This window comes from Cydia amplana, chromosome 15 (assembly GCF_948474715.1).
Source record: "Cydia amplana chromosome 15, ilCydAmpl1.1, whole genome shotgun sequence".
NCBI lineage: Eukaryota > Metazoa > Arthropoda > Insecta > Lepidoptera > Tortricidae > Cydia > Cydia amplana.
Window position 1 is genome coordinate 14,264,617 of NC_086083.1, and position 526,909 is coordinate 14,791,525.

Genomic DNA, 526,909 nt, shown 5'->3' on the forward strand with positions numbered 1-526,909 from the left:
TCACAATCCATATATTTTTGAAAAGTTAGCGCGATATTTGTACCAAATTCTCAACAGTTTCAATGAACAGAAAATCTGCGCCAGCTTTCATGAAGTATGATACAATAATAATCGTTTGTGTAAATAAATACCTAATAGTTACCTATGTGAAAAAAAATACAAAAATATAGGTACTTGAATAAATAGGTGTACTGGTACTACCATCTAAATAGTATAGGTAATATCTATACTTCGTTATAGTTAAGTACATATAGGTATAGGTAGATACTTTTACTCGCACTGCCAAAAAGAGCTAGATTTAAATACATACAAACGTAATAGCATTCAGATTGTATTAAGAGCCTTTGCATATTTCGCCATTAATAATTAGGGAAGTTGTACGGCGAGGCAGATGCGATTTATTCCGATTTTCAGATTCACGGAGCCGAAGTCAGCGGCTTGGAGGGGTGGGGCGTCAGTTCACCAACGAGTATTTCTTAAAACCTCTTAGGGCCACTTGCACCATTCACTAACCCGGGGTTAACTGGTTAAACCTGAAGTTTCCATGGTTACTAGTACAATTTAACACCGGGTTAACGGTTTAACCAGTTAACTTCAGGTTAGTGGGGCGGTGCAAGTCGCGCTTAATTGTACGGCGTACGACCGAGAGCGCTTGAATGCTAACAAATATAGCTGTCTCGGTGCCAACTACAACCATAGGTTGGAGCGAGACAGCGATTGTACTTTTCGTTCTCACTTATGGTTTTCGCTTTAGCCGAAGCCATTCGCGCAGTGTCGTGGCCAGGCCGTTAGGCTGTGGGGCAAAAATGCGCGTAGGCTCCACAGGGAGCTCGGTAGGCGGTTGAGGGAGGTAAACAATTTTGCGTCCCTTACTTTGGCTGTTTGTAAGTATAAATAAATAACAATATTTGTTTATTTTTACACATAAGTATTTGAAAGAAAATCTAGTTCACATCGGTGCAGTGGCATTCCCGCAAAAAAATCAGTTTCCCTCTATTTTGTATGCCCCGCCCTCTAAGATATGTCTTACAGTGTGCTGCATGCACTGCAGTGCAGCTACTCGTAATAGTCGCAATGTTCGTCCATCCACTATAGGAGCTCATTCCGCATTATAGTCGTTGATCGAAAACGCCAATCGAAAACCTAAATAATTTACGGAAATAGTCACGTAACTTTACGTATCATCTGTCATCCCGACCCATTTATCTTTCCGTTATGCGTTTGTCGATGTACGATTGTCATCTTGGCTAGTTCCTCTGATAAGACAAGGTATTGATATGCTCCATGCGCTGCAGTGGTATTTCGGCAAGAGTAATTTTCTTTCCGCGATCCGCTATAAGTAAGGCCCCACTCATTCCGCCCCAGCGCGCCGCGCGCTCCACTGCGCTCGCGACGCCGCCTTATAAGATTTGTCTAAAGCATTTACAGAATTACGGTTAAGATATTTACTAGCGGGATATCTGTGCACTTGTATGCAGTTTAACACGAGGTTAAATAGATAATGGTTTTAAAAATATAATGCCATTGGGTCAGAAAATAAAACATTCACTGCAAGGTCCTTCATTTTTCAAATTTAAAGGCAAAATACACAAATAAAAGACCTGTGATTGTAATATCTATAAAATTGTGAATTCTTAAGCGAGCTTTGTAATTCGCATAAAAAACGTAATAGGTACCTACATCAAAACAATGCGCTTGCATAGAAAATGAGGCAATCGCCTCGCTACGCTTATGGGTCAATTTTTTTATACCACGTCGTCGGTGGCAAACAAGCATTTGGCCCGCCTGATGGTAAGCAGTCACCGTAGCCTATGGACGCCTGCAACACCAAAGATATTACATGCGCGTTGCTGACCCTTCAAAAACCTGTTGCAGACTCCTTATTGAAGAACCCCATACTGTCAATGCATTCGGATAGTATCATAGATAAATATAGGTAAATATCGACAGCAAAGCTTCCGAAGCCTCAAAACCGTGATTGGCTAATACAAGACAATGGCGGCTGTGATGGACGTTGATTAATGTCTGTCTGTCGCGGAAAAACTTGTGTTCTGCGCACAGGGGAGCCATGGACACGGCAGATAAAATAATGGATGGGCTATGCGTACGGGGAGACCAATTCCAACTTATATTTGTCAGTCGCATGTGCATTTAGAAATGACACTAAAATCAAGGTTGAACTAACATACTTCAAATAGTGATATATTTTTTTAAGGTAGTACAGGTAGCTAACCCTTCTTCTCAAAGCTATGTTGAAATGTTTATTACCTATATTCACATTTTTTTTAATTTTTGAACCGTGCCTAGGTACCATGTAGTTTAACACTTCCGAATGATTGAAACTGAGATTTTAAATGCAATCTAAACTAAGTAACACAAAGTTATTTATGATTTTGGTTTTGCAAACATTGATAGTATAAACGACAGTCTTTATAAACAAATCCGTTGAAACCTAAGTCATTTCAGCAGGAAAGCACTTTAACTGACTGTTAGTAAATCATAATATATCTCATAAAAGTACCTTTTCAGTTTTAATTAGAAATGTATTACCAAAAACCTGTTACCAGTTGCAACAACATATATATCCTCTATCGTAAAAAAATTATAATCTAAATAAGTAGGTAAGTCCCCAGAATATCAGATAAGTAAAAAATATTAAAAATAATATAAAACTAAAACATAAAGCCTTCTCCACGGCACTGGTGTCGCGACATTTGATCCCGGCGACATCTGGCGGAAGTAATGGATTTTTTCAGTTAGCTGAAGGTGAAAATTTAATCCGCGATAAGTGACGAAAAAACGCGCCTACAAAGGTTACGTCAAAATTGGATTTTACGCTGTTTACAGGCGTATGGTTTTATGTCATATATTTTTTCAGGATGTGCGACAGGTGATATCAAATTACGATAGGGAGTGATTATTCCTATTCATATCGAAAAAGGGGCAAAAATGCGTTGTTGGTAATAGGTAAATACGCATGGCAAAACCTTTAGAAATACGTAGTTCTATTATATAAATATTATAGGACAATAAGTTGATTTAAACTTACTTAATACTTTAGTTGCAAAGCGGACCCCAGGCTCCCATGTGCCGTAGCAAAATGCCGGGACAACGCGAGGAAGATGATGATTTTGATTTAAACTAACACGCTTTTTACTGATAATTATTAAGTACCTACAGATTGAGTTTTAATCATTATTATCAGTTCCACAGTACCTAACGATGACGACGATATATATAATTTATAACTATAAATATAAATCCTTACATATTTATGTAGAAAACATGTATAATAACTAACAAACACTCTAAATGTTGTAATGGTTGTAAATATTCAAATTTTATACCCGTTCTCTCTAAAACAATTATTTTAAATTTCATAATTTAGCACGTGAAGGTGCGCACGCACATATACAATTATCCGTATACCGTAAGGTCCGTAAGTGTGCACCTAAATCTCAAATCCAATATACAGACACTGCAAGTTTAAACTTTTCAAAGTTAACCCGTACTTAACTGCGACACAAGGAGTCGTCAGCAGGCAAATAGTTGAGCAGTTAGGGGGTTAATACTTGAGCCGGGTTGAAGGGAAGTTTGCCCGGGGACTACGAGTATTCTGGGGCGATTGACATACGATACACAAATGCGTAGGTAAGTAGTCTTTTGTACTTGATAATCTGTACTTTATGTACTTACTATGTTTATCAAATTATCACGTTACAGCGAGCTGCAAAATTGCAGCTGAGAGAACAACCGGGGAGGCTATTACGTACATACTTAAAACAATTATTTATTGGTCTTTTTAAAGTACATGGGTTTAATAAATACTTATTTATGTATTTGAAATATTACTTTTACTTAGTTAAGTAAATGCACAAAACTTAAGTAAGTCTGTTATTTTTGTTAAGATGAAATAATTTAGCTAATAATAAAAGCTTCGCTGGAAAACTAAAAAAATCATCTTTAAACCAACAAAATAAGACAAATATGCAACATAATACCTATCGCGTCTTACAATTAAACTTTCGTCAGACCTAAATTATTTTCACTAACTCAGAATCTTGTCCAATTTCCATGCTTCTTGCCAGTTCAGCTGCCAACGCCACATAACAATGAACTATGCGAACACCGCCTCCTGTACAGAACGACTCAACTGACATACATGCCCAACTGACATACAACGTTTTGAGGCTGGGGTGTCGGCAAACGAGATTGCAATGGGCAAACTTCGTCCCTCGAAGTACTTTATTCCAAACTGCGTAAAGTTACTGTGTAATGTTTTATACTCGTAATATGGTTTTGATATACTTTCTTGTTTTTATGGGTTACAACAAAGTGTAGTTTAGGTTTAAAGAAAGCTTATTTAAGGAGAATTAAGTTGTACAGTCGCCATCAGATATATTGGAGCGGCCAAGGTGGTCACAAATATCTGAACTCGCCTCTATTATCAAGGCGCTTGATTGCGTGTTCATATATTTAGCACCTCGGTCGCTCCAATATGGCGAAATATGGCGACTAGGTGGGTAACTATTTAAAAATATTTTTCTTGTTTTGTACATGTTAAAGACTCAATGCTTTTCTGTAAATCATGCCGTAATGTGTAAGTAAGTATAGCGAAAAATTACGAAAATAAGCATTTAAAAATAAAGATAAAGAAGAAAGCGTCACGGAGGAAATAAATCTAGGCATGTACAGCTATTTACCTACTAAAACTATTGCATAAATAGCTCCTGATTATGTTTCGCAGTTATTGTTTGAGATATATAGGTTTAGAAATGACAAATCATAGCTACCTACTGATCTTTTAGAATTCTAAAGTCACTGACAAATCACCGAGACAATCTTAAAGTAATTATACTTCGGAAATTTTCCGCCGACAAACGGTGGCCGTCGATATTTTACTACCTATATTAAGTTAGTTCCTACATGTTATGGTTTACACTTATATTTGACAAAGATGGATTGTAATGTCAAATGTCTTAAAATATAAAGCTTATGAAAAGCAACGTGTTTATAGGAACTCAGATAGCTATATGAAAATAACCAAACATTGTTGAAATCACAACCAAAACTAAAACTACATCCTGTTACAACAACTATTGAAGAATCGAGTGCCTAAATTCCAAGTAAAAGCTATAGTTACAACATAGGCTTAAGCGATTTATACTTGTGTTTTAGCAAATTCCATACATATTCACATACAGGTCAATAATTCACATTACTTATTCTAACGGATCTTTATAAAATCCGGGCCAAAACAAAAGTTACCAAAACTCGTAGTTACTAAACTCCAACCCACAAGTTAGTTAAGAGTTATTATAGAAAAGACGAATAAACTTAAAAAAAACTCCAGCTTCGAATTTAATCACCGAAGTAGATGTAGCTTAACGGTAATACAATATGCGGAGGCCTTTGCTACATTTTGATATCGGAATGTCAGTTCGAATTGGCCTCGCGGTAAAAGCTGACTAACTTCTGTCTTTTCAACACATGGCGCTGTTTAGGGCCATTTAGTTACATTATTAGGCAAAAATATTTTCAATGCCGCGGTCTGGACGCAAGCGGCTTACAACGCGCTACAAACCTCAATTAGCTAATAATCGTTTGTCCTTATCTGTCATTTGACTTATGTATTTGTAAGAAAGGGATAAAACATTATTTAACTATATCAAGCCCGTAAAGTTGTATGAATAAGGGGGTTAGACTTTACGCCTCTTCTATACGTTCAGTAAGTCTTTGCTGTACCTACAGCCAAACTACTTTAGAGCTTGCAGGTTTACCGAGACTTTGCTCGTCTCGAGTGAGACTCGTGCGCATTGACGCAGACATTTCAAGCCTCGACAACTTTCAGCGCCGTATAACGCTATATAAAAGGTCTCGGTGAAAGAACCCGTGTCAGTGGGTTTTTTGCTGACGTTTCACGTGGTTTTGTGGCACTGGACGATCAGTTAGAGAACAGTAGGAAAATAGTATATGTATAACGGTTGTGCTAAGAAAATCGATTGTTTTTCGATTTCAATTCTGTTCTGCCAATTGTGATAAGCTCTGTCAGTAAGCGCGAAGTATAAGTCTAGATACGAAAACCTGTGTAGTTACGAAAATGGGTGTAAATATGATTTAAATTATAAGGAGCACTAGGAAGCGACTTAAGCGTATTAATTGAATCATTAATAAGCTCCAAGTAGTTTCGTTACTAAGCAAAGTTTGTAAGGTCAGTGTCTGTAAAACGTATTAATTTAGGTACGTATTAAACTAGTGACATATTTTCCGGTTACTTGATAGTGTTTTTGTGCAAATGCATCGGTGCGCTAAATACTTAAGTTTAGATTAATTTACTTCATAATATTACAATATAAATTATATTCTAGTCTAATAAAAACTAAAAAAGTAAAATAAACTGTTAATAACTTTTCCCTGACAATGTTTCACTTCATTCAATTTTGGTGATACCCATGACTACTTGTACTCATGAGCGTAATGTTTTTGTAGTAGCAGAAATAGTTCAAAAGGATACATGATGGTATTTCTTTTTTTTCCTACTAATGACAGTACATAATTAAAAGCTTAAATTGATTGAATGTCCGCGTGTTCACGTTATCCTCGCACAAAAATAATTATTTGCAATTTAAAATGGAAATTATCCAGGCCTATTTTGTTAAACTTCAATCTTCCCTTACATAGAGTGCCTATTTATAAAATACATTTCTATGCATTAATGTGTAAAATCTAGCTAATAAATATAAATAAATATTATGTAAAATTTAGCTAATTCTATAGCCACGGCTGTCTATAAATAACTACTCGATAGATAAACGTGGGGGCAAGTAGGCTATTCATTCCCAAGTCGCGTAGGGTAATGTATATTCTAATATATTTTTGGGACTTTTCGTGTCTACCGGCCCGTGCGGCCTGCGGTCCGACGAGGGAGGGACCATTTTGGCATGTCGATGTTTTAATAATTTTATTTCGCCTTAAAAATATACATAATCTTAATATAATCCATATCATGGATCTGTTACCATTTATTAGTGTTCAGTGCGAGTTAATTCTGCTACTAAACTCTAAATCTAAACAGCAAATGTATTAGAGCTCGCTGTAAACACTATTAATTAGGTACTTAGTGTTTAGTGCGAATAAGGCTTCCCAAATTCTTATACCGGCTCAATATTCTAGAGCTACATAGCACTAAAGGCTCCACCTTGTAAATTTAAAACTTTGTAAAAGCTTTGATCATTTACAAGGTAGTCACAATCTATCCAAATAAGGCCTACTTTCCCCTCTGGGTCGGAATTGGAAGGTCAGATGGCAGTCGCATTCGTAAAAACTAATAGTGTCAATTCTTGGGATTAGTTATCAAGGCCCCAGGCTCCCATGAGCCGTGGCAAAGTGCCGGGATAACGCGAAGAAGAAGAAGGTTAATAAAAATTAATTATTCATTTGTAAAAAGGCCAAACATCCACTCTATCCATTTCCGTTACCTATTTAACTATTTGCCTCCTCAATTTATATACCTCCTGTCGAAATATTAAATAGGACGTATAAAATCGAACGTAACACCAAATAAAATCTACCGATAACTTTTAATCCTCTTCGCCCCATCCCTAGCCAGCCCCGTATTTACCCTGCACCTCGCCGGTTCATCTTCACGTTTTCCCCTCTTTTTACCGGAAACGAAAAAAAAAACGGGATACCGCTGTAGTAATGAGAGTAAAAAAAAGCTAAAGATCGCTCCCCATTTGGAAATGTAGCTGTCCTGCTGAATGGGAGACGTTTTATTGTGGGCTATAGTTTTATTTCCTGCTTGCATTGCGAGATTGATTTTGTCTTTTTATTTTATTTAACTTGCCTTTAGTTATCGGTCTAAATCTCAGGCGGCAGGCAAGTTACTCGGTGATTTTGTACTTAGTAAAAGATAACCGGGTTTTGGGACCAAAACTAATTTAACTTAGTATTTTTGTATTTAACATTAACAAATAATTATGTAAAGGTATATCTATAGTTTTTTTATATTAGTAGTAGTAGTAGTAAACACTTTATTGCACAAAACAAGTACATAACACAGAGATAATCCAGTAAATGTGTACAAAGGCGAACTTATCCCGTATTAGTTTGGGTGGGATCAATCTTGTACACTAAACTGAAACCACTTCTAGACTTTTCCCTGAAATTCATCACGACATAATAGAGGGGGGAGGCTGGGGAGGGGTATAAACATTTTTTGGAGACATATTTTGCTGTTCGGCTATTAAGATAAATTATATAGGTACTAGGTTTAGATTGAAAAATATCTTAAGTTCTTAAAAACAACCATACTTAGGTACCTATACAATTTAAATTTGTTTCAAGTTTTACCAATCATTTTCCATTATGCGAAAAGAAGGCTTAAGGCTCTAAACTTTCCAAAGATTAATGTTATTTAGTAATACGGTATTGTTAGGAAACAATCAAAATGGCGAAGTATAGGCATAATTGGATTGGGCAGATCCCCAATAAGACAATTTGGTCGCAAATTGCTCCCTAGTAAGGCAAATTGGGAACAAGGGGTCCTGAGTCCATTCTCGACAGTTGGCGAGTCAAAGTCTCATGAAAACCAGTTCAAGAACACGTACTTTTGAAATACTTATGTGAACTAGTAACTAAATTATGAACGGGCAAACTAACGGTAGGTACTTAATAAAATCTTGCTACCTAGTTTATTTTTACCTGCTTCAAGTAGCCGTATCGATTTGTAACATTGAGAGTATGTCGTCAGATGTTCACTAAAAATCAACCATGTCTTGGTACAACACAATATAGCTCTGAACTTGTGGAGTAGTTCGTGAATTTTGATGACGTGAATATGACCTGGCGATGTATAATGGGAATAACAATACAATAATTTAGTTCCGTCAACTTAATCTGCATGACTATGGAATCCAAAGGTATAGGTAGGTAGTGAAACTCTTTGGTGGTTACTAAGAAATTCCGACTCTAAGTCATAATTTAGTTTGACGAAACCATTTTTTTGGGGCCGATAAATAAGTAAGCCTTTAATTGAAATGCAAATGATTTTATTTCCAGATATTTTACAAGGAACTCGAGATTACGTACTACTGGTTACATCGAGAACCCGACTACAAAGACAGCAATGGGAATGTGGGGTGGGCTGTCCTTAATTTCATGTAGATTCACATGTGTAAAATTCCAGGGAAGGTTATTGAGGACCCTGACATGTGGAAAAGGAAAAGCGTTTCTTCGACGTGTACTTACTTGTAGATATTCCAGACAGATTGTTTTGACTTTCTTGTTAGTTCAGAATGATTGAATGTCTAATGTGTTTAATGAGGTTTATTTAAGGATGACTCACGCTAGAACGGTCCGGGATCTGGCCGAGGTCTCACTTCAGTTTTCTATAGAACGAATCACGTGATCTACGATCACCCGTCATAGAAAACGAAGTGTCGGAAGCCATGGTCCGGGCCCGGACTGTTCTAGCGTGAGTCATCCTTTATTCTGCATTGGTAAGTGCTTTGTAGGTAGGTAGTCTAATAGTTTATTACAGTCGAGACTAACTATGCGCTATTTTATTTTATTAAGCTGGCTAAAGGCTTTCTTTTCTTGTAGCCACGCAAATAATGTTACAAATTGGTAACACGTGGTAACAAACCAGGTCTTAACTCACATTTATAGACGGGTTTATCGGGTATATCGGGTCTAACCAGGTCTTAACTGTATGGAAAGAACTTAAACACGATTTCATGACACAAAGCTCTCGGTTTTTAAACCATATCTCCTAAGTCCAATAGGATTCTCCTAAGAGAAGGAATACCTTTTCTATTTTTCCGCTCGCACGCAGCCATCACGTGCGTGTAAACTTAAATTAGAATTTCCACATAAACGTCGAAATTAATTTCAAATGTATCACATACATCTACAGAATTAATTAAGTCAGTCAACAGGGCATGCTGATTTACGTCTGTATCAGACTACGCGTGGCGTCACACGTAACATGTTGAATTATTTGGCTGTGCCATCTAGGAGGAATTTGAGGAATTGAGGAGGGTTTTATTAGAGGTGGGTGTTGTAATTTTAAATGGAGGAGGTGCTTTGTAATCATCGATTCTGTATGGAGTAAAAGTAGGACAATTATTATTTACAAGAAACAGGGAGAAATAGTTATTTAGGTACTACTCGTAATTACGTACAATTCTATGTGAAATATGATCATATTGCGGTATCGGTATTTAATGATAATTATATAAAGTATTCGTCAATAATAAAAATCTATAAATATAATAATTTCTATACATATATACATATATGTATATAATTTATTAAATAATAAATTTATTTAAAGATGAATTAATTAATTCATTAAATCATTTTTATTCTTAGAAACATATTTTACATAAAATTATAACAAACGCACACTCATATATAACAATAAATAACATTAGGTTAGGTTTTTTATAATATGTTTATAAGTATTTTGTATTGTTTTTGTAAATGTTTTTGTATTTAATTTTTATATCCATATTATAAAATAAACTAACTTAGAGAAGATAAATAAATAAAGAGAATAATAACATTAAAATTACTATAAATCTAGACTACATTAAACATAAAATTCTAAAAATTGCACAAACAAATAATCAGTAAATTATGTTTAATACTTGATGCTTACAGTTACATTTTAAGGCATTAGGTGACATCGATGCCGAGTTTATCAGTTGATGCGTGTTATCCTTCCACAGTGGTAATAATCCTGATATCAAAAATGAAAGTAGAATGCGCGGAGCATAAGAACGCCATAGGCCTTCACACTAAATTGAACACAGCACATGGGCCATTTTATTTAAAGTTGTCCCCTACACTTTTTTTTTAATTTGTGATGTGAAGAGCTCGTGATTTTGAGTAGAAATAACATATACAATGTTATTTCTACTCAAAATCACGAGCTCTTTCTATCCTAATAGGAAAAAAAAAGTGTCCCAAGGGTTTTTTCCCATTGCGTTACCATTTTTCATAGACTTTGTATGGCGGTCACAGAATGGAAAGATCGAAAAATTTAATTTTGGGACACATTTTTTCTCCTATTAGGATCAAATACTTTAAATAAAATGGCCCACATAGGCCTTTACTCGTGTAAAGGCCTATGTGGGCCATTTTATTTAGGGTACGTTACCTTACCCTAAATTATATGGCTACAGGCCGTGTTGCCCGTCCGCAGGCAAATCTGCAGCGAACGGCGGGACATTTGCCGCAATGATTTATGGGCTCTGCTATCGACACGACGCAGCCCTTCTGTCGACACGGGACAGAGGATGGCATGGAGTAGACCAATAGTTAACATGGTTAGAAGTCTCCAGAATTTTCATGACATTTGCTACATGGTTATGGGCCCTGTTATTGAGCATTCATATTTGGGCCATATTTCTAATAATTAAAGTCTCATTTAGACCATTGGATTTATAAAATGACAGGAATAGTCTTTACAAACAAATTTAAGAAGAACAGGTCCACTCGGCAAGTAAATATTTTGTCCACAGCTCCTTTAAGCTGAAATATCACGTAGGTATAAATAAATCCAGCGCTGATGATTTTTAAGTGAATCCTTCGTACAATGAGATCTTTTTGGAGCAGTTATTATTTATAATTAGGTGATGATGATTATGTGCAGTAGTCAGATTGGAAATAGGTCACCCATCTATTCCTTGTACTTGTCACATTCACTCAACCGAACTTCTTGAAGTTGAAGCAACATTCCGGCGGCATTCGCCTGCTTTCTTTTCCAAATGAAATAATAATTTATTAAAGCATGTGGAGAATGTGTCACATATTTAGCTAAAATTGCTACTCTAGTATTCTCACCAAACTCTACCTTTTCAGGCGTACACACATTTCAGGACGACACACGAGTATTTTTATTTCATACTAAGTTTCTCCACCGCACTCTTGTTCCGTGTCTAACGCGGTCCAGTAGTGCGTGCGCGGGGCTGCGATTTTTTGTAAGATTTTCCGCGCGATTGCGCGCGCGCCGCCCTGCGACTGATTAATCGACTATTGATTACGGGGGTAGCCAAATGGTTGAATTTACAACGTGATGGTACAGATTTAGTTTACGTACCAAATTAGTTTTGGAGGAGTCAGTCCAAATATTATTGAAATATTTTGCTTTCAAACATATTATAATATAACTAAATACTTATAATACTATTAGGTATAATAATACTATTAGGTAGGTACTAAAATACTGACAATATCCCAACTACACAGGTAGTTGACTTACATACAGTACATATACAGATATGTACCTGTTATTGGTGCATAAATATTATACGTGTCTACTGTACTTATGTAACTTTACTTACTTTGTTTATATAGGTACTTAGTAAATTTCAGAATGTAACACAAGAACGAGTCACAAATCGCTTAAATATTGTATGAATGTATGTAGATACTTATATGAAGCTCTATTTTATTCATACAACCTGACTGTATTTCTACCATTCAGTGGAACAACGGCAAAGCCGAACTCATCTCTCACATAATACGTTTAATATAATTCCTATACGTTTAATATTATACTCGTACCAAACGTTGAGACTTGATAGTTCAACCGACGGTTATTACATCTTTATACGGGTATAGATACAAACAGCAACACTCTTAAACTGTCCATCGGTGGACCTTATGCCTTTTGTAATAAGGTTTACGAATTGTCAGTTAACAGTGTGTCAACCCCGATTCATTGATGCATACACAGCCAGCTACTCTAAGCCAAAAAGGCATATGTCTACATGAAATCCGTATGGAGATACGACTTTTTGCCTAATCTCAGTAAAATTATACTGTCACACGTCAAACGCACGTTCAAACTCGAATAACGTTGTGCCGTGGCATCTGTGACATGGTTTTCATTGCATCAGGCAGTTTTGTTATGAGACAAGAGGTGGAATTAATAATTTAACCTTTATATATGTGTGTGGTGTTCAAAAATCATGGGTTCAAACTCAAACCTCGGTTGTGTTGTATAGAGCGGAAGAAATCATATTAATACCGTAAACTCAAGTAACTACAATAGTCCTTGTACAACGATGGTCCAGATTTTAACCCTTTATGATTTGACCTCGTTACATTTAATTTGGAACTTAGATACACTATTAAATTATACAACGGGACTTAATCGCTTATCTAAGTTTTAAGATTTACCTCCGACGTTTCGAGGACGGCGTTGTCCCCGTGGTCTCGGAGAAGACTGGCTTAAGTTGACATCAGCATCGTCTAACCGCGCGAGTTTTTCGAACTACCCGCACTTGGTCTTGTTTATCCGCTTGAACGTTTTGCGCACTAGGGATGTCACTCTGTCGACACACAACACTAACGATATTCGATTTATCGACTGTCGATATTCGTTTACGCTTACATTTACTAATGACATGGAGTCAGGACCAAACCACTGGATTGAGCTGCATAACCCTAAAATCCTGTCCACGGATCGTCATTTCTACAACAGGAAAGTACGGGAAGCCATTGAAATCAAAAAACATAGTAATTTCAATCGGGACGAGGGTTTCAAGATCTCATCCACATGGAATCCAGTCATTAGTAAATGTAAGCGTAAACGAATATCGACAGTCGATAAATCGAATATCGTTAGTGTTGTGTGTCGACAGAGTGACATCCCTAGTGCGCAAAACGTTCAAGCGGATAAACAAGACCAAGTGCGGGTAGTTCGAAAAACCCGCGCGGTTAGACGATGCTGATGTCAACTTAAGCCAGTCTTCTCCGAGACCACGGGGACAACGCCGTCCTCGAAACGTCAGAGGTAAATCTTAAAACTTAGATACGCGATTAAGTCCCGTTGTATAATTTAATAATGTATAAAAATCGTGAAAGTTTAAATCAGTGTTAGATACACTAATGCTCTTTCTATATTATACTTAACATAATTTGAAAAATATTTATACAATTATTTTACTGAAACTCGAATTTGCACCATAGTTGCAAGGTTTGGACTAAAGTTACCTGATTATACGGTACTATTTTAGCATGTTGTAAATAAACTCTATTTTTTCTTTGCAATTTACATTTAACATACAGAGACAAAGATTTTTATTATAAGATGGAAAATGTTATGTTGTAGTGAATTCAAGCCTCCTCGACCCTCAAGTCTTAAATGGTTCTGGTTAGAAAAGAAAATACAAAAAGTGTGTCAACCCTGTAGGTTACGTATGTCTTACCGAAAATTTTCCAATAAAACTTTTCCATCTAAAATACAAATTTTAATACGCTTCTCGCATTATCATAACCTCCTTTGCAACCTTGAAGGGTACATCAACACCAACTTAAAGATGTAATAACATACTTACCTAGTAATTTACTTAATGAAATACGCGTCTTTACGAATATGACGTCGCACGATAACCACAGACCGCCAATTTGACAGCAAGTATGATCAAAGATGTCGCTTCTCAATTTGGTTCTCGACGGCAATATTTGCTAGCGGGGCTGGTGGAACTGGTAACTGTAGTTTAATTGTAGGTTTACCAATAAAAAACGTTATCGGTGCTATGGGTATCGCGTTGAGTTAATGCGTATCCGTTATTAGATCAGTGGATAGACTTTGAGGATGAGTACCTAGTAAGATTATTGCAACGTTATAGTATAACTATTTAAACTACTTATATGGTTAAACTCTTTAGGAGTAAACGTTAGGTAGGTACAATAAGTATATGTTTTCACAGATCTATGATTTCTTATACATATACGATTTCCCATTTTTATTATGCTTGAATTAATAAAAAAAAAAGTATTTGTCACAGATTACTCTATACGAGTTTGGATGTGCAGGATGAACCTGTAATGAAACGAATTTTATCTACACAGTTATATGAAATTAGACATGTCTGAAAATTAATTTATGTATTCAAATTGTAGACAAATATTTAAAAGTCTAGAGAAGCAAATTTCCACGTAGTTTGAAATAAAACATATTAACTTTAAGGCAAAAAGGTAGGATTTAATATTTCGGTTAGGTGATATCAACGAAAATCGTGCATTTGAGGTGTTTAAATTAAAGCACAGTTAGGGTAACTGTGTAACCGACTTTTCGCAAGGTATTTCACCTTGCAAAACTATACTGATATTAATATACCTATGTCTACTTTGAACTCGGCAAACTTGTCACTAGTTGAAATTATGCTGAGAAATACTTCTCTCTTGATTACCAATGTAATGAATCTGAGAGTTGTTTATTTGATAAGTTACATGTATTTATGTTGCCGCTTAAAGATGTTTAGATTTAATTAATAATATTCGGTAGGCATGGCAAATAATGACGTAAATTAACAATAAAATAAAGAAGGTATGTTACTTAATACTTAATAAACTACAAAAATATTCGTATATCAACTACCTACTTTCCCCAGTCCAAAGAGTAGGTACGTACCTACCCTTCTCCTTATAACTTTTCAATAATAAATCAAAATATGGATTTACAATGTTTGCGTTTCTATGCAAACATGAGGAATTATTTATTACAACGAAAAATCAAAGAAACAATTTCCTTAAAATAAAATAAAATACTAAAGAAGATAGTATAGTAGTAGTAGCAGGTAGTTCTTTAGTATTTTATTTTAAAGAAATTGTTTCTTTGATTTTAGTCTCGAAAGCCTCACACATGTACAAAAAAGATAGGCTTAGCTAAACACGATACGGCCAAGAACCTGACAAACGAATTCCGATTTTTCCCCATTCGTGACAATAAGAGACCCATTTGATTTCGGATATTTAGCGCAATATTTGATGAAATCCCGGTCCCATTATGAATGCGCACCACATAATTCCATGAGTAATAATAATATTTGTATATTATTACTCATGGAATATTATTTGTATATTATTTGTTAACGTGAATACTACTAATACCTACTAACATCAAATAGACTAAACACTTGTCTTGTAAACACATATACACATATTTTCGAAAACTACAAAGATTGTTAAGAAAAAATCATAGGCGAAGGACCGAAGCTACATACACGATACATGCCAAGGGTGCAAAAAAGGTTGTGTGAAACGAGTTCTGATTTTTACCCATTCGCGACAATAAGAAACCCATTTGATTCCGGACATTTAGCGCAATATTTGATGAAATCCCGGTCCCATTATGAAAGCGCACCATATAATTCTATCAGTAATAATAATATACAATAACGTGAATACTACTAATACCTACTAACATCAAATAGACTAAAACACTTGTCTTGCAAACATATTTTTTCGAAAACTAGGTACAAAGATTGTAAGAAAAAATCATAGGCGAAGAACTGAAGCTACATACCTACGATACATGCCAAAGGTTCTGTGAAACGAGTTCAGATTTTTCCCCATTCGCGACAATAAGAAACCCATTTGATTCCGGACATTTAGCGCAATATTTGATGAAATTCCGGTCCCATTATGAATGCGCACCACATAATTCCCCTGGCGGACGGCCAACCGATTTCAGTTTTCACGGATCGGTTCGCTCGCCCCACGGTTCCGTGTGCCGGTTGTCGATTACTATCGTATTGCAGGTCTCATATTCTGTACTATATATAAGTGAGACGAACCAGTGAATTGTTGAGCTCGATATTCGTAAAAATATTCGTGATCGGAGGCTGCTACGTTTTAGCGTTCGACTTCTCTGCGTTAGTGTAGTGATTGGCTTAGTTCGCTTAGGTACCTTAAGAGAACCAATATACTAATACATGTTACCAATTATGTATAGTTGTTACGTATTTTGAGATCCAAAGTCTGAGGAGGGAATGACAGACCTTTTAGGTTTAGATTAATTAAATATATTTTTTAAGGAACATAAGATTTTTTCAAGCGCTTACAAATGAGTTTAGAATAGCGTTGCCACCAATCTAAGGAGTTTTCGGTACGACATTTACTTTTTCCTAATCAGAACACGATACCAAAAATACCCTTAAAAGGATCCCCACTATTTTTGTTACATGCTATATGTATTTAAGAACGGGAAAATTTTACGGCTACGGGAGGGATAAACTATTTGCAGCAGTAGAATAACGCATGGAATTCAAAGCAAAAATTTGACTTTGCACGGCTACATTTTTTAACCCCCCCATTTCTGGCAACCGGATGCTAGCCAAGCTGTAACTCAATATCCATGTCTAAAACAACATTCGAATCACAAACTGTCACCGAAGATGCAGACTAGGTTAGGTAGCAGCAACGCTCTCTGCCTATCATGAACCTTATGTCATTGTAATAGGGCTTATGATCTATCAGTTAACAGTATTGATGGTAGTGTTGATAGGAAACGGGTCTTTTGAGTCTGAATTTAAAAAACTTGATTAATTTTCTGCGAGACTGCGCTTTAAAAACTTTCGAGTTTTAAGTTACGAGTCGATCTTTTATTTAGTATGTTTTAAGCGCAAATTAATAGGATTCGCCAGGCCTCCGAATAAAGACTCCGTCAACAATTTTGTAGGTTGTATCTAAATACTAGTGGTAGTAAATAAGCGTATGGTGTTAGTAACCCATTCATTTTACATGAACACAATGCATTCTGAGTTTTTTCGTAAAAGAGTTCTCTGAAAATGACTCAGACTCTACAAAAGACTCGGCTCTCTAACAAGTTGAAAAAGCTCCAGTTTCGACTTGATTATATGAGTCTGAAAAACGCAGTCGAGTCTTAAAGCGCAGGAGTCAAAAGACTCGAGTCTTAACCACCACTAGTAGACTGTATAGGTATTAGGTATGTTTTCGGAGAGTGCTGCATCCACTCCTATTTACGAGAGTGCTTGCATCGACGTGCTGTCGCAGATACAGGAGTGGTCAGACACGGCGTGTGAATAAATTAGAGCATAGGTAGCATATTTTACTTGCTATTAGTTTTATACTGCTGTCGAAATACCAATGTAACTGTAATAACCAGCTGGTAGATGATGGATTCATGTTTTACATTTTGCAGAGAATCGTCAACCTCGATCCTTTCGACCTCATCGAAAATATTCCTATAGGTATGACCTATACCTACCTAGTTAAATACCTGTGATCACACGAGAACATAACTTTTATCGGTAGGAAATCGAACATGAAAAATGGCACTCTATTTATACGTAATATTAGACCTGATGAATTACTTATGTATCATAATCGTAATAACACGTATTTTTTTGGTAACTTTTCTAGATAAACCCTGATAACTATCTTTTTCGCAAATATGGTTTATGGTTTAAGAATTTATTCCTCCAAAAGAATATTACATTCACTTACATAGATATACAAACAAACATTATATACATTATTATACAGAGTGCACGAATAGCATATATTCTCGGACAAAACAAAGCAGTTGCAAAAAAATTCAACATGAACCCCCACAACATTTTCTTCAGGAATTCTTAAAGTTCAACATTCGTAACTCTACAAGCAATCCGTTGACCACGACACGTGTCACGCCCTGGCTGCGGCCTCCACGAGCCCATTGTAAGGCAAAACGGCTCCCAGCCCTGTTCTATACGCGTCTGTCTGCATTTAGATAGGCTGTGTGAATCTACGGTCCGTGCCACATTTACTACGGGTTTGAATGAGATAATCTTAGTTGCAGCTAGCCTTACTAATAGGTAAGACTAACGCGTAAGATTCGAAGATACCATTCTTTGTGATCACAAATTGCACTTACCTAGATTACCAGCTTGCAGCTCATTATAAAGCAAAACGGCTCCTATCCCTGTTCTATACGCGTCTGTCTGCACTTACATAGGCTGTGTGGATGTACGGTCCGCGCGATAAAATTCTTAAAATCTTACAATTTCGGGTGCTGTTCTCTAGAACTTGGACACATCTTCTCTAAGTAGATATTAAGCGACTTAGCGAATTATCGAGTAAATCACGGACTCTAATTCGTAATATAGGTATTACGGGCAGTTTCAACCACTAATTTATTGATTTTTAAAGTAATTTCATACACAAAGTGTAAGTAACAATATTGTTGTAATGTTGAATGCAAAGTTTGACAATGTCAGTATGCTTCTTTTGTAAGCAACATCTTGTGACCTAATTTTATGACTGCATTGGGTTTCATAGAGTAATCATCATGTCATCATTTTAACATTTTAATTGAAATAAGAGATAACAAATGCAATACATAAATGAAATAACGAAGTTACACTCCCTTTAAATGTATCATTTACACAACCTACCACAGCAAACATTCCAATTTTAAATTGCTTTTATTTTTCCCAACGGCCAGCATCATACGTTTCATTCCTCGCAAAATAATTAGCGAGCGTTCGTTGTTTAAATTTTATACACCGCTGCGTGGACCGGAGCGTTTCTTGTATAACTTTTGGGAAAATATTTTTTTAGTTCTGGCTGGATATAAAACGTTGGTATATTTCAATCCCCCCTGTGCAGAAAGCGTGAGGGCTGTTACGTGATTTTAATATACTATGACTACGGGAGGTCGGAAAACGCGCCGCTGCTTTTTAGGATGGAAAAAATAGTGTTAGTTTTTTAGAAATGAAAACGTATAAAAGTAGAATATTTGGCAGGTAGGTAGGCAGGCTTGGAATTTACACAGGCAAAATAAAGTTTTCATGTATGCTTGCCTGTTTCTATGTAAAGAACATTCTGCTTTTACTTTTATCTCCTATACCTATGGATAATATATATTTGAACGCAACGTGTCTTGCTATATCAGTCAGTCTTCGAGAAAATACGATGGAAAACAATTATGCACTACATCTGTACGTATATTGTATGTTTAACCTCCTAAGACCCTGCGTACCATTTATATTATATATTCATTGAGTAATATTGGGTCCCGAATTTAAAAACAAAACAAATGCTTCTGGGTCTCAAGAGGTTGAAATGAGAGCGTAGCTTCAATTGTACGCGGGAGCTGCTTTTTGGTGTCAGTTTCAAGGCCAATTCGAGTTTTAGTTATTAGATCTGTTTTCAATGTGAGTCAGTGTCAAAAAAGATATTTCTTCAACTAAAAACGTCACTTTAGATACTGACAGATCTGTATCATGTCAGTATCATATTGGAAATAAATCTATTAATAAAAATTCGAATTGGCCTTTTAACTAGGGTGTGATATATAGCATCCCTACATAGATATCAAGCATCTTGCTACAGTTCGGCTTTTCCGGCAGCTCTGCCTCTTAGCCAAATTAGTGCTAAGGGGACTCAAGTCGGCTTAGGCAGTGGACTAGATGACCTGATTTAGGTCTAAGTAATTAGATCATCTAGCTAAAGGACTCCCGTATTGCGTTGATGGGCAAAATATCCAGTTGATCTGTATATGTTATGTGTGTACATACATATACCTAATGAGTTAATATGATATTAATAGGTATGACCCTCCGAATGTTTTCAGACCGGTATTATATTTTTTCTTTCAAAGTATGATACTCTAAATGCAAAACTGGAGTGTAAATAGCGCTTTCAAACGTGTATGGGTATATTTCTTTAAATATTAAAGAATAAGAAAGACAAATAAATGTTTGTATTACCTATAACTTATACTATAGTTCTTAACCCCATTATGACATAAATGATAAAATATAATCATCTGTGAAAAATAAACTTTTGTTTAGAATTTAAATTGCAACGATCAGATAATCACTGAATACTCAATTATGTACATAATACTTTATCAAAACACAATTCAATAGCTACTAATGCTAATCCCATACAAAATGCATGAGTCTCTTTAATTGGCCTGTGCAAATTATACAGTCACGCCCGAAGCTGCTCGCGGTCAACATAACTAGCCTCTGATACAAAGCAAACATTAGCCCAGCCATGCATTATTGTCAAGCACTGGAACATAGGCACCCTGTATATACAGGCTACCTACGTAGTTCCCACAACCCCAAACAAAAATCAACCTTAAGTCTTTGGCATAAAGTTGGAGTTCGCTTGGCGTGTTAAAGTTCCATATTGTGTTTACACACTAGGTGGTTTTGTATATGCATCGAGCTGGCAAGTCGGTACGCGCCGCTGGTCTCGGCTGTGACAAAGATTGGAGCCACGGCTCGCTTTATTAATAACAGCACGTTTTCCGGGCATGTGAGCCGACTGCAAAATGGCGGGTTAATTAATGTTAGTTGATTATTAGCTAATTAAGATGACGTGAGTTTTGGAGTTTTAGGTGTGATCAGAAATTCACAAAAGAATAATATACCGACGTTAAAAGAAAACGTTCCGAAAAAGGGACAGTCCACTAGTAGGTCATCATACATGATCAGGATCACACATACCACCACTTATGAATACTACTTTTAATACTTTCAAAAGAATTGATATTTGGTTTAATGATGTTTCATGGTGGCTTAAACATTTTACAGTGTCACAAGGATTAGTTATGAATGTGACCTAATTCATAACCTGTTATTAAAATCAGAATACGCCTGTTTAAAAAAATCGTAGTCGGCTAAATATGCTACGGCGTAGCACTACGAGCTACGAATACTCGCTTCGATTTTCATGTGAGTAGCAGCCATATTCGAACTTTAAGATACATCAAATATAAGATATTGAAACGACACAACAACAACAACAACAACAACAAAAACAAGTTTCAAAAGTGACGTTTCTTCAAAGAAATACGTCACTTTTGACACTGACATATCCAATCCATATCGTTTCGATATCTAATATTTGACGTATCTTACAGTTTGAATATGACTGTAGGTCATACCCTGTGGCCGCGACCTCTACGTCACGTAATTCTTAAAACACCCGTCCCGTTACTTTTAAAGTGAAGTTCAATGGAAATGGCAAATAATGTAAACAATTATGGCAGATTTTGTTAACATTTGACGTATAACCTAAAAGTTTTACGATGGTCGTTTTCATTTCAATTATTAATGAACATATTTTACTAGTAATAAATTTTTACTAGAAAACTATCTGTTTTTAAGCAGGAAAGTACCCTGTTTCGAGCTGTTGTAGTGAAAAATATATTTGATGAAATTATCACGACTGAGCTGGCCAGACGCAGGTTATCTCAATAAAATTGGAGGTTTGAATACATTCTGTTTAGTGTTTCCTAGCTCTGGGCACTGGGAATCAGTCCCTTTTTCTTTCGTATATTACAACGTATAGTACACTTTTGTTACAAGTTAAAGACCGGGTGTACTAAGGGTCGATTGCACCAAACTGTATATCATCGTTAAACAGTTCGCTAAATTTTATTGCATGGAAAGTTTCATAGTAAACCGCCGCGTGCGTCGGGTGACGTTGATCAGTCGGTCAAGTGCGGATGGTGGCAACTGCCACTAAGAGTACGTAATAAACGTTTAACAGGACTTTTTAAATTCTTTTAAGTTCATGTAACTATGTCCAGCCAGCCTATTATGGATAGCTTTATCCATCTTTATCCACGTGATAAAATAACTGTCACTGTTTAACACCGTGGGAAAGAAAGTGACGGACACCGTTTTATCACGCTGTCACGTAGACAAGAACGACCATCATATCCGTACTGTACTATATAAAGCTAGGTGAAGCCACGAAGTTTAAAATAGCCTCACTTCCTGGTCGTTGCGACCCAGTGGGCTTCACGGTGGGGCGAGGGGTGCTAGCTGATGTAATATGCGATTTTACTGCCATGTGCAAATCCTAATCGTGTGTCAGCCGTCACACACAGACCTCATTTAGTGTTGTAAATTATTGTGAATGAGTTAAATGATAGCAGTTTGAGAAATATTGAGCTATTTTTTCCATTTTTCGTGAAGAGAGGTATAAAAAGGAGTAGAAATACATACGTAATAATACATAATTATAAGTAAATAAATAGGTGTTCATTATTCAACCTATTATTCAATCCAGTATTTGTTTTGTATATTCTTATTAATTTCTGACACTAATAAAATTTCTCGTAGATTAAATGTAGTATTTTTTTATAAATATAAAGTTATCGGCAGCCCTTAGGTCTAGACCGGGGCACTCAGCTTTACTAAATGACTCTTTACGCCTATTAGGCCTATCCAGGTTACACCCTTTGTTGCCTTCCGTACGATGGCTTGCATGCAGATTTTACCCTATCGAGATAATTTGGTGATGAACTGATGAGGTACTATACTACGATACATTACATTATGGACATATTAATGGGCGTTTTTTTTTGTTGTCCCCTACACTTTTTTTTTAAATTTGGGATTTTTTATGTTATTTCTACTCAGAATCACGAGCTCTTTCTATCCTAATAGGAGAAAAAAAGTGTCCTAAGGTTTTTATTTCCATTCCGTCACCATTTTTCATAGACTTTGTATGGCGGTCGCGGAATAGAAAGATCGAAAAATGTATGGAAATTTTGGGACACTTTTTTTCTCCTATTAGGATAGAAAGAGCCCGTGATTCTGAGTAGAAATAACATAAAAAATCCCAATTGAAAAAAAAGTGTAGGGGACAACTAAAAAAAAAAACCATCCCATCTACTTCAAACACTCATTAATATCCACCTCGAAAAGAGGACATAATTCAAATTCTTTAGACGACAACGGTTTCACTCACTTGAATTTTTAGTCGCTATTGGCATAGAGAAAAAAGCGGCCAAGTGCGAGTCGGACTCGCCCATGAAGGGTTCCGTATTTAGGCGATTTATGACGTATTAAAAAAAAACTACTTGCTAGATCTCGTTCAAACCAATTTTCGGTGGAAGTTTACATGGTAATGTACATCATATATTTTTTTTAGTTTTATCATTCTCTTATTTTAGAAGTTACGGGGGGGGGGGGACACACATTTTACCACTTTGGAAGTGTCTCTCGCGCAAACTATTCAGTTTAGAAAAAAATGATATTAGAAACCTCAATATCATTTTTGAAGACCTATCCATAGATACCCCACACGTATGGGTTTGATGAAAAAAAAAATTTTGAGTTTCAGTTCGAAGTATGGGGAACCCCAAAAATTTATTGTTTTTTTTCTATTTTTGTATGAAAATCTTAATGCGGTTCACAGAATACATCTACTTACCAAGTTTCAACAGTATAGTTCTTATAGTTTCGGAGAAAAGTGGCTGTGACATACGGACGGACAGACGGACAGACGGACAGACGGACAGACAGACAGACATGACGAATCTATAAGGGTTCCGTTTTTTGCCATTTGGCTACGGAACCCTAAAAATACATAGAGTGCTCACTCCATACATCAGTTTTAGTACCAAAAAGACTATTAGCATCTAGCATCGAGTAGCGGAACTATCAGTACTGCTACTTGACAATAGATGTAGCACCGACCGGAAAGTCTTATGCTGTTGAGATAAGACTTTCCGGTCGGTGCTACATCTATTGTCAAGTAGCAGTACTGACAGTTCCGCTACTCGATGCTAGATGTAGATACTGAAATTAATAGTCTGAACTGATGTATGGAGTGAGCACTCTTGTCTTACTTATTTCTCTATGCTATTGGCGACATGTTTTGTTATAGTTTGGGAGTTTAAAATATGTCTCACGAAAGTTTACTCTCGAGAACATAGTTCGTTTGGTGCCTGAAGTTTTTAAAACGTTATTGTTATTAAAAGCCTAATCATTATTAAATTACTTATCCTGTGCTACACCATCCACAATCTTTCTGCTTAGCCTTAAGTTTACTATCGTCAATATAGTTTTTATTTAGTTATTATTTACATTTTTACTGTTATTACCTATAAATGTATTTAAAAGCGAAAGAGGTATGTCAGGATCGTAGCAAATGGAAATCCGTGGTCTCTGCCTACCCCTCCGGGAAATAGTCGTGATTATATGTATGTATGTATGTATGTATGTATATATTTAAAAGCACTTCTAGGTACAATGGAAACTAATTTCATAAATCAAGATTGAATTGTAAATGAAAGATACCTAAAATGATTCGGAATGGTAGTGGGTTTGAGTGTGGTTAGTTTAGCCGCGGTCAGGACAATTAGGTTAGCCGCTAAAAAAATCTGGGTCTGTCAGGGTAGCCAAACAGTTTGCATAAAGCCCTTTAAGGCCTAATTGTCGTACTTTATCCTTGTAGGCACGTTAAAACTATTAAACCTTAAAATTTGTATGGCAGAAGTTTTAGAAAAAATGATCCAAATTAATTTTTGTAATGTCCACAGAAATGATGGCGATTTTCGGAACGTTTTTGACCCACAACTGTTGAACAATCTCACGCAAATATACTTAGTCCTACTGCAAGCTCAATAAGGCTTGTATTTGGGGACCTAAACCGCGATATGTATATTATATATGCTTAAGTACATAGGTTTAGGCTACGGAGGTCGTCAAATCTTTGTTACTTTTTATAAGCATTTATTATTTCCTGAATTTTATAAGTTATAAATAGGTAGGTATACTTACCTAACGAATTAGATGTGTTATTAGTTTACGTTCTGTCCGTAGTTCATGAAATGCAGTCCTCAATCAGGAGATGAGCACACGCCGGTGGCATCTTACAATCAGCGCCATACGTGAATGCAATCAGTGCATGTGTTTATGCAGCGAGCTTGTTGCATTGGTTGCATTCGTGCACGGCAGGGCTGGCACTAACGGAGATTTTCGATAAAACGATGTGAAGTTATTGTGCGGTTTTCTGATAGAGATAAAAAACTGAAGAGGATTAGCTACCGAAGAAAAAACTACAACTGAAATATTAAAGTTATGTATAATTAATTGAATTGTTATGTTTAAACTCTGTAATCTATTTACGTAACAGGGCAATCTGCTAACTACAGCGCTTAATTTTTTACTTTAAAGACATCTTATACAAAATAACACATTATAAATAGGGTACTTACCTAACACTTTTGAACTCTGAAGTATAATTAAACGAAAAAAAATGTTAATGCAATATTTCAAACGATATTTGGTTACCGAAATTGTTGATATTACTACTTATATTCCATCGTCACCGCCAACCCTATCCTATAGCTACGTAGCGAAGAAGTTTTTACATTAATAAAAAAAACCACTTTAGGCAATATTATTAGGGAATTTCGTTAGCAAAATTGTGAAATTTACTAGTTACATTCGATCGTCATCGGCAACCCTACCCCAGCTACGTGGCGAAGTCATTAGCAGTAATGGCTGATCCACTGCGCCGCCAGATTTACTGCTGGCCTGGCCTGCATGCTACATGCTACATGCTACATGTATACATGCACATCCAGATTAGGCTTTATAAGAGGAGTGGTTTGGGTTCAGGGCCTATATAGCGGCCAGCGTAAATTCATGTATGTTTACTATATCTACGGTCTACGGATATGGACGGAGAATTGTAAAGACTTAGGTTTCAGTCATAATCTCGCTAGGTATTGAACTTGTAGACAAAGAAAAATAAAGAGGAGGTTTCACTTTAAAGAGGAGGTTTGATATAAGTAAAACAGGCTAGCGTAAAAAAGGAAGTTATGAATGATGAAAAACTACATATCGCAAACATCCCTTAAATTCTGGAAACCGAATCCACTCATAGTATTATGTAAATAAGGGCTTATCTTGTCCAAAAACCAGCAATATATGTGTAATAATAATATAATATCTGGGAGCCCGAGCTTTGCTCGGAAAACATATAAAAAAACTCAAAATGCGCGTTTTCCCAGAGATAAAACCTAGCTAGATCGATTTTTCGCCCCCGAAAACCCCAATATAGCAAATTTCATCGAAATCGTTAGAGCCGTTCCCGAGATCCCCGAAATATATATAGATAATAATAAATAAATATACAAGAATTGCTCGTTTAAAGGTAATATATATCATGGTATAGTTCATCATACAAGCACACACACAACACACACATACACAACACACTTACGTAATTATCTTAGCAGTAGGTATAATAAATTATAGTAATAGTGAATATAAATGTATAAACAGATGAGTAGGTATATAGTTGATACTGGTTTAAGTGCAATGTCATATTTCTATCATCCTTATTAAACTATAAAAATTGTTGCCATAAATGTTGCATTGTATAGGTACGTATAGTACATATGTAAGCGATCTGAACCTTAGGTATAATATTTTTAACATGTGTATACTTCACAACCAACCTGCATTGCTAGAAGTAGCGGTGGTTTATTCCCTGATCCCTATAAGACAGGTTTACCTAGTTTAGGGCTCAGGACACTATTCCTAGGCTGTCTAACAATAGAATACTTACTCCTAAAAATGTAATACCCTTCCACTATGTAATAAGCTGCATTTTTGATGCCTAAATAAATCATTTTTCATTTTTTCATTTTTCATTCAATACGGCCAAAGTTTATATAGAATATCTTTTGAAGTTAAGTAAGTGCTACTGCTAGACATTGTACTTAGGTCAACAAAATTACACTAATGGCGTTATTCGTAAACGTCTGATAAATTTAACAAACCATTGATAATTTTTTGTCCGTCTCCGTCATTTTGACATTTTTGTTTGTTACAAAGAGACAAGATTTAACACAGGTTTGTAAGAGGTAGCGACGATTAAGAATAATTAAGGAGGTACAGATGTGCATAATTATTTTCCATCGTATGTTCACGGAAACGTACGAACGTGTCTTGCTGTTTCAGTCGGTCTCGGTACAAAAAGTAATGAGGTTGACTGAAGTAGCATGACAAATACAAAATCAAAATCAATATTTATTTATTTGTAAACATAGGTTAAATAAAGATCTTATACAAAATAGCTTATGTTCCACTATGTTTTGCCATTTGGCATACAATAGTAGTTTATGCAACAGTGATATAATAAGGGTTCTTAAAATTCAAGGGTCGAAGTTACAAAACGAGACGTAGTCGAGTTTTGTAAAAAAAGACCCGAGAATTTTAAGAACCAATTATGAGCTGTTGCATACATTACTTTTTCTATGACAGCTGCAGCAAAAAAAAAGAGTTATTATTAAAAAAAAAGAGTTATTATTTAAAAAAAATTGAGTTATTATTTAAAAAAAAAAGAGTTATTATTGTAAATGAAAACATACCTCTTTCAATCAAGATGATCGGAACTTGTATCTTTAAAAAAAATAAAGCAGTTGTATTATACTCATAAGATGACTGCTAGCAGTCATCTTATGAGCCTATAGACAAATCATTCAAATGACATTGCTTTAGATATCACTGACAAGTCATTTAACATTGACACATTTAAGTGCTGGAGTAGAAAAATATAAAATCAGAAGAGATGGAGCATGCACTAATTATAATATGATGTCAACCGAAAATAAGATACCTATTAAATGTCAAGCAAAATAAGAGTGTACATATTTCAAAAAATAAATAAACTAAATTAAAATGTATCCAGTAAATATTCCATTATCGAGTAGTATGCTTTTTGTACCAAAAATCCATACAGGCATTTTTTTAAATTCAATTAAATTATCTATTGTTATTATATGTCTTGGCAACTTATTGTATATTTTAGGTGCCATCCCAAAAATACTTTTAGCAAGCAAAGCAGAGTTCACGTCTTGGATGTAAATTTTGTCGCATCTGCGAGAACTTTTAAACGTTGAAAATTGATGCATGTTATTCTTAACATAAACCGCAGTTTCAAAAATGTATAGACATGGCAGTGTTAGTATATTGAACCTAATGAAGTGTGGTTTACAGGTTTCCAGTAACGGTAATCTACCAACAGATCTTAAACATTTTTTTGCGCCTTAAAAGCAGCCTCTCGATCAGTGGAATTTCCCCAGAACATGACGCCATATCTTAGTGTAGATGTTACATATGCATGGTAGGCAGTCAGTAAAGCAGACTCGTTGACTCTTTTACTTAGATTATACAATACATAAGAAAATCTGCTGAGCTTATTACATACAATTTCAATTTGATTTTTCCTGGATACGAACGTTTCCGAGAAAATACGATGGAAAACAATTGTGTACTACATCATGTCAAGTGTCAAATTATCATGGTAAAATAGGCGCGTCTCTTGTAACAATTTGATGTACATCGAGTTTCAAAACTTACACGGCTACTAAACTTAAAAAAAAAAACAATATTTTCTCCCAAAAAGGTACCTCATGCCCCAAACATCCGCGAAGAGGGTCCAGATCTCCATACGGCCCCTAAATGCGGCCATAACCGTATTTTACTCTGCGTCATAAAAACTAAGAACACCGCAAAAGTATTATAATAAGATATTCTTTTATAGTAGGGCTTTGGGGCGGCGTTTAAATTCATGAAAGGTTTTGTGTTATTGTAGAAAACTAGAAACGAGCTTGCAGTCAGCGCGTTTTTTTTTATCTAGGATCAAAAACTGTTATCACGGTGAACTTGAATTTTATAGAGAACTTTTTATAGTTACAAAGCTATAAAAATAACGATTGGATTTGTGAAACTAACCGTTCACACTTTCACACTTATATTCATTATCAGTCTTTAGTCCGACGTGTGTTCATTTACAAATGGCTGAGTATTGCATGATTCCTAGCCACTCGACCTGTCATATATCAACACATCGCCTTTAACCTTTTCCACGCCGAGTCAAACACAAAAGCTGTCACTCAGACGCCATGTCATTGAAGTGTCAAAACTGAAGTTGAACTTTATGTATATGCACGTAGGTCGATGTTGCTCTGTGGTCTGTGACCGATTAATCGGTCTTTGGTGTTGAACCTACGGTGCGGATATATCGGTGATTGGCGTCCAAAAGGTTAAATATTTGGCCAACATTTTAAACCCATGTATAACTTTAGTTTTTAATATTTTTTGTTACGTAGGTATTTCGAGTTTAAAGTTATAGGTAAGCAATAAAATCCATTGTAGAACTATCCACCCCAGCATCCACTCCCCGCTGCAAGTCGCAGACCGTAAGGAATGCGAGACCGGTTTCTTCCAATGCTTCCGCAAATTTATGGCGCTTCTTATATTTGTATGCAGATTTTTCGACATGTGTTGTGGAATTCGTAAAATTGAGGTTCGTCAATTGTACAAGTATAGCATTGTGAAACAGTAGGTATCCAAGGTAAACGTACTGTTGCTCGACGCGATCACAGTACATGCCATCTTGAAACTTAAGTCATTGTCAATAGAGGTGACAGCAGGGTGTCATCTATTGGGTATTAGCATGTCGAGCACTATTAGTCCGTTTAACTTATTACATTCTTTAGCAACGTAAAGTTTTTATCCTTGTAAAAATGTTTTGTAGCGTCTGGCAGCCCCTTAATCAGGTATTAACCTACCAACAAATATAATTTAAGTACAGTCACCACAAGGGATTGTTATGCCGTTTAGGGTTTTTGCTAGATTGGAAATTCTATAGCGTAAGTGTTGAACAATCAATTTAGCTAGGACCCAAAATGGCGCAAAACGCGTAGGGTGATGGTATATGTTTCTTTCATATGTATGATGTGATTAGAGGCATCTCTATCTAAACAAAACTTTGACCTACATGGAGTCAAAGTGAAATTTAAATTTTTTTCTACAGGGAATAGTAGCGTTAAGTATAAAATAAGTATATGTTCAGCATAAAAATATAAATAAATAGAAAAGAATATTATGTACGACTGAAAAAACGTAAATTACAATGCCAATTATAACAGGATGTTAGAAAAGTACGAGTCATACCAGGCGTGGCTCACTCCGCGATTTCGTCGCTTTGCTACAGGTAGGTAAAAGTACATCCGTTCCACACCAATTTTGGTGGCTAGCCATAAGCCGCGCGTGGCGCTGTCGCCACCTAGCGGCCATATCTTTCCTGATCGTGACAGACGCGTTTTGTTAGAGAGATGAGTCTTCTATGCCTAGTACTATTATTTATTCTGTGGTCATACTTAGTATGTCTGTACTAATTTAATCAAAGAAGTTGTATTTCAGCTTTAGGGATACAATAAAATTACAAGAATTTATAACGATCTTACCCTTCAGAGACATGTAGGTTCGTTAACTAGAGCCATCGAGCCGCACCAATAACGCAAATAACTGCCAAGTCTGACTTTCCACATATTTCTTCAATTTGTTCCTCCCGCCGTCATAAATATCCATCTCATTTACATACAAACACTTTATATATCCTTATATACCCTGACATTGTCATCTTACATAATCTGGCAACTATCTTTAAGAAAAGCTAGCTAGCTCTCTGTCTAATTCTTGCCCCATCCTTTTCTGGCTCACGGCGCAAACCAACCAAGCGAGCCGATGGGCGGAGTCGAAAGCGCGGCCATTTTACGTAGACCCCTGAAAATTCCTGGATCCGCTCGATTTGCTCGTGTTTTGTATAGGAAAAGCGGGCGGCTGGGGACCAGAGATGGCTGAATGGACTATATATCGCCTGAGTGCACATTGGCTGATTTAAACCACGCCCATTTAGAAAATGCATTCCCGAGATTGCTATGCAGATGGCATTCGAAAGTACGCTGGATATCTCAAGGCTTTCGAGGAGTTTTTAGGTTAATCGCAATGTCTAAGAGCATAGTAATGGACTTCGAGGTTTGCACTTTACTGATGGTTTCGTCTTTAATCCTTTAGTCTCTTTAGTAACTAGGTAGGTACTTATATAACTTTCAATGGGATACATAATTACATACCGCAGTATATCCGGTTCTAAATCGTTAAAACCCCCATTTTTATTGATCAGGCTGTATTAAAGAGGCCGTTACATACACACATTCTAAAGTCCAACCATTAAATGAAGTGGTACTTAAGAGCCCTTATTTTTTACTCCTATACGGGTCTCATTTCTTGACAAGCTGTCGTAGAAATTAATAATTATTACATACAACTTTGCACTAAGTGTGTCTTAAAATTTCAAAATCTCAGTTAAAATACACGCTGTAACCCTTATACAAGTCTTAACTTCCCTCTGTTTTGACCGGTGGAGCGCCCTAAATGTCACACGTGTGATGCTAACTCAATTTGGGACGTAGCGACTCAGTATCAGACATGTGTTACTACGGATCAATATGGGTCACATTGCTATGCATCAATTTGCTGTATGGTGGGCGTTCGACGGGTTAAAAGGTCGGGGGGCCAAGTCAAGATGACAATCGTTGATAGAAAACGCCAATTGAGACTAAAATTATGTATTGACAAGTATCGAAAAGTCACGTGATTTTTCGTAGCATCTACATCACGATACATTTTTTATTTTCGTTTAGCGTTTGTCGATGTACCATTTTCATCTTGGGTAGGTGCCCAGTTTGAATAGCAATTTTTTTTTAAGTAATACCAATACCTCTAGCCTAAAACTAAAAGCAGTTAGCCAATTAATAAGATTACAACTTCCATGATAAAACAAAAACGACTCTGCCCTAACTGGAATATTACATAGTTATGCATGTTGCGGCTTGCTGGCGTGTGTAACGAAGTGCAATCGCAAATCGCATGTGCGCGGCGACGCGTGTGCATCGCCGGATTATGTGCTGCACTAATATGGACACATTGGGAAAGACTGGCTGTTTGAAGTGCTCCGTGGAGGGCCGAAACTGCAGAAAAAATACATAAATTTGATTTGAAACAGTGACGTCGCGAGCAACAGTGACGTTACCTATACTAATTATTTCGAAGGACCGGCAGCGGGCCAGATAAAATTTTGCGCGGGCCGGAGTTGGCCCGCGGGCCGTACTTTGCCCACCACTGGCATAGATAGAGAAATAAGTACCTAAGCTTAGCGTGCTTAATCCATACATGAGTTTCCGTACTCAATAAAAAGTTATATGGGAGATAATTATGGTAAAACGAATAAATAAGTTTGAAACTCGTTTAAAACTTTGTATAAGTTTAAATCTTATTACAAAACTACTACATATTATTAGTAATTAGGTTTTTATCCAATAATAGGTAGACGGGTCCAGTTCAGGTCACTGTCCAAGTAGGTACCTACAGTAAGCTGCATAGTTAAGTGACCCCCCTTGCAAACGAATTTATAATTTTATATGCATCATCATGCCATATTTTCATGTCATCTTTTCACTTACGTCATTAGCAATAGAGACGAAGGCAGGATGTCAGCAGCTATCGGGTATTAGTATGTCGAGCACTGGGACATTTTCCTTTTATCGGGACTTAAATTTTGAAGAGCTTTTTTTTAAGCATTGAGAATCTACGACCCGTTCACGTGAATGACGCGCCGCGAAATTACCGAAGTAAAAAAACTATAGTTTTATCTCCTATAATACCCAGTATTTAAATAAAATGACTTTCCCATTGCGTTAATCCGAAGCGTGTAATCCAAGCTATACAAGCGCAGCCCGCGGCGCGCTCCGCTGGCTTTCAATCCTCGCTTTTTGCTCCATTCAGTTTCCACTTCGCGGGGACGGAAATGAATTTCTTGCCCATTTTTTTAGCTATCGGAGGTTGAGAGCTGAGAGAGTACTTATAATGAATAGGACAGTAAAATTATAGATATGTAGGTATCTTATGATTTGTGATACCTTACTTATAATTGTGAATGTAGAAACACCGCAGATTTAAGTGAAAACTGTGATATAAGTATAAGAAAAAAATATCATAGTCTGACGTAGCCGCCAAAGGCTTAATTCGAACCAGCGTCTTTTACCTTTACCTTACCTTTAGGGGTAAATAGGCTGGTTGGCACTATTTTCACTTGTCTGAGTAATTATGTACATGCAATAAAGTATTCTTAACTTTCGGATACAGCAATTTTTTTTAGTTTTTGTCTGTGAATTGCCCATTCACAAACTGTTTCGAAAGAATATTCAGGGCCTCACAATTTGGAAAGAAACAGCAAACAATCATGCCTCTATAGTTTGTCAAAGGACTGTCTCATTTTAAACATAGACAGAGAGAACATAATATCTTTGTCTTACACTAGTATTAGCGCCCAAAAGAAAAGGATGAGTATAATTTTTTTTTTGTTCTTATTCACTGACAAATTGTTTTGACCAACTATATCTCATAAGCGCGTCCTTTGCGTTGCCTGTTTGCCATCGATGTGTTGACAAAGTAGGTATTTGTCAAAAACCCTTTGTTGCCAAGAATGATTTATAGTTCGTCTGAATTTTTTCTCTTTCTTGTCCGACTACTATCCCGCCCGCGTTTTTATGACAGCGGGCGCACTTGCGCACTTACATACTTGTTAGAACGTGACAGGCATGGTGACAAGCGATAAAAATGCGACCGTGCTACCGCCGCTGGAAAGCACTAAGTCACAGAATAAATAATAGTACTAGGTACAGAAGACTCACTCTCTAACAAAACGCGTCTGTTACGATCAGCACAGATATGGCCGCTAGGTGGCGACAGCTCCACGCGCGGCTTATGGCTTTCCCCAAAATTGGGGTGGAACGGATGTACTTTTAGCTACCTGTAGCAAAGCGACGAAATCGCGGAGTGAGACACGCCTGACTAAGTTGAATTTCTCTCGTGACATCTCTCTACCCCATCCCCGCGACTTGCGAGCAAGCCACGGATACCGTCGTTTCATCAGTTTTCATCCGACCCCATAATTACGAGCTCAGGTGATCGGCTGATGATTAATTTCTTTTCCCAACGTTTGCCGGTTCATACGTATTAGTGAAAAATTGGGCTTTTCAATACGGGGTCGCCGAAATTTCAAGGTTCTTGATATTAGTGTTATTTTTATTTCAATGGAAATCGTTGGAATAAAAGTGTCGTTCATTATGGTTTCTATCAAATTAGATGTTGTTTCTTTTTTAGCTTCTTTGGGTGGAAGTAGTCTACCGGGCTGCTTTAGGAACTAGGATGTGGATGTTAGGTATTACATAACTAGGATGTTAGTGTGTTGAGTATATGAACCACACAAATATACTCAACACACTAACATCCTAGAAGTTCAGTTGGCATATATACTCATGACAGACTGGTTCCAGTATTATGATGGCACTACGCTGAATTTAGGGAGTCTTTGAGATCGTAAGAATCCACGTACAGCGAGCTGCAAAAGAATGAATTCCATTCATAAAGTAGGTACCCACTTTATGAATGGAACTCATTCTTTTGCAGCTCGCTATCGCTCTCTTGTTGGCATGCTCTTTTGCAGCTATATGTACATTTGTTACATTTTTGACAAGTAACTCTCTTTTTTTGGGGTATAAAAATATATACCTAACATATTATTTTCCTCTCATAATCGTAACATGCTTACAACATTCGCATCGCCATAAATACCTACTACGGGGGTTCGAAAATACGACGAAACGTGCCGAGAAAAGACATGCACTGCCTTTTGCCCTTTGTCTCGTCTTGGCGGGGGCACGGCCGTGCCCCCACCGTGCCCCCAGATACAAGTACCTATGCGTCCCGTTTGTGCTTTCTACACTATACTGCTATTTTAAAGTATGCAATTTTAATAAATAACTGTCACGTCAAAGCACTTCATAGTTCCCATTTCCTAGTAGATTAGCATTTAAAACGCAGTATAAAGCGTGTAATATTTTATTATACGGGCACGTGCGCGAGCGGCGCCGGAAGGGCCTAGTGGCGCCATCTTTTAATAAATTGCCCATTTTAAAATGCTGCCTGAAGAAGGTCTTATGTCAGACGATTTTCCTATGAATATACGTCGGTATCGTGAACTTTTTAGGGTTTCGTACCAAAAAGGTACGAAAGGAACCCTTATAGTGCGACTCTGTCCGTCCGTTCGTCTGTCTGTCTATCACATTGCTAGAGTTCATATACTAGACTAGATCTTGCACCAAACGATGGTATACTTAGTGACATAAATAAATTTTCTAAAATGAATATATATTTTTCTCAATTCTTGCACTTTGTAAAGACAGGAATTTGACGTTTAGACAGTTTTATATAGACATATTCAGTGTCAATAATCCCATTAATTATATATCGATTTTTGATTTGATTTTCTATCAAGTGAGCTTTAAGTTTCAAACTTAAACTACCTATACCTAGTCACAAAAGTCGCATTGCTATCCCTTTTATTACTTATTATGTGGATGCAGCCATATTGCATAAAGTTTGCTCGATAAAAAATGAAATAGAAAATTTGACATTTTATATACGACATTGAACTAAGCTACGGCTACGGCGTAGGCTATGAAATGATAGTAGCGTCACAGATTATATGTTCTTGTAGCGTAGAGGATTAATTAAAAAATGCAGTCACAGATGAGTTGACTTTCTTCTATACTGGATCAACCAAATCTTGTCAGTAGTAAAAGGCGGCAAATTTGCAAAATCGCGGGTTAGCAACACTCTGTTCGAATAATTCCAAAATCGCGTGTCATCTGTGTGTTATCTGTGGAATGTGGATCGTAAATGACAGCCATCATCTTATTGTTTACATTCTGAATCGTTTCTATTTCAAGAGAAATTTCTGCTGTCACCATTAAATACCAAGATTATGCATGACCTCAAGCAAAGCTAAGGTGCCTACAATGTACAATCATGCTCGTTGACGGTAAACATTACTAAAATTTGAGGTTATGATAATCCACTCGACCTGACGTATGAAGGGCGGAAAAATAAACACGTTTTGGTTTGATGTACATTGCTGCTTTTCTTAGCGCAATTCTGCTCTTTGAGTGTTACATGGTGTTACCCTACTTTAATTTGCAGTACATTGCTACTGACAAGATTTGCTTGACGCACTATATGTCTCTCACTGAGGTAGGTCATTACATTAACATACCGACATGCAGTAAATGATGATAGGATTATTCAGAACGGAACCGGGTTCTAAAGTTAATTATTCCTAAATTATCTTAAGGGCAATACTTTCAAGCACTCGTTGGGCCCTTCCTCGAATTTAAACTTAAAATACACCGTACTGTCTTGCTCATAAAATAGGTCGTATTTTATTAAGGTAACCATGCTGCTTATGATCTTATGTTCAAAGAGGGTTGAACATGTTTCCCGACCCTCCCATTGTGATTCAAATCGTACGAGGCAGCCGAATTTAAATAATAATAAAGCTAATATATTATAACTGTATTTTGTGGGTTTATTTTCTGTCTTATTGTTGTTTTTTGCGAAATATGTTGACGTGCTAATGCCAAGGGGTTTTTAAGGCACGTGGAAAGTTAATAAAGATATGTGGGAGGCATATTTACTAAACGTTTGTGCTTAGTATGGCAACGAAATATTAGACTTCAAATGGTTTTTCTCTCCAAAGCTTTTCCCCAAATTGTGTTTTGTTTCGAAGTTAGCACCTAACATTTTATATTTTCATTTATACACGTATAACATAATTCACAACCAATAATATATTTCTTGTATGTACCTTCGGGAACAGTGGAGACAATACCTACCTATTTTATTTTCTATATCTTCTATTTAAATACTCGTATGTACATATTTTAAACATTTAAAAAAATATTAACTACATCACTAATGATGTCAATCAACCCTTTAAAAACAAACATGAAACATTAACACTTTAAAGTGTCATAAAACTTAACAAAATGCACCCTTCAACACCCTTAGTATAATAGCACAATACAAAATATGTATTTCATATCTCTATGAATGATATGACACTTTGAAGGCGTTACGAATTACACTAAATCCCTGCAAACTTACCAAAATGCTCAGAAACTATCACTTGACTCTTTTATATTTTGCAATAGGGTGCGAAATCGAATGAAATTTGTTTTATAAGCGATATGGTTATAGTTGTGAGTGTATGTTATGTGTCATTGTATTTTTAGCCCCAGGTTTAGATGGGGCAGTTTGCACCCCCTGATTAGCGCGCTTAATCTGTAGGGGGATGTTTGGATGGTTTTATGCAACACAGTTAAAAGGAAATGCAATGATGCAATTTTGAGCATCGCTTTCTAAAAAAATGTTATTTAAATAGATAGGGTACATTAGTAATGACTAGTGAAAATCACTATATTTAAAAAAATCGCGGTCACGTATTATACATCTCACGGTTATTATATTAGGGTAATCCGTCGGGTGGAGTAGTCCGTTAGGTTCTTAAATGTGCTTACTTAAGATTTCTCAAGTAGATAGAGATATAACAAGCATCTTTAATGCGAAAAAGAGAGACTAAAGTCTATTTTTTAATTCGGTAGACTGAAATGACAGTTAATAGTATGAAATGACATTTCATGTTCATACTATTAACTGTCATTTCAGTCTACCGAATTAAAAAATAGACTTTATAGAACAAGCTCAAGCTATACAATTGCTTACATCTCACAATTTGTATGTATACGTAGTTAAAACAATTTTTCCTACTGAAATAAAATTGTGATTAAAATGTGCTTAGTCATTATTGCATACCACCGTCCAGTTATTCAATAATATTTAGTATGTTTACTTACCAACTTAAACTGTTGCTTAATGAACTGCCCGGGGAGTTGTTTGCGTACACGTTCATCTTATTATAACTTGTTTCTATTCATCTTATTTATACTTAGTTGTACAACATGAACAGACATTTGTTGGATTATACAATTGGTGTATCTGGCTACATACGTCATCTACTCGGAGTTTAAATTATACTTAAACGGTATTGGAAGAAAATTTTTCCAAGATTTTATTTCTATCATTTTTACCAGTTTTGTTGTTAAATACGTTACATTCATTGCCCGCTGGGTAAGATTTCTGTTCGTAGGCGCTTTGCGCTACATACGCTTTTCCCGTGTTATCGGCTACGTATTTATCGCGTAGCTCGCGCTAGCAGTACCTAAATGTTTTAAAATGTGTAGAGGTAATAATGATTTTGTTACTGTGATGGGCACCTTTGCGCCAGGGGTAGCGCGGGGAGGCCTCTTTCAGTAGTTTTTATATTCCTTGTTTTATTTTAGATATATTTAGGGTTGTTAGTTTTAATTTAGTATTATTCATAGATGTATTTAGTTCATAAGTTATTTATTTGTCTTGTGTTACTTATTGAGTCTTTTTAGAAATGAACAAGGAACGACATGTATAGTGATGTATCCACGCAGAATGAATGGTATCTGAATGAATGGTATCATTTATTCAATTATTTGGTTTGGGTATATCTAAGTAGGTTAGATTTTTCAATTATGATTTAGTTTTAAATACGAGTAGGTAGGTATAAGATCTAAGTACAAATAAACGGACTTTTGTTATACAATTAAATTACTGCGATCCAATTGATAGCTTTATAAAACATTTGGAAGCAGAAACGTACGACTATATTGATTTTATTTTATACCCTCTTTAATTGTTGCTCCCAAACGCGATTTTATGGAAACTCTTTTATTTATACCCATAAGGTTAATATAATCGCCATTACCACTCCCATTTATCAGTGGCAGTAACCGCAGCTATTACCCGGTTATATACGGATAGATCGCGATCGGATGCGCGCGCGACTGCTTCCGGCGCGCGCGTCGCCGTGACGTCACTTCCGGTCGAGGATTTATAGGTGAGAGCTTATGTGGAGCATAATGTAAAGGTTATAGGGTAGGCTAGTTGCATAGTCACGGCCCAATTCGAACAATGCTTATAAAATGTTACAGCGATATGATACCGATCTGTCAGTGACAAAAGTGACATTTCTACAACCAAAAACGTCAATTTTGACGCTGACAGATCGGTATCGTACCGCTGTGACTTCTAATAAGCATTCTTCGAATCGGGCCGATAGTCAGCAATCAACATCAATAGAGTAACGTAAGAAACAATGCGCCAAAATCATCCCTCTAATACTTTTATGTCAACATACTGTTAGGTACGGTTTTTTTTACTTTTCCTGATAGACATACATATATGTATTACAGTTCGCGTTCAAACGTATGTGTCACAGTCTAACTATTCTACACATGTAGCATAAATATGACTCACGACAGTTTCAGTTTGACTACTACTTAAGATAAATAATGCAATACCTATTCGGAGGTTGAAAATTAATTCAAACAATTTTAACATCGAATCAATGATCGTAATATTAACCCTAAATAGGTTTTAGGGTTTACCCAAAGAAAGACATCCACAACAATGGCTAAATTACAGATTATACCATACCACCAGGCGTGAACCTTTCAGCTACCAATCCACCACAAAAGAACGAACCAGCCATCAGAAAAAATCAAATCCTATACCAACTCACTGGCTGTAAAATCTTTTGTTCGAATTTCAAATTTCGAATCCCTATTCCGAAATTAAAAACGTTAGTCGAATCGAAATGGCGCCTTACGCACGAGTGGCCGTGCAGAATGGAAACTTAACAACCGCGGTAAATAACCACAAATCAACGTTCTAACCTAGCCCCGGGCGAGATTTAAATTCACGCGCGAATGTGGCCATTAGAATATTGTGCGTGTCCATTGTAGAGAGGTTTAGAAATTTGAAAAGAAAAACAGAATGTGAAATGCGATGTTTGGTAAAAAATAAAGTTTTAAAGAGGTACCGTTTTTCGTTTGCTTTCTACAACATGGCCTGATTTAATTTTGGACAGCTTTGGACATACATATTCATTCATTATTATGAATTATGATATTATGCGTGAGTTTAAATGGCAAAGAATCAATTTGAATCAAAGAAAGTACCTACCTATGCTCAAGCCATGTAGGAAACACGATGATTATGCGATTGCGATTCAAAAGGCGTTAAGATCTTGGTAAAACTTATCACCTGACATAAACACTTGTATCATAGTATGCACTACATGCCCGTTTATCAATAAAAACGATTAGTCATATAATTAGAGTAAGTTAGACATTAAAGGCCTGTGCACACCGGCTGCGTGTACGTAGACGTGCACGTGCGCGTGCGCTAAAATGCTGGAGACGCGAACGCACACGTCACGCAAGGCGGTGTGTCGTCTCTCATAAGGAACTGTATATTACAACGCGCACGTGCACGTGCACATCTACGCACACGCACCCGGTGTGCACAGGCCTTAAACGTTAAAACGTCATATGCGTACCTACGTATAATTTCCGTAAATTAATTCTGGCTTACTTTACGGCTCTTAGGTTAGGTGGAAGAGTTTCCTTATAGGGCACCCCAATGTGCAGACGTCATCCGATATTGCAATATCGTGTCGGACCCAACAACGAGCCCGCACTCCTCAAATAACACACGACCGAAACATGCATTACGCTAGACTGAATCAAAAAGACACAGGGACGGGATGACGTATTATTATTTTTAAATTCATACACGGCGGAATTTCACCACACAACTCTTGGCATATGACTTTAAACCTTATATTTATAGCCTTAAAGTCTTCATGAAACTTTTAAATGATGACTAATGACGTCATTGTTGCACTTGTCGTGGGTGTAAGCGCGATCGGTGCGTCACTAATTTTCGGTTTTTACAATTCGAGTCATGAGTCGAGCCGTGACCGATTCGTGTCGAAATCGCTTTGTCAGCCTGAATGGGGATACTATCAAATATTTTATGGGTTTTCAAATTTGCAATTTACAATGATTAAGTGTGGAAGGGACGTGATAATGATGTATGTATGTGTTGGACATAGCTTAATTCTCTTTTAGATACTCGTAAAGCTTACATCAAATATTTAATGATTGCATAAATCATTATTAATAAGGTTTACAATTTCATTAAAACGTAATTAAGTAACGTACTTATTTAACTGTCGAGTAAAGTAAATCAGTAAAGTAAATATGTCATATAGGTACCAAGTTTCTTTGGTATATGACATCTTTTTCAGTTTATAATTTAGAGTGTAGTAGTTTTTAGTCTACATACTCCATACATACTCTATCGATGTGTCACTAGTTTAAATATAAATCTCTAAATGCTAAATCTATAAACTGATTCGCGGCCCGCGGTGCGCCCGGCGAACCGGAATCGCGAGGCAGTGCGCCTCCTGAACAGCAAACACTGAGGTAAAATGCTAAAATGCTTGCTCACACAGAACAGGTGGGCTAGACCTGAATGATTTAGTATTCTTAAGATTTCGAATTACAAAAAAAATGTGATCAGCCTGTGGATCGGCCTATATTGTACCTTGCCTAGGGAGCGGTCACAAATATGTATTGTATTGTGCAACCTCACACAGTTTAAAATACATAAGTAATAATATATGTATAGTTGGATCAAATACAATAGAGTGTATAGAGAGTCACTGTCATGGTAAATTATGTAGCCACAGTACATTTACTGCCATCTTTCGACAGAAGATTGTAACTGTTAGAACGCCATTTGACTTTGATCCTTATTCATTCACTGATATGTGTCAATTTGTTAAATGTCAAAATTAACGCCAAAGGCCAGGCCAAAGGTATGGCGCCTTCGCTCGAAAAGATTGCACCATACCTTTGGCCTAGTCTCTATACTATATTTTTCACCGACTTTGAAGAAGTTTTTACAAACAAGCCGCAATCGGGTTAAAGATTTTTTGTAAAATAATAGTGTCAGTTCTGCGGCGTCTAGACTTTGGCAGCGTCTGGGCTAGTCGAATCAGTTCCAGCCTAGATTTAGTAAATTTACTAAGTTTAAAATCTCCGGCTTCCTTGGGGCATGCTATGCAAATCTGAGAAAGCTACGCACTGCGCGCATAAACTCTACTTTTGTGTAGATTAATTAACCTTTCATTAATCACGAATACAGTCAGCAGCAGAAGTTGCTAAGTGAGCCAGGTATTCCGAATGATCTTGACGCGACTTTATTGTTAAGAGAATAAGGGTGTGTCAACGTAATTTTGAACACCTCGCGAACAAGTTCAGCTGCTGACTGTACAAACCTCAGTTGTGCTATAGAGGCTATAGAGCACAAAAATCGTTCTCGAAAAAATGCTAAAAGATGACTGAAAATTCGGTCATGTCGAAAAAGTAAGCCATATAGAATAGCCATAAAGATATTTTTTAACAGCCTGAAAGAATTTTCCACTGCTAGGCAAAGCCTAAAGGATAATTGTACTTTGGAAATTCACCTCCTAAAATCTGAATCCCGAGAGGAGCCAAAAGTACCTACAGCAGTGTACAGTTGTGGAATTTTACGTATGCGGACACGGGCTTACCTTACTCTGGCCTCTTCCGGACGCGCGTAGTCGTTATTAAAACTGTCGTTTCCAAACACAGTGCGTAGCAGAGCCGCCGCTGAATTCCCAATGAGTCTGTCACGGAAGGGTTCCGTCGTTCCGTGACATTCGCCGCCCGACAAAGGTTTTTGCAAAACGAATTTATTAAACCCCTTGGTTTTCCGTATAAGTGGGAAAGTTGAGATTGATGGCTGAATCTATTAGAGTTGAGGAACGAGTTTAACACTTCGAGGGTGTAAAAAGATTTTGAGGAAGGGTTTGTGTTCTTGACGACGCTTGTGTTGGCCGAGGGGTTGCGGTACTTATTGGATACTTATAAAAAATATGCCCGTCTAAGCTAACTCAGCAACAACTTTGACGTCACAAAGTGTTGAGTACCATTATTAAAGTCATAATTTCATAGCAATTTGGCTGGTGAGTTGGTGACACTGCCACATTCTGTAACTGCAAAGTCTGTGCAGAGGCAAACAGTTAAAAAATGTTGGGCTATACATGAGCTAGACATGAGGTAAACATGTTTTAAAAATAGGAACATTTAATCGTTTCGTCTCAAAATCAGAAAACGCCAAAGTGCCGAAATAATGTCAAAACGTCTAAAATAATTACGCGCCTAAAAATGAATACAAAAGTGTGCAAGTATTTTACAGTTTTCAAGTGGAAAAATAAATAAAATACTATTTAAGTGGATCTTAATCTCTTTGAATTAGATAATGAGCTTTCTAAAAATATATCTCCATATATGTTACACAAAACATGTACAAATGAAATGACAATTGCTTAGCCCGGGGCATCCAAACGAGATCAAAATAAAAATCAAATTACCCCGGGTATTGCATCGAGGGGCCCTTAATTATAATCCCCTGCACTGCGAGACCCTTAACTTGACTTATAATAAATTTTATTTGGGATTATTGATGATAACTTAATTATAATTATTATGATTAGTCGATTGTGTAAGTATGAAAATCGTTGAGCTGGAAGATTGAAACATTAAGTCGATCTTAATTAATACTATACAGGGAATCACACACACGACATTACGATACTACTACGCCAAGTGCTATGTGAAGTATGGCGGTATACTTAGTCACATAACTTTAACATAAATCAACATACACACATACATTACGTTACATAAGTTTAACATAAAGCTTAGACGCGTGAGGTGATCTGAGTATCCCGATTAGAAAGCGGAATCTAAAATTTAAGATTCCCTTTTCCCTAGAGCGCCTGAGTCTGAGATCAAATACGTGAAAACCAAAGTCTCTGTAGTAGTTTTAATCGAAGACGGTTTCCAATCAGGTGGACTTAAAGCTTTGGTTAATGGTCTCTTCCACTAATACACCAGAAGAGCAGCATTAGCGAAGGGTGGTGTCACAAAATGGGCTCATCATCTCAACGTGACAAGTTGACAACCACAATTATTTCGGAACGCAACATCATAGAAAAAGATATCATAAAACGCATAATGCAAAATTGTGAACAAAACAATATTTTGCGCATATTCGCAAGTCCAACCCTCACAATGCAATCGACTGCCGACTAGCGAATAAAAATCAATTGTAGAACAGAACGAGCAGCGGATTACGACGCGCCAGCGCACACGCAAATTGCGCGCTAACCTGATTACAACTAGTTCCACATTGTCTTTAGCCCGCGGGCGGGCCCTGGACGTGACGCCCTGGATGTGACAATACACTACGTGCAAGGGTCGATAAAATGCTGATAAGCAATAAGGTGTGAACCACATTCATTTTGCAATAACATGCATACCATGCCAACTCAAAAAATTGACGCTTAAAGTTGTCATTTTTTTGCAAATTTAATGTGGGTTGACACATTTTTGCTAAACAGCATCCGATTATAAGTTACGTGAAAATGGTCTCATAGCCTGATTACAAATAACTATTAGGTAGATACTTCCATATTATTATTGTATTTAGCTTGCGGGCGGGCCCTAGATGTGACCAACTGACCACCACTACCACTAAGTACAAGGATCGGCGATACATAACATGAAAATTGCGCACTAGCTTTATTAGTATTGCAATTATTAGTCCCACATTTTCTTTGGTCTGCGAGCGGGCCCTAGATGTGACAACCTGGATGCGACGTTACATAGACCACAGCATGGATAATAAGATAACTACGTTTTTCCTATTATTACACAGAAATTGCATGTTAACCTGATTACAACTAGATCCACATGGTCTTCACAGCCCGCCTGTGAGCCCGGATGTGATACCATGGACGTGACGTGACGTTAGAAGTGAAACCAGATTATTAAAATTTATTATCAACGGTGTGACGTTTATGAAATGTTACTTTTGATCGCTCTAACAGATCAAATCCAGTTTCTGAACAGGAACATAAAAAGAGAATCGGCCTCATAGTTTTTGAGAGATAAAATAAAATTGTCAAATGGCATTTCCAGTATTTCACTATCATTGGAAAAAATAAGACCCAGAACTACTGAATTCCAATTTGTCGAATTTTGATGGAGCCGCAATGCATTATTGCTAAACAGATTTGGGTACGATTGAATTATCTCAAGTGGATATGATGTACCAGTTGGTACCTACTCGAAATACGTAATAATTTATTAGTATGCTCATATCGGATAATCAGATGGGCAGTTTATATTTGAAAATATGTATTCATGAATTTATTGAATTTGGTTCTAGCAGTAGTAGAAATAAAGGTATGTAATACATACATGGTTAATATATATTTACACGGGTAAAGTTATTTTAAATACAATTGCCATAATTTTTGCTCACATAAGAACAAAGTTACGAAGGAGCTTTATATTAACCCGTCCACGAATTGCATGATTTTAGCAGTCCCTTTGTAAGTATGTACATTATTTTGTTAAGCTTAGAATAAATTTAATAGTGGAAAAATTACTGTCTTGGGTGAGACTTGAACTCACGGCCTCTGTATCGATATTCTAGCGCTCTGCCATCTGAGCCACCAAGACCTCATCCATAGCCAGCAAATCTTTCCACCATATGGGACAAGGGGACCCGAGCATTATTTTGTTGTTGTGTTTCAATAGATTTTGATATGGTTTTGTCGATTTTTATGGCCTTTGCGATATGTGTAAGATAGATATATGTAGACTATATTTTATTAAAGACTTAGAATAGGACATGCTATACGAAGAAACACTTCCACAAGCTCAAATTGTAATGTTTGTTTCATGGAATTATTTTTCATAGTGTATTCTTACATACCTATTATTGTACCTATGTACAGTCAGCAGCAGAAGTTGCTAAGCGGGCCAGGTACATATTTAAAATGAACTTGACGCGACTTTATTGTTAAGAGAATAAGAGCGTGTCAGGGTAATTTTGAACACCTCGCCCGCTTAGCAACTTCTGCTGCTGACTGTAGGTATTAATGGTTTAGTTTTTGGCCACGATTTATCACGACTAGTTTACAACAATAAAATCAAACACTGACCATTTATCTCCGTCCGTCAAGTCCAGCCAACATAATTAACAGCCCCCCCCCTCCTCCCGCACCCGTGCGCACGCGCCGGCACGCGTCGGCACGCGGCGGTAATCCCGCGCACATCTCAATCGCAACAACTAATGAAGTGTGACAGCGGAACGTAATGAGGGCAAGTATGGCGAATTAACACGCTGTGAAATTGGTTGTGTGTGTGTATTTGTTTAAAGTACATGGTTACGAAGTTGTGTAGTGTTAAGAACAGAGATCGGAAGTTTCACCGCTCAATTTTTAAATTTTTGATCTAATATCTGGGAGACCGAGCTTTGCTCGAAAAACATATAAAAACTCAAAAATGCGCGTTTTCCCAGAGATCAGACCTAGTTCGATCGATTTTTCGCCTCCCAAAACCCCCATATAGCAAATTTCATAGAAATCGTTACAGCCGTTTCCGAAATATAGATATAAGTAATTAAATAAATATACAAGCATTGCTCGTTTAAAGGTATTAGATAGATTAGATAGATAGATAGATTAGACTAGATAGATACAACTTTTTTAACCTTTTAACAATTGACGATCAAAATTGGCCAGCTGAGACTTGTTTATGTCAAATTGACATAGGTAGGTACTCAAAACTTACTTACTTAGTAGGGTATATCTACTTATTCTGTACAGGAGGCTAGTGATCACGAAGTTAAAAGCGTGAAAAACATTATCCCTTCTCTGAAAGTTGGGTAAGATAATATGTTCATAATTTTCATAAATTACATGTTTGTTTTTTTTTTTTTTTTTTATTTATTTATCACAAAGTACACAACAATTTTTAACAATTTATATTCCTCGCCAAACTGCGATTGCAGTTTGTTGGCGAGATCGCGCTCATTTTTAAGTTTTAAACATAAATATTATGCTATGCACTAATGCACTAAATACTAAACTTAACTTAAATACATACTATCCAAAAAGCGAACATGCATGGCGATTATGATGACAAATCAAAAAAGACAAGTAGGTCATAACATTTGAAATTATTTTAACAACAAAATTCAGGTAAAGGTTCATGAGTAAGTACAGTTTTAATATTAGGGTATATTTTTCAATAACATATTTTTTAACTCATTTTTAAATTTAGCCTTACTACATTTATTTTCTTCTCTTAGGTAGTTAATCTCGTTATACAATTTTGGTATCAAAAACAAATTAGTTCTTTTGCCATAATAGTTTTTAGCAGTGTTTTGTACAATTTTTTTAAGCCTTATGCTCTTTGTTCTATATCTACTTTGTTTCGGCACCTTAAATTTATCATCAAAACAATTCTCTACTGCTATCAAATATTGCACCTTTTGACGTATAGGCAGTATTTTACATATCTTGTACAATTTGTCGTAATTCCCTTTAAGCTTATTTTTAATTTTTTTATTAACTAGGTATTTCATAGATCTTAACTGTATTTTTTTAATTTCGTCTAAATAAGTGTGAAAAGTTCGACCATAAACACTTAGACCATAATTAATGATTGAGTCCACTAACGCGTAATAAACAACGAGCATTGTTTTTTTGTTAATTAACCTATTTAAGTGATATAACTTACTTAGGACTGAACGGAGTTTAGTACAAACTGCAGTAACATGTGTTTTCCAGTTAAAATTGTTATCTACATGCATACCTAAATATTTGTATGTATCAACATATTCTAAAGGTTCACAGCTACAACTATAGATATTATTTATTCGGTTGTGCAGACATTCGTACCCGTGCCCTATAATTCCATATTTATTGTAATTAACAGTTTTTGCCTTAAGATTGTATGGGGAATATATATGCATACACTTCGTTTTTGATAAATTGATAATTATACCGTTATCGTGGGCCCATTTCACTACATTGTTAAGGTCACTTTGAATGTTATTATGGGCTATCGATATATCTGTATCTGAAGCAAGTAAGCACATATCGTCCGCATACATAAATAACTTACATTTGCTCACGACGTTTACAACACTGTTGACAAGCATTAGATAGCCGACAGGGCCGTACACCGAGCCAGTCGGCACCCCGAGCGTGACGTCACACTCCGCGCCCGTGGCGCCTGCGATGCTCGTGCGTATGGTCCTGCCCGCTAAATAGCTGCGAAACCAGTCGTTGACGGGGCCAGCAATGCCACACTCACTCATGGCCTGGAGTAGCACTTCATGGTCTAAGGTATCAAAAGCCTTTTTATAATCTATAAAAAGTGCGAGCACTTGCTTACCTTCGTTCAAGCAGCTGTTAATTTCATCTGAGAAGTGTGCCAGAGCCGTCCCCGTGCTTCGACCTCGCCTGAATCCGTGCTGCGCGTCCGTAAGTACGTTGTGTTTCTCCAGAAAACCTGATATTTGTCCGACGACCACCTTCTCAACAATTTTATTAATTACCGACAAAATTGCTATAGGCCTGTAATTCGTGTATTCCAAGTGATTTCCATTTTTGTAAATAGGTCTTATAACGGATTTTTTCAGGTTTTCTGGGTAAACACCTTTTGAAATACACATATTAACATAATTGGCCAAAATGGGGCATAATTGCTTTTTAATATATTTAACATCTTGTATTCTAATTTTATCTATTCCTGGCGCCTTATTCGAACTTAAATTATTTATAATTTTTTCAATGTCATTTGCACAGACTTTTTGAAACCTAAGAGACAAGTCTAATTTTTTAACATAAGAGTTGCGATCTAAAAATTTTACATTACATTTGTGCTTTATATTTAATATTTCTTGAGTAAATGTTTCAGAGAATCTACTGCATATATTATAAATATTATCAACTTTTCCCAAATAACGCATGACCACCTCGTCTACATTTAGTTTAAATCGACCTAACCAGCTATTAATTGTACTCCAAATTTTTTTATAATCATTTTGAATCTTAGGGCGGTAATATTTTTTAACATTTCGTAGCAACATCTACGGCGTAGCTGCATGATGTTTAACTTTCCTTCTACCGCCCAATGGCTTTTAAAAAGGACAAATTCGAAAGTATAATTTTTAACAATTAGAAAATTCTGAAAGTTTCTAATTCATAACTGAAAAATAGATTCTGGGACTTACGATGTACCTATATAAATATTATAAGAAAGCATTTTAGAACATTTCATGATTTTGTTGATGTATCTATGTTCATAAAACTAGGAATTTTGAATAGAGATAGAAAATATAAAATCAAGTAAGTAATTTGAGTAACGTCGGCAAAAAACATGACCAAAAATGGAAATATATTACGTGTAATATTTTTTAGTTATATCAGTAACAAAATTTCACATACTTATTCTAGTTTTTATCAATTACAATAAACTATCATACGTCCAACACAATACAATAAAAAACCTCATATCCCTAATGCCCAGTTCCCAACAGTTATACTAACGATATCAAACTAACAATGCATTTATTATACGCATAATTTTTTTATTATATCGGCACGCGGCCAATGGGTTAATGTATGTATTAGTACAATGGGTAAAATGGCCATGGAAAGAGTGAGTGACAGTGATATCATAATCAAAATATGATTGGGGGAGCTTTGTTTGTTTTAGTGTTTATGATATTGATATTGTTGTTAGTTAATTTAGTAATGGGTGACATGAATATTTTAACCTTTTGGACGCCAATGACCGATATAATATCCGCACCGTAGGTTCAACGCCAAAGACCAATTAATCGGTCACAGCCCACAGAGCAACATCGACCTACGTGTATATACATAAAGTTCAACTTCAGTTTTGACACTTCAATTATGTGACGTCTGAGTGACAGCTTTTGTGTTTGACACGGTGTGGAAAAGGTTAATGATGGTAGTTACACATACGTCGGATTTAGTTGAGGTACTTCTAAGTAGGTAAAAAAAACGGCCTGGGTCTAGGCAGTCAAGTTTTTAAAGTGAGATCTTAAACACTTTCTGTATTTTAAAAAAAAACAGAGTAATTTTGTTTTATACAATCAATAGAATTATCATTATAAACCAGCTGTTGGCTTATTTAATGATATAAGGAATTTTGTTTTCGATTTTTCATAAGCCAAATGTATTAATGTCGGGGTATCGTAGTACAGTCGCCAATGTATCTCTCTCGTCCCTTCAGACTGGCCAAGTTGCTAACAAATATCTGAACACGACTGATATTTTATATAGGTACGAGTATGTTTTAGTCAGCTTTATGTATTAAAAGGCACACTTTATCCGTTAATCGATAGTTAATACTTTTAAAAATACATGACGATGGTTTGGGACTTCAAGAAGCAATATCATCCAATACCTACCATATAAGAATTTGTTTGATTCGAGAAACTCAAAAATACCAATTACTTTTACCCTATTCGATTAAAAAAGGGCTGTCATGTTCAAAAAATGGCATTCGTCGAATCCCACAGTCGGCACCAGACGCCACTTGCGTTCGCACGAAATAAAAACTCGATAAAAAATGTCGTCGCCACGCGGCGGGGCATTATTCGATAACTGTCGGGGGCGGTATAAGACCATTGAGGACAACCCTAATTTTACTATCTCGAACTACCAAAGAAAATTCAACCTTAGACAACAAACTGTAGGGTTTAATTCTGCTTGAGCGGAGCGGTAATCTAGTTAGATTAGCGCAGTAGAGATTCGACTTTAAACGGGGGTGCTAAGGCAAGTTTTCGCTTGGGGCTTAAGACCTTAATAAAACAGGGTTGCCAGAAGATTTCTCTATTTATTGGTGGGAAAGGCCGCGTGTCAGATCTAACACCAGTTTTAATATTTTTGGTCGCGTGCCCTACGCGTGCGGCGCTTTGATAAAAAACTATAGGCCAAATAATTCGAGTTATATTGTCATTTTCTTAAATGCTGTTTTTTACAAGGTTTCCTTTGTGGTTGATGGTTGGACGTCATTACCAAATTGGATGGCTCTAAATAGCTATTGTGGTGAAAGGGATGGCAAATCGCGGTTGCAACGATGTATTCACATGCTAAATTTTAGATTGCTTGAACATTTTAAAGCGGAGTAATTGAGTGCGAGCAATTACAGACTAAAATATAATGCGCTTCATCTCAATAATCATGGTAATCACTTTAGATTTTAATTGTATACCTACATATGAACTAGATCGTAAATTATTGACTTTAGTGGCTTGAAATTTCTATCATAACATAATTTTTTATGGTTTTGAACTAAAATTGTTTCGTTTAAAATGCGTTTTACCTATGCAAATAATATGTTGGTGCTTATTCATTCAAGAATTTTGTCATTTATATTTTATTTAGATTTAGTAGTTGCTTTGTTTATAGATACCTACTTTTTCACCGTATCACGCTTTTACAAAGTAGTAAAAGGACCCAAATCCTATATCGGTAGGTACCTTATTCTCCAGAATAAAGGGCATTACGTTTTTTAATGTGTAAGTAGGTACTTACAGTTAATTACAATTTGCATTAATAATACTTGTCGCAGTTTATTTAAAAATGTAGAACTTTCCTTAAAATATTTGTTAAAAGTGGGCATTAAAAGATAAACAAACAAACGCTTTCAAAGCGCACAATCGGAGATAAAGTTCAAATGTTACCTGTTGTTTTCTTTTATTTATTTTTTTGTCACGAATAAACGCTCTAGACTCTACTCTCTACTCTAAATATTCCTTCCGACAAGAATAAAGTTAATTTTCAAACAGTGGTACTTTACGTTTTGTAAAGGTTATCGAATTATTTTAATTATTTGCAACATTGTTTGATTACCGATTACCTTTAAAAACTTCAATCTATCCTTATTTAACTCCCAACGCTACTACTAGCGCCATCTATCCCCACCACTCCTCACTAAACGCGCCCTCGTCACAATTTCCGTTCACGTGCCGCTATATCGTCGCGATACAATAGCGATGTCAGAGCGATACAATGACGCCGGGGCGTCACAAAAGAGACGTCATCGCTGCGTCATAATAGAGGATTATTACGCGGACAACAGGAAATTGGCTCTTCAAGGGTTTTGGATTGGAATTTGGGGGGTTGATAGTTCTGCCCTGCTAGTAGTATGTGCAGTACTTGGATGGAAATCATCGTTTAAATAAAGAACTTATTCAAAGAGAACAAGATAAACAATTGCATGACTTTTCAACTGCGATTACTGCGTATGATGTTAGCACGGCAGAGTTTATTAACTGTTATCTGACTTATCTGTTACGTTAAAAATTGCAACATTAAATTGAATTAGATAACTTATCAAGATTTCTTTGACAATTGAAAAATCAGGTTTTCAGTGGTTAAACCTACAGATGCTAGTTAGTTTTGAAGTTGGAAATATTTCTCGGAAAATTACAGGAATCTTCACAAGAATTAAAGTAAGTTTTCATGTCAAGAAGTTCCTCATTTGAGAAATTTCCGAGACCTTTCCATGTGAAAAGTATCTTAATTATTGGTGTATTTTAAATTAAACAATTTGTTTTCATATTTAAAACATTTTCGAATATATTTTAAACAAAACGCCTAGAGCTACAACAAACAACTAAACTTGGTTTCGCTTAACACTACACCTAAATCAAAACTTCATTTTCCACTGTAAAACAAAAAAATAAAATAAGTATTTTCAGTCGGAATCGGACAGGGGGATGCTTTCCTGAAAAAGAAAACCTTCATTTATGTTTATGTTGTTGTTTATGTTACAGATTTAAAGCTACAGATGTAACGCATATTTTTTTCCATCGTATTTTCTCGGAAACCTTCGTATTTGTCATGATACTTCAGTCAAACTCAGTACTTTTTGGGCTTTTTCTAAAATAAATACTCTATCGAAAACCTGATTCTTTCAAATCTGGACTTTCTTGGGCTCATTCTACTCAGAATCGACAGCACTCTCCACCCTTCCGTTAAAAAAAGATGTCCCAAAATGTCCATTCCATTACGTCACGTTTTAATTATTATGAGAAAAATTTTCACTTGTATGGACGTGACGTAGTGGAATGTACAATTTTCATACAAATTTTTGGGACATTTTTTTTATCATCAGGATTGAATATGCTAGTGATTCTGAGTTGAAAGAACCCAAAAACACCAGGATCCGTGAGAATCGGGTTTTTAATATTTATTTTAGAAAACGCCCTTTTGTACCGAGACTGACTGAAATAGCAAGAAACGTTTGTTGGTACATCTGTTCTCGAAAGAAAGGTTCAAAAATGTATTTTGTATTCAGAAGTGTGAAGAAAAGCTATTTGTGGAACACGGCGGTATTAACATTGTAAACCCATCATATATAAAAACCCTCCGTAACGTTGTATAGTGTTTCTATTTGGTTTGACGCGATAACAACCAAAACCATATCTCGTTCCTCAATATACTAAACATACATATACCTATATGTCGGCGGCCGATCGTAAGATCAGGCAGATCGTAATGTTCCTGTAGAATGTTTTGAAGTAGTCACATTAAACCAATAGATAGGTAGAATCACAGACAATCCAACCTCTAGACATAGCATAGTCGCGCTACCCCCTCTGCCACACATACGGTAGCGTTACTCCATCTTTGAGTCAATCCCGTGCCGTGATTGGTCCGTGTCTTTGAACGGACCAATCACGGCACGGGATTCGCTCACCTCGTCCCCGCACCCCCGTATTTTTGGCAGCATCGGTTTCAAGAAAGAATTGGCCTAAGCTCAGTCTAGAGGTTGGATTGTCAGTGGGTAGAATAGATTCTTTAGGTTGGTCCAGATGCTCGAAGGGCAAAGCAGAAAAAGGTGCCCCGCGTAGAGGGGCTCCGTCGACTCAGGGGACGGGATAAAGATTTTGACGTTTCACGATATTCCTAGGAATTTCAATATCTGCCTGATCTTACGACCGGCCCCCGACATATACACAAAGGCGGTTACTTACCTCAAACTCTCCTATAAATATGTCGGAGTCATCGGAGTGCGGCGGCTGGTCTATGTTGTCCACTGCTGTTATCTGGGGACCTGCGTCATACAAAATTAATTAGTATCATCAAATTAGCTGAAGGACGTCATGTGTACCAACCGAACGAATAATTATTACTCCATCACCAGACTTTTAGCAGTTCATATAGAAGTTCGTCGTTTCTTGTTATTTTAAACGCAAACCCATCCTGATCTTGGCGCTTTACTGGTGGTGGCATCCTAGCCTATCCGAGAATTGACTCTCTTTGGCTTTTAAGTAAGTCCCTGTAGATGGCACTCTCCAAATTAGAGGAAAATAAACCTTTCCTTTCGATGTCTGCCTTTATCGAAGAGCAACTGCTAAGTAAATCCCAAAGTTACGATTCCAAGAAACTCTTTGGTTCGAAGTGTTCGAACCCCCTCCAGTTTGAAAGCCATTCCAAGTCCATTAGCGCTCACCATTCCTTCCTTCCAGTCTTTTCCATCATCAGACTCCAAAGTCCAAGTAGTTCATGTAGAAGTTCTCCTTGTTATTTTAAACGCAAACTACCCCAATATCGACTACCCTGATTTTGGCGCTTTACTGGTGGTGGCATCCATGTCTATCCGAGAATGACTCTCGACTCTGGCTATTAAGTAGATGGCACTCTCCAAATTAGAGGAAAATAAACCTTTCCTCTCGATGTCTGCCTTCATCTAAGAGCAACTGCTAAGTAAATCCCGAAGCTACGATTCGAAGAAACTCTTTGGTTCGAACCCCCTCCAGTTTAAAAGCCGCCTTAACCTTAGTCCATTAGCGCTCACCATTCCTTACTTCCAGTCTTCTCCATCATCAGACTCTAAGGCACACTTGCACCATCCCACTAACCCGATCTTAAGCGGTTAAACCGTTAACCCAGTGTCAAATTGTATTGGTAACAATGGTAACTCCAGGTTTAACCGGTTAACCCCGGGTTAGGGGAATGGTGCAAGTGGGCCTAAGTTGTTCATGTGATTCCTTACCTAGTGGGATACACTCCATGGGCTCAAACAGATCAGTGATGAGATCGAGTGGCGGAGATGGCGCTGGTGGCGGTAGCGAGCAAGATGAGATGCTGGTCCCTGTGGGAGTTGTCAAATTGATTACACTGTATTTGGCAGCGGGCCTGTGGATGCCTGTCAAAATGACAATATCGCTCGAGCATCTGGATTGTGAGATGATTAATTCGATGAACCATTAACCTTTTCGACGCCGTGTCAAACACAAAAGCTATCAAAACTGAAATTGAACTTTATGCATATGCACGTGGTCTATGTTGCTCTGTGGTCTGTGACCGATTAATCGGTCTTTGGCGTTGAACCTACGGTGCGAATATTTCGGTCATTGGCGTCCAAAAGGTTAAAAACGTGTTTTATTCTAGGTAGGTAGGATCATTGCTGAGCAATCGAGCATCCTCAATTTTTTTTTACACTTGAGTTCAATATTATAGTCTTGCGTGTACAGTCAGCAGCAGAAGTTGATAAGCGGGTGAGGTGTTCAAAATTACCTTGACACGCTCTTATTCTCTTAACAGTAAAATCGCGTTAAGATGATTTTGAACACTTCTCCCGCTTAGCAACTTCTGCTGCTGACTGTACCTGTTTTGATTACGTAAATCAAAGTCATTTATTTATTACGCTACGGTAAATTGTTAGTAATAACTATTTGTTATGTATTTTGATTTACCAGGTTTGACCACGTCGTCGAAGCTACGCGTAATATGTCGCTCCAAAGCTGGCATATGCGACGGCAGGCATGCTGCCATGCGCGGTTCCATGCGGGACTCCATTCGTGGCAGTAGACGTGGCGGAGACGGTGGAATCTCCTGCTTGATGGTGCAAGCCTTCTCTGGTACATCCCCTACTGCGGATTAAGAACATATGTGACGTTATCTATGAAAAGGGACCTTATTGTCGGTGGCGCTTACGCCATTATTAACGATGCTCCGATATAAATACAATGCCGCGCGACGCTGTGCGGCCTAAGCGCCATCGACAATAAGGTCCCTTTTCATAGATAATGCCCCATATTTAGTTTAGTTATCGTAACACTTGTTACAAAAATAAAGTAAATTCGACTGACAATCCCTTCGTATGTTTTTCAAGGAAACAAGATTGCTATAAAATGAAACATGTGTAGATAGTATTCCAACGGCATAGCGAGGTTCTTGAACGGCTACCCATATGTAGCTGCCCGCCTACTTTTATATGTGCATGGTACTATTTTACTCTGTGGCCACCATTGGCACACGGATCTGCATATTCTGCATCACTCACCATCAGCATAAATGCATCAGCATGTGGTTACGCATGGTGTAGTTCTTGAACAACTAATTGTACAATTAGTTTGATCTGTAAGACAACAGTGGCTACTTGGCTACCATTGGCACACGGTACAACACTTACCATCAGCGGAGAGTGCGGTGTGGTATGCATGGTGTAGTTCTTGAACGACTAATTAAATTATAGCTGTAGTTTGATTTGTAAGACAACAGTGGCTACTTGGCTACCATTGGCACACGGTACAACACTTACCATCAGCGGAGAGTGCTGTGTGGTATGCATGGTGTAGTTCTTGAACGACTAATTAAATTATAGCTGTAGTTTGATCTGTAAGACAACAGTGGCTACTTGGCTACCATTGGCACACGGTACAACACTTACCATCAGCGGAGAGTGCGGTGTGGTATGCATGGTGTAGTTCTTGAACGACTAATTAAATTATAGCTGCAGTTTGATCTGTAAGACAACAGTGGCCACTTGGCTACCATTGGCACACGGTACAACACTTACCATCAGCGGAGAGTGCGGTGTGGTATGCATGGTGTAGTTCTTGAACGACTAATTAAATTATAGCTGCAGTTTGATCTGTAAGACAACAGTGGCTACTTGGCTACCATTGGCACACGGTACAACACTTACCATCAGCGGAGAGTGCGGTGTGGTATGCATGGTGTAGTTCTTGAACGACTAATTAAATTATAGCTGCAGTTTGATCTGTAAGACAACAGTGGCTACTTGGCTACCATTGGCACACGGTACAACACTTACCATCAGCGGAGAGTGCGGTGTGGTATGCATGGTGTAGTTCTTGAACGACTAATTGTAGCTGTAGTTTGGATCCGTAAGACCACATCACCACAGTGACTACTTGGCTACCATTGGCACACGGTACAACACTTACCATCAGCGGAGAGTGCAGTGTGGTATGCATGGTGTGGTTCTTGAACAGCCAGATGTAATTGTCCTGCTTTCATTTGTGGCACCACGGTGGCTACTACTGGCACACGGATTTGAACTGCACTCTTCATGTCGGATGAGCCGTGATCCTAAAAGAAAACAAGTCAAAAACTTCTAAAATAAAAAGTCAAGTTTGACAAAAAAATTTAGCCATATGGTGGAGGAACTATAACGGCGTAAGAAAAGAAGAAATGTGGTCACGTGTCATGGTCATACCTCGCAACCGAGCTAGCAAATCTGTAGCAGTTGTACGTCAGGGTTATCACTACTACGCATAAACTAAAGTACAAAAAATATATTTTCTTTGTTTTCAAACACACCAATATTATCAAGCAATAAAAATTCCATGTTAATATTTGAAATAAATGCGAAAAAAAAACGTGATTTTATAAACAAAATAACAGATACATTGAGACGCATCTAATATTGACATTGACCTGTTAATTTATATTATTTGACAGTAAATTGAACCGGGTTATATCGGAAGAGGGTCAACAAGGTTCTCGATCAATTTTATTAATCTTACATACAATAAAGTTAAAGCAAAATGTTTCATCATAATCGCCAACCCTGACACAAAACTGTCATATGCTACGGTTTTGCTAGCTCCGTTGCGGGGTATGGACTCATGGTGGTCTAGTGGAGGGGCTATTACTCTTAGGGCCACTTGCACCAATCACTAACCCGGGCTTAAACGGTTAAAAATTGAGTTACCATGGTTATCAGTACAATTTGACACTGAGTTAACGGTTTAACTACTTAACCCAGGGTTAGTGGGATGGTGCAAGTGGGCCTTTCGAGTCTTACGCAATACTCGTATCAGTTTAATAAGCCCAGATGTCTTAGCTCGAGTGTTCAAATTTCTTAATTTATTTTTCTACTCCAGCACTCAAATGTGTCAATTAAATGACTGACAGTGATATCTAAAGCAATGTCATTTGAATGCTTTGTCTATAGGCTCATAAGATGACTGCTAGCAGTCATCTTATGAGTATAATACAACTGCTTTATTTTTTTTAAAGATACAAGTTCCGATCATCTTGATTGAAAGAGGTATGTTTTCATTTACAATAATAACTCTTTTTTTTTTTAAATAATAACTCTTTTTTATTTTAAATAATAACTCAATTTTTTTTAAATAACAACTCTTTTTTTTTAATAATAACTCTTTTTTTTAATAATCTCTTTTTTTTAATAATAATTTTTTTTTTTTTTTTTTGCTGCAGCTGTCATAGAAAAAGTAATGTATGCAACAGCTCATAATTGGTTCTTAAAATTCTCGGGTCTTTTTTTACAAAACTCGACTACGTCTCGTTTTGTAACTTCGACCCTTGAATTTTAAGAACCCTTATTATATCACTGTTGCATAAACTACTATTTGAGAAGACCAGTATTTGATGAGTATGACGATTTGTGATAGTTTAATAGGATGGCCATTTTACCTGAGACCGTGTATTTTCAGAATTGTTCACTACTATCTTTCCTCCGATCCTCAAGTCATCTGCGGTGGCAGGAACCAGCATCTAAAACGAATAAAGATAGAATAGAAACACTTTTAACAATACCTTTCATTTGACCAATAAAAAAGTGACATGTCCAATCAAATCCCTTACTTCATGTCATAAATAAAAAGTATTTGTTTAAAAATGAACTTTAATAGTTGCTATATAGGGCTGCGCATGAGGTAAAGGGTTAAGTAGATACCTAAGTTTAAGTTACCTATCAACTACCTAGCTTGCAAATACATAAAGGAGCCTCGTCTGCCAACAAACCACTCTGTGGTTTGGCAGAAGAATATATGTAATTAGTTATAAGAAAGATCTCTGAATAAACGTTTTATTTATTTTATTATTATTAAATAGTGTAAAAAACTTACTTGCTTCCCTCCAGGAATCTTAGTATCAATCACTTTCACGAGAACAGGCGTACTGTTATCCGGCTTCAACAAAGCAAATGGCGTCTGCCTGGTGGCCAGAGCTACCCCCATGTGGTACGTCTTAATGGGGTCCACTATGACTCCATTGCACATGGTACTCCAGGGCAGGTCGGTGCTCCAATCGCTGGACTCTAGGGAGGGGGAGGATTTTGGGGTCCATGAGGAGGAGGATAGGATTTCTATGGAGGTGCCCATGTAGGGGCCTACGGAGGAGGATACTTCGCATTGGTCGACTGAGGTTCTGGAAATAGGTTAATATAGTGTGTCGTTCACATGAAAAATTATTAGTTACATTTTTTATAAGCAATAGTCAAAAATTAATAGTTAATTTTTTGTAATGGGTTTAGACATGGGTTCACCAAAACTACCTACTAAATTGGCAGACGATGCAGGTGACAGATAAATAATGATTTGATGAAAAGAGAGATGGCGATTTGGAGCCGATTTTTAAAATATATGAGCAGTGGAGTACTATAAACTATAAGCATAGAGAAATATAGTAAGACAAGAGTGCTCACTCCATACATCAGTTAGACTATTAATTTCAGTGTCTACATCTAGCATCGAGTAGCGGAACTCTCAGTACTGCTACTTGACAATAGATGTAGCACCGGCCGGAAAGTCTTATCTCAACAGCAGAAGACTTTCCGGTCGGTGCTACATCTATTGTCAAGTAGCAGTACTGATAGTTCCGCTACTCGATGCTAGATGCTAATAGTCTTTTTGGTACTAAAACTGATGTATGGAGGGAGCAATATATGTATTTTTTCTCTATGCTATAAGATAAAAAATAATGTACTTATTTATAAATATGGCATACCTGGTGGAATCAGGCTGACTTTCAGAGACAGTGCTGGCGGCACGAGGTGTGTTGGTGCGGCCGCGGAGGACAGTTCCATTAGCGTCTTCACAATGAGCCTGGTGAAAGCAGGAAAATTTTATAGTCGAAAAAAGATGTGTCCAGCCAGCCTATTACGGATAGCTTTATCCATCTTTATCCACGTGATAAAATAACTGTCACTGTTTAACACCGTGGGAAAGAAAGTGACGGACACCGTTTTATCACGCTGTCACGTAGACAAGAACGACCATCATATCCGTACAGCAGTCGAATATGTCATTAACCTGTCAAATCCCACGATATGACGTCACCATACGCGTTCTGGCTCATATATGAGCCGTGGCAGCTGACAGATTAAGCCTAGGATAGTGATGCTGATGGTATCATGAATACCATGAATGTTGTTACGTGTTTTTTATGCAGCATATTCGTTTTATCCCGTTCAGCCGAAACGTATTAGCGTCGTAGTAGCTAACTAAGTCATCATCTTCCTCGCATTTTCCCGGCATTTTGCCACGGCTCATTGGAGCCTGGGGTCCGCTTGGAAACTAATCCCAGGAATAGGTGTGGGCAGTAGAGCTAACTAAGTGTCCTAACACCTAGTACCTATACTGAATTAAAACAATTTACATTAGAGTTCTTTCACTGCAGATCCCCGTTCCGATAAATGGTTACCTAATAGTCATGTACAGTATAACATACAAATACAATTATTTCACCTTATTTTTATGGCACACGAGGTTAGATTGCTGATTGAACCCCTTAAAACAAATGTTGCAACGGTAAGGGCGCTCGTTGGTATGAGTGAACAAGTGGTTTCGGAGATTGCCTGGAAAAAACAACATAAAAGTCATAAAACATTAATCGTGCTAAAATCCAAAAGAGAATAAAACAAAGGTAAATAAGGAAATGATCTGGATTCGGGAAAAAGGTATTATGGGATCAATGTCATAACCCAAAATGTTATAAAACAAGTACTGTTTCATAATTTTTGAGGATTCTTAGAAACTGGACACCTGCAGGTGTATCGGTTATCGCGCAAGAAATGACATGATGAATACTATACTCGTACCTTAGGGTGGTATTCCAGCTGTCCACTATGTTTGTCCAATCTCATGGCTTCTCACTCTCTCTCTCAAACAAAATGTGAGACAAAACACACATTGGACAAAGAAATTGAACACGTGGAATACCACTCTTACTAATGCACTGTGTCTGCAGAAAGTAACTTATATCCTGCAGGAGACAATAGGGTTAGGGATGAGGAGAGGTAACCTTTCTGGTGGAATCCTTTAGGGCACAGGTGGCACTTGTAGGGTTTCACGTCCGAGTGGGTCTTCCGGTGCGAGATCAGGGTGGACACGCGGTTGAACGTTTTGTTACACACCTGGACAAATGGAATTTCTAAAGGATAACTTAACTTGCTAAGAGTATCTAATGACATCAAAGGATTTAAAGGTCAGGAGCTACTCTATAAATAACTGGACGAAGATTTTCGGGAAAGTACACAAGAGTTTTGGTTGAGCATTATCTATGAAGGCCTAGATTGGAGTACTCTTTGTTAATGTTAAAATGACGTAGGTACACGTAGTTAAAGTAACTTAGTTCATGATTAGGGTTCAAGGCCCAGAACTTCTAGTTGAAAAGACGCCATATTCAGAGAACTTATTCTGAAATCTATAGGCATTTATGCAAATTCCTGACCTATCATTATTATCAATCTTAGTTATTACGGCAAAAATATTATTAGGTATCGCTTGATATAAAAGAGACAGACGTAGTTTTGTCAGTATCATCAAACAATTTATGTTAACATCTCATAGCAATTTTATGGACATTCTAACCCTTTCTTCATACATAACACACATTACTATACTACAGTCAATAGTCAATACCTTCATTCTGTGTGCCTAAAATTATCAGTTTCTAGTTTTTAACTGTGCTCTGTATATGGTTTATAGAACAAACCTCTATTCTATATATTTTATCCAAAACAAACGATCACTTTTGAACTTTGCTTTGCAGTTGACATCGGTTTACCCCGTTGCTGACAAACTTTTGATGCGGAAGCATCCGTCACTGGCATGGAAATACAAGAATGCAATAAATACACCCCGAAATCTATTATCACAAAAGAAACATGTAATTGACGTGGTTACTCCCTTGGGACCGGGGGGACAATTACAACCCCTTTGGTGCAAATTGGCCGCAAAGGGGTAGTTCTGAACGCCACTGATAATGAGCGAAGTCAAATTGGTGCCTACACGTATTGTCTCATAAATAAAAGTTGATGTGGTTTTGAAGTCTTTAAAACGTTCTGTTAAACTGTTCAGTTCCTAACAGTGTCACAGTGGTTGCGGTTATAATAATGAACATGTAGCTAGCTATTTAGACGGCAACGGTTTCACTCACTTGAATTTTTAGTCGCTATTGGCGAAACTTTTCAGGCCCTTCGGGGGTCCTTCCTCAGGCTCGAGTGAAGCCAAGTGAGATATTCAAGTGAGTGAAACCGTTGCCGTCTAAAAAGTTTAAAATATGTCTCACGAAAGTTTAATATCGATGTAGCTAGCTATAGTTTTAGCCCTCGTTTCTCCTGAAATGGTGGCGACTTTGGTAATTTGTCTTCATTTAGGTATTTTTTTTATTTTTGTGAGTCAAGACAGGTCTGATACCACGCAGCCGTTATGCCGCTAGTCGAGGATCTGATGCTGTGTTACTGAAGGTGTCAATTTGTCGGAAACTATTTTATCTAAAATGGGCCTTAATCAATTTAATCGCCTACAATAAACTTGAAAATAAGTCGCGGCGTTTCACAAGTGCCTCACAGCCATAAGGAAGCATTTGGAACGGAATGTATGGTGAGGTTGTATGCTGTTGCTGGGTCAAGCTGGTCTGCTGGAAGCTTACGTGTCACAGTGGAAGTTCCTTTTTGTAGTTGACATCTGTTGACACCTTCAAGCAGAAGTAGGATATGTTACCTCGCAGTCGTAAGGGCGGTCGGCGGAGTGGATGGCGCGATGCTGGCTCAAGGTTGAGAGCTGCCGGAAGCTTTTTCCACAGGTGTCACAGTGGAAGTTCCTGTTTGTAGTTGACATGTGTACTACACCTTCAAGCAGAAGTGGGATATGTTACCTCGCAGTCGTAAGGGCGGTCGGCGGAGTGGATGGCGCGGTGCTGGCTCAAGGTGGAGAGCTGCCGGAAGCTTTTTCCACAGGTGTCGCAGTGGAAGTTCCTTTCATCTGTGTGCGTGGGCAGGTGGCGCATTAACGTGTATTGGTGCTGGAACTCTCTGCTGCCTGGGAACAAATGAATACCTATATAAGTGTTCGTTATAATAGTGTAATCTATTCTATATCTAGAACACTACGACGGTTTTACAGGGGACATACCTACTTGTCAAGGTGAACCAAATGTTAAGCCCTTAGAGAATATCGACATGTGATCATGTACTTCCCTTTCAATTAAATTAAAATTAAATTAAATTGAATATTATTTATTATCAGGCAACTAAGGCCCATACAAACTAACATACATACAATAATAAAAATCTTTAGTATTGCCTGTCCAACACGTGAATGTCTGCTTCGTTGTTCAATAAATAAGAGCTTTCCGTAGTTTTCAGTCTTGGTAGCTGTGTAAAGTTCATTATTCTAAGATTTAGAAGAGCTTGAACTTACAAATGCCGCACTCCCAAAGTTTGACGGTCCGTCCGTGTCTCTTGACATACTTGACGTAGTGGAACCTCGAGCGTGGATCCGTTTTGTCCACCTTGTAGGGGCCTTGGGTGCCTCGACGCTCATTAGACACTGCTGAAACATTAAAAAAAATATTTAAGTAGGTACATACAACATAAATCTTTCTGTTTTCTCAGAACGATTAAGTATCAAGGAAATTTTACTAAAGTTATCGCGAAAAAACTATCAAAAAATAAAAAGACTTCGTAATGAACGGGCGCAAGCACTTACTGTAGTTTTTAGCATTAGAAATAAGGTAAACAATCTTGATGTGTCTTTTAATTGAAAAACACATTTTAAAAATAAATTACGGCAAATATGTAACAATTATGAATCTAATACGATCATTTATATTCTTCTGCTTTCATAAGTAATAGTTTTTGATTTTTAAAAAGTGTTTTTCATCGCTTAACTTCTTGCAAGTTCATTCTAATGCTAAAAAAACGAACTATAACAGGTGTGTTCCAAGTTGAATGTAAGAACTTCTGTCGTTTGTTCAATAATCCAACAAATGTACGTTAAGAGAAATTAATGATCAAAGTACGCTAAAGCAAAAAGGTTATACCTAACCTTGTAACAGAGAAATATACCTACAAGCTGTTTAAAATAGACTGGATGTATAAAATAAAGGGCGACCCATAAAACATGGAGGCAGTCCATTTGCGAGATTAAAATACGCCTACAGGATGCAATCCATTTCATTTGGAAAAAGGCTTATTTCAGCTTGCTATGTTTTTTAGGAAGCGACGTAAATACGTCCAGGAACAGAAAGTAGAATTCCTAAAATGTGGAAATCCTGAAATGTTGACTTTCCGAGAATGTAGATTTTTTAGTTTCGAAAAATGTTGAATTCTTATACTTAATGTTGAAATATTAAAAAGTTGAATTCTCAAAATGTATACTAAAAGGCGGCATCGTCAAACAGCGGTCTTGACATCACTACGAGAACCGGGGATAGAGCAACACTATGACGTCTGTCATCTAGAGATCGGTTTTTGCGCGTGATCGGCGTCGCGTATTACCTAAGTCCAAAACTCTGATTATTATTGTGATTCCCTAATAAATATTGTTTAAAATGGTGCTCTGGTGTTTTTACCCTTACAGCTTCAGAAGTGCGATAGTGGATTCCCGCCTACTACGATATAATTTGTCGAAATTGACATTACGAAATTTACCGCGCGTAGTCCTTCCTTGTTTCATTGTTCTGATCGTTAATCTGATTGTAATGAGTAAATGCACCAACACCACTCATCAGTTAGGGACTTAAATATACAAAGTCCAAGATTGGTGTCAAAATCATACCTACAAGAATAGCCTACAAAACTAACCTGTGCCGGCTATTGGCTGGCGTATCGTACCTTTGCCGTGTGTTTTGTGTGTTTTGTGTTTGATTTCAGATACCTATTTCAGTTTATGTACATCAATGATCATGACTGTCAAAAATAAAACATTGACAGTGTAATAAAGCTGCTGGCATGTATGTATTACAATATTCACAGCAGAAGATCACAAGACATAAGCTGACAGATACCATTAGGTACAATTGAATTTTGATATTGGTATGAATGAAATAAATCCTTGGGATTATAGAGTAACTCAGGTAAACGTTAACTCAGGTAAGAAGTCTGTCGATCCAACACCTAACAGTGCTCCGGGGCCATAGTGGTAAATATTCACTGCCTCACTTATATGTTGTGTTATTTTTGTAATCTATGTGCTTTCAGATACATAACATAATGTGATTTTGTTTATCCCAGATTTAGAACTGGGTTACTGTTGTCATACTTATGTGTTTTGTTAACAGGTTTGGCGACTAAAATAAACACGTTGTGCTTGATTAATTTTATTAGACACTCGGATTGAGAACTGAGTGATTATTTTATTTATATTACTTACTCTCGAGTTTGGAATCGAGTTGTGATTTTGTTTTATCCCAGATTTAGAACTGGGTTACTGTTGTCATACTTATGTGTTTTGTTAACGGGTTTGCCGACTAAAATAAACACATTGTGCTTGATTAATTTTATTAGACACTCGGATTGAGAACTGAGTGATTATTTTATTTATATTACTTACTCTCGAGTTTGGAATCGAGTTGTGATTTTGTTTTATCCCAGATTTAGAACTGGGTTACTGTTGTCATACTTATGTGTTTTGTTAACAGGTTTGGCGACTAAAATAAACACATTGTGCTTGATTAATTTTATTAGACACTCGGATTGAGAACTGAGTGATTATTTTATTTATATTACTTACTCTCTTCAATGTCTGCTATAGAGCTTTAATTATTATGTGCTCTTTAAGAAGGGCTGTTACTTTAGTCTTGGCAAGGGATGCTATCCTTAATAGGCTACTTCCTGGCGCCGGTAATTGCAACAGAGGCTTTAAGGAGCGGCCTGTTGCTTGTCACTATCCTTGAGAGGGTGGTTGTTGCTGATATTTGCAGTGTAGGCTTTAAGAAGCGGACCATTGCATGTGATATAAGACTATCCTTCAGAGGATGGTTGTTACAGGTATTTGCAGTGTAGGCCTTAAGAGGCGGACCATTGCATGTGATATAAGACTATCCTTCAGAGGACGGTTGTTACTGGTATTTGCAGTGTAGGCCTTAAGAGGCGGACCATTGCATGTGATATAAGACTTTCCTTAAGAGGATGGTTGTTACTGGTGTTTGCAGTGTAGGCCTTAAGAGGCGGACCATTGCATGTGATATAAGACTTTCCTTAAGAGGATGGTTGTTACTGGTATTTGCAGTGTAGGCCTTAAGAGGTGGACCATTGCATGTGATATAAGACTATCCTTAAGAGGATGGTTGTTACTGGTATTTGCTGCAATGCAGGCCTTAAAAGGCGGACCGTTGCATGTGAGCTTAGATTATCCTTAATAGGCTAATTTTGTTACTGGTATATCTGCAGTGCAGGCCTTAAGAGGCGGACCATTGCATGTGATACAAGACTATCTTTAACAGGCTAGTTTGTTCCTGGTATCTGCAGTGCAGGCTTTAAGAGGCGGACCATTGCATGTGATATGATATTATCCTTAAGAGGACCATTATTTCTACTACCGATGAATGTTTTATCTATATCGTATCGTACTATTTGTTGTTGACCTTGAGAGGTTGGCTTGAGACCTTGTTTACAAAAGGATACTTTAATGATCTTAAGACTGATGATCTCAAGGTTACCTTGAAAGGGTTGCTTGCACTTATACCTTCTAGGGATCGCTGGCGAAGTACCGGATCCAGTAGAGTTGGAGGGAGTGCCTGTTCGAAATACCCAGTTGGAGCGAGTGCGTGCACCGGGCTCCGTGACAACCTTATCGTGAAGGGCCGACTTCTACGGTCGTTGCGCCTACAAGGGCAGTGGTGTCCTAGCCTAGGCAGCTCCGCACATGCATGAGACGTGTCCCATGTTAGCCTCTCACGAGTTGTACGCATTTTTGTGCGTGCATGCGAGGGAGTCTTACATCCTACAACGGAGAAGCCAATTGTGAGTTTGTTCCAAGTCTTTGCTTTTAAAACGACACAAATAGTCATTGTTACGTTAAGCGGTCAGTATGAACGCACCGCTCAATGGAAGGTTTGGGTTAGCTGCATGGGTATACATGCTAGAAATTTATCAAAATCTAATAAATCCTTCAAAGTTATATGACGTTATTCACAAGAAAATAATTTATGTTAGATGGTGTTACAAAAAAAGGGGATGGTTTATCTACCTGCCGCTAGATGTCACGCTCATCGCAATATTTTATTATTTTGCATAATTAATTAATTGGTATTTATATCCTCTTGGTGTCATATGCACGTGAATTAAGCCTTTTGTGTATTTCAAGCAAGTGCTGAGCAGACTTGCATATCCTAACACCTCTCATACCACGGATTATTTGGTACCTAGCCTGGTCATGCTTTCTTACATTTGGTTCAGTCGGCTTAAGCCCTTACTCCAATTCGACTGAAATAGAACTAAATATCTTAGTGTAAGTTGACAATAACGAAATAGACCGTTTCAACGGAACTCGAGTCGAATTACTCAAAAGGACCAAGGCTTGTATATCGGCTGAGCGTAAAAGGTGCTTGTTCAATTCGCAGAATATTGAACTGGTGGAGGCTACATCCACCTGGTGAAGACCCAGCTTGCTGCGACTGCGTTGGCTGTGGCAGACTTCAGTGGCTGCACTGATGACAGTGACCTGCGGGGCGCTGGTCGGGTCAGGCGATGGCCGAGCTAAAAGGCGGCATCGTCAAACAGCGGTCTTGACATCACTACGAGAACCGGGGATAGAGCAACACTATGACGTCTGTCATCTAGAGATCGGTTTTTGCGCGTGATCGGCGTCGCGTATTACCTAAGTCCAAAACTCTGATTATTATTGTGATTCCCTAATAAATATTGTTTAAAATGGTGCTCTGGTGTTTTTACCCTTACAATACTTTCCCGCAAGGTTTTCCAAGAAACATTTCCTCCTGAACTTAACTAGATGCGCGGGGCTCCTATTTCTAGGCGGTTTGCCCTTCGGGCATCTGAAGCTACCTAACGAACCTAACCTACCTATTGATTTAGTCTGATATCCGTGAAAACATTATACTTTGGGGAAAAAAGCGTAGGTAGCTTAGGTTTGTTAGGTAGCTTCAGGTGCCCGAAGGGCAAACCGCCTAGAAATAGGAGCCCCGCGAAGCGGGGCTCCGTCTAGTTAAGTTGAGAATTCAAAATTTAGAGATTTAGCATTTTGAGAATTCAGCCTTTTGAGAATTCAACATTTTAAGAATTCAACATTTTGAGATTCAACTTTTTGAGAATCCAACATTTCGATAATTCAACATTATGAGAATTCAACTTTCTGTTCCTGGAGGCGTAAATATTACCTGTATATTCCTGTATAAAAAAAATATATTTTAATGTTTTTTTGGCAAATAGCGAAGAGAATGTTTTTTTTTTAATAAATAGTTATACATTGTAGAATAATTATGTATTAGGATGGTGTTGGTATAATGATGATGGTTACCTGCAGAAGTGGAGGAAACTAGGTGGGAGTCGGTGGTGGTCTTCGGGAGGTAACTGCGGCGGGGGAACACCGAGCTCGAGGTGTCGGCTTCTTGCTGTAATAAAACACGTGCGTTGTATTCTTAAGAAATCAAAAAAGTGTCGTTTTTGTGCGTTTTTTTTATATTTTTTTGCCATTTTTATATACCTATTGTGAATTTTTTTGCCACTTGTGTTATTTCTAGTCAGGATCGCGAGCCCTTTTCATCCTTATAAGAGAAAAAAAAGTGTCCTAAAATTTCCACACATTTTTTAAAGTTTCCTTTTTGTTACCACCATACAGAGTATATGGGGAAATGGTAACACAATAGAAAACAACAATGGGACATTTTTTACCTTATTAGGATCGAAAGAGCTCGTGATTCTGAGTAGAAATAACACAAAAGTGGCATTAAATCACAATAAATAAAAATGGCAAAAAATAAAAAAAACGCTCTTTTAACCGTCGACGCAAAAAGAGGGGTGTTATATGTTTGACGCCAATGTCTGTCATGATGCAAGAGTGAGATAGATATAACTACCGAGACGCTGTCCCAACTTCCCAAGAAGTCCGATGTTTGACCAATCAACCTTTTACAACGCTGGGATTTGGTCATGCTATAACCTCGAAGAAAAAGGTAAGACTAATTATCTTTAAGGGTTACAGATGTGCAAGTAGCGGAAAACTTCCCAAAAGTCGGAAAGTTCTGGAAGAAATCGAGGATTTTATTTATTTTGGAAACGGAAAGTTTCAATCTAAAAAATATGACAAGGTTCTGAAATTTTCCCTTGTAGAAATTTCGCAAAGCATGTCTGGCCAGCTTATAGTAAGATCGGGGGTTAGTCAAAAATACCTCATTGTGAAGCGCAGCATCCAGGTCCTTGCCAAAGGTTTGCCCGGTACCGAAGCCAGGTTCAGACACGAGCGACGCGATATTGCCGTCTTCTTCCGTCCAGGCGAAGCGGGCTTGGGAGTGTTCGAGCGTGTCCGGGAAGAAGCCATCGCGGAAAAGAGAGCGAGATACTTCTAGCTGGAATAATATTATTTAGAGGTAGAATAAATTAAAACATGTTTTGAAAGCTTAACCTTTCATAGGTAAAGCCTGACCAGGAATATAATTATTATGATCACGCCATGTTGCGGAATTTCACTGGAACTAATTATTTCATATTATACTGAACTGTCACCCTACATGAGAATAACAGCGCCCTCTTGACGATTATCATATAACTATTACTGGTTAGGCTTTACCTATGTGTTGGTCAAAAATTGTCGTTTCACTCAGTTGTGCTATATAGAGAAGGAAAGTCGCTCTCGAAAAAATGCAAAAAGATGATTAATGATTAACGATACTGGCTTCGGCTAAGGTTACAACCATAGGTTGGTGCGAGACAGAGCGATTGGACCTTTCGTTCCCACTTATGGTTTTCGCCTTAGCCGAAGCCAGTCGCGCAATGTCGTGGCCAGGCCGTTATCATACACAGGCTTAAAAGAGTCCTAATATGAAGTTATGAAGCTTACGAACCTACATTTTAAGTCTATAGCACATACACGGGGTACGGAACCCTAAAAGGGTTAAAAATCAAATAAAACTCTTTGCTAAAATTGTTCGCATACTAAAAACCTGTATAGAGAGATAATAAATAAGTAAGTAAAATAACCCTTTGGTGCCCAGTGGCATCACCATAAGGTCTTCATTCAGTCCAATATCGTCGATATAATTAAGTCATATAGGTAATATTTAAAAACGATTTGTAATTGAATATTATTATTTGATGGAAACTTTTCTAAATATTTCAGCTCACCCGGACAAACACGTGTTATTTAGATACTAGGTTTTTAATTCGCGTTTCGTTTCACCATATGTATACACCACAAATTTTAAAATAGTTTGACACGATAACTATAATATAATTATTGCTTTTGATTACTTACTTCATTTCCATCTGAATTTGAAATTAACGGCTCCTTATTGTAACTCGAATCGCCTTTACCATATTTGTCGCTTAAACACACTTTGCGTATACTGCAAAAAAAACACAACACAGCCCAAAAATAAGTAGACATTCGTCAATAAAATAAAATTTAAAACAATGAAGACACGCAAGCATTATAAGCTTCGATAAATATCAATGTGGTTGCGATTCATTTCTCATTTATTACAGAAATAATCGAACATCGCACCTTATTATTTCATCGCCAGGCCTCATGAAACTACCACCCGGCATTTCTTTTATTTCGTCATCAGAAAACATCATTTATTTTTGCAATATTCAACTTTTTAACAAAAAACACGACACTTCACAACAAATTTTCCTTCATTCGCGACGTTTGATTGTTATTTTCGATTCTATGGCAATGCGCGCACGGCATTTCAAAATTGGAACGTTTGGTTTTTAATTTTTGGTGGCTAGCTGTTCTCTTGGAACAGGTTGGTCATGGTATGCGACCTATTTAAACTTGAGTCGATTTATATTCGTTTTACAGAAAAGTGTGTTTTACAAAATACTTATTGTTAAATTGGTTAATGTGTGCGATTATTTAGTATTTACCGTATTTTTAAAACGCAGAAATAAACTCGTGCCTAAAATTACTTTCATATATCTTACTTTCAAATGTAATAACTATGTAACAATGATATTATATGTATAACCATAGATAGGTTATAACTGTTATAAGTACTCATACTTGAGAAACACAAAAAACACTTCCATATTTATTTCTGTGCCTACGAAAAAATCTGTTATTTTTGATTAATTTTCTCATTCCATCCATCTTTGTCACACTCGTTGTTAAACATAAGGTCGTATCTTTCTCTTTCGGTGTGCGGGAGCTCGTTAGCAGAGATGTACAAAATGGTTTTAAAAAAGCATTTAAATACAAAATGCAAAATACTTTTCAGATTTACTATTTCAAATGCAAAATACCAAATAGTTTTGCGTTTTGTATTTCAAATGCTAAATGCAAAATAGGTATTTTCAAAATACTTTTTCTAAATAAAATATCTTTTGACCAAATCTCGGATATTTTTATTTATTTTAGGTATTTATCATGAGAAATAGAGACACAATGCCGAGCCGAACAAAAACGTCTAATAACATGGCACCTTATGCATGACATTATAACCGGTTTAGACTCTCGCGCGAGCCACGAGACGAGCCGCGAGCCGCGCCACGAGACGCGAGTGTAAGCGGTGGGCTCGCGGCTCGTCTCGTGGCTCGCAAGCTCGTCGAGCTAATATAATTTAAACACTAACGGCACGGCATAAGGTTTATAACCAATTGACAAGCCGAAGCCGAGTGTGTCGCGGCGAGCCACGAGACGCGCCGCGAGCCGAGTCGCGAGTCTAAACGGCTATAAGGCGCAGGCGCGCACTCTGACCAAAAAAACCGGCCAAGTGCGAGTCGAACTCGCGCACGGAGGGTTCCGCACCATCAACAAAAAATAGAGCAAAACAAGCAAAAAAACGGTCACCCATCCAAGTACTGTCCCCGCCCGACGTTGCTTAACTTCGGTCAATAATCACGTTTGTTGTATGGGAGCCCCACTTAAATCTTTATTTTATTCTATTTTTAGTATTTGTTGTTATAGCGGCAACAGAAATACATCATCTGTGAAAATTTCAACTGTCTAGCTATCACGATTCGTGAGATACAGCCTGGTGACAGACGGACGGACGGACGGACGGACAGCGGAGTCTTAGTAATAGGGTCCCGTTTTTACCCTTTGGGTACGGAACCCTAAAAAGGGCGCGCATGGCTAGCAGGCGCCTCTATCGGTCAAATTCGGCAATACAAGTGTCATTCGTTCATTTCATTTTGTTTGACTGGTAATGTTGGCTAAACTTAATCGCAAAGTATTTTGCATTTTGAAATGAATATTAAAAATGCAAAATACATCTCGAAAAGTATTTCAAATAAAATACAAAATGTTTTTTACTAAAAGGCATTTAAATGCAAAATACAAAATAGGTATTTTGCATTTTAAATAGAAGTATTTCAAATAAATCGCATCTCTGCTCGTTAGCACGTGCACATTTCTCGCTTGTCCAGCCGCGACTAAAGGCAACTTGTCCAATTTGTCACAAGGTAAGCGCTTCAATTTTGGAACGCCTATAACCAGGTATCTTGAGTTATAAATCATTGCTATGTAATATGTTTTGATTAAATTTAAATGGTTTACGAAGAATAGGTACCTATATTCTTAGGTACTTTTATTTTCATGTACTTATCTATTGTACCTACGTTACGTAGAATTTCTTATAAAGAAAAATGTAGACCGAGTAAAAGTATCTTCATTATGAAAGAAAACCAAGTAAAAAGCGTTTCTCTTGTTATAAAGAGGGTTATTTCGTAACTGTAAGTGGTCTGCTCATTCCAAGCCACTCCATACTTGAAGGACGCTTAGTCTGAGGAATACTTATACTCGTATTATAGCGACCTATCTTTCATTATTCTATGGAAAGCCATAAAAAACACATGTAAGTAAATAGGTACAGTGGGCCAAGAAAGTGGTCTACCAGTTTTGACAAAAGTTTCTGCGAGATCTAACGATCGCTAAGGTTGACTTTTCTAACGGAGTTTAGGGGAAATCGACCTTGTTGTCTCATGACGTTCAAACGAACCTCAATCGCAGGGTGGTAGACCACATTTTTGGCCGACTGTACGTATAGTCAGCCGGCGGCATTAATTCGACATGTTAAGTCATTAAGAAATAGAAATTCTATTTCTATTTCATGCCATGCAATTTAAGCATCTCGTTTTAAAATGAGAACGTAACTTGATTGTATGAGAGCGGTTTTTTGACGACGAAATCGTGTGACTTGTGTGTGATTATCAGATCAGTAAGTATCATCCTCAATTCTGCAGCTACCTACTGGTTCCTGATTTAATTCATTACCCAGTAATTGGCATTGGCGGCGAAACGGTTCAAGATCGAAAGAATACCTCCGCGGGAATGCCTTTGATTGGGGGATGTGTGATCTAATTGAAATACCTCAGATAGCTACCCACTCGCTCATAATTTCTTGTGTGTGGCCATAGAATACGAGGGTGCCATTTTGGATGTTATCTGAGGCAGGCGTGGCTCACTCCGCGATTTCGTCGCTTTGCTACAGGTGGTGGCCTGGTGGCTAGCCATAAGCCGCGCGAGGCGCTGTCGCCACCTAGCGGCCATATCTGTGCTGATCGTAACAGACGTGTTTTGTTAGAGAGTGAATCTTCTGTACCTAGTACTATTATTTATTCTGTGTCTGAGGCATGAAAAAAATAGTGCGCTTTTTCGTTTAAGATTCCTGGGTCATTCTATGAGAATATATATGCCTATAATAGGGATGTTTCCTGTACTTAAAATAAATTATTTCAAACCGTGCACGAAATAAAGCACATAGACAGCAGCTATTTTTAAACACAATTTGTATTTAATAAATCGGATTGAAATATTAAAGTAGGTGAGTTTACCGTGACGTCACTACATTCGTTTTCATATAAATTCCATATTAGCAAATCGTTTTGACAGTTCTAAAAAAGAAGCTGATTTGACTAGTAGGAATGTAGCCTATTGCCACTACTCTTTTCATACATTTGTATAGGTTGCGGCAATTAGACTGCAGACATATATTTTGAGAATGAACGTCCTATGTTCATTGTGAAAACAACAGAGGTATAGGTATAGGTAGAGGTATAGGTAGTGTATGTTCTCGCAGTTAAATGTTGGAGGTCCACTGCTGTTCAAATACTAGGACAGCTGGGTTGCATAAGATAGCAATTAGATAGCTTCGGCGGGCACGAAGAAATATAATTAAAAAATAATATATTATCGCCCGGAAATCCACATTGTCAACGTCAGGCAGAATTATTTTAACTCATGGGTATGTTTATAGAGCATGGAAGAGCAATGTTCGGGAAACTTTATTCCCACTACCTAGGCATTTTTTCTTATATAAATCCCTCCCCCTCCTTTTTGGAAGTTGGTCCAAAAATTAGCCTATGACATGAGGTCCTTAAAATATTGATTGACTCACTGTTATCTTCACGGTGGAAGGAACGACACATACATAAATACGAGTATTATATAGAAATACAGTAGATAATTACAATTATATCCCGTTTAGTAGACTTTATCACACTTACTTACTTGGCTGCCGCGAAGACCCAAAATGAGTCTTGGCCTCCAACACGCCACTTTGCTCGGTCCAGTACGGTTACCATCAGTTTGTCACTGACATAAACGCCGTCGAGAACGTAATTTACTTTCGATACATCTCGCTCGCACTCATATTAGTGCAAACGGGATGTATAGAAAGTAAATTACGTTTTCGACGGCGTTTATGTCAGTGACAAACTGATGGTAACCGTACTGGGCGGTATCACGCCAGCTTTAGCCGACTCCACTCTGTCCGCCCAACGATACTTATAGACTTTGGGCCCGATTCGGATTTTGTAATAGACATCTATAAGATATCTTTTAGACATAGCCAAGATACGATAACGATATGTTTAAGATCTAACCTGTCAAATTTGACATTTGCGCGATTCTGGAGATACTCTTGAACGATTTCCACAAGATATTACTTAGAGATCTAATTCACATCTAATAGATACCTATCTAACACGATCTATCGTAAAAGTGACATTGGTTGCCCGAATTGCGCTGCAAAAGAGAACTAGTTGAAATCTAAACTATATTAACGTATCTAGAATGGATCTAGTACGTGTCGTCTCTTGTGAATATCTTGAAGTTCGAATACGGCAGTTTGTCATAGTCAGGTAAATCGAACCCTTGTTAAACTGAAAGCCAAAAAAACTCCAGTTTCGTGGCCCCAAGATGACACGTGTCACACGTGTCAACGGCTATTGCGTGCCATTGGAATGTTCGGCGCGTGGACACTTCGACACGCGACAGTTACAAGACAAGAGTCAAGACGATTCGATATGTGGCTAACTGTACCTACTTAATTATAATTTAACTAGAGACTAATCGCACCTCACTACTAAACAGGTAGTTAGTAGTTAGTTATAGTTAGGTACTTACCTATCTATAAAATATTCAATATTGATTTTTTGGTGTGAATTTTACCGGCAGTGGTAGGCAAGATCAGAGGATGACAGTTTTTTATTATTATTCCTTAGTACGTAAAAGTTCCTGTTTTAAAATTAAACCTTATTTATTTATTAGCAAACCTTTAATATTATAAATAATCACCAAAACACAAATTATACATTCACGAATAAAAACTATAAGTAAGTAATACGAATACAAAATAAAACTTAACAAGCAATATGTGTACCGTGCTGCCATCTATTGAGTTCCCTAGACAGTGCCAAAGTTTTTTGAAGAACATAAACTAAACGCGCGGCAAACTCATGCCGTTCACAGATCCGTCATTGCAGTTTCTTACAGCAAAACAATCTCCTCTTTCAAAGTAGGAACGTTAAAAGGTGTAGGTTTGTCATCTCATCTCGTCATAAAAGCGAGCCATGGATATCTCATTCATCGAAATTGGCTCAATCGTTTCGGTGGAACACACGACACAAACAAACATAGTACAACTGGTACAACCCCAGGACTATATAGCGAAAATCGAAATTCGCAAATTGCCGGCATCTGTCTCTGTCTCTCTAATTACGCCTTCATTGGAGTAAAAGAGAAAGATCCCCGCAATTTGGGAATTTCGGTTTTCGCGGTAGCCCATCAGACTCCTAAAGCCATTGCCCTTTCCATAGTCGGTTAAGTTTTTAGTTCGTTTTGTGTTGCTACCGCCATCTATCTGGATGATTATAAAATATACATTTTTGAAAACAGCACCATCTAGCGTCTTTTCGTTAAACTTACAGTCAGGAACATGAGACGGATCAACTTTGGTTTGTTGTAGTTCCCCTTACTTTTATTAGATGTCGCCTCCACGCTTGAGATTAGCGCCATCTTTTGTCGCATTGAAATACTACTTGCTTTGCTTGAACGCCTGATTGCGGAGTATAGAAGCGCACCGTGGTACCATTTGTAAAACTTCGCTGTGTAGTTGTTAGATGGCGCAATTTTTTAAACTCTTTATTTTATTCTACACACAATTTTGTGTACTTAGTTGTGGACCTACTTGTAGGCAAAGAGAAACGCTCTATTCTCTTTGTTGTAGGTTTTGTAGTTGTATTCATTACTTAATATTAAAAATGATTATTTCCGTAAGAACAAAACGATGTAAGTAAAGTAATAAATATAAACTTTACTAGGTACTCGTAAAGTATGTATGTAGTTGAATAAATTAGTAGCTATAAGTATTTACTATTTACCTATATTATATACCTACACTTTTTATTTACTTACTATTTATTTTCCTGTTTAAATTACAGTATCATCATCATAATTTTTAGCCGTATGTCGCCCACTGCTGCCTAAGATGCTCACGCTCGCTTGCTGTCTTCGTTCTTTCGTAAGTACCTTACCTACCACAATTTGGTAATAAATAATAAGAAACGAAACGACAGATTACAGTTAAGTTTTAAGTTTTATATTTTATTAGCGACAAATTATATACCTAATCCTTTCTCAAGAATCACTCTATTGAAAGGTGAAAACTGCATGAAAATCCGTAATTTTTTGTATTTATCGCGAATATACAGACAGACGCGGCGGCGGGGGACTTTGTTTCCAAACACTGTTTATTTAATAATAAATCTATTTTAGCAGTAAAGCACCGACCAAACGACAACCGATAGACGGATTAGTATCGCGACTCGCGAGTATCGCGACACTCTGTCTTAGTCGCGCGACGGCGACGCGGCGCGATAGCGAGATCGCAGGCGCGATAGTGACGCGATATAGATATGTCACAGTATCTGTTCTGAGAATTTTATCCGCCAAGCTGAGAAGTGATAATTGAAAATCAATTTTTAATACACCACCCTGTTTATCAAAAGCTTGTAACTTGTAATACAAGTGGAAGTCCTTTTCTAACAAACTTGTAACACAAGCGGAAGTCCTTTTCTAAGAAAGGGACTTCCGCTTGTATTACAAGTTACAAGCTCTTGAGAAACGGGCCCCAGCTCGTAAAGGATCTCTTTATTATTCAAATAATAATGAGAAACGCGCAATTTATCCCCAAGGAACTTGATGCAAATTTTGACTTGGTTGGTACCTTATGTTGGCACTGGCAGTGATGATTTTTAATGATAAATATTTTATAGCGTTTATTTGGATTTGGAAAAGTGACATTTCTTCAACCATAAAACGTCACTTATGACACTGACAGATCGGTATCGTACCGCTGTGACTTCTTATAATAAGCATTGTTCAAATCGGGCCGTAAGTCTTCTCTGCGCCCAACGGTTCTTAGCTAGATCAAGATACTGTTTGATCTACTCTTCATAATCCCGCTTCTTGAACGTTAACTTTAATTTGCAATATGTCAAATGATTAATATTGGCAGTATTGTTATCGCAGTTATTATCTAGTTGAAACAAGAAATCCTTACAATAGTCACACTGGATCATTTTAATCATACTTAAATGATCATAGAATATTCATACTAATATTATAAACACGAAAGTGTGTCTGTCTGTCTGTCAGTCTGTTACCTCTTAACGCTTAAACCGCTGAAGCGATTTAATTGAAATTTGGTATGAAGATAGTTTGAGTCCCGAGTCCCGGGGAAGGATATAGGATACTTTTTATTTCAGAACTCGCCCCTTAAGGGGGTGAAAAGGGGGGTGGAAATTTGTATGGGCAATCAATAACCGCTGAACCGATTTAGTTGAAATTTCCATACCAAATTTGTATGTAGTTTGAGTCCCGAGGAAGGACATAGGGTAGTTTTTATCCCAAAAATCTCCCTTTAAGGGGGTGAAAAGAGGGGTGGAAGTTTGTACGGGGAATCGTTAAAAAGCTGATTGGATAAAAATAAGCTACCCAAATTACCTACTAATTCCACGCAGACGAAGTCGCGGGCAAAAGCTAGTAGATAATATTATAAATGCGAAAGTGTGTCTGTCTGTCTGTCTGTTACCTCTTCACGCTTAAATAGCTGAACCGATTTAGTTGAAATTTGGTATGAAGATAGTTTGAGACCCGCGGAAGGACATAGGATGCTTTTTATCTCAGAACTCGCCCCTTAAGGGGGTGAAAGGGGGGGGGGGGGTATAAATTTGTATGGGCAATCAATAACCGCTGAACCTTGGTATGGAGATAGTTTGAGTCCCGGGGATGGACATAGGGTAGTTTTTGTCCCAAAAATCTCCCTTTAAGGGGGTTAAAAGAAGGGTGGAAGTTTGTACGGGGAATCGTTAAAAAGCAGATTGGGTAAAAATAAGCTACCCAAATTACTAACTCCACGCAGACGAAGTCGCGGGCAAAAGCTAGTTGTATATAAAACAGTCGCATTATATATTATATGTACCTATATACTCGTAGGTACAGGGCAACGCACAATCTCAATCTACTAAGAAAGATTTTCGGCAATTTCAGCCTCTTACTTATTAGTAGGTGAATATTTATCTAAATGACAACTGAAAACAAATAGATCTCATACTATACTGTGTAGTATCTAATAGCAAAGCAAAGTATTTGTCCCTAAATAGGTAATAACTACATAAGTATCTGTTATTTTCATATTTGTGCTCGTTAGAATGAGGCAAAATGTAAGAGAGATTTGCAAAATTTAAGAGAGTTATGCAAAATATAAGAGAGATTTGCAAAATTTAAGAGAGTTATGCAAAAGTTAAGAGAGATTTGCAAAATTTAAAAGAGTTATGCAAAACTTAAGAGAGTTTTGCAAAATTTAAGAGAGATTTGCAAAATTTTAGCTCACCTCTGTTAAGTCTAATTTTTTTTATGTTTAAATCAATGAGAGGATTAAACTTTCTAATAAATGTACTGACTACTGATCCATCGTCCATCCCTCGCATTGAACTATTTTTTTAATTAATGAATTGTGCAATAAAATTAAAATAATTAAATAAACACTTAACCGGGGTCGCTCCCAGAAGTCGTCGGCAACGTCAAGGGTCTTCTAGGCTTTTTGGTTATAAGTAGAGCTGGGTTGGCAGGAATCGTGCCGCCAACCCACCACGAAAAATAGGCGCAATAATATGACGTCGAGTTGCGGAAACCAAGCCCGCGAATACCTATAACCTATAATAAACACTTTTTTACTACAGTATATTTCTAAGTATAAGTACCTAACTCAAAGATACTTATTTAAAATGATATGACAGATCCAAGCCATTCTCATACACCGTCCAATCAGTCCCATAATGGCACAAACTATATCAATTTGGATGCCTCCACGCCACATGTGACGGTGATGACGTCACGCAGGTATAATGCTCGCACGTGATATGAGACTACACTGGGCGCCGAGAAAATGGGACATTTAATGCATTTTTAAAGTATATTTGAGGCACAGTTTTTAAGACTAATTTGACACAGGTGGTCAATTTTATTTATTGTGAAATGAGTAATAATTAGTACGATTTTATCACAAACAATAATAAATCAAGTATGGTTAAAACTTAGGTAAATACCCTCTTGTATGTATCTTGTATTAGGTATATTATATTTGAATTATGTACCTACCTAGTAGAGTAGAAGGAACACCATTACCTATAATAAGATTGTCTTACTCCTGTAACGGGTAAACTAAATTTTACTTAACTAAACTAGTCTTATTAAGGCCTATTTTCACCTCTGGCATGGAAGGTCTAAACTAGTGCCTGTGCCAATTCTTGGAATTGTGATGTCGAGCGGACCTCCAGGCCACCCAATTGAGCCCTGGCTAATAGCTGGGACAACGCCAGGCAGGAACACGATGGTTTATTAAACTTTACCTATTAACCATTTTTTTTTGCAAGCAAGTGTACCGCCACGATGTCCGAGAAAGCGTCACACGACATTATGCGCGCGCATTTTCTGAAATGTGTCTCCGTCTCCGCTCGTCCGGGACGGGATTATGCAGAGATCGCCACGACGGTTATGATCGAGTAATGCAACTTGCTTTTAAAAACGAGTTCTTGCATCCGATATAACTATGGGATTTGTAAGAGGGAACCATTAGCTCAAAGCTTTGATAAAATGTTAGAATATTTAAAAGTCTATTCATTGACCTACCTACTTGTATTGCTCATAATTATGTCTAACGAAAAAGGCTACATGAAAATGACCAAAATTAGATGACGCCATAATGTATTGTACAGAAAATTCACTGTATCATGAATTTGTTAACTTAAGGTACCTAATATTTCTTTCGAAATTGCTAGTGACTTCTTTGTGTTTGTTAAAGCATTATGCATGCTTGATGAACTTACTTGTGCGCAAGTAAAAACTGTATCAAATATGATTTTTATGGAGGAATTTTCACATAATCCCTACATTCCCGTAAACTCCGTAAAGGGAACTAAAAAGCCAATTTTACCTCTAGAGAGTCTAGAGTCGTAATATGGACTATTTTCGTTTTGCACTTCGATTTTTCAAATAAATTGCCGTAGTCCTATAATTTTAAAAAACCAACAAAGTCGTAGTATGACTTACTTTCGTTTTGTCTCTTGACTTTTCAAATTAATAACTATAAGTACTTAGTAATATTTGTATAATTATTATTTTTCAAAACTTACTGGTTCACTATGGCATGAACTGACTACTGCAATCGTACCTGGTTACAGTAATGATTGTTACGCCCAGGACAAGCGACAATCACGATCATCACATGATTGACAATACTTATTCTTGTCGGAGGAATTTGCACGTAGATCATTATTACACATCAACATCATAGGACACATCAGAAATCAGTCACTGATCTTATTTTTCGAGATAAGTGGGAATAAAACTATGCGCTTGTGAAATGGGGATTTCAGAATGCTTATTGAATATTCTAATACTAATTTGGTGATAGGACGGACAGACCGACAGACAGACTTCTTTGTTGATTACTGAATCAATATTATAGGCTTTTTGTAACATTTTATCGCAACTATTGCAAAATGATTTATTTACCTTTAGGTAGGTATGTAGGCACAAAAAAGCCCCTGTTACATAAAAGTACATTCAGCAGCAGAATACTCTAAAAATGATCAGAATAAGCCTTACTTTCTTAACAATACCGTCGTGTGCACATTTTAAGCTCCTAACCGCATGCTAACTCGGTACATGTTTTTTCTACCGCATTACTATTCATACCGAAGCTATTATAGCCCGGTTCACATCTCAATCTAAAGGTTAACTGTGTGTCTGTTACTGTCAGAGATCGCGCCCCGCTGCGCTGCGCTTGCGTGTGGGCTCGTAAGTATTGAGAGGTAGCGGGAGCGGTTTTATAGGCGGTTGAAGAACGCTAACTATTCGATCTGAAAGTTAACTGTGTGTGCGTTACTGTCAGAGATCGCGCCCCGCTGCGCTGCGCTTGCGACTGGGCGCGTGAGTTTAGAGAGGTAGCGGGAGCGATTTTAGAGGCGATTGAATAACGCTCACGTCTTAATCTAGCGGGAGTGATATAATAAGGGGTTGAATGATGCTCACATCTCATTAGGAGAAGGTTAACGCTTGCGTCTGGGCGAGCGAGATGGCAGAGGTAGCAGGAGCGATTTTATAGGCGGTTGAAGAACGCTCACGTCTCATTTCTAAAACATCGAACACAATTGGGTTGCGTTGTTTTATCACAGAGTTCTTATGACCACCTCCTGGCTCCATCATCAGAACAGCTCGATGGTACCATCGTATTTCATTGTCACCCGACCCGACTTACAATTATGTATGTAAATTTTCAGCTTCATCGGAAAACGGGAAGTGGGTCAAATTTAACTTGCAAGATTGGATTACAGCCCAAAACGGGACAGGTGAAACAACTTTAAATAAAAGCTTGTAAAAGAACAACACAATACGCTATCAGCCTGTACCTCGCGCCACCCCGATATAATTTGTTCTACTAAATTGTCTGTAAAACCTGCGCTTAGAATGTAATGTTTAATAACTTGTGCCATGGGAGGCTGAATCGTAATTGTATGCTTGTTTTGTGAGATTAGATACTTTTGAGAAAACAAATATTATAATACAAATATTTGAACGGGGTATTGTTTGTATATCGGACAATGGTTTGGTTGATCGGGCTATTGATGATTAAAAATGCTTTTAAGGGGCCCACTGATTAACAGTCCGCCGGACGGTATCGCCTGTCAGTTAGAACAAAAATTTGACAGTTCCGAACAACTGACAGGCCGATACCGTCCGGTGGCCTGTTAATCAGTGGGCCCCTTTATACAAATGTAACAGTATTTATATATTTCGGGGATCTCGGAAACGGCTCTAATGATTGGCTTTGCTTTGATGTGGGGGTTTTCAGTTTTCGCAAAATCTAGCTAGGTCTTATCTCTGAGACGCGCAATTTAAGTTTTTATGTTTTCCGAGCAAAGCTCGGTCTCCTAGATATTGAGAAATAAAGTTACTAGGATCCTTAATTCCCTACTAATATTAAAAGTAATTCGGTCTGTCTGTTTCCTCTTACAATATTAAAAACTAAACAGATGCCACAACCCAACAATGTTTGTTCAGCGATCATAAACCATCATAACGACTGGGCAACAAGTCGCTACAACAGCTTTGTTGTCAGTGAGCACCTTACCTAAATCATCTGTGGTACAGGAATATTTAGACAGGACCAAAACTTTTTTGCAACCAGAGTAAAGTTGGTTTTTTGAAGTTCCAAGAAATGTAAAGAAGACTCAAAGGTGTTAAAAATTTATGAATATTACTTGACATGACAGTACGAGTAGTTAATTACCTAATTGAGCAACAAGAAAACAATCTTTCCCTGCAAATGTTGATTTTGAATCAATCTTGTATTAAGACACAAGGTACCTAACTAGAGGTATGGTTGTGTCCTTATACATACACCTTTTATTTTCTAGGTAGTGATAATGATAACATACTTACTAATATATTATTAAGGATACGCAAAACAATGCTACAGGAACTAAGTTAATCAGGGATGTTCGCAGAAGCGCGCGTGAACTGCTTTTATGCGACTATGCGCAAACGATACACATCCCTGGTGCGCCGGGTGCGGGCCAGCCCCAACCCTATCCTGTGTGTGATAGCGGATACACTTGACTGCCCGTATATGAGACACTGCTGCGAAATGCATGTTTCTAGCAGTGTATATATATTGTAATAGTTAATTAGGTACTAACATTAGGAACGTAAGCCTACTAACAAATATGTATGAGTCTATAGTTGCTCGAAATAAATATTTTTCATTTCAAAAAATATTTTTCAAAATCGCGTCTGCTTCTACTAATTAAAATTTTCATAGAACATTATTTCTCGTGGCTACAAAACATGAACTAAAGACTGATTTGTTTCCGTTAAAATACTTGTAAGTAAATTAAAATTAACAGTAAATCGGGTTATTATTCCAAAAACTGTTTTATTACGAGTTTAACAGGAAGTGATATTTATTACAAATTTTCATATTAAAGAAAAGGAATTACTTTTTTTACATATTTCTATAGAATAAAAAGATGCATTCAAAAATAACCATTAACTGAGCGTCCATTCCTAACTCTACCCGCCATATGCAAATCCATGCCTCGAAAGAAACTTATAACGCGCCCAGCTCGCAAATCCGTCCGTCTGTCATCCCCGGTTAGTTATGGCCGATTCGTTTGTTTTAAAAAATAATTAGCCCGAGTGTAAACATCACACAATGCCTGTGGTGAACGGGGTTCCGTGTCAATGTTGAAAATTTAAATAATTGAAAAATACCTATGTCAGAAAATATTTCATGAGAAAAATTAGATTTGTCCGGTTTGCCCGCTCAGCCCTCAAAATATTATTTTCATTCAGTTGGCCAATTACAAAAACCAGAAGTACCTAACGCAAAATGTTACGGCACAATTTATTTCGTTATTTAGAATAAAAAAATCACTAAAAAATCTTTGCAGTTCGGCCTTATAAATAAGGACATAATTGTTCTTTTTAATCGACGTATAATGCCGTTTTCTTTCACACCCCGACTTATCCATATTTTGTATCTATACCTAAATTGATCAAGTGCGAGAACGATAATGTTTATTGGTAATTTTTTTTGGGTAAATTAAGTACTTGTACTATCCTAAAACTCTTTTATTAAGTCTCAAATAGTTGTTAATCGTTTGCCCTTCTTCGACATTGATTAGAAAGGAATAAAATATAAATTACCAAAAAAGACTTGTTAAATATACCTATACAGAACCTTCCACTGTATTTATTTAAGCCCTGTCAATCGCAAAAAGATCGCGTACGAACGATTTATCGTTATCGTAAGAGGAACAGATTTGGCGGGGAGAAATGAGCCAAAACAAGTTGATACCGAGATAATTGGTAAGACTCAGTGCACACTATTTTGTTGATACTCGTAAATTTATCCTACGATTGTATTGTTAGCTAAGAGTGCTAAGAGTTACGGAGACATCGGCCCGATTCGAACTTGAAGATGCGTCAAAATTTAAGTCTAGAAACGATATAGGTTAGATATGTCAGTGTCAAAAGCGACGTTTTTGTTTGAAGAAACGTCACTTTTTGACACTGACATATCTGATTCATATCGTGTCTAGACATAATAAGTATTTGACTTATTTTAAAGTTCGAATCGGGCCATGTGAAGGATGCTTGTACATACACAGTGACACAGAAATTAACGATCTGAAATTAATAAACCATGGACCTAATTTGCATTCACAAAAACTGATGCAAATGGTATGTTTGTGTCAAAATATTTTTTTTACCATAGCATAAATTATACTGAACCGATTAAAAAAAAATGTTATATTTTTACACAGATATACCATTATATTTACTTAGTTGCATTTACCCATACAAAATCACAATATAGGTACCTATATCAACTAGTAATGAATGCAAACATATTTGCAACGCACAAACTGTGTATAGTGCCTTATAAGTTGTTATGTCCGAGTGATTGCTCGTTGGTATGTTCGCATTGTAAGCTTAAATTAACCCCACCTGTCGATACAAGGCCGGTGGAGTATGGAAAGCGAAGATGGAGCTTTATTCAGTAAGCGAGTAAAGAAGTAGAAGTACAGGATAATAGTATAAGTATTGATGCTGGAGAACGAGGTTTTTTCAATTGCTCTGAGACTTATTTTAGGTTGAATATTTCAAGTTTCTTTAGAGGTATTGCACAAAGATGTAAAATGGAGCTATGAAATATTAACTTCATCACGAAAAACAATGTTTTTGTATGTTAATTTCTACATGAATTTCTAAAAGAGGCCAAGTGCGAGTCGGAATCGCCCATGAAGGGTTTCGTATTTAGGGGATTTATGACGTATTAAAAAAACTACTTACTAGATCTCGTTCAAACCAATATTCAGTGGAAGTTTGCATGGTAATGTACATCATATATTTTTTTTAGTTTTATCATTCTCTTATTTTAGAAGTTACAGGGGGGGGGGACACATTTTACCACTTTGGAAGTGTCTCTCGCGCAAACTATTCAGTTTAGAAAAAAATGATATTAGAAACCTCAATCTCATTTTTGACGACCTATCCATAGAACGTAAAAAATTTTTTTTTGAGTTAAGTAAGTATGGGGAACCCCCAAAATTTATTGTTTTTTTTTTTCATTTTTGTGTGAAAATCTTAATGCGGTTCACAGAATACATCAACTTACCAAGCTTCAACAGTATAGTTCTTATAGTTTCGGAAAAAAGAGGCTGTGACATACGGACGGACAGACGGACAGACAAACAGACAGACAGACATGACGAATCCATAAGGGTTCCGTTTTTTGCCATTTGGCTACGGAACCCCAAAAAGTCTCTTACAAATACTAAATGTAAAATCACCCAGCTAATAGTCAAATTTTCCCGTTCACTTTTCAATACAAACAATTCAATTAATTGGTTTTACCTGAGTTTTCTTTCCCATTTATGAAAACATTACATAACCCATACCACATTACATAAACATACACAATAGCTTTGCTTGGTTTGGGGGTTGGTCGATTTGTGTAAGATTGTCCCCAAATATTTATTTACATATTTACATTTCAGAACGGCGTTATTCAAATAGTAATCTCATTCTGAAATTAAGATATAAATTGCAGTTGGTTAAGAATAGAACCACACTTATAATTATTTGGGTGATTCTGGACTATAATTGTTTGGTTTTTCTGTATGAAGTACTTTGATAAAAAAGGACGCATTTATTTGAAGAAACGTCACTTTTGACACTTGTTTGACACTGACTTATCCGATCCATATCGTTTCAATATCTTATATTTGACGTAAGTATCTTAAAGTTCGAATATGGCTGTAAGTTTGGCAATCCAGCGGGGAAACGCAGCAAGCGTCCTGGGGAAGCGCCCCAGGCAAGTTTAGGTTTTTAATGTTTAATATTTATCTTGTAAATGTATGTAGTTTAATAGTACATAATAGCATAGCATGTTAACTGCCCAAACCTCCCCGACCACCCGACCGCCCATAAATACGTTCACATGATTTATTCGTCAGCCCCGTCTAATTATTCGCCGATCTACTTTACTGAGAAAGTGTGATTGTCGTGATAAGTTACTCTGGTGATTTATTACTCGCTGATTTCGCGTATGTAAAAGTTGGGCTGCATTGTATCTGAAAGAAAGTCCGTTTTTTGGTTTCACATCATGGTTCTCTTCCGTGGAATGTCAACGCGGAACCCTAGTTTCATCATGCCTGTTTGTCCGTCCGTCGCGTAGCTAAGAGACTATTGGGACTAAGTATTCTTATAGACAGTTGATATTTTGCATTAATAACGTAAACTCTTAAATAAACGCATCATTTTAACAAGCATATTACAATAACATGGCACCTCCTACATGTGAATATGGATGAACTCTTTTTCTTGCTTCAAAAATTCGTGTACATATTTATTAAAATAAACATAAGATATATAACTACCTTCCACTGCTTTCTCAGCTTTTTCCGGTAATAAATACGATAATTTTGAACACAATATTTGAAGGGTCCACGGAAAGAACATGTCTAGTCACACTAGTGACATTTTGAGTAATCGCGGTTTTAAAATTTGGAACAATGTCAAAACGTATGGTAATTCCGTGACCAGGTATTATTTAACTAAAAATAAAGTTGTGTTACATTTATTCTACAGTGGTAGCAAAAGATATAGGTAACTAATTAAGAGCTCTTCATTTTGAGATAAAAATCTCATTTTCCGAAAAATGTGACTAGACATGTTCTTTCCGTGGACCCTTCATTTACACTAGATAAATACGTTAAACATAAAAAGGGTTGAAAGAAGAATAACCCAATATCAATTTAACCTCGTAAGTCCCCGCGTACTCATACAACTACAAATTAAATTAAAGTTTTGAACTTAGGTACCTACCTATATATTTAGAAATAAAATATAGTTCCAAATTCAGAAGGACAAAAATTGCCCTAGGTTTTTCCAGGCTACGTCAAAATATTATAGGTAGGCTAATATATACTTGGTCAAGCAGATCTTGTCAGTAGAAAAAGGCGGCAAATTTGAAAAATGTAGGCGCGAAGGGATATCTTCCCATACAAAATTTGAATTTCGCGCCTTTTTTACTGACAAGATTTGCTTGATGTAAGTAGGTATACCTTACTTATTCAGAACTAGGTACTTTTGCTACGTGCGAAACCAGCCTTGGTGTCAAATAACTAAAACGTATGTAAACTAGGCCAATTAATGTAATTCCATTAATCTTGCCAGATGTCTCCATCAAGCGCCGGGGCGACAGTGGCGACACCTGGTGAATGTGGCACAACTCCGTTTTCAACGAAATCGTGATTCGGTAGGCAATAGTGGCTGTGAGTTAGACTTGTAATTATACTGATTTAAGTTTTCACGATTTTTATATTAATCCAATATTATTATGGAATAATAACATCAATAAATTGCTCTGATAATTAGCTTAATATAATTTATAAGTATGTTACGATTCATAAGTATAAGCGGTGGTGGCCTAGCGGTAAGAGCGTGCGACTTTCAATCCGGAGGTCGCGGGTTCAAACCCCGGCTCGTACCAATGAGTTTTTCGGAACTTATGTACGAAATATCATTTGATATTTACCAGTTGCTTTTCGGTGAAGGAAAACATCGTGAGGAAACCGGACTAATCCCAATAAGGCCTAGTTTACCCTCTGGGTTGGAAGGTCAGATGGTAGTCGCTTTCGTAAAAACTAGTGCCTACGTCAAATCATGGGATTAGTTGTCAAGCTGACCCCAGGCTCCCATGAGCCGTGGCAAAAATGCCGGGATAACGCGAGGAAGAAGAAGTTACGATTCATAAGTGCTTGTTGCTAGGCCTACATGAATAAAGTATATTTTGACTATTGACTATATACCTACTACATATTATTTTAGTTATATGTTACTTAATCAAGCAGGTATAAATAAATATGAACATTACCTCCGACGTTTTGAGCACGCGACGTTGCACTTTTTCGGATATACCCGCAATAGTAGCTAAATAAACATAGTATGTTTATTTTTTACCCCCTGTACTTATGTATAAGTACATAATGTGTTACAAATTAAACCTAAGCAGTATTAGCACTAACGTATATCTCAGGACTAGCCTTACGGGCAATAAGAATGGGGCATGAATGGGGCCAGGTACAGCGGTGTGACACCGCTACAACGCAATTGGTTGATGAGTTCTCATCACGCGCGCGATTGGTCGCAACTAGTTTTACTAGTTGCGTTAGACTGCACGATTAGCTCGAATTCGTGAGTGACACCGCTGAACTAGTACCATTTTTAGTGCCCGTAAGGCCCGTCCTGAGATAAACGTCAATGAGTATTAGCTCCTTGAAGACACGCGTTTAAATACATAGGTCACATACTTATATGACACGCTCTCTTGGTTAGAAATAAGCGATTTACTGACGTTATTACAATACAATAAATACATAAGGTAAACGTACTGGTGCTCGACCCGGTCCCAGTACATGTCATCTTGAAACTTAAGTCATTGTTTATAGAGGTGACAACAGGATGTCATCTATTGGGCATTAGCATGTCGACCACTATTACCTATATTTTTGTTTTCATTTATCGATCTGGGCGTCTGGAAGCTGTTCATCGGTGGAGGTCAGAGAATGCCTGTATAGTTTCATTGCGTTTTTCGGGGCCAGCTCTTCATCTATTTGTAGGCAGGGCCACTACCGATTAGGCCAGGAGGTCGTGAATGTTTTGTCTAAGCCAACCTTGGTCTAAGCACAGGTTGTAATCTATTGAACAGGGCCTGTGTGTCTTGTAACTGCCCATCCCGTGTTATCCGTGTCCTAGCCAGCAATTAAAATAACAGGCCAAAGGCCAACCGGTATTGCGTTTAATACTTATTTAAACCAATGCTTGGTCATATCTAGCACACTCTGCTAATATGTCTGCCGGCCTAGCCAAGGTGACAATCGCTATCGCTACGACAACGAAACGCTTTGACCCACGCCAATGACCTTCGATCTGAATCCCTTAATTATTGTATGTGTACAGATTTTTTGATTGCTAATAAAATAACCAGCACAAAATTACAGGCCGTCGAAAATGGCTTGAATCACTTCGAGATAAGGATGGTACGGCCGCGCCTCTTTGTTTTGCTCGACTTGGCGGGGGCACTCCCCCAGATTAAGTAAAATGATAATATAAAAAAACCGGTATACTTAAAAAACGCTGTATCCTGTATCAAAGTAATTTCGAAAAATGTTTATAAATAAAACTAAGCAAAATACATAAATACACACATCTATAAATTTGTAAAGCTTGAAGTGGTGCCACCTTAGATTTGAGTCCCATAAGCGCCCCCCCACACTCGGCAACTAACAAGGCGCCGGAGAATGGCACTCCGCGCAATTTCCGGGAGACGCCACAATCACGCGCCGATCAATCAATTACCGCCCAATATAGTCCCGTCAATGAGGACTTTTCATACTATAAGTCACAAATAATTCTTTAAATTTTTCAATGCTATTAGTTACTCGCCTTTCAGAAAATATTACTGTTTTCCCAGACGTTTAAAAATTTCAGAATGCAAAAAGATAAAAAAAATGTTCGTAAAATTAACTGACATTGTTTTTCCCTGGACGATTGAACCGTACAGAATAATTAAAGATGACTGTCATTTCGGTTGTGATTTGTTTCTACTTGCAGTCTATCTATTTCCAAGTTGCTCATTCGTTTTGAAACAGGAAGGCCGGTAAAATTTAGTTAGTATATATCCATATTAACCATCACCAGCTCCACCACCAGTTTTCTCTACTTTGACAGCGAACACAGTAGGAATATCTACGATAGGCATAAAGCCTGGCAATTTTACATAAACTTATCCATAATGTAGCTTGTGAAAGAAAAATGAATTTCGGGTACAGACGTTTTTTTACAATATTAACATAACATAAAACATATTTATTTATCTTTACAAATTCAGGTTAATTACACACAATATTATATACAATACAATAACTTTACAGATATAGAATTTGAAAGAATGAGGAATGCCTATCCTGTAGTTGGCCTGATTCCTACACTAGGCGATGCCTGTCCTGTAGGAAACCAGCTTACATCCGAGTTACAAATACACAGGCGCGAATTGGTAGAGAAAGCGATGTATCTAAATACTATGTTATTTAACTTTACATACATATTACCTACTAAAACATTCATTTGTTGTAATATCGTACTCTAATAGCTCTTATTATTAGCTACGAGGGGAGGCTAATATATTCGCGGCCTAAACAAGAAAAAAAAACTATGCTACTTTTTTCCCCGCCTCTTTGGCGGTTTATATATTGCCGCCATTACTAACGATTAATAATTAACATTTACTTTACTCTCTTTATTTATTTTCTAAGGTCGCGAACTTTTCAGCCGCCCCTCGTACTCGTAGTAATCGTTTGTCTTCATCTGTAATTTTGACTAACGGCGCGATTCGGGAAATGAATTAGAGATTCACTAGATATGAAATAGTAAAGATATGTGACGTTCCACGGCAATAGGTACCTTTATGGCGGCTGGCGCTTACACTATTATTAACGCCGCTCCAATATTCAGCCGGGGCAATAGTACCTTTTGCCGTGGAACGTCACATATCTTTATTATTTCATATCTAGTGAATCTCTAAATCATTTCCCGAATCGCGCCGTTAGGTGTTTGTAAGAAAGGGATAAAAGGTAAATTAACCTCAGCTTGTAAAGTTTTATGAAAAGGGGGTAAGTCCTCGGTTGACTGGACTAACCCACACAAGTCGGGAAACGAGTGTTTATTGTCTTCAATCCGATTCAGTACTGACAACCAATTGCCACTTTATTAGAAATATACTTTGATATGAAGTTATTCTGAAAATTCTGACGATGCGCGTTGAATCATTTATGACGCAAAATCAAATTGGTACCATACAAAGCCATACATATTAATGAATTTCATGATGTAACCTTTTTGTATGTAGCTATGTACAGTCACCTGCAATAATATTTTATACAACGAAGGCCTCAATAATATCTGACACGATCTTATTTGTAGAGCCATAAGAGCGTGTCACATATTTTTGCGGCCTTCAAAGAGTAACATAATTATTATTAAAGGTGACTGTACCTAATGTTACTTTTGATGCTGACTGTACTTGCTAACACAGACATCACTACACAATAAAAGCAGAACAGAAAGTAATTAAAGCAATTCTGAAACTGTCATCACTCCACAGTAATAAATAGTAAAAAGTACAATGTGCGTAATAAGTTTTTACCTTACACAATGTAGCCTGCAGTCAGGATAAATCAGCACCTTGAGATAGGATAACGGCTTCCACTGGGGCTCGTTTGCACAGGCTAGTAGCTGGAATGAGCACTAAACTACTAAGTTTTTACAAAATGAAGCCTGATGACGGATATTGGGGCAGGGAGTTATATGGAGAGCAAAACTTGAGGCTTATCGCTGATAATTATTTTAAGCTTCTTTATTTTTATCGTAGACTAAATATTGTGCGTGGAAAAAATTAGATAGGTACAGTTACCTTGAGATTTAATGTCGACGACCACTGATGGGAATCATTTGAACAGGAAACCTTGATTTAGCGTAGAACGTACTACTACAATTATAAATTTAATATTACACAACGCGACACTAATGACAGCTTACTTTTCGAGGAAAATATGTAAACATCAACTGATTACTCGTATCCAAAAATATTAAGCTACTGCCAAATGAATTTTAAGATAGGTATTGATGTTCTCCTTGAAATCATATTTCGGATAGAAAATTATGTAAATGGAATTTCATTTGCGTGAAAACAATCCATGATTTTATACGAACAATGAACATTATTTAGGTATTGTTGTATTTACAAAACTTATTTTATTATATTTATTTTTAAGACATTTTAAATTTATATCTACTATATATTATGTAAATATTAATGACGATCATAATATAAATTCATGTAGATTAGTCTAGGATAATTTATAATGTAATTTCATATTAGGAGATAAAATATCTAAATCTTTCTAATAAGCATATGCCTCATTGGTCCTGCTGCAGAGCTGCCTCATTCTACCTTACTGCATTTTAACTATCCTTCAAGTGATTAGGTAAAGTGTCATTCAATTGAACATGCTAACTATGTAAACAAAAGTTACTAGTAAATTGACATTCAGTGTCAATTTTAGTATGGCGGTTTGTTTACATAGTTAGCAAGTTCTATTGAATGACATTTTAAGTAGATACTGAACGCAGCACCTAAGCCTCCCAATGATGAGTAGGGCTTACCTTATTGTTAAGCAAATGCACTGTCGAGGTCTCCACAAAGCCTACATTGTTGCTTCCTACATTAAGATTAAGATTCAGACCAGATTTACGCGGTCCGCCGACAAGTTGGCCGATAAATCCGTAAACATGTCGTTGGTAAAATAGGATTTGAGCTTAGTTATCGTCAATTGTTTTGTATCAGTATGTCGATTAATTGTATATTGTGCAAATTGTAACTGTATAATTATTTGACAAATGATAGGGTAATATTGGAAGTGAAATTTAACTATAGGTAAGGGAAAAAATATGTTCCCACGCTAGGACAATGTTTGGGAACATATTAGGTGCCTTGTATTGAAATAAAAGTAAGGGTAAGATGGTTGACACCGGATCACTCCATTTTCTAATGCTCGTATCTCGAGTTAAAATTTACCTAATTTGTTATCAATTTACATTTAACGACTTCAAATAATTCCTTAATTAAAGATTAACATAGATGAATCAGAAAACTATCACATACTTTATCAGTGAATATTTAGGTATGGAATTTACTTCGAAACTAATTCAAATCAACAGAGGCGTTAAAAAGTAGTAAAACTGAATTCGTTAACTTCTGTGATTGATCAAGATCTTAGTTCTGTTGAAATAATTCTAATGGACATCTAGTCTGATGACATTACTTGAGTCTGTGAGTAGTCACAATCAGACACGTTAGTTTATATATATCATCATTCTTAAGTTCAAGTCAAGCAAAGCAGCTGTCACCGTAAAGTATGTGAAAAATACTGTAGACTTATTGGCCGTGTCAAAAATTATTCATTAAAAACCAGCCAAGTGCAAGTCGGATTCGCGCACGAAGCGTTCCGTACCATTACGCAAAAAACTGCAAAAAAAATCACGTTTGTTGTATGGGGGCCCCACTTAAATATTTATTAAATTTGTTGTTATAGCGGCAACAGAAATACATCATATGTGAAAATTTCAACTGCCTAGCTATCACGGTCCATGAGATACAGCCTGGTGACAGACAGACGGACAGCGGAGTCTTAGTAATTGGGTCCCGTTTTTACGCAAAGGGTACGGAACCCTAAAAAGCAACTATAGTAAGCAGTGACCACCAGTATTTCCCCGCATTTCACCCACGGTTCGAAATTTTAATTAAACAAGCGCGCCTTTATCTCAGGAACAATGAAAACAACAATTACAGTCTTACGGGACCGGTGAAAAAACGCAACGTGACCCAGATTGCTCTTTTTGCGCGCCGTGGTGCGCGGGCGACGCTCGCTTCGGTGGAGCCCGATTGGCGATGAGGAAAAGTATAATAATTAATATATTTTTTATTTTTTTACAAGCAGAAACATCTGCAACCGATGCTATTAAGCTTAGAATAAATTTAAAAGTGGAAAAATTACTGTCTTGAGTGAGACTTGAACTCACGGCCTCTGGATCGATATTCCAGCGCTTTGCCATCTGAGCCACCAAGACTTCATAGCCAGCAAATCTTTCCACCATATTATGGGTCTAGGGAACCCTAGCGACATCTACCGTAAGAGCGTTACACTTCTTAAACGGCTACCGGAGTTCCAAGTCATATTGGAAATTCACCAGTTACGATTCAAAAATTTATTCTAAGTATAATATGTTTGTTCCCTAGTTGTAGGTATACATGGCAGCAACTCTCCGCCATGGGCAATCAGCATCATAATATATCTATCACTTTACCGTAATCCAGTATTATGGAATTGAATTGAAATAGTTTTTTGAGCAATTTGTTAAAAAGTACATACAGTTTGTCAAAGGACTGTCTTATTTCAAACATAGAGAGAATCATACTATATTTGTCTTACGCTATTACTAGCACCCAAAAGGAAGGGATGAGTATAATTTTCCTGGTTCTTACTGACTGAAAAATTGGTTTGACCAACTATAAGTAGAAATTCTTCATGATTATGAGACAGAAGTCCATCCTCCTTAATATATACCTACCTGGGGGCCTATAGGTAATATGACAATCGTACATCAACAAACGCCAAAGGAAAAGGAAAAATGTATCCGGATGACAGAAGCTACGAAAAGTCACGTGACTATTTCCATACCTTAATTTAGTTTCGTTTGCTGCCGGGGCCACACTAACGGGAAACGCCGTTGATTACCGCGATAATTGACACTTTGCATACGGTCACGCATTACATCTACAATTGTCACCTTGGCTAGGCTGCCTGAATTCGGCTCAGCTTAAAAAGACATGACGACTGGTCTGGCCTAGTGGGTTGTTCCTGAGTCTTGGGTGTTTTTTATGTATTTATGTATTTGTATATTTTTAATTATTCTGAATGGTGGAGGTAACCCTTTAATTTTTCACATTTATTAATGAATACAATTAAAAAGACATACATACAGTCAGTCATACTTACAAACTAACTACTAACTAAGCATTGCTGCCGCTCCTAGACGCTTCCGGTGCAAAAGTGCCCATAATACTCGCAGCATTGCCGCGTTGGATGGCTATGGATAGCCTCTGCACCAGAAACGACTCGGAGCGGGGGTCCTCCCCCTTCTGCCTAAGTCGACGGCCTATGTCGCGCACCATGTCTTTCGCGTCCGCCCCCCAGCAGCCCGCCGTTTCTACCGCGAAAGGGAGAAAAATGTACCCTGCTCCTAGGGGGGCATACTTTTGCCGCTTCACTGCAGCCTGAGACTCGGCCGCCGCTCCAGCCGCGCGCACCGTGCGACTGATATGCGAGGCGGCGAAGGTGCTGACACACGTAGCGTCCCACACCAAGCACCGCCCTCTCTCCCACGGTACGAGCGTTAGCCCATCAGGCCTTTTGCCATCCGTGCGACTAAGGCCTGGAGGCTCGAGTACCGACGGAATGCCCGCCGACCTGAGAGCCCTCTGAACTATATCGTTGAGGGCATGGTGACGCGGGTGCCTGCCAGCACAACGCCGGCAACTCAGCGCGTGGTGGCCGTCGGCCCCCACCATGGTACCGCAAATGCATATATGTGGCTCACATACCTTGCAGCCCAGGCGGAGAGCAACGGACACCCGCAATGAGTCACTATCCAGCAGGGTGCCTAATTGAGGAGAAGGCAGCGCGTGCAACCATGCCCCGGATTCTGACTGCGATACATCCAGAAGTCTTGCGCGTTCCGTGCCCACAGCATTCCCAATAAGCCCGTTCAGCGTGTCCTTACACCCCACGTCATCCCACGCCCGCTGAAATTTGGGGTTTTCCGGCACGTGTGCTCCAGGATTGAGAGCCAACCACTCCCTCAGCGCATCGGCCACGAAAGGTATGCTCGCCTTGTCGCCATTCAAGGACAAAATATCAGCAACAAGGTCCGCCACTCAAGGTTTGTATATTATATATATCGTTGTCTGAGTACCCAAAACACAAGCCTTCTTGAACTTACTGTGGGACTTAGTCAATCTGTGTAAGAGTGTCCTTTAATATGTAATATGCTTGTATGCAATCCACATGGCTCAGTAAATTGAGTGCACACGGCGAATCGGGCGAGCCACCACGGGAACCAGTCACGATCTCGATAATGGCGAAATTTGCCGAAAGCCAGTCGTTTTCAGGTCAGGTTGATTTATGAGCAGTTTGATACAGTTCCGTGTAGCCTTTTTGCCACAATGTGACTGGAATTGATGAGGTGAATGTAATGAAGACGTTAAATAATTGGTTTAATGAGGCGATCGGGAAATTAATAGACCGATTTATAATAGCAGCAATAATAGCACTGCTACTACAGAGTACTGTAGGTATGTGTTGGATTCGTGATAGTGAGCAAGGTTTCTCAGTGCTTCCAAGGATGAATCCTTGCAAGATGTAGGGTCGGTAACGCGCATGTGACTCCACTTGATTTGCAAGCGTCCATAGACTGCGGGGGCTACATTTTATACTTATTTTAAATCATTTTTTTAACAAACAGAAGCGATATTCCAAATTTTATATTAAAGGAAAAAATGGAAAAAGTTGCACTTCCGGAAGGACTTGAACCCGCATCCTCCACAATCCGTGTGTTGCTCTTAACCAATTGAGCTACGGAAAATACCCTTTAATATAAAAATACTTATTTTAGTTCCTATTATTACTCGTCAGAAACGTCAATTTCTGACAAATTGGCACTATTATGTTGCATTGTGCACTCAAACCAAATTATTTTAGGAAAGGACAGACATTCGTACCTGAAATCTAAAGTCAAGAACACCCATCATTTGACATGTACATGGCACTTGTTGATCAACAATCAAATACGACAGTGATGTGGTTTTAAATGAACAGCCTCAAGAAATCATTAGGAAACGACAGCTAAGTATGCAACATTTTTACGAAACATTAGTGCTTCTAGGCCTATCATGCCTATAAAGGATAAAGGCTATCACACAACGACAAACCAGACTCTTACACCTGTCCTAATGAAAACAATCAAATCTAGACCCTATACACGAAATATAGGGTTTAAATTAAATTGCAGGGTGTAAGAGGACTAGAAAAGACTGAATCACGCGCAGTTTAGATTTAAGTAGTCTTGTTTATTGCAATTTGTCAGGGAACGAGATTTTAAACTGGTTTTAATTGCTGGTTGGGGCAGACAATCGTTTGTGACTAATAGCCAGTAATTGTTCAGGTAAAAGTATAGGTAGCAGCTTTCTCGAAAATTTTGCAATGGTGCAGCCTGAGCTGCCTGAGGGTTATTGTACAGGTTTTTAAAACATTGCAGTCGCACAGCATATTTTTGCACATTTCACATTTGTATGTTTAGTATGTTTTACTGACTTATTATCGCAGATCGCGCCCATTGGAGACTACTTTTGGTCACGATCATCAAAAAATAGGAATAAATGAGGAAGAAGAATGAAGAATAAATAAATAAATAAAAAAGAAAGGCCTCCCCTAAGCGAGGCCTAGACTAGCAAGAACTAGCATGCAATTTACGTTACATTGCCGACTACTAAGATCTGAACTGCAATCAAAAGTTTGATCAAAAATCGCAATGTAATAAAAATTGCATGCAAGTTTTTGCTTGTCTAAATCTCACGCCCCAGCCAAACATGATTATATGTGTAATAAATACATAGTAAGAAAATATACACTTTCTCACATCATCTATTAATTCAAACTCGCACAACTTTCCATTAACAACTAGCCTCCGCCTTTTTTGTTTTACTCTATGTTGTCTGTGGTCCGAGGCCGGCCATTTTGTTTTTATCATTTTTCCCGCGCAATATTTATGAACGTAACCGTTGTTCATTGATAAATTGTTACAGTACCAGCTTTAAACATCTAAACATATCTGGACTTTAATTCAATGATATAAGGCTGAAGATTGTATAGAAGTTTTTGAGAGTGGTTGTATGAAGCCTGGGAACCATGGTACAGGTGTTTTGTAGTACATTCCTAGGGATTATACTTTATTTATAGATGAATTTATAACAGAGTCGTTTTATAAGTGTTCGTGATATGAAATCATTTGTCGTCTCGGCCGTTTCCTTGGTGCAATAGCATGGGAACTTTATGGCCTTTATTTTGATGTCTTTGGGCCTTTGATCATGTAGCTTGTAGCTTATCACGTGCAAACGACAAGTTATTAAGCCACTTTCTGACACTATTTGATAGAACGATATATTTATTGTAATAACGATATAGCTTATTGCCTTTTGGTAGAAGCCTTTACAAAACTAAGTTACAGTACTTACAATGAAAAGAAATGTTTGCATAATTAACAACAGAGGAAGATGTTTTAGGACATACAGTGATATTGCGCTAATAAATAAGCTAGGGACCTATCTTCACCAAATTTTAACGAAATCTGACGATAAAAAACAACAGGTTGCACTCAGGGAGTGCCGGCAGAAGTGAAAACTCAATGACTATTGCAAAATGCACTAAGTATGTATAATTGAGGTTAACGCCATCTAACGTTAGCGTTAATTACTTGAAACCCCTAAGCACATCACTGTTAGTACTCTAGTTATATTAATGAATGAATGAATGAATGAATGAAATCGTTTATTTCAGGCAACTAGTGGCCCATACATAAATACCTTAAAAACTAGCATACATATTATAAAAATATAACTAAACACTAAAAAACACATTATGATTGCGATGCATTACGCAACCCCGCAGTGTCAGGGAACCGGCCGCGGAACCGCCGAAACTTGACACCCTTCGGCCAAAACTCCTCCTTGGTGAAGGTCGCTAGATGTTCAGTTGGAACGGTCACCACAAACGAATTAAAATTCGCATTGTGTCGAGATTCCAACTTCGCGACCCTCAGGATGAATCCGGTTTTTGCTTTCACATACTTTACGATATCATCGACCTTCGTAAGATAGTGTAGACGGGACACATACAGCAGCGTCGAGGGTGTTGCAGGACGCAGTAAATGGTTGGGTCCGGTCGGTGCGGTACCGCACTGATTCTGACGAGCTGGTTTCCTTCTCTTCTCCACCTTTTTAAAACCATCTTCGTCGCATCGCGACTCCCTTAGAGCCGGCTGTTGGTCCTTGTGAACATGTTCACGAAGGCTCTGCACCCCTTTCTTCGGCCGCTGCTTAGGCTTGGACACAGCAGGCGGCTTAGCGGCAGTAGCAGCGTAAGAACGTTCCGGGGTTAACGTACTCTCGCGTGACGTGCGCGTCTCCGGTGACGTAGACGGGCGGGCGGCGGGGCGCGGGTTGGCGGTCGCCTTGTCAGCAATCGCCGACGCATCCAAATTCGCGGGTTTTAAACCGCCGATGGACACATTCCGCGCAACGTGACACATGGCTGTGTTAGAGGTATCTGACCTACATTCCGAACTTGCGCTACGTAATAATGCCAATTCGGAACGTAGCTCACTGATGGTATTATTAGATACCTCTAACTTAGCCTGCACTTCTGCCAGACTCGTCTTCAGGAATGTAATATCCTTCAGCAGCCTGGTGACGTCGACGTGGTCGAAGGTAACCGGTGGTAACCGGTCTAGCTGCTTCGCAACGAAGGCAGGCACGTCGTCTGGATCGGTCTCCTTGAACAGTTTGATTATGTCCTGGAGACTCTTCACACCCCCATCCCTCCTACGGGATGGCATCTGGTCAGTTTTACCGAGCGTCTGGAAGAGCAGCGCCTTGCCACAGCAAATGTCGTCTTCATTGAAACTCGATTTGCAGATCTGCCTGATGCTGACTTCGTCCATGGTGTCTATGGCATTCTGTACAAACGCCAGTAACTCATTCGCTATGAGTTGTTGTGAACCCATCGCGAAAAAATACGGGGCAGCGACCTAAGTCACGCCGATCGCGAATAAATATATTATTCGATATTATGCAGTGAAGCGCGTCCGATTCCAAGCGCGCATCGCACTGTTATATATTAATACCAGTTAGAGCGAAACTCACCAGATGGCATTTAAATCAATAAAGAAAAACTCAATGACATTACAATGTAACAGTTTTTCGATCAGGTCACGTGTCCGTCTTACGGTCACGGAACCGTCTTACGGTCACGTGATCGTCTTATGCTGTCTCGAGTTTAACATTTTTTCCCCACCTCAAAAAGTGCACAGCGCCGCTAAACAAGTTTTCACTTCAAAAAATTCAACAACTTGATAAAAATCGGTCCACCTATTTCTAAAAGCTCATTGAAATACAAATCACAACCCTCTTTTTACACCACTGTCGGCAAAACCGTAACAATCCCGTCAATCAATTTGGCTATCAATCGAAAGTATGTGATTGTCGATTTCCTCCCCACGGCGGCCAATTTTACCCCGGAAATGGGGAAAATGGGATGAACGAACAAATGTATTGGAATTTATTACCCTTGATTGTTTCTTATTAGCTTTTAAAGTACCAATGTTTTTTTTTTGTTATTTTCTAAGAAAGTGTATCGAAGAAAGTTTATGTTGTTTCGTCCGCTGTTATTGATGCTGACTGTACGGTCAATCAAATTGAATGATATATTTCATAACTAGTAACTTTCTTTATTTTTTCATACTTTACGCTGGACCATTGAGCGAATATAAATGGTCTAACTTATTTACTCTCCGACACCTATATTATATCACGGCTACATTAGAATGGAAAAATTATAACTAAATGAAAAATAAACTTTGGACACTTTTTAGGGTTCCGTAGCCAAATGGCAAAAAACGGAACCCTTATGGATTCGTCATGTCTATCTGTCTCAGGTCCGTCCGTCCGTATGTCACAGCCACTTTTTTCCGAAACTATAAGAACTATACTGTTGAAACTTGGTAAGTAGATGTATTCTGTGAACCGCATTAAGATTTTCACACAAAAATAGAAAAAAAAAACAATAAATTTTGGGGGTTCCCCATATTTAGAACTGAAACTCAAAATTTTTTTTCATCAAACCCATGTGTGGGGTGTGGGGTATCTATAGGTCTTCAAAAATGATATTGAGGTTTCTAATATCATTTTTTTCTAAACTGAATAGTTTGCGCGAGAGACACTTCCAAAGTGGTAAAATGTGTGTGTGTCCCCCTGCAACTTCTAAAATAAGAGAATGAAAAAACTAAAAAAATATATGATGTACATTACCATGCAAACTTCCACAGAAAATTGGTTTGAACGAGATCTAGTAAGTAGTTTTTATTAATACGTCATAAGTCATAAATCCCCTACATACGGAACCCTTCATGGATGAGTCCGACTCGCACTTGGCCGCTTTTTTTTCTTTATAGGATCGAAAGAGCGTGTAAATTCTCAATAACTTAATAAATTATACGAGTAAAACATTCACGTTAAAAAAGTGGTGTGTGTGAGTAGGCACAACTTAAAAATTTAATAAATTTAATTATCCAACTTACTCTCCGGCTAACACCTGTATCACAGCTCCCGATATCAGTAGCATCGCTCTAGGCGCAGTCGCACCAGAGACTCACATTGCCGACGCCCGAGCGCCACTGAGCGCCAGAGGGGACGTCTGACGGACATTCATTGTGAGGTAATTATTCTTTACTTTATAATTACTTATTATTGAATATGTAGTAAGTAGTTAACAGTTGTTCGAATACGGCTGTTACTCTCCTGCCTATATTACGGCTTCCGATATCGGTAGCATCGCTCTAGGCGCAGCGCGCGGCGCAGGCGCACCAGACTCACATCGCCGACGCGCGAGCGCCACTGAGCGCCAGAGGGGACATCTGACTGACATTCATTGTGAGGAAATTATTCTTTACTTTATTTATAATTAGTTACTATTTCATAGTACCTAGTTAAATAATTTAATTATGTAACTTACTCTCCTGCCGATACCTACATCACAGCTACCGATATCAGTAGCATCGCTCTAGGCGCAGGCGCATCAGACTCACATCGCCGACGCGCGAGCGCCACTGAGCGCCAGAAGGGACATCTGACGGACATTCATTGTGAGGAGATTATTCTTTATTTTATAATTAGGTACTTACTTATTATTTAATAGTAATAGTTAATAGTTATTTGTTTTACAAGGGGGAAAAGTTTTTGTTAAACCGCTCGTGCTAATATTGAGACGGGCAAGCGAAAGATTCCAAAACTGAACCACGAGCGTAGCGAGGGTTTCAAGGCACGGGGGTAAAACCAACTTTGCCAGCGAGTGCAACACAAAAAGTTCACCAAACCAACGCGAGGCAAATACACATAGAAAACATGATAAAACACCAGATTTAGTATCTGGAGTTGGATCTTGACATCCGACATTATGGAATTCGGGTTGAGAATAATATTCTTATATTTAACCATCGCAAACCAAGTACCAAGTATTTTGATTACCTTCACTAATATTCAATTTAAATCTAGAACTGATATAAACGGTTAGAAAAAGTGCATATTATTCCGGTTACGAATGGTTTTCCAAATATGTACAATTATGAACGGTTCTGCATAGCAGAGCGGGAAAACCGAGTAGTTATCGTGGGACTAAATACCGATATCTAAATACGTACAGTTGGATGGACTTGTTGATACATAGAAGTAACTTCTACAAAGTAATAAAAAGAAAGCTATTCTTTAATCGAACTACAAATAATCTTAGGTTAATAAAATTATAATATATGTTCTTCAGACTTAAATCGACCGGGATATGAACCGGGATTACCTTTTGTATTGTTTTCGAGCAACAACAACAACAAGATGCATGTATTATCATGCCGCGATCAGAAAGGGATTAGAAATAACAGATTTCCATACACTTACGTCAAAATCAATATGGATTGACAGCTATCTCAATCCCTTTCTAATCGCGATTCAGTAATAACTGCGTCAAAATATCAGGAGGTCGAAAACAATACAAAAGGTAATCACGGTTCATATCCCGGTCGATATAAGTCTAGTGAGTCTATCAAAACTGTTAATATATGTTCTTGTCTAGTGTTGTTCAAATCATTTAATGTGACACGTAAATATATTAAAACTTTTAATTTATCCACAAACTGTTAACCGTTGTTGCCGTAGCCCAGATGATAATCGTTTATATCGACAAATGACAATTTGAAGTTAAAGTAAAAATTAATCGAAAATTGACGTGATATGGATCCATACATTATTTATTTAAGTTTCGATTGGAGTTATATACAAAAGCTTGTCACTTGGCTAGGTCCAATGTAGTTTTCTCGTCAAAAATGGACTCATAAAGTGTAATTCTATGGAACTTGCTAACTATGTAAACAAACCGCCATATTGAAATAATTAATTGTCTCTGAATGATGAATTTACTAGTGACTTGTGTTTAGATAGTTAGCAAGTTCCATAGAATGACTCTTTAGTTCCTGATGGAGTTAGAGACAATAGAGACTCGCACTAGACAGTGAATGTTTCTTTCTACTTGTTTACCTTTATTTCCAAGTATTGTGATATCGTTTGCAAAGGTCTTTGCTTAATATATTTTTCTACTCCAGCACTTAAATGTGTCAATTAAATGACTGACAGTGATATCTAAAGCAATGTCATTTGAATGATTTGTCTATAGGCTCATAAGATGACTGCTAGCAGTTACAGTTAGATACAAGTTCCGATCATCTTGATTGAAAGAGGTATGTTTTCATTTACAATAATAACTCTTTTTTTAATTTTTAATAATCTCTTTTTTTTTTTTTTTTTTTTTTTTTTTTTTTGCAGCTGTCATAGAAAAAGTAATGTATGCAACAGCTCATAATTGGTTCTTAAAATTCTCGGGTCTTTTTTTACAAAACTCGACTACGTCTCGTTTTGTAACTTCGACCCTTGAATTTTAAGAACCCTTATTATATCACTGTTGCATAAACTACTATTTTTTATGGTTTTTTAAGTTTTCATCAATGCTCAATTTGAGATTATTATACCTACAGACCAACAACTGCATGACGGTGTTCTGTGAAATTTCAGGGAACAAGTGAAATGAAGTTCTACAAGTTCTACCTAATTATTACATGTATTATGTATTCACAAAAAATACCTACTTGGAAATACTGTACCTACTTACATAAAATGTTGTCCGAACAATTTACTATCAGGTTGAACAGATTTTTTTAACCGAGATTTTTTTCGTGTCCGAGTGTACAAGAAGTATGTAAACCTTTATTAAAATAGTCGACAAATCAAACAGGGTACGCGTTATGACGTAATTGTGGGCGAGCCGTGCCCGCAGCGACGCGACATCGCCCCACGGTGCGCTTGCGCAGCTCCCGCTGATTTAACCGACTGCATCAAACAAGCATCAAACATCAACATTTATTCAGCAAATAGGCCACAAGGGCACTTTTACACGTCAACATGGAATTTACATAGGTACAGCAAAAAAAAAACACATCAACAATTATAAAATACAACTAAGCCGCAAATATCAAATCAAACAACAAAGTATTACATAGAGATATATAAAGTCTCTAAATGTCGAAAAAAAAACAAAGATACAAAAACTATAATCTAAAATTATTTAGAGGTGTAAATGTCTCTAAGTGTCATAACTAAAAGATTACAATAATATAGTTAATCAAATTATCCTTAAGAGATGTAAGTATAGGGCCTCCAAGAGTCAAAATCCTGTATACCTAATTAAAACATTAATTAAGAGAGAAAATGATAATAAAAATAAAATAGCATACGAGAACCGAATGAGGTGTGTCCATGTAATTATCCTCAAAAATAAAGTTACTAATTATAATAGCTCGTGTTAAGCGTAAATAGACCAGTCTCCACAACAGTAAAAAAGAGTACGTCTTTTTTTGAAAGATTTGCAGTTTCCTACAGAACAGCGGCCCGAAGGTATCTTTCAACTCAGACGCGGTAATTCAGAGTTCACCACATTTTTTAGAGTTCTCTCTGTGCCGAATCTCCCGTTACTCCATCCCCGGGACGCAAACCTATTACCTTTTCTTCCAGGTCAACCGGATTAAGAAAGAAACATACGAGAACAATAAGAATTTATATATTTCAAAATTCCCAATATAGCGAATTCGTTACGCGCTCGCGGCAAAATCGTTACGCATTCATTCGCTTTGAATTCTCGATTCCAACCCTCCCGCAAATCGTACTTAAGTTCTTACATTAGTTGCCTGATTTCAATTAATATAAGTATCACTACATAATATAAAACAAAGTCGCTTCCCGCTGTCTGTCCCCATGTATGCTTAGATTTTTAAAAATAAGCAACGGATTTTGATGCGGTTTTTTATAATAGATAGAGTGATTCAAGAGGAAGGTTTGTGTATTTGCTAACCCGTTCGAAGCCGGGGCGGGTCGCTAGTAAATATATATAAGAATATATGGACCAACGTAAGCACACTAGAGTTGCAACCGATCAGCGACACAGAGAGGTTCTATGAATAAATTAACTGTCTCATGTGGAAATTATTCTCATTCTTTGCTTTCGACATGTTCGCGAAGGGGCGACTGGTTACTGTGGTTACGCTTTCTTTCCTTTTCAGAATAATTTACACTTAATTATTATACTATTACTATATTTACAATGCGTTTCAAACAACATTTAGGACTATCAAAAGTGGTCAAAACTTCATGTTCGCCACATTATCCATCTGTCCCTGACGAATCTTATCAACTTAACTATAAAAATAAACCGGCCAAGTGCGAGTCGGACTCGCGCACGAAGGGTTCCGTACCATTACGCAAAAAGCGGCAAAAAAACACGTTTCTTGTATGGGAGCCCCACTTAAATTATTTATTTTATTCTGTTTTTAGTATTTGTTGTTATAGCGGCAACAGAAATTCATCACCTTTGAAAATTTCAACTGTCTAGCTATCACGGTTCATGAGATACAGCCTGGTGACAGACAGACGGACAGACAGACAGACGGACAGCGGTCTTAACAATAGTGTCCCGTTTTTAGCCTTTGGAACCGTAAAATCGTTGTAAATAATTAACTACTTACTTGCAAAGAGCAAAAATAAAGCCATTATTTAAGAAAAATCATGAAATTAGACTTTAATAAGACCGTCTTAAAATACCGATGCCTTTTTTCATTCTGCAGTACAATGACACATCACAGACGCACCGCCCGCGAGTCCCGCGACAAAGACTGTCCACTCCTGCGCAGATAAACGTCACAAGTGTATTTAAAAGGAAGATGTGAGGTTTTTGGACCTTATACATACTAATATTATAAATGCGAAAGTGTGTCTGTCTGTCTGTTTGTTACCTCTTCACGTTTAAACCGCTGAACCGATTTAGACAAAACTTGGTATGGATATAGTTTGGGCCCCGAGAAAGGACATAGGGTAGTTTTTATCAGGCATCATCATCATCATTCCACGCAGACGAAGTGGCGGGCAGAAGCTAGTTAAATATTAATACCTATACATATATATAAAATACATACAATTTTACAATAATCTTTTAGCAGCAATATCGTAATAGATCTAGCGACATCCACTTTAATCTGAACAACAATTCTCTAAATACCAGAGTTCTTAGAGCACTAAAAATTAATGAAATTTGGTCGTCACAGAAAAGAAAACAAAAATCACTTTTGTTTTTCTACGTCTAAAAAACTCATGATTCATGAAGAATGTCCTTATTGTGCTTTAAATAATGAATAATACAGCTATACTTAAGTTACCATGCTAAACTCACAGGAATTAATACCTATTAATTGAGCTCTTTTTTATGAAAGTGTTGTTTAGAATTAAAAATTGAAAGACAGATACCATAGATCCGTAGATTGTTAGTTATAAGACACTTATAAAACTACATTAGTAATCTAGGTACCTATTACATAAAAACAAAAATAAAAAAAAATCTTGTTAATTTTGTTTAAATCTCGAAATCGCCGATTTTTCCTAAAATTAGCGTAACGCAGTTCTGTTCTCATTCTCCTTAAGTGACTTATGACGTTTTTCTTCTCTTGTCTGTGGTTTTAATTTATGCGCAAGACCGTGGCTCGCAAAGACGGAATTTTTCAAAATGCCACGCAACGTCCATCGTCGGAAAAAAAGGCTTATGCTTTTACGCAAATTACGAAGAAACTTGCTTTGTTTAATGGAAATAAATGATACAAGGTGGAATTGTAGACGTGAACGATTTGATACAAGAATGTTTGATGGGTAAAGATAACCTTAAATAAGCATTGAGGTAGCAAACATTTTTTTCGCGATATCGTATCGCAGTGTCAAACTTTTGACACTGACATATTCGATCTATATCGTATCTAGAGCTAATTTTTAAGGGTAGGAATACTAAAGTTCGAATCAGGCCGAATAAATACGTAATCAACTGTTTTGTACCAGTATTAGATGACTATTTTCAGTGTTGATTTTTTTAAATTATTTACGAAATTTATGGGTACTATATATGTAGGTAGTTAGAACACTTGCACCAAGTACCGATATTATACAATAAACCTAACATGCCAAGTGTAAAACTTAACAAAAAGTAAAAAAAAAGGAAAAAGGTTTGGTTGTTTCACTGAAATAGATGAAATACGATGGTGGACGGCTCATTATCATTTACTTAGTGTGTTGGGTTGGTCCTGCTAACGTCTCATACATCACCCTGTACGTGCTTATACCTATAACGCCACTGCGCAGAAAATTATAGACAAAATAGGTACACTCAGCTGCAGAGACAGGTAACCCACCCTGCATATAAATCTATTTGCAGGGGGGTCACCTCTCTCTGCAGCTGACTGTACCTAAGTAAAATAATAGGTACTGTCGGCAATAGGAACGAATATTCGCACATGTCTTAACCATTCAAATAAAACATTATAAACAACACTCATCCTTAAACCGCATAAAAACGCCGAAGAGAGTCGTAAAAGTAAAAAAATACCAGGTATTTTCTAACAATTGAAACCGGTAATTCAATAATAGCGAGTACAAGTAGGAATACCAATAATGCGGCAACATGACAATGGCGTAAGAACGTGTTCTCGTTGATTTTTGAACGAGGCGAGGCAATCTTTCATGCAAACCAGGGGGCCTAGCCAAGATGACATATATGTCCACCACCAAAAGTGGTGGAAGTGTTACATCTTTTATATCAATTGATTTCAAAAGATTGATTTTGTTATTCCGTTTCGGTGATTATGATTATATTTCATATCATCCCATATGACTAGGCATTATAAACATAACTTTGTTTTCGCTGCGCTCAGCCATGTAAATAAATATACGACCGTTTCAAAATACGATCGAAAACTTAACATAGGTTATACAGGGTGTTTGGTACATCGTTTGCCAAATTAAAACGGCAGATAGATTGAGTCATTTGCTATCTTCTCATACCTAGATAAAAAAATTGCCATGGTTTTTTTACTACTGCGCAAGTAAAATTTTGACGTAAAACTGGCATAGAGCTGAAAAAAAAACGTGCGCAAAATTAAAAATTTCTAGGCCTGAGAAGATAGTAAATTACTCAACCTATCTGACGTTTTAATTTGGCAAACGATGTACCAAACACCCTGTATACTAATTATTATGTTATCAACCTAAAAAGTTCCAAAGGTCCAAAACAACGTTTTCAACCTGATTATTTTCTGCCTCACGGACATAATAGATGAGTGGACAAATTCACAGTACCTAAATAACACGTATCTGACGTATCCTAACAGTTGGCAAGCAATCGGAACAGCAATCCTGTTGTCTCCGGATTTATGGCTCGTCACTTAGACAATAAATAGTGATTTTCACGTTTGTCTTCGACGTGCGGACCTAGAACGTAAACTTACGCGGCTGGACAATTCTATGGGTTTTACTTTATTTACTTTTTCGATCGTTTCGAGAGGCAGGTAAAGAAATTTCGAATTTCGATTTTCGCGGTAAGTAGTCCACATTGATCATGTGTTTTTTCTGCTGTCTTTAGTTGTCTGTTATCTTTCTTTTATAGTTTTGGTTTATAATGGTAAAAATACAATTAACTGTGACGTGAAGATGAATGAAGTTATATTATGAATTAGCACCTGTACAGTCACGCTCCGTGACTGATACGCCATTTAGGGTTCTAGCTCAATTGAACATTCCATAGCGTAAGTATGGAACAACCAATTTAGCTAGTACCCTACATACTGTACCTAATGCATCTGAGGTAATCTGGTGAAATTACTGGTCGCAGATTCTCCGATCAGCATTTCATATTATTTGAGCTATAGCCCAAGCCCTCTTATGACAGGAGTATTGTGGCCATCATAAATTGAAATAAAGAAACTTAATATTTATATTTATTTAATTACCGTCAAAAAAACTCAGCACGAAAAACGGTAGGCATGGCACTCATGGCGCTGGTTTTCAACGGGGAGCTGACTTACAACCTAAGTAAAATATAAACTCTGTCAAGCCATTTCCGTCAGTGGAAACGAGCGGTAAATTTAAAAAATGTAGGCGCAAAGGGTTATCTTCCCATAGAAAATTTGAATTTCGCGCCTTTTTCTACTGACAAACTTGCTTGACCGGCTATACCTACATAATAATTATATATCCAGTAGTTATCTATAAATTAGTGTTATCTACTCTTCAGACACGAAGACAGTTCTGAGGACACGAAAAATTACTATAAATTCAATTTTAAAACAACCGTAAATAATTTCAAAGGTACTAACCGCGTACGCGTTTACGTCTTACGTCTCCGGTCCCGCAAAGCACGTACCCATTGTACGGCATATAAGGCTCAAGACGTCTCGATATTTTTATACCATACTCCTTTGTACGAGAACAGGTATTTATAACTGTTATTTGTACCAACGGTTCCGCGACGCAATTGAGACCGCAGTACGTTAGGTCCGTATTGTTCCCTGAGTTTATGCGTTTGGTGGGAGTTATGGGCACTGATTAAAAATGAAGTTGTCTTTGAAGTTACCGATTTACAGACAGAATTTACGACAAGACATCTTTATTTTTTCGAGTAGAAGCTGTGATAGCGTGGTCCCGGTGTGATACTTTTATACCGCAGCCACAGAATAAATAATAGTACTAAGTACAGAAGACTCACGGCCATATTCGAACTTTAAGATACGTCAAATACTAGAGATTGAAACGATATGGAATGGACAAGTGTCAAAAGTGACGTTTTTTCAAAGAAACGCGTCACTTTTGACACTTGTTTGACAGTGACATATCTAATCCATATCGTTTTAATCTCTAGTATTTGACGTATCTTAAAGTTCGAATATGGCCGTCACTCTCTAACAAAACGCGTCTGTTACGATCAGCACAGATATGGCCGCTAGGTGGCGACAGCGCCACGCGCGGCTTGTGGCTTTCCCCAAAATTGGGACCGAACGGATGTACTTTTAGCTACCTGTAGCAAAGCGACGAAATCGCGGAGTGAGACACGCCTGCCGCAGCGTACAATAATAACCTAATAATTACAACACTGGTCAATAATACCAAGCAACTAATGGACATCTTTCATTTTTTCATATAACATAACGACCTCCACCGGGGGCCTACCGCGAAAACTGAAATTCGCAAATTGCGTGGATCTTTCTCTTTTACTCCAATGAAGGCGTAATAAGAGTGACAGATAAAGATGCCCGCAGTTTTCGAACTTCGATTTTGGCGGTTGTAACCCGCGTTTCGACTTTAAGATTTGATTTGGCAAATTGCCACCGACTTCAAATACAGGGTGTCCCAAGAAGTAGTGATATACTGAAGCTGGGAGGTAGAGGACCTAGAGGGCTATCTGAATCACCCCCATGTATGTTCCGCGATTTTTCGTATTATCGGAGTTATAATTTTTTTTAATTTTTCACCTATCGCCGAGTACGATGAGATTTTTATTTATGGTGACGTGAACTATTGCGGTAGATGCTTGATTTTTTTTGTGTGCTAAGCTGATAGATAGGCCAATTCAGTATGGTAACATTTACTATCGTTAGATCTCTGAATGGAATTAAAAAAAAAATTAATGCCAAGAACGATAAAATTACCCAGTATGTTTTATTTTTCTAAGCGCCCTCGAAGTTGTGAATATACAGGGTAATTTTATCTTTCTTGGCATTAATTTTTTTTTAATCCCATTCAAAGATCTAACGATAGTAAATGTTACCATACTGAATTGGCCTATCTATCAGCGTAGAAAGATAAAATTACCCTGTATGTTCACAACTTCGAGGGCGCTTAGAAAAATAAAACATACTGGGTAATTTTATCGTTCTTGGCATTAATTTTTTTTTTAATTCCATTTAGAGATCTAACGATAGTAAATGTTACCATACTGAATTGGCCTATCTATCAGCGTAGCACACAAAAAAAATCAAGCATCTACCGCAATAATTCACGTCACCATAAATAAAAATCTCATCGTACTCGGCGATAGGTGAAAAATTAAAAAAAATCATAACTCCGAAAATACGAAAAATCGCGGAACATACATGGGGGTGATTCAGATAGCCCTCTAGGTCCTCTACCTCCCAGCTTCAGTATATCACTACTTCTTGGGACACCCTGTATATCAGTTACTAGCGCATACAAAAGGGATAATATGTTATCATATTAGAAATCGGTTTTTCTATTTTATAAAGGTTAAAAAAAGTTAATTGTACGCATAGATATGCAAAGATTGTCTCTTATCCCACGGTAATATAAAACCACAAATATACCACTTTATCCCCCTAGATAGCTAAGCTAGTATCATAGTTTATGAGTTATGAAATAGGAGATAGGGGAAAAGGGCATGGAATGAAATCGCATATGTTGTTTTGTTTAAAATGTGGCGACAATGCGTGATATTAGTGCTGGTGTACACTGGGCGGCTGTTTTATGAGATAAATTAGGAAACAAGAAGAAAACAGTTTATTTATTAGATAAAACACACGTTATAAAACAAAAGACGTTTGCACTAAGTTAATTCCATCAACCAACCAAAATTACATTCATGCACTTTGCCATCACTCTTGTGGATAAAATACAACTTTTTTTATCCGTTTTTCAGGAATAAAGAGAGCCTTTACGAGCTGGTTAAGAGCAGAATTAACACTCAGAACATCCGCGCACTGATCCGAAGATAGATGCTTTTACTTCTGGATTACTGCTGGATACTTAAATTATGATAAGGGATAATATGTGTTAGAAAAGCGAAAGTTTAAACTGTTATTAAGTCTAGTTAAGAATATACAGAACAAGAATGCATCATTAACTTTGGATTCGAAACTGAAATAGTTGTCATCATATATTAAAGAAAAAGTGACGAAGCCCTCCAGTGGTGAAGGCCGGATTCGAACCGGCGTCTTTAGCAATCCGGGCTAACGACTTGAACCCCTTGGCCACCCCGCCACGGTGGAACCCGTCCCAATTTCTCGACTGTATCTTCTTCTTCCTGCTAGACCTGTTCCCATTTACTTGGGGTCGGCCTTCCTTGTCCTCAATTTCCATCTAGCGCGGTCTTGCGCTACGACTTTATTTAAATGAGCTTCTTTTAGGTCTTTTTCAACCGTCGTCCACCAGGTGGTAGGCGGTCTGCCTGAGTTGCGTGTAGTGGTTGGCAGTTTTAGGGCAAGCTTCACCATATGGTCTTCTGAACGCCTTTGGACGTGACCATACCATCTTAAGCGTTTCTCCTTGACCTTTTCGACAATCGGGGCAATCTTGAAACTTCCTCTGACATACTGAATTCGGATTCTATCCAGTAGTGTGACACCGGCTGACCAGCGTAGCATACGCATTTCTGTGGTGTGCAGCTTGTTCAGATGCTGCTTATTGGTTGCCCAACATTCTGACCCATACAGAACAGCCGGTATTATTGCGGTCTTATACAGATGCCCTTTTACTTTGAGCGGCATCTTTCTGTCACACATCACACCTGTGAGTTGACGCCACTTCATCCATCCAGTTGTAGTTCTGTGCGTAAATTTCTCGACTGTATGCCATCTTAATAAGACTAGGTGTCTTTGACCGACTCTAAGGGCAAGCAATATGCGCTTGCACCTTAAAAAACACAACCCAAAGTTTTGTTTGGTATTCGAGTTAAATATTAGGCGGAAGCATAATTTACAGCGAATATTTCACGCATTATAATCAACAACGTGCCATTATCTAGTCAGGAACATTTCCTTATCGGCATAATATTTATCTTTTATCCCCTTCTATCTACTTTATAAAGAGAGGGACGCAATAGGTGGGAAAACAGAACATAATGCGTTTGCTCTTGCTGTATTCTCATAGTATCTAGTGATGTATTCCTGGGTATATTCCCGATTCATAATAAATTTATACTTTGAAATTGTGTACTTACTACAACTACTACTTACTACCACCAACCATATGATTAATGCGTTCTTTCTCTTAATGTTTTTCAAAGGTATAAAATCATAAAGGTAAGATAATAAATATGGACGAAGGACCAGCGTCTGCCGGTCGGCAAGGAGGAACCATTTCTAAATTTCAATTATCTTATGTAATGAGTAAAATTGATTAATCATTTAATTTTCAATTTGTATTCGCTACATTTGTTAATTTTACTCTACCTTTTCCCTCATTTTACTGTAACATTCCCTAAGAATAATTGCCATGTTTTCGGGAAGTCTGATAATAGGTTTACATACCTATTAGCACATGCACTAAAAATTTATAAGATTCAATAATACATAAATATATGTTAACGAATTTGATTTTCACATTGAAAAAGAGTAATCCCATTTTAAATACAATTACTCAAGAAACCGTATAAGCTTTAGATGCAAAAATCATATTCTTAAATACAGTTCCCTTCTTTGAAAAAAAAAAATCCCGCCATCGGGATAATTCCCCCGGCCATCACTACTCGCATCGCAATATTTGAGAGTAATCCGCAAACAGGTAATAGTATCCAAGACGAGATAAAGAAAATATCAAGACTATTATAGCCCGTCGCATACACGTCGCTCGCCAGTTGGATTAGGGAGGATACGACTTGAGAGATATCTAGATTATACAAAACACGTAACAAGTAACTGTGGACTCGGTGACTAATATAATAAACCAAAATAAAACTTATACCCAATTTTGTTACGTCCTCCATATGACGTCCGTTCTTGTCTACGTGACAGCGTGATAAAACGGTGTCCGTCACTTATAGGTGAATTTCACTGGAACTAATTTTTTCATACTACACTGAATTGTCACCCTATACATGAGAATAACAGCGCCCTCTTGACAATTATCATATATTACTGGTCAGGCTATACTATCCCGCGGTGTTGAAAAGCGACAGTTATTTTATCTCGTGGATAAACCATCCATAATACGCCGGCAGGTCTTTTCTCTGCGGAAGACTGGCTACAGTGGCTACATTCCCATGCTGAATAATGATACTTGTCTTAATAGGCTATTTTAGTAGCCACCCCTAAGTTTTTTCTATTATGTATAGTAGGTTGTATTTTTCCACTATTTCGCTGTATGCAGCCAGCATGGCTCTACATATTACATATAGGGCGTAATATTAATTTGATGTCAATTGTACCATTATCTCAAGTTAGTTGATAAATAGAAAATTTGGGCTCACGATAATACCCAATCAAGTCACGATATAGCCAATGCCACCACCATAGCTACAATAGCGATAGCCAATTGAGTCACGTTGCGCGATTTTGCTTTTAATAAAATTTTCACAATAAATAAATAAAGGCAGGTCCACACCACGCTACCCGCATCCCGCTGTATCTTTTGTACTTCGCATCCGCGGCTGTCACACGCCGTGCTGCGAATTAACGCCACGGTTGTTATTGGACTTACCGAGGCACTGAGTCCAGTACTGAGCCAAACTAGGACAAATAGGAACATCCATGAACCGATTGATATATCGGAGTGGCCGAAGTGCTCATAAATATCTGAACACGCAATCTAGTGTATGTTCAGGCGGCCTATACGGCTACCATCAGTTTGGCACTGACATAAACGCCGTCGAGAACGTAATTGACTTTCTATACATCTCGCTCGTACTCGCATATTAGTGCAAACGAGATGTATAGAAAGTAAATTACATTATCGATAGCGTAAATGTCGGTTTTGACACTGTCAGTGACTCATGGTACGGGCTTTAGTCATAATGAAGCGTTCGCTACGAAGCGTTAGCGTTTGGCATGTTGCCAGATACTACGGGGCCAGATATTTGTGAGCTCCGATCGAATGGCGATAGGACTTACAAAATTTACAAAAATCCTTTTGTGATTTTATTGGACAGTAAGAGCCTTTGGAAATAATAAATCAACTAATATTAGTTGGTTTAAGTGGATAAATTAGTCCACACGGGGAACGTACTGCATAGCATCAAGTGGGATAGCTTCTGTGATCTGATGAGAGTTAGGATTTTAACAAAAAAAAAACGGACTTGAAAAGAAATCTAAAATATCATCATTTTTGTTCGTCGGCATTTCACGTTCACTAATGGGTCTAACTCTAACTGCCAAATCCGTTCAGCAGTCTTCAAAAAATCGGGGAACATAAAATAGGAAAAAAAAAACAAACATCCAGATGAATTGAGAACCCCCTCTATCTTGAAAACGGTTAAAAAGCACAATCAGGGAATTTTAGAAGATAATGTCTACCTAAAAATTTCCCAAAATATCCAAGAACATTTCCAACTTTTTTGTAACTTTCCGCAACTTGCAAATCTGAAAGGTAAGTGGTCAGAACAGAATCTAGTCAATCACACCTACAGCTAGAAATAGGCCTCTCAAGAGATTTTGGATAATCAGTTCACAGTTTAGGTATAATTCCATTGCAACAGCAATTTCTGAGTCCTGCCCACTGTATTGCTTCAGAAAATTCATTTTTTCTATTTGAGTTGCTGTAGTTTCTGTCAATTTTTTTCTAGCTGTGCAATAATGTGTATGTACCTATTGTACTGTAATGTTACCTCTTCTCTGGTTTGACTAAACGCTCGTCTCGTCTACTTAGGAATACGGGCACGGTAAAGTGGCGGCCTTTGCCCACGCCGCTTATTACGGTGTCTTATGTTAGTGGGAATTTTTGCGTTCCTCTGGTATTCCAATTTTGAGTTTGAAATGAACTAGCCGCTTGCTATAAGTACAGTTAAATTGTACTATGCTAAAAGGACCTACCTCGTAAGTGATGTGCTGAGAAAGTTATGGATACTGTTATCAAGATGGTTTTGGATTAGTTATCTATCTTGCATGTTTTAGCTTTACCTAAGTACTATCCAAAGTATCGGATCAGAATACGCGTCAAAAGTACGAGTATAGCAAAAAGATATGGCTCTAGGTAAACTTATGTAGAACGATTAGGCTGTACATCACTACATAATATAAAACAAAGTCGCTTCCCGCTGTCTGTCTGTCCCTATGTACTATGCTTAGATCTTTAAAACTACGCAACGTATTTTGATGCGGTTTTTTTTTTAATAGATATAAGGATTTAAGAGAATGGTTTATGTACAATTTGTTAACCCGTGCCAAGTAATAGATACATTTGAATCTCTATTTGGAAAAATATTCCAAAGTGGCAGATAGTTTTAGCGCGTTGTCCGCTACTATTGATGCTGACTATACCTAACGTCAGCAGAAAATAAGTTTTTGGCTAAAAATTTCATTTGTGGTACAAGCTTTTATCACTGACTGTACTTTTCTTACGACAGACAACTAATACTCATCGAGACAATTCTAAAAACCCCTGACACAATTAGGTTGCGTTGTTTCATCACAGAGTTCCTATGGCCACCTCCTGTCTCCATCATCAGATCAGCTCGATGGTACCATAATATTGCATTGTCATCCGATTTATACATGCATGCAAAATTTCAGCTCAATCGGAAACCGGGAAGTGGATCAAATTTAACTTGCAAAATTTGATTACAGACCGACAAACAGACAACGGTCAGGTGAAAGTAAATAAAAGCTTGTAAAAAGTGACTGACCCATTATTACGTATTTCGTGTAATGTCAATAAGAAGGTGTAAAAAATTTAAATGATAATTAGGTACTAGATTTACTCGTTTAAGGGTTACGGTGCCACAGACGGACATACAGAGCTGTCAAACTTTTAACAACACTTTTTGCGTCGGAGTTTAAAAATAGTTTCTCAAAAACTAGCCAATTATAGGACTTGAATATGCACAAGTCACAGTAAATAAAATAAAGGCCCTTAAGGCCTTAGGGCCTTAAGGGCCTATTCTTCAGACCCCACATTAATTGTTGGTCAATTAAAACGCGCCTGTCTTCCTTAATTCACGTTCTGTAAATGAGACGCATAAATTAAACAATCGTTGAATGAAGCGATTGAACGTTTAATGTCGGCGACAATTCTCCTTTGTGACGGAAATGGGTGTGTGTTAGAGATACATTAATAATAGAGACTGATTTTCTCATAAATTACTTTTAGTTAGGAACTGTAACGGCGCGGAAGAAGACTTCTTCCTCTTAGTCTTTTGACCGCAACATGCCATATACTGGTACATATTCGTTACCAATTTGAAAGATCTGTCCACCAGATTTTTTTTTTAATCTAAGGATGTACTTACTGTGAACCTAGCCAAGAGGACAACCGTATTGAAGGTGCTACGAAAAGTCATGTTACTATTTCTATATATTAGCTTAGTTTCGATGGGCGTTTTCTATCAATGATTTTCATCTTAGCTAGACCTCGACCCCCATGCAGATTTGTGTTATCAGGTATATCTGGTTGATGAGTCTGTAGGTAGATCTCCGGAATACACGCCAAACCCCCAACTACCTCTCATCCCTCCATCGGCTTCATCTAGTTTCAAATTCTGATTCTGATTCTTGGGGTAGCTCCAGCCAGCAGATCCTGCAGCAAAAACTAGGAAGGGGAGACTACAAGGGGAGGAAATGTTGATACAAAATAGCACTGTAAACTCGCATTTCTCTGCTGATTCAACCTAAGCGGCAGCGGCAGGGAATACACCTATCTTTATCATTTACTTGTCTTTGCCCTTAGCGTTTGTCGATGGCCTTAGAAATACAGGCCCAAGGAAACGTTGGACCAGAATAATGGTTATGGGAGTAAATGATGTAAAGTTGTGGGTAATTTAAGCGTCTCTGGTTTCCGGTATGCTTGAACACTTAATGCAATTTAAAGATGGTTATTGTTATGAGGATTTTGAGATAAAACAGACAGACATTGTTTCTAATCGTAGTCTTGTGTATAAAGCTGTTTTATTTCTTGTCTCTAAAGGTAAAATTCGAATGGCGAATGCAAGCCCTTTGCTGTTTTAATTATGAGACTTGTCATTCCAATACGATCATGTGTAAGCACTGTAAACAAAATGTATAATTAAATATCATTTGATAATGAAGAATATCTGGGAGACCGAGCTTTGTTCGGAAAACAAAAAAATACTCAAAAATGCGCGTTTTCCCAGAGATAAGACCTAGCTAGATCCATATTTCGCCCTCGAAAACCCCCATATAGTCAATTTCATCTAAATCGTGAGAGCCGTTTCCGATATATAAATAAATAAATAAACAAGAATTGCTCGTTAAAAGGTATTAGATTAGATAACGACGAATATGAAAATGAACAAGCCGGTAGTATTATTCCGATATTAAATACGCAATTAAGTAAGTACCGTAAAACGGGGTGAGTAGGTTTCGCGGGGAGAGGTGGGTTATGAATGGGGAGAGAAGGTTTGAGAGGGGGGTGAGAAGAGATTTTAAGGCTACTGCTACAAAAATAATGTATTCCAATTTAAAATGGAGCTATAGTAATACGTATAATAAAAAAAAATCGATCCAACCATCTTTCAAAATCACCTTTGTATGAAAACCCCTCTCACCCCAAATACGAGGCACTAAGGGGTGAGGTGGGTTTCCCTCTTTATCGTCAAAGTTATGAAATGGAACTACCCAAAATCACACTACACAAACACTATATCCCGGATCACACAGTAACACACCCGAAAACAACGTGTATACCGATAGCGCCGCGTTTTCGGAAACATAACACTGGACAGGGTGGAGGGTTTTAGTCCGTAGGCAGCTGGAGCAATCCCAGCTGAGTCGGACATGCTGCCAAAACCGGGCTGGCAGTATCCAATGAGGATTACCTCCACCTTTGATTAAAAAAATAAATAAAATAAAAACTAAAATACAAACGTCCGGAACACTTATTATATACAACATTCAGTTTTCATATGTAAAAATAAAATGTTATCGAAGTTTGAATTTCAGTTTTGACCCTACTCACCCCATTTTACGGTATATGAACTTAATCACGCTAAAATAATATCTAAGAAAAAATACAAAAACTGCACTTAAATCGGTACGGTATATGAACTTAATCACGCTAAAATAATATCTAAGAAAAAATACAAAAACTGCACTTAAATCGTAATTGAGTAGTTAATGATAAGATAACGACAAAATTGACGCAGTTTGAAGAATGTAAAATTCACACGTACACCGGTAGTAGGGAGATGAGATGAGTGTAATCGGCGGCTGATAATGGCGGGGGATGCTGTGATCCATTTATCGCAGCACCCGATAATGTAGCGTCGGCAAAACAGCTTTAGACAAAGATGATAGGAATTGATTTTGTGCTAATATTGACGGAATTACAATTTTATGATTGAAAGACAAATGGAAAAGTGAACCACGTCTAGCACCTTTCGGAATCTTGCTCGACGTGGTGAATTAAGTATGTATTCCATTCCATAATAAAATAAGTAATGGTTAAGTACATTGAGATGACTTGGTAGTCGGAGGGTCGAAATGGAGTTTAAGTAAAACCAAACATTACCGAAGTTGTGTTGTATTCTCGGTATCCAAGTATAGAGAGCCTAAATCTAAACTTAACACATATATTTATAGGCTATTATTGCTTACATGCTATTTATACAATTACGTGCGTCGCATATTTATGTCGCAGGCAGTAACGTATAGTTACTGTTAATATGTTAACTTGGGCATATAGTACACCTCCCTGGAAAGTTACTCTTCACCCCCACAAAGGAGAAAAAAAAAAATGTGACACACGCAGTTGCATTTACATTTTTTTTTTTCAAATTATAATTGAATATAATAATTACTAGTTATTACTTAGTTTCAAAGTACATCTTAGTGTTATTTTTATGAGTTATATAACTCTGATTATTTTTTAATATCTTAACATTCGGTGACATATCTTCTATGACCTTGTAAGGTCCGTTATAAATGGAGTCTAATTTATCGCCTACTTGATTTTTTAAAAGTATTAAGTCTCCTGGTTTATATTGTACAGAATTCATTTTCTTATCATACATTAATTTTCTATTTACTTTACTAGACATTAAATTATTTCTAGCTTCTGACTGAGCTCTTTGTAACCTATACTTAAATTCTTTAGTATAACTATCATAATTATAGAGAGGGTCGACAGAAGAAATTAAATTATTCGGTAAACGACAGTGTTTGCCGAAAACTAATTCGAATGGCGTATATTGCGTCTCGGTATGTACGGTGGTATTATACGAAAAACACCAATAGCTTAACCAGGTACTCCAGTCTGTGCGGTTATTACTACATTGTATCCTAAGGTAAGCTCCTAGGTTCTTGTGCGTGTTCTCGAGTGCTCCTATAGTTTCGTGGTGATAAGCAGTCGAGTGTAGCTTATTTATACCTAATAATCTACAAATATCGCTAAATACACTGGACATAAATTCGGTACCTTGATCCGTTATGATGTCGCTTGGTACGCCATATCTTAAAATAAAATTATTTACAAATGCTTTGCTTACAGACTCGGTGTCTTTCCTCTCTAAAGGGTATGCTTCGACGAACTTAGTCAGTTCACACTGAATTGTTAATACGTACTTATAGTTATAATTATCTACTTCTAAAGGTCCTAGAATATCTAAAGAAACTCTTTCGAAGGATGAGCTTGGTGTTGTAGTTATCATCATTGGTTCCTTAGTGTATATATTAGTGTGTTTGTTGTGTTGACAATGTGCACATTTCTTTACGTATTCGTATACATCGTGGCTCATTCTTGGCCAGAAGTAATGACGTCTTATATTGTTTAACATTCTATTAACCCCCGCGTGGCCACTCGTGGGTAATAGATGGAAATCGTTCAAAATAACTCTTATTTCCTCTTTATCGTATACTTTCGTAACACCTTTTGTTACAAGGATCCTAGGAATATCACATTTGTAGCTAGCTAAAAATTCATTTATTTCTTGCGCATTTCGTTTATCTTTTATTATTATAACTTCATTTATGCATTGCTTCTTGCAAAATTCTTCTAATTCCCTCGCTAACACGCCTACGGTAGATAACGATCGGGATGTTAGATATATGCATGATTTGCTTGGTACGTACTCAAAATTTCCTTTACTACTCATTATTTTATTTTGACATGTCTTACTTAACTTATAATTGGAACTTAATATGAGTTCAATACAATTTTTTGGTGCTTTGATGATTTCCACAACTCTAGGTTGATCAAGCCTATCGTTTGCGGGTACATCTGTCGCTAAGTCACCTTGATCGCAAGTTTGTTGTGCGCGCTGTTTCCGTGATTGGGCTCTGGTCATGACTGATACAACGTTTGTTCTAATATTTTTTAAATCTTCACTATTCATCGGTAAGCGACTCAATGCGTCTGCAGCTGCATTGTTTCGCCCCGGAATGTACTCGATATCAAAATTAAATTCTTCTAAATACAACCTAAATTTGGTTAATCTACTCGAAGGATCAGTCATTCCAAAAAGATAAATCAATGGTTTATGGTCGGTGACAATTTTAAACTTTTTCCCGAAGAGATAGGGTCTAAAATGTCTTGTCGACCAAACTATGGCAAGTAATTCCAAATCTATGATTGGGTATCGCGTTTCGGCTGGCTTAAGATTTCGACTTGCGTACGCGACTACCTTCCCGCTAGCATTCGATAATACTGCCCCTAATCCTATTTTTGATGCATCTGTATGTAACGTAAATGTGTTATTTTCCGAAAAATCTGGATAATCTAAGACTTCTGGACTAGTAAGAATAATTTTTAATTTTAAAAATGCTGCTTCACACTCTGTAGACCAATTAAAAACTGCGTTTTTCTTGGAAAGTTGATTTAAGGGATAAGCTATGTTCGCGAAATTTGGAATAAACCGTCTATAGTAATTGGCAAATGCTACGAATCTTTTGACCTCGTCTGTATTCGTTGGTCTTGGGTATTTGGTTAATGCATCTACTTTCGCTGGGTCGGGCTCTACTCCTTTTGAAGTTATTTTGTGTCCTAAATACATTATCTCTTTACGTAAAAATTCGCATTTTAATGGATTTAGTTTAAGATTCGCGCTCCTCAAACGTTCTAAAACTTGAGTAAGGTTATGGTTATGTGACGTCATGGATTTTCCTATGACAATACAATCGTCTAAGTATATAAAACATTGTTTGTAATTTAATCCGGACATGGCTATGGTCATAAGCCTTGAGAAAACACTACCGCTTGTTCGGAGCCCCATGGGACATCTCTTCATTGAATACATTTTATCGGTCGTAAACGCGGTGTATTTCCGGGATTCCTTGTCTAAAGCTAGTTGGTAATAACCTTGGGAAAGATCGAGCTTTGAGAAATATATGCTACCTGCTAGGGAATCTAATATTTCTGTTATGTTGGGCAATGGGAATTTATCATCCTGTATTTTATTATTTAGTTGCCTATAGTCGACAACCAATCTCCATTTCTTTTCTCCTAACTTATCACTCTTTTTGGGAACAAGCAAAACTGGACTGGACCACTCGGAAGTAGTCTCTTCAATTATGTCGTTGTCTAGCATATCTTGGATCTGAGTTTGGAGTTCTTTGCGTAAGGCATGTGGTATCCTGTAAGGTTTTACGTATACTGGGCTGGCATTTTCTTTTAAGTTAATTTTGTGCTCCAGCAAGTTTGTTGTAGTAAGCTTGTCGCCTGGCAGATGGAAAACATCTGCGTATTTTGCGCAAATTTGTTCTATACTTAACTGTTCCTCTGTGTTTAAATAAGTGTGTAAATTTAAAAGATCTAATAAGGTTTTTACTCTATTGACGCTAATTCTCCTTGAGTCAAAATTGCAAATATCAAAATTACATAATCTGTTTACTTTTAACTTTGATAAATCTAAAGTAACTGGCTTATCAGTTGTATTCAATATCCGTACGGGTATCTGACCTTTGTCTGGTCTTGAAATAACACCTGCTACAAAAACGCCTTCTTGCATTTCCTCGGCTAGTACTACGCAATCATCGTCTAGTTGTGACGTAATGTGAGTCATAACTTCGCATCGCGGAGGTATATTATGGACATACGTATTCTTTGAATGTACTTGCATAGGTATCGATACGGACTGACCTCGGTCCTCTAAAATTAATGCATTGCGTTTATAACTTATGTCTGCATCATAACGTTTGAAAAATTCTTCTCCTAAAATTGCTTGGGCTGAGCATTGCAAATTCTTAAAAACATGAAACTTTTCTTCGCAAATGAAACCGTTAAAGTCTAATTCTAAATATATATATCCCTCTGAAGTTAAATCTCCACATACTCCATTAATGGTAATGCTATATCCTTGTATTTGTTTAAAAAGATCGGGTTTGTTTTGTAAATATTCGTATCTAATAGCACACAGGGCTGCTCCGCTGTCGGCCAGGAGCTTTAACTTATATCCATTACCTACACTACAAGTTACTGTGCTATAATTAACTTTATTATAACTAAATATTGCGCTATTCATATTAGTCACGAAAAAACTGCCTGTTAGGTTTTTCATCATCGTGTGACGGTTGTATGTGCTGCGCACGCGTATTCGGGCGAGCGGGCGCGCGCGCAGGTCGGCGAACTGTAGCTGCACTGTCAGCGAAATTGTTAGGTCGTTTGCCTCTATTTGTCGGGACGTGTTGCGAAATACCTACGCTACGGTTATTGCTAGAATAATATCGTGTCCCGAATGTATTTCTTTGCGTGTTAAAAGGTTGACCCCTATTATAACGTGCGGAGTGGGCGTTCCGGTTCCCGTAATTATTACGATAATGGTTGCGCCCGTAATGTAGGATCTGCTCCTGCTGTGGTGATGAGCTGTGCTCGTCGATGGCCGTCCTTATCGCTTCGGGCAATGACGTAAATTGCCTAGATGATATTATGGTACTTAACTTGGGATCCGCTAAACCGTCTGCAAACCGTTTAATGGCTGATCTCTCGTTCAGTGGACGAAGTATATCGTACCTGCTATCGTTACCGTCGGCCTGGGATATGGTCAGATTGACAAAAAGATCCTCGATCTCGGCTCCGAATGCCTCTATAGTTCTCCTACCTTGCCTAGCTCTGTACAGTTGAGCCTGAATCGATTCGGACGATTTTTTAGGTAGTAAGAATGTACGCATATCCGCGATAAGTAATTCTACGCTAGTATATGACGTCTTTAATCTGAGCTTAGCGCTAGATGAGAGTCTTGTTTTCAGGACGAACTCTATTAAAACCTGTTGAGTTTCGCTATTAATAATGGAACTGTACATTATAATGCCGTCTATCAACTGCTTAGTGGTATCCTCCTGCCCCGTCATGACGGGCAACAAGGCGATGGCCGTCTTGACATCAAAACTGGGCTTAGCCATTTTTACCTCTGTTTGAGATTCCGTATCGAAAAATTGTAATGCTATTTTTATCCTACTGTAAGTCTCGATAATATCGTTTATATGCTTATTAGCTAACTCTATTTCCGAAGGCACAAAGTTTGCCTTTTGCTCCTGTAACTGAGACACAATATCCGCCGCACGGTTATGCAGTTCGTTCGATTCGTCTAATTTCTTCCTACCTATTTCTTTCCGTCGCCTCTCTGGACCTAACTTTACAATATCTTCTCTTAATTTATTTAATCTGTCGCGTATGGACTGTAATTCGGCTAGCATAATAAATTCGCGGCTACAATTAATTACATACAATGGCTAAAATTAGGATACCTATCATTCGCTAAATATCGTGACGAAATAATAAAACATAATAATAAAATAATATCTAACTTACATTAGTAGCGGGCAATGTACTCCCGTAAGTAGGTTATGTCGACGCTGCATTCCGCGCTGGCACGGGCGGGCGGTCGCGTGACGCCGCTGGCGAGCTGGCACCTCCATGTGGCACTCGCTGACGCTGCATGTGGCTGCCTCTGCTCCGACGACGATGACGGGCCGGGCTAACCCTGGACTCCCTCGAGCATGGGCCGGGATAACCCTGGACACCTCTTGATGTGGGCCGGGATAACCCTGGACACCTCTTGAATTGCGAGCCGGGATAACCCTGGACAACGCTCTTCTTTCTTCCTTCTTCGTCTCTTCTTAATTTGAGTTTTGTTTCTTGGTCATCTTTTTCTTTCTTCTCTTTCGTTTTCAAAATGCGTGGGAGGGTTCTGTTCTAATAGGAAGGTTCTTTCTTGAAAATGCGCAGGAAGTTTCTTTCTTGAAAAATAGGTTCTTCAACTTGAATCTTCATTAGGGTGATCTTCTTGCCTTGACTTCTATCTTCATTCTCGTATGCGGTGCGCCGTGGTATTCTTCACTTTCCTGGTTCTCTTCTGGTATGGGTCGCCATGAGATGACTTGGTAGTCGGAGGGTCGAAATGGAGTTTAAGTAAAACCAAACATTACCGAAGTTGTGTTGTATTCTCGGTATCCAAGTATAGAGAGCCTAAATCTAAACTTAACACATATATTTATAGGCTATTATTGCTTACATGCTATTTATACAATTACGTGCGTCGCATATTTATGTCGCAGGCAGTAACGTATAGTTACTGTTAATATGTTAACTTGGGCATATAGTACAACATTAAGAAGAAGCTACAACTTTGAAATATACTTAAATAAATATTACCAAATGCGGATGTACCTAATTGTTATTGTGGAGGTCCTTTCTCTTAATTTCATCAATTCAATATTCTAAACCCCAGCTCAAAGCATATTACCTATGTACTTACATAAATTATCATTGTAGGTATTCGTGTAGGTACCAACGGAAAAATATGAACATTATTTTGATGATAAGTACTTTTATTTGACATACATTTAAGACTTCGCGTATTAAAATGTATGTCAAATTAAAGTATCATTCAGGTTTAGTTTAGTTCCTATTAAGAACTATACCACTTACTTACATATTGCCTATATGAGTATCCCTCCCATTTAAAAGAATAGCTCAATTAAATCCAAATAAAAAAGACGGACTTAATGGCATTCTCTACCAGTACCTGTCGGTACAGACAACACAATCAGACAGACAAAGCTGGATAGGTACTCAGATGGTGCAAATTTCACACGTATTCTTTGCCCTTAGGTTTTATTTATTCAAGGGAGTCTTCATCAGCAGATCCATTATATTTATCATTCACTGTCAGCAATATAGATTACCGCAGACTGTACTTATACTGGCTTGCCTAACCTTTCGACTCAATAAGTGAAGGAAACAACACCCTCAACAGAACCACTTTGTGAAATTGCAAATTGCATGCTGACGCTACCGGCAATCTTCAGCAGGTAATCAACTCATAAATTTCTGACCGCATACATTGAAAGTAAATGAATAAACGTCTTAATTATAATATAAAATAATATGCATTAATCTCGCCAGCTAATCAATTCTGGGATAGCTCGGTTTTAATTGATTTTGATTTATTTCATCGTACAGGAAGCGCGGGAACTGAATTGAACTATTTTAATTTAAATAAGCACATTACTAATTGGTTTTGTAATTGAAAGTAATGGTATATTTTGAAATTAGAAGTGCGTAAGAAAATATAAGTCATATATTAGACTAAGCAAAAAATTATAAATTAAATACCCCTGTTTCCATTGAAGAGCGAGAGATCACAACCAAAAGCTTAATCGTCTCTTAAAACAAGAAGCCAACCTGTTATGAAGTTACATTGTACAGAAACCAATCAATATTTTCAACAGTTAGTTTTGAATACCATCAATATCATCAGTTTTAATTCCTGTGATGTTCCTGTGTTCCACAATAAACATTACGACCACAGAATAAATAATAGTACTAGGTACAGAAGATTCACTCTCTAACAAAACGCGTCTATTACGACAGACATCACAAGCGTGAGCAGGCGTTCCGTAGCGGTGCGCGGCAACTACTATGGCTAGACACCAAAATTGGTATGGGCCGCATGTACTTGTAGCGACGCGACGAAATCGCGAGTGAGCCACGCCTGGTACGACGCAACTACCCGCTAGCTTCACTCCGTGGAGAAGTGTCATGGCGTGCGGGTTGCTGGCGGAGTGCATGAGTAATAACAATTGTTTCTTTTGGCCACCCAGTACACAACTGAGCCTGGACGTCACAGTTCCAATTTAACGAAACTGAAATTTTACTTGAGTATTTACGGTAAAAATTGCATTAGCAAATCTTAGTAGGTAAAATTAAATTTGAATGGGAAAATCATTCCACTGTGATACAAGCCAAACTATTATTACTCGTACAAATATAAACATGAAACCTGGTTGTAACATTTTTAATTATCAAATTATATCCATGATAGCACACCGTTAACCAGCATGAGCATTATTTACTTATTCTAATGTATCCAATTAAAAACATTCCCAGAACAACGTGTGCGTTTTTATGCGTGTACGCATCCAGATCATTATACTTTTAATTAGGCCTCACGCTGCGTCGCTGATTGAAAAATCTCGTATGTGGCAGGCCTTATGTTGCTCCAAGATTTGTTACACACGTTACGCTTTTTGTTTTAAATATTGATGTTATAATGATGGATAAGACTAGACAGTGGCAGTTACGTTATATATCATTGTCTTGAGTCAATGCGTGACCATCCAAGATTCTCATTAAAGAGCAACACAAATAAAGCTTAATGAAAACTGACACTACGAACAAAAAAGCTATTATTGAACTACAAATAAAAACAATCGCGCTAATCACGCACACAACCGCAGTTGTTTCACGCATACATAAATAAATAAATGAAGACAGGCAGGCAGGTGGAGTCACTGATTCTTCGCAGATAATTTGCCTAACTGGTTCTTACTCTGACACATTACATTACCACGGAACGGTTTTGCAGCGTTGCATTAGCACTGCGCCGAGACCATTGCTGTTTGCATCGGTGTTGATTATGAAGAGTTTCTTTATAAAACTGCAATGGATTTAGATTTTTTGGGATTTTGCTTAAGCTATTTGTGTAGTATAATGAAAATGATGTTCGCTGGTCAGTAGCCCCTCGTCCGGTGATAAGGGAGTCTCGCGACATTTAATTATTATGATTATGTATATTACAGGGGACATTGTGGCTCTTTGTTCACTGGAACATATTATGTAGGAGGTTTATAGTACAGGCTTTTGTAAAACACGAATGATAAGATTTACATAATGCTGTGGTTTAACAAGACCGCGCTATGTATTCGTGGGAAGGCGAGATGTCAATGTAACCATGTAGTACAATAAACGACTAATAAAGCTTAACATCTACATAAGATAAAATATTAAGTCTTTTGAACAAATATTATAACTATTGCAATTTTTATTGTATATCGTGTCAAAACACACGCAAACTGGACACAGCTGGATTCCAGCCAGGTACCACTAATAAATGATTTTTGAAGTTTGAAAAAATTAAAACATTTTCAAAATCCCATACCAAAAGAAATATTAAATCTATGTAATAAATAAGACTGGCTCAGTGCAAATTGGGAACTTAACATAAATCAGAAACTTTTTGGCCGATGAACTAGTTTTCTTCAAGCAATATTCTGTACTTTAGTTCTGAGAAACCTGCACAAGCCGGGCATCGAACTTATGGCCTTTGTTTTAAGTCAAAATCAGAAAGTTTCGAGAAAATTTCTAATTGAAAACTTTCCACCAGTAGTCGTCCCTAATAAGATAAACCTTTGAACAAGATCGCAAGGAAACAACAATCGCAAGCAAGGATCGCAAAAAAACAACGGGTTGCACTCCGGGAGTGCCGGCAGAAGTGAAAACTCAATGACATTGTAATAGTTTCTCGATCAGGTCACGTGTCTGTCTCACGAATTTTCAATCTGTCGAATCTGTCGGTCACGTGACCTGTCGCGAGTTTAACATTTTTCCCCACCTCAAAAAGTGCACAGCGCCGCTAAAGAAGTTTTCACTTCAAAAAACAAGGAAACATGGGACGAAGTAAGCGTACGACTAGTCGTGGAGATTCCTTGGGATATCCTATGCCCAACTGTGGATATCTGGTTATATGATGGCTATATGGCTGATATGATGATGATTTTCGGACAAAAGTCGCACGCCTGAAATACTACTATAGCTGAACCGATCGCTATTGTTAATTTTGAAACAGCACAGCCTTAACTAACAATGAGGCAAATTTCATTAACAACAGAACAGCGTTCCCACGTGTTTTAATAAATAAAGCATTATCTGCAATAATAACTCGGTTCGATTGAACCGAACAATGCGCGCGACGTGTGGGCGAGCTGCTGCGATGTAGCTAGAGCTGGTAATACCCCCATCCCTTGTCGGTCCACGGCCACGTACGGTCACCATCTTCAGCACCGACATCATAATTTTATATATTTTTTTTCCAAATCATCCCGTGGTCCTCAATTAGCCCCATTTTACGTAGGTATCTTCTTCTTCCTCGCATTATCCCGGCATTTTGCCACGGCTCATGGGAGCCTGGCGTCCGCTTTGTCAACTAATCCCAAGAATTGAAGTAGGCACTAGTTTTTACGCAAGCGACTGCCAGGCCTTCCAACCCAGAGGGGAAACTACGCCTTATTGGGATAGTCCGGTATCCTCACGATGTTTTCCTTCACCGAAAAGCGACTGGTAAATACCAAATGATATTTCGTACATAACATTCCGAAAAACTCATTGGTACGAGCCGGGGTTTAAACCCGCGACCTCCAGATTGAAAGTCACACGCTCTTACCGCTAGGCCACCAGCGCTTGTTAATATATGTAATATATGCGCGTATAATATATGTAATTAAGCCTGCCAGTCTCTTGCCTTCATTGTAGGACGTGACGTCTACTTACTTTTTCAGAGACGGTTTTTGCTGTCCATACGTTAGCACAATGCGAATTGCGAACTTCACACACACTTTTGAATTTCTTTACAGATTCAGATTCTCCAGGGTGTTTGCGTTCACCGAAGGGCAACGGTCAAACATTGCCAAAAGTACAAAAGATTTGAAGCATAAAGATCGTTTGCGTCGTTTCAGTTAACGAACTTGTTCTTATTACGGTCAACCTGACTATTCCGTAAAATAATCGTGTTCCCGAATTTGAAACCGAAACTGAAACACAAGCAATCGCCATAAATATTTAGCTCTGTAGTGAGTACAAGATCTGTCGCTCGCTTCAATATCTATTTGAAAGTAACGTAACCACAGTGGTATTATCCTCTCTTACCGAATAATCATCCCAAGAAGCCTGTAACATTGCCTGATTTAATTGTGGCCAGCGTTAATTGGCCATTGTCCGGCCATATTGGCCGTCCGCTCTACCCTATTGTCTCCTTTATCGACTGATGCTATACTTGTAGGGATTGAGTTATCAAACTTGTTTAGTAGAATGGGTACTTATTATGTTTGTTTTAATTTATTTTTGTGTCCAGTTGGAATGACCTAATCGCAAAAGTTAAGCCTCGTCGGACTTTCTTTTGATACCTATTCTTTTTTTTCTTCCTCGCGTTATCCCGGCATTTTGCCACGGCTCATGGGAGCCTGGGGTCCGATTGACAACTAATCCCAAGAATTGACGTACTTTCTTTTGATATTATGATACCTTAAATAGTTAATTTTTCAATATATGCACTCACTGAAAAAACGGTGATCCAATGAATGACTCATGTACCCCCCTTACCCTACACGGTGTACCCAACTTTGTCAAGTCAAAGTCAAAGTCAAAAAATATCTTTATTCATGTAGGCCTAGCAACAAGCACTTATGAATCGTAACATACTTATAAATTATCTTAAGCTAATTATCAGAGCAATTTATTGATGTTATTATTCCATAATAATATTGGATTTATTATACAAATCAAATTTAACACAAATTTAAGAATTTCACAAAAGGATCGTCAAACATGAAAAAAAAATTGTATAAAAAATACTAGTCTAGAATGTTTCTAGAATAAAATCTAAATGTCAAATAAATAAATAAAAAACACAAAAGAAGTACAAACATCGGAATATTCGGAATATCAATTTCCTCATCATTAATCAAATATACCTAATATATAAATAATCATTTCGAATAACAATTAATCCCACGTTGTTTTATCATTCATGTAGTCTTGTGTGGTATAATACGCTTTAGATATAAGTTTACGCTTTACATAATTCTTAAATTTACTAATAGATAATTCAGTAATATGGTTTGGAAGTTTATTATAAAATCTCACACAATTACCCATGAATGATTTTTTAATTTTATGGAGCCGAGTGAAGGGCACTGCGAGCTTATGTTTATTTCTAGTATTAATATTATGAATTTCACAATTTTTTCTAAAATTTACAATATTTTTATGTACATACAGAATATTCTCATAAATGTATTGACAGTGCACTGTCATTATGTCAATTTCCTTAAATTTATCTCTAAGTGAGTCTCTATGGTTCATTTTGTATATTGCTCGAATAGCCCTCTTCTGCAGAACAAAAATGGTATTTATCTCTGAAGCACCACCCCATAGTAAAATACCATATGCCATAATGCTATGGAAGTAACTAAAATATACTAATCGAGCTGTTTTCACATCAGTTAACTGACGGATTTTGCTCACTGCAAAAGCTGCAGAACTCAGTCTATTCGAAAGAGTAGCAATATGGGGACCCCACTGGAGTTTAGAATCTAAAGTTATACCAAGAAAAACTGTACTATCAACTAATTCCAATTCCTCATCCTTCACAATGACACTTGTTTGCACATGCCTAACGTTACTACTAGTGACAAACTTAATACATTTAGTCTTTTTCTCATTTAACAATAAATTATTAACATTGAACCAATTTACTACTTTTGAAATAGCATCGTTTACATCATTGTAAGCTTGTTGCTGTCGTTTGACTTTGAAAATAAGTGAGGTGTCGTCTGCAAACAACACTATATCATGGTGGGTCTTTACAAGGAATGGCAAGTCATTTATGTAGATAAGGAACAGGAAAGGCCCCAATATTGACCCCTGCGGTACACCCATAGAGACCAATGACCCCGGTGATCGCTGTCCACTCACATCGACCCTTTGTATTCTACCATTTAAGTAGGACTTAAGTAAATTCAGTGCCGATCCTCTAACTCCATAATAATGAAGTTTCCTGATTAATGTTTCATGACAAACGCAGTCGAAGGCCTTAGACAAATCACAGAAGATACCTAAAGCATCTCGTGACTCCTCCCAGGCATCGAAAATATGCCGAAAACCTTTCGGCCGGGCCGAAACTTACGAAATGGTACTTCGGACAAAGACCAAAAGTTGGGGAATAAGTAGGACAACAATATTAATACCTACATATACTGATTCATGTATATTAGGTACAGACATTAATTGGTTTATTATAAAACACAATTCCACTAATGAGGGCGCCACTGGACGGTTGACGCAGTCTTAAGAGGCTGTCAATACCTATAAGTGAATGAGATAGCACTGTCGCATGTTACTGGGCCCTGGGCAAGATAATAATAAGAAAACTAGCCTCACTTTTTACCTCAATTTACCATTGGTTTGTGTTCCACATGTCCTCTACTTCAGCTTAGCCTTTGGCCTCGCTGCGCCATGCTCGGCCTGCGGTCTCGCTTTTGAATACAATGGACATTGGTTGGAGTCTGTGCTCAACTACTTATCCTGAAGCCTTAAGCACGGCTTTGACTTCGCATGAAAGTTCGCCTCAATGGGGCACTTCGGACTTTTCGGCCCAGGTGAAAATCGGTACCCGGCCTTGGGATATTGTTAACAAAAAATTTCGCGCTCGCTGCGCTCGCGTTTTTGGTTGACCCTGTGTCTACATGTTAACTTGACTGGTGAATGAATAGAGTTAGACCAAGAAAATTCTGCAATGATTTTGATAGCATACGCAGTGCAACTAGTGCAAATGTTATTTATACGTCATAATTTCATAAAAGTTTTGACGTTTAAAATAACACTTGCACTGCGTGTGTTATCAACTTATCAAAATCGTTGCAAAATTATCTTGGTCTAACTCTAGTAATTTTCATAAAGAACTGCTTAAGTAACATCAATTTCAAGGACATTGGGTGTTGACAGCCCCATAATATGTGTGTAAAAGCGGTTTTATGACATTTTTCAACGATTTTAACAAGTCTACAAAAGTTTCGGTTTCGGTTTCGGTTTCGGCCGAAACTAGAGCCAATGCCGAACATTCGGTTTCGGTTTCGGTTTCGGCAAAAAAACATGTTTCGGTCGGACACTAGTTATATGTAATATTAGCCTGCGCTGGCAGCTTCAATCGCATAAAAGTCACTAAAAAAAGTATTTTAACCCACTTTAGGGGTTGAATTTCAAGAAATATTTTCTTAGTGAAGATCTACAAAATTTGGAAAATATATTAGACCATTACCTGTACTTACTTCAATTGTAATAATCGTAGGAGATGTCTCACGAGCAAGCGAAGCGAAGTTCTTGCAATTAACTTGGAAAACACCTGTCAGCAAGTGGCATTATATTCGTGCATTTCAACGATTTTAATTTTGTCATAGTTTGTTCCGCGATAATTTTACTTAAGTTTTTCGGACCGTGATGAGTAATCATATTACGTACTAGGTATGTAAAATGTGATTTTGTCGACTACTTACCTGAATTCTCGCAGCGAAGTACGCTGATCTAAAAAATAATTAAAAAAGCGGCCAAGTGCGAGTCGGACTCGCCCATGAAGGGTTCCGTATTTAGGCGATTTATGACGTATTAAAAAAAAACTACCTACTAGATCTCGTTCAAACCAATTTTCGGTGGAAGTTTACATGGTAATGTACATTATATATTTTTTTAGTTTTATCATTCTCTTATTTTAGAAGTTACAGGGGGGGGGGGGGGGGACACATTTTACCACTTTGGAAGTCTCTCGCGCAAACTATTCAGTTTAGAAAAAAATGATATTAGAAACCTTAATATCATTTTTGAAGACCTATCCATAGATACCCCACACGTATGGGTTTGATGAAAAAAAAAATTTTGAGTTTCAGTTCGAAGTATGGGGAACCCCAAAAATTTATTGTTTTTTTTCTATTTTTGTGTGAAAATCTTAATGCGGTTCACAGAATACATCTACTTACCAAGTTTCAACAGTATAGTTCGTATAGTTTCGGAGAAAAGTGGCTGTGACATACGGACGGACAGACAGACGGACAGACAGACAGACAGACAGACAGACAGACAGACATGACGAATCTATAAGGGTTCCGTTTTTTGCCATTTGGCTACGGAACCCTAAAAAGCAATATATTATATTAACTGGTGACCGAAGAGCTGGCGGCTACCTCGCACAACGTATCAGCATTGCGACACAGCGAGGAAATGTCGCCAGCATCCTTGGTACAATGCCTCAAGGGCCTATTTTAGATTTAAGCTCGTTTTTAATTTCTTTTAGTAATACCACTGTATACATATATCTTGTTTGTAAATAAATGATTATTTCAAAAAAGCAATATTGTTTGATGTCACGGAACCAACGTAGTTTACATCCAACGGACTCTTTAGCCCAGTATTCTTTCTTTTTATCCAGCATTCTGTCACTCAATATATTTTTAATTCATTGTGTAAGCGTTTACTGTTTTAAAGATAACAAGTGTTAAGCCGCGTCGAGACACGTGCCACTATTGACAGGCTTCGGCTCGTATGAAATCTGTCAAAATATTGTTTAAGCACCCGTGTATAATCCGATTGAATGAAACATTGTTTGTCTTTAAAGAATTAACCGTTGTCTTAATATCGCTTAAGTTAAAGGGCATTAGAGCGTATCTTCCTCTTTTACTCCAATTAAGGCGTAATTAGAGTGACAGAGAAGATGCTCGAAATTTACGAACTTCAATTTTTGCGGTGCGTAAAGCTCTTCTGTTGAAGCCGAGCTACGCGGGCAAGGTGTTCATAATTATATGCACACAACACACAGTCTTATCCTCTCAGTAAAAAATAAGTATTCCCATCATTTTGATTTCATCACCCGTTTAGACATTTTCATCTTACGACAATTCTAAGTACTTACACTAAACGTACACAAATTAAATTTATTCGACACCTTAGTTCAACCCTATTAAAAAAGAAAATGAGAGACAATTAACCCCTTGGGCAGGGTTGGCACAAATTCAAAGCTGACGGCCGCCTCCTAATGAGTTGTTAGAGCCGTGCCCGCTGAAAAACCGCACTGCCTCATTTCTAGGGATGGGAAAAGGTCGATAAAACTATTAAGGTTGTTAGAAGATGTAAAAAAAATCAAATGAATAAAATATAATATAATCAAAAGACAGCTGAGGTAGGAAGGTTGTGATCGTCGATCGAGTAAGTGCATTGTGATATACATTCAGTGAAATTCATAAATCTATGGATAGGTATACATTATATTTTGACACTTTGGAGTTAGGACATTCACTAAGTATAATCATAGCGAAAACTTATAATAATTCGACTAAAATATCTGCCACCTTCTAATGTTTTTTAAATAGAATTGTATATCTTTTCAGTTCTTATTCAAATTATATTGTATAGACGAAAAAAAATTACAAAGCGCTTCGCGGATTATTTATTTAAAGACTTTCGACACTTCATGTGAGATATCGGGCGATCGTTTTGAATGTGCTTTTTTTGCACTTTGCACGATAAACCTTGCGCTGTAGCTTCCTTGTAAATGGATGAAGCCAATAACCTTTCGGTACGAACTACGAACGTCCACTGTTCCATCTGTAAGTCAAAGGTAATTTTTCTAAGTTCTTCATTCCATCTGAAAGACAAAGGTAAATTTTTCTAAGCGCCGCTTTCACCGTCCCACTAACCCGGGATTAACCGGTTAAACCTGGAGTTACCATGGTTACCAGTACGATTTGACACTTGGTTAACGGGTTAACCCAGGATTAGTGGGATGGTGCAAGTGGCCCTACGTTCTTCATTCTATCGATACTTTGGTTACCTAACCCCATCCCTTCCACGCGTCCATCGCTCGGATGCATAGTGCCACACGGCCGCAGTAATTGGTCTCCGCCGCTGATTTTTATCTTCAATTATTGAGTTTTCACGCCAATTAAAATATTATCTGGCTTCCGGTGGAAGCGTTTGTGCGAGCCGATCTACGGCCATTCCATTTTATGTGCTTCGTTTTATAGTGCACTAGCTTTCCCGCTTCTAGTTCGCTTTATGGGTTCTTTAAATTAAAAAAACCGGCCAAATGCGAGTCGGACTCGCGTTCTAAGGGTTCCGTATATATCGGACTCACGCTTGACTGCATATTTCTAATAGGTTTTCCAGTCATCTTTCAAAATTTTAGACCCAGTATTTTCGGAGATAAAGTGGGGGAATGGTCGGACAGACAAGACCGACGCACGAGTGATCCTATAAGAGTTCCGTTTTTTCCTTTTGAGGTACGGAGCACTAAAAACGATGTTTTTTATTAGGTATATGTATTTCGAAAGTCTCGGAAAACTGGTTGAGGGCAGCGAATGACCGTTCGTTGTGGAGATCCTTGGGGGAGGCCTTTGTCCAGCTATGGAAGTCTTTCGGCTGAGATGATGATGATGATGTATTTCGAAAATGCTAGTTAACGGCCTCCTGGCCTAATCGGTAGTGATCTTCGCTAAGAAGTAGGAGGTCCCGGGTTCGAATCCCGGTAAGGGTATTTGTGTGTTCATCAAGAATGTTCCTGATAGAGTTATGGATGTTTTCGTCGTCTAGTATCCACAACAGCCTAATTTGAGTTTACTGTGAAACTCATACTGTCTTTATATTTATTTATATGAAAATCTCATTCTAAATTTATGTCAAAGTGTATAGAAGATTGCCACCAATAAATACATATTTTTAGTTTGTATTTATATTTAAGTTTTTGCAATAAATGTTCCTTATTTTAAGCTATGAATTTGTAACTTCGTAAAAAGTTATTTCATTTAAGGGTTTAGAAAGGGGTTCAAATGTCGCCCAGTTTATCGATATCGACATTAAATTGAATGAGAGTTTAATTGACTAGTTGGTTTAAATGTAATTTATTTCGATTACAATGTAGACCTTAATATAATGACGCGGCATTTCCATTAATAGTATAGAATGCTATTTTAATTGATTCTGAGGGATTGATAGGCCATTCTACGGCTGTCACATTGAGTCAGTCTTTTGTAAGTCTGTATTAGTTCAATGTGAACTTATCTCTTTCATTGTGTTGTGTTTATTTATATCTAGAGGGGTCGTATATCGTCGCATAATAATTGATTGTCATAATGTAATGTTACGCATAAAACTCTTTTCGCATATTTTTTCTCCAGCTGAAACATAAATTATTTACGAAAATATTTTGCATAGGTGGTGTAGAACAGGGTAGGTTAGGTTAGATTTTTTTATATTTTTTCAGAAATGTTAATAGTTTCAGCACAATAACAATTATGCGAAATGAGTTTTATGCGTAACATTACATTATGACAATCAATTATTATGCGACGAGATACGACCCCTCTAGATGAATTGTCATGATCAAATGAGGTTAGCCGATCGAAGTATTTTATACCTATAAATGGCGCCAGCATAGGTCCACTTGTAAATACTACGAATAGTTTTAAATTATTTTTGTTTTTATTTATGGCTTTTTTAAAACAAATCTCATAGAACAATACTAGAGACAGGTATAAAACCTATGCTGGTGCCATCTATAAAAACCTTTGACAGTTGCCAATCCTATTATTTAACTTAAATCTTACCCATCTAGCTGTCAACACAGTCATTGATAAACTAATAAAATTGAGCGCAGGAAATAATTAAAAAGGCGGATATGTAAATACATACTAACATAGGTTAATATGTAAATTTACTTGTAGGTAGGTACTAAGTAATACTTATAGAATTTCACACTCTCGAAACAATTCAGTTGGCTTGTAAAGATGTTTCTGAACTCGACTGTACCAACAGATATATGACCAACGAAATCGACCATTAAGTAGGTTAAACACCCGACAAACACATTCGCGCACTCTCTCGCCAAATATTTCATCCAATTAAATGAGAAATGGCAGAATTCGGCGTGAAGAAGAGCAATTGGGTATTTTATCGCGCGTTGACACGTCCCGTCCACCGCGACGCGACAAAATATTCCGCGCGTGCCGATATAATCGGCAGGAATATCGAATTCTATCCACTGTGGTACTAATGGAATCGATTAGCTTAGAGTTTAGACAAAGGAACACTTAGGGCCACTTGCACCATTCACTAACCCGGGGTTAACCCGTTAACCCAGTGTCAAATTGTACTGGTAACCATGGTAACTCCAGGTTTAACCGGTTGAGAATTCAGTAACCATTAAACGAATATCGCCTACTTTACGCGTCTTAGTATTATTTTGTCTAAGTAATATGAGATCCCTATTTGTTGGGAACTTTCTGATATGTAGTAAATCGCTTTTTTAAATAAAATAAAATAGGAAACCACCGTTTGGAATCAAATTCCAACTTGCTTTCTGGAATATAGTACCGGTCGCTTTCACATACTAAGTGCCTACCTCTCCTCCCTTTTGGTGTGCTGAATGTGCGAGGCTTGGCACCAAGTGTCTTTTTAAAATTGAATTGACTATTGCGTCTTATTTCAATAACCACAATGAATAGAAAAGCTCGACTTCGACTATTGGAAATCGACTTCTGTCCGAGTTCCAATAGTACCCCCACCGTCCGCTAACATTCGAAGCTCGCGTGAACGATGCCATCTCGCGGCCCGGAATCGAATACATTATCTCGGCCGAAAGAATCCCCCCGCATAATTTGTCGATACCCGTGCGATATGGTAACAAGAAACGAGAACAAATAGTAGGGCTACAGCGATGTGGAATTTGTATTGAGGTTTTCGTTTTTTAATATTGTTTGATATACTGTATTTTAGGGATTTGGAGGAGAATTTAATAACGTTCTAATGACAGCCATGTCTTGTTGCCCGACGCTAAAAATAAATTTAGATTATTTTGTCACCAGTTACCTGATTTTTTGTCGATACCGAAACCGAAGGTTCGGTTTTGTGCTAGTTAGGACCGAAACCGAAATTTCGGCCGGACCATGATTTTTAATGCTGAAACCTGCCGGAACCGAAATTTCGATAGAATACTACATACTTAATATTTATTATCTCGGAAGTTTTTAATTTTTTTTTTTTTTTTTTTTGAATGAAAAAATCATTTATTTACAAACAAGATATATACAGTGTATTACTAAAAGAAATTAAAAACTAGCTTAAATCTAAAATAGGCCCTTGAGGCATTGTACCAAGGATGCTGGCGACATTTCCTCGCTGTATCGCAATGCTGATACGTTGTGCGAGGTAGCCGCCAGCTCTTCGGTCACCAGTTACGTCAACCAGACGCAATGAAGTTTTTAATAGATAACACGTTGAAACGTATAGTTACCTATACATATACCTACGCTATGTTAAAAAAAGTGCCAAAACGTTTAAATGGATTCCACCACAAAGAAAACGTACTTGCATTATTATTGTAATTTTATTTTGAAAGTAGATAGCAGAAAATATATGTATTGCTTATTTATACTAAAAATATTCAGCGTTACTTTCGTAATACTTTATCTGAAGTAAGACCGAAGTATTAAAACGATTGTGGACGACCGCAACTATTAAAAAACTAACTAAACATAACAATTCGAGGTACGTAATTTACATCAAAATATTTTCTATAATGTTAATAGCCAGAGACGAAAATGAGGACTTCGTTTGTATGGAGAAGTGTACGGAATTGCTCCCGGTACTGTTGGTATGGCGAGAACCGGGAATTCCCGGGAATTCCCGGTTCTCGCCATACAAACTCAGTACCGGGAGCAATCCCTAGAGAAGTGGTAACACGACGACGGGCCTTTTCCTCTTAAGCTTTGTAAATACATAAAAGCTGTCAGCTCAATGCGATTCTTCGTATCCATCACAATCGAAAGTACGATTACCATTCGATTCAATCGAAATATCGACTCCATCGACAAAGGTGTTAAGAATATAAATCTTTTTGCATTTCTCAACCGCATTTGCCATTCAATTTTAGACTTTAAAACTGTGGAAATAAGGCTTTGGTTGTCGCTTTGTAGGTTTTCGGGATTATAAAATAAGTTTGTAAGCGTGTTGTAACTATAAAACTGGTGAAAAGCGCTACTCTACTAATAGTGCAGTCAGCAGCAGAAGTTGCTAAGCAGGCCAGGTGTTCAAAATGATCTTGACAGGACTTTATTGTTAAGAGAATAAGAGCGTGTCAAGATAATTTTGAACACCTCGTCCGCTTAGAAACTTCTGGTACTGGCTGTATTAGGATTATGCGAACAGAATACAATCAAATGGAATAAAGCAATGAAATCGGACGGTTTGTAAAGGTCTATATAGGGTAGTAAAGTGTACTTTTGATTGCATTAGAGAGTCCATGGAACTTGTGAGATTAACGGACTTTCAATACGGTATAACAATTCTAAACGGTATCAAATGGTAAGTATTTTGTATTAGTTCTATAGTAATTTGTCAGTAAATAAAATAAAATAAAATAAATAAGAACAAAAAAAAACTAGACTCGTCATTTTCTTTTGGGTGCTAGTACTAGTGTAAGACAAAGATAGTATGATTCTCTCTATGTATGTTTGAAATAAGACAGTCCTTTGACACACTATAATCAACTTATTGGTACGAGTCGGGATTTGAACCAACGACCTCTAGTTTGGAAGCCACTCCTTTTATCGAAATCACCAGCACTTAATCGACGTATACAGTTGAAAACTTTATCCATACTTATTGTTAAATTGCAAGACTGACAGTCATATATACAGGATGCTTCCTGTAACAGGAGCAATAAATTAAACTGAAGGCTGTACTCCTCAAACTGACCAACATTGGTTCAGCAACTTTTAAAAATAATGAATTCTTTAGACTTCCTCTTTTTCATACAAAATAAATATTGCCTTCAATGTACGCTGACATCTGTGTGTTTGACGTTGCTTGTCACGCTTTAAACATAACAAAACAAAAGTTGCTGAACAAATGTTGGTCAGTTTTAGGAGTACAGCCTACAGTTTAATTTATTGCTCCTGTTACAGGAAGCACCCTGTAGAGAACAATTTTGTTAGTAAAAGTGGAATAAAAAACTATACCTATCCTTCTTTTTGGGGTTGGAATACTAGCAAAAGAACAAGACAATATGATATTCTCTGTCTATGCTCGACCGATAAGCGACTCTTACGCAACTACAATAATTATTACAAGATTAAAGTTTGAAAGCTTTATGTAAAGTAGTGCAGGTTTTGTAGATCCGGGTACATTAGGTACATTATGTAACGTGAATGGTAAGTAAATTGGTATTCTATCTTGAAATTAAGCAAACAAAATTACCATTTCCCCTAATAACCAAAATTAATATATCTCTGTCAACTCACGCACCGTAAGTTCTCACAGAGAGTGACCTCATAAATATTTTCAAACTGTTATCATAAATATGTAGTATATAATAAAAGATTTCTTCGCAAATCAAACATTCTTTGCTACCTTTCGATCGAACTGTCGATGCCTATGTTATGCTAATGGAGGAATGCATTATGCAGCCATGAACCAAAATATTCTCATGACTTTTTTATTCAATACAATATTTTGTTCGATAAGTACAACTAATATCAAAGGAAGTTACCGAATTTATGACATATAACAGAAATAAATAAATTTACCTCGGTACCACTAAATGTCTATACTTGTTTTGTTAACCAACTTTCATCGGAATTTAACCGACTGATTAAACATTTTCATTCTAAGCTGTCAAAAAAAACGTAGTTTTTTTTAAAGTACGTGATTACATCAATTATTTTTACCCAAATGTTTGAGTAGTTTTTAGATTAAGTATTTTACGTGAGATCCTTATTTGAAGATGTACAGTCGACACCAAAAATATGTTTACACTTTTGCACCCTACTCCTTTGTAATAAGGCGCAAAATGTAAACATATCTTTGACGTCAACTGTACGAGTAATTAACCTATAGGTACATATGTAGTGTGAAGTAATTTTTGTGCAACACTATTTTGTAAGAATATTTTTTTAAAGCATATAATTAGATGCGGAGCTTTTCTGTTGCATAACGCCATCCTCACTTCATCACTATTAACATAACATTAGACTTTAGAGTTAAGTATATTATAGTACTATCTAAGTATTTATGGGCTTCCTATACCCCAGTGTGGGAAACTCCGTATTACCATACGTTATAAATTGTGCCGAAACACGGGATGGCTAATTTGTTTAATTTAGTCTGTTGATTATAATACTTTATGGTGTTTCGTAACGGTGTTTTATGATGTTAAGAGGTGGTAGCTTACCTAATTGGAGTGAAGTAGCTATTTTCTAATAGATATGGAAGCACAACATTTATCATATACTATTAAATAAGCTAAGAGTTTAGATTGTATAAATCTTCTCTTGGAACCAGCAGGTACCTACTGGAGGTCGATTTTTAAATTTCGAGCGGTCGTAAACTGTAGAAAACGGCCAATTGATATTTTTAAAATAATAGAAAGTAGGCATCTAGTGGTATATTGAACACTCGTTTTCAATTCTATTAGTGTTTAAATGCTTATAGGTAAGTAGTTCGTTTTTGTTAGCATTAGAAAAAAGGTAAACAATCTTGACGTCTTTTTATTGAGAAACATTTTTGAAAAATAAGTCACGTCAAATAAATATGTACCTAAGAATTATGAATCATATACGATTATTTACATAATTTTGTTTTCATAAGTAATAGTTACTGATTTTTAAAAAGCGTTTTTCAATTAAAAGACACGTCAAGATCGCGTAGTCTTTTTCTAATTAAAAAAAAAACGAACTATTGTAGTGGAGATATGTTGAAGGAAGCCACGTGTAAAGTGGCCCACTGATTAACAGTCCGCCGGTCGGTATCGGCCTGTCAGTTAGACCAAAAAATTGACAGTTCCGAACAACTGACAGGCCGATACCGTCCGGCGGACTGTTAATCAGTGGGCCACTTAATCGAGCGCTCGACATTCAAAAATTGGCCTCTGTTCTTCACATTTAAGTAGGTATATTTAACAACAGCACTAATCTGTATTTCATCAATCGTATACTACCTTTCTCGTACAATATTTATCAATCTATTATATATCTTTTTATATGTAAACAAAATCATTTGTTTCACAAAACAAACCCTCCATAATAGCAGTATCTGCAGGAAATAGAACAATTGTCGGCGCGGGCGCAGCCCGTAGCGCGGGAGCCGCGGTAATGTCTATGGTTAACTTTCAGGTTAGAGTGGACATGCCTTCAAATAAGCTAACAATAGGGTTGGCCGGTCGAAGTATTTAGCAGATGGCGCCATCATAGCTTGCCTTGTCAATCCCTAGAATTGTGTCAAATTTTTGTTTTTTTAATGCCCTGGATGCCAGCCGATTAAGCCAAATGTTATAGAAAATGGGGCAAGCTATGATGGCGCTATCTATGCAAACCTTTGACAGTTGCCAACCCCATTGTGTAACACTATCACATAATATATTCGGCCCGATGGAAGTCACAGCGGTACGATACCGATCTGTCAGTGTTAAAAGTGACGTTTTTTTGGTTGAAGAAATGTCACTTTTGACACTGACAGATCGGTACCGCTGTGACTTCTTATAAGGTTCGAATCGGGCCGATTGATATTAAACTTTGATATGTGTAATCGTGTGTGTAAGCCTCGGTTGTGTTGTATAAGCAGAAAAACTGGCGAACATATTTTAGTACTGTACAGCACATCTGAAACTGTCCATAAAAGTGACAAAATTCCTGTGAAACTTAATATTAATTCTGAGGACTTTTTACCTCGAAAATCGAAATATCGTTATCTGCCTCTCTATCGCTCTTGCATATTCGAGTGACAGAGAAGCAATAAAGAAATTTCGGTACTCGTTTTTCGCGGTAGAGCCAGAGGGGCTACCGCGAAAACCGAAATTCGCTAATTGCGGGGATCTTTCTCTTTTACTCCAATGAAGGCGTAACTAGAGTGACAGATAACAAAGATTTTCGCGGTTATAGTCCTGTGCTGATCCCCCATATCCTGTCTTCCGATCGATTCGTGCGTAATTCAGTCGCGTACAAACATACAGTTGAACAATATAGTATATTAGTATAATAGAACAACGGACGGACGGTCACGTGCGTCCGGCAATCAGTATAGATTGCCTTCGATTTGTGTGGCCTAGTGTTTGTTCTTGGACCTAGGCTTTAACCTCGAAAGGGCTAATGTACATTACAATGTGCAATCTGTTTGAATGGAGATTGCGTCTTTTATTAAACAAATAAAGTACCTACTGTAAGTCCACCCAACTACTTCGATATTAAACTTTCGTGAGACTTTCTTTCTTTCTTTCTTTCTTTCTTTCTTTATTTCTTCTTTTTAGGGTTCCGTACCCAAAGGGTAAAAACGGGACCCTATTACTAAGACTCCGCTGTCCGTCCGTCCGTCCGTCCGTCCGTCCGTCCGTCTGTCTGTCACCAGGCTGTATCTCACGAACCGTGATAGCTAGACAGTTGAAATTTTCACAGATGATGATGGTGCGGAACCCTCCGTGCGCGAGTCCGACTCGCACTTGGCCGGTTTTTTTCTTTTTCTTTTCTTTCGTAACTTTCTTTTCGTTTTCGTGAGTTTTGTTTCGCGATCAGTGCACGAGTTGCAGTCGCCGCGAGCACTCGAGCCTGAGGATGGACCCCCGAAGGGCCCGAAACATGTCGTCAATAGCGACTAAAAATTCAAGTGAGTGAAACCGTTGTTTCACTCACTTGAATTGTTGTTGAAACCCAACTACTTATTTATTTATAATAACCGAGTACAGCTATCATGACAGTTGCCCATTGCGATAGTGTAGCAAATATTTACATAGGATAGTCATTAATACAATTATTTCTAAGAATTTTAACATAAACAAAGTGATTTTACTGAAGTAATTCTGAGAACAATGGAACACATCAAAAGTAGTTATAGTCCAAAAGCTCGTAATTATGATCAATAATTAGGTCATTATGGTCAATAATCAACCTAACTCTAATATCTTGGTTTATATGTATACATAGTATAAAACAAAGTCGCTTCCCGCTGTCTGCCTGTCCCTATGTATGTTTAGATCTTTAAAACTACGCAAGGGATTTTGATGCGGTTTTTTTAATAGATAGAATGATTCAAGAGGAAGGTTAATGTATAATTTGTTAACCCGTGCGAAGCTGGGGCGGGTCGTTAGTATATTTATAAATAGAAGAAAAAACTGCTAAATAGCGGTAGCTTTTAGTATATACCGTAAGCAGCAGTTAAGCAGTTATCCGCCTATATACCATACTCAACCTCACCTACTAGTAAATGCACACAACCCACCGTTTTTTATAAAATCGCATTAACCATGCAAATGGTAAGGTTTACCCGTAAAGATCTCATTTCTCGTCCCATACATATGCTAATGCGAGCCATTGCTCACTAAATCGATTCCATTCGGTCAACCATTCGTTCAGCCATTCGTTCACCGGTCATCAATCACTTGGCAAGATAGAACGAGGACCCGGACGGTAGGAACAATATTTATCTATGCTTTTAGTGTTTGCTTACTTAATCTGTAAAGTTTTTTATGTATCACTATCACTACATAGTATAAAACAAAGTCGCTTCCCGCTGTCTGTTTGTCTGTCTGTATGCTTTAAAACTACGCAACGGATTTTGATGCGGTTTTTTTTAATAAATAGAGTGATTCAAGAGGAAGGTTTATGTATAATTTGTTAACCCGTGCGAAGCCGGGGCGGGTCGCTAGTTTTTTATAAACCATAAAATTAGCTGCAGACATAACTTTAAATCTTTTTTTGCAATTCAAGGCAATCTTTAAGACAAATGTCAATTTGTTAACAGATACTTACTATTAGCAAAGAGATAGTTAGATAGGTCCTACCATAGTAAATTTTGTAGTCACCGTAAATTTACTGCCATCTATCGACACCCGATTAAAACTCAAAATAAAAATATACAAAACTATCACGTGGATGGATAAATGATTTTATTATTTTTATATTATTTCGACCCATGTTCTTTCATTGATACCTAGGTATGTGTTAAAATTGTTAAATATGAAACGGTGCCGTCAACGCCATCAAGCCGAGTATAGGCCAAAGGTGTGTGCGCCATCTATCCGAGAATGTTTTTTCTTGATTTCCGAGGCACGTTTCTTCCTCAGACTTTATTCGTCTTATACGGAGTTACATATGTCGTTGCTATTAGTATGATGATCTTATAACCTACATTATTTGCAAAAAGCAAATGTTTTACTAGTTTCGGCAGTGACAATTTTAGTAACTCATTCACATCTTAAGCATCCAACTAATTTCCAAATAACCACCTTAGTATATCTACAGTTAAAAATTGGAATACAAAGCACCATCACTAAAACAATCCCGCTTTCTAACGGCCATCTAATCATCGCCAATTATTAGTCAGTCCAGTTACCCCCGCAGTATGGTTAATACATACATGATGAGGGTTATTAGGCAATACGGCTCGGAGCGGTAGCTCGATGTGCCAATCTTTTCCTGACAAGCTAGGCTTACACTGGCATGTTCAATTATTTAGTTTAAATAAGTATAGTTTCGTAAAGTATAGGTAGTAAAAAATTATATAAAATTCCTAAAAAAAAAGGGTAGTTTACGTAACTTTAGGGCGCGTGTACACGGTGCCGCCTCCGCGCCGCCGCCGTGCCGCCGCCGCACGGACTCGTGTACACGGTGCCGCCTCCGCGCCGCCGCCGCGCCGCCGCCGCACCTTCGCGCTATGTACACGAGACGCGTAAAGCCCGCCGCCGCGCCGCCACCGCGCCGCCGCCGCACTTTCGCGCTATGTACACGAGACTCGTATAGCCCGCCGCCGCGCCGCCGCCGCGGGTTTTACGCGTCTCGTGTACATAGCGCGAAGGTGCGGCGGCGGCGCGGAGGCGGCACCGTGTACACGCGACCTTACTTAAAAATAAAATGGTCCAGCTATGAAAAAGAAAAACAGTTAAGATAATTTTATTTGCCTTGGTTCCAAAATTGTAGCTTTACGGCGAACAAACAGAAATGAATTTTACAGTGTTGAAAGGGGTTTCATAAAGATAAAAAACATTAGCTTAAAGAATGGCTCACGTTATACCGGGCCGACCGGGCCGGAGCTTCCGGCGCTTACTTTTCTATGACAGATGACAGGTGATCACGTGGTGCTTTCCATAGAAAACGAAACACCGGAAGCTCCGGCCCGGACACGGCGCGGTCTAACGTGAGTCATCTTTGATCAAGGAAGCATAACCTGATTCTTGAAGCTGGCTACATAAAAACCATTTATTAAGTATGCAAGCGCCCTAACGCGTTTACGTAAATGTTGCTTTTATAGCGTTTTCCTATAAGTAAGAAAGTGTCACACGCAAAAAGCGTCCATGTAAGCCCGGCTGTGGCAATCTACTATTAAAAGGAGTCAACGCACCCGTATGTGTGGCCGCAGAACAGTGCAGAGGGTGCACTTTGCAGGACAGATTGATTTTATGGAATTCTCGTTTACAGAAAGGTAAATACCTACGTCCATATTTTTGAGTTATACATGTAATACTTGTAATATCTGTGTTCAATCTGTTTCTTTAGTGAGACAATATTGATAGGAATAGGAATGAAGGAATTTCAACGCCATTTTGCGATATATTATACCTAATATATCGCAAAATGGCGTTGAAATTCCTTTGCGGCCTTTCCTTTTTTGAGTCTTTGCGGAAAGAGAAGAGTCGTGGAATGTATTGTGCTCCATACATCCCAAGACTCTTCTCTTTCCGCACAGCCTGTATGTACAGTATTTACCTACGAAAATCCATCTTTTTAAGAAAAATAAAATCATATACCACCAAAAAATTAATTTAAAAGATAGCCAAGTTCATTAAGGGTTTCGCTATTAAAAGAAGTGAGATCTATTTGGCAGTTTTTTGCTTTTTCGCTAAAATAAAATGTCACAGCTTTTGGATCTCCAAGAATACTATGTGTGACTACTCAAAACCCCAAATTAAAATATTTTATAAAATAAATCGAATAGTTCCCTAACGCTGCGTTTTACGTAAGCGAACAACTCGCGAACGCGAAACGAAGCGGCGCGGCGCGGCGGACCCACGGCGTTCGCGTTCGCAACGAGATCGCCCACGTAGGACACTTCTAATAAGCATCAAAGGATTGATTCACCCCGCGCCGCATCGCTTCGCGTGTTGTTCGCCTACGTAGGTAGTAGGTACGCTGCGCAAGAGCACTTTCTGTTTTCGTAAGCTCTGTCGCAGGTATGTGGCATGTAATAATAACAACAGCTACTGTTTACCAGCTCAACCGGCTAACCACTATGAGCGACAACTTGCGGAACTCTACAGAGTGATGTTAACCACTTGCGGAACTGTACTGAGTGGCGTTAACGACCTATGATTAAATAGAGCTACGTTTATAGAGCCATACAAAGTAACAAAAGTTATATTTCTAAATAAATTCTAAATGTTTACAAACATTTTACATGACAGCTATTCCATATAAAAATAAAATTGTCATAGCGACCAACATTTGACGCTAGAAGTATAAGTTACCTAGTTCATGGCGATATGTATACTCACACTACGTCAAGCCTTAATTAGGTATTAATCTTTATTTATCATTTTGACCTATATATTTGTGAGAAAGGGATTAAAAAAAACCGGCCAAGTGCGAGTCGGACTCGCGCACGGAGGGTTCCGCACAACAAAAAATAGAGCAAAACAAGCAAAAAAACGGTCACCCATCCAAGTACTGACCCCGCCCGACGTTGCTTAACTTCGGTCAAAAATCACGTTTGTTGTATGGGAGCCCCACTTAAATCTTTATTTTATTCTGTTTTTAGTATTTATTGTTATAGCGGCAACAGAAATACATCATCTGTGAAAATTTTAACTGTCTAGCTATCACGGTTCGTGAGATACAGCCTGGTGACAGACGGACGGACGGACGGACGGACGGACAGCGGAGTCTTAGTAATAGGGTCCCGTTTTTACCCTTTGGGTACGGAACCCTAATTAACTAATTAAGGCATGTAATGTTTTATAAATAAGGGGGTTAGACTTTACACATCTAATAGAATCAATGAATCTTCACACTAACTATAATAAGCTCCAAAGATGCGTAAACGCAAATCGCGCTGCCAACATAAACATGAGGAAACATAACAATAAACAAAGTTAACAGCACCAGCAAACATGGAGACAACGAGCGATAGCCATCGTTATGACAACTAGGATCGCCATTTGTGGGGTTTTAGTGGGACAGGCTTATTTGTGTTTAAATATGTCATTATGTGACATTGTATGCCAACTTGCCAAGATACCCATTCCGATTTGTCAATTCGTTACGGTTTTGATCTTATATTTGAATATCGCTCACGCTAAATGCGAAATTAAGTAAAAATCGTGCGTCACTCATCAAGAAAGAAGTAGGAAAACAAGCAACAACGGTTGCACTCCGGGAGTGCCGATAGAAGTGAAAACTCATCTCACTATGTTACCGACGCCGGGTAACACGATACATACGTTTAGCGGAGGTATATTCTATTCATTTATTATATATTATTATCATCCTCATTTCTTAAATAAGATCACACTTTGTCATTGACATGTTTATTTACATACTGCCATGACAACGTCTAATTATTTGAACATAGGTAAAGAGTCTTGAAAAGGAGTCCGCAACATAAATGTCAAATAACATTGAGTTTTTCTTTATTAATTTAAATGCCATTTAAATTATGAGTGGCCACCTTACGGGGCTTACGGTCACGTGATCGCCTTACGCCTCTTACGGTCACGTGATCGCCTTACGCTGTCTCGAATTTAACATTTTTTCCCCACCTCAAAAAGTGCCCAGCGCCGAAAGAAGTTGTCACTTCAAAAGCCATCTGCTTTTGATTGCTGAAGCTAAAAGCAATCGCTGCTTTGTCGATGAAATTATCAATTTTGTTGATTGTTCGAGAAAAACGCTAGTAGACGGAATAGTCCCTATGACGGAACTGGCCACATTGACCTTACCTATTACTTAAAAACTATTTGCTGGTGTTACACAAATACTTTACAGGAAACTAAATCAGTTGATCCATCCTATGTCATTAAAACGCATTTAAATTGTTTATTCCTTGTAAATCCCTAAATTATGGTCACCCTACCATAACAGTAGCAGTGCTGGAGAAGTAATGCGACTGCTTCTGCGGAAAATGTATGCAAAATGTCCATAAGGTGAGAGTTTCGATTGAGCAAGCGCATGGACATGTGCATGTATTATTTACATGTTTATGTATTACTTAGATGCAAGAATGGTTTATGGTGACAGGGTAATTGTAGAATACGGACATAGAAAGTCGTATGGTTATGTTATAATACCACATTGCGAAATTAGCTGTAAAATGTCCGTATTGTAACTAAATAACTAGAGCCCAAAAATACGTAACAATTTATTTAAGAATGTTTTCCTTGATACACGTCTATTATAAAATCTTATAAAAATGAAAACTAGTCTTTTAACTGAAACGAAACGTATTGTCTTTAAAATATCCTCCGTAGGCTTCCATACACAAACGTAAACGTTTTTTAAAATTATCAACAACGCAGAAAAAACATGATTTACAACAAATAAATGAAATGAAATGAATATATCAATTTTTTTTGGAGAAACGCACAGTTGAGGACTGCCAACCATCTAAGTGGTGAAGATGGAATTGTGACAGTGAATAGTGTGACATTAATTTGCACAATTACGTATAAAAAAATCGAGTTAACAACCCTACTCACTATCGATGCTTTCATACCTGCACTACCTGCAGTTATGTAAACCACTAAGTTCTGATACCTCGCAGAATTCGGACTGCACGTTTCTAATTTTGATTTAATAAAGTAAAACGTAAAATAAATAATTATGTACCTAAGCTAATGTTTCTTTTAAAATCAATATTATTTAAATTAATAAAAGCATTAATCGAATTTAAACTGTTGTTGTGTTTAAAAGCATTATTACAAGAACCTTATAAAATTTTAATATTTGTATACATGGAAGAAAAAAGTCAGACAAAACCAAAAGCAATACAAGTACATGGATACCTACTTGATTGACGTATTGAACTTGTAGACCATAGTTAACTTAAATTTAGTATACAGTATACAAGTTTAAGTTAAGTACAAGTACAAAGTACAAAGTTAAGTACAAAGTTAAAGTTAAGTTAATTAATTTAAGAAGACTCCAGACGAAGAACGCAGGCTTCGTCCGGTGACTACAAATTCAAATCAGAGGGGCTACCGCAAAAACCGAATTTCGCAAATTGCGGGCATTTTTCTGTCACTCTAATTACGCCTTCATTGGAGTAAAAGAGAAAGATCCCCGCAATTTGCGAAATTCGGTTTTCGTGGTAGCCCCTCAGCAGCATGCTTCGTCCCGAACATTCGAAATGTTGACCAGCGGGCTCAGCACGGTTCCATTTTTATCGACTATCACTATACCCGTCACTTTCGCACTTACATACTTGTTAGAACGTGACTGGCATGGTGATAAACGATAAAAATGCGACCGTGCTACTAGGGCAGACCATAGTTATAGTACTGGACTATATAAAATTATAAAGTATCAAAACAAAATCGTTGTTTAAAGTGTGAATGCCGCTCGGGGCTTGTCGTGTGACGTCACGTGTCCTGTTTGCTTTGCCGTTGTCGCAGTACAATAACCACTGGTTGCGTACCACCTATTAACTTCATCTATAGAGCTGATATTACCACAGACAATTTATACTACACTAGCGACCCGCCCCGGCTTCGCACGGGTTAATGTTACGTAGGGTTCTCGATAGGATTAAAGAGAAAATAAATATAATAAAGACAATATAAAATAGAAGAGGTGTACTAATTGGAAATCTGCTAAGACACGACATGTTCTTTAATATCAGGACCTGTTTCTTAAGAACATCATAGAAGGAAACATAGAGGGAAAGAGAAGAGGAAGACCGAGGAAAAATTATTTGAACCAAATAAAAGAAAAGGTCCAGGTCGTGTCATACCAGGTTAAGGAGTTGGCAGAGGACCGGATGAGTTGGAGATTGCTCCACCGACAAAAACACAGCTCTTAAATAGGAAGAAGAAGATACTGTCACTCACTTTTGTGTGGAAAAGGGTGTGCCATCACGTTACGCACGCATTTCATGTGTGCGAAAGGGGTTGACTAAAATACTAATGAAAATTGTGCCGCTAGCGGCCGCTTGATTGTACCAAAACGTATCTTAAGAATGATCTTATCTTACGAAGGACCCCCTTGTGGGTACATTTCGACCCATCAAGATATTTTGTGCATTCCCCCCTTAAGTGTAAGGGCTGAGTGGACGCTCGAGTTGGCGTGCAGCGGGGCGGGGCGTGCGGCGTGCATGTTAAACAAATGCAAGCGTATAGGAGCGGCCTTAGTGCACGCTGTTCAAATTACTTGAAAGCCCGACGCCACGCTGCACGCCCCGCCGAACGCTCCGCTTCGAGCGTCCACTCAGGCCTTACACTAAGCGCAATCTCTTGCCTATTCAAGAGCTTTTTCGAAACTTAAATACCTAATGTAAAATGATCACATGACTCTTCGTAGTATCCGTCATCCCGATACAATAGTAGTATAACTGGAACAGGCATGAGGGGTGGGGGAAATGACCGAACGGGATAGTCTTATATATCTTTCAGTAGGAGTAGCGAAAGCGCTATTATTGTGTACTTGTCACAGTCTCACTTTTTTTTATTCCCCATCTTAAATTTAATAAGTATGGATTATGATGGGCAACAAAGAAATTCGACCGATCATATTGTCGCATTACGTATGTTTTGTTCCTCACGTGCGTACGTGTATGGCACATCTGTTACGATCCTATTACCCTCTATGAATTTGACTTTTCGTTTTCGTTTATCAATGTACGATTGTCATCTTGGCTAGGCCCCCATGCCCCTATCTCACCACGGTGACAGGTGCGACAATTGTCGACATCACTGTTACTGACGTCACAGGCCTCCATAGACTACGGTAACCGCTTACCATCGGACGGGCGGTGTGCTTGTTTGCCACCAACATATTAATAAATAAAAAAAACTCCATTATATCGCCAATAAATACCTAAGTACTTATTTTGTGAAGCTAATGACAATTGTCAGAAGAAACACGACAATTTTCACGAAATTCCGACACAGAACTCATTTTCTGTCAAGAATTACCGAAAGTTCTATTAAATCGTGTGACAATTGTCATCATCATCATCATAAAATTCGAAAGAGAAATATGTACCTGTTTTTGCCGAAAGAATAAAGTATTTTTAAATAATACAATGATGGTCGCATACAGGAATACGGCCCTCCCGATGGTAAACGGTAACCGTAGCCCATGGATGCCTGTGACGTCAGCAACAGTGACATTTGTCGAATTGTCGCACCTGTCACCGTGGTGAAATAGGGGCCAGGTGTTACCAGCTCTATATAAATGTAATCGATGGCAATTAGATTGTCAATGGACAAGTGTCGCGGAGCCCTAGGGCTGCGGTTAAGAAACGCTGCTTGTAATTATTAGATTGCAGCTTTCCTCGCGATTTGTCGCGCGACAGGTCGGGCGACATGTTTAGTTAGGAATCTGGCCGTATTGTTGCTCAGGAGATAGGATTGTGTAAGGTTTCAAATGGGTGCGAAACGATTAACTATAGATTTCCTGCTTGTTAAGACTTTTTGTACCTTCATAAACGATCGGCTTTGCGGATACAGTTGGACCGAACTAAAGGATGACTCACGTTAGACCGGGCCGTGTCCGGGCCGGAGCTTCCGGCGCTTACTTTTCTATGACAATCACAGGTGATCACGTGATGATTTCCATAGAAAACAAAGCTCCGAAAGCTCCGGCCTGGACACGGGCCAGTTTAACGTGAGTCATCCTTAACTCTGCATGGCATTTGCAATGACAATGTGTGGTAATGTCAAATTTCTACGAAAATATGACGTTTATAATTAATGACACTCCACACTTTATTCTGTTCAAGTCGGTGCAAAGACTGCAAAGTTAGTTTAGACAGACTCTACTCTTATTATGGGATCTACCCCGGAATCGTGAAAAAAAAAGGACATTAGGATAGTTTTCATCAATCATCGTCATCCTTTCACGCAGACAAAGCTGCGGGCAGAAGCTAGTGTTTAATAAAAGTGGTAATTACTTCTATTATATCAATCCTTACCTAAATCAACTCCTTCCGTTCGAACCCACGTCCTAACCCTAACCAGGCTTCTAACCACTGCGCTTACCTGCTAATAATACTATTCTACCGCTACCGTTGATTATCTTACCCATAAGCCATTTTAATCATACAAAAACGACTTATATCCACGGGAAAACTACCCACTTACAACCTTTTAACTTAAGATTATAGTGTGTAAGAAAAGGCGTAAGCGCCGTGTTAAAACGAGTACACTTAAGGCGTTTTGTCGAAGGAAATTGGTGAACGTGCCTCGATGAGATAGCGATGGCTGATCTTCAAGAATGGACCAATTATCCTGTTTGCCTTAATAACTGGAAGCTACGCGTAAATCTGTATGGGATAGGAACAGGATTTATTTTATCTGTGGTACCTAACTTTAGTTACTTCAATACACCTTATTGGTGTAACTGAGAAAGCGGGGTAGGTAATTTTTAAAATCGCAAAACCAGGAGCACTTCATACTTGCGCTACTGCAAAGATTACCCAGGCATCTGACTTCCTGTTGCTACAGTAGAAATGTCTAAAGGGGCCCATAGATTACCAGTTCGGCGGACGATATCAGCCTGTCAGTTAAACGCAAAAGTTGACAGCTCCGAAAAGTTGACATGCTGATATTGTCCGGCGAACTGGTAATCTGTGGTTCCCTTTAGACATAGGTAGGTAGGTACACTATTGATAATATTCTAAAAAAAAAATTATGTAAATACGATAAGATAACATGACTGCTATCTGTGATTCTGCGCGAACTCCTGAGTCAACAATTTGCGAGAACTACCCCAGGACCGAGAAAAGTGGCGTTGTCTGGTGTCGGAGGATCGAAGGCCAAGTCTCGTTTTGGGTCACTGAGCCAACTGAGTAAATCATAAGCATAAATCATTTATTTTTCCTAAAACATGGTATTTACAATATTAGATGGTCAACAGTTATAAGTGAAGCACACATTTCACCAGTAGCTGGGATGAAAAATTTACACCTAGTACTTACAACATTTTAAATCAACAACGTATAACGAAAAAAGTAAGTAAGTTTCTCTGATCAAAGGTTACTCGTACACTAGTCAATACTCGCAACCGTTTTAGTACGGTTTGTGAACACTGCGTTCAAGTAATGGGTTAAATGATTTATTTGCCGTACGTACAACGGTAGTGCCTTGATGTACAAAAATGGCGTATTAAAGTGTTAACTAGCTGAGGTGTTGGTAATTTATATAGGGTACCTAATATTACACGTAAGCCAAAGCGGTCGTTACATTGTTCTAACTGATATTTTATGTTACGGGTTGTATTTTTATTGAGTGAAATTTGATAGTCGTCATATTACTATCGCAATATTTACGATATCACAAGCTGGTAACAAATTAAAACGGACTATAGTCGGTTATGGTTATGGCTATACATAGATAGGTAATAAAACAACACAAGAATCTAAGTAAATGATCTGTATTCAATTGAACTTTTTTTCTATTGCAGTGAATTTTTTTTACAGTAAATAACGAATAACCTCGACGGCGTTGGCGGGATGACCTCGACGCCTTTGACAGTAACTGGTGGGAGACGGGTCAAGACCGGGATACGTGGAAAGGGAGGAGGGAGGCCTTTGCCCAGCAGTGGGACACTCTAGGCTCATATAAATAAATAAAATAAATAAAAACGAATTTAGGAAACCAAACCAATCCCAAAATGGCCTTCACTTCCCCACTGATTTAGAAAACGCTGCTATAAAATTTATGCCTACGCCTATGATTAATTTTTACTACTAATTTAGAAGTTTTTATACAGAAAGTATGTCCTACGTAGGCATAGGCATATTTCGAAAATAGACGAAACAACTAGTTTAATTTAGATGTAATCATTATAATAGTCGGTCTTGTTTCCCTTAATAGTTGTTGCGTGTCTAATCATATTAAAAGCTTACGTACCAGCTTAGTTAACTTTTGTCGTAAAAGACAAACAATCAAGATATTCTAGTTTACTACTTTTATTAATATTCTAGTTGTGTTTCTAATCAACAGACCGGAATTTTAGAGGCAAATGCCTATTATATTAATGATAGTCAGAGACTACTTATAACGATAAATTAAATTATCCATGCTTCTTTATCTATCTATCTTCTCTCATATACTTCGAACCCCTACCTGTCATTAAATTTTACACCCGCGATGTTTGCTAATCTATTTTACTTGCTCTTCTATCAGCTGGCCAAAGTACCTACTATCTTTGTTGTTTTTTGTATATACCATACTGTACGCTCCTTTTCTGACCCCATAGATACTGAAGTCCCTCAAGAAAACTAAAACAAAACACAATAACCCTATTAGAACATATAAGTACATATATTTGAAGTATTATACTTAGTTTAAAATAGAACACAACCCTATTGTTGAGAAGACAACAGCCCACGCATCCAATAAAGAAACTCCTATCTCACTCCTAATCTGGAAGCCAGTAGGAGTAGCGAAAATGACCACCATTTCAATAATCTACACAAATATTATCTAACAGCATAAATAACAATATATAAGTCAGAATGCGCGGAAACCTAACGTCACATAAATTTGTAAAGCGTTCACCCGCGCTAAACGACCGAGCCTCCGGCCTTGCTTCTAAACTGTTGTCTTCTCCCATCCCATCCGTATCTACCCCATTTTCATTCTTAACTACATCACTTTTAAGTTCAGTTTCGTTTGAAACATTAACGTCTCCACATATTTCATATGTGCCTATTACTCCATTTCTATCGCCCTCAGTAATTTCAACTCATAAAGTTCGAAATTCATCTCACTATCTCACGTCTTTTGTTTTTTAAGCTACTGTAAACTAAGTTTAGCTTACAATGGAATCAGCAAGTTGTAGCTCCGGGATAATAGTGTTTAAATTATTGCCTGGTAGCGTTATTCGCCTGGAATCATTCACTATCTGCGATCTGGCCGATTCTGACATACTTTAAGGGCTGCCTCACTGATTTTCCTCGCTTTAATGATTCATGATTTACGAGGGCTTATGAGGAATTTGTTCCTTTATGTTTATGTTTATATCTTGATGAGTGTGAAGGTTTAAAGTGAATTTCTTTGGCTCAAGGCCTTTCAATGAATGTTGAGTGAATTTATGCGAATGCGAAAATAATCAGTGATGATTAAAGTGGTCGTAATTAATTTATTATGATATAAATCATTTAAGTGATAGCAAACAAGGTTTTGAAGATCGTCTTAATTGTCTTGTCGTAAATTGCAGTTTACTTCTCGCGTGTGTGGCCTGTGTTTTGCAGAAAAATATTTTTGACGTTTATTACGGTACTTTAAAAATATTGCTGCAGGAGTGATAACAATTTTTATTTAAATATTTATTAATATCTTTTTTGTCTGTGTCTTTAAATATGTCAGCACCATATGGTGGCTAAGGTGGCCAAAAAGATAAACCTAGTCGATGGTCAGATGATATCTGCCGAACGACTATAGTATTTAATTTATCTATACAGTGGACAAAATTAGCACGGGTGCGACATATATAATTATACGTGGGCTGCATGTGATATATAATTAAATATATTGTCCTGTGACTCTTTTGCTACAAATTTCCTTTCTTCATGGGAAACAAGTCGTGCAGGCCTTTTCATTTATCATCCGCTGAGCACTAAAATGTAGAGTTACACTCATATTCTACTTCTTCCTTGTCGTAACCTCATGGCCGAGGGACGTGACGATACAAAGCAAATGAGGCAAATACTCATATTAAATATGACAAAACAATTTAAATAAAACTTCTACTATCGAAAGTATCTAAACCACGTTAACAGCCAGCCCTAATAAATAATTTCCTGCATTGTGTCCAACAATGCTGCGCAAGCGATTGATTTGCATAGCAGAGCGTTTATTGCATTTTATTAGCGCTATACCAGCGTCTCCGCAGGGAGCCGACGGTCCGTATACACCGGCGCCTTGGGCGCTCCGGAGGTGAGGATATTGTGAAATGATTGTGAAAATGTTGGGGCTTAGGTAAATTAGGTTACAAGTGATTGTGACAACGCTTTGAGTTTTGATGCAAGGAACAATATAAATGAGAAGATTATTGTTGGGCATATTTGTAGAGGGTGCAGTGTAGAGGACGAGGTTATCGCGTGATAATATGATAGAGAAAATGATACACAATGCTTGATAGGTTGATAGAAACATACGTTTTGTCTTGCTATTATGCTTTATCATACGCCAGGTGGTTCTCTCTGAAATAAACGAGGCAGTTAGCTTTTATGACTTTCTGGAATTTTCGAGCTTTATTAAAAATGTTTTTCACTCTAAAATTAATTAGAATTTAAAACCGAAACGAACTGCATGGATTCCGTTCCGGCAAGATAAACTTAAACTTGAAAACGTTACTGTTATTGGCGACCAAAACCTGAAGTTATATAATATCTTGTAACCGACTTAAGACTCGCATGGTTAACTGCTGTTTAGCGTGCCAAGACCACCTTTAAGGCACCTTTATAAAACTAAAGGCTGATTAAGTATACAATTCGAACGTACTTACGTCTGTTTTCTAGTGAGCGATGCTAACTGCTATTGTCCCAGGCAACCCATTAAGGGTTATCTTAAGGCTTTATTTAAATTATTAAACGCGTTGAAACGTGAGTGCATAATATACTTTTTTAATGTCGAGTTAAGAGTCAAGGTGTTTAACGTGTTTTAGCTTTTTGTTATTTAGACGCACATTTTCCGATCCTGTTTATTTAACATCAAGGAAAAGTTTTTATTTTTTTTATTATTTAATTATTGATAGCATTAGAACTTTGATAAATACTATATGGTAGGTATGTACTTTATCTCACCACAAAAAAAGACATCAAATAGTGAAATAGGTACGACAAAAATTACCGAAAATTAGAAAAAAACACGGTGTTTTCTAGCTAGCCGTTATACATAGATAGAAAATTGTGTCTACCAGATTAGTTCTATTATGGAAGTCATATTATGTAGGTGTAGGTATGTCATACTTGGTTTTCACATCAATAGTTCAGATAAAATTGAGGTACCTAAACTTTTGCTGGTCTTCGAATATAAGTTTTTGAATTATGAAAATACCTTAAATTTTACAATTGTTAAAATTTTCTTAATTTGCCTTACTATATGTACCTATAAATAACGATATAAACGCATAATAATACCTATCGCAAACGAACAAAAAACACTCGCATTTTCCCTAATGTCAGCAAAAACAAAGTAACACAATATAAATTCGCTTTTAATAAGACATTAGTACGAGTAATTGTCTAAAGGTTTTTACCCGTTTAAGCACTTATCGCCGGTGATGTTCGCGATTCTGTGGCTTAGTAAAAAGGAAGTATTTTCATATAATTTGTAAGGTGTTTACATCGTTTTGGAGTTGTGGTTGAGATCAGCACCTGTGGCTTGAATCATGCGTACGCGCCATTACTTTGGGAGGTAGATCATTTATAAGGTGCTACTATGGAAACTTGATTGTAAACTTGTAACGAGGTGGTGAGAGTAAATTAAGGTTGTCGCTGTTGTACATTGACGCTAAAACTGCTAAAACTGTTTATATCTACTATTTACTAAACCTACATTTACTGACAACTTTAACCATACGAACATAATATAATACTAGTCTAGTCTTCTGAGGGGCTACCGCAAAAACCGAATTTCGTAAATTGTGGGCATTTTCTCTGTCACTCTAATTACGCCTTCATTGGAGTAAAAACAGAAAGATCCCCGCAATTTGTGAAATTTGGTTTTCGCGGTAGCCCCTCAGTTTTGCCAAACAGTAGAAGTGAAAAGTCAACGGATAATTTTCTTGTGGGCTTAAGTTCCAATTTGTCTTCTTTTGCTCCAAAAGTTAAAAGTATCAATGAAACAAATTACTATTTCTAGCATTACTTTTGATACAGAATCAGAACTATATTGGGAGCGATGCAACGGTCGATATAAGGTAGTCAGAACCAAAAATTAGGCTCCTACTCGTATTGTGAACTTTCATGAACTGAAGAATAACAAAAAACTCTATGAGTATGACCCATTTTACTGTAAATTAGAACTTAAACTGCAAGACGTGTTATGTTATGAAAAATTAATTTATAGATATATGAATAAAAATAAGTCAGTAATTGTCAGTGATTTAAACTCGCATTCATTCGAGTTCCCGTAGTACCACTCTTAATTTCTCAACGATCGCCCCCGGTACAGATTCAAAATAACAATAATTTGGCAAATTTATTCCGATGATCGCCTTTTGTTCCCAGTAATGAGCGGGTACACTCGGCCGAATTTAAAATACCATTAACTCCGTAATGTCTCGAGAAATTTATCGACAGCGCTTATACAAGACCGTGGTGGGACGTATTCGGATGTTTTAATTATATTTTTGTTATATCGTCATTGTATGATGTCATTAAAATATAGTAAAATTATTTTTAAGACATAGTAGGTATCTTTCGTTGTGTAACAAGCTTAGTTTTAGATGTTACAAAAATATATTTTGCTCTTCCAAATTCTCGTTTGCTACAGGTACCAAATTTATTTGAAGTAGTATTTTAATGTCAAGTTATTTAGTATAACTACCCATGCTTTGAAATGTTAAATGTTTTAAAGATGTGTCCTTGCTGTGATACAAATGGCACGGCGATCAAATGTTAACTGGAAGAGAACCCTCAAAGGGATAAGTTCGCCTTTGTACTTCATACTAATTGTATGTTATTTTTAATATGTATTTTTGTGAACTATGGAATATATTTACCAATACCCAAAGCTATAAAGCCCAATTGAAACTTTATTCGCATAAAAAAGGCACTTACTCCTTTTCTACTCGTATCGAATTGATATCATTACTCATAGCTAGGTATACACACAAACTGTGTACACCCAAAATAATGTTGCCTATACATTTATTTTATTCTATTTTATTTTATTTGTATATTGTAATTTTTATTAATATTTTAATATAATTGTAATATGAAAGAAAAATTATAAACTAAAATTAAAAACTATATAAAGCTACAACTAAAACATAAACTAAAATTATAAATAAAAAAGTGGCTCCAGCTCTGTGCCTTTGGGCAGGGTGCCAAGAAGGCTGGCGGCATTGCCGCGCTGGACGGCAATACCAATGCGTTGCGCAAGGTAGGAGCCAGCCCTCTTGTCACCCGTCGCCTCCACGAGGCGCTTCGCCAGCTCGGTGAATATGCCGTGGGCGCCAGGTCCCCACGGCCCAAGGGTTTCCACCCCAAACGGCTCAAACATGCAGCCAGGATCAATGGCTGCATATTTGCGCCGCTTGAGGTGTTCAGCCGCGTTGGCGGCCGCACCAGCTCTGATTGATGTTCCTGGAAGATGGGACGGCGCAAGGGTGTCCACGCATGTGGCATCCCAAACTAAAGGCCGTCCAATCTTCCAGGGAACGAGGGTCATGCCGTCCGGTCTTTTGCCATCATCGCGGGCCAAACCAGACGGTTCCAGAACCGCCGGCATCCCAGCCGTGACAAGAGCACGGCGGAGGATGTCATTTAGGCTCGCGTGTCGTGAGAGACGGCCGACACTCCTCGCACAGGATAGGCCGTGGAAACCAAAACGCGTCACGTTTGCACCGCACTGGCACAGATGAGGAGCCACACAAGCCACCCCCAAGCGCAAACACAAAGAAATCCTAAAGGTGTTCGTAGAGAGAAGTGTGCCCAGGTTCTTTGATGGCAGGGCCTGCAACCATGAGCCGGATTCCCATCTCGTCGCAGCAAGGAGACGAGCGCGCTCTGTGGTGCTGGTAGACGTTTCGTACAGATTATCCCGTACCAGCAGACAGAGCGGCTCGTCCCATTGGTGTTGCGAATGGCGAGTAATGGGCAAGTCCGTGTTTGGGCAGGCCGTTTTCCAGCTGTCGATAGCCTCCGGCAGGAAAGGGACGTCCAAATTAATAAGGGGGTCAGTTTTAAGGATTTTTCGGAACAGTTTTTCAATGTTATGCGCTGAAGAAAGAAAAGCCGGAAGAGCAACAGCAGAAGTTTGTCGTATCCCAATACCACCGTGCCTAATGGGCAGGGAGGCTTGGGACCACTGAGAGTTGTCGAAAGTAATGTTAAAAATGGACGATACTGTAAATTTTATTTCTTGGTCTAGTATTTTATTTTATTTATTGTCACTTAGCAACTATCCTTACAGGTTAATCCTAATACAATAGTGCCTTACTAGGTAGGTAATTTATATTAACTTATATTAATTATAATAAATGCTTAATGCTTGCAATGCTTGGTATGTCAAGAGCGATATCATAAACTGTCATTAAACAATCCCGAATCCGGCCCTGCTCGATTAAGTGTCTATAATTTGTCGGGTTGCTTTGGTATTGTGCGTTGATTGTAGTGTTAAGGTTTTACGGGTTTTTTTTAATGTGTAATGGCCAGCAGGTTTTTAAAATGTGTAAGTAAAAATAAGTAAAGAGTATCAGAGATGGTCATAAACGTTACATAATATAGAGGACGAATCGAAATGGGACAGTACATGGGTTAAAATTGTTTTGAAAGGATTCGGTAAACTTACTATTTTACGGAACCTTATTTGTTAGAGCTGTGGCCCCGTGTCCCAAAGCTATTAAGAGGAAAGAGGAAGATCGATTCCTTAAAAACTAAGTCCTAATTTTCCTCCCTGGATATTGACATTATGGAAAATATTTTAACAGAACATAAATAGTTATGCCCGACCGTTTGATGTTTTTCGTTTTTTTAATCATTATAAAAGTTAGAAGCGAAAAAATGGTTTCATAAAAATTTTATATAAATGCTCCTAACTCTTATAGATATGAAAAAGTCGGAAAAAAATTGTATGGAAAGGCGGTTCGGGGCGGTCGTCCCCTTTCGTCTTAATTTCGCATCCCGTCTTAAAAAACACTACAGCATAGCGACATCAACTTTACCTGTCAAAATCGAGAGAACACTTTGATTGAGACCAATGAACCTGTAGTTCAAAATAGGTACCTAAAAGTACCAATGAATATGGGATGGGCTCTGGTCAGTTCAGTTGGTCAAACCAATATTCAGTCAGTAAGAACCAGGAATATAATACTCATCCTTTTCTTTAGGGTGCTAGTACTAGTGTAAGACAAAGACAGTATGATTATCTCTGTCTTTGTTTGAAATGAAACAGTTCTTTGACAAACTATACGTACCTAAGTTGTGAATGTGTGCGTATTGTGCGTAAATACTAGGAATTCGTCGTAGCGACCTAATTATCTTTCTAATCTGTCCTCTATAATAATTTATGATAATGCTAAAATCCCCCATATTTTAAGTATCGAATGTCCACCTGTTTGCGGGCTGTTTTATGTTTAATTCATGGTGATAGCAAACGCCATGGATGAACTTAATCAGTATCTATACATAAATTAGATCAGACTGGTTAATTGTTGAAGGAAACGCTGTTAAAACGCTGAATTTGATTTTTACATAGCCATGACACTTATGTTTCATTAGAGTATTTGTACTTAATAATGGAGAAATTAGGCAGAACCAAGCTTATTTGTGTTTGATTGTTTTTTAATTATTACACTAAAACACGCCCTCTTTTAGAGGCTGTCTCTAATAATCTGATGGTATTATAATACCATCAGATTACTAGAGACAGCCTCTATATTATTTATTGGTTTGCGAGCAAATCATCTATTCTATTTATCTAAAGGATGACTCAGGTTAGACCGGGCCGTGTCCGGGCCGGAGCATCCGGCGCTTCGTTTTCTAGAGAGTGCATCACGTGATCGTCTGTTATAGAAAAGTGCGCTTACTTTTCTATGACAGATGACAGGTGATCACGTGGTGCTTTCCATAGAAAACGCAGCGCCGGAAGCTCCGGCCCGTACACGGCCCGGTCTAACCTAAATCATCCTTAAAATAGGCCTTGGACTTTTCATCCTGCATGCAACAATACTATGTATCTATTATTTATAGAGTTTAGGGTTAGTTTTGTTCCTCTCAAGGTCTGGAAGTAATGTTTTTGTTTTTTAATTAGGAATTATCTCTAGGTCATTAATATAGGTCGGTTAGTGTAATTTCAGAGTCAAGTGTACAATCTTCTACCACGTAATCTATACCACACGGTCATGGCCCGCCCATTATAATTCGATTTTATTATTATGGGAAACCGACTATTAATGCGTATACGCATTAACTCCCATAGCATACTATAAGCGTGTTATAAGAGCATTCTTTACGACATTGTTCTTTAATTGCGATTTATAGGAAAAACATTGTTAATAGCTACGTTAAACTTTGGTATTAGCCAGTAATTGTCGTTATTTAGTAAGGTTAATAAAAATATACTTTTATAATTAGAATTTGAAGCGGGGAGATTAGGTTATTAGACGGTTTTGAGATTTGATGAGATTTCGTAATTTGATTATTAAGTTTTGTAGGACGAATTTAAATAGATTTATGTTACATGTCTTAATTACCTACATAACTAAGTAGGTTTTAAAATATTTTCTTTCTTCAGAAGGAAACCAACTAGTTTTCAGCCATGACTATTGTTGTTATATTGTTTTATACATAATATGTATAAAACAATATAACATAAAATATATTATATCATAAAAAAAGTACATATATTATATCATAAAAAGTCCTCCGCCGCGTCTGTCTGTATGTTCGCTATAAACTCAAAAACTACCGATTGGATTTTCATGCGGTTTTCACCTATCAATAGAGTGATACTTGAGGAAGGTTTAGGTGTTTGATTTTGTTTTCTGTAACCCGTGCGAAGCCCGGGCGGTTCGCTAGTTATTAGGCATCTATAATAACTATAATATAACTAACATAATATAATATAATATAATATAGGTAACTAGAAAAAATTAGATAAGTACCTAGGTAACAAATTTAAACTTACATCTTTAGGTTTTTGATTTTTTATATAAGTACCTATATTATTTCAATCCTAAAGCGAGAAAAAACTAAAAAGTATTCCCAACTTTTCATATATTTTTCGTTTTGTTACGGTAATTTTATTTAGTAATAGGTGTGACCCCTAACCCCGGTCCCCTCTGGTGTTGTGGGTGTCCATGTCTGCTCGTTGGCCTCGTATATCATAAAAAATACGTCTATTAACGGATGACTCACGTTAGACCGGGCCGTGTCCGGGCCGGAGCTTCCGGCGCTTACTTTTCTATGACAGATGGCAGGTGATCATGTGATGCTTTTCATAGAAAACGAAGCTCCAGAAGCTCCGGCCCGGACACGGCCTGGTCTAACGTGAGTCATCCGTTAATAGACGTATTTTTTATGATATACTATAAAATAAAAAACTGTAAAATAAAAAATCTACAAGGGCGTTTTTTTTTTGTTGTCCCCTACACTTTTTTTTCAAATTTGGGATTATTTATGTTATTTCTATACTCAGAATCACGAGCTCTTTCTATCCTAATAGGAGAAAAAAAGTGTCCTAAGGTTTTTATTTCCATTACGTCACCATTTTTCATAGACTTTGTATGGCGGTCGCGGAATGGAAAGATCGAAAAATGTATGGAAATTTTGGGACACTTTTTTTCTCCTATTAGGATAGAAAGAGCTCGTGATTATGAGTAGAAATAACATAAAAAATCCCAAATTTGAAAAAAAAGCGTAGGGGACAACATAAAAAAAAGGCCCACAAACAAGAAATTCAAACAGCTGCCGAATTAAATATCAATTTCCACCAAAAAACAATTTTTCAAACCAGTCTTACGAACAATCTGACATCAGTACAGTTATTACGTCTATCGGAGCGCGTGCGTCGAATACAAATGTTTATTATGCCGGGAAAAAGTAGCCATTGTACGCCCGGGGCGTCTCTTCTGAAGGAGTCGCGTCCGTGTAATGCACAGAGAAATCTGTGGAGTAGATGGCTTGGCATTTATATTACTGCTTAATAAATGTGTACAAATGTTTATTAGGCTGGGAAAAAGTAGTCATTGTACGCCCGGGGCGTCTCTTTTGAAGGAGTCGCGTCCGTGTAATGCACAGAGAGAGGTATGAATGAAGTAGCTTTTGGTTAACATTTATAAAAACAAATGTTATATGCCTGGAAAAGTAGCCAGCATACGCCCGGGGCGTGTCCTCTGAAGGAATAATGCATGCGTGTAATGCACAGGGAAAACTGTGGAGTAGACTTATTTTTATCAAGCAGATAAATCTGCAATTTTACGGATTATTAAAACTTGTTGAAAACATATTAACATTTAGGTTTACATTTCATCTTTACCAAAATTAACCGGTACGTTTATTTATTGACGTAAAATTAATTATTGTCATACGTAAATGTATTATCTTCTATTTTGAAACATGATCGATCGTCTCTACACATTTCCTGTGCGCCTGTCGTCTCAGCGCGCTTTGGGCCAGCATTGTGGCACAAATGTGATCAAATTATAAAGAGTGGCGGTTGCCCGCGGCCCGCTCCTGATGCCACAGCCGATTGCAGATATCGCAGTCAGGCCCCGTAGACAACATGCCACTCGCTAACGCTCCGTAGCGAACGAAACGCAACTGTCACTATCGCACTAATGGGGCATTCCACGAGAATGTCGCTTACGTAACGGCATTATTCTAATACTTAATATTTCACGACTTGGCTAAGAAATTGGCAGTATAATCTAGAACTTTAAGGATTTGATTAAGGTAGCTGCCATATAAGGCGAAAGCGTTACGTAAGCGACATTCTCGTGGAATGCCCCTAATATGGAAGAGTGATAAAGAGACATAAAGCGATTCGATAGCCAAGCGCAAGCGATCGTCACCTTGGCTAGGCAGTCAGAGCGACTAGGGAACGCGTAAGCTCTTCAGCTCTTTCATCTATGATCAGAGCTATTAACAACAAAAAACTGCCAAAAAAGACAATAATATGTTTCATCTTGAACAAGGCAATATTCACAGTTTGGAGGTTCATAAAAAATGTTTCATTCTAGTTTTGGGAAGCAATCCAACTATGTATTGACGTACCTATATCTCAGGACTGGCCTTACGGGCAATAAGAATGGGGCATGTATGGGGCCAGTACAGCGGTGTGACACCGCTAAAATGCGATTGATTGACGAGTTCGCATCACGCGCGCGATTGGTCGGAACTAGTTGCGTTAGACTGCACGATTGGCTCGAATTCGTGAGTGACACCGCTGAACTAGTACTTTTAGTGCCCGTAAGGCCCTTCCTGAGATATACTTCAATGAATCCAACTTAAATTGACGAGTCTGTCCCACCAGTCTGTTACTATCTCCTGGGCAGGCGCGAATAATCGCAACATTCGCAACACGAGAATTATAAAGGTATTATCTCTGGTTTTATCGAGTTTTTCGGTTATGGGTTTATCATACGCCACCGAAGGCGTATGGACGGTCGACGTCAAAGATATGTCCACAATTCTGCATCTTACTCCTTTGTAATAAGGCGAAAAATGTAAACATATCTTTGACGTGGACTGAACAATGGACTTAAAAAAAGAAGATTTTATGTAAGAGTAGCAATTACGACATGGTGTTATAAAGGGCTTGTTTTTGTTGTGGTTGTCCAAAGAGCAGCATTTTTAATGTTTTTGTTGGTACCGAAAGTATGATAAATAAATAAATAAATAAATATTTGGAAATGAACTAACACAGATAGACCTGGCCTCAACTAAACAAAGCGTATACTATGGGCACTAGGCGACGATACACATATGTACAGTCACCTGCAATAATATGCTACTCTGCGAAGGCCACAAATATAATATATGTGACACGTTTTTATGGCTCTACAAATGAGATCGTGTCAGATATTTTTGCGGCCTTCGTTGTGTAACAGATTATTGCAGGTGACTGTACTTTTCATAGATAAATACATATTTAAATAAATAGATAATATTCATACCTATTTCTTCGGAACTGATATGAACCAAACGCATGTTAGCAATACAATTGTCATAATTATACGTTGTATAATGATTTAGTGCAATCGATTTGAGGCCAACCACTAATTTATAACAATACGAGTGTTACGTTCTTACGTTGTAACCGTAGACTACCACGAGCAGACTACGAGGCCAATTCGATCGTACATACATTGACATCAAAATGATACCCGTACCATAAGTCACGGACAGTGTCAAAACTGACGTATACGCTAACGTCTACGTAATTTACTTTCTATACATCTTGCTCGCACTAATATGTGAGTAAGAGCGAGATGCATATAAAGTATGTTACGTTCTCGATAGCGTGTCAGTGCCAAACTGGTGGTAGCCACAGTGAATGATGTCATTTAGTTATCGTGCGTCTCGCTCGCGCTAATGCTTGCAATAAGTACGAGTGAAATGAACGATAACTAACATGTCATTTAGTTATCATTTTGATTTCAGTGTACGTTCGAATTTTATAGGCAATTGTGCCCTCTTATTACATTATAAATAGACGCCAACCAAACTGACAACCGGGGTCGTAAAACTTCTCATTCGCACTCGCGTGGTCGTAGGTAGGGTGAGAGAGACAGTGATACGACACCAGCCGTCAGTTTGATTTGCGTCTACTATATAGTATGAGATATCCAATATGTGGTGACCGCGATTACATGATACATGATTCATACTAGATATCATGTATTATTTATTTATTTTTATTTAAACTGCAATATACCTAGTTATCCATCACATAGTTAAGATCAAACACTTCACATAAGAATAACACAAAAATAAACACAAATTATAAAAAAACGAGCAGAATCTAAAAGGTAAATGATCTATGTTAGTAACTGTTGCCATACTGGCAATAGACAACATAAAGTTATGTGGTCATTGTATTCATTGGGGCACACCTTAGGTACGCATATGTATGTCGAACGTACTCCAATTACTGAATGTAGTACTTAGGGGGCCACGGGGACAACGCAGTCCTCGAAACGTCGGAGGTAAATCGTAAAACTTAAATACGCGATTAAGTCCCGTTGTACAATTTAATATAAACCCCTGAAGTTTATTATAGGTAACTTTCTCAATAGTGTGATATTTCATAAGATTTCGAGAATAAATTATAATTATTTAGTGTGAGTTAGGTTAAAATGATGGCATTCAGTAGGTAGTGATTAAAAATATGATCTGTGTATACCCGAATATTTGCTAATTAATCTGTCGGTAGTCGCGAAAATGACCCTTCTCTCCTACCCGCAGATTGTAATGATAAAAGAGTATAAATAGAATGTACCATGGGGTGGAAGATTCATTCTCGCTCGGCGCTGGAACGAGTAACACTAAATTTAGCACGAAGGTTACTGCTTGTGAACTTAAGATTGTTTAAGAGTGTACGTAGAAGTAACTAGTCGGAGTAAATTAAAAGTAAATGATTGTACCAAGGACTTTGATTCATTACAATAGTATATTTGGTTTTAGGAATATCTTACCGGAAGTTTGTTTCTCTGATTGCATCTCTGACACAGCATTAAAACTAAGAATAAATACTGCCTACTTTTATGTAGGTAAGTATTGTTGCTACATCAGTAGCAAATTCACCCCAATAATACAATATAACGCGTAATATTCACATATACAATATCCTAATTAATCAAATTTCTCCACCACTTCGCATATCGTCATCATAAAATTCGAATCTACCTTCAAATCCGTATTAATGAGAGTGACAATATTATAATAAACACTGCCAATTTGTACGCAAAGTCATGAAGAAATTGCATAATAAATTTCAGGCTCAAAACTACGAGGAACAACATATAACTACATTATATCTGTAAGCCTGCTAAGAATTTTTTTAAAGATTACCTATGCATTTACTACCTAACGATACGGCGTTTTTGTATTCTTATTGACAGAAATGAATCTAACGAGTAAATATTTTTACGGCACAAAATAAACAAGCGCGCTCTGTGTAAACCAAGACGCGGCAAGCGATAACCAGTCTTCATTAGTTACTTATCTTTGGATTTTGGTTATAATAAATATGTGATAGTTGCACAGATAGCTACGTTAGTGATGTCTCAGTTAATGTGGGAACTGAGGCAGTCAGCAACGCTAATAGAATAAGGGACGCCGTACAGTAAACACACTCGGGAAAGTACCTCCATCTTACAGAAAACCGCAGCCAAATAACACTTAGTGTAAGGCTTGAGTGGACGCTCGAAGCGGAGCGTTCGGCGGGGCGTGCAGCGTGGCGTCGGGCTCACAAGTGATTTGAGCAGCGTGCACTAAGGCCGCTCCTATACGCTTGCATTTATTGTGTTTAACATGCACGCCGCACGCCCAACTCGAGCGTCCACTCAGCCAGCCTATTATGGATAGCTTTATCCATCTTTATCCACGTGATAAAATAACTGTCACTGTTTAACACCGTGGGAAAGAAAGTGACGGACACCGTTTTATCACGCTGTCACGTAGACAAGAACGACCATCATATCCGTACAGGTCTTACACTTAGACCCTACTCATAGTGTTGTTCAGATCCTGCCGGTGAATACAGGTAAGGTTGCCAGAGCTTAACGAGGGTGCGGAGACTGCGGAGTATTAGGGTTGGCAACAGGCATCTGGGGTTGAGGGCGTCCATAGGCTACGGAGACTGCTTACCATCAGGCGGGCCACATGCTTGTTTGCCACCGACGTAGTTTAAAAAAATTAAGATAAACAATAACGACGACTGAACAAGGAAAGCTGAGTTCTGAATAGGAAGACTGAATACGGATAGCTAGGAACCATTTCGACATACTCGTACGAAACTTTGTGTTAAAACAAAATAAGTATTTGAGAAAAACGCACATATATATTGCATCTGATTGCTAATCAGACTTGCAGCTCGCTTAGTGTCCGCCGCTCCCACCCAAACCGGCCGCACTAACGGCCCACAATGATGTATTGTGGCTCCAAGTCAAAGGTTCCATTCCATTAACATTTTATAATTTGTTTATCCGGTTGCTAAGTCGCCGAAATGCCGAGTTGGTAGACAAATGTTTGGTGAGATTTTAGGTAAAGAAGCGTACATTTCGCCTTGAAGGTGAAAGGAAGAAAATACATTTTAAACGTCAAAAAACGTACGTCAAAAAGTTTAAGAAGTGTAACGCTCTTACGGTAGGTGTGGCTAGGCTCCCCTTGACCCATATGGTGGAAAGATATGCTGGCTATGGATGAGGTCTTGGTGGCTGGAGTATCGATCCAGAGCGAGTTCAAGTCTCACCCAAGACAGTAATTTTTCCACTGTTAAATTTATTCTAAGTCAAAAAAATAGTAAAAAAAAACGGTCAAGTGCGAGGTCGTTTAACTAAGGTAAAAATAAGATGTAACCAAAAATCCTATAGTAAAAATCATTATGGGTTCGATTGAATGAGTACCTAAATATTTACGTAAATTGAATTATTCTGTAAAAGTCTTTTTTTGTGAAATATCTTGTTTTATCTTTACCCACTAGTAAGTCTCATTTTTACCCCACTTGACCTTACATACCTACCTTATAAAAGTTTTCGTCAGCTAAACAATAGGTTTATATTATCACTACATACCTAGTAATACCTAAAACAAAGCCGCTTCCCGCTGTCTGTCTGTCCCTATGTATGCTTAGATCTTTAAAACTAGGTATACGCAACGGATTTTGATGCGGTTTTTTTTATATAGATAGAGTGATTCAAGAGGAAGATTTATTTATAATTTGTTAACCTGTGCGAAGCCGGGGCGGGTCGCTAGTGTACTTTAAAATAACTAAATACAATGTTGGTCCAAACATAGTACCCGTATGCTAATGACCCTGGCCCATTGGCCGCAACATTTAATCAAACATAGTTTAAGCTCCACGAAACAATCAATTTGTCAAGCCGCGTTGGCTCTAATGCTTTTTTATTTATTAATATTTTATAACCTAATGCCGGTTTTGACAAGGAATTACACGAAGTCAAATTGTATGTCAGAACTATTAAGATACTCTGGCCTACCATCATTTAGAAAGCAAGATGTATTTACGATGATCATTATTTTTCTGAACTTGGTTATATATAGGTAAGTTCATTTTTGGTTCACACGTTCTTTATCTCTATTTGATACGTTCTAAATACGTAGTGCAATTCAATTGCTAATTTACGTCACGATACGTTCTAGAGACGGCAATATTTTTAGCAGTAGGCACAATGGCCAAATGACTTTGATGAATGTCGAATGTAGGCTACGTTTGAGAATATACGAATACCGAAAGTATCAAACATTTAATATATAGGTATATTTAATGAAAACAAATGTTTTTACTTGTAATATCTTTTATAAACTTGCTGTATAAACCGGTTAAATGTAAAAAAAAAATGTAATCAAACTTAACAAAAAAACTCCCGAACACCAAAGAAATCTTTTTACAATAAATTGCGTCAAAAATCCAGTTTCACTTCCCATTTATTTTAAAGTAGCATTTCTTTTAACACATTTAAATCGATTTAATACAGTCATCAAAGCGGCATCGAAAGAAAAAATCGACTTACAATCGATACGAGATCGGCTTAATCGATTCAGTAAAACAATTTCATCGGACGACATGCGACTGAATATGCAGATGGGATTCTCACGTTAAATATGTGCGTTTCGATATATGAATGCGATTAATAACTATTCCTTGTACTGGCTATTGGATGTACATGGTTAAGATAAATAATAATAGTTCGTTGCGACGGCTTCGAATGAAATAAACGGAGAAGATATGCAGATGAGGTATAGGAACAGTACTCTCTTATAAATAAATAAATATTATAGGACACTTTTTACACAGATCGACCTAGTCCCACAGTAAGCTCAATAAGGCTTGTGTTGTGGGTACTAGACGGCGATAAATATACATAGAAAACATCCATAACTCAGGAACAAATATTTGTCTAAAGACACAAATAAATGCCCTTACCACGATTCGAACCCGGGACCTCCAGCTTCGTAGGTAGGCCACTACCGACTATAGGTTAGCGTTTTATAACAGATATATTGTAGGTACATATAACGTAGTGTCCCAGTGGTTGAACCTGTCCCAATAGTTGTCATGTTCGATCTTTAACTCAGAGCTAATGAGGTTATAACGGGCTGTCTAATGTTGGGATTAGGCTGATAAATACAAGGACGTAATATTGTCTTCGGTTCCCGCGATAGTTACTCATGAAATAAAACGTTTACCTTATTAGAATCTAAACAAAAGCTACATATAACAAATTATATATTGAAAATATCGGTTAGTTTAGTTAACATACAATAGTAGTTTATGCAACAGTGATATAATAAGGATTCTTAAAATTCAAGGGTCGAAGAAGAAGAAAAAAGACCCGAGAATTTTAAGAACCAATTATGAGCTGTTGCATACACTACTTTTTCTATGACAGCTGCACCCGACACAAAACAGTTGAGACTAAGAAAATGGGTTACTTTGTATGAATTATTATGCACACAGTCATCTTATGAGCCTATAGAGAAATCATTCAAATGACATTGCTTTAGATATCACTGTCAGTCATTTAATTGACACATTTAAGTGCTGGAGTAGAAAAATATTCAACATGCATTTGCAACTAGTACATTTAAATTTTGACAAATAATGCTATTGGCTATAGTTAGGAGTTAGCATGCTAAAATAAATATGTATCGTTTATATGGAATGTTCAGGAATGACTTATTCAAATGTCGACGTTTACGATGGAAACCAACATTTTAAATATTTCGTGTGATTTATTTATTTGCAGGCAAAATATATCACGAACATTAAGTGTCAAGTTCTTTTCGCTGTTAGACAAAAGTGAATAACGAGTATCTAAACTGCCTACCTTTTTTAACTACCTAACATTTCAAATAAGAATCCTTTAGACTCCGCAAAGAACATGCAATCCCGATATGATGATCCGTAATAGCTCCCGTATTCCATTTGATAGCAATTAGCAGAACAAAACGAAGCAATATTTACATGGCACGCTTCAATAAATCATTCGGTTCACTTTCCTAAATTGATATTGTAATCCGTTCCCGTTGTTTTGCTCCTTTGCCGGGAATAAATGAAGACGTTCTGATGCGGGTTCGTTAAATTGCTATCTCCGTACTCTGTTCCGTCGTGGAGTCGCTGTTGAAATTTATTTATTTAATCTTTATTGCAAAAAAATACAAATAAAATGTATAAATGACGGACTTAATGCCTAACCTAATGGAATTCTCTACCAGTCGACCACAGGGCTAAACAGAGGTGTAATAAAAATGGTGCAAGAAGAAAAGTAAGAGAATTTTATACATTTTACATCCTCCAGATTTAATGTGTAATTTACCATTGAGACTTATACATATCTGTTATTGTAGTACCTACATAGTTACTTATTTCATGATTATTAACATAATGTCACTATTTCATGTAACTGTAAATGTTGTATTGACTTGTAAAAGATGAGGCATACTTGCAGAATACATTTTTGAATATAGGCAGTTTCCCTAAATCAGTACTCAAAAATGAAAACCCGCGACATAATTATAATGGTAGATGACACCATGACAGAATCAGAAACACTGAAATGCGTTCCAGAACTCGAGTTGTCGATGAAGGTATCAAGACCGCTAAGCTTAAGTGGGACTGGGCGGGACATGTCTGCCTCATGCATCCTGAAAGGTGGGCCAAAATGGTTACCGAGTGGAACGCAAGGAACACCATAGATGGTGTTCCACCGACAGGGTTGATTGGAGGAAACGAGGGGAATCCTTTGCCTAGCTGCAGTGGGACGCTAAATTAGGCTAATAAAAAAGATGACACCATGCGGTGAGTTTATATATACTTATTATAACATATCCGAGAAAAGGATATATTACAAATACATTAAATATCTACGTGGGTAACTATATACCAAAACATTTCTCATAAATAGGTACTTACTAGGTTAAAGATACTTTAACCACACATAAAAAAATGCCAAAATATAGTAGTTTTGAGTAGGAAAGGCTATGCGAATTGAAAATGTTTCTCTCCGCACGCCTCTCCACACCTCCCCTGTCCCCACTTATCGTATTCCCGATACAAAATGGAGAATCACGATGAACAGAAGCTGACTTATGTCCTCCACCGTGATATGTTCATCTCAACAATAAATACTGCAGGCCAATTATACAGTATCGGCGTTATGATGGTGGCTGTTGTTAGGGAGGGGGGATATATAGCGCTGTTAGCGGTTGATATAGCTGAGATAGGTTTATTGTAAACTGGCTATAAGAATACCCTGGGAACTCAAGGAATACTGTATACAAGTGGCCAGATGATACGAGTAAACGATTATAAACTCTAGTTATAATCGAACTTTGAGTGGTTCTGAAGATAAGTTACCAGAGAAATAAGATAAATAGAAAATAAATAAATATAATATGTCCCATTTTTATTATTTACTTAGAATAATGTGACATTCGGATGCTAACTGCAGCTGTATTACTGTTGCAATATTACTGCGGCTGCGTTAATGCCGCCACTGTACCGTAAAATGGGGTGAGTAGGTGTAAAACTGACATTCAAACCTCGATAACGTTTTATTTTTACATATGCAAACTGAATGGTGTATATAGATATAATAAGTGTTTCGGATGTTTGTATTTTAGTTTTTATTTTATTTTGGGTTTCATAACATTTCATAACTTTGACGATAAACAGGAAATCCCACCTCACGTCACTCGTATTTGGGGTGAGTTGGGTTTTCATAGAAAGGTGATTTTGGGAAGATTGTTGGATCGATTTTTTTTGTTATTATATTTAATTTTTGTTTTTTATTATATTATTATATTTTATTACTATAGCGCCATTTTCAATTGGAATACTTACATTATTTTTGTAGCAGTAGGTAGCCTTAAAAGCCCATCTCACCCCCCTTTCATCCCTTCTCTCCCCATTCATAACCCAACTCTCCCCGCGAACCCTACTCACCCCATTTTAGGGTATCTAGATAAAATGAGTGACGTTTGGCGCACGACAATTGTTGTGATTATGACGTTCCGTCACTCATTGTAGCAAGGAAATTGACAGATACAACGGCAGCAGCAACGCCACAACAGTAATACTGCAGACATCCAAACGTCACCTTAAACGTAAAAGTAACAAAGTCTTAGAAAGAACATACATAGTCAACATTAATCCACATCAAGACTAAGCAACTTTTTCCACCCCGTTTAAGGCACGAAGACGCTTCAACAATAACAATAAAAACAATCATGTTCTTATTTAGCGCGCGCCATCTACCGGTAGCCCGACATGGCCGGCAAAAAACGGGGCGATTGTGCGGTAACGCCGGTAACGAGCGACCGTTGTTTGCGCTTGGCGTTTTTGTTGCGTGCGCGCATCCTGGTTTGCCTTAAAGTCTGTTGGGATGCAGGGGTCCGTGGTGAGGGTTCAGGGTTTTAATTAGTATCATTACAATGTGAAGGAAAAATGTATTACTCCTGAATATTGGTAGAAATTGCGGAGTTTTTCTAGGGTTCCGTACCTCAAAAGGAAAAAACGGAACCCTTATAGGATCACTCGTGCGTCTGTCTGTCTGTCCGTCTGTCACAGCCAATTTTTTTATAATGGGCTAATAGGGAAGTCAGTAGATCTCGTGTTGCTATGCGAAAGTGATCGTAGAAGATCTTCTAGGACTTTTTAATAATGTAATAATAATATACAATTAGTAAGTACGCTATAATTTAGCGCTAAATATCATAATACTAACATTAGATATGAAAATATCACAGTAATACATTGAAGTAAAATGGGAGAAGAAAGGAATAAAAATCAATTCGTCAATTCATCAATTTTCTTTTTTGCCTAACTTACAAATTAAAACGAATACTCGTAATCTCAATGATGAAGTGAAAATTGAGCGTATCGGTATGTCAATAATCAGGAATATATGATCACGCGCCATGTTGCGGAATTTTACTGTAACTATTTTTATTCATACTATACTGAACTGTCACCCTATACATGAGAATAACAGCGCCCTCTTGACAATGATCATATATTACTGGTCAGGATTTATTAGTAAATGACACGGAACCCTCCACAAATTAGTAATATGAATCCTCTTTCTCCTCATCTCATAATTGACACGATCATGTCTCTAATATGACATCATATTTGGTATCAGTATCAATCATCTGATGGTTACCTTAAACGGTCTTATTATTCTGTTATATTTCTCTTTCTTTATCTGTTATATTTAATCTTTTTATTGCGTATTGATTTTTCAAATGTAGCTTGACATAGTTGCGTTTCAGAAATATTGTTTGTTGATATATTGTTGTATATTTAATACGTTTTTATTAATAATCATGATGGTAAATAAATTATTTTTGAGGTTGTGCAATAAAGAGGATTTGTATTGTTTGGAGGAAAGTTTCCACGAAATTAGGGAAATATTTTAGCAATGTAATACATAACTCTAGGATATAGGACATTTTTGTCTAGAAAAACTTTGAATTACGTTCTAGCCTACCATTTAATAACAAAAAAATGGTAAATTTGAAAATTGTTGACGAATGGCGTAAACATTACGTTTAGATGGCACAAAATAGGAAATGATTTTCATTAATAGGTACCTAACTTTGGAAGTACTTACATTATATTGATTCTCGGCTAAAAAAAACTTTCACCTTCATTCCTAGTCAATCAAAAATGCACAAATAATTGGAAAATTTGCAAACTGTTGGCGCGAAAAGTTGACCATTGACGAAAATTTCAAATTCTGACCCGTTGGGGGTTTTAGGTCAGATTATTTAATTAAAAATATAATTGTACATTATACTTACTACATTTATAATGTAATTCATAGGTACTTTAATGATAATATTTATATTACCTACTCATAATTAGCTCATGAAAATTGAACATTACTTTTACGAGTATCTACCGTGTGTATCTTTATCATAAGTAATTGAATTAATAATTAGTTAATAACCAAGTCCATCTAAGTGATCATCTCCGCTGAACTTATAACATTTCTAAATAAGTAAGATGCCAAGTAAAAGTTTAGAAACATCCTACATTAAATCTAATGGACTTCAATTATACCTTTTAAAGCTAATCAATGTTCAAATTGATTCAGAGAGACTGGTTCCTAATTCCTATTAATAAGCACTCATGTCTAAATCACAAACTTAACTGCGTAATCGGCAAAGTCCTGAACTAAGAAAACTCCATACATAATCAGATAAGTTTCAAGTAATCAACGCCACTCTTAACAGCAATTCTAACTTTGTAAATTTATAAGCAGTTACATAGACGGATAACTTCAAGCCACCTATTGCTATTGAAGTAAAAACACAATTTAAAATTCCCGTGTAGTTGGAAAAACAAATGTGTAACACTGATACATATCTAAGTGTGGTTGGTAATTGAAACTACATATTTGTACACAAAGTGAATTCAGAAGCTGATGTCCTACCTAAAATAGCGTAAGATACCTACGTAAGGTAAAATGTGCCAAGACACGAGCGCTAGCGTTTCGCGATTAACGTTTGTAAATATTTTGACTTTGAAATTCAAGGATATAAATTTCGCTCAATCTTAAAAATATTAAAAAATATACCAGACGTTCCTTCTATTGTATTGGCAATTAGAAAGGCATTTCGAAGGTATTACATTTTCAAATAGTTTTTATTTTTCGTGTGATGCATGAACTATGTTAGAGATAACATCTTTGTCGTACTTAGTTCGACAGCTGATACATAAGTACCTAAACATTATCCTTATTATAAACAGTATAACTATGTAAACAATATGTAAACTATATAAACAGCATTTCCCGAATTCAAGTCAATTAAGTTTGTAATACATAAATACATAGAAAACACCCAAGACTCAGGAACAAATATCTGTGCTCATCACAAAAATAAATTCCCTTACCGGGATTCGAACCCAGAGCCATCGGCTTCACAGGCAAGGTCACTTCCCACTAAGCCAGACATGTCGTCATGATTATGAAAAAGCCACTCAATTCGTTATTTGCTTCAGATTGAAGCGCAGCTGTCGCAACAATATTGCATAAGCGGAAGCGGACCAAGACCCGCTACCTCTCATCCCTTCCACCGCCCCAGAGCACTAACAACTAGGCTCTCTGTCATCACATAGATCAAGCCTCGGTATGCGGCCGTTGCTCTGTCGCACCGTTTGGCAATACTCAACCCTCAGCGCAGAACGGGTTAACCGCCTTACTCACACGTATGCACTTACTGCCTTTCTTAATTAGTTTATAGTTTACTTAACTGGTAAGCGTGTATTTACTTATTTCAAAGGAAGACCTAGTTTAGAAGTAATTATTTCGTTCTGTTAGTTATTTTTAAATGAGCTTGAGCGGATGTTGTTAGTTTGTACTGGGTGCTAGAATGGATATGATTTGTTTATAGTTTAGAAAATATCTATTAGAAAAGTTCCTAAAAAATAAAGGACTGTGAGCGGTTCTGTTTACACACTCTCATCATCGGAAGGAGAGGGATTTTTCTTCTATGAAATAATTAAACAAAAAAACCGGCCAAGTGCGAGTCGGACTCGCGCACGGAGGGTTCCGCACCATCAACAAAAAATAGAGCAAAAAAAACGTGTTTGTTGTATGGGAGCCCCCTTAAATATTTATTTTATTTTATTTTTAGTATTTGTTGTTATAGCGGCAACAGAGATACATCATTTGTGAAAATTTCAACTGTCTAGCTATCGCGGTTCATGAGATACAGCCTGGTGACAGACGGACGGACGGACGGACAGCGAAGTCTTAGTAATTGGGTCCCGTTTTTTACCCTTTGGGTACGGAACCCTAAAAATGTATCTTTTAGATAGATTAATTTAATACATGTCACGCACAATAGCCAAGATATTAACGGTCTAGCCACCGTAAGTTGGCCATACTCTCAGCACTATCCGATACGGGCATTAGAAACTTAATAGCAAATAACCAATAAATTTATCGCAGTAGCCAATAAATCATAAAACGTATGCTACTGGGGTTAAAAGTTCCGTTAAGGCTGACCTATACTGACACGTTTAGGCGCTACGTTGTAAAGTTAGTAAGGTGATAAACTATAGGTAGGTAGGCGTTTTTTTTGTTGTCCCCTACACTTTTTTTTCAAATTTGGGATTTTTTATGTTATTTCTACTCAGAATCACGAGCTCTTTCTATCCTAATAGGAGAAAAAAGTGTCCCAAAATTTCCATACATTTTTCGATCTTTCCATTCCGCGACCGCTATACAAATAGTCTATGAAAAATGGTGACGTAATGGAAATAAAAACCTTAGGACACTTTTTTTCTCCTATTAGGATAGAAAGAGCTCGTGATTCTGAGTAAAAATAACATAAAAAATCCCAAATTTGAAAAAAAAAGTGTAGGGGACAACAAAAAAAAACGCCCAGGTAGGTACTATGATATTGGTTGGTTTGGTGTGAACGAACACACGCGGGAAAACAAAATAACAGGGCAGGACAGTGATAACGGGATATACAGTACCTATGTAAACCTACGAAAATCATCTTGTGAGGGTACATTGCAATGTAATTGACGTGGTAGGTTAGTTAGTTAGTTGTACTGGGCATTTTCCGCAAGTCGACAACCATTGTGCCTATTTTGAAAAAAAAAAATCTAATAGGTACCATTATTTTCCTTTTTGTAAGTTGCGTGCAAATAAAATTTAAGCTTAAAAAACCAAAGTGACTTTGCTCTCACATAAACATAACCTACTTACGGCCCAATATCGTAATAAGCGCAGTAAATCGTGTCGTATCTTAAGTCCTTTACAAAGGTCCGCGGCGGCCATAGACTAGGAATCCTCTAGACGGAGTTTAGAGCAATTATTTCATGAAACCGATGCTGCCAAAAATACTGGGGTGCGGGGGACGAGGTGAGCGAGTCCCGTGCCGTGATTGGTCCGTTCAAAGACACGGACGTCACACAAAGACACTCTGACTCGAAGATGGAGTAAAACTACCGTATATTTGTGGCAGAGGGGGTAGCGCTACTATGCTCAGTCTAGAGGATGTCTTGTCTGTGGCGGCGGCATAAAAGTACAATATCCACTCACGAAACCAATCAGGCGGCACGACAAGCTCTTAAATGATAAATAAACCTTTATAAAGAATTAAAGCAGAAAAGGAAAAGTGCGGAACGGTGGCCATTAGCATTTTGCTACTGATGCCTTTCGTTTTGGATGTGATAATGATTAAGAGAGAGTAAGTAGGTACTTTAAATAAAGTCATGAGATATAACTACTATATAGTTTGACAAAGGACGGTCTCATTTCAAACATAGACAGATAGAATCATACTTTGTTTGTCTTACACTAGTACGTACTAGCACCTAAAGGATGAGTATAGTTTTCCTGGTTCCTACTGACAGACAAATTGGTTTGACCAACTATATCATAGTATGTTATGAGTATGACACAATTTATAGTTATATTCTCTTGTAATATTATAAGTACTGTCCAAAGAAACCCATTAGGGTTAGGAATAGACACCACCGGTCATTTTGTGTCAAATGTTGGGAAACTTGAACTGTTTATACAACAACGGTTTCACTCACTTGAATTTTTAGTCGCTATTGGCGACATGTTGCATGAGTTGCAGTCGCCGCGAGCACTCGAGCCTGAGGATGGACCCCCGAAGGGCCCGAAACATGTCGCCAATAGCGACTAAAAATTCAAGTGAGTGAAACCGTTGTTGTATAAACAGTTTAAAATATGTCTCACGAAAGTTTAATATCGATGGTTGGGAAACATGCTTTAAATTTTTTTTAAATACACTTTTATAAATCGTTGGTAGGCTAGCGGTACGGTGTGCAAAGTTCAAACGAAGGAAAAATGGTCATTGGGTTCGAATGTCGGCTTAGTCACGTGCTTTTCGGAACTTTTGTATGAAATAACTTTGATATTTAATTAGGTACCTAACCAGTCGCTTTTTGGTGAAAGAAATCATCGTGAAGAAACCAGACTAATCCCAATAAGCCCGAGATTTCCTTTAGATTGGAAGGTCACACGGCCAATGCTTTACTAAAAACTAAGTACCAATACTTGGGATTAGGTTGCAAAGCAAAGCGCATGATATTTTAGCTCGCCTAAAAAAGCCAGGATAACTCTAAGATGACATACGAAATATAAATTCAGAATGTCCATTTATCGCACCCGTCAGCCGTATTGCCCTACAGGGCTAAGATGGTCGGTTTTTTATCATCTGTCCGAAAGTTATGTTACATGACAAGTGATAAAAATGCAAACATGATACCGCTGCTGAAATGATGACATACGAATTATAAATTCGTGATGTCCATCTTTTGCACCCGTAAGCCGTAGGCATTAGGCTTTTGTGCCAGACCAGTTTGCAAACCTGTCGGGCTTTCGCAAGCCATTCAGGTCGGCCTACAATGTCCGAGCGTCTAGCAGGTGCTTTACTATTTATAACCTCTGCGGAATTGTTGGCTATTTGTTATATAACGACGGCACCCTTTTATGTTTGAGTTTATTAGTTAGATACTTTAGGACAATATCTGCTTGACCAAGTATACTTAACAAGTTTTCGTCTAGCTTTAGTACTAGAACTAGCTTCGTGAGCCAAGTTATTAAAAAACTTTCTACGCCATTTTGAACTCTTAGGAGTTGAAGAAGAATGCTTTCTTAGTGAAGCTGAAGAATATGTTTCAAATTTCAAGTTCCTACTTTCAACGGTTTAGGCTATGCGTTGTCTGTCGGTCTGTCAATGAGGCGCTGTTTTATATTAGCTATACTTATAATTATTGATTATGACGGGACAAATATTTCTAAGTTTATCAGATTTTAGGCACAAAATTAGATAACTTCTTCGTGGACAACGCCGCAGGAATACGCGACAACTAAAAATGCTGATTAAATTTTCATTCAAAGTTGCTGCCGAAATCAATCAAAGAACATGAACACGCAAATTGTGTATAACGCCAAACCAATCTGAAGTTTTCAACGATTCAATCATTCATGTCAATTTGTTTTATATATTTTATATGCACACGCAGATGAAGTTAATTAAAAGGCTGTAATAAATGTGTTTATTTTTAAACTTGACCGGTAAATAAATGTTGAACATCGATCTTGGGCCCTAACCGCGTGTAAACGCTACCGAAATGAAATGCAGTACAAACATTAATGGCTTGAAAATAAAAGTCGACAAAGATTGTATTTATAGGGATTAAAGTGGTAGAGTCGGACCACGATAACTGTGCATGGCATTTGAAATGACAGTGGGAATGTCATCATGAAGGAAAATAAAACAACTACGAAAAAAAAATATTTTGACATGTTTACATCGGTATAAAGTGAGTTTAGACGGACTCTAGCATTTTATCACAAGTAGGTAGGTAAGGTAATTTGTTAGTTTTGAACATTCTTAATAAATTTTAGTCATTGAATAATTTTACGGTTTAGACTCGCTTCAAAAAAAAATTCAATGTTAGTATGCCTCACAACAGTTTAAATAGGGGAAATTTCGGTAATTTTATCGTAATATTCTTGATCTAATGCAATTAATTTCAGAGGCCTAACTCTAATAAACATATAGTTATAAAACAAAAATGTCTAATTAATACTCCACAACAGATAAATTAATAAAATATGCTTTAGCAAGTACATTTTCTCAACATCAACCTTATCTAAACACACTTGATACTTGAAGCGCGCACAATCTTAATACGCCCAGTTTGCATCAAACCAGTTAAGTTGACGACCCGTAGACAAGCCTACCATTTCCACCGACAATCTAAAGTATTTTGCATTATTTTATTGTCAAACACATACTTTAATACAAATTAAACCTAATGTATATAACGATAAGATGCAGTTTGTAATGGGATGGGTGTAGATTGCATTTTGTTAAGATAACATTCGCATTTGCAACTCGGGAGTTACTTTAAAGTAAAGGATACGGTATTTAATGTTTTTTTTTTAAATAAGGGAGGTAATATACTGAAAAATTATATTGAATTGCAAGAAAATGACACTTGATTTTAAATTGTATGTATTTATTCCTTAATGTCAGTGATGGTAGATATCTAAACTCTATATATTTTTTTTCTTCTATTAATATTTTTTCACGTGTAAATAAAATCAAACGACTCAGTAATGGGATCATAGTAGGTAATCTTTAATATATTTTATTTGGATATTTAAAAAACGTTGTCCAAATCATATTGTTCTCTCGTACTGCACTTCTGCATGCATAGGTAGGCACGGTGGTCTTTTTGGTTTTGCCTGCGTTTTTGTTTTTCATTTACAACAATATTCTGCCATAAAACTACGACAAAATAACAGTAACACCTGAACAAATATATTAGATTCAATTTTGTTCCATAGTTGGGAGTTATTGGACTTTTATGTAGTGAGGTAGTTTTATGGTACTTCCTGACCTGAGTACTTAAATTTTATTATAGGACAAACCTAGAAATCGCGTAGTTAAAATTAATACTTTTAATTTGAAAACTTAAAACAACCGTTAAAACAATTGCGTATAGGCGTATTGTCAGCCTGATTGGTAAAGACATAAAACAGACAACAACACACTCGGTTTCAGACATCAATTGAAAGTGAGATAATAAACATCCCACCCAAACCACAACCATAAAACCACGTTTTAAGGTTTATTTTTCCTTATTAGCATTTTATCGGTTATCTCAAGGTAGGAAAGTGTTAAATCGCGGTGATTATTTTGATTGCACGGTGGCTGGCGAGGAATCTCGTGTGCTTTAATTGCTTTTAGAGGAGATCTGTTTGTGTGATTGCGACTGTCCATTAGTATCTGACCGGGAGCCTGGAATACTCCTTTGTCTTGTGGGTTTTTAGATTTTTTTGCAAGGCTTGGTTCAGGCTGTTCTGAACTTGCGTATTACTCAGTTGCGTTGCATGTTGATCGGGTTCTGAATTTTTGTATACGACTAGTCGCGTAGTTATCGCTATTAAGTAGGTAGGTATAGCAAAATAGTTTTCAAGCAAGAAATTTACACACTGGAATTACATTTTCGCAAACTAAAAACAACACAATCAACGCGCAATGCGCTGTTCATGTTAATCAGATTGATTTTTTTTAGGTATTTTCGATTAGGTTAAACAAAACAAAGAAATAAATACATTTTGCGGGGTACAGGTCCATCCATACTAAACGACGTTAATATAAAAGGTCAGGCGGCCTAGCCAAGGTGACTATCACTATCGCTTCGCCATCGAATCGCTTTGTGTCTCTCTATCACTCTTCCATATTAGTGTGACAGTGACAGTTGCGTTTCGTTTGCTACGGAGCGTTAGCGATTGGCAAGTTGGCTACGGGGCCTGTTCCTTAGAAAACATCGACATCTATCTGCTGAAATTGAAACTATAAAACTGACAATCATTATTTGTGTTGTAAGTACTTCTTTTTGTTGGTCACATAGTAAAATATGTTCAGTATGACAATACTCATATATGCATATAAAAACATTTAAAGCTGTTGTTGTATAGAAACGGCTAAACGTTAAAAACACGCTATAGGTAAGTATTAGCTCTAAACGAAACCTAAAAGAGAAGGGATATTTGTAAAGTGCCAAGATGTTTTAATCGAACATCGGCATTTGAGATAATTGAAATAAATAAATAGTTCATACATTTAATTGCAGTTATGCGTAATTATGTCTAAAAGGGTAATTAGTATTAATTAGCTTTTAAAGTAATTAAATGGCTATGTAAAAAATAACGCGTGAAGGCAAAATAATCGGAAATATTTAGCTTGTGAATTATTTATCTGAGGTAAGTTTGTACTTACTTATTTTGAATCTAGCTAAGTAGGCAATTAAGTCGACTAATGCCTTTAGATATAAGAACTTTCAATATAACAATATTGTTAAATCTTAAAATAATATTGTTAAATATTCCTAAAATTCCGTTGCATGCGATTTTTTTTGCCAAAAACTTATCTTAAAGAGATGTCTTGTCTTGTCTTAAATTACCGTAAATAGGCTGTGTACAATATTTATGATAACATCTACATATCTCATCGTCCAATATGAATAGGTGAATACTAAATACAATTTAAAACAAGCAACAACGGTTGCACTCCGGGAGTGCCGATAGAAGTGAAAACTCACCTCACTATGTTACCGACGCCCGGTAACACGATACATACGTTTAGTGGAGGTATTCTATTTATTTATTATATATTATTATCATTCTCAAATAAGATCACACTTTTTCATTGACATGTTTATTTACATACTGCCATAAAAACGTCAAATTATTTGAACATAGGTAAAGAGTCTTGAAAAGGAGTCCGCAACATAAATGTCAAATAACATTGAGTTTTTCTTTATTGATTTAAATGCCATTTAAATTATAAATGGCCACTTTACGGGGCTTGCGGTCACGTGATCGCCTTACGCCCCTTACGGTCACGTGATCGCCTTACGCTGTCTCGAGTTTATCATTTTTTCCCCACCTCAAAAAGTGCCCAGCGCCGCTAAAGAAGTTTTCACTTCAAAAATTAGCTTCTGACTTCGTGGACTCAGCGACTCAAAACGAAACGATATCAATTCAAACATGAAATCTCACCCATTATGTAACCATTCTGTTGTAATTTTGCGAATTGCAGACATTGCTCATAATCAGATTAACTTTCCCCACTTATCCGTGATTACTCAACTATTACCATCTATCATTTCATTCAACATTGATTGATAACATCAAATTATACAAATAATGAAATCATAATCAGCATTTACAATGCTGCATTGAAAACGGGGCTAAATGAATAAATTACGGTATCTACTGTATCTCACCGAACAAACGAGTCTAAATAGACGAGCGGCGACGCGGACAAATTGACGACCATATCGCACCTATACACGCCGCCCGGGGACACTTGATACTTGATAATGTCGTTCACAACGTCAAAAGTGTTCGCACTATCGCGCTTGACGATTTATTGGGCGCTGTTCCGGACGCGATAATTGACAGATTGCGATTAGATTGAAATTATTCGGTACGTTTGAAATTAAATGCGTGCACGTTCGCGTGTATTAAAGTGGCACACTTTATATTGAAATAATACGATATTGTATTTTTGTAAAAAGGAGATATTTTATACAGTTATCTCATAAGTCAACTCAACATTTTCATGGCATAAAATTATGTGCAAACGTAATTTAAATTATTTACTGATGATTATTCCAAGATTTAGATAACAGACAAACAGACCGACCAGTGTTCATGACAGATATTTGTTCCTAAGTTATGGATGTGGATGTTATATGAAATTAAGTAATTATATATTTGCGGACCTAGTTAGATCTCTGTGAGATTGTCCCATAATATTTTTTAATAGTAACGTTCAGAACAACATTTAATCTATTACATAGTGCTCTTTACATACCCCGCACCAACTTTGCTTCTCTGTCTGGCCTTAAGGTTGACCGGTAGAGAATGTGTGGCATTAAGTCCGTTTTTGTAACTGCATATATTTTTTTGACTGTGCATTAAAGTATAAACAAATAAATAAACATTAATTCAAAGCCAGGGTGAGGAGAGGAGAGAGAGGAGGGGAGAGGCCTTTGCCCAGCAGTCGGACACACAAATAGTCAAGAGAAAAAAAAATCAAAGCATCAAACCCTCGCGGTCCCCACGTATTAAGTGCGGAAACAATAGGGGGATCATGCACAAGCGGCTCAATTGGCCGGTTGTAATTTCGCCCCATTGTCTATATTGCCCCGCGTCTCCTGTCTCACGTCCCCCAGGGGACGTCGTTACGCTCTTTTTATGTCAGCGGAAAATAATTATTACCTAATTTATTGGGTTACTTGAGAATTGTAGCTTTCAAGGCTTTCTTTTTAATTATGAGTTTGTTTATGTATGCTGCGTTAGAAATATTTTATTTTCCTTTTAGGTTTCCAAATTTTTGACCCCAGAGTCACGGCTTTCGGCTATTCTGCGGGCGCCTTAAATCAAGGGCTTGCGGGCCGGGTTCTGCGCTCTGCCTTCGTGGCAGTAAGGTGTATTGGGTTAAATTTTAAAGCAGGTTAATTTAAAAACTGGTAAATATAGGGACTAAACTAGGAAGCACTTTATTCTGTAGCAACAGTAAGCGAGATGACTTCTCAAGCATTGTAGTAGCAAAGTACGAAATGCGTCTAATTTAGTTTAAACTAGCGACCCGTCCCGGCTTCGCACGGGTTAATAAATTATAATTTATTAACCCGTGCGAAGCCGGGACGGGTCGGGTAACTGTATACAGTTACCTTCCTCTTGAATCACTCTATCGATTAAAAAAAACACATCAAAATCCGTTGCGTAGTTTTAAAGATCAGACAGACAGACAGATAGCGGAAAGCGACTTTGTTTTATACTATGTAGTGATTAGCGATTTTTAAAACTACTCCGCGTTCTAAAGTTATCCCAATGCACCTTAGTTTAAAGACGCAATAGACATTAAAAGTGCAAACATCAGGTTCGCCCGGCAACGTCAAATCAGTCACCAGCCTAGCTCAGAACTAATTATAGTCTTAGGCCTACCCCAATACGCTAGAGCTAAGCCTAGCTCAACATAATCCCGGATTATAATGACGCGAGATAACTCCAGATACGCTGTGAATATAATTGGTAATACTACCAACAACAAAACGCTTAAACTATATGTATTATTAATGTAGTTACGACCTTTTAATTTTGAGCTGTATGTAGGCACTTATAGAAACAAAATAACGTAAAACAAACGTGCTTCTTATATACTTATGACGTTATGTGTTTGAGCTGTAGGTAGGCACTTAAGCCCCGAGTAGATGGACTTGTGATTTTGCTTTGGTAAAGAGGTTATTATATCTGGGTTTTATTGGAAATGGAACTGCAGTTTAATTGCTATTTTGTTTATTAAATCACATGACCGAATGATTTGCTTAGAGTACTTAAAAATATAAATGCGTATCATTTGTTAGGGTTCCGTACCTCAAAAGGAAAAAACGGAACCCTAATAGGATCACTCGTCTGTCTGTCTGTCTGTCCGTCCGTCTGTCACAGCCTATTTTCTCCGAAACTACTGGACCAATTAAGTTGAAATTTGGTAATTGGTTGGAATATGTAAGTTTGTGACCCAAAGATGGACGTGTAACGTAAATAAATGAATTTTAAATATGGAGGCCATTTTTGGGGGGTAAATGAGAAAATTAAAAAATAAAGTTTTTCTAACTATATCGTGTCAAATATCAAATGAAAGAGCTCATTGTAAGAATCTCAAATACATTTATTTTATAATTTTAGGATAAATAGTTTAGTGGTTATTCAAGAAAATAGGCAAAAAATGACCATTCCCCCCCTCTTATCTCCGGAACTACTGGGTCTAAATTTTTTTTAAAAATACACAGAATAGTTCTTTACCTATAGATGGCAGAAAAACCTATTAGAAATGTGCAGTCAAGCGTGAGTCGAACTTAATTACTTATTAGTCTTTGACCCTACGGGTTTTTTTTAAATGTTTCCTACGAAACTACTGGACCAATTAAGGTGAACATTGGTACACATATTATGCAAGTTTGTGACTCAAAGACGGACATGTAACGCAAACAAATGAAAAAATGAAAATGAAAAAAGTTTATTGTATAAATTTAGACATACAGTAAATCACGTCCCTGTGTCCTGATCTAGGAAACCCTGTGTTACAGGACCCAGTTTCGTTACTTATGCTAGTTTCTTAATCTATATATTGGTAGGTACAAATTGTACGGATTGTACGGAATGGTTAATGGGAAACTTAAAAAATAAAGTTTTTCAAACTATATCTTGTTACATATCAAATGAAAGAGCTCATTGTGAGTAACTCAAATTTTTTTTTGGTAATTATAGGATAAATAGTTAGGACTAAAAAACGACGAAGCGTTTCGAGAAAAGGTAGGTAGATAATGTATTTAGTAATTTTCCGCTACAATCCGGCACTATAGGTACATACTTTTTAGGGTTCCGTAGCCAAATGGCAAAAAACGGAACCCTTATAGATTCGTCATGTCTGTCTGTCTGTCTGTCTGTCCGTCTGTCCGTCTGTCCGTCTGTCCGTCTGTCTGTCCGTCCGTATGTCACAGCCACTTTTCTCCGAAACTATAAGAACTATACTGTTGAAACTTGGTAAGTAGATGTATTCTGTGAACCGCATTAAGATTTTTACACAAAAATAGAAAAAAACAATACATTTTTGGGGTTCCCCATACTTCGAACTGAAACTCAAAAATTTTTTTTTCATCAAACCCATACGTGTGGGGTATCTATGGATAGGTCTTCAAAAATGATATTGAGGTTTCTAATATCATTTTTTTCTAAACTGAATAGTTTGCGCGAGAGACACTTCCAAAGTGGTAAAATGTGTCCCCCCCCCCCCCCGTAACTTCTAAAATAACAGAATGATAAAACTAAAAAAAATATATGATGTACATTACCATGTAAACTTCCACCGAAAATTGGTTTGAACGAGATCTAGTAAGTAGTTTTTTTTTATACGTCATAAATTGCCTAAATACGGAACCCTTCATGGGCGAGTCCGACTCGCACTTGGCCGCTTTTTTCAGTTACCACAATCAAATTTGGATAAAATTTAAAAAAACTGTATAACTTATTAGGTTTCTCACTTATAGACGTCTTGTAGGTATTAGATTATGATAGCACAGACTGTGCAAGTGTTAAGTAAATTTCATAATTTTATAGAAGATTGACGTTTAAAATAACACTTGCGTAATAGTCTATGCTTAGAGCATTAGTCCATGCTATCAAAATCGCTGCCAACTTACCTTCGTTTGATCTATCAATTTAATTTAGGTATTAGGGGGTTTTAATTTAATATTAGGGGACACATCTTACACAGATCAACCTAGCCAAAACTAAGCAAAGCTTACTGTACTATGGGTGCTAGGCGACGGTATACATACTTATATAGATAAATACATACTTATATACATAGGAAACACCCATGACTCCGGAACAAATATTTGTGTTCGTCACACAAATAAATGCCCTTACCGGGATTCGAACCCAGGACCATCGGCTTCACAGGCAGGATCATTACCCACAAGGTCAGACCGGTCGTCAATTGACACTACGTTCCTAAATCCGTTCATAGACTTACGAGTAGTCACTAAATAAAATTATAAAAAGCTTATGACTTATGGTGTGATTCTGTGGGGCAACTCAACTGATGCTGAGAGAGTGTTTCGTATGCAAAAACGGGCGTTGCGGACAATGCTCGGTCTTAATCAGAGACAGTCATGCAAAACCTTGTTTTCTGAACACCAAATAATGACACACTACTCTCAGTATCTGTTCGAGGTAATTATGTACACACGAAGAAACCTAGGACAGTATAAGCGAGTGGAAGTGATAGGTAAGTGCCTACGTAGTACGGGTAAATTCCGGACAGTGCCGCGTCGCACAGTACTGCAAGCAAAAAACGCACGAGTCATAGGGCCGACATACTATGAACACCTATCTGTCGACCTGAAAAAGGAGACTAATGAGGAAACGTTTAGACGCAGACTGAAGAGCCTTTTGTTGGAAAAGGAACTTTACTCCGTAAAAGAATATATACAAATAATTAAATAAATATTGAACATAATTAGTTATATATTAGTTAGTTGACACTGATGCGTACTATACAGTACTAGATATATTTAATAATTGTTATTATTATGTTATTTTTTTAGACTTAGTATTTATTTTAATAATTTTTATTGACATAAGTTTGTATGATTTGTACTTTCTAGTACTGAAATTGATTTAATTTTTCTATTGACATTGTATTATTTTTTAAATTTTTTACTATAGTGACATTTTGACGTTTTTAATTTAATTCTATTTGCTTTGTTTTGATTTGTATGTACTAATTTTATTTTACTTTATATGTTGATATTCAGTTCTATTCCTATTATTATTCTAAAAAAAAAACGATCATCATACGACAAGTAGTACAAGCTGAAATGTATGTATATTTTACCTGTATGAAAATTGTATATTGAGATAAATAAACTAAACTAAACTAAAAAATTGATTTATTTAATTATTTTCTCTAAACATCATTATAAGCAACTTCACTCACGTTTCACGTCAAAAAAGAACATTGTTTAAAATCTTGTGATGTACGGAACCCTTGTAACGCGAGTCCGACTCGCACTTGGCCGGTTTTTTCTTATTAATATTAGGTATATAATCAACATAGGTCTTATCAATATGTTATTCAGGAAAATGGTTTCCGCATAACTTGGCTGGTATTAAGGCACCAATCGAGGGAATATTACAATGTAGATGTGATTAACAACAACATACTTACTTTTAACATCGCATATTATTTTAGTTCATTTATTAGGGTTCCGTACCCAAAGGGTAAAAACGGGACCCTATTACTAAGACTCCGCTGTCCGTCCGTCCGTCCGTCCGTCCGTCCGTCCGTCCGTCCGTCGGTCTGTCACCAGGCTGTATCTCACGAACCGTGATAGCTAGACAGTTGAAATTTTCACAGATGATGTATTTCTGTTGCCGCTATAACAACAAATACTAAAAACAGAAAAAAATAAAGATTTAAGTGGGGCTCCCATACAACAAACGTGATTTTTGACCGAAGTTAAGCAACGTCGGGCGGGGTCAGTACCTACTTGGATGGGTGACCGTTTTTTTGCTTGTTTTTTTGCTCTATTTTTTGTTGATGGTGCCGAACTCTCCGTGCGCGAGTCAGACTCGCACTTGGCCGGTTTTTTTATATTTTGTTCACCATACGTACAACTTACTTACATTAGGCATACAAAAAGTAACTTATAATATAAGGGCAGAAGCTAGTTTTATATATTTGAGATTGAATTTATTATATTAGCACCTAGCTAATTCCATAGTCTCATTCAGACGTAGTTTTATATAAAGTGAACATTTATACAACGGATACCACACCCAGTTTGGTACGGTTTACCGGTAAAGGATATATCATTCATTCACATTGTTTGTAATTAATTTCCGATTAACACGTTAGAAACCAGAGTGACTTTCATAAATAAGCTAAAAAAAATATCTTACTGTGTTAAGTCGGACGAGGAATAAACAAATACAGACAATAAGTAGTTTTTCTTAATTATAGAGTTTGTGTGGAAAGAGAAGAGTCGTGGATTTGTATTGGGTCCCATACATTCCACGACTCTTCTCTTTCCGCACAGACTCTGCGATTAACGGAGTCTGTATAATTAGGTACCTATGCGTTTAGGGCGAAAGGCTTTTTGTGTCTTTATTTCTCATTTATATTCGGGTGATTGAAAAATATGAAATAAAACCGGCCAAGTGCGAGTCGGACTCGCGCACGGATGGTTCCGCACCATCAACAAAAAATAGAGCAAAACAAGCAAAAAAACGGTCACCCATCCAAGTACTGACCCCGCCCGACGTTGCTTAACTTCAGTCAAAAATCACGTTTGTTGTATGGGAGCCCCACCTAAATCTTTATTTTATTCTGTTTTTAGTATTTGTTGTTATAGCGGCAACAGAAATACATCATCTGTGAAAATTTCAACTGTCTAGCTATCACGGTTCGTGAGATACAGCCTGGTGACAGACGGACGGACGGACGGACGGACGGACGGACAGCGGAGTCTTGGTAATAGGGTCCCGTTTTTACCCTTTGGGTACGGAACCCTAAAAACTAAACCAAACTGGGGATTTGTTAGACAATTTTCACAATAGCATATTTTCCGAGTAGCGAATTTTCACATCGCATTTTATCACGATAACATTCAGCAGTGCAATAAACAATATAAACTCGAAAAACAATAACAAAATGTCACCTCAGTCGCCATAACAACCACCGAAAACGTTACTAGTCACAATCGAAAACCAAGATTGACAAATCAATCCAAAAAACAATAACATCAACATACGTGAACAAATGTTGCCATAGCAACCATACGTACAAATAACAACCGGATAAATCCACGATTGACAATCGTCCGAACAAGCCTTAACGACTCAGGGTTGTCCACAATTGCTTCTACTAATTTAAAGGTGCGGTACCATATAAAGAGCATGGAGTGTTAAGAATCGCGTGTGATCGGCGTTTGTATGAGACTTAAGAGCGCCTGACGGGCAGGTTAACCAAATAGGGTTGGCGATGTGGTGAAAAATTTGCTCTTCAACCCTTTAATTGGGTGTCGCTTTGTTTTACATACGGGTGACAGTGGTGGGACGGGTGGCGAGCAATTTTAGTGTTTTCTTGGGATATTTGCGTATTACAAAGTCTTATCAAGTGACTGGAGTTCTAGAACTGCCAAAGTTAAAAAGTTAAAGAGAAGTTTTAAAAGGATAAGTTACAAACACATTTAAATATTTTATGTTCGTGTTTGTCACGGCTAACGTAGCACAAGTTATGGCGTATAAAGCATTTTCTTTATCAAGAGGATCTATAATTGGTCAACGTTTGATCTTCATGACCAAAAATGACCATTGTCAGTTCTGATTGTAATACCATGTTAACTACAGTCAGCTGCAGAAGTTACTAAGCGGGCGAGGTGTTCAAAATTACCTTGACACGCTCTTATTTTCTTAACAATAAAGTTGCGTCAAGATCATTTTGAACACCTGGCACGCTTAGCAACTTTTGCTGCTAACTGTACTAGCCTTTTTTGTTTACTTAGTATTTTTAACCATATTGTTCGACAAACAACAAGTCTGTGTGTATCACACTTTACAGGGTTGTCACTGATTTGCGGCAGAGACATTTCTTTTAGCGCTGATGTGCCCTGATTGGGATATATGAGGTGTTCGCTTGGATTTTTTTGTCATTCTCATACTAATGAGCGATCGTTAGGGCTGCCATTTCATCGATTTTGTCGTTTTTCTAAAGCTCAATAGCAAGGTGTCAATAGGAAGTTGCCTATAGATTATTTTGCATAGCACAAGCGACTAGTGTAAAGAAAAATCAAGTGTGGAGTGAGTATTTGAGCTAGAATTCCAATCGGTAGGTATTCTAAAATATTTTCAAGTAAGATAGCTACCTAACATATTTTCATAAAAACTTAATTATGTTTCTTAGAATTTTATTTCGACTATATCCGCAATAAAATCGCTTTTATTTATGTACAGACTTTGAGTTCAATTCCCAGATCAATAAACAATTTTTGATAATCTGTGTGTTTTTGAAAATTTCAGGAAAATTTCACAAGGAAAAAAGTAAACTTTTATTTTGCATATGAAAAATTTAGATTCCTATACAAAAATACGCGAAGTTCCGTTTTTTTTTCAAGTGGTCGCAATTTTGGTAACTTTCTGACGGCAGAGTATCTGTAAGTACCACTAGATAATTGCCTATAATCGAATTTAAACTGTTGTGAGACATACTAACATTGAATATTTTTTTTGTCGCCCGAGTGACTTAAAACAAGTGAGTCTAAACCGTAAAATTATTCAATTGCCTATAACTTTCCATTTTATTTTAAATACATTTCTATGTTCTCCACGACTATATCGATAAATTAACATGAGGAAATAATCAGTCGGATTTGTTACAACGGTTACATTTGACGCGGTCCCGCTCGTAGAGGAAGCTGGCCTCATGTGATCTATTAATTTTAGAGTGCTGCTCATAAAGATTAAATCTAGATAGTCATGCATTTTATAAAGATAAGTGTAGACTGGGGTGCTAATTTGATTCAATTATTTCACGCTTTCAGGGATACGATATAGAAGATAATCATGATGAAGTTTCGACATAAATAATATAGGTAGGTAGGTAAGTACAATTGAGATCAAAGGATGACACGTTAGACCGGCCCGGGTCCGGGCCGGAGCTTGATGTGCGTCCATAGAAAATGTTCTATGGAAAGCATCACGTGATCACCGGTCATCTGTTATAGAAAAGTAAGAAATATCAATACAACAACAGCAAGTTTTCCACCGAAGCGCAAAAGCTCAAAACGCTGGATCGTCTCCGTGATATTAACTCACATTTATAGACGGGTCTATCGCGAAATTTAATTTATTACCTTTATTTACCGACTTTTCGACACCAGCCAGCCTATTATGGATAGCTTTATCCATCTTTATCCACGTGATAAAATAACTGTCACTGTTTAACACCGTGGGAAAGAAAGTGACGGACACCATTTTATCACGCTGTCACGTAGACAAGAACGACCATCATATCCGTACAGGTTTCACTGGTCACGGTCGCGGCTAACTGATGCCCTAGGAAAATGACAAAACAGAGATTTGTGCCCGTACTCGACGAAAAGTCCCGATACCAGGACCCCGGGTCCGGGAGTCCCGGGGCGATAGTCCCGTCTATAAATGTGAGTCATCTCCGTGATATCACATTTAAAGTCGAAAAACCGATCAGTATGTCCCCGTCCTAAGCCCGGGAAATCACAGCATGACTGATAGAGTGATAAAGCCGACAGCTTCCTTCGCAGGTGCGTACGCGCATGGATCACTTACATACTAGACGGCGCACGTGAGATGACTTGCATTCACATAATTATCCAGCACTCAAGTAATATTATATTAGATTAGTGCAACAGCTTATTTCACATGCATCCACGTTTACGACCTGGCGCTTAAGTAATATTAAGCTTTATGTTTTTTTTTTTTATTTAGTCCGTTTAGTCTCCACTTTTAAGTACGAAAAGTGCCGTTATACCGTAAATTTAGAAATTTAGCGTGGAAGTAACATAAAAAATGGAAACAGGCGTCTGCTTGTGTTACACGGTGTAAAATGTTATTCGTTGTCCCTGCAGAGTGTAGACCTGCATTTGTGTAAATTACAAATAACAACATTAATATCAACTAAGTATGTAACAAATCCAATGTGTGTACTATTTCTTTTTGTGATTCGAGTTATATAAAGTTGCTTAAAGATCACAGCGTAGTCTAGGAAAAGATCTCGTTTGTATGGTCGGTAACCTCGCGGACTTTAGTGAATAGAATTAGGCGTTACTTTGCGGAAATCCATATTAATTAAAACCAAAATATTACTTTGCTAATCTGCGAAAAGCAAACGCGGATTAGCAAAGTAATATTTTGGTTTTAATTCGCGGACTTTAGTAAAAGCTTCATGAAGCGGAATCTATCGTTGGCAGTCTGTGATGCGTGCACGGTACATGAGTGTGTCCGGCAACTTTCATATGGGAAATTACGAGCTAGGTGTGAACTCCAATATAGTAGGGAAGGCCGGTTTAGAACGAGACTTAGAAACTATATATAGATAGATAACCCTTTGTGTGTATGGCAGCTGTCAAACGTATCTGCTGTGCAAGTTGAAGAAACTTCGCACTTCGGGAAATGATTTAGAGATTCACTAGATATGAAATAGTAAAGATTTGAGAATATTGGAGCGGCGTTAATAATAGCGTAAGCGCCAGCCGCCATAAGGTACCTTTTGCCGTGGAACGTCACATATCTTTACTATTTCATATCTAGTGAATCTCTAATTCATTTCTCGAATCGCGCCGATTTTCAAATTCTCCGATCAGTAAGTTATTTTTCAGTTGATCGGTTCTAGAGAGGGACCAATGACATAGTGTGAGAATGTCATCATGAATGTCAAATGTCTGTAAAAATATGACGTTTATAATGATACTCCCTCACTTTGTTCTATTCAAGTCGGTGCAAAGTTACAAGCTTTTACGTATATTTTATGGCAAAACGGAGAGTCTAGAAACTCAATTTACGGGCACTTTGCGAATACAATTTTGTAGCCGTGAGTAGTTTTTATGACATTGTAATTTGTAACCTAATGAGCATTAGACAATAAACTTAAGCGGTTTCCATACAAAGTGTAACATAATACTGACGGTCCGTTAAACTATATCTTTTAACGGTTAATGGATGATTCACTATAGAACGGCCCGGGTCCGGGTCAACGCGTCCGACAGCCCGTTTTCTATGATGGGTGCTCGGTGATCATGTGATGCTTTCCATGGAAAACAATGTGTCGGACGCTTCCGCCAGGGCCCGGAATATTCTAGCGTGAGTCATCCTTTGAAGGATTGGTATCGTATTCCAATATTCATAAGTGCTTGTTGCTAGGCCTACATGAATAAAGTATATTTTTAAATAATTATAAACAGGTATTTTTTGGATAGTTCGCGATTAGCCGGATTTACCTTAGGACGTCACAATCAGAGTACTTATAAGAGAATCCGACGAAAAAAGAATCCGGCAAATTGGGAACTAACCTCTTTTTTTGCCTCTTGAAAAATCGCAACAGCCTTTGAGCATAGTCAGGGCCGGATTAACCCTAAGGCAGAGTAGGCAACTGCCTATGGGCCCCGCCTCGGCTAGGGGGCCCCGGCGGCCCCGCGCGCGCCAAAAAAAATGTGTTTCATATGGCCAAAATTCATAAATATTTTTTTATGGTACCTACTTATACCTAATGTCCAATATCAGTTTCTCGGACACACAATCATCAAATTATTATGTAAATTATGTTATTTTATAGCTTTTAAAGTCTGTAAATCGAGCTCGAATTTCAGGCTCCCGAGGGCCTAAAACCTCATTAATTTCGGCCCTCCGAGTAACTCTTGTATGACACATACATATATTATTGTTGAGTAACATTTGACGATTGGTTCGTATCAGAGCGCTGCTTTCTTACAGCTCGACCTTCGGCGTCGCTTTTTAACAAATATAAACATTGATTTCAGAAGCTTAGCCTTTTGCCTTGCATGAAAGCTCACCTCGCTGGTTATAAGTACGCTTTGGGCTTGTTAAGTATGTGGAGATTGCTGAGGTCGACCTTCAGCCTCACTTTTTACCTCAATTTTTGGTTCGTCTACCAAATCTCTTCTTCAGCTTAGCCTTTGGCCTCGCTGCGCCAAGCTCGGCCTGCGGTCTCGCTTTTTAATACAATGGACATTGGTTGGCGTCTGTGATCTAGCTGAGCTTATCCTGAAGCAAGGCTTTGACCTCGCATGAAAGCTCGCCTCACTGGGTAACTTCGGATTTTTAGGCTTTTTTAACACGCTTTCACAATTTTTTCACAAAAAATTTCGCGCTCGCTGCGCTCGCGATTTTTATTACTTTTCCGATTTACCCTGTACTTACATGCTAGTTTGAAACACATGTAAAATATTTATTATTAGGTTAATTTTAATCATGTGGCTCGTATGGTTGGACAATCGCTGTTCAGCCTCGCAAAATATTTAACTACTTATTGAGAAAAAAAGAGCTCTCCCCACACTGGACACAAGGAGGAATCGGCAAAAACTAATATAAAAAAACCTTTATGTCCACGCAAGAGCGAAAAAGACATCGTTCGGCATGTTCGGATCGGCTCAACCGACACCTGAAGGTTGAAATTAAAACCGCACACTTACTTCCCTGTACTGAACAACTGAACTTATGTATGCAGAATTAACTGTAAGGGGGCCCCGAGCATTGCACTGCCTAGGGGCCCCGACATGCTTAATCCGGCCCTGAGCATAGTCGATATTTTATGTACAGTCGCCATCATATATATCGGAGCGACTAAGGCGCTCACAAATATCTGAACGCGCCTCTATTGTCAGGGCGTTAGAGTGCGTGTTCAGATATTGTGTACACGTTGGCCGCTCCGATATATCTGATGGCGACTGTACAATCAAAACGGTAACCGGCCATCTTTCTCGACATGCAAATACTAGTCTAACAGTCCAAGTCTAAATAGACGGCAAAAACGTTACTGGATCCTAACAAAGGCGAATTTGAATCGAAGCAAAAACTGAAGGCCCGGCCACACCGGTGCGCCGTTGAGAAGTGCTGCGCGGGGATATTCCCACATTGGTGTAGTTTACTAATGTTGTCGACACACAGGTAGTACCGGGTTAAGCGTGTGTTAGTTAACGCTCCAACCTATAGTGCCGCATAGAGCTAGGCTGGAGCGATTTTACGTTTAAAATTACTAGTTAAAACATATGTGATTCTATGTAATATCATACTATTGTCAACAATTCTTGTAAAAAAACGATAAGTATTAAATTATAGTTAACAAAGTGGTTGGTTTTTCAAGATTGCAATATCTACAACAGTTAAAATTAGTTGAATTAGTTTACCCGGTTAGCTGGTGAACAGTAGTATGCAAGCTGTGTGGACGCTCGATCTGGACAACATTAATAATGCGAATACAAACGGACCTATCTATCCATATCAAACCAATATATAGCGATCTAAGCCAACTAACAATTTCAACAACATATACAACATCAGTTTGTTAATAAAATACAACAATTGGTACGAGAAGAATCGGCAACATCGGTGAGCAATGTGGGAAAAATGGATATTATCGACACGTATACCTAACCTAAGCCCAACCCAAATTTTTGTGTCATTATGGGAAAATGTATATCATAATCACCTAGATTCCTATCATCTCATCTCATTAGTCTAGCTAGAGTCTAGGTCTAGCTAGACGATATATTTTTAGACATGTTTGTGTATTCAGTATTTTATTTTATTAAAAACAGCGGGTGTGTCGACACCAATGTAAAACAACAACGTCGTGGTCCCATCCCGATATCGGGATCGTCAGCGATCTATGTAGATCCGGCATTTACATACGGAACCTCCATTATTCCGCAAATTCGCGACGGCATATTTTAAATACAGTTCGATAGTGGATTTGCACTATCTATTATACAACTACAGGTAGTATAGATTATAAAACTTAAGGCGAACTTGCCTACAAATTTATTTTGATACAAATATGGTTACATTGTATGTCCATACAAATTACTTTATTGTTTTTAAGATCGAGCTTTATAATAAATACATGGCTTGAAAAATTATGCATAATTATGCACAAAAATTATCACAATGTCTCGTAGTAACGCTACTTGATTTATTAAAAAAGAAAATATTTCAATATAAGTATAAGTACCGACAATTTAAGTCAAAGATGCCGATTCGATAGCGACTGATTAATCGCTTCATTAATAAATCGGCTTTGATAAGAAATAAAAAGGAATAAAGAATAATAAATAAACAGATGCGATCGAGTAAGATCGGCTCGGCTTAGGTGAAACAATGTGGTTAGTTGTTTGGTGATCATATATAGAGATGTTATTACCTACCATCCTTTTTAAGACGAAAGTGGCCGACGCCCCGTAACCACTTTTCATACAAACTTAGTCCCTAAATATATATGTAAATTCAGATATAGCAATCCGTGGGGCAAATTTTCTTGACAGGTAAGTAGCGCATTAGCATGTCGAGCACTAAAGTTAGACCAAGAAAAGTCTGCAACGATTTTGATAGCACACGCAATGTAAGTGTTATTATAAACGTCAAACTCCTATGAAATTATGACGTATGAATAACACTAACACTGCGTGTGCTATCAAAATCGTTGCAGACTTTTCTTGGTCTAACTATAGTACGTTTACCTTAGATTCATATGTTTGTGGTGGTCAACAGTCGTGAGTTGTGCTGTATAGAGCAGAAATTTCGTCCTCGAAAAAAAAAATGCATGAAGGAAACAAAAAAAATCGATCATGGTTCTTATCATAGGTACACATACAAGTGGATCTTTTATTTTTTGATATTATTATATATTGCGACCTTTTTTGCCACTTTTGTGTTATTTCTAATCAGAATAACGAGCTCTTTCGATCCTAATGGGATAAAAAAATGTCCCAGCGTTTTTATTGGGTTTGGAGTGGAATTCTACCAGGATTGAATAGAGTAAAACATTTTGTGCAGACAGAAAAAACTATATACATATATTCATTTGTTCAAGTACACTGACAAACTAGAAAACCACAGACAAAACCAAATAGTCGCCAGCTCATGGCATAAGGTTTACAACCTGTTTGGTTTATAAGTTCCAACAGTTTTTTGGAAATTTTAAGACATTTTTTTTTCTCCTATAAGGATGAAAAGGGCTGGCGATCCTGACTAGAAATAACATAAAAGTGGCAAAAAAGATCACAATATATAAAAATGGCAGAAAATAAAAGAGACGCTCTTTAAAAGAGCTACGGACTAGAGAGACAGTGGTTATGACAACTCTATACAAACATCTAAACTACCAAAGCGCAGGCTGCGAATGCGTCGAATACCTTAGTCGATTTTTGTACAAAATTGATTACCAACTTACGAGGCCCCATAGATCTCCACCTTGTTGATACGTGTTCTTAACGACCCTCCGGACGCCTTAGAATGTTTACAGAGAAACACTCTTTTTCTCTTAATAGCATAATTAACATATACACTTTATATAGATTTGATACTATCGAAAATAATAACTTAATATGCATTATTAGATATAATTGTGGTATTTTAGTTTAATCCGGTATAACGAGAACAATTAATATTTATAGTCTGTTCGGAAAGAGAAGAATCATGGAATGTATTGGGCTATACATTCCACCAATCTTCTCTTTCCGCACAAACTCTATAAGTTTATCTAGAGATCAATGGCAATATGATGGCAATGGTAAAGTTAAATAGAAGCATTAATATTTATATTTATTTATTAATCAAGTACGCATACATTCAAATACAATTACAATTAGTGAAATAACAATTACAATTTTAATTGGTATTAGGTAATAATTAGGTACCTAATTGTTGCTGTTAATGATCAATTGACTAAAGTTACGACCAAGTGGACATATAATCATAACCATACAAATAATAGAGCCTGTAGACGTTAACTATTATTTGCTCTAATATCTTAGTATTACAATTTATAGCTACTAAAACTATTACCAGATATAGATATGTTACTAGAATATTCATGTCAAAGTTTGTGTGGCGGCGGCCAGTTTTGTATGACTCTTAAACCTAACATATACATAGAGTAGGTATAATTTGAAAAGCTCTATAGTGTATTAACTACCAAAGTCAATCTTTTATAATCAACCGCACGAGTTTATTACAAAAACTTATTATTAACCCTTTGTAATGATATCCTAGGCCATTACTCAGGTCTAGCCTCAGAAAGTCAATTATTATCTAACACAGTAGCTCGTAATTCCTGGCCTGGACGAAATCATAAATAATTCCAGTTATATAACAGGTTTCATTAAGACTGCAGTAAATCAGGCTACCTGCGATGCGCCGGCGCAAGTAGCGTTGGGAAAACAAACATTGTTGCAAATGAGGGAATTATACAAATGGTTTATGCGGGAGTTATTATGAGGCAAAAAATGTATTAGCTTATATATGTATAGGTGATTTATGTCTACTGGAAAACAGGCCTGGGGACAAAACAAAGTGTCAATCGTATTACGAGTATGGGAAACGCGACCAGCAGTCGTATTATGGATAGTTTTATCCACGTGATAAAATAACTGTCACGTTTTAACACCGCGGGACAGAAAGTGACGGACACCGTCATGACGCTGTCATGTAGACAAGAACGACCATCAGATCCGTACAGACCAGCTATCATGGTCGAATTTTTATCACCTGTCATGCCATGCGTCACTTTCGCACTTACATGCTTGTTAGAACGTGACAGGCATGGTGACAAATGATAAAGAGCCGACCATCTTAGCCCTACTGAAATTTAAATAACGCATGGATGTGATGATCATGTCTTTTCCTGCCATCTGTCTGGGATGAAAGTTTTTTTATTATATTGGCGTTTGACTATACATTGTGCATTGTTTAAATGGGCCACTGAAGGCAGCTAATATATCCCATGTTGCACACCTTAAGCAGCGAAAAAATCGTCAATTTTGACTTTTTTTTTAATGAAAATCGATTTCATTTCTATCCAGGATCAAAAGCTTTTTAGAGACCAACGTAGGTTTCCACCAATACCCTGTATACGGCGGTAGTTGTATACGTATAGTTAAATTTATGTAAACCAATAAAAATTGCAGATCCTACACTGAGAAAATCCCGATATAAGTCTGTTTTTTGTTTGTTTCTTATATCATTAAACAAAGTAATACGTCCAAGCCCTTATAATCAATAATGCCTCAACAGAAACTAAAATCCTAAAGAACTTAATTGCAAGCATTATGGCCAGGATAATATAATATTATTAAACGTCAAAAATTTATAGCAAATAGTTATAAAGCCCGCAAGATTACTTTCCAAGGCACCGCCGATCTGAAATCTTTCAGAATAGCTAAGTACTTTGCTAATTGTTGTTCTCAACCCGACTCGGAGGCCGTTTCTGTTTCAAAATTTTGGTATGGTTTTCATTCCGGATGCTCTGCCGGACAAGTGCGAGTCGGACTCGCTCACCGAGGGTTCCGTACTTTTTAGTATTTGTTGTTATAGCGGCAACAGAAATACATCATCTGTGAAAATTTCAACTGTCTAGCTATCACGGTTCATGAGATAAAGCCTGGTGATGGACAGACGTACCAGACGGACAGACGTACCAGACGGACAGACGGGCAGTCGAACAGATAGAAAGACGGACAGACGGACAGACGAACAGACGGACAGATGGAAAGAATGACAGTGGAGTCTTAGTAATAGCGTCCCGTTTTTACCCTTTGGGCATAGAGAAATAAGTAAGACAAGAGTGCTCACTCCATACATCAGTTCAGACTATTAATTTCAGTGTCTACATCTAGCATCGAGTAGCGGAACTATCAGTACTGCTACTTGAAAATAGATGTAGCACCGACCGGAAAGTCTTATCTCAACAGCATAAGACTTTCCGGTCGGTGCTACATGTATTGTCAAGTATCAGTACTGATAGTTCCGCTACTCGATGCTAGATGCTAATAGTCTTTTTGGTACTAAAACTGATGTATGGAGTGAGCACTCTACGTATTTTTTTTCTCTATGCTTTGGGTAAGGAACCCTAAAAATGGTTTTCTTCGTATTTCGATACGACCTTGAGCCAGCGTGCGCTGCCGCTTAAATGTGCGTGAGGCGCTCACGAAATGGAATGCCTCATAAGGCGTGGTACTCGCACTTAACCACTTAGGGATGATTTAGACGGCGCGCGAACTCGCATGCGATTTTAGTTACATTGCGGACTGTTGGTTACGTCCAATTCAACCGACCGATCAAATGAGACTCGCATGCGAGTTCTCGCATCGTCTAAATGAGCCCTTATTCGTGCCCGTAACACAACTCAATGACGTATCAAAACCATATGATATTGTTAATATAGAATCGGCCCTTCGTGTATAAACTCCTTTTATTACCACAATTACTCGACTTAAAATATTCCCTCAGAGGCTAATTACTTCTTAAGTATGGGAGAAATTAATTATAGAAACTTTAGATTAAATGAGATCAATAAGAATGACTTTGAATAACTTGAAATTGTCAAGGGTTTGAATTTATAAAGAATTTTAAATTTTTACTAGCATTTCGTTGTTTTAATGATAGATTGCATAATATATCACTATTGTTTAAATTTAAATATTGGAGAGAATATGTACAAGAAAACTTACTGCTTGTCAAATAAAAAACTGGACTATGTTTAGTAACTCTAGGTAAGCCTTGTACAAATTTGTTAATACAAGATCTTAAATTCAAAAGGTTTTGAGTTTGTAATTAAATGTAATACTTAAATAAAGTTTTAGTTCAATTTTTTAAATTTTGTTGTCTATTTATCTGTTTTGTCAGACTTTGATAAAATATGGTGGATAGATAAAATTTCCTATTCTGTATAATATAATACAAGCACCTTCTGGGCAGGCTCGCTCCATCGTAGGCCACGTCTTCGCCTCGGCTAGTCTGTGGCCATGAGTAAGCCCATTTATAATAATAATAAAAAAAAAACATTCCACTGAGTTACGAAAACGTATGGAATTTTCGTAAATCAACGGAATATGACATTCATATTTTAGGGACAAGTTGTGATTTCGTATTTATTCCGCCCAGAATGTACCTCTTCAAACAAGCCAAATTTTCTCCAAAAACGAAAAAAAACATAACAAAATATAAATAGGGTATTTTATTATTTTGCAGTCCGTACACGATGTCTAATCTTTTTAGCTATTTGTGTTCTGCGAGTGGATGCAGATATTAAAAGAATATATCTTCCAGTGTGCCTCAGGGCAAGGTATTTAGTATCACTATGTTTCTACTCAGAATGGTTTGCGTTCAAAACTAAGTGATGTGGGAATGATGTTGAGTAAAGTGGTTTTGTTTTCAGGTTCAGTTTATAACTTAAATAGTATAGATTTATGGGTAATTAGGCTGGAAGAGATTGCTCTTTAGTGATAAGTTGTCTTTGTACAGTGTGTCCAGCGGTAAATTTCCAAATTTAAAATATGATTTAAAAAATCATGACCCTAGTGCTGGCTCATTCATAGGTCAACGAGTAGGCATAGCCATCCAGCGGCGTAATGTAGCCAGCCTCATGGGCACCCTTCCGTAGGGCACAGACTTAGGGGACCTTTCATAGGTGGGTATTTTTTCTATTCTTGTTTAATTTTTAAGTAGGCTTATTTTAATGTTAGTTTAGTTTTGTAGGTAGTTTTAATTTAATAATAACATAATTAAAAAAAAAAACATAATATAAACCAAAACTATTTTTATTATGTAAAAAGTTACACGGGATCCACAGTTTACGGTGACCGCTTCCTCTCAGGCCGTACTTATACTTGTATGCCATCGACGTATTACAAAAAACAATTTCAAAGGCAAAAAAATATCCTAGCCATGTTCAAAAAGTGCGTGACATAAATCCAATAGATAATAGTATTTTATGCAACCGTTGTTTAAGAGGGGTCAAAAAAGGCGAGTGGCGTGAGTAACAATTTGAGGCGAAGCCGAAAATTGTTAATAAAGACGCCACGAGTATTTTTTGACTCAGTTAAACAACGTTGCATACAATACTTTTTCTACGACCAAGCACTTACTTTGAAAAAAAATTTTTAATTTTAACAAATATTTTTCATTCAACAAAAATAATACTTTAAGCAAGTGGAATCATATAGGACATACTCGTATATGTAGGTAAACAAACCAAACCTGGCCACCGCGCCCCGCGCCCCACGGCCGGTTGGTCAGCGACACCTTCTTGTAACTCATGAGGCCCTCGTACTTGCTCTTAGTTAAATTAAAATTTTGGATAGTTTCTTTTCTCGATTTTGGCCACAGTAGCCTATGGAGACTAACAAGCAACGCTAAGCGGTGTTCGTAGCCTATGGATCTTGCTATATTACGGGTGTCACATGCGCGTTTCTGACTTCTGAAGCAATTTTATTGTTTCTACTATAGCTGGTCAAACAGATCTTGTCAGTAGAAAAAGGCGGCAAATTTTAAAAATGTAGGCGCGAAGGGATATCGTCTTATAGAAAATTTGAATTTCGCGCCTTTTTTTACTGACAAGATTTGCTTGACCAGCTATATATAGAACCTAATGAATATTTTGTAAATTGGCAGCAATGCACTTAGTACTAATCTGTCAGAGATGACAATTAAAATTAGGTTGGCAACAATGTATTTCATACAATATTTTTTTAAGTGGTGATTACACGAAGTATCGTAAAAGTACCAAAAAGATACTGCGTGTATGCACAAATACTTTTTTGGGGAATAGACTAAAGACTTGTCTTGACAACTATAACATAGGGGTTTAAAGGTGTGTGTACGACCTTTTAAATGACAAATAAAGGTACGGGATTAGAAAAAGAAATTAATCAAATTAGACTTAAGATAATTCATAAAGGCGTGGAGAGAAACAATAAATAATAAGGGTATAACAATAAATAAAGGGTATAACCCGTCTGATGTGACCTCAAAAGGTTAATCTCTTGGGGTTGCCCTATAAATCATGTTGCATTTTATTTGATTAGGGTTGTCACTGTGAACTATGTTCTTTTTCTTTTTTTTTGTTAAGTTAAACTTGGGTTAAATAGTGTCAATAGTTTTCATGATTGAAGATCGAAAAGATATAGCAATAGTAAATCTGCAGGGAAATAATAAAAATTAAATATTGTTCCTAAGTTGATAACGGACATTAAATTAGCTACAGTTTCAGTTTGCAAAAATGTTTTAAATAAAATTATACGTATTAATTATATACTAGAAACAAAATAATTAAAATCCGACTAAAACGCAAGCTTCAGACAAGGAAGACAAAATGTAATAAAAATAAATATGAAATTATGTATTAATATGATAAAAATTAATGTTAGTGTTAATTTAATTTTTATGTATAATTATGTATATAAAAATATGCCATGTAATTTCCATCGACAGTCATCAAAATGCTAGTGTTGGTGGTATGGTCACCATACGATGAAATAAATAAGTTACGTATTGAGTACAAAACATTATGTAAGAAAGATACACAGATCAAAAATATTAAGAAACACATGAAACGTTAACATGTCATCCCTTAGCAACAAAGTAGCGTCAACCCTAAGTGCAATAACTCATGCAGCTGACACAGATGGCGCCGTCAAAATGGCCGCCATGATTTATCCCACAGCATCGCTATGCAAATCGCTACTTGCTTCATAGATTTTTAATTGGACAACATTCGAGAAATAAAAGCTGGTTTGAGGTTAACGCACACATGTCATCTCGGTCGGTGACTCTTTAACTAAGGGAAATGGTGTATTGGGTTATTGATATTTATTGAAATCAAATTTTACAGCATTATAGGTAACACCAATGCACTGTAAAATTAAGTAGTAAAATTAAGTCAGTAATAATAAAGCGATTAATAAGTTATATTCAAAGCTACGGGCAGAGAGCTTCGTCTATACATATAAATATCTGGGAGACCGAGCTTTGCTCGGAAAACATATAAAAACTCAAAAATGCGCGTTTTCCAGAGATAAGACCTAGCTAGATCGATTTTTCGCCTCCGAAAACCCCCATATACCTGGCAAACATCGAATCATTAAAGCCGTTTCCGAGATTCTCAAAATACATCTATAACTAAATAAATATATATACAAGAATTGCTCGTTTAAAGGTATAACATTATACATATAATTTATATTCCGTTCCTAAGGGATATACACCGTAATACAGACGTGTCTGTCAGATATGATTCTGAAATGAGTCTGGTAAATAAATGTAAATATTATATGGGGAGAATTATACCTGATAGATAACACATCGGTACCTGGTAATGTGTGCGATTACCTTTCAAAAAATTTACGATCCTTTTACACCAGTCTTGTGGGTATACAATTACATATTAAATTTATTTTGTTAGAAATAGTATTCACATCTACGTAACCAGTTTTATATATACGTTTTCCTATGCCTATTTTATGACTCGTATACATTTTTGCAGTTTAGATAATTTTTCGTATTTTTTTTGTGTGTGGTGGTAATAATATGCACATAAATTAGGTACAAAAAATTCGATGTGGATCCTCATAATAGTCATAATACACAGTAGCACAGGTTGAAGACTGTGCTATTTTCACTATCAATTAAAGTTTTTTTTTATTAAGTATGTTATTTATTATTTAGGATACCATTAAAATGAAAAAAAAAAAAACCTAAACGCTAGAGTCGGTCTAAGCTAACTTTACACCAACTTAAACAGTAGGCCTAGGTAGGTATCAAATTTGATGCCGACGTTTAATGAACGGCCTAGGCGTCAAATTAACTGGCTGATTCAACCAATTGGCTGCGAATAACACATGACACGATCATAAATACACTAATCGAATTGTTTGCCTCTTACGCCATCTACAAGCCCAACTGTCAATTTTCTGCTACTAACCAATTCCCTCTGTCACCCGGTGCATAACTCATAAATTGAGCCTATTAATTGATATTTAAAGGGTTAAAGGGTTACCCTCGTGAGGGTGGATTCCGTTTGATCGGTTTTGTTTTATTGTTGTTTAATGACATGTTTGGCGGTGTTCATCTAGAAACAAAAACATTACCTAATAATAAATATGTATGTGTGTGTGTGTACACATACAGACATATTATACTTGCATCTTGCGGGGAAAAACTGATACGTTCTTAGACTATACAACATTTTATTTTTAGTCAGATATTTTTGCTCGCTACGTTGTAACTTTTTATGATACTTACCTAGAGGCAAACGAGCAGACGACATTAAATTTCTTCAACCAAAAAATATCACTTTTGACACTGACAGATTGGTATCGTACGGATCGTCGCTGTTACTTCTTTCAAGCATTGTACGAATCGGGTCGTAAGTAATGGATATTAATATGTACATAAATTACAACATAAACATATTAATTACATATTAAGAGCCAACAGGAGTGGACATTTCTCCATACAAAGGTACTCGACTGTTTCCTCCGTGGGTTTTGAAGCTAGATGAATGATTTTTTCAACTTGTCAATATCTGTGTCGGACCGTTTTGCTTTTTTTGATATTTTTGTTTTTTAAGGCGCTAGAGCCCTTCAAAAATAGCCAAAATGGCCTAATTGACTATGCCGCAATGACAGGCGTGCTATTCAAAACTGACATCAATAAGTCAAAAAAGCAAAACGGTCCGACACAGATAATGTCATAATTATTTAGATTTCCAAATTTGGTTACGATTGGTTAAGTTTTGGAGGAGGAAACAGTCGAGTACGAAACCTCGAATTTTGAGATTTTTACGCAGGATTTTTCGACTTGTCCTTATCGCACTAGTTTTAGGAGCCACTTCCGTTAGCGAGACGGGTATATTTACCTAAAATATTTAAATCTTAGCTCCTGTTGGCTCTTAAAGTCAAAGTAAACGCAAATTGAACACTTAGGTGCACTAGGTGAAAGTACAGAATACGCACTTCCACGCCATACGCACTGCGTTCATAACCTCAAATGCGCGTGCGCACATAAGTTACGTACTGATTAGGCTCGTCTGCCAGAAATGGCTCGCGATTACTATTATTTTTCCTTAGTGAGTAAGGATTCCTGCCCGGGTTGACTATAACGACACCGCCATTTTCGTAGTGTAGAGTTTACAAGATAATAGAATCGTCTACAACACAACGAACTAGAATAACAAAAGTAAAAAGCATTTATTGAAAACATATTACATAATTTTAGGTACATAAGGGCGCAGCAATCTTATAAATAAAAATAAATAAAATAAAATAAAATAAAATTCATTTATTTCGGACCATAAAATCCATAGTTACAGCTAAATTACATTAAAATAAAATTAAAATTTAAAACAAATTATACAAATAAAATATTACAATAAAATCATACAAATAAAATATTATAATAAAAACCTAATATATATTACAATTTACTAAATTTATTATTGAGGCTAACGTGCATGGAGGACCAATGCTTCAGAAGGCCGCTGTCCCACCTGTTAGCCACGACGTCCAGGAGGCTGTGGCGGCTGCCGCGTACCCTACCAAGCATCGCGGCGCAACGCTTGCGGAGCGTGGCGTGGAAACCGTCCACGCTCGCATCCGCAAACATCCCGGACGCGCTGCAGTATCGCGGCAGCCGCAACAGCACCCTGAACGCATCGTTGTACTGGACCCGCAGAGCATTTAGCGATCGCTGGGTATATCTGGTCCATAGGCTGCAGGTATACAGCGATGTACAGTACGCTCTAAACAGAGTTATTTTTACTTGGGCTGTACATCGATGAAACCTGCGCGCTATCATATTGGCTCTCATCGCTAATGCTCTGCGTTCCCTTTCGATGTCGGCGTCGTCGCGCAGATCTTCGGTTACCAAATGCCCTAGGTATTTGAAGGTCGTCACCCTCTTCAGTATCTGACCGTTCAGGTGAATGGGAGGTACATACGTTGGGCATTTGTTTCCCGCTTTAAACACCATGTATTCACTTTTGAGTGCGTTATATTTTAAATTGTGATGGCGAGCGTACGATTCACAAATATCCAAAAGTATTCTCAATCCGCCAACCGATGGGCTCAGCAACACCATATCATCTGCGTAACTTATATTATTAAAACAGACCCTGTCTATATGGCATCCGACATGTGTGTTGCTGAGCTCACCGATTAAGTCGTTTACATAAAGATTAAATAATTTGGGAGAGGTAAGCCCCCCCTGCCTCACACCGCACTGCAGTCCATATTCGTCCGAGAATACATCGCCCCAACGGACGCTATTTCTCTGGCCCATATACCAGTACCTAAAAATGCGTGTTAGTTCCTTTGGAAACTCTATCCTGTCCAGCTTTTTCCATAATAAGTCGTAGTTTACGAGGTCAAAAGCCTTCGAGAGGTCCAAAAAGCACGCATAAATAGGAGTTTTTTTGCGAGTATAGTACTCGACAGCCTGCTTTAGGCAAATTATTGCGCTCTCAGTTGATAGACCGGCACGAAAGCCGAACTGAGCGTCATGTATTTGCAAGCACTTGTCCAGTTGCAAATTGAGCAGGCCGTCCAGCACCCTAGCCACAATGGTTGCCAGAGAAATAGGTCTGTAGTTCGTCTTGTCAGATATATCACCTGTTTTATTTTTGACGATCGGAACCACTAATGTTTTAATCATATTCTCGGGCAAATAGGAATGACTAATGCATAGGTTAAAGAGCATTGCCAATACTCTAGGCAGGTGAGGACCGGCAAACTGCAAATGCTCGACGCTTAAGTGGTCATGACCGGGAGATTTTCCCCTTTTCATAATCCTCAGTACTTTAGCAACTTCTTTGGCACTAAAACGCACTTGAAGGTCACTTCCGGGTTCAGCGTCGAGCAAATTTATAAATAAATAACAAACTACTATAGGTAAAAATCTTGCTTGAATAACTATAGGTATTGAAGTGAATGAAAGGCGTATTCGATAGCAACTGATTTTATTCGATCTACCCGTTAGTACTAATAATGAACTAAGAGATTCGTCTATGTTTCGTCCCTGTCTATAGAAATTAAGTGTACCTATAAATAGAATAATCACCTACCAATAAAATTACATTAATTCACAGCACTTATTACATACCGTTAATAAAAATATAGGTACACATATTTTTGTAATCACACATTTTTTTTATAATGAGTACGAGTAACTACATAATTGAATATGTTAGAATACAGTCTGCCCGATTCGACCTCTACGATACGTCAAATATTACGTCTAGATACGATATGGATTAGATATGTCAGTGTCAAAAGTGACGTTTCTTCAAACAAAAACGTAGTCATAGTCATAGTCATAGTCATATATTTATTCAATAAAACAATACAGGTATTGTGTTTGAAATACATACATGCCTTAAAACTAAAATTATTCAAAAACTTAATAATATGTAGGTAATATCTAATATTAGGTAGGCTATAATTTTCCTAAATCTTAAAGATTATCAAACATTTCATCTACGGTGTAAAAGCAACCTCTCAATAAAAATCTTTTCAATTCCCTATGAAACAGCGAGTGATCTGTAATGATTTTCAGTTCAGTAGGCAATCTGTTATAACTTTTGGCACTGACATAACTAATCCATATCGTATCTCGACGTGATATTTGATGTATCTTAAAGTTCAAATGGGGCCGAGTTAATTCTACAACGTTCCAAAGGCAACACTATAACCTCAGCGGACCAATCAGGAAACGCGCACATGTCAATCACCAATTACAGCGCAGTTTGTCCCGCGCCACTCGCGGTGATTGCTGAATTTCAATTCAATTCGAATTGTGCCGTTCGATTCTTTTGGTGACCGTTATCTTTTCAAAGTATCCCCTTATAAGTTTATTCGACAAAATGGTTTTAACTAAAGTGTTGACTTAAATGTAGGTCCGTAAAAAAATAACCTGAATATTTCGAAGGAACTGAGAGTAACAGCTTTGTCTAAACTGTGTTTGTTTGTTTGATAGTAGATATCTTTGCTTGACGAAGTTAGGTTCTTGGCTGATTTGTATTCAAATTACTAAGCTGACTTACATTCATTTTGTTTAAAGGGGCCCACTCGGCCTGTCAGTTAGAACAAAAGTTTGACAGTTCCGAACAACTGAGACGCCGATTCCGTCCGGCGGACTGTTAATCAGTGGGGGGCCCACTTAAGAGTCACTCGAACCCGCCGCCAAAAAGCCGCTTCCATACAATCGAAGCAATGCTCTCATTTTAAAACGACATGCTTAAATTACATAAATAAATGGTTACACATAGAATATAGAGCGACTCGTTCTAATTCTCATTCTCTCAGTTCAAAAATTATTGTTTTCTTTTTTTATTTAATATTTTTAATGAGAAATAAAAGAGTATACTACTATTTTTAAAGAGTTTCGTTCATTAAATTTGATAACGTTGAGGTCTTTCGCGATAAGTTCGCCTTTGTGCTTCTTACTATTTTTTTTTTGTTATTTTTAATATGTCTTTTTGTACAATAAAGAGTTTACTACTACTACTACTACTTTTCATACTGTATAAAAAACTTTTGGAAACCCCAGTCATGCTGAAAGTACCTAAAGAAAGGGTGAACAAACTTAATTATACTTAGATTTGTATTTTAATTATACTATCACATGGCATGGGGTCATCCATCATGGGATTTGAACAAGGCCCCAAGGTCTGTGACAACAGATTGAACTATGAGTTTAGTCAGGTTAAAACTCATCTCTGGTACAGTGGTACAGAGTAGGAAATTTAAAATAGTTCACTTCGATTAAACGCTCTAAGCCTTTTGGGCCAATCTAACTTATGTAACTTTTTAATGGTCATAATTCAATCGGTTTTCTTGAGACTGCAAATTATTTATTTGAACAATTGCATAAATACAATTAAATAATTAATATATAGTATAATTTATATATAGTAGTGTGACTACTTAAAAAAACTCAAATCAAAATATTTAATAAAATAATTTTATTTGTTCCCAAAGTTGTGTTTTCATAAATGAGGAACTCCATTCCAGAAATAATTTAAGTACTGATCTTTATTTTATTTGTCTGGCAATCCAGCGGGGAAACGCAGCAAGCGTCCTGGGGACGATGCCCCGGGCAACTTTAGGTTTTATTTTGTAATTTATCTTGTAATTTTATTTATCCATGTATATCACTGTTCAACAGCAAACAGTATCTAAAAGCTACAGCAGAAAAATATAATAATACACAGAAAGGTTTCAAAACTAAACTGCGAGTAATTTCAGCCAAACTAAGTGCACTATCTGCTTTCACCCCTCTGTACCAACTCACCCCTATAATGCATTATTAAACAGCTATAACCCCCCTTGCATTACATGAATCATATCTAATTTGCTTGTTTTAATTCGGTTTTAATTTGGACAAAGTGTATCGCTCAATTATTTAGGAAGGGGTGTTTTGTGACTTGAGAGATGTAGGGTTAATTACAGATGTTACTTTATTGTAACATGATACCAATTTATATTTGTGATGCATACTAAACACAGTTATTTGTGTCTTTTATTTATAAACAATTGCATTATATCAAGAAACTAGCGACCCGCCCCGGCTTCGCACGGGTTAACAAATTATATATAAACCATCCTCTTGAATCACTCTCTCTATTAAAAAAACCACATCAAAATCCGTTGCGTAGTTTTAAAGATCTAAGCATTCATAGGGACAGACAGACAGCGGGAAGCGACTTTGTTTCATACTATGTATGTTGTAGTGATAAAAAAACGTTCATTAATGGTGGTTTTACGCAAAAAAAAAACCACAGTGAAACCTCCGCATTGGATACCTATTTAAAATCTGTTTGAAATTTTTAATAATTTATATTATTTTAATTTATTGTTTCGATTTGAATTTAAAAAAAAACATGGCTCTAGCCCCACATACTCCAACAAAAAAGGTATTGTTGGCAAGTTTTGATATCTAGGCGGCTAGAGGATAGGCAAAAAAACTAAAGCCATGTTTTTTTTGTGTACCTGAAGTTGAACACCTGTTTAAAATCGATAAAAAATCTGTCCGCTGGCACCCTAGAAACCCTAGAAACCAACCCATTTTTATGCATTAGCTTTACTTATACAAAGTCTTTAAGTGGATGTATCATGCAACACACACCCAACACTAATTATATCCTGTAACACATAACAGTAACACGCCTACAAGATACCAGCCTAATAGCCAGTAATTCCTATTTCACATGCTAATGTTAGCCAACTTGGTTATTTCCGTCGCCTATTATTTTGGAGATAATTAAAAGTTGTACGTGCTTTGTTTACGATTTAATTGAATTAATTTATGGGTTGGTTTAAGTTCGTTTCTTTATAACGAGGACGAAATGTGTTCACAAAACAAAAAGTGGCGGATAAAAGAACAAACTTTTTTTTAACGGCTACATACATTTGAGAGTCGTTTATAGGTAATTAAATATACGTCAATTACGTCATTATTGTTTTGTTTTGTTATTTTAAATTAATAAACAGTTATTATCGTAAAATCTGGTAACTTATTATACTATCACTCTGAGAGCAGCCGGATATAAGTTTTTTTTGCAAAACAGACACGCTTCGCCCTCCATCGGACAAAAAATACAAACTTGGCGAATGTTGATAAAAACACGGCAGAACAGATACCCAAATTAATAAATAATTAGTCGCTTTTGTAAACTTCCACCAAAATCAAACGTTTTTACCACTCGTCAGTGCATAATATATCTAACTCAAACTTCGCAAATAAGCTAAAGCCCTCAATATAAAATAGTTAACAGGATTCTCTTTAACCGTACCTCTCAGGGTTGCCAATAATTACCAACTGTTTCTACAAACCGACCAACATAACTTTACCGTCCCCAAAACTGTCTAGAGCTCTATCTGTTCAATTTTAGGGTTTAAATTGCGGTTACCCTTTTTAAATGTGTGTAAATATAAACGGGTTGCCCTGTAATGAGAAGCCGTCCGTCTCATCCATCAGTGGATGCCAATTACAAACGATCACGCGTTAGACCGCGTTGCCAACCCTATTCGGGTTTTTTAGCAGCGTGTGAAAACCGAAATTAATTATTATCCCAGTTTGTGTCACGACGCTGCTTTTAGGGTTAGTTTTTGTTAGGTATTTTCTATTTTCTGTCTAAATTAGGTGAAATTAGAAATTAGTTCGTGACAGCAACTTGTGCGGTAGCCTAGCAGTAAGACATGCGATTATCAAATCGAGAGGTCGTCGGTTCGAACCTCGGCTGTTAGCAATCAATTTCTTATATCATTTGATATTGAAGAGTAGCTAAGTTAAGGTACTAAAAGAAAACATTGCGAGAAAATCTAACTTATTCTAATTCATACCAGCGAAACTGGAAGAGAATGGGGGAGGCCTTTGCCCAGCAATCGGATGACCTGTAGAGTCATTAATTTCCTTATTACATATAAACATGTCCAGGAAGGTTTAATAATAATAAAACCGGCCAAGTGCGAGTCGGACTCGCGCACGGAGGGTTCCGCACCATAAACAAAAAATAGAGCAAAAAAATTGTGTTTTTTGTATGGGAGCCCCCCCTTAAATATTTATTTTATTTTTAGTATTTGTTGTTATAGCGGCAACAGAGAAACATCATTTGTGAAAATTTCAACTGTCTAGCTATCGCGGTTCATTAGATACCTACACCCTGGTGACAGACGGACGGACGGACGGACAGCGAAGTCTTAGTAATAGAATCCCGTTTTTTACCCTTTGGGTACGGAAGCCTAAAAAGGAGTGGTTGGAAGACTTGGAAGGTCAGATGTCAGTTCTTTTCATAACAATGTCTAAGCCATTTCCTGGGATTATTTTGGACCGTGGGCTCGTATAGGATGTATTCAGGAAAGCGCCATAAATAGTGAAAAGAAAAATGCGTCGTAGGTATTCGATCATAAGAAAAAGCGACAATTTCAAACGCAATAAACCAGCATTTACGAGTATACCAATTAATGGGTGATTTACCCCACAGTAAAACACATAATTCTAAACTGATAATAACTATTTCGTAAATCACAGATTGATTGCGGATTTCCACATCTAATAAAAACTGTAAATAAAAGGAAATTCCTTGTAAGAAATTCCCTTGCACAATCGTTCTTGTTATAAAATAGAAATGACTGGGTAATTATTGCGTCGGGCCGACAATGAAAGTGGTCGACATTTCTTAGATTCCTAGTACTAAGGACAAATTGACTGACCTTTGATAGATCTTATTGGGTAGGAATAAGGTTTATTTTAGGAAAGTTGACGATGGTGCGCCGGTTTGCGTAATGAGAGAGAAAAAGTCACTTTGCGGTTGATTAGTTTCCTACATTGTTTGTAAAAGGGACAAATGTGTATGACAGTGCAATATTAAAATAGTTTTCTAATTACATCCAACACCATTTATTTTGTGCTGGATCTATAAATAGTAAATAGGCCTGTCTTAAAAATCTCCACAAAGACAGGCAAAATATTTTTTAAAGTGTGGTCAGGCGTGTCTCACTCCGCGATTTCGTCGCTTTGCTACAGGTAGCTAAAAGTACATCCGTTCGGCCCCAATTTTGGGGAAAGCCATAAGCCGCGCGTGGCGCTGTCGCCACCTAGCGGCCATATCTGTGCTGATCGTAACAGACGCGTTTTGTTAGAGAGTGAGTCTTCTGTACTTAGTACTATTATTTATTCTGTGGTGTGGTGGTTTCACAAAAGTGTTACTAAAGTTGGGACTTACCTACATACATACTTAAATTAATATTTGTAATTTACATAATATAGATATGAATAAAAGCATTGAAAGGAATGGACTTTCCTTAGGACTGTGACCAGAAAAGGGATACAAAACGGCATTAAATATTTAAAAAAAAACCTTTTTTTTGTATTAGTCTAATGACTATCTAATGACATCATAAAACAATCCAGTGACAAAATTTGAATTTCTCGGCCTACACAATTTATTTGATATATAGGTATGTATGTACACACTCTGTATAAAACATTTATCTCTAACAACCAACACCAACCAATAGTTTTTTTTAACCAACACCAAATTATGCAAAACTAACAATATCGAAGCAAGAGTTCTCACGTACAAGACCATATATCACAATGCACCTTTGACCAGACCAGTTTATGTCTGATCCGTGATTCTATATAGTTACGAAGAATCAAGTGGTCAAGTTACATTGGATGAACTCGACGACGAGGTATTTGTGAATGGGCAGGCAGGTCATATATCACAATGGGACTGTGGACATAACTCTTTATTGAGTCGACATTCGGATGTCACCATATTGTTTAGGGACAAGGAAGTGGTCATAGGATCACTGTGTTTGTGGGGGCGTAAGCGGTTACATATGTATATCGTTTTTGAAGTATCTACTAAACATGGTTTCTAGTGAACATACCACTGCCCAGTATATATTTTCTCTTGTAACCTAAGATTTGCTTTTTTTTTGTGTACGTAGTATCTAATTCATCATTATCAACTTCTTGCAGAATACTACTTCCAGAAAACTTAGGTGTAGTACTATCACTACTATAAAGACGCCTACAGTTCTGTTAGACAAAGGCCTTTTCACCTCAGCAGCTCGAACAAGGGTACTTTGCTACTTCAAAACAGTGAGCAAAATCGCATTTTGCTCACTGAGTGAGACAAAATGAGCAAAATGCGATTTTGTTCACTCAGTGAGGAAAATTCGATTTTGCTCACTGTTTTTAAGTAGCAAATTACCCTTGTTCGAGCTGCTGAGGTGAAAACTTAATTGTTGGTATATCTTAAGAAAACATGTGAATAGAATATAATAGAATAAGTGAATAGAGGTTAAGTGATGAAGAAGGAATAAATTTTTCGGGTTCTCTAATAGGTATGTAATATTTAAAACCTTCGCGTTTTGAACACATATTAACTCACATTTATAGACGGGTCTAACGCGAAATTTATTCAATTACCTTTATATACCGACGTTTCTCTAATATGTTCTCACTGCTGAGGTGAAAAGTTTTGTGAACTACACGAGATCAAAGTTATTTACATCTCGTGCGCTTTTGAGTCCCTCACTACGCTCAAGATTCTAAATTAGATTCACTCGCTACGCTCGTGAATCTAGTATAGAATCTTTCGCTTGCACGGGACTCAAAATAAGCACTCGAAGAAATATCAAACTTTGATCTCTTGTTGTACAAATAACTATATTCAAGGAATCCCATCAGCATCTGTTCCTTCACCAGTTTCCTTAGATATTGGCCAGTTTGTTGGTCCATATTTTTGTTAGCAAATGTCCATATTGTCACCAGCCTATATACATTCCACTGTTGGTCACAAGTCTGCTCTCATTATACCAACCTACTAGAAAATTTAGAATATTATAATAGGTACATCCAAGATTAAGGCATTCACATAAGAGATGTTTTACTTTACCGAAAAGCAACTGCGTGGCTACCACCAGTTTGGCACTGACATAAACGCTATCGACTTACTTTCTATGCATCTCGCTCGTACTCGTATATTAGTGCGAGCGAGATGTATAAGAAGTAAATTACGTAGACGTTAGTATGTCAGTTTTGACACTGTCAGTGACTCATGGTACGGGTACTGATGTATATCAAATGATACATCTTACCTAGATATGAGTTTGAACTCACGTTTCTAGATCTGGTTATGTTCGACTCGCTATTCCTATGCCACTATGACCTCACCCTCAGGGTCGCAAGTCATCACATACGGCGTTACTCACCTGAATTTTATCTCAATTGTAATCTTGTTAAGCGCCTGTGTTAATGCCTTACAAGATATACCACACTATAAATACTTACATTCAATTTTAACATGCTGATTTACTAGGTGCCACCAGAGACTAGTAAATAAAAAAGACTGACAGCCTCCATACAACGCCGTGAGAATCGTCAATGTTATTTTTGGGTCTACTGGGTCTAAAATTTTGAAAAACCTACCTATGTGTACCTACTTTTACCTATGTGTAGTCAAGCGTAAGTCGGACCTAATGTACGGAACCCTTGGAACGCGAGTCCTACTCGCACTTGGCCGGTTTTTTGCGTAAGAAAACTGCCACTCTACTGCTGTTTATAACTTTAAAACGCAAAATTAAAATTGGACTTGACTAATAGCAGTTGTTGCCAGAAATATATATATATAAAGCGTAAATAAAGCATTATGAGCCCTTAGAAAAGGTTTAAAAACTTTAAAACTAGATGGCGCCATTAAAAAATAGTACGTCTAAAATTCTTTAAATATGCTTTATAATATAATTAATATAATTATACAATTTCTGTGTATGATAGCGGCTAGCATAGTCGAAGTTATAAAAGCAGTGGATGACAGATTTTATACGTACCTATAAAGCTAAAATGAAATATTAGTAAAAAGGCGCAAGCGTGGACAGCTGGTATGGAGGTTGTTCCTCTTGAATATTTACTAGTCCCTGGTACCATCTACGCTGTTAACTGACAATTCATAATCCTTGTTGCCGAGATATAAGGCTCAAAGATGGTCAAATAAGTGTAGCTTAGTACGAGATGAACTTGATAGAATTATAGTATGCAGAGGTTGTGTTGATGGATCAATTAAAATTTATAATCGTTGGTTACAGTTGTTTATGGTTTCGAATGGACGAGTATGGTCATTTTGTAATCGATGAAAGTTTGTAATAAATTAAATTAAAGGTGTCCATATTTTTTAAGAAAGAATGTTCATTGTCTTAAAGTATTTGTCATCGTTAACGACGTGTCTACATAACATCTCAAATATGTCTTGTCCTATACGGGGTACCGTAAAATGGGGTGAGTAGGGTCAACACTGAAATTCAAACCCCGATAACATTTTATTTTTACATATGAAAACTGAATGGTGTATATAATAAGTGTTCCGGACGTTTGTATTTTAGTTTTTATTTTATTTTGGGTAGTTTCATTTCATAACTTTGACGATAAAGAGGAAAACCCACCTCACCCCGTAGTGCCTCGTATTTGGGGTGAGAGGGGTTTTCATACAAAATTGATTTTGGAAGATTGTTGTTTCGATTTTTTTTTATTATGCGTATTACTATAGCTCCATTTTAAATTGGAATACATTATTTTTGTAGCAGTAGCCTTAAAATCCCTTCTCACCCCCCTCTCAAACCTTCTCTCCCCATTCATAACCCACCTCTCCCCGCGAAACCTACTCACCCCGTTTTACGGTACCTATTACTCAAAATGTCGTCATCAGAAAATTAGGGCACAGTGTAATGGATATGAAGAAGCCTGCTCATTAGCAGTTACTCCAAAGGCTTAGTTAGTAGCCAAAAAGTTAGGCCATCGCTTGAAAAGATTGAACCATACCTTTGGCCTAGTGTCGAGTAGGTGGCGTGAATTTTTGACATTTAACAAATTAACACATATCAGTGAAAGAATAAGGATCAAAGTAAAATGGCGTTGTAACAGTTTTAATCTTCTGTCGAATGATGGCAGTAAATTTACTGAGGTTACATAATTTACTTTGACAATCCGCCTCTATTTCAAATCCTCTTTAGTACCTATATGTTAGTCGTCGGAGGTAATTTTAAAACTTAATTATACGCGATTAAGTCCCGTTTTGGCAAATAACAAAACTACGAATGTATTAATACATACTAGAACAAATTCAAGTATTTTCAGAAAATATTTTAACTTGTTGTTATTTCAAGTAGAAACACTACTATATAAATTATAAACTGTAACTGAAGGGGGCGCTATAAGCCTTCAGTATGTAGTGCATATACTTGGAAAAATTTCGACCTATGCCGCTGTGGCCCGGTGGCTGAGTGGCAACAGGCACCTGCCGCGATAGCAGAGGACGCTGGTTCGATTCCAGCCTGGGCCACTGGAGGCTTGGGTCACTTTTTCTTAGTATATGACTTTATTTCAGTTTACGAATGTATTATTTTGGGAACTGTACTTACCAAGTGCATATAAACGTTTAATCAACGCCAACGTATCAAGTATCGAAAGTACGGTTCATCGTTATCTTAGGTCAAACATAATTACTAGGTAACCTACACGCGAAAAGCGAAGTCATGTGTTAATCACGCCAACCATTTATCATTGCCGCACCTAGACACACGAGTACACAGTAGAGCAAAGAAAAATGGTTACTTTTGTATGGAAATCCCTATAATAATATTTTAAATGCGAAAGTAGCCCTGTTTGCCTGTCTGTCCGTCTGACTGTATGTTAGCTGTTCACGCTGACCCGATTGAGATGAAATTTGGTAAATACGGAGATAATTTGAAGCCCGGGAAGGGCATAGGGTAGTCTAAATCAATCATCATCATCATTCAACGAATACGAAGTCGCGGACAGAAGCTAGTTTACTTAGAAAATGACCCGTGTTCATTGCTCTTTACGTGTACTTACATACATGTACGAGTAGCTCTTATGGTGAGGTTGATATGTAAATAGGGTGAGATAGTTGTTAGAGACTGAAAATGGAAAATTTATTCAAATTGGATGTCGTCCAGGCATCAAGTCTGGAGCCCGTTTCAGATTTAATAATTTGTGGTTGTTTTGACACGATTATCGCGCATTTAAATTTAAATTCATTTCGCACGCACCAATCAGCGTAAGCGATCTTCAAGGTCGTATCAAAATCATAAAAAATTGTTAAATCGGAATTAGGCTACAGGTCTATACCTACTTAATAAGTTTAATAACCATAAACCCAGGCCATAAAGTCCAATACAAATAAAAAATAATAAAGATAAGATAAAGATAAAAGAAGTTTATTCAAGTAGGCATAATTACAATGCGCTTATGAACGTCAAATAAAGCTAGGTAGACCGGCTCCAACCCTACACCTCTGCCCCGAGAAGATTTAAATCCCCCCTCAATTGGAGGAGGGTATCCCAATATGGGACCGGCAACAAACTCGGCGGGACACATCTTTTCAATAATAATTACATCTTATAATTAACATGCATTACGAGAAAATAAGGAAAAAAAAATACAATTTAAATTACTATAGAATTCATGCAATTATACACATAAGGTGTAATAGAAATTTGATTTAGAAAATATACATATGTTGCATTCCACTAACCCGGGGTTAACCAGTTAAACCTGGAGCTAGCATGGTGACCAGTGCAATTTGACATTGGGTTAACGGTTTAACCGCTTAAACCCGGATTAGGTGGATGGTGCAAGTGACGCTAAGTAATATAACAGGCCAATACGTACCAAATGCGAAAACAGAGAGTCTCGCGCTGGAACGATGTGCGGTGTGCCACACAACATACAATTTCAAACATTACAACCAACATTTACGTGTCTTACGCATTTGGTATGTTTCGACTTTACACTGGCAAATTCCAATTCAATCTTTAAAATAAATAAATAAATAATAAATATTAATGGACATTTTTACACAAATTGATTAAGCCCCACGGTAAGCTCAAGAAGGCTTGTGTTGTGGGTACTCAGACAACGATAGATATAATATACAAATACTTATACATAGAAAACAACCATGACTCAGGAACAAATATCTGTGCTCATCACACAAGTAAATGCCCTTACTGGGATTCGAACCCAGGACGGCAGCTTCACAGGCAGGGCCACTACAAACTAGGCCAGACCGGTCGTCAAAAAATGTTCATAATGATAGGTATGTAATTGTACTTATGTAATTATTTTTCCTTCAAAATTTGGTGCGATTTGGGATTTGAAAGCTCCCGTTCGGAATCAGTACGCATTACCGCTTATCTATCGATGCTCTTATAGGTACACTCAGCAGCAGAAGTTGCTAAGCCGGCCAGGTGTTCAAAATGTTCTTGTCGCGACTTTATTGTTCAGAGAATAAGAGCGTGTCAAGGTAATTTTGAACACCTCGCCCGCTTAGCAACATCTGCTGCTGACTGTACATAACACTCAAACATAAATATGGGTATTTCATTTAAATAGACCATTTGTCCAATATAGTTTCCGCCATTCCAAGATTTGTGTCCATTGTCACACAAATCCACCCCAACGATTACCGCAAACAATTGAAAGCATTACTCAAGCTATCTGTCAACGGCTTAATGGCACTGAAACATTTTTCCAACAAAAAAAGAGGAAACACATTCAAACACACCACTTCCGTAAAAAAAAACAAAAGTAAGGAACGATTTCTTGCCAAGTATTCGAGCCTTTGCCTTACTATCCCGGCACATTAAAAATCCAACTCTTAGTTCTGAAGTTAAGGTTGAAATTGGATTAGAAGTGAGATGGCGCTTGAGATGTTTTAGCTTGAAGATTAGGGTAAAGGAAACCATTATTTTCGGAGGGTTATTCCGGCATTTGTATCGTGGAATTTGAAGAAGTTCGACAGTTTGTTTTCGAGTGCATTTCGTCATTAATCAATGTTTTGTTGGCCCGGTTTTATTATTTCCCCGTGCCGTGTTTTACCTGTTTTCCCTCGGTGTTCCGTTTGACAGTTCGCTTGTAATTGATTGTGGAATACTTTTACTTTTCTTGTTGTTGGAGTTATTTTGGTGATTTATTTGTGTTGCTGTTTGGGTTATGGATTATGAAAGGGTTAGAGACAAACTTAGTAAATATTACCTATTCATTTGATACTAATGACCCGCCCCGGCTTCGCACGGGTTAACAAATTATACATAAGCCTTCCTCTTGAATCACTCTATCTTTTAAAAAAACCGCATCAATATCTGTTGCGTAGTTTTAAAGATCTAAGCATACATAGGGACAGATAGACAGCGGGAAGCGACTTTGTTTTATACTATGTAGTGAAGTGTACTTATAGATAAAATCAGAAAAGCTGGCGCGAGATTTGTACTGAACTGTCAATATCTTCATTACGTGTCGGGATCCGCTAGTATTGAGTGATTTCCTATAGGTAAGTATCCGTGAACTTTTTACCCATAAAAATATTGATAGTAAAAAGTAGACGTAATCGCGTGATTCTATAAACCTATTTAACCTAATTTATTAAGAAATCTCGAACGTAAAAAGTACATTCGACTTTATATAACAAATAAAATGTTAGTCTTCAATATAAATAATGACTAGCCTGTAGCCTGTAGTAGCCAACGTGATTCTATAAGCCTATTTAACCTAATTTATTAATAAATTCGTAAAAAGTACATTCGACTTTATATAACAAATAAAATGTTAGTCTTCAATATAAATAATGACTAGCCTGTAGCCTGTAGTAGCCAACGTGATTCTATAAGCCTATTTAACCTAATTTATTAATAAATTCGTAAAAAGTACATTCGACTTTATATAACAAATAAAATGTTAGTCTTCAATATAAATAATCACTAGCCTGTAGCCTGTAGTAGCCAACGTGATTCTATAAGCCTATTTAACCTAATTTATTAATAAATTCGTAAAAAGTACATTCGACTTTATATAACAAATAAAATGTTAGTCTTCAATATAAATAATGACTAGCCTGTAGTCTGTAGCCTGTAGTATCCAAAATTCAGGGAAGCGAAGTTATTACGTAGCAGAGTCCGCTGGTATTGAGTGATTTTCTATATCCGCCCGCTTTCCTTTATGCCCGTGCAATTTTATCCGGCACTGACGTTATGAACCTGCAGCACAGACTAGTATGGATATCCTCTGAAGATCAAAATTTACTAACAAGATATATACAGTGGTATTACTAAAAGAAATTAAAAACTAGCTTAAATCTAGAATAGGCCCTTGAGGCATTGTACCATGGATGCTGGCGACATTTCCTCGCTGTATCGCAATGCTGATATATGACGATACGTTATGCGAGGTAGCCGCCAGTTCTTCGGTCACCAGTTAGGTCAACCAGACGCTTCGCGATTTCTGCGAACAACATATACGCTCTGGGACCCCATGGACCTAGAGTCTCAAATTTACTGAAACTTACGTTTACTTATGGCCTGACGTTTCTAACGTGACGTCACGTTCGTGGTCACAGGCAGACCCCCATAATCAGAATGCTGCGTTAATAAGATTTAAAAATAATAGAGAAAAAGAGGAAAAAAATTGAATTTTGTCTAACATTAAGTAAGATAAATTAAGAACCCAATTAAGAAATATCAGACTAGTTTATAACATGAATGAAATCATCATGTGACATACTGAATGCAAGAACTAAATTGGAAGTACCCAGCACGATCAAATAATCAATTCAAATAAAGACATCGTGAGAATAGTTCTAAGGAGCGTGATTGGCTGGCGTCGATGAAGAGAGAGAATTTATACTGGAACGAGGGTCTTTAACGATTGCCAAACGACAACTTAGTACCTACACGTTTAATAGGCGGATTAGACTCTCGCGCGAGCCACGAGACGAGCCGCGAGCCGCGCCACGAGACGCGAGTGTAAGCGGTGGGCTCGCGGCTCGTCTCGTGGCTCGCAAGCTCGTCGAGCTAATATAATTTAAACACTAACGGCACGGCATAAGGTTTATAACCGAATGACAAGCCGAACGCGAGTGTAAGCGGTGGACTCGCGTCTCGTGGCGCGGCTCGCGGCTCGTCTCGTGGCTCGCGCGAGAGTCTAATCCGCGTATAAGAATGAAAGATGGATGATGGATGGATGGATGGAATGATGGATGGATGGATGCTATTTGTCTAAAGTATGGTGCACGTTATTGTGAATGTTAAATAAATATGTACCTATTCGGAAGTAGGAGCCTTAAGTTTAACAGTAAAAAGGTTTAAGTATAGGTAGTATTTGCCATTTATATCAAAATACTTAAAACATAACACCTATTCCAAGTGCCATTAGAAAATCGGCAATTTTTCACGTCAGTACTGCCTTTTGCCACATATTATTGATATGCCTAAAATAAAGAAAATAAGCCAAGTGAAAATCTAGTTACACATTTTAATTAGGAGATGTTTATAAAATGCTTTAAACGTGTCATCAGCAAGTTCATCAATAACATAGCCAAATAATTTCCATCCCAAGAATATAGTTTATACATATATGTACATATTATCAGGACTGGGATAAGTGGCGTACTCGAAGAGAGGCCTATGCTATAAGTGGGCGATAAAAGACTGATAATTATGATGATGATGATGATGTACTCACATACGATGTAATAGTTATAAGGTAAATTAAAAGCTTCCAAAGATATCATTAGAAATTAATTCATATTCGAATTGTCCACCAAAAGTGCATAATAAAATATTCCCTGGTCATATCCACGTTACTAAAAATATGATCGGACATCATTTTCTTGGCTCCTTAGAGAAAATGCAGCTGACTGCCAGTCTGTAAGTTCCATTAATACATTTTTATTAATATCAAAGGAGCCTATCTCTTTGAGGGCTGCCCTATCAGGCAATTACAGGACGTCTTTTAATATGCTCCTAACAAGTAATTTATTAAAAACGCTGCTGATAGTTCCTATAAAATCTTTTGATGAAGCGAGGATAGTAACGTTGAATGAAAGTAGTAGTAGAACCAACGGCGCGCGTAGTGAAAAAAAAATACTACGTTGCTGGCAAACACGCATACGGCCTGATGGTGCAGTCACTGTAGCCTATGGACGCCTTCAACTCTAGGATGTAACATGCGCTTTAATAACCAGTACACTCCGTTTTTGAATAACCAAGTCGATTTGCCAAAACTGGCAGGAAAATTAAAGGAACGAATGCCATAAGTATTTATTTTCCTGCTCTTAGCGCGCCGTTCGACTCCCATGCAAAATAAGACTTAATGCAAACAAGTACGTCACGCTGAAATTTAAACTAGAGGTTCAGGGCTGTAACCCCGAAAATCGAAGTTCGCAAATTGCGGGCATCTTTCGCTGTCGCTCTAATTACGCCTTCATTGGAGTAAAAGAGAAATATCCCTGCAATTTGCGCAATTTCGGTATTCGCGGTAGCCCCTCTGAATTCATTGTACTAGGACTACTAGGTAGTTAGGAAGTGTATCGAATATTGCATGCAAGTTCCCGAATCGTCTCAATGGGGCTTTAGGATCTCAACTTTCTGCCATTACTGTAAAAGTGGCCATGCCTGGAGAGCCATAAATTGACAAGCCGACGCCAATAGGGTTCCAATTTAACAGGACACCGAGTGACACCAATTATTTCTATTTTTAAAAGAAATTTGCTTTGGAAAATGTATTTGAGATTGAAGCTTTAAAGTATCAAAACGAAATGTGTGAAAGTTTAACGATCGATTAATTTTTAAATACGTTAATATCCTTGATGTTATTGGTTACAAAATAAACTTAAGAATACCTACATATATCTATGAAGAAATAGCTAAAAAAAATTTATAGAAATACAATTTAGAAACTCATATATTTGGGATTTGAAATTTTGATAATTTTAAGAGACGCGTTTACCTACTTAATAACTGCGATTTTTATTATTATGTTGTATGTAACAGTACAAATGTTTGTTTGTTACATTTAAAATTGAATGTACAGTGAAATGTAAATGCCATACGATAAATAAATTTAAGATTTACACGACCGTGCATTATAAACAATTTTAAATACGCCATAGGTAGGGGGTAATAATTGTGGCGATTTAACAAAGGCTTACTGGCCAACTATTTTTTTTTGTAGAACTCCTGACTAAAAAAATAAAGTTTATATAATCTAATAAAAACAAACGTAGCGTTTCCCATAATCAACGTAAAGACCATGACAATCAAACTAAATAGGAAGCCACCAAACTTTCCTACCACATTACCGATCTCAAATTTATGGTCGCACACGGTAATTAACACTGGCATGACAATAAAACCTCAAAAAGGCCAGGAATGAGCAGAACTACTGGAGATAATGATCTGTTCATCCATAGTTCTGAAGACAAGGCTGTAATGTGAGATGGTTTATGCTTTGTTGGCGGGACATACGGCCGGGAAGTGCGGCCAGCAAAGTGTAGTCGTGTTCTGTTTAGCTTTTACTGTCTTTGGTCGTAAATAATTAGTTTAAGTACTTATACAGGAGTATATCGTTAACACTATAATATTTAAAACTTTCGCGTTTTGAACACTTATTACCTCACATTTATAGACGGGTCTATCAGGCTAAAAGAAATTCGCGATAGACCCGTCTAAAATTAGTAAGAAGTACAAACACGTACTTATCCCTTTAATTAGGTTATGCAACAGTTAAACATATTTAGGTAAATTCTGTCGCTTGTAGCAAAAAAACTTGATCAGGTCTCTTTAAATTTTTGTATCCTAACCCTTTGGTCTACTAATCACACTCCTTTGATCATAGAAACAGATATTATTTGTATATTTTTCTCGACATTATGTTACGATAAATCCTACGGTACATAATATTAATTAGGTTGCACAACAGTTAAACATAGGTATTTAAATCTTGACATCTGTAGTAAAAAAATCTTGAAGACTTTGGTCTGTCATGCTCCTTTGAATTTTAACCATCGTAACAGATGTTGTTTGTCTGTATGTTTTTCTCGACAGTGTGTCCCATCTCTCCCAACACGTAACTTGACCACAACCGCCTATAAATCCCTCGGTACTCCATATTAATTAGGTTGCGTGCGCCTGCTACCGTGTCCCGGAGATTTATAAGGCCCGGGCCATTTAAATATTATGAAAAATCGTACATCGCGTGATGAATGATTGATTTTGGTTCTATGGGATGTTTGTTTGCATACGCGAATGATTATAGCAGGTGCATAATATTAAGGTTTATCTGAAGTGACAATATTTAGTTCAGTGGTATTTTTGATAAGATACCTAGAGATAGGCAATATTTAGAAGCCAAATCTTCTATAACTGTCGATATGCAGAGTGCATTGCCGTAGGGTATGTTAAAATAAATGTTGATTTAAATAATTTCTGCAGCAATGCAGCTGGCAGTAATGCTGCGAAACAATGTTGTTGCAATTGGAATGTTAACTATAAACCTACCTTTTCGATTATTTCTTTGTTTCCGCTACCCAAAGGTTGTCTGGAAGAGATCGCTCTTTAGCGATAAGACCGCCAGTTGTCTGCCTCTATATTTAATCAATTGTTCTTTTCTTTTGTATCTTTTTACTGACGTGTGCCAATAAACAGTATTCTATCTATCTATATAAAAACTAATCGCACGTACCTAACTATCAAATATTTTGACAACGCACAGTAGCTTTTGACTGTACCTACCTACTTAGTGAGATCGTAATTTTAAATGTGGTAAGACAAAAAAATGATCGAAATTCGATTTTAATCGTTATTCTATTGCATGTTGAATATATCTCTAATATCTCTATTTACCATGAAATACATAAATATGTAGGAAAGTCACGCTATTGTCATACATTATTTAAGTTTCGATTGACGTTCTCTAGCAACGATTGTCATCTTGGCTAGGCCCCCTGAGGTTCAGTTCAAAGCCAATATGGCATAACAAACAGTTGGCGTGATGTCAGGTTGTTCAGTTTTATGGCGTGTCGAGTTAGCTCAAGCTACAAGACAACGCTTAAAATATATGAGTTGCATACATTATTTGAATTTGCAAGTTGTAATGGCCGAGGTTCAAATGCCAAATACAGTCCATTCTAAAAACAAAGAAGTAGCGAGGAATTGTGCTTGAGTGCAAAACAACAAGACATAGGTATTTTTTGTTAATAATAGTTATTTGTTTTACAAGGGGGCAAAGTTGTTGTTTAACCCTTTGTCCTTTTCATATCGCCGCTATACTTACTCAACCTCGTATCTGCAACACTCATTTGATGACAAAAACACCCGTATTCCGAATGAAAGAAAAGCGACATTTCCATCAAATGATTGTTGCAGATATGAGGTTGAGTAAGTATAGTGACCGGACGGCTTCGCAGGTGTTACACAAAACCTTAACAATAGTAGTTTGTGTTACAAGGGATCAAAATTATATATTCCCGTCAAGGGCGGGCGTACACTGAATCCTGAATGAAGCGATGGATTACCTATACAATAGAGTCCCGAACGTAGTGAGGGATTCTAAAGTGGAATCCTAAGCGTAATGAGGGATTCAAGTGTTAACGCTCAAGACGCAATAATTTTGATACCGTGTGACACATACTGCTTTTTACATCAACTATGAGGAAAATAAAAAATGTGCAAAAAAATGTAAAAATAGTGTGCTAGAACAGAAAAGCGTTACTTTGATTCCTCTTAGCAGGGAGGAAAAGTGCCACTTTGATCCCTCCTAGCAGGGAAGAAAAAGCTCTTTTCCGAATAGGTGGTGTGAAAATAATATACATACTTAAACCTGCCTCAATAATAACTTTATTGATAAGTGAAAACCGCATAAAAATCCGTTCAGTAGTTTTTGAGTTTATCGCGAACATACATACACACAAACAGACGCGGCGGGTGACTTTGTTTATTATAAACTGTAGTGATTATGGTGGTCAAATATTGTGGGTTCAAATATCGGTTGTGTTGTATAGAACGTAAAAATCGTTAAAAAAAGGCAAAAAAGATGACAAAAATCGGTCAGAATCCTAATCAATATTATAGAGGTTAAATTAAAACAAGAATCAACCCACCTACGCGACATACAGATTAAAATTCCAATTTTCTCTCCCATGATCTAAGTTCTCAGTAAACAAGTTTACTGGTTCTAATAGAAACGGATAGTGCATTACTTAGACATATACAATCAAAAACGGCCCCGGGCTCTTCGGTAGCAGTTTCACATCACGCGAACCTATTTAAATATGGCCACCAGCGAGGACAGACTTGGCACTTCGTTTAAAATGCGCTTTCTTACAAGTTTTGAACCGTCTAAATGGAGCTTTAGCTGCACTTTGGATTGACAGGCAACGTATGTATATCGCAATAGAGGGTGTGATTTGAGCAAGGTAATTTTACAGAATTTTCTGTTTTGTCTAATAAATAGTTAAATTACTTAAAAAAGCTAATTTTCATAATCACTTCTCTTTATAGTCACACAGTTAGATTTTATACTCGTTTCATATTTTGATATCACGCAAACCTATTCAAATATGGCCGCCATGGAGGATATTTAGTGCCCTCATTAAAAAGGGCCCGATGGATGTAATCAAGAGCAAGTGAAACTGATCACTTGTATGTAAATTTCTATACAGAATGTGTAGTTTTCATTCCTGTTGACTGTGTAATATCATAATATATGCTAGTTAAATAATGCCGTAGGTTTTGTAAAAAGGTAGATTACTTTGAATAATAAAATAAAATTATAAAATGAAACTAATTCTAAAATCTCTTATTAAAAAGTGACAAAAGTATTTGTTCTGTAATTTTTCATAAAGAAAAGACCATCGTACCACTTTTATTCACAAAGTAAAAGGTCTGTTATCTCCACACAGTGAATAAAGTGATGTACGCTAGATTGAAATTTATTGTATCCTGTATTTAAGATAGTTTAATAACAGGTTTCTATTCCCTCATTGTTTTATTTCTTTAAGCCAATCGCGTATCTCAGTTAAGTAGTTTATCCGGATACATAAACAATGTAGCGTTATGTGGGCACCACACTTAAGAATTGTGTGAATGGACAAAATGTACACTGGCGATTAATGAAAAAGTATTACTTTATCACTTAGTTTTTTTATATAGAAAGAAGTAAGCTGATAATGACAATAAGTTGAACCCCTCATTCGCTTAGCGAACCTATTTTATCTCTTTCAAACAAACAATTATCAAATACCTACCTACTACCGACAAACAATTATCAACGGATTATTATATTTGATATACGTTTACCAATAAATTCATTAACTTAATGTAATTTCGATGTTGTAAATGAGATTCTAACTATAAAATTAGAATAGAATATAATACACTAGCGAGTCTAGCGACTCGCCCCGGATTCGCACGGATTAATAAATTATACATAAACCTTCCTCTTGAATCACTATATCTATTAAAAAAAACCGCATCATAATCTGTTGCGTAGTTTTAAAGATCTAAACATACATAGGGACAGACAGACAGCGGGAAGTGACTTTGTTTTATACTATGTAGTGATTTATTTAAGTAGGAAGTGCCGTAACTGTAGGTAGTCCAAAAGCTCCCAACAATGCTCCAAAATTTATCCGAATTTCTTCGTTCAGTTGTTACTGTTATTTAATTTTATACGTCGTACTTCTAGGTCAAAATATGTTTGTAATTAAATGGAAGTTAAAACTCAGACAAAACTAACAAGAACTTAAACTTATTTACTTATTGAACTCATATTTGTAGTAAGGCCCGAGATACACTTGTAAGTTTTTACTTACGTAAGTAGGGACACAACTATACTCATAGAAGGTAGGATCCTATAGAAATGGTATACGCGTGCCTCCGTGAGGGACAAAACATACGCAATGCGACACCATGATTGATCGAATTTATTTGTTGCCCACCATAATCCATACTAGTCTAATTTACGGTGGGGAATAAAAAAAAAGTGAGACTGTGACAAGGACAAACAATCGCTGCTACTCCTACTGAAAGATACATAAGACTATCCCGTTCGGTCATTTCCCCCACCCCTCATGCCCGATCTAGTTAAAATACTAGATTCATGGCTATACTAAATACAGAATGAGAGATGAATATCGTCATCTCATTCTAACAAATAGCTTTGTCCCTACTTACGTAAGTAAAACTTACAAGTGTATCTCAGGCCTAAGTACTGGACTATAGTTGAGTACTCGTAGTTGTACTGTAGGTACTTTCATGTTACGAGTATATTACTAAGTACGTTCACTATGTACTACATTATAATGTGTATGCGCGCAATTTGTGTTAGCGTGTTCTTGCAACAATGTAAGGTTGTATTCAAGTGTCATACCATGTGTATGTTAATGTCACTCATTTCAAGAAACGAAGCAGATTACACATACAGTGGTACTACTAAACTATAAATACCTAACTAGCTTAAATCTAAAGCCCTTGTGGCATTATACCAAGGATGCTGGCGGCATTTCCTCGCTGTATCGCAATGCTGATACGTTGTGCGAGGAAGCTGCCAGCTCTCTGGTCACCAGTTATATTTCTGTAAACAGTGTGCGCGCTGGGACCCAATGGACCTAGACTACCTAGAGTTTCAAAACTCCAAATGGAACATACAGGTTTAGTAATTCAAAACTAGCATTACTATGAATGGGTTGCATGAAAAATATTTTATAATTATTTGTTCATTAAACACATTCAATAACATAATATATTGTAGGTAATAAAGATAATATTATATGCGAGCTAAAAAAAAATTAACTAATTTTTTGATCTACTTTTATGCTACAACGAGATAGGTATATATTACTTTTTCATTATCCTCTTTATACTTACTTCTTACTTACATTTTGGCACATGCTGCCCGCTTTTTGTGTATGGGCCCTGTTCGGATTTTGAACTAGACATCTGTTAGATATCTACCTATTAGACATCACAGTATATGTCAGTGTCGAACAAGTGTCAAAAGTGACGTTTTTGTTAGAAGTAACGTCACTTTTGACACCTGTTTGACACAGACATATCCAATCCATATCGTATCGATATCTAATATTTGACGTATCTTAAAGTTTGAATATGGCTGTATGAGGCGTTTAGTTTGACTCGCGGTAGGTATGCGCGTCACATTTAGAAGATTTATTAGAAACATTTGAATCTCATTGGAAGTAGAATCGACTGACATCGTCCAATCAAATCATTCATGTAGCTAATTACCATATTCTCTTAATTCCGGAATGTATAAGCAGAGTAAGTCACCTGTAGCGAATATTATCTATCAAAACGGTAGTAGTAGCTAGTCACAGCAATTAGTAAGTAGCGAATCTGTAGAATATTGTACCATAATGGCCCCAGCAAATCACTTCACGCTGCGCTGTGGGAACATTACTTATTTAAATTTAATCGCGCTATAACTTTTCGCGACTATGATGGGATTCATTTAGAGACTCTGTATAAATAGGTTGGTTTATTATTTTTTAAATTACTATACAATGTCACATGAGGATAGGATTTTAGATGATTTGTTTTAATGTTTGTCAAAGGATTTAAGTTTGATCTTACTTATAACCTTAAGACACCTTTATTTTATTTTATTTTATTAGAAGACCAACAGCTTTAACAAACAATATAGACTTATAATTTACTAGCGACCCGCCCCGGCTTTGCACGGGTTAACAAATTATACATAAACAGCTCTTGAATCACTCTATTAAAAAACCGCATCAAAATCCGTTGCGCAGTTTTAAAGATCTAAGCATACATAGACAGACAGCGGGAAGCGACTTTGTTTTATACTATGACTGATGTAATGATTTTAAACTTAGGTCAACTGTAGGAAAAAAGGTCGTTAGTATGTTCGTGCACTAGCAGTATTGTACTTTAGACATTTAAAACATAGGTTAATTAACCGTAGGACATGCATCTTTAGGAATTTCGTACATTAGACAATTTGATTTTCGATGTTCTGTCTTTAGGAATTTCGTACTTAGGATTTTTGATTTTCGAAACTATGCTATAGTATAACCATTTTAGCGTTTTAGAAATAATTCACAGTGTAGGTAACATATTTTCGTTATGCGTCACAGCTAAACATTGTTTTGTGTATATTTCTTAACAAACTCTGCTCAATAGGTAACAGACATACCAAACAAATAGACACCCCATCCCTAGTGCGTAATACCATTAAATATCTCCATCGATAAAATCGGTATCTATTCGACGACAATCTCTCAGCGTGAATAATTACTCTCACGGTGCAAATATATGGACATATACAGATATATACGAATATATGCAAGTGTGGAGAGGTGTTTATGTTAATTAGAGTGGTTCATGCCACTGCTGCGCGGGAGTGGGGCTGGTGGCACTGGGCTGGTTAAACGACGGTTTACTCCATTGCTGTTGTTTTTTTGTGAAAATGCAATTACACTAATTAGGTCTGTAAACTACAACGGCGCCTTTAAAACAAACTTGACAGTTGACGTCATGGTATAAAAATGTGGGCCTATAAAATTACTTCGCATCGCCAAGGAGTGGCCAGACATAGCAGCACTGGACAGAGATTTGTGGAAAAATTGGGGGGAGGTTTTTGCCCAGCAGTGGGACACAATACAGGCTCCAAATAATAATAATAGCGTAAGTATGCTTATTATTAAAATTGAGCAATATCACTGTCCCTGCTCAGTTTATCCTCTTACCCAAAAACAAATACGAGGTACTCAGCTCGGCGTCGTATACCGAACTAAGGCTTTATTTTTAGGTTAACCGTCAGTTAACCACCACCCAGTACCACCGGCCCTGGTCAGGGTATCCTCGACCCCAAGACTAACGTCTCGCCCGGCGTCGCTCGCATTGTGCTTTATTTGTATTCGCTAATGTATACAATCTCTAATTACACGCAACGCCTCCAGCAGATAGCTAGGGTTGTCAATTGTTAGAATATTTATGTTGTTGTGTTTCTTTTCTAGCAAGTAAGGTTGCCAGAGCTCAATAGATGTGTTGAATACAACAACTTAGTTTCGTTTTTTTTTTAAGTACACCCATCTCCAAAAGTGTATAAATGAATTCCATTCATATATCCTTGCAATGCGATTTTGCAGCTCGCTGTACCAATGATACAGTAAATAAGTAATCTCATCGAGTTGGAAATACAACAGTACCTATAATTGCTAGCTAGGAAATAAGACTTGTACCTACTTACCTACAGCTCCATAGGTTATTATTTCTGCTATGTTGTATCTGCTCTTGAATCTCCCGTATATTGTTGTAGATACTTACATTCTATTATTTTAGGTTAAAAATCTAAGACACACTTCCTTACTAAATTTAAATGTCTAGTGGATTAGGTACCTATGCGAATAAATAATTAAAGGGAATTCATTATATTAATCGTTGTTATTTAGGTACATATGTTGTAGTCTGATGTGGATTGTTTTCATATTATATGTAAGCTTATATTATTATAAAATAAAAAGACGTCAAAATGCAACTTGGAAACAAATTAATTAATTTTATTTATATCTTGACTTGTTGCTAGTGTCGGGCACTTTTCTAAGTGCCTAATGACATTTATTTTCAGTAAATAATACGTCAATGTTGTTTGACATCCCTGGCTAACCAGCCGTTAGAAGCAGGTTCTGTAGGTGTTCCCATCCCTAATTAGGGACCCGAGGTGTTGGAATCCCTGTTCGTTCTATTCTGGAACTGAACCTTTTGTTCAATTAAAACCCCCTCTAATTTGTTAAAAGAATAGACTCACGATTCCGTTGTACCACTACCAAAATTGTAAATACACTCGTATTACTATGGAAATAAGGTTGCAATTGGAAGCGAAGGGAGGCGTAGAAAAGGTGCTTGGTATTTAATCCTAATTTACAAAACATTTTGTCGCGACTGTAAGGTTGTCCAGTTAGTGTAACTTTGACCTTAAAATCTGTCTTCACTACATATTTGTAATCCGATACATATAGCTGGACCGGGGAAGAAGCATTGGTAGCTTAGCGGTAAGGGCGTGCGACTTTCAATCTGGAGGTCGTAAAGGAACTTTGACGTATTAACTGAAAATAAAATGTCATTTATACATAGATAATTTTAATATAAACTAGCGACCCGCCCCGGCTTCGCACGGGTAGAACCTTAAAAATTATACACCTAAACCTTCCTCAATAATCACTCTATTGATAGTTGAAAACCGCATGAAAATTCGTTCAGTAGTTTTTGAGTTAATCGCGAACATACAGGCAGACAGACGCGACTGGGGACTTTGTTTTATAAGATGTAGTGATTAAGGTGACGGTAGAGGTGGGTAAATTTTCAGATTCTGTCAATTTACCCCATTTCACACACAAGCGCACTTCACGCACACTACCTCACTTTACTGGGACAGGTCACTGACCCATCAAGTTTTTTTTTAAGATTGCGTTTTGAGTTTAGTGGCCTCCTTTTAGGAAAAGCGTTCCATTGAAAGAAGAAAGAGAAACAATACATTTAATCTTGCTTTCCTTGTCTGTTCATGTCACACGTGACGTGACGTATTTAAATTCTAATAATTCATTTGGTTGTTGACAATTTTCTACATTATGGCTTTGTCGAGATACGCGTTTTCTAAAGTTAAACCGAATAAAACCAGATGTCATTAAGTCAGATGTAAAATTTTATTTACTACTCTATACGACTTTTCATAAGGCTCAAAATCAATTAAATGAGAATTTAAATAAATAAAGTTCCGGCAGGGTGCAAAATTTAATTAAGGCGGACAAAATAAAATTTGAAGATATATGGAAACCGTGTTGGCTAATGTACCCCTAATATCTTTACCGATTTACTTTTATGTGGTATATTCGCCTTTTGTTTCACTATTAAATTAATACAATTAAAATAAAAAATATTATACCGGTATTCCACCGGTATTATTTCAGTGCTGAAGCGATTATCTTCGATCGTAGCCTTGATAATGTAGGTGTTGATAGTTACTTACGGCGGTAGGAGCGGCAATGAACCCCGTGCAGAGTAGAACGTGAGGTGCGTTGGGATAAGTGCATATATCTACTTATAATTCTTTGGCTGGTTGGTAACCCTCTATATTTTATTTTTTGTTTTACTGTTATTAGGTTAAGGGAGTTTTAGGGAGTGAAAAAGAAATGATTTTCGTTTTATGCGCTCGCGTGATTGCCGATGGATTATAATTAGACAAAAGAACTTGTTTTCCACGCATCGAATGTAGATCCGTATGACACTTCCTCCAAGTCTTCTCCAATAATGTTTATACCGTATTTTAATTACCTACCTTAAATGTTACATTTCTAAATTTTTTTTTTGTGCTATACATACTTCAAAAAAATCGCTGGAGGCCTAGCGGTAAGAGCGTGCGAATTGCAATTCCGGCTCGTACCAATGAGTTTTACGGAACTTATGTACGAAATATCATTTGATATTTACCAGTCGCTTTTCGGTGAAGGAAAACATCGTGAGAAAACCGGACTAATCCCAATAAGAGCCTAGTTTACCCCCTATGGGTTGGAAGGTCAGATGGCAGTCGCTTTCATAAAAATTAGTGCCCACGCCAATTTATGGGATTAATTGCCAAGCAGACCCCAGGCTCCCATGAGCCGTGTCAAAATGCCGGGACAACGCGAGGAAGATGATGATGATGTGACACATACTTCCAAAAAATCTACAAATATTTTACGTGACAACTGCTTATAAGTAAATATTATGTAGGTACACTTATAAAGTATAAAGTAGAAAATATCTTATAGGTACATAATATAAAAACCGAGCATGTACGAGTAGGATTCACTATGGGTTCCACAGTTACACATTTTTATTGCATATTTTTTGTTTAAGACCAACTCACCTATTATAGGACATAGGTCTTCCATTAATCTTTTGGCGTTGAACTATTTTTTGTATATGTATTTATGTAATACAATTCTGAGTTAGGTTATGGTACATTTTTGCTCACCTACTTATAATTATGTCTGATATGTCACATGATACCAAAAATCGCCGCAAAGTTAAAAGTTCATTTATTTACGTTACTCATCTTCGGATCACCGACTTACTACTTCCTTACTTGACATATGTGTACTAAATTTCAATTGAACTAGTCCAGTAGTTACGGTGAAAATTGGCTTTAACAAAATGGCAGACACACAAGTGATCTTATAAGGGAGATTATTTTCCTTGAGTGAATGGTGTGCATTTACCCCAATGCACCTCACGTTCCACGCGGCGCGGCGTAATCTGGCCCCTATTTCACCACGGTGACAGGTACGACAAAAACATCACTGTTATTGACGCCATAGGCATCCATGGACTACAGTTACCGCTAACACTGATTTAAACTTTCACGATTTTTACACATTATTAAATTGTACAACGGAACCGCAAAACGTTCAAGCGGATAAACAAGACCAAGTGCGGGTAGTTCGAAAAACTCGCGCGGTTAGAAGATGCTGATGTCAACTTAAGCCAGTCTTCTCCGAGACCACGGGGACAACGCCGTCCTCGAAACGTCGGAGGTAAATCTTAAAACTTAGATACGCGATTAAGTCCCGTTGTACAATTTAATAATACAGTTACCGCTTACCATCGGGCGGGCCGTATTCGTGTTTGCCACCGTCATTGTACCTATTATAAAAAAAATTATTATATCGGATAAAACAGACATTTCTCTCGCGAAAAAATCTTGTGACAATTGTCACAAGATTTTTCAAAGAATTTTCGGTAAGTCTTGACAGGAAATGAGTTCTGTGTCGCAATTTCGATACAGTTGCCGTGTTTCTTGTGACAATTGTCATTAGCTTCGCAAAATAAGAATTTTTTAGTGGCAATATAATGGAGTTTATTTATTTATTAAAATGTTGGTGGCAAACAAGCACATCGCCCGTCCGATGGTAAGCGGTTACCGTAGCCTATGGAGGCCTGTGACGTCAGCAACAGTGATGTCCACAACTGTCGCACCTGTCACCGTGGTCGTGGTGAAATAGGGGCCAGTAAGTACCTAATAATCGCAGTGGTCTTAAGTGTCACAGACCCTACTGGCGCTTAAGTCCTTTATGACAATTTCTGCCTATTTTAAATTGTTCAAAAAAAAAAAGAAACCGAATAATTATATCGGACTACCGAATTTTCACGAGAATCAGTTGAGAAATGTGATATGCAAAGGAGAAGAATTCGGACATACGAAAGCATTTTTGCCCAAGTTGAAACGGAGACCTTCGCCAACGCTCGGTCAATGATGGTTTAGGTACAGCTAGCTGCAGAGAAAAGGTACCACCCCTGCATACAATTATCTATCTGGTCGTACCTTTTCTCTGCAGCTGACTGTACACCTATAAAAATGGTTGTCCCTGCTGTAATTTTATACCGGTACCGTACTTTGTATTTCAACCGGTATAGTTTTACCTTCAAAACGAACCGGTATTGATAAATAATAACGGTACCATACCGCTTATATCGTAAAGAAAGCATGATGCAGTCTCTGCTTTGCACAATTATTGTGTGGACAAAATTCTTATAATCACCGAAACATACATACCTACGCACATAATGTCATTGAAATAAAACATTGTTATTTTATAGTAAATTTATATAATACTCGATATATACACATAACAATAACCAGACCGCAGCGGTATTAGCCTGTAAGCTTCATCTCTTGTCTCCAAATCCGCAAAAACTAGTTAGTACTAAATGCTGGTCTTGCTGTTATTTTATTCTTGAAGATTATGGCTTGTTTCTTGATTATTGAGAACAGCACGTAATCGCACACATATAGACGGAACGAACGGCAACAAAGTAGGTGTAGACACTAAGACTTTCAGGTATTAAACGAATTACGCTTCGTATTAATAGGTAAGTAATATTTAAATGAATATATAATATTCTCTAACGTAAATACAAGATTACAATTGACATCAAATGTCATTGACGTACAGAAGTCATATACTTTTTTTAATGACGCAAAATTGATACCAGCATAATGAAAATCAATCCCAATCAGTAAAACGAGTCTTTAAACTTTTTTCATTTTAAGCGGGTTTTGAAGGAACAAGTTACTTAAATTCAATTGTAATCGTATTGTTTTAGGATAGTTTACTGCTGTTTTCGATCGTTACGACCTGTAAATAACAACAAATCAAATTTTAAATAAATTTATTTACCCTATTTTTTGAAATACAATTTATCTACTGGTATACATTTTCGTATGCGTATATGATGAAATGTCTAAATAATGTCAAAAACGAGCTACGACGACGTACACGTCTGCTTCGATCCAAGGCCAGCGGCCATCTGACTCGAAGAAGAATTTTGAGTGATGTCGTCAATGTATGGAAATTGTACGAAAGTTTACATTTGGGATTGAATTTCTGTGTTGTATTTGTGAGTAAAAATATAAGTAGATAATAATTTGCTAGTTTAGTTATCTAGCTTTCAAAATCACACAACAACTCAATTACTGTTAAAGGCAAAACTGTAATGCGTGTTGCTCAAACGGAACTCCATATTTTGATTTTTGGATACTTTTAGTGTCGATTTGTAGAGAATTACAGCAAATAAAAAATATTATGCCGTGAAGAGCCGGTACACGGCTTCTTCGTGAACAAATTTACGTATAATTTAATGCAGTTATTAAACATTTCTTGAACAAATTGATTGTACAAAGTGAGCTCTAAATCGAAAACGTCATATACCGTCCCCTTAATACCTACCTAACGATGCCCGACTATAAGTTTTATTATTTCTAGCGTTGTCCCGACTTTTTACCGTGGTCCATGGCATGTCCGCTTGGCAACCTTAGAGGGGAAACTAACTCTTTTTTTGGATTAGTCCGGTTTCCTCACAATGTTTTTCTTCACCAAATGACATTTCGTCCATAATTTTCAAAACACTCGTTGGTACGAGCCTCGGTTTGAGCTTTCATTAAAAATTTAAAACGTATCAACAGTCCTCGTATGGGCATAGCTCTTGTTTTGACATTGACATAGTAATTTATCTAATAGACCCATCAATAAAAGATGACATCATCTAACGCATATAGGTATATGCGTTAGGTATAGGTATACCTACACTAACAATGCATCCATTTACTATAATTATCATCACACAACACCACGTCGACCAATCGTAATAATGATACTTTTAGTGAACAGTGCCACGATTTGTAATCACGCAGACGTGCGTGACGTTATTTTTTATGTTCTATTGTTTTTCAAATGACGCGTTCCTATTGGCCGAGAGAATCTAAGGAGGTGCCGGCCGCTATGTGATTGGTGGATAGTTGAGTGCGAAAATGATGGCTGTTTAGATTGGTGTGACAAGATGTATTGTTGAATAAATTAGTTTGTGAGGAACTGGTTTTTTAATTGTTTACCGTTAGTAATTATTATTTGTTGGCACGATTGGCTGTGTTACACAACAAGGGATGCGCGAGAGTCGATGAATGTTTTTATGGGGGGGGGGGGGACTGAGATCGATTCAGATTTAAAAACTTGTTGCAGTTTAGATCTTATTTTAAAACGATTTTAAAGATCGGTGTTGCGAAATGAAGTGAAAGTCGTGCATGAGATGCGCACCAATCACCAAGACGATCGTCTAGGCCGTATCAAAACCAGTTCAAAACCGTAACAATGTATTGAATTTGAATCGGATTCCAACGGCCGATACGAAGAATACGAACTTTAAGATAAGATACGTCGAGAATTTTCTAAAGATACGACATATATCGGATATGTCAGTGTCAAAAGTGACGTTTTTTCAAACAAAAACGTAACTTTTGACACAGACATATCCGCTCCATATCGTATCTTTAGCAAAATCTTAAAGTTCGGATCAGACCGTAACGCCATAAGGTTGGCGATTATGTTTTATTACTTGTTACAATATCAACTAATATTACTTAGTTACAATGTAACTACTTAAATAAAATAAACAGTAAATCATGGAGTAGGCCTTGCCTGCGGTACTTAGATGGTTTATCAGGTAAACATTCTTGTAACATTAGTAATTGTAATTAGTTTTGTCTGATAATGATTTAATACATCGACGATTGAATGGTAATTCAGTTTGTCGGTACCTACCTAATTAATTTCTGGAGTTAATCAAAATGAATGATATTATTGCATTGCAGTGCCTTCAATCATAAATCATAACATTTCTATGGTAGGTACCTATCTATTTATTTTGATTTCAGATATTTTGTGTACATAAGGTATCCTGTACCTAAGTGTTCCACTGCTGGATAAAAGCCTCTACTCTTTCCTACCATTTAGTCCTATCGAATGCACACTATACCTACTTATTATTATAAATATTACACCATATTTTTATTTATTTTTTATTTATTTATTCGAAGAATCCAATAGCCAAATCTTTGAATTACTACTTTGAATACTTAACTTAAACAATAAAAACTAAAACTGTCTCCTTGTTATTTGAAGTCGGTTCAAGAACTAACGGATCGCTACAGGCAAAGTTTATAAACCACTAAACTCATACCTTGTAGTGGCCCTGGTACGTACCATTAAACGGCCATCACGGACGATGTCACGCTCCGAGAGGAAACTATTTGTAATATAAATAAAATAATTACAAGCGCTGGCCGAGTCGGATGCGGCATCACTCATGCGAGACGATTATGGGGTAGTGGAATGGAATACAGTAGGTACAGATGTAGTGCATAATTATTTTCCATTGTATTTTCACGGAAACGGACGAACGCGTCTTGCTATTTCAGTCAGTCTCGGTACTAAAAGTACTAACGCTGACTGACTGTCTGGCTGTGAGCATGACAAATACTAATGTTTCCGAGAAAATACGATGGAAACCAATTATGCACTACATCTGTAGCTTTATTTAAAAAAATGACTTTCAACGGTTAGCCACAAGGCCGTACAGCTTCAGCAAGTTGCTGGTGAATAATCCTACGAGATTATGTCTGTGCAAGTAGTTAGTCGCTGTTAGCAAGATGAGAACAACCGGAGGTAATATGCCTTATTATTTCGATGGGCTTACTGTATATGTCTCTTCTTCTTCTTCTCGCTAGACCTATTCCCAATTATTTGGGGTCGGCCTTCCTTGTCCTAAATTTCCATCTAGCGCGGTCTTGCGCTACGTCTTTATTTAAATGAGCTTAATTTAGGTCTTTTTCAACCGTCGTCCACCACGTGGTAGGTGGTGTGCCTGAGTTGCGTGTAGTGTTTGGCAAATTTAGGGCAAGCTTCACCATGTGGTCTTCTGAACGACTTTGGACGTGACCATACCATCTTAAGCGTTTACACACAGATATAGTAGGATAATTAAGGCCTACTGTATCTGTGTTCTATACGTAAAGGCAAGTCCAGAAACTTGCTGAGTGATCTAGCTACTAGATTCAGATAGTAGAATGAAGACGCATGCGTGCAATCACTCCGTAATGGTACAAGTGCAGGCGAGCATTAGTTTAATCGAATTGTTGGAAATCTTTAAACAGATAATCACGTTTATAATTACCGATGTTTATTGAGCGGAAGGCAGGCAAATGTTGCTACTTGATAAATAGTTAGAGTTATGGTGTAGATTATCAAACCTAAATTGTATCGTATCATGGGATTTATAGGCGTATCTTGATACCTAATATATAGCTACCTAATATAACCGGCGTCTTCAGCGTACGCGACTAATGTCTTAACCACTAGACCACCCGGCCACGGCAATACCCCTCCTAAATTCTCTAGTAGATATATAGATTTCCTCCCTCAAATACTAATTCTCTATACCTACTCCTAAAATTTAGGAATGTGTCTTATTTAGTAACTAAACAACTACAAAATTATCTACTTACCCCTAATAATAATTATTGTGAAGCAAAATTAATTACAGAATAGAAACCACGGAGCGAAAGGATCTGATAAAGTGTAAAATTGAATTGTCAATAATTGCATACTGTAAGGGTCACGGCTTGCCCTTTCTAGTGCCAGTGATTTAGTAGTTTAGTGAGTGATAATGGCGATTAATATTAAAATTCATATTTCAGGTGTACTTTCGTGTAACGGATTAGCTATTACTTATTATAGTATGGTGTTTTAGGATTTTTTAGCACACTTAAGATATTATATGGCAATAATGACCAAGCTATAAGCATCATCTTTTTGTAGGTATTTTTATCTTTTCCATAAAAATCGGTCTTTAAGGAAGCAATGAGGCTAGAATCGTGTAGTTTTTAATCATGTTAAGCCTAAAGTCTATTTTTTTATTCGGTAGACTAAAATGACATTTCATAATGAAAGTAAGTCTAATTTATTTATATAGGTAATGAAAGTAACGTTAATGTACTTAAAATTCATGATCGTATCAGATTTGTGACGAGCGCTAGGCGACCGTTAAAAGTGGAAAATAAATAAAAATAGGTTCTCCTACGGTATTTAACTAGCATCTGACCATCACAGATTTTATCTGAAAGTCGTTAGATTTTATCTCCATTCAATACGGTCTATAAATGTTCAGTTTAACTATTCGTAGGTGTTTAAACAAGTTGATACGTTACCAATCACCAATCATTTATTTCGAAATATATTATGACGTCATCTTATATAGGCTCTAAGTAATACTACTGTTATCTAATTTGCGTAGGGAACAGCGACATCTATGAAGTAATTTGAACAACAAACTAAACATAGTCCATATTGGCTCAAACAGTACCCGTACTACCCGTAGGTTGTTTCAGAGTTAATGACAGCTACCTGGCAGTTATACATGGTCAACCAGATCTTGACAGTAGAAAAAGGCGGCAAATTTGAAAAATGTAGGAGCGAAGGGATATCGTCCCATAGAAAATTTTAAATTCGCGCCTTTTTTTACTGACAAGATTTGGTTGACCAGCTATAGCTACTTATGCTTGTGTGTTAACTATTATGATACGGTTTTGTTTTACCTTTATGCGGGGTGACGCTATATTTATTTGCCCCTCCACAGTAATTGGCCACTCTTAACAATAATATCTATTGCCTTGTTTCTTTCTGATTTTTTAAGAGTGGCCAATTACTACCGAGTGGCCAGTAAGTGTAACTAACAGCAGTCACCCTATCATAATTTCAAGTCAAATTTAATATTTTTTGCTAAATAATTTTTAGATTTTTCTAATTTATTACCTTTTGTCCCATTATAAACATGATTCGCAATACATTTTTAATTAGAAAAGCCCTGGTAGATAAATAAGGCATGTAACAATGCGATATTACGCTCGTCCAACAATGAATGGAGCGCGGGCGACGCCCCGGGCGCGCACCTGTATATCGTGCACGCGATCTTAGGGCGCGTTCTATTACCGTTTTTTCGTAGTAACTATTGACTTACGTGATATAGTGTCATATAAGTTCTAGTTGACTAACCTGACCACTACCACCTACTACTCCTACTAGTTTTCCACTCATCTAAGGTAAGATGGAAGAGATCCTTTATAGGGATAAGTTCACCTATGTTCCTCAATTCTGTAAATTTAATGTGAACCTGTTTAAAAAAAATTAAGCGACTAGAGCAACTATGATTAAATCTACCCTCTCGTCACCGCTTACCTACCTAATTCGTATCCAGAATACTGGGAGGATGCAGGGTCTAGCATCTCACTACTTAAGGGGCCCACTGATTATCAGTCCGCCGGACGGTATCGGCCTGTCAGTTAGAACAAAAAGTTGACAGTTCCGAACAACTGACAGGCCGATACCGCTCCGGCGGACTGGTAATCAGTGGGCCCCTTTAAGGCCGTGCATCGAAAAATAACAGGATCTTAGAAAGGTGGCAGTGGCTAGCCCCGGAAACAAACAGTAGTGATTTTCGGATATATGTTTCTTGACTATATGATAAGAGATTTCGTAGTAGTCGAAACACGAATGCTTAAAATTTTCTCGATAGAAAATAAATCCAAACTTACGTGTTCATTTTTCGGTTTTAGCTTCGTGCAACTAGAAAACACATCCATATCCAGCACAACCCACCTTACAGCAAAGGTTTTCATCTCGTCTTAACTTTCAAAGAACTAAATATTAACTTATTATCCTTTACCGATGGATTTATTATCGATTTTTGATTTTATGAATTCAACAGCAAACGCCCATTTTACGCAGTTCGGTTTCTCATTCTGTCATGCGTCAAAGTCATAAATGCATCCTTTATGCCAGTAATGTTAGATGGCCGTCGTGCCTCAAAGAGGTAAGACCTATGTCACTTCGCGCAGCGCTCCGAATTACGTAAAATTTTAATATCCAATAAACGTTGAGTCGTAACTCCATTGAGTAGTAACGGAATCGGAGGTAAACCTATGATTGTGCCTTCTTACAGGCCTATACGTTACGCATGTGTGCGTGTTTGCTAGGCTACGTCATGCTACGTCGAAATCTATACTCTTTGTCAGTTACAACGGGTTAGGAAATTTCGACAGACATTGAAATGTATCGGTAGCTGTTTGGTATTTAGTCATCAGAATCTAACCGTAACTTTTTGCTTTATTTTTGTTTGAAAATAAAATATCTATAAGAATATATTTTTTGCTTTTTTTCTATTGTAATGATAAAAATAAATCTAGTATGTTTCATGCTCAAATAATTTAAAATATATGAATAAATATTAAAAACTAATTGATATTATTCGTTTTAATTATTATATTATTAAGTTTGTTTGAATAAAATATTTTATTTCAATAATACGAAAAGTTATTATATTTAAGTACCACTAAAAAAAGGTCCCTACTTACAAAAACTCACTTGCACGGGCCGGCGGGGTTCGAACCCGTGACCTCCGGTTTGAAAGTCGCACGCCACTACAATTTCACATAAGTAATTTACAATGACATGATACCGTGGAAAAAGTGAATATTACAATGTACTGTGTTACTATCATTTTATAGTTTATTTTGGCTTGACAAGGAGGAATGAGAAAAACGTGCAGAGCGAGAGGATTAAATCTCTCTGTCCCTTTCTTAAAGTAGCCAATCCTAATTATGACATCTGTTTTGATATTAATTCTTTGAACATAATTTGTCGATGTTCTTTTTAGGGTTCCGTAGCCAAATGGCAAAAAACGGAACCCTTATAGATTCGTCATGTCTGTCTGTCTGTCCGTCTGTCCGTCTGTCTGTCCGTCCGTATGTCACAGCCACTTTTCTCCGAAACTATAAGAACTATACTGTTGAAACTTGGTAAGTAGATATATTCTCACACAAAAATAAAAAAAAAAACAATAAATTTTTGGGGTTCCCCATACTTCGAACTGAAACTCAAAAATTTTTTTTTTCATCAAACCCATACGTGTGGGGTATCTATGGATAGGTCTTCAAAAATGATATTGAGGTTTCTAATATCATTTTTTTCTAAACTGAATAGTTTGCGCGAGAGACACTTCCAAAGTGGTAAAATGTGTGTCCCCCCCCCCCCTGTAACTTCTAAAATAAGAGAATGACAAAACTAAAAAAAATATATGATGTACATTACCATGTAAACTTCCACCGAAAATTGGTTTGAACGAGATCTAGTAAGTAGTTTTTTTTTTATACGTCATAAATCGCCTAAATACGGAACCCTTCATGGGCGAGTCCGACTCGCACTTGGCCGCTTTTTATATCATCGAAAAAGATTTTTATTAAAAAAATGTGTTGAATTTATATGTTTTATTTATGTTTTTTTGGCATAAATTTCATTACTTTTGACAAATTTTGATTGTGATGACAAACGATTTGATGTGATGTGTGAAACGAACCATGTGATCAACGATTTATCTAATAAAACTTCATTTAGTCGAAAAAAATAGTTGTCTACTACCGGGTGGAAAAAAATTATGGGCCCTGGAGGGAAAGTGCCTTAAAACCTTAAGTTTGCTCATTTTACTTAAATGAAACATTATTGTTTTTTAAAGAAACAACTGCATTCAAAGATTTTTGAAGTGAAAACTTCTTTAGCGGCGCTAGGCACTTTTTGAGGTGGGGAAAAAATGATAAACTCGAGACAGCGTAAGGCGATCATGTGACCGTAAGGTTTAGATGGCCAATCATTTAGATGGCATTTAAATCAATAAAGAAAAACTCAATGACATTACATGAAAAAGGTTATAATCTTGTACGGGCTGAAATATGAGGATCTCACAGTATTATAACTTTATATCACTCAAATATAATTCAATAAAGCTACATCTTGATGAAATCGCTAATAAAAGTGAACTCTAGTACTGGTGAATAAAACTCAAAATATCATGACCAAATATATTTAGATGCGAGGTCTGCAAGGTAACTTTACAATTTCTATTCGAATTTTAAACAATTAACGCTATAAATTTGAATTACGAATTTTAAACAAGCTCACTGACCAGCAATTTCGGAACCAAAAGTTTTCAATAGAAAGGAGGATGGGTCAATTATACATAGTGCTGCAGACATTTTGGACTAGTCATTGAGTTTTCACTTCTGTCGGCACTCCCGGAATGCAACACGTTGTTTTTTTTAAATTCGCTTAGTCGCGCCCGGGAATCGAACCTACTTTTTCCACACTGTATAAAAGAACACAAATGCTTTTCTTCTGGTAACTTAAATGTTCTATCTATCTTGGTGATATGTCAATGCAATCAAATAATCTGAAAAAATAATAATAACCCAATTTATGAATTCCGTTCCTTCAGAAAAATGCGAAATGTACGTACAATTTTTAGGGATATCGTACTTTTCCCAGAGACAAATTTAGTTGGCTAAGAGACATTTTCACTGATTTGGGGTCTGTACTAAAAATCTAACATAATATGATAAGGACTTAATCGTTTTAAGCTCAAGAGTGAGTTTTCCTAAAGCTTTTTCTAAAAATTATGTCTTTATTAACGTTAGGAGTGCACTGCAGCATGTCAAATGTATGCCAAAATGTCAAGGGAGAGAACAATAAATTAAGTTTCAATTCCACTTCCACTCATCAGCAAAGTGATATAAGTATATCAGCAGTTTAAAGTTATTTTAGATTACAAAATTAGCGCATCAAAAAAATCAAAGTGCATAGAAAAAAAGTCTCCTGAGTCATAATAAAATTGATGTCTCTTGGGTCACCAGAAAAGTCACCAGGGAGAACGATCACCCAAATCACATTTAAAAGAAAATGTAAATTTTGTGTACTACCTACGAACATTTTTCAAAAAACTATGTTTTTATAACATATTAGACCCAGGATAAATCTAATACCTCTTTTCGTACCCCGGATAAAATGGTCGGCGACTAAAAAAGTAACTGCGTTGTACCCTTGCCTTCGTTGCGATATGTTTGGTAAGTCAGGAGACTTAAAAAATGAGCCATGATTTTGGGACATATTAAAAAATATTTTTTTGAATAAGTATATATTAATTTTAGCGGACTTTAATAATTTACCAGTTAAATTAGATGTAAATACCGTTTTAGTTAATCGTTAATATGATATATTAAGTAGCAGTAAAACACTTTATTGTACAAAAAGACACATAAAACATGAAAAAACACACATCCTTCGTATATGGTAGAATATATTTTTCACACTTATAAGTACAAACCAAAACCGATACGCGATTGGGATACGCTCTCTTTATATGGGATACAAAAAAAAATTCTCCTGGGTCACCAAGACTAATCGACATATTAAAATAATTCAGTTCGTTTTTAAGTTCTAGTCAGATTGACTTTTTGGTTATTTGAGATAAATTACAATAACGCTTAGATTTGAAAAACATGATTTTCTATTTTGTTGCGATCGACCCGGGTAATAAAAATACGGCGAATTTGAACTTTTGTTTGTTGTCGTTGTAAAATGTATTAAAAAATAATGTACCCCTGACAATTGAAATTCAAAATTATCCAGAAAAAGCGGCCAAGTGCGAGTCGGACTCGCCCATGAAGGGTTCCGTATTTAGGGGATTTATGACGTATTAAAAAAAACTACTTACTAGATCTTGTTCAAACCAATTTTCGGTGGAAGTTTGCATGGTAATGTACATCATAAATTTTTTTTTAGTTTTATCATTCTCTTATTTTAGAAGTTACAGGGGGGGGGGACACACATTTTACCACTTCGGAAGTGTGTCTCGCGCAAACTATTCAGTTTAGAAAAAAATGATGTTAGAAACCTCAATATCATTTTTGAAGACCTATCCATAGATACCCCACACGTATGGGTTTGATGAAAAAAAAATTTTTGAGTTTCAGTTCTAAGTAAGGGGAACCCCCAAAAAAATTTTTTTTTTCTATTTTTGTGTGAAAATCTTAATGCGGTTCACAGAATACATCTACTTACCAAGTTTGAACAGTATAGTTCTTATAGTTTCGGAAAAAAGTGGCTGTGACATACGGACGGACAGACGGACAGACAGACAGACAGACATGACTAATCTATAAGGGTTCCGTTTTTTGCCATTTGGCTACGGAACCCTAAAAATGAGTGTTTCAAAAAGGCACCCTGTATTCATTACATACCTAAATAATCTCTTATTCAATAAAACATAAACTAAACACTGTGATTTATTTCAAATAAATGCAAATCGATCGGATAAAAGATATTAATACCTACCTATACAACAATGAATACGAGTACAGTCAGCTGCAATAATATGTTACACACCGAAGGCCGTTTTGCGGTAGATCATGTTAGATCTTATTTGTAGAGCCATAAGAGCGAGCGTGTCACATATTTTTGCGGCCGTCGAAGAGTAACATATTATTGCAGGTGACTGTACCTATGAAAAATTCGAGGGTTAAAAAGCATTTCAACCAAAGTATTTATAATAATAACGACTATGGACGCCTGCAACCCCAGGGATATTGTAACCCCATAACAATAAGGTTGAAATTTGCATTTAGTGACCGCAAAGTCAGGTGAGCGTAATCAAGTAAATCTGTTTTCATCATATTTTATCAAAAATAATCTCTTTTCTGTTCTTGTGCTATTTTCTTATTATCAATACTCTTAACTTATATGCTATATACGCTGCTGCTTCTATGCTGTTAACATCTTCCAAAACAACAATAAATATTCAGATTTATTAATTAATTATTTTATTGTTTGCTATTATGAACAAGTAACAACGCCATCTGTTTAAATTTTTTCCGAATTTAAGTTTCTGGCCGACCGCAGCGACCGCGTATAATGGTAGTTAACTTCTGTAACGTTAGATGGTGCTAAAGGTTCACACAAACTTCACGTGCGGCGCGAAGCGTTTCCATGTGTGCGTGTTAGCGGGGAGGGAAGAACTAGCGGGCGTGGTTTACGAAGCGCCAGACGCGGCTGCAGTAGGCCCTTAATCTCCACCAGCTACATATATTTCTTCGTTTCCATGGTTGAGAGATGCGATTACAAATTAGGGTGACTGCTATATTTATTGGCCACTATATAGTAATTGGCCGCGCTTAACAATTTATTGGGAGTGGCCAATTACTACGTAGTGGCCAAAAACTATTGCAGTAACCCTACTCTTAAATTTACACGATCTCCCACCTTCCGTAAACGTCTGTAGACGTTTGACAGAAATCTTTTACGATATTGTTTCAACGGATCGGTTCCATTCACGTAGACAACCATACTTCAGTTGACAGAATCGGTTCTGCATTTCATCACCACACCTAAACCTGGTTTTCGAATGACATGTCATTGACGGCTTGGTTTTGAACTTACATTGGTGACATAACAATAACAATAACAATAACAATATTTTTATTCATAATTGAATTTTAGCAGAAAGGTTACATTGAACCCCGCACTAGGCATTCTGTTATACTTGGTCAAGCAAATCTTGTCAGTAGAAAAAGGCGGCAAATTTGAAAAATCACTGGTTAGCAACACTACGTTTGAATTGTTCGAAAATCGCGTGTCATTTATATCTTGTGGAACTGTTTTGTTTACATTTCATCGCTGTTCGATGTACATTGCTGCTTTTTGTTCGTTTCCTAGGGATACCATACTTTAGTTTGCTTTACATTGCTACTGGTATATCCAGCTTGACAGAGTATATTGTCTTTATTTATGACAAAACGGCTAGACTAAATAAAGTGTGTCAAAGGACTGTCTTATTTCAAACGTAGACAGAGAGAGTCATACTATCTTTGTCTTACACTAGTACTAGCACCCAAGAGAAAAGGATGAGTATAGTTTTTTTTGTTCCTATTTACTGACAAATTGGTTTGACCATCTATAGCTAGATGTCGCTGATCGACAGTTTTCCCTCACGAACTATTCTCGCGTGAACGCATCCTTACCCTTCCACGTCGCCTGTGATTACCTGCGAACGGCGGCCGCTTAAACGATTCCTTTTTTAAAAACCCACCGTTCCTGTTCCACAAGCTGCGCCAATAGCCCTTCCTCATTTTCGCTTTGAAATGGACAATGGAAAACGCGACTTTTTTACTCACGCCACCCAAATTAGGCCACTCAAGTCATGTCGTTCAAAGACCAGTAGTCGTACGCTGACCTTAAAAACTTACACTCCGAATTTGGGAAAAGAACAATTCCTTTGCAAACTTTTTTACTTTTTTTACGAGCAAATTGTGGGGCCGCGTCTGTTAATTTCTTCGGCCACTTTGTTCCGTGCCTCCGAAATTGATAAACACTTATCTCATTGACTCCGAGTGTATGAAACAGGTTGTAAATTAAATAGATTATGCGTTCGCCGTAAAAAAGGGTCTTTGGCTGTTTTTTTTTAATGTCGTATCCCTCGGACATTAGCCTTTACAGTCCCCGCGCGTTTATGTAAATTATAATATGACAATTGATGATTATTGTTCCATGTAATTACATTTTTATTTCAGGAGCATTCTTACAAAGCAGCAATTACTGATTGAGCGCTCGGCGTTCGGATAAGAATCTTACTGGCGATTTTTCATAAACAATAGCAGTTTTAATATCGCAATAAGAACAAGAGTGTAAGCTATTGATAATGCAAAAAATGTAATAATAAATTACCGGGCAGTGGGTAATAAAGCGCGATTGGCTCCAGGCGACTCGCGGAGCTACCAGTGCCCGTGATACAATATAAAAAACTGGAATAAAAAAGCTTAAAAATAATACGCTTAATATCAAAGAAGGTGTACTCCGTTAATGCATTCGGTGCCTTAAGGCTGTACGTCAGGCCAGACATTGTTTTCTGGAATGCGAGTTTAAAATGGCGTTCTTTTATTCGAAATTCAAATTTTGATTTCGAGGAATCGGTCCGTCGCGTCGAGTGTCCGTCGGATGACATAATTAGCGGTTTTTTGTTGTTTCGTTGTGAATCGGTTCAGGATGTTGACATTTGATAAGTTTTTTTTAAAGCGGTTTTAATGGTTTCGTTTAACTGGAAGCTGTGAAATGTAATGAAAATAAAATATTAACAATATAATTTTCGAGTAAAGGGGATGTCCCTGTTTCAAACTTGATAAAAAAAGATTGGTAAATATTAATCTTTTGTATGCTTAAGTTGAATATGAATTCATGCTTAAACATATTTATTAGAGGTTAAAAGGGAATCATACTTCACGGTTTTTGTTAAATAATGGGTGGATAAACTGACAATAGACTAAATAGGAAAACAATCATTTACTTATGAAAAATCATTTACTTACGCACACATTAATTTATTTACACAGCGCTATCCTCAAAAAAATACAAACGTGAAACACAAGTGTACTCGTAAATTCATTTTAAATTTGCATACCTACATGATCATTTTACTGCCTCAACCTATAGTTGGTTAGTTGGTTGTATTATAATCATACTTCTAATACTTATCTAAATTATTTAAGGTTACAATTAGTTTCCATCTTTATGTATAGTTTATATTCAATTTAACTTATTTAGTTATTTCATTGTATTTATTTGACACTTACGATTGTAGGTTATATTCCTTCAACCAATTAACACTGCCATACGATACCGACTATAATTCCATTTCGTCACATATATTTTATAAATATAAATGACTTGCGATCTTTAAGATCTGAGTTTAAAAACGCCCAAACGTCCCGTTGTTGTCAATTATTTTCGGTGCACCTGCTTTTGTTTTGTATGGACATATTACCTTGAAGTCATTGTGCGTATGTCTTTATGTAAAAACGCGCTAACTGGTTGTCAATTTTATTGTAGCAGGTGAAAATAAATAAAGCCGCAATGGATTTATTTTAAGGATTAACACTCTTAGTAGCATATAATAATGGTGTATCTTGCATATTTATTAATACATATTTTATGAATTATTTATCAGCTTCTAAAATCAAAATTTGTTTCTTTTTCTTGCTGGTACAGAAGCTCCGCTGTCAATCGTCATCCGACGCGGCTACACACAAAGCGAGATGGGCACCTTTTCACCTCGGGCACCGATTCCAGAAAAGTTTTGGGTACATGACGCTATTTTTTTACACTTCTGTTAAATCTAGAGCCGATATTTGGCATGATAACGTTTGATAATAACTTTATATTAATACAAGGTTAATAAGGTAGATTCCATACGGGTTACGTCCTCGACAACGTAGACCTTTTTGTGGAATGCCCCAAATCACAGATTATATAATAGTTCAAATGTAGGGTGACTGCTATAGTTTTGGCCACTACATAGTAATTAGCCCCTCCTAAGAAATCAGTAAGCCAATAGAATACTTATTGTTTAGAGTGGCCAATTACTAGGTATGTATATGTCGTAGTCAGATCGTATAATCCGCCGTATTACATTACGGCTAGCCGTTTTACAAAACAGGGGCGTTTTGAAATGTGGCGGTTCGACGATTAGCCGGATTGTCATTGCGATACGTTCTTCAATAAGGCGGCCTACGTTTAGCCGCATCGTATCTACTATTTAGATTGTAGAGTGACCAGTTCTTTCGGTCGCCTACGTAACCGGAGTTTGACAATGTTTGCAATTTAATTTATTTTTACCATGGTCCCACCGCACTACATGTGTTTCTTTTCCAAAACATTTCCTTCATAACTTAAATAGACGGAGCCCCGCAAGCGGGGCTCCTATTTCTGGGCGGTTTTCCCTTCGGGCATCTGAAGCTACCTAACGAACCTAACCTACCTACTTACCTACCTACTCTTTTTTTCCCCAAAGTGTAATGTTTTCACGGACGTCTTACTAAATCAATAGGTAGGTAGGTTAGGTTTGCTAGGTAGCTTCAGATGCCCGAAGGGCAAACCGCTCAGAAATAGCGCTTCGCGGGGCTCCATCTAGTTAAGTTGCGGTGCAAATGTTTTTTTGAAAAGAAACAGTCCGTCGAACTCCAGATTTGATGGACACCCCAGCATTTTTCATAGTTTGTTGTTGTTATGTCAGGCAGCGCCACGAGTGTTAAAAATGGGAACTAAAAACTGTCAAAGCGGCGGCTAATGACTCGCTGTATTATATTACGTCTAGCCGTGTTGAAGAACGTATGGCGCCGAATACATTCCGGCGGATTTTCATTAAGCCGCATTCAATCCGGCTAATCGTCGAACCGCCGCATTTCAAAACGCCCCTGTTTTGTAAAACGGCTAGCCGTAATGTAATACGGCGGATTATACAATCCGACTGCGACATATAGGTATAACTACATCAGTCACCCTACAACCTACCTATATATGTATATATATACCTATGTATATACGTCGTCAATTTCTCAGTTTCACAGAATGTATATTCAGCTGTTTTGTTATTTTTCAGAGGTCAACCGCAAGAGGGCGCGCTATTTGTCGCGCGGTAACGAGCGACAATGCGCGCCGGTCGCGCGCCCCCCGCCGCGCGCGGCATTTGTTCTGCGCGAGGCAGAGGCACACCGAGAATGCCTCGTATATATAGGTAAGTAATATTCCTTTTATACTTGGTCAAGCAGATTTTGTCAGTTGAAAAAGGCGGCAAATTTTAAAAATGTAGACGCGAAGGGATATCGTCCCATAGAAAATTTGAATTTCGCGCCTTTTTTTATTGACAAGATTTGCTTGACCAAGTATAATACATTAATGGCGTTATTCATAAACGTCTTCTAAGTTATCTGCTGATGATCATCGTATGTCCCTCTCTGTGTCGTAATGACAGATAGGGACAAACGACGATCATCAAATGATTAGTTAGCAGCCGTTTATGAAAAACGCCATTATTCTATAAATGATACATTGAAGAGCTGAAAAACTTGCCAAAATTTAGGGTTTGCTATTTCTTTCAGTTTCCAAGTTTTCAAATTCACTGGTGACACAAATCCATAAATGCTTATTTTGCTACTGTATATAGGGGTCATTGCCTCATTGCACTATTAGTTTCCGTCCATGCTCTAGTTTTCGTCCACTTGATGGATTAGCAAATAAAATGTTTCATTTTTAATTTTCTACTTGCGAAATATCTCATATCTCAGATATATTGTTTAGACGTTAAGGATTGCAATAAGTCCAAATTTGTGCAGCAATACAGGTTTTTACTCAAATTTCGTCAAGTGGACGAAAATTAGAGCTGGACTAAAACTGATAAAAATTGATAGAAGCTTAAACAATACACATTTATGTTACTCTTTGGTATTTTTCAGATGCCAAGTGTGCCTCGCACCTCCATCCGCGCCACGTACCATCGTTACGGCTAACTAAGCAGCCAACTATTGGTTATCCATAACACTTATTGTGTATTCTTTTGACAAATGCCTCGCCGGGCCCTCGTTAATACCGCCTCGCCGCATGCTGATTATTTCTCATACAGATTTATTGTCTTATTATAATACTATTTGGTTACGCGGGTATCGGTTTGGTTATCGATGTTTGTAATACGAAACTTGGAAAAGGAACTATGTTTCTTAGGTTTGTTGCTAGTTTACTTAAAATTAATATACCTACCTACTACTAGTTACTACTACATATTAGGTAGCAAGTCGCAAACTGTTGTTTTCATATAAGATCGTGTTGAGCTGTCTTTTCATTGGAGTGGTTTAAAATGAGTACGGTAATTTCATTAAATTAGTCCAATTACAAGTTAAATTTTAGTACACAAAGTCGCAAAGTTTTTTAACCACCGTTTATATTATATTTATATTTTTAGGGTTCCCTACCCTAACGATGCCAAAAGGACCCTGAATAATAGGAACTGAAACTTAAAAAAATAATAATTAATAAGCAAGTTAATGACTGAGCCAATAACCGTCTTTCGACAGGATCTGTTGTATCTTGTATCTATGAAAGTTCTGAAGATTTTTTATACTTACAGTGAGTATTTCTGATGTCACTCTATTACAACCTGGAATGTTCTAGTGTACTTACATGGTTTGACACGCACTTGCTCGGTTAAAATTAAGCAAAAAAAAATCCACGATGAAAATGTACAATGCTCTACCTTTATTTTTTCCACACCCATCCAACACGAGTTTTAACAATAGCAGCTACAAAAACAACCTAAAGCATGTTGATTGGCCATGTATAAATTCAAAGGGCATGCCCATATCCAGCCTTCCAATTTCTTCAATTTTCATAGAATATCGTCAACGCACTTGACAGTGGTATCACGCGCGATCGCCGGATCGATCGGCCGACCGATCCGACGATCGCATTGTGGTGCAGATGAATAGATCGTCCACCTCTATTGTAAGTTAATGCACTTGGACAAGACTTGCTTTGATGAGATACACACGAGTCGGTAGAGTAACAAGTAAAGTTGTTCACATAGTTAATTGAGTATTCTACTTATAGAGAATAGTTCTAAATAAATCACGTGTCATAAAATTAAAGGTCCCGACCCGACGTACCTTGCAAGTTACCCCACGGGGGCCACGGGCTGAAGTGGCAGGCCTTCAGGTATTTACAGCTACAAGTCAATGCCGCTTTTATTCACCATTTATATCTAAATTATTTTACGTGTATGTTTATTAGGATTAAATACATACCTAGGTAATGTCATTAACATGGCTGCCACCTCGTTACAAAAACTCCTAACTGCGCCCAAACCTATTGTACAATTTTATTGTACATCGCATAATTTGCATATGCGCACACATGTATAAATACACACATGTGAGGTATCAAATAAAAGAAGATAAATATATATGTATTTAATTTATATTGAATTGAAACGGAACTCTTTCTTGTTTGTGGTTTGTATCGATTTTTTTACTGAGCTGTACAATACGTATTGTATTGATTTCTGTAAATAACTAACTAAATATATCTCAGACACTACAGATTTTATGTTATACTGTATTCTTATATATAAATTTTGATAAGTATCTCCTGGTTTTAGATCCTAAACTATTTCATTGACAATCTGTCTCGGCTCTTATCTGATTTCGCAGTAGGTAAATAATCGGTGCAAAATCATTTTTTTTCTAGAAGTCAGGCTTAAAAATAATTGTATTTGCTAAATTGTGCAAAAAATGTTAGCCATTGCAGTGGTCTGTGTGTCCCAACCCACCTTACGAGAATGGTGATGCAGCCTCAACAGGAAGCCTTACCTTTTGTTCTCTAAATGATAAAAACGTCAAGAATCCGCGGCGTATTGTCTGCGACCGGTTCCCTTTACTTTTATAGTTTAGTTATTTTTATTTATTTTCATTGTTTGCTTATTGTTACGTGCGGTGGGTAGCGAATAAAGTTTTCGACTCGAATTTAGTGCTTTATCTTTTGGTTTGCAATTATGGATGTTTTGCGAGTATGGGTGATTTAGAGAGTTTATAATGTTTGTATTGTATGACTCTTTTTAGTTTGAATGCATGCGTTTTCACTTTATGTAGCGAAGCGTCGAATTTCAAACCAACTCTGATTCCAATTCTTAAAGCTTTAATCTTTCATATGAGTGATTTGCCTTAATTTAGTCTTTTATTTAGATAAGTCTTAATTTAATTGATTCAATTATGTTACGAAAATTAACCGTATAAATTGGGTGCATTACTTTTTTTATAATTACTTTTTATATATTATAGTTTGATATATCGTTATTTAGAATAACGTAATGAATGGCATACTATCGTAATACCTAATTAACGGTACACATAATGTTATTATTGGTATAATGGTCATAAGGTATATTTACACTTCGTCTAATATACATTGCCATAATTATTAAATATTCTAAAGCATATTATTTGTTATAACAAGTAATATCGCATAATTATGTATGTGGCATAATAGTTACATGACATAAATGGGTTAGGTTAGGTTAGAACTTTGACCCTCCGTAGAATGAAATACCTAGCAGAAAAGTGGCTTAGGTAGGTTAGGTTTGAACTGCGGCCCCCGCAGAATCGAAAACCATGAAAAAATTGGTTAGGTTAGGTTAGAACTGCGACCCCCCTAGAATAAAATATGTAGCAAAAGAAGTAAGTAATATGTAAATTTTTATGTTATTATTAAATGAAATATGACAAAAAAAATATACAATATATGTATTTATACTTGATAAAATTGTATAAAGTATTACGTTATACAAAAATATAATATAACAAATGTCATTATAGCACATGTGTATCATATATTGTTTAAAAATTATATTACAATAGGCATTATATCAATGATAGTTTAGATGAAATCACAGTATAACAAAGGAATCGTATAATAACAATTACATTATAACATATAATAATATATCAAATGGCGTTATAACAAATGTATGATAGTTTTTTTATAATTATATTAAGCATTACACACCCGTATAAATTGTATTGTAATATATTTATTGTACTTAATTCATACACAAATAAGTCTATATAGTATGCTAACACACTTTCATCCTGCATATAACTTATAGAAATGGCTTAGTTGTCGTAACACAATGGAATCAATTAACTTTTTGATTCATTAAGGTATGTTCGACTAAGATCGGACACCGGGTAAGATCGTATGATTCAAATTTCTGCCTGTTGCGGGGCTTTTTTTCAATGCTGGCAAGGTGATGCAATGCGCTGTTTTGTCCCGGGCATTGCATCACCTTGCCAGCATTAAAAAAAGCCCCGCAACAGGCAGAAATTTGAATCATACGATCTTACCCGGTGTCCGATCTTAGTCGAACATACCTTACAGGTCCTTAACTATGTAATTTTTTTTTGCAATTCACTCATGGAAATAATAAGAAGGGCACTCAAAGAACGAGGTGGTTTATTGAGGTCGTTCGTCTTGAATAGGTATATTTGAGTTCTTGTCTCTAGTACTTACTATGTTAGTATGAATAATATCTCCACCAGTTTACAAATGTCACTCACTGTCACATCTCAATTTCCTTACAATAAAGACGAATAGCCAGCAAGTTGTTAATTTAATTTTAATTGCACAATAATATCGGCTGCTTGATCTTAATTATCATTCATTCATTCATCAGCACGGCAAGGACATGTTACATGTCAGAGGCTTCATTCGATAAGAAAAGACTAAATTGATAAATCATTCGAATAGGTATATAAGTACTAAGTTACTTACTTTTATAGATATGAGAGTAAACAACAAAACAAGTTAGTCAAGCGTACACTCAGCAGCATAAATATAGCTAACCATGATTGCTATTAGGAATAGCGAACACTACTTTATTTATTAGTAAGAGATTAAGAGCTTGCGTAGGAAGCTTAATAATTAAGCTATAGATGGTGAAGCAAATCTTGTCAGTAGAAAAAGGCGCGAAATTCAAATTTTCTATGGGACGATATCCCTTCGCGCCTACATTTTTCAAATTTGCCGCCTTTTTCTACTGACAAGATCTGATTATAGATGTATAATAAAATTATTTTCCTTCCTCATCGAATATCAGTGCAAGCGAGACGCACTGCGAGTGACAAAGTTCTAACGCCGCTCCTGGATGCAATTTGCAAACCGTACATCTTACCCATCGGCTACAACCCATTATTTCGTACTAGCATAATTAATCATAAGTCATATAATTACCAAAATCCTTTACAAAATCTAGTACAGGCCAACGAAAATACCGATCAATACCCTAAAAATTGTGTCACAAAAGCAATGCCCCATTACTGGCCAGACACGATCGATCGACCTAAGGTTCACGGGGTAATTGTGACATGGACCGTGAGAATATTCAATTAAGCGACCGAGCTTAATTGCAACTTGATAAAGTTAAGTTCGCTCTAAGTGAACTATCTTGCAAACTAAGTTAACTGACCATTATCTTTGCCTTTGTGCCTCGGTAGCACTGGACGCGCTTAATTGGGGGTCGAAGGGTGATAGAATAGGGCAGATGCGACTTGATATTAGTATTAAAACGGACAAATCACATTTTGTGAGGGATGAAAGGGTTTAGATATTCGGTTTATTAATAAGTGACACACTAGTATGAGACTCGTAATTATGACTAAATACCCTTTTACGTCTTTTTGGAGTACGAAGATAGTGTTCACAATGACCTGCTTAAAATCTGTGTTTTTATTTTACGCTGAATTTCTTTAAGTAGGTTTTTACATTTTTACTCACACTCTGCTCATGCAGATTAATAAAACTTTTATTTCCGACTAATTAATTCCGACTTGTGTCAACGTCAACTTAAACTCCTCCGGTAGGTACTTATAGTTTTAGCCTGTATCAAAATTGTGGCCATTTATTTGAAAATGTTTTTAATCTTTTAGAGCAAAAGCAGGAATTTATAACCTACCAACGACCTATCTTGCTATTTCCCAGCACGCCCGGACGTCTCATCCACTGCGCGGCCCGGAAGCATGTCCGGCCGGTAATCGAGTTATTGTCGCGCTACAATGCGGCAATCAGCGGCGGCCGCAGCCGGCGCCGGGCCCGTACTTTCCAGGTGCCGGACCGATAGTTATGCAGTTATATGCGCATAGTTTTAGCACTTTTAGTGGACATTGTTTTGGTAAGTGGCCTTCTTGAAAAAAGGTAGCTTTTACTTGAATTGGTAGAATAAGGGGCAGTACTTTTCACGTGCCTTACAGATAGTTAGGGCTAGTTTAGACGGCGCGCGAACTCGTATACAATTTTAGTTACATTGCGGACCATTGAGGTGACATCAATTCAGCCGACCGATCAAATGACGCAATGTAATGAAACTCGCATGCGAGTTCTCGCACCATCTAAATGAGCCCTTATGGATAGTTGCAACAGTTTTACGACTTTTAGGGTCGGTTGCACCAAACTGTTCATATCGTTAAAGAGTTTGCTAAATTTTTATATATGGAAAGTTTCATAGTAAAGCGCCGGGGCGCGCCGGCTGACGTTGATCAGTCTGTCAAATATGGTTGGCGCAAATGGCCCTTAGGTGTTATTGATTGGTAAGTGGCCTTCGTGAATAAATAATGTTTTGACTTGGTAGAATAGAGAACTCTTTTTCTAGGTACAGTACCGATAGTTATGTAGAGTATGATATCCTATTATTTTATGACTTTTAGTGGTTATTTAAGTGAAAAATTAAGCTACACGCGTACTTATTTCCTTATGCATGCTTAGCTACTTATGATACTACGTGTACGAGCCTTCGAACTATGCAAATACACCCTCCATTTTCGTGAATGCATGCACTTAGGTACCGCTCTACCAGCATGTAAGTACATTTACTTATAAAAAATCTAAAATAAGTCTTTACATTAAAACCAACCTCATAAGCATTACCAGTATTACCACCCACTGCGCTTCATGTATCAATTAAATTTAATGTCACATACGCCAACAATTAATGTCCATTAAAGATAACAGATTCCACTCTAATCAGCTATTGGTTGACATTTAATTCGGAATAGCCAAGTATTTTTCCCAGGCCGCGTCTGAAAGCACTTACACGGTAGTCTGTCAGTTAAACTGTCATTCAAGTAGATAATATGCAACAAATTGGCACTATTGCCACGTGTAAGCTTTGAACAGAAAAGCCGCATCGACGTTGCGTGTGTGCAAGTTATAAGTTTACAGAGTTTACTGCTGCAGTCGCTGTCTGAATGTAACCTTATGGCTCCTCTAGACGATGGCCCAGCGCTGGACCAGCGAGATGGCCCTGCGATGGTTATGGCTCCTATACACGATGGCCCAGCGCTGGACCAGCGAGATGGCGATGCGATGGCTATGGCTCCTCTACACGATAGCCCAGCGCTCGTCCAGCGAGATGGCCATGCGACGGTTCAGAGTAAGCACTATGGAATGGGGCACTAGATGCGTACACACCATCGCTGGCCCACCTTTGATGTGCGGATAAAAAACCGACACCGTGCATGGCCATCCCATCGCCATCACGCCGCGCCCTAATAAGCCATCCGATACCTTCAATACAAACTGGCCCATCTTACTGGGACAGTATGATATGATGTCCCATCGTGTACAGGAGCCATTAAAAGCGTTTTCACATTGTCCATTGCCACAAAGAAGTAAAAATTTTAATAGCGCCTTTTTATATTTATTTACTGAATGTTTAAATATGTTATGATCAAAAGATAACCTTAAACTATAAAAGACGTAGTTGATGCCATATGGTACTATCTAGCTGCTGCTATGAGCGGAGATGATAGGTGACGTGCGGAAACCAACCAATTAAATAGCAATGGTTGTCTTCTCCGCTCCTTTGGACTACCAATGCTATTGGTTGATTCCCTAACATCTCTACCTCAGTGGAAAGACAGTGGAAAGACCTAAGTTCTGACTACCGGCCTAGCTAAGGTTACAATCGCTATCGCTTCGACAACGAAACACTTTGTGTCTCTCTATCACTCTTCCATATTAGTGTGACAATGACAGTTCGTTTCGATCGCTACAGAGCGTAAGCGATTGGCCTGTTGGCTACGCCTGACTTAACGGTAAAGCCCTTGCTACACGGTCGCCGACAAGCCTTCTAACCGTCTGACCTTGGTCTGTCCTTGGTCAGTTTTGGTCAAATTTTGTTGGAAACAACTGTCTACACGGTCCGTCCAGACTAAGGCCACGCGGTCTGAGGGGCTTGTCGGCGACCGTGTAGCAAGGGCTTAAGAAATCGCTCGCCGCTTACGCCATAAACACACCGGTCGCATCGACATCGGACGGCAGAATGGCCGCGCGACAACACCTGTTCGGATGTTCGTCAGCCCTTTGCGCTCGCCGCGCCGATTGTCAAGCGACGCCCTTAGTGCGCCGCGTGCTTTAATCAAATGATGACCATTTACAATTGTAGTTTTTGTAAATGCTTGTAAACTGTGTGTAAAGTTAGTAACTGCGACTTCAGAATGGATTCAAAAGCGATAAAAGGAATTCGTATGGAGATCTAAGTGAATGTCTTAAGGGGCCCACTGATTAACAGTCCGCCGGACGGTATTGGCCTGACAGTTGTTCGGAACTGTCAAAATTTTGTTCCAACTGATAGGCCAATACCGTCCGGCGGACTGTTAATCAGTTCCCCCTTTAAGGATGCCTCACGTCAGACCGGGCCGTGTCCGGGCCGGAGCGTCCGGCGCTTACTTTTCTATGACAGATGACCGGTGATCACGTGATGGATGGAAAACGGAGCTCCGGAAGCTCCGGCCCGGACACGGCCCGGTCTAACGTGAGTCATCCTTAATACATCACTCACTACTTATATTTTCTCTCTCTGCACCAATTGAAGGTATCTCTGTTTGGCCCTATGGTTGACTGGTAGAGAATGCCATTTGGCATTAAGTCCGCCATTTGTACATTGTTGTATATATTTTGTGCAATAAAGTTTAAATAAATAAATAAATAAATAAATGCTGCTTAAAAGTCTTCCAAGGGAAGTTTGCTGTAACATAACTACCTAAGTAAGAAAAATACTCTAAATTCGAAAACGGTCCGAAAATTTCATGTATCTCACAATGACCCCGAGTCAGAAACTTGGATTTGAAAAAGCATTTGACGCTTTTATGATATTATTAAAACAATTATAATAACAAACAATTAATGCAAGGTAAAATGTAGAATTTCAATTGCCTATCCTATGTGTATGACCACAGAATAACTAATAGTACGATAGGCAGTTTAAATTACTTTTTAATGAAGGTAAATTATTTTTATAGAAAATGCAAAACTATTATGTAACATAAGAATTTTCAACACTTCCTTCCTTCCTCGCGTTGTCCCGGCATTTTGCCACGGCTCATGGGAGCATGGGGTCCGCTTGGCAACTAATCCCAGTAATTGGCGTGGGCACTAGTTTTTACGAAAGCGACTGCCATTTCACCTTCCAACCCAGAAGGTAAACTAGGCCCCTATTGGGATTAGTCCGGTTTCCTCACGATGTTTTCCTTCACCGAAAAGCGACTGGTAAATATCAAATGATATTTCGTACATAAATTCCGAAAAACTCATTGGTACGAGCCGGGGTTCGAACCCGCGACCTCCGGATTGCAAGTCGCACGCTCTTACCGCTAGACCACCAGCGCTTCACCTATATGTATAAACGATCAAAGAATGCTTACCTAACCTAATTTACAAACTAAATGCACAGCAAAACAGCATTATCTTGTGCAGATCACAATTTTGTGAAATACTTTTTTTAGGGACGATTAAAAATATTTTATTTCCTAACAATATTATTAGGTGCTAAGTCATTAATTACCTACTATAAGTTATTTTAAGTTACATAACTAGAGACTGATGATGATGACCCCAAATTCATTGTTGAGTTGTGCGGGGCTATGACTAAGAGTAACACTGTATTTTATTAAATAAATAATAAATAAAATAACGGGTCTGTGTCAAACACAGGGACAGTTATATTCATATTTAATGTTAACCTCTCTCCCATACAAACCACTTATAATATATTATAACTAATAGAATAATTGAATAGACCACACACAATGATCCATATACAAAACATTCAATTTACTATACGTCCTTTCATATTTGATTTATTTCTGTCGTATTTTGTGACCATAATAAAACACCTTACACGAAGCGCAAAAGCTTGTTAAAAAGGTCTTAAGCGCCATACTTTCTCTTTTAAATATACGACATTCTATAAAGTCATAAACGCTTTTCGCTTAAATCGTTCCGTGTAAATACTTAAACCCTAGATACTCTAGGGTCTGGCTATCTAAGGACCAATTAAGATAAACGGGGTACGGGGTACGGAGGTCGTAAATAGGCATTTGGACAAGAATTGTGTAAGATTATTGTTCGTCTTATTCAATGTGTGTTTGATAGCACATGTATGAGTTTATCGTGAAGTACCTAACAATTTCAAGAGGCAACAGGAGTGGTCATTTCTTCATACAAACGTACTGGACTGTTTCTTCCGTGGGTTTTGAAGCTCGAGCAATGATTTTTCCAACACAGATTAATATTGTCAATATCTGTGTCGGACCGTTTTGCTTTTTTTGTTATTTTTCCCCTTGACTATGCCGCAATGAGAGGCGTGGTATTCAAAACTGATATCAATTAGCCAAAAAGCAAAACGGTCTGACACAGATAATTTTATAATCATTTAGATTTCCAAATTTGGTTACGATTTGTTAAGTTTTGGCGGAGGAAACAGTCGAGTACGATACCTCGATTTTTGAGATTTTTACGCAGGATTTTTCGTCTTGTCCTTATCGCACTAGTTTAAGGAGCCGCTTCCGTTAGCGAGACGGGTATATTTACCTAAAATATTTAAATCTCAGCTCCTGTTTCGTCTTAAATAGTGAATTTAAATAATAATTCCCTTACTTTGACCTGCATGTGACATAAGATCCAGTAGATTAGAGCGAGATAGTGCAGCATGCAGTTTTCGAGAAATACATCATACTCGTACATACATCTTGGAGGATATAACCAAACGGAGACGCCTTGTCTGTAATTTTCTGTACATACCACTTCAAATGTATACGTAACGTAAAAATAGCCATTTCAGGTAAACGTCAGTCCATTTATTGTGTATGACCATTGGCCGCCTATTTTCGACAGAGGGGAACGCCTGTTAATGGCTATTCCGTTTGGTTATATCCTTTAAGACATATATTGACATAATTTGTGTGTAATGTTTGATTGTTTTTTTTTTGATTGAAAGTTAGTAAAATTTCATTAGCTACTATTTACGTGCAAAGCTGAACACAGACCTTTTCTCATTGTACAGTTCGCCATCGGATAAATCGGAGCGGCCAAGGTGTTCACAATATCTGAACAAGCACTTTAACGCCTTGACAATAGAGGCGTGCTCAGATATTTGTGAGCGCATTGGCCGCTCCGATATATCTGATGGCGACTGTACAGAGGCTTGCGGCTAAAGTCCGCACTTCCTACATTTGAATTTATAGCATTTGAATGTCGATTTCGTCACGATTATTTGTATTTTATCTACTTTAGCTAGGCCATAAAAACGTAAAACTTAAAATAGCTATTTTAGTTATATCTCAACTATCTCAAGTATTCGAAGCTGGACGGAAGCCCGATAATCTTAAACAAAATATCCACATACCGCGGTACCTATTCGGAAAACAAGATCTAGAGAAGAGAACGATACGATATGTACTAGATACCTGACCTGGTAGTTTAGATTTCAACTAGATATCTTTTGCAGCTCAATTCGGGCAACCAATGTCACTTTTACGTTAAATTATCGTATTAAGATCGTTTCAAAATCGTTATGAGATCTAAAAATACATAACGAGACGTTTTAGACATTGTGGTAATCGTTAAACAGTATCTCCACAATCGCGGAAATGTCAAATTTGACAGGTTAGATCTTAAAAATATCTTTGTCGTATCTTGGTGATGTATAATAGATATCTAATAGATGTCTAGTTCAAAATCCGAATCGGGCCCATAGCTTCGTAATCAGGTAAAATACTTACAATTATGAAATGTTTTTACGACGAATTGAATTTATTAAAGGCAATTAATTTTATAATAAAACATAAAACCGCTGGACACTTATTTTTCTAGAAGCCTTGGCCTCTAAGATTGAGAGATAAAGAAATAGCTTGATGACTGATTAAAATTAAAACACTAATTTATTACTTACTTTAACGACTTTTGTCTAGAATCTAGATAAAATTTCCAGAAATGCCTTTATAATTGTCCCTTTTTCATAAGAACCAAACTACCTATGTCGGAAGGTTTTGAGCGGTTTACCTATCCTACTTATGAGTACACTAACGACCCGCCCCGGCTTCGCACGGGTTAAAAAATTATACATAAACCTTCCTCTTGAATCACTCTATCTATTTAAAAAAAACCGCATCAAAATCCGTTGCGTAGTTTTAAAGATCTAAGCATACATACAGACAGACAGACAGGGAAGCGACTTTGTTTTATACAATGTAGTGATATGGCACGGGTAAGGAAATCACATACATTTATATGCATATAAAAGTAGTCTGGCCAACCAAATAGGTAATCCTGATTTTTTAACACCTGATGTTTTTCTAATTTGTCGCCTTTACTGATTATGTTGATTTCTATAGGTACTACCTATTATGAGGCTATGAACACTATAAACTAATCAAATTATGTTTAAATAAAACATATTTAATAAGTGCATAATTATAGCTACTTATATCTGACTAGATGATGACTATCAATTATTATAGGTAGTTATGGTCAATGCGGCTAAATCCGTTATAGGGACTATTCCGTACACGAGCGTTTTTTTTTTCGAACAACGTACACAATTAATAATTTCATCGACAAAGCAGGAATTGCTTTTAGTTTCGGCAATCAAAAGCAGATGGCTCTTTCCTACGGTTGAAAATAAAGGAAATATACGCTCGTGGACGAGATAAAGAAAATACTAGAATAATGTGCTTTTTCTCAAAAATGGACGGCAAAGTCGACGTTGCCGGTTAAAAAATAGGTCGCGAAGTGCGTAGTTTATGGTCATTCAAAAAATTAAAAAGTTAAAAACATTGCAGTCTCGATTTCGGGACTGCAATGTCGCATACAAATTCCATTATTTAACGAGTTCCAAACTTTTTAAAACTTCAAATGGCCATATCAAATGAAGGCATAGGTCCCTTAAACAGCCAAACAGATGATCAGCACTTATTATTATAAAGCCTATAACAGACTATCGCACCGCACCGCGACCTTGGAGCGTCGCACCCATAAGTGAGAGCGAGAAACAGATATCTCTTTCTCGCTCTCACTTATGGGTGCGACGCTCCAAGGTCGCGGTGCGGTGCGATAGTCTGTTACAGGCTTAATGTTGGTACCGCGACTATTTAGGTGTCTCAAATAGGTTGGCGTATTTTCAGCAGAAAAATACACTTCTTTTTTTTTAAAGGCGGCAAGCAAATTTTTTTAATGGTTGTATTTTTTTCTGTGAAAATTAATGGAAAATTAGAACGATTGCTTCTGTAAGTTCTGTAAAATATTTCTATTTCTTGCACCATTTTTGAGAAAAGCACTATATATGACTCGGCTGGAAGGCTACTTGCTGGCTTCGGATTCAATTAAACGGACTCCCAAGGTCGTCCGTTTAAAACGAATCCTCAGCCTGCAAGTAGCTACTTCCGAACCTCGACAATAATGTACTATTTAGCAATAAAATATGTCAAAACGCTTGCATTACAAGCACTGCCCGGAGACCGTGTAGATTTAATAAACGCTAAAAGCACTTACTGGTACTTTTAGGGTTCCGTACCCAAAGGGTAAAAACGGGACCCTATTACTAAGACTCCGATGTCCGTCCGTCCGTCCGTCCGTCCGTCCGTCTGTCACCAGGCTGTATCTCACGAACCGTGATAGCTAGACAGTTGAAATTTTCACAGATGATGTATTTCTGTTGCCGCTATAACAACAAATACTAAAAACAGAATAAAATAAAGATTTAAGTGGGGCTCCCATACAACAAACGTGATTTTTGACCGAAGTTAAGCAACGTCGGGCGGGATCAGTACTTGGATGGGTGACCGTTTTTTTGCTTGTTTTGCTCTATTTTTGTTGATGGTGCGGAACCCTCCGTGCGCGAGTCCGACTCGCACTTGGCCGGTTTTTTCTATTTAAAGATGGCCGCTACTAAACCTTCCAACCGCTAACTTATTGTCAAGATACCGCGCATTAAGACGATATTTGTCATTGTTTTTTTACTCCCAGATTGAGGCATCACGTATCTACAGATTACGGTGATCTATCAATAGTGTCGTGGCCTGTACAATTTAAAGTAATACTGTAGATATATCAAACGTCACAGGCGGTAGATACGGGAAGATAAAATATGGGTTTACGGTTTTAAAATTCGCTCGCTTTTTATTTATGTTGTTGGAAATGGTTTTGTGTTTTCGATTGGTGCTGATAAAAACGTTGTATTAGTATGACTCATATAAGTAGACGAACTCTCGGCGTAGGTATTTAGAATAGTATTACGTCATGAGATGAACGTATGGACAAAATATTTAATTCTTAATATGACATACTTGTGTACCTAATCGTGAAAAGTGGACGGGTGTAGGAAGGATATCTTACAAATAAATGGCATAGGTACTCAAGAAACCACGAATACTTCTTAAAACTATTTAAATACCTACTTAATAACTTAAGGCCACTCTCAATACTAATGTTATCGACGTCCAACATATTCTCCTGTCTCAATCCTCATGTCATGTTATGTCTACGGGTCGTGACCACCATAAGCCACTATGTTGTAGTGCTTTCTATCTTGACCGATTTAAATAATTAACACGACAACAAACAATTGTGAAACATTACTCACTCTAGTCACTCTTTTACGCCACTCGGAAGAAAATATGCAAGACACCATGTTTTACGGCGCAAAGAACATTGAATTAAATGTCACTCCAAAACGGGCACTATTTTCTCGCTCAATACATTGGCATGTTCATTTTCACGTACATTTACCCGGTGCCGAATGTATAGCAGTAGCAGTAGGTATCCTTATTACAAGGGCGTAAGGTGGTGATTTGTATATGTGTTTATTGTGGAGTACTTGTCACGGTAATGAAAGGGAGGCTGACGGAACAATGTGATGTTGTATTTCACATTAACATTATGTTCACAAGCTGAGCGTTGTCCGCTATTGTCCACTTATGTTTGGATCGGCCGTGGCCGGGGTTATATGGAACGAGTTGAACAGATGAATAAATAATAAATATTATGGGGTATTCTTACACAGATTTACTAAGTGCCACAGTAAGCTCACGGCTTGTGTTGTGGGTACCTATACAAATGCACAAATACATAGAAAACACCCAAGACTCAGGAACAAATATCTGTGCACATAAATGCCCTTACCGGGATTCGAACCCACGACCGCGGCTTCACTGGCAAAGTGACTACCCACTAGGCCATGACAGATGTAAATACATAGTGATTAATTGTTTTCCATCGTATTTTCTCGGAAATGTTCATATTTGTCATGCTACTTCAGTCAACCTCAGTACTTTTTGTACCGAGACTGACTGAAATAGCAAGACACGTTCGTACATTTCCGTGAAAATACAATGGAAAATAATTATGCACTACATCTTTGGGCATTGTAACTACTGTGACAAACGGTGTATTTACCATGTATATTTGATTTTAAAAAAGCGGTGGTGGCCGAATGGATATGACGTCCGACTTTCAATCCTGAGGTCGCGGGTTCAAATCCTGGCTCGTACCAATGAGTTTTTCGGAACTTATGTACGAAATATCATTTGATATTTACCACTAGATTTTCGGTGAAGGAAAACATCGTGAGGAAACCGGCATACATGTGCAAAGAAATTAAAAGGTGTGTGAGGTCCCCAATCCGCATTGGGCTAGCGTGGGGACTATAGCCCAAGCCCTCTCGCGCATGAGAGGAGGCCTGTGCCCAGCAGTGGGACGTATAAAGACTCACATTATTATTTTTATTTGGTTTTGAGAGTTTCCGATATAACAGTTATAACATGCCTCTTCTCGGAGCAGCGGAGATGCTGCGAATTTTAAAAGGAGCATAAAGTCAGGCAATTAGAAAAAACAAAAGATGGCATGCGCTCCGCAAAACTCGCGACGGGAGATATAGCCGTGGTGCGGGTTTTTACCTTTACTTAGCGTAGTAGTGAGAAAAATCGTTGGCATTTTTTTCTAGGCATGAGAAGATATCTTATCTTATGTTGTTCGGGGGTCTTTGTGTTGATACACTTCAACCCAAAGGGATCTTTTGTGCAATTACCCTCTAAGAAAGACCCGTCAATACTCAAGAGCTTTTCCCACCATCTCCATGTGTCGGGTGATGGAGATCATGGGTAGCGTTTTAAAGTCCTTTGGTTTCAGATATCCTAATCCAAAGTCCTTCATTGTTTGTCTGGCGAGAGCGTGACATTCACACATTAGGTGTTTTATTGTCTCTTCCTCTTCGCCACACATACGACAATCGGTGTTGTCAGCGTGTCCCATTTTGGCCAGAATACCTTTGACCCCATAATGGCCAGTGAACACCCCTGTTATGGTTTGGCATGAGAAGATAGAAAATTACTCAACCTATCTGCCGTTTTAATACCAAACAGCCTGTATAATTCTGTCAGTAGGCAACAGCCAGACGCCCCAGCCTCTCGCCATAGGTTTTCCCACACACCAACAATAAAATTCAAATCTCATGAAAACCGCACTGCCTCCATGTAAACCCCTCCCGCCCTCATTGTAGCGGCACAACCATTGAAAGGGCTACCTATTGTTATTCCATTTTATAAGACAATACCAAAGGTTTCACGTAGTCTTTTATTTGTATTGCGGCCCTTTGAACACGCTGCGGCGGCATCTTTAGCTTGACGATTCATTAAATGACCTTTTTGTAGCTCTTTGACTGGGGTATTGTGTGAACTGAGCTCATTCATTTGTTTTTCATTGAGTTTTAGATGCGCATGCGTCTATGTCTAGTGTAATTTTCAGAGACATTTATGAACATCATATATCGGGTTTCATATTATTAGGGGCACCCACTCTGTGGTTATCTTGGCCCACAAGTCATTCGGCATGCGGCAGACATGACCAGCCCAGTCCCACTTTAACTTTGCCGCTTTTCGAGCTACATATTTTATTTGAGTTTTTGAGCGCAGCTTGGTGTTCCGGATGCGATCCCTTAGTTTCACACCTAATATCTGAAATGGGTTTCATATAATATCTGAAAGAATAAAAATATATTTTATTTTAGCGCTAGATTATATATTTCACGTAAAAACCCGAACATGCTATAAGCATAATTTCGAATTAAAGGTTCCATAGTTCTGCGTTTCTTCCTCCATCACGCTTGGCATCAAGCATAGGTATATTATACTACTCCTTGCATCAAGCCTTAGCGTGGTGATTCACTATTGGACTGACCGCCGTTGAAAAACCATCCCGTATAAATTTTTCGTACTTTTAATTTGTTTAAGTAATATTAAATTTCTCGTACTTTTAATTTTTCTTGCACCTATTACTGCTTGTTCTCTGTTTGGCCCGAGGGTTAACTGGTAGAGAATGCCTTCTGGCATTAAATTCGCCTTTTGTACTACAACTGTGCAATAAAGTGTAAATAAATAATTACCAGTGTACATATTATTAACTCACATTTATAGACGGGTCTATCGCGAAATTTGTAACAATAACATTAACATATTAATAATTAACATGATATGTAGTAGATGGTTTGAAAATGTAATGTCTACCCCAAACTTTTTCATGCACTTTTCGTCGGATAGTTTCAGAAATCTCTGTTTTGACATTTTGCTGGAACGTACATCAGTTAGCCGCGACCACGACCAGTGAAACCTGTGTCGAAACGTCGGTAAAGTTAATAAAATAAATTTCGCGATAGACCCGTCTATAAATGTGAGTTACTTAATAATATATGTGTTGTGACAAATCCAGTGAGGGCTGCGAGATCACGGGAGCGACAGTGCAGCAGCCAAAATGCCATGCCAAACTCGTTTAGCACCAACCGGGGATCACGTGTAGGGTTATCTAAGGTAATTCCTACGGACGTGGAGTAACATCGATCCCCCTGCGTGTACCCCCAGTAGGCTTCAAGGAACCCCGCCGGGTGTGGTCCGCTCTTAACCGCCTAAGAACAGGAGTTGGCAACTGCGGCCACCACTGGTACAAATGGGGCTGGAGCTCCTCTCCTGCCTGTAACTGCGGGCACCCAGATCAGACCATCAACCACATCATTCTAGAATGCCCTCTTACTAGATATACAGGCCATGTAGACGATTTTAAGATCCTGTCAGAAGAAGCAATCGTACCTGGGAAGGGCAAAATTCTAGTGACATCTATAAACTTTATTGTGACATAAAAATACAAACTAAACTAAGTACATGCATTATAAAACTAAAAATAATCTTAGAAATAAACTTATAAATAAACTTATAAATTTATAAGTTTATTTTTAAGTTTATTTATAATTTCTAGTTAATAGTCAATAGTCAAAATATACTTTATTCATGTAGGCCTAGCAACAAGCACTTATGAATCGTAACATACTTATAAATTATCTTAAGCTAATTATCACAGCAATTTATTGATGTTATTATTCCATAATAATATTGGATGTAAACCGGGGTGACTTTCAAATGCAGGGGCGACTTCGATATTTCAGTTTTTCAGCCGTTACATATTTTTATTCGGATTTTTTAGTAGTAGGTAAACAAGTATGTATAATAATCTAACTTGTTACACGAACAGTTCGAGAAAATAATGAATAATGATAATTTAGTGGCAGTTTTAAAACTATCAAAGTATCCCCAAAATTTCCTAAAGTCACCTCGGTTTACGGTATTATACAAATCAAATTTAACACAAATTTAAGAATTTCACAAAAGGATCGTCAAACATGAAAAAAAAATTGTATAAAAAATACTAGTCTAGAATGTTATAAGTGTAATCCAGTGACATGTAACATATGCCATACGATAAATAAAAAAATATATGTGTTCAAAACGCGAAAGTTTTAAGTAAATTACCAGTTACGTCAGTGACTTACCTTATAGTAAGGAGAATGAGTCACTTTTGACAATGACAGATCAGTATCATATCGGAATGAGATCGAATAACTAAAACTGGAATTGGCCCGTAAGACGTTTCAACTAAGAAAACTCTTTTTGTTTTGTGTCGGGCAGTGGGTTCGATGCTCGTCCGCTCATTTACGAGGATTAACAATAAAAACGAAATTTGATCATTGTTGTTAAGGCGCAGTCAATGTGTAGATTTTTTTAAAATATTAATTCCATAATCGCAACTCAAAATAATTAGGTACCTATATTCTTAGTGAAATAACTCTTTCTCGCACTAAACATTATTGCCTACTTCTATTTTATGGTATAAAACAGCCTTTTCTGTACCTATTAAGTCCGCTATTTATACTTAATGCAATAAACTTTAAAAAATCGGTAAAATAACTCTGATATGTGAATTTATAAAGCTGGCTATGAAATCATTAAGTCGAGATTTAGATTTTTTTTAAATATTGAAGACGGTTAAAAATAAAAGTAAAACGTAACAAATATAAGAGCCTCGGTAGAGGGTACCATTTTGTACCATTTGGAGTTGAAACTCTAGGTCAATGGGGTCCCAGCGCGCATAAGTTGTTCTCAGAAATCGCGAAGCGTCTGGTTGACGTAACTGGTGACCGAAGAGCTGGCGGCTACCTCGCACAACTTATCAGCATTGCGATACAGCGAGGAAATGTCGCCAGCATCCTTGGTACAATGCCTCAAGGGAATATTTTTAGATTAAAGCTAGTTATTAATTTCTTTTAGTAATACCACTGTTATCTTCGAATTTAAACTGTTGTGAGACATGCTAACATTGAATAATTTTACGGTTTAGACTCACTTGTTTTAAGTCACTCGCGCGACATGTGACTTAAAACAAGTGAGTCTAAACCGTAAAATTATTCAACCACTGTTATCTTGTTTGTAAATAAACGATTTAAAAAATCGATTAATAATCAAAGTAAAACAGCTTCTCCTTAACACTGCACTTATCAGATCTCCGTCGGGGGTCAATAAATCCCATACTTTATGCTCTATCCATTGTTATCCTCATTAACTCTTTGTCTCATTAGCTGTCCTATATTATACCTTATTTTTTATGCTGATGACAGCGTGGATTAAAACTTTATTGGATAAGGTTACAGAGATTTTTATTTTGTGGTTTTGTTACCGCGTTGTGTTAAATATACCGTATGAGGAACAGTGAGTTTTATAAAATCATTTTATGAACAAAGGTAGTACCTAATTGAAATATAATTTATCACGTCTAAAACGTCTTAAGGATGACTCACGCTAGACCGAGTCGGGCCCAAGCCGAGGCATCCGACATGTCATTTTCTATGACGGCTGATCGGTGATCACGTGTGCTTTCCAAGTGCCGGAAGCTCCAGACCGGCCCCGGCCCGGTATAGCGTGAGTCATCCTTTACTCATAGGTCTAGAATGTGCAAGATTGCCGGACAAAAATCAAAAGTGCGACGAAAATCAGAATGACATGTGCCATTACAGGTATTGAATTCATAATAGTACGAAGAGGTCGTACTACGACCTTTCAGGCCGAATCAATGAAGGTGTAGCTATAGGGGTAATATCAACTCCTAATGAATATCAGAACATTAGCAAGACAAACTTTAAGTACTTGCAATCCTGGATTCTTGGTATCAAAACTATAGAAGTTAATATAGTCTGTATAGTCGTCAGAGCGAGATAGAAACGCGAGGGCGGGATAAAAGGCTCTGTTATCGTGACAAACGGGTGCAATAAAAAGTGCGATGATGGCAGTAGCCAATATGAGAAATGTTGATGCATTGTGAATATTTTCATAGAGTTGATACAACATCATCCACTCCGAATCAAGAATTTAAAGAAAAATAAAATGTCTCCATTGGTTTGGAAATGTATTGACGCTTTTTCGTATAATTACCTTTTCGAATGTACTTACAGAGAGCTAAAAAAATGCATCGCCTCTATATGAATTAATTCCATTCACAAAGTGGCCAATTGGCCATGTAAATACTTTTAAAGCTGAGTGTACAACATAAAACAAAACTGACTTCGACCTTTCCCGCTGTGCCACGGTGGCCGAATGGCACAGGCACCTGCCGCGATAGCAGAGGACGCTGGTTCGATTCCAGGCTCCAGCCTCAAAAAACTCCAATTCATTAATTTTAAGGCCTCCAGGCCTTGGTCGCTTTTTTCTTAGTATATCACATTTATTTAAGTTTAAAACTGACTTTAATTGAAATCATAAGTTCGTACCAGAGTAATCCTCATAAGGCCTAGTTTTCCAGAGGTACCCCTCGTGAGCCGGAACAAAAAATCAGGACAGTGTTAAGACAATGCTATTCCGTTGCACACCCACAGCTGCAGAACTGCTTGGCCACTTTATGCATGGACTTCATTCATAAAGTGGCCATACACGTATGCAACAAAAAATCCAAAAAAAAATGTTTTATTTGCAAATATAGGTAGTACATACAGTGATGGAAATCTTACAAGCGGTGTCACCAACAGTCAAGTGGTGTCAGTGGTGGCAAAAACAGTAGCGATAAAACAAATTCAACAGCTCTATATAAATACAATTTCAATCGTCTGATGTACGCCGACCGGCTAGGTTGATAAAGCTGGGACAAATACAAATTGATAAACAAAAATACACCTTTACACACAGATTGTATATGTTTATTGTGGAACGGGAGTGGGAAATAATAACGAAGATAGGCCTGCTTCTGGTAAATGGGTTCAGGTTAATAATAGCCAGATAGTAATAGCTAGAAACTGTTTAGTAAGGAATAATTTTTTAGGGTTCTGTAAGTACCTATCCAAAGGGTAAAACCGGGACCGTCTGTCCGTCTGTCTGTCATCGGGCTGTATATCATGCACCGTGATAACTGTCTACAGTTGAAATTTTCACAGATGATGTATTTCTGTTGCCGCTATAACAACAAATACTGCAAAGTACGGAACCCTCGGTGGGCGAGTCTGACTCGCACTTAGCCGGTTTTTAGGGTTCCGTCACCCGAAGGGTAAAAAGTGTAAAAACGAGACCCTATTACTAACACTCCACTGTCCGTCTGTCCGTCTGTCTGTCACCAGGCTGTATCTCATGAACCGTGATCGCTAGACAGTTGAAATTTTCACAGATAATGTATTAATGTTTCCGCTGTAACAACAAATACTAAAAAAACGGAACCCTCGGTGGTCAAGTTCGACTCGCACTTTTCCGGTTTTCTGGATCCAATGAACTCCATGCTCTATAGTTATCAAATCCTATAAACGTTACCTTCAACTCGCACATCCCATTCGACTCAGCGGCACTTTTGCCTCTTATTGCCCCGTTTCAACATTCGCAAAGACACCCGACATGCGCTAATTCGCCATCCACCAATTGTATTGCTACCTTAACAACACAGAATCGAGCAGCCATCTAGAATTCCTTACCTCACCCGCTTCGAAACGTCTTAAGTTATTCTAAATTTCGTACCCACTTAACTGACCTTTTATAGACTGTATTCCCTTCACAATAAGGTAGAGGCTTAGTCAGTTGAATGGATATGTAGATAAGATGTTTTGTGTTAGTAGAAGAGATTTGTATGAGTTCACAGCTCAGCTAGTTAAGCCCATTGATCCGTCCGTCTGTGTGCCGACAATGGGAGTATGGGAGCAATGGCGCCTTCGCTGGTAGTGATAGATGATTTTGAATTGTAATTGGGTGGTGAGAATGTTGGGGTGTTGTGCATAATTGGGGTGTTGTGTATTAAACTCAAGGAAAAAGTTAGGTTTAAGGTAACGTGTTTTAATTCGGAGATTCCGTAGCAAATTTCCGAATTCGACTCAAGAGCAGACAATTCAACGTAGTTCTGTTCTGTTGGTTAAGAGTCCATACTCCTAGAAGTGAGCGTATTTTGCAAAATGCTTTTTTTCATTCAAGATTACGACGTAACTTTTACTGTTTCTAGTTTTTTCTATGGGATTTGGCTGGACACGTTGGCGGACACTCAGTCACACCAGTTTGACATCTACATTTTGTATGAAAAAGTTTTGGACTAACAGTTTTGAATGATTCACGGTTAGTGCCCTCTAACGCCCTCTTAAGGGTTCATAATGAATGCTTGCAAAACACTTCCAGAAGAATTCCAGCAATTTATTATTGAATTAATTCAATTAAGCAATTATTGTTTTCTTTATCTTAAATAAATAAAGAGCGTCTTTAAACGACGTGTGCCGACCATTATTTTAACAACTTGTAATTGTTCGCTATCGAAAAATGTTTTAATAATTGAGCCAAACTATTTATAACCGTGCTAATTGATTTTAACACAAAAATGTGCAATACATTCCATTTCGTTGAAATTTCTTGAGCAATTCCATCGATTTTATATATATAAAACCTTGGTAGGTTTTGAATTAGGAGGGGCGGTAGAAATACATAACAAAAGTTAATTATTTTAAGTGTGGGTTAATTTATATTAATGTTGAAGAGACAATCAAACAATCTACGGTCCTATAAACATTGTTGGGTCCCATTGGGTTACCATAATGTACCTACCTACCAATTCATTAATTTTTAAAAGATTTATAATATAAAAACTTCACCATGTCAGATAACAATCGTAAAACAGGCACTTTACGCCAAACTCATGAATAAACTACTCATTCTCTTTTCACGCTTTAGACCCCACCCACCGATGACAACGTGTGAAAACAATTAACCTAATAAAATACGTAGATATCTATCCCCCCAGCATATGGGTAACCAACCGCAACTAAATGAACATTTATATCAAAATTAGGTGCAAATTGTATAAATTTTCATGCAATTAGTTGCATGCTAGCACGTCCCATTCCGAAATCAGCTTCACGCACTGATGCTCGTCTGTTTATTTTGCCGTCCCCAAAAAATAATATTCACTCTTATCCCTAACATTTAAGAGTCATTTTGGAATTGACAGGTTGTGTACAAAGTACAAAAATAATTTTGTAAACACACGCTAGAAAAGTTGATCAAAAACATACGGCAGTCAAAATCACTTCTACACTCTACAAAATAAGGCGGGTTAAAGATTTATTTCTTTTTATAGGACGGCAAAGTTATCGTGGTAGAAGATTGCACGTCGAGCACGCGCTTAGGTTTTTTATTGTATGTCGACGGCAAAGGTAATTCTACGATTTTGTACCTTAATCCAGTGTAATAAGGCGAAAAGTATATAGATGTATATGGTTTGATTGTAAGGGTTAACGGGGCATGTAATAGCGTGATGATTGTTGTTGATTGGTCGAACAAAAACTGTTGTTTGTACGATAAATTAAGTAAATTCTTACGTTTTTGTATGGGTGTCGCGGTCCGATGCGTTCGCGGTGTTGTTTGATATTTCAGTTAACTAAGTTGATAATTAATGTCGTTTTAAATATGACTATTTGTTTCTGAAATATTTTTGATTTCCATGAAATCAATAATATATAAATTGATTTTTTATCTGTTGTCATTTTAAATTTAATCTAAGTAATAAAATCTAAGTAATCAAGATACAACAGGTAAACAAATTTAGAATGATAACAGATAAAAATGCAATATTTTTCGACGGAAACTTTGAAGCACGACTTTCTTATAGGCTTATTACAATATATAATCTAAAAAGTTTAAGTATGGCAAAAAAATCATTCTTGGTACAAGCTTTTTTCGCTGACTGTACTTTTTTTACCACAGGCAATTAACAATACTCATTGAGACAATTGGACGTTTTTTTTTGTTGTCCCAAACACTTTTTTTTTTCAAATTTGGGATTTTTTATGTTACTTCTACTCAGAATCACGAGCTCTTTCTATCCTAATAGGAGAAAAAAGTGTCCTAAGGTTTTTTTTTCCATTCCGTCACCATTTCTCATAGACTTTGTATGGCGGTCGCGTAATGGAAAGATCGAAAAATGTATGCAAATTTTGGGACACTTTTTTTCTCCTATTAGAATAGAAAGAGCTCGTGATTCTGAGTAGAAATAACATAAAAAATTCCAAATGTGAAAAAAAAGTGTTTGGGACAACAAAAATAAAACGCCCAATTATGTACTAAAAACCCCAAACACACTAATTTCGTAAGTTGTGTTGTTTCATCACAGAAAATCCGAATTAATATTAAATTTTGAGCGGCCGATATTTGTCCATCACGCGCAATAAATAAATATATATATATATATATATATATATATATATATATATATATACGTAGGTGTATATAATGTATTCCTTATCCCAGTAAAGAAAGTAAATTGTACTAAACAAATCATTAGGCCCTAGTTTGACAAAGCGCAGCACCGGCTGCGCAAGAGTCGCGTCGCGTCGTGCTTATCACTCTAATTGGTCGTATCACGGGTACACGGCCTCTGGCGGACGGATTGGTAATTAAATACTACGTGCTCGTTCAGAACAATCCGGGATACGGAAAAGTACTATTCTAATATCCACTATACATGTACTTACCCATATGTATGTCCAGAATAAGGAAGAGCTAAATAACAGTCAGTATTACGATTTATTTTCAAGCGTTTTAGGTAAGTAAGTATACGTATGGGTTATGATGCTACCAGCTGTATTAGGGAAACATATCAATAATTAAGGAAACATATCAAGAATCCTGAAAAGATCATGGACGGATAGAATAACAAACGAAAGAGTGTTGCAGTTAGTAAATAAAGAGGTCGAGGTTTTAAAGACAGTCAATAAACGCAAGCTACAGTACCTTATACGTCATATCATGCGAAACAAGAAGTATGAACTCCTTAAACTCATTATCCAAGGAAAGATACAAGGGAAAAGATCATCCGGACGGAGACGTAACACATACAAGTAACGTTTTGGTTAAAAATAAAATATATAAGTACTTTTACAGATATTTGCGTTACGAGTATAAAATATTGATTATTGACGTCTAAAGTCTATTTTTTTATTCGGTAGACTGAAATGACAGTTAATAGTATGAACATGAAATGTCATTTCATACTATTAACTGTCATTTCAGTCTACCGAATAAAAAAATAGACTTTAGATATTATCAAAAGAACATCAAATGGAACGCAATCCGACTTGTATAAAAGTGTCATTCCCGGTTTTAATGGTTCGCTCAAATTACTTACCTCACTTTCAAATAAACTAACCTGTAACCATTGACGTATAATATCTAAGGACGGGCTAATGGGGCACTAAACATCGTACTAGTTCAGCGGTGCTACCCACGAATTCCAGCCAATTGTGCAGCCTAACGCGACTAGTTGCGACCAATAGCGCGCGTGATGCGAACTCATCAACCAATCGCGTTGTAGCGATTTCACACCGCTGTACTGGCCCCTGTCATAACTCATGATTATTACCCGTAATGCCAGTCCCTAGATATCTATGTCAATGCCTGTAACGTAATAACGTGCGTGAAACAAAAAGGTTTTATTTTGTATATCAAAACTGAGATAAGTTGAAGGCTGTCGTAAAATGTATAATTACTTAGTACCTATTAAAAAAAAAGTCATAGGGACTCACATTTATAGACGGGTCTATCGCGAATATTTATATGTGTCTATAAATGTGAGTTAATAAATATGTGTCCATAACGCGAAAGTTTTAAATAAATATTATAAAGTCATAGGGACTTTTGCGATTTTGTGGTTTTACATTGTACATTTTATAAGGGTGTTACTTATACAGACAGATGAATTAGATGAAAGATAACAGATGAAAAAAACGGCTTCATATACATTTCAGCGAATTTCACGAGCAGTTTTCTTTTGCAATTTTGGGGTTGGTCCCATAGTGAAAGTTGTTCAGTATCACCTACCCCTCACACCTCAAAAGTAGAAAAAATATTCCGTTTTTATAATATTTGATTATAATAAAGTCAATACCTACTGGTAACTAATCAATGCGTTTAGACCCCGATGTGAAACCAATCACACTTATCCATATTGACCTTACATAAACCAAAAATTGTGAAAAACCAATTATAGTGTGTCAAAGGTCTGTTTGATTTCAGAAATAGAGAGAATCATACTATCTTTGTCTTACACTAGTACTAGCACCCAAAAGAAATGGATGAGTATAGTTTCTTTTGTTCCTATTTACTGACAAGATTTGGTTGACCCAGTATAGTAATTAGTAAATTAACAACACAATAAAGAAGCCACAACAATTTATAACACAACTTTCTAAGCTTCATGAGTCATGACTCATAAACTTAAAACAAAGTCACCTAACGCACATTACCAAAAATCAGACATGGCAACATCAATTTCACTAATCTAAATTAGATATTTCCCCGTCACCACTCGGCCCACAGATAACTCACCGAAATAAGTGGCTACAGTAAACATAAATACAAAGAAAAAAGGCCGACGCACCAAACTCAATTATCTATACGACTGTATACGACCAATTGTCCAAAAGTTCGGAAAGCTAGGCCAATAAAATTAATCCAACATCTGACGCCATTACGTATTGTGATGCTGTTTCAACAGCTTATAGAACATGCGCTTCATTTGAACCGATTAAAATAAGATCCGATGCGCCTGGACTTATATAGGGTGGCCTGTTTTGAGACAATTTGACATTAAAGTGTCATTTAATAGAACTTGCTATGTAAACAAACCGCCATACTAAAATTGACACTGAATGTCTATTTACTAGTACCTAATTGAATGACACTTTATATGTTTTACCCCAGGCATGTGCGCCATAGCTTCCAAATGGATAAACCAATTTAAGTCCATTGATATGATCCTTGTAAAAGTCGATTAATATAGCAAATATAGCAATTGTATTGCCGAGGTAGCTCAATTTTTGTTATGTTGCTTCTAACTACGTCTCAGGTTCACAAATATTATCATCGATAAGCAAGTAGCGATGAACAAACATTACATTCGCGAGAATTCAGAAGAAAGAAAGAAAAGTTGTCATAGGCAGGGTGAACAGTCAAGCTAACGATTAATATATGTCTCTATTTATTCACACTAAATATGCATCTACATATTAGAAGCAATTTTCAAGAGAATATTGATTTTCTTGACAATTTCTCTCTGTTGGTCAGACACCTACCTCAAACCTACGGGCGTGATGGCTCCATTTTTATCGCTTGTCACTATGCCCGTCACTTTCGCACTTACATACTTGTTAGAACGTGACAGGCATGGTGACAAGCGATATAAATGCGACTGTGCTACCGCCGCTGGTGTAGGCAAGCGAGTGATCGCTAAGTGATCGCAATAGCAGCCCTGGACCGTATTAATCTCGACGCGTTGATTAGTAAAACTATAAAAGAGGAAGTAACACAGGAATGCGGTTAATGATAAGCTGAAACCCGATTTTATGGGCGTCGTTAAAGTGACCGACAATTGTCTAATTGTTGCATCGTGGGAAGAATGGGTGAAAGTCTGGTAGCAGAAGTCACTTCAGGATGCTTGGAGCAATTGTGATGAACGCAGAGGGCTTACCGCGAAAATCGAAATGCGCAAATTGCGGGGATCTTTCTCCTTTACTCAAGTGAAGGCGTAATTAAAGTGACAGAGAAAGATGCCCGCAATTTGCGAACTTCGATATTCGCGGTTGTAGCCCAGTTGGCACTGACGAAAAGCGTCATTTTCTAAAATGCTAGATTATGGTTTGTACAGCCTTTTCTATTTTATGACGAACCTGCTCACAAAATTTTACGAGATTCGGTTGAGAGTTGCGACCTGTAGTCATTCGAAAGCATTTTTGTCTAAGCTGAAACAGACCTTCACTAACGCTTCGGTCAATAAGTCGAGTTTTCCTCAGTCATAACAAAGTACCTACACAGTAAATTACGGTAAGTATATATAGCATAGTAGTGTCGTCAGACCTCCCGAGGATGGGTATTAGACGGCGTTTGCATATAGAGCTTCAAGCACCCAAAGTCTACAGTGTGCTCTTATTATCAGAGCTTCGTTTCATGAAAGCTTGTAAGGCGTATTCAGGTAATTCCAAATCAAATCTAATGTGTATACTGTATCGTTTTGAAAATTGACTCCGATAACCTAAAAATACCTTAACTAGCTACAGGGTTTCATGAAACTGGGTCCTGGTTGTTCACTTACTTACCTATTTGCCGCCATCTTGATTTTAAAAACAGGTGACATTCTAAACTCTTTAAAGCGTCAGTCACGTGTCTAATTCCAATTCGTAATCGTAACAACGTTCCGCTTTTAACTTGCTTCCAAATTCAAAATCAATTTGCTTTTTATTGTGTCAAGTGGTAACGTTGTTTTTTTCTAAATTAACATTGAATGGTACCGTTTTAACGAAGAGAAAACGGAACGTAATAAATTAACCTTAGATGTTAATAACATAGGTTTAGGCTTTTGACTATTACAAACAGTCGCAAAACGTCTTTTAGTGTCTTTACCCTGCATATTATAGCAGTGTTTTTTTTGTATGAGAGAAGTAACTTATAGTATTAACACCTCAGATTACTCTGTATAAAATAACATATGACCGTCATCAGACATTGCCAAAAACAATTGCCGATTAAGCCCCCTACCCTTTGCCGTTACGGCAGAGACAAGTAAAGAATAAGGAAAGGTAATTGCCTTCCAAATTTGCGTAATTTACCATTAATGTTTATTTTTTCACTTTGGGGAAGCACTTCTCGGTACTATACATTTTATGTAGCGCTTTGCCTTGTTTACTAATAATATCGTAATGGCTTTAATTAAGAGCTCTGCGAAATTTAAATGAGACTATGTGAAAACGTTTAAGCGAAAAAAACCTTAAAATAAAAAAGTTAGCTATTTAAATTATACTGATACCTCGTTTATTCTTTCTTAAACAATGTTTTTTTGCATACTTTTCCTTCGCCTGAAAGAAACGCATTTGTTTGAATAAAGAAAATTCACCTTTTATACCCAAGGCAGACTATAAGATTACCACTTCTCTTATTTTACGCTAAATCTCTTCAATGAATCCTATCAATCGTAGCTTTTCTCCAGAATGAGAGCTTTTATCCCTTGGGGTACCAGTTCGTAATTTCTTTGCTTACTTTATGAATACTGCCATTCTCTATTATTTACATATCTCTGTTCACAGCAACCGAAATGCCGAAACAATAAAATTGCCGCCCCTCCCACCGCGCGCGCGCATAAATCAACAAAAACACAATTATAGGAAATTACACACATCTGTAATTAAAGCGGTTATTCATACAGTGTCAATAACTAACAAATATGGAGACCACCTACCGGTTTTGTTGTTTTGTGTTGATTTGGGTTACTTCGGGTGATATATCGTATACCTGTACGACTATGTATATGATTTGTGGGGTCTATAATATTGTCTTCGGTTACCGCGATAGTTACTCATGAAATAAAACTATTAAAACGGATTATATCGCGTATATTGAATTTATACTACATCCCGACGTTTCGAACCCTTTACAGCGTTTGTGGTCAGCGGGTGACGGGTGAGGGGTCGAAACGTCGGGATGTAGTATAAATTCAATATACCTACGCGATATAATCCGTTTTAATAGTTTTATTTTGTGGGGTCTAGTTTCTCTCGTGTGCGGTTAATATAAGAAACTGAGTTTTTCATTTTACAAAGATGTTAAAAACATTTGTTTTAAGTACAATCAGCAGCAGAAGTTGCTAAACGGGCGAGGTGTTCAAAATTACCTTGACACGCTCGTTAAGATCAATTTGAACACCTGGCCCGCTTAACAACTTCTGCTGCTGACTGTACAATAATATTAATGTTACTGTAACACCGTGAGATTTCGCAGAAAATCTTTATTGCAATAAACATAATCTACAATACATGATACATGATGTATTACATATAAAAAACATTATTTTAACATAATACAAGTTTTATTGACAATTTGCTCCTTTTGAGGTAAAATGAGGTAATTTTATATATTGTGTGATGGTCAAAAATGTCACTGATTTTAATAATTGAGCAGTCGTAAATAAAATAAAATATAAAATCAATAACCTACCTACCAATTTATCAGCCAATCGTCATTTCCTCTTTCGATCGAAGACATTAACTATTTATTTATATTTAGAGAAATTTACCCACTAACTCTAATTAAGTTCACCTCGTAAATCTGTTATTTATGACTTAATCCAACAAGAGATTTGGCAAAAGATATCTTATCATTACCCTTCATTAGCAGAACGATTTCATCCATTCTATAATAGGTACCTGTCTATGGGAATCCACGGAACGTCCGGGATGAGACCATCGAATTAGTTAATGTTAGATTTAATCTGATGATGAAATTAATAGATTTTGATTTATTGAAAACAATGCGATGAGAGATAGGAATCAAAGTTATCATGTAACCAATTTGGATGGCTGTTTTGAACGATGCTGGCAGTTAGAATATCGAGTTTTGGTGGGAATGATGATTTTTAAATGTGAAATGAAATTAATATTATATGTATAATTGTAGACATAAATAATTCACGACTATGTTTTTATTGAAACTGGATATAAAACATACCTATGACAAGTTGTTGAAATGCCAATGAAATTAATTACATTTTTTGTGTTAATATAATAATTAAAATATTTGTTAAAAATGTTACGATAGCGTTTATGTAAATCAGTAAAATGAAATTAATATATTACGCAAATTATAAAACTTCGAAAGCTGGCTCTTAGGTTACAGAATAAATATATCCCTTAATTTATTCAGGTTGTTCTTAAAAATGTTATACCAGGATGTGTTTATATTAATACAGGGTACTTTTTCAACCCATAACCATATTTTGCGAAGTGAATCCATCCATAGTAATATTATAAATGTCAAAATAACTCTGTCCGTATGTTACCTCTTCACGCGAACACTGCGATGTAGATGAAATTTGACAACTGAGTTGCTCGAATTTTTAACATTTTACAAGTTCGAAATTTCACCTACTATGTGTGACGTCATGTTGTTTGTAAACGCTTCAAAATGCGGTGTCTGAGTACACAGACCATCGCCGCGCAAACCCGGTACATTACAGCCATTACAGGGAAGGAGATCTTCCGTTTGGGCGATGCCAGTTTTTGCCACTCCTGCGCATTGTATTACTATTGCTTGCTTGTAGCCCAGCGTCGAGGCATATTTATAGATTTATATATGTCTGTGGTATTAGTAAGACGAGTAAGAGAAAAATCGATCTAAAACAAACTATTGCTTTGAATTTTACAGCTAATGTTGGTACACTTTGGGGTACCTAACTCTATGGTGGCAGCATGGTTCCATGTTTATCTCCTGTCACTATGCCCGTCACTTTCGCACTCATATACTCGTTAGAACGTGACTGGCGATATAAATGCGACCGTGCTACGGCCGCTGCTTGTCAAAAGTTTACGTTTAACAATTCAGTCCCTCTACAGCGCCATTATACCGGTAAACTAAGGTTACTTTGATTCTAATGGTAACATTAAACAACGATTTTTAAATTATAAGAAATTATTTTCTATACGCTTTCATCATGTATTTATGTTAAAGTTGCCAACCAGAGCAAATTCTCAACCTCGGGTTCAAAAATCAACTACCTATTCCTCAAAAGTCGATGATCCAAAGCGATTCAAAGTTACCCCACTTTACGGCTCTCGGCTGGCAATCCTTTATTTTTCGGCCTTAGTAGTAGGTAATGTACTGTACTGTACTTTGTTATAGTGTTGTGTTCCTGCTAGTAAGTAAGGTTGCCAGAGTTCAACGAGAGTGCGGAGTGTTAGCGTCGGCAACACGCATATAACACCTCTGGAGTTGCAGGCATCCACAGGCTCCGAAGACTGCTTACCACCAGGCGTGCCGAATGCTTGTTTGCCACCGACGTAGTATAAACCATCAAAATCTGAATCCTCCTAATGAATCTGACCCCTCTATGTCAATACTGGTTTCACTGAACTTATACGTCCCTCGCGCTCGCTATGCGTTGAAAATGACACTGCGCATTGTACAGTCGACGTCAATAATGTTTACACTTTTCGGCTTATTACAAAGGAGTAAGGTGCAAAAGTGTATACATATCTTTGACGTTGACTGTAACACAATGCCTGATGATTTAATGTGCACAACAACGCTTTTTGTCCGCAAATGGCGCCAAATACGATCGCAAATGAGTCGATGTAGATGTAAATGTGTTGTTAATGTGCTTAGCTGTTTTTGTTTCATTGTGGCTGGATCGATTTAGGATATGGGACTCGGGCTCACGTGGTTATACGACAGCTGATTTGAATTTCGTAAAAGAGAAATATCATCGGCGAAACGAAATCCCATAGACTTCGCTGGTTCGGTCACCTATTAAGAATGGGAGAGGACCGACTGGTGTCCGCCCGGTAGGTCGGCCCAGATACTGCTGGGGAGACAGTGTGGAAGCGGATCTGCGTCAGCTTCAAGCCGATAGGGATAGGGATGATGACACATGTTGAATTTTATAACAAAATCTAGTAAAATAGATAGCAAACGAGCAATTTATCACAATAATGTGGATATTAAAATAAAATATTGAAAAATTACAAAAATACAGAACCTGAAAGTTTCAAAATTTAAGTTTTTTTTTAACTTCCAAAAACGATAAAAGTAAGGGTACCATTCGATTCCTTACATTTCATGCAATAAAATATTGTATAGCAACTATATACATAAACGCAATATTTCACTGACAAAAACGCAATTTTCTTGTTTTGTCCATACTACAAGATGGGCGATGACGTCACGGCCCTTGGCCGTTGTGTATAGGGCGTTTCGCGAGTGAAGTGCGACTGTCGGCCTTTGACTATTTCTGACTTTTGTGTTACTTTAATGCAATGGGTCCCATATAAAAATGTATGGGTACTATCCGTTCCTATACCCAACCAAATTTTTGCTAGGAATACTGGGTTTCAACTCTCTGGAGGTAAGACGTAATTTTGGACTTCTCACTACTGCTTGCGGTATCCTGCGCGGAGAGTCGGACTGTATTGAGCTGGCGGGGCAACTAGTACGTCTGTACGTTCCCTCACGGACCAGAATCGAGTTCAGACCTCGTGACCGTTGTCTCCTGGCAGTCCCGTCTTCGCGTACTGTAGCACGTAGGAATTCCCCTCTGGTTCGTTCTTTGCTCCTTTTGAATGCGCTCCTTGCATCAGCCTCTCAGTGTGATTTGTTTGCAGGCAGACAGGTGGTTGTGCGTGATGAATGTTTGAGGTTTTGTGAGAAGATGGATGCACGTCCTTCTACAGTTTAAAATGGTACATTATCGTGTGTTAATATTGTGTAATTTGTGATTAATTGTATACTGTTTTCTTCTTCTTATAATATTCTGTGTAAGTTAGCAGTGGTTTGGTATTTATACTGTTATGCTGTATAACTTGTTTTGAAATAAAAAATAAAAAATAAAATAAAATAAATAAATAGACATTTGATCCTAAAAACAAACCCGATCGATTGATACCATAAAAAAAAATTGTCATGTAGCCTATTGGCAGGAAACGGCGCAGGATCGGGAAAAGGCTCGTTTCGGAGGCCAAGATCCTCTTTGGATCGCTGAGCCGTAATAGCTAGTTTTTAGTTAAGTAGAGAAAATTTATTTCATGAATGCCCCGGATAAAGGATGATTCACGTTAGACCGGGCCGTGTCCGGGCCGTAGCTTCCGGCGCTTTTCTATGACAATGACAGGTGATCACATGATGCTTTCCATAGAAATAAAGCTCCGGAATCTCCGGCCCGGACACGGCCTTGTCTTACGCGAGTCATGCTTTAAGAATGGATTTCCTTGTAACAGGAAAGGTTCCTATGCTAAGGTTTTCTTAAAGCGTAGACAACGCCTTTGTGACACCTTTACAGAGCTAAGCATCCATGATAGGTTATGATAACGCTTTAAACATATCACATAGTCCAAAATATAAGGAAAGATCCACCAAAATTATTATTTTTTAATTTCTATTTACTGTATGTTATTTAGTAGCTAAGGCCTATTCAGGCAAAAATATGATAAGTAGTATTTTGATTTCATTAACTGTGTACTTGATATAAGGAATTACTTGTGCTGCGTAACGGCCTAAAAAGAAAAACAATTTTCAAAAAACTTTTCATCTTGTCATTGTAAATAGTAACGTTTTAAATCCAACATTTTCATAAAGTTTTTTCTATTAAAAAACTAAATGAATACTTTTCTCTTACTCATACAGTTCTGTCACGAGTTCCATAAATCTTTTTCAATGCCATTTCTAAATACACCGATAAAAACCTAATGATACACCGGTGCACACAAGGCATCGTGTCCTAAGAAGGGGAATTTTACAATTTGTAATACAATGCTCGACCAGGTCTACTCACAAAGCATTTTGACACTTGGTTCAACCGTTTGCATTCTTGACCCCAACATTCATAATAGAAGGTCTACCACTCTATGTCTAGGTCTATCTCAGGGGCTTGGTATAAAGAAGTTTTTGAAGTGAAAACTTCTTAAGCGGCGCTGTGCACTTTTTGAAGTGGCGAAAAAATGTTAAACTCGAGAGAGCGTAAGACGATCACGTGAGCGTAAGACGTAAGATGTCATTGAGTTTTCACTTCTGTCGGCACTCCCGGAGTGCAACCCGTTGTTTTTTTCGACAACATTTCCATCTTCACCACTCTGATGGTTGGCAGTCCTGAACTCTGCGTTTCTTCAGAAATTTCTGCCTCGCGCAGCTAAACTGTGGTAGTGTCCATGGTCGACGGTAATTGCTTACCATCAGGCGATTTGTATGCTTGTTTCCCTCCTATATAATAAAACAAAGTTGTGCAGTGATTTTCTAGTAGAAGGTAGCTGAGCTGACCAATCCGTAGCAATCAACCAACCTGTTGATAGTAACTTCTTACCAATCTCAGTTAAAATAAGAGGTCAACCTTATACTGGTCTGTCTATAAAGCCAGGTTAAAGATTTGTGAATGCAAGGCAGGTCAGCAAAAACTAGGCTCAGGACTGGGCTGTTGAGAGCATGTTTGAATCCTGATTGTATTCAATGAGGTTAAAAACTAAAAGCGCGTTGCAGAAAATGCCTTAGTCCATTAAATCCGACACAGAAATGGAAAGAAAAGTAGGAAAAACTCAGATGAAAAAAAAGTATTTTTTAAACCGCCTTTTCGAGCAAGTACATTAGGGTGAACGCGGGTGTATCATTGAGAGTAGTGACCCTGGCTATTAAGCTGATGGTCGTGGGTTCGAATCCCGGTAAGGGCATTTATGGAAATTGCATGCAAGCTTTAAGAGTGGCCAGCAAGATCGGCCGAATTTCACCTTCCCATACAAACGGAGTTTCGTTCTCATTTTAAAACTACGTATTGGATTGTAATGAAACTTTGGACATCGAGCTTGCCGGGGACCTTTTGGACGCCAATGAGCGATATATCCGCACCGTAGGTTCAACGCCAAAGACCGATTAATCGGTGACAGACCACAGAGCAACATAGACCTACGTGCATATGCATAAAGTTCAATTTCAGTTTTGACACTTCGGTGACGTGGCGTCAGCGTGACAGCTTTTGTGTTTGACGCGGCGTCGAAAAGGTTAAAAGCTTGTGCAAGTTTAGCATGTGCTAACTACAACGAGAACATAGTGTTATGTTCCTAAAAACAATTCTCTTTCCTGAGAACCATTACTAAGTTTCTTAGTCAAAAGAATCGAACTGTACGAGAAAGCTTACCATACAAACCACTTAAACAAATAGCAGTAAGTCAGCGAATACAAATGGTACCTATGAGTAAGTACTTATGGGTACATCATTAGTTAAAGACGAATTATGCGTTCAATGCTTAGGTCAATATACTAGCTTATATAGCGTATGGTTCAACTACGTGTAAAGAAAGGCTTCTATATTGCTATAATTTGACAATGAGATTCGACTCCTTAGTACGCTGCAGTTCCAGTATTCCTATGGGTACCATCAGATATATCAGAGCGGCCAAGGTGCTCAAAAATATCTGTACACGCACTCTAACGCCTTGACAATAGATGTGTGTTCAGATTTTTGTGATCGCCTTGGCCGCTCCGATATATCTGATGGCGGCTGTGTACATCGAACGGATACTGCCCTTGCCCGTACGCAGGTATCCGTATAAGCAGCACTTACCAGGATAAGGACTATTTAATTTTAGAATTTATGGAATCTTACACTAGGCTATTGAGTGAAAGCGATTATCTAAATATTGTGCTATGGGATAGAAAAAGGATAGGAACACGTTATCACTACACATTATAAAACAAAGTCCCCCGCCGCGTGCGTCTGTTTGTATGTTCGCGATAAAGTCGAAAACTCCTGAAAGGATTTTCATGCGGTTTTCACCTATCAATGGAGTGATTCTTGAGGAAGGTTTAGGTTTACAATATATCTTCAGGTGACAAGCAAAACTCACTAAGTACCACCACAAGTTCATAGCCATAGTGAATCATATTAGTACGAAAAGAAGGTTGATTTTTGTTTAAATATTTTATAGTAATTAGTGACTTTTGCTTTGTCTCCTGACGATATTAACCCGTGCGAATCAGAGGCGGGTCGCTAGTCATTAATAAAAAGCAGTTTTGTTGTAAAGCGATACCGTTAGCAATAAGCGTTACGTAACCAGCTCATGCGCCTGAGTTTCCCTCATTGCGTATGCGATAAAGATGATTTTCCTGTTCCATACAGGTTTCTATTACACACAAGCCAATCACACGTGCAATTAAGTATATTCGTGGTTTCTCTCGGGAAATTAATAAAAATTATTAAACAGTGTATTTTATAATTTGATAGGTGTGATAATAGTTTTGTTATTGATGCTTGAAATAGGCTTTCTACTTAATACCTAGCATAGGTACTTATACAATTAATACTCTTACCTCTAATACAATTTCCCTGTACGCACAACTACTAAATTGTATACGCAGTCCTTTAGCACCTATTAAGTTACCTACTCGTATAGACTGCACAGCCTTTTTTTATAAATTTACCTTTTTACGTATTTTTGTTTATGATTTTTGATACTGTTTTGTCAATTTTTTACTTTTTGTCAGATTACATTTTGTTTCTCCTAAACCAGTGCCTTGAATATACAGTCGTCTAAAGATAAAATAGATAACTTTGATCGTTTTAGAAATAGTTCGCTAGAGGTATTCTGATTCTGATTATAAATTTGATGTGGTTTTGTTATGGACATGATGTGGTTTTGGTATGACGTTTCTGGTTGAAGAAATGATAGTTTTGAAATTGACAGATCATAACCGTAACAAATCCAGATCAAATTCGTAACCTATTATTACAATCAGAATACGCCTCCTAGCGTAGGTGTATGTAATTTTAAACTCCTACTACATACTAATGTACAGTAGTTCACAATATATATTACATGTACGAAGTTATCCGAATACATTTTAGAAGGTGGACTTACATGTCTTACGAGCTTTAGGTATTAAAAACATCTTCTCACGCTAACGCACCGTAAAAAAATCACACTGATTAGATTCCAATAGTAATTTATTGTCGCTGACCAGTCCAGCACAATGTCCGTAAGAAAGAGAAGCGAGCGAGACAGCACACTGGGCCTTGCAAGGTGATCAGTCGCGGAGCGGCCGCACGACAGGTCGACGTATGCGCCTGCGCTGCTTGAATGACTGTGTGCAAGTGTTGTGTAAGTGTTGTGTTGGGTTTGTGCAGTGTGTGTGCGCGGGACTGAAGGTATGTCCTACACACTTGCTTGTTAAGGATGGGAGTATTGAATGACAGTAACTGCTTACACACGAAGTTTATTTTGAAAATGGACTGATATGAACTGTAAAAGCCTGATTAGGTGTTTACACAGGTTAGAAGCTTTTGATGAATTCTTACGAGTATCTATTTTGGCGGATAAAAATTAAAATCTACCAGTTACGTAGGTACTTATATTAAGTTACACTAATTGTTAGGTTATACGTTTAATTGTAATTAACATTATGACATACCTACACGAATATATCAGTTATTAATCAGCTGTTGATGTAGTTTTTTATCGGAAAAAAAACATGACAGGTAGAAAAGCACGCGCGCTTTTTTTACGCTTTTTCAATGCGTATTTACAACCAGCAATGACACATCATAACAGGTGCCATGGGGTGCAATGATCGATTATTTTACGTATAATCCTTATTTGTTTTATTGACAGTATTATGATTAACCTCTTGTTTAGTATGTAAAGATCCTGAGCGATTTTTTGTCATCTTATTGAATTTTTTGCGAGAACGTTTTTAACCGACACGAGGTTTAAACCCATGATTTTTGACGACCATACGCATAATATGAAATGAAAGGTTAACTATGTTTTAATTAGTTATCCAATATCAATATGGAATTTCATTGTAAGTAATAGTAAAAGTTATCAAAATAACATTTTAAGCGTAGGAGCCCGTTTTCAACTAAATTTGTCTGTCTTTAAGAACACCACTTATTTATGCTACCATTTCTTATAAGTATAAAACAGTATTTGACATTGATAAATATAATAGATCAAGATTTTTCAAAACACCAAAAAAAGTTAAGTTTTCAAACCAAACAATCGTTTCACGCGAAAGACACATGTTATCAGAAAAATTAAACAATGTTTCTGTAAACAAATACTTTAATAAACTTCATAGGTATTGGCATGTTTGCAAAATCATAATTATTACAGTAAACCTATTTAATAAAAAGAGTAACCAGTGTAGATTTAAGGTTGCTACCCATCAACAACAACCAACCCATTTGGTTACAATACCCATCATAATAAAACCGCAGTGATCGGTCTAATAGCTCGATCGACTATAAAGGATTGAACAACAATATAGTCAGATTAATGACTAGTAAAATCTATAGTTACATTTCCTCATTAGCTTTACATGTAAGCTGTATTTAACCTATTTAATAAAAAGAGTAACCAGTGTAGATTTAAGGTTGCTACCCATCAACAACAACCAACCCATTTGGTTACAATACCCATCATAATAAAACCGCAGTGATCGGTCTAATAGCTCGATCGACTATAAAGGATTGAACAACAATATAGTCAGATTAATGACTAGTAAAATCTATAGTTACATTTCCTCATTAGCTTTACATGTAAGCTGTATTTCGTAAACCATTAAATTATAACTATTTTATTACGAAATGCAAAGCTAAAGATAGTAAAGATAATATAGATAGATAGAATACTCTTCATAGAATACACCTCAGTAAAAGATACAGCTTAAAGAAAAACAATTGATTGTAGATAGTGACCAATTAAGTAAGTTATAAGAATGACACATGAGAATCGTGTAATCAATCGAACAAGTCGTATCCGTCTGTTTTTGGGGACTGAAAAATCGGCTCTAAGTAGGATAGTTTTTATCATGGCGAATTGGAGACAATCATTCGTTACACAAACACTGTCGCGGGCAAAAGCTAGAGTTTGATATATCATTTTCTTCATTCGTGCTTCTTCGTACGTATAGGTACTCGTATCGTATGAGACAAAAGGCTTTTGTTACAACCTGCCCGTCAACCGTGACAGTTCCGTAACTGCTTATTGGACCAGAAATGTAACGAAAGCTGTCACACTAATCGATTATTAGTATCGATGTTAAAGTTATATAACTGTAGGTGTCGGATGTATCGATATAATCTATGATTATTTGGAAAAAAGTACTTAACAGTTGCAGAAGTCTTATTCTCTAGGTGAGCTTTAAATGATACTATTTATTTAGTTTCTTCGAATCATTCTATTTAAAGGCTTCGAATCATTCTATATTTAAAGGCTACGATAGTAACGAGGCCAATCTTACAAACTTCAAAAGTATGTAAAAAAAACTTTAAGTCCACTGCCAGGTGGCTTGGGTTCGACGACGGTGCCGCTGCCACACATCGATTAAAACCCCTTTTCTACCCTACCTATATATTATCTACCCCTTTGCCTATGTATTTTGATTGTTATGATTTTTATTACTACATATACAGGGTGCTGCCTGTAACAGGTGCAATAAATTAAACTGTAGGCTGTACTCCTCAAACTGACCAACATTTGTTCAGCAACTATTAGAAATTATGAATCCTTTAGACTTCCTCTTTTTCATACAAAATAAATATTGCCTTCTATGTACGCTGACATCAGTGTGTTTGACGTTGCTTGTCACGCTTTAAACATAACAACATTTGCAATACATTGCGTCTTAGAATAAACTTTACAGTGTAATAAAAATCAAAACATGAGTTATTTTCAAAAGTTGCTGAACAAATGTTGGTCAGTTTGAGGAGTACAGCCTACAGTTTAATTTATTGCTCCTGTTACAGGAAGCACCCTGTATTAAATACAGCTATACTTCAAAACTATGTGTTTGTATGGAGGTACTAAGAGATACGTATCATGTCCAATGTCCATCTCATCTCTTTTACGTGAGTTTTTAATTATTTAAAGTCTTTAAAATATAAAGTTAGGTACACACTTCATATAAAAAGTTAGTAAATCATTACAACAGTATAGTAACAATAACGTATAACTAAATTTTATTTATGTTCGTAAAGTTTATTCAAATGTGTACCTACCACGATGTTATTTCTCAGATACGAGAAGAACAGGTGTGTTAGTGTTAGTATACATAGCCTTGCCTAGGTTAAAAGTCAACGTATTCAATATTAGACTTATTTAAATATTGAGAAACTAAGGCCGTTGATAAAATGAATAAAGATGTTTTTTATGGCACGTTGTTTTTACGATTATCATGGTCTGTATTCTGATTTATTTGAAAAATCACTGGATTACTTAAAACTATTTTTTTTTAATAATTTAGTACACGGTTTTGTAATCTATTCTAAAAGATCTACACAGAAAATCGAAACACATACATTTTATGGAAAAACTAGACTGAAATATTTAAATATTTCATTCCCACGATGAAAAAATCAAACGTCACTCCAAAAGTTTAAATCAGCTCTAATCTTAGGCTTTATAGATTTCTTAAAATACATCCTTTAAAAATATGCACGGTTAATTATATACTTACCATGTTTACAAAATATGTTCAGTAACACAATTATTATTTTATATACACCTCAAATAACAACAGCTACTGTTTTTATAACCAATTTATGGACCTTAAAGTCTTTAAAACACATCATATCACTAACTAGATTGAACACAATCACTACATAGTATAAAACAACTGTCTGTCTGTCCCTATGTATGATTAGATCTTTAAAACTACGCAACGGATTTTGATGCGTTTTTTTTAATAGATAGGGTGATTCAAGAGGAAGGTTTATGTATAATTTGTTAACCCTTGCAAAGCCGGGGCGGGTCGCTAGTTATTTTATATAGACCTCAAATAACAACAGCTACTGATTTATTTAAACCAATTAATTAACCTTAAAAAACATCATATCATGTTCAATTTCAATATATATTTTATTATTAAACGAGCAATTCTTGTTTATTTATTTAAGTATTTATTTATTTATATATATATATTTTTTTCGGGGATCTCGGAAACGGCTCTAACGATTTCGATGAAATTTGGTATATAGGGGTTTTCGGGGGCAAAAAATCGATCTAGCTAGGTCTTATCTCTGGGAAAACGCGCACTTCCAAGTTATTATATGTTTTCCGAGCGAAGCTCGGTCACCCAGATATTAAATACTAATAACACTAAATTCTGGCCGGTCAAGAAATTTATTTTATTATTTATTTTTATTTTATTTATTCAGAACACATAACTACAGTCATACATGAAACATAAGGTAGAAGTGCATAATACGCACATAATTAATCTACTAAAAAGACCATAAAATATATATGTAACTGAAATTTGGAATACAATAGAAAAAAAAATGATAAAATGATAATGATAAATGATGATTTGGATTAAATGATATAATTTAAAGTGTTGAAAGCGCTAGGCTACGCGATGCGTTGAAGTCTATCGTATTAGGTAGCGCTCGCCGTCGGCAACCGACGCCGCGCCGGTAGCTACGAAGGGTTACGCTTTATTGCGGTTTCGTATTATGTTGTAGTCGTTTAAAATGAACGAAAATGCATTTAATGTGTTCTTCAGAAACCTATAAAATAACTAAAAAAATATATAAAATATAAAATTGACAAAAATTAACAAATTAAAAGTAGTAGGTATACATATTACATAGGTACTATTTAAAACTTTCGCGTTTTGAACTTTATAACCGTGGTCTATCGCGATCTTAATTTGATACCTTTGGAACTTCAGAAAAGAAGGTAGCAAAATACTGAAGGAACCTCCAGGTCTTCTTAAGTATGTTAAGTACACTACATTGTTCTAAAAATCCATTTGAATTATGTGACTGTTTGTGTTCTAAATAAAAAAAATCGCGACAGACGCGCTTTGAAATACGCATATTTAGGTACCTACTCCAGAATCTATGAAAATCGCTTATGGCGTGTCAAGTAGAATACGAAAAATACTACCCCTTTATTTAGTCAGTCGGTGGTATTTAAATATCTAACAACGTCTAAAAAAAAACTTTTATTTCATTATAGTTCAAAATTCGATTACATTTTGTCCATTTTAAACGACATCGGGACAGGTATTTATAATTTGCTGGACAGTTTCATTAAGCGGGGCGGGGCGAGTATCAATGAAGCCAGCAATCAAACGTATGTAGATGGGCCTTTTTTTGCTGTAGGGTTTTTTCCCTCAGAATTCGACAAAACTTGAGTTTTCTATTACTAAGCGCAATTTTGCTGTTAATCCTAAAATGTCTTTCCCCGAGTTACGAAAACGTACGGTGTTTTCGTAACTCTGAAGATACAATACATCTATAGCTCAGTAGATATACTTTGCTGGACAGTTTCATTGAGCGGGGCGGGGCGAGTAATCAATGAAGCCAGTAATTAAACGCAGATAGCAATTACACAGCTAAGCCATTGTAGGGCTTTATTTACTACTTCCGCGATGGCTTTTAGAGAACAATATTATTCTTGGATTAACTTTAAAAACATAGTTTTAAATTAAAATCTACAATGATTGTCAATAAATATAATAAAACAAATGTATAATAGCTTTTGATGCGATTCGCCGGATTCCATTAAAAATATATTTTTAGTAGTTTTAGTAAGTGCCTAAAATAAATAAATCTGAATAATCCCAAAAAAGTTGTGGGTTTATGCTTTTTACAATTTTCACTAATGGATATTTTGTTCCATAATTAAAAAATAATTTTCGGTTATGTTTTTCTTTTTGGCATCTATTGATTTTCTTTAAGTTGACATGAGAGACAATTATGCAAACAGTTTATTTTATCATTTATAACAATTATATACATAATAATCTTAATTGCATGAATATCGACAATTCACTTAAAACTGGGGGCAACAAAAAGTCTTATTTATTTATAGGCCATGTTTGGAATTTTATCCAAACAATAACTTCACTTGTAAACCACCTGAACTATAAGTTTACATTTTTTTATCGTCTTTATCTACAAAGGTTTCAATTTACCTTTCGATTACCGCAAAAAGTCGATGCGCCTTCCGTGCGAAGCGAACGGGTGCGCACACGCAACTCTATAACATATATAAAAAGGACGTATGCGCCATGCTTTGTGTACTGATATACGCACTTGTTTAGAAGCAAAACGCAAGTGTTTGAGATTGTCTTTAAAACCTCCTATCAACTACATACCCAACGTTCCAAATTTAACCGTAACTTAAAGATAATAGAGTCGGAATTTTCATGAAAAGAAAGGTGTGTTGTGATTAAAACAATTGCGATGTTGTTATTTTTTATTTGTTTGTCAAGATGAAATAAACTGTTGTCTGTGGGGATGAGTTGAAATAATGAATGTGGGGTTGTTTGAAATGTTTTTAATAAGCTGTTGAGTAATGGCAATACTAGTATTTCAAGGGATACAGAAACGCACGTTCTACATACCTATTATTTAGTAAACTACCAAATGATTGGCCTAAAGTGTAGTTATGAACCAATATTGTTTGTAGGAAAATCCACTGAAACCTTATAAGGTTTTAAGGGTAAAAAATAGAGTTTATATAAATTATAAGTAGCTTACATTCATCATTCTACCTAACTACTTTTCTATTTAAACTTGTAGCCTACAACAGAAAATATACGTTAGAAAAGATTCTTGCAAGCAATGTCGTTGTCAAAGCTAATGCAAACCGAAACTTGAACGGTTCCTTGTTGACTATAAAACAATAAGGTGTCAATTACTTACAAGTCGAATGTCCATTCAAAAACTACCCATAACTTAAGTTTAGTAATCACATCAACCAACAACAACTACACCTACAATTTTTCTCAATCTGAATATACTTACAGCCCTTGTAAGACAAAGTATTAATTACCGTCCTAGGCCGTAAATCATGGGAATATCCTGTTATTTACGGCCCATCGCGGCCGTAAAGCGGTCGTTAATATTTGATTGCCTCGCGGAAACAATGGTTATAAACAAATTGGTATAAAGTTTTTGTTTACGGGATGAGAGAAAGCATTTTCTTGGAGAAACACATTTAACTGAGTTTAAATGTGTCGTTTTCAAGCAAAACGTCCATCTTTATCGCTTGCCATAAGGAATCTTTGACAGGTTATTCATATACAGATACAAGCAAATCTCGTCCTTATGGTAAGCGACAAAGCCCAACCTTTGACTAGACTTCGACAGATATTTTGGTAGACTTGGTCACATCTAGACACAGCAGCGTGTCAAGCCATGTTCAAAAGAAGGGAGCTGGAGACACGGCGACCGTGTGTTACAGGAATCATTTGGAGCCACTTTTGACCCCTACGTTACTCAAAGTCTATTAATTCTACCTGCATGATAAGTTTTACTTCACCGTCTTCTACACTCCCGCGCATGCAAACTCGCCACTTTGTCTATAATCCTTTATACACACAGACCCATTTCATTGCTACCAAGTCTATTAGCTACTTAAAAATGCCAACCAGGATCCACTAGACGCACGTTAGCCAACAATCAAGGTATTTTGCAAGAACGGTGGACGCGTCCTTATAAGGCGCGAGTTCATCTAAAAAGTGGAACGGTGCCTTTAGATCGCTATTTACTAAGATATATAACATTGAACGGTGTTGACAGGCCAGTATAAGTTAAAGCTTTCATTGCTTTAGATAACTATTAGATAAAAGAAGTCCATACTTGGTTACGTAATTTAGTAACTAATGTCAGTTGACATAAAAATTTCATATTGTATAAATTAATTCATTATACTTAATACTCAAATGAAATAGCATATTTAATAGCCTATACAGGGTGTTTCCTATAACAGGAGCAATAAATTAAACTGTAGGCTGTACTCCTCAAACTGACGAACATTTATTCAGCAACTTTAAAAATAACTTATGTTTTGACTTACACTTTAAAGTTTATTCTAAGGCGCAATGTATTGCAAATTTTGTTATGTTTAAAGCGTGACAAGTAACGTCACACTCATGTCAGCGTACTTACATTGAAGGCAATATTTATTTTGTATGTACTTAAGTCTAAAGAATTCACAATTCTTAAAAGTTGTTTAACAAAAGTTTTATAGTTTGAGGAGTAATAATATATGTTTTTAGGGTTCCGTAGTCAAATGGCAAAAAACGGAACCCTTATGGATTCGTCATGTCTGTCTGTCTGTCTGTCTGTCTGTCCGTCTGTCCGTCCGTATGTCACAGCCACTTTTTTCCGAAACTATAAGAACTATACTGTTGAAACTTGGTAAGTAGATGTATTCTGTGAACCGCATTAAGATTTTCACACAAAAATAGAAAAAAAAAACAATAAATTTTGGGGGTTCCCCATACTTAGAACTGAAACTCAAAACTTTTTTTTCATCAAACCCATACGTGTGGGGTATTATATATGGATAGGTCTTCAAAAATTACATTGAGATTTCTAATATATTTTTTTTCTAAACTGAATAGTTTGCGCGAGAGACACTTCCAAAGTGGTAAAATGTGTCCCCCCCCCCCCACCCTGTAACTTCTAAAATAAGATAATGATAAAACTAAAAAAAATATATGATGTACATTACCATGCAAACTTCCACGGAAATTTGGTTTAAACGAGATCTAGTAAGTAGTTTTTTTAATACTTCATAAATCCCCTAAATACGGAACCCTTCATGGGCGAGTCCGACTCGCACTTGGCCGCTTTTTTTTAATTATTTGCTCGTGATACAGGCAACAACCTGTATAAAACTAAATTCCGTCGCTAAGTTAATCTGTTATCAGACAATTTGAAAGGCTGCGCTTGCGCATCCGTTTAATTCTATACTCTTTTAGCTCCAAAGATCCTAAGTAGCAGTGAAACCTGGGTAGCTAGACAATGAAACGCGTAAATTTTCAGGCTAGGCTAGGTACTAGGTACGAGAAATTGACTTGATTGTGTTTATGTAAATCATTTCATAATTAACCTTTTTAATTACGCTTGTCATGAGCATACCTTAATGCCTTATTTATTAATTTCTTAGTACTTTCATGTTTTTTTATATGTATACCTACACTAGGGTGAACAGGCACCTTCGGGGCAGGCTCGCTCCATCGTAGGCCACGTCTTCGCCTCGGCTAGTCTGTGGCCATGAGTAAGCCCATTTATAATATAAAAAAAAAACTAAAAATTGTTCTCCACAGACATAGAAATAAGGGGGCAACGGCGCAACTGCGCAGCGACGCCATTTTCCATAGCGCTCTAAATGAGAGTTCTTCTAATTTTGAAAAGCTTAATCACAGATCTTGTTTATGTAAAAATGAAAAAATCTAATTGTACGAAAGTACCTATACTTATTATATATTCATCATTTGTTACGAAATCGGAACGTGACGGACATACCTAACTAGTTTTTTGCAACCTAAAGGGGCCCACTGATTAACAGTCCGCCGGACGATATCGGCCTGTCAGTAGTTTGGAACTGTAAATTTTTTGTCCTAACTGACAGGCCAATATCGTCCGGCGGACTGTTAATCAGTGGGCCATTTAAGATTTAAATTTATCCAGATCCCATTTAATCAGGTTTCACTAAACACACGTGTCTTTTCGAAGTTGGAATGTTTATCTTTGCAATTATAAGCAGGGTCCTAACGTAATGTTAACGGTTTATCACCTAAGTAGTAGTGCTTATTATGGACCGAGCGTTTCTAATGTGCTGAGAAAAAAGCACTGCGCACACGCTGCATTTTGCCGCAAAACGTGCCTGGTTTCAAACCTCACATTTATTTCGGCGCAGTTCGTTCTAATCTAAAAAACAGCCAAGTGCGAATCGGACTCGCGCACGAAGGGTTCCGTACCATTACGCAAAAACGGCAAAAAACATCACGCTTGTTGTATGGGAGAGGGATAAAATATTTATTTTATTTTGTTTTTATTAGGGTATACGAGTACGTATTTGTTGTTATAACGGCAACAGAAACACTTCTTCTGTGAAAATTTTAACTGTCTAGCTATCACGGTTCATGAGATACCTTAAAACTAGCATACATATTATACAATATAGCTTAAAAACTAAGACACTATGGCTGCGACAACATAGTACTATTATAAAATACATCTATCTAAATTTAAATCTATATAGATGTGTTCCCAGCTTTAATCTCGGAATGGACCCGCGGACTCCGCGTTTTGTAACACCGACACTTGATAAAAGTGGCTCTTGTCTTCAAACTGGTTTCCTTTTGAAATCGAACTTAGCCAAACGGATGCAAAAATGTAGGCGACTGTAGATTGCTAAAGGGTGCGGAGCTAATTCTATTCTATCTACGTGGTTAAAATATTAAAAAAGTTACGCTGGTGTTTCTTACAGTTCTGATTTAAAGTTTAGCTATCGTGAAATTACATTCAATTATAAAGGCGTTGAAAACCGGACACTTAATTAACCTAAAAGAGTTAACCTAAATTACTTAGCAATGAATATTGCCGAGAATCAATCAATTTTTCCAAACGGATATTGAGTAAGGAATTTTCCCAATGAAAAATTGATAATATAATAACACTATCAATATTAGGACTAGACATTGCAAATAAAGGTTAAGGAAAGACGTAGATAATCACTCCATATACGTAGTATAAAACAAAGTCGCTTCCCGCTGTCTGTCCCTATGTATGCTTAGATCTTTAAAACTACGCAACAGATTTTGCGGTTTTTTTTAAATAGATAGAGTGATTCAAGAGGAAGGTTTATGTATAATTTGTTAACCCGTGCGAAGCCGGGGCGGGTCGCTAGTTCTTATATAAAGATCACAAGACCCAGTACAATGGTAGAACGCATGAAGATACCTACACACATCAGTGGATGAAGAAGAGAGAAGTCAAACAGGTTAGGTCAAAAAAAATTTAACTGTTTATGTAAAATTCGCTATTTAACATTGACCTTTTTTGACAATAACGTATGGAAAACCAGTTAATTACCAAGCAAATATAACATTGTTCACAATAGACACATGCAATCGTGACTACTAAATGTACTCCCGACATACTTACTTGAACATTGGTGGACCTTAAACTCTTGGGAATAGGGGTCATCAATTGTCAATACCTAGTTCCAACAAACTTAACTGCACTTTGGTGGACCTCATGTATTGGCAATAGCGATCATTGTCAGTTAATAATATTTTCGCTTAATATACCCGTGCTATGCACATTGTTTTGCAATGGCCCATTGTGCAGGAACCTTGTAATGTGTTTATCTAGCTTCTATCAATGAATCTGCAATATTTATCTCGATGGTCAGTGTTTGCGATGCATAAATACATTTATGTCAGTCAGACATCGTGAAGGCACAGCATATGTATACAAGAATTACCTAAAGCAGTAATTCAACTTCAAACAAACGTTGAAGACAAGTGAGCGATTGGCTCGCCATCTTTAATTTATGTTTAATAGACAGAAATGAGACAAATCCAAGATGACAATCGTACATCGACAAACTCCAAACGAATAAATGTATCGGGATGACAGATGCTACGAAAGTCACGTGACTATTTTCTTTACATGATTTTAATTGTGATTGGTGTTTTCTGTTAAAGATTTTAATTTTTGCCTAAGCCCTCAGATCTGTCCTCGATATAGCCTGACAATGTACTACCTTATTTATACTCTGGTGCATTGGAATATGTCACACATATTTTCAGTAGTAAGTTGTTAAAGATAATGTCACACGCCCAAGTATATATCATATCATCCATCCCAATGCTGTAGGGCTAAGATGGTCGGTTTTTAGGGTTCCGTACCCAAAGGGTAAAAAACGGGACCCTATTACTAAGACTTAGCTGTCCGTCCGTCCGTCCGTCCGTCCGTCCGTCTGTCACCAGGCTGTATCTCATGAACCGCGATAACTAGACAGTTGAAATTTTCACAAATGATGTATCTCTGTTGCCGCTATAACACAAAGTACTAAAAATTTAATAAAATAAATATTTAAGGGGGGCTCCCATACAACAAACACGATTTTTTTGCTCTATTTTTTGTTGATGGTGCGGAACCCTCCGTGCGCGAGTCCGACTCGCACTTGGCCGGTTTTTTTATCATCTATCATCATGCCCATCACATTCTAACAAGTATGTAAGTGCGAAAGTGACGCATGACATGACAAGTGGTAAAAATGCGACCATGATACCGCCGCTGGGTAGGTACAGGCTTCTTATAAGAAGTTTTGACAGGCGAATAATAAGGCGAATAAGTCAACATCCCTATAGTATAGGCGGTATTACTCTAGTCAACTTACTGTCTACAAACAATACTTGTACTGTAGCAATAGAACATGTGTATACGACACCTTGTAACGTGACATACAGATTGAGTAGTTCAGCACAGCGGGAGACCTCATTCGCCCTTCTTACAAACCGGAGATTTGTCTAAAGATTACGGTTAGCTTACTTGTTTTTACTAAGATTAATACGTGGTAAGATTTTAGATTGGAAATTAATATTTATTTTTTGGAAATACTGCTGTGGTATGGCACATTTCACTTAATGTCCATAGCGGCCATTCGCGGTAGAGTTAGAGTTTTTAAAACTGTCCAATTTATTATTATGAGGTCTTAAATGACATAACACCTTTAAAAATTCCTATATGTTATGTATGACGGGATAGTTTGTTTGAAAATTTTCAAGAAAAAGGTATAGATTTGATTGCTCTTAAATTTAACGGTTATAACACTACCTATGCATAAGTAAAACCTTTATTTTTATCCTTTAAAATAAATAATGGCTTCCAAAATCTCGCTTCAGGATACTTATGGTACAAATAACTAACCAATGAAACACAAAACGTTAAACCCTTCAATATCCGTGAGGGAACGGTAATAACACGCCATTACCCGTTGTCCGTTCATCACCGACTCGGACTGACGGCCCGGTAGGGTGCAACTATTAACGTTTTGATGGGTATACCGTACTGTACCGTGTTAGCTGTTAGCTTGTCAAACGGGCAGTTTATTTGGCTTAATGTGTAATAGCTTGCAGTGGCGGCGCGTCAATCATATCCATAGGCAAGCCGGGGCTAATTCGGCTTACATATTTCCTTTTCAACTCTGCTCAAACGTCCAAAAACAGGCAAGTCGGTGGGAACCGGCTTTTATGGACGCGCCGCCACTGATAGCTTGTTAATATATAGCGGGTCTATAGGGATGATGACACATGTTGAATTTTATAACAAAATCTATTAAAGCAAACGAGCAATTTATCACAAAAATACAGGCCCTGAAAGTTTCAAAATTTAAGTTTTTTTTTAACTTCCAAAAACGATAAAAGTAAGGGTAAGGGTAGGGGGTAGGGTAAGGGTAAGGGTAGGGTATTCGATTCCTTACTTTTCATCCAAAAACATATTGTATAGCAACTATATACATAAACGCAATATTTCACCGATAAAAACGCAATTTTCTTGTTTTGTCCATACTACAAGATGGACTCCCAGAGACCTTAACTTAACGTCACGTTCCCTTCTCGTTTTGTTTAGGGCGTTTCGCGAGTGAAGTGCGACTGTCGGCCTTTGACTACAATTTCTGACTTTTGTGTTACTTTAATGCAATGGGTCCCATATAGACATTTGATCCTAAAAACAAACCCGATCGATTGATACCATAAATGAAAATTAGTCATGTAGCCTATTGCGAACTTTGTTTTAACAGATTCGAATGATTAATTTGCGTTTAATAGTTTCACTAGACTTATATCGACCGGGATATGAACTTGCTGTTACTTTTAAATTTCACGTTTGGATACAGATTCCACTGGTCTTATTATCATATTGACTGTAGGTAGTATAGTTTCTATATATCGCTTACAAATGGTAAGTTAACTGCGTTGATGATATAAGGTATTAGCATTTATATACCTACGCATTTATTGAGTAGCATAGTTTTATCTTTATTTACCTCTTTCATTGGTTTATGACATTTTATATGTATGAGGTAGCTGTAGTACTAAATGAATTACTGTAGTATTTTTATGTGTCATTTCTCTTATAGCATTCAATTCGGACGTAATTAACACGATTTTCTGCTTTACGATGACAACCTTCAGTTCAAGATGACACCCAATACTCAGCATCAATATAGCAGGAAAACCGGACTTAACTATTAAAAATTCGCTGAATCCATTTGGATCTAACAGCAACGTAAGATTAGCTGCGAAATGTTCCTAGAATGGCAAACGAACAGCAGGTAGTTACACATTATCATTAAGACCAGCGGTCGGCAACCTTTTAGCAGCCAAGGGCCACATAGTAGTTAACGAAGTTGACGCGGGCCGCATTTTGTTAATATTTATGACTTTATCAGACATTGTCGTTTGTCAATATAACATACAACATAGCCAGGGAGGCTCGCGGGCCGCAAGTGACAGGTTCACGGGCCGCTTGCGGCCCGCGGCCGCAGGTTGCCGACCGCTGATTAAGACGAAAGTGGAGGACCCGCGCCTTTTCATACAAACGTAGTGCTCGTTTTCCTCTCTGGATATTTCATTTCATTTCATTCTTTTCATTTATTCAATAACAATATTACATTGTGTTTGAAAATTCTGAAGTCTAGGCACATGACATGTATACAGAAAATATAACTAAATAAAATTAACTTCCAAAAAAAAAATATTAAAACTTAGTAGATATTAACATTGTTCAAAATATTTTAACACAGGTTGTTGTATATCAACCACAGCTATGCCCTATGTTTTTTTTATTTAATTGTTAGTTATTATAAGAGTTGGGTGTATCTAAAAATTTTAATTAAATCTGTTTCTCGGCACTTATTTCTACAATAATCAAAAAAGTCAAACGTAGGGACATGGTTAATTTAATATACACAAAATATTTAGAGAGGAAAATGGGGACTACGTTTGTATGGAGAAACAGCCGTCGCCTTTCCTCTTTAGTAAAACTAAACGCCAAATCTATCGCATTTTTATGGTTGTTGAAGAAGAGAGACCTAAAAGGGGCGGGCCGAGCGGATGACGGCTATAATTAAAAGAAAAAAATAATTGCAAATGCGAGACAAAAATCGAAATGCACAACAAAACGATAGGTAAATACATAGACTACGAATCCTCAAGACGGAGTTTAGAGCAATTATTTCATGAAACCGATGCTGCCAAAAATACGGGGGTGCCGGAACGAGGTGAGTGAATCCTGTGCCGTGATTGGTCCGTTCAAAGACACGGACCAATCACGGCACGGGATTCTGACACTTTGACTCGAAGATGGAGTAAAACTACCGTATATAGTGGCAGAGGGGGTAGCGTTACTATGCTCAGTCTAGCCAGAGGATGTCTTGTCTGTGGGTAAATATTGTCTATCAATTTATTAACTGCCGATCGTAATCAAAATGAAAATTTCACCTGAATGAAGACTTTTTAACTACAAAAAACTTGACGTAGGCTAAATGGGCCCACTGCTTAACAGTCCGCTGGACGATATCGGCCTGTCAGTTAGAACAAAAAGTTGACAGCTCAGTGATCAGTGGGCCCCTTTAGGAAATACGTTATTAGCAATTTATACATAGATAATAATGATAATTTGGCAATACAGTCAAAAATAAACTATCCGGCCTCACCTATGACCAGCTCGTCCATTACTCGTGCGTGTACGCAACGTGTTAAAGCAAAGGGTCGTGGGAAACAATAGCTCAATCATCATAATGCGCGCACCTGTCGACTCATGCGCAGGTCGTGACGCCCCGGCGGTACTATCGGTGCGAAGAAAGTTCGAGTGAGTTGGGATTCTGGCCGTCTTCAGGGAAATGTGTAGAGATCACTTTAAATTAGTCCCGGTAACCTAAACCCCTTAGTTTTGTAAGTACAATGACTTAGTAAAAGTTTTATACTCTTTTTAGGGTTCCGTACCCAAAGGGTAAAAACGGGACCCTATTACTAAGACTCCACTGTCCGTCTGTCCGTCTGTCACATGAATCGTGATAGCTAGATAGTGGAAATTTTCACAGATGATGTATTTCATTTGCCGATATAACAATAAAATAAAATAAAAATTATGTGGGGGACATACAACAAACGTGTTTTTTATGCCGTTTTTTGCGTAATGGTATAAATGGCTTCGTGGGCGAGTCCGACTCGCACTAGGCCGGTTTTATTAAGGAAATATATAGAGATTACTTTAGTGCCGGTAACCTAAACTCTCAGTTTTGTAAGTACAATGACCTACATATTTAAAAGTTTCACTCTTTTTTTTCCGAATTTTTGTAATAGTGATTTCTTATGTCTAATAAGTCTAATAACCGCATAGTGTCATCATCAGGGTAGCCTTATGACGCCATTGTTACATTTATTGAGCTATTAAAATTACATTCAAGCTCGATTGGCCAAGAGGAATTTTCTGTTGACTCTGAAATTTTCAGCAAGTAGAAAAGTAGAAAGTTCAAATTTTGTTAAAAATTATTGCCATCGCTCCAATTAAATATAGCCTTTGGTAGGATATAGGAACTAAGCAACTAAGTGACGTAAACGTGTATCCAATGAAACATTGTCTTTTAATAAATTGAATAAAATCGACTAAAGTCTCTTCCTCTTTCTTAAATCTCTTAGACCTCTCGGCAATGTTTTTGTACCTACTACTATTTGTAATATTTTCTTCATAACCGCAATGTAAGCGAATTATCACAAATCGCTAAAGCATCACGTGTCAAAAGCTTTGCTTGAAAGTCTTGAAACGCCCAAACCGACACCAATCGAGTTCCCATAGTAACCCGAACAATCACCAATCCCTCGGTCTGCTCAACACTTGCTATCTAACATTAAGTGAAAAACAATGCACATTAGACTAGACATGATGAATTGGGAGCTTTGTTTTTATTTCGAGTTGTTAAGGCTGTTACGAATTGTTGGGATGTTTGGGCCGGAACGTTTTGTTTTGTTTTTGTGTGGGCGTTTGTGTATTGTATGATGTATCGGTATTACTATTAATGTATTAGTTCTTGTATTTATTTATTTATTTCGTAAATATGTCGTTATCTAGTACGCAAATTAGAAGCTAATAAACGAAACGCAATTGGCAAAAGTATGAGTTTATCACAACGCGTGTAAATCGTGTATGTGTGAATCTAGGCATGAGGTTGTTTTGTAGCATATAATTATTTGTTTTAATTATATTTGAGATGGGCACCTAGTAAAAATAATTTCACGACTTCCAAAAATATAGCTATAATTTTTTATTTGAAAGAAAACTTTACAAATAGGTATTTTTAACTAAGTAGGTACAATAAAACTTTAGAAGAAATATTTATTTAATTAAATTTCGGCAGTGTTCCTGAGTACAGTTTTACTAAATTCAATGTACCTATGTTAAGTGTAGTTCCTAATTATAATTTTAAACCGTTAGCTACCTCTTGTTCTTTAAAATAATACACCCAATTATTAAGAGGCAACTGGAGTGGTCATTTCTCCATACAAACGTACTCAACTGTTTCCTCCGTGGGTTTTGAAGCTAAAGTAATGATTTTTTCAACACAGATTAATATTGTCAATGTCTGTGTCGGACCGTTTAGATTTTTTTGATATTTTTGTTTTTTAAGGCGCTAGAGCCCTTCAAAAATGGCCAAAATGGCCTAATTGACTATGCCGCAATGAGAGGCGTGGTAATCAAAACTGATATCAATTAGCCAAAAAATCAAAACGGTCCGACATAGATAATTTCATAATCAATTAGATTTCCAAATTTGATTACGATTGGTTAAGTTTTGGAGGAGGAAACAGTCGAGTACGAAACCTCGATTTTTGAGATTTTTACGCAGGATTTTTCGCCTTGTCCTTATCGCACTAGTTTTAGGAGCCGCTTCCGTTAGCGAGACGGGTTATAAAAATCTCAGCTCCTGTTTCGTCTTAAGTCTCTTATGCACTCAAGAATAATACAAATTAACAACAAAAACATTCCCGACTGCGCACCTCTAATCACGAATTCTTGATGGATGACATGTCAAATACTTTTAATTGTATGATTAATTGGCCTTATTATTAATTAAACCTTCAATTTTAGACTTTAACACGTTGAAATAGGATTTATTAGATTGCGCGGTGATGGGTCGGCAAGTTTCTATTTGATGATTTTGTCTCATCGGTACTTTTCATTTCTTATTTGTCTCGCGCTAGTTGGTTAATTTGATGGTGTTTTTTGTTTGATCTATCACTTTATTTTAAGGCCGCGTGTCCCGTTCTGTTTGCGATGAATTTAGTAACAGTGACATACACGGTATTTAGCTACAGTAACAACACATTGGTATCGACTAGAAAGTGGGTAGGTCCTACTTTTATTTGCTTAAAAATATTTTGAAAAATCTGAAAGCGCGTTCCACGAGTAGGTTCTCACATCTTGGAAGTGGGGTAGCACTTCCAAGATGTGAGAACTTATTGTCGGTTGTCAAAAGAGCCTTAACTGCCATAAAGTCGAATTACAAATCGCGACAACGGACAAATGCGTAAATAGTTATTTGTACAACAAGAGATCAAAGTTTGATATTTCTTCGAGTGCTTATTTTGAGTCCCGTGCAAGCGAAAGATTCTATACTACTAATTTAGAATCTTGAGCGGACTCAAAAGCGCACGAGATGTAAATAACTTTGATCTCGTGTAGTTCACAAAACTTTTCACCTCAGCAGTGAGAACATATTAGAGAACCCGAAAAATGTATTCCTTCTTCATCACTTACCTATTCACTCATGTTTTCTTAACATATACCAACAATTAAGTTTTCACCTCAGCAGCTTGAACAAGTGTACTTTGCTACTTAAAAACAGTGAGCAAAATCGCATTTTGCTCATTTTCTCTCACTCAGTGAGCAAAATGCGATTTTGCTCACTGTTTTTAAGTATCAAAGTACCCTTGTTCGAGCTGCTGAGGTGAAAAATCAATTCTTCACCTACTTACTCGTAATTTTAGAAACGTACGTGACAACCTAAATGAAGTCTTTCTAACCTAACCTTCACAACCATCACAACTTTGATGACAGTTTTATAATAAAACAGACATCAAAAACTTATTTTTCAGTTTATTCAACCACACGCTCCCGATCTGTCTGTCAGTGACACATTTCAAAACCGACCAGCAAAACGACACATTCCTAAACACTTAGAACTTTCTTTATCTTCAACTGTCTTTCTCACACCAGCCGGCCTAGCCAAGGTTACAATCGCTATCGCTTCGACAACGAAACGCTTTGTGTCTCTCTATCACTCTTCCATATTAGTGCGACAGTGACAGTTGCGTTTCAATCGCTACGAAGCGTAAGCAATTGGCGTCTTGGCTACGCGGCCAGTTCTTTCAAAAAAATCTCGATATCGACACATTTTATTCATACTTAGGTCATATTTTTTTTAGATACCTACTTTCAAGTACATGTTGTACCTATTTTCATTGATTATATTATTATATATTTTTCCTTAAGGAACAATCATAAGTATGACCTATGGACTTTTATTGTATTTTCATAGAAATTTGACGATTATCACTACATAGTATAAAACAAAGTCGCCCTTATGTATACTTAGATCATTAAAACTACGCAACGGATTTTGCTGCGTTTTTTTAAATAGATAGAGTGATTCAAGAGGAAGGTTTATGTATAATTTGTCAACCCGTGCGAAGCCGGGGCGGGTCGCTATTGGTTAATATATAATTCCGCATTCTGTAACTGCGAAGTCCGTGCAGAGTAAGCATAGTTTGACTTTTGCTGGCTTCTCTAATATTAATGAGAATAACTTTGCGTAGGCCGAATGTCTTATATATATCTACACACACTTTTAAAACAATACCGGGATTGACAGCTCTCCGATTAAGACATCCATAAAGCTAAATATTTAGCTTTATGGATCGTAAAACTGAACCAAATATTTTATGGATGTGATAAGTGGTTCATCTGGATTTGGCGATAAATTACTGTAAGTAAAAAATAACTTTTAATGAAGCGCTGGTGGCCTAGCGGTAAGAGCGTGCGACTTGCAATCCGGAGGTCGCGGGTTCGAACCCCGGCTCGTACCAATGAGTTTTTCGGAACTTATGTACGAAATATCATTTGATATTTACCAGTCGCTTTTCGGTGAAGGAAAACATCGTGAGGAAACCGGACTAATCCCAATACGGGCCTAGTTTACCCTCTGAGTTGGAAGGTCAAATGGCAGTCGCTTTCGTAAAACTAGTGCCCACGCCAATTACTGGGATTAGTTGCCAAGCGGACCCCAGGCTCCCATGAGCCGTGGCAAAAATGCCGGGACAACGCGAGGAAGATGATGAAAAAATAACTTTTAATGACAAACAAAGCACTTATTGTTTTTTGACTTTTTTAATAAATATGTATAAATAGAATAAAAATAATTTAAGTATAGTACGTGTTACTTAATTGCTTATGACATGGAAAACAATGTAATACCTAAATTAACTTGCATTAATGATTGATACGAGTATAAAATATAAGTAAGCTACCAGTACGGTACTACACCCCTAAGTCCAACAACATAAGGAAAGTAACATTACACCGTACCTATTGACCATATTGGACTTAGTAATTAAAAATACACACATACGTATTTTATATATTACCAATGTTAACATATATATTAAGATATGAATTGGATATAAAACACCGTTATTGAAATCAAGATCCTCGATATTAAATCTTTTATTTAAATTACGTTTTTGTAGTTTGCGACTTTGTCAGCAAATCAGTAGATATTTCTATTAATATTTATAAGTGAATGCTAATTAACTTAGTAATATAAATATGGAATACGAATATTTTATTTAAAACTGTGTGGTATAGTGATATCATCATATCAAATATCTCAATCTGCGACTTTCTTATGTACGTTAAAGAAAAAATAATTCATTTAAAAATTAATAATTGACGGAATGTAACGAGGCCTTAGGGACTTAGGCCCACTTCCCACTAACCCGTGGTTAAGCGGTTAAACCGTTAACCCAGTGTCAAATTGTACTGGTAACCATGGTAACTCCAGGTTTGACTGGTTAACCCCAGGTTAGTGGAAAGATGCAAGTGGGCTTTAGGTGTTAGTAACCATTTTGTGCAATTAATCAAATTAAGTGCAATTAAATTTTGTTTTTCTGCAATTTTCGTGTACTTACGCTCTATTTGTCAAACTTTAGAGGATGTCCTGAGTGTTATGGTTCAAAATGTATGACATTTGAAAAGAACATACGTAGTTCATATATGATTACAATTTTTAGGTGAAACGATCAACTAGTATTTTTATGTTGTTCGAAAAATTGCGAATCTTTGGAAGATGTCAATCGATTCTACTTCCCGTGAGATTAAAATGTTTCCAATAACATCGCTTTCTGTTGTTGTACCCCAAAAGCTTCCTAATTACGAATATAATGAATATGGCGCGAGGTATTTTTTATAATTTACGGCTTAAAACTGCTGTGTTTACGTTATAGTTGTCTTACATTTTTATTCTCGTTCATCATAAGGAATTTAAACTATTTTAGGACGAATTTACAAGTATATAATTTTTTATTTCTTGTTTTATGCTTTTAAAAAAATGAGTAATGACAGAAGCTCTATCACCTACCTCGTGTGTACCTAATAAAATATTTAACTTGCAAAAATCTGATTCTTTACAAATTAATGACATCTCATATTAATAATATTATAATGTTTTATAGTCCGAGTAGATGTATAAGACGATATAAAATAAATTCTTGTCTACGATACATCAATTAATAAAACGCCGTTATTTTGACACAGGTTGATTAAAAAAACATACGATTCAAATTTGGAGCATATCTTCTGTTCCAAAAATAAAACAAAGCCATAAACAATACAAAAAAAGAAAGTTAACATCGTTACTGCAGCTTGTTGCTAAATCAAAGTCGTATGTATCTCTTAATAATAACAAGATTCAAAATTGTATAGCAAGAAATCGGTCCAAAGTTTAATCTGTATATGTCAATAATTTTTATGACAGAACTAAGTTTCTCGAGAACATTAACAGTTTGTGGAATACATAATTTGTCACTTCGGAGTTTTGTAAAGTCTTTTTTAATTTATTGCTACAAATATTTGATTTACATCTTTAAATTTAAGGTAGCCATTAGGTATCACATTTGGTTTCATTTATGCATATAAAGTAGTGCATAATGAATTCGGGCACATTACTAAAGCTCTATGTATTGTAGGGTGCCTTATGTTAATTACAAGATTATAATATTGCTTTTTTGTGAAACTTTTGACTTGAATAACCGTCGTCAAATTGCTTATTAGATAGGTGTGTGTTGTGTAGGATAACTACAGGTACATAGTTTCATGGTAGGTATTTAGATAGGTCGGAATAATTTTGAACGATGAATTTGTTTTTATTTATTTAAGGTTCGAGAACACTAAGTAAAAAAGTAAAACTGTTTGCTCATACAAATAGGGTATTAACGTTCGCCAAATCTAGTTAAGTATGCAGTTGCCAGGCAAAACATCGTTTGATGCGAGCGAGAGAACCAGTATATGTAATTGGTTCAAATACATTTTAGAAAAACCGGCCAAGTGCGAGTCGGACTCGCGCACGGAGGGTTCCGCACCATCAACAAAAAATAGAGCAAAACAAGCAAAAAAACAAGCAAAAAAAACGGTCACCCATCCAAGTACTGACCCCCCCGACGTTGCTTAACTTCGGTCAAAAATCACGTTTGTTGTATGGGAGCCCCACTTAAATCTTTATTTTATTCTGTTTTTAGTATTTGTTGTTATAGCGGCAACAGAAATACATCATCTGTGAAAATTTCAACTGTCTAGCTATCACGGTTCGTGAGATACAGCCTGGTGACAGACGGACGGACGGACAGCGGAGTCTTAGTAATAGGGTCCCGTTTTTACCCGTTTACCGTTTGGGTACGGAACCCTAAAAACTGTGGACAATACAATAAAAGTTAACGACTCTGGTAGGTACATTAATCTCCGTAATTTCCCCGTTTCTCTTGTAAGAATGCTTAAAAAATTGTTTTAGATTCACTTAACTTTGCGGTCTTACAGGAAAGACTCAAACGGGTTAACTAACTAATAAAAGTACTAAGTAATAAAACGTGTATGACCCAATTGCGCCAATACCTACTTAAATAACATATGTTTAACTATTCTTATTTGATTTTTACTGCTGAAATTTACTAGCATGTATTTACAATAAATTGGAATTAAAACTAGAAATAAAATAAAAAACACAAACTATAAAATATACTAACCAACAAAAAAAGACCTAACCAATTATAAAAAGAACACCCCTCAGATATTATAAGTTTCTTCTATGGTAAGTATATTGACGAGCAGAGTCGGGTGAGGAGTTAGTGGAAGTTAAACACCTTATGTGTGATAGTATAAGAACATTCTGAACCTTTATTCTCTAAATGCCTATTGTTTTATACACGTTAGGTTGCGCTGACACAAGCAATATGCGTCTATGTCGCAGTAAACCAAAGCGTTACTGCTAAACACTAAAAGTGGACATTCACCACATTACACCTCCCCCGAAAGTTCCTCTCACCGCCGGGGTGGCAGAAGAAAAAATTTAAACGCATGTTACTTGTTTACAATTTTTTCTGAAATCAATAAAAAAAAATGTTAATAAATTATATAGGTATAATGGAAACAATCTTTACTTAACTTGATTTTATGTGTCGTATTAATGTCGTAGTCCTTGTAAAAAAATATCGTTAATAAGAAAATATTATCTTCACTTAAAATGTTATTATCTCTCAAACGTTAAAATATTAATTTACTTCCTTTTCTCATAAAATATAAATCTCCTTCTTTAAAAACATTTACCTACTCTTCATCTTTAAAACATTTACTATTCAACTTTAAAACATTTAAAAACATTTGGTATTCAACTTTAAAATATTCACTCTCGCTGTTTATAGTTACGGTATCTCCCATAATTCTGATAATAAAATAAACTAATGCCGTATTAAATGTTAAGCCTTTCACGGACACCTATAAGGTCGACTATGATCAAGGACATAACTGGGTTGCGCCTCTGTGCGCACCCTTCACCTATCAATGCTATCCATAGCAATTCTTCAATAAACACCTAGGGCATGGTCACCCTTTATCAACTATAAAATGGCATATCAGGCCAGGCTGTACGGCTCTGCCTGTACCTAGAGACACAAATACATTAAGACAATAAGTCTCCTACAACTTTCACGGAGGATACTGTATATCACACTATGATCAAGTACGAAGGACTAGTGCTCTAGCTATAAGGTCACATTTTATAAATAAATGTGCCTAAACTCCTTAAAACTTTCAAACTTGTACCGTACTGTAAGCTTTCTATAAATGAAACATTATTATTTAACTTCAAAAATTCCAAAAAAAATGATGTAATAAATTAAACTTTCGCTGTATATCAGGTGATCAGTCCGACACATAGCTAAAGTATCAATCATTACTAAGAAACAATTAAATAATGTTATTGAATTGAGTTGTTAATTATTTAATCGTTATGCGATGTATCAAATTTCATTCATCGCTTATTAAAATATTCTAACTCGCGGCAAAGTCTCGCGGCCTAGTTAAATTTTCTGTTGACGTGCGCACAACGCGTGGCACGCGCTGCAAATTGCAACATACATGATTGAGGACACTATTCGACACTTTTATATTTAATATTATATTATGACTTCTTATGAAAAATTTGTATGCTCGAAACGAAATTGAGTTTAGCGACAACCTTTAATAATTATGAACGATTTAAATATGACTGCTACTGAATTGGAAAAAAAATGCTGGCTTTTAGAGAAAATTAATTAAAATCATAAATTACATGTAGGATTTACATCCTATTGCTGCGTGGCTGGCCGTCCTCGGCTTCGTCTTCGTCCGGTCCGGTGCGAGTTCGCGTACGGCATTCTTGCTGCTGCTGGCGTGGCCTGGCGAGCTGGCATTTCCATATGGCACTCGCTTGACGCTTCATATGGCTGGCTGGCTCTGCTTCCGATGATGTTAGTGGGCCGGGATAACCCTGGACTCCTCTTGATGTGGGCCGGGATAACCCTGGACACCTGTTGATTTGCGAGCCGGGATAACCCTGGACAACGCTCTTCTTTCTTCCTTCCTCGTCTCTTCTTAATTTCTTTTCTTAACGCGGTTTCCGCTTTTTGATGTTGGTTGGTTCTTCTCAGGTTGTTTCTTGATTCTTGATAAGCTGGTTGGTTCTGACTGCGTGGATTGGTGTTGAAAAAGTGGTTCTTCTTTTTTTTTTCTTGCTTGATTTTTCCTTCTTTCTTGAGTGTTAGTTCCTTGTTGGTTCACTGGTCTGGATCGCCATCCGATATTATAGGTTTCTTCTATGGTAAGTATATTGACGAGCAGAGTCGGGTGAGGAGTTAGTGGAAGTTAAACACCTTATGTGTGATAGTATAAGAACATTCTGAACCTTTATTCTCTAAATGCCTATTGTTTTATACACGTTAGGTTGCGCTGACACAAGCAATATGCGTCTATGTCGCAGTAAACCAAAGCGTTACTGCTAAACACTAAAAGTGGACATTCACCACATTACACCCCATCCAACAAGTCTGACTGCGGCATGGACCCCATGACACTATTCTTATTTGTTGAAAAGAATTAAACTATATCTCAGTAACATATTTTATTCCACTGAAAGATAACTAACTGACATTGACAAGGTACGATAACAAGGAGTCAATATACCTCAATTCTCCACGTTAAAACAACAATAAATTAAAAACAATTAAACATATCAATAACTATAAATACTAAACAAAATCAACTACCTGTATATAGGATTCTTGTTCCTTGTACTACGCGGCATGGGGCGGTTCGATACAGGAGATACATTTAAACTTGTGTCATTTCCATCCCATCTTCGTCGCCAATGAAAAGAATTAAACTATATCTCAGTAACATATTTTATTCCGCTGAAAGATAACTAACTGACATTGACAAGGTACGATAACAAGGAGTCAATATACCTCATTTGTAATGACAATTGTAGTGATGCATGCTTTTCTAATTGTAGAAAAGCTCTTGACCAGCTCTTCCATAAAAGCAATTCAACCAAATTGGATCATTTAGTAATAGGCAGTTATATTTTATCGAAGCGTAAAATAGACATGTTATTGTTTTTCCGAGCGCCGCAAAGACGCCGCGCCGATAAAAGTTGAAATACTGCGGCGCCCACGCATGATTGTGGTTCCCTTCTAACTTGAATTGTAAGTGGTATAGTTTTAATATTAAGATAAAATTTATCTAAAGGAAAGCAGTTTTCCTTATGTTTTAAACGTTTATCATCAAACTCAATCTTTCAACCTAATGTTCAAGTTTTCTTTTTGGAACAATGTACGGTGGCGTTTTGTTCCATATTTTGCTATAAAGCTTCATAACTGGTAAAATGCTCTGTTTACTGCTAAATAAGATTTGGGTAGGTAAGTCTATCTACATATGGTTTTTATGTAAGTAAGTTAGCCATTATGTCACCTGCTGATTAAATTAAATTTCCTATGTATTTTCATCGCTGAATACTTGTCAATCTCATACCAAAATCATCTATTGTAGTGATACATATTATGTTTTTTATAACCTAACTTTATTGTTCACAGATTACTAAATTAAACATCAAGTTTAAGAACTCTAGTTATCGATAACCGGAATGGTTTCCCTTTAATCGAGTCGAGTCGTGGATCGGTATTAGATTACTGTACCGGTACAATTTGCCATTTCCGTTCTAGGTTCTCACGATGTCGCATCTGTCCTTTGTCTTATTGTTTTGTATTTGCATTGAGATTTTAAATTAAATTATCATTTATTTGGGGATCTAAATTATGAATAAAACAATATACTTACCTATATTTATCCGGCAGACAATCTCACAGACACATCGATGTATATCTCTAGCTAATAGGAAAAGTTCAGGTTAAAAGTAATTTCTGTTGATCTTACTAATGTATAAAACTATGCGTATAAAGTGATAGGAATGATTGAAACAAAAATTAAATTATTTAGGCAGGTAATTTGAGCAAAAAACACTGATTTAGTTTCCTAACCACTTTAGCTTAGCAATGTAATATGTAGGTATTTACAATTCGACAATACTTATTAGTTAAAAGTTGAAAACCTATCTAATGAACTTTTGAACAATGCGGTATTTCATCTTTGCATCATTTTGCTGCATTAAGGCTCATTTAGACGGCGCGGGAACTCGTAAACGATTTTAGTTACATTGCGGACCACCGAGGTTACAACAATTCAGCCGACCGATCAAATGACGCAATGTAATGAAACTCGCATGCGAGTTCTCGCACCGTCTAAATGAGCCCTTAAAGTGAGAATCTCAGAAAACAACGCGTACAGTAGGATACCAGCAGGTGGATAAATCAAATAACCAGTACACGATGACCTCTATCTATCTATACACAGTAGCTAGTCTTAGCCAACGTCAAATTTGTTGGCTAGCTCGTATCATAAGTTTTCTCACCCAGTATACTTTGAACTCTAACTTCAATAAATCTAGATGGTTAGAGAGATCTATAGTAAATGGTTTTTATGGTAGCTGTAATGTAGAATTTTAGTTTATTACTGAATCCTTTAGTATTAATGGTAAGTGTTGTTTTAATGGACGTATGTGTGTTATTTCAACGTGTTATAAGAAAATTAATGTATAGGTTAATAAGGGAAACCTGTAAACGCATCCAATAACCTTTTAGTGGAACCAGTGATAATCACTCGACAGTCTCGAACTCTCGACACTATTGCTGACAGTATAGAGAGGAAACGTTGCCCGCGTGCCAAGATACTTGCTAGAGTGATTTAATTTTTTTGTTTTTAATTAATTTCGTTTGTTGTACTTTGTACTGAGAACAGCATTTATTCAGGCATTTTTCCGTAAGAAATATAAGGTTTCTACGAGTATATCTAACTAAAACTTTTCACTTTGTTAACAGTAAAAATCTGCAAGTAAAATCAAATTAACTTTGTTGTAAGTACTTATTACGTTTATAAGGACTAGTTTTAAGTAAAAGTAAATTTCTATGTGACAGTCGAATGTAGTTCATAAAAAATATATTTGTAAAGCCAATATAGGTATATTTATTTAGTATTTGCATTTCGATAAATATGTCGTACAAACAGTAACACTCTTAACTGTCCATCGGTGGACCTTATGCTTTTTGTAATAAGGTTTACGAACAGTCAGTTAACAGTGTGGGCGATGGTACGGCCTGGGTCGGTGGTTTCAAAATAAAAGGTTTATAAAGTCAGTTTTATGTATAAGTACTTTACACGTTCACACATTCTAAAAACTGAACGGGACTTAATTGCGTATAAGTAAATTAAAATGAAATTCGTCCGCCATTCCGAAGAAAACCTTAATAAAGTCATTTTTCAACAGTTAACGTGTCAATGAAAATAAAATTTATATAACACTTCTAATTATAAAAGTAATAAACCGAATAAAATGCTTGATAAACTATGGGAATAAAATTCAGCTTGTAAACTTATAAAACTAGAATGTCACGTTCGAGCTTTAAGTAAAAATTATCTATGTTGTAAATTACATATATAAGAGCTACATTTCTATGAAATAAATAATATCAAAGTACACCTTAAGAAAATTAAAATGCCTCGCTAATGTAAAACAGATCGTAAAATTTCGGCTGCACTTAGAACTCACACTGAGACATATGAAATTACTAGAAGATATCTTTAACACTTTATTTTCCGGTTTATTGGGTTATTGTGGAAACATTATTTTTGTGATTTTACGACCGATATGTTTATTGAAACTTTTTTAACGCGCTTCAGATTTCGTAACATGATTATGCGTATTCATTCATATCAATGATTAACTAAATTATACGACAAAATGTACTCAAAATTTAAGTAAATTTATGTGAAGAAAGAGAGAACTTTATTACAATTTTAAAATAGAAATTAACTTCTCATGAAAAAGCTTAAAAGTAAATCTTTGAAGAACATCATTTATTTAAGTATCAACATCTTATGATATAATTAACTCGCTGAAACGACAATGACAAAAGCCAACCAGAATAAATACTACTTAACTATTAAATTCAATTACGTACTCAAAGGGAGAAAGGAATAACTAAGTCAAAACTAAATTAACATTAAACACAGTTAGCATAACTAAGTTAACAATAAGCAAAATACCGTATCAACAATTTACATACCTACTAGAAAAACGATTTGAGCGAAACATGGAAACGGCCAAATTGCCAGCAGATGGCTACCGCGACTTATCATTGTAAATGCGGCAATTTGCGTCCAGTTCCTTGTTCATCAGAGCGTTAAGGCTCGTGCCCATGCGCGCACGCACATGTGGATTTACGGTGCGTGTGCTTGAGCTTTTGTTGAAAGTTTTGTTCACCTAACAAATTATCGTTCTTTGAAGCGTCACAAAACAAAAATAAGAGTTGTAATATTTACATAAGAATTGTAAGGGACCTAGGTATGGTTTTATGTATTATTAATAAGTTTTAAACTCCGACTTATTAGGCTTAAAATAAGTTTTTGCAAAGCTCGCTTTAAATTTTTTGTCTATAGGATTTTGACTATGTATGGAGTAAGCACTTTAGCTTACTTATTTCTCTATGGCTATGTGCATGTCGGCGCCGGCGGCCGTTTGTTAGATGTGACGGTAGTCACATTAAACCAATAAATTAAGGATACGTTCGTCCGATTGCTTCAGATGCCCGAACTGCAAGCTGTCCAGAAATATAATATTTAAAACTTTCGCGTTTTGAACACATATTAACTCACATTGAAATCAAATGAAATCAAGAATTTTAATAGGGAGGATGGATTCAACTTATCTCAAACTTGGGAACCAGTGATACAGAAGTTAAAGCCAAGGGAGCTATCTTCGGACGTGTGTGTGGATATTGTGAGTGTTGCGTGTCGGACTATTGACAATAATTAACATTATGTGTAGTGGGTGGTTTGAAAATGTGATGTCTACCCCAAACTTTTTCATACACTTTTCGTCGGGTAGTTGCACAAATCTCTGTTTTGACATTTTGCTGGGACATAAGTTAGCCGCAACCACGACCAGTGAAACATGTGTCGAAACATCGGTAAATAGAGGTAATTAAATAAACTTCGCGATAGACCCATCTATAAATGTGAGTTAATAGGTATGTATGTGTCCAGAAATAGGAGCCCCGCTACGTCTACTGAGACTCGGACAAAGATTTTCACATTTCACGATATGCCTACGAAATACACCATCTGCCTCATTTAACGATCAGCCGCTGACATACACATTGTGTCCGCAGCGTTAGCGAATTCATTCGCTCATACCGCGTTTCCATTCTGCAAGCTCATTACGCAGATTGGACGTAAGTGAGTGAGATCGTTCCACCGACGGTTTTCGGTGATTATACCGGCTTTATTAGGTCTAAGGCCTACGACATAGTTGTGGTAATAGCAAACGAGACATAGTAAGTGAATATTAAGGCCTAGACTAGTCGGTAGTGACCCTACCGACTAAGCAGGAGTTCCCAGGTGCACTGACGGGCTTCGGTGACTATACCGGCTTTATTAGGTCTAAGGCCTAACAGACATAGTTGTGGTAATCTTAAGGGCGTTTTTTTTTGTTGTCCCCTACACTTTTTTCAAATTTGGGATTTTTTATGTTATTTCTACTCAGAATCACGAGCTCTTTCTATCCTAATAGGAGAAAAAAGTGTCCTAAGGTTTTGATTTCCATTTCGTCACCATTTTTCATAGACTTTGTATGGCGGTCGCGAAATGGAAAGATCGAAAAATGTATGGAAATTTTGGGACAATTTTTTTCTCCTATTAGGATAGAAAGAGCTCGTGATTCTGAGTAGAAATAACATAAAAAATCCCAAATTTGAAAAAAAGTGTAGGGGACAACAAAAAAAAACGTCCTTAAACGAGACATAGTTAATGAATATTAACGCCTACACTCACCGACGAACTTCTAATTTTAACAAGATACAGATATCCGTTGAATTCACAATAAATAGAGCTGCGTAAAAACAATTATAAAGAAAAAATACAATTTCTAAAATACCCTAAGTTCTCCACTCGTCCCAAACTTAGCCCAACCACTTTTAATTTTGAAAATTATGCTAAATCTTTTTTTAATTCCTCTAAGTTTTGAATTACTAATCGCCCATGGCACAACCTTAGTGGAATTCTGATTGAATGCAAGGTTACGCGAAGTTATCTACTACACGTGAATTTAGGGTACGTAATTTTTCCAACCCTTATTTCACTGAAAATAATCACGCAGTGAAGTTAAGCCATTTACATACTATATTAGGTTTTTAAGTTCCAACAAAAACTTTGTTTCATGTCAATCGCACCTTTTACTTGTGCAACATTTCACTTAACAATATCAATTGAATTACCAGCTTAACCTCAAAATGCGCCTCCACAAAACCAGCAATAAACCAACATAACTATGCACAAAACGACCAAATATATTCAATCACCTCAAGGAGTGCCCAGCCAAAATGTCTCTATCTCCATTGTTGAAGACCATTTGTAAACCAATCCCTACTATTACGACAAAACTACATAACTTCAGATCTTTATCTGTATAGTAAGTTTATAATAAAACGCGCCTTTCAACGATTTGCCACCTTGTGTGATTTTGTTTATGGATTTTGTAACTTTATATTATGGCGGAATTGTATTTTTATCAATATTACACCTACGAGTTCAGCTTTTTCGATGAGTTCATACTTTTACTTATTTATTTATAACCATATTATGAATCATAACGTAGGTATTCATTTTATATTGTAGATATTTTAGACATAAACCAATAAGTAGGTTTAAATGTTAATATAAGTTTCAGCTTTTATCGCATTTGGGCGTTTTTTTTTTGTTGTCCCCTACACTTTTTTTTCAAATTTGGGATTTTTTATGTTATTTCTACTCAGAATCACGAGCTCTTTCTATCATAATAGGAGAAAAAAAGTGTCCTAAGGTTTTTATTTCCATTACGTCACCATTTTTCATAGACTTTGTATGGCGGTCGCGGAATGGAAAGATCGAAAAATGTACCTATGGAAATTTTGGGACACTTTTTTTCTCCTTTTAGGATAGAAAGAGCTTGTGATTCTGAGTAGAAATAACATAAAAATCCCAAATTTGAAAAAAAAGTGTAGGGGACAACAAAAAAAAAACGCCCGTTTGTCGTAAAAATACCAATCTTAACATTTGCTAAATTAGTCTGTCACTTTGAACAAATTAGGTATCACTAATTACAAGCATAGTTTGCTAACGTACCGACAAAATCATTAAGAAAAATATTGATACAATACAATACAAAAAAGTCTGAGATTCTTTCTATCCTAGTCATCCCAAAAAATATAGATGACTCATACTTAACAAAAAAACGGCTTCCACTCATAACAGATTTCTGTATAATTTGGACACAATCTTTCTCATTTTCAGAACACTGCCCATAAAATTAGCATAACTCCGTTGTTGTTATGATTAACACTTTTGAGAAACACAATCCAATAATATTCATAATTGTCACATTAAGGTTGATGGACAGTCTGGGGATTTTAGGTTTGTGAGAATATTTTCAACGGTCAAGAACAAAGTTTGGAAAAAATACCTACTAGTTAAAAAACTCGTATTAAACTAAAAATTTGAAAAACGAGATTTTTTTGGTATATTTACAGATTTCTTTGTCAGTTGCGGTTGGCAACTACTTAATGATTTGCGGTTGATTAGAAATATTTATTGCATTCGCTGTCTGCGAGTTGACATATAAAGCAACGGAATTAGTTGTTTCATAAATAACCGAATTCAGATTAACTTCGTTTATGCACCAGCTGCAGAGTTAACTAACCCCTCCCGCATAGAAATTAGTTTTCAGGGGGTCAGTTATCTCTGCAGGTTATTGTACTTCATCTAGAAAGGAATGCCAGCTATACTGTAGAATGAACTGTCACCCGCGGTATTTCCGGACCCACACGAACTTAGAACCTTCAAGAAAAGAGCGTCCTCTCATTTTAAAGAACGGCAACGCACTTTCAACCCCTCTGGTGTTAATTTGTCTGCTTGTATACCTCCTATGTCAAAAAAACGCTTTATTAACCTATTTATTAGGTCTATGTTGCTCTGTAGTCTGTGACCGATGAATCGGTCTTTGGCGTTGAACCTACGGTGCGGATATATCGGTCATTGACGTCTAAAAGGTTAAAGACGAAATATTTGACCAAACATTCATATCCCAATAATACTCCTAGTAAAAGTACAATGATTTAGCTAAAAAAAAATAACTCCAGCGACACTATGACACTATTCACCATTAATCTTACCATAACATCGAAAACGAATTGTTAATGTTAAAATGACATTATGTTTAACATAACTTTTACCGATGACACCGGAGCAAGACGAACGGACCTGAACGAAGTATCGATTCCTAAGCTTATCTGCCAAAAAGATCTATGTTTAAGGCTTTTTAATTGATAACCAAACATTTAAATTAACTACGTTTCCAAATAAATTTTATCGATGGCCGATACTAAAAGTTTTATTGAAATTTAACCTATGGAAATGCACAATTTGTTACTACGAAAGTCACTTTGTAATCGTAACTTTTAGAGAAGCTCACATTTTAAAGTTTTTATGACTTACAAATGGGTGCTAGAGTAACTATTTTGACAGAGTTGTAAAATTGTGGTGACATACACAAATAAGTTGGATACTATAGTAGGTAATATGTACTTACGCTGGTTCAACGCTTTCTTACTTTTACTACAGTAGAAAGTGCTTCTAGTTTATGAAGTGGATATTTGCCAATTTCATAATTTTTCCGCTTTTGAAGTTACCCCAATGCACCTACAGAAGCCATTAGTATTTGAACACGGAAAGAACTTGTCTGAAGCGCTGGGGGCCTAGGAAGCGCTGGTGGCCTAGTGGTAAGAGCGTGCGACTTTCAATCCGGACGTCGCGGGTTCAAACCCCGGCTCGTACCAATGAGTTTTTCGGAACTTATGTACGAAATATTTGATATTTGCCAGTTGCTTTTCGGTGAAGGAAAACATCGTGAGGAAACCGGACTAATCCCAATATCCCGATGGCAGTCGCTTTCATAAAAACTAGTGCCTACGTCAAATCATGGGATTGGTTGTCAAGCGGACCCCAGGCTCCCATGAGCCGTGGCAAAATGCCGGGATAACGCGAGGAAGAAAAGATACGGAAAGAACATGTCTAATCATTTTTTTTGCAAAAATAAGAGTTTAATCTCAAAATGTAGATCTCTCAATGAACTATTGTTTCTGTTGCCTCAGTATAATTATAAATATAACTCCTTTTTTTTTCACTTTAAAAACATTAACATACACACAAACACAAACACAAACATTATATGGTTAATTATGTACATCGTTCCTTTCAAACCGCGATAACTCAAAATATTGTCAGTGACTAGACATGTTCTTTCCGTGTGCCTACCCTTCATTTGATGAAAAACAATGGGTAAAGCCGGAAAATTCTAAGTGAAAATGGCGGTATTGACGTAATTTGCCATCCTTTTTATTGATGAGTTTTTATTTATGGGTCTTCATTATTTTGACTGGATATCTTTACCAAGTTTACTTATATTCTACAATTATGCATGTAAATGTAAAACGCGTTAAAAAATTTACTGTTGAATAATTTACAAGATTAACTCAAAAGATTTATTGCACGAACTCGGAGCCAGTAAGTCTAAAATCTACCATGACAGCATACAAATATTTAAGAATTGAGGCTATCCGTACTAATTTCCATGTTTTTCTCAAGGCATTGCCTGTATAATGTCGTATCGATAGAGTAACGGTCGCGCTGGTTTATGAAAGTTCATACATATTTGAATATTGCTATGGGAACTTTGGTGTAATCAATTCGTACTTAAGTTGAATGTTAAATGAGTCAACTTGTATTTATGACAGAAGTTTAAGCTACTGTGGTATCGGTATCGTAGACTTTGTTATGATATGATAATTTTGAAGTCGGTAAAGCTACGTACAATCTTCTTCTTCCTCGCGTTATCCCGGCATTTTGCCACGGCTCATGGGAGCCTGGGGTCCGCTTGGCAACTAATCCCAGGAATTGACATGGGCACTAGTTTTTACGAAAGCGACTGCCATCTGACTTTTCAACCCAGAGGGTAAACTAGGCCCTTATTGGGATTAGTCCGGTTTCCTCACGATGTTTTCCTTTACCGAAAAGCGACTGGTAAATATCAAATGATATTTTCGTACATAAGTTCCGAAAAACTCATTGGTACGAGCCGGGATCTGAACCCGCGACCTCCGGCTTGCAAGTCGCACGTCACATTTTCATAGATGTGTCCTACATCTACTCTTTCACTTTGTTCTGTTCAAGTTGGTGCTAAGTTAGTTTAGACGGACACTACATATAATCGTCAAGTTAGATAAAGTGGGTCGTTAATCCCACAAAAAAACTGTCAAAGCCAGCCCGTCAGATTGTTAATTCGGAATCCATGTCAAGCTCTCTAATCCTTGGCTCAGCTACTATCTCAATTGTTGCTAATCACGTAGCGGGACAGCTGTCGGGCGGGTGTTAATATCTCTATAATTATTACGGACGCTTAAGGTGATGTTCTAATGCGGTCGACACTGTCAGTAAATAATGACGTGAATCATATTGTTGTTTCCATTTTCACATTATTTCATTTCATATCATTCATTACATCGTATTTAAATGACTGGTCCGCATGTAGTACAGCACAGACAAATACAGACAGATAGATACTGAAAGTACGACTTAGGTACAGCGAGCTGCAAAATTACATGGACTTAGAAAGTGGCTATGCACTTAATTTCTCAAAATAGCGTTTATTTAACAAAGATCTGTAAAAATATATAGGTAAAGCCTTAATTGCGTTAATATGGTTTTTACCAATAAATGACAAACATTTACACATATTCTCGCTCGTTCTTTTCAAAGTCTTTATGCGGAATATGTCGGACGAGGGGGTTTGATGACAGTCGCTTGCGCTACGACAACGAAACGCTATCTTTCTCTATCGCACTAATATGGAAGAGCGATAGATAGACACATAGCATTTCGTTGTCCTAGCGCAAACGATTGGCATCTTGGCTATGCCCCCTGTACTAAAGAAAGGTGGATTCTTAATATATAAATAGATATAATATATAGCTTAGAAGGCCATTCTAAACTGACAGCGCCTTAAATCGTTATTTCCGAGGTAATCCTAATAGCCCGTAATTTATCGTCAGTTTCGGGACAATAATTATTGACCATATTATTGACATGCTTTCTAGATTGTTTTATGTTACAATACGGTGAAATTATGGCTTTCTGACGGAGAAACCGCCATGATGATAGCTGTTATGACCGTTATTGTAATTGTATGAAAGTGTGCATTACGTGTGTTAATTTATTAGGTACGCTATTAAGTTATGAATGATGTTAATAGTCATGTTATTGGCGAGCCACTGTGTAAGAAAAAAACTGATAATCAACGAACGTGGATATAAACTATGTGCAAAAAATTGATGTTTGAGTCTGACCTACCAACTTTCCGTTAGCTATCCAAAGCTTAAATTATATTCAAGGGAAAATTAAAACCGGTCATTATGTGTATCGATTTTTGTATGATGGTTAGACATAAAAAACCGGCCAAGTGCGAGTCGGACTCGCGTTCCAAGGGTTCCATACATTAAGTCCTTGTCGGACGCTTGCCTGCCCATTTCTAATAGGTTTTCCTGTCATCTATAGGTAAAAAAATATTGTGTGTATTTATTTTTCAAAGTTTTAGACCGAGTAGTTTCGGGGATAAAGGAGGGGGGAAGAATGATCGGACAGATAGACAAACGCACGAGTGATCCTATATGAGTTCCGTTTTTTCCCTTTTGAGGTACGGAACCTTAAAAATGTAGTTTTAAAGTGGTAACAACTCAAAATATAAATCTAAAACTCCCTACAAAATAACAGCGCTTTCCAGTGAGGTAAACCCTAATTATCTGCGGCGTTAGCATAGTTGAGTTTTTATGATCTGTCGTCTCATGCATCACTTTCGCACTTACATACTTGTCACAACGTGACAGGCATGGTGACACACAAGGCTTTGATAAAAATCAATGATACCATATGAATAAAAAAAAAAAGATATATTACGATACTTACGTTAACTCATACTAGCCTTCTTTTTCCAGTCAAGGGTTAAAGAGTTATTTTTCACACCATCTATTCGGAAAAGAGCTTTTTCTTCCCTGCTAGGAGGGATCAAAGTGGCACTTTTCCACCCTGCTAGGCTAGGAGGGATCAATGTATTTAACACTTTTCTGTTCTAGCACACTATTTTTACATTTTTTTTTGCACATTAGTTTTTTAGCTTAAATAGGTAATCTGTTTAAGGATTAGATTGTGTCAACACTAAGATTTTTTTATTTTCCTCATAGTCGATGTGAAAAGCAGTAAAAGTATGTGTCACACGGTATCAAAATTATTTCGTCTTGGGCGTTAACACTTGAATCCCTCACTACGCTCAGGATTCTACTTTAGAATCCATCGCTTCATTCAGGATTTAATGTACGCCCTTGACGGAAATATATCATTTTGATCCCTTGTAACACAAACTACTAATTTGTGCTTAAAATTAAATCAAGCACACTTCCCCTTTCAAAGAAATACCGTAACTATACACATACACGTAATGTGTGTCACACATTCTTCTCGTACAAACAGTAACTGACAGATACCGGATTAGGAGGATTAGTATCAATCAAGCCACAAATTGGTTACATCACAAGACACTTACAAAAACTGTCATGCTTTCAAGTTAATTGGCATTTTATGAATGGTCACGTAGTTAACTAGGGAGTTTAGGTTCGGTCAGAACCCCTAGAGTAAATTTCATTCCATAGCGTGACGTGCGTTCGCGTTTGCGTTATATCTATTTTTGTATGGGATTTTGAACAGCGCGCCAAGCGGGACATTATGGAAACTCAAAATCCCATTATAGTCTGTATACTTTATTCCATTATAATCTTTGTATATTTAGTATCTGTATACTTTTGTACTAGAAAACTGAAATTTGGCACGACTTGGTCCGCGTAGAAGTTGTCAAAAGTTTTCAACCCCATCACACACTCTCTGATATTCAAATTCAAATATCTAAAAATCATAAAAAAAAATATTTCATGATCGACAACGATTACGCAGTTATCACACTAAAATTAATATACGTCAAATAAATATTACGTCTAGATATGGATTAGATATGTCAGTGTCAAAAGTGACGTTTATTCAAACAAAAACGTTACTTTTGACACTGGACATATCTAATCCATGTCATATCTAGACGTAATATTTATTTGACGTATCTAAAAGTTAGAATCGGGCCGTGAAAGCGTACCTAAAACCCTTATTTATAAATCGATAGCATTTAAGTAATATGGCCGAACGATACCTAAGTTTTATTTGGAACCTTAAATTGCAATGATTCGTTTTCCACACTTTTGATCGTATCAGCATGCACTTTATTGGATTGCACTTTGATAGTGCAATGAAAACGGTATACATTTTATGGAAATAATAGTCAACATTAAACATCAGTTGAAAGCCTGTAATGTTATCAGTTTACAGCCATTAAAACAATGGGAATTAAGCAACATATAAAATATACTTATTAATTTTCCTTTAACATTATACTCGTGTGACATCACCACACTTGTGAAGATAGTATTCGCCTGAGCAAATGGGAGTTTAAATCAAACCTCTAAAATAATGGAGTCCGTAACACAATATAGGCGGGCCGTCTATCGGTAAAACCATAGAATAGAGAGGTACAGAAGAGTAAGCGATGCTTAATAATTAAACCTCTGTAAATGGGCTGTTTTAATACTGATAGTACATTTTGCTTAGCCTAAGTAATCAACTGATTTCACACAATACTTATTGAAAAAAACTTTACACTCCTTACCGTAATAAATAGGTACCCAAATCCACTGTCAACCCGCAAAGCAAAGAGATAAATTCGCCTTAGTTCTTAACTGTCCCTAATTGTAAGATATTTTTATTATGTGTTTATTTTCGTACAATAAATACTTTACTACTATTACTCCATAGCCAACGTGACAATTGATTAATTGAAAAGTAAATACCAGTCCCACCTAATAGGTACTAAAAGAAAATTTCATACATAAATATATTTAAATATAACTTTATGTGGCTGTCCGGCACATTAAATTGGCGATAACTATGAAAAATTGTGATCTAGGCTGCGCTTCCTGTGGGCAAAAAATGATAATTTTTAGACGTAAAGCAACAATTCAGTTTATTTTTAGTTTGTTGTATACCTACAATTATCTTTATGCGATTAATTATTACAATATATGAATTATTTCTTTGAATTTTTGGTAACTTTTTTATTTCATGCATCATATTCTACTGATAATTAATTTCATCATAACATTCAGATATTTAATTACATACATAAAAACAATTTTACAAATGATAATCTAACCTTGCGCACTCTCTACTGTATCCATCTATCTGTGCGCGTTCATAGCTTTAGGGAGTACACCAAGCTTATTGATATTTTACAATAAATAACTATACAATGGGAATTCTACTATACAGCAATTTGGGCGTCGCTAGTATAAATCTAATACCATATTTTCTAATTGAAACAATACAAATGGTGCTATAAATTTAAAAGGCACGAAATTAATAGAACTGAGTTGGTGGCCTACAAGATAAATGCTTTTGTTTTGATTATATCGGCGATTAGACCAAATTACAAAGAGAAATCCAATATCAGTTAGTAATTTAATTACTGCGTAACGGTGTCCTATAAATATGTTTTTTTGTGTAATACAATTTGCATATTCTATTTATTTTTTATTTTCTATGGCTTGTAATTGGCGGTTGATTGTATATTCCGTTTCGTAGAAAGTGACATCACGTTCGAGCGAGTGGTTTAAGAATCGTTTGATTTAATTAAGTCTGGTGTTTTATGTTTGGTAGCTTTTATGTCATAAACTTAATTTTAATGGTGACGATAGGAAGAAATGAAAACTCGATTAACTTTTAAATTTATTTCAGAAAATATATTTATATGGATAAATATATATATTTAGTTCAAGTTCTTTATTGTATGTAAGAATCAGGTTTATCTATATCGTAACAGTAAAAAAGATATCATGAACTCATGATAAACGTTTCAGTAGCATAATATGTGTTACTAAAACTATGAAGTGGTTCTGGTTTAGATATTTTTCAAAATTACCTCACGTTCGAAGATATCCCACGCACCGTACTTATTAAGTATATTTCAAAGTGATATCCACCGCGAGTGCGGTTCTCTAATCCAAGGTTTCCCTTTACCAAAATGTCAGTCAACCTTGTTAGAGGCCTTCTGCGTCATCGGTACACTTACTTACTTGGCTGTCGCGATGACCCAAAATGAGTCTTGGCCTTGGCACACAAGGGCACGCCACTTTGCTCGGTCCAGAGCGGTATCACGCCAGCTTTCGCCGACGCCGAGCTCACGGAGATCTGCCTCCACTCTCTCTGCCCAACGATATTTAGGTTGACCAACAGGACGGCATCCAGTTGGTCGACCCAAGTAGGCCCTTTTGGCTGCCCGATCTTCACCCATGGTACACAGTCACCACTTTTTAGGGTTCCGTACCCAAAGGGTAAAAACGGGACCCTATTACTAAGACTCCGCTGTCCGTCCGTCCGTTGTCACCAGGCTGTATCTCACGAACCGTGATAGCTAGACAGTTGAAATTTTCACAGATGATGTATTTCTGTTGCCGATATAACAACAAATACTAAAAACAGAATAAAATAAAGATTTAAGTGGGGCTCCCATACAACAAACGTGATTTTTGACCGAAGTTAAGCAACGTCGGGCGGGGTCAGTACTTGGATGGGTGACCGTTTTTTTGCTTGTTTTGCTCTATTTTTTGTTGATGGTGCGGAACCCTCCGTGCGCGAGTCCGACTCACACTTGGCCGGTATTTTTTGCCCCAGCGACCATAAGTTCTACGACCAATGTGCCACTTAATGCTAGGTTTCTATAAGCACAGGGCGGACACGCCATACATCAAAAATCATTTGCGTTTATATGTGTGCACGGCACGTCTGTACACGCGTCATTGTGTATGTGTGGGTGAGTCGCTATACTGAGAGGACGCCAGAAGTCCGCCAGATTCATGTCGCGGCTAGTCGCGGGGCGAGGTAATGCGAGTCGGGGCGGGCCGGTGCGTGGCCGTTCTGTATGAGAATACTATTACTTATTCTGTGCTATAGGTATGTCTATAAACACAACACAAACTTGCACAAGACTATAGTTTCACTGTTAATAACCACCTCCTAGGCGGTTAATTGTAACCTATAGATATTATTGGCAAAATTACACCTTATAGCGATGACACGCCAGAGATGAACAGCCTAAATACTTCCACTAAAACAAACTGGCGTGGCGATCTACAATCTATTTTGGTAACTATAAAGTACTACGCCATACGTTGTATGCAAGAAATAAATGAGCGTAGGTATATATCCATACTATTTCCCATGGGACTACAGGTTTCATCGATTGTAAAATTGGACGCCTTAAGAAATAAAAGTGTGACTTTTCAATAAAAGCTAATTAAAGGTGCATCCTCAGCTCACCGCAGTTAGCTTTTGTGGAGCAACCCTTTGCACACGGTAACATTAGGTAACTTACTGATGCACAATATTCCTCAACGTTGCTCCACATAAGTTAACATAAGTAATTATAGATATCATTTTTATTTCCACAACTATAAAAGTAATTATTAAGTGTAACAAATGGATCTAATATCGTTCTTCTAAAAGACTTATAGCACTCGCAAACGATCGTTTTAAATAGCAGTAAAAAGGCTGTTCCTCTCAGCTCGTGCCGTAGATTAGAAGTAACTGTTTCTATACATTCGCGAAATAGCCGATAGGAATTATTATAAAATAACATATTACTATATCGAAGATTCACTTTAATAACAGTGACGGGTCAAAAAACTCCTATAAATTATAATATATAGGCGTTGTTTATAGCCATTGTAATAAAACTAATAAAAGTCATTGATGTAATTAAATTTAATGTTTGCTAATTAGTGATTGACGATGGTTAGTTAAAATTAACGGAATTTGTCTTTTATCACCGTATTATCCTACTTTTATACCTATTTTTCAAATCAAATCAAATCACTTTATTGCCAAAACATGATAGGTTGATGGTACAAAATGATAGCAATACAAACAATACCTAAATAAAATTCTAGGTTAAGATGTACTAACTTGTTCTAGGTTAAGTATTAACTTATTGTCTAATCTAATAGGTAATCAAATATTTGAATTGTCGAAAGACATTAAGAATGTAATTTTATTCCGAATGTTTACATTCGTTATGTTGTAACTTCTGTTTTTTGAGTTACTTGGGTTAATCAACTTTTTCTAGTCACTCGTTGCTTATGGGCGGGCGCTTGCAACTCCAGGGGTGTTAAAAGCGCGTTGCCGACCTTTTAAAAAACCGTACACTAAATGTTTGAATATCTCCATACTGTAGCCTTTCGAGAAAACCTCGGCAGAAAGCTCATTCCACAGCCTCCGCGGGAGGTAGTCTTAAGGATAATTGCAATACCCTACCAGAGTGCCATGTGATCTTTTTCTATTGTAACATCTACATATATTGTATTGTACCATGGTAAACGACTTTACTATTAAATTCCTCTTCAACTGCCCAGTGCGCGACCATTGATGGTCAGATTTGATGGTCACATTCACAGAAACAGTTGTTAAAACGAAGCACATACAGGTATTTACAGGAAAATTACAATATTTAATAGATCTTGGTATTATGAAGCTGTTTTTTAGACTGCTATGGTAACGTTATTCAAGTTTAAGCTTAAAGGTGAGGATGAAAACCCTGCCGACGGCGAGCGGTACGGTGTCCGGGTGCTCCTGAAGAAGGTGACAGAAGTAAACGGTGTTATAACAGTTCTTCTTACAAACTGCGTCACTATTATTGTCACCTGGCTGACGGGACAAAAAATAACAAGAAATAGTTGATGCGGACTTAGAATGTTCTTAATTTTAACATGTTTTTATCTACTACATAAACTACGTACATAGTACAGTTGGTAGTAACTTAAACCACTGTACTAATAGTAGTAAAGTTACTAATAATAGCTGTTTATTTTAAGCGCAACAAAAACTTAATTATGAAATCACCTACAATTCCATCAGGCTATCGATGCCTGTCCACGAATTCATTATAATGCAACAATAGGACAAAAAATCTGGTTTCCGATTCACTTGTGATAAAGAAGATTGTAGTTTATAATTTAAATGAAAACGGGCTAAATTAACAGGGACTTGTAGGGACTTACTTCTTTTCGAATCTGAGGACACCACAGATCACTTAGTCGCTAGACGCAGCGTTTAGGACATCGCGGTCATTCACATTTAAAGTTAAAATACTTAAATACTCACTCCGTTGGCTCAGCGACCCAAAATGAGACTTGGCCTCCGACACAAGACAGCGCCACTTTTCTCGGTCCAATTGTTGAGTCGAAGTTCGCGCCAATCCGCCTCTACAGCGATACCTGGGGCGTCCGATAGGAAGTTAAAATACTTATCTGTTAATTTAGGATTCAGTGTCAAATGCTAATGATGTGTGTCATGTTGTGTCCTAGATGTGTGCTGTGATGCGTCCTAGATTTACTTTACTGTAAAGCATGCTATATGTCCACTAACTTTACTGTAATGGGAATTCAAAACCTTGTATGAAATAGTGAATTACTCCCGATGAAAGTTATTAACATAAAATAAGGATAATACACAAATGTATGTGACAGTGCAATTATGACTTTTTTAATAGGTTTGTTTGAACGTCATGACGTCATGAGACAACAAGGTCGATTTACTTTAAACTCCGTTAGAAAAGTCAACCTTAGCGATCGTTAGATCTCGCAGAAACTTTTGCCAAAACTGGTAGACCACTTTCTTGGCCCACCACTGTATAACGTCATTTTAGTCTAACTAGATTACCGTTGACACAAAAGCGAAGCGGTGCGCCGGCTTCACCGTACGGAGTAAGTTTTAGAATGAGGAGTCTATAGTTGTTTATCTATATAATGGGCGGCATATAAAAACTATGGGCACAGATTGACATCTGTCCGCCGAAGCGACTGTGTTCGCTCGGTTGAGCAAAATCAAGTATTACAATTAAATTAAAAATCACTCAAGGCGCGGCGGAGATGAAGTACGGTCGACAAAAAAGTGTTTTGTATAGCTAACATTCGTAACGAAACTGAGAAAATTAAGAAAAGCCGAGATTAAGTTTCCTTAATTTTCACAGCTTCGTTACGAATGTTAGCTGTACAAATTTGCATTTTTGAAGTGAAAACTTCTTTAGCGGCGCTGGGCACTTTTTGAGGTGGGGAAAGCGTAAGGCGATCACGTGACCGTAAGGGGCGTAAGGCGATCACGTGACCGTAAGCCCCGTAAGGTGGCCACTCATAATTTAAATGGCATTTGAATCAATAAAGAAAAACTCAATGTTATTTGACATTTATGTTGCGGACTCGTTTTCAAGACTTTTTACCTATGTTCAAATAATTTGACGTTGTCATGGCAGTATGTAAATAAACATGTCAATGAAAAAGTGTGATCTTATTTGAGAATGATAATAACATATAATAAATAAATAGAATACCTCCGCTAAACGTATGTATCGTGTTACCGGGCGTCGGTAACATAGTGAGGCGAGTTTTCACTTCTATCGGCACTCCCGGGGTGTAACCGTTGTTGCTTGCTTTATGGTTAATTTTCGTTACGAAACTGAGAATGTTAAGAAAAAATTAGACAAAGATACAATTAATTTGCAAATGACCCTTTTATGATTTAATGAGATGAACTCTCTAATGTGACGTCTTACTTTTCGTTATTAGACGTCGCAATGCGTGACTAAGAAAACCGTTATTTTGCTTTTACATGCAAACTATAATGTTACGTGTATATTATATGTACGCTCTACTCGGAAATAGTCAGAAAGGAAGAGCTTCGCTCCTGCTCTACCAACCTCATGATAGAGTCTGTGTTTAAGAACATACAATCATTTTAATATACACTTTATTCTAACATTTTAACGTTTTTACAAAATAAATAACATTTCTTCTTCTGTGTAAAAAAATCAATAATTTCATACAGAAAGAACAAAATCATATATATCTCTAGTCAATGTCAAGAAAACTCAATTCAAAATTAGTACGGCGATCAGCGGCCAGCACCGCATGAAGGTAGCACCATGTAGGCGCTAACATACTCCCCCCCCTCGAGGAGGTAGAGCCTCGAGGACGAAGAAAGCTTCTTCCGGTTTGGGTAGTGGACATAGACGATGAACTGCTCTTCGTATTATGCCACGTGCCGTGCTAACATCCGCCACTCTGGATACGTTGTCTTGTCCGGGGTACAACTTAACTATTCGACCCATTCTCCATTTCATTGGAGGGACGTTTGTCTCTTTAACGACAACCACGTCGTTAACTTGAAGTTGTTTTGTGTCGACCTTCCACTTAATCCGTTCCTGTAATTCGGCCAGAAACTCCTTATGCCAGCGATTCCAAAATTGCTGCCGCATTTGCTCGATGTGCTCGTATCTGCTTAGCCGATTTGGGTTGATGTCCAACAGGTTCGGAGAAGGTAAAGACATCAATGATTGTCCGATCAGAAAATGGCCTGGCGTTAATGGCTCCAGGTCGTTGGGATCGGTCGATAAATAGGTCATCGGCCGAGAATTCAAGATGGCTTCAATTTGATTGAAAAGCGTTGACAGTTCTTCAAACGTCATGTGGGTATTGCCAAGGACCCGCGCCATATGGAATTTGGCTGACTTAACTCCGGCTTCCCATATCCCTCCGAAATGTGGAGGATAAGCCGGCGAGAATACGAATTTTATACCCTCATTAGCCCCCCACGAAGCTACAGGATTATTGCTAGACTTCAGAAAGGAAGCAAGTTCGTTACTCGCACCCACAAAATTTGAACCGTTATCGCAATGAATCTCGGATGGATAACCACGACGAGATATAAACCGTCGGAGACATTGAATAAAAGCGTCAGTCGAAAGACTACTTACGAGTTCTAAATGTAAAGCCCTTGTCGAAAAACAAACGAAAAGAGCTAAGTAAGCCTTGGTTATCTTACAGCCTCGTCCTTTACGATCTGTAATCAAGAAGGGTCCCGTAAAGTCAACTCCACAAACCTTAAAGGGCAGACTTGGCGTGACTCTGGTTTCAGGTAAGTTCCCCATTATAGGATTTACGGTTTTTGCTTTCATAATCCAACACCTTTTACATTTATTAACCGTACTCCTAGCTAAACCTCTCCCGCGTATAGGCCAAAATTCATTACGTAGATTAGTTAGTATTAGCTTAACAGATCCGTGCAAAGTTCTATTATGCTCATGTTGAAAAAGCAGCTTCGTAAACGTGTGAGTGTGACACCCTCAACGTCTGAGGAGGTTAAATAAATGCATGCAGCATACGCATCCTGAGATGCATATCTGAGAATGAGTGTAATGTTTACGGGTTGACTACACAAAACGTATCTCGGTATATTCATTTTTGTCAACTGTTTGAGCTTGTCTACAAAATCTGTCCATTTTTTACATAAATCAGCTGGAACTGGATCGTCCCAGTCTAGTTTTGATAACCACAACCTCTGAAGAATGATTTTAGGCGTAATTGTAACCGCACTTAGTAAGCCGAGAGGATCAAATATTTTTGCCGAGTTTGACAAAATAGTACGTTTTGTTACTGGTGGTTTGGATTCAATTTCCACTGAAAATTGTAAACAATCGGGTGCTGGTTGCCATTTTAAGCCCAGAACACTCGACTGGCCATCTAAATCTAAATCCTTAGGTATCATGGTACTTAGGCTGGCTTTGACAATAGTAGGAGCATTCGTATGAAACTTACGAAGAGGTAAACAAGCTCCGTTTAATATATTGGTAACTGATTCGCATATGTTGCCAAGCTCCGCTTCAGTTTGCGCGCCAGTCAGAAGATCGTCCATATAGAAATCATGCTGTATTATTTGGGCGATAGTTTGACTGTCGCATTCCTTCGCTAACTGCAGCAAACATCGCGTGCTTAAAAAAGGCGCTGAAGCAGTTCCGTATGTAATTGTATTTAATTGTAATATACGCATCTTTCTAGTATCTGGGTCTTTCCAAAGAATCTGCTGGTATTTACGTTGGCTGGGCTCTACTAGAATCTGTCTGTACATTTTCTCTACATCCGCTGTAACTACGTATTTATGTTGCCTAAATCTTAACAAAATAGACAACAGGTCGTCTTGCACTACGGGTCCTACATACTGTATGTCATTTAAGGACTTACCTGACGTAGTTTTTGCTGACGCATGAAACACGACACGTAGTTTGGTAGTTTCACTCTGTTCCCTTAAAATAGCATGATGAGGGAGAAACTGACTACCTTCTTCAGCTTTCGAGACTTCAGTCAAATGCCCAAGGTCTTCATATTCCTTAATAAAATCAGAATAACCTTTTTTAAGTTTAGGATTCTTAGACATTTTCCTTTCAATACTATAGAGTATCCTTTCGGCCATTTTGTATGAATCACCAAGGGTATCTGGCGATTCTCGAAAGGGGATACTCACGATATATCTTCCGTCACTATTACGGTGCGTAGTATCGCTAAAGAACTTTTCACAATAAGCATCATCTGAAGATACTACAGGTTTCGAACTAGGTAACTCTTCCAGTTCCCAAAATTTTGACAACTGATTTTTAATTTCTTGTGAAAAGTTACAGCGGATAGTATGAGAACTCGTAGAGTCCCTGGGCCTCCCCCCCGTAGGGCCAGCCACTATCCAACCTAGCTCGGTTTCTACTAAATATGGTTGTCTTATACCTAGCTTGATTTTTCTTTGCCCAATCAAGTCCCAGTATATATCGGAACCAAGCAAGAGATCGACTTCTGCCGGCGACTGAAACTTAGGATCAGCTAGGGTAATATTGTTAGGAATATCTACTTTTACTCCTATCTTGACTGCAGGAAGCTCCTCCGTAATCTCAGCTACAATATAGCACCTCACTTCAGCTATAAATGACGTGTGGAGTGAATGTAAATTAAGATCACAATATTCATTTATAAACAAAGGTATTTTATTAAGACACGAAATGGAGCGATTTACAATAATTGTACTGCAATTAATCTTTTGTTTGGCCTTTTCAGTTATAAATGAGGACTGACTACCATTGTCTAATAACGCGCGCAAAACAAACTTGTTTCCGTGAATAGTCACCTCAACTAGAGCTGTAGCCAACATAATATGACGACGATCTGCCGCTGTTAACGTGACAGTCGTGTCAGTCGAGTTTGTTGCGATAGACGAATGCGAAGTCTCATCATAACTTACGCCGCCGATAGCGTTATACATAGAGCGCGATTCGACCCTCGGATCGGCGCGCGGCAGTGCTAGTCATGCTTGAGGCTTAGCTTCTTGACTTACGCTTGAAGGCGAAGGAGCTGCTGACATTTGAGGACGTGAAATATTATTACTAGGTCCGGCAGCTGCTTCCTCTTCACATTGTTGCTGGTTAGTCATTTCTTTATGTAATATGGTGTTGTGCCTTTTTTTGCAAACCCTACACGCAGTACTGGTGTGACACTGATAAGCAGTGTGGCCGGGGCGTAAACAGTTTTTGCACAACTTCCATTGACTTACCTGTAGAAAGCGCTCATCAACCGATAAAGTATTAAATTTGGGACAATCGCTTAGCCTATGATCCTGATTACAATAATGACACTCATTTACTACCACGCTAGTCGACGATTTCGGTGACAGGCCTGACGAAACAAAGCATTTAGTTCGAGTAACGTTCTGACGTTTGTCGTTTTTATTTAAATCCGTCTGAATTTGACGTTTGTCGTTCCTCGAGCTAGATACCGTTTCTAAAACGTCAGCCCTGTTACGAAGGAATTTATAAAACTCCTGTAATGACGGCGAAGTTATGTCACTACGAAACTCTTCCCATTTTCGCGCGGTACTAACGTCAAGTTTTGACGAGGCCATATAGATAACCAAGGTATCCCACTTATCGGTCTCCTCACCAAGAGACTTGAGTGCTTGTAAATGTTTTGACAAATTGTCAATTAATTTGCGTAAACCCTCATCACTTTCCTTCGACAAAGGCTCTATGCTAAACAAACCCTTTAAATGCTGGTTGATTAACAGACGCTTATTATCATATCGCTCGCGTAAAAGAGACCAAGCGATAGGATAGTTCTCAGCTGAGACGGACACAGAATTAATAACTAAGCTTGCATCGCCTTGAAGGTATGACTTGAGATAGTGAAATTTACAAACGTCATCAATGTTCTCGTTGTCATGTATTAAAGACAGGTAAAGGTCTCTAAATTCTAGCCACTTATCTGTCTTTCCATCAAAGGGAGGAAGTCTTAGCTGCGGGAGTTTCACATTCTTCGCTCCTCCGCGCTGACGGCTGCTCTGGCTGAAGAACTCGTCCCCTTGATGGTCTTTTTCCTTAAAGGCGGCAATTACCTCTTGGGCCTGAGCCATTACACAATAAAACTCATTTTCTGTGGCCTCTCGAGCATCCAGCTCATTCTGAGAATCATCCTGTAATTCAATATTAGTTTGAATTTCATCGAATCGATTAAATGCCTCCTGTATTTTATGTCTAAAATACAGGAGGTTAGGTTGTCACCTAAGAGTGCATTCATTTATAAGAACTTGAGTTAGATTCTTTTTATCTAACAACGGCGTGAGGAATTTTTTAAATAAAGTTACAGCTCTCCGAACTGTTCCTCTTTGTCGTTTGAGTTCTTCCATTTTGAGGGTGCGAGATTATTTTAAACTGCTAAATTATACTTGCATACGCATTAAAGCAAATTTAGGTACATAGAGGTACTTACAGTAATAATCCCGCGCTTCGTAGAATTACCCATTAATTACTTACGATAATTTAATAGCGATTGATAGTTGATGGGTACCAGTAATAGCCATCCGTGCTCTCACCGGCTTAAACTCACAACATCTGGTAATCGTTATTGGATAAATTGGGACATTCTCCGAAGAATAGTCTTCTTTTCAACTCGGCGCAATCTTCATACAAATATTGCGAATTTAATCACGTTTGGGTCACCACAATATGTTTAAGAACATACAATCATTTTAATATACACTTTATTCTAACATTTTAACGTTTTTACAAAATAAATAACATTTCTTCTTCTGTGTAAAAAAATCAATAATCTCATACAGAAAGAACAAAATCATATATATCTCTAGTCAATGTCAAGAAAACTCAATTCAAAATTAGTACGGCGATCAGCGGCCAGCACCGCATGAAGGTAGCACCATGTAGGCGCTAACAGTCTGTTCTGAAAGAGAAGAGTCGTGGAACGTATTGGGCCCGATACATTCCACGACTCTTCTCTTTCCGCACAGACTCTAGTTGAGTAGGTATGTATACAAACACGCGTGTAAACTGCAACGAAAGAGCTTGTAGACAGTCTTACCCGATAAACGGTCTTTTCCACATTGACTTTAACCTTAAACAACTTCAGATTTTATTTTCATTTATTTACATTCTTTTCTATTCTCCAATTTTAACCTCCTTTTCTGACCTTCTTCTTCGCGTTATCCCGGCATTTTTGCCACGGCTCATGGGAGCCTGGAGTCCGCTTGACAACTAATCCCAAGAATTGACGTAGGCACTAGTTTTTACGAAAGCGACTGCCATCTGACCTTCCAACCTTTGGGGAAACCAGGCCTTATTGGGATCAGTCCGGTTTCTTCACGATGTTTTCATTTATCGAAAATCAGCTGGTAAATATCAAATATTTCGTACACAAGTTCCGAAAAACTTGGTACGAGCGGGGGTTTTAACCCGCGCCGGGTTGAAAGTCGTACGCTCTTAACCGCTAGGCCACCAGGGGCCTCTGTTTCTCAAAAGCTTGTAACTTGTAATACAAGTGGAAGTGCCTCAAAAGCTGTCAAAAAGTGGCATCTGCTTGTATTACAAGTTACAAGCTTTTGATGAACGGGCCCCAGCGTTTTTTCCTCCTTTTCTGACCGTACATAATGAATGCCAGAATGATTCGATTGGCTCCTCGGTATGCATAGTTTTCCACATTGTGGCCGCAGACACTTTCTACAGGTGTCACATCTCTGGCTCTATGTTCCTAATGCTTACCGAGTCATGGACCAAGAGGCGTAAGCAAAGTGTCTATTTAACAAAATAAATTTTTCAAAACTGTGTTATGATGATCCTTCCGACCGATTCCGGCCATGGCGACCACTTCGGCTCCTAGTTTGCTCGGCGCTCGTGCGCCCGAAGATGGCTGACGTAGCCGAGCTTCAAGGTGAACCCCCCGCACATTGAGAGAGAATAGAATAGAATAGAATAGAAAAATATTTATTCAGGCAACACATCATTACATTACAGAATAACAGAACAATAAACATTTGACATTACATAACAAAAATGTGAAACGAGAAGTATACAAAACAGTCAAAACACAGATAAAGATGTGAGGCTGAAATGGTCTCCACTCAGCAATGCAGTTAGCACGACTTAGCGTTGCCAACGGCGCTGGTTTTCTGTGGAGCCAGCGAGCTGTGCAGTGCGGGACAGCATACTGCGCGACTTGTACGTTGTACGTCAGTAGTAATAGTAGTTTATGAGTGAGATAAGATAATTAAATAAAGTAATATGTTTTAAATAGGAAATCGCAAGTCGCTCAATGTCGTGGCCGAGCAGTAATTTGAACTTTAAGATGCGTCAAAAATGTGCTAAAGATTTCGTCAGAAGAAAAATAATATAAATGGTAATAGTACGAGTAGGTATGTAGTAGGTACGTTTTACCGTACATGGCCCTTAAAATTTTCGACATAGGCACATAAAGTGCTAACTACCGCACTAGTGTGGTAAAGTAGCACCATAATATGGTGCATAGTACTTAATACTCGTATTATTACTACGCACTGTAATAAATTATGAAGTTGTCAAAATTTCTTAAATGTTTAAGTTACTACTGTTGCTAAAGTGTGTGTACAAAGAGTGTGTGTGAGTGTGTGTAAAAAGTGTGTGTATGTATGTGTATGTGTATTAAACAGAGCACTAGTTTACACTTACTCTTATTCTATAGCAGTCAACTCGTCGGTGCGATGGGAACACTTGGTTTTGGTGACAACGTTCGTTTTTTGTTTGATCTGCCCGCGACTTTCATTTGTTTTTGTGAGCATTGGTCTCTGGTGTGGGTGTAGTTGACCTATTGTTTTAAAACCAATTAATGGTAGGTTGAGAAACTAGGTCGGTAATTTCTGATTGTGAAGAGTAAATACTTGTTTAACATTGCTATGCCAAACGGGGCGTTGAATGGAAAATCAGTATCTAAATATTTATCAAACCATTTTTTATGCATGATTTTTTTTGCCTTGCCTAGTCGGTACGTCGGTAGTATCATATCGTTAATTACAGTTACTACGTTACGTTACGTAGTATTTCTTTAATATTGGTTTTAATTTATTTCAGGTACGTTGCAGACAATTGAAGTTATTGAATTACCTACTATAAGTGATGTAAGTAATTACGTAGTTTGTCAAAGTAACAAGCCGTTGCAGATAACAATCCTTTTTGACACACGCCAATCGATGTATCGGGATGCTAACGAAAAGTTACGTGATCCTTTAAAAAAAATAACCATATATTTATCATATTTAGATTTCTTTATATTTTTTTGATTGTAGGTTAACTTTTGATGTCCACGCTTCAAATTCTTCTCAAATAAATAACCATCATTATAAGTCCTTTTTCTAAGAAACCTCATAAACAACAAACGCACCTCCGACTAAAGCACTTGCTGTTTTCTATCAATTGTTAAGCAAAAACGCGTTTCCATAGAAATTATATTCAAGTAACGACCACTTTCGAGCAGACCCGTTTAGACGCGCGAGCGGACTTGACGGACCACTTGCCCAAGTTGGATGGACGAGTTTTAATTATGGATTTTAACAAAGAATTAGAGGTCGCGGCGAGAACTACTTTTTTTTAACACTATTAAATATATTTGTAGTCTTTTATGTTACAAGTTACTTAATGCTCGACAAGGAATCCTTATAGTTTCACTACGGATACGCTTAGGTACGCATCACGGCATCAGGCACACAAAGATGTCAAAATATGATTACTGTTAGATATGTCTTATTATTAAATACTCTTAATTCATTTTCTAGTTATAAACAATAAAAATGTATTTATCTAAGGCCAATGAGGGCATTTCCGTCATACTTTTTTATAAGTTCACTTTGGCTGGTCATAACTACGATGATATTTAATTTTTAATAAACCTGATGACTGTAATAGATTAAGCATTTATTTAGCTATATAAAGGTACTCATATTAAATTGCTAGTACTGCTGGTTATTTAAATATAACTTTTTTTTAAAGACTTGTCAGTTGACGGATTTTCCCTAGGATTTAGGACATTTCCGTCAACCAACGATTTTTTCTTGGATCGTGACTTATTACAAACATATACGTCAAGTGAACAAATACCACTATACTCTTAATCGAAACTAAACCTTAGCGAACTCAATTTAAAGTTCATTTTAGATTTTATTGCCAAATATATCTTTTTGGAGCAATTCCGTCCTACGTCAAATTCAGGGGTAATGAACATTTTTAAAAACTTTAAAAATACGAGGGGTGTTCAAAATATTCTCGGTATGAGAATGAAAACAAACAAGTACGAAAAGTTTGATATTTTTATTTTTCAATATACTCCCCCCCTATGTTCATACACTTAAAAGATCGATCAATTATTTTTTTTAATCCCTCGTAAAAATATTTTTTATCTTTCGTGTAAAAATGCTCCTCCACTGCCGCCTTCAATGCTTCATCGTCAGAAAATTTATTTCCACGCAGATCCTTTTTAAGATTGGGGAGCAAAAAGAAGTCGCTGGGGGCTAAGTCCGGACTATACGGTGGGTGAGTAACAGTTTTAAACCCACATTCAACAATAGCTGCCTTGGCAATATGAGCAGTATGGACGGGGGCGTTGTCATGCAGAAGCAGAATACCTTTGGTTAACTTTCCTCGCCTCTTTTCTTTAATTACATCCTTTAATTGACGTAGAATGTTAGCGTAGTACTGTCCTGTGATATTTACACCTTTTTCTTTATAATCGATTAGTAATACTCCTTCACAATCCCAAAATATCGTGGTCATGACCTTGCCAGCTGAAGGGATGACCTTGAACTTCTTGGGATGAGCTGAACCCTTAATGTGCCACTGCATGGACTCTTGTTTACTCTCTGGGTCATAATGATGAACCCAGGTTTCATCTCCAGTAACTATTCTTTGCAGCACCTCATCAGGATTTTCACCGCACAGGTCAATAAAATCGGAACAACAAGCTACACGCATGTCTTTTTGAAGCCGAGTCAGCATTCGCGGAACCCATCTTGCACTTACTTTTGACATATTAAGATGGTCATGTATAATATCATGTACGGTACCAATAGAGAGATTGGTTACTTGTGCTATAGATTTTACCTTCACTCGACCGTCTTCCAATATAAGTTTTTCCACTTTATCAATATTTTCTTGTGAAGTAGCTACTACAGGCCGGCCAGGTCTAGGGTCATCTTCAATACTCTCCCTTCCGCGTTTAAACTCGCTTGACCACTTTTGAATGGTAGATAAAGAAGGAGCAGACTCACGGTAAACACAATCCATTTCCTCTTTTATGGTTTTTTGATTTTTACCCTGTTTTGTCAAGAATTTTATCACGCATCGATGTTCTAATTTAGTTAACATTGTCAATTCGCACATGATGTTCATGTTTGTTCAGCAATTGCAGAAAAACAAAAGACTATCTCGGTTCGAATTATACTTTTTTTTAATGTCAATGAATAAACCTTAGCGGCCAGTAACGAAAGAAATTTTAGAAGAGGTCGTAAGATATCAATACCGAGAATATTTTGAACGCCCCTCGTAATATCTACTTTTTAATTTTAAATAATACAGCAGAGATATAGGTTGATCTACGAAAGCTACGACGAATTTATATGATAATTTTTACAATTCAGTAAGAATATCGCATCACCTCTCATGAATATGAGTTACACTTAAGTGAGTCAAATCAAAAAAGGTTGGCAATATATGAAATAGGGAAATTCCGGCACATGACGATTTTTCCCTTTTCGTAATTGACGGATTTGTCCACTCGCTAATTTTGTAAACACAAATTTTAACCACCCATAGTTTCTCACCAATTGATTATAACGTAAAATGGATAAAGAGATCGACAAATATGCATATCGAACAATATAATAAACATACTCATTAAGACCTAACTTACATCGTCTCATCCCAACTTCACAAAACAGGGCAGCATACTCAGCTCGATATCGAGTTCGGAGCGCACCTGAACTTTTAATAGCGTTTTTTTTTCCATTTACTGGCGACTAAGCGCTATCTGTTTTTGACTACTGGTATTAAATATGCTCTCTGTTTTATCGATCGAGTCAGCAAGTGCATACTGTTGTTAGAATAGCCACAAATGTTGTTGGACGGATTTGTCCCGCTGACGGATTTGGCCACCCTGACCTTACCTACAGAAATTATAGATCTGCCACTTATCAAGCGGCTGGTAAAGAAGTTGCGGATTTTTAGTAGAAAATAAACAAGTATTGGGATTAAAACTAGTTTACACAAAAATATGAACAAAAGCATAGGTAAAAAATTACATTAAAATTAACTATAGGTACCTACTCTTAAAACTAAACACTATACTACTAAATCTTAATCTAAACTAACAACTACATACATACATACATCACTGGCTCAGAGACCCAAAGAGGATCTTGGCCTCTGACACAAGAGAGCGCCACTCTACCCTATTCTGTGCCACTTCGCGCCAGTTGGGTATTCCAAGGGCGGACAGGTCTTTTTGGGTTTCGTCACTCCAGCGGTATCTGGGACGTCCAGACGGACGTTTTCCGCCCGGGCGCCCCACATACGCTCTTCTTACAGCACGATCCTCCCCCATCCTCTCCAGGTGACCAAGCCAGCGGAGTCGTGTGGCTTTGATCTCGCCAATTATATTGGGCATCGCAACCAGCTCCTCTAGCTCCCTATTTTTCCTTCGCCTCCAAGTTCCATCTTCCTCTCTGATAGGCCCCAGAATCTTCCGCCAGATTTTCCTCTCCGCCACTAAGAGCTTGCTCTCTTCTTTCTGAGTCAGCGTCCAAGCTTCGCACCCATACATCAAAATTGGTCTAATTACAGTCTTGTAGACTCGAATCTTGGTCGGTCTACTGATCAGCTTGGACACTAAGACTCGATGGAGCGCTGCCGAGCATCTTAGGGCGTTTTGAATTCGAATATCTATCTCTTCCTCCCTTCGGTTGGTATCAGTTACTGTGCAACCAAGGTACCTAAAATGATCCACACCTTTGTAGGGGGTTGCTCCGACTACTAGGTCTTCCCTTTTCACTCTGGTGTTCTTGTACCTTTTCATATGGAGATATTCTGTTTTCTGGTGGTTGATTCTGAGACCTATCTTCTCCCCTTCCTGCTCCACAATTCCAGCCATGGCTTCCAGGTCCCTTTTGTTAACTAACAACTAACAAGTACTAAACCTATTCACAAAATTTGCCCTGCGCCCCTCCAGACGCAAAGGAGCCCATCACGCTCGCCGCGTTGCCACGTTGAACTGCGATGGACAACCTTTGCATGAGGAACGACCCGGAACGAGGATCATGACCACTCTGTATTTTTGCTATTTATTTAATTTTTAGTGTATTTTGAATTGTACTGTATGTATTTTAGGTATAAGGAAATTGTATACCCGGTTGATTGTGACACTCACCAATCTAATAATATTGTAATATCTGTAAACTGACATGCACAATCTGACAATAAATGATTACTTACTTACTTACACAATATTATATCTTTGCTTAATTAACATACTTAATTCAAATCAGTTTCATGTAGCCAAGCCTTCAACTGTCCCTTAGGTGACCATAAATGGTAGACTTATAGTAGTCCTATACTGGGCATACTCACCACCTATGTTTTTTTAACACTAGAATTTACACCGCGATTCACTAGAACCAATATTATTTTTTTACAAACACACCAAGAGCCTTTTGTACTACATAATGTAGTGTCGTAATGGCCACTTGACTCGTTACTGGAGCGAGTCTCAAGTGACGTCTGTTTGCACTTTCCCGGCCAGTAGCAAGTAGCACCCGAGGCGATGGTTTATTCCGCTATGCGTCTATTGATTATGATTGAATTGAAAATTGAATTTTGCAAGAATAATTTAATTGTATTTATTTTACAATGGCACATTTACATGCTTTAAGTCTAATTCTTTTAATTCTTTTAATTCTTTTATCTTTGTAGATTTTAGTTACTTATTTATAATTGTTTGCCTGAATTGTATGTTTTTGTGGGAATAAATGGCTTTATTATTATTATTCTCTTTATTTATTTATCATCTTAAGTTAGGTTAATTTATAATATGGATATAAAAATAAAATACAAAAACACTTACAAAAACAATACAAAATACTTATAAACATATTATAAAAAAACCTAACCTAGGGTGCCGCCAGCAGCGGGGCAAGGCCCAAGCTGCCGGTGGTCAGGGCTGCAGAGAGAGGAACCGACGGACTATCCGCGCCGTGTCCAAGATCACCGCCTTCTGCATCTGACCCTTGATCCAACCACCTAGCGAGAGTCTCTCAAGATGTTGGTCGAGACTCTTCGCTATTAGACCGTTCGCTGATACAACTATCGGGACAATGATCGTCGAATCAACATCCCACATGGCGGTTATCTCGTGAGCCAAGTCTAGGTACTTACTGGACTTGTCCTTCTCGGCTTTCACGAGATTCTCATCATGGGGGATGGTGATGTCAACGAGCACGGCCCGGCGTTGCGCTCGATCTATTATCACAATGTCAGGCTTATTGGCTACAATAGTCCTGTCAGTGATGATAGATCGATCCCAATAGAGCGTGGCACGACCATTCTCGAGAACTGGCGCAGGTGAATACTTGTAGTACGGTACTTCGCGGGCCACAAGGCCGTATAGAAGAGCAAGCTGCTGGTGAATAATCCTGGCTACGAGGTTATGTCTGTGCAAGTACTCGCCGTTAGCAAGATGAGAGTTATTATTATTATTATTATTTTAAGTCTATTTCACTTTTCTCGACTATCGATCAGCGTCTAAAGAAAAAATACCGAAAATCAATGCAAGTCGGACTCGTTACGTTTTATATGCGTCACTGGAGTCTGTAGTTACTAAGTATTAGAATTAAACAATTTTGTAGGGAACATTGCACTGTCTGATTTTTAAGTTCATTCGAACTGAAACATCCATAAACTATATGCAAGTTATGGAAGTAATTATAGGCTTTATAAGTTTATATGCCAACGAATCGAATTATCAATAAATACGTATCGAAAAATGTGTATCTTACTTGGCGTAGGTAACAGTTTGTTAGCATTTAAACAACAAATTACAGTTTTAATTCAAGTTCTTTCCAAAAAATTATGGTGAAGCCAACATCAGCTACTATTTACAAAGACGTACTTAACCTAGGTACTCATTTATTAGTAAAAACTGGGTAAAATTGGGTAGTGCCTGTTTCGCCCTTAGCAGGCTGATGACCGTCCTCCCGCTTCAGGCAGTCCGCAGCTGTTACTTCGCAAGTATACAATCCATCCTTCAATACGGGCTTGAGCTATGGGGACGTGCAGCCGATTGGCAGCGTGTCTTCCGGCTCCAAAAACGAGCTGTAAGGGCTATTGCTCGTGTCCCATGGTACGAGTCTGCAAGGCCACACTTCACCACCCTAGGGATTATCACGTTGCCGGGTCTATTGATACTGCAAACAGCTCTATACACGCGAGAGAATTTGGATAAATACCCCAAGCGGGGCGACAACAGCGACCGGATTACACGATACGGACAAAAACTAGCAGCGGTGCCCCGTAGCTTAGCAAAGAGAGCAAAAACTATACACGTCATGGGCCCCTCCGTGTATAATAACCTGCCAGCATCAATAACAGACGCACCTAGTTTATTACTCTTTAAGAACAAACTTAAAACTTGGCTTGTTGAGCGGTCGTTCTATAATATAGAAGAATTTCTGACTGCGAAATATTAATGTACTTAAATGAATGAAAATATAAAACTACGCAAGTAGCGAATCAATTTGAATATTTAGAATACTTTATATTTTTTGTCTTTATTATGTTATTTGTACTAGCTATGTAAGTTGACATGTAATCACCTATTACCAATAAAGAATGAGTATGAGTATGAGTATGAGTAAACGTTTAGTCAAATGAATCCGGTTGTAGCTAAAGTTATTGATGCTTATTTAAAGTTATCCTCTAGCCGGCCAGAGACCCATAAAAAGGTTTCCTGTTCCATTCTAATTTGAACTTTGTGTTGACAAAATAAAATTTTATTTTTCTTGGCAAGGTTTGACGTATGGGCGGCTAGAGGTTATGGTAGGTAATGAATTTTTGCCTACTTTTATGATGACTTGGGATGAAAAGATGCTGATGATATTAAAATAGATTATTTCATACAAACTAGAGAATAGAGTTGACCAGACATCACTACACCTTATAAAACAAAGCCCCCGCCGCATCTGTCTGTTTGTGTGTTTGTATGTTCGCGATAAACTCAAAAACTACTGAGCGAATTTGCATGCGGTTTTCACCTATTATAGATAGAGTGATTCTTGAGGAAGGTTTGTGAATTTTTTAACCCGTGCGAAGCCGGGGCGGGTCGCTAGTTTAAAATATAAAGATATAGCTTTGAACTGCCACCTTATTGAAATAAATATATGTATAAAGTGCCATTGACGTAAACGTCCCGTTTTTGATAAACTGTAAGAAGTGAAATATTGCAAATTAATTTCTAATAAGTTGTTTAATTGCTCCTTTGCTACTTCTTAACCTATTTCCTCTTCTATAACAAAAGTTCGATTATTTATTCGAACTTTTCGAATTTTCTCATTTTTATCGAAGCTAAATCAGAAATCGGAACATTCATAATCTGAAATAACCGCGCACTTCTCTCTAATATTAGTATCCTTATAATTAATTATCACTACATAGTATAAAAACAAAGTTGCTTCCCGCTGTCTGTCTGTCCCTATCCTCTAGCCGCCCAGAGACCTATAAAAAGGTCTCCTGTTCATTCTAATTTGAATCTTTGTTTTGACAACTCAAAATTGCATTTTTATTGACAAGTTTTGACGTCCGGGCGGCTAGAGGCTATGTATGCTTAGATCTTTAAAACTACGCAACGGATTTTGATGCGGTTTTTTTAATAGATAGAGTGATTCAAGAGGAAGGTTTATGTATAATTGCGAAGCCGGGACGGGTCGCTAGTTAATTATATTAATAAAAAAAATTAAGGACAAATACATGCAGTAGCTGTGTTCGAAATCATCTACGTAGATCTTCACCATCATCATCATAATCCAGCCAGTGCAAACCAGCCCTAATCCTAACCGGGCCTAGACGGGAGCACCATAATCGCCGACATCCGACCACTTGCGCAAACGCAGGTTTCATTACCAATAGAATCGCGAGTGCGGGACAAACTAGACGTCAAAGTAACCATCGTAACCTAAGATCTTTAGCAACATTACGCACAAGAGGGCACGCTTAGCACGATTTTTTAGCTATGTATTTTTAATGATCCGATCCATATCGTAGGGTAGGTGCGTTAGTTTTCGTCTAGCTCTAGTTTTCGTCCAGTTCTAGTTTTCGTCCACTTGACGAAATTTGAATATAAACCTACATTGCTGCACACATTTGTATGTAAAAATCCTCCTTAATGTAAAAATAATATATCTATCTACGTAAAAATTATATTTCGCAAGTAAAAAATTAGAAGTCAATTATATTATTTGCCCATCGTGTATAGGAGCCATTAAAGTTAGAATCTGGCCGTATATCCGCGGGAGACCTAAGACTCACTAATGCTCGCTCAGCATTTGGAACGACACACCAGCTTATGCCACTTCCTCCATCATTACGACAGCTCCTTGTTGCTATAAACTTTCATTTTTCAGCCCCGGGGAAAATAACTTTTGTAATACAACACTTTAATAATGTTTGTTGTGTTTTGTAATGTTTGGATTTCATGAACGATTCACACGGCGGAAAAAAAACTTGTGAACCAAGTTTTTTATTACATAAATTAAAACATACTCGTATGTAACCAAGACATAATAGGTACAATGTCCACTGCCCAGGGCTGATCGAACCAGCGTCTTCTACTTTGAACATCACAATTTTCCTAGTTTTATACATGTTCATACGTGTTTATTTACATTTTGTACACAGTTATTGTAAACATTACAAATACCATTGATAGTGTGTTAAAAAATAGGTATTGAGTAACAATAGGTAATACAAAATTTTATTTTCGCCAAAAGCCAAATCTTTAAAAACCAAATAAATAATCTAACCGCAAGACAACAAAGCCTTTATATTATTAAACCTTTAAACAAAACGAACATAACAACTATAGCCCATTCCGTATAAAAAGCTTTTAACTGAGATAACAATTCGGTTAGTCACAGGCGATTTCTACGTAAATTCTTGACCGCAGTCCCATTTTACTGATGTTTAGCAAAAAGGGCGTTACTTGATATACATTTATAGTTAGTTACAGCCTTTACGTCTTGAAATATATTTTATCCTTTTACCTCAGAAAAGAATATTTGTCCATTGACCTCTTAGTGATTGAATTAGTGTATTAGATAGAAGCCATGATTAGAAAAACCGGCCAAGTGCGAGACGGACTCGCGTTCCAAGGGCACAATAAGTCCAACTCACGCTTGACTTCACATTTCTAATCGCTTTTCCCGTCATATCTATAGGTAAAAAACTATATTGTGTATTTTTTTTTTAATTTTAGACTCAGTCGTTTTAGAGATAAAGGGGGGGGGGGGGATGGTCGGACGGACAGACAGACAGACGCACGAGTGATCCTATAAGGGTTCCGTTTTTTTCTTTTTGAGGTGTGGAACCGTAATGATAAAAAAACAAGTTAAATATGCAGCTAAAAAATAATAGTCGCCAGTACCATAGAGAAAAAAATACATAGAGTGCTCACTCCATACATCAGTTTTAGTACCAAAAAGACTATTAGCATCTAGCATCGAGTAGCGGAACTATCAGTACTGCTACTTGACAATAGATGTAGCGCCGACCGGAAAGTCTTATGCTGTTGAGATAAGACTTTCCGGTCGGTGCTACATCTATTGTCAAGTAGCAGTACTGATAGTTCCGCTACTCGATGCTAGATGTAAACACTGAAATTAATAGTCTAACTGATGTATGGAGTGAGCACTCTTGTCTTATTATATTTCTCTATGCCAGTACCTACGAATAAATCACTTGAATACTGACAGTAGGGCTAAGATGGCCGGCTCTTTATCATTTGTCACCATGGCTGTCATGTTCTAACAAATATGTAAGTGCGAAAGTGACGCATAGCATGACAGGTGATAAAAATGTGACCATGATAGCTGGTCTGGACACGTTAAAATTACATAACAGCAACCGATAGTGTTGAAAAATAAGTTGAAATTATGCCGTTAACTGCATAATGAAATGAAGTGGACATAAGAAATATTTCTCAAAGTTGCGATGAAAGACATGGCTATTGTGCAGGTTTTGTATTTTCTCTCACTTACTCTAATAGGTATAAATCTGTGTAAATTTTGCTCGTCAGGTCCCTTGGTACTAAAGCTAGCTATTTTATAGTACAATTTTAACTGCTATTGTATGCAGAGTAACGATATAAGTAAATTGGTAACATTTATCTTTTACGGTTTTGGCTAGAGTCTGCCCTTGCAAATATAGTTTAGTTACCGTGTGATTTTTTTATGACATCTGCCCTTTATTAAAACGTGTAAATATTAAATATAAAACCTAAAATGTTGCGTTAGCCCCCCCTTAACAGTGAGCATGTGTCTACAGACGTACTCACACAATGGCTGGTCATATTTATGCGTAGCTCGGCGCTTAAGTATAGGCTGTAACAAATTCCGAATTAATAACATTCCTCTGGGCATTGCTGCTGCGGATACAGGGTGAGAACGAAAAAACCGGTGTTCTAAGGGTGCCCTACCTACATTACCATTTCTTATGTACAATAAAGTGTTTACATACATACATACATACATACATTACCCAATTTATAACAATGTAGTTTTTTTATGTTTAACGTAAATGGAATGTCTTTAAAAACCCTTAGGGCTCGGATCAAAAACTACGTAATTAAGTCCGACTCACGCTTGACATTTCTAATAGGTTTTTTTCTAATTATGTGTATTTTTTTCAAATTTTAGACCCAGTAGTTTCGGAGATAAGAGGGGGGGGGGGCGGATAGACAGATGCACAAGTGATCCTATAAGGGGGGCCGGCTCGGACAGACAGACAAATGCACGAGTGATCCTATAAGGGTTCCGTTTTTTTCTTTTGAGGTACGGAATTTTACGTACTAGGTATACCGAGTAATGCCACTTATTTTCGATTTATAATTAATAACAAAAAAGAGTTTAGGTACACATATTAGTTTTTTAAAAACAACAGGAAACAATTTATGAGCATGTTTAAATAACAACTCTTCTCGTGTTATTTATTTAAAAAAAAACATCACGCTGTACATCTCACACCTGTTTGGACCGGCCGATATAAATAACCCAATCGAGGTGAAATTCGTTTTGTCCACAACACTAGAAAGCACGGCTTGATAAATCTACTGTATTTGGTAGCCAGACCCATTCGATTTACGATCCCGATTCTTCGATATCGATTCACCGATTCGTCGCGGCACTAGTAACGTGATTAAAAATAAACTGAAGATCATAACAATGTGCCAAGTCTATGAGAGTTGAGACTTTTTGATTGCTATTTTTTTATATTATTGTGATACGTTTATAATTGTGATACGTTTAAACTGGCTGTAGTCGGCTTTCTATATTATTCTTTTTATGTAGCTAAGTCGTTCAAAGATAACAGCTAGAACAGCGTGGAATTTCTTGATAGATTTTTAATTGTAAAATGTCTAAGCCGTATATCTATATTCAATATAGTAACAAAGCTTCTAATTGGCTAATTCGTTATGCTGTTTTAAGACAGGTCATCGACTTGTCTACCATCTAGTCTAGCTTCTACGTTTAAGTTAACGTATGCTAATTCAAATGTGTGGTTTCTATCATTCGATGGTCTATCTAAGCTAACTGTTTCACCACCTCCGATAGTCAATATACCTCTTGCATCCAATAATGGTCCCCATGACAGTTATTTCTTGTCTCTTTTGGTTCAGCTTAATTTCGAGTCAACGAAAAAGTTTAAAAGATTCTTAGTTTCAGCCTTTTGTGACAAGTTCTTTGCTTCAAATTAATATTCATATTAAAAAAAGCCTCTGATCTATTCAATTAAGGTTAAACTACATCAGCATAATCATGTTCTTGTAATGAAATGCCCTCCTTTCCGCCAAAAGACTTCCTTCGACGAAGATCTAAGAAGTAATCTTGACCTGATCGTCCGTCCACCGCCGAAGGGCTTCTATTACTGCCTAGTCACAGGTCAAGAACCTATTTGCCCTAGTGTCCCTAGTGGCCATCGGTTAGCTACACGAGCAATTTCCCCGCTGTCCCCCTCGAAAAATATTTTCTACAATGTAAGTACCCAGGAAGGAAAATGAGGACTACCTTTGTACAGAAAACGGGCATCGACAATCTTCTTAAGTCTGTATGCTCTCGTAATATAAGTAATTCCTAAAAAAATGTTCCACTTCGCAACAAACTATAAACTCTCACGCCTATACGTGCAATATGCGTCCCGTTTTAGAATATCCAAGCCCATATAAAAGCAATATGATTAATTATAATATCCATTACGACTTCCATTGCGAGACCGCACTTTCTCAACGAGATTTCAATAAAATTACTCAGATGTTGAAGAATGTAATTTCATTTAGTTTGAAAAGGGTGTAAGTAAGAGCAATGTTGTACTGAGATTTAACTTTATGCTTAATGGGCAGGATATGAGGTGCTTTTCTGAGAATTGACTAACATACTTAATTTGTAGTTTCGCTATTACGAGTATGGGACCTAAACTATAGAACTGACAACCTATTAATGTGGCAAGCTTTAATGCGGTTAACCAGTATGATCGAATATTTGAATGTGTATAGGAATGAAGGAAGGAAATTTGATAGATTTGAGCGATTGTACAGTTCGAAATCAAACGACAAGAAGCCTCCGTCAAAGATGTAGGCATAGGTTTACTTGCATATCCATGGCCCATTTCTCAGTATATTAGTTAATAGTCTGATGGTTCGACGCTAAGGAAGGCCGTTGGGCAGATCTGACAAGTCAATCTATGCGTTAGAACTTCGAATTTTGAACACTTAAATCATACTTACCTATCCTCAAACACTTTCATCTAGTACTTATAGTTCGTGCATTCCTATTTGCATTATTTGACACATTATGACTGACGTTTATAGAGATGTAACTAACCCAAATCATATTGTCACAGCAAGCGATTACGATTGGATGGCACCTAGACAGAGGTCTCGAATTGTGAGGTTTTCGAATTGAGAATTTTTATTTGAGAGTTAATAAATAAAGCTAGAATTTTATGGTTAATAAATAATAATAAGAAAATATAATAAATTTAATAATGCTTTGTTGCGCGACCTAAAATGAAAAATTTATATCGATTTACTTAGACGACTACCGATTCATAACGGTGGTGTCCGGCCCTAAATTAAAAAAAAAGACGTAGAACGTAAAAGTTCGCAGTGCAATTGTCTTCCTTTGTGATTTCGATGTGCAAGACATTTTACGTTGTATTGCTGTTGTGAGAGACATGTGTCAAATAATGCAAATAGGAATGCACGAACTATAGTTACTCAAATTTACCCATATCTCCGTTGTGCATTGCTGGGACATCAGTCATCCGCCAAAAAGACTAGTGTAACCTTCATCGGAACGTTAAAGTAAGGAAAACAAATTGACGATAGACGTGTTACAATTTATGATTTCATACGTAGCTTTAGTTAGAATTTATTTATTTAAAGTTTATTGCTCAGTAAAAAATATACAGTGACAAAAGGCGGACTTAATGCCACACAGCATTCTCTACCAGTCAAATTTTAGGCCTAACAGAGAAGCACAGTTAATTTATTAATTAAACTACAACTAAACGCATTACTATTTCTAACAGCGGATATGGTAAGTAAACGCATATAAATTACCACGTAATTCCTCATTAATCATTACTATTGTAATACTGGTTAGATAAATATACGGACGGACAAACGGACGGGATGTATCTCGTCTCCGCATCTCGGGACAATGGAGATTGTGGCTACCGGTTATCTGAGGCGATTGTCGATATTAGATTGTGTTTAGTTTTGTTTTAAAGATTTTGTCATACTTCCTATTAATATTTGTTAGTTTTGTTACTATGATTATCATGGGTTTATCATACTTAAATATCATTATTAGGCGTCTTTTTGTATTTATCTCGGCGCCAGCCCATTTGGGGACTTCTTTGGATTTTTCTTCATGAGATGATGTAACAAAAAAAAAATACATTTCATGTTTAAGTTTCGAAACTAAATCAACGATTGAATACCTAAATGGTTAAATGGATTTGGATGAAATAGTACGCCCATATCATCCAAATCCTTTAAATTAAACTATTAACTTATCCCATGGGTGAAAGCCAAACTTCAACCTACTAAAATATAGTATGTAGGTATGTACCTACTCAAGATTACGTGACACTTTATTTTCTTTCTCCTTCTACTTTATGTCTATTCTCTGTGTGTCTACGAATAAACTATTCTATTATATTCTATAAACGGCCCTAAATCTTAATCAACACACCAACATACGAAATTGAATATAGAAGCGAGAAAATGATAGAGAATTGTATAGATGTAACGCAAAAGAAATCTAGGAAGTACTTCACCAACTACGTATAAATTGATATTGATAATGAATACAAGCTCACAAGCGATTACCTCATCCCCCCAAGATTAGAAACACGCCGTAAACGTCTAATTTCCCGCATTAAAACCTAAAAAACACGTCAGACAATGCCCGGCGTCTCAATCTCGAGTCCACTTATCATAAATCTAAATCAAGATAAACGATATTTAGCCTTTTAATGGTGCTTTCGATTTATTACTCCCCATTCACTCACGGAATGCTGTGGACGCACTGGTTAGCTTATCAGTTGGTCACATGTTCCCACTGCTTTGGACAGGATAACGTTCTGATGTGTCGAAATTTGAGTTCCCGAAATTTCGAAATCTTAAAAAAAAAACTGAAGATTTTTACTTTTTGTGCGGAGAACGAAAATGTTGATTTCCAAAAATGGAAACAGGAAGTTTGTCTTGTGAAAGATTTCATAGTACTTTACCAGCTTTTTACAAACTTTGCGCTACAAACCTATTCTAAAGCAAACCGGTGTATTAGCAATCGAAACTTGATGAAAATCTAATTTAAACTGTTGTGAGACATACTAACATTGAATAATTTTACGGTTTAGACTCACTTGTTTCAAGTCACTTGCGCGACATGTTTCGGAGAGCCTGTCGGAGAACATGTCGCGCGAGTGACTTAAAACAAGTGAGTCTAAACCATAAAATTATTCAATTGATGAAAATCATATAAATATTAGGACAATCTGAAAGACTTAGGTCTATTCGGAAAGAGAAGAGTCGTGAAATGTATTGGGCCCATACATTCTCTTTCCGCACAGACTCTAGCCCACAAAACATGGTAATAATGAAAATGAAAATGAAAATGAAAAATATTTATGAAAATGAAAATATTTTATTTACATTAATAAATGTTACATAACAAGGTAACAGGTTGGGACTCCCTATTAAGTATATTATACCTGTATCAGGAAGCCCCGCTCCTCCGTAGCAACAAGTTGTAGATTTAAGAAATATTTAACTAACATACAGAAAGAAAACTTAAGCTAATAGTACAATTTATTCTAACTTTGTGTGTGTGTGTGTGTGTGTGTGTGTGTGTGCGTGTGTGTGTGTGTGTGTGTGTGTGTGTGTGTGTGTGTGTGTGTGTGCGTGTGTGTGTCTAGGTATATGACTGTGTGTGAGATCGTGTGAGTGCAAGTGAATATGTTGAACTTTTCGGAACTTCTTATACAATAGGTACTGTAAAGCATAATATCGTATTTTAAGAACTGGTAAGTACTTAAGAATTTAAGTTAATTAAATAATACCAACTTAGTATATCAGAGCCTCTGTCTCGTCATAGTTAAGTATTTTAAGCCATTCAGTTAGTGTTTTTTTACATTTGTACAGTTGCAGATTATATATATTTAATACTTTGTTTATTTTATTGTACACATATGCAGATTGCGCCCCGAATTGTCTCTTAGCAAATACAGATTTTGTAGTTGAAAGGGGAGCAACATTATGTTTTCTTCTACGATTTTGCAGCTCCGGGTTAAATGGTAATGTTTTGTGTAGTCTCGTTGTTAGACTCAATACATACAGCTTCCTCATTGACAGTAAGTCACTTAGGTGGTAGAGGTCTTTCGTTGGGAATCTGTATGGCTTAGAGTACATAACCTTAAGTAGACAACGTTGTCCCCTTTCAACCTCCAGAAACTTGGTTTTTGCTGAACCACCCCACACCGATATGCAGTAAGACATTACTGATTGAGCTAAGGTTTTATATAACTGATTTAGTAGATTTTTTGTAGTAATATGTCTTAACTTTTTGAATAGCCATATCAATTTGCGTATTCTCATATTAACGTATTCAGTATGAGTATACCATGACATCCGCTGGTCCAGCATTACACCTAGATATTTCGTGGAGTTTACTTTATCAATTCTCATACAGTTACATGAAATTAGATTAGAATTATTACAGGTATGAATTTTTAACTTAAGATTATTATTAGGTTGTGAGCTGATATATTTAGTAAAACATATGTAATTTGTTTTATTAATATTAAGAGTTAGAAGGTTTGTTTTTAGCCAAGAAGACACTTTACTGAGACCTGTCTCAGCCCTTTCAAACACAGTCTCCCAAGATGGGCCTTCAAAGACTATGACAGTGTCATCCGCGTAAGACAAAGTGTGCCCACACTGTATTCGGAGGTTTGTCAGTTCGTTAATATAGAGTAGAAACAGTGTGGGCCCAAGGACAGATCCCTGGGGGACGCCGAATGTTATGTCTGCCTCTTGGCTTATAAAGTCACCTATCTTGACTCTCTGGGTTCGCCCCTGTAAATAGTCACTTAGCAAATGTAGTGGATTTCCCCGTATGCCGTTTAAATACTAATATTTCCCTATGAATGGAAAGATTGAACTACCTGACCTGTCTCTTAACAGCATGTATTTTAAAAGCTTCTACATATAACAAACACAAGCCTTCTAATCTTAACCAAAGCACAAATACTTTCATAAATAACTAAGCGCACTTATGCTGGTTGACCTAAGCGTTTGTCTCGTATAGCATGTATAATAAAACCCGGTGATTTTTAATTGGTGACATAAAATGAGGCATTTTGGTGGGAACGGCGGTTATCGCCGATCGGAGGTTACTGCTCATTTGTTTTGCAGTTTTTTGTTTTAATTGGTATGATATCAACTTAAATTTAGAAGGAAGGTGGTACAGTCAGTCACCTTAAAGTGACGTGATTACGATAATATCTCCTGGAGCCCGGGGATGTCATCTTTTTAAGACATTTTTTATTTATTTAGGATTACCAACAGACATCTTTAAAAATCCACTGTAGTTTAAATAGGTAAAATTAAAGGCAGACGTTTGTCCAGTTAGAATAATCATAGCTTATTCCTGTATCTTAATTAAATATAGGTACAGTGGCAGTGGGACATTCAAACTTAAGGTATGAATAAATTAAATTGAGCAATATTAAAGGGACAGGAGGGAATTAATTATGATACTTACTTTTTCAAGTTTCAATTTTAACTATAGATCTGTTTGTACACCGTGTGCAAACGATACTGTTATATTTTATGACACAGGGCCTCACTAGATTAAAGCAAATATACTTTTGTAATTTTAACAATCATGGAAGCCTTTTGCCACATAATATTCTGCCACTATGCGCTTTGTATTGACAACATTGGTTCAACAGTACCTACATAAAGGCTGACGCAATCTTTTGTCTCCGAGTAAACACTCTCCGTAAACAGTTTCTATTGTTTGAACTCATTGGTACACGCCAGGATTTGAACACACGACCTCTATTTGAAATTGAAAGTAAGAAAATAGACTTTGAATTAGTGGTTACAGCAGGTGACAGTCCATTTCCAACCGCAGCTGCACTAATGTTCATTTTACTATGGAAATTGACAGTAACAGCGACGCGTTCAGTACCAGTAGTGCAGCTGCGGTCAGAAATGGAATGTTACCCTAAGGGAAGCTCAGACCGGGCCGGGGCCGGGCCGCAGCTTCCAGCGCTTCGTTTTCTATGGAAAGCACCACGTGATCACCGATCAGCCGTCATAGAAAATGACATGTCGGATTCAATCTAATATCATTCATTCGTTTCTACAGGTAAGCCAAATGTTTTTACTGGTTTGAATGAACTGACGCTTGCGGTATTTCCGGACCGAAACGAGCTTCAATCCTTCAAGAAAGGAGCGTACTCCCATCTTAAAGACAAGCAACACACTTGAAAGTATCCATGGGTAGGGGCATTATCCCTCTGGTATTGCAGGTGTCCGGAGTGCTTCCGATACTGGTTTTCTATACAAATACAGTACCGAAACCGGGAATTCCCGGTTCTCGCCATTCAAACTCAGTACCGGGAGCATTCCCTAGTGTCCACGGGCGACGGTGATTGCTTAGTATTAGGCGATTCTTCTACGCATTAGCCGCCTGTAACATAAAAAAAATCAATTTGTCTTGATACCGCATATAAATTAACAAAATAACGATCGACAAACCAGACAATTCCTAGTAAGTACCTAAATAGCCACCAGTTCACTGCTGACGCAACCTTTTGTCGCACAGCAAACACACTCAGTAAACACTACAGCTTCTATTGTTTGCGGTTTCGAAATATGGATGCGGTACGTGTCTTTTAGGGCCACCCCACACTCTAGCGTCTCCCGAGCTTCGGCGTCTACTCAACTCTATGGCAACTGCGCCATTTTCCATAGCCCTGACTACTGGGCGATATTCTAGTGTGGTCCATGGGTGTTCTAAGTCGTACTGATGAAAAGAAGATTGGTAACAATGTTTTTGAAACATCTTATCTTATCTTAAGTGATTCGTGAACAAAGTTTTATACGGGACACTAAAAATTACTTCTCTCTAAGATGATTTCGCCAATGCATGTCAAAACTGCGCTCGTAATGATGTTGTTCGATAGTTGTTTTTAGTAAAGTTATAGCTTGTAAAAGTCTACAAATAGCTGTTACCGGGTGTTGACTAAAGAAAGGTTAGTTACGTTTTAAAACTAATAAGCTATCAATATACTTACTGCACTTTAAACAACATTAATAAGCAAAAAGAAACTACTTACAGACGGCCATTTTGAAGTTTAACCGGAATTCGATATCGAGTCTTAGAAGTGCTAAAATCATAACCTTTTCTTTAGACTTGTTCCAAAGTCGGATAAAAGAGACCTGTTCAAAGTACCTAGATCTGAACCACTTCCTAAATTATAATAAAACAACTGCCGTATCTGATCTCATGTTATTTCAATATTCTTGCGAGTCAATAGTGTCTTGACATACACTTGCAAGCTTTTGTCTGCCCACCGCGCACAAAGGCGTGATGTCATAAGGCCACAACATGTAAGAGATTTGACATAGGTTTAGAGATACTAAAAGTGACGTGGTCAGTATTTCGCAACTAAAACAACTTATAATTTGACCGATAAAGTTAAAAACGAATAAACCAATTTATTACTAATGTAACCTCGCACTTTACACTGAACATGATCCAATCATTAACTTATACACACAATCCTTGTATTGAATTCCATTCACTTTTAGTTGAAAAATTCGTTAATTATGCATGTTGTGATAAAAATTAACTTAGCGAAATTTGTAGGTTATGCTAGGCAAATTTTGTCGCATTTGCTTATCTTTTTCGACTTCAAAATAGAACAACTTATATTGCGTGTGATAGTGACTTTCTGAATTTCTGAAGTTATTTCAATAACCCTGCGAGTAAATATTCTTGATTGTGCACCATAACACTCTTTCTTCTTCTTTCTTTTCTTGATGGTTATCGGTTTGCGGAAAATGCTCAGTAAAAGTAACTTACGACTTACTATTGTACGGCAATATTTATATGCATCGACGAAGTGCCTTAAAGAATTGTACAGTACATATTATGGTGGTCCATTACGACACCCTGTGCTATAATAAGCACATTACGTTACTACGTCGAAAATTTGAAGCGCAATATGTACTGTAAAACGTTGTACGATACACGTGCTAATAGGTAATTCGCAACTCGTGTCGATTTAAAACGCTCCCTTGTGTCGTGTTTTAAAATTCGCCACTCGTTGCGAATTTCACACTTGCTCCGTAAATGAATATTGTCTTTTCTAGCTCCCTATATCTCAGTCCACTCAGCTTAAGCCTGTGTCGTAAAATCAATGTTTAGAGTGGACCAAGCAATTCCGCGCACAATGTGTTGGCCGTTTATACTCTTGTTTACGTCCGCTACAAGATACTATCAGTATTGCTGTAATGATGTCAGTATTTTGTTTGTCCACTGCTTTAAACTCCTTAAAACCTGGAGGTCAAGTTACAATACAATACCCTCCTGAGTTCCTGAGGCCAATATAAAGGAATTAATTCAAATAGAATTTTAAATTAAAATGGAATAAAAGAAGGTTCCAAATTCAAACCTCCAATAATGACAAGGGGGACTCGGGAGGATGCAATAAAATACAATACAATACAATACAATACTCTTTATTTCACACCTCACATACTTGTAGTTTACAATAAATGTACAGTAACATAAACAAAGACAAGTCAAGTTATTTTAACATGAAGCATTGGTTTCCTTTTCCTAGCAGTAAGGTGACTTAGTTTTGGGTTCTAGCCCCAGCAATATTTAAAAGTCATTTTGTCAGCAATGAATATTTCTATAAAAAAGGGGATCATATTTATTTCAGGGATGTTGCGGATGCCGATTTTTTGACATCCGCAGATGCGGATGCGGATGCGGATGTCAAGATAGTACCATAAAAAACGTCAAATATGACATTTTAGTAATTTTTATTTCAAAAAACCGGCCAAGTGCGGGTCGGACTCGCGTTCCAAGGGTTCCGTACATTAAGTCCCACTCACGCTTGACTGCTCATTTCTAATAGGTTTTTTTAGTTAATCAAACATCAAACATCAACATTTATTCAGCAAATAGGCCACAAGGGCACTTTTACATGTCAACATGGAATTTACATACAGCAAAAAAAAAAACACATCTGCAATTATAAAATACAACTTTCTAGGCCGCAAATATAAAATCAAACTAAAGTATTACATATAGATGTATCTATCTATCTAATCTAATACCTTTAAACGAGCAATTCTTGTTTATATATACCTATATATATATTTCGGGGATCTCAGAAACGGCTCTAACGATTTCGATGAAATTTGCTATATGGGGGTTTTTGGGGGCGAAAAATCGATCTAGCTAGGTTTTATCTCTGGGAAAACGCGCATTTTCGAGTTTTTTTATGTTTTCCGAGCGAAGCTAGGTCACCCAGATATTAAAGTCTCTAAATGTCGAATTACAAAAAAAACAACGCTATAACAATAGTATTGAAAAAAAAGAACACAAAAATACAAAACTATAATCTAAAATTATTTAGATGACTAAATAATTACCTAGCAGTCTAGCACTTACGCCGATGCTAAGACGTTCCTGTACCGACCTGTTCCACATCCGCATCCGCATTAAATCCGCATCGATTTTATGCGGATGCGGATGCGAATGCGGATGTTGAAAATAATGCGGAAGTTCCGCGGTCGCGGATGCGGATGCGGATATTCGCAACACCCCTGATATTTATATAACCTACCTCTTCTGCTAATAATAACTCTTTGATATATTTTGCCTTGTATGAGCCTACGGTGGCAATGTTTAAGGAATCAGTGACGTGAGGCAATACAAATTCAAAAGCCGACCATTTACAGATATCCTAAGTCAGCTTTGCAAATCAAAACGGAATCTCTCTTGTCATCCGCTTACTCCCACCTTTGTCAATCGAATAACCTACAGATCACTTGCTCGCTAGACAAAGGTTGACTCACGCTAGACCGGGCCGTGCTCGAGCCGAGGCGTCCGACATGTCATTTTCTATGACGGCTGATCGGTGATCACGTGGTGCTTTCCATAGAAAACGAAGCTCCGGAAGCTCCGCCCGGCCACGGCCCGGTCTAACGTGAGTCATCCTTAAAGCATTTGAGATACCTCGCGGTTATCACGCGTTGGCGTTCCCATAACTATATGTATTTTTCGCGAAAACCGAAATTCGCAAATTGCGGGGATCTTTCTCTTATACTCCAATGAAGGCATTATTAGAGTGACAGAGAAAGATGCCCGCAATTTGCGAATTTCGATTTTCGTGGTTATATTAACCCAGTTTACCTACGAATCGTGTCCGCGCAAATTTGGGTATAAATACGGTCGTAGGCTGTTTATACAACACGTTGTAATTGCGGAGTACCTACTTATCAAATATGTATGTAGGTTCAAGAGCGCCTTTGTAGATGCCTAGAGTTAATTAAATGTTTACGTAAACTGTCTCCAATGCAGTTATTTTTGTTAGTCTGGTTTAGTGTCCCACTGCTGGGCAAAGACCTCCCCTCCTTTCCTCCCCTCAACCCTTTCGTTTGTACTTTCCCGCCATTCCAGATAAAATGCGTTTGTTAAGTTTAATTTAATCAAAGATGCAGTAGGTAAGAATAGCGGGCGACAATGACGTTTAGCCCGAGGCGTTTATATTCTCGAAGACTTCGAATGCTTCATAACGCGCAGTCTATTTGAAGTAGTCTACGTGTTGGCCATTCAAGCCGATTTCATAACGCAACACTGTGTTGTAAGTAGGTATTTAACAAACCGGTGGATGGCAGATAAATTGTATCTGTTTACAATCGGAATGGACTTGTGCCCCATATCGATATCTTTGTTGCCAGTATTATTGTCTAATAACGGAGTTTGTACATAAAATACACGATATTATTACTAAAGCATGTATGCAAAATGGCTATAAAAGATATAGAAATAGATTGTTAGGAAACATTTTACACATGACATGTAATTCGGTTTCAACAGTACAATACGATACAAGTACGAAAAATAGGAAATTCGCAACGAGTGGCGATAAATCGAAACACGACCGAAGGGAGTGTTTTAAATCGACACGAAATTTTCCCATATTTTTAATCGTCTTTATAGCAGCTGCTTTCTAAAGGAGATTTAATAGGCGATCTAAATCCAAGAATTGAAGAAGTATTGTTTTCGAAAGTACCCTTTCACCGTCTAACCTTTCATACCAAAAGGTCTTCATACCTTTTTAGATTGTACCTGTTTCCTTAAGAGAAAATTCCTCACCTATACCATAGAGAAAAAAATACATAGAGTGCTCACTCCATACATCAGTTTTAGTACCAAAAAGACTATTAGCATCTAGCATCGAGTAGCGGAACTATCAGTACTGCTACTTGACAATAGATGTAGCACCGACCGGAAAGTCTTATGTTGGTGAGATAAGACTTTCCGGTCGGTGCTACATCTATTGTCAAGTAGCAGTACTGATAGTTCCGCTACTCGATGCTAGATGTAGACACTGAAATTAATAGTCTGAACTGATGTATAGAGTGAGCACTCTTGTCTTACTATATTTCTCTATGCCTATACGTATCTTCGAGCTGTCTCAATAAACTCTCTAACAATAAGTAATATCGGGTAACCGCGCCTAATGATGGTTTATCGTGCGTACGCGCAGACGCCAATTATAAGCGAACGATTCGTAATTATTTTCATACTTGGTATTCGTTTCCATTGTTCTACGGCCTTGGTTATTTCTTGAGACCAGATATAGGTAGAATTAAAGTTTAATATAGTGCCATATTATTATTGTATATTAGTATTTGCACCTCATTATATAAATACTTATAATTTCACCAATATTCAATATACATGTATATTTAGCGGATGATAAAAAAAATTGGAAAAAAGGTGCATGCATTTTTTGCACTCTACCACCAGGTCACGGTGACAACTGATGTCTGACAATGACAATTTGTCATACATGGTTGGTCTAACAAGTAAAATCTTGGTACCTTGTACCTATATTTTGTATCTTGGTTGGTTGGTTGATTGGTAATCTTGGTATCTTGGTCGTAATAAGGTCCACCGATGGATAGTTAAGAGTGTTGCTGCTTGTACTATGGTTTCTCATTGACCCGGAAATTAACAGGAAAATGTCAGTGCCTTGTAAGAAAAGTTTGAAATTTCTCAATCCTCTTAATTACCAAGGTCGCAGTGATCGAAAGCCGGACTCTAGTAATGGTGCTCGGGAACATTGGCTATTATAAAATATTATATAACATGGTGTGACAGGGATAACACAATAAAACACTTTCAATACTATCATGCTGTTCCTGTCACTCGCTGTTTTATATTTTTTTATAACAGCCAATGTCTGAGTACCATATGGTGTTATTACGGTTTGCACGACGGATACGAAATGTATGGGAATATCCGCGGATCCGGATCCAGATCCGGATAATTTCATACATTTCGGATCCGGATTGAAAACCCTAGGTGTTATGGAAACGCGTCCATATAATGCCCGTGCGATTATGCCGCGAACGCGCGTTTTTATCCCGCTTGACAAACCGGCAGGCCGGATGAGCCTTTATTACACGCTTTGATTTGCCTACCCGTTCATTAAGACTAACCACTATCTAATAACACCGACCATATGTGAACCTTAAGTCCTTGCAATAAGATTGACAACGTTAACAGTGTGGATACCCTTCATTATCTACGGGATTATCTATGCGACATAACTGAAGTTGATCGATCTGTTTATGTTTTTATTTTGCGTAGACTTTTAGTGGCGCCTGATGGTTATAGGTTATGGGAATGTTGTTATTTTATATAATATTATATAGTTGTTATTTGTTGTTATTTTATTTTATTTATTTTATACTAAAAAAATGACAAATAATAGCCCGCGAGCCAGGTACGGATTTCCATGATCATCAGTAGCATTCCGGACGTTAACTTTAAGTGTTTAAGACGATGTATAATGAACGCTCGTGGACGTCAGCTGCCGCTCCTTTGGTGGATTGGGAACGTCGTCTACCCAAAGACGTAAAATAATAACAAGGGTTCATTACACATCGACCTCTTTATGAGTGCCGGGATGCGATGACCGACAAAATTTATGCCTAGTCCGCAGTCTAGAAGATATGATAGCATTATTGCAAGTTCACATTATAGCCACGCGACTAATGAAGACTTCCCGTAGAAACGCTGAATGTTAGATTTACCTCCATCTTAAAGTTAGTTCGCTCAAAGTACATTTTAAAGAATTCTAGTCACATACTAAACTTCCAATTTCAGCGTAACAAAGCACGTCAATCAATCTCTAGCTAGAGTTTCAATAAGAAGGTTCATTCGGACTTTATGAATCCCGACATGATTTGATATTAACCATACTTTACTTGCAATGTTACCTTGAGGGCATCAATGTATAAGTTCAAAAATTTCTCTAATATTGTTCACATAGCTTGGCGGCGATGGTACCCAAGCCTTGTAAAAAATACTATTAATAAAATCATAATTTTCTATGGGGAACTACCTTTTTCATTTCCGAAATGAAACCTTCCTTTTATTTGATGTACAATTTCCCAAACAATTTAGAGAACGATTTTAGCATTTTGGACAGCCTTCACCTCTTCAGTAACGAAGAACTTAGTACATACTCTGAGCAATGTTAAATTAATATCAAATCGTGATAATGTCTTTAAATTTGGAATACCGCTCAAGTGCGCCCGCGCCGTGTCGGATTAGCGAATGCGCCGGCTATTAGCGCGTGATTTATGATGTGAGCCCGATGGAACGCTGCGAGAGATCTAGGGATGTCCGCAAAACTATCGATAACCTCTCCGATGTGGGAAGACCTAAAATCATCGACACTTTCCTTCGCTCGTATTCCGCATGGATAGGTGTTATGATGTGAGCCCGATGGAACGCTGCGAGAGACCTAGGGATGTCGGAAAAACTATCGATAGTTGATGTTTTAAGACCTTAAACCTTTCAAACTCCTCTTCGCTCGCGTGATATTCCATGATTAGCGGGTATTGTATAATAACATTTATTTGAATAATTATTTATCATTCATTTATTGACTAACTTACATTAACAGGTATACCAAACATGTAAGTTATAAACATAACAAATTATTGTGTTAGTACTATACTACATACTTATATGACTAATAATACTAAATTATGAAGGTATAGTCGTGGGTGTGGAGATTGTGATGCGAGTGTGAGCCTGATGGAATTCTACGAGAGATCTAGAGATGATCAACATGGCTATTTATTCAAGCTTAGGTTGTTTTAGATCATTAAAAAATAGTTAAAGTTGCACCTGAGTCGATAAATCGATTTATCGATACTTTCCCATCGGTACTTTTCCTCTACGCTAGCAGGTACGTTACAGGTAGTACAGGTGCGTTAGGTTCTCACAGGCGCGTGTGTGCGTGCGATTTGTCCGTCGATAACATCTCGAGATCGCCACTTTATTTGTCGCCGACAAACTTTAATGCCGCATTTATTTTTGTTTAATAAAAGGCGGGCTATGTGAAGTTTGTCTTTGAATGTTATTCGCTAATTAAATGAATATTGGTGAAACGATTGTAATGAAGAGAAAAGCTACTGCTAGAAAATATTTGTTCTTTGTGACTCAGCAAAAAATATATAAAAAGCTGTCTCTTTCAGACGATCTTTTGATAGTAGGGCGCCGTAAAAAGACGTACTTAAACATGTTTTCTAACTTAAGCTTTTTTTGTCTTTAACTTTACGGTAAATGCGGAAAGAGACCACATTATACGACTATTCTCTTTTCGTATAGACTCTAAAGGCCTTAATTTATAAATTATGAATATTTAATATCAAACAGGTTATGTAAGCAAGTACCTACTTGTATAAATTTATAACGTACTTATAATTTTTACGACTTTTTATATTAGTCAATCCCAAAACCCCCTAAAAATTGTACATAACTGTTTGAAAGGTATCATGAAGCTATATCGGTTTAACTATAATTAACTATCGTAATTACTACTTTAAAAGCTTTCGACGCGTGAGAAATTATAAGCAATAGTTTAGAAACAACACCAAATCGACATCTTTCACGGTAATCGAAACAAACTTTTCACCATCGAGAAACCGTTAAAATCTACATTATTTCAACAGACAATTAATTGTAGTTTCATTATCCAATCGCGTCTCTATCGCGTCAGTAATGATCCGCTGTCAAAGTCCAGAACCACAGAACTATTAGCCGAACATTTCAATTAAAATGAATTATCGACTATCAATACTTCGTTTTACACCGATATGTATTTATCTAAATCGGTTTGGACATCCTCTTCTGTTGCGCGTTAATAATTAGCTTTTTTTACAAATTTTATTTGTTTTCATTAATAATTGTCTAAATTAATCGAGGTAACTTTTTCTTTCTTTCATTATAAATAATCGCAATTTATTTCTTAAAACATACAATCATTATCGTCTAGATTTGTATCTTTGTATAATACCATAACCAATCAATTATTGCAATTTACGTCTACAAAATGTATAAATCAATTATGTCATTTCAACTCCGAAATGTACATTTTAGAATTTTATCTCCTCATTTCTTTATCATTGGATCCAATGATCTGTCTCATTAACATAAATTCGTTCATACGTTCCAAATATAACTAGATTTATCTCAAGATATATCTTTAGATGGTATCGTATTGTGGGTATAACAAAGCAAACAGAACAGATGGATACTTTGAAACAAAAAAAGCCTCAAACGTTGACTTATGTTTGTAGAATTTTATACCTCAATGGGTGAGGTTAAGATTGAATTTCGATTGAGTTCGAGTATCAAGTTAAATCGTTTTTGGTTTGAAGCTGTGACAGATGACCAGTTGTTGGCCGTATTTATAGGCATGACCATATTTGAGGGTATTGAAAAGTAAAACCATTGTTTTAGGATTGAGCCGTAAAATAGCCGAGCGTGAGAAATAATTGCGAAGGGACTATTAGGTCAAGGAATTTAATTAGTATTGGTTAAAGAGCTTTGAACATTTAACTTTATGACTTCACTTTTAACTCTTAGCTTTACTTTGTTTAACAAACTTTGTTAAATTATCAATGAAACGTGAAATTCCACTATAATAAAGAAATATAGTAAATAACCAATCGATAAGTTTTGACTATTGACAATTACATCACTATTTTCCTTAAATAAACATAATACAGCCTATTATACCTACGTCCCACTGCTGGGCCTATGCCCATTGCCATGTTCGAGGTGGATTTCGATATACATAATAGCCACGCTGATCCAAAGCGGGTTGAACACTTCACACACACCATTGAAGTATATTAACAAACTTAAAAAGCGAAATGTATCATCACAATCTCCACATCACTACATAGTATAAAACAAGTCGCTTCCCGCTGTCTGTGTGTCCCTATGTATGCTTAGATCTTTAAAACTACGCAACGGATTCTGATGTGGTTTTTTTTAATAGATAGTGATTCAAGAGGAAGGTTTATGTATAATTTATTAACCCGTGCGAAGCCGGGGCGGGTTGCTAGTTGAAGTATATTAACAAACTTAAAAAGCGAAATGTCTCATCACAATCTCCACATGATCAATATACTGCTCATCCACCAAACCCGTTTAAAATGGTACTAAAGCCGCACTATAACGCGGCGTGTAAAAAATGATGTAGAAAGTAGTATGACAACGCGCACACATGACTAGCATTGCGTTGATTAGGCGGCGTGGTGTGCGCAGGCGCAGGTGCGTGGCGATACACCGACTAGAAGCGACAGCCAATAACAAGTCTAAATTTAAATCTATGTTAAAAAAAACATTACCATAATATATTGTAGTAATTAATTACCTACTATAAGTAATGTTAAGTTACATAACTAGAGACCGATGACCCCACAGTCAAAATCATTGTTGAGTTTTGCTGGGCTATGAGTATATTTAAGAGTAACTCTGTATTTTTATTAAATATGTACATAAATAATAATAATAAAAAATTGGGAGCGTAATTTGAAGCGACACAAAAAAAATCGTTCGTATTGTTTTTGGTTGAACAATACGATATTGGTTGGTATTGTGTGGTTTCGTTTTTTGTAACCACAAAAAATCAGGAAAACTACATAAAAATTGGGCAAATTAGTGAGACGAATGGGATGAATGATGAAAGAATGGTATAGCACATAATGGTATAGCACATAATGATGTACTATGTAGTGTGACAACGCGCACACATGACTAGCATTATACTCGTACTAGCGTTGATTAGGCGGCTTGGTGTGAACGATATGTATTTCAAGCGTAGTTTGAAGCATCAATTAAAATAAATTAAACTTAATGAAACATATTTTTTGGTTAGGAGATAAACTGAAAACAGTCGGGGAAAGCATATAAGCATTGGGCAAATTAAAGAGAAAAAACCGGCCAATTGCGAGTCGGACTCGCGCACGGAGGGTTCCGCACCATCAACAAAAAATAGAGCAAAACAAGCAAAAAAACGGTCACCCATCCAAGTAGGTACAGGTACTGACCCCGCCCGACGTTGCTTAACTTCGGTCAAAAATCACGTTTGCTGTATGGGAGCCCTACTTAAATCTTTATTTTATTCTGTTTTTAGTATTTGTTGTTTTAGCGGCAACAGAAATACATTATCTGTGAAAATTTCAACTGTCTAGCTATCACGGTTCGTGAGATACAGCCTGGTGACAGACGGACGGACAGCGGAGTCTTAGTAATAGGGTCCCGTTTTTACCCTTTGGGTACGGAACCCTAAAAAATGGAATGAATGATGACTAGAGTAATAGAGTCTCGGTATATCGATATACATTTACCTATGCAGTAAACATTCTATATTAAAAATCGGCCAAGAACATGTCGGGCCATGCTCAGTGTAGGGTTCCGTAGTTTCGATTATATTAAATAAAAAAAATTGATAAATTCAGCGCAACAAGGCAGCCCCTTCCAGCATCTCTTTGCATCTAAACCACATATCTATATAAGGTATGGGATGGCCGCAGCTCCTTTTACTGTTACTTGTAAACAGATATATGACGCGATTAAACGTGTAACTAAGTACGTGGCTATAGTATATGGCTATACTGGCCACTTCGTCTTTGTAGTGTATGGGAATGAAAGAATGAAAAAAGGTTTATGGGATAAATGGTTGAATTGTTTAATTTTGATGTAGTTGTAGTACTTTATTGATTTAAAAATATGGTATAGAAAACATTAACTTACTTAAAACAATGTTTTTTTCAATGTTAACAAATTCCTTACATCGCTGAAGTTTAGGCATATTTGGCTAAAACATTTGGATTAGTTATACCTGTTACATTTTTTTTTCGAGATTCACATTGGAATATTCTAATCTAATACCTTTAAACGAGCAATATATATTATATTGTATGCTAATGTTAATACCTGGAAATGTGTAAGCATCAAAAGGAAAATGTAGTAATTAAGGCTTTTAAAATAATTCTTTGAGTTATATTCAAGTTAATAAAAGGACTTAGACTCAAAACTGCAAATAGGAGAAGGAGAGGGACTGACACATAAGAAATTGTAAAAGTAAAATAGAGATAGAGATCTTTATTTTGCATCCAATGTACATATTTATATTACATACAAGTAAACTACACAGTAACATACAGGCACATGGACCCTGGTAGGGTATCGCAAGAAATATTTGTAACAAATCAAATTATAAGTTTTATGTGACAAGCATAACATGACTTAAAGTAAATTAAAAGTAGGTAACAATTAGGAATAATCAACTAATAGTTTTACAGGTTTAAAGGCTTGCTAGTGTTTGAAAATATTTATTATTTAACAGTTGTAAAATGGATCCACACTTCGCCGAGTTTCTTACGCCGGTTCTTCTCGGGTCTGAGGTTAACTTTTCCGAACCGGTGGTAGTATACCTAGATTGGAAAAATAAATCAACGTAGCGAGTATAAGATAATAAGATAAACTGAATTATTGTTGCATGGTTAATTTATAAAGTAAAATAAATAAATTTTTATAAAAAGGGAGAGATGTGACGGTTACACAATAAACAGTACGACGCAACTACCCGCTAGCTTCACTCCATGGGGAAGTGACATGGCGTGCGGGTGGCTGGCGGAGTGCACAAGCGATTACAGTTGTTTCATTTGGTCACCCAGTACACAACGGCGCCTGTACGTCACAAATGGCCTTAATATATATATTTCGGGGATCTCGGAAACGGCTCTAACGATTTCGATGAAATTTGGTATATGGGGGTTTTCGGGGGCGAGAAATCGATCTAGCTAGGTCTTTATCTCTGGGAAAACGCGCATTTTCGAGTTTTTATGTTTTCCGAGCGAAGCTCGGTCACCCAGATATTTTCCTTAACTTGGAATCCGTATAGGTAGGTAGTGCAAACTTGATGCTACCTACTATTAAATAATTATGTACCAGATACATACTTAATTTTAATTTACTGCAAACCACGGTACTTAGTTCTTTAGTTAGGCTTAACTTATTGTCTATGTCTATGAGAAATACGCTCTCAGTTTCGTATTGTAATAATTTAGGCCATCGACCTTTTAACCTTTTAAGTCCCATGTTAACACCAAATTTATTAATAATCAAACACAAAAAAGCATGACGGTGAAGTACCTACAGTCAACAAAACGGTTAAACCTGCTATTGTCAATGGAAGATTTTATAGTTTTTTAGCTACTTAGAGTGATTACAATCGATTGATGGTGAGTTGAGATAATCTGTAAGATTGTATACAGATTTAGGAGCACGTCAGTGATCATTGATTTGAATGAATACCTACTCGTATATCTATATTTACGGAGATATGTAGGTATTCAATATACTTTGGCGACAAAAAAACTTGGCATTAATATTTTATAGCTACGTTCTCAAAAATAGTTGATCTGATCTGACTCTAAAATGTATAGCTTAGCAGGATTCACTGCATTAACAATAAGTTCATAAGTTTGAAGTACCTAGTAGTAGTAGTAGTAAAACCAGAGATGCGATTTATTTGAAATACTTCTATTTAAAATGCAAATACAAAATGCAAAATACCTATTTTGTATTTTGCATTTAAATGCCTTTTAGTAAAAAACATTTTGTATTTTATTTGAAATACTTTTCGAGATGTATTTTGCATTTTTAATATTCATTTCAAAATGCAAAATACTTTGTGATTAAGTTTAGCCAACATTACCAGTCAAACAAAATGAAATGAACGAATGACGCTTGTATTGCCGAATTTGGCCGATAGAGGCGCCTGCTAGCGCCTGGCGCCAGCGCCAGGTATTGTTAAAAAAACCGGCCAAGTGCGAGTCGGACTCGCGCACGGAGGGTTCCGCACCATCAACAAAAAATAGAGCAAAACAAGCAAAAAAACGGTCACCCATCCAAGTACTGACTACGCCCGACGTTGCTTAACTTCGGTCAAAAATCACGTTTGTTGTATGGGAGCCCCACTTAAATCTTTATTTTATTCTGTTTTTAGTATTTGTTGTTATAGCGGCAACAAAAATACATCATCTGTGAAAATTTCAACTGTCTAGCTATCACGGTTCGTGAGATACAGCCTGAGGGCCTACCGCGAACCACGTTCGACGTGTTGCCTCCCTGTCACACTTACGTACGAATTTACAAGTGCGACAGAGAGGCAACACATCGAACGTGGTTCGCGGTAGGCCCTCTGGTGACAGACGGACGGACGGACGGACAGCGGAGTCTTAGTAATAGGGTCCCGTTTTTACCCTTTGGGTACGGAACCCTAAAAAGCGTAAATAATAAAAATTGATGTTTATTTTTTTCACTTTTTAACGATACCAGTCCAGTTGTTATTAATAAAAGTGTAATAATAATAAAATAAGAATTAGATAATATTAATAACAAAATTTATTGATACGCGTACTGATAAATATGACCAAAATGTCATGCATAAGGTGTAAGGTGCCATGTTATTAGACGTTTTTGTTCGGCTCGGCATTGTGTCTCTATTTCTTATGACAAATACCTAAAATAAATAAAAATATCTGAGATTTGGTCAAAAGGCATTTTATTTTGAAAAAGTATTTTGAAAATACCTATTTTGCATTTAGCATTTGAAATACAAAACGCAAAACTATTTGGTATTTTGCATTTGAAATAATAAATCTGAAAAGTATTTTGCATTTTGTATTTAAATGTTTTTTTGAAACCATTTTGTACATCTCTGAGTAAAACACTTTTTTTATATTATAAATGGGCTTACTCATGGCCAAAGACTAGGCGAGGCGAAGACGTGGCCTACGATGGAGCGAGCCTGCCCGGAAGGTGCCTGTTCACCCTTGATTTTATTGTACAAAATGACACATAAAACATGAAAAAACACACATCATTTATACAAAGGCGAACTTATCCCTTTCAGGGATCTCTTTCAGTTAACCTTTGACCAATTGAGGGAGAATTGGAGAACGGACGGACGTAATTAAAATAACACACATAAGAATAATATTTTATCCGTATGTATCTTATTTTTTTTACATATAAAACTGACCATCTTCAAGCTGTAGATCACGACCCGGGGTCAGACGAGCAAGTACGAGCGTGTGGTATTGTCTTAGCCGGAACGATTGTTGGCACAGCCAGCTTTGATTTCACACGATCATATTAGATGGAGTGCAAGCCATGAGAGACGAGAGGGAAACAAAGAAACGTAACTTGCTTCCACCAAAAAAAAGAATAAATTCATAATCATAATCATTTATTTATTTGCCATACGTACACAAGTATACATGCAAATATATATACAATAAAATAGTACATATTTACATTAAAACTATATTTACAATAAGTTACTATTAAGTTCTTCTACATGAAACGTTTCAATTTGTTATAAAACTACTTAATATGTAACATCTGTATTAAGCTTCAATAGTCGTTGTTGTTAGTAAAATTTTCCTCTTTAGAGGATTTTAATAAACTGTGAAAGAGAGAGAGGGATTGTTTTGTTAAATATCAAATTCGATATAAATATCCTTAAAAATATCAACTTGGATCATCATCTTCCTCGCGTTGTCCCGGCATTTTATTTGCTCATGGGAGTCTGAGGTCCGCTTGGCAACTAATCCCAGTAATTGGCGTGGGCACTAGTTTTTACGAAAGCGACTGCCATCTGACCTTCCAACCCAGAGGGTAAACTAGGCCCGTATCGGGATTAGTCCGGTTTCCTCACGATGTTTTCCTTCACCGAAAAGCGACTGGTAAATATCAAATGATATTTCGTACATAAGTTCCGAACGACCCGCGGCCTCCGGATTGCAAGTCGCACGCTCTTACCGCTAGGCCACCAGCGCTTCTGGAAATCGTTCAAGTACCTACTTATAAATCGTATCGTAGTAAAACTGAATATTACTCGTCACAAACTCTTTTCACTTACACCACCCCCACCTCTAAACAACGCGCGCGCATCAATCACTCCAAACAATCGTGCTGCGCGCGAGTTATACGCCGTTGACAGATAGTTAGTACAACGTACATCACACGTCATACAGGCCCTTACACCTTTCACAATAAGGTATATAACACAGACTGCTCATTAACATTGGTTGCCTACTGTACACACATGAAATTGTAGCCCTAATGGCGATGACTTAAGGTTGAGATTTGATGGATTGTTTTGCGCTACCTCATGCTGTTTCTTGACGTTTATTTGACAGGCGACGCGAAGTTTAGAAGTGATTTTTGCGTAATGTGACTGTTTGTTATAAAAGAGAGGTGATGTTTTAGTGTCATTAGTGCATCTTGATAAAACAAGCTAATAAATAGGGCTTAAAGGGTATGTTATGAAGGCCTAAAAAAATCTTATTTTATATATGATAGGTTTGTACCTATCATATATAAAATAAGATTTTTTTCAAAACTTGATCAAAACTTGTGTTTTGATGGGATATTTTAAAAAGAGTTATCAACTTTTAACTTTAGCTTTTTAGAAATAAAATCACCAGTGGCTACCTTATTTTTTTCATTATATGGTGTACAGTAAATAATATTTATTTACTTACTTTTTACTAATTTCTCGTCGAGACTATTTAAACTTGATGGTTTCGTGAATGATATCGTCACAATATGACATACTTCATCAACTAAACAAGTTTCAGAAGCGCGATTCAGAGTCTACACTCACATGAAACTGTGCCCTCTTGTGTGCATTACTAACTTAAGCTTTTCCAGAAAGTGCAATTACTGTTGTACGACAGAACATTTATCGACAACAAAAACAAACTTTAGCTAAATGACACTACAGCATTATCATAAAATCGATATAGCTGTGAAAATAGTACAGCAACGGGTATATAATATAACGAAAGTGTTTGACCCTAGCGTTTTACGCGTTAAGGCCAATAAAAATGTATAGTTTTATTGTACTCCACAACAAGGAGCCGATGTGAAAATGTCATAAAAGCAGTGATGGCCACAACAGCCCGTTTTAATAGCCGGCTTAGCGGGTATTAAAGGCAAAAATATGCGAAAGATGATACAGGTAGCCAATTCTGTTTTGACAATTTGATAAGGTTTTCACCTTATTTTGATTCGACTTTGAACACCAATAAGTGCAAGCCAGATGTCTTAAAAGACAAGACTACACCTGATTGAGTACAATGAGTATTGTGAACACTAATTAGTGTCAAATGGAATTAGTCGGGATCGGAACTTGTTGCCAGGCAGAGCAGGTGGACCAAAATGTTGACAGATTGGTGGCCGCTTTCGGATGAAAGAAGTGGCGTCCGGTGGTTCGTTGGGTGGATGAAATTCAGAAAAACGCTGGGCACGTCTAAATGAGACTAGCCCAGGCTAGGGATACGTGGCGTACACAAGGCCTATGCTCAGCAGTGGGTGACTGGCGGCTACAATGATATTGATGATGATGATTTGATGAATCAGCGTTAGCGAATGAAGATAAAAATAAAACAAGATCAATAGTTAGATACAATAGAATCGGCCCCTAGGTATTTGCATATAGAAATTGTTTAATGCCAGTTTTACTACTATGGGTTTTAAGGTACCTGCGATGGTACATAAAATTCTCTATGTTTATTAGATTTTAAGCCTTAACAACCTCATAGGCTTGACAGTGGGGGAAATAACGGTTTCCTGCTGTTTGAACAGACCCAACCTTTAAATGGTAATTTTACAAAAATAAAAAATGGCGTAGGTATATAATAACGTGTTTTTCTTCCATAAAGTAAGCTTAGCTTTATTTCTACGTAGGCAAATACCTTCTGAAGTATATCATCTTTATTAGTACCATTTCCCCATACAAGAAGGCCATATCTTAAAGTGGATTCCACGTAAATAATAAATAAATATTATAGGACATTATTACACAAATTTACTAAGCCCCACGGTAAGCTCAAGAAAGCTTGTGTTGTGGGTACTCAGCAACGATATATATAATGTACAAATACGAGTACTTAAATACATAGAAAACAACCATGACTCGGGAACAAATATCTGTGCTCATCACACAAATAAATGCCCTTACTGGGATTCGAACCCAGGACCGCGGCTTCACAGGCAGGGTCACTACCCACTAGGCCAAACCGGTCGTCAAAAGTAAGTATCCGCTAATGCGGTTTTACAGTTTGTCGCTCGTCGTAATCGATTTAGGACATATACAATAGATTTGTACTTTGTTATATGTACTTTGTATCTTTGCATCTTAGCTGGTTATCTAATTTTAATACATATATGTATATATTAATTTAGATATGTTTATCTCGTCTTTCCCTCGTCGTCTGATATGATGATCCATCGAAAACAAAAACAATAGGCAAGTCCATTACAAATGTATTGCACTTACATAACACTAATAGGTGTAAAAGCTCGGGAACGAACCCGCTGACCCCCAGGTCACGCGCATAATTGATTTATACCTTCGGTCTGTGCATTAACATAAGATAATGCTTAACCTCTGACTTGGGTTTTAAAATTTCACTCGACCAGTATTGCTTGAGCTGGGAATTAGAAATTGAAGTTAACAATAGTTCCTTGTTGGGTTTAATTTGTATATTCGATGATGAATGACTTAAGTCCAAGCTTGTGTCGATCAAATTCATTTACAAACCAATAGAGCATACAATCTGTACAAGCGTAATCTTTTTAATATTGCTTTTATGTACTAACCATGCCGCACATTGCTTTAATGGAAAAACTGATCTTTATCTGACGGCTATCTGTAAGTATGTATATAATTCCTAATAATAGGAGAGAGATTTTAAGCAAATTAGATATAAAATTAATTTATTTAGTTTGCTACCTCTATGGTTATTAAAAATATATATACGAGTAAGAGTTCATAAGAAATATGCTTTGACCCGCAATGGAGCAACGGAGGAATCCTTGGTGTCTTCTCAAGTTACCTGGTCAAAATGTCAGACCCTATTTATTTTGTGCTACGTAGCTGTAATAAATAATCTGATGTCGGGAAGCAAAGCGAATTATCTAGGTTTCACTGTAGTTATACAGGGTGCCATTTGAGTCGTGATTAGTTATATGTTTTTCTATCTCCATAAACAACGAGCAATTTAATGCCATGGGTCGTTCTCGCATTTCGTGCAAATCGGTGTTTTCGGAAATTTACCAAAAATGTGGTGGCGTTTTCAAATATCTGTTAATGCAAGGTTGTAACATAGGGCCTAAAGTATATGTCTCTCCAATGAACAATTCTAAAAAGATATGTATTTTCTTTATATGTACAATTAACACCCAAATTTTTCATTCATCTCTACATGTAACGCGTGAAGATATAACTTTGACCTACATTTTAACCTTAAGATACTACAAATAGAAAATTCGTTGTTTGTTCAATAAATGACTTATTTAGTTATGTTTTAAATCGTATAATATTAGAAGCTAGAAATAAATAATAAAAACTATACAGCCTTATAAGTGTATGGTTCAAGTAATTTCTTCATTACCGACGCGAGAAATAGATTAGCTATATTTTGCTATATAGCGAGGGTATATAGCGCCTACCGCCGATGCAACACATTGTTCGTCAGTCAGTTGGCCGCGTGATCTCGTAGCGGACGCCCGTGTGCCGCTGTTAGCGAAAATATATACGATCTCTCGGGTCGGGAAGGAGTGTGGTTCTCGTTAGTCTTCATCGCCATCGCGTGATTTATACAGTAAGTAGCAAGTGTACATTATTATAATTATACGTAATGAAGTGTTTTAGTGTCCCCTTTCAGATGGTTTATTCTGCAAAATTAAGGTCTGATGCCAACTGATGTAGGCGACAAAAACTTCCATAACTTCATTCATATCGGTTTCATTCACTTCTTTTCCTTCTAATTTTACTGGGAAAGGTAATGAATGACTTAAGAAGGTAATGATAATATATTCGAGGCAGTGCATTTAATGGAAAGAGGCTTAGTTATTATAAATATTACGTTGTTATAAACATTTAAAACTGTATATGATAATAGGGGAGCCCAACCGGGGAGCCTTTGTAGTCTAAGATGGTCGACCTTCACCGATATGTCTGACGGATGAAACTTACATATTATGAAAGAAAATATATTCCTGAACATAAATAAATAGGGTTGCTTAAAGAAATATGGTCAAAACTATGTTTAATTATTTTTTGAAAAAAAATATTTTTTTCTTTAAATTTCACCGATCTGTCTGACAAACGAAATAAGTTCCAATGGAAAGTATACAACTTGTACAATATGAATCAACTAGGTTGCCTATCTTTTTCCGGTCACTATTATGTGGTTATAGGGTTGCTTGCGAAAATCCGGTCACAAATAAGGTTTGCCAGGCTTTTAAATAAAATAAGAAGGGAAGACTTTTAGCGATAACTCATAAACGGCTTAACTTATCAAGTTCGCTTTAATTTTGTTTGAATGAGTTTATTAAGCACTATTTTTATGATTTTTTTTTCATATTTTTTGGATCGATTTTTCAAAAGTTAGAAGGAATAACCTTTTTTTATTCTTTCTAAATTATTATTTCCGAATTGATTGACTTTATCAAAAAATGTTGTTTGCAAACTCCTATTTATTTTTAAAGACCTATCCGACGACACCCCACACTATAGGGTTAAAACGATAAAAAAAAATTACATAGGTACAAAATGCGAATGATTTAAATATATTTTGTCTATGCTAATTTTTGAAAATTTGAAAACTATGTTTAATGTGATATGGTGCGCAGATGATCAAACCGACTTAACAAACACTTGGGGTTAACAATCTCGACTTATAATGATGATAAGTAAATGGTGAATGTACCATCTAGCTTGAACATTATAAGTTGAGATTGTCAACTCCAAGTGTATGTCAAGTCGGTTTGATCATCTCCGCAGTGCTTAAGACACATGTTTTTAATATTGTTGATTTTAATTGGTGTTAATTTTCTTGAAATACAGTTTTTTATATAAATAATATATAAATAAATAAATAAATAAATATTGGGGGACATCTTACACAGATCAACCTAGCCCCAAACTAAGCAAAGCTTGTACTATGGGTGTTAGGCGACGATATACATACGTATATAGATAAATACATACTTATATACATAGAATATGTTCGATTTCATAAGTTTGTTTCATTACCGTCCACTGATAAAATTACCATCTCGGCCGAATTCATTACCAGCGCGTAGTTCATTACCAGTAGCCTTATTAAATGAAAAGTAATAACGTTACAAAGGTGCCTTTAGCAGAAAAATGTTAATAAATGAATCCACAAATTGACGAAACTCAAAAGTTTACCATTTAAAACAAAAATTACAAATCGAGAGAATCTCACCGATTTGCACGAAATGAGAGAATGACCCCATTACTCTTACTAAAATCAGACAAGTTTTTTTTTGTTTTTTTTTGTCATTTATTTTACTTTTACAAGTGCCAATGTGGTATTTAAACAGCTTTGTAAGATGTTTCAAATGAAAAATTAAGTAAATTTTATTTCTAACTGGGACAAATGACAAAATTGATGTCAATGACAGTTCCGATTCAAAGAGGCGATTCAATTTACTAATTTAAATATCTTAATAAGCCGTTGTAATATCCTAAATCCACTTATAAAAGAAAAATAAATGACAAAAATAAACAAAAAATAAAAAAAAATCTTGTCTGATTTTAGTAAGAGTAGGGGCATTAAATTGCTCGTTGTTTATGGAGTTAGAAAAACATATTACTGATCACGACTCAGATGGCACCTTGTATAGATAAAAGTATGTACTAACAAACAACAACTGAGCATTGGGTTTGCTTTACAATGGTTTATGAATTGTTATTTGTGAGGACTATACATGTCGTACTGCGGGCGCAGATGACAGATAAGGACAAACTTTTATCAACGACAGGGGTTTGTCACTTGCAGAAATTTTATTAATTATTAAATTGTACAACGGGACTTAATCGCGTATCTAAGTTCAGAATCCAGTCATTAGTAAATGTAAGCGTAAACGAATATCGACATTCGATAAATCGAATATCGTTAGTGTTGTGTGTCGACAGAGTGACATCCCTAGTGCGCAAAACGTTCAAGCTGATAAACAATACCAAGTGCGGGTAGTTCGAAAAACTCGCGCGGTTAGAAGATGCTGATGTCAACTTTAGCCAGTCTTCTCCGAGACCACGGGGACAACGCCGTCCTCGAAACGTCGGAGGTAAATCTTAAAACTTAGATGCGCGATTAAGTCCCGTTGTACAATTTAATAATGTGTAAAAATCGTGAAAGTTTAAATCAGTGTAATTTTATTAATTTTCCATTTCCATTGTTACAAGTATATTCCCATGTTAAGGATGTCTCATCCCATACTGGCCAACGATACGCTCACACAGTAATGTATGACTGCCCGTCGACTAATCGCTGTTGATTTTGTAGCTTTTGTTTTTATTAACGTGTTCTTTTTGTTTTTACTTTCGGTTTTATTCGGTTATGAAACGAAGCAAATGTGCAGTGTTATATATAAAATATAATATGTCTATATCAGTGTCTATCAAGTGATAACTTTAAGAAATTGGTAAATCAAAAAGTTTACTAAGCATAGTTCTGGATTGCAATAATGTTAAAAATAAAGTAGCAATTTAATTCAAAAAGTATTAGCAGAAATAAAAGGTTACTTTTAAAAATTATTCTTAGGTTATTCAAATCGACAACAGTATTTTAAATACAAACATTTTTATCACGAAAAAATTGTAAATACATAATATAATATATTATAATAGGTTCTATAAAAAATACTGTTCTCCGTTAAACCGTTAAATGCCAACACTTCATTCTTTAACACAGTTACATTTTTATTGAAAATTTGTGCACTTGGAATTCACATATTCGTAGCATTTTTACCAGTTTTCACCGTCTCCATGTTAAGTACACTACTACATACAATATTTGTAGATACATTCCGTAACTCGCCATGACTCGACTACAAACCAATTTGTTTCAAAACGGCTTATATCACACTAAATAACAAGTAAGATACGTCTTTATCAATGTACCGTACGATATTGACACGAATCTTGAAATCAATTGTTCCGTTAAGTTAAGCCATTACTAAAGGTTTTGTTCTCGCCATTAAACTCTGTCACTTTTTGGCTAGGTTTTTCCCGCAGCAAAATCTAAGATAAGTACAATACTTTTTCCTTATCGTACAGCAATTATTATCCTTTGTTAGTTTTTGTCATTTATTTAATAAGGAAAATCTTACGAAAATCCTACCAACCATAACATTATCACTAGCATTCTCATGTAAATGACCTTGTAGATCATTTATACGCGATTTTTCAAGCATTATATATAGTCAATCTTAAATTTAATACAATAATATCACCAACGATTAACATTACTTCGTGTCAATTATCTCTTATTTCTTTAGACTTTTTGTAAGCTATGTCATTCATATATGTATGTCACAAACCTGCAAAAAAAAAACATTTACTATTTTAACTTAAAAAATCATACTTAGATCATCGTTAGATACATACGGTAGACTACGAAATAAACTGTTCAACTCAGAAAACCAAAACACAATGAATAGGTACACGAAATTACAATAACAACTTTTAACAAATAGCTGAACAAATACTCGAAGAAGCTGTCACACCCAAAACTTCAATCAATAGGTATAGATAAATACACATAAGTAGTTCAACTTTATTACGAAGACATACGTCTAAGGCCGGTCGCACACGGCGACTTTTTGCAGCGATTCAGGCGCGCGTTTCGTCAAATCGCGACGAGGGCCTACCGCGAACACAGAAATTCGCAAATTGCGGGCATATTCCTCTGTCACTTTAAAGTCTTACGCCCTAAAAGAGAAAGATGCCCGATATTTTCAGTGTTCGCGGTAAGCCCTCTGATTTGTGGCATTTGGCCCCTTGTCGCCTTTGCAACGCGCGACAGAAGCGATCCAGGCGGCCTAGCCAAGGTGATAATCGCTTGCGCTTCACCATAGAATCGCTTTGTGTCTCTCTATCACTCTTCCATATTAGTTCGACAGTGACAGTTGCGTTTCGATCGCTACGGAGCGTTAGCGATTGGCACGTTGGCTACGCGGCCAGTAGCGCTGTTTTAATAACGCATCGCTACTGCATATTAATGGAAACGCGCGACTGTATTGATTCAGCATTGCTACTAACACGCGGCTGTTTCGCGCGACTTTGGGTATAGGAAGAGTAGAAGGTATATTAGGAAGAGGCGCACTGTTGCTGTTGTTGAGTATTTATTTATGCACAGTCAGCTGAAGAGCGAGGTGCATGCTGTGCTTGCATATACATTTGTTTGCACGGGGGTCACCTCTCTCTGCAGCTGAGTGTACATAACAGTGTAAACACCTTATATATATGAATACTAACGTAGAGAATAAGTAAGCTATTATTATGTTACTAACCACATATAATGAATCTTTTTTTATTTGAGGCCTTTTTGCGACTGCATCGCTACTGAACTGAATCCCTGCAAAAAGTCGCCGTGTGCGACCTCCCTAAGTCTAACACCTAAACAGCAAAAGACTAGTTATAGCTGGACCTTATCTGTTTGAAATAAGGTTTAATATCATTCAACAATGTATACATTTGAATCTGACCGGCCACTTGACCTTTGACAGGTGATTTCATGGTTTCTCGTATAAATACTACAAGTTAGAAGTAATTGAGTGTCTAGAGTGTTTTGACATACTTTTTGGACAAAAGAACGTCGTTATAACGTATATTGTATAGGAAAGCAGAAGTTTTATAGATGTTGAATAATATTAAAGTAAGTTCTTAGACCATTAGCATTTAAACGACATATAAGCAGTAACTAGGTACTTTTTAAAAATAATATAATAAAAAGGCAAAACATATGAACCCATTTCTAAAAAGTTTTGTAAACTCTCGTTTTAAGTAAAGAAGATCCGTAAAGGGGCCCACTGATTACCAGTCCGCCGGACGGTATCGGTCTGTCAGTTGTTCGGAACTGTCAACTTTTTGTTCTAACTGACAGACCGATATCGTCCCGCGGACTGTTAATCCGTGGGCCCCTTAAAATTCGTAGGTATTATTAAATTTAGGTATAGTATTTATCGTTGTTAAACCATATTGAGCTTAGGACTAGGTCGGTTTATGTAGATTAGTCCCATAATGATATTAGGTGTTTACCTAATATCATTATGGGACTAATCTAACGTAAGATACGTGTTTACGTTACGCGTATCTTATACCTTTAAACGAGCAATTCTTGTATACATACCTATATATTTATATATTTCGGGGATCTAGGAAACGGCTCTAACGATAACACTGATTTAAACTTTCACGATTTTTACACATTATTAAATTGTACAACGGGACTTAATCACGTATCTAAGTTTTAAGATTTACCTCCGACGTTTCGAGGACGGCGTTGTCCCCGTGGTCTCGGAGAAGACTGGCTAAAGTTGACATCAGCATCTTCTAACCGCGCGAGTTTTTCGAACTACCCGCACTTGGTATTGTTTATCAGCTTGAACGTTTTGCGCACTAGGGATGTCACTCTGTCGACACACACCACTAACGATATTCGATTTATCGACTGTCGATATTCGTTTACGCTTACATTTACTAATGACTGGATTCCATGTGGATGAGATCTTGAAACCCTCGTCCCGATTGAAATTACTATGTTTAACATTTTTGAGTTCTTATACGTTTTCCGATCATAGCTCGGTCTCCCAGATACTTAAAATAACGATAGTGCGCCCCAGTGACACTTGTCAAAAGTGGACAACAACATAATATTGACATAGAGGTAGGTATTTATGCTATTTTTATATGCGTGTAAGTATCTCGTAAATTGTGTAATAAAAATATGTTTTGTAGACGCGTTTACTTGATGTGGGTAGATTGATTTTCTGCCCGTTTTCTACTGCCATGACACACGCTGTTTAGTCACGGCACCGCAATTGCTTGTCAGCGGAGAAGATCGATAGGCCGACAATAATATGAAGCCGCTTCTTTAGACACGTTGTATAACATGTTGGTAGGAAATATTTAATTTTGACACGAGTAAAAAAAACTACACTGTTACTTAACAATGATTAATAAGTGGTTTATTAAACTTAACTGAACAAGCTTTTTTTATAAGTAAACTAGATTTAAAGTGCGGTCAAGGAATTCGTTTTCTAAACCATTTCATACGTTTGTCACAGTGATAATAATATTAGACCTCAAGCGACTTTAATATTGCCGACCCCACTTTGAAATTTTTCAGTGAGAGTCTGTGCGGAAAGAGAAGTCGTGGGATGTATTGTGCCCCATACATTCCACGACTCTTCTCTTTCCGAACAGACTCTAAAATAAGAGTTGATACAAGAAATATTAACTTCCTATAAAAATAATTGACAATAATATGTACAGTAATAAAAAATACTATCCCTGAAACATAATCTTGTCTTCGGTTACCGCGATAGTTACTCATGAAATAAAACTATTAAAACGGATTATAACGCGTATAATACTGAATTTATTCTACATCCCGACGTTTCGAACCCTTTACAGTGTTACGGGTGACGAGCCACCCGTTGACCACGAACGCTGTAAACTTGTAAAGGGTTCGAAACGTCAGGATATAGAATAAATTCAATATACGCGATATGATCCGTTTTAATAGTATTATTTTATCCCTGTATGGTCAAATTGTGATAGCTGTCAGAATTCCACGGAATAAAAGATAGCAGTTTAGGTTAAACATTTGAGTTCATAGCATGGCGAGTGTTTACGCGCTGTCATTGTTAAAATTGTAACCGGAAGTGCTAGTGAGACTCCATTTGTTTGACGATACGTTGTTTACCGACTGTGCCCACAATGTTGCGTAATGAGAGCAGTGAGAGCCCTACTTGATGATGGCAGGCCTCGAGTGGCATCTTTTAATTTTAACTCTATTTCATAGGAAACATTATATTAAACCAATCAGGTTAATTTAATTGTATTGGAAGAGACATATGTGTTTTAATTGGTATCGGAAATCAAATAGCAGCTTGGTAAATCTTTTTTACAGATTGCGAAACGTGAATACGCGTTTAAACTCAAAATAAAATGAATACCTATGAAAAGTAGATAAATAATATTTGTCATAGGTATTAATTTTATTTTGCGATGTTAATATGTACATACATAAAATATAGGAAAAATGTTTAACATAAGTACAGGAAGAAATGTGGTCATCAGACAAATCCATTATTTCCTGCTACCTAAAGGTTGGCTGGAGGATATCGCCTTTTTATAGTTATAGAACTAACTACATAATTCCCGCCAGCTTTGATGAGTTGTTGAACTTATTTATAAGCAGATAATGCTGTAAATGCTTCATAAAGTATTTTTGAATAGTGGCCAATGTGACCATCGCACTCACAAAACAAAGCTCACACTGCTCACAGCCGCGTGTTGCACAAAACCAACATTTTCACACTACCACATATCTACCTAAATTAATGTCCACAGGTCAAATAAAACTAATTTAACTACAATGACGGTCAGGTGGTTATTAAGCTTAAATCTGTACCAACTCAGATAATGCTGTAAATTCTTCATAAAGTATTTCTGAATAGTGACCAATGTGACCACCGCACTCACAAAACAAAGCCCATAGCCGCGTGTTGCACAAAACCAACATTTTCACCCACCTAAATTTTATTAATGTCCAAAGTTGAAATAAACCTAATTTAACTACAATGCCGGTCAGGTGGTTATTAAACTTAAATTTGTACCTACTCAGATAATGCTGTAAATGCTTCATAAAGTATTTTTGAATAGTGACCAATGCACAGACAAGACATCCTCCAGACTGAGCTGAGCATAGTAGCGCTACCCCCTCTGCCACGAATATACGGTAGTTTTACTCCATTTTCGAGTCAAAATGTCTTTGTGTGACGTCCGTGTCTTTGAACGGACCAATCACGGCACGGGACTCGCTCATCTCGTCCGCACCCCAGTATTTTTGGCAGCATCGGTTTCATGAAATAATTGCTCTAAACTCCGTCTAGAGGATTCCGTCTATGGACCAATGTGACCACCGCACTCACAAAGCGCCTGTTGCACAAAACCAACATTTTCACACTACCACATAATGTCCACAGTTCAAATAAAGCTAATCAAACAACAATGCCAGTCAGGTGGTCCAGACCACACGGCTGCGTTGCTTTCACAATTAACGAACGTACGGAAATATATGACAGTCATTGTACGGTTTTGACTATACTTGACAGAATGAAGTGGGTAGTTGTTACGAGTGTCGAAATGATGTTTACATTGTTTTGATTTCATAGATTTGTAGTTACTTAGTTTTGAATACTACAGGGTGCTTCCTGTAACAGGAGCAATAAATTAAATTAAAAATTAAAAATTATAAATTAAACTAAACATTTGTTCAGCTACTTTTAAAAATTATGAATCCTTTAGACTTCATCTTTTTCATACAAAATAAATTTTGCCTTCAATGTACGCTGACATCAGTGTATTTTGACGTTGCTTGTCACGCTTTAAACATAACAAAATTTACAATACATTGCGTCTTAGAATAAACTTAAAAGTGTAATAAAAATCAAAACACGAGTTATTTTCAAAAGTTGCTGAACAAATGTTGGTCAGTTTGAGGAGTACAGCCTACAGTTTAATTTATAACAGCTGTATAATAATAATATACTTTTTAAGCTTCTTCGGCGTGATGAAATAATGATGATGATTGATAAAAACTACCCTATGTTCTTCCATGTGCCTCTAACCATCTCCATTCTAAATTTCATCTAAATCGGTTCAGCGGTTTAAGCGTAAAGAGGTAACAGACAGAGTTGCTGTCACCACAGTAGTAGGCAGTGATTTTAATATTTATTTATTTATTTTAGTCAACCATATTTTCCTTACGGATTATCCCCGATATCATTTTAAACACCTCTCGAAGAATCGATTGTTGATGCACCAAAGCTCTCAGTATACAAAAGATAAATTAAAACTTTAAAAAACTTTGTTTTTATCGTCTTACGAAGACAATGCGATAAAACCATTAATTCACCCATCGGACCTTCCAAAGGTCAAACGTTTTTTATAACAATTGATGGCTTCATATGAGTCTAAAATACGTAAAAAACTCGAAATCCGTGTATTGTAATACGAGCCATTGTTGAGTCAGCGGGCATGATAAATAGTACGAGTGACGTGTTAATACACGCTTCTTTTATTGTTTGATTGTCGGGTAAAATGGCGCTTTTCACAGATTAAAGGGTTAATTATTAATTATGCTTGGAAAAAGGGTAAGTAATTAAATATTATCGTGGAACAAACTAATAATACTAGTAGGATAAAGCGATTGTCGTGAAAGCAAGGAAACAAATAAATATAAACGTTGTTTTACGTGGGTTTTATAAGTAATGCTTACCTTCAAAGTTTGATTTGAGACTTAGTAATGTTTCAAATTGTATAATTAAATTCTATATTTTTATTAACTCACCCAAAGAGGGATCAGACTGGTGTCAAAACAAATAAAATAAACATCCAAGTAGGTATACGCAGGATAAAACAAAGTATATGCATATTTACTTGTTTACAGTGGATCCATGTGACACTAATGAATTTATTAAAACTCCGAAAAAAGTTGCGCTCATTCGACGACACATTCAATTACACATTCCCTAATCTTTTCAGTTCGACAGTTCTACTACTAAACTATTTTTATTTGTTTATTTATTCATTAGACATTTATACGCATAACATAAAGCATCGTCTGCTGCTCAGTCTACCCCCGCGCAGATACAGACAGCTTCAGAAGCTAACTTAAAATCTCAAGCAGCATTTTAGCGTCCCCTGCCCGGTCAGACTTTTTGCGGTCATCCAAATCTTCGAATGATTTAACGGAAAATCGCGTATCCCGGATCAAAGTTCGGCCATTGTTGAGGACTGTTGAGGATGGTTGAGGTGAGGTTGAGGTGAGGTTGTCTAACGAGATGGGGTATTTGTGGAGATAATTGGTTGAGGTTTATTAAAAAAATAAGTTGCTTTTCGGTGAAGGAAAATATCGCAAATTCCTAGGCTGGACGATCAGGTATACATACATGTTATAAGTTATAACTTGTTGTTTTACTAAAGTTCAGATTTAATTATTCTAACTGTACTTTTTACACATAACATCAATAAAACATCACTTAAGTGGCAATTGTCTTACTTTCTCATTTTAAAACGCTATTAATAATATTTTATTGATCAATATACTTACTTACATACCTATATCAATCGGAGAATAAGATCTCACCAGATAACTTTGTCATTCAAACTTGTTTCTTATCTGAAGGTGTTAAGATTCAATTTAGATTATGTTTGAAGTGGATTTATATCGGTATGGATTAGATACAGGGTGTTTGGTAATTGTAGATCGATAAATATCTGAAACATCTGTAATCATAACAATCAATTAGGATTGCGAGGTTTTGGCACATTACGATTTGGCCGTAGAGTTAAGAAAGTTCAAGAACTGGAGGGCTTTCACTTTATTTAGTATATGAAATATGTAGGTATATTTTATTTCAGTTTAAAAAGTGTATTGAAATATTACTTTGCAGGTAAAGCATTTATTATTAGTAATTATTAAACTCAAAAGGCAGCCTTAATGAATCGGAAAATGAAAGTCCCTTACGGTATAAACATTTCAGTACAGTACATAAATATGTTACTGTGTGTATGTTAACTTATTTTTTCAGTTTTTTTTTTCAGAATAATTAGCTTAAATCTAAAATAGGCCCTTGAGGCAGATTGTACCTACGAAATTAAAAATGTTTGCTAACCTACTAAAATGAATCTTACTGAACATTTAGTAAATAGTAAATCATATGAGCCGAAAATAAGACATAAGGCCAATCAATAACAAACAAAATATTTAGGTGTAGATATTTACTATAGGCACAGAATAAATAATAGTACTAAGTACAGAAGACTCACTCTCTAACAAAACGCGTCTGTTACGATCAGCACAGATATGGCCGCTAGGTGGCGACAGCGCCACGCGCGGCTTATGGCTTTCCCCAAAATTGGGGCCGAACGGGTGTACTTTTAGCTACCTGTAGCAAAGCGACGAAATCGCGGAGTGAGACACGCCTGCTAAGTATAGCTTAAAATGATTACTCTTTATCCCTTGAAGTGGCAGGAACCGGCTCCCGGAAAATTTACGTCATTTAAATTTGAAATTTGATTAATTAAAATAAAGTCGAAATTCGAACAACTCAAAAATTACGTATGGTTGAAAGGTTATAAGCCTAAATCCATCGTAAGATTTTCGCGAGCCTCTAAACATTCCTAACTCTACATAGTCCAAGAGGTCAGAACAAGTCCACCGGCCCACATTTATTTAATTATCGTATTAGTTGCCACTCTCGATTGTTGCTTGCACAATGACGAGTCCACTTTCGACGGCGGGCGAGTCCATTCGTGTACAGCGTGATTTCATTTGTATAGTTATAGGTGCAAAAGTGTACAATAATTAATATTACACAAAGCTGACACGGAAACATACAAACTTTTCTGACAAACGGAATTGACCTTAGATAAACTCACATACGGCCCGGTTCGAACTTTAAGATATACGTGAAATATTACGTCTAGATACGATATGTATTAGATATGTCAGTGTCAAAAGTGACGTTTTTGTTTGATGAAACGTCACTTTTGACACTGACATATCTAATCCATATCGTATCTAGTCTAGACGTAATATTTGACGTATCTTAAAGTTCGAATCGGGCCGCCACAGCCTAAACCAGCTATTGACAGTAAGACCTTTAAATTTGAAACATATTTTTTAAATGTTGTAGAGATCCATTAAGAAGGTTTTTTTTTTTAATTCAACAACGTGGTGAAAATGGGGTTTATAGTTTTTAATGTCTTCTGTGTTGACGAAATCGATGCTATCAATGATGCCAACCTTTGTCTAGTATACTTAATTTACCGTGCCTAGTATACCCAATCGTTTGTCGTTGTCTTAATATATAAAAAAACATAATGTCATATTCAAAATTAATTATTTAATTTTTTAACTTAACATTCCGTATTATGATACTAAATTAAAAATATCCATGGGGTCCTAGCGCGCATAAGTTGTTCGCAGAAATTGCGAAACGTCAGGTTGACGTAACTGGTGACCGAAGAGCTGGTGGCTACCTCGCACAACGTATCAGCATTGCGATACAGCGAGGAAATGTCGCCAGCAGCCTTGGTACAATGCCTCAAGGGCCTATTTTAGATTTAAGCTAGTTTTTAATTTCTTTTAGTAATACCACTGTACCTATATATCTTGTTTGTAAATAAATGATTATACCCCCAATTAAAAATATATAAAAAAACACGTTTAAAAAGTTACTACATCTGGTTGAGCTGCACCTACAAATCCGTTTTACCAAAATCAAAAAGTATAATAAACTAATTAAAGACAAAATGAAATACAGCCTGTATATGAGTACTAAAATTGAAGCCACCTTGCCAGACAAGCTGCTCTACTTCGTTGCTAACATTATAATTTATTGTGAGAACCGAATACCAAACAGAGTAACTAAGTGGCGAGAGGCATTGGTCAATGCTGTTTTATGCCTTTTAGGGTATTTAATTACTTATTGATGGTAGAATGAAGTAATAAAATTAATTAGCATATCAAATTATTGCCGTAATCAATTTGAGATAAATTAATCATTCGCAGTTTTTTACATTTAAGAATATTAATGAATGGCCGTTTTTATGAACATAATAAATGTAGTCTTAGATTTGTTTAATAATTAAACATGAAGGGAAATAAGGAAACTACAGGTGATATTCGGATATCAGCTGCGGCTGCATTACTGTTGCAGCGTCGTTGTGAAAGGAGTGACATTTGACGCCGCATTACTGCCACGCCGTCACTCCTTTTATCAAGGAAATTGACAGATACGTCACCTTTTGCTTTGTTGAGATCAGTTCGGTTTTCCTCGAGATGTTGTTTAGGGTTCCATACCCAAAAGGTAAAAAACGGGACCCATTACTAAGACTCCGCCGTCCGTCTGTCCGTCTGGCTGTCCGTCCGTCTGTCTGTCTGTCTGTCACCAGGCTGTATCTCATGAACCGTGCTAGCTAGGCAGTTGAAATTTTCAAATATGATGTATTTCTGTTGCCGCTATAACAACAAACGTGAGTTTTTTTTAACCGTTTTTTTCGCAATGGTATGGAACTCTTCGTGCGCGAGTCCGACTCGCACTTGGCCGGTTTTTTTTTTACACCGAAGAGCTGTCGGAAAGTTTGGATGCCATTTTGCCCATAAATCCCGAGAAACTCATTGGTATTCGTCGGGAATCGAACCTACGACATCTAATTTGTAAGCCATAGGTACGGTAACTAAGCTACTTGGGTGCGTAGGCAACGTGCATTCGTGAACGCTCCGTAGCGAACGAAACGAAACTATCACTGTCGTAAGTGTGGAAGAATGATAAAGAGAGATGACTACGATACACTACGAAGCGTTAACGGTTAGCACGTTGGCTACGCACCCTGGGTGCTTTCAAAACTGATCTGTACCGCTATCATGGTCACGTTTTTATCACCTGTCATGTCATGCGTCACTTTCGCACTTACATACTTATTAGAACGTGACAGGCATGGTGACAAATGATAAAGAGCCGGCCATATTAGCCCTACTGCTTACTTTATGAATGCAAAAATAGCTCAGAGACATTTACGAGTAATTTTAACCTATTTAAAGCCTATGCAATTCGATCAGTGATAAGTACTTTCTCCGATAATAAGGCCTCGCTGGGTTGAAAGCCAACCTTTCGCAAAAACTAGTGCCTACGCCAATAGGGATGATGACACATGTTGAATTTTATAACAAAATCTAGTAAAATAGATAGCAAAGGAGCAATTTATCACAATAATGTGGATATTAAAATAAAAAATTGAAAAATTACAAAAATACAGGACCTGAAAGTTTCAAAATTTAAGTTTTTTTTTAACTTCCAAAAACGATAAAAGTGGTACCCTTACTTTTATCGTTTTTGGAAGTTAAAAAAAAACTTAAATTTTGAAACTTTCAGGTCCTGTATTTTTGTATTCGATTCCTTAAATTTCACCCAAAAAATATTGTATAGCAACTATATACATAAACGCAATATTTCACGGACAAAACGCAATTTTCTTGTATTGTCCATACTACAAGATGGGCTCCCAGAGACCTTGACGTCACGTTCCCTTGTAGTTTTGTATAGGGCGTTTCGCGAGTGAAGTGCGACTGTCGGCCTTTGACTACAATTTCTGACTTTTGTGTTACTTTAATGCAATGGGTCCCATATAGACATTTGATCCTAAAAACAAATCCGATCGATTGATACCATAAATGAAAATTAGTCATGTAGCCTATTGTACCCATGTGCCGTGGCGAAAAAGAAAAAAGTAAGAGGAAAAATACTTACGTACTTTCTCCACCTTACCAAATAGACGAATGTGTGATTCGTTGTAGTCCAATCGATTGTCTATAACAATCCCTTGACGCCGCCGCTCCATCCATCAGCCGGGCGCCATCTTTGATCGATGAGTTGTCACCTGGCTGTATTATTGACTGCGCTCGCGCATGCTACAGTCTGGTCAACCAGGTTTTAAGGACCTTGGGAATTCGGAAGCAATGTATAATCCACTTGGAACTCTTCAAGAAAGTGTAAACTGGGTGTACAGTCGCCATCAGATATATCGGAGCGGCCAAGGCGCTCACAAATATGTGAACACGCCTTTATTGTCAAGGCGTTAGAGCGACCGATATTATTATGATATTTTTGAGCACCTCTGCCGCTCCGATATATCTGATAGCGACTGTATTACCTATCAAATGCTGTTATGTCGTCGAATCAGTCAACTGGCCAGTCAACCAGTTACCAATTACCAGTCAAGAGTAGTGTTAAAACTCCTTTCAGTCCTCTGCTGTAAGTAAGACTTTAAGACTCGGAAGTATTTTAAGCGCTGAACTTCGTAAAAACGAGTCAAGTTCTTTAAATTTGGACTCGACAACAAGACGCGGGTTCTTACGACCATGTTTAGTAAGAAGGTGGATCTCTATTGTTACCCAAAAAGTTTTAAGTCATAATGTATTGTTTGCCCGCATTTTCGTTAGTCATAATTTATTTGATTCAGAAACGCGTCACTTTTCAGGATTGCCATAAAACAAACTAAACCAGATGGGTTACTATCTATAGGATGGCCTTACAAAAATCCTGAAAAGTTAACGGTTTCAGTTTTATAACTAATAGCGACCCGCCCCGGCTTCGCAGGGGTTAATAAAATATACATAAACCTTCCTCTTGAATCACTCTATCTATTTAAAAAAACCGCATCAAAATCCGTTGCGTAGTTTTATAAAATAAGGTAAGGTTAAGGTAAGGTAAGGTTTTATATATACAGTATGTGTCAGAACGAAAGGCCAAGAAAGAGACCCATTAATGTTTAAGGCGCTAGACGCCGTTTTTGGCCGAAAACTCTAACATTCTAGAGTCTATATCTTCTTAACGGTTCAACAAAAAAATATGAAAAAAATATATATGATTTTACGTTTTATGTACAACATTTCCAACGTTTGACTTGTTCCCTATGACTTATAGTTTTTCCAAAAAAGGAACATTACGACAGGCCGTTTTGCGACTAACTTTGCCTATTTCTAGTAAACGGTTTATTCGATTAAAGTTATTTTTAAACTAGAATAATTGTTTTAACAGATACTACAAATGCAACGTAGAATAATGTTAATAAATATTTTTTTTTTTAAGAAATCGAATATTTTTCAACATTTTGTGCGTATGTAGCTCGAAAAAGGCGTGGCCGGCAGTCGTGTGCTAGCTTTGAGACGAGGAGGCTGTGTCGCTCGTCGCTCCGTGCCTTCCTTGTATTCTGCATGCTTGTTCTGAGCCGAGGTGCAATAAAATTGGAGTTATTGTGGCCAAAGATTAAATAACTGCAGAATGTTGATTTGGTTGTGACGCGCTTTAGCGCGCGCAACACGGTGTTTCGCAGCCTATTATTACGAACGTAATGACAATATTTCCACTTATGTTTGAGAAAGCTTCATTTGAAATATATAAAAAATGTTTTCGAACATGCGCCGACATATTGCCATTAAAATTTAACGTTATTAATAAAGTTCAATTTCTAAAAAAAATTGATCAACATTGGCAATTTATGTTGTAGGTATATACTATATAGTTTGATTCAGAAACCATTACATTTTTAGGATTGTTACCCATTAAAAGGATGTTAGTTTATTAAGTAAATCTGGGGGCACGGCAGTGCCCCCGCCAAGTCTAGCAAAAAAAGAGGCCGTCCCATCCTTTTCTCGAAGCGATTCAGGCCATTTTCGACGTCCTGTAATTTTGTGCTGGCTGAAGCTAAAACCCTGAATTTTCAGTAATATATAGGGCTAAACATGCTTAAGATATATTCTTAAAAAACATTCAATTTGAACTAGTAGTTTAAGAATTATTGTACGTCAAAATTCCTTATTTTCGACACTGACACACTCACTCACTCACTCACCTACGATCATCATAATTCTAAGGTACTTCTAGTATATCCACAAGCTTCAAATTTTAAATATAAGTAGTTTTTAAATTTAATTTTAAAACCTAAAAATATTGCAATATCAGTCACGTTTTAAAGATCTAAGAACTGCATAAGTAAGTTTGTAATCCCATATAAATATTTGCTATTACAAAGTTACTGTTGCAGTTCCTACAAATAGTAGGTAGTAAAGTAAAGGTACACTACGATGTACGATGTGAGTATGAATGAAGATGTGTTTCTTTATGATATGTGTATACATAGTATGAGTACCCGAATAGAAGGACTGTCTACAAAAAGAGATGAGATCCCATCAAAAACATTAAGTACATGTAAAAAGGTGCAAGTCTCGCAACGCTTTCTACTACAAAAAAGTTTTGAGATGTAATGTGAAACCAAGTCGGTTATTTTAATCAGTGCCAGGGGGTGTTAAAACTGTATCAAATATATATCTTTAATTTGTAATACATATAATGACTTGGCAATCGCACGGCTGCAAACAAAAGGTATACGAGTATAGCGCCAACTGCACGCCTCGCCTCTGGGCTGTATCTTATTCTTTGAACCTCGTGGCGGTGCAGCGATACAAAATTCACGTACGATCGCAGCGAGCGGGGTAAGCGGGTGGTGCGGGTACAGAGCGCTTAGCTCCGCCCTGACGCTCAAGGGCATTGGGCCTTCCAATCGTCTTAAGTGATACTGAGTAACTTTTACTATGGGACCAACCCCGAAAACGCGGAAAAAAAATTGGATGTTTCATACATTTTGCTGGTCTGATGTTGAAATTTCCTATGGGAGAGTCACTTTTTTTTTTCGCGATTACAGGGTTGGTCCCATAGTAAAAGTTGCTCAGTATGACTGAAACATTAATGGGTCTCTTTCTTGGCCTTTCGTTCTTATAGATACTGTATATAGTGATGATAATATGACAAACAATACATTATGACTTAAAACTTTATGGGAAACAAAAGGACCCCTTAGTGGGTACTTATACTGGTTGTTTCGAGGCCTCGACTCGCCTGTGCTCGTAGCGTTTAGAATAAGACTGCTGCGTTTGATTCAATATCATAAAGATTATCAAAAGGTCGTAAGTACCACTACTTTCCTTGTCAAGTCCGCCAGTTTAGATTAAGATTATAATATAATTAATCGACACTGTAACCAATTGTTGTTTATCCCTGTCCGACGAGTAAGGCTTGTAATGTATAGGGTTGGTGATTGTTTAATTAATTCATTGTATTTCTCACTTAAAGGTTAACTAGTTGCCGAGATTGTGTGGAAAGATAAATTCCCATTGTTATACAGATTATACGGTTACGAAAGGAAAAGTATAGTTGACATAATATAATTTTGCACCAATCTCTCGACCCACTTATGGAATAGGTACTAGTGCAAATTATATTTCGTCAGTCTAAATGTTAAGTTTAAATAGTGCTATCAATTGCTATATAGTTTTAAAATATCTACATTTATCGATGCTATATTTTTTTAGGTATGTCATTGCCTTCAGGATTCCGTTGCAGTTAACATCAACTTTGACTGCAAGGCACTGTTCAAATTAATTTGATTAAAGTAACAAAAAAAAAACACTAGCTATCACGGTTCATGAGATACGGCCTGGTGACAGACAGTCTGACGGACGGACAGACGGACAGCGGATTCTTAGTAATAGGGTCCCGGTTATACCCTTTGGGTACGGAACCCTAAAAAAAGAATACGACTCAATCGGGACTTGAACCCACGGTACATCCTTGGTTTCACCTGCGCCAACGCTTATCCAATTGAGCTATCGGACTGTTGTAAATTGGATGGTGTTTAGCAAAAATGTATCAACCCACATTGATTTTGCGATAAAATGTCAACTTTAAGCGTAATTTTTTTGAGTTTACATCTTATTGCAAAATGAATGTGGGTTGATACATTTTTGCTAAGCACCATCCGCCTAATCTACTGATATATTTCGCATTGTGCTTTCTCAACTAACAGTGCAAACATCGCACGCAAACATTGTGCATTGCCACGGTTCACACCGAGCTTACAAACATAACTTACAAACGGCAATATACGGCTAAGCTTTTAACAGATGCCATACGTAAATCAATTTTTCGCAACAATAGACCGATTCAAAACACTAAACGACACAACAAGCATCTACTCTTCAAACGAATCTGAACCCTAGCGTAAACACTTTAAGTCGGAATGGGGTTGTGTGTTGAATAGGATGTCTGCTGGATGGTATGATGCTGTAAGTAACAATGTACCACTTGCGAGCACTTGCTTGAATGCTTGCGCCAGATACGTTCACAGGGAATCTATGTGTTGGTTCGATTTATTTGATAGCGTACGACTATATTCTTAACTAGCGACGCGCCTCGACTTCCCACGGATTAACAAAATATACATAAACCTTCCTCTTGAATCACTCTATCTATTAAAAAAAACCGCATCAAAATCCGTTGCGTCATTTTAAAGATCTAAGCATACATAGGGACAGACAAGACAGCGGAAAGCGTTGTCAACTGCTAGTTGATGGCTCTCGGTAGCTTAGTTGATATTGTAACTATGGGCTGGTATGGCGAGTAGCGAGTTTGAGTTTCACCCGACACATTGAATTTTTCATTTTCCAATTCAATCCAATACTTTATTTCCTAGAATATGGTACATACAATCCCTTTATCTAAGCATTTTGGCATTCGTTAGCAGACATCAAGGCTTAAATTCATATTTATTTAATTTCTTTCACATCCTGGATGTGGTTATAGTTTTAATTCTGTTTCTGCTATATTATTGGTAGATAATAAACTTTAAGATAAACTTTACCTCCGTAATCGTAATTGCTAGGATGTGGTTCGGTTTTAAATGTAATCAAGTACTTGATTATATTTAAATACTAACTAATATAATGTCGATATCTTCTGGTCAGGTTTCCGTTTCGGATAGTGTAATCAATTGATTTGCATGTCAAGTAGCGCAATTTCAAGCGATACGTAATTGTTTTTAAAAGATTTTTATGCAACAGTTATATTATACAGATCTAGAAAGATGAGTGGCGCTGTAATAATAATGTAAAGTGCATTTTTGACTTAGTTATACAACACGCCTTTGTGAACTTTGCTGGCGAAATATAATCATTGCTTTGCTTGTACGCTTGTTCAAATACTTATATCAATCAAATATTATATTCTAAAACCTCTTCTCGCTCGTTGATCGTAATTTGTGTATAAATACTATAAATGCGTAATAAATGTAAGTTCGTATCATCATAATTTAGCAGACTGAATCAATATAATATAATCTAATATGGAATAATTACGATTATAATCCTAATAATAATTAAGGCTTATGGAAATAGCACTGATTGTAATTACCATCAGCTGTCTCCATACATACATATGTACGGCCTTGACACACAAACATATGCAATATTATATATGCATTTATCATTACTAGGGAGCCCGTTCACTTTCATTAATATGATTATTTGCATATTATGTAATCTCATTACATACTAAGTAGTGTCAAGCAATGACGATTTATGTCTTGACTCGTCAATTGGATTAAGTATGAACGCTTGACCGGTTTTGTTATTACGATAAAGAATTATGAATACGATTATGATTATGATGTGATTTTAGTTTGGCAATCTGGTAAAATTGATTATATTAATTTACTGAGTTATTCAAGGATCTGCTACGTACAACCAGCATGAATAGTAGAGTATCAAACAACGCGCCAAAATTATCTGCCACCATCGAATACTTTTCCATTTAACTATATCTATATATATAAATGCAAGTGTCCTGACTGACTGACTGACTGACTGACTGACTGATTCATCAACGCAGAGCCGAAACTACAAAAGCTAGAAAGATGAAATTTGCACACTAGGTTGCATTTATAAAGTGTACAAGAGATAAGAAGCGATTTTGAAAAATTCAACCCCTAAGGGGGTTAAAAAGGGGATGAAAGGTTGTATGGGGAACAAGTTTTATTTTAAGCTAGGAATTTGAAACTTTGTAAAAATGTATTATATTAAAAAACAAGAAAACTAATTTCAGCGTTTTTGAAAATTCATCACCCAAGGTGGTGAAAAAGGGGTTGAAAGTTTGTATGGAGATCAAATATTTTTGTGAGTGTGGGACTTGAAACTTTGTATATGAGGATATTATTATAAGACAAGAAAAGTAATTTCAGCGTTTTTGAAAATTCATCCCCTAACAGGGTTAAAAAGGGGTTGAAAGATTGAATTCATTACAAATGATTTGAAACTTCTTAGAAAGGCATAATAGCCGATTACAAAATAAAGTAATTGCGACGTTTTTTGGAAATTCAACCCCTAAGGGGGTTAAAAAGGGGATGAAAGTTCGTCTTGGGGTGCAAAATTCATTTCAAGCTAGGAACTTGAAACTTTGCAAATAGATATTAAATTTAAATACCAGAAAACTAATTTCAGCGTTTTTGAAAATTCATCCCCTAAGGTGGTGAAAAAAGGGTTGAAAGTTTGTAAGGATATCAAACATTTTTTCGAGCGCGGGACTTGAATCTTTGTATTTGGGGATATTATTAAAAGACAGGAAAAGTAATTTCAGCGTTTTGTAAAATTCATCCCCTAACAGGGTTAAAAAGAGGTTGAAAGTTTGTATGTGGTTCAAATTTTATTTTAAGCTAGGTACTTGAAAGTTCGTAAAAAGATATATTATTAAAATACAAGAAAACTAATTTCTGCGTTTTTGAAAATTCATCCCATAAGGTGGTAAAAAAGGGGTTGAAAGTTTGTATGGATATCAAACATTTTTTCGAACGCGGGACTTGAATCTTTGTATTTGGGGATATTATTAAAAGACAGGAAAAGTAATTTCAGCGTTTTGTAAAATTCATCCCCTAACAGGGTTAAAAAGGGGTTGAAAGTTTGAATCCATAACAAATGCTTCGAAACTTTTTAGAAAGGCATAATAGCCGATTACAAAATTAAGTAATTGCAACGTTTTTGGAAATTCAACCCCTAAGGGATTTAAAAAGGGGATGAAAGTTCGTCTTGGGGTGCAAATTTTATTTTAAGGTAGGAACTTGATAATTTGCAAAAAGATATTAAATTTAAACACAAGAAAACTAATTTCAGCGTTTTTGAAAATTCATCCCCTAAGGTGACGAGAAAGGGGTTGAAAGTTTGTATGGATATCAAAAATTTTTTTGAGCGCGGGACTTGAATCTTTGTATTTGGGGATATTATTAGAAGACAATACAAGTAATTTCAGCGTTTTGTAAAATTCATCCCCTAACAGGTTTAAAAAGGGGTTGAAAGTTTGTACAGGGTACAAATTTTATTTTAAGCTAGGAACTTGAAACATCATAAAAAGGTATTATTTTAAAACGGAAAAAAAATAATTTCAGCGTTTTTGAAAATTTATATCTCAAGGTGGTGAAAAAGGGGTTGAAAGTTTGTATGGAGTTCAAACATTTTTGTGAGAACGGGCTTGAATCTTTGTACAGAGGCATATTATTAGAATACAAGAAAAGTAATTTCAGCGTTTTTTAAAATTTATCCCCTAAAATGGTTTAAAAGGGGTTGAAAGTTTATATAGGGTTCAAATTTTATTTACTTCAAACTTCGTAAATGAGTAGTTAGGTAAATACAGGACATGAAAATCTTTTAAGGGGTTTGAGAGGGATTATGTCGAGAACAATTTTATTTAGTTAGGGGCTAGAAACTTCGTAGGTTGTGAAAGACAAGTCTCATGCGTTGTATAATAATTATAATTAACAAATGTTTAACCGTCCTACTGCAATATTTTGCTGCATAATGTTCTAAGCTAATGTAGAATATATAACCACCAATATACAAATCCACGCGTACGAAGTCGCTGGCAACAGCTAGTACCTAATATATACCTACATCTCGACAGTTTGCGTTAAAAAGTATAAATATCTGGGAGTCCGAGCTTTCCTCGGAAAACATATAAAAACTCAATCTGTGCGCGTTTTCCCAGAGATAAGACCTAGCTAGATCAATTTTTCGCCCCCGAAAACCCCCATATAGCAAATTTCATCAAAATATATATGTATATAAATATTATACAAGAATTGTTTATTTAAATTATAAACAAACAATTCTTGTATTTAAACTTTAAAGGTATAAGATTAACTTGTCTCTATTTAGTGTTCGTAGGAACTCGAGTCTTTTGTGTCTTTAATTTGAAGAAATCGACTTGCTTTTACGAGACTGCATTAAAAAACTTCTGGGTGGGTCTTCTCAAATGGACTCAAGCCTCCGAATAAAGACTCCGTCAACAATTTCGCAGGTTTTATCTAAATATTAGTAGCTTTAAAGAAAATAAGCGTTATTGTATGGTGTACCTGACTCATAATAACTTTTATACGAAGACAATGCTTTATTTTTTGTAAATTAGAGTTCTCAGAAAAGTCTCTGCAAAAGTTTCGGGTCTCTAACACGTTGAAAAGAACTCTAGTTTTGACTTAATTTTATGAGTCTTAAAAATATGTACAGTCGAGTCTTAAAGCAGAGGACCAACACTAAATTATGTATGATTGAAATTACAACCGCTCTTGGTACATAGCAGGGATCGGAACCGGTTTTTTGCAATAACCATATTTTTCGAATTATTTTATACTCGAAATGTAGGACTTAGTTGTGTGTTTAGGTTACGACTTCGTATTATTAGATTGCCCAATTAGAAATGAAGTAATTAGCAAAGAACGAAAAAATACCGTTTCCGTTCCCATACAAAAAATACCGGTATCCGATCCCTGGTACATAGTAAGATTATCCCTCTCTTATAAAAAGATTTAAAGGTTTTGACAAAGGATATTATGGAGTGAGCTCCTATTGTTGATTTTTGTTTGTTTTCAGCTAAAATCCAAATTTTCACACTGCCAAAGATGACAGGTAGCAAGCACATTATCTAAGACTTGCCTACCTTTAGTTATCCCGCTTGGTACACAAATGTAAGATTGGCACATGCCGCCCTCCTATAAATGTAAGATTAACCCTCTCTTTGCATTTCCGTGTGCGGCCGGTCTGATAAAAAGGTTGACAAAGGATATTGTATGGAGAGGGGTCCTATTGTTGTTTGTTTTCCACAATGCGGTGACAAGCTGTTGACTTGCAAGGACTTGCAGGGCGGTATGCTCTACTTGGGTTTGCTAATTGAATTTTACAAGATAGTGCCTCCTATCATAATAAAAAAAGTACATATTTTACATCTTAAAAGAAGAATACTAAAGAAACTCGAACGCTTAACCATCGAAAAAAGCTATAAATAATATATTATTATATAAGTAATATATTATTTGGTACAATGCCTCAAGGGCCTATTTTAGATTTTAAGCTAGTTATTAATTTAGTTTAGTATTTGTACAGTTATTGTAATACATCTGTATATATCTATTATGTAACTAAATATGTAATTCACATCTTGATAAAAAAATGCATGGAAAATAAATTCATTCATTTAACTACATTATCCCTTCGCAAACTTCTTTGAATATCAAAAAGTATATAGTAAAGTAAGTAAAAGTTCTTTATTCGCATAAAATGGTACAGTAATAGGTGGTAAGTAGAAAAAATCCAGTACAAGGATATATTTTGCTATACAATAGCATGCAAAGTAATCTTAAAGCTAGACTTGGATTAAACCCTAAACACTAGACTAACATAAAGTATACGTACTCGTAAGCTCATAATCATAACATATTATATTATCTGTTCCTGTCGAAGAGGGCATTAGTTGAATAAAACATTACAGTAGTGATTTGATTTTATCCAATTATTCAGTGTTACAAATTTAAGTAGCAGTGGCGACATCTAGGCGACAATGTAGTGTTTGAATACCATAGCAAAAGTAGAGCAACCACACTCGCGGACACCACGAGAACAATAGCGACTTTAGTGGGCAACAACTTCGGATTGCGCTTGAAATATTCACAAACTCATTCTGCGCCCGTCCGTCTGCCCATAACCTAAACACCAACATACACTACACTTAAACACGGGAAAACATACCTTAGCTTACAGTTAATAAAGTACAGAGGCAATGATAAAGTGGTGCGCTCTCAAGAAAATTGTTTAGATGTTTGTTTAAAATGTATTTATGCATAACAATGTGACCCCAAAACTATCAGTGACCTCGGGAAATTGATTTTTGTCAATAATATCGATTTTTATACAATTTGTTGTATGTCGTATTGAAATAGAAAGGCTGTTTTTGGAATAATTTTGCTGTTCTCTTTGATTTATTTTAGTTGATGGTTATCTGTGTCGATGATTTATGCAACAGTTTAAGAGTTTTACGGTAAACTCGTATGGAAGCTTGGGAATATTAGTCACGGTTCGTTTTAGTAGTCACTACTAATTGTGTCGTAAATTTAAGGTAAAACTTAATAGAAAAATGTTTAGGATACAGCCGTAAAAAATTTAGAAGCTATGTTTATTTAACAGAAAATACGAATTTGTACCGTAAAAGACGACGAGTGATTAAAAAAAACATTGAAATTGATTTTTTTAAGCAAACGTCGATAAAGTCAGATATGCCTATTCAATTAAGTTTTCTATTACCTATATTAGTTTTCGACCGAAACCAAAATTATTATCAATTCGTCCAACGACTTCCAATTTCACCTAAAAATATGACACAAACACATTAGTTATTATTATAACACAAATCAAACGAAAATAAATTCACACGCTCATTTAACAATCGGCCGTTATTTAAAATTCCAACAGAATACATTAATAATTAGTTAATTTCCATATCGAATTTCATACGCAGTCGGCCACCATAGCAACGGTCATTAGATGGACAATTTGTATGGTAAACTCACTAACTTATGTATACGAAGAAAATCATTTAATTAGGAACCCCCTACTGTTTATATTGATTACTCTTCGATGCTTAGGCTATGTAGAAAAAACCTCCAACTGATTAGTCTACCAATCTAGCAAGACCCCTTTGTACCTGCACAAAGTTTGCAGATTCAGGTCTTTTTAATTTGGGTGTAGGGTGTCCATAATTTTCGAACTATTACACTGGAAAAGAACATGTAATTTGTCGCCTTTCCCACATAACGTGTGGTGACGACGGGTGGTGCACGTTTAATACAAAAATGACGATTTCTCATACAATAATGGATTTGTTTGAACAGATTGTTTATTTAACGGTTCATTTTGTTTCAAGTTCATGCATTTAAATTAAGACTTTGTTATTCAATGAAGGAATTAATTTTAAGTTTAATAATTCTTTTGATAAATTCAATTTGTCTTAGATTGTAAAGCATTTCCTATTTAAATGCAACATATTATATTCAAAGTTTGAATTTTTCACATTGGTAAGTAGGCACATGTTTATAACATTAAATTATTTAACATCCATGTGGAAGTTACGTGCGTAGGTACCTATATGTTTTACATGGTTATAAAAAGTTTGCTTGATAAACTGAAAACCAGTTAAAACGTTTAAGATGCATGTATTTCTTTCTATCGCTCATTTTAAAACCCCCGCACCCTTTATCACAGAAAATAATGGCTTCCAAAATGACCGGAAGTTGCCACGATCGACCGGAAACGCGTCCAGACAGGAAATAGATTTTTGAAAGTTCCGAGTGAAAAGTGCGCTCGTTCGCGTTTTGTTTGGGGCGATAACTCGTTTATGGGTGGAAATGACAGTTAGTTAACAAAGATTGCCTGTAAGATATTATTGCTGTTAATAAACAGTCACTTTTCTGGATTACGATTATGAAAACGGATAATACTGAACAAACTAGCAACCGTTTTCAATGGGTACCTAAGTGCATTATTGAACTAGGGAACAAATACAATTATTTTATGAAATATTTTTTGATTTGTGTTTTAAGTCACACTACTATGTATAAATTACAAACTGAAATACATAACATACTTACACTAATGAAAAAAAAGTGGCACAGTATAGTAAAGAGAACTAAAGTCTATTTTTTTATTCGGTAGACTGAAATGACAGTTAATAATAGTATGAACATGAAATGTCATTTCATACTATTAACTGTCATATCAGTCGTATCAGAAATTGACTTTAGCATACAGTATGGACGCTCCCTGCCTTCTGCCTACAATGTCTTATCTCACTCACACAAGCACGGTACGCGTTCACCTACACGTGCTTAGGCTGTGTGCGTAGGAACGCATTTGTTTCAGACATTTGATCGCCAGTGTCCGAGGTGTGCTAGTGGTCAGCCAGCCTATTATGGATAGCTTTATCCATCTTTATCCACGTGATAAAATAACTGTCACTGTTTAACACCGTGGGAAAGAAAGTGACGTAGACAAGAACGACCATCATATCCGTACAGGACGTTAGCCGCGTAAGCTGAAATAATATATGAGAAAATGGTCGAGGATCGTGCCGTGAAGAAACCGTACTTGAGACAACCAATTGGAAGACGCCCGATTGAACGTCCTATGTAGGTACCGCTGGAAAGACGTACATAGTAGCGCAAAACCTGCCTTAAGGATGACTCACATTAGACCGGGCCGTGTCCGGACCATAGCTTCCGGCGCATACTTTTCTATGACAGATGACCGGTGATCACGTGATGCTTTCGATAGAAAACGAAGCTCCGGAAGCTCCGGCCCGGACACGGCCCGGTCTAACGTGAGTCTAAGGATGACTCGAACATAAATGACTTCGGCTATGGCGACTGGCGAGAGCTATCGCATGACCAAGAGGCATGGCGAGGCGATCTGGAGTCGGAGGCCAGGAGTCCAGGACTCACTTTGGGCCGTTGCGTCACCGTAGTAAGTGAAGCCCTTGCTACACGGTCGCCGACAAGCCTTCTAACCGTCTGTCCTTGGTCTGACCTTGGTCAGTTTTGGTCAAATTTTGTTGGAAACAACTGTCTACACGGTCCGTCCAGACCAAGGCCACGCGGTCTGAGGGCCTTGTCGGCGACCGTGTAGCAAGGGCTTATGTTTGAAATACGGAACACTTTCCCACAAGACTTCTTACTGATGCTTACGAATGTCTTCATTTAAAGGGTTTCACATTCGAATTAACTACGAAAGTGGGTTACAGTGCGCGTAAAATTTTATGGACTGCATTATTGCAAGTTAAGAGTGAGCAACAGAATGCAGAAGTGTTTTTATACATTATTTGCAAAGTTGTTCACGCCATGAAACTTGAGAAAAGTGTTTTATATGATCTGACCAAAAAAGTACAGCCACCTGATATGTTATTAACGACTGTACTGAACGCATCGCCATGCGAGTATAGTCAGCATCAAAAGTAGCGGATGAAATAACGCTCCAAAAGTATCTGGTATTCTGAAATTATTTTCCAAATTAATACATAGTCCGTACTTTAAGTCGCGCCAGATATATATGGAGTCGCGCGCGAGAACGCAACTCATGGCCTCATGCTAGACCGCCAGATAGTACCTCAGTTTTACAGTTAGCATTCTACAGTATCTGCCACAGTCAACATCTTGTTCTACATATATCTGTCGCAGGGAAATGATCAAAACAGCATTTGTTCAAATCTCTGTTTTGATCATTTCCCTGCGACATATCGACATAAATAGGTACAATTTATATTTTCGTTAAGCTATCTTACTTGTGGCCAACTTCTGGAGTTCTGGACCAAGATAACCACGGAGTGGGAGCCCCACGAGTCTAACTGGAGATCCGGCAGACCTCGCCGGCGATGGCGGGATAACTTGGACTCCTTTTTGGGAGACTGGCCAACTTGGCTAGCATTTTAATTAACCGACGAAAAATTTTTTATGTATGACCACGCATAACTTTTTACAGAGTAGTTCGATTTTGATAATTATTTTTTTATTGAAAAGGGTATACCCCGAAGTTGGTCCCATATAAATTTGGAAAAAAAAATCCAACCTTAAGGGTAGGAAAATAGGAAACTAAAAATGGAAAAATAAAAACTTTTTACAAAAAAAATAAAACCGACTTCAAAAATGATGAAACATATCAGTTGGTAACGCATAGACTTCAAAAAGGATACCTAATATTTTATTTCATCCTTTTTGAAGTCGGTTTTTGTATTCGTTAACATTTTTCGACAGACTCGTCTACGGTACCTACCTGTCATTCCCATACATTCTCTATCGATTAGTTAGGGCCCGGCCACATGTCAGCGGTGCGGCGCCGCCGCCGCCGCGCGGCGCGGCACCGCAGAAATCTGCGGCGCCGCAAACCGCTCTGCGGCGACGCCCGCCGCAACGCAAAGCGGTGCGCGGCGCCGCGCGCGGTGCCGCAAAGCGGTGAGTTTCGCCGCGCGCGGTGCCGCCGAGCGGCGTGCGGCGCCGCAGATTTCTGCGGTGCCGCGCCGGTATTTTCTTTTGAAATGATTTGCATCTTCATTCATTATACGAAGATATGGGTTCACCCAAAATTTTCTTTTCAATTGTTTTTTTATTTCTGCGCCTTCTTAATAGCGCTGGCAGTACACCGAGAAATTCAGTAAAATGCTGCAAATGATGTTAAAGGTATGAAAATCGGTACGATTGATCTTTAGGATATTTGAAACAATTTGACCCGAAGCACCATTAAAAAAAATACGAGATCAGTTAGCTTTTTTTTGTATGGAATTTAAAAAAAACTGTTTTGAAACCTATCGTGTGTGGTATTAAACGAAAGGGCTTTCTGAGCCGATTCCAAAAATATCATATCATTACATTTTAGTCATTTTTTTTAGGGTTCCGTACCTCAAAAGGAAAAAACGGAACCCTTATAGGATCACTCGTGCGTCTGTCTGTCCGTCCGTCCGTCTGCCACAGCCTATTTTCTCCGAAACTACTGGACCAATAAAGTTGAAATTTGGCACACATATGTAAGTTTGTGACCTAAAGACGAACATGTAACGTAAATAAATGAATTTTAAATATGAAGGCCACTTTTGGGGGGTTTTTTAAACTATATCGTGTTACATATCAAATGAAAGAGCTCATTTTGAGAATCTCAAATATATATTTTTTTATAATTTTAAGATAAATAGTTTAGCAGTTATTCAAGAAAATAGGCAAAAAATTAGCATTCCTCCCCTTTATCTCTGAAACTACTGGACTAAAATTTTGAAAAAATTACACTAAATAGTTCTTTACCTATAGATGACAGGAAAACCTATTAGAAATGTGCAGTCAAGCGTGAGTCGGACGTAAGTACTTAGATTTTGATCCGACCCCTACGGGGTTTTTAAAGACATTTTACTCACTTTTAATGAAGTTAAAATTTGGCACACATACCTATGTAAGTTTGTGACCCAAAGACGGACATATAGGTAATTTTACATGGAATGTTATTAGCGAAAATCTGGGCAGTGACCACTTATTTATTAAATTAAAGATTATATATCAGGAACTCAGAGTAATGCATAAAAAACGAAATTATAAACTAGCTAATTGGGATTTATATAGAGAGCATTTAGAACGAACATTACGTCTCCTAGAAGGAGACCGTAATGTACAAGAAATGTATGATAACCTTACTACACAAATCAATCTAGCGACAGAGGAAAGTATTCCTTTTGTTAAATTATGCCCGTATCCAAATTCAAAATTTAGACCGAAACCTTATTGGAACCCTTCTTTATCGGCATTGGTAGCAAACCGCAGGCTCGCGTTGAGCACTTTTAGGAGAAACCCCACACCTCACAATTTAGATATTTTAGAACAAAAATCGGCTGAAGCAAAGAAGGCTATACTACATGCAAAGAGAGAGAGTTGGCAAAATTACTGTAGTAGTGTAGATGAATCTACAAGTTCCTCAGAAATGTGGTAGCGAATGAGATGGATCAAAGGTTTTAAAAAATCTAGTTACAACTTTTCACATGAAGAAAAGTCAAACATGCTAAGCAGCCTGGCCCCAGACTTTGTTCTTCCACAAGCTCCCGTGTGCTTTTCGAACAACCCTATTTTAGACATCAATTTTTCTATTCATGAGCTAAATAACTGTTTAAAAAAAAAAGACACAGCACCAGGAGATGATGAAATCACTTACTCTATGATATACTATCTACCAGACTCAGCAAAAAAATATTTGTTAAATATATACAATCTTATTCTAAGTTCCGGCGAGCTGCCTTCTCAGTGGCGAGAGATTAAAGTAGTTCCCATACCTAAACCAGACAATAATCCAAACTTACCTCCTAAGATTAGACCTATTTCACTAATATCATGTTTATGTAAGACTCTCCACCTCTTACTAGTTAAAAGACTTGAATGGTACATAGAATCAAATCATTTTCTATCTCCGTGCACGACAGGTTTTAGACGAGGCCAGTCATCGCTGGACTGTCTGACTAGAGTTGTCTCTCACATACAAATCGGTTTCACCACAAATGTTCCCACACTCGCTTGCTTCCTGGATATTGAAGGCGCTTATAATAATGTCCTAATTGATCAATTAATGAACATTTTAGATGACCTAGGAGTTGGTAAGCGGATATGCAAATACCTGTGGAATTTTCTGAGTAATAGGATTCTTATAGTTAAAGATACTGTCAACAGCCAAGAAACAGTAATAAGACATACCAGCAAAGGCCTAGCACAAGGCGATCCACTTTCCCCGCTCCTTTTTAATATAGCTACATCGAAATTGTGCCGTGACATCACAAACGTACATATGTGTCAGTATGCAGATGATTTTATATTATATAAAAGTAATAAAAATATCGCCCTTAGTCGCAATGCTATTCAGGAAGCATTAGATTATTTTGTAACTACCTTAGGTACTTTAGGTTTACAGATATCAGAACAAAAATCAAAATTTTGTATTTTCAGCAGAGGGCATAAACGACAACAGGTAGAGGTAACAGTAAACAATATGCCTTTAGCTTCGGTCACATCTTATAAATACTTAGGCCTTTGGCTTGATAGGTCACTCCGTTGGGGCAAGCATATCAATGAAATTACAGAGAAAGTACAAAGAAACCTTAATGTCTTACAAGTCTTAGCTGGTAAATCATGGGGCCTACATCCTAAGCACTTACGTAGAATATACATCGCGCTAATTAGGAGCCGAATCGATTATGCTAGTTTTTTATACGACAACAGTGCAAAATGCAATACATATAAGCTAGATAAAACACAAAACAAGGCGCTGAGGATTGTAGGCGGCTTCATACGAACCACCCCCATCCATAGTATGGAAAGTGAAATTTGCATTCCACCTTTATTTGTCAGGAGGCGATTTCTTGCAATTAAGTACCGGCTGAAAGCTCTTTCCACTTCAAATAACGAAACCAACTCCCTGCTACACAATTTAACTTTGCTCAATCAGAATAGGTACTGGGTGAATAAAAAACCGCCTCTTCTAGTCACCGCTGGTAGGGATGTTGCAGATGAAACCATATTCTCATCTGACCGCCTACAAATGTTTTCTCTTAACACGTGGGTATCAAATATAAATGTGAACAATCTGGTTACCTCCAATTTAGACTGTATAAGTGACTCTAAAAATACTTATGAATATAACTGTCTTAAATATAATGTCTTAGAGGAGTTACGTCAAAAGTATAAGGATTGGCAATTTTTATACACAGATGGGTCTAAGAGTCCGCTTGGAAAGGGAGCCGCTTTTTATGACACACGTAATCCTTTATGTGTCCAGGATAACATGTTTAAGGTTGTAGGAGATGTTTGTGTGATGACAGTAGAACTGGTCGCAATCTCGCAAGCACTTTCCTATATCTCTAACAGGCGAATTAGAAAAGTAGTAATTTGTACAGATAGTAAGAGTGCTTTACAACATATTTCACGATCGATTCGTGGACACAGAGGGGTACCGACTGTCTATGAAATTCTTGAAAAGATCCTTCTTTTAACACAAAATAATAGTGTAGTACGACTGCAATGGGTTCCTTCTCATATAGGATTAACGGGTAATGAGAAAGCTGATCAGCTAGCTAAACGGGCAGCAGTAGACGGAAATGAAACGGTCATCAGACCGAGTTATTTAGAAGCTTTTAGTCGCTATAGGAGCACAATCCACTTACTATGGAAGGAATACTTCAACGAACGCTCTAAAGAAAAAGGGATTTGGTACAAGGCCATTGCAAGTGAGCCTCCGCGGATTCCATGGTGCCTTAATACTGACGTGGGTCGAAAGACTGTCGTAACAGCGCATAGATTACGAACTGGTCACGTGCCCCTCAATAAATTTAGGTTTCTAATGAAGCAGATCGACTCTCCTAACTGCGACATCTGTGGATCAGTAGAAGATGTCTATCACATTCTTATAGAGTGTAGTAAAAATCGTGCCCTTAGGGAGGCGCTCATAACTTCAGCCAATCTAATGCCATATGACATTGGTGCTTTCATACACATACTCAGTCAACCATCATCAGACACGGCACAAATGGTTTTTAGATTGGCTGGAGTTATACTGAATAAATAGGTAGATTTGTTTTATTTTAAATATTCACTGAATTTTGTAATTTTTGGAAGTACTCATAGGAAGCGGACCATAGGGCCGATATATACAAATGTATGAAGGTCCTGTTAAATAATAAATTGAAAAAAAAAAAGACGGACATATATGTAACGTAAACAAATTAATTTTAAATATGTAGTTTTGGGGGGTAAAAGAGCAAATTAAAAAATAAAGGTTTTCAAACTAAGATATCGTGTTACATATCCAATGAAAGAGCTCATTTTGAGAAAAGTTTGTAAATTTCTGTACCTAAAAGTGTTTCAAAATAAAGTTTATTCGTTTAATTATTAATTAAACTTTGGAATGATCATTTTAAGATAAATAGTTTAGCAGTTATTCAAGAAAATAGGCAAAAAATGACCCTTTCCCCCTTTATCTCTGAAACTAGGTACTGGGTCTAAAATATTGAAAAAAATACACTAAATAGTTCTTTACCTATAAATGACAGGAAAACCTATTAGAAATATGCAGTCAAGCGTGAGTCGGACTTAAGTACTTAGTTTTTGATCCGACCCCTACGGGTTTTTTAGAGACATTTTACTGACTTTTCATTAAAAAAAACATATTGTTAAAAATTGTGTAATGTGCGGAACCCTTGGAACGCGAGTCCGACTCGCACTTGGCCGGTTTTTTTTAATTATAATAAAAATAATTTTCAAAACATACCAAGTTTGGGCTTCTCCAGATACAATACCGTTCAATATTTTTTTGTAAAATATACCTAAAATTATACCTAATATCCTATGAGGATATTAGGTATCTAACACTAAGAAAGCAATTTTGAAAATAATTACATGAAGTACTTTTTTTTTAATTTTTCAATTTTACAAAGTGTGATGAATCTCTCAATTAAATATTTTAATAGAAAGCATAAAATTAATATAAGTATAACGGTTTTCCAGAAAGTCGCTTATATCTCGGAATCTATAAGTCGTAGTAAAAATTATTTATGTAAGAATTAACTGAAAATCTCACCTTTAACCCCCCCCCCCTTTCCCCGAGTTCTCCACCCCCCACTCATGAGAACTTTTTCTTACTTAAAGCTTAGATATTACCAAAGGAGCATGTAAACCAAGTTTCAATACTCTTATTTTACCCGAATGACATTATGAGTATAATTCGGCAGAGGTATTATTACACTTTGTAAAATTGAAATAGTATTTTATGCAACCGTTGTTTAAGAGGAGTTAGAAAAGGCGAGTGGCGTGAGTAACAATTTGAGGCGAAGCCGAAAATTGTTAATAAAGACGCCACGAGTATTTTTTGACTCGGTTAAACAACGTTGCATACAATACTTTTTATACGACCAAGCACTTACTTACTTTGAAAAAAAATTGTAAATTTAACAAATATTTTTCATTCAACAAAAATAATACTTTAAACAAGTGGAATCATATAGGACATATATGTAGGTAAACAAACCAAAAGTATACAGCTAAGATACGCGACCCAGCCACAGCGCCCCGCGCCCCACGGCCGGATGGTCAGCGACACCTTCTAGTAACTCATGAGGCCCTGGTACTTGCTCTTAGTTAAATTACAATTTTGGATAGTTTTTTTCTCGATTTTGGCCACAGTAGCCTATGGAGACTAACAAGCAACGCTAAACGGTGTTCGTAGTCTATGGATCTTGCTATATTACGGGTGTCACATGCGCGTTTCTGACTTCTGAAGAAATTTTATTGTTTCTACTATAGAACCTAATGAATATTTTGTAAATTAGCAGCAATGCACTTAGTACTCATCAATCAATTAAAATTAGGTTGGCAACAATGTATTTAATACAATATTTTTTAAGTGGTACTGGTGATTACACGAAGTATCGTAAAAGTACCAAAAAGATACTGCGTGTATGCACAAATACTTTTTTGGGGAATAGATTAAAGACTTGTCTTGACAACTATAACATAGGGGTTTAAAGGTGTGTGTATGATGACCAGGGGTCGGACAAAAAGTGCGGATGACGTTAAACCACTTATAGGATGATTTCAAATAGTATTTTTGATTTTCATAAACAATTATCACTTATAATTTATCAACCTCTTTATTAAACGATATCGCTACTTGAAATGAGTAAGTACGTTTTTGACTGACACATTGTCAATCAGATGAACAATAAATTGACTTCGTTATTGTTTAGATATTGTATCTTCACGATTATATTTAGCTAAAACTTATATTTACTAATGTATAAGAAAACGCTCTAAAATGTCATCTTTACTCGAATATTGTGGCAAGTTTCGTGAAATTTATTTTATTCACTACATCACCCTACCACCTGTATTATTAATTCCATGGATTTATTTACGATTATTTTGTTACTTCATTAATACTACTTTGTTACTACATGTCACACGGAAGTTTAAATACAAACTCAAACATCATCCTGTGTGCAAGATTACGTCATTTTTACGTCATCCGCACTTTTTGTCCGACCCCTGATGATGACCTTTTAAATGACAAATAAAGGTACGGGAGTAGAAAAAATTAAAACAAATATACTAAATGTAAAAAATTATTTTAAAATTGCTTTATTAGAATTAGATATGAGGATATTAGGTATAATTTGAGGTATATTTAACAAAAAAAATTTTAACGGTATTGTATCTGGTGAAACCCAAACTTGGTATGTTTTGAAAAATATTTTTATTATAATTAAAAAAAATGACTCAAATGTAATGATGTGATATATTTTTGGAATCGGCTCAGAAAGCCCTTTCGTTTAATACTACACACGATAGGTTTCTAAACAATTTTTTTTTAAATTTCATACAAAAAAAAGATGACTTCATAACTCCTCTCGTTTTTTTATTTGTTGGTGCTTCGGGTCAAATTGTTTCAAATGTCCTAAAGATCAATCGTACCGATTTTGATACCTTTAACACCATTTGCAGCGTTTTTTGGCGAACCGCTATCGCTATAACAACAGCAAGAGCAGAACACGTGTGAAGGGATCCATGTCTGATTAAACAAATGGTAGTCGAATTTTATTCTTTACTATGCAGCGTGGCATCGCACGCGGCGCCGCACGCCGCTTGGCGGCACCGCGCGCGGCGAAACTCACCGCTTTGCGGCACCGCGCGCGGCGAAATTCACCGCTTTGCGGCACCGCGCGCGGCGCCGCGCACCGCTTTGCGCCGCGCACCGCTTTGCGGCGCCGCAGCGCGGCACCGCAAAATTTTGCGTTGCGGCGGGCGTCGCCGCAGATTTCTGCGGTGCCGCGCCGCGCGGCGGCGGCGGCGCCGCACCGCTGACATGTGGCCGGGCCCTTAGCGTTATCGTTTTTCGAAATGCATCTTGGCTAGGCCCCCAGATGTAGCTCAACACCGGGAGGAGTGGAAGAAGAGGGGGGAGGCCTTTGCCCAGCAGGGGGATACAATAGGCTCGCAATAAAATAAGGTATAAGATAATACTTTAGACGCGTTCCTGTTCAATATGTCTCATGTACTCATTACTCTTTGAAAGGTAACATTACATAATTTATAAAGTGTACTATAATGTACTTGTAATACATATACTTATCTATTTGTAAATTATTTATTTCAAATGCTAATTATGATAGTTTACGTGTACGTATTAGGCATAAATAAATGCCCATTGTTATCTAAAACAATAGTGGCGACATACTAAAATTGTAAAGGGGCACACACGGACCAATTGCGGTTTAATGACTGGCTATAAGCGTTAATCGTTGGAGCTGCGCGTGGCGCGGGTCACAGGAGGCAGCGTTAGCGAGTGGGGTAGCGGTAGCGGTTTAATGCTTGGCGTACCTTTTTCAAATTGTTTATGTTTGGTTCTATTTTTATACTACAGCGAATAGATCTAGAAGCCAATTCAGACTTACAAATTTTAATCTAAATAATGTATTTTTTTATCGCCCGTGCGTCTGGCTCACACTAATATATGTAGGTACGAACAAATACAATTGAAATGCACGCGCAAATGATGCGAGAGGAAATTAACTAACTGACACTATTTAAATTTGGAATTTTTCGTTCGAACTCACCTCCCAGTTTCTTTTGATGGAAAGTGACGACATGGCTTAAACGTTTCAGCACGTATATACCAATGGATGAATAACGGTGAAATAAAATATAAGCGTATCTAGATGTAATACGAAGTATAAGGTCTAAATTAATTTGTTATAATGGCACGCATGCAGATTTGGGTATGTTGCGCAAGCATATTCTCGATGGATAAGAATATAAGAATAAGAATGATTTATTGCAGCAGGTACTGTGTACATTTGTAGATGGTATATATGGTGATATTTCGGGTATGCAATACTTAATTAACTTATGAACTAAACTTAAATAACTTTCAAAGGAATGGAATTTCCAATAACTGTTACTTACATAGTAAATATATTAAAAACGGGTCACTCACGTATTTAAAGTCGAAAACGCTCGACATGTTTCACTTCGTACCGGGAAGTGTCATCAGGAGCTTGCGTTTACGGTGACGGACCGGCGCAGACTGCGGGCCGCAGCTCTCCGCGCCCGATGACTCGGCCCGTTTTTAATATATTTACTATGTCTTTGTCTCACGGAAGTTTTGTTATTAAAACTGTTACTTACAGCTGCTATGCGCTATGCTAAGCTCAAATAGGCTATCACTTTGCTCAAGTTCCAATATACAATATTTTTTCTCCGCCTACCGCTCATACCTCACACCACCAACTTAATCGTTAAAATAAATCTTGGTACGATAATGCCAAGCTAACGAGTGACGATACAATGCCGCGACAATCGGCGGCGGCGCCTTTCATCTTGACACTTTGTCTTCTACAGTGCGCTTGAGTGGATTGGCTGATGTACCGGCTTTCACTTGTTTTCGACGGTTTTTTAGATAGCGGAATTGGGGTCTTTGAAGAGTTGATGTAGCACCTACTTGAAGAGATAAAAACGTGTATTTTCATCAGACTTGAAATTTAGAGTTTAGTGAAGTAGATTGCTAAACAAAGTAACAAAATAAATTTTAACTAGATTATAAATACATCCTTTATACTTTGGCACAGGCTAAAAAGGCGGCAAAAAAAATGTTGACGTTGACTTTGCATAGAAAAATTTAATCACGCGTCTTTTTCTACTAATACGTTGTGTCTGTTTCAGTAGGTATAATATAAATTTGGCTAGAACAGCGATATTAAATTGTCTTATATAAATTTAGCACAGTATAAATTCATCACAAACGAATAGGTTTTAAAGGATCGCCGTTATCCTTCCTGGAGCTATTACCATCCATAGCTCAGGCAGCCACTTACCAACCGGCTAGCTGCATGTTTGCCCTTAACGTAGTAGGTTATTATTATTTTTATCATGATATTAGGTGAGGGTCAATCGGTCCTCGCTAGGAGTGCGGGCGGCCGATTGCCGTTGAGTTACATTTGGTAAGTATACTTTGGTCAAGCAGATCTTGTCAGTAGAAAAAGATCTGCTTGAACGTAGTAGGTATAACCCTACAGCAAAGAATGCGCCAAGGCCAATCCTCGCCGACCTCACTACATGCTTATTGGTTTATCGGATGCCTGGGTAATCTGTGAATTTTACAAAGAGGCGGTCTCTTTGTTCTTTTTCAGATATATTTTAAAATTATCCACTCTCGGGAATCGATTGAACGGATGCTCGGTAAGGCTCAAAGAGTTTTTACGATTGCAGATTGCGGGAGATAGTCTTATGTTTGTAGGCTTGAAATGGTTCAAATTGCTACCTATTATGCTTTGTTTTTATTCTTTAGTATATACCTAAAGACCTAAAGGTTATCAATTTGCTTCTGCATTTTAATTATTGTATCTAGGGGCGTTTTTTTTTTGTTGTACCCTACACTTTTTTTATCAAATTTGGGATTTTTTATGTTATTTCTACTCAGAATCACGAGCTCTTTCTATCCTAATAGGAGAAAAAAAGTGTCCTAAGGTTTTTATTTCCATTACGTCTTCATTTTTCATAGACTTTGTATGGCGGTCGCGGAATGGAAAGATCGAAAAATGTATGGAAATTTTGGGACACTTTTTTTCTCCTATTAGGATAGAAAGAGCTCGTGATTCTGAGTAGAGATAACATAAAAAATCCCAAATTTGAAAAAAATTTGTAGGGGATAACAAAAAAAAAACGCCCATAGTAGATTCCTAAGACCTGGGGCCTTACCATGATGTCTTATTGCGATTCTGTTTAGGACTTAAACTGAATTTCTAAGCCCTAAGGGACGGAGTTATGCGACTTATGTAGCTCCGTCCTTTAGCAATTCACCTAATAGTAAGCGTACTAAATAATAATAATAATATACCTATTCCTTGTTACAGGTTCTTGACACCGAGTCATCTTTAAAAACGAGAAGAATCCAAGCATTCTACTTTTTCGGAATGAGTTAGAAAAAGGTAAATATCTGTCTACATTCATACTTTCATAAATATCGTTAGTTCAATCACATTAAAGCTGTATGTTGTAGCTGCGGCTCTCTATTATTTCCCAAATACTTTTAAGTCATAATGTATTGTTTGCCCGCATTTTCGTTAGTCATAATTTATTTGGTTCAACGCGTCACTCATCAGGTTTTCCATAAAACAAACCTAACCTAACCTACCCCAGGATAACCTGACGAAAATCCTGAAAACTTAACGGTTTCAGTTTTAGGACTAATGATAATATGACAAACAATACATTATGACTTGAAACTTTATGGGAAACAAAGGGATCCCTGTAGCTGCGTGTGTCATCAGATCACTCACCTGGCCGCGTAGCCAACGTGCCAATCGCTTACGCTCCGTAGCGATCGAAACGCAACTGTCACTGTCACACTAATATGGAAGAGTGATAGAGAGACACAAAGCGATTCGATGGCGAAGCGATAGCGATCGCCACCTTGGCTAGGCCGCCTGAACTCTCCTGTCAATAGATATCTATTCCTTCTCCTCAACGCTGAACCTACTCAGTATTCAAACTATGCTAAGCTCCTAACTGTACCTCTAACAATTACCTACCGTTATGTAACAAACTTTGATTGCCTTTCCTACTAATTGCTTGTTACACGATTTTATTACTAGCTTTTATATTTTAAACCAATTCGACTAGACCTATCATTACGTACCCAACATTATGTAATAACGGGTCAGATTACGCTGGTAGATAGCATTGTAGAGGCAATCTTGTGTTCTTTATATATCTTAATAAGCTATGATTGTAAAGTCTATAACAGAAGTTGATAATTGTATCGATGTGTTGTTGGATTTTTTATTGTTTTACTGTCTTTAGGGTACCACAGACAATTTTGGTAAGGTCTAATGTTCTGACAATACATATCTGTAACGGCACACAAGCTTAATTTTTTTAAACAAAAACCGACCTAATATAGTTAGTCTGAAAATTCAAAATAAATGTACTACATTTAGGACACTGGGCCGTTAATTTCAATCTAAAAATAAACGTGTAGGGCTAAAACGTTTTGTCATAGGTATTGTGATGTTGTTTTAGTACACTGACATAAAAAGCAGTGATGTGACATTAAATTTAGCTCATTAATACAGTACCATTAGATAGATAGATAAACCATTTATTAGTACATACGGGAAAGTTTTAAAACAATCCAACAAAATTATTACCTATTAAAACCAGAGAAGTATGAAATAATAGGTACAAATACGCGACAGAATTGTCAAAGACAGGCCAACTCACGCTTAACCAATAATTTAAATAAATCAGTATGGCGCTGTGTTAGCTTTCATTTAATTTACTGTTTACAGTTTTATTATATCGAAAAGGCAATTAAGGGCCTACTGCAGCCGTGTCTGGTGCTTCGTAAACCACGCCCGCTAGTTCTTCCCTCCCCGCTAACACGCACACATGGAAACGCTTCGCGCCGCACGTGAAGTTTGTGTGACCTTTTAGCACCATCTAACGTTACAAAAGGTAACTACCATTATACGCGGTCGCTGCAGTCGGCCAGAAACTTAAATTCGGAAAAAATTTAAACAGATGGCGTTGTTACTTGTTCATAATAGCAAACAATAAAATAATTAATTAATAAACCTGAATATTTATTGTTGTTTTGGAAGATGTTAACAGCATAGAAGCAGCAGCGTATATAGCATATAAGTTAAGAGTACTGATAATAAGAAAATAGCACAAGAACAGAAAAGAGATTATTTTTGATAAAATATGACGAAAACAGATTTACTTGATTACGCTCACCTGACTTTGCGGTCACTAAATGCAAATTTCAACCTTATTGTTATGGGGTTACAATACCCCTGGGGTTGCAGGCGTCCATAGTCGTTATTATTATAAATGCTTTGGTTGAAATGCTTTTTAACCCTCGAATTTTTCATAGGTACAGTCACCTGCAATAATATGTTACTCTTCGACGGCCGCAAAAATATGTGACACGCTCTTATGGCTCTACAAATAAGATCTAACATGATCTACCGCAAAACGGCCTTCGGTGTGTAACATATTATTGCAGCTGACTGTACTCGTACTCATTGTTGTATAGGTAGGTATTAATATCTTTTATCCGATCGATTTGCATTTATTTGAAATAAATCACAGTGTTTAGTAATTATATGTTTTATTGAATAAGAGATTATTTAGGTATGTAAGGAATACAGGGTGCCTTTTTGAAACACTCATTTTTAGGGTTCCGTAGCCAAATGGCAAAAAAACGGAACCCTTATAGATTCGTCATGTCTGTCTGTCTGTCTGTCCGTCTGTCCGTCTGTCCGTCCGTATGTCACAGCCACTTTTTTCCGAAACTATAAGAACTATACTGTTGAAACTTGGTAAGTAGATGTATTCTGTGAACCGCATTAAGATTTTCACACAAAAATAGAAAAAAAAAAATTTTTTTGGGGGTTTGGGGAACCCCCAAAAAAATTTTTTTTTTTCTTAGAACTCAAAAAAAAATTTTTCATCAAACCCATACGTGTGGGGTATCTAAAGATAGGTCTTCAAAAATGATATTGAGGTTTCTAACATCATTTTTTTCTAAACTGAATAGTTTGCGCGAGAGACACTTCCAAAGTGGTAAAATGTGTGTCCCCCCCCCCCTGTAACTTCTAAAATAAGAGAATGATAAAACTAAAAAATATATATGATGTACATTACCATGCAAACTTCCACCGAAAATTAGTTTGAACAAGATCTAGTAAGTAGTTTTTTTTTAATACGTCATAAATCCCCTAAATACGGAACCCTTCATGGACGAGTCCGACTCGCACTTGGCCGCTTTTTCTGGATAATTTTGAATTTCAATTGTCAAGGGTGCCTACATTATTTTTTAATACATTTTACAACGACAACAAACAAAAGTTCAAATTCGCCGTATTAATAGAAATAGTAAAATAGAAAATCATGTTTTTCAAATCTAAGCGTTATTGTAATTTATCTCAAATAACCAAAAAGTCAATCTGACTAGAACTTAAAAACGAACTGAATTATTTTAATGTCGATTTTTCTTGGTGACCCTGGAGATTTTTTTTTTGTATCCCATACAAAAAGAGCGTATCCCAATCGCGTATCGGTTTTGGTTTTTACTTATAAGTGTGAAAAATATATTGTACCATATACGAAGGACGTGTGTTTTTTCATGTTTTATGTGTCTTTTTGTACAATAAAGTGTTTTACTGCTACTAATATATCATATTAACGATTAACTAAAAAGGTATTTACGTCTAATTTAACTGGTAAATTATTAAAGTCAGCTAAAATTAATATATATTCAAAAAAATATTTGTTAATATGTCCCAAAATCATGGCTCATTTTTTAAGTTTCCTGACTTACCAAACATATCGCAACGAAGGCAAGGGTACAACGCGGCATCGTGAACCTAATAACGTAACGTTTCAGTTACTTTTTTAGTCGCCGACCATTTTATCCGGGGTACGAAAAGAGGTATTAGATATATCCTGGGTCTAATATGTTATAAAAATATAGTTTTTTGAAAAATGTTCGTAGGTAGTACACAAAATTTACATTTTCTTTTAAATGTGATTTGGGTCATCGTTCTCCCTGGTGACTTTTCTGGTGACCCAAGAGACATCAATTTTATTATGACTCAGGAGACTTTTTTTCTATGCACTTTGATTTTTTTGATGCGCTAATTTTGTAATCTAAAATAACTTTAAACTGCTGATATACTTATATCACTTTGCTGATGAGTGGAAGTGGAATTGAAACTTAATTTATTGTTCTCTCCCTTGACAATTTGGCATACATTTGACATGCTGCAGTGCACTCCTAACGTTAATAAAGACATAATTTTTAGAAAAAGCTTTAGGAAAACTCACTCTTGAGGTTAAAACGATTAAGTCCTTATCATATTATGTTAGATTTTTAGAGCCCAGACCCCAAATCAGTGAAAATGTCTCTTAGCCAACTAAATTTGTCTCTGGGAAAAGTACGATATCCCTAAAAATTGTACGTACATTTCGCATTTTTCTGAAGGAACGGAATTCATAAATTGGGTTATTATTATTTTTTCAGATTATTTGATTGCATTGACATATCACCAAGATAGATAGAACATTTAAGTTACCAGAAGAAAAGCATTTGTGTTCTTTTATACAGTGTGGAAAAAGTAGGTTCGATTCCCGGGCGCGACTAAGCGAATTTAAAAAAAAAAACAACGTGTTGCATTCCGGGAGTGCCGACAGAAGTGAAAACTCAATGACTAGTCCAAAATGTCTGCAGCACTATGTATAATTGACCCATCCTCCTTTCTATTGAAAACTTTTGGTTCCGAAATTGCTGGTCAGTGAGCTTGTTTAAAATTAGAAATTCAAATTTATAGCGTTAATTGTTTAAAATTCGAATAGAAATTGTAGTTACCTTGCAGACCTCGCATCTAAATATATTTGGTCATGATATTTTGAGTTTTATTCACCAGTACTAGAGTTCACTTTTATTAGCGATTTCATCAAGATGTAGCTTTATTGAATTATATTTGAGTGATATAAAGTTATAATACTGTGAGATCCTCGTATTTCAGCCCGTACAAGATTATAACTTTTTTCATGTAATGTCATTGAGTTTTCTTTATTGATTTAAATGCCATCTAAATGATTGGCCATCTAAACCTTACGGTCACATGATCGCCTTACGCTGTCTCGAGTTTATCATTTTTTCCCCACCTCAAAAAGTGCCTAGCGCCGCTAAAGAAGTTTTCACTTCAAAAATCTTTGAATGCAGTTGTTTCTTTAAAAAACAATAATGTTTCATTTAAGTAAAATGAGCAAACTTAAGGTTTTAAGGCACTTTCCCTCCAGGGCCCATAATTTTTTTCCACCCGGTAGTAGACAACTATTTTTTTCGACTAAATGAAGTTTTATTAGATAAATCGTTGATCACATGGTTCGTTTCACACATCACATCAAATCGTTTGTCATCACAATCAAAATTTGTCAAAAGTAATGAAATTTATGCCAAAAAACATAAATAAAACATATAAATTCAACACATTTTTTAAATAAAAATCTTTCTCGATTATATAAAAAAGAACATCGACAAATGATGTTCAAAGAATTAATATCAAAACAGATGTCATAATTAGGATTGGCTACTTTAAGAAAGGGACAGAGAGATTTAATCCTCTCGCTCTGCACGTTTTTCTCATTCCTCCTTGTCAAGCCAAAATAAACTATAAAATGATAGTAACACAGTACATTGTAATATTCACTTTTTCTACGGTATCATGTCATTGTAAATTACTTATGTGAAATTGTAGTGGCGTGAGACTTTCAAACCGGAGGTCACGGGTTCGAACCCCGGCCCGTGCAAGTGAGTTTTTGTAAGTAGGACCTTTTTTTAGTGGTACTTAAATATAATAACTTTTCGTATTATTGAAATAAAATATTTTATTCAAACAAACTTAATAATATAATAATTAAAACGAATAATATCAATTAGTTTTTAATATTTATTCAATTATTTTAAACTATTTGAGCATGAAACATACTAGATTTATTTTTATCATTACAATAGAAAAAAAGCAAAAAATATATTCTTATAGATATTTTATTTTCAAACAAAAATAAAGCAAAAAGTTACGCTTAGATTCTGATGGCTAAATACCAAACAGCTACCGATACATTTCAATATCTGTCGAAATTTCCTAACCCGTTGTAACTGACAAAGAGTATAGATTTCGACGTAGCATGACGTAGCTAAGCAAACACGCACACATGCGTAACGTATAGCCCTGTAAGAAGGCACCATCATAGGTTTACCTCCGATTCCGTTACTACTCAATGGAGTTACGACTCAACGTTTATTGGATATTAACATTTTACGTAATTCGGAGCGCTGCGCGAAGTGACATAGGTCTTACCTCTTTGAGGCACGACGGCCATCTAACATTACTGGCATAAAGGATGCATTTATGACTTTGACGCATGACAGAAAGAGAAACGGAACTGCGTAAAATGGGCGTTTGCTGTTGAATTCATAAAATCAAAAATCGATAATAAATCCATCGGTAAAGGATAATAAGTTAATATTTAGTTCTTTGAAAGTTAAGACGAGATGAAAACCTTTGCTGTAAGGTGGGTTGTGCTGGATATGGATGTGTTTTCTAGTTGCACGAAGCTAAAACCGAAAAATGAGCACGTAAGTTTGGATTTATTTTCTATCGAGAAAATTTTAAGCATTCGTGTTTCGACTACTACGAAATCTCTTATCATATAGTCAAGAAACATATATCCGAAAATCACTACTGTTTGTTTCCGGGGCTAGCCACTGCCACCTTTCTAAGATCCTGTTATTTTTCGATGCACGGCCTTAATCGTGTGTCTATAGTGGCTATCAAATGTTGTTTAATATGTAAACATTAAGTATATAATTGTTAGCACTCTAATTAACTTACATTTTAAATAAAACTAGTCGAAAAGTAAATATAACGGATTATTATAAACTTTACCTACTTTGTTCTTTTTTCTTTTCGTGTGCCATAAATTTGTATTCTGTGTTTTGTACAATAAAGAGTTTATACATACTTTAGGCACTACAATGATCTTGCTTTCAGAATTTCAGGATAAAAACGATACGGATTTCTAAAGTTTGAATGTCCCTCTCGATTTGAAACAGATTTTGCAAATTTTACTAAAATCATATTGTTAATAATTTTATTTTGTATGAACTTCAACATATTTCAAAACGTTTACGACCCAACGCCTTTTACTGTAACCAGCCCAATAGTGCTTTTACTCCAGTCAACGCTTCTTTTTTTAGTCCAGTCAAAAAGCTTATCTGCTCGCATCTTGCCATTTGCTAATTACTCTCAAAGGTGCGGTCTTTGTGGCTAGTCTGAAAAAGAGAAATATAGCCTTCGATTTTCAGCCACGAAATACAGGTAAGGCTTTCAGTAGGTAGGACATTTTGTTTGTGTAACTCTTTTCTCGCTGTTTTTTCTGTACGATATACGGTTTTCGAAATATAGGAACCTTTTCCGGTATTCAATAACACCAAATGGAACTTTCCTTCTCGTTGAAGGAAAACATCGCGAGGAAATACATACATACACATATGCGAAGATATTCAAAGGTGTTGTGTAGTCCCCAAAACGTAAGGACTATAGCCCAAACCCTTTCGCGCAGGAGGCCTGGGGCCTTACCATGATGTCCTTATTGCGATTCTGTTTAGGACCTAAACTAAATTGCTAAGTGACGGAGTTATGCGACTTATATAACCCCATCCCTTAGCAATTCAGTTTAGGTCCTAAACAGAATCGCAATAAGTACACCATGGTAAGGCCCCTGTATCCAGCAGTGGGACGTATACTTATAGAATTATTTAAAAATGTAAAAAAAAATATTCGAAACATTACAATAAGTCATTACTTATATATTTTAGACAATTTAACCAACAAAATATACGAATTAAGTTTTGAAATTGTTAGGTTTGTTCAATATGAAAATATTTTTTTATAAATTTCTACTGACACCTTTTCTCTGAATTGTTTACTACACACAACCATAGTATATTCCTCAAGTAACACTATAATAGTTAGGACACTTTATAACTTTAAATACATAAACAGCAGGGGACACTTAATAAAATTTATAATTATGATATTACTAGCTGTTGCCCGCGACTTCGTACGCGTGAATTTGTATATTGGCGGTTATAAATTCTACATTAGCTTAGAACATTATGCAGCAAAAGATAGCAGTAGGGACGGTTAATCATTTGTTAATTATTATACAACGCATGAGATTTGTCTTTCACAACCTGGCTACAAAGTTTCGAGCCCCTAACTGAATAAAATTGTTCTCGATAATCTCGATATAATCTCTCTCAACCCCCAGAAGATTTTCAAGTCCACTATTTAATAAAACCTACTACCTAACTACCTATTTACGGAGTTTGAAGTTCCTAGCTTTAAATAAAATTTGAACCCTCTACCAACTCTCAACCCCAAGAATTTTTAAAAACGCTGAAATTACTTTTCTTGTATTGTAATAATATGCCTTTATACAACGATTCAAGTCCCGCACTCGAATAAATATTTGGGTTCCATACAAATTTTCGACCCCCTTCACCACCTTGGGGGATGAATTATCAAAGACTCTGAAATTAGTTTTCTTTTCTCTTAATAAAATACCTTTTTACGAAGCTTCAAGTTCCTAGCTTTAAATAAAATTATAACCTATACAATCTTTCAAACCCCTTTTTAACCCTGTTATGGGATGAATTTTTAAAAACGCTGAAATAAGTTTTCTTGTGTTATAATACTATGGCGTTGTACAAAGATTTAAGTCTCGCACTCTCAAAAATATTTGATCTCCATACAAACTTTCAACCCCTTTTTCACCTCCTCGGAGGATGAATTATTATAAACGCTGAATAGGTTTTTTTGTTTTTTAATAAAATACCTTTTTACGAAGTTTCAAGTTCCTAGCTTTAAATAAAATTTGAACCCTATACAAACTTTCAACCCCTTTTGGACCCTTATAGGGTATGAATTTTTAAAAACGCTGAAATTACTTTTCTCGTATTCTAATAATATGTCATTATACAAAGATTCAAGTCCCTTACTTACAAAAAATATTGACCTCCATACAAACTTTCAACCCCTTTTTCACCACCTTGGGGGATGAATTTTCGAAAACGCTGAAATTAGTTTTCTTATTTTTTAATATAATACATTTTTACAAAGTTTCAAATTCCTAGCTTAAAATAAATCTTGAACCCCATACAACCTTTCATCCCCTTTTTAACCCTTTTAAGGGATGAATTTTTAAAAACGCTGAAATTACTTTTCTTGGGTTTTAATAATATGGCTTTATACAAAGACTCAAGTCCCGCACTCTCAATAATATTTGATCTCCGTACAAACTTTCAACCCCTTTTTCACCACCTCGGGGGATGAATTTTTAAAAACGCTGAAATTAGTTTTCTTGTTTTTTAATTTAATACCTTTTTGCAAAGTTTCAAGGTCCTAGCTTAAAATAAAATTTGCACCCCAAGACAAAGTTTCATCCCCTTTTTTACCCCCTTAGGGGTTGAAGTTCCTAAAACGTCGCAATTACTTTTTTTTGTAATCGGTTATTATGCCTTTCTAAGAAGTTTCAAAGCATTTGTAATGGATTCAAACTTTCAACCCCTTTTTAACCCTGTTAGGGGATGAATTTTCAAAAACGCTGAAATTACTTTTCCTGTCTTATAATAATATACCCATATACAAAGTTTAAAGTCACACACTCACAAAAATATTTGATCTCCATACAAACTTTCAACCCCTTTTTCACCACCTTGGGGGATGAATTTTCGAAAACGCTGAAATTAGTTTTCTTGTTTTTTAATATAATACATTTTTACAAAGTTTCAAATTCCTAGCTTAAACTAAAACTTGAACCCCATACAACCTTTCATCCCCTTTTTAACCCCCTTAGGGGTTGAATTTTTCAAAATCGCTTCTTATCTCTTGTACACTTTATAAATGCAACCTAGTGTGCAAATTTCAACTTTCTAGCTTTTGTAGTTTCGGCTCTGCGTTGATGAATCAGTCAGTCAGTCAGTCAGTCAGGACACTTGCATTTATATATATAGATAACCTGGCTAGAAAAGTTGGGAGGCAGTTCTCACGTTAATACGGTAGATTTGTGAACTACCGATCAGATTTCGATCAAGTTTGGGAGTTTGATGGGCGTTTTAATTGTCAAATAGTAGCCATGTTAACACACGGTGTTTCTTAGAGTATTTTCCTTCACGGCTTTACTTTTAAAGTAGTTGCAGAAACAGTTTTGAATGATTCACGGTTTTCACTAGACTTATATCGACCGGGATATCGAAAACAATACAAAAAGTAATCACGGTTCATATCCCGGTCGATATACGAGTAAGTCTAGTTGCAGAAAAATATCAGCCTAAAACAAGTAGGAAAAGCTCGGAAAATATTGGTAAGTGGTTTTTTATAGCGTTAGAAAGACCTCGGCAGAAGTAACCATAAGATTATAGTGCACCTTTATGCGGTATAATAATGTAGACCTCTACAACAATCTATAAGTACTTAAATAATATTTTAGACCAAAATTTAAGATACGGAGACTTAAACGTTATTGTACTAAGAAATATACTTCAGAAAAACAATATCGGAATACATAATACCTACAGATTCAAATTATTTATGATTGAAATTAATATCAAATACATATTGACTTTGCCGCGACCACGCTAGTTGCCTATTGATGTATAAATTTGTCCCATACTAAATGCCGTCATCTAAACTGTTCACCTGATCATTCATATACCTTATACCATACACATAAAGGCCACCTTAGATGAGTTAAGTGTTTGTTTTAGTCCAGTCGCCATCAGATATATCGTAGCGGTCAAGGCGCTCACAAATATCTGAACACGCCTCTATTGTCAAGGCGTTAGAGTGCGGTTTCAGATATTGTGAATACCCTGCCGCTCCGATATATCTGATGGCGTACAAGTCAGTAGGTACACATACCACCAGACGTAGCGGATTTTTTCTCGATTTCACCTACGGGTCAATAACTTGATAGACCCAATGTCGCCAGGCGGCCTCCACGCTTACCTATCGCCATTATATTTGCATAATCGTGTTCCAACTCAATAATTTACTAAAACCGGCATTTTGTTGCAAATAGAGAGTGTCAGGGCTTTCGTTGTTATAAATATTAGAATTAGTGGGAATGCTTTCTAAATTCGTGGTATTAAATGTGCCTGTTTATAGTTGATTATAGTAATTTGGCACACACATAAGAATTTTGTGTCTGTCATAAAGCCGCTTAATGTGTCTGCAGTTTGGAGGTTATTATTAACGTGGTTACATGCTTAGAACCTATCATTTTACATTTAAATATGTTTCAACGACGGTCAGATAAGGTTGGCAGTTCGGCTACTAATTAAATAGTTGAGGGCCCATTTTCGCAACAACATTAAGTATGTAGATATGTTACTTACTGAGGAAAATATCACTCCGTTCGGCCTTCGCAGTTTTGTAGAATTCTCGAATTGAATTCTAGCATTTAATCTTGTTATTTTACCATGTTTTACATTTTAATATTTTTAACAATAATAACAACATTCGGACGCACAAAATGGACTGTAAATTGTTATTATCTATCTATATGTATAAAATACTTATTAAAAAGTAACTCCCAATCGATTGACAATTTATAACCAAGGTCGTAAATCTGTCTTAAGATGTACAAAAATGTTGGAATATAGTTTTTCATGGGTTTTGTTGTTTATAGAAAAGTGATCAATTATTATTAATGATCATTCAATATATTAGTGATGATGCTATAAATACTTAAATCCGTATGACATCATGTTGAGATTAATGTCATATTAACCTCCGTGTCATACTTACCTACTGTATAAGTTAACATTTTAAAAGTTAAGTTAATTCGAAAACTAACCTACTGAAATATTTAACTGATTATTTATTAAATGAATGGCATGTTAACTGATTTTTTCCAATTTGTTGGCAATTTGTAAAAATATCTTGAGCAAAGAATGTTATGTAGGCACAACATTTATCACTAACATCGTTCTGTAGGAAGGTAGGTATTGGAAATTTATTAGTTTTAAATAATATATTTTATTTAATATTCGTTCTTTTACTTTACCAAATGTAGAAATCTTAATTATTCAACCTTAAAGCGCCCCTTTCCTTACCAAAATCAATAGCGAATCATAATAATATAATTGGTTCAGATGCATTGGGATGAATATCATATAAACATCATATTCTGAAAGCCTGAATTCGTGTACGTAACAAATTCCCACCAATTTTACACAATTTGAATACTCACTTTACGAATTTAGAAGTTAAGTTTTTTTTTCATAAATTAAAAAGCGTTTAACTAATTTCCTGTTTTGACAATTATATTTTAAAGGTTTCATTAAATACTAATGACATTAATAGAAATTCAGTGGGAGGTGATACTTTAGACATAAATAGGTATGTAAAAAGTGAGATTCCCATAGGTACAGTGACACGTTTTGCTGGTCAAGCATGCAAATGTTATAGCTACACGTGGTCTTAATCTATTACATTGTTTACTTAGAACTATAATTACTACTTAATATTACTTTACTACATATACATTTGTAGGAACTAATTTTTTTTTCAAGCTTCAAAGTATACATTTTTATTCAGAGACCATACTTTTATATCCGCAACGCAGGCTTCGTCAGGTAAACACAAACTTACAATCAGCTACAAGCATCGTCACAAAAAACTACAGCGATAAAATCCGCAACAGGCTTCGTCAATGACATTAATCGAATTTAAACTGCTGTGAGACATACTAACATTGAATAATTTTACAGTTTAGACTCACTTGTTTTTAGTCACTCGCGCGACATGTTTCGGAGAGCCTAGGTTTCCTTACCTACCTAGCCCCTACCTTGCCTGCCTAGGACCTAGGCTCTCCGAAACTTGTCGCACCAGTGGCTAATAACAAGTGATACTAATGACATTTATAATATCAAAAATAGAAACTACAAATAAATACTTAAGTATTTACAATGTTCTTTTATACTGACCCACTCACAACTTCAAATACCAACTGAACTTTTTAATCCCCCAATCATTTATCCAGCACTCGGAGGATTGGCACAAGACAGCCAAAAGGCCTCTTATTTTTTACTCTTTACAGGTACAGTCGGAGCCATTAGGGTATTGACACGAACGGGTCGGAAACCGCAATAATTCACAAAGAAAGCGGCGCAAATAGAAGTAGTTTCCACAGAGTTCGGTATTTTGCGGGGTTTCAGAGGTTGGTGGAAATATTGGAAATAATGTTGTGCTGGAATGTGTAAGTAGACCGAATTAACTTTGTAATAAGTAAATAAGTTTGTATGTTTAGGGTTCTTAGGGTCCTTTCTTTCCTGTTGTTGTTGCTTATGTCCATGGGGGACGATGACCGCTTCCCATCAGGCGGCTCGTCTGCTCGTTTGCTGACTTACACATAAAAAAAACATTTATTTACATAATAAATTTACAGAGCTATATAGCTATATTAAATCTAGAACCGGCACTTGAGGCATTGTACCTATACTTACCAAGGATGCTGGCGGCATTTCCTCTTTGTATCGCAATGCTGATACCTACCTACGTTGTGCGAGGAAGCCGCTAGCTCTTCGGTCTTCGGTTATATACGTCAACCAGACACTTCGAGATTTCTGTAAATAACTTGTGCACGCTGGTACCCCATGGACCTAGAGTTTCAACTACAAATGATATATACTCGTAGTCATCATCATTATAGACTATGTAAATGTAGGTTTTTGTTAGGTGCCTAAATGTGCCATTGCATATATTCATAGTCAGTGGTGGGGTAACTAATTAAATTAGCGATGATAACTTATGTTTTGGCAAAATTTAGGTCTTCTTCTTCTTCTACTACCTAGCGTTATCCCGGCCTTTGCCAGGGTCCGCTTTCCTACTTGCTTTCCTCCACTTTACGCGATCCTGGCGGCCTAGCCAAGGTGACAATCGCTATCGCTTCGCCATCGAATCGCTTTGTGTCTCTCTATCTCTCTTCCATATTAGTGTGACAGTGACAGTTGCGTTTCGATCGCTACGGAGCGTAAGCGATTGGCACGTTGGCTACGCGGCCTGGGCGTCGTCTCGTGTGAGCGTTCACGCTCATATCTGCTATCACGACATCGAGCCATCGCTTTTTTGGTCTGCCTTTGGGTCGGGGGCCGTCAAGGGCTAGTTTAAGGCATATGTTTCCTACGTAAAAAACTACGTGGCAAAATTTAGGTCTAAAAGTACCCACTTTTTTAATATTTAGATATTGTCAGGCAAGTTTCTTTATAAATGGTGCTTTTACTCAATCTATAATGGCTGAGGCATTGTTATATTCAGTAATGTTTTTATTTTTCCCGTATAAAAAATTATTCGAAAACTTTTTGCATTTATCGATATCTTAATGATGATAAATGCCACAAAATACATAAGATAAGTTCACATCTATGTAGAACAGTTTATAATATGGCCATTGGATCGCCCTCCTCCTTTTCAAAAATCGGCTAAAAAGCAAGCTCTGTCTCCACATTACTCTACACCGAAACCCCGTATTTCAGCGTATACAATATACGTAGTGTTCGCTCCGTTCGCCCCGGGACCGCCTTGAATATCGATAGTTTTGCCTCCATTCTGTTGCCACAAAAATGAAAAATAAATGTTTGCTTGCGAACTCCTTGCGTGTTATTTTTGGGTAGTTGTGTTTTTGGATCAATAGTCAATAGTCAAAATATACTTTATTCATGTAGGCCTAGCAACAAGCACTTATGAATCGTAACATACTTATAAATTATCTTAAGCTAATTATCAGAGCAATTTATTGATGTTATTATTCCATAATAATATTGGATTATTATACAAATCAAATTTAACACAAATTTAAGAATTTCACAAAAGGATCGTCAAACATGAAAAAAAAATTGTATAAAAAATACTAATGTCAAATAAATAAATAAAAAACACAAAAGAAGTAAAAACATCGGAATATCAATTTCCTCGTCATTAATCAAATATACCTAATAAATAAATAATCATTTCGAATAACAATTAATCCCACGTTGTTTTATCATTCATGTAGTCTTGTCGAGAGATCGTTTCAACTGCTCGAATTTCGTGGTCTTTCTGCGAATTGACATTTGATTTTTATGTCATTTCCAATTGACCATGTACTCCTAACCTATATCGGGAAACGCCATCAAAAACGATTACCTCTTCTACATAAATTGTTCAAGAAATTGATCCGTAACAAACCTCGAATATAATTCATTATTTATATTTAAGACTGAGCAGAAGAAGAAGAATCACATTAAATCTAAATTATTTCATGTTTGTTATTTTTAAATCTTTTATCATACCACAAACATCATACATAAAAACTCAAAACAATGTCAAAGGAACTTCATATATATGTATTCTATGTTTATGTTGATCTACTGGACGAAGCGTCGCGATATTTCGAAAAATACTAGCTACAAGTACTTATCATCAAAGGATCAACATTCAATAAATGACCAAAATCATAAGGAACGTCCTAAACATAGATGATTTGACATTGAAGAATAAAATTGTTCCCCGCAGACAAATAAATCCTTTATTCCCCATTACTCAAATCACCCCCAACTAGCCATAAAGAAAAAATCGGCGATAAGCATCGATCTTTAATCGATTAAAAATTCACCGTCCGACCACCGATATCAATTTGCTGAATACACTGGAAAGGGATCTTTACAACTTCTTCAAATTTTCATTTCTGAAACGACCACTTTAAATAGACCCGTAAAGCCCACCTTTATTTACCTACGTTGTTCTTAAAATAAATACGGGGGAGATCACTTTAAAATGGTGAGTAGTACATCACAGTTTGGGAAGGGAGAATTTACAACCCTTTGCTGGCAGATTTATGTGCCGTTCATAGGGTTAGGTTAACCCCCACATGCAGAACAGATCGTGTTTCGTTATTTTATAAATGGCCCACGGAAATAGAGTGGCTTGTAAAAAGTTGGGGCTATTTTGGATTTCCATTTGCGTGATGAGGTATTATTTTTAGGTGTCGTTTTACAAAAAAGACAATAATAATATGGATTGAGTTTTATTATAGAAAGTACCCTAAGTATCTATTTTGACGGACTATAATTAAACAAACTGATTTGTGGCCCATAATATCTAGAACGTTTTCACAATAAGTGTCTTTATAATTTTTTCTACTCCCGTACTTTTATTTGTCATTTAAAGGGTCGTGCACACACCTTTAAAACCCTACCTTATAGTTGTCAAGACAAGTCTTTAGTCTATGCCCCAAAAAAGAATTTGTGCATACACGCAGTATCTTTAGTCACTCTGTGGTTTGGCAGAAGAATATATGTAATTAGTTGTAAGCAAGATTTCTGAATAAACGTTTTATTTTTTTTGGCGATTTTACGATACTTCGTGTAATGACCACTTAAAAAATATTGAATGAAATACAGTGTTGCCGACCTTAGGTATTTTAAATGTTAGCTCTGGCAAAGAAGTAAACCATAGACATGTTTTCTTTTAATTTCATTCATTCATTCATTCTTTTCCCGCCCGTATCCTCCATTTTTGCTACTTCTTGAATTAAAAATATTTGTTAAATTTACAATTTTATTTCAAAGTAGGTAAGCGCTTGGTCGTAGAAAAAGTATTGTATGCAACGTTGTTTAACTGAGTCAAAAAATACTCGTGGCGTCTTTATTAATAATTTTCGGCTTCGCCTCAAATTGTTACTCACGCCACTCGCCTTTTTTGACCTCTCTTAAACAACGGTTGCATAAAATACTATTATTTTTTATTCAATGTAGGTAATGTACCTAATGCCAATGTTGTACCTACCATGTAAATGCAAAAAGGTTACACAGTGGGTGGTAGTACCTTGAACCCTTTTAAGTGTATCATAATATGTGACGTTCCACGGCAAAAGGTACCTTATGGCACTTGGCGCTTACGTCGCATAGCGCGGCAATAATAATAGCGCGCGGCGGCGGAGCGGCGTTAATAATAGCGTAAGCGCCAACGGCCATAAGGTACCTTTACCCGTGGGACGTCACATATAGTCCCATCACAAGTCCCAATATTTGTGTAATTAACAAAATATTTTTCACACCTCCTATTCAGAAAAGACCTTTTCTTCCCTTCCCTTCTTAGGAGGGATCAAAGTGGCACTTTTCCTCCCTGCTAGGAGTCAAAGTAACACTTTTCTGTTCTAGCACAATATTTTTAATTTTTTTTTGCACATGATTTATTTAGCATAAATAATCGTTTAATTTAAAGCATCAAATTGTGTCAACACTAAGATTTTTTTATTTTCCTCATAGTTGATGTGAAAAGCAGTATGTGTCACACGGTATCAAAATTATTTCATCTTGGGCGTTAACACTTGAATCCCTTCTTACGCTCAGGATTCAATGTACGCCCTTGACGGAAATATATCATTTTGATCCCTTGTAACACAAACTACTATTGTTGCTGTTATGCAAAAAATATTTCAGTGTGTCCATATCTGAATATTAGTTACAGATTTGTTCGCTTATCATAATATGAAACCTATTCTTTGAAACTAAATCAAATGTCAAAGTCAGAGCTTTTTCTAAACTTAATCCAATTAGTGTAAACAGGCCGCGACATGCCCCATTAGAGAGCTCATTAGTCGTATCGATGTCAGGTAATGCCTGTAATTACTGCACCGCCCTTTTTATGGCTACCGACAATTTACCGTCTTTGTCATTGTTTAGAGACAATAAAATTGGAAGATTTCTTATGTGCCTGTGTTTGGAACGTTTTTAATAACGTGGTGGGTAACATATTTTGCTTTTGAAGTAGAGTAATTCGCCAATTAGCCACCGGCCAATAACAGGCCACGCTTAACTAAAAATGAATTCTATTCACCTATAAACAAAATTCATACAATGTTTTTGTTTTAGGTTCCCAGCACGATTCCTATCACCAAATCAAAATTATTCACCGAACATTCTTATCGTGCGTGGTACGTCTTTCAACGTCGTCATTGGCAAAATCCCTCCTGCCAATACCACAAGAGAGGAAAGCCATAAAAAAAAACAAAAAACAAAATTCATTTTAGTATAAGGTGGTAAGTTATTGAAACCTACCCACAACCCAAGCCTTCTTGAGCTTACTGTGGGACTTAGTCAATCTGTGTAAGAATGTCCTATAGTATTTATTTATTTATTTATTTATACCGGTACCTTATTATGGTGGCCAGTTACTAACAGGTAGCCAGTTACTGGTGAATTACCCTATATGGGTGTCCAGTGGCAAAAAAAAAAAAAAAAACAAATTAATTTAATTTTCGAACGCGAACTGCGAGGGGGACGCGGGAGGGGGGGAGTGTTTTAGTTTCGCGAGTTGCCGATTATTAGGGCCGGTACGGACAGACTGCAACCCGACTGCAACTTGAATGGGAACTGCACGCCGACGTTGCAGTTGGCGTGCAGTCAGCGTGCAGTTCCCATACAAATTGCAGTCGGTCTGTATCGGCCCTTAGTGACAATGGATCGCTGGCCAGCAAAGCAGTAACGTAGTAGCCAATGGATTTCTCAAGGCGTTTCACATTTATAGGTTTTTCATTTCATTACAATATGTAAATTTGATAACATGTCATTATTTTAATAACAAAACTTCCGTGAGACAAAGACATATAGTGAGAGCTCCTGATGACACTTCTCGGTACGAAGTGAAACATGTCGAGCGTTTTTCGACTTAAGAGCCAACAGGAGTGGTCATTTCTCCATACAAACGTACTCGACTGTTTCCTCCGTGGGTTTTGAAGCTAGAGCAATGATTTTTTCAACACAGATTAATATTGTCAATTTTTGCCGTTTTGCTTTTTTTGATATTTTTGTTTTTTAAGGCGCTAGAGCCCTTCAAAAATGGTCAAAATGGCCTAATTGACTATACCGCAATGAGAGGCGTGGTGTTCAAAACTGATATCAATTAGCCAAAAAAGCAAAACGGTCCGACACAGATAATTTCATAATCATTTTGATTTCCAAATTTGGTTACGATTGGTTAAGTTTTGGAGGACGAAACAGTCGAGTACGAAACCTCGATTTTTGAGATTTTTACGCAGGATTTTTCGCCTTGTCCTTATCGCACTAGTTTTAGGAGCGGCTTCCGTTAACGAGACGGGTATATTTACCTAAAATATTTAAATCTCAGCTCCTGTTTCGTCTTAAAATACGTGAGTGACCCGTTTTTAATATATTTAATACATGTCATTATTATTTGTCATAAAACTTTGTTATACTATGTATTTGTATTTACTGCATATTCAACTTAAGCTTTCCGGTTTCATAAACATTAAAGTACAATAAAAACACATTTATTTGACAATCGGCAACATAAAAATACAACATTATTGGATGGTTTCAGTAGTAAAAATTAAATTATGCACAGTAAAGTTAAAGTTAGAATTACCGTGTATGGCTACTGTACCAACATTGCACGGTATAATAAAATAGTTGGGTCGGAGCAGATCACGTCGGTGAGATGCGCACGACCATGCTAGTAAACAGTTTTAATACAGTATGCACAGTAATTGCCAGTATATTTATTTATTTATTTAAACTTTATTGCAAAATACAAGAAAGTACAAAAGGCGGACTTAATGCCATAAAGCATTCTCTACCAGTCAACCATTGGGCCAAACAGAAACTAATAATGAAACTACTATAATAAAACTACTATTATAACTAGTATAATGAAAGAACTAACATTTAAAATGTCTGAATCAACAATTATAACACCAGATCTTAATATGATAAAACAAAAATGGAATAGAAAAAAATGGTGTGGGTTTTTAATGCAAACATTAAAACAAACTACGATTAACACAAGAAGTTTAACACTTGTGTTTGAGCTAGGAAACAAAGTACATATTTTAAGTTATAAATGTAAATAATGTTTTTCGTATTGTGGTCGAGCCAGGATAATGTGGTGATGGGCTCCTGTGATTACTAAATATAAGACGTATCAATTATTGGTATTAGAGCACTAATACCAATAATTGACTCAATGTAATTTAGAATAGATAGATAAATAGAATACTCTTTATCGGCACATCTCAGTATAAAGATACAAAAGAAAAGAACAATTGATTAGATGTAGAGGCAGACAACAGGCGGTCTTATCGCTAAAGAGCGATCTCTTCCAGACAACCTTTGGGTAGCGGAGACAGAGAAAGTAATCGAAAAAGTAGGTATTGCAAAAACGTTATGAATAAGCCTACACACACAATCACATCGAATAAACACTTACATTCACATGGAATTTACTGTTTTTTACCAAAAAAATCAAGGGTGAACAGGCACCTTCTGGACAGGCTTGCTCCGTCGTAGGCCACGTCTTCGCCTCGGCTAGTCTGTGGCCATGAGTAAGCCCATTTATAATATATAAAAAAAAATTACATAAAATATAATCTGTGTGTTAGGATGCCGGTAAACTAGACCCCCGCGGAGGCATCTTGATGCAGTTAACGAGGAACAATGTCTCTATTAGCTTATTCTAGACTTTTTGATTAGGACAGGGGAGGCAGTGGAGCCGGTTTCACTGAAGCGACATGGGAAGTTATTCAAAAGGGCGCGTCTTTGTTATTCTTTTCACGATATGGGAGCGGCTATGTTAATTTCAGTCCACCTCTCCCTCATGACATGGTTTTCGTAATCGTGTATACTTATTTTTATTAAATAAAAATAAATAAAAGAAAAAAGCCTCTTTATTTTCTTATCAACTACTTACAAACAACTTATTTTTATTAACTAAGCTTAATCTTGACTGAAGATATTAAAACAGGAGAAACAATCAGACAGGAGGAGAAACAAAAGGGAGGAGGAGAAATAGTGTAGTTAAAAGTAGGTACTATGCAATATGCATACAATTAATGTGTGGCGTTATCTATGAAAAGGGACGTTATTGTCGATGGCGCTTACGATGCTCCGATATAAATAAATACAATCCCGCGTGACGCTGTGCGGCGTAAGCGCCATCGACAATAAGGTCCCTTTTCATAGAAAATGCCCCATATACGTAAAAACCAATATAGCTATGTGTACCATTACCATTAGGCATTAAGTCCGCCATTCTTATTTTTTATGTATTTCGTGCAATAAAGTTTATTCAAAAAAAATATTAAGTATTTGTCTATGTTCGTATTATTTGATACCAACACAGACTTAAATATACCAACTAATTACAGTTCATAAATTTTAAAATAGTTATAATTACAGTGATATACCTAAAATATCATATTTCTTAGAAAAACAAACTTTCTATTAAATAATAAAATTCTTAAAAAACTATCCCCTTAATGTGTGGAATATAGAAACACAAAAAAAAACAATGAGGCCACTCCACGCTTTCCCTGTCCTCGCAAAGAATTCCTTCCCTCGACTATGCAAATAAAGTTGGTAGCAAAAACAAAGCGATACACGGTAATTACCGGGGAAATTAACTGACATCGATACAGCCTTAATGAGGAGCTCTAATAGGACTTGTAGAATTCTAAGGGTGGATTTGATCTAAGAAACACGCGAGAAGGTCCGCGAATAACCACAATTACCCTATAAGCGGCCTGAGTAAGAAAATAATAATACTCACATTATGAATCTGCAAACGGAATGACTTGACGCTAGTACCTACAGAGTGACTGAAATTTTTATTTAAATTTCAACTATTGTCTGATAATAAAACCAAAATAGATATCTTGTTATTTATTGTTTTTATTCTGTTAATAATTATTTAAGCAATCTGTAGATTAAGTTTCAAACTACGAAAATAAGCTTTATAAGATATTTCAATATACTTTAAATATACTTTTCAAGCTTGTAACTGTTTTAGTTTCTGGAGACGACAATAGATGGCAGCATGTGTTCCTAAACTGGCAACCGATAGGATGTTGATAATAAGACAAATTATAAAAATGTGGTATGTTTCATACTTCAGTTGGGTATTCATTATGATAAAAAGCTTATTGTTAAGTACTGGATATACGCACGGGAGGAGACGCGCGGGCGGCGGGCAGCACGCGACGTCATCGCGGCAAGCCGCGAGCGACGCGCGGCCCAAACTTGGCTTTACCTACTTCACCGGCAACGGACGAATACCGAATATAATTTTATAATTGTTTGGCCGGGATTTCTTCTTGTAATTAAGGCGGAATAAACCAGCCTATTTTGATACAGTCCGCGATTTATTTCTACGTCCCAGTAGGACCCTAACACTTATTTTAAGGGAAAAGGGGGACCGTGTGCTATACCTATAATCATAAGATAATTTTATAAACGTTTTACTTCTATTAAGAATCCGTATAAAGACTTTAGGTATATGTAATCACAGCTTGTGATAACATAAAACACGACTCAAAACAAGGATTTGAATATAACACGTTACGGAGCCGAACTAAATAAGTTGCATCATAAAATTATTACCCCAGATATAACAACACAATACTCAAGCAAAAAACGCATTAGAATCGACTTACGGTTCAAAATCATTCATTTTTTCGAGATCTCATTCCACTAAACTTTAAGAGCCACCCCACACTAGCGTCTCCCGAGCGTCGCCGTCTAGTCAACTCTATGGCTGCTGCTCGACGCAACGTTGGCGCAACTGCGCAGCGACGCCATTTTCCATAGCGCTGAGTAGACACCGACGCTCAAAAGACGTTAGTGTGGGGTGGCCTTAAAGTAGTAAACACTTACAAAATGTATTCATGGGCTGTCTGAAGAATTATTAAGCAATTATAAACAAATTTGATCCAAAAGTGTCAATATTAGCTTACGTTACGGCAAATATCAATATTAATAACTGAGATTAACGACCTAGACTAAAATTCTAGAACAGAAAGACGAATATTACTATCAAAAACGTTGTAGTTACGTCTGAACTAGGTACAAGTTGGGCTAGGTTTCCTAATCGGCAGGTAGATTCTAGATTTATCCGATCCATGATTTATTGACAGTATAATGGCAAGATACAAGTAGCTGTTGGTAATAAATAAGTTAGAGTTCGCTACTTGTTTTCGCAGAATAGATCAGCCTGGCGTATTTAATAAAAAAAATTGGTCAATCTTACACAAATCGACCTAGTTCCACAAAAAGCTCAGTAAGGATTGTGTTATGGGTACTAGACGACGATATACATACGTATAATAGATATATAAATACATATCTATATATCTACATAGAAAACATTCATGATTTAGGAACAAATTTACAAATAAATGCCCTTACCGGGATACGAACCCGGGACGTAGTAATAAATACAGCATAAGTTTTCAAATAAATTCTACCTACTAAAAATAAACATTAAAAATAATCCAAAAGAGATACTTAACTTATTTTGTAGCCTTCATATATTACATATATATACATATGTATAAAACGAATAATAATATAACACATATTACTATTCGTTTTGTACATGCATGTTAAAACCAAAAACTTCACTTCAGCGACAAAATTGTATGTATTCGATACATTTTCAAGTACAGTGAACTAGCTGATATATACTTAATCCTCTTTGTATTTGAACAGGGTGCTTGACAACTATAATCTTCGATATTATCACACCCTGTATTTGAAACTGTACAAGTATACAATAATTTACACATCTTGAAGCGCAATATCAACATAAAATGCCTATAACCTTTGTGATTATCGCTGGAAGTGCGTGCCAATATTAATCCGTACTCAATAGATACTTGAATAATTTTAGATCAAAGAAATAATGTGGTGGGTGTGTACAGTGAAGTGCAATATTCATGTCTATGTAAAATGTGTTGCATTGTATAATAGGTTCTCGTAGTAAATGTTTTATAATAATAAACCGTCAATTTTCTTGCTCTGATACGACGTAAAAATGGAAGGTCATCGTTCTCATACTAATGATCTTTTGGTTTTGATATTAATTCTCGGGTGAGGAAAACAGTGTTAGCAAACCAGAATAATACATCTGCGAAGAAATTAAAAGCTGGGGATAGTTTTAATTTTAATAAAAAATATCATTTTGTAAAAGACGTGTAAGTAAGAAAAATATTCCCAAAAATTCTTTGTCAACGTATTTTTGCACCGTTCTTTAACAAAGTAAATGATAATATTGTCTTCGGTTACCGCGATAGTTGCTCATGAAATAAAACTATTAAAACGGATTATATCGCGTAAGTAGGGTTTACACGACGGATCCAAAATGTATGGGAATATCCGCGGATCCGGATCCACATCCGGATAATTTCGTACATTTCGGATCCGGATTGCAAACCCTACGCGTAAGTAAATGATCTGTAAAGCTATTCTGTGGCAAGCAATCAGTCTTTACGACAATGAACGTACGGCAAGTTTGATTGGACCGAACGTGGGGCTTCTCTCGTTATGCTCATGCTTATGCGGATTATGCTCGCGCGGGATTATGCATTTGATATTGTCAGTTGACAGAGTTTTATCCTAAGCCCGTACCATGAGTCACTGACAGTGTCAAAACTGACATTTAGGTACGCTATCGAGAACGTAATTTACTTTCTATACATCTCGTTTGCACTAATATGCGAGTACGAGCGAGATGTATAGAAAGTAAATAACGTTCTCGACAAACTGATGGCAGCCGTACTAGTACCTAATGTAAGTTCTGTTTTTGTTTTATTTTTAACTCCGACGCAAAAAGAGGAGTGTTATATGTTTGACGCCAATGTCTGTCTGTCTGTGGCATCGTAGCTTTCCAATGGATGGACCGATTTCGATGCGGTTTTTTTCAACTGAAAACCAGTTTCTATTCAATAGAGTTCCATTCGGAAACAAATTCCACGCTTTGCTCAAATTTGTTAAACGACTCGACCATACATAAATATTCGTTCGGAGTTATGTTTTGTGCTTCAGCCCAATGCTTTAAATTTGAAAAGTATACCCTCCACAACGCTTCGAATGTTAATTTCAATGCTCGTATGCATCTATTATACTGTTTTCCTTCCATAATATTTTGAGCTGTGGTCTCTCCATAAACTTCTGTTTCAGTCCACACATCGGTTATACCAGGATTGGAAAAGTGTTGGCCGATGACGTAAGAAATTGTATACCCAGTGAAATCCTCCAAGTCTTATAATTACTTTCTCTAAAGAACCGAAATGCCATTGTATTTGCTTGAGTTTACAGTACAGAGCATCATCGCAAGTTATTACCGTATGTTGTTGACCTACGAATTGAGATATATCTTGACAGCGTTTTACTTAGTACTGTAATTAAGGTATCTGTTTCATGAGCAGGCTGGGGAATTATCGGAATATAATCGATAGTCGAAATTTGGTGCGATTTTTCACTTAAAACTTTTCACAAAAAACATAGTTATGTTTGATACTCGTAGCTAAGATTGCTATAGTATTTTGAAGAGTATCAGCTCTTTTTTAAAATTATATAAGGCATTTTTGGCTTATCATTGATTTTTTTGCCGTATATAGCGTAGGGGGCTTTATTTTTTTTTTAATTTAGTAGTTATATCAATTGTACACCCAGCTGCGAAATTACATGGCCGCTTTATGAATGAATTAAATAAATAATGTACCTAGATGACATTTTGCAGCTCGCTGTAAATAAAGTACTTACTTACAACCCTGAAAGCGCAATGAAATTATCTGCTTTATTAAAAGCATCGTCATAAGGTCTGTTGAAATATTTATAATATCATAATTTTTATGTTTTCGGGGGTTTTTTCTCAAAGTTCATAATGAATTGTTCACTAAGTTTATATGTACCTATCTATTTACGTCGCTTCTTTTGATCACAGAATTTATGAAATTTCTAATTCCTGTTTCACTTTAAGAATTTTAGACGTCATCTAAAATTAAGGAATCAATGACAAGCCTAAATCAAGTCCTGGATAATAGTACTAAACTCCACTGTTATGTAAACACAAGTGTAATGTCACTGGTGACATGACATAATTTACAACATCGCAAGAGAATTTTGTTTACAATATTGTCACGGAGAGAGAATTATAAAAATTATTTATTTACGGGTTAAGCATAACAATCGTATTTTTACTAATAAAACGTGTCAGCGTCGGTATAATTGGGACAGAAATTATTATATTATAAATAGTTTAGAGATTTCGTTATTCCCTTTTATTACTTAAGAATACCATTATAAATTGAGCTCTGGCTCCTCATACTTATTATAGATCTAAAGGTCACGATTATACTAGTCCTTTTAGACGTGGGTTAAAGTGAAGAGAATGTCAGTCGTGGAATGATTTTATTCTGCAGACGCGGCGATAATTCATAATTTTGTGACACGTGCCCGCCCAGTCTTGATGCTTGATGTCATATTGGTATTTGGTAAAAGTAATTGACACTTGTGATTTTATGAAGGTCCTGGCTTCATTGTATTGTGAAGTGAAACCAATTTACATAAACTGGGAAAAATTGAATAGAAAATTAATTGCTAGAATGCTGATAAATGCTTGCTTCCTATACAAATAAAATAGGTACTATTTTCAGTATTGCTTATAAATTATTAGTAAGTAATTGCATATACAAAAGCTACCTACATAAATAAAATTTACCGGGGACTGTTTTAAAATCACGAAAAAACTGGAATAAAATGGAATAATAAAAAATATCATGATAAATAGCAGAAAGTACCAAGACTACTGAGCTCCTCACAAAAATCTTGCTCTTTGTGTGTTGTAAACAAAATGTCGTAAAACTATTTCCGTAACTTCCCTTCGTTAAATTTATTTAACAAGTTAGTCATCTAGTAAATCGGACATAATTAAATGATTTCAGCTACCGTCAGTCTCTCCCTGTCAGCAAATCATATCATATTCTCATTTTTTCATCGCCTCGATTTAGCTATGATCAAAATGGTTCAGACGATCTACGAACACGAATTTTTATTGTATAAAAACTATAATAATAAAATTGTTCATATAAATAAAAAGCGGTTATTCATTTCGCGACGTCAGAAACTACAAGACATTAATTCGTGCTATAATATTATTGTTTTATTGGTTGAAAGTATCAAGAAGAGGCGGGTATGAGAACGATTTATTTGTACTTTTTTATTTCCGCGAAAAAATGTGAATTTCGTCTGTCGTCACTGGCGGGTTTTTAAACTCTTACATCTTCTTCGATTAGTCTGAAATATTGTTCTTATTATCCTAAAGGATGTGCTCAAACCGGAAGTCAATTAGGTATCCGTTAATTTGATTGTTATTTGTTAGTAACGCGGGTTTAAAAATATTTTTTTTATATATCTTCTGTTTTATGACAGAACTTCCAACTGTTCTCGCTAGTTTTATTTTAGTGCTACTATATTTTCTCCAGAATTCCAAAACCTACGTTCTTGTAATGTATTTGATATTTTTACGACAACGTTTTGTCAAACAACTTTAATAGCAAACAGAGTAAGCTTCAAAAATATTTTTTTAATATTTTACTGTGACTCCGAATTATTTTTCGGTGGTATCCAAATGTATGTATGTATGTATAAACTCTTTATTGTAGAAAACACAAATTTACACACAAAACACAAACACACAAATTGTTTCATTATTAAATAAATTATACATATTTCTGCTATGTAAACTGCATCATTATCATAGCAATATTTTTATTAACTAACTTTGAATTAAATTGATTAATTAATTTAGTTATTCGTTTGAGTCGCATCTTTTTATACTTTAACCCGTTATTCATTAACTTTACATTCCTCAATTAGGTAATTTAGGGTTTATCCTTTTCTTACAAATACATAAGTCAAAATGACAGATTGAGACAAAATATTAATTGCTTATTGAGGCTTGTAGTGCGTTTACGAATAACGGCATAATAATTTTAGACAGGAAGTATAAATACGCATAGATAGCATAATTATATTAGTTTAGTAGTATAATACATAACGCGCTGGTGCATGGTGGCCTAGCGGTAAGAGCGTGCGACTTTCAATCCGGAGGTCGCGGGTTCAAACCCCGGCTCGTACCAATGAGTTTTTCGGAACTTATGTACGAAATATCATTTGATATTTACCAGTTGCTTTTCGGTGAAGGAAAACATCGTGAGGAAACCGGACTAATCCCAATAAGGCCTAGTTTCCCCTCTGGGTTGAAAGGTCAGATGGCAGTCGCTTTCGTAGACTAGAGCCTACGTCAATTCTTGGGATTAGTTGCCCAGGCTCCCATGAGCCGTGGCAAAAATGCCGGGATAACGCGAGGAAGAAGAGTAGTATAATACATAAACTCATTTTCACCGCCACCAACTTTACGACTACTAAAATAAAGCTCCCAATTTGTACACAAGACTAACGCAAATCCAAGTTGGCTACTTTTGTCGGAACTAATCTAACTTGTGCGACTTGGCTGCAGTTTTACCGAGCTGATTGTCCGGCTGGGATTAGTGTTAAGTTGTGCACATAGTGGGTGTTTTGACTCGCAAGTGGATGAGTTGGCGGACGCACTGTCTTTTGTCGAAACGAATTTTATCCGCGATTTCAATTGTACTTAAAAGATAGATAGATACATACATTTACCTATTTCTAATTGAAAATTATTACATGTTATTTTTTTTTAATTTACTTAATTTAAAAAATGCATTATTGTATAGGTAGATAAATACTTCTTGATGGAAAACTTTCTGTTTTTTAAAAGATGAATCTTATTCATATCCAGATTTTAAACTACCGGTAGCAAATAGCAAATTCTATATTATGTATTTATGAATTTACCTAGTTTTTTAGTCGTTCATTCATTGTTTCATTTAATAATAACACTTTTCTCACTCACTCACTCACTTTACATACAAACTTACCCGTTTTGCTTGTAGGTATGTACGAATAGGTACAATCCTTTAAAATTAAAATAGTTCGTTGCAGTTTTTCGCACCGATATGACGAGTAACGAAATGAACACAAAAGAAAAACGACATTGAAAATCATAACCATGTTTGCTGTCAACTAAAAACGTTACAATGAAACCAAGAGGCCTATTCTGATACTAAGTTCTGTTATGGATTTGTAAAAATAAATAAATATTATAGGATAATTTTACACAGACCGACCTAGTCCCACAATATAAGCATGATAATATTTGTAATGTTCCCGAACCAGAAATGTAGTTGACAGCTGACAGATCATATCCATTACAAAATTATTACAAGAAATTACTATCAGGCTCAGTGTTGTTAAGAACTCAAGTATTTTGGGTTTCAATTTGAAGATCTCGACTAGTTTTTACGAGACTGCGCCAAAAAAAACCGAGTCTTTTAAGTCCCAAGTCGAATCCCGTATTTTCGAAGCGCAATTCAAAAGGGCTCGAACCACCGAATAAAGACTCCGTCGACAATTTTATAGGTTTTATCTAAATACTAGTAGCAGGAAAGAAAATAAGCGCTATTGTATTTGTTATACCTAACCCATCAATTTTACATTAAAGACAATGTATTTTGAACTTTTTTGGCAATAAATTTGAGTTACTGAAAAGGGCCCAAGTCTCAACAATAGACTCGGGTCTCTAAGACTCGAAAAGAACTCGAAATTCGCCTTAACAAGGAGTCTAAAAACACAGATGAGTCATAAAGCTGAGTATTTAAAGGACTCGAGTGTTAACCAATAATCCGAATAGGCCTCCGGAGTTCAATTCCCTTCTATTTCAGTACCTGTCACACTTATATGACAAGATATGACAATAACCATATTTCCCACCATATTGTTACTTTAGCTGTCACCGCTGAGTGACGTACTTTGTATAAAAAGTGTATGAGTCATTTAAAACGTTTTCTTTTTAAATCTAAATATGTGCTGAAGTGTGTTTGTTCGGATTATATTTTTAACTTTCCGGAAATTAATGTAAGAACAGATTGGTAAAGATTTGCTTTTAATTTTTCCATTTATATTTAACATATTTAGTGCTGTGTAATTGTTCACTTAATAATATGGTATTTGGCTGTATTTAAAATAAATTATTTTATACCATACAAGAAAAGCACAAGAAGATTATATAATAGAGAAACATAGACAGCAGTTATTTTTAGACACATTTTCTATTTTAAAAACTCATGTAAAACTATAAAGAGTAGGTAATGTGATTGTGACGTCACATGCTAGTGGTTCATATAAATTCCATAGTACTTAGCAAAATCGTTTTGACAGTTCGAAAAAATAAACTGATTTGACTAGTAGTCAAATACCCGTACCCCATTTCGGAATTGTAGGGTAGGTAAATCTTATCGAGAAAAGGATGGTACGGCCGTGCCTCTTTGTTTTGCTCGACTTGAGATATATTTTTCTACACACATAACATAAATCCTCTATGATGCGTTCAAAAACCGCAACTTACGGCCAGCATAGAGATAAACTATTTTATTACAACAAATTTCTTATCTGTTAAAATGTTCTTATTGCACAATTATAACGCCGAAACTGATTTAATAGTGACATTTAAATTTCGAACTTTTCTAAAAAACAAATGGATTTGATTAGACGTTTTTTAAAATGAAATGTCACTTTTAAACATTGTGATTAAAAGCCACAATAATCGTCGTAACATGCGGCTCCAGGACACACCACAGAGAACTCAAAATTCAGTCAAGACCCGCATCACACAAGAAAAGCGGTTAAAATCTTCATACCCTGGTATTTGGACCTCCTCTAAGACCTGAAAGTTAGGCACACAGTTATCTAACAGCAATCTAAAGCTCGGTTATGTGTCTAAGGATTTAGGTCACAGTAGATGTGGGATATTGGACTTGGAAATCGGTCAATCTTTTCAATAGTAAGACATCGAGCGCCAGACATAATATTTTATGTGTTTTAGATTTTAATTTTTGATGTAGGTAAGCTTTGAATTTTGATGTTGTATTTTAGTGTAAATAAAGTTGATTTATTAAGTTAAATGTTCAATTTTATTTATTCCAACGCAAATACAGACCTTTTAATTCAATTGTATTAAAACTTTTAAGATATTTTTGGCAATTAATTAAGTACACTTGGTTCCATAAGGAGGTAGATATAAATAAATATTAGTCACTTATCGACTGAGTATTAAATATTAAGCTTAGTAAATAAAATAACTCAATTCGGCAGTAAAAACTCAATCAAAACACCGTTTTCGAGATTTTAATGCACAAACATAATAAAACAAAACTTACATAAAACTCTTTTCGCACCAATAAATTACCCAATAAGGTATTAATTACGAAAAAATTGCACTTAAAAAGTAGTATTACCGCTCGTACGATTGATATATCACGACGCAACTTTCAAAAACTCCTATCGCTCAGTTAACTGTTAAAGCAATTCCTACCCTAACAATGTTGTCTTAGGGTTTTATTTTAAATAGCAGGTTGGATGGTATAGGAAGGTTTTGTAGTATTAACTGAATATATCTTAAGCCATTAAAAAGAGATGCGAGTTCTTAATTGAGGCACAATGACGGGGGAAAAGGAAGGATGTCCCGAAATAGACGGAATAACAAACAGATGGTAAAAAGTGTTGGGTGACACGTTATGGGTGCTTCAGACAAACCAAAAAACGCTGACTTTGAAATCGGTGGCTAATAAACTTACAACTGCGTATTTATAACCGGTTATTATAATAATATACTGTAGCCTAAAGATCCCATGTAACTCTCTTGAATGACCCTATACTGTAATTTATAGAGGAAAGCAGGAGGAGGTAGCCGATTAAGAGTGTAACGCTCTTACGGAGATGTCGCTAGGGTCCCCTAGACCCATATGGTGGAAAGATTTTCTGGCTATGGATGAGGTCTTGGTGGCTTAGCTCTGCTGGCAGAGCGCTGGAATACCTAGGTATCGATCTAGATGCCTTAAATTCAAGTCTCACCCAAGGCAGTCAATTTTCCACTTTTTAATTTCTTCAAAGCTTTCTAGAGGAAATCTCGTCACGGACGATTTTTCTTCTTCTTCTTCATTTAACTTCACATAACGCTGCAAATGCTCGGTGCTGCTTTTTGCTGAAAGTGGTTCAGCAAGTTAAAACAATTAATTATATTTTATTGTTGGCCCTGACTTGCAGTCAATTTGTCATCTTGCCAATTATTGGCCCTGATGACTTGCTAAGAAAATCTCTTTGAAATGTGACCCGTTTTAATTTCTTGTTAGTGTAAAATAGCTTAGGTACCTACTGCTATTTTGTGGATGTTTATCCACTTTCTAGCAACGAAATCAGCTTGAAAAACTGTTAAGGAAAACAAAACGCTGAAATTTTCAATTAGTTACATCTGAAACACCTTTAACACACCTACCCTTTTATTTGTCACTCGCTATTTATTGTTCCATGCGCTTCAGGTTACCGCAATAATTTAAAAATAAAAAACGTAAGGGTTAAAATTAACCCTAAACTGCTAGCGATTTGTTAATTGTTGGGGTGTTTTTGTTTCTTAGAGGTTTATTTATGAAACCAAATGGCCTTAGAAGGGGTTGGCTAATTTGAATTTTATGAAGTTTATTTTCGATTTGGAAAGGGGAAAATCCCTTGAGGATGCCTTGGTTTCTTTCAATTTGCTGTTTAAAAATACATGTTTGGTTTTTAATTGGACATCTTTGTAGCAAATGTGTTTCTATGTTAATGCTTGTAATGTGTTTGTTTATTGATTGTTTACATATTGAAAACAGAGGATGGCGAATCCTGTTTCCACCGTGATACAGTTTAATACTAGTACGGGGAACAGATGTAGCTTACTTCATTCATAAAATGTTATAAGTATATTATTTTTATAGTAATATTTACTAAACAGTGCAGTTAACCGACCAATTGTACACCTTATTCTAACATTCTAACAACTTAGGGACTGGGATTGGTCACTTAACTGTGCCGTGCCTACACGGTATTAACTACGACATTATTTCTTGCACTTAGTGACTAAAATTACTAATCCAAACTATAATTATAGTTCCGAACATAAATGTAAGCAAATATGTGTCCTTTATTACCGAATAAAGATATTTGTATTTGTATTTTGTATTTGTATTTGTACATAAATAATTTAGTATTTCGTGTATTGAAAATACAGAAAATACAGAAAATAGCTAAAGGTTTAGGTACTAAGTCAAGAAATTGCTTTAATATCTGGGAAAATACAGTTTCGGCGCGGCCAAAAGCTTCGGCGGGTTTTTAGCCAAAATTGAACCTTCGGCCGAAATATGATTTTTATTCCAAAACCGGAACTTCGATCGGACACTATATAGGTAAGTACTTATTTGCTTAGTAAATACCTATTCCCAATTAGGCAACTCTTTCATCTATTTTTAAATGAATTCGTAAAGTGAAAAAATAATCGATATAAAACTTACGTGAGACATATTTTAAACTGTTACGAGTTGCATTCTCCGCGAGCACTCGCGCCTGAGAAAGGACCCCCGAAGGGCCCGAAACATGTCGCCAATAGCGACTAAAAATTCAAGTGAGTGAAATCGTTGTCATCTAAACACTCTAAACAGTGAAAAATTCAATTGGAACTAACATCTAAACTCATCAAACACTAATTATAAAATCACATAAACGTTACAAAAATACTTTAACAACCTATTCCACCCCTACAATCCCTCATACAAATCAAAACACAAACAATAGAGTTCAATTAAATTTCCAATCCGCCGTTTCATGTCAAAGTTGCGGAACCCTTTTGGAAACAACCCGAGAACCAATATACTGGCGTAATGCGCCGTGCCAACAACTTTACAAAGGATACCCTGCCGTTTGGTGACAGGTAAAACAGGGTTCATGACTTTTGGTAATACTACGGCCACACCACAGAATAAATAAAAGTACAGAAGATTCACTCTCTAAACGCGTCTATTACGACAGAACTCAGGAACAGTCAGCAAGGAAGAGCTTTTCTCCTTCTGCTATACCGACCTTATGTAAGTGGAATATGAGTAGGTACACAAAAACACAAGAGTTAGAAGTGACGAAAGACCTGATAGACGCTCTTTTCTACGTTAATTTTATAACTTTTTTAACATGACCCTATAGAATCGATAGACGCGATTCTTGTAAACCTCACTGATTGTTTTTTTGTTAAATTTAAGGTGAAACGTTATGTATGATGTCATCAAGATATTGTCGTGAAGCATATTACTTATTTAATTTCCTTTTGTTTTGTTTCAGGTAATGTTACTACATATGTCAACAAGTGCAATATACATTTACAGGTAATTTAGCTTGAAGAGATACAGTCCTGAATGTCCTGATAGAGTAAACATGTATTATTTGAACTACTACTTTCATTACTAACACGTTCCAGGAACAGAAGGAAAGAGTAATCCAAGTGCAACTTATTTATTATTCTCTCAATTTTAATAAAATCATTATACCTATACCCGGTTTTAACCCACAGTAGCCCAAAGAAAAGCCCTCGTCATAATCCTTAATATTCGCCGTCACAAAGGTGACGTAATAACGACTAATCCCGCATTGTGGCGCCATCTCTCGGCGAGGGGCGCTTTGTAATTTGCGGGGGCTATTGAGAGTATTGAGGTTTGGGTGATGGATAGATACAGTGGTATTTAGAATTGAGTAAACAGAATGGTTGGATATTTTTTTTGTTCAGGCATGTTTATGTAAGAAATTCATGAGAAGTACGAGTATAACCATGAAAATAAGACTTGATAATTCACATGTACAGAATTACTTCAAATCGCGACAGCAATGCAGCAACGACAGTAACGCAATTTATCAAGGAAATTGACAGTGATATTATCGTCTCTATTCTGCAGCAGTAACGCTGCTGGAGTCGCCATACCTATACTAACTTTAATGTTGTATATTAATTTAATTTTTTTTTCACTGCATGAGCATGAGCTAGTAAAGGATGGAGTTTAAGTCGCGTGTAAGTGGCAACAAGTTGCTTTTTATGCTCTACTTATTGACTGCGTAATAAAATCTAAAACCTTTTACACAAACTGCCACTGCTGCAGCCGTGCGCGGGCCCGAGTACTCATTCCTTCAGTCTTCATTATATACCTACAGTATAATAAACATTTTGATGTTTCTGTATATTTCCCTCGCGAACGAAGTGAAAAGCTGAGTACATCATTCGGGCATAAAGTCCCATTTTATCCTCTACCTAAAATCGCATGCCTAAATTGCTTTATCTTGACAACTAGCTGTGTGTTGCCTTGCCTCTGTAGGTTAATAATTTTACCAGTGCAACATAAATAAATATATGTACTCTATTTTCAAGTAATCGCTAATCCCGTATTATGGCGCCATCTCCCGACGGATTGTCGAAAGGGGGCGCTTTGTTCGGCTACATAATTTGTTAAGGATTGGTGAGATTATACGTTATTGGAAGCTTGATGTGATATGGAGACGGTTTTGAGGTTTCACGCCTTTTAAAATAAAAAAAATTGGTAGAGCTTGTAGAAAGTTTTTCTAATGTTAAACTTTAAGCAACAAAAACTAGTCCTAGATATAGATATGTAGGTTAGATGAATATCTTTACCGAGTTTTATGTTGTTTCAGCAAGTCGTTTTAAAATGGGAGCGTAAATTCGATTAACAGCCATATTCGAACTTTAAGATACCTACGTCAAATATTAGAGACAGAAACGATATGGATCGGATATGTCAGTGTCAAACAAGTGTCAAAAGTGACGTTTTTGTTTGAAGAGAAAAAGTTCGAATATGGCTGTAAGTATATGGCGGTGGCTAGGTTCATAAGACTCTATATAGGAAAAAATCCAAAATATCGTATTAAGTACAGCCAACTTTACTGGCAACGTGAAAAGTGCACCCATATAGTTTGAACCTACCTCACTTTGCTCGGTCAATAAGAATTAATCTGAAAAACGCAATTATATTCATTCAAGTTTCAAGTAACAACACTCAAAAGTACTGAATGTGCCGTCGGAATGTTTCCTAATTCAAAATTTCCGAAATATGGCTATCAAAATTTTTTCGTTTCCAAAATGAAAGATTCATTAATTCCCAACTAAAATTCGAAATTTTTGACAACTTTTACAACTTCTTTTTCCACATCTGTAGGAACACACACAAAATGTAGAACTACTTTATTAATAATAATTTTATTTTTTATAAATATAATAATCATTCTGTAGAATAACTTTATTCAACAGAATTCAATTTCCTCTTAGCCAAACTACTGCAAACCGTTTCAAAGAAAGAAAATGCACCGCTAATCCGCCATCTTGAACCCTCTAATTACCTCCCCCTCCCCAAATTGAATGTTTAACCCGAAATTATTTAGTTGTGTTCACGTCAAAGTGATGGATCGCGCAATTATTGCGTCTCGCGTCAACGTTATTGATGGCTTGGCGGTATTGTTTTTTACGCTTTTGAGCGTTATGGATTATTAGATACTATATAGCGACCCGCCCCGGCTTCGCACGGGTTAGCAAATTATACGTAAACCTTCCTCTTGAATGACTATATCTGTTTAAAAAAAACCGCATCTAAATCCGTTGCGTAGTTTTAAAGTTCTAAGCATACATAGACACAGACAGCGGGAAGCGACTTTGTTTTATAGATACTATGTAGTGACAAAACTTGTATAAAATAACAAGTTTAATATCAGGTATTTGTATATATGTATAAACAAAGTAGGGAAAAAAACGATTTGTGTGACGAAATAAAAACAACATGGAATAGGTATACATGTTTATTTTTTGAAATGAAATGAAATGAAAGTTTATTCATGAGAACATATGGTAGGTACAGAAGATTATTTTTTATACAGGATAGGAAGCATCCTTTAGAAAATAACTCACGTTTTGATTTTTATTACACTTTAAAGTTTATTCTAAGACGTAATGTATTGCAAATTTTGTTATGTTTAAAGCGTGACAAGCAACGTCAAACACACTGATGTCAGCGTACATTGAAGGCAATATTTATTTTGTATGAAAAAGAGGGTTTAAAGGATTCATAATTTTCAAAAGTTGCTGAACAAATGTTGGTCAGTTTGAGCCTTTACAGCCTTTAATTTAATTTATTGCTCCTGTTACAGGAAGCACCCTGTATACGTATTGTGGGTATTTTTCTAGGTGTTTTGTTACAATTCAATTAGAGTTAGACCAAGAAAAGTCTGCAGCGATTTTGATAGCCCACGCAGTGCAAGTGTTATTTACACGTCATAAATTCATAGAAGTTTGATGTTTAAAATGACACTTGCACTGCGTGGGCTATCAAAATCGCTGCAGACGTTTCTCGGTCTGAGTCTACAAATATGTGAACTGTATTAAAAAGTACAAAATTTTAAGATCTAGGATTTTTTCGACCTGTGTAATGAAAAAAACATCAGTGTAGGTACATACTTGTAAAACAATCATTCGCAAGAAAAAAAAATCTAATTTGTGGTGATTTTTAGTGTAAATAAATTCATACCAAACTTGCTGTTAAGGGAAAGTTGACAAGACCTATACATATATAGAGGTAAAATTAAAACTAGATTTTGAGAATGATCTACTTTTATCGCTTTTTAAGAGCTAATTTGAGTTGGATAAAATTCAAACTTTTTCGTCCTTACTGCGGACTCAATTTTCATTCATCAATTTTCAAGTAGCACAAATTTCATATAAACAATCGCAAATTGCCTTATTTAATATGATTTAATCCCGCCATACTCTTAAACCGCGCTTATTTTGACGCAATCTCGCCAAAAATGTAAATAAAATGTTTTTTGACACATCATAACACCGGGTGCTAATTTTGTACACCGAAATTGGATAATTTTGGCGAAGATACGACCGTTTCTCGTCAGCCGAGCATCGTTACGGTTATGACATGTCGACTTTACGTTTAACTTTATGAAGTTTATGCGGCTGAGTGTACACCTTAACACAAATTTAAATAATGATAAGACACAATACTTTGTAAGCAAGTTTAATCTTTAGTCCTAGAAGGCGATGGATGAAATTCATCTGGATTTTTTTTTTATGGTCTGATGGTTAGTTATTTTTATAGAGATTATTGCAATTAATATGAAAGTATTTTTTTGTTTAATGGTGGGGGCTCGGCCTTGTAGTTAATTAAATACCTATTTTTATTTAAAAACAAGACTTAATTGTATTTTCATACCTTTGTATTAAAAGTAGTGTCCGACCGAAGGTTCGGTTTCGGTTTCGGTTTCGGCCAGTTTCGGCCAAAAAATCATGTTTCGGCCGTAGTTTCGGTTTCGGCCAAAAAACGGCCGAACCTTTCGGCCGGGCCGAAACTTACGCAATGGTACTTCGTTCTATGAAACTAAACTATGTGACAAAGACCAAAAGTTGTGAAACAAGTAGGACAACAATATTAATACATAATATACTGATTTATGTACCTATACAGAAATTAATCAGTTTATTATTAAACACAATTCCACTAATGATGGGTCCACTGAACGGTCGACGCAGTCTTAAGAGGCTGTCAATAGTGTCAATACCTAAAACGCACACACTGTCTAATTGTATCGTAGTAAATGAGATAGCACTGTCGCATGTTACTGGGCCTGGGCAAGGGAATAATAAGAAAACTCATCATAGTCATCATCTTCCTCGCGTTATCCCAGCATTTTGGCCACGTCTCATGGGAGCATGGGGTCCACTTGACAACTAATCCCAAGAATTGGCGTCGGCACTAGTTTTTACGAAAGCGACTGCCATCAGACTGACCTTCCAATCCAGAGGGTAAACTAGGCTTTATCGGGCTAGTCCGGCTTCCTCAATGGTAAATATCAACCTAGGCCACCAGCGCTCACCGCTAGGCCACCAGCGCTCAAGGGAATAATAAGAAAACTATTGAAATAAAAATAAATGTGGATTATTTGTGTAATATTACTCGTTAGCGGTTTAGGTATAAGTAAATGTTTTGACAAATTGATTTTAATTTCAGACACATAAGTCAAGAAATAAAGACATTAGAACCGTTTAATGGTGATTTTAAGACCAATCTTTGCAATTATATTCTATCGAGCCGATGTCGTTCAATCATGTATCGAGTGCGGCCACGGTATTAAAATATAATAAATATTAACATAGGTATAAATATATTTGTTGCTTTACTAAATCAAATAGTTTTTCTTAAAATTTTTGACAAGTTTTGTATCGCATCTCCTACTTTTGCACTACAGATACTCGTAGATTTTTATAAGGCAAATGGCTATCGGTTCTTCAATCTTTATCTCCATTATTTCTACCGGATTTTAAAAGAAATTGATACTATTTTATTTATGATTGTTTTAAACATTGTCTAAAAGAACACTTTTTTCTTATCTAGATTGCTGTGAAGGATATTATATACGATACGAAATCTACATATTTGGGTTCGTGTTCGTCTTTGACGTGTCGTAAAACGTGTCTAGGCTTTTAATTTTACACGAATTAACACGAAAGTTATGGCCAGAAAACCAGTTTTTTGGCCTTAAATTGTTCAACTTTGATGCCAAATATCGCGAAGACAATGAACTTTGAAATAAATATGGAATACTATATTGCTTAAAGCCGTTGCTGTTAATATGATAAGCTACAAAAAACATAAGAAAACTAAGGGATTCAGATCGAAGGTCATTGGCGTGGCGGAGCCCCTTAAGTAACATCATTTTCAAAGACATTGGGTGTTGACAGCCCCTTAATATGAGTTAAAAGCGGTTTTATGACATTTTTTCAACGATTTTAACAAGTCTTCAAAAGTTTCGGTTTCGGTTTCGGCCGAAACTAGAGTCAAAGCCGAACATTCGGTTTCGGTTTCGGTTTCGGCAAAAAAACATGTTTCGGTCGGACACTAATTAAAAGGTATCTACATTGTACTTAATTATTATTTATGGAGAATTTTGTCGTTAACTTTTATTGTACTGTCCACAGATGTGACCTTTACCTATTCTAAAATGTGTTTAACTCATATAGAAACGTCATGTTATAGGTACCTATAAGCTTTGTCTCATGTACATAGTAGTTCTTTGTATGAACCAAAAATGTATATCCACTCACAATCTAATGATCGACTCTACAAAATCAAACAAAACAATATCAACACAATTAATCGTACAGTCGGCCACATTAATAACCACCGCGACTAATATATTTCACCTCATTGTTGACGTCAGACAAATGTTCGTATGTTTGTATGTTTTTTTATATATTTTTACCGCTTGACCGCATCTAGTGGCATATAACTCTTTTATAATGTGACACCCTGATTTGTGTTAAAGCGAAGTACTATAATAATTCATTTCCTGAAATCGTTTAAAATGCAATAGCAATTATGTTTGAAGATAATTATCGACATGGGAAGAGACGTGTTTATGATATTTTATAAGGGTAATAAAAGTTGATAAATTGGCTTTCAGAGTTCTTTCAGAATGTAAAAACAAGTGGCCGCAATTGCTTTGCTAAATGCAAAAAATATTAAGTTTTTTGACGCAGATGACGTGTGACGCAATAACACAACCTTTTCCACTATAAGTACCTAATACTATAACTAAGAACAGCTGTAAAAAAGTATTGAAATAAATGCATTTTTATTTGTATACCTAAGTAATTTTTTTAAAGTTGCGTTGTCAACAAGAAACTAAGAAACTATAGTTTTGATGTAACTATCCGTGAGTTTTTCACAGGCCTTTTACTCTGAAATTAAAAGATATTTATAAAATAGGAATAACTGAAAGAATTCCGATTAAGTACAGCACTCAAGGATTATGAAGAATATAACTATAGACTTACCTATAAAATAAAACTACAAGTAAAACCTATTTATTTTTGTAAATAAATGGAAAATATGTGCCGTGAAATTTTCTTATAGAAACTTCCCCTTAACGTTTTAAAGAATAGATGCATTCTCAAATTTATACATGTTTATATTGTCCGCATATAATTATGTTCATTCCATACGAGCCGCGTACATCTCGACGATATTTAGAATACCGATTTCAATAAATAAATTACTGTGAAATATTGACGGTTGTTAACTAGTTTTGGTATTTTAATGTGTCTAGATTTCTTTTACTAATGTAAACAAAAATGGCGAATTATTTATAGACGTAGCTTTTTGCAAACAATACAGGGTGCCATTTGAGTCGTGATCAGCAAGATATTTCAAATGAAAAATTAAGTAAACTTTATTTCTAACTGGGACAAATGACAAAATTTATGTCAATGACAGTTCCGATTCAAAGAGGCGATTTAATTTACTAATTTAAATATCTTAATAAGGCGTTGTAATATCCTAAATCCACTTATAAAAGTAAAAAAATGACAAAAAATAAACAAAAAAAAATCTTGTCTAATTATAGTCAGAGTGGGGGCATTAAATTGCTCGTAGTTTATGGAGTTAGAAAAACTTATTACTGATCACGACTCAAATGGCACCCTGTATATTTGTATAAACAGCAGAGGCGGACCAAAATAACTCTGTCTGTACGGCGTTTGCAATTAGAAAGTGTGACAATGTCATCATTAATGTCAAATTTGGACACCGATTGTGCTTTTATTTAACTTGTCTTGTTAGTACTCTTGTTTAAAAGTGAACTACGACTGAACCATTCAGCGATTGGTGCAAATTTCTCGCAGAAATCAAATATTTATTAAGCAAGATTTTATTTTATTCCAGGCTCTATGCCAAACTCACAACTCCAAATATTTCAACAAAAACAAATACTTAACGTCATTGTCAACTCCAAAATGACTTGAACAAAGTAGCATTCAACAAAATATTCCAATTCTAAACCCCCAAATCTGTGCCGTTGACAATGTAATCTCTCATTGTAACAATAACTCTAAACACTTGTCAAACTAACTTAAACTTTATCACACTGAAATAGAATTCAAAATTTACTAGTATAATTTGTTTTCTTTCTTCGCCGCGGCACGCTAGTGTTGTGCTAACGTAAACAGAAATAGTCACGTATTCGAAATGTGTCAAAGTATGCTTTAGGTGACATCCTCCTTGACATTATAATCTTCAGATTAACGTGACTAAAAAGACTTGACATTTCTTAATAGAAACAAATAAGTCATTGTCTTCGTGATATTGTTTGACGGGGAATATATTGGACCGACTCATCCCGGTATAAATCATTTTTTAGGGTTCCGTACCCAAAGGGTAAAAACGGGACCCTATTACTAAGACTCCGCTGTCCGTCCGTCCGTCCGTCCGTCCGTCTGTCACCAGGCTGTATCTCACGAACCGTGATAGATAGACAGTTGAAATTTTCACAGATTTTTTCGTTTTCTTCGTTTCCATTGAAATGTTAGATTTTTATCAACTTTTTGAAAACTTATAAATGGTATATTGGCAAGGTGCGAAGTCGGTGGAGGGGGAAGTGGCGCTGATCGTCACAAACACAGGTAATCTTATGGAATGTCCGCCATTAGTACTAGCGGCAGCCGCTTGAACTAATTTTACTCCATAAGATTTAACGTAGAAAGTCCGCCAAAATGAGGGCAGCACCAGTCGTGCACCTAGCGAATAGGTGCACATTGAAAATAATAACTGAGATCAATGGCTAACGTGGGACTCGAACCCACACTTTTGGCTTACCGGTCCAATGCATTTTTAGGGTTCCGTACACAAAGGGTAAAAACGGGACCGTATTACTAAGACTCCGCTGTCCGTCCGTCCGTCCGTCCGTCCGTCTGTCACCAGGCTGTATCTCACGAAGCGTGATAGCTAGACAGTTGAAATTTTCACAGATGATGTATTTCTGTTGCCGCTATAACAACAAATACTAAAAACAGAATAAAATAAAGATTTAAGTGGGGCTCCCATACAACAAACGTGATTTTTTACCGAAGTTAAGCAACGTCGGGCGGGGTCAGTACTTCGATGGGTGACCGTTTTTTTGCTTGTTTTGCTCGATTTTTTGTTGATGGTGCGGAACCCTCCGTGCGCGAGTCCGACTCGCACTTGGCCGGTTTTTTATTAAATCGTACATATTGTTCGGTTTTGTATTTTAGCATGAATGATGAAGCGTCTAAGATCCGAAGCGTAAAATAATATTTTAACAAGATTATTTTGCACAAAAATATTGTGTCGAGAAAACAACGCACAAAGCAACAATAAAACTTTCAACGTAAAACAAAAGCAATAAAAAAGTCAAATCCAAAAATCACATTTATAATCAAGCGTAACGCCGTGCATTATGAAAATATAATACTTAATCCCATTAATCATGTAAACGGTCACCAAACAAAAAGAAAAAGAAAAATTCACGAGAATGTGACAAACAATGCTGTAAAAAAACAAAAGAGAGACGTTTTGTGGTAATTTGTCAGTCAGTTCTGATGCTGAAGATTCCGATTGTCTTTTTGACGATAATCAACTGTCACCACTTGAGCTCTATTGTCATCGAGGAACAATGGCCTTCTATTCGTCATTTGACATCGATAACTTATGTCACATCACTAGAGATTCTAATGTGAATCTTATTAGTTTCCGAACAGAATACAAATTCGATTCAAAGCTCGCGCGTCATGTTATTCGCTAGACTAAGAGAAGCCATTAAAAAGATGTTCTAAAATAACACAAGAATTTTTAAGTGAAGATAGAATTGTCTAGTATATTTAAAACAATGGGGCAGATATTTCTGGCTTCGTTAACAAAAGTGACAGGTGCTGATTTGTAACTGAGTCCCCGAATACCAGAATAGAAAAGCGTCAAAACAATCGTAAGAAATAGCTTTTGTTATAACGTAGAATTATATTATTCATTATGTCTTTCGACTACATTCCCGCTATCAATTATGCGAAACAAATTTATTCTGCATTTATTACGAAATTTAGGTTAGCCGCAGATAAAAATGAACTACAGTGTCCGAATGAACTATAATTATACGCGTTGGTTCCAAATGAACTATTTTTAATAGCATTATTAGCAGTTTTTTCGAGTTGTTGCATGAGCGTCAATTATTTGGAACGACTAATAATAAAGAAGAAATTTATTATGTGCTTCTTTTCATAACAAACTATAGAATTGTTTGTGGATAACAATAAGCTATTTAATTTTCAGCGAAAACGCGTTACAAAATATTGTCCCCGAAATAAATTGAAACTTAGTTTGTGGTGGATAATATATAATTTTAAATCGGGTTACATAATACGTATAAACAGGACTATTCATAAATTAGGTTATAAGTGTCCATTTTGATTTCAGACGACTTTTAGGGTAGTATTGCGCTAATATAAAATAATATATGTGATCGATTTTTTATTCACAATTTACCATAGTGACTACCAAAAACAAATCTACTTATGAGGCTTTTTAAACTATTACATAACTCACAAAAGATCTATATCGTTACTCAGTTCTGCTCAATAAAACTGAAAAAATCGTTTTAAAAATAAATGCAAAACATGACGAATAAAAATTCAGTTAGGATCCTTTTCATAGACAAAAGTTTAATTAATAAACACCTAATTATATTCTCATAATCAATAAAAAAATACAAAACTGTCGTATGTACCCACTCCACTACTCATCGTCACAGCGTCGTTTGTAATCGTAAAAACGTCGCCGCAGTAAAAATAGCCGTTATTGTTAGAATAAACAATGGCACAGTAAAGAGATGTCGGATGGCCGCAAACTTGTGAACACATAGACTAGAGCTATAAATTATAGGTAATAGGAACAGAAGGGACGAACTGATCATAGAAATTTAATCAAAAAATATATTTTCAAGCATTTCGGCTTCATGTTATAAAGCTATATACAGTCAGGTTAATGTGGCTAATTGCGTCATAGGGGCTATTCCGTCTACTAGCGTTTTTCTCAAACACCGAACAAAATGATAATTTCATCGATAAAGCAGCGATTACTTTTAGTTTCAGCATTCAAACGCAGATGTTTTTTTTCCTACGATTGAAATCAAAGAAATATTCGCTCGTGGACGGAATAGTCCCTATGACGGAATTATCCATGACGGAAATGCTCTACTTATAAGGTCTATAACGGGAGTCAGTCACTCTTGTCTCTCGTTGACCACGTACGCTGTAAAAGGTTCAAAACGTCGTATTTTAAATTAATTACACTCGGTACTACAATAATCCGTTTACATAGTTTTATTTAATTTGTAGTTCAAGAGTAACAAATGCAACAACTAGGTAGACTATAGGTACAGAACAACGCACTTCTTGTGAAAAAGACGTGATAAATTCTAATTAGAACAGTGAGCACCAGCGCGGGCGCAGGGAATGTGCGCGGAAATATACTAAGTAAGCATTCTAGTTATACATACACTTGCAAGAGACTTGAACTTGGTTCTAATCTATTTTTATTTTATCTTTTCTGTTTACAGTAATAACTAATTAACTAACTTATAAGATTTATTTACTATAGGATAATTATATTTACTATAATCTCGAAGTAATAGGTAAGTACTTAATCTTTCCGGTCATGCCCATTTGTTGACTAGTAGGGAATGCTGAAAAGCATTAAGTCCGCCATTTGTACTATGTCATGTGTTGTGCAATAAAGAAATGATAGATAAATAAAAAAATACTATAGGATTTGTAATGATTTGATGCAACGGGATATATATTTTGATGTATGTAACTTACACGCAAAGTTAAAAATTGCACATAGCATCAGATTTTACGTAAGTAGTTTAAAAAAACTAGAAATGAGTCGCTGTAAGTATAGGACTCATTACTAAAATTATTGAACGTTCTGTATATTCGTTACTCTATGGTTACGTTACAGCGCTCTGAGCAACAAAAATAGCGTTTCAAAAATATTGAGCGTTGAAAAATAATCGTCAAACAAATATGATAATAATAACTGGAGACGGCAAACACTTGATATTTGAGGTTAGCTTCATTTTCACTAGGCCTGATTCGAACTTTAAAATACGTCAAAAATTTGCGAAAGATACGATATGGATCGGATATGTCAGTATCAAAAGTGACGTTTTGAATGATTCACGATTAGTTTCACTAGACTTACGTATATCGACCGGGATATGAATATCGGGAATATCGGGAGCTCAAAAACAATACAAAAGGTAATCACGGTTCACATCCCGGTCGATATAAGTCTAGTCAAAAGTGACGTTTTTGTTTGAAGAAACGTCATTTTGACACTGACATATCCGATCCATGTCATATCTTTAGCAAATTTTGACGTAACTTACAGTTCGAATCAGGCCGACTGTTAACGTGTAGAAAGTAATGATGACAGACTTTTCGCATGACTCAATCCTTCCGTTTCATTTATATTCATTGTAAGTTAAATGGAAAATGATTTGTTTGACTAATCCATAGTGTGAAATGCTGTCAAGTGTCAGTATTTAATTCAGAAATAAGGCAATATGTGATTGCGTATATTACTAATTTGCTTTTCTAACAGTATCTTCCAAGATATTTATATCCACCCACCGTATCTCCAATCTTACGTTTTGGTACATTAAAGACGCTCAATGGTCTCGTTTTTTATTTGTAGTCTGCCTCTTTCGCACTCATAATGGCTTCTCTTTTGCACAGCTTTTGTAAGCATCATTCTAGATCTAAAACACAAACCTAATAGGCAAACCTAACCTAAAACCCTACCCAATAAAAATAATAGAAAAACGTACTTTGTAGGTAGCTGACTTTTAGTAGCTTCAAATGCTCTTGGTCGGCCGCGGCTTATCTTGGCAAATTTTGGGCAAATGGCAAAAAAGTATTACTAAAATTCATCAAAAAAACCCCATCTCAAAAATCTAATAAAATTTGTATGGTAGGATTGCCTTTGAGGACAGAAAAAAATGAAATGAAATGAAAAACAAAATGGTCAGCCAAATCCTGTGTTGGCAGGTTCCTGTGTCCGACCAAATTTGTGGTACCACGTGACAGCTACAATTTACCTCATCGAAAAATAGAAAAAACAAGCAACAACGGTTGCACTCCGGGAGTGCCGATAGAAGTGAAAACTCACCTCACTATGTTACCGACGCCCGGTAACACGATACATACGTTTAGCGGAGGTATTCTATTTATTATTCTAAAGAGTCTTGAAAAGGAGTCCGCAACATAAATGTCAAATAACATTGAGTTTTTCTTTATTGATTTAAATGCCATTTAAATTATGAGTGGCCACCTTACGGGGCTTACGGTCACGTGATCGCCTTACGCCCCTTACGGTCACGTGATCGCCTTACGCTGTCTCAAGTTTATCATTTTTTCCCCACCTCAAAAAGTGCCCAGCGCCGCTAAAGAAGTTTTCACTTCAATAAACTATCTATTCTTCACCCCGTTCGTTTTTCATTTCGTTGTCACTTATCATTATCAGAGAGGTGTCACATTCCGTACGCCTGCCAGTGCCAACGTAAACATCAGTAGACAAATTTATTATGGAGATCTGTGACTTTTAATAGATGACATTTTCCATTTTTCATTTTTGAACTAGGATTTTTTTTAAAGATGCGATGACTAGGGTTTACAATCCGGATCCGAAATGTATGAAATTATCCGGATCTGGATCCGGATCGGCGGATATTCTCATACATTTAGGATCCATCGTGCAAACCCTAGCGATAACTATAGTAGTTTTTACTGTTTAGAACTATGAGACTTTAAAGGCTTGGGTGGTACATAGGTACATTCAGAATTTCATGACTGAATTTTCTCGGTCACAGTTCTAGTCTTTAGTTTTTTAAACTATGAAATAAATATTTCTTTTCATTTCTGATATTTTTTTTGCCGGTAGGAACCACTAGTTACACTGAAAACTAGTTCTTTCGACACAAACATAAATTGTATATGTAATTATTTGTCATGGTTTCCAAATATCATATTTTTGTTGTAGGACGTACGAATACACAAATAGGTAACAATATAAATAACTACTTATTAAGTTATAATACAAAGGTATATCCTTAATGCTGTTATTTTAAGTTTTACACAAAAATCGTGTCATTATTTCCAAACACTCGCCAGCTGTTTTATTCCCCGAATACTCTACATTCCCCCAATTATTTCTTTATGTCCCGACGCGATTTGTTGCTATTAGCCGGGAACTATCAATCCTGACTATCTTGTTTATTGGAATCTTAACTGAGGTTATTTTGACTCGTATGTACCTAATACGGATTATAAAAAAAAACCGGCCAAGTGCGGTTCGGAGTCGGATTTGCGTTCCAAGGGTTCCGTACATTAAGTTCGACTCACGCTTGTCTGCACATTTCTAATAGGTTTTCCTGTCATCTATAGGTAAAGATCTATTTTGTGTATTTTTTTCAACATTTAGACCCAGTAGTTTCGGAGATACAGGAGGGGGATGGTCGGACAGACAGACAGACAGACGCATGTGTTCCTACAAGGGTTCCGTTTTTTCCTTTTGAGTTACGGAACAATAAAAACTGTGTTTACGGAATTATCTGCTACTGGAGAAAGTTGTAGGGTTGTTATAGTTGGTCAAACCAAATTGTCAGTAAATAAGAACACAAAAAACTATACTCATCCTTTTCTTTTGGGTGCTAGTACCAGTGTAAGACAAAGATAGTATGATTATCACTGTCTATGTTTGAAATGAGACAGTCCTTTGACAAACTATACCTATATCAAAAATTTTGTGATAAAAGTTTGGATGCCAAACTAAAAATCGGGACATATATTATGCATTTACAAATGTTTAGTTTGGATGTCACTAATTTTGCTTATGCTTAGATAGTGTAGGTTTCTAAAAAAACCGAATCCTTGCAATTGTCGGCTACAGTCGGAACTTTATAACATAAGAAATGGAAATAATCTCCTCCCTAACCGGCACAGGCTAAAAAAGTCTGAACAATGTGTGTGGTACATAGGTCCTAGAATTTATAATCGTTTGCCAAATAATTTGAAGTCAGCAGAATTATCAGACAATATGTTTATTAGAAAGCTAAAGGAATATTTAATAGATAAGGCGTTCTACTCATTCGATGAATTTATGAATCCAAACAATGTTATATGTGATTATTGAAATGAGATACTTATTATTGTTAATATAAAATTAGGATGTAAATATGTATAATAAAATTGACATGTAACTTACGTTATGAATAAAGAAATTGAAATTGAAATTAAGGGTGTCAGAAATAATGCAAAATAGATCCCTGTCACTTTGAAACAAAGTTCAAAATCATGTGGAAAATATTCCCTCTGTGTTATAAAGGCTTAACAATAAACTTATGTTCAGTTCATTTTGAAGTTCATGCGTAGGTAGTATTTTTTTCTAATTACTTAATAATTTTTGCAAGTTAATTTAACAAATTTCCAATAGTCCGACTGATTTCAATTTCTGTAATGTAATTACTTTTCTTCTTTCAAAGTATAATTACAACACCCTGTAGCATAACGGAATCATGATAAACACAGGGCGTGTCGTGACTAATGGCTACAGTGTGTTCCGTATTTTTAGCTCGTACTAATTGGACACACAATACGTCAACCAAAGTCGTCACGTCGATTGTCTACCTGCCGAATAAACACGACTTTTTATGTTACTTTATTACATAATACTGTTTTTTTTTTAATATTTGAGATAAAAAAAAAAGAAAAGTAAGTTTAGTTAAAATATACCAACTTACCTAAACCAACTTACCAACCTATCTAAAAATTTATTTTTCGCCTCAATAAGAAATACCTGTACAAAAAAAAAATTCATCTAAAATTTTCTTTCTAAATTCCTTTCTGTCATACTAATAACCAGTGTTATATTGAATTAATTCGCTCTTTCGTCAAACCTTAATGAATTATTATAAGCAAAAACAGATTATACTCTTCCTTGACAGTGTTAGACAACTGTCATGGCGGCCATTTGTCTTCTACCCACATTTATTATAGTTTCAATCATACAACTTCCTGAATTTAGCGATTATTAAGATTTACATGGCTTACATCCGGAAATATATTATCTAATTTGCCTCTTTTCATTAGGAAGAGTGTTTTGTTCTCTAAATAAGAGATGATTATGACATGTGACATTTAATGGATAATTTATAAAGTTATGACTTTTAATAGTACCTATTTTATGCAATCGTTGTTTAAGAGAGGTCAAAAAAGGCGAGTGGCGTGAGTAATAATTTGAGGCGAAGCCGAAAATTGTTAATAAAGACGCCACGAGTATTTTTTGACTCAGTTAACGTTGCATACAATACTTTTTCTACAACCAAGCACTTACTTTGAAAAAATTGAAAATTTAACAAATATTTTTCATTCAACAAAAATAATACTTTAAACAAGTGGAATCATATAGGACATAAATATGTAGGTAAACAAACCAAAAGTATACAGCTAAGATACGCGCCTCGGCCACCGCGCCCCGCGCCCCACGGCCGGTTGGTCAGCGACACCTTCTTGTAACTCATGAGGCCCTGGTACTTGCTCTTAGTTAAATTACAATTTTGGAATTTTTTTTCTCGATTTTGGCCACCGTAGCCTATGGAGACTAACAAGCAACGCTAAGCGGTGTTCGTAGTCTATGGATCTTGCTATATTACGGGTGTCACATGCGCGTTTCTGACTTCTGAAGCAATTTTATTGTTTCTACTATAGATCCTAATTAATATTTGGAAATTGGCAGCAATGCACTTAGTACTCATATGTCAGAGATGACAATTAAAATTAGGTTGGCAACAATGTATTTCATACAATATTTTTTAAGTGGTGATTACACGAAGTATCGTAAAAGTACCAAAAAGATAGGTACTGCGTGTATGCACAAATACTTTTTTGAGGAATAGACTAGAGACTTGTCTTGACAACTATAACATAGGGGTTTAAAGGTGTGTGTACGACCTTTTAAATGACAAATAAAAGTACGGGAGTAGAAAAAAGTTTTTTTAGTTCCTATTTATTCAATGCCAGAAATATTAATAAAAAATGGCTGATGATAGGTATATGGCACGACTTTGTAAGTACATACCGGGGTCATACCAAAAATTTTGTGTCATTGACATTTCCGTTATTTTCAATAGTTTTTTTATCATCTTCTAACGGGGACCTCTTTGTAGCATAATATATCTATACTTAATCTGCTATTGGTATAATTATGCAATTAAATTCTACCATAACGACTGCCGACAAAGTTATATTTATGACGAGATATTGTTAATTTCTGCAGCTTTTAGTATAATTTAATAATTTTCTGAACCATTTAAACATACATTATTGTCATTAACTGGGCACAGAGGTCCACAAATAGCGAACGACATGGGAAAATGAAACTTTTTGTCATTTAATTTGTATAAAAATCTAATAATCAATTAGCGAATTGTATGAAATTGCAAATTGAATGCTTCTGGATTTAGTGAACTGAAACTTAAAATCGATAACGCTGATTTAAGCTTCCTGTGTCTTAACATTTGACCTCAATTAAGTGCTTTTAAAACTTAATTAGATAACAGTAGCATTATAACCCAATAAAATGGAGAAAACACTTTATTTTATAACCAAAAAGACATTGTATCGTCTCTATGGGTGGCCCGTCGCTATTTTAGTCGGCGGTAGACAAACTGTCCATAAATAACAAGTTTTCGGACAATTAATAATAGGGCTTTTCTTGGCCTATAATGGGGATAATATTAAGCGTATGTTGTTTTTATGGCGCGTTATTTTGGTCATTTGTGTGGTAATTTGTACTTTCTATTTCAAGACTTAATGACGTACAAAATTAACATGTCACGGTGTTTTTTTATGATTATGTGTAGGTATGATATTTTTAGGTTTCTTTGTTTAATCAATGATAATATCAAATACCTAGTTAATAATAATTATGATTATACAGTATACAGCATTATTATTAATATGCAAATAATTTATTTGCGATACAAATTTAAATTAAGTAAAGTATACCTACCTACCTAAAAATATTTTAGGTACGAAAAGAATTAATCTAATTATTGCGAAGGAATTAATATCTAGATTTGAATTTAATTATAACTGTCACACGAAGCATTCAATAAGCATCAAAATAGTTATTTTCGATACAAGTGCGAAAAAGAGGAAATTCGAAAGTATGTTATCCTACTGTAATATTCAAGTATTTAATTGTTGAAACATTGCTTAGAATGGTGAAATATTAGGATAGGTACCACCAACAATAAATATCATTTTAACTGTTCCTCCTTAAATAATTTTAACGAACTGAATGTGTTATTTATGTGTATTAAACACACAATAACATGTAGAGTCGAACTAATAAATCAGTCGCAACAAGCAAATACTCGTAATGCAGGCATTTTATTATCAATAAAGTGTCCGCAAACATTCTTAAAACTAATTCTTCGACTTACTTAAAAAATATTCTGTCTCCCTCCTTCGATTCCAAATGTCATTCAAGTGTGAGAGAGATAGCTCGATATAGTAAATTTTCATTATTTTTAAAACATTGAATCCAGTGAATTGTGATTGAAGATATTTCGGGAATAAAAGGGATTCGTTTCATTTTCTAGAAAGAGTCGTCATTTGTTTTGAGCTGGCTTGTTTATTTCACATTTGCACAAAAATAAAACCTTTGATGTTAAATTGACAATAATTATAGCGTCATAATCAAATAGTAGGTATATTACGATACAAGTGCGAAAAGTAGGAAATTCGCAACGAGTGGCGATAAATTGAAACACTACCGAAGGGAGTGTTTTAAATCGACACGAGTTCTATGATCTATACGAAATAACAATGACACCAAATGATTCCTTAACTGTCTTGCAATTCAGCAATAGTTAGCTTTAATTTATAGGATATAAAACATTAGCCATAACATTAGTCCTAGTGTGGTCTGACCCGTCCAATATACGACCAACGACCGTCCCATAAAACGGTAATTTAGCTAAACGTGATTACGTATTATTTATAGTTATCGTTACTTTACACCACTGTCACAAAACTCGATTGTTAGACTTGACATTAGCTTATGGTCGCGCTTATCATATATGACATGATATATCATATGATATATATACTAGCTAAATATTACGAAGTCTGTTTCTAGGCTAATGTTGGTTTATTTGAAAGAAGCCAGTAGTGAATCGCTTTAAGTGTCTATCCAAAACGTGTGTTAAGAAAAATCACAAAATTAGATTGAATCAACATTTGAACTTTAGACGAAATAATTTGACTCTCTGTCCTTAAAAAATAAGATATCCTAGAACTTGATAATAAATACAGAAAAACAATAACGTTCCGCATTCTTGGAACATAAATAAAAACACAAACATATATTATTATATCTTTTTAGACTTATGTGCCGTCTATATAGAAACATTTCGGAAACTTTTCATATTTTATAAGTTTCCTTTGTTTCCATTGAAATGTTTGAGATTTTTTCAACTTTTTGAAAACTTATAAATGGTATATACTTAGGTACCTACAGATGTCAATCACAATGATCAACTGTGATCAACTTTGGCTAACGTGGGACTCGAACCCACACTTTTGGCTTGCCAGTCCAATGCATTTATTGTAACTTACCGCATCTTGCACATACAGTAGTAGACAATTAAAATCATAACCCTTACTTTGGAAGCTCGTTAGTCGGGTAATAAGTATAGTTTTGTCAGGCGTGACTCTCTCCGCGATTTCGTCGTGTCGCTACAAGTACATGCGGCCCACACCAATTTTGGTGTCTAGCCATAGTAGTTGCCGCGCACCGCTACGGAGCGGACGCCTGCTCGCGCTTGCGCCACCTAGCGGTCATATCTGTTGTAATAGAGCCGTTTTGTTAGAGAGTGAATCTTCTGTACTTAGTACTATTATTTATTATTCTGTGGGTTTATCTATTAATACAAAGCACTATACAGAATAAAACGCACCATAAAACATAGATTTAAAACAACTTGAGAAAAGTCACGTTTTTAATACATATTTCATCCCAAACGATTACACTGAGACTGATTTTGACAGTTTGTATGACATATGTATGCCGTGGGACGGTTATTTTTGTAAAATTTGACAAATAACTCTTTATAATATCTATATATTTAAGTGTCGTTGGAATTATTAAAATAGATAAGAGAGATAAAATTGATAGTGTAAATAGTTTGTGTTTCAACACAAAATCATTAATACAGTTCTTTAAATGTAAGAGGTCTTTTAATGTGGGTTCGACTATGACGTTAATGTTTTAATAGTCAATTTCAAAGAGAAAAGACATTGGTTGAGACATTATTTTAAATAGCACTATTTAAAATATCTTTAGTGGGTAAAAAAATCTCAGTCTAAGATTCAAAGTCAGTGGATAGAAAATTCGAAATCATATAAAAGGATTATGATTAGTATTATTACTTAAACAACAGAAATGACATTGATATACATTATGTAATTCGTTTATCTCCAAAAATATGAAATCATTATTTAACAAATAATCTCATACTATTTCTCATACTACTTTAACTAACGTAAGTTAGTTAAAGTGGGCCTTAAAGGCCTTAGTAATTTTTTCTTAGTAGGTATATGATATTTATTTCAGTTTACAAGCTAAATTCATCCCAATTTACTCATACTAAACTTCAGTATGGTGTGACTTACGAGGTTATACCTATTAACTTTTCTATCCTTGCATAAGTAACTTGAATCGCTAGGTACTGGAAAGTGGAAACCTTAGACAAGGCGGTAATAAGGACCTTCGGGTCGCATAAATATCCTACAAGTCAATTACCTACTGAGTTTAGATGCAGAAAAATATGGTAAAAAATAATACCGTACAACATAAGTTAAGACATTCTTTTGCACTGATTTTTTGAACCTCGATATTAACGCTGGTGTAGTCTCAATTCGATTGTCACCTTAATAATGGTTAGGTACATTAGCTACCTATCTATAAAACTGAATTATATTTCATCAATGGATCCATTGTATAATTTGTATATAGTATAGTGATAAAACGCAATTGCTCTTGTTTATACATTTTTGGGATAGTTTCCTTCCATGTTTCTTAACTAACAAAACGATTTTTAAAGTGGTAAATTTTACGTTTTGGCTAAAATTTAAACTTCACTGAAAGTGTCAAAGATTGTATTGCTAGGGTACCATTACCAAGATCCGATCTGATACACAATCAACAACGAAGTCAGATTTGTATCAAAACTCCAGGCTCAATTCAAAAATCCAAATTATAAGTATCATGAACTGAAAGATATCTTTTAAAAAGACGTTCGGTTTCGTAAACATAAACGATTTTTATCGTAACGTGTTTTATTTATAGTACAAATGACCCCCTACGCCTTTATGCCTTTAGGTATTAAGTACGCCATTTGTACATTTTATTTGTATTTTGTGCAATACATTTTAAATAAATAAATAAAATGTTTATCGCTAAAATTAATTATGAATTGTCACCAAAGTTCAGGTAAAGTGGTAAAGATTGTATCGCTAGGGTACGCCATTACCCCCGATCCTATCTGATACGCTATCGACAACGAAGTCAGACTTGTATAACGCCGTATGATTAATGCGTTTCCACATTAGTGCGAGGGGGAGAGATATAATTGTTGGGCTACGAAATGGGCGATAGGTTTTAAACATTATTAAACCATAATATTCATCAATAATCGTTATTGCTATTGGCCTTTTTTATATTATATTTTAGCTGTAGAAAAGGATATTCCTAGTGATTCGAGCTCCAGGTTTTATATTCAATAAGGGTCTCTGTTGTTGCGATTGTATAAAATACTAAAGCAGTGATTTTTTCTGTTTGAGATTACAAAGTGTGAAAATTAATCGATTTTTCTTTTTTTTTTTCTTTTGTATCCACATAATTACCCAGCCGGATGCCAAATTTCAACTGACTAGGTCATCTCGAAGGATTCAAATTTTTCGATGAGTAACTGAGTCAGTCAGTGGTAAAAATAGTAGAGATTTTGACGTCTGAAAATCTTTATTACTTTTCATTGAAATTCAAGATTTGGTTTGATTTAGTAGGTTAAAATAAAATTTCAATTGCGTAGGTCAAATAGATTTAAATAATATAACCCACAGACACACGGACAGTGTCACCTTTTCTGCTTTGCGAACTTGCTGATACACTGCCCTGTGTTTAGATTTATTTATTTAATTTTACTTTCATTCTTTTTTTCTTTTGTGTACATAACATGGGTGTTTTGTGCTCAAAAATATCCCAATAATTTATAAATTGTGGATATTATAATGGTAAATAATTATGAATTGTTCTTTTTTGTTTACTTGTCTTGTGTATTTGTAAATATTAATTTGTTTGTTTGACAATTGACGTTTTTCCATGTCCTGGCGTTTCGCCTCCGCTGTGAGCCGGATATGTTTGAAAATAAATAAATAATAAATAAAATAAAAAACGTTGCGTCCGCTGCTCTCGTGGCCCGCCTCTAAGGGATTGATACTGTCTCGGCGTGGATCGATGGCGTATCTACATAAACGATTATTGTACGCTAATACCTCTTTCGCACAAGAACAAAAGGTATGTTTCGGTTAAACATACCTTTGGTATTATGATAAATGAGATGTGACTATCACGTGACATATTTATTTTTAATTCAACTTCCTTTATAATAGTTATCATTTATCAAGGCATAAAGATTTTTGTTAATTTTTTTTTTGCGTTTTCATCTCATTGAAATCTTATTCTTATTGGGATCTTATTGGCTTTACTACAAAACAAATTATAAGTAATTAACTTTTTTTTGTAAAAAACCATCGTCAGAAAAATACAATAAGTTTTTATGAAAATAACCCGCAGGGTCTACGCTAAATTCAAATCGAATTTTATTATTATTAGTTATAATATAAACCTTCTGTATTTGTTAGTAAGTCGCAATAAGTACAGGTAAAGAAAAAATGTTTTATAAAAATAAATAATAGGACACTTAATTTTGTCCAATTATCTGAAAGAAGCTATTCCAAGACCTATTTATATTCACATACAAACACCCTTATTACACTAACCAGTTGAACAACTGACGACATTCGCAAAATATCCATTATTACCGCACAAAGCCGCAAACACACCTAAAACAACTGCCACTCGTTAAAAATGTCTTCAGTTAACAACTTTAAGTAAGCGTCAATACTTAATATACCGCGTTGTATACAGGGTGTCTCATTGACGCGCCGTAATTATTCGCTGATGTCAACTCGAATGCTTAAGAGACTATACAGCCCACAATACCTTTGACGCGACTTTGTCTCCCTTGCAATTACAACACCCCTTATTATTTTTACAAAGTTTTCGTACAGTTGTCATAATCTTTAGAAGTTGTCTTAAGGTTGAATCTCGCGTGAATTAGCGGTAAGTATTGAGAGTTTTTAAGAACTAGACGTAGGTGGTAGGTATGACAGGTTGGAGATTGTTCAGAAAACAACACTTGTCATTTTTTTGTTTAATTAGACCCTTTGGAGGAGCTGCGGTGGTGATGGTTTTCTTTATTTCGTTTGAATAATAGTCCTTTATACTTATAATTTATGTATATGATATGATTCTCTACAAGGTGGAAAGAATATTATCATTGTACCTACTTATTTAAGTAAACTAGAGCACATTTTGACACATGCCACATTTCATTAAAGTGGGATAAAATTATATGTTTCCTTCTTTTTTCCAGTGCTACTTCTTATAGTGATTATATTTTTTTCGTTTTTTTATTCGTTGGTAGATTAGTAATTTTACTAGACACAAATTGTTTGAAGAACGAGGTATTAGGCAAATATGTGTTTTGATAAGAATTACCTATTTACCTGTATTATTTATATTTCTAAACACGGAAATTAAAAATGGAGGAGGATAATATATTATACATAGGTACTGGTACTTAAATAAATAAATAAATAAATAAATATTATAGGACATTATTACACAAATTGACTAAGCCCCAAGGTAAGCTCAAGAAAGCTTGTGTTGTGGGTACTCAGACAAAGATATATATAATATACAAATACTTAAATACATAGAAAAGAACCATGACTCACTCACAAAAAATGAAAATATCCCAAAAAATTGTATCGTAAAGCCTATTGAATATTAACTTATCACTATTGGTTTCACATAAAATTTTATGCGAAATTGAGTCTTAATAATTCATAACACAATACTGACCTCCCCTAAAACCACAAAATACAATGAGCATAAACAAAATAGAGGGTAGAACTAGAATTTTACGCTGTAATGTGAGTGGTCTGCTGACGTATTCCGTATCGAATCGATGTCGAATTCAACTCAATATTGTACAAAAGTAGTCTTTATTTTTGTTTTCTCCAGTCTAATTTGTGTAGACAACAAAATCGTTGAATCGATGTAAACGAAAAATGACATACATTTTTATAATCCAGGGAAGTCAAAAGGCTTCGGCGAGATAGGTGCGACAACGAGCAAAGCGAGGAAGAGCGTGTTAGTATAACTGCGGCCAAACAGCTCTAAACCCAACTACCTTTCATAATACATTACAACATACCATGTTAATTAAAAAAAATGTTTTGTGTATTGTATTAGGCTTATGTATGTAGGTACGACGTCATTCTGCTACCTAAAACGTAGCGTATCTTTTTAATTGTCCAAAAACATACAGTTACTATTTGTTACTCGATTGTGTTGAGTTCACAGTTCATCATTATGTAAAATGGCGGAAAATTGGTTGCGAAATTAAATGCAATGATTTAGAGAACCATACCTACTAAATGTCGACAATCGACTATCGACTTCAGCGACACGTATGTAATAGCGTCTGGGCAGTGCATCCATATTTAATTGGCGCCATAGTTTACAACCCTCGGCGGTCGAGGGTGGTTTACATTTTTTTTTCAAATGCCCGATATATTGGAGTATTGTCGAGGACATCCGAGCCGCTGGGAAAATGGGAGTAGTTTTATTTTATTGGTGTTTTTTTTATTGGAAAATTTTTGTAGTTTTTTTAGGGTTCCGTACCTCAAAAGGAAAAAACGGAACCCTAATAAGTTTGTGACCCAAAGATGGACGTGTAACGTAAATAAATGAATTTTCAATATGGAGGCCATTTTGGGGGGTAAATTAGAAAATTAAAAAATAAAGTTTTTCTAACTATATCGTGTTACATATCAAATGAAAGAACTCGTTCTAAGAATCTCAAATGTATTTTTTTTATAAATTTAGGATAAATAGTTTAGCGGTTATTCAAGAAAATAGGCAAAAAATGACCATTCCCTCCCCCCTTATCTCCGAAACTACTGGGTCAAAAATTTTGAAAAAAAATACACAAAATAGTTCTTTACCTATAGATGACAGGAAAACCTATTAGAAATGTGCAGTCAAGCGTGAGTCGTACTTAATTACTTAGTCTTTGACCCTACCCCTACGGTTTTTCTTTTAATGTTTTCTCCGAAACTACTGGACCAATTAAGGTGAAAATTGGTACACATATGCAAGTTTGTGACTCAAAGACGGCCATGTAACGCAAACAAATGAATTTTAAACATGGGAGCCACTTTTGGGGTGTAAATGGGAAACTTAAAAAATAAACTTTTTCAAACTATATCTTGTTACATATCAAATGAAAGAGCTCATTGTGAGTAACTCAAAAAAAATTCGGTTATTTTAGGATAAATAGTTTAGCAGTTATTCAAGAAAATAGGCAAAAAATGACCATTCCCCCCCTTATCTCCGAAACTACTGGGTCTAAAATTTTGAAAAATATACACAAAATAGTTCTTTACCTATAGATGACAGAAAAACCTATTAGAAATGTGCAGTCAAGGGTGAGTCGAACTTAATTACTTAGTCTTTGACCCTACCCCTACGGGTTTTTTTTTTAATGTTTTCTACGAAACTACTGGACCAATTAAGGTGAAAATTGGTACACATATGCAAGTTTGTGACTCAAAGACGGACATGTAACGAAAACAAATGAATTTTAAACATGGGAGCCACTTTTGGGGGGTAAATGGGAAACTTAAAAATAAAGTTTTTCAAACTATATCTTGTTACATATCAAATGAAAGAGCTCATTGTGAGTAACTCAAATTTTTTTTTGGTAATTTTAGGATAAATAGGACAAAAAAACGAAGAAGCGTTTCGAGAAAAGGTAGATAGTGCCCTTGCGCTTCGCTTTGCTTGTCTTGGCGGGGGCACTGCCGTGCCCCCAGATACGAGTATGTAGTGTATGGTATGAAGATGAACCTAACGTAGGGTTGCCATACGTCCCGGTACGCCGGGACATGTCCCGGTTTGAAGCATGGTGTCCCGGCGTCCCGGCCGATAAGAAAATTGTCCCGGTTTAAAAATCATAGTTATTTAGTAGGGGGCTGGACTTGGTAAATAATAATATACCTACATTTCTACGTTTCATATGGCCAAATTAAAAAATGTTTTATGATACCTACTTTTAGCTAATGTCCAATATCAGTTTCTCAGACACACAATCATTAGATGGTTATGTAAATTATGTTATTTTATAGCTTTTAAAGTCTGTAATGTAGAGCTCGAATTTCAGGCTCCCGAGGGCCTAAAACCTCAGCAATGAAACTTCGGCCCTCCGGGTAACTCTTGTACATATGACACATATTATTGTTGAGTACATTTGACGATTGGTTCGTGTTAGAGCGCTGCTTTCTTACAGCTCGACCTTCGGCGTCGCTTAATTTTTAACAAATATAAACATTTGTTTCAGAAGCTTGGCATTTGCCTCGCATGAAAGCTCACCGCGCTGGTTATAAATACGCTTCGGGCTTATTAAGTAATGTGGAGATTTCTGAACTCGACCTTCAAGCCTCACTTTTTACCTACATTTTTGGTTTGTCTTCCAAATCTCCTCTTCTTCAGCTTAGCCTTTGACCTCGCTGCGCCAAGCTCGGCCTGCAATCTCGCTTTTTAATACAATGGACATTGGTTGGCGTCTATGCTCTAGCTGAGCTTATCCTGAAGCACGGCTTCGACCTCGCATGAAAGCTCTAGGGAACTTCGGATTTTTAGGCCCAGCCCGGCCTTTTTAACACGCTTTCACAATTTTTTCACAAAAAATTTCGCGCTCGCTGCGCTCGCCTTTTTTGCTTGTTGACCCTGAATCTACATGGTAGCTTGACTGGTCAATGAATAGTCATTAAGACACATGGAAAATTTATCTCCGAAACTACTGTGCTAAAATATTGAAAAAAACACAAAATAGTTCTTTACCTATCGATGACAGGAAAACCTATTAGAAATGTGCAGTCAAGCGTGAGTCGGACTTAATTACTTAGTTTTTGATGCTACCCCTACGAGTTTTTTTATAGACATTTCACTCACGTTTCACATGAAAAAATACATTGTTAAAATTGTGTAATGTACGGAACCCTTGGAGCGCGAGTCCGACTCGCACTTGGCCGGTTTTTGGTTATATTTATTTGTTTTGGTGTCTCAAGGGATTATGACCAATGATGAAGCTAAAACTAGTTTTATGTGAAAATGTATTTGTTTTTCTTATAATCGTAGATTTATTTCAAAATAATTCAAAATAAGTATTTATTTCACAGATAAGGACTTCTTTACTTAAAAATAATTCAACTCCTAAAACCGTAAAATTAGCTGAATGTTAGTATGACCTGCGACAGTTTCGAGTTAACTCAAAAGTTTATTTTCCATTTTTAATATGGTTTACCAACCAAATAGATTTATCGAGGTTCCTGTATAAGTCAGCAAACCTATTATTTCACTCTTTTTTTAGTTAAAATGAAATCTTAAATAAAAAGTGACGACGCCCTCTAGTGGTGAAGGCCGGATTCGAACCGGCGTCTTTAGCAATCCGGGCTAACACCTTGCACCCCTTGGCCACCCCGCCACGGTGGAACCCGTCCCAATTTCTCGACTATATGCCATCTTACTAAGACTAGGCGTCTTTGACCAACTCTAAGGGCAAAAAAATAATAATAATGGTAAAAAGTTTTTAACCTTTTTACCCAACATACACCAACTCTAAACCCTCATAAAACCAACTTATCTATAGCAATCTATCGATATCGATAGTCCATAAAGCGGGGTAGGACCGCAATAAAACAGACAAACCCGCGGCATAATCGAAGCGAGTGCCATTGTACGAGCTTTACGAGCCTCGTAATATTTTATCGGTTTCTTTACTTTCTTTACAAAACATTTTTTGGACATGGCGCGAGATGAGGAAATTCACTTAGGTGAAAAAGTTATTTTCGCTCGCAAAAAGAAAAGAGAGATAAAATAAAATAAATAAGAATGACGACTTAAAGTGTAAACATTTCCATTTTTGGCTTGACATAATACATATATTTATCATAACAAATATGAGAGGTATATTTCGAATATAATGGACTTGGATTACAAATCATAATATTTTTGCAGACAATCAAGATAGTTTAAATTACATTTTCCGTACCCAAAGGGTAAAGACGGGACCCTATTATTAAGACTCCACTGTCCGTCTGTCTGTATGCCTGTCACCAGGATGTATCTCATGAACCGTTAGGTATAGATAGCTAGATTATTAGCAGTTGAAATTTTCACAGATGATGTATTTCTGTTGCCGCTATAACAACAAATACTAAAAGTACGGAACCCTCGGTGGGCGAGTCCGACTCGCACCTGTCCAGTTTTTACACATTTTTATTTATCATTTGAATGTAAATTCTATTAGTAAGTAGTGCGATTATCACACTAATGAGGTTTCCATATGCGACGCCAGTGTGATAACCGCCTTAATGCTTTAAACCAGAATGCTTACATAAATCAACACATCCATACCTACACTATCATCAGCCCTGACACAAAACAGAATGTCCTATCACATAAATAACCTATAATCCATTGAAACTAGAAATTGTCACTTTAAAATACGAGTATTAACCCTTACTATGACACCCCAAAATCAAATCACACGAAACCTAATGGCGCATACATTACCGTCTTGGAAAAACAATATCGAAGAAATCTCTTCACACGGCGCGCAATGGATAAGAGTATTGAAAAAATGCTCAGATTTTATAATTCGTTGTGAGTTACGTGGTACGGGGTTGAACAAAAGTGCACCAGTACTAATCCTTGTATTGTTAACGGGATCCAATTTAAGATTCCATAGCAATGTCAGTCGGGGCGTGATTGATTGTGTTTAGAGTGAAAAGTGCACGCGATTGTGACCCTTACTGTTTGTAATGGTAATAAGTTGTATAAAAGATTTAGATAGATGTGGGTATTCACATTTATTTTCATTTGTGAGACAATGTACAGCGAGCTGCGAAATTGCATACCCACATTATGAGTAAATTCCATTCATAAAGTGGGTAGAGTTAGACCAAGAGAAGTTCGCAACGATTTTGATAGCACACGCAGTGCAAGTGTCATTTACGTCATAGAAGTTTGACACTTGCACTGCGTGTGTTATCAAAAACGTTGCAGACTTCACTCGGTTTAACTCTATGCAATTTTGCAGCTGTATACTGTACGTAGGTAAGTAGTACCACCTTTAGTTTGTAATACACAAGTTAGTAATTAACACAACTGCAAAAAATAACAAATAAACTACAATTGTGCTGGTGATAGAATAGCCTCATGGCATTAAGTTCGCCTTTTATGCCTCATGGCATTAAGTTCGCCTTTTATGCCTCATGGCATTAAGTTCGCCTTTTGCACATTAAGTTATTCTTTTGTGCAATAAAGTTTAAATAAAAATAAATAAATAAATACATAGATAAGAAAATAAAGTGATAGCCACAATTGATTAGTTTCTTCAAACAGCAATATTGCCGCGACATTTCCCCCGGCAATGACGCGGTATTGTCTTATTGCTGTGCTAGCTGAATGGAGCTCTCATTGATGTCGGACAGAAATACATGCGCAAGAGTCGATCCCAGCGCACAGACCTAGGAATTACTAGAGTTCACTGAATTTTTAGGCTTCCGCATGGTATAATAATATACTCCGCCTGGTACTCTCTTCGGAGATTCGCGAATGACCTAACTGTCACTTGCCTACGTCATCATGCTGTTTGCAGGTTCTCAAACTTTAAAATGTGGGAGAATTTTAACCAACGGTGAAAATTATTTTAACGGCATTAATTTTAAGTTATTCATGTAGAAACATAGTAAAATAAAACAAATCTATACTGCACTTTTCACTCCTTCTCTTACAGTTCCGAATAGAGCAGGCAACCATTTTCGTAACAAAACATTAATTACCAAGCTTACGACGTGAAAAGTTTGGAAAACACTGCGACTGAGCGAGAAGGAAATAACAATTAACACGCGTTCGACAAGGATGACGGTCAGGGACAAAATGGCGGATTGTCAAATGTGACAGCGCTATCCTGTGTTGCCAGTAGTGTAAACAGAATTACCCGAACGTCTGAAATTTCTTTCGTGAATCGGAAGATATTGCTAACGAATAATTAAAAATGACGTGTTATGGTAAAATTTAAGATAAAATACATATAAATGAAAATAATAAAATTATAAAGAAATATTTTAACTTATTAACCATAGATATAATGTACCCATGTAACATGTTATGTTGAAATAAAGTGGCAATGTTATTGTGACGTAGGCAAGTGACACTCTGGGAAGAGAAGACCATGTTTTATTAGACCATGGGCTTCCGTACCTCAAAAGGAAAAAAACGGAACCCTTAGGCTGGTTTTAGTGTCACGCGGACCGTCCGTGCGGATCGCTCCGCACCGGAACAATATTATGTACGTTCAGGGAGCGTTTTAGAGTAAAGCTGACGGTCGTCCGCGCGGACACTAAAACCAGCCTTATAGGATCACTCGTGCGTCTGTCAGTCTGTTTGTCTGCCCGATCATTCCCGGCCCTTTATCTCCGAAACTACTTGGTCTAAAAATTTGATAAAAATACACTAATTTGTTCTTTACTTGTAGATGACAGGAAAACCTATTAGAAATGTGCAGTCAAGCGTGAGTCGGGCTTAATGTATGAAACCCTTGAAACGCGAGGCCGACTCGCACTTGACCGATTTTTTATAATTCTTTCGTATAAGTCGTATATTTAATAGTCAACCAACGGTGCAACGTATGTATTCTTACATCTTCTTACCTAAGTGCTATCACAATAAATAGTTAAAACATTATCACAAAAACGTATAAATATATGAGAATATTGCCGCATTGAAAATACTTAGAACAATTTATTGATGTAAGTAATTATTGTTCTTACAACAAATTGGATTGTATTGATGTCAAATTTTATGTCAATATTAAATTATGATGATGATTCCTGATCTCATCGTGAAACAAAAAAAAGGAAATATAAAATTAGTAATATTGTCTTCGGTTACGGCGGTAGTTAGGTACTCATGAAATAAAACTATGTATTAATATAATCCGTTTTAATAGTTTTATTTTAAAAATAAAATGTTATAAGTATGCCATTTCTGTTACATTATTAGGTCTGCGCATGCGTCGGAGATGAGCCACTGATTATTCGCGAGTATTCCTGTAACAATGATCGAGAGTGGTATTCTTAATTAAAACAATATTATCTTAACTTGATATTGATTTAACATTACTCGCTAAAGGCAATTTAAAATAACAGGCACTGGCTTTTTCGGAAACAGAATGTAATTTGTCAATTGGTAAATACCACATCGGTGGCAGCATACGGGCCGCCTGATGGTAAGCAGTCACTGTTGCCTATGGGCGCCTGCAACTCCACGGGTGTTACATGCGCCTTGCCTCATAGACAAAAAAGTTAAAATTGTACCAAAGATTGTGCACTGTGCAGTCTTGCATACTCGTAATATTTTCACTCTTTCACTAGAAGAAATGATAGCATAACAAAAACAAAATATTTTATTACTACATACTTTAAATATTACACAAAAAAATAGGGTTTGACTACTTAAGTTATATGTATATAGAGTTAGTTTACCCCTGCACACATAACTGCAACGAATGACGTTAAAAGTTGATTCAACCAAATAACACATTCTAATCTGCGTCAAATTTGTTTTTTAACTTTGCGACAAGCTGCCGAATGTCTAGATCAGCATCAAGTCAAGTTGCGATTCCTAAAACTTGGAATGCGTCTCCAAGTCTACGGGATCTACCATTCCCATTACTTATGCGCTTCTTTGTATTCGATTTGTGAAGGCATTTGTTTAAATGAAGCTATTTTATCATTAACCTCAGCGGAGACTAATCTCTGATTTGATCGAACTGGAATACGAGCACTTTTGTTTTGTTCTATGCAGTTGGTAGTATTCGTACACAGTCGGCAGTTCAAATCCTGGCTCGTACCAATGAGTTTTTCGGAACTTAAGTACGAAATATCATTTGATATTTATCACTAGCTTTTCGGTGAAGGAAAACATCGTGAGGAAACCTGCATACTACATCTGCGAAGGAATTCAAAGGTGTATGTGAAGTCCCCAATCCGCATTGGGCTAGCGTGGGGACTATAGCCCAAGCCCTCTCGCGCATGAGAAAAGGCCTGTGCCCAGCAGTGGGACGCATATAGGCTCAAATTATTATTCTTATTTTATTTATTTAACACAATGCAAGCTTACAGTTTCCGACTATTAATTCACTTACTTATTACATGCTAGGAATAGATAAATTATCTAAAATAATAAGGATACAGATAAGGATTAACGTATATATAAAAACATTATTTAACAAAAAAACTTTAACATATTTTGACTGATAGAGGTACATGCGGAACTATATTCTTAAGGTAACTGTAACTACTATAGTATTTTTAAATAGCTTGGGTACGGTGACAGATGTCATCTCAATACAATTTTGCGAGATTTTCCGTTGTAAGGTTATAAATTGTAATACTTATGGAGATGACAGCTGTTACCGTGCCCAAACTAGTTGAAAAATAGGTACTATAAGCGTGTGCACTGTGCAGGTCATTTTGACTATCAGGCCAATTGGAGTTTTAGTTAGTTACGAGTATTAGACACTCACAGATCACTCACTTCACTCACTCACAGACACCAACACTTCACTCACGTCACTTTTGACACTGACAGATCAGTATCATATTCAGAAACATATTATAAAAAGTGTTTAAACAAAGTGAGTGAAGTTACAAGTCTTGATGAAAAAGTATGCCAAATATGCTACTGATTATAACGCCACCAATGCAACAGAAACAATAACCAAACATCCTGCCCTAAGCCGCGGATCAAATCCTAAATAACCCTACCCCACAGACAAGACATCCTCTAGACTGAGCATAGTAACGCTACCCCCTCTGCCACTATATACGGTAGTTTTGTTAGTGCCGTGATCGGTCCGTGTCTTTGAACGGACCAATCACGGCACGGGATTCGCTCACCTCGTCCCCCCGCACCCCCGTATTTTTGGCAGCATCGGTTTCATGAAATAATCGCTCTAAACTCCGTCTAGAGGATTCCTAGTCTATGCCCTACCCTCATTATCACAGCCACTGACAAAATTACGCATGCAAAACGACAAAAACATACTTTCATTCAGAGAATCCACTCTCACAGAGAGAGACGCAAATATGGGGCATTAACTATGAAAAGGGACCTTATTGTCGATGGCGCTTACGCCGCACAGCGTCGCGCGGCATTGTATTTATATCGGAGCATCGTCAACAATGGCGTAAGCGCCATAGACAATAAGGTCTCTTTTCATAGATAACGTCACATATATTTGTGTAACTAGTGTGATAAAGACGCGAGATGTCCTTAGTATGTTCTTGGCAATTGTCCACCGGAAAGATGTTTAGCAAAAGGACTAGAGTGAATGGGACTGAAAATACAAAGAGCGTGTATTGAAATGTGATGGTAGAGAGTAATTAGTTTGGAAAGGTCAGAGGATTTGATTATTTCGTTGTGTAGTTTGTAAGTATAGTATTTAGAAGTCTTACGATAGATGTCGCTACGAGCCTTCTTTTTTAGTTGAAGATTGATCAAAATGTATAGGCATATTTTTTTATAAGTATTATAAGGATAATTTTACCCATGTCGACCTAGTCCCACAGTAAGCTAAATAAGGCTTGTGTTTTAGGTACTAAACGACGATATACATAGGTATGTAATATAAGTTATATAAGTATAGTTTTCATAGGTTACTTTTTAGTTTTTTTTGGTTAGTTACTTATATTATTGTTTAAGAAGTAAAGTCATGTAAATAAATAAATATTGAGGGACATATTACACAGATCAACCTAGCCCCAAACTAAGCAAAGCTTGTACTATGGGTGCTACATAGGCGACGATGTATTATTAGTGTTCAAATATTAGTGTTCATCACACAAATAAATGCCCTTACCGGGATCGAACCCAGGACCATCAACTTCGCAGGCAGGGTCACTACCCACTAGGCCAGACCGGTCTTCAAATCATTATCGGTCGGTTATTCATTTTATTTTCTTATTTTGGCTTCAAAATTAATAATATTGCAATAGACCCGTTGCCCGTTGCCCGTGACTTCGTACGCGTGGTTATATTGGTGGTTATTATATTCTACATTAGCTTAGAACATTATGCAGCAAGTCGTCAAATTGTTTTAAACTTAAGTCAATACATTTGAGGTGTTATATGTAGTCATTTATATGTAAACATTTATAGGCATAAATCATCCACAATTCAGAAACATACATTTGCGATACAGACACAAGTAATAAATGCTCCTACCAGGATTCGAACCCCGGACCTCCTGCCTCGCAGGCAGGCTCACTACTGATAAGACCACACCGGTGTCAAAATATATTTAACTAGCTGCTGTCCGCGACTTTGTCTGCTTGGAATAATGATGATAAAAACTATCTCCTTTCTCGGGGCCCAAACTATCTCCATACCAAATTTTGTCCAAATCGGTTCAGCGGTTTAAGCGTGAAGAGTTAACAAACAGACACACTTTCGCATTTATAATATTGGTTTGTATTAATGGGTTTTATAATAATACAGTCCTTAAAAAAATAACTTAAAAATATCTAAATTAATGAATAGACTACAAATAAACTAATCAAAAAGACCTCCCCGAGCTGTACCGGGTGCAAAGGTGCCCATCACACTGGTCGCGTTGCCACGTTGGATAGCGATGGCCAACCTTTGCACCAGGTACTAACCCGCACAAGCATCAGAGTTAATAGGTTTTTACTTCTTGACTTATATAATTAAGCTACGAGTATTTCTATGTAAGGCATAAACTTCACAATAACATTTATATAATATTCGATCCAAGTCCATGAACCCATCAAATAAATTACAACAAGCCCTGTGACGTCGCAGATTATTGTGCTTATAAAACTCCGTGAAACATAATTACGTCGTTTTTGCTAATCGGCAGTTTTACTGTGATGGTTTTGTAATGTCGTAAATCAACGACATCTACAATTATATTATCCTGTGGAAGGCACGGAGGACGTAAATGTGCGGAGAAGACTAACGTTTTATTTATTTATTTAAACTTTATTGCACAACAAAGAAAAATGTACACATGGCGGACGTAATGCCAAAAGGCAGCCATCATACGTTAGCAATTAATTAAAATTTCGATTAGAAATTTCAAATCGATAGCTTCAGTAGTTCTCGAGATATTTTTTTTTTATTTATTTTTTTTAGCACTGTGACAGACGGACACACAGACGGACAGAGTCGGCATAAGGGTTCCTTTTGTACCATTTTGGTAAGAAATCCTAAAAAGATACTAGACTATATAGTGCTACTAGTCTAGTAGTACTAGATTCAAATTAGTAAAAGTTCCAACTAAATGAAGATGTTCGAATTAATCTTGGACCACAGTTGGGAGCTTTAAGACTATAGTTGGGTACAACTGCCTCAATACACTCTCTATTCTTCCATATCCCGTGTCTTTTGCCCAGGAACATTCGCGTGCACGCACGACAACCATAAAATCGCGTAAAGCCGATCGGCTCCGAAGTGACACGACAATCGCCGATGTTATGCCGGCACTATTAATTCTTGTTCGATCGCTGTACGTGTAGTTCGGCCCTTATTTACAAGTTCAGTGCTCTCATATTGTTCATATTAGAATAGATTTTATATCGAACAAGTAAATGCTTGAGATTTGCACGGTAAGAGATAAAGGACTGGATTTTTTGTACCATCTCTCTTACAGATACCATAAAGGTGGCGTTCGGATGGAAGCTCCAGCTGCATTACTTACTGTTGCAGCATCGTGGTTGCCGCCACTGTATCTATATGTGTGACGAAATTAACGTCATAATGGAGGCAGTAATGCGGCGGCGAACGTCACTCTTTTTATAAAGGAAATTGACAGATACAGCGACGGAACAGTTGACATCTGCATCCCATGACAACAAACTGACTTAAATAATTATTTTTAAGGATGAATCACGTTAAACTGGACCGTGTCCGGACCGGAGCTTCCAGAGCTTCGTTTTCTATGGAAAGCATCACGTGATCACCGGTCATCTGTCATAGAAAAGTAAGCTCCAGAAGCTCCGACCCGGACACGGCCCGGTCTAACGTGAGTCATTCTTTATTCTTGACCATACAGTGGAAATCACAACAAAACCACAGGAGCATTGACTACTAAAGTTTTGTTTTCACCGTAATCGGGTCAAAAGATAGCTGTGTTACTCTTACCTATACAAACCAATCGATGGTTTCACACATAAAAGGACTTCCTAGACCCTTTGCATCCGTTAATACCGTAGGGGTAAGTATACAAAGGTCCCGCGGGTCAATAAGACAAGTGCGAGGGGAGATATGTGTCAGGAACGTAGTCTTGTGACCCCGATAAAGGTGTGCAAGACGCACGGTGTACGCGTTATGCGAGGGTCGCTGTCAACCATTTTGAATTGCGGAAAGTACAGTTACAGTATATTTCGTACCTTGCCACAGTGACAGTATGAGGTCTCTAGCGACTTTCATATTAATTGTCACTGTGACAAGGAACGAAATGGTACTGAAATTAGATACTTTGACTGCAAGTTACCAATCTTTTTTTACAATAAGGTACATTATTTGAATAGCGCAAGTAAGTTTAATAAATTGAATTAATTTGGCCTGGCGTGTGAAAAATTTGACATTGCCACGATATGATGTTAATATCATCTAATCAATAAAAGTTATTCTAATTTTCATAGTTAGGAAGGTACCTATAGTTACCCCATCTTTCTCCCATAAGTACGTACTCACCGTACGTACATAGGAAATATAGAAATATATGTATTTTCTTTTTGCTGCTTAAATGTTAAGTGCTTTTTTGGAAGAGAAGCTGATTTTTGACAAAGAAATTCTTCTTCATGCTGCATTTCATCTACCTTATTATACTTAGGTATTATGCTTGTATAGTACTCATTGTGTGGCATAGCTTTTTGAATTTCGTCCCTAAACGCTTTCGGGTTTGCGTATTTCTAAATATTCACTTTAAATGTTAACCAGCTGTCAATATTTCACTTAACAAATACTCAAGGTACTAATTTTAACAACAACACTACAACTGCACCTACCTATTGAAACCTTTTGTCGTAGTTTCGAGCGTGCATGTAATCCGCGACTACTTTACGAGTACATGCGACGAGCGATTGAGATGTTACTCCCACGCTGTATTGTATGCGACAATGCGACTAGAGTTACGACTTTGGCACCAACTATTTCAGTTTAGGTCTGTATTGTGGCTTTAGCCTAGTTTGTCATCAGCCTTTGCGTCTATTGCAGACGATTTTATGGTGTAACGCCGGAGAGACAATGACCTCTCCACGGACATTACACCACCTGGAACGGAATCAAGGAATCGCAAGGATGCCCAGCACCTGCATTACCCTCTCGGGCCTCTCGGCTTCACTGTCTTAACCCACAGGAAAGCCAATACGTGTGGCGACAGGTCGGCCGCAGGAATCTGCCGCTTATTTCAGGTTGGATCCTACTCGCGCCTTACGGTAACTCCATATCGGGATTTAATTTTGGAGTATCCTTCTCCTAGAATGTCCTAGATGGATTGCAAGCCAATGCTAAGAGGTCCATCTCCACTGTGACGAAACAGTTTTTTGCTTCGTTTGTGGACTTAGTCGCCTCGTACGACACCCTTATCCTATGTGAGGGTTGGTGCTATTCTAAAGGGCTGCTATTTAACTGATCACCAGATTTAGTAAAATTTAATACCAAAAAAATATATTTTACCACTCTAAAATAATAAATGATCACCAAAATTATAACACCATTTTAATGTGAAATGATTACCAATTTTATTACATTTTACTATCCTATTAAAGGAAATGACACCAAACTAATCATTATTAACCCAAAAATAGTAAATGATTACCAAATTTCAAATCCCATTTTAATGTGAAATGATAACCAAATTTTTACATCTTGCTATCCTATTAAAGAAAATGACACCAAAATAATCATTTTAAACCCAAAAATAGTAAATGACCACCAAAATTAGAACTCCATTTTAATGTAAAATTATAACCAAATTTTTAAATCTTGCTATCCTATTAAAGCAAATGACTCCAAAATAATCATTGTAAACCCAAAAATAGTAAATGACCACCAAAATTGTAACCACATTTTAATTAAAAATGTGAAAATATTTAATATATCACTATCCTATTAAATTAATTGATCCACTTCGTCACCATTTTCTAGTAGCATTTTATTTCTGTAACAGTCGAAGTTCTAACCTAACCTTACCCACTTTTCTAGTAGCATTTCGTTTCTGTAAGGGTCGCAGTTCAAACCTAACCTAACCCACTTTTCTAGTAGAATTTCTTTACTGTAAGGGTCGCAGTTCAAACCTAACCTAACCCACTTTTCTAGTAGCATTTCTTTTCCGTAAGGGTAGCAGTTCAAACCTAACCTAACCCACTTGTCTAGTAGCATTTCGTTTCTGTAAGGGTCGCAGTTCAAACCTAACCTGACCCACTTTTCTGATAGCAGTTTGGTTCTGTAAGGGTCGCAGTTCAAACCTAACCTAACCCACTTTTCTAGTAGCATTTCTTTTCTGTAAGGGTCGCAGTTCAAACCTAACCTAACCCACTTTTCTAGATGCATTTCGTTTCTGTAAAGGTCGCAGTTCGCAGTTCGCAGTCTGACTGATAGCAGTTTAACCTACATTTCTAGTAGCATAATGAAATGCTACTAGAAAAGTAGCTTAGGTTAGGTAGGTAATATGCGGTGCGGTGTATGGGGGGTTAAGCGGGAGGGGCTAGTAATTTTGGCATCATTTTACTTTATTTGGTAATATGTATACATTTATTGGTAGTCATAGTGGTTTATTTAGGTGAAAATATCGCATTAATTTGGTCTTCAAGATTTGGTGATCATTAATGATTTTTGGTGATCATTCAATATATTTGGTATTTGAATACAATTTGAAGTGCAGTCGTAATTAAATCGGTGGTACTTTTGTATTTTTGGGCCTTATTTTTTTGGTGTTCAGTAGTTTTTTTGGTAAGCATGATTTTTTTATTTAGGGTACCAAAGTATTTTTTGGTGGTCATTATATTTGTAGCCATTCTAAAGCCGGCCACCACATGGCAAGCCTAATAGTTAGTAGTGGCCTGCGAAGTTGGTGGTCCTAAGTTCGTATGTTGGCACATACCTATATATTTTTGTGAAACTATGTTAGATTAGTTTTCTGTGTATTTAAATAGGTACAGGTACCTTGGTATAAGTACATACTTATCCAACTCTCGTCGTTATGTACAGTCAACAATATTTACAAGCTTAGCACCTTTGCATACAAACTTCTATGCAGGGACTACTTTTTCTCCGCTTCTGACTGTACCAATGACAATGGCTTATTGAGATATGTGGGACTATGTTAATTAAGAAGTAAGATAGGTACCTATCAAATCAATGACAAAGTATTTATGTGCTGTAGCGAACAAAAAGTACATTAAAATTACGTTAGTACTGCATATTTGAGTTCCTAGTCCTCAGTAATTTAAAAATACAAACTTTTATAATTTTAAGTACTTAATTTAACTAATAAAATAATATTTGTTACAGGTAATTGACCGAACTACCGACTATCATCAAATAGGTTTGAACAGCCCCCGCTGCAAATTGATATCAACACATTGTGCGCAACAAGTGAACAACCCCTGTTGTTTGATTAGGGTTGTCACTAGCGATTATTTTCCATTTTATTTTCTTATTTCGGCTTTATATTGCAATACACACATTCTACTTATCTTAAACAAAATAAGACTGGTAAAGTACCTAACTTATAGTTGGTCAAACCAATTTGTCAGTAAATAAGAACCAAAAAAACTAAACTCATCCTTTTCTTTTGGGTGCTAGTACTAGTGTAAGACAAAGATAGTATGATTCTCTCTGTCTACGTTTGAAATGAGACAATCCTTTGACAAAGTATAGTACAAAGTATTGTAGCTATACTAGCTATGTGCAAATAAATGTGATAGCTGGCGTGGCTAGCTGGGGGACCACCAGTGGTGGTACTCAAAAAGTCACATTGTAAAGGGCAGACAATAACAATTCTATAGAACTAAACGCAGCGTACAACATCGATTATTCAAGTACAATCGTTTAATCATTTTAGTGATATTGCGCCTTAATGATCATATTATTAGTGGTAGTATCATTCAAATCAAAGAAAGGATGTGTTTGTGATACTTTTTTGTAGGTATATAGATTGATTAAAGTTATTTAGATTTAAAAAGACTGAGAAATGAGAGAAAGAAATGTATTTCTTCCTTTATATTTTACGACTCTTCTCTTCCCGCGTAGACTCTAAGTAACATTAAATAGCTAATTTCTGTCAGATGCATCAACTAAAAATTTTAAACTAGGAGTGTCAACCCTAAAAACAATGCAACCCCAAATAATAGGGGTGGATCGCAAACATTTGTCTTCCGTAGGGTTGTGCGCTCAACTGGTATCAGTGATGTTGATAAATGATCAGGGCAAAGCATTTATAGTCAAGCTGGATATGTCAGTAGCAATGTAAATCAAACTAAAGTATGGTATCCCTAATTGGAAACGAACAAAAAAGCAGCAATGTACATCGAACAATGATGAAATGTAAACAAAACAGTTCCACAGATAAGTTATACCTAAATGAAACGCGATTTTCGAACAATTCAAACGTAGCATTACAAATCGCGATTTTTAAAATTATCTGCCTTTTTCTATTGACAAGATTTGCTTGACCAAGTATAGTACGTTATTTTTCAAAAGTATATACAAAATTATTGTATATTTTTCAAAAGTGTTTTTCAATAAAAAGACACGTCAAGATTGTTTACCTTTTATATAATGCTAAAAAAACGAACTATATAGGTACCACCTGGAAAAACTTTATTTGGTACAGATATCTTAAATACCTAACTTATTGTTGTATTACACATTAAAGCTAAGACACAAGCTATAACTTGGAAGTCTTGGAACACAACATATAGTAGTAAAAGGACACGTATTTAGTCAACCTGTGGTTAACAACTAACCAGACGTTAAACTATGGTTAACGCACGCAGCTGTTCGTGTATTGTTATTAATAACGGCCCGGTATACCGCGAGTTTTCAGAGTAGCCCACACTGTTAACGGACAGTTCGTAAACCTTATTACAATAGGCATAAGGTCCACCGATGGACAGTTAAGAATATTGCTGTTTCATGTTCGTAAAGAGTAACGTTTACGCGTTTGTCAGATCTAACAAATGATAATGGTCTTTCCCTATCCGTCATTTTGATATTTCTGTTTGTTAGAAAGAGACAACATTTAACAGAGATTGGTAAAAATGTTAAGTACCTACCTACTTTTTTTCTAAAAATACCTATTTTTTTAGATTTATATACCCCAAAATATTAGGAAGCAACTTTTTGTTATCTATTTTATTACCTTGTAACATACTTATTATATAATTTCAAACAGTCTCAGAGTCTTTTCAAAAGGGCCTATTTCTCTATGAACACCATACAAAAGTAAGCCGTTTTTAAAAGACACTCCTCAGTTGTAAACTAAGAATAGTTTTTTGACGTAATACGTTTTTAGAAACCACTTAGCCTGGCTAATAAAATGTTTTATAACTCTTTAAATTGCTGTCTGGGTTGTAATGGGCAAGAAAGCAAAAAGACATGTCACTAAGTAGTACATGTAGGTATAATGTGCGAAATTATAGCAAACTAGCTTTTGCCCGCGACTTCGTCTGCGTGGAGTTAGTAATTTGGGTAGCTTATTTTTACCCAATCTGCTTTTTAACGATACCGCATACAAACTTTCACCCCCCTTTTCACCCCCTTAAAGGGAGATTTTTGGGATAAAAACTATCCTATGGCCTTCCCCGGGACTCAAACTATCTTCATACCAAGTTTCAACTAAATCAGTTCAGCAGTTTAAGCGTGAAGAGGTAACAGACAGACGGACAGACGGACAGACAGACAGACAGACAGACAGACACACTTTCGCATTTATAATATTAGTATGGATTAGTATGGATATACTAATGCTTAGGGCCGATACAGACGGACTGCAATCCGACTGCAATTGGTATGGGAACTGCACGCCAACTGCACGTCATTGCAGTTGACGTGCAGTTGGCGTTCAGTTCATATAATCTAGAAAATTCGGGATTCATGTGCATGTGTCCCGTATTCTATGCAGTCAAGATAAAACGCGTGTTATGAATGAAACAAAAGTGTCTCGGTCCATCGCAAATGTCATGCGTGCGCGCGCACAATGAGCGGGGTATTTCGGGACGAGTGGTACATCCCGCTTGACATGAGGATTTTGGAATGACAGGAGTATGGAATTTGCAAATACACTGAGCTGGAACTGTATAGTATATATGTATATACTTTATTGCACATGGAAATAAAAACACGAGAAACACAGTTACAGAGTACATTAAATACAACAAAGGCGAACTTATCCCTGTTTGGGATCTCTTCCCATTTGGGTATAGTGTGATTATAGAGGGTTTTTCTGTTTCTGAATGGTACGTACCAGGTTTTATATTTCTCTTTTTTCCGGGCATGGTTCCATTTTTATCGCCTGTCACTATGCCTGTCACTTTCGCATTTACATACTTGTTAGAACGTGACAGGCATGATGACAGGTGATAAAAATGTGACTGTGCTACCGCCCCAGCGGGCGCAGCAAGGTTCCATTTTTATCGCCTGTCACTATACCCGTCACTTGTTTGAACGTGAATGGCATAGGTACCTACCAAAAGTAAGCTACAAATATCGTACGTAGTGCCTAAAGATATTCTGTACAAGTCAGTAGTGCCAAACTGAAACTTTTCTTTAAAAGACTATGAAAATTATTGTTATAGTCATCTTAAAGATTTAAATTGCCAGCCAATTATCATAATTACATTATTAAACATTTAACTTTAAACAACAATGACCTAAATATTAACTACACAATTAAATTAATTTTAAAAATCATGGAGCTGAAATACTGCCCATTAGACGACAATTTCTGTCGTTCCAGAGAACCATCCCAGCTTAATTGGCACTAAATTATAATAATATAGTGTAAATTACAATAATATATTATAAATTATAATAATATGTTTACAACCCACCTGTTTGTGATGAATAGCGTTTGTCTTGTGCCGTGTAATTGTAAGACAATCGTCTTTTTACCACCAAATTATTGAATGGTGTTTTTATCATATTTATTTCGTAAATAGTATTTTTTTACTATTATGGTGTTTTAAATATTCCTATTATGGTGTTTCTCTGCCCTTGAAGAAGTGGCATTTTATAGTTTTACTTTTCTAATAATACGGCAAAATTGTTTTGCTGGCTGTTTCAATTTGTAAGCAAAGTATAAAGTAAGTACCTAAAATTTGGATTTTTTAACAAATAAAGGTACCTCTACATTTAAACAGTTCTTCTGGAGTTTTTATTTTGTTTCCATTTGTTCTATATCGATTTATAAAGGTATTCAATTTTACTTTTATAAGTCGAACACCTACTTATTTTTATCATACCGCATTACAGAAAAGCTGGAGTTTTTCAAAACCATCTACTTGCATGTACTTATGCATAATGTTTCGAAAATGTTTTACAAAGGTAACTTGAAGCAAACAGATAAAATTAAATTGCATATTAACAAAATAAAAGAAAATATAATTGTCTATGGCATAAACACAACGCAACGCTAATTTAAAAACAGACATAGCAATTACAATTTGTTTATCTCTTTGCTCAAATCGATTGGATAAACTAATTATTACATTCTGATTAGGTTTGCTTCATTTATTGAGTCGTACTTCATCTATTGTTTTTTTTTATGTTTGTAGTACTAAAACTGTATGCATGATGTATTACACAGTAGTAGTACGTAGGTGTTAGCTAGGTTTAGGTACAGTCACCTGCAATAATATCTTACACAACGAAGGCCGCAAAAAATCTGATACAATCTTATTTGTAGAGCCATAAGAACGTGTCATATATTTTTGCGGCCTTCGAAGAGTAACATGTGACTGTACAGCAAACCCACCGCCAAAAAGCCGCTCCCATACAATCGAGTATACGCTCGTTAAAAAAAAAAAATTAATCAGTTTATTTCAAATAATAATAGAATTATCTCTCACTAAGCACGTTCGATTTCTGAATAACACGAGGACACGTGTCTCTCAGGATGGCCGAGTCGTGCCAATTATACAGTATCTGTGTCACACTTCCTAATCCATTGTAATTAAGTCCGCGGTGACAATGCGCGCGCGCAACCAGGACGGCCGTTTCATCTGTGACTTATGGCCGCAATTGTGTTCGCTAAATCTGGACGCAAAAAGGATAAGAATATGTGGGGCACAGTGGAAGATATGATGTGAAATATTTTAAGTAGTATACTGTGCGAGGAATATTTTTGCTGTCACTAACATACTCCACAGTGACAAATAGGGAATATAACGCGAAACTCTGCGTAGGGGGCGCCACGTCCACTATCCGTCACAATCTGGGGGTCTACCGCAAACGAGAGAATCGAAATTTTGTTATCTAACCTCTCTATCACTCTGCATAACTGCATATTTGAGCGATAAAGAGGCAGATAAGCTGAGTTTCGATTTACGCGTTTCCCGCTTATTTTAGTGTGTGTGAAAACTGAAAACTTGTCAAAAAACAGTTTAAGGCATAGTATGTATAAGTTGGTTTAAAATTTGGCTCTCTCAGCTATATTACAAGCTACTTATTTTGTAATAAAAATATACCTACTGCTATACAGCGGTGGCAGCATGGTCGCATTTTTATCCCCTGTCACTTACGGCTGTCATTTTCGCATTTACATACTTGTTAGAACGTAACAGGCGATAAAAATGCGACCGTGCTACCGCCACAGGGTAGCGATATACGACTGGAAATAAATGAACATTGAACAAGTGTTCTTTTTTTAGGGTTCCGTACCCAATGGGTAATAACGGGACCCTATTACTAAGACTCCGCTGTCCGTCCGTCCGTCCGTCCGTCCGTCCGTCCGTCTGTCACCAGGCTGTATCTCACGAACCGTGATAGCTAGACAGTTGAAATTTTCACAGATGATGTATTTCTGTTGCCGCTACAACAACAAATACTAAAAACAGAATAAAATAAAGATTTAAGTGGGGCTCCCATACAACAAACGTGATTTTTGACCGAAGTTAAGCAACGTCGGGCGGGGTCAGTACTTGGATGGGTGACCGTTTTTTGCTTGTTTTGCTCTATTTTTTGTTGATGGTGCGGAACCCTCCGTGCGCGAGTCCAACTCGCACTTGGCCGGTTTTTTTTATAAGTCCTACTTTAACTTTTTAAAGTTTTAGCTGGAGTCTGATGCCCGTGCGAGTCGTGTACACTTTTTAATATCGTTTGCCGTTGATTAAAACGTGAAAAAAATCTATATGAAAACTATGATTTTGCATTAGCCCTTTCTTAAGAAGGTCTTGTAGCATCGCATTTCCTGTAACTCAGTCCTAATTCAAGGCTAAAAGAGAGCTTAGTTCAAGGTAGGACAGAGCATAAATTGTACAAGCTGTAACAATGTGGTTTACGAGACAGCATTGTTGCTTAGACACTAGTTTTTGGATTTCCCTGGCTTATTATTATTAAGTTAAAGTCTAAATTCGTTAATTTAATGTGAATGTAAGGGTTGTGAGGTTAACGATGACTTACACTATGTTCGATATGGGTGTCGAATAATAAATAGTTGTTTGTTTTACAAGCCTCGCAACGCTCAAGATTCCACTTAAAGAAACACTCGCTACGCTCGTGGTTTCTATTTTGGAATCTTTCTCTTGCTTGGGTGTCAATTAGCACGAGCGGTTTAACCACCATTTTGGAGTCAATGGCCGGTAGTCCACGTGCTTCTTGTAAAGTCCATCTATCGCTTTACAAGAGCTAATAAAATCACCATACACTATCTTGTACTAACCGTAGAGTTTTACGGCCCAATTCGAACTTTAAGATATATTATGTCAGTTAATAGATCTAGTAACGATATAGATTAGATATGTCAGTGTCAAATGTGAGGTTTCTTCAAACAAACACATCACTTCTGACACTGACACATCTAATCCATATCGTTTCTAGATCTATTAATTAACGTATCTTAAAGTTCGAATCGGGCAGTTAGTCGTATTAAGTAACCTTGCTCCCAATACCTTGATGGTCCCAATGGACTGAAACCATAAATTTAAAAAGAATCAATGTACTAATATATAACCTGTATTTTAAATCAGAATACGCCTGTAACAATATAGCAATAATTCTACGATATTATAGTCCTCCTATGAGCTTCATTCATGATCCACAATCGGACAAGTATAGCCTATAAAAGGTACAAAATGAAGTATTAGATATTTCCGTAGCGGCTAAAAGTGTCATTATGGATGCGCGGCGCGCAGGAAGCGCCCATCTTGCGCAAATCCGCCATTAGCGCGGAAAAATATTGTTTTGTCATACGTTTGTTAATGGGTATTTCCTGTGGAGTTCGGTTGGAGATTATTGGCTTTGATATGACAGTATTATTTTGTTTTTGTGATTTTTAAGAGTATGAGAGAATTGGGAAGCTGAAAATGTCATATCATCATCATCATCATATCTGCCCTTTATCGCCCACTGCTGAGCATAGGGTTCACTTCTAGTACGCCACTTGTCCCGGTCCTGAGCTAATCTCATCCAGAAGTGACCCGCAATCTTCCGGGTCCACCCAACGAGCCAACGGACGCCAGGCGCTTCTGTCATCCGAAAACGGCCACCATTTTGTTAACATTTTAGTCCACCGGTCGTCACTCTGCCTAGCAACATGTCATATACGAAATGAAATGTGATTGAACCAGCGTCTTCGAATCGAAGAAAGCCTTAATTTTAAGAGCTACCGATTTGACCCCAATGTGTTTTTGCTGGAATAAACTAATTTTTTACTTGAATGGTTTAAAATAAAATGAAAGCAAGCTAATAATGCGTTTAAATTAAAATATAGTCAAAAGATTATTATCTAATTTATTTTACACGAATCAATAACTGAACCTAAATTTGACTGAAAACAGTTTTCAGTCAAATTCAGTTTCAGTCACTGATTGTTAGAAGCCAAATTTTTAGAGATACCACGAATATTCGGCAACTATTCGGTTTTCGACCTATTCGGCCACTTTGCCGAATATTCGGTATTCGGCCGAATGTTGCCTACTATTCGGCCGAATACCGAATATCTGTTGCACCTACTTAAAAAGAAAAATTGCATAATAAAAATAACCAAAAACTATGTAGGTATATATAGAATGTGTTCTTGGAAAGTTGTTAAATACGAAGACCCTTTTTTGAGCATTTGTTGATTATTTGTGCATTTATGTATTTTTATCATGAGTCTGTTTTGTTTGACCTCTATTCATTAATGCTGTTCAACAAAAATATATCTTAGCTAACGTCATCTAACGTTGAGCTTTGTTAGCGATCAGTTTTCATAATAATTGTGACTCAAAATGTTCGCATGTCATGCCGAATATTCGGTCGCCGAATATTCGGTATTCGGCCGAGAGAGGGGCCGAATATTCGGTATTCGGTATTCGGCCAAAACCACTATTCGGGGCATCTCTACAAATTTTGATGACTAATTCCCAAACCATTTTTCGCTGCTTATTTACCAAATTGACTGACAATAACAACAAACCCAATCCTATTTTAAAGTCAATCCCAATCCACAATACCCTATACCCAACAATGCCAATACTGATACAGATCTATAGATCCACTCGGCGCAGTGCCATTTTCAGAGCGTCTCAGAATAGATCACAATAATTCATAACGTTATGAGTCGATGCGCGTGCGACGAACAAAGAGATTCAATGACTTTCACTCGCGTTTTCTACTTACAAGGAAGGGTACCCAACTGTCCGACTCCGATTTGATTTATTTTGATATATATGTTATAGAGTAGTCTAAAATAACGGACACGTATTTTTTTTTAGCTGCCCATACTCATTATTTTTTCATGTTTTCCAACATATATTCAAACGAGTAATTAACTAGCAATTTTCTTGAACTTAACTCTCTATAGAAGTTAGTGCGTTTTGTCCCTTTTCAGTACTTTGGAGGCCAATTCCTCTCAGAAAGTTGAGTATGGGCAGCTAAAAAAAATACGTGTCCGTTATTTTAGACTACTCTATAACATATATCAAAATATATCAAATCGGAGTCGGACAGTTGGGTACCCTTCCTTGTTAGCCGACTGTACCACTACCACCAGTTTGACACTGACATTAACGCCAACGAGAACGTAATTTACTTTCTATGCATCTCGCTCGTACTCGCATATTAGGGCAAGCGAGATGTATAGAAAGTAAATTACGTTCTCGAAAGCGTTTATGCCAGTTTTGACACTGTCAATGACTCATGGTACGGGCTCTGAAGAAGGAAGAAGTTATGTTTTCGGGTGTGAGTGAAACCTAGGTTTAGGTATTTCTATAGTACGTTGTGCAGCACAATTTCTCAAGTATTATCTATTTTGATTCCATTCGATCTCTGTACCACAATTGTTCAGTGAACCTTACCTCAAATTATAGTATCGTTCAGTTCAAACTAACTTAGTAGGTAATGTTTTGTAAAATACTGATGTATGTTTTGTAAAATATGCATGTATGTTTTGTAAAATACGCATGTATTTAAATTTTCTCGTATTCCAAATGAAAAATAGAGTGTTCAATTCTGGTGAAAGCACCCATTTCTGACTCGAACTGTTGGCGACTATATCTCATCAGAAATTAATGATTTACATCCCTTCGATAGCCATCTACTTTATATGATATCAAAATTTTATAAACGACTCTTGAGTAACATTTCAGATTCTTTAAAATATATTTTTAATGTTAGCTTCATTTAACTTGAATAGCCATTGCCATTTATTAACACCCAGCAATTGCCATTTTTTTCGTCACGTATTTTTTCAGTCACAATCTTTTCGCATACCTAACGATCTATTTTCCTGCCGAACATGTGAAAGGTGTGACCAGCAGTTAAACTGGCAGCTGTAAATCATGTGACAAGGAAATGATCGTAAATCTGGCTCTGAGGCCCATTGTCGCCTTTTCAGAACGCGGATGAGAATTGTCTTTCGAGATGTTTACTGTTTAGTTTGTCCTACTCCCTTTAAATCACTACACCTTATAAAACAAAGTCCCCCGCCACGTATGTTCACGATAAAGTCGATAACTACTGAACCGATTTTCATGCAGTTTTTATTTGTCGATATACAATTGTCATCTTAGCTAGCCCCCTAATGGACTGCAATTGTTTGAAAAATAGACTGATTTCTTGTTTTTAAAGAACACGGCAAAAATTCCCAGCTTAATATCTTGTCAATGTTACAAATTTGTATCACATTTTGCAAGGCAAAACATTATTACTTATGTTATAATAAGCTTACAAAAATATACGATCTAGTAGTCAGAGTTTTAATATCCTGATAACCATCTTTAAAACTCCAAGGCAGTTCCACCCCCTAATCCAATGCCCAGAAAAACTGATATCATAAACATATTTGTACAACGTCTTTATAATTACTCTCCTCACAGGCGTATCAAAGCTCCATTTATTAAGGCCCCGCTACACGCCCCTACCTACCGTCTACACATTCCTTTATGAATTGACACAAAGTGTCTCTTAATTTCGCCCCCACTGCCGGCTTTACAAAGTTCTATCTGTTAAGTAGCGATAGCATAGCAATTGTAACAAATTAATTTATTTAAATACCTACTAAATTAATTTTCTGTTCCGTTATTTGTAGCCTATTTAATAGGTATTTGAGAGAGCGATGCAGTTTGCTGGCACCTACCACCATAATAATATTTACAAAACAAGTTAAACAGCATAACAGTAAAAATACCAAACCACTGCTAACTTACACAAAAAATTAAAAGAAAAAGTAAACATTTTGTATGTTATACAATTATTTTATTTTGTATTCATGTTACCTGTCGATTGTTTCACCGGATGGTTTCATCGGAAGATCAGCGTTGGAAGTCGCCAGCAATATACATATATGCTGAGGTGAGACCATTTCGTGGCACTTTATCCTTTTATGTTTCTCTGTTTTGTATAATTTTCTATTTTGTGTTTGTGCTCATGACTAAAATTATAAAAAAAAAAACAAAGTACAAACGAGTTCTCGCAATGTATTTGCTGACGCTACGCCAGGGGTGGCACACAAAGCGACTGCTCTTTTGCCCCGCTTCTTACTTTTTACTTTTTGGCCCCCCGCCCCGCCACCCCTGCAGCTCACTGTTTGTTGTTTCAGTTTTGCTGTTTTTAATGTCTAGATACACGAGAATGGCTGGTTTTAGAGAATACTGTACGTATTTAAAACTATATCCTCGTAAGTCCCCGTGTACTTGTACAAGTACAAATTAAATTCGAGTTTTGAACTCATAAGTACCTAGTAATAAAAGAAAGTTCCAAATTCATAAGCGGAAAAAAATACGACTATTTTTCTCCAAGGGTCATTCGACATCCGATGCCTGACCGGACAATGTAAAAACGCTCGAAAGCCATACCCATTCAATGAATTTTAGTCCAAAATCAGATGAATTAGATAGTTTAAGTTAGGCTACTATATAGGCATCAGCTAGATAATACCTATGTGGCTACCACCAGTTTGGCACTGTCATAAACGCTATCGAGAACATAACTTACTTTTTATGCGTCTCGCTGGTACTCGCATATTAGTGCGAGTGAGATGCATAAAAAGTAAATTACGTAGACGTTAGCGTATATGTCAGTTTTGAGTGTTTTGACACCGTCAGTGACTCTTCGCACGGGTACTAGAATAAAAAAAACCAGCCAAGTGCGAGTCGGACTCGCGTTCCAAGGGTTTCGTACATTAAGTCCGACTCACGCTTGACTGCACATTTCTAATAGGTTTTTCTGTCATCTATAGGTAAAGAACTATTTTGTGTATTTTTTCAAAATTTTAGACCCAGTAGTTTCGGAGATAAGGGGGGGAATGGTAACTTTTTACCTATATTCTTGAATAACTGCTAAACTATTTATCCTAAAATTATTAAAAAAATATATTTGAGATTCTTACAATGAGCTCTTTCTTTTGATATATAACACGATATAGTTTGAAATACTTTAATTTTAAATTACTCATTTACCCCCCCAAAAATGGCCACCATATTTAAAATTCATTTATTTACGTTACACCTTCATCTTTGGGTCACAAACTTACATATGTGTGCCAAATTTCAACTTAATTGGTCCAGTAGTTTCGGAGAAAATAGGCTGTGACAGACGGACGGACAGACAGACGCACGAGTGATCCTATTATTAGGGTTCCGTTTTTTTCCTTTTAAGGTACGGAACCCTAAAAACATAAAATATATTATGACGGAATCGCCGCCCTCAATCACCCCCATTAAGACATGATCCCCTTGTTTTCTAATTATTCGCTCCAAGTCACCGTGGGGTGACGGATATTATGTGATCTCGTTATAATCACGAGCGAGACGGCATTATTATTGATGAGGATAGTGACAATGATGTGCATTTAGAAAGAAAAGAAAGAAAGAAAAGCATTTATTAGCACAATAACATAACCTTAAAAGACCGGCCAAGTGCGAGTCGGACTCGCGCACGGAGGGTTCCGCACCATCAACAAAAAATAGAGCAAAACAAGCAAAAAAACGGTCACCCATCCAAGTACTGACCCCGCCCAACGTTGCTTAACTTCGGTCAAAAATCACGTTTGTTGTATGGGAGCCCCACTTAAATCTTTATTTTATTATGTTTTTAGTATTTGTTGTTATAGCGGCATCAGAAATACATCATCTGTGAAAATTTCAACTATCTAGCTATCACGGTTCGTGAGATACAGCCTGGTGACAGACGGACGGACGGACGGACGGACAGCGGAGTCTTAGTAATAGGGTCCCGTTTTTACCCTTTGGGTACGGAACCCTAAAAACTAACAAAGAGAACACAAAATGAGAGGTTGCGCTAAATGGTTCACTCAGCTAGGTGTCACGGTATGAGCCACATGGCACACTCCGCGACGCTGATTTTCAGTAAGGCCCAGTGAATGGACTAGGTGGTGGGTATTTCTTGTATTTCTGAATGCAATTTTGGGTGCCGAGGCCCGTTTCTGAAAAGCTTGTAACTTGTAATACAAATGGAAGTCCCTTTCTAACGAAATCTGTATTAAAAGTTACAAGCTTTTGAGAAACGGGCCCCTGATGTGGTGCATAATTATTCTTAATCGTATTTTCACGAAAACTTACGTAGTGACAGTTTTGGTGAAATAAGAAAGTTTTTTCATGTAGATGGATAAGAGATTTGTCAGTTTTTGAGTTATATGATAATTATAGTTAACAAATTTTCCTGTACCCCGTTCCTACGTACCTAGGTAATGATAATATGACAATCAATACATTATGACTTAAAACTTTATGTGAAACAAAGGGACCCCGTTCCTAAGTCCCTTTGTTTCACATAAAGTTTTAAGTCACGCCTACGTGTTACAGATAGCCCCCTCTGCAGGGCGTGCATGGAGGCAGAGGAGACAGCCGCCCACGTCATTCTCGAATGCCCAGGGGTGGCAGAATACCGGGCACAACACCTCGGCTCACCGGGGTCGCTCCCAGAAGTCGTCGGCAACGTCAAGGGTCTGCTAGGCTTCCTGGTAGAGCTGGGTTGGCAGGAATAGGCCGCCAACCCATCACGCAAAATAGGCGCAATAATATGACGTCGAGTTGCGGAAACCAAGCCCGCGAATACCTATAACATAACCTTAAAAGACCGGCCAAGTGCGAGTCGGACTCGCGCACGGAGGGTTCCGCACCATCAACAAAAAATAGAGCAAAACAAGCAAAAAAACGGTCACCCATCCAAGTACTGACCCCGCCCAACGTTGCTTAACTTCGGTCAAAAATCACGTTTGTTGTATGGGAGCCCCACTTAAATCTTTATTTTATTCTGTTTTTAGTATTTGTTGTTATAGCGGCATCAGAAATACATCATCTGTGAAAATTTCAACTATCTAGCTATCACGGTTCGTGAGATACAGCCTGGTGACAGACGGACGGACGGACGGACGGACAGCGGAGTCTTAGTAATAGGGTCCCGTTTTTACCCTTTGGGTACGGAACCCTAAAAACTAACAAAGAGAACACAAAATGAGAGGTTGCGCTAAATGGTTCACTCAGCTAGGTGTCACGGTATGAGCCACATGGCACACTCCGCGACGCTGATTTTCAGTAAGGCCCAGTGAATGGACTAGGTGGTGGGTATTTCTTGTATTTCTGAATGCAATTTTGGGTGCCGAGGCCCGTTTCTGAAAAGCTTGTAACTTGTAATACAAATGGAAGTCCCTTTCTAACGAAATCTGTATTAAAAGTTACAAGCTTTTGAGAAACGGGCCCCTGATGTGGTGCATAATTATTCTTAATCGTATTTTCACGAAAACTTACGTAGTGACAGTTTTGGTGAAATAAGAAAGTTTTTTCATGTAGATGGATAAGAGATTTGTCAGTTTTTGAGTTATATGATAATTATAGTTAACAAATTTTCCTGTACCCCGTTCCTACGTACCTAGGTAATGATAATATGACAATCAATACATTATGACTTAAAACTTTATGTGAAACAAAGGGACCCCGTTCCTAAGTCCCTTTGTTTCACATAAAGTTTTAAGTCACAATGTATTGTTTGTCATATTATTAGTCCTAAAATTGAAACCGTTAACTTTTCATGATTTTCTTAAGGTTAAATATCCTATCCTATCTTAAATAGGCTAGGTTTGTTTTATGGCAATCCTGAAAAGTTATGCGTTTTTAAACCAAACAAATTATGACTAACGAAAATGCGTACAGACAATACATTATGTCTAAAAACTTTTTAGGCAACAATAGACACGTAGTAGGTACCTACATGACGTTTCAAAACTCAGACATAACCTCAAAAAGCAACCTCAATATCAAAATGATACCCATCTAAGACACCGCTCCTAAATCTCGCGCCACAAAAGCGCGACTGTCAAAGACATAAAGGCACTCACACAAAGAAAAAGACGCTGCGAGGCAAACAAAATGTCTATACAGGCACGACTAAACATTGCCAAGACGTGGGTGGGGGTGGTTGGGGGGATAGAGTGGCGATAAAGACGCGACAGACGTTATGGAAGTTTCTAGATTGACATAGGTACCAGAGGGCTTATCTTAGCTATAGCTAAGATAAAAATCGTTGAAACGCCAATCGAAGCTTAGGTACCTATACACAGAACTTTCGCAGCATCTGTCGTCCCAATACACTTTTATTTTTATTTCATTTAATTTCCGAGCCATTTCGTACTTTGTCACAGAGACAATCAATATGAAAGTCGCTAGAAACAGTAGAAACCTCATACTATTGTCACAGTGATAAGGTACGGAATGGATCGGAAATTAAATTATTTGACTTATACTTAGCCTTCCTAAAACTTGAGTTCTTCATCTTAGGTAGATATTAGTTTAAGTTTTTAGGTATGATTTACATAAAGAATGCATAAGTCGTGGCCAGAACACAGAATTTGATAATTTCATTAAATGCCATTTTAGAATTGATCACTTCATGATATGGTTAGGTTAGATTGACTTTTTCATGATGTGGCCAACCGATCATTTCATGAAATGGTGGCTTGGTAAAGGTTAATTGTCTGAAAGATCATCTTTAGCGATAAGGACGCCTTTTGTTTACCTCTTGTCTTTACGTATTATGTGTTACCTTATACATGTATATATTTTGAGGTTGTGCTATAAATTGGATTTGTAATTGTATTGTAACATTGCCAAGACGAGGATGGGGGTGGTTGAGCGAAAGAACTCTGGGCCCGATTCAGATTTTGAAATAGACATCTGTTAGATATCTTTTAGACATCGCCAAGATAACGGTATGTTTAAGATCTAACCTGTCAAATTTGACATTTGCGCGATTCTGGAGATACTCTTGAACGATTTCCACAAGATATGGCTTAGAGATCCAATTCACATCTAATAGATATCTAACTCTATCTAACGTAAAAGTGACATTGGTTGCTCGAATTGCACTGCAAAAGAGAACTAGTTGAAATCTAAACTATATCGTATCTAGAATGGATCTAGTACGTGTCGTCTCTTGTGAATATCTTGAACTTCAAATACGGCAGTCTCTCTCTGCCCTCTGGTTACTCTGTGGCAGCCGCACGTTATACAACACATCGCTGTGTACTCTGCGGCCCCATAAGCGAGCAAAATCGTTAAACTGCGCTATGGAAAATTGTGGAAACTTGTACTAGTATGTGTAACTTTTTAATAAGATTACTTATAGCTACAGATACCGCGGTATTCGGAAAAAAAGCTCCGTTCTAGAGAAGAGATACGATATGAACTAGATACCAGCGGGCTCAGCACGGTTCCATTTTTATCCACTATCACTAAGCCCGTCACTTTCGCACTTACATGCTTGTTAGAACGTGACAGGCATGGTGATAAATGATAAAAATGCGACCGTGCTACTAGGGCTGGTAGTTTAGATTTCTAGATATCTTTTGAAGCTCAATTCGGGCAACCTTTGTCACTTTACGTTAAATTATCCTTTTAAGATCGTTTCAAAATCGTTTTGAGATCAAAATATACATAGCGAGACGTTTTGTGAAGAGTATCTCCAGAATCGCGGAAATGACAAATTTTACAGCTTATATCTTAAAATATCGTTATAGTATCTTGGTGATGTCTAAAAGATATCTAGTAGATGTCTATTTCAAAATAAGAATCGGGCCCATAGATAAGTGTTGATGGGAACAAGCAATGGAGAAGAGAGAGTATGTAAATAATGATTTTTAAGTTTTGTATGTCTCCTTTAGCATTGCCGACATAGCTTGAATTTTTATAGGTATTAGGCAATGAATTAGTAAATAAAAAGTCCTTTTAGAGGTTATAAAACGTAACTATTCTGATGGTAGAGTGGTTAAGATATTACCCAGTTAGTTATACTTATAAATCTTATAATAGAGGTCATTTAAGATTTTGGTTTCCGGTATTTATGTTATAGGTACTTATAGTACTTTAGCATGTTTTCAGTCTTCTTTTTGCTTTTCTATCTAGATATGTATGTATTCCAGTGGTTCGCAATTTATTTTAGGTATAGGTACACCTATACTTAAGTATTTGTATAGGTACATTTGTAATGAATGGGTTTTGCATTCACAAGATTATTAATTCGACTCTATACAACGTGTCCCAAAATTCAACGATACGCTGGCACCAGAAGATGGACCTGCTCATGACTACTCGAAAAAAAAAATTTAAAAAATTAAAAAAATTAAAAATTGTAGACATGGTCGTTAAAAATACCACTAGGGGTGTCGATTTTCATTTTTTTTTGTAATTTCATAATAAATTGAGATATTTTTTTTTCTTTTCTTTCCTCGAGTAGTCATGAGCAGGTCCATCTTCTGGTGCCAGCTTATCGTTGAATTTTGGGACACGTGGTATGTATTTTTGTATAATTTTAGCTTAAGTCTAGTAGGTAAGCCGTTCTTTACACGTTGAGTGCGAAATGATAATAAAATCAAGGCGTATTGTGCGCTGAATTCTAAACTTGTTTTTTTTTTATAGGCGAACTAAGGCATACATTATCGCGTTTTATCATAAATTATTTTCCCCTTAAACATTAACATTTGAAATCGCATACGCAAAACTCGCAAATATAATTTTTGCTCTACCCCCGTACCATGAAACTACATCACCTGATCGCTATCCCATCGTTATTACATCACTTGGTACGGAGGCGGCTCGCCACCTGTTCGGCATCCGGCCTTTAATGAACGATACGGTAACTAACGCAAGCTCATATTTGTTTAGTTCTTAGTTAGATTTTATACTCTATTAATTTGAATTTAAGGTTGCTTTTTAATTAGGATTTTAAGTCATATAGGATGTTTATGTCCCGTACTAAGTAAGCGAACGCATAGCGTGTAATTTTAGCAAGCTCACATTGCGTTGATCTGTTTTGAATTTTGAATTTAATCGCTCTTAACATAGGGTTGAGTTTTCAAGTATGGTTTTAGAGAAGATATGGATGATAGATTTGCGCTTTGCGCTGACTTTTCAAACTATTGTCGTGTGCAGTGAATGTTATAATTATCGTATCGTATTATTCATATATGTACTTAGGTTCTTTTTCAGGTTTAATTACAGAAAAGAACTTAAAGAACCTTTGAAAATCTTTTAATAACTTTTTTTTCGTATACCTAGGTAGGTAGGTAAGCCAACAACTATAAACCTTAGGTAAGGTAGGTACGTTTTAGTGAATATTTTTTTCAGATAACTTTTAATTCTTATAAAGCTGCTAAGATCTGACTTTTATCATGAAAACTTAAATTGCAATGGACTCTATGAGTTACGTTATTAACACGTTCACGTCGTTCACTGCGTTACGGGGGCTTTTGAACCCCGTTCGATGTCATCATTCAGTAGGGAGGCTAAAAATCGTGTCTTACTCGCTGGTGCGGAAGCTGTATCTTAGTTATTTATATGACTACGATAAAGACAAATATAGTTTTGAATTTCTTGTCAAAAGTATAACCAAGTGGTATATTCAAAATATACGAGGTCTCAGGAACCCCGTACCGACCAGGGAACAAAAATTGCATTCTAGTGCGATACGGGTTCCAGTGAACCCCGTATAGACTTTAGCTGGCCCGTACGGGGTTATGAGCACAGAGTCACTAGTGCAGTCATCATTGCAAGACTTTTTATCGGCAAATTAAAAATAATGCGTTCGAGAGGCATGCTAGAATGGTTTCATTGCAAAAACAATGTAGTTAACAATTGGTATAGTTTAGAACACCTAATATACTTCACGACATATCATATCACTGAATGTTACGTATTGTTGACTGCTGCTCAGAAGTCAATTTTGACACCAATCAGTTCCAGGCATGTTGTGTCGGAAAGTGGCGTTTTTATTATTAAAACTTTAGGTTTCAACCTGAAAAACTATATCTAATTATTAATATAGTAAACACTAAAATATCGTTTGTTTTATTTCACACCACTATTGATTTATCGACATAACTAAGGTATGTGCGTTACGGGGTTTGCTAAGCCCCGTAGGTTTTCAATTTTAGTGCGATACGGGGTGAAAATAACCCCGTGATTTCATTTCTATATATTTTCATGCGTTTTTAACGTGTCTACATGCGAAGCGAACTTGACGTAGGTAATTTCATAGTCTTTAAACTTGTCAAAAAATAAATTATACAATATAATATTTCAGGACTTTACAGCCGTTTTAACAGACTTGGGTGTACGGGGCACTTTTATACCCGTAACGCACCACGGTATAAACCACTACGGGGCGGATTAGACCTCGTAACGCACTACATTTTAGGTAAAGGTTTTGGCTTGCCGCAGTGAACGTGTTAATGCTGAAACTACTGAAATGTCGAAATTCTATAATGAATAAATACCTCGGACATCAAATGTTATAAAACCTATCCATCAACCTTAGGTATTCATTGTTCCATTCGGTATTAAGAAATCCATCTCCGTTAGCATTTTTTCAATCATTTTAATATTTTTGTTTTTCAAAATTAAGTACGTTTACCTACTTCTTAACCTACTCTATCAACCAATAACAATTACAACCGCCACAACCTATAATTGGCCGTTCCATTTCCGCAAAATTCAAATTTGGAACACATTCCACACCAATCACAATAGAGTTGGCTCCGCGTTCCAATTCGGTGCGCTATTGTTGAACGGCGGCCCCTGATTGGTCGAGGGGCACAATGGGCCACGCCCACAACAATGCCCCATTGTCATCTGAACGACGCCCAACGGTTTTTAATTTTTTAAGAAAAACCGTTTGGATTGGCGTTCGGAATTTGAAATTTTCGATTAGAAATTGTGCGCTTTCAAATTCGAATCGAATTGTTTTTGTGATGACGATTGCTAAGGCTTACAATAACTTTTAAGATATTATCCGATAGGGATCGGACTTTCAGTGTGAAACAAGTGTCAAATGTGACGTTACTTCAAACAACAACGTCACTTTTGACACTTGTTTGACACTTATATCCGATCCATATCTATGGAATGAAATTTACACTAGGGGTTTTGACATGCAGTACAGCATCATTTAAAAATACACGTCTAAAGTAAACATTCCTAATAGCCGTTGATTACTCCATTAAAAATCTCAAAAAGCCCAAAAGCATTAAGGACATTAATGGCCATGTTAGAAAAAATGGCTACACTTAAGTGGCCGAATAAACCTCATTTTTTCCGTAAAAGCTCCGTTTTAAAAAACTAAGTGAAATGTCCATCTATTACTGAAAACACGTAATATGACGACTAACTTTCTAAAACTCTTATCTGTCTGTAATCGTCAAATGAATATCAACCTTATTAATTAATAGTTAAGGTAGGATTTTAAATGGGAAATTAGTAAAGATAAGAGGTTTGAGAGTGAATTGTGTTTCATAGGGGATGCTACAAATGATGATTAAACTAACTAATGGTTCCATTAAGGTGAGTTAGCGATATTTTAAGGCGAAATGTGTAAATGCTTCCCCTTAAGTTGACTTTGGAATAAATCTACAGTTACTTAGTAGTGCGCTCAATGTCCGAAGATATAATGTTAGGTAGGTACTATTTTCTAAAATGTACCTATTCGAGTAGCAGGCTAGCAGGTCATAATAGTCATAAATTGGGAGATTTTCCTTAGGAATTGGGATAGGTATTATAGGTAAATCAAACGCGTAAGTCACGTCATGCTATCGAATTAAATTTACACTAGGGTTACAGCACAATTGTAACATATCGATACATTAGGTAGGTACCTAACTCACCATCAAAAGCTAATTAAGTTATTAACATTTTTGTACCAATATTATCATAGTAGGTTAAAACCTATTTACCAACTTTTCTGGATTTTTAACTTAAGTATTATCTGGTAAATGGGTTCGCTGTTTAAGCGTAAAGAGATAACAGACAGACAAACAGAGTTATAGCATTAATAGCGAATAGTCAGAAAAAAACAAGTTAGGACTTAGGACCTAAAGTATGGCCTATTAGCCTTTTAGGCACAGATTGGCATTATCTCCGGAATCAGATTGTATTGAATAGCTATAGGTTATCAAATAATCTACGTAGGTCCTACCTAGGTATTGGCTAACTAATTGGTGAAAGGTGAAAGTATGCTAATATAGGAATTTTCATTGAAAACGTTGGCATTTTAATTGTGAATACCTATCCATTATTGTGACAATGGTTAGTTAATTAAGTATACATACTGATAAACCTCAATATTACTTGTTAAGTTTCCTATTACTCACTCTTTTTGAAATACACAGGTATTACCTAGTACCTAGGTAATAAGTATTTTTCAGCCTCCTAACCCGCAATAATTTAAAAACAGAATATAAAAGAATAAAACAACTAAAATTTTACCTTCAAGGTAAAAGGCAATATGGCCGCCATATCACGAGTTCTCAATATGTCAGTCGAATATATCCTTTCTGGATGACTTCATAAATGCTCACATAACGCGTGGAAACATACCATACATATATCAAAGTATTAAAGCACTACTAAAATTAATAATCGCCAAATTAAAGACACAACTGACAGATCAAAAGGCTGAAAACCTTCTAACATCGTAATTATGTCTACAATATTAATACACAGGTATATATTTCCTACATTCTAGAATAAAAAAAATCATAATCATATCTCACAAGAAAATATTATTTAAAATACAACCTTATGTAAAGCGGTTAAGGTTTATTTTCTAACGAAGTCGCAAAGCGTGATACGATTTCGCGGAAGTAATTCCTCAATGTGTGCTTGCCAACTACACACATATTGTGTTGATTATGAATTAATATTTGAAACCGACGACAAACTAATATAGACTCTAAGTTTAAAGAAATAGGGTTCATTTTAGATTGATAGTGAAAGGGGAACTAAGGCTAAAACGCATCATCAAAAGTTCCGTTTGTGTGAGTGAAGGGTTGAAATGAACCCGTTATCTCGAAGGGGAGGGTAATCTTTAACTTGGGGAATTAGGTTTAATGTATCTTAAGGTTAGTTCGGAGTTCAGTTAAAATGAACTTTGGTAATTTTGTTAGCGTTAGGGGTTAAATTGCGAATTATGTTTTGTTAGGTACCTACCTAGTTATATTATAAAAGATATTTTTGAAGTTTATGTATGTACTTTGTTTGTAAACAGATATTGTTAAATTTAATTAGGATTAGCGACGGTGACAAGACTTAGGTATAGGTATTTAGCATTATTAGCATTCTTTTTTATTTGTTTAGTTCAGGTCATTTTATAGTCAAGTTTAGATGTCCTAAAAAAAGGACAAAATCAAACTACATAATAGAAATCTCTAAACTTGTTCCAAAAATATATTTATGTATATAGAGGCATTTTTTTTCCAAAAGCAAATCGTAGATAAGATAAGTAATATTATGTATATTAGACTATTATATCAAGAATGTATTACCTATATTCTAATGATTTGTGAAATATCTCTACCTATAGGATAGGTACCTACTTAAAACTTATACAATATGTTACCTACATACCTACCTAAGTAAATAAAATGGATTTGAATAAGCTTCAAATGTTTCAAAAATTCAAATATCAAATAATATTTACATACAAATTGTCCGTATATCTATTAACAATTCTTTTGTCATTCAAATTCTGGTAATAAGAAGATATTGAGCTATAAACAGATTTAATCGTATTATTGTTTTTTGGGAGGTCAATGAAGATATCGACATCCTTATATGTTATAATCTTATATCTTTAAACGAGCAATTCTTGTATACTTATTTATTTATTTAGTAAATATTTCGGGGATCTCGGAAATTACTCTAACGATTTCGATGAAATTTGCTCCTTCTGCTCTACCGACTTTCTGAAAGACGATGTGTAGGTACAAAAAGCAAGAGAGAATTACGGCCCAATTCGAACTTTAAGATACGTCAGTTAATAGATCTAAAAACGATATGGATTAGATATGTCAGTGTCAAATCTGACGTTTCTCCAAACAAAAACATCACTTTTGACACTGACACATCTAATCCATATCGTTTCTAGATCTATTAATTGACGTATCTTAAAGTTCAAATAGGGCAGTTAAAGTGCGTAGTGCTTGTTCAGTCATGGAGACGGCAGAGCTGTGTTGTGTGTGAGCCTGTTATCAATCGGTACTATAATTATAATATCGATCTAGCTAGGTCTTATCTCTGGGAAAACGCACATTTTTGAATTTTTATATGTTTTCCGAGCTCGGTCTCCCGGATATTAATTTATAATTAAGTGTTATACACATAAACATTATTTACATATGAACCTATATGTAAGTACTTCAGCGATGAATGAAACGCTGGGAAAACCCCAAAATGCTTTCCACTTTAACTTATTTTTTTAAACTTTAATTTGTAATAAAGCGAAATGTACCTAGGTGCACTTTGATGTCCGTACATCTGTGTAGTGTATCTATTACCGACCGCACTGCAGCGTCGAATGGAACGACGGAAAAACCCCAAAATGCTTTCCACTTTAACTTATTCTTTTAAACTTTAATTTGTAATAAAGCGAAATGTACCTAGGTGCACTTTGATGTCCGTACATCTGTATAGTGTATCTATTACCGACCGCACTGCAGCGTCGAATGGAACGACGGAAAAACCCCAAAATGCTGTCCACTTTAACTTATTTTTTTAACTTTAATTTGTAATAAAGCGAAATGTACCTAGGCACACTTTGATGTCCGTACATCTGTACAGTGTATCTATTACCGACTACACTGCAGCGTCGAATGGAACGCCGGAAACACCACAATGCTGAATCCGATACGGCCAATTAGCGTTCGCCCGTCGGCTATTTTTGGTGCGTCTTGTAGCGTGTGACCTGCCCTTTATGCTGCCTTATTTTCTTCTTAAGAAAATAGATAATAATATACATTTTTATAAAGTGATATTTACTTGAATTACGATGAATTTAATAAAATAATAGTTGTATTATTTTTTGATTAGCTTGTCATCGCCATACAATGTAAAACGCAAAATCTAGCAAAATTGTATTGGGATCTGTCACCGTAGCTAGTTCTGTTCGAAAAATACTTGATCGCTTTTTAATAATAACCTAAAAGTATAGGTACCAAATTTAGAATTTTATTTAACTTGTAAATAAAGTGTAATGACTTTGCACTTATTGTAATTTGACCATCTTTGTACCTACCATGTTCTAAGAAATGAAAATTTGTATTTGTATTTTGAAGTATTGCCCTTATAATTTAAATCACATCATTCATTCATCATTTAAAACTATATTTTATTTATATTTTGAATTTACGAGTATACTGTCTCTACTCAAAAAGCAAATCCTATGATAAAATAAGGTGTCCTATAAATAGGCCAAGACTTAATGTAGGGACGACGCTTAAAATTTTCTAAAAAGTTAATGGCAGATGTAAGAATAAATAAAGAAGAGTAGTAAATATTCTTAAATAGAAAAGATCCATACATAAATTACTGTAAACTACTCCAAAATCCTATTCACTATTTATCCATCTACTAGTTTTCAGTACGGTAAGTAAGTAGATACTCGGTAATTCCTCGGTAGTACAAAGTAGCAAAAGCTATATTCAAACAATATGGTTTCAAATGTATTCAAGCATACCCCACACTACCGTCCCAAAACAAGGAGTCGTATAAGCCATGCTATTATTTGGCACTTTTTCCCTTTTTAAATTACAGCTCATAAATTTCTAATCAGCATAAGTAAAGGCCCCAATTAAGAAAATCAAAGACATTGAAAACAATCTCTTTGACTAAGTAACGGCGCCATTCGAGCAATGCTTATAAGAAGTCATTGCGGTGCGATACCTAGGTATCTGACAGTGTCAACAGTGACGCTTTTGATTGAAGAAATGTCACTTTCCACACTGTTATCACTTCCCTCACATCTTTATCGTACCGCTGTGAATTCTTATAAGCGTTGTTGGAATGAAGCCGTAAGACGAAACGGACGCAATCTAGTAATGGGGATCGATCACGATCACCTAGGGGTCGGGGTTTTAAGTTCGGGAAAGGTTGGTTTAGAGATACGGGTATTGTTTTATGAGTGAAGCCGTGGAGGGGGGGGGAGGTTGCACTTATAGGGATTATAGGGACCAGCCTCTAATATTGCTAAAACATAAGTCTTGCACGCAAACAGTATATTCTTAATTATTGCTTTCAAACAAAATATGTAAGTAACTTTAAATTGTCACCTGTCAAAATATGAAATAAATATGGCCCCATTTCAACACTAAACCAACACGAACCATAATACGCTTCCTCTTTTATAACATTAAGAAGTATAGGTATACAATGTATTAGATAGTATATTTATGTATAATATAATCGTAGTAATGTAGTTTAAAAAATCCATGCACCAAACAACTCGACCCTATAAAACACACAAAAATATTATAATAAATTTACTAATAATTATAGTTATGAATTATGTAAATCACGAAAAAAGGATTGTATGATAAGGAAAACTAAATGAATTTTCAAGTTTATTACCCAATAATACTTAATAATCGTATAATGATGTTACACAGAGTAACTTCGGCTCTTTCAGGACAAAACACACAACAACACACACACACACACACATTTATATAGGTACACATACCTACAAACCTCAATGTAAGCGAAATCATGAAGCAATAGGTACCGAAACAGTAATAGAGACCCCCACCCCCTGCCCCCTACACCCACAGGATTATAATAGGAGAGCCACGTAGCAAAAAAACTAAGATAAAATAACGCATTATCAAGTATAGGTACCTACTAAATATCACTTAATATTACATTACAACTTCGCCTCTCTCAAAACATACAATACACACACACATATGTGCACATGAAAGCCTGAATGTAAGCGAAACCGAAGCAATACTGAAACAGTAATAAAGACCACCCCCCACCCCTCGGG

At 36.6% G+C, this 526,909-nt stretch overlaps 1 protein-coding gene, 2 long non-coding RNA genes and 1 pseudogene across 5 annotated transcripts; 1 reads left to right on the forward strand and 3 right to left on the reverse strand.

The window, feature by feature from the left end:
• Positions 1–52,734: 52,734 nt before the first annotated feature.
• On the reverse strand, positions 52,735–71,320 carry LOC134654612 (uncharacterized). Of its 3 annotated transcripts, none has more exons than XM_063510074.1 (16): positions 71,157–71,320; positions 70,908–70,998; positions 69,826–70,002; positions 68,955–69,048; positions 63,893–64,028; positions 63,352–63,511; positions 61,495–61,606; positions 60,939–61,048; positions 60,199–60,296; positions 59,319–59,619; positions 58,885–58,965; positions 57,387–57,531; positions 55,890–56,066; positions 55,187–55,285; positions 54,165–54,244; positions 52,735–52,912 (listed from the first exon to the last, which is right to left on the reverse strand). In XM_063510074.1, the coding sequence occupies exons 1-16, from the start codon at positions 71,228–71,230 to the stop codon at positions 52,883–52,885; spliced, it is 1,965 nt and encodes a 654-aa protein (XP_063366144.1). In that variant the 5' UTR covers positions 71,231–71,320; the 3' UTR covers positions 52,735–52,882. The 3 variants fall into 3 exon arrangements, with proteins under 3 accessions (XP_063366144.1, XP_063366145.1, XP_063366143.1); XM_063510075.1 differs by having other exon boundaries at positions 63,352–63,515; positions 63,897–64,025; positions 71,157–71,319; XM_063510073.1 differs by having other exon boundaries at positions 63,352–63,515; positions 63,897–64,028; positions 71,157–71,319.
• A 19,880-nt stretch (positions 71,321–91,200) lies between these two features.
• Positions 91,201–101,722, reverse strand: LOC134654836 (uncharacterized; annotated as a pseudogene).
• Positions 101,723–101,906: 184 nt separating this feature from the next.
• Positions 101,907–102,341, forward strand: LOC134654888 (uncharacterized). Its single transcript, XR_010097381.1, has 2 exons — positions 101,907–102,098; positions 102,137–102,341. It is a non-coding gene; the product is annotated as an uncharacterized LOC134654888 (long non-coding RNA).
• A 31,138-nt stretch (positions 102,342–133,479) lies between these two features.
• On the reverse strand, positions 133,480–466,495 carry LOC134654637 (uncharacterized). The gene is made up of 3 exons (XR_010097354.1): positions 466,481–466,495; positions 466,086–466,196; positions 133,480–133,677 (listed from the first exon to the last, which is right to left on the reverse strand). It is a non-coding gene; the product is annotated as an uncharacterized LOC134654637 (long non-coding RNA).
• Between the last annotated feature and the right edge of the window lie 60,414 nt (positions 466,496–526,909).

Coding starts and splice junctions, on each gene's coding strand:
- LOC134654612 (XM_063510074.1), bottom strand. CDS start 71,230: ATGATGTTTTCTGATGACGAAATAAAAGAAATGCCGGGTGGTAGTTTC. Junction 70,003..70,907: donor CAAATTCAGATGGAAATGAA/GTAAGTAATCAA, acceptor ATATTATTCCAG/CTAGAAGTATCTCGCTCTCT. Junction 52,913..54,164: donor TATTTATAGGAGAGTTTGAG/GTAAGTAACCGC, acceptor TTTCTTTTTCAG/GAAAGCATCCCCCTGTCCGA.